General features: G+C 36.7%; 4 long non-coding RNA genes and 3 pseudogenes across 4 annotated transcripts, besides 4 other annotated features; 4 read left to right on the plus strand and 3 right to left on the minus strand.

The window, feature by feature from the left end:
* On the plus strand, nt 4998-5116 carry RNA5SP455 (RNA, 5S ribosomal pseudogene 455; annotated as a pseudogene).
* KRT8P5 (keratin 8 pseudogene 5) lies at nt 253975-255703 on the minus strand (annotated as a pseudogene).
* Nucleotides 256850-465112, minus strand: LINC01478 (long intergenic non-protein coding RNA 1478). Its single transcript, NR_110792.1, has 5 exons — nt 464871-465112; nt 451640-451783; nt 259662-259897; nt 258567-258843; nt 256850-258019 (listed from the first exon to the last, which is right to left on the minus strand). It is a non-coding gene; the product is annotated as a long intergenic non-protein coding RNA 1478 (long non-coding RNA).
* Nucleotides 274540-275739: an enhancer, noted in NCBI's record as "CDK7 strongly-dependent group 2 enhancer chr18:41921090-41922289 (GRCh37/hg19 assembly coordinates)". NCBI's record gives its function as "activates an origin of replication core promoter dependent on BRD2, BRD4, P300/CBP, MED14 and CDK7 cofactors, with strong dependence on CDK7, by STARR-seq in HCT116 cells {active_cell/tissue: HCT116}" and the evidence as "EXISTENCE:reporter gene assay evidence [ECO:0000049][PMID:35650434]".
* On the plus strand, nt 274750-276445 carry LOC124904291 (uncharacterized). The gene is made up of 2 exons (XR_007066348.1): nt 274750-274934; nt 275138-276445. It is a non-coding gene; the product is annotated as an uncharacterized LOC124904291 (long non-coding RNA).
* Nucleotides 357200-357789: an enhancer, noted in NCBI's record as "OCT4-NANOG hESC enhancer chr18:42003750-42004339 (GRCh37/hg19 assembly coordinates)". NCBI's record gives its function as "activates a minimal SCP1, AML or CMV promoter by ChIP-STARR-seq in primed H9 embryonic stem cells {active_cell/tissue: H9 hESC(primed)}" and the evidence as "EXISTENCE:reporter gene assay evidence [ECO:0000049][PMID:30033119]".
* On the plus strand, nt 455781-456489 carry MLECP1 (malectin pseudogene 1; annotated as a pseudogene).
* An 81-nt stretch (nt 465113-465193) lies between the features above and the next one.
* On the plus strand, nt 465194-487318 carry LINC01601 (long intergenic non-protein coding RNA 1601). Its single transcript, NR_131768.1, has 5 exons — nt 465194-465242; nt 475576-475730; nt 476328-476510; nt 486375-486520; nt 486904-487318. It is a non-coding gene; the product is annotated as a long intergenic non-protein coding RNA 1601 (long non-coding RNA).
* Nucleotides 486120-486656: an enhancer, noted in NCBI's record as "NANOG hESC enhancer chr18:42132670-42133206 (GRCh37/hg19 assembly coordinates)". NCBI's record gives its function as "activates a minimal SCP1, AML or CMV promoter by ChIP-STARR-seq in naive H9 embryonic stem cells {active_cell/tissue: H9 hESC(naive)}" and the evidence as "EXISTENCE:reporter gene assay evidence [ECO:0000049][PMID:30033119]".
* A 24059-nt stretch (nt 487319-511377) lies between the features above and the next one.
* On the minus strand, nt 511378-513368 carry LOC124904290 (uncharacterized). The gene is made up of 2 exons (XR_007066347.1): nt 512906-513368; nt 511378-511678 (listed from the first exon to the last, which is right to left on the minus strand). It is a non-coding gene; the product is annotated as an uncharacterized LOC124904290 (long non-coding RNA).
* Nucleotides 512472-512973: an enhancer, noted in NCBI's record as "NANOG hESC enhancer chr18:42159022-42159523 (GRCh37/hg19 assembly coordinates)". NCBI's record gives its function as "activates a minimal SCP1, AML or CMV promoter by ChIP-STARR-seq in primed H9 embryonic stem cells {active_cell/tissue: H9 hESC(primed)}" and the evidence as "EXISTENCE:reporter gene assay evidence [ECO:0000049][PMID:30033119]".
* Nucleotides 513369-514753: the final 1385 nt, after the last annotated feature.

A 514753-nucleotide genomic window follows, 5' to 3' on the forward strand; every position in this document is an offset into this window, starting at 1 on the left:
TTGGCATTATATAGCTCCTTCATCTAATTGATTGGACAGTGAATGTTTCGCTTTACATATGCCTTTTTGCTGGCATGTAGACACTACCATTAGCTTTCTTATTATCACTTCTGCAATCTGACCCTGTAAATAAATACTCTCTTGTACAGTTCATTAATGGTTTATGTTTATTCAAGGATTACTTATCTTCTGCATCTTCCTACAATTTTATTAGATAAGTGTATCAGGTATGACTTGACCCACTCTCCAAGGGAGGTACAGCCAGGCCTTGATGGCAGTGAGGGCAGCAAAGTTGGTGCCTGGACTGTGTGTGAGGAAGCCTGCTCTCTGCTGATTTCAGTATGTTTCCCTTGGGCTGAATTTAAGGGAGGTTCATCTCCGAGTGTATTCTTTCCCACATTAGTGCTTCAAGCTTTGGTCTCCATCTGTTAAGGTTTCATTCCATTCTTTATAAAAACTCATTTTTCCCTTTGTGTAAGAGAAAACTGGAAACAACATTTTCATCTATATCTCCTATAGGCAGATGAACAATTCGAATTTTTCTCTTGTATCTTATTTGAATTTCTTATTTTTTTCCTGATATTGCCATGTAACTACAAAATAATGTTTTGTTTGACATAGGTGTCTTGTGAACTGACACTCAAATTTGTTATTCTACTTGTAGAGATAATTCTTAGAGATTGGAAGACAAGAATAATTATGATTATGTACTGGAGTTGGTTCTATAGAGTACAATAATGCCATGTTCTTCTAAGGCACACACAGATTTTTACAGTGAAGTCATACAATAAACAGACTACATCATCAGCCTCCCAATCCAGTGAGAGACAGAAGTCAAGAGGATCCAAGTTATTTGCTCTGAGGTCTCTTAGCAAACAACATGTATAAAAGGAAATATAAATTAAGAATCCGCCTGCCAGGCTGCATCGTCACCCTTTTTCTTTTCTTGTTTTTTCCCCTTCTAAGCATGAGTTCTTACTTTTATCATAGTTTTGTTATAGGCACAGTTTTAAAATTTAATTTTGCTAAGCCTGGTACATCCATCTAGTAAATATTCAATTTAGCTGTCCAGGGTATTTTTAGATTACCGTTATAGTTTTCCTTTAATGTTTAATTCTTTTGCCTAAATTTGCACATAAACTTTCACAAACGGGTATTCTGTACATCATCTAAGCTTTTTAAAATGCGGTGCTACAAAGCTTATTGAGAGAGTGAAGGGATTTATCCTAATCCAAGTCGCTAGTTGAATATACATGTAAATTTAATGCCAAAGTATCGAGAACTTTCCTCCTAGCTATCCACTGATAAAACGCAATGCTGACTACCTTCACTTAAAGTTAAATCTCATATGACCATAGGAAGTCCTCAATGACTTCATAGTACATCTGATGGATGGAGCATAAGAGTATAAAATCATTTCTTATAATAGCAAAACAGCTAAAAATTTATGAGCAGGGACTATAAGAAACTGTTCTCCTGACAAGCATACTACTTCTTTTATACAGAGGTAAAGCAACTTCTGCGATGTCACACAGTTGTTAGGTGGTGACTTAGTCCATCTTCCAGACAGACATTCTGAAATATCTCATGGCCCCACTCTTTAAAAAGTGAATGCTAGCAGTATATCTGCTCAGGTTGTTCATCTCTAATAACTCCCAGGACATTTGTTTTAATTCATAGGTCTTTCTGGCACCAAACAGTGTGGATCAGGCACAGAGAATTTAAATATAAGTTATGAATTGACTAATGTAATGTCTTGATTATCCAATTTAGAAGCATTAATTAAGCACTTACTATGTTCCTGGCACATATAGGTGATTCTAGAAAGAAAAATAGGTTAAAAAAGTTATAAAATATGCATTATGGGCTACCACAAACCACTAAAAAATGTCAGCAGAGGATAGTATTAACTCTGGACCAAGCAGCAGGGATGGAGTTGTATCATAGGAGGCTTTATGTCCCCATTCAGTGGCTGATTTCAGTTCCTGTAGCATGTTTCTCAAACGATTTCTACCCTCTCCAAGCTGGCAACGCAGTCTCTGCTCTTATCTTCTCCCTTTAATGCAAAGATCAAGGCCCCTCTCTAATGAGTCTGTTAGTGTTCTTTCTCTCTGGCAATCTCTATAACCTGTTGTCCTTCTTCTGTTTTATTAAAAAAAAAAAAAGCCAAAAACAAAAACAAAAAACTCTCTTCTGCTAACCAAAGATAACTCTTCTGCTCTGTTCTGGATAGCAATATTTCCCATCTCCTCCAGGTCCTCCAGGATCTGGCCTGTTTATTCCCATTATCCAGACTAGAAAAGTGCCCAAGTGTCCTATATGCTTAAAACAAAAGATACAACACCACCAATAAGTTACTTTTCCTTTCCCCTTCCTTCCTTCTTTCCTTCCTTCCTTCCTTCCTCCCTTCCTTCCTTCCTTTTCTTTCCTTCCTTTCTTCTTTTCTTTCCTTCCTTCCTTTTCTTTCCTTGCTTTCATTTATTTTTTAAGAGATTGGATCTTTCTCTCTTGCCCAGGCTGGAGTTCAGTGGTATGATCACAACTCTCCTAAGCCTCAAACACCTGGGATCAAGTGATCCTCTGGCTTCAGCCTCCCAAGTAGCTGGGATTGCAGGCACGCACCATCACACCTGGACAATTGTTTTGCTTTTGTTTTCTTGTAGAGTCAGGGGTCTTACTATGTTGCCCAGGCTAGTCTTGAGGTCCTGGCCTCAAGCAGTCCTTCCGTCTCTGCCTCCCAAAGCACTGAGCTAAGTTACTTTTGCATATATGTTTTCTTTCTCCAATAAACATTTCCAAACTAGCCTGGACTATTTGCTGCCACTTTCCTGTCTTCCTGCACTTTCCTGAACTTATAATTCTAATGAAACTACACTGACTTTCTCTACTCATCTGTTCAAATCCAATGTATTGCTCTCAGTCTCCACTCTGCTTTATATTTCACCAACATTTGACTTTGACTCAATTCTTTTCCTCTTTACATCTTTCTTATTCCTAAATTCCAAAAAATGTCTCTCAAGCTGCATTTTCCTAAATGCATTTCTAATATGTCCTTCAAACTCTTTAAATAGCCTTCTAAATATTATTTCTCTACACAAATCAAATATTGCCTCTGCTTTGAATGACCTTCCTCTTGTCTGTCTTCTGAAATTTTATGCATCAACAATCATCTGAAGTGAGTATCACTCATTCCATAAACCTTTTGTTTTCTCTTAGCTAAAATGTAATGCTTTCCTCTTCTTTTGTAGCACTTAGTAATATTTTTCACATGGACTTTTGCTGCTATTTCTTGTTTATGAAATTTTTCAAAAGTAGAGAGAAAAAAATGGCATAATAGACACATGCTCCAATACATATTAACATTTGTTATGCTTGTTTTAGATATATATTTTTAGAAAAAAATTATATATGATAAAATCCTCCTGCTTTTCAAGGGAAAATTGCTGTGCTAAAATAATTTCACCTAGAAATAATATTCTATTCATTCTGCTTTTTATTTTGAATGCCTATATGTATGTGGGTATGTTTAGATATATATAAAATAAACATAGAACTCTGTGTGTGTGTGTGTGTGTGTGTGTGTGTGTGTGTGTATTCTTAGAGTACATAATATTGATTTCTGTGGGGTTTTTTTTTTTCATAAAATTCTGCTTGCTGTACACAGTGCTTAGCACCTGGATTTTTCACTAAACATTATGTTAAGTAATGTATGTAGGTTGATAGGTTTATATGGTACAGTAAGTCATTAATTTTAAACCTTCATATGAATTCAATCAAATCTTTCATGCTATCTCCTTAGACATTAGAATTATTTTAAATTTGTGTTTTGTTCTGTTTTGTTACTACAAACATTGCTAGGATAAACATTTCGTGCATACGTGCAGACGTTTCTACACAGTTTATTTATGGTGGCCACAAAGTCTCTATATCCTAATTAGTGACCTCTGTGTTCTATTATTAGCACAAATGTATATTTTCAAACCGGATCTTGTAGACAACTCCTTGGGAGTCATTAACAGGGAGGGTACCTGATAGTTTTCTTCAGATCATTATTATAAGCAGGGATATCATGCATGGAGAATTTATAGCTGCTCTATAAGTGGAAGGGCATTGTTCCATTATTACTAAATATTGCCAAAGTGATCTTCACATAGGTTGCTTCTATGTATATCCCAACAAGAAATACACGGAAGTTCTCATTACTCCAGATTCTTGACAAGAATTTATATTATCAGACTTTTAATTCTTTTACCAAATGAACAATAATGATTATATATCTTGTTTTAATATTAATTGTGTTTACTAAAAGTATGGGTTATTATTTTCTTGTATAATTATTGACAATAATATCTCTATCCTGAGAATTACCTATCCATAAGCTTTAGCTATTTAGATTGTGTTATGATTTACTATTAATTTTCAGAATTTCTGTGTAGAGTCTGTAGTAACACTTCCTCTTTCATATACGTTGCAAATATGTACTTTCCATCTGTAGTATCCCTTGAAACAATTTTCATTTTAATACAGTCAAATATATCAAAATATTTGTATATATGAATTAGGAACATGAATTCCTGTGTTCACATTTAAGCAGGCATTATAAATGCAATCATTCTGAGGATATTTTCTGATATGATGTGATCCTTTGTATTTTGTAATACTTTGAAGGTTACTTTCATAATTAGGTTTTTAATAACTCTAGATTATACTGTGTTAAGGTGTAAATGTATTAATTTGAATTAGATAAAGAATAGAAACAGAGGAGCAAATTTTACTTTAATATATATCTCTGTAAAGATTTTTCTTAAAATCTTGAGCATGTAATACTTTATCCTTTTAATAAAAATGAGAGTAAGATTCAAACATTTACTTCTGAAGTCATCAGTTTCAAACGTATTAACAGTGTGGATTCTTGCTGCCCTGAAGAGAAGGAAAAAAAACACTTAAGTACCTTTCTTTTGTAACAGTTATATGACTGCTATAGAAAATTTAGGGTGGTCTATGGCCATACCACCCTGAACACACCTGATCTCATCTGATCTCAGAAGTTAAGTAGGGTTGAGCCTGGTTAGGACTTGAATGGGAGACTGCCTGAAAATATCAGGCACTGTAGGCTTAAATAAACAACAAAAAAAGGATTTTTTTTGCAGAGAAAATTCCTATAATTTGATCATTAAAAAAATCACTGCAAGCCATTAAATAGTCTTTAAGTAGCACTGATGGTAATTGACATCAAATTATCTAAGTAACTTTGTATCCATTATTCTCTAAAATACAAAATTTTCTGAAATTCCTATGCATTTAATGTATGATGAGCCAGGTGTGGTGGTTTAAGGCTCTAATCCCAGCTACTCAGGAGGTTGAAACAGGAGGATTGTTTGAACCTAGGAGTTCGAGCCTGCACTGAGCAATGATCAAGTTGCTGCATTCCAGCCTGGGTGACATAGTGAAACTCCACTTTTAATTAACAAAAAATGTAAAAATTAAAATGAAAATAAATATGTGATAAATGTGAATGTAGTGTGGAGGATAGGTCTAGGTCAGCTCTGTTCTACGTCACAGATTTTTGTACATCTGCCTTCGCCATTACATTTAATGTCCTGGAAAACAGACACATAGTTTGAATATCTTTGGAAGAGCTACAACTTTGAATGGAGTTGCCATACAAAATAGGTACTCAGTAGTTGTTTAGTTAATTTGAACTGAAATCCTGTGTGCTTATAAAAGTCAGGACTTAAAAAAACTGGGGCAGTTAATGAACAGCCTTGGGCTAAGAATGAGAAGATTCAACCCTATACATATTATAAGATATAATGACTTTGTATCATTTTATACATTCCTCTTTGCTGATGTTCTTAGAATCTAAATGTTCCTTGCCTCGTGAACTCCCCACAATCTGACTAGTTTTTACGTTTCTGGGATTTAGATTACCTACTTTGAATCAAAAACAACACCTACTGCCCCTAAGTTTTTGGAACTATAGAATCCCACATATGAATGCTTGCTTGTTTCTACCATTATTATTTTCTATTTCTGAAATGAACCTACTATACAGTAGTTCCCAATTCAATTCCAGTATTCCCAAAGTCTCTCACCTCCCTGGTTAGTCTTGTCAGACATACCTTCACCAATTGCCACACATTGCAATGTGAAAAAAAGACAAGCCCATATAATTTATAAGGATGGTAGAGTCTTTCCACAATTAACAATCAGAAAGAAAAAAAAATAAAATGCCAAGGAGAAAGAGCACCTCTTTGTCATGTTTATTAAGTAAGTTATATATCTTCTCAGGGCCTCATTTTATTTATTTGCAAAATGAGAGGATTGGACTACTCAGTCTTTAAGACCATTTCTAGAAGTAATGTTCTATTACAGCTACTCACTTTAAAGATTACCCTGATAATTTTCCATGTCCTATATGTTTACATTACATTTATATTGACCTTTTCCTCAAAATGGTGTCTATTTCTCAATCTGTTCCCATTGTAATTTGCTCATATGGTATGCTATTTCTAACTAATTTATTGGAAATGTTATTTATAGAAGGTCAAATAGGTTTCTTGCTTTTAAAGGTCATGTCCTCATGCAGAATGCCCTCATTTCAGAAATACAGGCATTATCTTGTTTTATTGCACTTTGCAGCCAGTGCAATTTTTTTACAAATTGAAGGTTTGTGGCAACCCTGCATCAAGCAAATCTATCGGTGCCATTTTTTCCGACAGCATGTGCTCACTTTATGTCTCTGTGTCAGCATATTTTAGCAATAAAATATTTTAATTGTTACGTATATTTTTAGACATAATGTTATTTCACACTCAATAGACTACAGTATAGTATAAACATCACTTTTATATGCACAGGGAAACAAAAAATTTGTGACTTTCTTTATTGCAATATTCACTTTATTACAGTGGTTTGGAGTCAAATCTGCAATATCTTTAAATTATGCCTGTACCTTTCATACAAGTTCATTCATTCATGGAGATCTGAACAATTTTTACAAAAGAGAGACAAATAGACTCAGATGCACTGTTTACAATTATAAAATCATCAAGAATCCGTTACCTGCTGTCTCTTGAAATCTTCATATGATCTCTGGTGATTGTTTTCCCAAACTCGGTATCTTTAAATAATGATAATTGGAGTTGGATTGCATAACAATTTATAAACTCAATTACTTTTTTAAAAAACTTTTTGAATACGTCTTTATCCTCTCCAAGTCATGAGACTTTAGAGAAAAAAAATCCCCAGAGGGAAGAGCTATATACTGAAGACCCTTCATAAAGCATCTCATAATTCTTCAGACTTTTTTCATATTATGGTTGAAACACTGAGTTTAAAATACCTTTCTTGTGCATTTAAACATGCATAAAAATGTATGTTTTTTACTTTAAGTGACATAGAAATGGGCCTCTTTATAGAGTATTGCAAAAAAATGTTCTATAACGTTTAACGTAAAGAGAAAGTATTTGTTGTGACAAAAGAATACCTGTATGAATGAAGTGCTATACCATGTTCAAAAATGGAAAGACTTGATTTCTTAAAAAATCTACTTTCACTAAATTAACCTATAAATTTGACACATACCAAAAGTAATTGTGAATTGATTTCTTGTGGAAATCAAGCAACTGATTCTAATATAGTAGATTAAGAAATTTTTCTAGTGCAGGAAAGCAAGAAGCAGGACTTCCTATGCTATCAAGACTTACAATAAAGTGGTCTAAATTAAAATACCGTGTTATAAACACTCAGGAGTAAAACCAAGCATTGAAACAAAGTGGAGACCCATAGAAGGGGCACATATATGTGGATTTTCATATATGACAAAAATGGTTTTCTAATTCAGTGAAATAAATAATTCCTAATCAAATAGGTTAATCAGTGAAAAATATGGTTTTATTCTTACCTCACACCATATATAGGAATAAATAAGAATAAATTCCAGATAAATTAAGCATCTATATGTGAAAATTAATTTTTTAAAGGATAAAGTATAGACTAAAACCTCAGCTAGAAATGGATTTATAAAAACTAGATTTTAAAAGTTATAGAATATAAAGCAAAATTTCCCATAATTTACTACATACTATAATTATGTCCAAAAAAGAAAGCATAAATGATTAAAAATGCAAACTACATTCAAGGGAAATGTATTTACAACCACACCTATATGACAAAACATTAGAATTTACAATACATAAAGAGCTTTAACAAATCAATTAGAAAAAGATGATATCAGACTGAAGAAAATAATAAGTAGAGTAATAGACAATTCAAACAAAATACTAGTAGCCAATAAATGTAAGAAAAGATGCTCAACAGCACTTGAAATCTCTAAATTTTCATAAAACAACAGATGCTATTTGATTCATTTGTTTGTCTAAAAAGGCAAAAGGGAAATAATTATCGTTAGGCAAAAAGTATAGTGAAAACTGTTGCAGACAAGATCCACTGATAGATGCAAAATTTAGTGGGTGAAAGTTTAAAGAGGAATAGATTTTACAAAGTTTCAAAGTAACTTCCTCAAGATATGTATTAACTACAAAGCAAAAGAGAGTAGTTTTACAGTGGATAAACCCAGAAAAACACTACTTTAACCAAATGAACAAGGTTAACATCGCTGGTAATGACATTGACGTCATGAATTCCTTGACACCATGCACCAAGAAAGACACATCATTTCTGTGATGTTGTTGCCAAAAATATCTCATTCCAATCAGGAAAAACACACGAGATAAACTCACATTGAAGAACATTCTACAAAATAACCAATTATTAGTATTCTTCAAAACTGTCAAGACCATGAAAGACAAGGAAAGATTGAGGAAATATTACATGTTAGAAGAGTCTAAGGAAGAACAGAAACTAAATGCAACACAGGATCCTTGCTAGAATGAAAACACAAACACACACACACACACACACACACACGAAGGAAAACTGGTGAAATTTGAATTAAAGTCTGTAGTTTTTTAAGTACCAAATTTTAACAGTGTTGGTTTCCTGGTTTCAATAATTAAACTATGTAAGACGTTAACATTAAATGAAGCTAGATCAGGGGGAGTATGGGAACTGTCTTTTAATATTTATGCAACTTTCCTGTAAGCCTACAATTATCTCAATATTGAAAGTAAAAATTATAAAAAGATTGTAGAGAAGCAAACATTTACTAATTGTTGGGGAGAATTTCATGAGTAATTTTATGCCATATAGTAAAATTTAATATGAGCATATTCTTTAGCCCAACAATATCCCTTCAAAGCATATTCTTTAGCAAATTATTTTCAAAGTTTTAAATTTATTCGGTGGTTAACCCAGAAATTTTAAGAATACAGTACAAAATAATGGGAGTATTGTTTTATGAATAGCAAATTTAAGTACATGTGCACAGTACCATCATGTACAATTTAGCATACAGAACACTTCTGTTTGTGTGTGTAGGTGTTTATTGGAATGTTATCCAATATAGTTCTTATTGAGGATTGTGTTAACACCACCAGTCTGAAGAAATTCTAGCACTCTTAAACAATAGGTTAGAATAAATTTAATGTTTGTGAAAGTGAAAAATTGGAAACAAATGTAGAGCTAATGAAGAATGAATAAATAAGTTGTGCCACATGTGTAGAGTAGAATATTATATGCCAGGATCTGACGAACTATAGCCTGCTTGTCAAATTTAGCCCGCTACCTTTCTTCATAAGTTTTATTGAGACATAGCCAGTAATTCTTTCATGTATTGTCTATAGTGCTTTTATCCTAAAATATTTACTGTCGAGGCCTTTACAAATAAAAGATTGCTGACTGCTGCTATGTAAAAATGATTAACATGTAGTTACATGTGTTGACATCATTAAATCACCATACTATAATATTTATAGCAAAAAAGTCGCAGAATAATGTACCGTTTTAAATAATTTGAGACCATTTGAAATAGTGTGTGTGTGTATAATCTTCCTGTGAAAAACATGCATGTGTTAATTTTCTATTGCTGCGTAACAAATTATCACAAACGAAGTGGCTAGAAACAAAATGCATTTATTCTCACTCACATTTCTGTAAGAAATATGGGCATGGCATGGCTGAGTTCTCTTCTCAGTGTCTCACAAGACTGGAATCTAGACCAAGGCTAGGGTCTCATCTGTGGCTTGAGGTTCTCTTCCAAGCTCCTTCAGATGGTTGGAAGAATTTAGTTCCTTGTATTGTACATCTGAGGTCTCTGTTTTCTTGCTGCCTGTTAACTGGGTCACCCACAGCAACTAGAGGCTGTCTAGAATTTTGCTAGAGGAGTTCATTTCCACTTATGGCTGCCTCCATCTTCAAAGCCAACAATAGAGAATCCTCCCCATGTTGACTGTCTCTCACACTTTGAATCTCTTTTCCAGAAACAGTTCTTTTAGGAACTCTCTGATTAGGTCAGGCTATTTGAGAATAAGCTTTCTTTGCTAAGGCAAGCTGATTTGGGATCTTAATTATATCGGCAGCATTCTATTACAGCAGCACCTAGATTAGTGTTTGATTGAATAACTGGGAGAAGATGTGTGTACAACAGCGATGGGGGAATCTTAGGAGCCATCCTAGAATTCCGCCTGTCAATGCATGGAAAAAATAAATACCGTTTAATAATATTACTTACTTCAGAAGTGGAGGGAAGCAGACATATTTATTCCAAAAGGTACACAAATGTCTTGAAACATACTTGTAATATTTTCTTCTCTCAACAAAATTGAAAGCAAATATGGCCACTTACTAAAATGCAATTATACTCTATATTTAGTACATAGATGTACATTAGGGTATTCCTTATATTTTCATATATTTGAACTTTTTCAATTGAATAAAAAATTTATTTGACTTGAAGTTTCACTTCAAATCCCTCCTTTCAGCTGAAGCATTCTTCAACATTTTCCTCATTCTTAAACTTTCACAATTCTCTTACAGTTAATACCATCTTTCTTGAGTATAACATTACATGCCATAGAACGTTTTGTGCAATTTGCATGCATCAACACTAATCAGTACATAAAACCTGTAAGAAAGGTAAGAATATCTGTTTGAAAAGAAAAATGTGTGGCTAAGTAAGTTGAGTTTCTGATATTCTTACAATTGGATCCATTTGGCTGAATTGAAACACTTCGTATTTTTTTACTCCATCTAATGAGTTCTTCATTGTTAGTGCAAACATCTTTCTTGTCACAAAACTCTAAATTCTTAAAGAAATACATCTTTTATGACCCTCGGCCTCTAAACAGTAATATTTATAGAGTATTTTCTCTTAAAACAAATGCTTGAACTGATTAAAGGGAGATGAATTCCTAGCACATCAGGTGAGAACATCCAGTAAAAGATTTAAATTCCTTTATAAATCTGAACAGAGTTAGTGGGGGCTGGGGGATGTGGGTTTAGATATAGAATTACATTTTGAATTTGAGTCAATGTTAAAATTCCATTCTAATTATGCTTGGAGTCATACCTACTGAAGGTTACAACTTTCCTTTAACAACAAGGAAATCCTTTGTCTTTTCTACAGGTTCACAGAGTATAGTGTTTTAGCTCTCACATTATCTCACTGCTTCACTAGAATTTCAAATACTTGATTCTCCTTAGAAACAAATGTCATGGTATTAACTGTATATATTAATAATAATACATAATATATAATACAATTTTTGAAGCATCACAACTTCCAAATAGCATACTAAAACTCATGTCCAAAATATGTTAACCATATATATATATACACACACATATAGTTTTATATATATATATGTGTGTATATATATACATATATATATATATACACACATACACACACAAACACACACACTTATGTAGTGTTCCCTCATTATCCATCCATGGGTCATACTTTCCAAGACCTCCAGTAGATGCCTGAAACCAGGGATAGTACTGAACCCTGTATATATCCTATACTATATATGTGTATATATATACTATATACTACATGTGTGTATATATATACTATATAATATATATGTGTGTATATATACTGTATACTATATATGTGTATATATACACTATATAGACTATATATGTATGTATATATGTATATATGTATATACTATACAGTATATACAGTATATATACTATATACAGTATGCTGTATATAGTATATATACTATATACAGCATGCTGTATATAGTATATATACAGTATATATACTATATACAGTATATGTATACAGTATACAGTATACTGTATATATACTATACATTATATACCATAGTATATACTATATATACTATACATTATAAATAGTACATATAATGTATACTATATAGTGTATATATACCATATACTATATAGTGTATATATACCATATACTATATAGTGTATAAATACTGTATATACTATATAGTATATATAGTATATACTATACTATATAGTGAATATATAGTATATACTATACTATATATACACTATATAGTACTATATATACTATATATACACTATATAGTATATATATTCTATATATACTGTATATAGTGTATATATACTATATACACTATATAGTATATATACACTATATACAGTATATATACTATAAATACTATATATACATTATACTGTATACAGTATATACTATATAGTATAATGTATATACAGTATAGTATATAGTATACTATATACTATACTATATATAGTATATATACTATATATGCTATACATTATATACTATAGTATATACTATATATGCTATACATTATATACTATAGTATATACTATATATGCTATACATTATATACTATAGTATATACTATATATGCTATACATTATATACTATAGTATATACTATATATACTATACATTATATATAGTATATATATACTGTATACTTGTATACTATATAAGTATGGCTCTGTAAACAATAAATTTTTTTTTCTGTCATCTCTTCTGTTTTTTTACATAAAATAAGTCTGAGCTACATTTTCCAGGTCCAATATATGTCCTTTAGGGTTTGTCTGGGGTCTGGGTTTCTTCTAAGTGTGATATAGTCAGTCCTAAGTCCTCAATGTCCAAATGAGTGCTCAAGTTCCAGCCTGAGATCTGAGTTTTCACCCAGAAGGATGAAGAAAGGATCAATAATGTCATGTAAAGTAATCCAGTTGTATTTTAATGTGGTTTCTTAGAAGTTTTCTATACAATCTTTCTGCTTACACTGACTCATCACTTTGCTATCCTATTTGCAAGGGACGTGAATAATACAGTCTTTATTCCAGGAGGCCACATGTCCAGCTCAATTCTGGCAATCTATTACTAAAGAAGGAGAAAGGAGATAAGAGAGTAGATGACTTGCAGTTTCAACTACACAAGTAAATCCAAGGCCTGGACAGATAATAAGGTGTAACTTCCACATTTTAGAGCTATAATTCTATAATCTTTGTCTATACAAACATATAAAAAATCTTCACCATATGCACATGCACACATATATTTAACCTGCCTGTCAAATTTGTGAATATGAAAATCTAGCATAAAAACATAATCTTTTTGATATGCATAGCTTTTTAAAAATAACATTTCCATGAGGCATCAAAGCTTTAATATCTACAACATTCCTAAATAGGGAAAAAAAATTACACATACCACAGAGCTCAGAACCTGCTATCAATTCCATTCACAGTGGCAGAATGGCTTTAATAGCAAAGACATTTATGAGTCATAAATTACCATTTATAAATGCAGTGTTTAGTGTTCATTTCAATGGACGACATATGGTCTCAACATTTCCAAATAGCTTGAACTGATAAATAGGCCACCAAAGTGGTTCAATTTGTTAAAATGCTAACACATTAACTCCTGCAGAAGTTGGGCTGCAGGTTTGCATCTGAAATGCTGAGCACTGACTTTGAGATTGCAAGATGCTACCTTTGGAAACTTGGCCAGGATTTATGAAGAGGATCTCACAGTCCATTTCTCATCATGATTTATATGATTTCTTGCAGGGAGACTTAGTGATCCATTGAGAATAACCCAACTCATTTGCCTTCATATTTCAGAATGAGACTGCCCATAACACCAACAATGCCCTACTGTTTTAATTGAACTATATCTGAGTTATATCTAGTGGACATAATTGGGGAACAGAATGTTCCAATATATTTTAGTACAAATTACTGGAATTATTTGGCTCTTCCAAGGGGAAAGGAAAGAACCAGAAGGAAGATGTCTTACTTATAGTTAGCACATTTATATTAAAAATGAATTTAAAGGGTCCAATATGTGAGGAGCTTTGAGATTGTCACTTTTTTCCAACAAATATCTGAACAAACTGAAAAACAAAAATCCTCTTGAATCTATTGAAGAACTTAGGTCACAGGGAAAACTGCTGTCTCCAAAACTGGAGAGTCAAATAGACAGATACAGAAATTCAAAACTTTCCAGAATGGAGACCAGCAAGCAGAAGATTCTGAGGGAGCAACTACTGGGATAGGAAAACTAGAACTCTAATTGACAAATTGCTGAAATCTCAGTGCAGAGAAGTCTGAGAATTGTGAAATCCATGGACCCAGGCTTAAGGTAGTACACCCACATGTCTGTGAGTTCTGCCTCAAGGAACTCTACCAGAACTTCAAAGTGAATGCTATAGAAAAATCTCTCTATGCTTCTGGGAGGATAGGGAAAAATTAACTCTTTTGAAATAACTCAGAGAATTATGTTATTCTTAATAAGAACTATCTTTAAGAGAAGTTATTTTACCATTGCCTAACCTATTGGGGTTTTATCAGGATCTGAGTGAATTGAGGGAAGGGAATTACCCAACTCATTTTCCTCTATCCATCCTTGTGGAAGAAAGGAAATGCCCAATTCCAGCCATCTCTAACCATACTGTCCCACCTGAGAGGAAAAAGACTGAAGTATGTGTGAAGTTTACAGTCTGAGCAGTCTCACTCAAACTCTGACATAATCATAGGACTACAGAATGATTCCCTTCTTCTACACCTTACTGCAATATTACTTAAGGCATATATGCTGCAGTTCCTTTTACACACTACATCATGTCTGGTTACCAACAAAAAATTTCAATGCTACTCAAAGGAAAAATAACTCACAGTTTGAAGAGATAGAGCAAGCATTAGAATAGGACTCAAGTATGGAAGGAATGTTGGAATTATCAAATCAGGATATTAAAATAACTGATTAATATGTAATGTTTCTAAAGGAAAAAGTAAACAACATGTAAGAACCAAATAGGTATTAGCGACAGAGAGGAAGAAATCGTAAGAAAGAATCAAGAAGAAATGCTAGAGATCAAAAACACTGTAACAGAAATGAAGAAGGATCTTGAATGGTTCATTAATGACTGGATACAGCTGAGGAAAGAATCTCTGAAATTGAAGATGTCTCAATAGGAATGCCAAACAGGAAAAAGAAAAAAAAAAAGAGAGAGAAAGGATAAAATAGTTAAAATATCCAGGAACCGTGGGACAACTGAAAATGGTGTAACCTACATGTAACGGGAAGACCAGAAAGAAAGGAAAGAGAAAAAGAAACAGAAGAAATAGTTGAAACAGTAATGATTGAGAATTTACCCAAATTAATGTCAGATATCAAATCAAAATTCCAGGAGTCTCGGAAAACACCATGCAAGATAAATGCCAAAATGACAACAACAAAAAACAATCAACCAATCAACCAACCAAGAAACAAAAAAATCCACTTACATATATATTTAAATTCCAAAAAATCAAAAACAAAACCAAAAATACTGAAAAGTCCAAGGGGAGTTGGGAAATATCTTACCTATGCAGTAGCTAAGTTAGAATTGCATCTGCTTTTGCTCAGAAACTATGCAAGCAAGAAGAGAATGAAGTGAAATATTCTAATTTAAATACATTTTTGCTATTGTCTTGAACAAATTTCTATTTGATCAACTAAGAATAAGAAAAAATTAAAATTTTTTAAAAAGATATAAGTGCAATGAAAGTATATATAAGTATATAAATAAAATGACAGTAATGACACAAGAAATGGGATGGAAGAATTAGAAATATTTTATTTTCATAAGGTACTTGAACTACCTGTGAAGCAGTGTAGTGTTATTTGAAAGTAGACTTAGACTATTTTTAAATTAAATGTATATTAAAAACTCTAGGGTAACCACTAAAAACATTTTTAAAATTATAATCAAAATGCTAAAAAAGGAGAGAAAGTAGAATTATATAAAATGCTCAATGAAAACTACAAAAAGCAGAAAAAGAGTGGAAGACAAAAATAAGAAGGACAAGGGCAATGACCAGAAAACAGTAACAAATATGGTAGACATTAATCCTATTATTTGAATAATCAATTTAAATATCAATGGTCTTAGTACACCAATGAGCAGGCAGGGATTATCATAGTGGGTCAAAATACAATCCAACTATAAGCTGCTTAGAATAAATCCACTTTAAATAAACAAACAAATACATTAAAGGTTAAGGGACAGGAATAGAAATAGCATGCTGACATTAATAAAAAAGCTGAAATGATTATATTAATTGTAGACAGAACAAACTTCAAGAAAAATTATTGGGGCAAAACTGGAATACTACAAAATTATAAAGGGATTAATTCTCCAAAGAAACACAAGGACTCTTGATGTGTATTTTCCTTACAACAGAGTCTCAAAATACATGAGCAAAATAACTGATAGAAATGCAAGGAGAAACAGATGAATCTCTTAATACAGTCAGAGACTTGAACACTCCTCTACCACTAATAGATATAGCCAGGAGGCAGCAAATTAGTAAGTACCTACTAGAACTTAACAGCACCATCAATGAACTGGATAAAATTGAGACCTATAAATGACTTTATCCAACAACAGCAAAATTAACATTCTCCTCACACTCACAATAGCTTTTCAATTAAACTATGTCAATAATTACTTTAAATGTCAATGGTTTCAATATGCCAATTAAAAGACAGGTTTTGGAATTCTCACCAAGATGAACCATATTTGGGGCCATAAAACACACTTCAACAAGTTTTTTTTAATGTAAATTATACAATATCTGCTCTCAAGCCACAATGAAATTAAACTAAAGATTAATAACAGAAAGATGGTTAAAAAACTGTAATATACTTAGAGATTAAACATAAATTTTCTAAATAACACATGGGTAAAAGAAGAAATCTGAAAATAAATTTTGAAAAATTATAAACTAAAGGAAAATGAAAACACAACTTATCAACATTCATGGGATATAGTGAGAGCAATACTTAGGATAAATTTATACACTGAATGCATGCATATATTTAAAAAGAGAAATATAAAAATAAATCAGCTAAGTTTCCATCGTAGGTAACTAGAAAAAACAAAAAAGAGCAAATTAAATCCAAAGTAAGCAGAAGAAAATAATAAAATCTAGAGCAGTAATCGATGAAAGAGAAGATAGCAAAAGAAAAGAGAAAATCAATAAAACCAAAAGCTGATTCTTTGAAACAATCAATACAATTTATAAGATTCTAGCCAGGCTAACTAAAAAAAATAGAAGACAGAGATTACTAATACTAGAAATAAAAGGACATTACTATAGATCCCATGGACACTAAAAAATAATAAAGAAATACTATAAAGAACTTACACACACAAATTTGATAACTTAGATAAATGAACAAATTTTGTGAACTGATCTAAAATTCACACAAGAAGAAATAATATGAATAGGCCTGTATCTCCTAGAGAAATATTCAATAATTAATAACGTTCCAAAAGAGATAGCAAAAGGCTCAAATGAGTTCACTGGTAAATTCTACCAAATATTTAAAGCAAAAATGATACCAATTCTCGACAATTTCCTTTAGAATACAGAAGCAAAAGAAATACATTCTACTAATTCTATATGGCCAGCATTAACCTAATACCAAAACCAGAAAAAGACATTACAAGAAAAGAAAATGACATAGCAATGTCTCTCATAAACATAGATGCCAAAATATTCAACAAAATATTAGCAAAGCAAGTCCAGCAATGTATAACCATTATATGCCACAATAATGTAATTTAACCTAGGTATGGAATGCTGGTTCAACATTAAAAAATCAATTAATCTATCACATCAAGAAGCTAAAGAAAAAAATTACAAGATTATATTAATAGAGTAGAAGCATTTGACAAAATCCAACTCTCATTTGTGATAAAAACTCTAAGCAAACTAAAATAGAGGGAAACTCTCTTAATTTGGAAATGGCATTTATAATAAAACCTACAGCTTACATAATAATTAATGGTGAGAAATTAGAAGTTAAGTTCAGAAATTAAGATTCAAAACAGGACAAGGATGTTCCCTCTCATCTCTCCTTTCCAACATGCTACCGGTAGTCCTATTCAATGAAGTAAGACAAGAAAATGAAATAAAAAGTATACAGGTTGGGAAGTAGTAATTAAAACTGTCTTTAGGCCAGGCACGGTGGCTCGCACCTGTAAGCCCAGCTACTTGGGAGACTGAGACGGAAGAATCACTTGAACCCGGGAGGTGGAGGTTGCAGTGAGCTGAGATTGTACCACTGCATTCAAGCCTGGGCAACAGAGTGAGAATTTGTCTCAACAAAAAAAAAAAAAAAAAAAAAAAAAGAAAAGAAAAAAACAACTGTCTTTGTTTGCAGATTACATAACCAATCACCTATGTAGAAAATCCTAATGAATCAACAACATCAAAGAAATTCTCAATAAATGATTTTAGAAATATTGCAAGATATGATGTCAATACAGAAAAGTCAGTAGCTTCCCTGTACACAGCAGTGAACAACTGGAATCTGAAATTAGAATCACAACACTATTTAAATTGGAACCCCAAAAATGAAATACTTAATTATAAGTGTAACAAAATATGTACAAGATATATGAGAAAAACATGTGATGAAATAAATTTAGAAAGAACTAAATAAGTGAAGAACATTCCATGTTCATGAGTAGTAGGAAGACTCAACGTGATCAAGATTTCAATTATTTTGAACTTGATCTATGGGTTCATATCAATTTGAATAAAATCCCAATAAGTAGTTCTGTGGATAATCAGCAAATTGATTCTAAAGTTTATGTGGAAAGGCAGATACCCAGAGTAGTCAAAACAATATTGAAAGGGAAGAACAAAGCTGGGGGACTGACACTACCCAACTTCCAAACTTAGAATAAAGCTACAGTAATTAAGCCAGTCTAGTATTGGTAAAAGAATAGATAAATATATCAATCAAACAGAATAAAGAGCCCTAAAATGGACCCATACAAATATAATCAACTGATCTGTAACAAAAGAGCAAAGGCAGCACAATAAAGAAAAGACAGTCTCTTAAATGAGTGGTCCTGGAACAATTAGACATTAATATGCAAAAAAATGAATCTAGACACAGAGCTTATGAACTTCACAAAGTTTAACTCAAAATATATCCTACACCTAAATGACAAATGCAAATCTACAAAACTCCTAGAAGGAGAACTCTTTCAACTTCTAGGAGAAACATAGGAGAAAATCAAGAAATTATTGGGCTTTGTGATTGCTTTTTTGATGCAACACCAAAGGCTTGATCCATTAAAGAAAGAATTGATAAACTGAAATTCACTAAAATTTACAATTTCTGCTTTATAAAAGACCTTGTTAAGTCAATGAAAAGAAAAACTACAGAATGGAAGGAGATATTTGTAAAATATATATTTAGCAAAGAACTCTTATCCAGTTATTCAAATAACTCTTACGAGTCAACAATAATAAAAGAACACAATTAAAATATATAAAAAAGACATTACAGATGCATCACAAAAGAAGATAGATAATAAACATATAAAAAGATGTTCAACATTATACATCATTAAGGAAATGCAAATTAAGTCAAATTAAGTCAAATGCAAACTAAGATACATACCTATTTGAATGGCCAAAATACAAAACAAAATACCAAATGCTGATGCAGATGTAGAATAACAGGAAACTATTTATTGCTGGTGGAATTGCAAAATGGTGCAGCTACTTTGAAAAATAGTGGGATAATTTCTTATAAAACTAAACTTACTTTCAGCATTTGATCCAACGACCAAACTTCTTGGTATTTACCCAAATGTGTTGAATACTTATATCCAGACAAGACCCTATACATGGATGTGTAGGGCTGCTTTATTCATAATTGAAAGCAACTAAGATATCTTTTTGTAGTCGAATGAATAAATAAACTTTGGTACATCCAGGCAATGGAATATTATTTAGTGCTAAAAATAATAAGAATATTATTTAGTGCTATTAAACCATCAAAAAAAAAAAGAAAAGAAATTTCAATGCATATTACTAAATAAAAGGAGCCAATCCGGAAAGGTTACATGGTCTGTGACTCCAACTATATGACATTCTGAAAAAAGCACAATGGAAACGGTAAAAAGATGAGTGGTTGCCTGCGGATAGGGAATTCGGGAAGGAATGAACAGGTGGAGCACAGAGGATTTAGGGGGCAGTGAGGCTATTCTGTATGATACTATAATGGTGGATACATGTCAGCTTACATTTATCAAAGGACAGATATTGTACAGCACTGATAGTGAAGCCTAATATAAACTATAGACTTTGGGTTATAACGATGTGTTCATCAATTATAATAAATGTTCTACTCTGGTGTGGGAAGTAGGTAGGGGAAGTTGAGGAATGGGTAAACAGACACTTCCTGTACTTTCTGCCTAATTTTGCTGTTAAAAAAAAAATAAGCTCTAAATGCTAAGCTCTAAAAATGCTCTAAAATCATGTCTATTTAAAAAATGAATTTAGAAAGAAGGAACTGACACTTGGCAATATCTTGGAGACAGATGTTATTCTAGCCAGCCCTATCACTTAACAATTCATTCTCCCTATGTCTACCACTAAACCTCGTTTAATTTATCATCTCCTCTCAAGGCATCTGATTATCAGTTGAAACCCCCTCATCTAAATATTCTTGTCAGAAAGCCTGTGACCCACCGCACAGCTTACTTAGCCCCTTCTGCCCACCATAATCATTACATCCTGTTGTAAATGCCTTTTTCTCCTTTAGAGCACAATTTTCCCGAGGATAAGAGTCATGTTTCCTTTTCTTTATCCTGTTGCTGAGAGGTAGTGTTTAAGTTTAAACAAAAAATCATAAAACTTCAAAAGCCAAACTACTTAGATTTGAATGTCTGCTTAAGCACTGACTACCTGCATGATGCTAGGCAAGTCATTTTATTCTCTCTACTTGTCTTCTCATCTGTAAGATGGGGATAATAATGCAACCTACTTCAGAGATGTGTTGAGATAAGTAGGAGTGATAATAAATGTAAAGTACTTAAAAGAGTATCGGATACATAATACACCATATAGAGGTCTTAGCTTTTATTATTGCCAATGTTGCACTTGGCCACAGTGTTACTTCCCCAGGGAGATTGAAAATGTCATTTTTCTTTCTTGCAAAAGGAAGGGTCTTGTCCCCTGCTAAAAAGATTATATGCATGTGATGAGGTGCATTTGTGGAGAGAAGGACTTTCCCTGCAGCCTTGAAACCACATTATTGAGAGAATTTTTTCTATCTTCATTTCTAACTCTTTGACTTTGCCCTGACCTGAAGATTTGAAAAGAGATTAAATTTGTCACAGCCCAGTATTCTCTTCTTCCCAACCCAAAGTCTAAATTGTTTATAATGGTCTGCTCTTGTAAAAAAGAAATCACTTCATATGTTCAGATTTCATCAAGCGGTTAGATGTGGTTGCTTCCAGCTGTGATGGACAGAAGCAAGAAAATTGTAGATGAAGAGAGGGGTCTGAAAAGTCATAGACAAACAGAGTCCTTGTATAAGAGATCATGTGCTTGCTGTGTTCAAACCCCAGGGCAGTAATTCAGATCACAGGTGGCTATGGGCAGGAGAAATATGACCCTGAAAACAGAACATACAAGCAAGAGTCACGACTGTGTGTCAGAGCCTCAGATTCTAGTCTAGATGATGCTATGCATTAGTCAGGTATTCTTGAGCAAAGTCTGTTAATTCTTTGAATTAGAGCTATATTATATACAGGATGGATTTATGAAGAGTTAAATCATGATGTGATATGTAGACAATTTAAGAACTACACAGGAAAAAGCCAAATTTATGGCAATATTATGTTTTCTATCAAACCCATTTCTTCCTGTTTAGAAAATAGGCAGACAATTTTTTTAAATTGGGTGAACCATCTTTATGGTGACTGTATCAGCATTTTCCAGAGAAAGTGAACCAATAAGAGACATATACATATATTCATACATATATGAATAAGAAATTGGCTTATATAATTACAGAGGTTGGCAAGTCCTAAAATGTGCAGGGTGAGTTACAAGCAAAAGAACCAAGAGAGCTGATGATGGAATTCCAGTCAAAAGGCCTGAGAAGCAAGAGAGATAGTGGTATAATTACAGTCCAGAGGCTGATATGCTTGTGACCCAGGATGAACTGATATTTCCACTCAAGTCCAAAGGCAAGAAAAAGTCAGTGCTACAGGTTAAAGGCAGTTAGGAGTAATCCTCCCTTACTTACAGGAGGATCAGCCTTTTTGTTTTATTTTGGCATTCAGCTGATTAGACGAGCCTCACCCCCATTAAGGAGAGCACTCTGCTTTACTTGGTCTACCAATTCTAATGTTAATCTCATCTGGAAACACCCTCACAGACTCACCCAGAATAATGTTTGGCCAAATGTCTAGGCACCTCATAGCCCAGTCAAGTAATGGACACATGATATTAACGATCAAAGAGACTAAAATAATAATAATAGCAATGTTGTTATTATAATAATTATAATTTTAATTGCTCTCTTTCAGAGTGTGTATATGTTCATGTAGTCCATATATATACCAAATGCCTTCTAGCTCCACAGCCATCTTCCATGTAGCTAGAATGTATTTCTGTCCATTCAGTTTTATTATCTGATGTTATATAGGATATTTCTAAAGAAAAGCTTTACATGAAGCCACTAACCTTTAATCTGCTCCAGGCACTTTGTATCATCTACCCTCTTCTACATTCTCCCAGCCCCAGTCTTCTGCCTGAGGGCTATGTGGAGACAACATGCCACTGTCATTGCCTATCAACAAGATATTCATATAATAGTATTAGTTTCTGGTTCCGAATGTCTCAAACTTTCTACGTAGGAAACGCTAAAGACTCTGCCAAAAGACTCTTAGAGCTGATAAATAATGTCAGTCAATTTCAGGATGTAAACTCAATGTACAAAAATTAGTAGCATTTCTGTACGTCAATAAGTTTCAAGCTGAGACCCAAATCAAAAGCACAATCCCATTTACAACAGCCACCAAAAAAGAAATAGATAGGAATATGTATTTTATGTATGTATATGTAGTTCTGTATGTATGTAGTTATTTATGTATATGTAGTAATATTCATACATATTTTATGTATGTATATGTAGTTCTGCTTGTAGAAATATTTTACCTTCTTGGACAGAACAAAACACTATTGAAAGTGAAGTAGAAAGTATAAAGGGTAAAACGTCAAAAAATTGTTCTTAAATAGATTTTAAAAGTTAAGAATGCATATTGTTAGCCTTAGAGCAACCTCTGGAAATAATTAAAAGAGGTACGCTTAGAAGCCAAGAGGTGAGATAAATAGAATACGAAAAAAATTTCAATAATCCTCAAAGGAAACAGGAAGTGAGTGAGGAACCAAAAACAAAAGAAACAAATGGGAAAACATTAGTCAGATTGTAGACCTAAAAGGAAGTTTTATGAAAACATCAATGGAAATGCAAATGATCTAAAAACTCCACTTAAAAGGCAAGACTAATTTATGTGCTATCTAAAAACGGTAGACTTTAAATATGAAAGAACAAACATTTTGAAAGAAAAATATGAACAATGATACACCATGCAAAAGGTAAACACAACAAAGCTGTCAATCTTGTATTACTTCAGTAGTCTGCCTTATCTATGGATTCAGTTTTTATGATGTTGGTTACCTGAGGTCAACCACAGTCTGAAAATATTAAATGAAAAGTTTCAAAAATCAACAATTCATACGTTTTTTATTGTGTGCTGTTCTGAGTAGTGTAATTAAATCTCATACCATACTTCTCTGTACTACCAAGGATGTGAATCATTCCTTTGTCTAGCACAACCACGTTGTATACACTACCTGCATGTTACGTTATCAAATCAAGTGTTGCAAAATATAATTTTTGTTATCAAAACAAATGTTGTAAAATATAATTTTGAGAGTCTAAGGATACACCACAAAATTGGTCCACTTTTTTTAATTTTGAGAGCCTATTGTCTTCATTTGAATCAACTTTTACTTTGATGTTTATTATCCTGACATTTCATACCTCTCTTTTCTGTTTGTAATTTGTTCTATTTCAAATATTTCCTTTATGTTTTTCCAATATTTTATTATGAAAGTTTTAAGCACACTGAAAAACTCAATTTTACAGTCAACATCGTATGGCTACTGGTTAGATTTTACAATTAACATTTTACTAGATTTTTTTCTACAAAACCTATTGTGATCATCATTAGAATGTCATTGTACTTGAAGATTAATTCAAGAACAATGCCTTTTTGCTACTGTTGATAATTCTAATAACATGGTATATTTCTTTTTTTTAGGCATTTTCAAAATTTTGGAATATTTGAATGTCTCTGGTAAAATGTATGTCTGTTATGTTTAATACTATATTATTAGCTTTATTTTCCTAATATTTTCTTATTATACTTTAAGTTTTAGGGTACATGTGCACAACATGCAGGTTTGTTACATATGTATACATGTGCCATGTTGGTGTGCTGCACTCATTAACTCATTATTTACATTAGGTATATCTCCTAATGCTATCCCTCCCCCCTCCCCCAACCCCACGACAGGCCCTGGTGTGTGATGTTCCCCACCATTTTCATAATATTTTCTTCTGACAAAAAATACAGTTGATTTTTATATGTTAACCTCCTATGCTACCTCCCTATAAAATTCAATTATTAGCTCTAAAAGTTATTTTTTATATTTTTTAGTTCATTCTATGTAAACAATCATATCATTGGAAAATAGAAAGTTTATTTTTTTAATATTCTTTATACCTTTTATTTTCATTTCTTTCCTGACTACAATATCCCTTGTACAAGGTTAAATAAAAGCGGTGAAACTATTAATCTTTATCTTGTTCTCCACCATAGACATAAAAAGGTTAAACATTGTATGATAAAGTATGAGATTAACTGTAGATTTTTCATTAATGCCCTTTATCAGATTAATTTTGTGTGGTTTTCTGAGATTTTGCATCATAAATATTAAATAAAAGTTGAATTTTTCAAATTCTTTTTCTGCATCCATGGAAGTGATTGTTTTTCCCCTGCATTTTTTAGTATAATGAATACTGCATTGTTTGTTTTTGAAATACTAAACCAATCTTGAATTCCTGGGATGAAATCTACTTAGTCTTGGTGTTTTATAGTTTTTTTACATGTTGCTAGATTGGATTTGATAATATTTTGTAAAATGTTTTTATGTTTGTATTCATGAAGACTAATAATCTATCACTTCAGTTTTTGTAACGTATTTACCTGATTTGGGTATTCAGATTATGTGGACATTGTGAAAATAGTTGGAAATTGTTCTGTTGTCCTCTACATTTTCTAAAAGTGTTTCTTTAAATTGATTTGATTCCTTTCCTGGATACACCAGTGAAACAAATGCCTGGAATTTTCTTTGTGGAATGAATATTATAATAATTTTTTTTTTATTAAACATCAGGATATTCACATTTTCTCTTTCATCTTTTTCGTCTGGTTACTTTAGGTTAGTTGTATTTCCAAAAGAAATTTAACAATTTTATTATGACAGGCACTACATAGTTTACTACATAGTTTATAGTACTCTCTTATAATCCTCTTAAAATCTCTAGGACATTGTATGTTCACATATGTGGGAGCTAAGCTATGAGGATGCAAAGCAGAAGAATGATAGGACTTTGAGGACTTGGGGGAAGGTTGGGGTTTGGTGAGGAATAGAAGACTACACATTGGGTACAGTGTACACTGCTCTGGTGATGGGTGCAACAAAATCTCAGAAATCACCACTAACGAATTTATTCAGGTAACCAAACACCACCTGTTCCCCAAAAGCCTATCAAAGTAAAAATATTAAAAATTAAAAAATAAAAAATAATATCTGTAGGATATGTAGTGAAAATTTTCCTGTCATTCATAATATTGATAATTTGTACTTGCTGTTTTTTTCCTCGATGAGTCCTGCTAAGTACTTTTTGAAGAATAAAATTTCAGCTTTGCTAATTTTATTTATTGCTTGTTATTTTATTCATTTTTGTTCTTATTTTCACTCATTTCTTCCATTTATTTTGCTTTTTTTCTAGCTTCTTTTTTATTCAGCTTTTATATATAGTGTGTATATGTGCAGACTTGTTACATGGATATATTGCACCCAGGTAGTAAGGATAGCACCCAGTAGTTATTCAACTCATGCTCCTCTCCCCCATCTAGTAGTCTGCACTGTTTATTGTTCTCATGTTTATGTCTATGGGTGCTCGGTGTTTAGCCCTCACTTATAAGTGAGAATATGTGGTGTTTAATTTTCATTCCCGTGTTAATTTGCATGAGATTATGGCCACCAGCTCCATCCATGTTGCTTCAAAAAACATAATTTCATTATATTTTATGGATGTACAATATTCCATTGTGTGTATGGACCACATTTTATTGAACAACCCACCACTGATGAGCACCTAGGTTGATTCCATTTCTTTGCTATTGTGAATAGTGCAGTGATAAACATATGAGTGCATGTGTCTTTCAGTATAACAATCTATTTTTCTTTGTGTGTACACTCAGTAATGGGAATGCTGGGTCAAATCTGTTTTAAGTGCTTTGAGAAACCTTCAAACTGCTTTCCAAGGCTACTTGCCAATGTTTGCTTTTGTTGCAATTGTTTTTGAAGACTTAGCCAAAAATTTTTTGCACCTAGTTTGAGAAGAGTATTTTCTAGATTTTTATAGTTTGAGGTTTTATGGTTACATTTTTAATCCATCCTGAGTTCATTTTTGTACATGGTAAAAGATAAGGTCCAGTATCATCTTTCTTCTTATGGCTATCCAGATAGCATCATTTATTGAATAGAGAGTCCTTTTTCCCATTGCTTGTTTTTGTCAAGCTTGGCTAAGATCAGGTGGTTAAGTGTGCAGCTTTATTTCTAAGTTTTCTATTCTGTTCCATTGGCCTATGTGTCTGTTTTTGTACCAGTACCAGGCTATTTTGGTCACCACAGCCTTATAGTAGAGTTTGAAGTCAGGTAGTGTGATGCCTCCAGCTTTGTTTTTTTTTTTTTTTTTTTTTTTTTTTGCTTAAAATTAATCTGGCTATTTGGGCTCATTTTTGGCTCCATATGAATTTCAGAATAGTTTTTATTTTCTAATTCTGTAAAAAATGATTTTGGTGGTTTGACAGGAATAGCAATGAATCTATAAATTGCTTTGGGCAGTATGGCCATTTTAATGATACTGATTCTTCCAATCCATGAGCATAAAATGTTCTTCTATTTATTTGTGTCATCTCTGATTTCTTTCAGCAGTGTTTTAGGGTTCTTCTTGTACAGATCTTTCCCTTACTTACTAACTGGATTCCTAGGTATTTCATTTTCTTTTTGCTGTTGTAAATCAGATTGTGTTCTTGATTTGACTCTCAGCCTGGACATTATTAGTGTATAGAAATGCCACTGACCTGGCCAGGTGTGGTGGCTCACACCTGTAATCCCTGCACTTTGGGAGGCCCAGGTGGGTGGATCACCTGAGGTCAGGAGTTCAAGACCAGCCTGACCAACATGGAGAAACCTCATCTCTACTAAAAATACAAAATTAGCCGGGCGTGGTGGTGCATGCCTGTAATCCCAGCTACTCAGGAGGCTGAGGTAGGAGAATCCTTGAACTCAGAAGGCAGAAGTTGCAGTGAGCCGAGATCACGCCATTGCTCTCCAGCCTGGGCAACAAGAGCGAAACTCTGTCTCAAAAAAAAAAAAAAGAAATGCCACTGACTTTTATACATTCATTTTGTATCCTTAAACTCTACTACAATCATTTATCAGTTCTAGGTGCCTTTTACTGAAGTCTTTAGGATTTTCTAGGTATAGAATCATATTGTCAGTGAAGAGAGATATTTTGACTCTTTAGCTATCTGAATGCCGTTTATTTCTCTCTCTTGCCTGCTTGTAAGGGGAGGTGTCAGCTGGGCTTCCTGGGTCGAGTAGGGGCTCAGAAAGCTGTGAAACTCAGTCATTTCCTGCATCAGGACTTACTTTGGTCCTGGATGAATAATATTGAAGATACATGCTTAAAATATTCCTAACATCAGAATTTGTGCCTGTGTTTTCTTCCCCAAGAAAGCTATAAACAGCGAAAATTTTGTTGTAAGCTTCCCTGTGTCCTCTCTCCCTCTCTCCCTTCCCCCTCCCCTGAAACTAAAAGAAATGTTAAAAGCCTGTTTTTCTGTGACCAGCATACCTTGTCTATGCTCCCAATTCCAATTCCTTGTAAACACAATTTGTGAAATCCTGTGAGATCCTGTCTCCTTTGCCATGCCGCTGCAAGGTCATAAAGTAGATAAAACTTAAGTTACAATTCCGGTTTTCCTCAAGATCTGAGACATGTTAATTGTCTTTGTTTCTTGCTCTGGTAACATCTTCCCGCTGCACGTAGTTCCCTCCTTAAAGAGTTTAAAAGGTGATCAAAAAATCTAACACTGGCTACCCGCTCGGGACCCCTTCCACGCTGTGGAAGCTTTGTACTGTCACTGCTTAATAAAGTCTACAGCCTTTTTTCTCTCGGTCTGATCCGTGTCTCTCTCTCACTGTGGGCTACCGCCACACCAAATCTTTGGCGTGGCTAAGGCAAGAAACTTTAGCGTTACACTTGCTCTGATTAGGACTTCCAGCACTATGCTGACTGAAAGTGGTGACAGTAGTCATCCTTGTCTTTTTCCATTTCTCAAGGGGATTGGTTTCAGCTTTTGCCCATTCAGTATGATGTTGTCTGTAGATTTGTCATATATGGCTTTTATTATGTTGAGGTATTTCCCTTTGATGCCTAGTTCATTAAGTGTTTTTCATATGAAGCGTTATGGAATTTTATTAAAAGCTTTTTCTGCATCTTTTGATATAATCATGTTTTTTGTTTTTATTATGTTTTTGTGGTGAATCACATTTATTGATTTGTGTATGTTGAACCAGCCTTGCATTCTATCAATAAAGCCTACTTGATCATGTTGTATTAACTTTTGATGTGCTCCTAGATCAGTTGTTAGTATTTTGTTGAGCATTTTGGCATCTATGTTCATTAGGGATATTTGCCTGAAGTTTTCTTTTTTCATGTGTATCTGCCAGATTTTAGTATCAGGCTGATACTGGCTTCACAGAATGAGTTAGGGAGAAGCCTCCTTCCTTAATTTCTTGGAAAAGTTTCAGTAGGATTTGTATGACTTCTGCTTTGTATGTCTGACAAAACTCACCTATGAATCCATCTGGTCCAGGATTTTTTGGGTTGGTAGATAATTTATTATTAATTTAACTTCTGAGCTCAATATTGGTCTATTTGAGATTTCAATGTCTTCCTGATGCAATGTTGCAAGGTTGTATTTCCAGGAAATGACACATTTCCTCCAGATTTTCTAATCTGTGTGCATAGAGTTGTTCATTGTATTCTCTGAGGCTCTTTCATATTTCTGTGGGATCAGATGTAATGTCATCTTTGTAATTTCTGACTTTACTTATTTGGATCTTCTTTTTTTTTCTTTGTTAATCTAACTAGTGGTCTATCAATCTTGTTTATTTTTCCAAATGGAGAACTCTTAGTTTCAATGACTCTTTATACTGATTTTTGCATCTCAATTTCATTCAGTTCTTCTCTAAATTTAGTTACTTATTTTCTTCTGCTAGCTTTGGGTTGGCTTCTTTTTTTTTCTAGTTCCTTTACGTGCAAAATTAGATTGTTATTTTGAGATCTTTCTAACTGATTGATGAAGGCATTTAGTGATAGAAACTTTCCTCTTCACGCTGCTTTAGCTGCATCCCAGAGATTTTGGCAAGTTGTGTCTATATTTTCCTTAATTTCAAAGAATTGTTTGATTTCTGCCTTACAGTGTTCACCCATGAGTTATTCAGAAGTAAGTTGTTTAATTTCTATGTATGTGTATAGTTTTGAAACATTTTCTTGATATCAATTTATATTTTTATTGTACTATGGTCTGAGATTATGCTTTGTATGACTTCTATTTTTTTAATTTATTTAGACTTGCTTTATGAGCAAACATGTGGTTGATCTTAGAATATGTTTTATGTATAGATGAAAAGAATGTATATTCTTTGGTTGTTGGGTGGAGATTCTGTGGATGTCCATTATATCCAACTGGTTAAGTGTTAAGTTTAGGTCCAGAATTTGCTAGTTTTCTGCCTCAATGATCCGTTTCATACTGTCAGTGGGGTTTGAAAGCCTCTATTATTGTGTTGCTGTCTAGGTCTTTTCATAAGCCAAGAAGAACTTGGTTTATGAATCTGACTGCTGGGTACATATATATTTAGAATAGTTACGTCCTCATGTTGGATTGGACCATTTAACATTATGTAATGACCTTCTTTGTCTTTCTTAATTTTTATTGATATAAAATCTGTTTTATCTGATGTAAGAATAACGACTCCTGCTCTTTCTTGTTTTTTTTTGTTTGCATTGTAGATCTTTCTCCATCTTTTTACTTTGAGCATGTGGGGTTTGTTACACATGAGATGGGTTTTTTGAAGACAGCAGATGGTTGAGTCTTGTCTTTTTATCCATTCCGTCACTCTATGTCTTTTAAGTGAGCATTTAGTTCATTTACATTTAGTGTTAGAACGGATATGTGTGACTTTTATCCTGTCATTGTGTTGTTAGCTGATTGTTATGTGGACTTGATTGTGTGATTGTTTTATATGGCCCGTGGGCTATGTGTTTAAGTGTGTTTTTGTGGTAGCAAGTGTCATTCTTTCAGTTTCATGTTTAGCATTCCCTTAAAGACATCTTGTAAGGCTGGTCTATTTGAGATGTATTACCTCAGCATTTGTCTGAGAAGAGTTTTATTTCTCCTTCACTTGTCAAGCTTGTTTGGTAGGTTATAAAATTCTTGTTTGGAATTCCCTTTCTTTAAGGATGCTGAAAACAGGCCCCCAATTTCTTCTGGCTTGTGAGGTTGCGAGATCTGCTACTAGCCTGATGGGGTTCCCTCTGTACATGACTTGACCCTCTCTCTAGCTGCCTTTAAGACTTTATTTTTTTGCCTTGAAGTTTGTGAATCTTATGACTATAAGCCTTGGGGATGTTGGGCCTGAATAGTGTACAGCCAGTCAATATTAGAAAAATTTTTGTGGACTAGATCCTTAAATACATTTGTCAAGTTGTTTATTTTTTCTCCTTTGTTCTCAGCAATGTCAATAAGTCATAGATTTGGTCTCTTTATATAATCACATATTTCTTGGGGGTTTTGTTTATTTAAAAAAATTCTCTTTTCCATATTTTTGTCCAACTGAGTTGATCTGAAGAACCAGTCTTCGAGCTCTTAGATTCTTTCTTCAGCTTGTTTTATTCTGCTCTAATACTTTTCATTATATTATGAAATTTTTGTAATGACTAATCTAACTTTTGAATTTTAGGTTTTTTTTTTCTTGAAATGGGTATTTTGTCTTTCAGCTCTTGGATAATTTTACTAGATTCTTTGAGTTCCTTGGATTGGGTTTCAACTTCCTTCTGAATCTTGATGAGTTTCATTGCCATCCAGATTCTGAATTTTATGTCTGTCATTTCAAACTGGTTAAGAACCATTACTGGGGATCTAGTGGACTTCTTTGGAAGCAAGAGGACACTCCACGTTTTTGAATTACCAGTGTTCTTGAGCTTGTTCTTTTTCATCTGTGGGGTTGTGGGGGTGGGGATTGTTGTTCCTTTAACTGTGGTGTAATTTGAGTATAGTCACTTGGCTTCTTTCTGGATGCTTTAAGAGGGCCAAGCCTCTGCCCAGGGTGTTTATTTGTGGCTGAATTCTTGCCCTGGGTTTCACATGGAGGAATTTTATGAAGATATTCTTGGTGTTGTAGTTTGGTTTGTGATCCAGTAGATGGTGCTTAAGAGTAATGGCTAGTGGATAGGCTCTTGGCCACATGGCAACTTCGTATTTTCTTATATTTGTAGCCATGGTCTGTGGTGCATGGAGAGAGGTTAACCCCTCACCAGGTCCACTCGTAGGACTAGCGAGAGCCCCTTCCAATCACTGGCAATGTACCCACAATTCTTTTGTTAGGTATTTCAGGCTGCTGTGCTCCCTTGGGCAGAGGCTATGGCAGGAATATAGACCACACATTTCCAGGCTGACCCTGCAGAGGGAGACATGCTCCACTCCCAGAGCAGCCCGAAAAACTGCAGGACTCACCCCTCTCAGTGTTCTGAAAGTGTAGGCTCCTCTCCTGCTCAGGTGCTGGCCACAGATCTTAGCTTGGCATTCTCAAACTGCACCTTAGCTCTGGGGTGAGCTCAGGCTTTTTGTTCCTTTCTCAGCTTGGGGGTAGCAGAGGCAGGAACCTCCTCAGCAACAATAGCAGAGGTCCTCTCAGTTGTTTCTGGAAGTTCCACCCCCGAGAACACCAAGCCACTGCCAATCAGAGTGATCAGCTGGTGTGGGGTGGCTGTGCTGTGTGCCCAAGGTGCTATGGTGTTGGGCCCTGCCTGGTAAAGATCAGGGGGTCAGAGTCTTACAGGAAAGACAGTCTAGCCTCTTCTCCATGGGGCTGCTGCTGAAAGTGCAGCCAGGGCAATCTGGATCTTGGAGTGTTCAGCCAGGGTTGGAGTGGCTGAGCTGTGGCCCCAAGCCAGGGGAGGTAGGAAAAGCAGGGGAGGTAGAGGCTTGCAGGGAAGACAGTCTGGCCTCCTTTCCATAGGATGTCCGCTGCCTTCTATACGCATGTGATATGGTTTGGCTGTATCGCCATCCAAATCTCATTTTGAATTGTAACTCCCACAATTCCCACATGTCGTGGGAGGAACGAGGTGGGTGGTGATTGAATTATGGGGGCAGGTCTTTTCTGCATTGTTCTCATGATAGTGAATGAGTCTCATGAGAGCTGATGGTTTAACAAATGGGAGTTTCCCTGCACAAGTTCTCCTTTTGCCTGCTGCCGTCCATGTAAGATGTGACTTGCTGTTCCTTGCCTTCCACCATGATTGTGAAGCCTCCCTAGCCATGTAGAACTCTAAGTCCAATAAACCTCTTTCTTTTGTAAAGTGCCCAGTCTCAGGTATGTCTCCAGCAGCAGCGTGAAAATGGACTAATACAGCATGCAAAAGCAGTCAGACCCTTTGTTCCCTCCCTAGCCTGGGAAGACCAATGGTGGGTACCACTGTGGTGGCAATGACAGAGAGCCTGCCAGTTGTTTCTGTTAGCTCTACCCCAGAGAAATGCAGAGCTGCCACCAAGTGATCAGGCCAGGGTGGGGCAGTTGTGCTGGTGGCCCATGCTGGGAGGCCCTGCCCAGTGAGAAGTAGCAGGGGGGCAGCATGTGTAAAATAATCAGGCTACTTTTCCCTATATCAGCTGTGGTGTGTTGGAGGAGCTCTTTGCTCCCTCCCCAGCCTGAGGGCAGCAGGGATGGGCAGTGGTAATCACAACAGGCCTGTTAGTTACCTCCGGGAACTCTAACCCAGAGAAACGGAGTGCCAGAGACCTGCTGGAGTGCTGAGGAGGAGATGGGGTGGCTGCACTGGCATCCCAGGGCAGTTTGCTTTGCCTGGTGAGGTGCAGCAGAGGCAGACCCTACAGTTCATCAGTTCCTCAGCACCATGGATACAGCCCCTATCCTACGGGCATAGGAGAGAGCCTGGCCTCCCTTTTTGGCAGGATTATTGAAGCTGGTTTATTGGACTTACAGTTCTACATGGCTGGAGAGGCTTCACAATCATGGTGGAAGGGTACTCAGGGATCTAACGCCCACAGGGTCCCACATGGGCCTGAGCAGCAACTCTGCTCAGACCCCAGGTAACTCTCTGTGTCAGTCTGGAGGCATGGGGAGGTCATGGGAGATCTCCTGTGCCCAGGATTGCAAAGGTCCATGGCAGAAGTGTGGGTCCCTGGGGGCTCTCACTTTTTTACCCTTGCGCCCTGGTAGGAAGCCTTCCCTAGATCGGCACCAATCCCTGGTGGGCGGCTGTCCTGCCTTGCTCTTGTCTGCTCTCTGTGGGTCACTACTACTTCCTTGATGAATCCTAATGTTGACTCCTGGATGATCTACTTGAATAACTACTGCTTACTCCCCATTTTGTCTCCTCTCTGTGAAAGTGATACACCATAGCTGCTTTTACTCAGCCGTCTTGGCACTGCTCCTTTCTGCAGTTTCATTAGATGGCAGATAGGTTTTTTATTTCAAGCTTTTCTCTTTTCATATTATAGACATCAGAGGTACAATTTTTCCTTTTAGCATAGCTTTAACTGCATCCCACGAATTTTTATGTGTATTTTATTATTATTTAATTTGATTATTTTCTAATGGATTTAAGAGTGTATTGTCTTATTTCCAAATACTTGAATGTTTCTAGATATCTTCCTGCTGTTAAATAGTAATGTAATTGTTCTGTGGTCAGGAAATATACAGTTGAGCCTTGAACAACATGAGTTTGAACTGCACGGGTCCACTTATATGCAAATTTTTTCTCAATAAATATATGGGAAATTTTTTTGGAGGTTAATGACAATTTAATAAAAAAACTCACAGATAATCTGTGTAGCCTAGACATATTTAAAAAAAAAAGTTAGGTATGTCAGGAATGCATAAAATATATGTAAAAACTAGTCTATTTATTATTTACTACCAAAAAATATACACAAATCTATTATAAGATGTTAAAATTAAAAATAAAAACTCACAAATACTTATAGACTATACATGGCATCTCTTGACTACATGGTAGTCAAGAGAAATGTAAACAAATATAAAGTTGCATTATTAAATCATAATTGCATAAAATTTACTATAATATATACTGTACTACAGTAATAATTTTGTAGCCATGGCCTGTTGCTATTGTAGTGAGCTCAAGCAGTTCGTCTCTCCAGTAAATTGTGTGCCACAGTAAAAAGTGATCTCTTGCAGTTCTTGCGTATTTTTAATTATATTTAAAGCAACACCATACACTATAAACCTTGAATAACACCATAGGATCCACACAAAATACCACTAATGATACCGGAAGTGTTCCCAAGAAGCAGAAAAATGTCATGACATAACAAAAAAAAAAGTTAAATTGTTTGTTACTTCTTGTAGATTAAGGTCTGCAACTATGGTTTCCCACTATTTCAAGATAAATAAATCCAGTTTAAAGAGTTCTGTTTAAAAAAATAAAAAAAGAAAGAAAAAGAAATTCCTGAATATATTCCTGCAGCTATGCTAGCATGCACAAAATCCTTGTACTTTTTGTTAAATACCTTTGATACCTCTTATTTTAAATACAACTTTCGTGTGGGTGCAGCATTACTATAAGAAAGGCATACCTAAAGACTCTAATATGATTTGAGAAAAAGTCATTATATGGCAACTTAAAGCAAAACATTGGTGAAAAATCTAAAGCTGAATAATTTAATGCCAGTAAAGGATGGTTCGATATTTTTAGAAAGATATTTGGCTTTAAAAATGTCAAGGCAACAGGAGAAGCAGGCTCTGCTGACCAAGAGGCAGCAGACAAGTTCCCAGACACCATTAAGAAAATTATTGAGGAGAGAGAATGTCTGCCTAAACAAGTTTTTAATGCAAACTAAAGTTCCCTATTCTAGAAAGAAAGAAAAAAAAAGATGCCACAAAGGACATTTATGAATAGAAAAGAGAAGTGATTACCTGGATTTAAGGCAGGAAACTATATGCTAACTACTGTTTTGTGCAAATGCAGTTGGGTTTATGATTAGGACTTGCCCTTATTTATAAAACTGCTAACCCCCATGGAAAAGATAAACACCAGTTACCAGTCTTTTGGTTGTACAGCAAGAAGGTCGGAAAAGCAAGAAATCTTTTTCTGGATTGGTTCCATTAATGCTTTGTGACTTCTCCTGTGGAACAGAGATACCCCATAGGCAATGTACAGAGAGTAGCAGCATATGGAAGGTTTGCATCATATTTATACTCACATTAATGACATCCTAACTAAGGGGCAAGTTATTCAGAAATAGCCAGAAAATGGGCAGTAACTTCCAGGCATTGCCATGGCATTGGTAAACTGTCATAGCACTGGTTGGAGTACCTTACAGTGATGGGCAGCAAGAGCAACAGGAGGGGCTTTAAGCACCTCTTCCCAGTTTGGGCCAGTCTTCAATCTGATCAGAAGATGAATCTGCCTGCCTCCTAGCCTCATTTCCAACTTAGAGATTAGATATTTCTCTTTAATCTTAAAGGGATTGCAGATGGGCAGAGGTCTATCTTCTGTAATTGTTTCCTAATGGTTTTATGGGCATAGGCCCTGCCTAGCGTTGCATTGGAGGAGTAAAAAAATCTCTGGATACCTGATCTAAGGGGCCCAAAGGCAGGATGTTTTTATTCTCTGGGTCAGAAGACAAGACGTATTGGAATCGTTGTACCAGTATTGTCTTTACATGGAACTGTTGTAATCTAGAAGGCAGAAACCCTTTTAAGAGATAAATCAGCAGGAGCTAAAAATTAGTATTAACAAGTTAGCTAATTAAAGATCCTAGAACAGGTAAAAAACAGGTGAGATTTGGAAGGGTATTTTTGATAGTTAACCACTATCAAAAATAGTCAACTGCTAGTTGAGGTCAGTGCCCTGGTCATATGTATGTAACCAGGTAGATTGCTCATTGATCTTTTGAATGTTAACTTCAACCTGTCTAGAGTTGTAAATATACTTGCAGAAGGTTTTATTCATAATTGCAAAGATGCTACCTTGATCAGCTAGTAAATAATCCAATGCTAGTCTGTTATCAAGGACTATCTTTGCCAAAGAGTCTAGGGACTCTTGAATTCCCTTTGCTTGACACATCAAGGGTTACCCAAGGCTCCTCTGTGGAGATAGTAAGGAGTCCAGTGGGAGCGGGAGAGGACCTTGGGCTGTGTTCTCTGTTCTCTTGGCCATTATGGGTCTGGGTGGCCCAGACTCCCTTTTAAGCTTGGAGCAGTTCTTTCCTTTTAGCTTTAATTTTGGCCGAGGGTTTAGTGAGTTGGGGAATCTTGTCTAGGCATCGCAGAAGCCAATTTTGCCATGTTTCCTCAGGATGGGTAACCTGGAGGCAGCAGGAGGCTTAAATACACTAACAATTGTACAGTTTGGCCAGTTCTTTTGGTTTTTGCTTCTTTCTCTGTCCTGTCCCTATTGTTGTAAAGCCCAAAGGCCATTTCTAAAAATTGCCTCATAGGGCACACTGCTGCCTTTTGTAACTTCCTCTTAATGTCAGGGACAGGCTGAGTAATGAAATGCACACCCCGGAGAAGAACTCACCTTTCTAGGGAGTCTGGGTCTGCATTAGTATATTTCCTGAGTGCCTCAAACAAGTGGCTCTGAAACAGGTTGGGATTTTTATATTTCCCCTGAGTTATTTCTCTAAACTTGTCATAACCGTCGTTACACATTTTTAAATATTCTCTATGAAACAAGCTAGCATGTGATTGCATTTGAGATACTGGGAACCCCTCTGGTAATCCCACTGGGGGGCATCTAGATCTGGAACCACATCTCCTCCCACACAACAAATGGCATAGCCTTGATTATGAGTGGCCATTCCATCTGCATGTTCATGGGCAGTACTTGGAATCCTTTCTTTTTCATCTATGGTATAAGAAGTGGATAATAATAAATATTTACATGTCATGCCAAGTTAAGTCAAAAGACTTGGCCAACTTAACAAACTCCTCTTTAAACATCCCTGAATTCTCTGAAAACTGGCAATTTTTTTTCCTTGCATAAAGCCAACAGAAATGGAAAAAGACACACATACTTAACTATTCCCCCATCTCCAACAGCCACCTCCTGTATTGAACGTAGTTTCAATTTTAGGGGCTGATAGGGGGCCCCACTCCTTTTGGTACTGGTTGGACTTACTTCCTTGGACAGTGGTATAGGCTAGGGCTTGTTGGTTAAGAGGGAGGAGTGCCTGATGACGTTAGGGTGGAATCCTGTGCTAAAGAACTGGCAAGGCTCCCCTCAGAATTGAAGGTCTGAGGAGGCTCCAAGAGGAGCATAGGCCTTCTAGGGGGAGCAGCTAAGAGGGGGTCATCTAGGATACCCAGTGTGGCTTCCTGGTTCCAGGGACTATTACGAGCTAGATACATTTTACTGCTATCCCTTAGGGTCAGGGTCCTGGCAGAGAGCTATAAAAGCTTGCACATAAGGAAATTCTCCCTATTTTTCTTCCATTTTACAAAATAACTATAATTGTAAAATAACATTATAATGTAAAGAACCATATATAGGCCAAAAGTGTTGGTTCTCCAATCTGTATTGGACTCAAATAGCATTCCAATAGAATATGAGAATTTTCTTTTTTAAAGTGTATAAATTTGCTCCAATTGCCTAAAAGACACCTTAATGGCAAGTCTTCTGGGATGCTCACTATAGTCCCCATATTTAGTAAGGATCACTGCAGGAAATTTTAGTTGGCCTAAGTCTAACAAACGCCTAGTTACTTTTTCCTTTTAAATTTACACTTTTTTCAAAGAAGTTGTAAATGTAGATGGCAAAGAGTTACAAAAGTTAATGGGTAGTAGAATGATGAGCCTGAATTTCACAGAAAGTAAAGTAGAGCCTTAATTTGGGCAAAGAGGGGCCAAACAGATAGTGATCATGGAAGGGAAGAAGGGAAGCGGTGAAGAGCATTGCTCAAGGGGAGACCTCAGAGGCCCTGACTTGCTGGAGAACCTACCCAGCAGTGGAGACCCTGAAAAATATGTTTGGGAAGCTGCTTATCTACCACTCTAGGTAGCTAACTGTCAGCCAAAGGGTCTGGTAACTTCCAGTGTCTTCTACTAAGATGGGCTTCAGCGAAGCAGTTTTTGGACAGAAAGGAAGACAGCACACAAGAAGGGGCCCACAACTGGCTGTTCCAGAAAATAATAACTTCTAACTTCAGAGCAGAAAAGGTGAGACCAAGATTCCCTTGAGGGGGTGGGGTGTGGCTGCAACCCACTATCCTAGAGGTAATGTCAATGCTGAAAACCCCAGAGCATCTGGGCAGCAGCCAACAGTGCCAATGCCAAAAATCCCAGAGTACCTATATATTGGCCAATGAAGGTCCCCTCACCAAATGCAAAAAGTCCAGAGTACCCAACTTGTGACCAATAGTGAACCCAATGCCAAGGGTCACAGAACAACCTGACTCTGTCATCCAAGGGTCAACACAATGGGAGATTTCTCACAACCAAGTGACTTACATTAAACAATTGCCCAAATATAGTTAACAGGGAGTCAAAACAAAAACAAACCAAAAACTACAAATGGAACATACATTTTATAAAATAAATAAAATATTTAAAGTAGTCTTTTCTAATTCTTTGAAGAAAGTCAATAGTAGCTTGATGGGGATAGCATTGAATCTATAAATTACTTTGGGCAGTATGGCCATTTTCACGATACTGATTCTTCCTTCCGTGAACGTGGAATGTTTTTCCATTTGTTTGTGTCCTCTATTATTTCCTTGAGCAGTGGTTTGTAGTTCTCCTTGAAGAGATCCTTCACATCCCTGTAAGTTGTATTCCTAGGTATTTTATTCTATTTGTAGCAATTGTGAATGGGAGTTCACTCATGACTTGGCTCTCTGTCTATTATTGGTGTATGGGAATTCTTGTGATTTTTGCACATTGATTTTGCATCCTGAGAATTTGCTGAAGTTGCTTTTCAGCTTAAGGAGATTTTGGGCTGAGACGATGAGATTTTCTAAATATACTATCATGTCAACTGCAAACAGAGACAATTTGACTTCCTCTCTCCCTATTTGAATACGCTTTATTTCTTTCTCTTGTCTGATTGCCCTGACCAGAACAGAAAACCAAACACCGCATGTTCCCACTCATAAGTGGGAGTTCAACAATGAGAACACATGGACACAGGGAGGGGAACATCACATACCAGGGCCTGTCATGGGATGGGGGACTAGGGGAGTGATAGCATTAGGAGAAATACCTAATGTAAATGACGGGTTGATGGGTGCAGCAAACCACCATGGCACATGTATACCTTTGTAACAAACCTGCACATTCTGCACATATATCTCAGAGCTTACACTATAATAAAATAAAATAAAATAAAATAAAATGGTTGGTGGAGCAATTCAATGATGTTAGAGGAGAAAAGACCAGGGGAAGTGATGAAAAGGAGGTACTTCTATTTGGGTACCTAAATGACAAAGAACTTTTAAACTGACCACATATTCACAGGCTTTTTTCCCTGGCTCACCCAATATCATCAAGAGGGTTGGGGTGGGGGTGCAGAGGGGACACTCACCTGTCCACAAAAGCCAAAATGCCATTGACCAGCCTTCTCCATGGGACCCAGGTGAAGGCCTCTCCAAGTTCTCCTGGCTTAGGTGGGCTTGGCTGCCATAGGGGGCCCAGCACTAAGACTGGTGACCTGCCAGCCAGAGTAGTGGGTCTTACACAAGGCGGTAGCATTAAGAATGCTCAGCTGTCCACTCAGCTCCATCACCTGCCGGGAAAGAGGATGGCTCTGAAAAGAGCCTTTGGTTAGTGTTACAATTCTCTGCAGTGCTAGTAGCTCTTTGGAATTACAGCCTCAGTATTACACCTCATGCAGCTTTCATCACTGATTGCCTCACCATCTCTCACTGACTCACCAGTCATCACCTCTCTGCTTCTCATCTTGCTGATCACAGACTGCCATCTCTCATTGTCACCTCACTGATCACCATCTCTCCTAGTTTCTCTCCTTGCTTCTCTGCCCTCCTCACTGGATGGCCACAGATGCAGGGAGGTTCTTGACTTTACTCAGGAAAGAATTCAAGAGCAGCATTTACCCTATAGGCAGTGCACCGAGAGCTGCAACCTATGAGCAGTTTCTAGTCATATTTATACCCACTTTTAATGACGTACTAATTAAGGGGTGTGTTGTTCAGAAGTAGCTAGAAAATGGGTGATGACTTCTGGGTGTTGCCATGGCAAGGGGTAGTAACTTCTGGGGATTGACATGGTGTTGATAAACTGGCATGGTGCTGGTAGGCACTGAGAGCAATGGGAGGTGCTTTTTGTGCCTCTTCCTGGTTTTGGTCAGTCTTCAATTTGGTCTGAAGATGCATCCTGCCTGCCTCCTACCTCAAAAGTGGTCTACTTCCTTTAAACATACTTCTCTAATTCAGCCTCTGAAGGACAGGGTCATAAGGACGTTTAAGGGTCCTTACACAGTATACTGCTTGGAAAGGATTATCAGCTCTATTAAAGAGGATGCAAATAGAACATCATGAATATCTGGAAAGCTTCTATCATTAAAGATGACATTGTCGTTGCAGAAAAATAAAGTCTGTCAAGCCCAAAGCGATATATTCTTGCTGGAAAAACTTGTGTTCAGATGTTTTGTATGACTTCACAGGATTTACAAGAGAGCTAATCAAGATGGTGAATATGACAAAAAAAAAAGGAAGAAGGGTTTCAAGATAGGGATCTTGGAGAAATTCAAGAGCTAATAGACACCACCCCAGGGGAATTAACAGAAGATGACCTGATGGAGATGAATGCTTCTGAACCAGTGCCAGATAATGAGGAAAAAAAGAAAGCAGTTCCAGAAAAGAAATTGACATTAGACGATCTGGCATAAGCATTCTCATTATTCAAGACTGCTTTGACTTTTTTCACGACACAAACCCTTCTACGATACAGGCATTGAAACTGTTGAAACTAAAGTAAATGGTGGAAGAAAGCTTGATATTGTATTAAAAAATTTAAGAAATAGCAAAAAAATAAAAACCAGTAATGACGATGTGGTTTTGTAATCTTACATCTACTCTGCCTGTCTCTCCTACCTTCCCTTTCACCTCCTCCACATCCTCTGCATTTGCCACCCCTGAAACAGCAAGACCAGCCTATTCTCTTCCTCCTCAGCCTATTCAATGTAAAAGATGGTAAGGATGAAGTTCTCTATAATGATCCACTTACACTTAATAAATAGTAAATGCATTTTCTCTTCCTTGTGGTTTTCTTAGTAATATTTTTCTCTAGCTTACTTTATTGTAGAATACAGTGGATTTTATATACATATATATATATAAAACATGTATATATTAATTGATTGTGTATGTTATTGGTAAGGCTTCCAGTCAACAGTAGGCTATAGTAGTTAAATTTTGAGGAAATCAAAAGTTAAAAGTGAATTTTCAACTGCACAGAGGGTGGGTTCACCTGACACCCAATTGTTCAAGTGTCAGCTGTACTCTCTGCGTTGGTTAATTGTATGTGTTAACATTAGGGGTGTTTTAAATTATATTAATACTTAAATCAGAACTTTGAGTAAACAGATTACCCTCCATAATGTAGGTGGGCCTCATTCAATCAGTTGAAGGCCTGAATAACACAATAAAAAAAATTAAAAAAATAAAAAACAGTGTTCTACTGCAAGAGGAAATTCCCCAGCATGCTGTCTTCTCACTTTATCTGCAACACTGGCTTTCCTGGGTCTCAAGCCTGCCAGCCCACCCTTTATATTTGAACTTGCCAGCCTTTGGAACGTGATACATATTTGTATCTCTTAAAAAAGAGAGAATATAAATGTGTCTGTATAGAAAGAGAGAGAGACACACATACACACATACATTATATACATATATATATACACACATATGTTGTATTAATCCATTTTCACACTGATGATAAAACATACCTGAGACTGGGTAATTTATAAAGAAAAAGAGGTTTAATAGACTCACAGTTCCATGTGGCTGGGGAGGCCTCACAATCATGGCAGAAGGTGAAAGGCATGTCTTACATGGCAGCAGTCAAGAGAGAATGAGAGAAAAGCAAAAGAGAAAACCCCTATAAAATCATCAGATCTCATGAGACTTATTCACTACCATGAGAACAGTATGGGGGAAACTGCCCTTATGATTAAATTATTTCCCACTGGGTCCCTCCCACAGTGTGTGGAAATTATGGTAGCTGTAATTCAAGATGAGATATGGGTGGAGACACAGCCAAACCATATCACATGTATGTATACATACGGAATCTATTTGTTCTGTTTCTCTGGAGAACACTGATTAATATACTCTCTCTCATAGTTTCTCAACCTGAGCACTATTCTTTGTTGTAGAGGCCTCCTTGTGTATTGTAGTATGTTTAGAAGTTCCCTGGTATCTACATAATAAATTCTAGTAATACCCTCTCCTCCAGTTGCAACAACCAAAAATGTCTTTAGACATTGTTTAAAGTCCTCAAGATGGAGAGTGGACAACATTGTTCTTTAGTGAGAACTACTCCTCTAGATGACCTTGATCCTACTAAACATATTTAGACTTATTTTATGGCTCCACATATGTTCTATCTTGGTCCATGTACCCTGTGTACTTGAAAATAATTTTTATTCTGGGATAATAATTTTTGAGTTAGGAATATAATTTTCTGTAGAAATAAATTGTGCCAAAGTAGTGATAGTGCAATTGAGAGCTTCTTTAATTTTATAAGATCCTATCTATTTATAACCTCAATTCCTGATAGGAGAGTCTTAACACCTCCAAATATGATCATGGACTTATCCATTCCTCATTTTAATTCTGTGAACTTTTGTTTTACATATTTTTGAGAATTTCTAGCCAAAGAACATTCTAGAAGTACCCTTTTTTCATTTTAACTATACCTCTTTGCATCATTTTTCGTTGATTAAAGATTATAATATAGGCCTGTAATTTTTAACTGTCTACGTGGAAGTAATACTGTACCACTTCATATAAAATGCAGAATCCTTACAACTATATGTCAATTAATCCATCACTAACACCATCAATTTTATGCTATGTAAAATATTAATCATGCTGTGTAGAATTACATTGGCATACATTGTAGACCTCTATTATAATGTTTGCTTTAGAGGATCATATACATAATAAAATAATTTTGATGAATATTAATCTTATACATTTATTCACATTTATAATTACACCATTTTAAAGAATTAACCCTTTTATTATTATGAAATATCCCTCTTCATCCCAAGTAAAAACTTGTCCTTAAAATATACTATTATAATATCAGTGTCATTTCTACTCTATCCTTCATAAACATATACATATGTTCCTTGCATAGCATGTCGTTTACCATCCATTTATTATTTTATTTTCAACTTTTATGTGTCTTTTAACTTCAAGTGTTATCTCTTGCAGAGGGTAAATAGCTGAGTGTTTGTGTGTGTGTGTGCGTGTGTGTGTTTTACTCTTTGTGACAATCTCTTTTAATTAGAATAGTTAGCTTTGCCATTTATAACAATTACTAATTTGGTTGGATATAGAATTATTTTAATACTTGTTTTCTATTTGTCATTGCTGGTTTATTCTTTTTTTCTCCTTTTCTGCCTTCTTGTAGAATTATATTGCATTCTGTCTGTTTTGAAATTTGTTGTATTAGTTAGATTTTTATATTGTTTTTTACAGTTATCTTGGAAGGCTTTATGTGGGTTTTGTGTTGGGCATAAGTTAGCCACTCATGGCATATGTAAAAACCATAAATTACTAGACATACCTTGATTATAGCAATAATCTTTTGTTAGCTCTAATATACATGAAGTTGTCACCAAGAAGTACATGGAGTGAGGCAGTAAAGCAAATAACAACTCCTGATCTTATAATTAGGTAAAATTGATCTCATTACTTAGATAAGAATACAGATTTTAAATATCCCTAAAATTAGCTCATTGTGACCAAAAATTATCAAGAAGTAGGGCAAGATAGTGACTCATCTTTTATCTTATTAATAAGCCATTTGGTGCTAGTGGCTAGCCCTTTAAGTACAGTGGTGCTGTGTGTGGTTTTGTGATCTCATAACTCAAAGTTTTAAAATGTGTAGTCTTTTCCAAAGAGCCAAAGAACATTCTAGAAGTACCCTTTTTTCATTTTAAGTATACCTCTTTGCATCATTTTTCATTGATTAAAGATTATAATATAGGCCTGTAATTTTTAACTGTCTATGTGGAAGTAATACTGTACCACTTCATATAAAATGCAGAATCCTTACAACTATATGTCAATTAATCCATCACTAACACCATCAATTTTATGCTATGTGAAATATTAATCACGCTACGTAGAATTACATTGGCATACATTGTAGACCTCTATTATAATGTTTGCTTTAGAGGATCATACACATAATAAAGTAATTTTGATGAATATTAATCTTATACATTTATTCAGATGGTTACAAATTATAGCGCTCTTCATTCTTTTCAAGGGTCCAAGTTGCCATTTGTGTCATTTTCTTTTAAAGAGCTGCTTTTAACATTTCTTGCAATGACATCTGCTACCAAATTCTCTTTGTATTCTTTATCTGATATTTTATTTCACCTTTATTTTGTTAAAGGTGATTTCTCCAAATATAGGATTCCAAGTTGACAGGTTTTGGTATTTAAGCTTCCTCTCAGAAGCTTAAAGATGTTATTTGTTGTCTTTTTGATATACATAATTTCTTATAAGAAGTCAGTGGCTTTAAATTGATGTGACCCTGTTTGCAATGTATTAATTTTTTCTGTTTATTTTCAAGATTTTTTTCTTAGTTTTGGCTCCTAGTAGCTGGATTATAATATGTCAAGGTGTGGCACTCTGTGTTTCTATCCAGCTTGAGGTTGCTGAGCTTCTCAAATCTATACATTTATGTTCATGACCAAATTTGAGGAAATTTTGGCCATCATTTCTTTAAATGTTTTTCCACTCCCTTTCTTTATTCTCCCTTTGTATGTCTAAATAAAGTATTTTAGATCTTTTTATATTGCCTCATGAGCCCTTGAAAACCATTATCCTTTTTTGAGTCTTTTTCCTTTTTCTCTTCTTCATATTGAATCATTTGTATTGATGTATCTTCAAGTTCACACACTCTTCTGTAATACTTATTTTGCTGTTAAGCTCAAGTAGTACATTTAAAAATTTCAAATGTTATATTTTTAATTATTTGTTTCTTTCAGAGTCATTTTTGAGATTTGCTACTTTTTAATAGTAAAGTCATATTTTTCTTTGTATCTTTGAGCACAGTGAAAAGAGTTGCTTTAAAATTCTTTACAGCCCAGTGCGGTGGCTCATGCCTGTAATTCCAACACTTTGGGAGGCTGAGGAAGGTGGATCACCTGGGGTCACAAGCTTGAGACCAGCCTGGCCAACATGGCAAAACCCCATCTCTACAAAAAAATACAAAAATTAGCCTGGTGTGGTGGTACACGCCTGTTATCCCAGCTACTTGGGAGGCTGAGGAAGGAGAATCACTTGAACCTGGGAGGTGGAGGTTGCAGTGAGCTGAGATCATGCCACTGCACTCCAGAATGGGCAACAGAGTGAGAACCTGTCTCAAAACACACACACACCACACACACACACACACACAATTATTTTCTGCTAGTTCCAACATCTATGCTGTCTCAGGGTTAGTCTACATTGATTGTAATTTTAAGTAGGTTGTGTTTTCCAGTTATTTGAGTATAGTCTACTTCTGAATTGTGTATTAGACATTTTGAATGATAGGCTCTGCTATAGAGAATTTGTTATAATCCTCTCAAGAGGATTAAATGGTGAATGTTCAATAATTTTATTTGTTTTGTCAAACACTTAGCTGGACTGAAATTGCAAACTCTTTTTCCTTCTGCAGGGAGTAGAACAAAGGATCTTAGTTTAGGCATTTTTTTCTTTAGCTGTGCTGTTGGTGTTCATGCCACTTATGCAAGTTTTAGTCACTGGCAAGAGACTGGGAAATTATTTATACACAGAATTTGAAGATTTTCCTCTCCAGCTTTCTCCTTTCCTGGATTTTCATCTTAAATTTCCGTTTACTGCTGTTGGTGGCTTTTACTTGGATTTTTGGTCCTACATGCCACAGAGTCTGAGTTTTCTGAGTTTTTCCTGTGTATAGTATTTGGTACAAATTGAGTTTGCCCTCAATCTGAAAACTGTGGAGCTGGAAGACTGTCTCATTGTGTTGACTCTGGTCCAATATTTATCTCCTTCTGGTAACTCCCATATTTTCAGGTAGGTTTCATTGTGTGTGTGCATGTGTATATGTGTGTGTGTGCGTGTGTGTGTGTTTGCCCCAAAAGTTTGTAGTTGTTGTCTGAAGGTGCACTGGAATAAAAAGAGCCACTTATTCATGTTGGAAAAATATGTTTCCTATGTCAGTGTTCAACTCTTTCTTACTCTATCTTATTATATTCTAAAAAGTTAGTTTTCTTTCCCCCCCCCGCCATGGGTCTTCTCTCAGTTTGATTTGAATATATCTTCTTATTAAATTTACTTATCCCATCTAATAGTCCTTGAAAGTATGGATTTAAATTCTTTGAACTAACTTTTATTCTATTCTGAGATGCTGATGCTGCTGCCTGCTTTCTCCTCCTCCTCTTCCTTATTCTTCCACTTTTTCTTCTTTTATATATGTTTTTATTCCATTTTCATGTTAAAATGATTTTTTCTAATAATGTTTGCATAGTTGCCATATATTGTTTTGATCATTTTTACATTTTATTTGAGCAGTTAATCTAATGTTTTTATTTATTCTAATATACGATGATTTACTTTGCTTTGTGAAATCTCTTTGTATTATTTTTCAAGCTTTACATTGAAAACAGGAATATTTTCTTCATTTTACACTTTTTAACCTGAGAACAGAAGGGAGAAAGAAGAGATATATACCATTAGGACAGTGTGTGCCCTTTGTTGTAGAGCCTGGTTTTATGTCTCTTTTAAAGGTTGGTTAAATATTTTCTCTACCTGCAGGAGAGTAGGAGAGGAGGGTTATCATTATCTTATGGGACAGATTAAACTGATCTTCAGATTATTTCATAACTTCACTGTGAAACTTGGAAATGGGGAGTCCTACAGGATTTTACTAATTCTGATGAGGTTATAAGAATTCTAAGTAGGAATTTCTATTTATGAGGATTTTCCTATCATTATTCAATTGACTGCTTAATCATACAATTTCTTCTTAGTTTCAATCTGGGAGTTATTAAAGAGAATTCTCAGGGTTTTCTTGATTCATTTCCATTATTTAATACCTCTTCATGAAGATAAAGGGAGTAGGTATAAGGTGTGTAGCTGCCTAAGCTGCACCCAAATTTTCCATGTTATTTCCTAAACGGACACTTTTTAAAGTATTTTGTGGTATAATGTATGGTATATGATTTCTGCAGATAAATTGTTTCTCATTTGTATTTTTGTTATTCATTTTTTAAGATATTGAAGGTGGGGCAAGGGAGAATTGTAGCTTTTCAGTCTGCTTACCTTTTGCCATTGCTTATAAACTTGTCTTTCTATTTTGAGTTCTGTTTTTAAATCATCCTGCACTATTTTATTTAAGGGATTTTAATATCCAAATTTAGTTATATCACTTCTCCACTGAAAATTTCCAATTACCTGTATATGACACTAAAATGAGGCAACAAAAGAAAAATAGATAAGTTACACTTCATTACAATTGAAAACTTTTGCACAGCAAAGGACACTATCAAAGGGTGAAAAGACAGCCACTAGAATGGGAGAAAATATGCAAATTATCTATCTCATAACGGATTAATATCTAGAATATGTAAAGGAAAACTACAACTCAGCAGCTTAAAAAACCCAATTCAAAAATGAGAAAAGAACTTGAATTGACATTTTTTCCAAAGAAGATATATAAATGGCCAAAAAGCACATAAAAAGATGCTTGACATCATTGGTTACTAGGGAATCGAAGATCAAAACCACAAAAAGACATGACTTTATCCCCACTAGGATGTCTGTAATGAAAGGAAAAATAACTACTGTAGGCTACAATGTGGAGAAATGGGAACTATTGTGCATTGCTGGTGTTGTTGGTGACAACATGAAATCATGCAACTGTTGTGAAAACAGTACGGTTGCTCCTCAAAAAGTTAAACATAGCATTACAATATCATCCAGCAACTCCACTTTTAGGTATATACTCCAGTTTTAGGTAATAACCAAAAGCAAGGACTCAAACAAATACTTGCATACCAATGTTCATAGCAACATTATTGATAATAGCTCAAAGGTAGAAACAATCCACAGGTTTATCAACAGATGAATGGGTGAAGAATGAAATACTATCCAGCATTAAAAAGAATCAAATTCTAATACGTGTTACAACGTGGATGAATCTTGAAAACACTGAGCTACATGAAATAAACCAGATGCAAAAGCACACATTTTCTGTGCTTCCACTTATATTAGGTACCTAGAATAGCCAAATTCATAGAGATAGTATAATAGAGGTTGCCAGAAGCTAGGGGAAGTGGGGAGTAGGGAGTTACTGTTTAAGTGGTACAGAGATTCTGTTTGAGATGATGAAAAAGTTCTGTAAATGAATGGTTGTAATTTTACTACAGTAAAAAATATCAAATTTTTCCAATTACCTATAAAAAAATCAAGGACAGTGTTCTATTCTCTTCATGACCTAGCCCTATCCTATCTTCTTGCCCTCTTTTACTGTCTCCTCCTTACCTTTTGTCCCAGATGTATCTCCAAAAACCATAGGTTCCCCAAGAATGTTGTATTGCTTCAATCTTTTGTTTATTATCTTTAAAAGAATGGTTCTCATTTTACATTACCTGTAGAGTCTAACTCACCTTTGAAACCAAATTCACATACTAATTTTTATTTAACAACGTCCGAAACATTATGTAGTATACATCTACAGGTTGAATTTATTTGTCCAGAACTGGACCACTGTTGTTGGTAAAAGCTTATTTTCCTCCCAAAAACATGTTCTTTGCATGGGTGCTGTTGATTCACTGCTATCAAAGAATATCACCTGATGAATGGAGATCAATTAAGTACCGTTACTAAAATTGTTAAAGCAAATTTCATTCTCTCTCTGTCTATAAACCTAGGCTAAATGCATCAAAGCAACTGAATAGTTATATTTCTGGATAGTAGAGAGAGTCAATTTAAAAAAATTCCATGCACCAGGAAACAAAAAGGAGATATAGAAAGAAAGAAAGAGAGAGAGAAAAAAGAATTCTGGAAGAGTTAGGTCTTTGGGAGCATTCTGTGTGACTAGTTAATCCCCTTTTCCTCTTTTTGGTTGATGCCATGAGCTAATCAATGAGCTTTGCACATAGGCTACTTAGAGTTTGGTTTCTGTCAGTTGCAACCAGAATGAATATTTTTTATTACTTCTCTGATATATACCTATGCCCTTCCAATATTACCTTAACAAGTTATTATTCTATGTTTAGTCTCTGTCAGGCTATGAATCCATGAAGAACATGTCCTTGCTTCTTTCATCTCACTTTCATGGAACCTGTACATTGAATTGAATTTCAAAAATAATTAGGTTTATATCTTTGAAATTGTAGTTGTTTCCTTCTAATTACAAAAGCCATCTATGTTTCTGCAGTTTAATGTAGTTCAAGAAATGCATTTTAATATGTAGCCCCCCCATGCTAAACATTAAGAATATGAAGATAAATATGACTTGATTCTTGATCAATTCTAAAGGGCAAAAGTGCAGACAGATACACACACACAAAGAATTTCAATACAATGTGAAAGTGATAAGAATGGGTGCCGTGAGAGATGAGAGGCACTTGACAAAAACAGGAGAGGCTTTCATGGAAACAACTGAAAAGCTGAAAAAACTGAGACCTGAGAAACTATAATATAAAAAATAGTATTTTTAATCTTACTTCCCACCATACTGAGACAATCAAAAATAAAACTTTGGGTCTTCCTTCTAGGTTTTACACACACACACACACAAATAAACAATCAGACACAAATGAACAATATAGTGTGGCATGTAGCTGTAGATATTTCTCAGGCAACATTTGTAAGCATCATTTTTGCTAAAATAATTAAAAAACATTATCTTGTTATGATGAAATAATAGATATTTAATGTAATTTACTTAATTATCCTGCTATTGTTAACATTTCTATTGTTTCAATATTTATAAATAAAACTGAGATAAATATTTCACTCACTCATAATTTTTTCATTTCTAATTATTTACTTAAGACACATATCTGACATAGTCTTAAGGAGTCAATAGCTAGATTAGATACACATAAATTTTAAGCCTATGTTTTGGAGTAATTGAGGCCTATAGATTTTTGGTGATTTGTCTAAAAGATATTGGGAATTATTGTTCCCCATCTCCTGCTAGTGCTGATTCTTCTTTCCCCTTCTGTTCCTAACCTGTGCCCAGTGCTGCTCATCAACCTTTCTTGTTTTGTTGCCTGTAAGAACATGATGCCATCCTGCTTGAGTGATCAGCAATGGTGGCTTAAGTAGTCATTCACAGGGCATGATTCATGGGACCTGCCACTGGGCCTGGGTTGGGGGGGTTGCTTTCTTGGTTAATAATGCTTTGTTTCAATTATAAACACCCTAATAATTATCATGGCAACATGCTGTATGTACACAGAAAAACTTAAAAAGTTTTTTTTGAAATGGGTCTCATTATGTTGTCCAGAGAGTCCTTGAACATTTGGGTTCCAGCAATCCTCCTGTCTCAGCCTCCCAACTAGCTAGAACTACAGGTGCACATCACCATGCCCAGCTACAAAAACTTTTAGCTCTCCCAGTAATCAAAATGTAAGGTACTATTTCTCTTACTTTTATATATGTTGGACTTGGTTTTGAAATCTTGTTTTATTTCAATATCATAAATTAACTCATAAAAGTATTGTGGATAATTTTCTCCCAGAGAATTGTTTAGACCCTTCATTTTGAGAACATAATGGGTATGCAAAAAATGAAAAAAGACAACGTATTCATCATCTGTGAATAAAAGCCAAGTGCCCTCTGAAAAGAAAGGACAAATAAATTATTAAACAAATAGCTCGTTTTTAGCAGCAAAATTAACCTAATATTTTATGGTTTTCAAGGAAATACATACTGATAAAGAGCATTGAGGAAAAAAATGTCTCCAGCATCCAACTTTCTAACGAGAGATGCATGTGTTTATCATTCTTCTCCTATGTCCACTGCCTGAGGCAGTGGAAGGATGTTTTTGCTCTCCTTTTGCCTTATCTCTCCCAGTGTAATAACCCCATCCTAAATAGGCTTCAATGCCCACTGCAATGAATACAAATATGCTTGCTAGATTTGGACTGTAAAACTAGTTTCCCCTACTCTCTGTGCCTCAGTGGAATATATATTAAATGAAGCTATTCCATAAAACATCATCTTATAATAGTAGGTAAGTAGGCTGCTCTGTTTATGGAGTAGCCATTCTTTTATTTCTTTACTTTCTTAATTAACTTGCTGTCACTTTAAAAAAAAAAAAAAAGAAAAAAAAAATAGCCTGAACTTTAGCCATCTTCCAAGTACTAATGAAATGTTCCTGTCTCTAATGTTTAAATAGACTAATGAAGGGCAGTTTTGCCATAGAGGTTAGCTCGATTTTTAATGTATGAGATCTGGGGAACACCTACTTCTAAATAGCTGAACTAAAGCAAGGACTTATTTATAATTCTGAAATCATAATTTTTTTCTTTATTTCTGTAAACTCTTGGTTATTTAATCATCAACTGTTTCAGATGTACTACAGCACCCAAGAATAGAAAGGGAGTGAGAGAGAGAGGTCCCAGACAAAGGAAGAGATACCTTTGTCTTCGTTACAGAACGTGTAACCCCTAATCCTGTAAATTTAGTCTTTCTAAGGATTTTTTGAATTTTATCCTAGCCCCACCATCCATTTATTTATTTGAAATATATATATTGAATGTTCTCAAAATATAATCCAATGCACCATTCCTTGGGAATACATCATTAAAAGGACAAATATAATCTGCCTAAAGGTATTTACATTCTGGGAAGTAACAAATGTTACAACCAGAAATCATTACCTAATTATTTTACGGTTGCTCTGTAATAAAAAGTAATATAGGTGCAATAAAAGTATATAATATAGAGTCAAGAACCAAGCATGGGAATATTTGCTTGAAGAATTAGAGTTGGAAATGAGCTGTGAAAGATGTATACCAAAATAAGGAGTGTGACACTCAAAGGAAATAGCATTGCACAGACTCTAAGATACAGAAAAACATAGACATACTCCAAGAATTGAAAGAATGTCAATGTGGCAGAAACAATAAAGCAAGGAATAAAGAGCTAGAACTGACTCTCTAAAGTGGACAGCAGACATATTCTGCATGTGTTCTAAATATTTATTCTTACAGTGATAAAAGGCATCGAAGAACTTTAAACAAGGCAATGACATAATCATAATTTCTTATATTTCCTTTAAAATATCATTCTTAATTACCATGTGAGTAACAGACTAGAGAGTGACGATTAGGATCCAGTAAGAAGTGCTAAGACTTGAGAGAGAATGATCATTTATTCCATGAGGATAGCAAGGAAATTGATAAAAGTGGATAAATTTGAGCGATATTTAGAAACATGTTTTGTGGCTAAAGAAGAATGAAGGAGAAATAAAAGTCAAGACGAATGTTAGTCTCTAGGACTATAATCCCTAAATATTTTTGGAAAAGAGTGAGTCTTCAAATCCTTGTAAATTGCACCGGTAGAGGAAGACACATGCCTAGAAGGAAATTAGTTGATTCAGGTAGGGGTACAAGGGTTAGAAAATATAGCGAAGGATATGTGGGTAAATTTGTGGGGAACCTTTGGTTGACTTTGGCCACAACCTCCTTTGGGTCAATGCCAGAGAATGAGACTGTAGCAATACTGGAGTCAGAGAATACATATGTAGATACATACATACATTTACACACACACAACATTGCTTGGATATTCCCTCCATAGTCTTGATCACAATGCAGAAGTAATTTTGGCTTGCTAAGTCTATCGATCCAACACTATTGAAAAAAAATATGCTACTATATGCTGCCATATCACAAGAAAATGAAATGCAATCAGATATATCCATAGAGATGGTTATATCATAATGATGGCAGAAGGAATAGTGGAAGATTTTCTAAGTAAACTATGTAGTATAGACTCTCTCTTTTGGCATCTTTGAAAGGAGAGAAAAACACTGTTCACAAATATAGATAGGAACTTTACATGGCCTTTATTTAAATCACAGTGGAAATTTTGAAGTGTAAATTGATGGTTAAGATTTCCTGTCTGTGCCTTAACATTTTCTCAATATCCTAACCCTACCTCGTACTTCCTATTTCCTCCCAACACTCACCCCAATTGGCACATTAAGCCACAGAAACCTTACAAAACAACACTGTAGTCGCATTTCTCTAGAATTCATCATTTTCCCTCCCAGTGCTGCAGTGCTGGACATCCAAAGCCCAGACTTTGGATAGCTCTAGCCTTTACAGTTTGACTCTCTTCCTTTTCTCTGTCTACTTGGATTTGAACACCTGTCTGTAATCAAAGAGAACTTTCATAAATCTCTAACTAATGTGTAATAAAGTCCTCAGAATAAGTTAGTCCATGATCTTCAGTAGTCGCCTTATGTCCTCATAGTACTCAGAAACTAGAGGGTGGACATGATCCTTCACATGACAGGAACATCTCAGTACTATGCCAAATCTGCTTTTACTTCTGTGAATCTCTACCCCTTCCTTCAGAGAGTACAATTGACTAAAGTTTTCTTCATTGAAACTCTTTAAGGGTCTGGGACCAGAGGAGCAGGGAATTCACATTACCATTTCTAAAGTAAATATCAAGGCCTGGCATGGTGGCTCACATCTGTAATCCTAGCACTTTGGGAGGCCGAGGCAGGCAGATCACTTGAGGTAAGAAGTTTGAGACCAGCCTGGCCAACATGGAGAAACCGTGTCTCTGCTAAAAATATAAAAATTAGCCAAGCATGGTGGTACGTGCCTGTAATCCCAGCTACTCAGGAGGCTGAGGCACAAGAATCGCTTAAACCCATGAGGTAGGGGTTGCCCTGAGCAGAGATTGCACCACTGCACTCCAGCCTGAGCAACAGAGAGAGACTATGTCTCATAAATAAATAAATAAATAAATAAATAAATAAATAAATAACCGCTGAAGTGGAAGACATGAAGAAAGATGGAAGAGTTATTATAAGATGAAAATGGTTGCACAATCACAAAACATGAGCATTTAAAAAAATATACTGGCACTAGAGATCGCACCACTGCACTCCAGCCTGGGTGACAGAGCAAGACTCTGTCTCTCTCTTTCTCTCTCTCTCTCTCTATATAGGTATATATACATACATATACTGTCACTAAAATTTTAGATGAGACGTGAATGCAGAATAAAGGCACATTTTAAAAGGTTGGAATGATAAGAGAAAACGTTAAAATTTTTATCACTTTGTCATATATTCATACTGATTCAACCTGAGAAATAAAATACCAGAAATCATTAGAATAAGGGATTTATTATAGGGATTTGACCTCATGTAATTATTAGAGCTGGTTTGCCAGCATTGGCTCAGCTGTTTCTCCTACTTCTACATCTGGACCAGAGCCTGAAGTCACAGAAAAGGCAGTTGCTAAGAAAAGATGAACATGAAATAGGAGAAATCAGGGAAAGCTTAGACCCAGGTCTATTTCTTACCAAAACCCATGTTGGTATCTCCTCATGCCCAAGTTTCTAACTTTACTGCTATGGGAGGCTGCAGGAAAAGCTGGCACCTCTGTGGTACAGCCACACTCACACCTGGCCTAGAATGTGAAGAAGCTGAGGGAAGAACTCCTATGGAGTTCCAGGAGGCAATGTCCCCTGCTGCTGCCCTAACCAGCAAGGTGAGCGACAGAGCTGCTAAAGCATGTGGGCACTAGAACAGGGCCAGATCGACAGTCCCAAAAGTAGACTCTTCTGCTCAGCTTGCACAACTTTCTTTGGTGGCCGACTCTAATCGGTGACATGTAGAAAAATGAGTTCTGGGAAACGTTGTCCAGCTAAATCAAATTGAAACATTATGAAGACGATATTGGTAGACTCTGCCAAGAATTTTCATGTCTATAGCTTAATTTTTATTGAGAAACAAAATCAGATCTTCCTTGCCAGAATACATCATTGTTCAAGGGATGCCTGAAGGCTCCTGGTACCCTTGCCTTGACCTCTTCCACCTGAGTAAAGCCCTGGTGAATTGTGGCTAAGTCAAGGAAACGAGGAGTTTTGAAGGGTATGACCTTTAAGATAAATTACATAATGTTGATTTTCATAGTTCTAATAAGCAGGAATGCCAATTCTTGAAAAACATTAACAATTTTTGTTTAAGATTAGAAATACTAGGCTTATAAGTGTTTACCAAACCAGACTGTTTTATGTAGTTACTTAGTTCTGTTTTCTCCTCTTTCGTTTTTTATGATAGGTGGTTTTTGAGTATTTAAAGAGATGCCGAAAATGGCACTTACATATGCAGTTAGTACATAATTATCTCAGTAATAGTAACTAGGAAAAAATGGGAAAGCTACTTTTGTCTAGCATTTTTCTGTTGCCTTAAATTCTACTACTGGTAATTTATTTTTTCTAAGCATATTCTACTTCCTGTGACTTCTATTGAAATATGAATGGAATGAAATAGTAAGTCAGTAAAATTTTAGTAATAATTAGCTCATCAGACAGATTTTTTCATCTAAGGGAAAATAAAGTGAATAAAAGGGCTAATTGAATGAGAGAAGAGGCATAAGAATCAGATATTATCATATGAAAGGTAAATTACTCTAATTTCAGAGTTTGCCTATGGAAAGTTTTATGTCAACAGTGACACATTTTGTCAAAATATGTAAGGAAAGAGAGTTCCAGCACACTGGAAGCTCACCATCCAGTAATAATAGTCCCCAACACTATGGAGTGGGTGTTTGTATCTTCCCCAAATTCATATGTTGAGACCCTAACCCCCAATATTGTGATATTTGGAGATGTGGCCTGTGGGATTCAATTAGTGGTAGATTAGATAATGAGAGTGGAGCCCTTATAATGGCATCAGTTTTCGTGGTATTATAAGAAGAGAAAGAAAGAGCATCTCTCCCTGAGTGTATGCATGAAAAAGAGGCCATGTGAGGACATAGCAAGAAGGCATTGTCTGCAAGCCAAGAAAAGAGCCCTCACCAGAGCCTGATCATGCTTACATCCTGATCTTGGACTTCCAGCCTCCAGCACTATGAGAAAATTTATTTGGGTTATTTAAGCCACCTGTTTTTATGGTATCTTGTTATGGCAGCTCAAGCCGGCTAATAAAATAGCCAGCCCTTGGCGAGTGCATAGTGTGTGTCTGGCACTGTTCTGAGGGGAATACCTGTGGTCACTCAAGTATAACCCTATGAGGGAGGCACTATGATTACTCTCATTTCACAGATGATGAAAATGAGTCACAAAGGTAGTAACTCACCCAGATTTGTATACCCAGTAAAACACAGAGCTGGAATTTGAGTTTATAAAAGTCAGAAATTGATGAAGAATCCCCTAATGTGTTTAACTTTTGTATTCAAACAAATAATACAGTCACAATGAAAAGGAGAAATCTTTTAGCCAAGTAAAGTTATTAGAAGTGAAGTGAAAAGGATTTTCATATAGTAAAACAATTACAACTAGAAAATATTGAAGAATTATATTCAAATATGAATGGAATGCAGAACAGAAGAATGATTTTCAAATGAGGTTTGAAAATCAAGGTAGGCGCTGCCCAGTGGCTCACACCTGTAATTCCAGCACTTTGGGAGGCTTAGGTAAGAGGACTGATTAAGCCCAGGAGTTTGAGACCAGCCTGGGCAATATAATAAGACCCCATTTCTACAAAAAGATTTAAAAATTACCCGAGCATGGTGGCACGCACCTGTAGTCCCAGCTACTTGGGAGGTTGAGGTGGGAGGATGGCTTGAGCCTGGGAAGTGGAGGTTGCAGTGAGCTGAGATTGTGCCACTGCACTCCAGCCTGGGCAACAGAGCAACACCTATTAGATATGAATGAAACATGTCTAGTTTCATATGTTTGAACTATTATTCTTCCATTTGAAATATTTTCTCCTTGTCTTGCCACTTTTCCACATTTGATTTATTCATCAGATCTAGTTTGAGAATCTAGGCCTAAGCCCCACTATCAATTTACTTATTGATGTTAACCAAACCCAAGGACAGAAGTGTTGCTAGTTATGGTATGAAAGTTTGTGGCTAGATGTAAAGTGGCAGACATGATTTGTTGATTAACCACTCCCCGCCCCATCTTCTTCCTGGAAAATAGAGCCTCATTTTTGTTCAGGGGTAAATAAATATATGCAGTATCAGGTAAGACAACTTCTTCCCCATTTGCCTTTGTAGATAGGGATGGCCATCTAACACAATTATGCCAAAAGGGGTGGAAGGTGACATGTAAGGATGTTCTGATATGCTTTTGTTTTTGATGTTGTTGTTGTGGAAAGAAGACACTTGTGTCTGGCATTGCCACTGTTACTCCCCTGCACTTTTTTTTTCTTTTTTTTTTTTTTGAGAGAGTATCTCTCTGTCACACAGGCTGGAGTGCAGTGGTGTGATCTCAGCTCACTGCAACCTCCTCCTCCCAGGCTCAAGTGATCCTCCCACCTCACCCTCCCGAGTAGCTGGGGCCACAGGTGTGTTCCACTGTGCCCAGCTGATTTTTGTTTGTTTGTTTTTTGTAGAGATGGAACTTTGCCATGTTACCTAGGGTGGTCTTAAACTCCTGATCTCAAGCGATCAGCCCGCCTCAGCCCCCAAAGTGCTGGCATTACAGGTGTGAGCCACTGTGCCGAGCCTCCTTTTTCTTGTCTTAAAGAAACTATTATATCTGGAGCTGCAGCAGCTGTATTTCCATGGTGGGTCAAGAAAAAGATACGAATATGTTACCAATTGCGACAATATAAGACTTTTCATTACTGGTGGAACTATTGAATATCTGAATCAATTCCAGTAATATTTCAGACTTGTTTTTAAGGGAAAAATATTACTTCCCTTTAAATGTTATTCTGGATTTTGGCCATATTTAATGTTAGTTGTAACTGATGCATTTCCAACTTCTGTTTTCAGGAATTTTCATACTGGACTAAGGCTCTGAGGCTCCAGAGAAATATACTAAGAAAGTTGTGGCAGATGGAGGAGGTGGATGTGGGGCACGGAGGATAGTCCCCCCTCCCCTAAATTCAACCACAATAATTATACCTTATAACAGTTGCTTATTAACCTTCTGCTTAAGAGTTTGTTTTTTAATTTCACTTATTAGAAAACGTTTGAAAAACATTTATCTGACTGATTTCTAACTTCCCTTCCAGCCTTTAAATCCCAATTTCCTAATTGCTTCCTGAGACTATCCTCATAACTTGAAGTGATATTTATTTTTGACACAGCAGAATACGTATAACCTATATTACCTTTGACAGTCTATTCTGACAATGTAGCATTTATGTTATACTTTGTCATAAAGCCTGACAAACTTTCATTGGTATTAGTCTTATCTGTAGAGATTATCTATTAAAAGAGGGAATGTATCATATGTCATAGAGTTTGAAATAGTTCTTGTCATGTAGGAAGAGTCCTGTATAAATGCATAGGAATCATCCAGCACATATGTATTCCACAGGATAATATACCATCTAACAACCTCTGATCTTTGTTGCCTGCATGTTAAAGATTTCAAGGTTGTATTTTTCATCACATTCAGAGTACAGTGGTTGAAAATTTGAAACATTTGAAACGAGATATTTCCTAGCCTGAAGATCTTCATCACAGAGTTAGAAAAGGCTCCTCTTTGAAAGAAAAGACTTCCTTATACTCATCTTCATCTGGAATTTCCCCAGTACTCCTTATTTCTGACATAAGAGAAGTCGTAGGCATGGAGTTACTAAGATTATTCCAACATTTTAAGAGTACTTTTACTCAGGTTGCAAAATTAGCAGGCTATTTTTTTTTGCAGCTTCTGACTTCAGGTCTATTAATGTTGCTGATCACTAGTATCACAAAGAAATTTGTCCTAATGAGCCAGTGGGTTTCCACCTTTATGTTGATAGCACCAAACCTGAATAGACAATATCAGCATATCTGCAAAAAGCAAGTGAAAAAGAGATTGATATAATATGTAAATAGCTTTCACACAACATTTTATTTTATTGAACTTTTTTTTATTGCTGAGTCAGTACAAGAACAACTGTGGGACATAGGGAAGCACAACAGAGCTACTTGAAGTTAGGATGATAATGACACCATTTTAGACATGATGCCTTACCAGTAGCAGCACAGGTCTTCTATTCTAGAGTTTAAACTTTCAGTCATTATGTATTTGAGAATGTTTATGAAATGCCTTTTATGTAACAACTTTGCTTGGCACTGGGGAAACAAAGATTTACAAGACGTAGTTTCTGCCCTCTAGAAATGTGTAAAGAAAAGTAAAAAAATAAAATAAAACTTTTCTAGCACAGCTATGGCACAAGAAAGAAGTCTGATAAAAATTAGCTAACATTAGCCGGGTGCGGTGGCTCACGCCTGTAATCCCAGCACTTTGGGAGGCCTAGGTGGGCGGATCACGAGGTCAGGAGATCAAGACCATCCTGGCTAACATGGTGAAACCCCGTCTCCACTAAAAATATAAAAAATTAGCCGGGCCTGGTGGCGGGCGCCTGCAGTCCCAGATACTCGGGAGGCCGAGGCAGGAGAATGGCGTGAACCCAGGAGATGGAGCTTGCATTGAGCCAAGATCACGCCACCACACTCCAGCCTGGGTGGCAGAGCGAGACTCTGTCTCAAAAGAAAAAAAAAAAATTAGCTAAAATCATTGGTGACCAAAATAGGTGCCCCAGAGCCCACCCACTAAAGTCCACAGATGCACGCAAACCTCCTTTTAAAGTTTAGGACTCATTATTTCAAAAGCAGTTCTAACAAGGTTATGACTTGTTTCTCTGACCTTCAGAAGATTAGAAGTGGCTAATCAAACAGAAAAGAAAGACTGAATGGACATATACACAAATAAGAAATGTGGGGAAATGAAAAACCAGTAGCAACGTGGATGTCAATAAAATTATAAAAAAGCCTGTATGCAATAGCAACAAACAGACAAACACAAATAACCAGTATCAGTCAGCAGATTTTCAGCATGAGGCCAACAGTACTTCATAGCTTAGGATCCTGCAAAGTAGATGAAAGGAAGCACACATAATAGACACCAGTTTACTAGTATTGGGTCACTATGTATTTTTCACATGTGTATTTCATTTATTCTTCACAAAGACCCTGCTGAAGCAACTCATTCTAGTTAACAAATGAGGAGATGAAGGCTCCAAGTAATTAAGAAACATATTCAACATGAATCATGAATATGAAGTTCAAGATGTTAAATTAATTTAAATATCTAATTTTGATTGCATCTTTGACTTTCAGAACTGCTTAGGAACCACTCCATTGAGGGGTTACATTATTATAAATCTGTAAATGGCATCCAAGAGTTTCCTAACGCTCTAATCTTATTAGAGGTAAGATACACCTAATTTAGAAAACAGTTAATATTGCCAAATTAAAAAGCATAAAGAAACCAGGAACTTTCATGAAGACCAGGATGTCAAACTGGTGCTGTGTCCTGCTCAAGGATAGAAAATCCTATATGATTTCACTCTCAGATGCTGAAGCCTTGATAGAACCCTGAGTGAAAGTTTAATATTCAATCAGCATGAGTTAGAAATAGCTGATTAATTTACATTCTATTTTGTTTGTTTGTTTAATAGTCCCCATATCCAGTCACTTAAACTAATGAAAAATAATCACAGTAGATTCTTCTCTTCTTGTTTTATTTTTAAAATTTCCTTCTTCTTTTCTTTAAATGGTCCTCAATTGCTCCTCCTTCTCCTTTTACATAAAGGGATCATGATGAAAATCTCTTTCCATGCCCCACCCACTAGAGTAGTCATAGGCAGATAATTTCCTGCCCCAGTGACTTTTCCATGCAAGCATACATCTGAGTGAGAAAGTCACAGGATAAGGAAATCCTCCACATATCTCATATGGATGATTTAAAAAAAAACTCTTAAATAGTCTCTCTGCACCCGTTCCTTTAAAAAACTAACCAAAAATAATTTGACTTAGTGATTTACTTGACATGAAATAGCTCCTTTTATATAATTTGATTGTTAATGGTCTAATTTTATTACACATTGAAATTCAAGCTAACTTTACTCTGGGTCTTTATTTTTATCTTGCATTTACTTTATTTCTGAATATTTTGCAAGGGTACTTGGACAAGTTTGTACTTCATGTGTGTGCCCTAAAAGCTCCTAGAAGGAGGCAGGAGTTGCCTGTCTTATTCATGCATTTGTCTTTACAGTTAAGCCCAAGGGATATGGAGGTTAGAGTGATTGCTGTGTATAAGGTTAAGACTTTGGACAACTTAGTTGACATTTACAAGCCTCAGTCTTTTTACTTATGGAAAGAAACTTAAAGATTAACTTTCCATAAGTAAAAATGTAAATTAATGTCTTTAATTAAGTTCTTTAATGCCAAATTGTCTGTGGCAGGAAAATTTGACATTAAAGAATTTAATAATAATACATACCTCCCAGGTTTACCATGAGGTTACATGGCATAAATTATTTGAAACAGATACTAAGTGCTCAATAAAATATTATTATCAATTTTATCATAATTTTATTATCTATCACAGTGCCTAAAATAATGAAGGACTCAAAAATATATTGATAATGATAAAGTCCAACCAGAGACTCAAATTCCACTCCTGAACCCTATTTTATTAACTGGTAACACTCACAGTCTCAGTTCTCCCAGAAAATGCCACATTTGCTTTTTAGTTCTGTGTGATCTAGTTGGCTCTCTATTAGAAAAATGATGACATAATTAAATTCATGTCATGCTTCCTCATTTTACTGTTCTGTCTTCTGCCCCTTTTCCTACTCTCTCAACTGCCGTATGTCCTCTTAGAATAAGGTGACTTACCAAAGGACCTCGCAGAAGTGGTCCTCCCATATGTCTAGTGTGAATAAAAAAAAAAAGTTCCTTTTATGATAAAAAAACATGCACTTAATTTTAAACTCTTCCATAAACTAGCACTGTAACTTTAGATAAGATGAATAGCCTATCTGTGCCTTATTTTATGTAACCGCAAAATGGGGTGACAATCCCTGCTTTCCTCACCACAAAAGCCTGTAAAGATGGAAGGCAATACACATTTTTCTGTGTGTGAACATACAGTTACCATCCACAATGACATCTTAGTGTTAGGCATGCTATTTTACTTCATAGTCCAGATTATACCATTGTCAGTATCCTGCTTTCAAAATGACCCAGTCTATGTGCATTTTTTTCCAGTCTCTGGCTTAATCATTTTAATCTACTCCATCAACTATCTTAAGGTGTTATTAGTGTTATTAGGTACTTACTTGGTATTAGATATTAATGCAACCCTGTGAAATATTTGGATTTTGACAGAAGGTTTCTAGATACAAAGTGTAATTACCATGAATTGATCCAGTGAAAATAATAGTTTTCCCTGAGCTCAAATTGGAAAATCTTGGGAAATATATCTGACACAAGTTGGACTTTTGGTTTCATAGTGTAGTTTTTATTTTCAGTCTCCTATAAAGGAGGATGACCTTTTGATTGGGTATAAGACCTATACCATTCTCCCTCTCATTAAACCTTACATCCCATTCCTATCAACCAGGAATAAAAGCAGCTTTGGATTTCATGGTTGTCTATTGCATGATAGATAGATTAAGAGGTACACTGAATCAGGAAACAGTGGGGGGATGGAGCTGACTTCAAGTCAGATTTAGATGCAAAAATTAAAAAGAAAATTAAATAGGTTAGCAGTTTAGTGCATGACATCTTACGAAAAATGTTGATTGAAATGTGTCTTAGGTCTAGCCTCCTCAGCCACTAGGGGTCAGAATTACACAGGACACTCACAGAACACGGACCACTGGTGGGCCAGAAAGGAGGGACCAGAAATTTGGAAATGGTTTTGAGTATTGTGTGCATAAAGTACACAGAAAAAGCATTTGCCATATGCCTGCCAGGTCTAATTATATGTTAAAGGGTAAGAAGATACAATTGGCACATGGACTTGCTCCAGCCTATTTTTCCAGTCTCATTTTTCTCTATTCCCTCGTAAGATACCACTTGGAACTAGATTCGAAAGAGGCTCCCCCCAACTCTAGGGGTCAGATTTCTGACAGCCACCATGGCAAGACAATTTGACATTAAAGAATTTAAAGTCTTCTGGGGAAAATAGGATTAAGAGAGACAATATGTATGGTTAACCTACGGAAAACCTTTGTAAATAAATCAATCTTCCCAACAGCAAAATAATAAAACAGCTTAGTAATACATAAAAATATATATAAAGTAAGAAAAGGTCAACAATTTTAAATATCTTTTACAAAGAATAGTGGGTGGAGTACTATACATTTCCAACTATTATATCTTGATGCATTAGAAGCTTTTTATGATTTCCCTACAATTTGAAAAAGGTCCATATAACTTTTTGTACTTATTGAAGATAAACACTTACTGATGAAGATATGAGGCATGTTTGTTTGCCTTATCCTCAGCAGCTTTTTGTTTTATGACTGGAGAGTAATTCACTCTTGTCCCTCAAGTTCTCAGTGAGTCCTAACTTCAGCCCTGCAAGGCTCCCTCTATTATTTCCTTTGATTTGGTTCAATTATTTCTCTTCTCACAAAAACTAGTCACAGAGAACTCGTCTAAGAACTAAATTTATTTTTCTCATCTTCCTTCAGCTTTGGCAAAGCTTTTGTAAAAGTTTTATTTTTGACGTTTGCTTTATCTTCCTTCCCTATTAACCACAACTAGTTTCCTTTTTCTCTAACTCTACTCAAATAAATCAATTTTTGTGCATACTGGAATGGAAAATTTTACAGTTACTAAAAAGTTATTCAGAAAGAAATTTACATATGCAGTTTCATGGAACTTGTGGACCTGTGGTTGGAACTGAATATTTATCTATGACTATATAAATGATACATACATATAATGTTTCTTATTTCCAATTGTTATATATGATCATTCTTGCTAATCCAAACTAGTTAATATGGACTGTAAACATTGATTACATTGATTGAAAGTATTTGCATTCACCTTGGACAAAAGTTAAGAATCACAGAACCAATCAACACAAAGAACCTACATTTTTACAGATATGCAAGCTGTGTGGTCAGTGAAATAAGCACAGACAGGTAGAGAGATGGGGGAGCAGGTAGATAGCTTGTGGTTAAAGACTGACTCTGCTAATTATTGCTGGGAACATGAAAGCCTTCTTCTATTCAGTTATTTAATGTATAATAAACCCTGACTTAAAGTATTAATACTTCTGTGGAGATTAAATAAGTTTCTGTTTAAGTGAACTTAAATGAAAAGAAACCTCTCAAGATTTAAAGGCTATTTAGGTGGGGAAGAGGAGTTTCCATAGTCTTCACTGGGAGGCAAGTTTGTGGAGACAGTTATAGAATAATTGTATGTTTGAACCATGGATTTTGGTTTTTAAAATGTATGTTTCCCAGAGTTTTAATAGACATTTGTAGAAAACTGAATGAAAAACCTGAACTATTTTCATGGATACATGGCCATTTATGAAGAATATTCATGGATCAGAGCCCCAAATATGAATTACTGGAGGCTTGGAGAGTATTTCCCAAACTGCTGTAGTAATAATAGTGCTTCATGCACTCTGTGGGGGAAAAGGGGTTTTATTCATTTGGATACATGAAGGAGGGAAAGAGGTCAAAATTAAATTAGATTGTTTTCTCACATTGACATAAGAGCCATCCCAAGTAGATTATGAATGTGTATATATTTAAAACTCTAAAGTTATGAGAATAAAAAATTAGAATTTTTTTATAATCTTGCAAAACAAAGGTTTTTCTAAAACACGAAATCAGAAGCCATAAAAAGTAAAAATAGGCTGGACACGGTGGTGCACGCCTGTAATCCCAGCACTTTGGGAGGCCGATGGGGGTGGATCACCTGAGGTCAGGAGTTTGCGACCAGCCTGACTAAAATGGTGAAACCGCATCTCTACTAAATACAAAAAACTTAGCCAGCCATGGTGGCACATGCCTGTAATTCCAGCTACTTGGGAGGCTGAGGCAGGAGAATTGCTTGAACTCGGGAGGTGGAGGTTACAGTGACCCGAGATCGCACCATTGCACTCCAGCCTGGGCAACAAGAGCGAAACTCCATCTGCAGGAAAAAAAAAAAAAAAAAAGTAAAAATATTACTACACTTAAAATTTAAACATTTGTATAGTAAAATACACATAAACAAAGTTAAAGGCAAATATATAAAATAGAAGAAAAAAAAACTTGAACATTCCTAAGACCAAGGACAAAAACCTTAGAGAAAAAAAAGCCCAGTGGGAAAAGGAGCACTGCATATAAAGGCTAATCACAGAATAAGAAATGGTAAGGCATCAACTTCATTGATAATTGAGAAATAAAAAAAATAGAATAGCAGTTAAATATATTAATAATTTTATATTATTTCACTTACAGAAAAAAATGGTCATTCAAAATTGTAAATTCTACATTTCTTCCCCAAAGATAACTACTTTTCCAAGTATGGGATTTATGACTCTGGACTTTTATCTATGAATAAATATGCATATATATATATATATATATGTGCATATCACTGAGATTTCTGGATTTGGGGTAATGGTAGCTGTTCTTATTTTTCTAAGGGAAAAAATTTTTTTCCTTTTATGGTAGGTCATAGAGGTCTTTTTATAGTAGTCATTTTCTATTATCACATGTACATCTTTTATGTTTCTCAAACCACTACAAAGCATAAATGCATCTATAATGTAATTAGTTATTTCTTTATTGATAGATATTTAGGTTCTCCATAATGATTTATTATAAACAATAATAAAATAAATGTTAGAGGTTGCCTTTTGAAATAGATTTTTTTACCCTTGAGATTGCCGAAAAATGTAAGTAATTGATGCTATCTGGCATGGCATGACATAGGGAAACAAATATCTTGTTATACTACCAGTGGGAGAATAATTGGCAAAAATCTCTTTTGAGGGCAATTTGTCAGTATCTAGCAAAGAAGCAAAACTTGGAAAGAAACACACGAAATTTTTCACTGAGGTTATTTCTGGGAAGAAGAATTGGTTTACAGGAACTGAGTAAATTAGAAAGAATTTTACTTTTTACTCTGTATTATGCTACATTGTTTGAATTTAACAATGTGTGTATTCCTTTGTAAAATTAAATTAAATTTAAAAAATAAGAACTCCATGATCAAATACTTTGTTTCTATATATACTATATACTATAGTTCTGTCTTAAAAATTTCTAATGCTCATTTGCATATTTAAGCTCTGAAAAGCCCTAAGTTACTTAAATGCTGCCCCCTTTATTCAAATAACCCTTATTAATATGTCAATAATTGGATATTTCCATAAAACCCTTTAAAAAATCATGCCGATTTTTGGAGAATAGCTATAGAGAAAGAGATTTTCCCAAATGCCAAATTGTTCAAAATCAATCACATTCAAGTTTTCCGTAAGTATCAGGCTCATGCCTTTAGATTCAAGAGCAAATGATTTCTAAGAGAAAATGACACTTCCCAAGGTAACTTCAGTAACTAACTCTGTCTATGATGAACTTTGTGTTTTGGGGCACTGTATACTCCCAACCACAAGTATAATTTCCCTATGGGAAAACAAGCAACCCTGGGACCAAGTACAATGCAAATCACTTGTTGTAATATGCTCAAATGTGGCTTGAGTGTAAGGCTTTAAGCTTGAGCAAGATGCAGTAGAGTTTCTTCATTTTCTCAGACTACAGTTCCTTTCAGCTTGCCTCCCCTACCTCAGCTGCTGACATTCAAATTGACTTTTCACATTTATAATAGCAGTTTCTGTCTTGTTTTTACCATTGTCCATTGAGACCACTGCTGTGATTTTCTGCTGATGCACAAGATGGAAGAAAGTGTCCCGGAAAATGCACCACTTATTCCAGTCATTTTGCTAAAGGACACTTGAGTGTGGGCAAAGTTGTCAGAGAAAATGACAGAAAGCTGCACACTGCTGTCAAGAATTGCTTCCTCATCAGTAGCCGGATTTTCAGAAACTAGACCCAAACCTCATGTGCTCTCCAGCTTTCAGGCAAGAAAGTGAGCTACAAGACATATAAAATAAAGGGTCGAGCCCGATTATCTACAAAATGAAAAAGAAGGAAGAAATAACCTCCTGTTATTTTTACAGGAGGAAACTGTAAAAATAACAAGTAGAAAAAAAGGAAAAAGAAAGAAAACTGCAGTGATGCAAAACGCTGCACAGAGACCCCAGAGGTTTGAAAAGACAACGTTGAACTTGATCCAAATGTCAATCAATTATGTTTAAATTTTTGCCAAGTGCTTTGTGTTCTGCATGTTTTAGGCAATGATCACAAGTGGAAATTGAGGGTGGACAGTGTAGGAAGAGAAAAAAGAATAGCATCCATGATTTCTAACAATGAGAAGTATATAACCTAGGAGATAAACACAAATAAGGGAAAAAGTGAAGAAGAGAGGGAGGGGCACAGAGAGCGAAGGTAGGAGGGAGTAAGAGAGGTATTTCTCAAATCAGTTTCATGAAACAACAGTTTCTAAGATGCCGATAGTAGTTATTGTCAGAGGCGTTTGAACCAGAGTGGCTCCATCTTGAATAGGGTCTGAGTAAAATAAGGCGGAGTCATACTGGGCTGCATTCCCAGGATGGAGTCTCGCTCCGTCGAACAGGCTTGGAGTGCAGTGGCACGATCTCGGCTCACTGCAAGCTCCGTCTCCTGGGTTCAGGCCGTTCTCCTGCCTCAGCCTCCCGAGTAGTTGGGACTACAGGCGCCCACCACCACGCCCCGCTAATTTTTTTCGTATTTTTGGTAGAGGCGGGGTTTCACCATATTGGCCAGGCTGGTCTCAAACTCCTGACCTTGTGATCCACCCGCCTCAGCCTCCCAAAGTGCTAGGATTACAGGCATGAGCCAACACCCCAAGCCCGTTAAGGCATTCTTAGTCAAAGGATGAGATAGGAGGTGGGCACAAGATACAGATTATAAAGACCTTGCCGATAAAACAGCATAAGGTAAAGAAGCCGGCCAAATCCCATCAAAACCAAGTTGGGAAAGAAAGTGACCTCCGGTTGTTCTCACTGCTCATTGTACACCAATTATAATATATTAGCATGCTAAAAGACACACCAGTGCCATGACAGTTTACAAATGCCATGGCAATGTCAGGAAGTTACCCCATATGGTCTAAAAGTGGGAGGAGCCCTCAGTTTCTTGAATTGTTCACCTCTTTCTGGGAAAACTCATGAATAATCCACCTCTTGTTTGGCATATAATCAAGAAATAACCATAAAAATAGCCAACCGGCAGCCCTCAGGGCAGTAGCCTTTCTTTATTCCTTTACTTTCTTAATAAACTTGCTTTCACTTTACAGACTTGCTCAGAATTCTTTCTTGCATGAGGTCCAATAACCCTCTCTTGGGGTCTGAATCAGGACCCCTTTCCAGTAACATTATGACAAAAAAATAAAAACAGAATTAATAAAAATGACTCTTAGGACAATTAAATATCAAGCTTCTCAGAAATTTTACTATATGAACATGTTTCTGGATTTGCCAAGTGAGAAATATAATTTGCTTCATTTGATATTGGAAATTATTTTTATGGACTGCAAGTCTGTTAATTTTTGAAAACTATTATTTTGACAATGATGATTAGCAGAACTCAGGTCTCTAGTTATACTTCTGCTGATATCTAGCTACGTGACTTTAGACATGTCTCTACCCTTCAATGAACTTTAATCTTCCCATCTATAAAATAAGAGTTGTCCAAGATAGTTCTAGAGGCCTCATTCTTCTATGACTCAAACACAATAGCACAGGTCCTCACCTATGTAAAACAAACTAAAATATAATTTTATTGCTCAGGTAATGCTTTTTCAGGAGACACCTTCTGGGAAAACAAACAAACAAATAGACTTTTGCTCTGAACCTTGATTCAGAAGACCCAATGAATACAATAGAAAAAGCCAGATTTGATATTTGGTATTCATTAAAGTCTTCTAGTTATAGTTATCAGATGAAGTCTCTGATAAACTCCACAGCACATTGTAGATCACTACTCATATTCTTGACTGAGTCCTCCCAAATTTGTGGGATGTCTTTCTGTGATGTTAACTATGTTTCCCCACATCCTCCAGGAAATATCAACATGAAAATACCTGAGATTTTAGTTTTCAGTTTCAACATGGAAAAAGTTGGAAGTCATCAGTTTTGCCCTCCTTACAAGAAAAAGCTGGAGATACTGAAAGTTAAATATTTTTATGGATCCATAAGAGAATTGAGGTTGCAAGGCAAAGAGCCAGCAGAAAATTTGGAGAGATACCTATTTCTCCAGATTTTGACTGGATGCATCCTGAAAGTCAAAGCTGAGATCTGCTTAACTGAACTGAAGTTGAAGCCATAAACTGGTGAAACTCTTAATGATAATTTTAACAAATTGCTGAAGGCTAAAGTTCAATTAAAAACTCCTGAGATCATAATGTTAGACAGACTGCACACTTTCATGGGCTTTACCACCAGAAACCTCACCAGGTTCTCATGGTGAAGATTTAAGAACAAACCCTTCATGACTCAAGCAGGGCTGAGGAAGAAAAAAATAGTAATTGTTACATATATCCAGAGTCTTCCACATAACAAAGGTCTGCCCGCCAGGGGAAAATAGTTTACCAGAGCTTTATCCCAGTTGAGGGAAGGGCATTTCTTCCATTTCCATTTCAGCCCCACCTAGACTTCCTGTCTCATCTAAGGGAGGAAATGGATAGTCAACAGAAGCCAGAGTTTCAAGGATACAGCTTTGAGACCTGTCAGCCAGGGAAGGGAGCACGCAGATTGGAGGTAAATTTATACTTCTGTAGACACTCTTGTGAAAGTCAGAGGAGGTGAATAATGTAAGTAGAAAAAGATGAAAATAATAAGAATGGGATTTAATCATAAAATTACTAAATATTTTCCCTACCCCATACTTTTCCAGCACATCAAAAAGGCTCCAGTAGTAACTGCTGATTATAGCTAAAAGGGCTGCATGACATAAATTCTATCTAAGGAGGAGTTCTTAGGGAAGGCCCAAGACAACAGGGGAGACAAAACAAGTGTGCTAGAGGAATTTGTAGCCCGTGGCACCAACAGCCCAGCAAACATTAAAGACAGTTTAATTTCTCACTAGATTAAGATGAAACCTCACACTTAATGTCTTTTTACCTCATCTCCTGTTACCTGACACATAATGTCTAGTTTTCAACAGCAACAAAATTACAAATTATAAGACATTTCAAAAGGCAAAAAAAACACAGCCTGAAGAGACAAAGCAAGAATCAGAACCAGCCTCAGATATGACACACATGTTGGAATCATCAGATAAGAATTTTAAAATGACTATGATTTTAGTCCAGTGACACTAAACTACCTATGCTAAAGAGCCAGCCTTTTATTTAAATTTTTAATCTGCTATAGACCAATAATTTTGTAAAACATAGTAAAATTAATTACTACACAATAAAATAATATAAAAATCAAAATCTACACAAAATAAATTAAATGGCTGTGACTAATAATGTCAAGGACTCCAGTGGAAAATGTAGACAACATGCAAAAGCAGGTGGAAAATGTAAATATTAAAAACATGAAAATTATAAGAAATAGACAAAAGAAAATGCTAGAAATTAAGCAACGTAACAAATGAAGGATGTCCTTTTATAGGCTCATTGTTACAATGGACACAACTAGGAGAAGATTCAGTAAGCTTGAAGATATATCAGTAGAAATTCCCCAGACAGAAATGCAAAAAGAAGAAAGAATAAAAATAACAGAACATAATGTATAAGAACGGTTGAACACTTACAAAAGGTGTAATAAATACATAGGAATACCACCAGAAATAGAAAATAAAAACCCACCAACCTAGAATTCTGTATCCAATAAAATAATTTTTTAAAAGTTAAGAAAACATAAAGTTGTTCTTGGACAAAAACTCAAAAACAAAATTATTCCCAGTAGACTTGCCTCACAAAATGTTAAAGGAAGTTTTTCAGGTAGTAGCAAAAAATTGTATAGGTCAGAAATATGGATCTATACAAAGAAAAATAAAGACCATTGGAAAAGAAGTGAAGGTAAAATGAAATATTTTATTTTTTTAATCTTAATTGATCAAAGAGATGACTGTTTAAAGCAATAATGGTAGTACTGTATTGGCATGTAGAAAAAGTGAAATGAATGAAAGCAATGTTACAAGGGACAGAAAGGAAGAATTCGTATCTACCCTACATGGGAAGCAGTATAGTGTTACTTCAGGGTAGATCTAGGTAGTAAAAAATGCATATTATCAACTATAGGGCATCCAGTAAAACTTTTTAAACAATGTACAATGATAATGCTAAATTTAGAGACAGAATTATATAAAATGTTCAATTAAAACTAGAGAGGGAAGAAAAAGAGGAGGGAAATAAAATGGAATAAAACCCAATGAATGGAAAATAGTTGCAAAGAGGATAGCTATTAATTCATTTATATCAATAATTACTTTAAATGTGAATGATCTAAATAACAAATAGTAATTGTAAAAATCGATTTAAAAACAAAACAAAAACACCAAACTACGTGTTTTCTGCAGGAAATATAGTGTAAATATAAAAACTCAGGTTAGAAGAGATGGAGAAAGATCTATCATGCTAACACTACAAAAGATAAACTATGCTAACTAATCAAAAAGAAAGTTGGAGTAGCTCTGCTAATTTCAGGAAAAGCAGATTTTAGATCAAGGGAGATTAACAGAGAAAATGAAAAGTACCACATAATGATAAAGGGGTAGATTCTCAAAGAAATATAATATTCCTAACATATGTGACCTACCAAAAAAAATCAAACAGCACGAGGCAAAAAATAATCGAATAAAAGAGAAAAATAAACAAATCCATCATCATAGTTGGAGGCTACAACATCTCTCTGTCAGTAACAGATAGATCAAGTAGGTAGAAAATCAATATGAATACAGATGACCTGAGCAGCAATAATAATCAGATTGATCTAATTAACTTTTATAAAATAATCTATCTAGGAACAGAATACATTCCTCTCCAGCTCACATAGAATATTTACCAAGATAGATCATGTTTGGGGGCATTAAGCACACTTTCATGTATTTTAAAAATTTGAAACCATATAAGGTAGCTTAGACTATAATGGAATTAAAATAGAAATTAATCACAGGTAATGAGAAAATCCTTAATATTTGGAAATTAAAAGCATAATTTTAAAAAACACATGGGTCAAAGTATAACTCTCAAAAATAGGACTTATCAAACTTGGAGTATGCAGCAAAAACAGTGCTTAGAGCAAAAGTTATAGCATTATATGCATAGACCAGAAAAGAAGAAAGTTCTCAAATTAGTAATCTAAGCTTCTGTTTTAGGAAACTAGAGAAAGAAGAGTAATTTAAGCCAAAACAAGCCAAAGAAAAGAACTAATGCATTTGGAACATATACCAATGAGCTTGAAAAACATAGAGAAAAATCAACAAAACCCCAAATTAGTCCTTACAAAACATCAATGAAATTAATAAAACGCTAGGGATTAATAAATATATTGGGAATAGTCAAACATAAAACAAATAAAATGTATATTATGCATAAACTTCCCTGTGTAATCCTTATAAAAACCCCATAAATTAAGGCCTGTAATTATTTCCCATTCATACATGAGGAAAATAGATCATATATTGAAGATTACATAATAAACCAAGTTATTCTAAAATCCAAGCTCAAACTATTAAAATTTAATATCTCAATGCAATATAATTTGCATTGGGTTTATATAAGTTAGGAAGACTTTGGCTGCCAAGTAACATTGCACCTTGAATTAAAATGGTTTAAACAGTGTATTATTTCATGTAACAAGAGGTTCAGAGTTTGGTAAGTGTCAAGCTTGGTATGTCAGGACTTCAACTCGTTTTTTATTTTTCCTTTCTATTTATAGCTTTTTGTATATTGCTTTATCCTCAGTTTGGCATCCGTTTTGTGCTGCTATAACAGAATCCCCTAGCCTGGGTAATTTATAAAATAGGGGGATTGGATTACATTACCAGTTAGACTTTTTATTTCAGGTGCAGTGTGTACTAGGGGGTCAACCACCACAATCACTGAAAAGATAGGCTCTTCAATGTCAAAAATACTCTTTTCTACTGGCATTGGTAGTATAGTAGTAAGAAGAGCTGCCTTTCAAAATACTTTTTTTCTGTATGAAAAGGCCTGGGAAGTCAATGAAAACTACTGACAAATAATACAGATACTTTTTTTTTTTTTAACAGAGTCTTGCTCTGTCACCCAGGCTAGAGTGCAGTGGCATGACCTCGGCTCACTGCAACCTCTGCCTCCTAGGTTCAAGCTATTCTTCTGCCTCAGCCCCCCAAGTAGCTGGGATTACAGGCATGTGGCACTACACCCAGCTAATTTTTTGTATTTTTAGTAGAGACGGGGTTTCACTCTACTGGCCAGGTTGGTCTGGAACTCCTGACCTCAGGTGATCTGCCCAATTTGGCTTCCCCAAATGCTGGGATTACAGGCGTGAGCCACTGCACCTGGCCAATACAGATATTTTTGATACATGTGTGATATACACTATGGCATAACTCCATAGTATTGCTGTATCACTAAATATATACATCTTTAATATTTTGAATATTCATGGCAATTAATTGTTTTGAAAAATCCATCAGTAAAGCTAATGCTTCCAATAATCACTAACACAATCCTTCATCACTCTTAGCATGTCTTTGTTTTATGAAGTTTTTTATAATAAAGTTGTTTAAAAAATGGTCTCCAACATTGCAAGTTTTATTATTTAGTTTAGTATTCATGACAAGTAAATAAATAGATGACACTTTGTATAGGAAATCAATGGTAATCATTCAGTGAGTGATATAATCAATATACTAAAGTGCATATCAAAGAAAGGAAAGAATGGAGAATCCAAAAAAAATTTTAAAGTGGGGGTATTTACTGGATTGTATAAGACACGTGCTATGGTCTGGATGTATCTGCCCTCCTAAAATGCATAAATTCATATGTTAAAATTCTAACCCCTAAGTCAATAGTATTAGGAAGTAGATCCTTTGGGTTGTGTTTAGATCATGGGCTTAAAACCATCATAAATGAAATTAGTGCCGTTATAAAACAATCCTTAGAGAGATCTTGCCCCTTCCACCATGTGAAGATACATCAAGAGAGCCCCATTTATGAAATGGGTTCTTGCCAGACGCAGGATCTGCCAGTGTCTTTATCTTGGACATCTCAGCCTCCAGAACTGTGAGAAATCAATATTTCATGTTTATAACCCACCAAATTTAAGATATTCTGTGATAGCTGCCCAAATGGATTAAAACAAGTTAAGGTATGATTTCTCGCTATTCACACATAAAATAAAGAAAAAGTTATATCCCTATTCCTTTTGCCTATTAGATATGCTTTTCTTATGATATTTGTCTTTGTACAAAGAGCTGTTTATATCTCATTTGTGTCATGTTATGTAAATACGAATATTCAATGAAAGTTTAGTCTGCTGAAGTCATGCAGTGCCTAACAGGGAGTAGGTACGTGATAAGTGTTAACAGAGAGAGACTGTGTAATTCTAGGTAATATTTGTGCTTCTTAGGGTAAGCAGTCAAAACCAGTAAAAGCTAACTTAGGAATAGAAGTGACTAAGTCACATGGTAGAAGACAGCTGACAGAATATTTAGGAGATTGGACAATTACACATGACATCCACCCTGTCACAAATAAATATAAAGTCATTCCACAGGGTTAGTCTGGAGATGAAGACATTGAATGCACAAACTTTACCTTAGTTCCACCTTCACCAACATGGATCCAGTCTGTTTTCTTCCTTTTAATGTGCAGCGCTTAAATCTCAGGCAGGAACATCACATTAGTAGAAGTTAGGGTACATATCCGTATACCAGCTGCAGAGGAATCGCGAGGAAAATCGAGAGGAAAGATGGAATCACGAATATGGAACAAATTCAGTCTCCACAAAGGAATGTAGGGCTAGCCACTCAAGAGAAAAATGTCCCAAATGTAGGAATAGAGTTGGGTGTTTGGAAGCGTAATAATATTGCAAATGCCGTTGCAACAGTAATTTTATTAAGAGTTTAACCCTTTTAAAAAGAGCCAAATTATTTTTAAAAAAGAGCTTTATTATTTTGAAGCTGAAAGGGACAGGATATAGCATATACATACACACACATATATATAATATTTGTGCAAATATACATGTTTTATGTTTGTATGTATGTGTGTGTGCATGCTACTACTCTGTCTACTGAACCCATTGCAGACAGAGCTAATTGATGCTATGTTTTTTTTTTTTTCTACCCAGCCAAACACAATTTTTCCACATACTATGATCCAGGTAGCTAATGCTAATCAATCAGAGTTGGCAGTTAAGATAAAATCTACTTGCAAACATAAAACCACATTACTGTACAAATGAGAAGTCAGAGACTGAAAGAATTTAAAGAACATTCTCAAGTTACTTATCAAGACAGATAGTTAATGGAAAACTCAGGGCTAATGGCTAATAGCTAACATTTATCTAACTCCTCAATCTACCAGTCACTCTTCTGAATGTTTTATGTCTAGTAATGCATTTAATCCTCATAACATCCATGTAAGATAAGCATTATTATAATCCTCAATTTTATAGATGAGACAGTGAAGCACAGATAAGTAATTTGAAGATTCAAGATTTGAATCCAGACACTCCAAAATCCAGAGCCCACATTCTTTACCATGATGCTAAATTTCTCATAAAACTTAAAAAAGAGACAAATTCTGGTTTTAAAAATTACTCTAGCCAAACTTCAAAGATATCTAAAAATTATTATTTTTATTCACTCAGAATGTGTATCTTATAGCTCCTAGTTACTGGAACAAGTTTCTTGATATTATAGTTAAATTGATCTCAAAAGTTTTGCTATTAAATTGTCCATGATTGCTAGAAGATTCTTTCCACAACAGCCTCACATGTCTTGTTCACCATTCACAGACTGTTGAATATAATAAAAGTATTGGTCATTATTTTTATTCTTAGCCTCTAAATCAAGAAGATAATTTGTTCCTTTTAACTTCTTTAAAAATTCAACCTCATGCTAAAGAAGAAAACGAAAACAAAATCTTAAGACACAGAACTGTGACTTGTATTATCTCTGAGTATTATTGTTACATGTGTAAAATAAAATTAGAATGTATGTCTCTAAGATGTATTTACATTGTAGGAACGATCTCTTAGAAAAGGGATATTTCACATAATTTATTTGAGAATATTGAAGACATTTTCTAATAAAAAATATAATTCATTCACTTAAAGAGTAATATATTTCTCTTGTTCAGTTATTTTCTAGTTGCAAACTAGGGCTTTCTTCTAACATTAATACAGGGAATAATTATCTTGGTAATTCCCTAGAAGCTTGTAACTTTTACAATTTTACCTTTTATATGAAGTGCATAACAAGGGAAACCCTCATAAAAACCTTCTCAAAATTCTATACTTTTACCACAACACATTATAATAAAGATCACAGTTTAAATGAGAAATGAAAAGAACAAGTCTGAAAGTATCTTAAATACAAAAGTGTATGTAGAAAATTATAATCCTGATGCTATTTGTGTAAGAAAATAGAGAAAAAATCTAAATATTGCTCAATATAAGATTCATTAAAGTGAGGTATTTTTGTTCTTTAAAATACTATGTAAGACCTGTAATCTCAGCACTTTGGGAGGCTGATGCAGGCAGATCCCTTGAGGTCAGGAGTTCGAGACCAGCCTGGCCAACATGGTGAAACCTCGTCTCTACAAAAAGTACAAATATTAGCCAGGTGTGGTGGCATGATCCTGTAATCCCAGTTACTTGGGAGGCTGAAGCAGGATAATCGCTTCAACCTGGGAGGTGGAGGTTGCAGTGAGCCGAGACGGCACCACTGTACTCCAGCCTGGGTGACAGAGCAAGACTTCATCTCAAAAAACAAAAAAAAAATAAAAAACAAAAAAAAACAAAAAAAACTATGTAAGGTATGCCACTTCTGACTTAGGTGAAGTAAGGTAACTCAGATATGCCCACCTGCATGAAACAACTACACTAAAAAACAAAGAAGTTTGAAACAACAGCTCTCGAGATTGGGAATAGGTAATAAAGAAAATGAATCCTGAGGGCTGATAAATCAACAAAGTGAGTCCAATAGCTGCCCCAGCTTACCACATTAATTAGTCTTCAGCCGAGGAGCAGGGAAGGGAAAATCAGGAATAGCCTAGTGAACTTCTCAGGTTGAAGAAAAAGAACTGAAAGAGATAAAGGAAGTTAGAGTTCACAGGACACAGCTGTGTTCATCCATTTTTTGCGTTGCTATAAAGAAATAACTGAGATTGTGTAATTTATAAGGAAAAGAGTTTTATTTTGGCTCGTGGTTCTGCAGACTCTATAGAAAACATGGTGCTTGCACCTGCTTCTGGTGAAGGCCTCAGGAAACTTACAGTCATGGTAAAAGGCAAAAGGGGAGCCAGTAAATCACATGGCCAGAGCAGGGACAAGCTGAGAGGGAGGGAGTGCCACATTGTTAACCAGATCTTGCATGAACTCGCCATTACCATGGAGGGGCCACCAAGCCAACCATGAGCAATCTGCCACTATGAACTAAACATCTCTCACCAGGACCCACCTCCAAAACTGGGAATCACATTTTGATATGAGATTCGGAGGGGACAAATATCTAAACCATGTCACAGCTACATAGAAAGCTCAACAGACATCAGAAACTATTTCTGAGTATTGAGTAGTGTGGTCATTAGCACATGCAGTAAGGATCAGCACATGCACCTGAATTTGGGGAAGTGAATAAGGGAGAACACTGTAAAACTAAAACATTAGAAGGAACAGGACCCATAGTGCATACAGGGCCAGAAATAGGTTTTGTTCCCAAGGCATCCAAGAAAAACTCATAGTTCAAGAGGCAACGGGCCGAGAGCTCATAAGGGACTTGCCTCAGTAGTGTAGATTAATTAGTCGTACACTGCATGCTACCCTAGACCTGCCTGATAAAGCTTAAAAGTTAGACTTGAAAAATTCAAAGTTTCTGTGTAATTTAACTGCATTGCAGAGCAAAGTTCAAGAATATTTATGGGAATACAAAAACAAACAATGACAACAAACCCAGCACCTAGCAAAGTATAATTCTTAATGTCTAACATATACTCAAAAAAATTATCAGGCATGCAAAGAAACCAGAAAATGCTACCCATAATGAGGAGAAATGTCAACCAAACTGACCTAGATGAAAGACTTAGTAGACAGTTACTGAAATAGTATTATTACTCTATTCCATATGTTCAATAAGCTAGAGGAGAGATTAAACCTGTAAAATGGAGACATGTAAGATATAAAAAATTCAGATCTCAAGAGATGTAAACTACAATCTCTGAGATAAAAAAAATATACTAGAAGGTATTAATGGCAGATTAGACATTGCTAAAAAAGTGATAAGTGAATTGAAAAATAACATAAACTATTAAAATTAAACCACAGGGGAGGGGGGAAGAAAGAACAGAGTATTAGTGAGCAGAAGCACAACTTCATGTCACCCAATATACATATTATTGGTATTCTTGAAGGTGAGGAAGATGAAGAATAACAAACATATTTGAAGAAATAATGGCAATTTTTCCCAAATTTGTTGGAAAATACAAAATTTACATTCAAGAAGCTCAAGTCCAAGAAATACGAAGAAAATTACACCAAGACACATCATAATCAAATTAGTAAAAGAGGGAGAGGAAGAGGGGAAGAAAATATTAAATTTTTTTTTAAAAAAAATGCATACAAAGGAAAGGACTGAAGATTATTCATAAGGAATAATTCAAGAGAGATGAAAATGGAGAAACGGCTTTAAAGTAGTGGAAGAAAAAGTGCTCGATCGACAATTCTACACCCAAATAAAACATCGTGCAAAAATAAAAACAATTTTTTGTGGAAACATGAATACTTATAGATTCAATAGTAGATCTGCACTGTAAAAAGGAAAAATGATACCAGATAGATAGAAATATATCTACATAAGGAAAACACCATATGTAAGTTACATGTACAAATATGTAAAAATTTTTCTTTAAATATATTCAAATGATTATTAACTATTTAAACAAACTAAATAACAATGCGTTGTGAGGCTGTGACATATGAGGAAGTAAAATGTACAATAATAGGTACATGAAACCTGGGAGGGAAGAAATAAAAATAAACTGTAAAATTCCTATGCTATGCATAAAGTAGTATAATATTAATATAAGGTAGGTTGTGATAATAAAATCAAATACCATGTTATAACACATAAGCCAACAAAGAAAATAAAATATAATTATTTTTGAAAACAATGAATTAACCCCAAAAAAAGTAGATGAAGAAAAAGGAAGGAAAAAAAGAAAATGGAAAAGTAATAGATGAGACAAATAGAAAACAAATAGAATGATAGATTAAAATTAACTGTATCAATAGTCACACTAAGCATAAGTGATTTCAACATCTCACCTAAAAGCAAGATATTTTTAAATTAAGAAAAAAAACACATCTACATATTAAAACACATTTTAAAAATGAAAACAAGGCTGGGTATGGTGGCTAATGTCTGCAATCCCAGCACTTTGAGAAGTTGAGGAGGGTGGATCACTTTAGTCCAAAAATACAAAAATTAACCAGGATGGGTACTGCGTGCCTGTAGTACCAGATACTTAGAAGGCTGAGGTGGGAGCATCACTTGAGTCCAGGTAGTTGAGGCTGCAGTGAGCTGTGATCACATCACTGCATTTCAGTCTGGGCGACACAAGAAGACCCTGTCTACAACCAAATGGCTATCAGCAAGTAAATGCATAAACAAGTTCCCACAAAGCCACACAATAAAATACATGGATTTCAAAACAAATTTGGTGAGTGAATTAGATCAGAGGGGAAAAAAAGGACTATACTGATCATTTCATTTAAACAAAATTCTATAATGTATAATAGAGGATACAAGTGCAAACTAATGTATAGAAATCCAATCAGCACAGATCAGGAGATGCAGGGTGAGATAGTATAAAGGGATGTAAGACAACATGACAAGTCTTACAAAATCACATGCTTGAAATGTGTGCAGTTTATTAAAAATGACTGTTATATTTAAACAAGCAATTTTAGATTCAAATTTATGTCTGTGAAGAGGTAGTAATGATATGTTAATTAAATAGAAATTAAGTATATCAATTACTATATAGAGTACATAAATTAAGAGTAATATAAACTTTAGTTTTTCATTATTTTCTGGAAAGCATGGCACTTGGTCTTATCTGGGTTCAAGCCGGGGGTAGGGGCTGAACAAATGATAATTATTATTTGCATGTTTCTAATCCTTCTTATGGAATGATCAAGAAAGAAGATGTTTGAGAATGACTTTGGATTGTCAACCAAAAGTACCTACCAACACAAATAATTTAAATTTTGTGGGAAAAAAAGTAGAAAAAAGAAAGAAAAGTAGATAGATAAAATTTTACCAGTGGATATATAGAGAGATTGATATAAATATTGATATGGATAGAGATACAGACATGGGTATAGATATAAGTAAACATAGAGGTATAGATATAGATACATATAGATGAAAAAATAAATTATTTATGTTGAGAAGATTGTGTTAGTGGAGGTGGGTCTATATATTTAGTTAGGCCTAGAAAAAAATCCTGAAATATGAAGCACTAAATTCATAGTAAGAATTATTCTTAGTTGAAGGATTATAGCACAGCTGTTCCTTTTATTATTTACATTTTTTCCTGAATTTCCTAACATTTTCTTTTTAAATATTCCAGTGAACATGGATTATATTGCCAATTAGCAAAAGGTGATAAACTGTTAAATATTTAACATTTATATCCTAAAAGGAAAGTTACCAAAATAATCACATAGCAGATCATCAACCCAATACATAACCCTAGAAATGAAAATTGCCCCAGCTGTGCCTATCATCCAGCATGTTCCAGTCCTATACTCCTACATCTCTTATTTCTCCACTTTTTTCACGGTTCTCTGCTTAAATGTGCACACACTGGAGAGGACCTTTTTGAATACCTTAAATGAACTTGTTGTACAAATGTAGAAACTTTGGCTTAAGTTTTAGCAGCTGATATTCAAATGTCTTCATGAAAGCTACCATAGTCTTCCAGATGAACTTTATCTAATTATTCTCTCTGAATCGTCTCAGTCCCAACCAAGGGGAAGAGAAGGGTCTGCTGCCAGATTACATAGATATTTGCAGATAAATTAAAATGCAGTCCTTTTTTTCAGGCCATGATTGAGAAAGAGGTCTGGATTACTATTTGTAAAATCATGTGTATAAATTTAAATGCATGTCATTTTATCACTATAAAAACCTTTTATATAAATAGTTTTAATGATAATGTGCACAATTGTTTGTTTCTAAAAACCTTAAAGGACAAAAGATCAAGGTGGCCTGTGTCCTGTTCAGGTGGCATTCTTCAACCTTCCCAATGTCCGATGAATCAGTTATGTTTCACATATAGGTCTGTGAAGCATTAGCTGAACATATCACTGTTTCTGTCTTTGATGATTTTTTATCCTCTTGAGTAACTGCTTCCAAACTCTTACTGCTTATTTTAGTGGTTTGAGTAACTGAAGCACAATATGTAAGAACTGAATGGGGACCTAGGGATAAATCAATTTTATTAAAGAAATCTTTCAACAAAAAGTACAAGCACAGAGATGCTTCTGAATTTTCTTTAGGAGGGAGACGGGGTGCTGGCCAGGAGATAGTTAGCTTCAAGTCCATTTGCCTGAAATTCTCCTGTGGGCCCATGATAGTTCTAGTGACTCTTGGAGCACAATTTGAAAACACATATTTAGTCCAAACTTTATTTTATAAAATCAAAAGTTAAGTGATTCGTACATGCTCATACAGGTAATGGTAATTTTTCTAACAAGTTGTCTTGTGCAACTAATGACTCAACAACTTTCAATGGAATGAACTTATTACCATGGGAATCTCCAGAACCCAGTTCACCTCCCACTGATCCTGAGTGACTCATGCCACCAAAGTAGCATACATATGCCTCTATTTTAAAAAATAAAAGCAACAGACTGCACAGCCTACAGAACAATGTAGGCTGTCAGGCTTTCTAGACAATGATACTCATGCACCCTGAGTCTTTGTTCAGATAGTATCCTTAGTTGTATCTTAAGCAACTCAAGCTGTGACCACTTGTCACCTCTCTGAGATTCAGTCCAGGACTTCTATTTTTATACGTATTAAGTGCTCAGATAATAAATAAAAATGACAAATACATCTTGTTGGACAGGCCAAGTCCAACTTGTTGACAATAATTGCACAGAGTTGTGGTTTTCTGCAGTCACTGCTGTTACTGTTATTGTTTTTTAATGAGAATTATGAGGCGATATTCAGATTCACCATAAAAGAGCTTCATAACTAATTTGCCAAGTCTTACATGAGCTCTAAAGGGTGATATTTTGACATGCATGCCATAGATATGCCACACCTATTCTGAATTTTGACAAACTCTACAAGACAAAACCATAATATTATACAAGTGCCTTCCTCAACTTTCTCAATGCCTGCTGGTGAGTTATTTCTGCTTCACTTGTCTCCCTCAGCCCCAGTACTAATGACCTTTCCTGTGAGTTTTAATACACATAGCTAATTGATCCTTTGTGTATTCCCCTGCCTCTAGAATTTGCTATTCAACTATTTTTTACATTATATTAATAAATAAAGTCTTCCAAACTACATATTCCCAAAAAATCATTCATATTAGGTTTATGATAGGGACTGAGAGTTTATATTTTTTAGAAGTTTCCTAGATAAATCAATGGCATAAAAAAATTAAGAATCATTACCATAAACCATATTTCTTTGGAAGATTTCCTCAAATTCAATAACTTTCAAATCCTGTTACTGTCAGTGGGAATCTGGACAATTTTAAAGCCAGGGTGAGAATATATCAACCTTCTTAAACATAAATATTACATAGTCAAACATCACCTAGAAACCAAGTGGTGGAGCTGTGTGTCATCCAAAATAATGTTAAAGACATGCATATATGTATATATATATATATATATATATATATATATAAAATGAAAGTTATTTACATATATAACCTTCAGTATACACATGCATGCATGTAAGTTATGAAAGTTATATATACATGCATGTATGTAACTTTCATTACATATGCAGAATAACTTGAAAGGACTATAAAATCTATTATAGTAGTAGAAACTCAATAAATGTCTTTTTAATAAATGTCTTTTTTAATAAAAGAAATAATTGATTGTGACCTAGTAATGGCCAGATCAGGTTTATTTTGTTAAATAAGCAAAAATATTTGCTGCTGAAAGAGTTCTAGAAAAATGGTTTAAGCAGTAGCAGACTTGTTTTTCCAAATCCCATATAAAAACAGAAATAGCAATGAAATAGCAAAACAACAATGAAACGAACACTTATTACAAAACCTGGTAACAGAATAGCCCTCATATTACTCATAATATTGTTGACAACATTAATTATAATAGAAGGTTTAAAAATGGAATATTTGTAACATAAAAACGAAATAAAGAGATGAAAATATTTGAGAGAAGGTGACAAAAATTGAAGATGGGCAACTGTATTAGTGCATTTTGCATTGGTATAAAGGAATATCTGAGATTGGCTAATTTATAAAGAAAAGAGATTTATTTGGCTCACAATTCTGCAGACTGTACAAGCATGGCCCTCGCATCTGCTTGGCTTCTGGTGAGGGCTTAGGAAGCTTTTGCTCATGGTGGAAGGCGAAGGGGGAGCAGGTGTGTCACATGGCAAGAGAGGGAGCAAGAGAGGAGGAGGTGTCCGGCTCCTTTAAACAACCAGCTTTCATGTGAACTAACAGATTGAGAACTGACTTATTACTGAAGGGAGGGCACCAAGCCATTCACGAGGAATTTCCTCTCATGACTCAAACACCTCCTACTAGGCCCACCTTCAACATTGAGATCACATTTTAACATGAGATTTGGAGGGGAGACACATCCAAACCATGTCAGCAATGAAGATTTGGCATACAAGTAATAGGAGTTGAAGAAGCAAACCAAACTAAAGCAAAAATAAAAATTAAAAAAAAAAATAAGAAAAATTTCCCCCCAACACAAATAAAATTGAAGCCACTTATTGAAACGGCATACAGTATACTTAACGATATCAACCCAGATGAGCATTAAAAAAACAGGAAGAGAATAGGGAAGGTGGAAATAATGGCATTTGTATAATCCATGAAGGCATGCAGCAAGATATACTGAAACTAAATACAAAACTTGGAAGAGAAAGGGAAAAGCATGAGCAAAGATATAACAAAAGCCAAAATAAAATTTTAACTGTTACTATACTCATCATTAATTGTGATAGTGTTAGAATTGTTATTCAGAGCCTGTTGTATGTGAAAAGTGAGACAAAGTAAATGAATAATGATGGGATATTCTATTATTCCCATTGTCCTTGAGAACACATATTCTCTGTATGGAAGAAAAGTAATGTAACCTAGAAGAAGTTAAGTGAAAACTCCGTACTCCTGAATTTGAATTGGAAATTTCAATCTGAACTTCATTATATGTGAAGAATAGAAACCTGGAGGAAATAAAAGTATTTGTCTACCTTTTAGAAATAAAATATTGACCATCAAGTTTCTAATGACTATCTGCAAGGAAGAGCAAATGAGTTTTATTTTATTTAATATTTATTTTTGGAAGGATGGTGGACTGAGGTGCCTTTTAGTGTATTTGAAGCTCATAATGTGGATAAAAGGAGAAAAAAGACTTGGCAGTACAGGAGGGAATTCTGAGAGAAAATAGGGATACAAAGACACCAAGTTCATGGCTTTGAATGTCTAGGCCCCATCCCTGAAAGTTTCCTTATGGTTCATCTTCGGCCTGGAAGTTTCAGGACCCAGACACTGTAGCAAGGATCTCTGTGAGGAGCGCTATCCCAATGCCCAAATCATTCTTGGATCAGAGAAAATCCCACACTTCTGGTCCAAAGTCTTCTGGCCCAGTTGCCTGCCATTCAGTGCATTGGGACTTAACTCTGATCCTACTTTAAGATCTCACTTACTGGAGGTGTGGTCTTTATTTGAGTGGAAACACTGCAATTCTTGAGCTAAACTGCTTAGCTATCCAAAGAGAAAGCTGACCTGCTGCATGCTGCACACTCAGATACTTGTAAGCCTTCAGGTAGTACTCTACATGGGGTAGTACACTACAGTGGATAGTGTTTGGGAGGAGTGCCATGTCTTTCCTTGGGCGAGAGTGAGCCCCTTAGAAAACTCTGAGTTGACAACAGAGCACATGGTACTCTCCTATAGCAGTGGGAATGTGTGGGGCTGGGCCAGGAAGAGGTGAACTAATTCTGTGTGAGGTCATGTTTTTAAGAAAAATACCAACATTTCAGCTATTCTGAGGGAATTAGGCAATATCCAGGAGAATTTCGGAAACAAAAGATCCAGTCCAGTAGTTAACCCCAAGGTAACTAGGAGCTTTGAGTATGAGAATTTATATAATTAGGTGGGTGATATCATCTCTTTTCAAACTTACAGAAAACTCTGGATATATTTTGAAAAGGACCCAAGACAGTAACTGGATTATGTAGCATCTCTAGGTTCACGAGAGTTGCACAGAGCTTTGTGGCTCAGAAGTGCTCAGCATTTGGTTTAGTGCTCAGCTGTGGCCATCTTCAATCCCTTAATAGTATTTGAACTAGTCCCACATTTTTAATTTTCACTAAGCCCTGGAAACTAACTCCTAATTCTTGGAAAAAGTAAACTAGTAAATGCTAGTGTAATTGTCAAGGCCCCACATTATAGGCGGGAGCTTTGGACAGTAATTTCATCCCAGTAGGAATCTAGTGTGCAACACAAGAGACAAAAGATCATTAATTTTATAAATTCAGCTTACACAATTGAAGTTTGAGAGTAGAATATACGTAATGGACCAAAGACGCAAAGGGACTCAGGATTGACAAGGTAGAGAACCAAGGGCCACTAAGATTAATTACAGGCATTACTTCCTAATGGGAATGGAGCTACTAATAAATTGTCTTTCACGGTTAGGCGGTATCAGCGAGCAGATGTATCTCACACTGCAGATATTGATGATAAACTTTTCCAAAATATGAACTATGTCTTATTCTTCTATGAAGATGACTGTGAAGTTTTACAAAAATTGTGTTGCATCTTATTCTTCTATAAATTCCCAGATGGAGTATAATGCCTAGCACAAAGAAGATCAGGAGTAAATAAAACCAATCTGAACTGTAGAAAAAAGTCTTCGGTAACTATTGAGCTGTGGTTTTGTTCCTCACAGAAACTTGCTAGACAGGCAGGACAAGTCTTATTTATCCCAGTTTTATAAGTAAGAAAGGTAGACTTTAACTGATTAAGAGGCCCAGTAAAGCCACTTCAATGATACAAGCTGGTACCAAAATTTAGTTCTCCAGGTTCCAGTCCAGTTCTACCATGCTGTCTCTCAAATTAATAAAGTTTTAATGGACTGAAAAATGCATCCGCATAGGACTCATCGTGTGTGTGTGTGTGTGTGTGTGTGTGTGTGTGAGATAAGACCCTAAACACCATCACTGGCTCTTCAAGTAGAAACTCAGTGAAAGTGAGATTCATGTGTCATAACCAGGAAAGGCTGTGGAATCTTCATTTAAGATTATTTCAGTTTTCTAAGACACAATGAGGAGGTAAATGAGCTATATGATGTTGTCTTCACTTCATTGTCTTTCATTATTGAACAATTCAAACCCATAAACTTTTCTAGGTCAGAATATTTTCAGGATATGAGAACAAGCTATAAATATTTCTTAAAAGCCTAGGTTATATCATTTCATCATATTAATCAATTAAAACAATAGGCCCTAGCAATTTCTTTTTCATTATTGGGCACTACCAATCTTTTAAAAATATAGCTACTCTTCTATATGGTTTAAGATTCTGCCTAGTGAATTGAACAACTGAATAATTATCCAGCTAGTTGAATCAAGATAGACTATTGGTCTACTTAATATTGCCTGAAATATATCTATTACATTAAAACTGATTGAGAGCCTGAAGTCTATTTGGCTATGTGAAAAATCTGATAAAATTTATATCCGTAAAATTTATATCCCCACAGAAGACAGAGTGTAATTCCTCTCTGCGGAGGTTTGTGCTCATAGAGTTAATTTGAGTCAACCTTCCTTCTAGATTATAGCTGCCAGCCTTGGCTGCATATTGGAATCACCTGGGAGCCTATTAACAGGTGGAGATTTTCAGTCCCCACACCAGACCAATTAAGTCAGAATCTCTTGAGGTGGGACCCCACAATCAGTGTTTTAAAAAGTCTACATGTGATTCTAATAGGCAAACAAGGTAGATAACCCTTATCCTACAGTCTTTGATGGCAGAAAATGTAATGTAGGCTTTCTTACTCTCCACTAAATGAGCATCCCCCATCTGAACATATATACTTCTATGTCATTAGTAAAAATCTACTCGGTTTTAAGTTGGCTCATCTGTGGACAGTTGCTTAGATGTGTTCAGTTTGTCCCTGGCATTTGGACCCAGCCAGGCAAAACAATGACTCTCAAACTCATCTCTTCTCCCATCATTATCTCATTCTCTCCCTCTCCAGCTTTTTTCAACCTACTGTTATTAATTCTCTCCCCAAGAGGACTAAGAAGTTTTATATCCTCCATGTAGACCAAGATTCCATCCTCTGCCCTTGCAAGATTTGTTAATTTTGCTCTCACCAGCAAGTGACTTGATTTCCCTCTTTGGACTTTACTATAGTTCACTCTTTCCATTGTGTTCCCTTTGCATATGATATGGTTAAACTTTGTGTCCTCACCCAAATCTCATCTTGAATTATCATCCCCATAATCCCCACATGTCAAGGGAGAGAACAGGTGGAGGTAATTTGATCATGGGTGCTGTTTCCCCCATGCTGACCTCGTGATAGTGAGTGAGTTCTCATGAGATCTGATAGTTTTATAAGGGGCTCTTCCCCCTTCACTCCTCCTTCCTCTATCCTGTCACCATGTGAAGGTCTTTGCTTCTCCTTTGCCTTCCACCATGATTGTAAGTTTCCTGAGGCCTCCCTAGTCCTGCAGAACTGTGAGTCAATTAAACCTCTTTTCTTTATAAATTACCCAGTCTTGGGTATGTGTGTATAGCAGTGTGAAAACAGACTAATATAGCCTCTAAGGATACTTCTCTTTTCTTATTTTACCACTAAAGAAATCTAATTACTTACCCTAACCATGTAATTGGCATTTACCTGATATTTTATGAGAAATTTAATAACATCAACCCAGTCCAAATTCAAAGAACTCTTTAGAGATTCAGCAAAACTAGTACGAGAAACAAGCTACTTTAATAGCTGTCTCCTACTAAGGCAAATTTCAAATCTCCTCTGACGTCTTACTGGAATGGAGAAAACAGCCAAGTCATCTGTTGCCACTTGTAATAAATTTAGGTTTTCAGGGTTTTATTCCATAGCTTAGGAAAGCCAAGAAAGGCAGCCAAACTGAGAAACTCCTGAAACAATATGTCCATTGTACCATAAGTCAAATCTTCAAGGCTGTTAGTTATAAGACATGCCAGAGATTAAATATCATAATATCACAGGCTATCGTAAAACAGAAGAAGATGCTATATAACATATAACAGAGTTAGAAGGGACTGACCCTTACATTGGGTGTCTTTTTGGCAATAGGCAGGAGAATCACTTGAACCCAGGAGGCGGAGTTTGCAGTGAGCAGAGGTCATGCCACTGTACTCCAGCCTGGGAGATGAGAGCAAAACTCTGTCTTGGAAAATTAATTAATTAATTAATTAAATAAAAATAAAGTATATTTTAAAAAGTAATACTCAAGGCTTAGTGGAAAGATATAGAGCTCTCCTTGGTGAATATTTTTTGAGTAGTTCCCCACGGTCTACCAGAGAATATAGGCCACTGATGTAAAGATCTTTCCCCAGGTAAAATAAAAAGATACTGCAACGTGGAAGTTCCTCAGCCAAGTGGAATATGATTAATAACATGGCGCCCCAGCTCCCACTAGAACACAAATACAAAGCAGGAAAGGAGGCCACAAGCCCAGTATAATTAATTCCAGATAAAATCAGGTGACTGGGTCTCATATTGTCCTCAGCACATGAACATTATGTCAGTCTGGCCAGAGTAAAACATGCAAGATTGGTGCCTCTATGACACCTAATAATAGACTAGCAGTCATAGCTATTCATGAGAACATTTTAGCTTGTCCTTTTTTTTTTTTCTCTCTTCATGTTTACATAAGTTTTGGCTGGCCCTGTGTGGATACGAACAGATTTCCTCAGAAAGCATATAGAAATGGAAGAGTATCAACATTTACTTTAGCCGATTGGTGTCAGACATTTCTGGGTACTTCGCTGATATCATACTATTTAATCCACGGAGAGGACCTCTGCAAAGTTCTTTCCATATTACACATGAAAATAACATAGAGATTAACAATTTTTCCAAAATCAAACAGGTTTTAAGTACCAGGGTCAAATGTAATTACAGAAATTAAATGACACACAAAAATGCCTTGAAGTGAAAAGAGAAAGTATTTATTTTTTACACAGTATTTTTTGTTTTGCCTAGAAGAAAAAAAAAGAGACTTTGTATGTACTACCAAATTGACAGAAAGTGAGATTACAGGTAATTATATTTTTATTGTGTTTTATTTAATTATTAAAGGCAACATAAATTATTCATATAATTAAAAATCATTGAAAAATCAGCACTGGCCTAATTAAAACCAAAGTATATATTTTTTATATTATGCCACATGACTTGAGAATTGATATTCATTCACCAAAGCTTACTGTCTACATAAATACAGCTTTACTATTCTTTAGGAAACTCTTAACACAGAAAAAAAAAATTTACAATATTTGTTATCATCCATTCTAGAAAATTTTGGAAAGATCCATCAACTTTTTAGTATAAATAATAAAACAACAGTTATACCTTTAGTATAAATAATAAAACAACAGTTATACCTTTAAGACTCTTTGAATTCCTTGCCTCAAAATCTTCACCTCATGTAGCTCCTGGCTCCAGCTTCTTGGAGATTGTATCCTTCCATCATTCTTTGTGGCCATATTTATTTATATTGTGCCTCAGAGTAATGCTTCCTTAGAACTGAGTGATTTTCTTAGTTCACTTTATGCCTGTGCGTTTTGGCCTAAAATTGTTTTGGAGTTTTGTTTGTTTGTTTGTTTTCTGAGACGGAATTTCGCTCTTTGTTGCCCAGGCTGGAGTGCAGTAGTGCAACCTCGGCTCACTGCAACCTCAGCCGCCCGGGTTCAAGTGACTCTCCTGTCTCAGCCTCCCGAGTAGCTGGATTACAGGCGCCCACCACCATGCCTGACTAATTTTTGTATTTTTAGTATAGACAGGGTTTCACCATGTTGGCCAGGCTGATCTCAAACTCCTGACCTCAGGTGATCCGCCCACCTCGGCCTCCCAAAGTGCTGGGATTACAGGCATGAGACAAAGATTGTTTTAAGTCTCAAACCTTCAGCTTCTTTAGTTCCAGCTGTTGCTTTGTTAATGCCAAACTCCTAAAAAAATTGTTGGCTTCTTATCTGCTTGATTCCATTCATTGTGGTAAGACAATAGGCATGCTTACATTTTTTCCCCCTGACATCCTGACATAGTTATTTCTTTAAATCTCAGTTAGGTGAAAATAGATGGAAAAATCAAACATTCTCTATCATTTTATAATAATTGGAAGAAACCATGTTTGGGGCAAAGTTCTGTCAAATGCTAAATACTCTAAATTATTATTATTTTTTTAATTTTGTGACTAAAACAAAGCTGAGTTTATTTCTTACCATGGTAAGGAGAAACACTAACTCAATACAGTATTCATAGCTTCTCCATAGCAGAAGGGCATTTTTTTTTCTTATCAAAGTCTGATTTAAGGAAGGTCTTTAATGTGGTGTCTTGGGATCATGATATAATTTAAACAAACAAAGCAACAGCTGGGACTAAAGACACTGAAGTTTTGAGATTTAAAACAATCTTAGGCCAAAATCCACAGGCATCAAATGAACTAACAAAATTACTCAGTTCTAAGGAAGCATTATTTTGAGGCACAATGTAAATAAATATGGCCACAAAGAATGATGGAAGGACACAATGTCTGAGAAGCTGGAGCCAGGAGCTACATGAAAAATATACAAGGGAGCTCCTCCTAGGAAGTAGAATCTCTACCTTAGCAGAGGATTTCAGACTTGCCATGTACCAGTGACAGCTGTGCATTTTAAATTTCAGGGGTTTTTTGTTATTATCGAGTAACATAGGCCATTCCAATGAATACATGTTCTCATAGAGACTTGTAAGGATTGAAAGGTTATCTATATTAAATTCTTAGTACCCGGCACAAAAGAACCACTATGTGTGCATTTGCTATTGTTTCAACCTACTTAGGTTAGTTTCTAGACAAGATTGGATAGTTGACAAAGTTTGTCATTTTTCTCCAATTCCTTTTAAAATAATTAATTTTTCATCCATGGATCTCGGTGCCATACCACTGTGCTATAAGCATTGAGGGTCACTTCAAACTGGTTTCTCTTAAGTCTGTACATAACAGTATCGTCTTATTAATGGTTATAAGAGCCAGGACACCTTACTAGACAAAAACCATGCTAGCTTATAGAATCTTGATATTATTTTAGTAACACTGTAATTTGTAAGTAGACATCATTAGAACTGGACCATAGGTACTTCAAAAACAGGCTTTCTGATTGAAATGTGGGAAGAGTGAAAGAGAAAAATGGGCATATTTTCCTCTACAACCACATATTAGTTTTGACCTCATTACATTCCCAAAATAATCCCCATGGAGTGTCAGGGGATGGAAGTATTATGATCAAGAAAAATGGGGCAAACAAGCAGCCACTTAACCCTCATTCTCAATCTAAAGACATTGATCATGGAATCGGCTTCTTATTTTCTCCTCAATGCTTCACAAATTGTGACATTCATTTGATATCTTAATGCTTGGTTCTTTCTCCCAAGAATAGCAACAATAGATGGGATAACTACCCCCTGTAGTTAGAAAGGTTCTATACATTACCTAAAGTAAAGGTACATACACCATACATGTACACAATGTTTACATTAACACTGACAATCAATGCTTAAAAGAGATGAAAATGCAGGCTGGAGAGCCACAGAAATGACCAATATGGAACAACTTTGACTTCCAAACCTCAGTAAATGGGGAGATTAGCATACTGCCTCAGTACTAATTTCTGCCCCTCACTGCATATGTAATAAATTAAATTTAATTCTATATCAAGCACCAGCCTTCAGTAAGGTAGTATACTAGGCATAGGAAATAGGAATACTAGTAACTCTCAGTGCTATTCTTATGATATTTTAAACTTAATATGAAAGGAAAGATTTCAAAAAGGAATATGGAATAAGATATAAATTCTATTAGAGATTCTCTAATGTCTCTGTAGATCTAAAGCAGGCATCATTACCAAGTTGGAATATTAAGAAAATCAATTTCTTTGATGAGTTACTTGGCAAATAGTAGACACTTTTGATTGAATAAATGAACTTAATTTTGACAAGTGAAATGAAGGTGAGGAGAATCCCATATAAAAGGATTTATACTTATGAAAACACAAAGATAGAAAATTGTGCTATGTGATTTTTTTCACGAAGCTAAGTTGTTTGATTAGGTTGAAATTCTGAGTATATGCATAAGAATGACATTGGTTAAGGCTAGAAAAATAGGTTGCTGTCTGTTGATCATGCCAGGCATGCTCCTGTCTCTAGACCTTTTCCCTTTCTGTTCTCTCTGCCTGAAACCCTTTAATTCTTTATATTCACTTAATTCACTTTCTTTTTTTTTTTAACAGTGATAAGCTTTTAATGTAGTTAAATATGGCAAAACAAATCAATACTTGGTTCTTTATTATTTTATTTTATTTTATTTTTATTCTTTAAGTTCTATGGTACATGTGCACAATGTGCTGGTTTGTTACATAGGTATACATGTGCCTTATTGGTTTGCTGCACCTATCAACTCGTCATTTACATTAGGTATTTCTCTTGCTATCCCTCCTCCCGGTCCCCATCCTATGACAGGCACCAGTGTGTGATGTTCCCTGCCCTGTGTCCGTGTGTCCTCATTGTTCAACTCCCATCTATGAGTGAGAACACGCGGTGTTTGGTTTTCTGTCCTTGTGATAGTTTGCTTGGAATGATGGTTCCCAGCTTCATCCATGTCCCTGCAAAGGACATGAACTCATCCTTTTTTTATGGCGGCATAGTATTTCATGGTGTATATGTGCCACATTTTCTTAATCCAGTCTATCATTGATGTACATTTGGGTTAGTTCCAAGTCTTTGCTATTGTGAATAGTGCCACAATAAACATACGCGTGCATGTGTCTTTATACTAGCATGATTTATAATCCTTTCGGTATATACCCAGCAATGGGATCTCTGGGTCAAAAGGTTTCTCTTGTTCTAGATCCTTGAGGAATCACCACACTGTCTTCCACAATGGTTGAACTAATTTACACTCCCACCAACAGTGTGAAAGCGTTCCTATTTCTCCACATCCTCTCCAGCATCTGTTGTTTCCTAACTTTTTAATGATCGTCATTCAAACTGGCGTGAGATGGTATCTTATTGTGGTTCTGATTTGTATTTCTCTGATGATGAGTAATGATGAGCATTTTTTTGTATGTCTGTTGGCTGCATAAATGTCTTTTGAGAAGTGTCTGTTCATATCCTTTGCCCACTTTTTAAAGGGGTTGTTTGTTTTTTCTTGTAACTTTGTTTAAGTTCTTTGTAGATTCTGGATATTAGCCCTTTGTCCAATGGGTAGAATGCAAAGATTTTCTCCCATTCTGTAGGTTGCCTGTTCACTCTGATGATTGTTTCTTTTGCTGTGCAGAAGCTCTTTAGTTTAATTAGATCCCATTTGTCAATTTTGGCTTTTGTTGCCATTGCTTTTGGTGTTTTAATCATTAAGTCTTTGCCCGTGCCTATGTCCTGAATGGTATTGCCTACATTTTCTTCTAGGGTTTTTATGGTGTTAGGACTTACATTTAAGTCTTTACTCCATCTTGGGTTAATTTTTGTAGAAGGTGTAAGAGAAGGATCAAGTTTCAGCTTTCTACATATGGCTAGCTAATTTTCCCACCACCAATTATTACATAGGGAATCCTTTCCCAATTTCTTGTTTTTGTCAGGTGTGTCAAAGATCAGGTGGTTGTAGATGTGTGGTGTTATTTCTGAGGCCTCTGTTCTGTTCCATTGGTTTATATATATGTTTTGGTACCAGTACCATGCTGTTTTGGTTACTGTAGCCTTGTAGTATAGTTTGAAGTCAGTGATGCCTCCAGCTTTGTTCTTTATGCTTAGAATTGTCTTGGCTATGTGGGCTCTTCTTTGGTTCCATATGAACTTTAGTTTTTCCAATTCTATGAAGAAAGTCAGTGGTAGCTTGATGGGGATAGCATTGAATCTATAAATTACCTGGGGCAGTATGGCCATTTTCACGATATTGATTCTTCCTATCCATGAGCATGGAATTTTCTTCCATTTATTTGTGTCCTCTTTTATTTTGTTGAGCAGTGGTGTGTAGTTCTCCTTGAAGAGGTCCTTCACATCCCTTGTAAGTTGGATTCCTAGGTATTTTATTTTCTTTGTAGTAATTGTGAATGGGAGTTCACTCATGATTTGGCTCTCTATTATTGGTGTATAGGAATGCTTGTGAATTTTGCACATTGATTTTGTATCCTGAGACTTCGCTGAAGTTGCTTATCAGTTTAAGGAGGTTTTGAGCTGATATTGTGGGATTTTCTAAATATACAATCATGTCATCTGCAAAGAGAGACAATTTGACTTCCTTTTTTCCTAATTGAATACGTTTATTTCTTTTTCTTGCCTGATTGCCCTAGCCAGAACTTCTAACACTATGTTGAATAGGAGTAGTGAGAGAGGGCGTCCTTGTCTTGTGCCAGTTTTCAAAGGGAATGCTTCCAGTTTTTGCCCATTCTGTATGACATTGGCTGTGGGTTTGTCATAAATAGTTATTATTTTGAGATACATTCCATCAATACCTAGTTTATTGAGAGTTTTTCGCATGAAGGGCTGTTGAATTTTGTCGAAGGCCTTTTCTGCATCTATTGAGATAATAATGTGTTTTTTTTTCATTGGTTCTGTTCATGTGATGGAATATGTTTATTGTTTTGCGTATGTTGGACCAGCCTTGCATCCCAGGGATGAAGCTGACTTGATCATGGTGGATAAGCTTTTTGATATGCTGCTGGATTCGATTTGCCAGTATTTTATTGAGGATTTTTGCATCGATGTTCATCAGGGATATTGGCCTAAAATTCTCTTTTTTTGTTGTGTCTCTACCAGGCTTTAGTATCAGGATGATGCTAGACTCATAAAATGATTTAGGGAGGATTCCCTCTATTTCTATTTATTGAAATAGTTTCAGAAGGAATGGTACCAACTCCTCTTTGTACCTCTGGTAGAAATAGGCTGTGAATCCGCCTGGTCCTGGACTTTTTTGGGTAGGTAGGCTATTAATTATTGCCTCAATTTCAGAAGCTGTTATTGGTCTGTTCAGAGATTCAACTTCTTCCTGGTTTAGTCTTGGGAGGTTGTATGTGTCCAGGAGTTTATCCATTTCTTCTAGATTTTCTAGTTCATTTCTGTAGAAGTGTTTATGGTATTCTCTGATGGTAGTTTGTATTTCTGTGGGATCAGTGGTGATATCCTCTCTATCGTTTTTTATTGTGTCTATTTGATTCTTCTCTCTCTTCTTGCTAGCGGTCTATTTTGCTGATCTTTTCAAAAAACCAGATCCTGGATTCATTGATTTTTTTGAAGGTTTTTCTTTTGTGCCTCTATCTCCTTCAGTTCTACTCTGATCTTAGTTATTTCTTGCCTTCTGCTAGCTTATGAATTTGTTTGGTCTTACTTCTCTGGTTCTTTTAATTGTGATGTTATGGTGTCGATTGTAGATCTTTCCTGCTTTCTCTTGTGGGCATTTAGTGCTATAAATTTCCCTCTACACACTGCTTTAAATGTGTCCCAGAGATTCTAGTACGTTGTGTCTTTTTCTCATTGGTTTCAAAGAACATCTTTATTTCTGCCTTAATTTCGTTATGTAGCCAGTAGTCTTTCAGGAGCAGGTTTTTCAGTTTCCATGTAGTTGTGCAGTTTTGAGTGAGTTTCTTAATCCTGAGTTCTAATTTGATTGCACTGTGGTCTGAGAGACAGTTTGCTGTGATTTCTGTTCTTTTACATTTGCTGAGGAGTGTTTTACTACGAATTACGTAATCAGTTTTAGAATAAGTGTGACTTGGTGCTGAGAAGAATGTGTATTCTCTTGATTTGGGGTGTAGAGTTCTGTAGATGTCTATTAGGTCCTCTTAGTCCAGAACTGAGTTCAAGTCCCGGATATCCTTGTTAACCTTCTGTCTCGTTGATTTGTCTAATACTGACAGTGGGGTGTTAAAGTCTCCCATTTTTATTGTGTGGGAGTCTAAGTCTCTTTGTAGGTCGCTAAGGACTTGCTTTATGAATCTGGATGCTCCTATATTGGGTGCATATATATTTAAGATAGCTCTTCTTGTTGAATCGATCCCTTTACCATTATGTAGTGGCCTTCTTTGTCTCTATTCACTTAATTCACTTTCTCACCTCCTACAAATAGATATGCATCCATCAGCACCTCCTCAGAGACAGCTTGCTTGGCTACCCTTCCTGAAATAAGGCTGTCACTATGTAAAACTGGTTCTATTTTATTTTTCTTTAAAACCTGAGTGTTATTTTACATAATACCATGGTTTCTTTGTTTCTTGTCTTTGCCTCTACTGAAATGCAAACTTCCTGGAGGCAGAGAGTTTTCTGTTTGCTTTATAGACTGTATTTGCCTCCAAGGTCAATGGCAGACATATAACAGTAGCTCAACAAATATTTATTTAATGTGTGAGACTATATTGATAACTTTGGGGTAGGGGAGGATTTCTTAATTAGAAGAAGCACAAACTTTGAAGTAAAAGTGATACATTCGATGACATTGAAATTTAAAAATTTCGTACTACAAAATCATCTTTTTTCTCCCTCATGTCTTACAATCTGTTCATACAAAAGCATCTTGAATAAAGTAAAAGACAAGCCATGTAATTAAATATATAAAATAGCTCTCATAAAATAAAAGTGAAATGATAAAAGAGGTAACAAGGGAAAAATCAAACTTATAAGCAGGCCATTCACAAGAGAAAACAAGAACGTATATAAAATGATTAATTTCACTAATAATCACAGAATGCAAATTGAAACTGTTTCACCACCATTAGATGACAAAAGTAGGATAAATAGATAGATAGATGAAAATATAAGAATACGAAGAAATTTATAATTGCAGAAAGCAGTAAAATTGTTACCACTACCTATCTGTATATGTTTGGGAAACCTCAGAATAATGGCACAAGATTAGGCGCATAAGAATATGTATCATAGTATCTTTCACTAGTTTAAAACATTGGAAACAATTTAAATATCCAAATCCAAGAAAATATGTGCATAAATTATGTCACTTATGTTCATACAGTAAAATAAAAATGAATGTTAAAAAAACAGAAACAAATAGGTAAATGATGCCTGATTGATAGACGGTCATTTCTGAGTATCTAAAAATCTAAAAATATGCTACTGCATATTTCTATGTAGTAAGCATGTAGTAAAACTATAAAAATATTTAAGTAAAAGATAAGTAAAAATCTTGTAGTGGTTATTTGTGAGAAGAGAGAGGTAAATGAGATGATGAAGACATACATATTGGGCCTGATTCTCCAGTCAAAAGATTAAAAAAACAAAACAAGTTTGAGATACATAGTTGTTTCATTTTAATACTCACTATAACTTTCAGTCTATTTGAAATATTTTATTATATATGTGTGTAAATATGTATATGTTATGAGTTTTATTTATACTAATCTAAGATATTACTAAAACACAATTGAAATAGTGGCCACTTCCAATCTCCTAAACCCACTTAAATTCTTGCCACTATCTGATAACTTAAAATAATGTATGGCTGATTCCTTTAAACTTTCCCTATATCCATATCTATATTTAGGTCTCTAACCATATGCCTTTGCATTGAGGGCACTATTGTCTTCAACAGCTGGTGGTAATCTAATACTCCCCTATTTGGGTAGACTTTACAAAAAATTAAGAAGTCAGTTACCTAATAGTGTGGTTTGCAAAGTTATGGTAATACATTCTTGCCCCCAAACAGTCTTCTTGATACTTGAAATATGTCAAGTACTGCTTTATTCCTTTAAGGTGAATATCATCCTCTTCATTCTTCCACATTGAAATGCAAATTTTCCTGGTATGATTTGCATTTTAGTTAATCCCCTAATACTTTAGAGTTAATGAGTTTATCTAAGCCTGTCTTCTGACAGAAAGGCACAGTACTAACTGAAAAGCCTTTTGATCATTTTGGGGATGTGTAAGACATACATGTGTTACTAAAAGTAGGGGTGAAAGGTACAGATTAGAGACAAAACTCTACAAGATATTCCTTAGAGACCTGACAGTCTCACAGAAAGTTGGACGGGATCTATCACTTTCCTTCTTGTCATTATATTTTAGTTATAGAAGTTCTCACTTTTGTTCAAAAGTACCTAACCAACTCACTGGCCCAATACACTCATCAAAAAGAGCCCAAACCCAAAACATATATATATATATATATATATTTCCCTATGCTTATGACATTACTGATACCCTCACTGGTGTTATGTAGAAAGAATAGAAAGAACTTTGGGATGGAATTACAAAATCCTGGGCTAAAACTCCAGCTATACTTATTCTAGTAAAATATTTCTATTAACTCGAGCCTCCAACTTTTCCAAATTCTACAGAATAAACAATATCTATACATTTAGCTCACAGATCACTACGGGGATCAAGATGAATGAAGATTATGAAAGTAGTTTGTAAATTATAATATAATCTTATATACAGTAATTAGGATGTTTTTCATTGCAGGTAATAATAAACTCATGTCTAACTTAAACAATAGAGGCAGCTGTTTGCTCATGTTGATAGAAAGTCCAGGATTTATAGCTTCAGGCTCAATTCTATCTGGGTTTTGGCTCAATTTCTCTAAAATTCTGGTACTCCCTATGCCATTATCTGAATACTAGCTTCATCCTCAACCCTGTACCCTCATGATCACAAAGTGGTTGCCAGAAGCAAATTGACCCATCTGCTTTTTCAGTGATGTCCAGAAGGTGTGGAGGGAGGAGGTCAAATACCATAATTATCAAATATGTTTCTGAGTGTCATACTGATTGTCTCCCATTGAAACTCACTGACCATCTCTGTGGCCAGAGGAATGTCACACACTAATTGGCATAGGTCTTCACCATCACTGGCACAGGAGAGATGAGACTGCATAGACTGCCTTAGGTCAACCAGAACTGGCCTCTACAGGTGTGGTTAATCCCACCTAAATTACAGTGAGGGTGGATGAAATGCTTCTCCCACTTATAATCACATACCAATTGGCATGAACAGACTGTTTTATTTATTTCATTAATACTAACTATACAAATATTATTATTGCTACTTGTACTACGCTACTGTTATTATTTCTACCATGGTTATGATATCCTTCTAGAAATTAAAGAATAATCACAGATGAAGAGAATTGTTACTGTTTTGTCAAGCACAATTAACGTGCAGTTGATCTGATTTTATTGCCAAATAAGGTCTCATGATCAGTATGTGTTAGAGCACTGTTTTTTAAAACTCAAAACAGTTTTGTTTTTTCTCCATTTTTCTTGATCACTGGGGCATATTATGGTGTCTTTCCATAAGAGTTAAAGTAATTATTTGCAAAGTAACCTTTCCTCTTCTTCTCATTGACTGATGGCCAATCAATTTGTCTTGAAAACTCATTGAAATTGATTTCATAAACAGAGTCAAAATGAACACAGTAGAGAAATACATACTGTAATTTGTGGAACCTACAGGAATCAAATTTGTTTTTATTAAACAAATATCTTAATAAAATGGAAGTGTCAATAACATGCAATTTTTGGAGGATGATTCCAACAAACTTATGGTTTTAGGGTACTCAAAACTCTGTGATGAGCCCTTTCTACAATGACATTCTATGAATATATAAACTTATATACAAGGATTATGAAATGACCATTGCCATGATGTTCCCACTTCTATTTTACTTTTAGAGAGGGCATATGAAATGATTTTGAAATTTCATATTGCCTTGTGGTTTTTAATCTAATCAACTGCATTAAATTTAATTACACTAATTAATTACATTATTGTATTGATTAAGCATACACAGATTAGGAAACACAGCCTCTTCTCTGTTGAAGCCTGAAATACAGTTAGTAATAATAGGATATCGGCTTTAAAAGTCACTAATAATATAAAATTATTAGAGGCCTTATTCATGAGCATAAAATAAGACCACTAATATCAAAACCTCTTGAAGAAAGAAGATATTACTGAGGGCTAGGACTGTCAAAATAGCTTTTGTGAAAGTTACACAACTTCTGAACAATGAGAACACATGGACACAGGGAGGGGAACATCACACGCTGGGGCCTGCCAGAGGGTTGGGGGCTAGGGGAGACAGAGCATTAGGGCAAATACCTAATGCATACAGGGCTTAAAACCTAGATGATGGGTTGTTAGAGGAACAAACCATCATGACATTACATGTATACCTATGTAACAAACCTGCACATTCTGTACATGTATCCCAGAATTTAAAGTAAAATTTAAAAAAAGTAGCCCTCATCAAATAGAAAATACTATAATAAGGAAAGAGAAACATAGAGAATAGTTCAGGTAGGGAGTTTATTATAAGTAAAAACACAGAGTTAGCAATGTCCAAGTTGTGTTTAGAAGATGTTGCATAGGTTAGTTTTGTCAAGAAGAAAGTTTGCATACATAAGAACAGGTAAAAAGACTGGTGAGAAATGTGGTGCATTAGGTTAAAACCTTGAACATTAATATTAATAGATATCATTTAAAAAGCACAAATAAGGTGCCCAGAACCATAAGCAATACATTTGGAAATACTTAATCTTTACAACAACCCTGTGAAGTAGGGAAAATGAACACAGAGATTCATGATAGAGCAAGTAGCTACATCTTCAAACCAGGGCTTATTTTGTTTACCATTACAGTCTATGGAAGATAGTGATATATTACTGAATTGGGGAAAAAGATGATATATGCAATTTGTTTTTTAAAAAACACTAATCCAAAACTAATTAGTACATAGAATGCTTTGAAATGAAGTGTCTGAATATAGAAGACTTGCTGTATGACTTGATATACTATCTAAATAATTTATAAGACTTGTTGTACTACCTAAGTAGTTTATAACAAGTGGCAAAGGTTCAAGTAGAATTATACAACGTGTAAAAGAAAGAAATTTTAAAGATATTATTAAAGATATTATGATGAAAATAATAATAGACTAGGAAGACTGATTAGATGTGAAAGAGTAGAAGGGAAGAGTCAATACTGACTTGAAGGCAATGGGGGAGTGTGATACTGTCACACATAGAACAAAAGAAATTGAATGGCAATGCCAATTTTTTTTCTTTTTCTTTTCTTTTTTTTTTTTTTTTTTTGAGATGGAGTCTCACTCTGTTGCTCAGGCTGGAGTGCAGTGGTGTAATCTTGGCTCACTGCAACCTCCTCCTCCCGGGTTCAAGCAATTCTCCTGCCTCAGCCTCCCTAGTAGCTGGGATTACAGGTGCCCACCACCACGCCCAGCTAATTTTTGTATTTTTAGTAGAGATGGGGTTTCTCCATCTTGGCTAGGCAGGCTGGTCTCGAACTTCTGACCTCAGGTGATCCATCTTCCTCGGCCGCCCAAAGTGCTGGGATTACAGGCATGAGCCACTGCACCCGGACAGCAATGCTAGTTTTAATAGACTACTGAAGATATGCACTTTAACTGAACTGATTTTAAAATGATGAAAGACTTTAAGGTAAATCATTCCAGCAAGTGATAATCCAAAATGAGCTGTAAAGATGATACATATTTGAGATTCACTAATTTAAAAGGTTGTAGTGGCCACCAAATTATTTTCTGAGTATTTCTGTCTTGTACCATTACCACTTTTATCAACACTGATTCTACCATCCATATACATAGTTTCACAGAAATCACCATTTTGTAAAATATGACACAGACTATACTTATTTAGTTCATGAGTAAGCAACTGACAAAAGCTGAGCCAGTAAATATTTTCCCCATACATTTGGAATTGAGACCAAACAGCCTCTGTACAGCAAGGCTTATCTCACTCAAAGAGGAGAATAGAAGAGGAGAATAAAATAGTGATGTCTGTTTTCCAGGATGTCCATTGGTAAACAAAGAAAGATTGCTTGGAGCAAAAGCAAATAATAAACCAGATATATAAAAAGAAGTAGAGATTGGAGGCAGAAAAAGAATGTTCTGTGCCATGAATCACTCCTTTAGTCTATGTCTGAGGATAAGCTGTAACTCTGCCTTGGAGGCCCTGGAGAAACCTTATAATATCCTAATAAGAAATGGTTCTCTTTATGCAAAAGGTTTGCCAGATTTGGCAAATAAAACTAGAGAACTCTCAGTTAAATTTGAATGTCAGGTAAATGAAGACTTTTTTAGTATAAGTATGTCCCGTGCAATGTTTGGATATATTTATGTTTAAAACTATTAGTTGTTTATCTAAACTTCACATTTTACTGGATGGCCTGTATTTATCTAGCAACTCTATTTAGAGTTGAGTCATCTAGAGTTGGTTACTGTTTCCTTTTGTGTGTGTGTGTGTGTGTAACCAAAATACAACTAAAATTGAATTGTTGTGGTTATGAGAAATGGTGGCATTTCTGAGAAAAGAAGACAAGTCTGATAACTGAATCTTGAAAGAAACCCCTAATCAATTCTGTGATTTCCTAATTTACTGACCAATCAAAGCATTGGAATGTCTGCCTTGGCCAGTTTTTAAAAATATGATGTTGTTCATATAACTGTACTTGGGTCATTCATCAAAATCAAAGACCTTGAGAATGAAGATCATGTCATTTGTGTGCATGTGTGTGTGTCCCATAACACGTAATTCAAGCTTGATCACACAATGAACACTAAATAAATACTAGTAAGATTGAAATGTTCATCATATAGTTTACAGGCATCATTAGCTCTCTTTTTTCCTACTCTGGTTTTTGCTCCCTATGCTCTAAAGTATATTTGAGATTCTTTGAAAGTTGAGAAGCCCTAAAGGCCCTCACAATGTTAAAATTGCATTAAAATGAAGAAGAAGAAAGATGTCCGGGGTGGGGTGGGAAACAAAAGCCCAAAGAAAAATCTGAAAGAAAATCCAGCCTTTTCACTAAACACTTCAAGCTCGCCCGCTTCAGCCTCTGCAGGCAGCAATTACATTTCGAAGGAAAATGTTTTACAATTGTAATTACACATAATAGGAGGAATGTATTTTTCCTTCATCCTACTCCCATGGCGAGTCAATTTAATTTTTAAATACAAGAGACATAATTGATTTTAGCCCTAGATTAGTGCTGAAAATGATCTATATGTGTTCTCGCTAATGGAACAAGAGAATTGGTCCTCCTTGGAGACTTTTACCCAAACCTGTTCATGCAACAATTACTAGAGTCTGACAGGTTAGTGTTCAAGGAGAGTGATGTGGGAGGGAAACACCCCACTGTTTAACAATTGAGCAAAATAATTAATATTATGCTCTTCTCAGTTAATTATAGATTAGGCACAAATATATTATCATCATAGAGGCCACAAAGTGATGAGATTGCTCAGAGGAGCCTTTGCCTGTTCACCAGAAAATGGGCATTCTGTGAGGGTTTCAGGGCAAACCTATTTCTTGATGGGGTTCTCATGGGAGGGGATGGATTAGAGATGAACTCATTTTTTTTTCAGTTTTCAGTAATGACAGCCCTATCTCTTATCTGGCAATGAATTTTCCATCTGCTTCTCTACCCAACTGCCAGGCAGCTGATGGGTGACTGAAGTAGAACAGCTTAAGGCAAAGCTATGAAATAGGCAGTTTATGCTCTGCCATTTTGCCATCAAAACAAGCCCTTAAGCACAAATTCTGAGTTCAATTCTTACTCTTACTGAGTTGTCAACTAATCCCCCTCTAAAGCAGGATTAGTAACTGGGATGTTAGCTTCTAAGACTATAATTCCCAGGTGTATTTGCATTTTAATCAAAGACTCCAAGAAGGCCGAATGGGCATGGACCCATCACTGGCAAGGTAGTGCGGAGACCTAGGATCCAGCTCACACCAGTCCATTTACCAGCCAGGTAACTTCTAAGCTATGAAACAGGATTATGCTCACCTCATGAAATTGCTGCAATAATTAAGTAAATTATGTAGTATATTGTGACTATCACAAGCAGGGTGCTCAACACCTTTGAATATGTCTTAAGGTGGGAGAATAACTCTTCAGGTCTGAAAGAAAAGAAGCTACAGTGATGATGCTGCGTGACCCTGGAGAGTCACTTCACCTGTTAGGGCTTCAGTTGCATCACTTTTAAAAGAAGAATGCTTATCTATGTTCTATCTAAGTTCCTTTTCCCTTATAAAGTTCCAAAACTTTATTTCTGCAAATTACTAGTGCTCTCCTTGGTAGCACACACACAGGTGAGGACATGTAATCACGGGACACCCAGCCCTTACAGTAGTGAATAAAGACAGGCTTTCAAAACATTTGTTTAAATATGACTACCTCTTAAATATGGGCTGTGTTCACATTTGGGCATTTGCAGTTGGAAGTTAGAAATAGTGGGGGAGATGTGTCCATGCAAATTTACTGGGGAAATGGAACAAGGAAGGGGCTGAAGTAACAGTAAATTCTCTCAACTTCAACTGGCTAGAAAGCTAATTTACAAGTCCTGCCTCTATTAAACTTTTTGACAGCCCTAATTCACTGATAGATTTGGAGCATATGGTAAAATCTCACAACCAACTGACCTGAGATGCAAGATCTCCGAGGTCTTGCATCAACCTGCCATATGATTTTACATCAATCAAAGCATGGCAGTTTACAGACATTTTGAGAAATGAAAAGATAGCATGTATTTCTCTTTGTGTGTCTATGTCCGTGGATGTCCCTGTGTGTGTACATTTGTAAATCTGTGTCTATCTCTGTCTGTTGTGCCTGTTTTCTTTCCCAAATAGATTATCTTTGGTAGATTTAGGAATCATATAGCTTGTCCTTAATGTGTCTATTCAATATAAGGAAAATTATCTGTATTGCTAGGAAAGTCTACAATTCACTGAATAGCCAAATTACTTATGAGTGGTTTAATGTACCTTTAATGTTCAAACTCATACACCCAAGCATACTCACCGGAGTTTGAAATGGTGGTAAGCTGGGCCCACGAACTCCACTACAACCCCTAGAGAAAGCCATAGGCCGTGTAAAAATGATTGTTCCATTCTAGTTCGCATGACCAGATTCCTTCAACACCAACTGACTAGCCCAAAGGCTCTTTACTTTGGCTTCCTTATTACAAATGCATTCCTATAAAGTTCAAAAGATACTGAGGGCTTAAAAAATTCTAAAACGAGCAATTATGAATATTATACTAAAATAGCTCATGCATAGGTTGAAATAGTGGTCACTTATTTGGCACAATATTAGAAGTGATTATCCTCTTGAAGAATTTCAATTTCTCACATTTCTCACCTCGATGAATAGGTGAGCAATATTCACTTTAAGGACATTAATGTATCCTTAATGAATTATTATTGAAATTGTATGGAAATGGGAATTGTTTGTGAAGAAATCAACATTTGCTCATTTTGCTCAGGCAAAAATTCAGATGCTAGGTAAATCAATCAAATGCTCCCTTGAAGGAGCGCAGCATGGAGGCTTATAACTGTGAAACCTTCATTTAAAAAAAGTTACTTATGTGTGTCAGACCAGTGTAATGATAATGGAGTAGGTATTTTAAATCATTTGAAGGGATAAGAGAAACTTTAATTTCAGTAGAATTAAACATTGGGTACCCCTTCTTATATCATTTACATAACAAATTAATTAAAATATATTTGCTTTTTGAAGTCATTATTTGAATAGTCACATTAAAGTTTGCGTGAAAATGGCCAAGGGCAGTGGCTCATGCCTGTAATCCCAGCACTTTGAGAAGATGAGGCAGGTGGATGATTTGAGATCGGGAGTTTGAGACCAGCCTGGCCAACATGGTGAAACCTCGTCTCTACTAAAAATACAAAAATTAGCCTGGCCTGGTGGAGGGCATCTGTAATGCCAGCTACTCGGGAGGCTGATGCAGGAGAATCACTTGAACCCAGGAGGTGGAGGCTACAGTGAACCGAGATTGCACCACTGCACTCCAGCCTGGGTGACAGAGAGAGACTCCAACTCAAAAAAAAAAAAAAAAAAAAAAAAAAAGCTTCTGTAAAAAGAATACTGAACACTAGAATAAAGATAAGAATCTGTGAATGGATGAACTGTCTGTTCTGTGCAAGACGTTGCACCTGCTTTCCTCAAGTGGATGTTCTGGAAGTAAGTTTCACAATCATCTTTGGTTGTGTTTACAAAATAATCACTTTCAGACTCAAAGGAATCACTTCTTTTTCTAAATATTTTGCATTCTAGCTTGTTGGCACATCTACTCCTTTGACTTCTACTGTATTGTTCTCTTCCTCTGACATTTAGCTTCCTGGGTAAGAATATTTGAAACTCTGAGACAGTGGCTACAGGCTCACAGAATTCCATTTGAAGATATTTCCCCTTGTGTCTCTCTCTCTCTTCCTAATAGAATACAAGTTTCTTGAGAATTAGACTTATGTCTTATTTAAATTCTCCACAGCTCTTAACATTATGTCGTCTAGATAATAGGCAATCAATAAATATTAGTTGAATCAATGAATTCATTATCTGTTCAGGGTTAAGAGTGCAAAAAGGCATGCAGTGGCCAAGCGATTGAGCGGAGCCCATTTCTGCAATGATAGAAACTGTATTATTGGCTTCATTAACACCTGAATGACTGAACTGATTACTATCTATAATGATTAGAAACTTTTTTCTGCCCAGGGCACTGTGCTTAGCACTTGTCATCATTATATATTTACAAGGAATCTGAATAGCAGCTTATACTTACTTTACAGCTAAAGAGGAAACTCAGGCACAGACTGATTTAGTAACTGGGCCAAGGTCACACAGTGAGCAAGCGTCAGAGTCAGGTTTCTACCATCTGCCATTCTATTTTAATGGGAATGCAATTGCCTCTATTCTGTCACCTCTAGAACATGTCTGGTCAACAATCCCTTAACTGAGTTTCCCCATTGTATCAGTACTACAGTAAGAATAAATGCATATTCCAATTGGATTAATTTGAGGAGACTTCAGTAAGTGCACAGTTTATAAAAACCCTTAAGAAATAGGTATGAAAAAAATTCTACAGGGGTAATGTAGTACCTTGAGGTTAGTTACTCCTGTCACAAAAATGAGCATTCAAAGGTTGGAAATAGTCACTGGAACCTGGAGACAAAGACACTCTATGGAGAGCTCCTCACCCACCACCAACCCCCTTTCTTCCTACCCTTTCCTCACACCCACTGTCTGGAGGGGTGATGTGCAGTTGAGTGGTAAGGCCAGACTGAGGTGACCCAACAGGGAAGAAAATAAGGGAACAAACTCTGATCTGCCAGTGCTTTTCATTGGTCATATCCAAGAGTGATGGGTTCTATTTGTGGGATTCACATAAATCAGTTTCCCAGAAGACAGAGCAGGTAGAAAATGATGGAGAGTGGACCCGGAGGAGCAAACAGAAGGTTTCAAGAAAACCTATCACATGACATAAGTAAAAAATAGAATTGTGCTCTGTGATTTGAGGTCTTTGGGGGCTGGGGAATCTATGAAACAGGGTAAATCTTGGCTAACTTTAAAAAAAAGAAATTTATAAAGTTATAAAAAATAATTGTTCACTGCTGAGTTCAATTTAAGCCTTTTTTTTAATTAAAGGAATGGCATCAAGAGCAAACTTATAATGCACCCAAGATATTAATTGGAAAGCAGTTGTAACTAAGAATGAGGGCAGAGAAATAATGGCAGCACATTTAGCACAGTGGGTAGCTCTGCTTCGTCAGATCAAAATGGCCCCCAGACTGGGAGGGATGCATTTCAATTCCACTTTAACAGTCATGGTACCCTGGAGGAGGAGTGGAAAAATGCCAGCTAACATTTTTAATGTTGCCCTCTAGAGTCAGTATTTCTTTTCTTTCAATGCAACCCTTTGCTCTACTCAACCTACAGACTCAAAATGTTCTTACCGGCTCAAATCCTAATTACTATTACTTTCTCAGCTGTGACACCAGATCAGTTTCTGCTGACCTCAGAGTGTCTCTTCTTTGCATCCTAGGAGCTCCTTTAATCTGCGCTATCTACCACCCACACTCTGGGTGCCCAGCATGAGTCAGCATGACTGTCATGGTTTGGTTAGTGAATTGATAGAAACACTCAATATATGCATAAATACCTAAATGAATCGATAATTTGGAAATAACATATTTTCCTACGGGTGAAAATAGCCAGAGAGCAGGAATGGAAGGTAGACGGGAGCCAGTTCTTTGGCTTTAAAACTTATCTATTGTACAATTAAAACCTATAGTTTTTGAGTGGCTGTTTTAAAAGCATCTTAGTTACATATTCCTAGTATTAATGAAATATCTGAGTTCAGACAGAAAGAAGTGAGGAGAGAAAGTGAGGGACATAGGCGTCTGTAGGAACTGGGTGGAGAGAGAGAGAAGGGTTAATGACAAACACTGAAGCCTTCCCTGAATGTTATTTCTTAAAGAGTAGAAAAGGGTAATGTTTGGATGGAGCCAAAGACAAACTATTGAAACACGGGGTCAGTAGACGGCAACTTAATAAGACTATTTAGCTAATTTGCCCCAAAATTTGCTGAGACTTTTTTTTTTTAAGATAAGAACTTTCAACCTATAAAGAAACCAAAGGTTTAGATCTAAAGGGAAGAATAATTCCACCACAAGGTTTACACTGTGAACTAAGCCATCTTAGGCAACTACAGATATGTATCTCAACCACTGCCTCTGCATGGGTAATTTTCTTAGCAAGTGGGTCCAAATTGCCCCATTTTTTCTTGGAATTCTTTATAGCTTCTTACATTTTTAATAAAATACGATTTTTAAAACTCCTCATGGGTTTTTTTGTTTGTTTGTTTGTTTTTTTTTTTTTTTTTTTGCTTTTTACCTGTGCATGCTTTGAAGAAGAAAAGAGCTCTGTTTTATTGTTTGTTTTACTTTCCTTGCTTGTGTTTTCTATTTGGGACAAGGTTGCTTTAGATACAGTATACGCAAAACTGCTAGCTACTGGTCTTATCATACACCTAGAATATATGGAATTTGGAGTGGACACGAAAAATGGCAAGTCAGAATTAGCGTGATTCTGGGTCACTTAGTGTGTTTACTATTGAGCTTTCAGACTATTCCACCTGGGAGTTATGGTATCTTGCTTCTACTGGATTTATGCATACTGCAAAACACCGACCCATTCATCCTTTGTCCTCAGCTTCCACCTAAACTGTTGGCTATCAGTTAACAACATCAGATGCTAGTTATAAATTTCTCTTCCATGTCAGGACTCAGAACAGCTTAGGGTAACAACTTTTCTTAGAAAAATTGAAATTTTTCCCTAGATATAAAAGTAGATGTGTAAGATTCTATATAAAAAAGAAAATATATAAAGCATGCTTTTCTAAATCAAGGATGAATGGATTATGTTTTCAGTAGAGATAATTCAGTTAGAGTTGCCTTCGGTTTAAGAATTCTGAAAGCTGTTTTAGGAATCTAACCCCTTTCCGTAGTAAAGGCCAGACATGAACTATGTCTGATAAGAATCTACTTCTTTTGACAAAGACTTAGCTATTTCTCTGGGAACTAATTTTAACACTTAACCACCATCCTTGCCATTATCTATTAGTCTTTTAGGCTAATACTTTCTCACACTTGGTTTACTTCAGTTTCCCCTATTTGTTTTCTAACAGTGAGAATAAACAGACCTTTAAAAATTGGAAATAAAGTAAAATTTTTATGGCATATACTTCTGCCAATTTGGGTTGCATGCCAACCTCTAGCATGTGCAGGGCTTAAGAGTAGAATTAGAGGTTCACACACTTTATGTCTAAATATTTAAATGTTGTAAGTCAAACTGATAATATAATAAGTAACCATGTTCTATCTTACTACCTTGAAAAATGCATTTTCATAATGACCAAGAAGACCAAGTTTGATTTGAGAGTTTTTCAATTTCTTGAAGCTTCACAGGAGAATAATAAATGGAGACAGAGCCCCCTGGTCCCTGACACACAGCTGTTCCTTCTTTCATCTTCTCATTTACCTGGACCACTACTCCTGGCTCAGTCTTGAAGTGTCAGAGAACCTGTGTCCATATTTGTGGATACTCAGCCTGTATGACTAACCCCTGTCTGTCCTCTTATAAGAGGTGGCCTCTTGGTTGTCTTGAGCCTCAGAGTATACTCACTAGTACTAAGGCATAGTGTCAGAAGAAAGGAGCCAGGGAAGAGTGGGACACAGGGTCTGAAGCAAGTCTAGGACCCTATGGACAGGACATTCCAGGGTCCCAGGACCTGAGGAGTTGTCTAATAAGTGATGCCTATGAGCTCCTGATATAATACACTCCTCACAAACCCGAGGACTACTTACTTTATGACACAGCTGGCGAAAGGCCAGGGCAGGCTTTCTAAAGCATGGAGTCCAGGAAAAATCCCAGATTTCTTATGTCTAAGAGTGGATGTCTACACTGACATTTCACTTAAAAATTTCAGCTAGATAAAGTGATTTTTTTTCTTATGTGAAAAGGCCTGGATTCCCACATATTATAAAGTTGGGCAGGCTTTTCCTACAGCTCTAGTTATGGTATAGGTTTTCTTACCTTCAACATGTAAGAAAACAACAATATCTTCTTCTGTTGAACTTCGTCAAAACAATCTACCAAATAGATGACAGTTTAGGGAAAGATACTTTCCAATAATCTGTAACTATCTGAGTTACCTAAATATATGGCTGAACAGTCTGCATCACTTTTGCTGGACTGGAACCAGAAGAATCTTCTCTATCCTTGACCTGGCTCACATTCTCAGGGTTTTCCCAATTCTAGCCCTAATCATGTTTGCTTAAATATAAAACACATCTATTTTAAGCATCCACAAACTCTTTTCCACTCTTATTCTCACCCTTCTTTCCATAAAGACTTTCAAAATAAAAAGCTTAAAGTGGAAGATGCCTTTATTTCCAAACTCATTTATTCAAGAAACATTTGTTTAAAATGTACATGTAGACGCTTCTATGTTCTGGACCCACTATTTGGATTGCAGTAGGTCATATGTGTGATTTCCTTTAGGCTTCAGGTTGGATAATCTAAATTCACTGATTATTTGTTAAAGGTCAAAGTCAAATATATAATACTTCCAAATATTTTCAAAAGGATCCATGTCTTCTTAGAGGAAAAATGGAGAACAAGAGAACAATGAGAAAATCCAAACTCCTAGGCTGAAGTTTCCCTCCTGACAGGTCCACAGATAACATAAAAGGGCTTCTCACCGGCCGGGCACGGTGGCTCAAGCCTGTAAGCCCAGCACTTTGGGAGGCCGAGGCAGGTGGATCATGAGGTCAGGAGATCGAGACCATCCTGGCTAACACGGTGAAACCCCGTCTTTACTAAAAATACAAAAAAAATTAGCCGGGTGTGGTGGCGGGCGCCTGTGGTACCCCAGCTACGCGGGAGGCTGAGGCAGGAGAATGGAGTGAACCTGGGAGGTGGAGCTTGCAGTGAGCCGAGATCGCGCCCATCCTGGGTGACAGAGTGAGACTCCCTCTCAAAAAAAAAAAAAAAAAAAAAAAGGGCTTCTCATCCTCTATTCTTAGAATGAAATCCTAAACCCAGAAACATAGCAGCACTATTTCCTAAGATCTATCCAAAGTTCTATTTCTATTGCAGATTTCTAGTGGCCTTTACAACGCAATGGTAGTTTTATTATAGGTAGAAATGTCTTGGAAAATTGGCGAAGGTGAGAAATTGAAATATTTTGTTTTCTTTTCTCATTTCTTGTTCCTCTTATACCTTGTGGTTCTTCCTCTCATTCTTCACAAATTATAAGTCTTCCGTTTTTTGTGGCAAAACATTTTGAAAAAGCTTTTATATTATCTATACCTCAGTATTAATTAAATTAATTATTCATCTGTTATTGACTAATACATGAGCAATATTATAAGATTTAGGGGATTTGAAAATTCATGTTCTAGTATTGTAGGCATTTGAGGATTGCTGAGAATTTGGAAAATTTGAGAACCAAAACTGTGTGCCACAGTTTATTGTCTGCATAAACATGATTCGGCCATAACTTCGTTTTCATTAGCATGACTTTACTATTCCAGAAGACACTTGCCAAAATAATGAAAGTTCCAAGCAACTTTATTGCTTATTTCTGAATCTTCCAAAAGACATATCAGCTCTTCAACAGAAAGCATTAACTGACAGTTTACAACTCAGTATTTTTTAAACTCCTTGCTTCAAATGGTCACCAATCCTAAACTATTACAGTCATAAATCACTTAATGATGGGGATATGTTCTGGGAAATGCATCTTCAGGCAATTTTGTTGTGTATGAACATTATAGACTGTATTTATATAATCCTAGGTGGTATAGCCTACCACATACCTAAGCTATATGGTACAACCTATTGCTCCTAGGCTACAAATTTGTATGGCATGTTACTGTTGGCAGTGGTAACACAATGATATCTGTGGACCTAAACATAGAAACAGGGAAAGACAAGGTACAGTGAAAATATACATATAAATAGTACACTTGCATAGGGCATTTGCCATGAATGGAGCTTGCACAACTAGAAGTTGCTTTGGGTGAGTCAGCAAGTGAGTGATGAGTGAATGTGAAGGCTGGGACATTGCTATACGCTACTGTAGACTTTATACACACTGTACACTTAGGCTACATTAAAAATAAATTAACCTTAGCTTGTCATTTTTTTCACTTTAAACTTTAAAGCTTTTTTTTTTTACTTTTTTGATTCTGCTATATTAATATTTAGCTTAAATCACAGACACTTTGTACAGCTGTGCAAAAATATTTTCTTTCTTTATATCTTTATTGTATGAGAGGTTTTTTCTTTTTAACTTCTTTGTTTTTACTTTTTTAAATTTTTTAAACTTTTTGTTAAAAACTAAGACGTAAACATGGACATTAGTCTAGGTCTACACAGAGTCAGAATCATCAATATCACTGTCTTCCACCTCCACATATTGCCCCAGTGGGAGGTCTTCAGGGGCAATAACAGGCATGGAGCTATTGTCTCCTATGACAAGAATACCTACTTCTGAAGTACCTCCTGAAGCAACTGCCTGAGGCTATTTTACAGTTAACTTTGTTTTTTAATAAACAGGAGTCCACTCTAAAATTATAATTAAAAGTGTAGTATAGTAAACCAGTAACAGCATTTATTACCATTATCAAGTATCATTTACTAAACATAATTGTATGTGCTACTTTTTAATAAAATTGGTAATGCAGTAGGTCTGTTTACATCAGCATCACTACACACATGTGAGTAACACCTTGCACAATGAAAGCACAATGACTACAACATCACTGGTCCATAGGAATTTTTCAGCTCCATTATAATCCTAGGGGATCACTGCTGAATATTTCATCTGTCATTGATCAAATCATTTGGCATCATATGACTATATATATAATAACCTTCACCTAATCTTAATACATTCTCTCCACTTTTAAACCAAACTTTAAAGTCTCAATAAAAATAGTGATGCTGCCCTTTTTCATGTTTGAGGTGGTAGTGACCCTTATACTAATAAGCCACAAGTTTAGCTTTCTTATAGCAACAAGTTCTGGTAATATTTGGGAGGCTGGTATTCAACAGATTACTTAAGTTCCTATTTTGGGGATCCGTGCTATTGAAGAACTTAAGAACCGATTACTCTCCATTGCTTAAAGTAACCTAGATTCCTGGAAACTTACCCATTCATTTCCATTAAATGTGCTAGGATTTTCTGCTCAATCCATTTTGGTAAATGAGTGTCTGACTCTCTTGCTTATGTGTCATGTCAAATGATTGTGTAACCATGTGTTGGATTCTCAACCCCTCAAGCTATTGAGATTGATCACAGATGGACAAAAATACCAGCCTCTCACAAGCCATAATGATTTTGTTTGTGAAAGGAGAAACAAATGAATCCTGAGCCAGTCTTTCATTCAAATGTGTAAGAAAAAGATCACAGACTACAGGAAGCTTTCTACCTCCCTATTTAAATATCCACCAGCTTCCAGTCCCAGGCTATGGAAGTATACTACTGTGACTTCCATAATCAGATTCAAATTCCTTAGTATTAAGGATTCTTGTCTTACAAAAGGTATGTACCATTGTCAGTGGCTGCCATTCACAACTTGAAGTGAATCAGTTAGAGATTTGCTATGTGGCAGAAACAGGAGACTAGACATTGGAGAGGGATGCCAGAGTAAACAAGCTGGGCATAGGAGGAGAAATAATATGAAGGCTTAGAGAGGAGTCGCTTGAAGCCATAAATGAATGTGATTTGGAGACAGCTTTTGTGTACACTGGCACCTTCACGATTTTCTCAAGGTTGCTGTATAAACCTTTTTTATATCCTTGCTGAAGTTTTCTGTCTACTAAAGGTAAATTTGTTTTGGAAAATAATAAAAAATAATAATCCAGAATAAAATGAAGGGCTATATTAGGTAATGTAATTCTGCATCCAAAACGTAAGATGGAGAAAATAAATCAGATTATCTCATATTATTGTTGTTATTGTTATTGTTTATTGCCTTTGAACTGGTTCTGAAGACATGTATCATAGGTATAAATGTAAATCTCCAAAAATCACTATTATGAAAGGTACACTTTATTGAGGATATGAAATTACATTTACTTGTTTAAAGTCAGTTTGAGTTCTGTAGTTCAATGCCATACTATACAAAAATAAAATTCACCCAGCTGGAACTTTTTTTAAATCAACTTTGTTCCTGTTTATCAGAAGAGTCTCATGACAGATGGGATTCATATTTTTTATTTGGAAAATCACATTCTCTCAATTAGGTTATTTACTAAAGTTTATGCCAGGTTTCTGGTTGTTCTGATTATTTATTCACTTTTTATATATAGTTTAGTACGTTCTCTGTGATATAGTTCTTTTCCTGCTGGAATACTTCTTCACAAGTGTTTTCACAAGAACCCAATTTCTCTGAGGTCTGCAAAACCTGCGGTTTTACACACATGAGGTCTTGTATAAGGCTTTGTAGAACTTAAAGTATCTTTATTTTATCTTTAAGTTATAGTTTAGCCACATATAAGATGCTGCATTGCAATTTCTGTTTTTCTCTCAATATTTTGAACACATCACTAGATCTTATGCTTGGTTGTTACCTTACTTACTAGTTACAAGTTTTTAATCGATACTTATTCCTTGTAGATTTTCACCTCATTTATTCCAGAAACCTGCTTTCAATCACGCATATTCAAGATTAATGGTTTTCTTTTTATTTTTCCTGTTTGATAAGGTTAAACACTGTTGATCTGAGACTTAAAAAAAAAATCTTTGTTTATTTAAGCTTATTGGTCTTTTTTTCTTCTATTTATTTCTCTTTATCAAGTAAATTTCCCCCTTCTGTAAAACATACTGACATGTATTGACATTTTTATTTCTATCTTCTATATCTCTTCATTTTTTTCTTTCAGATAGTTTTGTTTTTATGCATTCTTCATATTTTGACATGCTCGTGGATCTGATATTTAAATCTATTAATGTATTCTTAAGCTTTGTACATACTGCTCTTCAATTGTTTGTCTTTATTTTTCCTCAAAATTTTCATGTCAAATATTGCCTGTATTCATTAAGGATGTATGTCAGGCTAATGTAAAATGGTTGTTAATCATAGACACAATAAAAGGAATAACAAACACTAGGGCCTACTGGAGGTTGGAGGGAGGGAGGAGGGAGAGGATCAGAAGAAAACAACCATTGGGTACTCGGCTTAGTACCTGGGTGATGAAACAATCTGTATAACAAATGCTGTGATATGATTTTACCTATACAACAAACCCACACATTTAACTCTGAACATAACATAGAAGTTAAAAAAAAAAAAATTTTGGCTCCCCCAGAATTGAACTACTAATGGTCTGCTATTGACTGGAAGCTTTAACAATAACATAAATATTGGATTAACATATATTTTGTATGTTTTATGTATTACATATGGTATTTTTACCACAAAATAATCTGGAAAAAAAATAAAATGGTCTTTAATTCTTTATTTCGAATTAAGTGTTCCATTTGTTGACTTTTTTTTTCTTTTTATAATAGCGGTGCTCCTTGTATATTTGTTTGGTTTGTTGGCAGATTTTCTGTTAGCTCATATTCCTCTGGAATATCTTGGACTTTGCTATGATGCGTAGGAGAAAGTATGAAGCGCCAGGGTCGACCTTGGATCCCTTAGTTGATTTAGAAAAGGTAAGTGTGAAGGGAAATGTAAGATTCTCTGGTGTTACAATCTGAGCTCAGCTAAATTTCATTTGTATATGTTCCCCAAGAGGTAATTCTGCCCTTCAGAGAACCCATGTAACTGTGTTACCCTCCACCCCAAGCATTAAGATTTTCCAAGAGTTGCTTCCCCTTTAAATTTATCCATTGCTTGGGGTATATGAGTCGAGGTAAGCATGTTGAGAGGTGGGTCTTCTTGCACATGTTGTCTGCTTTCAGTCTCAAACTGAGGCTATATCTCCATCAACATGACACCCACCATCCTGGCTGGCACTAAGAGGTGCTGGTACTCTCTGCTTCTGCTTCATAGTAACTCAAGAGCAGTCACTCAAACTTTAAATATAAATATTTAAAATATAAAACTAAGGGCTTTTCTCTAGATTTTCCCCATTGTGACATCCAGCCCTCATTCATTAGGCTACTGTGCCTCTGAAACCAGGATGTAGCAACCTACTCCTTTTAGAGGATTCCACAATTTTGTTTTCTTAAAGTAATCTATGTCTACGAGAGGCAAGTAGACTATTGATGCAATAACTTAATAAGTTGCAAGGGATGGTGGGGAAGGAAAAATATTTTTAATATTTTTCAATTTTCAATATTTTTTCTATTTTCTAGAAATTATTCCACCTCGTGCTAAGCTTTCTTTTCAGACCACAGATCAATCATGAGTGTTTATTATGTTGAGGACCATGTGTCATCTGCCTTTAAGAGCTTTTAATGGGCTTTGATACCCAAGCAACAGCATTAACTATGGTTAAACTACAATACTGAGTTCAGTGGAATGACAACAGTCTTACAGAATATTGGAGGAGGGAATAATTATTGTAAATTGGGGTGATAAAGAGGCATAATGGTGTAAGAACAATATATACACATATAATATACATAAACAATTTATGTATAATTCTTAGGAAAGCCCTTTAATGTAGGTACTAGTATTCCTTGTTTATAGATGATGAATCTGAATCCTAGAAAGCATAACACAATTATTTGAGATCACATAGGTAGCAAATGCCAGAGCTGGGATTCAAGTAGACAAGTCTTTGATGCCAAAGCCATTGCTCTTTTTAATAACTCTGCAAATGCAACTAGCCTAGTTTGATTGAGAAGGCTTGCCGTAGTCTTTATTATGAAATAAATTAATCTTAACAGTTTGTATACACAGGTAGGCAGAGTTGGCATTTACAAACATAAACACAGTCATTCATGTTTATGTCAAATCAAATCGATGCATGTATTAAAAGGGGAGGATCTCTACCACTACAATAAAGATGACTGTTTCTTGTATGTACTGACTTATTATCCCTCCTCCTTGGAGTATAGACGATCAAGACTGGCCTGTGTAGTAAGACACAGCAGAGCAATAGTGGTCCTTCTCAAAGAATGAAAGTTATTCTAACTCCAAATGAATGGTGTATTTAGAAAGTAAATTTAAGAAGATTGAAATTGTGTTTCACACAGTAATATCACAAAGTAATCACAATCTTATCACAAAGTAATAAGATTCAGGTAGGGAAACACATGTCTGAAATTTATTTTCAGTATCGTCAGGGAGTTGTAGTATTAGAAAGTTTCATGAGTAATGTTAACAGGAATGTCAGAAGTCTAGTCTGCTAGTCTGATTGCAGAAAGCATCCTGCTGTGAATGTGGAATGAGAATGCTAAATTTCCAGCAGAAGAGCTCATACTGGATATAGTTATGACTTCACATGAAAAGTAATGTATGGTGCAAAAGATAACGGAGAAGAGTACAATACAATCTGCACGCATTCCTGGGTTTATAGCCAATCAAATGGAGTATTAAAATGTGAGCACACTTAATTAAATGTCTCATTTTGAGTAGTGTGATGAATAAGGGTCATGAAATGATTAGTGCTGAGAACTCAAAGTCAAATGCACTAATTCCATTTCAAACACTATCTTCGATTCACATTTGAGATTGAGAAGGCATGAATTCAAGCTTCTGCTCAGTGACATCTTGCATTGAGTCCTGCAACATAAACTCTTACTACTGTGTCTTATCAAACTCTACCTACACCTGGGCAAACATAACTTAGCTTCCTAGTCGTGAAGAGAAAAAAGAAAAGCTGAATCACTCAATTCATCAGGAAGTATAAAATGCCTTGTTTCTAGCTTTCAAAATTTTATCTACTTCTGAATAAAAGAGTTTGCTAAATGTGTGTCTTCAAAAGGCAAATTATACATTTGTAAAGCTTGTTTGTTAAGGGAATGGGAAGTCACTCTTGGTAGCTGTTGTTTCTGTCTGTGAAAACTTATGGGAGAAATGTACAAATTCATCCTTCAGAGGACCATTAGTATTGTTCTTTTTAATAACTCTGCAAATGCAACTAGCCTATTTTGAATAAAGTATTTGAATTCAAATATAAAGACTTCCAGAAAGCTGAGAAAACTGAAAATCTTCCATTAGTCTCATGTAAGTGTTAGAAAACTCATTTATTAAACCTGCAGGATTCAATTTATTAAGAATTTGACATTTGATAGAAATCGTGATGGAATCTGAGGATTTTTTAAAATATTATATATAGCCCGGTTCCTGTTTTCAAGAGTTTCCTACCAAATTCAAGTTAACTTATTCACATGAAGAGATTCTTAACACCATTCAATAATTTAGGGAAAGTGTTTCATAAGTAGGGCACTCAGAAATTAAGTAATCAAACTTGGGATCAGAACTATGTAATCAAAATCTACTTAGTTCTCACTATGTACAGGACAATGAAATAGCTGCTGTAGATCCCAGAAAGACATTTAGAAGGGGAAATCTAGGTTTCCCCTGTTTCTCACTGCCACAAGTGCACTTTCTTAGCTATTATGTAAATAGCCAAATTGTTCTAAGTGCTTTTCGAAATAAAATCTTTACTCCTCTAAAGGCAAAGAATAATCCCTTTCTCCTGTAAAGCACTTGGCAATTTTCAAAGCACTTTTATATTCATGATCTCACTTCATATTCACAGCACACCTATAAAATAAGTAGGGCAGGTGTTACTATCTACATATATTTTCCACCTTAGAAACTGAGGCGTAAAGAGATTACAACTTTCCCAAAGACACAGCTAATGTGTGATGGAAAAGAGACTAGAACAAAAGTATTCTAACTCCTAACGCAGTGCTTTTCTTGTAATAGTATACAAAGAAGCCATGGTTATTTGACAGAAGATAGGAGAAGAAAGAAGCATGAGAAGAGAAAACAGAAGGTTTAGGGGCAGTTATCAGACCAAAGTTAATGACCAGCTTTGTCTTCAAATAGTCTCCAAGCCATCCCACCCACCTTTGATTGCTGCATTTCTTGTTCCAGATCTAGTAAGGTTCCATTACATTTGTAAAAGTGTCTCAGAGCATTTCCAGCTCTACTTCAGGGCCCTCTAAACTTGATTAGCACTTTCTGTGAAATGAAAAATAGTATGATCTCCTCTGCTGGTCATTTGTCTTTATATTCTTTAAGTTGTTATTTTATAGTTTCATATCTTTATGATTAGATTGTGTGCTTCTTGCAGGCAGGTAGCAGAAAACAAACTCATTCCACTCCTTTAAAATCTTTAAAGATATACAAACAGGGTTGTACTGGAGGGAAAGAAAAAAAAAATTCCACAAAAGCAAAATATAGTTAATTTGATTTTATCCTCATCTGCTGCCTAAGTCTCCTAGTTAACACTTATTTTGCTAATAGAACAACCTGGAGCTATGCTGTCACCTACAGTAGCCATTAGCCATTTTTCGCTACCCTTAAAATTTTAAGATGTTTATTGAGGTATAATTGATACAGCCTGTATATAATTAAAATATACAATCTGATAACTTTGACATATGTGCACACCTGTGAAGTTATCACAAACATCAAGAAAATAAACATAACTGGTTCTCAAAAAAGTATCCTCATGTCCTTTGTAAGGCATCCTTTCTACTCCTCCTTGCTCCAGATAAGCACTTACCTGCTTTCTGTCCTTACAGATTCATTTGCTTTTTCTACAGTTCAACATGAATGGAATCATATAGTATGCATTTTTGGTGGGATGAGGGGCGGTCTGGCTTCTTTCAATAAGTGTAATTATTTGAGGTTCATCCACACTTTTACTTGTCAGTAGCTCATTCCTTACCATTGCTAAATTGTACATCATTGTATGGATGTAGTACAATCCATTTATCTCGTCGCCTTTTGGTGGACTATTGTATCGTTTCCAATTTTTGGCTATTAGGAACAAAGCTCACATAGGACATTGTATAAGTTTTTATAAAAGCATTCACTTACATTTCACTTGACTAAATGTATAGGCATAGAATGGCTGCATTATATGATAGTTATATGTTTAACATTTTAAAAAATTCCAGGTGTGTCTGTTAGCATGATGCAGGCTTTGAGGATGAGATGAATATATTAAATAGTATATAACTCTTGCTAGGTTAAAGATTTTTATGAGAAATATTTGGTGTTAAATGCTTTTTCAACATCTGTGGTGATGTTCATATAGTTTTTCTCCTTAGATTATTAGTGAAATAAATTACGTAAATAGACTTCTCAATACTGATCCATCCTTACATTCTTAGAATAAACTCTCCTTTATTGTGATTTTTTGTTTTTTTACTAAGTCCTGTTTTTCAATGTTGTACTTAAGATTTTTGCATAAATACACAAGTAAGGTTGGTGTGTGTGGAAATTTTGCAGTTGTAGGGGTTTACTATTAATTTTAAATTTGTTTCATACCAAGAAATCGATAGATATACCTTTTTCCCCTATGTTCTGGAACATTTTATGTAACATTAGTTTATCCATTCTTTAAATATAAAAACAATAGAAGATACTGCTTTTCTTCCCCAGCTTTCTTGTTCATATTTGGAAAGTGATCTTATAAGAATTTCCCTCTTCCAGGGTCATTTTGGTTGAGAACTAAAGCCACCCAATTTCACATAATTTAATTAACAGGACTGAGAACAAAGACCATAAGTCATTTGTGGTCTCATCTCACTTGTGTCAACGTGATTTTACTAGTGTTTCAAGGAAATTCTTGTCCAGGAAGATATGGCTATAAATCAATAAATAACTTTATTATTCCCTTCAGGAAATTACTGAAAACCAACTTATCCCGTTTGCTCACCTTGGCAAACAGATCTTCTGATACACAATGGGCTATTTACATGGGCAAGCAGCTGCTTAATGAATAGCAGTCTATTTATTGAGCCTCCTTTCAATACCCTCATCTGATTGTGTCCAAGAATCTTCATTTATTATGTCACAAACTTTGTCTGATCCCATCCAGTTACCTACCTGGATAGTCTCATCTTAATCCATTGATCCCAGGCTCCAAAACCCTTATGCATATCTGCCTTGACCTCCCCATTCTGAGGCACTCTTAAACTCAGTAAAGTTTGTGTTCTCCCTTACTGCAATTGTTTAATGAACTTAACTTTGCTTAAGTCACAGGTTATCCTAGCGATCTGTGGGAAGGTGGCACTTCATATGGTAAATTATATTTTCCTGGAATTTATTTATTTCATCCACATTTTTTTATTTACTTGCTTACAGTTGAGCATAGTTTTTTAATGGTAGTTATAAATAATCTCACTTTCTAATTGTATTTTCCTCTTCTTATTTCTGCATTTGAAACTTTTTCCCTTTGTTTCTAGAACTGGTTACCTACTGGTCTTATACTTTAATGTTGTTTTCTGTATTTCTATTATTTTCTATTTTTTAACTAGTATTTTTTTTCTGATCGCCTTCAAACTTACATTCCATAGGCAGTAGTATTTAAATCTTTTAGTACAATGATTTTCTAAGAATTTCAAAAAGCCAATTTCTACTTCCATTTTGACACAAGATTAGATATTAAAATTATTTTTATATAATTTATTGATTTCTAGTTGAGGGTCATCCTTGTTTTTTGATTCTGTCAATTTCAATTTTTTATTTTGTCTAAAAAACAATTTTAAATATTTCTAATTTTGAAAATTTACTGAAATTTTCTTTGTGGCCTAATATATAAATATTCAATTTTTATGATGATCATGAAATTTGAAAGCAAAAACAAAGCTTTTCACCCTCTATGTTCAGAATACAGAATTTGTTATATATAATAATATACATAAATATCTGTATTAATATTATATATAATAAACATATACATTACATCTTTATAATACAATTTATACCAAATTATTTAATAATAAAGTTTTCCTTAATTATATTTTTTACCTTTATTTCTTTTTTACACATGCCCAATTACGAAGTAAGAATTGTGAAATACAGTTTCAGTGCAATTCTCTTTATTTATCCCTGTATTTCATTTAGTTTTTGCATTGTGTGTATTGCTGCTGTTATTTGGTGCAGTGATACTCTTAATTATTAGTGCCCTTTTTGCTTATTTAATGCCTTTCATGTGTGAGTTTTAACTACTATCTATTTTAAAATTCTATTTATTTATAATAGTATTGCCTTGTATAAGTTTTCCTACTATTTTATTTTTATATTTTTATAATCACTCTGTGTTAGATATGTCTTACAAATATATCATGGAGTTGGGTTTTGTTTTGTGCTCTAATTTGAAATTATATTTTCATTTAATGAGTTAAGTCCATTAATATTTATTGATGCAATGGACACGTAAAATCTTCATTCTGTCAGATCATTTATTGTTCTTTGTTTTCATAGTTTTCTGTTTTGTTTTGTAAGTCATTTGTGATCCCTTCCCAATTTCAGGCACCAGATATGTGTCTGTAAGTTATGCACCTATTTCCTTTCCTTGGCCTTCTTTTATTCTATACTAATTTTATAGTAAATATTTTTTAATGGCTACTAGATGCCACAAATTTATTTTAAAAATTATTAATGTTTAATTTTTTTCAATGTATCTTACCAAATTTCTTAATACTTTTTAATAACATTTAAAAGAGGAATTTGTAATTTATCTCCCCATTTGGGGGTTGATAACTTAGTTTTCTCATCTTTCTTCATTTTCTAAATCCCTTAAAAGAAATATCAATCACAATAACAGCAGGCATCTTTGTCTTCTTTCTAATTTTAATAGAAACTGTTTTAGCATTTTACCACCCTCAGTGTTATACAACACTGTTCTTTAAAAATTAGTTTTCACTATCACCTCTGTACACCAGTATCTCAAGTATTATCAGATGACTCTTGATAACAACTCTTAAGATGATTATAGTCCTTTCATTAATTAATTATATTGATAGGCTTCTAGAGGCAGACTCATTACTATATTCCTGGAGTAAATTCAATCTTTTTGAAGTATATTATCCTTTGACACCTGTGTGAATTCTACTTCCCCTTTTAATGAGAATTTTACATGCATATTCCTAAGCAACATTATCTATATGTTTCCTTTTTACATATTACTTTTATGAAGGTCTGGTATCCCACTCATTGTGGGGGACAATTTACATTACATTGGAATTAACTGTTTTTCAATGGTTATATAGTTAAAACAACTGTGAGACATTGGTCCTAGAATAACTTTTAGGTAGAATTAACCTTTTCATTTTGCTTTTTTGTTTTATGTTTCATTAACTTTCATCTTTTATTATTTTTATAATTTTTCTTCTCTCTTGATTTGTAATACTATATTCTTTAAAAAATTTTAGGATGAATGTGTTAAGGGCCTTTAAAATTATAAATTATTTAAGTAGTTTTACATGTTTTCCATTTGTTGCCAAAAAAAATTTAGCAGAAATTGTTGGGTTTCTATGAAACACACATTTCTCCTTTATATCCATTTAACACAATCAAGCAATCCTAATTAATGTAAGTAAATTATGGATCAAATTTACTTTGCCTGAGATTGGTTTGCACTTAGACATGTAACCAAATTCTGGACAATGAGATGTGAATAGACATCTACTGGGGAATGTTGGGGAAAGATTTGTATGTTATTATAAAAAGACATACTAAAAAATATGTTCTCTTTATCCAATGGATGCTGGCATATTTGAATATAATATCTGGAAATGAAGCACCCTTCTTGGAAATGTAGATAAAAGAGGACTAATAACAAATCTAACAAACCAAGGATGGCGAGGCATATAAGTGGAAGAAAAACAGGGCCCTGATGATGTATTGGAGCAGTGGAAGTAACCCTGGAAGCATTCATCTCAGGATTCCGTGTTATGGGAGATTATTACTAAAGCAATTTGAATCTGGCTTCTATGACAATTTTATCCAAATAATCTGAACCAACACAGAAGGGTTTATTTTCCTTTTTAAAATTTTTCTATGCTGCTTATAATTTCAGTTTTGGCTTTACTTTGGCCCTCAAAGATTATTTAGATTGCTAATCCTTAATTCCTAAGATGTTAATAGTTGAAAGATAATTTTATATTGAAATTTACATTGGATTATGATCAGCAATTGTGGACTATAAAACTTTTTCTTTTCAAAATGTTTTAAGTTGATAGACAAAATTTAATGATTATAGTATTTCCTTAATATGAATAAAAATATATTTTCTTTCAGATGTAATGATATACATATTATATACTGTATATACCTACACATAAAAACTAGTTTATTGACCACATTATTCTATGCCTCTGTGCCCTCACTTATTTCTTGTCTATTATTTCAGTGCAATTCTTGAATGTAGTGCAATAAAATCTTTTTCCATGATTGCATTTTTATCAAGGTCAATGTGCATTTCTAATATTTTGCTTTATATATTTAGCTGCTATCTTCCTGGTGCATGCAACTTTATGACTTTTATATCTTCGTAAATTGTTCCTTTATCATTGTGTAATGCCCTTCGGTATCCTCTTGAGTACTTTTAACCTTAAATCCCACTTTCCCTGATATTAAGTTTAATATTCCAGCTTTGTTTTGTTTGCATTTGCTTAGTATCTTTTTTCATCTCTCTTTCTTCAAACTTTTTTTTTACTTTAAGTGTTCTTGCAACAAGATATAGCCAAATGTTTATATTTTCTTTAGTCTGAGACTTCTGCCTACTTGCAGATAGTATAGAGTCTTATGCCACAGTGTTTAATGTTTACCATTTAATGTATTTTGCTATGTCCTCAATTCAATTTTACTCATTGTAGCTTATTTGATTTACTATTTGTTCTACTCTTTCCTTGTTAAATCAGGCTTTTGACTGATTTATTGACTTTCCATTCTTGTAATTGTTTTCCCTGCACATGTATACATGCAAGTTTTTCTATAGAATTTGTAATACATTATTTTTTTTTCTATCAGAGTCTTCATCCCCTATATGAAAGTTTAGAATACTTTTATTTTCCTCTTCTCCATGATATTTTATAACTCCTGGGTTTTGTTGAAATATCTACTTTTCAGTTTTTTTTTCAGTGTGTCTTTTTCATTTCACAAATTCATATTTAGTAACTATATTATATATAATAATTCTCTCACAATCGATTTAGATTTAATTATATTTATTGCAAAATTCTTTATCTACAATTTCCCACTCATCTAATTCTTCCCCGCATTGAGATTTCTGTTTCAACTCATTTGGCGTTTAACGTTCTTCCTCAGGTCATTTCTTCTTCTGAGTGCTTGATTAATATATGTTCTCCGATTCTCTGCATATTCAGAACTTTTTTTGATTCTATTGGTGAATGATATCTTGGCTGGCAGTAGGGTTTCAAGTTCAGAGTCCTTTTAACTCAACAGACCAAAGATAAAGATGATTATTCTATTATCTTTTAGCTATCAGGAAACGTTTTATGTAAAGACCCAGATAATAAAGAGCTTGGGCACTGCAAACTAGTCTTTATCTGTAGTAATCAACCCCACAATTGTAGCACAAAATTAGTCATAACAATATGCAAACAAATACATTTATTTACAAAAAGGGGCAGCAGGCTGGATTTAGCCCATGGGCCAATGTTTGCCAACCCCTGTGTTAGTACTTTTGCGAGTAATTTAATCTTTAAAAACTTTTTGCAGAAATGTTTCTCTTCATTATTTGATTTAGAATACTAATAAGGTATGCCAAAGTATGTGTCTCTTTCTTTACTGCTGCACTGAAATTAAATGATTTTACAAACTCACGCTCAAATTCTTATTGTCTAGGAAAATGATTTTCTATCATTTAGATCAGTATTACCTCCTCTTCTTTTTTTTATTTTCCTTTTTTTCCAGTAATAGAAACTTCTATTTATTGGCAATTTAGGGCTTCTGAATATCTTCCCTTCATATATGCTTTGTTTTTTAATGCTTCCCATCTTTTTGTATTTCTTCCTGCATTTTTGCCTCTTGATCTTCTAGGCCACCAATTCCTGTCTTACATCAATTACAGGCAATTTGATGTGCATTATAAACAAAATCAATCATAAAATGTCAGTGCCGTAAAATACACAAACACACATTTATTTAGCTCATAGTCTGCAGTTCAGTGATTTAGGCTGGATTCAGTTAAGTAGTTTCTCTGGCCTCACTTATATATATCTGGTGGGAGTTGGCTAATCTAGGATGATCTTGGGTGGAATTACTGGGAGTCACTCAGCTCTGCTCTACATGCTGCAATTTCCAGCAGGGCATGTTGTCATATTGAAGGCAGAGGAGCAAGAGAACATGTGGAAACCTCTGTGCTTTTTAAGACCTTGGTTCACACCTGGCCCTCTATCACTTCTGCCTCATTCTACTTGTCAGTGCAAGTCAGAAGCCCAGTGCAAATTCTAGGAGTGAGCAAACAACTGTCCCTTCTTTATGAAGAGGAACAAACTCATGTGGCAAATGACATGAATACTGGAAAGGAAGAAGAATCAGGGTCATTGACACAATCAATCAGCCACAGGTCTCAACACCAATCACTCTTTGCTTAAATCTACCCACTGATTTATAGTGTCTTCACTATAAATCACCAACTCTACTCTCCTCAGATACTTTGTTTGATTTACTAATTAATTCTCCATTAATGCCTTATTTTTATTGTTTAATATTCAAAAAATGACCATCTCTTATGGTAGTTTTATTTTCTTTTAAGCTTTATATTCCAAATGCCGTAATTGCTTTTCTCTCCTCTTAATAATAGTTGTCTTGTCTGTTTGTTTTCCTCAGTCAGCATTTTGTTCAGCTTCTAGACCCAAATTCAATGAGTAGAGAGAAAATCCCATGAGTAATGGGAGAAGGTACTAGAATCTTGGGCGCTATTAGAAGTTATTTGCCAGATTACAGTTTCCTTTTTCCCTGTCAAGAAACAAAACACATGAATCTTCTCAGGGGCCATAGTTCTCCATGACATAAATCCTTTCCAGGAATCAGAAAGTTCAAACCTCTGATCAGGAGTCTTATTACAGATTCCCATGTACCATGATGTGACGATTCAGATCCTGGCAGAGCCTGAGGCTGGCTTCCACTTCTGGAGGCAGCTTGCCTCTGGGTACATGAGGTGGCTATTACTTTTATTATGGTTAGGAAAGAAGAGAGGCAGAGATAAATGTTCTGGCCAGTTCTCTAGGCTCCCCTGAGTCATAGCATTTAACAACCAAATAATAGTGCCCCTTCTTTGTAATACCGATCTATGAATTTAGCTCAGGAGAAAAGAGCTCAACCAGGCATCTCAGGAAGTGCCCTGTCACCTGAAATCCTTGTCCTTGGAAGGACCCACCCATGAGTCATCCCCTGCTCTTAACTGGGCACTAGAACTGGGTCTTGGTCTCTGTGTGTTGCTACAGAGGAATACCTGAGGATGGATAATTTATGAAGAAAAGAGATTTATTTGGCTCATGGTTCTGCAGGCTGTACAAGAAGCATGGCACATGCACCTGCTTCGGGAAGGACTTCAGGAAACGTCCACTCAAGGCAGAAGGTAAAGGGGGTCAGGTATCTCATGATGAGAAAGAAAGAAAGCAAGAGAGAGGGGAGGAGAGGATAATTTATTTTTAGCAACCAGTTATCTTAGGAACTAAGAACTCATTCACTCCCACAAGGACAAGGATGGCACCAAGTTGTTCATGAAGAATCCAGCCCCTTGATCCAAACAGCCCCAACCAGGCCCCACCTCTAACACTGGGGATCAACTTTTAACATGATATTTGCAGAGCATAAACATCCAAACTATATCAAACAGCCATTAGGATCTCCATCTACTTAATAAGAGCAATGATGATCAGTAAGTGGGTCCATTCAGTAACCATCCAGACTGAATATACCAATTTTACATTGCTTTATAACATAATAATTTATTTGGTTCACTATGTTTTACCTGCAAAAATTTTAATGTTAACCTAAGCATGCTTACCACAAATATTTTGTCATGCCAACTATATTTCCACATATTAATACTTCTTAGCCACAATCTCTGGCTGTTTCTCCAATAGATGAATGTCTTTTGGGGCTGATTTTCTGGTTACATTAGCAATAGCTCTTTGTGTAGAAGAAATCACAGAAAATTAACTGTAAGTTCTTTTGGTTGTTCACCATAACAGCTACTCTCATAACAACTACTAACCAATATTTTATTGTATCATTTTTGTAAATCTGTCTGTTTTCTAATTATGTCTTTACTATTTGGAAAATGACCATCTTACACGCATCTGCCAGCCCTGCATTTTTTATTAGCAATGGAGGAGGATAATTCTGATGCCTTATGTAAGCATTTGGTATGTTCATCATATGAAGTAAGTTTCAGTGTTTGACTTGGTACCTGTAGACTAGAGATCATAACACCTGTTGCTCTCTTATGCAGAACCAAAATTTCCTTTTACTGAAAGCATCCAAAGCTCAGATTCCATCTTAGTTTTTGGTTATGGGGAAAGAAGAATGGAGAAAAATAAGAAAATTCAGTCTTATCAATTAGTGGTGGTAAACCAACCAGAATTAGGTACATTTTTGTCTTTAAATTTGTTTCAAAATTCCAGATGTGCTATTTGATTTTCTTTGCCTCATTCTATATCATCCCCTGATGCCTTTGGTGTTGGCCTACCTCTTAAACTTATTTTTATATTGATAGTTAATAAAAGGTGAATTGTCTTCCATTGAAATGGTTCCTGGGATAGCTTATTTCTGTTTCCACTTTCATTCTTTATAAATCAGGATGTGCTGACCCAGCTTTGCCTTCTATGCCATCTGATCTCAACCCATGCTCTTTGTCTTCACACTTCTGAATAGTCATTGGCAATCAAAAAAATACTATTCTACTATATGGCACATATAGACCAGCAGTCACCATAACCTTTAGATATTTGTATTTTCAACAGTATCTACAAAAGCTGTGTGAATAGTAAAAATTACTTATTGAATGCATTCTGCTCTTCTTTGTTTATTTAGAGAGAGTGTATTGTGTGTGTATGATTAAAATGTATGGTTTTGTATCTCACCCTGGCCAGTGGAACTGCGATCTCTTCTCCAGTGCTCCCTCTCCCCTAATCTCTCTGCTCTGCTCCAGGAGACCCAAGTGACTCTCCTGTAGTCTCTGTCTTCCTGTGACCTGCATGTACTGGGGGATCTGTAGGAAAAACACTGTCACACCCTTTAAGCTATGAAATGACCTTTGGATATAAAACACGGAATGTGGATGGAGCAACGTTGCAGACACACAAGCTGAAGAGGGAGGAAGCTGGGAACCCTGTGTGGGGTGCCTAATTGCTGGGGCTGGATTCTGACTCCAAACAGCTCCTGGGAAGGGGTAAGTGAAGGGACTGCAGAACCACCTACTCTCACTGAGAACTTCTGGGATCCTAGCTGCAGGCAACCACAAACCCCCACAGATGTTTAAACTGGCAGGGAGATGTCCCCAGAGATTAGACAGAGATAGAGTTTCAGCAGGCATGGAGCTAGGGAACCCTGTGTGCAGGACAGCTCCAGCAGAACCCAGTCATAAGCGCCCATCATCCAGTGCTCCTCATCTCCCTCTGAGAAGCTCTGGCCCCAGCTAACTGCTAGACTGGGAGAAGCAGAGCTGACTTCGCTGTGTGACTGGGGCATGTCTGTCCTGCAGGCTCACCGCCAGCCGGCCTCTTCCAGGGCTCACTCATGCCTGGCAGCCCCACAGAAGCATGTACACAGTGCAGCCTTCACTGCCTAGCCTGGGTGCTTTCTTGACCCGAGTGAGTTCTATCAGCCTGGGAGCCCTTTGGATACCTCAGCACACCCAGAACCCAACCTTGAGTGGCTAGAGGAGAGAGCTACAAGAAGGTCTTAGGGTTCCAGCCCATGGCTTAGGCATGTCAGACTGAGATCTCTGCCTAGCACTTAAGCAGGAGAGGAGCCTACACTCTCAGAAAACTGAGAGGGGTGAGTCGCACAGGTTCACAGGTTCACAGGCTGGTGTGGAACCTAAGCATGCCTCCCTCCACAGGGTTGATCTGGTACGGGTGGGGCTTATCTTCTTTCTGGAACTCTGCCTAAGGGAGCGCTCTGGCTAGAAACACCTGAAAGTAATAAAAATTGCAGACACAGTGCCAGTGATCAGAAGTGGCTTCCCCAAGGCCAAGGAGTGGACCTGGCTAGGGGTTCATCTCTCTCCCCCTTTCACCACACAGCACAGCTGCAAACAGAGGAGGATACACAAAGGAGCAAACTGGCTGAGTAAGAGCCTATCCACTTTCCATTGCTTTCAAGTGCCATCTACTTGATCACAGCCCAAACTATAAAACCAAACAAAGCACTCAGCTAATTCTCCCTCCTGCAAAACCAAGGGCAAGAATTTCACAACAGTATAGGACCCTGTACAGAGCATTAGCCTTCTGAAAACTACCAGAATTAAAGTCAACTGAATATACTCAAGTTTTACCACAGTTAAAGGAACACCGACTCTCCCAGATGAGAAAAAATCAGCACAAGAACTCTGGCAATTCAAAAAGCCAGAGTGTCCTCATACCTCCAAATGAGCCCATTAGCTTCCCAGCAATGGTTCTTAACAAATATGAACCGATTGAAATGACAAAAACGGAATTCAGAATCCAGACGGCAAGGAAGCTTGTTGAGATCCAGGAAAAGTGGAAACCCAATCCAAGGAAGATAAGCAATCCAGTAAAATGATTCAAGAGGTGAAAAATGAAATCGCCATTTTGAGAAAGACCTAAAGTGAACTTATTGAGCTGAAAAATTCACTACAAGAATTTCATAATACAATCACAAGTATTAACAGCAGAATAGACAAAGCTGAGGAAAGAATCTCGGAGCTTGAAGAAGAGTATTTTTAATCAACTCAGGCAAAGTTTTTTAAAAAACAGAATTAAAAGAATAAACAAAACCTCAGAGAAATAATAGTGGGTTATGTAAAAAGACCAAATCTATGACTCATTGGCATTCCTGTGAAAGAAGGAGAGAGAATGCACAACTTGGAAAATATATTTGAAGACATAGTCCATGAAAATTTCCATAATCTCGCTAGAGAGACTGACATACAAATTCAAGAAATATAGAGAATACAGAGCCGGGCGCGGTGGCTCACGCCTGTAATCCCAGCACTTTGGGAGGCTGAGGTGGGCGGATCACGAGGTCAGGAGATCGAGACCATCCCGGCTAACACGGTGAAACCCCGTCTCTACTAAAAATACAAAAAGTTAGCCAGGCGTGGTGGCAGGCGCCTGTAGTCCCAGCTACTCGGGAGGCTGAGGCAGGAGAATGGCGTGAACCCGGGAGGCGGAGCTTGCAGTGAGCCGAGATTGTGCCACTGCACTCCAGCCTGGGCAACAGAACAAGACTCTGTCTCAAAAAAAAAAAAAAAAAAAAAGAGAATACAGAGAACCCCAGCTAGATACTATACGAGACAACCATCCTAAGCCACATAGTCATCAGATTCACCAACATCAAAGCAAAAGAAAAAATTCTTAAAGACAGCTGGAGAGAAGGGTCAAGTCACATACAGAGGGGAGCCCAATCAGGCTAGCAGCAGACCTCTCATTGGAAACCTTATAAGCAGAAGAGATTGGGGGCCTTATTTTCAGCATCCTTAAAAAAAGAAACTCCAACCAACAATTTCATATCCTAACAAACGAAGATTCATAAGTGAAGATGAAATTATCTTTCTCACATTAGCAAATGCTTAGAGAATTTATTTCTACTAGACAAGCCTAACAAGACGTCCTTAAGGGGATGCTAAACATGGAATCAAAAGAATAACACTGACAACCACAAATACTAATTTTCGCACATAGCCCACAATCACTATTAAGAAACTACACAACAAATTGTATATAACAACCAGCTAACAATGATGACAGGATCAAAATCACACATATCAATACTAACCCTGAATGTAAATGAGTTGAATGTTCCACTTAAATAACATAGAGTGGTAAGACAAAAAAAAAGACAAGAGCCAATTGTCTGCTGTCTTCACGAGACCCACCTCACATGTAATGATACTTATAAGCTCAAACTAAAGGGTTGGAGAATCATCTATCATTGAAATAGAAGAAAAAAGAGAACAGGAATGGCTATTTGTATACCAGACAGAATAGACCTTAACCTTTTACAGTTAAGGACAAAGAAAGACATTATATAATGACAAAGTGTACACTCCAATAAGAAGACTAGCATACACAACATTGGAGCACCTAGATTCATAAAATAAATTCTTCTTGACCTACAAAAAGAGTTAGACAACCACACAATAATAATAGGAAGATTTAATGCTCTACTAACATTTCTAGACAGATTATTGATGCAGAAAACTAAAAATAACAAAAAACACCCTGGACTTAAACTTGACAGGTGACAAATTGGACCATCTAGGTATCTACAAAACACATCACCCAACAAACATGGATTATACATTCTTCTACACACAGAACATATTTCTAGATTGACCACATGCTACGTCATAAAGCAAGTCTTAATAAATTTAAAAATAATCAAAATCAGCCAGGTGTGTTGGTTCACACCTATAATCCCAGCACATTGAGAGGTCGAGGTGGGTGGATCACCTGAGGTCAGGAGTTCGAGACCAGCCTGGCCAACGTGGTGAAAGCCTGTCTCTACTAAAAATACAAAAGAAATGAGCCAGGCATGGTGGCAGTTGCCTACAATCCCAGCTACTGGGGAGTCTGAGGCAGGAGAATCGCTTGAACTCGGGAGGCAGAGGTTGCAGTGAGCCAAGATCATGCCATTGCACTCCAGCCTGGGCAACAGAGTGAGACTCAATCTCCAAAAAAAAAAAAATAATAATCAAAATCATACCAAATACACTCTCACATCACAGTACAATAAAAATATAAATCAATATAAAGAGGATCTCTCAAAACTACACAAATGCATGCAAATTAAACTTATTACTCCTGCATAATGCATGGGTAAACATGAAACCTAAGGCAGAAATAAAAAATTTCCTTGAAATGAATGAACATTAATTAAACACATGACTCATAGGTAAACATCAATATTAAAGCTGAATCAAAAAATTCTTTGAAATTAATAAACCTAGGGACCCAGCTTACAAAAATATCTGAAGTACACCTAATGCAGTGTGTTAAGAGGAAAGATTATAGCACTAAATGCCTTCATTAAGAAGTTAGAAAGACCTGAAATTAACGATGTAATTTTTCATCCTAAGGGAACTAGAGAAAAGAACAACAACTCAAACCTAAAGCTGGCAGAAGAAAAGAAATAAGTAAAATTGGAGAAGAACTTAACAAAATTGAGATGCAAAAATCCACACAAAATATCAATGAAACCAAGAGTTTGTTTTTCAAAAGAATAAATACAACTGATAGATGCAAACCCGCCAGATTAATAAAGGAAATAACCCAAATAAGCACAATCAGAAATGACAACGGTGATATTACAACTGATCCCACAGAAATGCAAAAGATTCTCAGAATATTATGAATGACTCTATACACACCAATTAGAAAATCTGGAGGAAATGAATAAATTTCAGGAAGTACACAATCTCCCAGGATTGCATCAGGAAGAGATTGAAACCCTAAATATACTAATATAAATTTCTGAAATTGAGTCAGTAATATAGAACCTACCAACTAAAAAAAGCTCTGGACTAGATGGATTCATGCCTAAATTTTACCAGGTGCACAAAGAAAAACTGATGCCAGTCCTACTGAAACTATTTGAAAAAACTGAGTAGAAGGGACTCCTCTCTAACTCATTTTGTGAAGCCGGAATAAGACTGATAACAAAATCTGGCAGAAACAAAACAACAACAACAAAAAGCTTCAGGCCAATATCACTGATGAACATAGATGCAAAAATTTTCAACAAAACATCAGAAACATGAATCCAGCAGCACATCAAAAAGTTAACACATCACGACCATGTAGCCTTTATTCCAGGGATGTAAACCTGGTTCAACATATGAAAATCAACAAATTTGATTTACCACATAAATAGAATTAAAAGCAAAAACCATATGATCATCTCAATAGACACAGAAAAATGATTTTGATAAAATTCAACATTCCTTCATAATAAAAGCCCACAACAGACTAGGGATTGAAGGAACATGCCTGAAAATACCAAGAACCATCTATGACAAACCCACAGCCAACATTGTACTGAATGGGAAAAAGCTTGAATCATTCTCTTTAGAACCGGAACAAGATAAGAATGTCTACTCTCACCACTCCTCTTCTACATAGTACTGGACATCTTAGCCAGACCAACAGGCAAGAAAAATAAATAAAAGTAATGTGAATAGGAAAAGAAGAGGCAAACTATTTCTCTTCTCTGATTATATGATTCTATACCTAGAAAATCCCAAATACCCTGCCCAAAAAGCTTCTTGAACTGATAAACAATTTTAGTAAAGTTTCATGGGAAAATAATCAATGTAAAAAATCAGTAGCATATCTACACAGAAACAACATCCAGGATGAGAGTGAAATTACGAGCACAATTCCACTTACAATAGCCACAAAGAAAATGAAATACCTAGAAATACAGCTAAGCAAGGAGATGAAAGATCTCTACATAAAGAACTACAAAACACTGCTGAAAGAAATCAGAGAAGACACAAATAAATGAAAAAAAATTCCATGCTCATGGATTGGAAGAGTCAATGTTGTAAAAATGGCCATACTGTGCAAAGCAATCTACAGATTCAGCGCTATTTCTATCAAATTACCAATGTCATTCTACAAACAGAATTAGAAAAATTATTCATTCTGTAATTCCTATAGAACCATAAAAGAGCCCAAATATCCAAAGCAATCTGAAGCAGAAAGAACAAAGCTGGAGGCATTACTCTACCTGACTTCAAACTATACTGAAAAGCTACAGTAACCAAAACATCGTGGTACTTGTACAAAAACAGACACATAGACCAATGGAACAGAATAGAAAATTCAGAAGCATGTAGGTGTGTAACATCATACCTACAACCATCTTATCTTTGACAAAGCCAACAAAAGCAAGCAGTGGGGAAAGAAGTCCCTATTTAATAAATAGTGCTGAGATAACTGGCTAGCCATTTGCAGAAGATTGAAGCTGGACACCCTACATTTTATCATATACAAAAATTAACTCAAAATGAAGCAAATATTTAAATATAAAGCCTTAAACTATAAAAATCCTAGAAGACAACCTAGGAAATACTCTTCTTGATGTCGGCCTTGGCAAATAGTTTTTGGCTAAGTCCCCAAAAGCAATTGTAACAAAGATAAAAATATAAAAGTGGCACCTAATTAAAGAGCTTCTGCATAGCAGAAAAAACGATAGCAGAAAAAACTATCAACGGAGTGAACAGACGTCCTATAGAATGGGAGAAGATATTCACAATCTGTGTATCTGACACAGACCTAATATCCAGAATCTATACGGAACTCAAACAAATCAACAAGCAAAAAGCAAACAACCTCAATTAAAAAGTAGGCAAAAGACATGAGCAGACACTTCTCAAAAGAGGACATAGAAACAGATAACAAACATGAAACAATGCTCATCTTCACTAATCAGAGAAATGCAAATCAACAACACAGTGAGATACCATCTCATACCAGTGAGAATGGCTATTATTAAAAAGCCAGAAACAGATGTTGGTGAGGCTACAGAGAAAAGAGAATACTTTGCACTGTTGGTGGGAATGTAAATTAGTCCAGCCACTGTGGAAAGCAGTCTGGAGATTTCTGAAATAACTTCAAACAGAGCTACCATTTGACTCAGCAATCCCATTAGGGAGTATATACCCTAAGGAAAATTAATCAATCTACCAAAAAGAGACATGCACTTGTATGTTCATCACTGCACTATTCATAATAGCAAAGACTTAGGATCAACCCAGGTGCCCATCAATGTAGACTGGATAAAGAAAATGTGGTACATATATACCATGGAATACTGCACAGCCATAAAAAAGAATGAAATCACATCATATGCAGAAACATAGAAACAGTTGGAGGTCATAGCACTAAGCAAACTAATGCAGGAACAGAGAACAAATACTACATATTCTCACTTATAAGTAGGAGCTAAACATTGGGCACACACAGACATAAACATGGGAAAAATAGACACAACTAGAAGGGCAGGAAGAGAGGGAGGCACAAGTGGAAAAACTACCTGTTAGGTACTATGCTTACAACATGGGTTGTGACAACATGTACCCCAAACCTCAGCATCACACAACATTCCCATATGACAAACCTGCACATGTACCCTTGTATCTACAATATAAGTTGGATTTTTTTTTTTTTTTTTTTTTTTTTTGAGAAGGAGTCTTGTTCTGTCACCAGGCTGGAGTGCAGTGGCACAATCTTGGGTCATTGCAACCTCTGCCTTCCAGGTTCAAGAGATTCTCCTGCCTCAGCCTCCCGAGTAGCTGGGATTATAAGCGTGTGCCACCATATCTGGTTAATTTTTGTATTTTTAGTAGAGACGGGCTTTCATCATATTGGCCAGGCTGGTCTTGAACTCCTGACCTCGTGATCTGCCCACTTTGGCCTCCCAAACTGCTGAGATTACAGGCGTGAGCCACCACACCCGGCCAAAATTTGAAATGTTTTAAAAATAAAAAATAACAAAATTTACCATCAAATGTTTACAATCACATATTTATATATATATATGCACAAAATATACATTAACATTTGATTTACTGATTATAAAATTATTTACTCTTAACACTAAAATTTAAAATATTTCCAAATTAGTTTTTGTTACAGTTCATTTTCATCTTTGATTTAAGGGTAAAATTGAAAATAATATTTGTAAAAATATTTTGTTGAGTGTCGTGTTCATGTGGTTCAACTATGAGCTATATAATGTTTATAACTTGGAGATTTATTGAGCTTTATGCTATAGCAAATGAATAATTTTAAACACCTTCTATGGGCATTTAAAAAGAATGTGTATTCTTTATTAGTAAGTATAGTTTAAGCCACAATCATTGAGTGAAGTCATTTGAATAACCTCTGTTTTATTTTTATTTTACCATATAAATCTGTCAAAAAGTAAAAATGACATTAAAATTACTCTATTTTAATATTTCTATCAGTTTTAGAATTTTATAGATATATAAAAATAAAATACAGTTTAATTAAAAGATAGTTTTGAGAAAAAGGTAAAATCATGACTATCACAGAGATATAAAAATACACACATGTTAAATGATCTGCTTTATTCATCTGATATGAAGCAAAAAACAAAAGTTGTCAGAGATTTTAGCACCTAAGCTAGGAACTGGAATATAGATGCCTGAGAAACAATAGATGGCTTAGTTATTTCAATGTGAAAATAAAACATTAATAAAGTAAACAAAAGGTAGTATAATAATAAAAAAAAACTTTGCTTTTTTATTAAGTGAAAAAACTTTGTTTTCTGAAATAATCAGAGATATAGTAACATCAACATAAACCAGAGCAAGTTATTCTGGTAAGACTTCAAATCTTTGTTGTCTAGGCAGTTTACACGGAAAGAAAAAAAAAAGTAGAAGCAACATTGCAGGAGAAAGTATCAACAGTAAATAGTGAAAAAAGCCCATCAAAACTCAGCATCCTTTGTTAAGATTTTAACACATGCCATAGCTTTTCAAACTGAGGTACTACAAACAATGGCAATTTAAAATTCTCTTTTAACTTTTGTACTTCATTATGCTGTTTCATATTCTGAAACAGGTGGACACTACCTTAGGACCAACTTCATGGTGTTAGTAAGGCAAAAATTTTATAATATTCCCGAGTTGTTGCTAGTATGCAGTGCCTTTATACATGTAATCTTCAAATGAAACAATAAATAAAGATTCCAAAATTACCTGTTCAATTTACAATACAGCAAATATTAGTAACTACACACCACAATAAAGATATTGTAGCCCTCAATAAGATTAAAGAGCATGAAGAGGTTTAGTGATTTTAAAAAACAACCCTCTTTCAGGACAAAATACTATTTTCCTGGTATATACACAATTATATTTCTCTGAAACTATTTCTCCTAAGTAGGAAATTTTAACTAAAGTAACTTCTATCTCACATAGAAACCTATGGACAACCATGAATATTATACACCAGCATCCTGCCAGTCCAGGAGAGCTCATGAATACACTCAACACAATTTCCTAGCGTTATGCTTTACACAACCTCTCAAAGTAGCAAAAATGAACATGTTCATTAAGATACCCAAAGATGTTACTTTGATATAGCATATGAAAATACAAAGCAAAAACAAACTTAAAATTATTGCTTAGTAATCAATGTTTTACTATTATATCTTAGAAATGATCAAGGTAACTAATAAATTTCCATTAATTAAGTCACCTACAGATTTTTGGAAGTTATCTTCAATCTGGCATACTACAAAACATAACTTCTGTGGAATTAAAATTTTATCAGAACACTCAATTAATTTAGTTAAACATAAATTTACGTGTTTTATAATCTTAAACATTAGAAATAATACTAATTTATTGATTGGTAAACCTGTATAAGTTTAAGAAGAACATATCCAAATAGAATAAAAATATAAGATTATATTACACTTAACACTGATAAATCAGAGAAAACAGCTGTTTTTATTAAAACAAAATTATTTAACTAGTCTCATTTGCCAAAGATTTTCCTAAATTATATGAATTCGAATGTCTGAAACATTCTGAGTTTCTTTAAAAATTATTTTTAAATCTAATATGAAAAATATTGGAAGTTCAATTTCCTTATTTTGGGGGAATTTTAGGATCATTTAATTTATAAAAATATTAATTTTTTAATGCCAGTCAGCATGGAACTAAAGAAATTATATATTCCTATTTATTAATACAATCCAGAAAATTTAAAAATATTATACACATTCCTTTCTGAATTACAAATAAGCAGAGATATAGACACAAATAGAGGAAACTAATTAATTCTAAAATTTCAGCTGTGGGTCAAGAATAAACAGAAATTATAGAACTCACCAGTCTGTATCAAAGAGCTTGTCTCTTCCCAGTGGGTAAGAATTCTTCAGTTATTTGATTTAAATAGACAAATAAACAGAAGAGACTAGCCAACTCTGTACACTCTCTCACCCAACAGAGACAAAATCTCTATAAATTCATTTACAGAGATCATTGAATAGTCTGACCATAAAACCAAACACTCGCTGGGGAATAACTTATTATCTGTAAACAAACTAAATGCAAATCAAAGCAGAAGTAGTAGAGAAGAAAATTAAAATTAGAAAAACTGAAAGTAAAGTTTTATTTGTATTTGGGTTCACCCCAGGAAGCAAAGAAAGATGTATCTGGCTTTAAAACATCTATGAGTTGCACTTCTTTGACAACAAAGTTTATCTGGCTCAGGTAAATAAAATGATTAGGCATCTCGGTGGAAAATCTCCAAAGCCATTAAAAGATAATTTTCAGAAAAATAAAAGTGTAACTCCATGACTCTTTTAATCAAATGCCTATAGAAGGCAAGGTTCTGGATGACTGTGTTTGGCTACTGTAGAATATTTTAGTCATTACTAGTGAGGATAATGAAATTTGGTGTTTGCTTATTAGTGTGCAATAGCAATAATTACTCTTTTCTGGAGTAAGAAGGGAGAAAAAGAATGAGTTCAGGTCTCCCAGTTCCAGCTCTTCATAAATGACGTGAAAATTCAAAATGTTTATTTATGTTTTAAAATTTTTCTCATGTCCTATTAGTTGTCTGGCTGGGATTTCTGAAAACCAAACTCAGACTCTCACACTGTGAGTGGTTGAATTACAACTTTGTATTCCCAACACTTCTGGGTGTCTTCTGTTAAAGTAAAAGAATTATTAGGAAATAACAGGGTCCCATCAGAATGGGGACATTTGAGGAGATCTCAATGAAGCTGGGGATGCTGAAACCCTAAATTCTACCAAGTCTTCTTTGTCCTTCTATCCCTGCCTAGGGAAGTTAGCCCTTCTTTGCCTGAAGAACTTATAATGGTCTCCCCTGAGATGGTTGCTTTGCAAAACACTGTTGATTTTTCTCAAGGACTACTCCATCATCTCTCTTTGCCTTTAGATCTGTATCTATACTTGAGCCCAGAGATCCCAAAAGCTGAATTAGTGTGACTCACTAGAAAGTACATTATATACCAAAACAACTGCATGTTTTTTTAAATTTATATGGACAGAAATCTGAGGAATATGTGTGTATATGAATATTAATGGCGTGGGATAATGCAAAAAGAGACATAAAGTTGAATAAGACTAATTTTACTGATATGAGCCTTAGAGAGATTCTAGAGAATCAATGTTTAGCTCAATAAGTTAAAAAGTCTCTATGGTTTGGTTGGTTTGTTGGCTAAAACATGGACCTTAAGATGGCAAACACCAAATGAAGTTAGAATGTCAGAACTGCCTTGTTATGCTACAGAGAAAAGTATCTAAGGGCTTAGGAAAACAGGAACATTGGAGTGGATTTATTATGTAAGACCTTCTTACCCATCCTGGGAGCATCCAGAGGAGAAAACTTTTGCCACCAACTGCGAAAAATTAATTTGTGAAGAGACGCCTGTATCCTTCAAGATCTCCCTGGGTGCTTTTTTCATGGTCAGAAATTATTGTGGGACTCCTGCCATCTAGCTGAGATCCAAAAAAGGAATGAGGATAATTGGCTCACAGGTTGGCAGGGGCCAGATAGTGGCCCATAATCATCAAAGACAAGGTGGATGTGGCTACTGTAATGGATTGCAGTCAAAGCAGTAATCAGAAGAGTCTGGCTTGCAAATAGCTATTGCATAGGATAGTTGATGTTGGTGTTCCTAGAAAGAAATAGATAAGCAATCTATTCCTACTTGATCTGTATATGGGGAAGAGTTCCAAGTCTTGTGAACTTAAATTGCTAAAGCAGAGAGTCATGGCTCCTCAATCAATTCTCAGACTTGATCCAATTTACACAATGGATACTTCTTTAAGAAAGGAGAGTCCAGGTCCCCACCCTGCTACACTGAAAAAAAATTATACTGTTAATCTTATTTTCAGCCTTCCCCAAAGGAATTTATAACCATTTACTAGAGTGATTATATGCTAGAGAAAGGAAAATAATCCTCAAAACCATCTACTTCTACTTACCAAAACTGACATGGCTATAACCATTTCTGAGTGTCCACAGTGCCAGCAGTAGGGACCAACATCAGAGTCCCTGACACAGCGCTATTCCCCAGGTGATCGGCCACCTACCCCTCGCGGCACATTGATTATATGGGACCACTTCCATCATGGAAGGAGCAGCTCTTTATTCTTTCTGGAATAGACATTTATTCTGGATATGGATTTGCCTTCTGTATATGCAATGCTTCTGCCAAGACTACAATTTGTGAATTTACAGAATGCCTTATACGCCACTATGGTATCTCACAATATTGCTTCTGATGAAGAATGTCTCGTCATAGAAGATAAAGTGTAACAATGGGCCCGTGCTTATGGAATTCACTGGTTTTACCATGTTCCCCACTATCCTGAAGCAGTTGGCTTGATAGAACAATGGAATGGCCTTTTGAAGACTCAGTGCCAGCTATACATAGCTATACATAGAAATACCTTTCAGAACTGGGACAAGTTTCTCTAGGACACTGAGTATGCTCCAAGTCAGCATAAAATATATAGTGCTTTTTCTCCTACAGCCAGGATTTATGGGCTTAGAAATCAAAGAGTGGAAATGGGAGTGTCGCCATTCATTATTAGCCCTCATAACCCACTAACAGGATTCTTGCTTGCTGTCCCTTATACTCTGCCAGCCTAGAGAACATCGTTCCAAATGAAGAAATGCTTCTGGGAAACACGATTCAATTGAAGTGAAAGTTAAGACTGCCACCCAACTATTTTGAGTGTCCCTTACTTCTGAATCAACAAAGATGGGGGTTACATCATGGCTGGGTGGTTGGACTACTTGTCTACAAAGAGGTAGGAAGAATATGACTGGAATATATGAGATTCCTTACAGCATATCTTAGTACTACCATGCCCTGTGATTAAAATCAGTGAGCCTGGAATTTTTTCCCACTTATTTGTGTTACCTCTGATTTCTTTGAGAAGTGTTTTGTAATTATCATTTTAAAGATCTTTCACTTCCCTGGCTAGTTATGTTCCTGGGTATATTCTTTTTGTTGCCTTGTGAGTGGAATTGTGTTTTTGATTTGGTTCTCAGAGTGGATGTTGTTAGTGTTTAGGATTGCTACTGATTTTTGTACATTGATTTTGTATCCTAAAACTTTGCTGAAGTTGTTTATCAGATCAAGGAGCCTTTGGGCAGAGACTGTGGTGTTTTTATGTATAGAATCATATTGTCTACAAACAGAAACAATATTGTTAAAGTGGTCATTCTGCCCAAAGCAATTTACAGAGTTAATGATATTCTTATCAAACCATCAATGACATTGTTCATATAATTTTTTAAAAAACTATTTTAAAATTCATATGGAAACAAGAAAGGGTCCAAATAGCCAAGGCAATCCTAAGTAACAAGAACAAAGCTGGAGGCATCACATTGCCTGACTTAAAAGTGTACTACAAAATACAGGAACCAAAAGTGCATGGTACTGGTAGAAAAATAGACATAGACCAACAGAACACAATAGAGAGCCCAGAAATAAGGCCACACACCTACAACTATCTGATCTTTGACAGAGTTGACAGAAACAAGCAGTGGGGAAAGGACTACACATTCAATAAGTGGTGCTAGGATAACTGGATAGCCATTTGTAGAAGATTGAAACTGGACCTCTTCCTTACATCACATACAAAAAACAATTCAAGATGGATTAAATAATTAAATGTAAAACCTAAAGCATAAAAACCCTGGAATATAACCTAGAAAATATCATTCTCGTCATAGGCCCAGGCAACGACTTCATGACAAAAACACAAAAAGCAATTGCAATAAAAACAAAAATTGACATAAGTGACCTAATTAAAGTATAGAGCCTCTGCATGCAAAAGGAACTGTTAGCAGAGTGAACAGACAACCTATAGAATAGGAGAAAATATCTGCAAATTATGCATCAGACAAAGGTCTAATATTCATAATCTACAAGAAACTTAAACAAATTAACAAGCAAAAAGCAAACAACCACATTAAAAAGTGGGGAAAGAAAATGAATATATACGTGGCCAGCAAGCATATGAAAAATGCTCAACATCCTGGCTGGGCACGGGGGCTCACGCCTGTAATCCCAGCACTTTGGGAGGCTGAGGCGGGAGGATCACGAGGTCAGGAGATCGAGATCATCCTGGCTAATACGGTGAAACCCCGTTTCTACTAAAAATACAAAAAAAAAAAAAAATTAGCCGGGCGCGGTGGCGGGCGCCTGTAGTCTCAGCTACTTGGGAGGCTGAGGCAGGAGAATGGCATGAACCTGGGAAGTGGAGCTGGCAGTGAGCCGAGATAGCGCCACTGCACTCCAGCCTGGGCAACAGAGCGAGACTCCATCTCAAAAAAAAAAAAAAAAAAAAAAGAAAAGAAAAAATGCTCAACATCCATTAGATAAATGCAAATCAAAACCATAATGAGATATCATCTCTCACCAGAGTGGCTATTATTAAAAGTTAAAAAATAATAGATGCTGGCAAGGCCACAGAGAAAAGGGAACACTTGCACACTGCTAGTGGTAATGTAAATTAGTTCAGCCATTGTGAAAAGCAGTGGGGTGATTTGAGGACTCTCTGTTTTAATTTTTAAAATAAAAACTTAGAACTACCATTCTGGGGTATATTGGGTATATACTCAATGGAATATGCATCATTCTACCATATAGATACTTGCACATGTATGTTCATCACAGCACTATTCACAATATCAAAGGCACAGAAGCAACTTAAAGGCTCATCAGCAGTAGACTGGATTAAAAAAATGTGGTACATATACACCATAGAATACTATGCAGCCATCAAAAAGAACAAGGTCATATGCTTTGCAGCAACATAGATGCAGCTGGAGGCCATTGTCCTAGGCAAACTAACACAGAAACAGAAACCCAATTACCATGTTCTCACTTATAAGTGGGAGCTAAACATTAAGAACACGTGGACACAAAGAAGGGAACAACATACACCAGGGCTTATTCGAGGGTAGAGGGTGGGAGGAGGGAGAGAATTAAAAAACTACCTATTTGTGTACTATGCTTCTTACCTGAGTGGTTGAAATAATCTATACACCAAACCCATGTGATATGCAATTTACCTACGTAACAAATCTGCACAGGTAACCTCAAACCTAAAAAATAAAAGTTCAAAAAAAAATCATTGAAAAGTATAATTACTTCATTCAGGCAAGACTGCTAATGGTTCATTCCTTTCAAGAATGGAGGTTTGGGTCACAAAGAACAACAGCCAGCTGAGGTGTCTGCTGAGTACAAAGGGAACATAGAATGGGTAGTAGAAGAAAATAGTTAAAAATACCAGTTAAGACCACATGACCAATTGCAGAAATGAGGACTACGATAGTTATATTTCTTTCTTAATTTGCTATGAATATGTTTGCATGTATATTAACCAAATGTTTTTATTTCCTTCCCTCTCTCATGCCCTTATTAGCTAAGATAGGATGTTTTATAAGTTAACTTTATAGCATACTGTTTAAGCTACAAGCTATTAACATAAATGAGAATCACCTTAGGACTTTGCACTCTCTTCTAGGAAAAGAGTTGGCATGTTTTGGTTGAATGTAGGAGTGTTGTATCATGTTATGTGAAAATATGGATTTGTTGTTGTCTTTAAGAGGATGTACAGAGTTCCAATTTGTAGGCTGTGATGATTTTTATGTGTCATCTTGGCTAGGTTATGATCCCTGATAATCAATCAAACACTAATTCAGATTTTGCAGTGGGAGTATTTTGTACATATGAAAGCCCATTATAAATTGACTTTCTTAAGTAAAGCAGATTAGGTAATTTAGATGACTCTGATTCAATCAGTTGAAATGTCTTAAGGGAAGAGCAGAGGCTTCCCTGAAGATAAAGAAATTAAGCCTATGGACAACAGATAAAGCTTGTATCCAAGAGCTCTGGTCTTCCCTTCCTAATGGCTTGCTCTCTGCATTTCAGATTTGCCAAGCTAATTCTTTGTAATAAATCTCTTAAGATGTATCTTCTACTTGCTGTGTGTCTCTGGTTGAATCCTGAAAAATACAACAGTAATTTTTACTTTTGCATTAAAATATTTCATTTTGTTGCATTAATTGTTGGCAATAGTTGTGCATTATCTTCTCCAGGTGTTGTTGTTGTTGTTGTTGTTGTTGTTTTAATGTTAGGGAGAAATTCCAGGAGACACATGGCCTTAATCCCAATAAGTAACTTTTTCAAGTAGTTGGGTATTTTTTACTTTATGGAAAACATCTGGATATAGGCAACACCTTAACAATGATCTTTTCATGATTAAACAACAGCAAATATACTGTGACTAAAACAAGGTTATGGCTACAAAGATTTTTCCTTTTTAATTTTGTTTGTTTTAGATATTTGTTTGTGATGAGACTATTTGCCCAATTCCTTGTTCTGGTTATTTACATTGGAGGGTTCTTATATTTCTTCCAGTTTCTGGGAGTATATTTCATCCTCAATCTCAAGGGAGAGAACCCATCATATTTGTTCTATAGGTACAGGTTCCTTTTAGGACATAACATAAGAAGGACTAAAAGGGAAATGACTGAAAACAACTGAATGTTAGTTTCCTTTCTGCTTGTCCAAGATTTAGCTAATGTGAAGACCAGTTCCAAAGTCCACTGTACAATCTATGTTTAAAGCAGTTACTGAAATTCTTCGCCCTTGACAGTCAGAATAGTGCCCTAACTACAAAAAATATTCATGTCCAAATTGCCAGAACCTGTGAATGTGTTACATTATATGACAAAAAGAAATTAAATTGTAATTTAATCAGCGGACTTTAAAATAGGATGATTATTTTTGGATTATCCAGGTTCATATAATATAAACATAAGGGTTCTGAAAAATGAAAGAAGCAGGTAGGAGAGAAGATCAGAATAATGTGATATGAAAAGGACCTGAAAAGTCCACGTTGCTGGCTTTGAAGGCACACAAAAACCTTCAAATGAGCTGAGCAGTGTGGGTGGCCTGCAGAAGCTGGAAAAGGCAAAGAGACTGATTCTTCTCAGCACCTCCAAAAAGCAGCACAGCCTTCCTACACCTCTATTTTAACCCAGTGAGATCTGCATTACACTTCTGACCTCTACAACTGTAAGAAAATAAATTTATGTTGTTTTATGACACTAAATTTGTGACAGCTTGTTACAGCAATAGAATACTAATATACTGTTCATTTTAAAGGTATCTACTTCCTGTTTTGTTAATGTTTATGTATTTATGCACATATCACATATTTACTACAAGACTGAAAAGACGTTGAGAACAGACATTGATTTTTATTCTGTTTTGTATAAATCAAGATCTAGGATTATGTCCATTACGTAATAGGTATCAATGATTCTGTTCTATCTTGGGCTGCATAGCAGAACGGAGAGCCTCAATCTTTTTACCTTTAAAATCTAAGCTGCCAAAGTTGCTTGTGGATATTCTTTATTATGTGGAATCTGACTTCATCTTCTTTTTGTCCATTCTTTTTTCTACCGCTTGCAACTCCATTTTGCAATACATTTAAATTTCCTTTATGTTTTTTATTGGGAACATACTTAGATAATCACATTATAACAGATTGAGCAATGAAATAATCTAGTAATAATATCTAACATTTAAAAATATTTACTATGTGTCTGGTGTGTGTGCATGTGTGTGTATGTGTGTGTGTGTGAATTAACTAATTTAATCTTTATCCAGATGACTTGGTGTTTAATTTCCTCAAAGTTTTCCAATTCACTAGGCTCATTCATTAATTTGTCCATTTGTTCCACATTATTTGGATACTGATTTTGTGGCAATCACTGTCCTCAGTTTGGAGAGCATAGCACCTAACACAGTGCTCAGTGCATGGTGCCTAGCCTACTCTATTCTACAATTTCAAAGAAATTTCTTGCACTATCCCTCATAAAGCCTCTGATCCAAGTACATTTTTGATAGTGTTTATTTGAGTAGACAGTTCAAGGTTGCCTTTACCTAGTAGGAGTCTTCATCTTGGCTATATGCAGAAGACTATTTCTTAATCAGATTATAAACATGGCACTCTGTGGTTAGAAGAAAGAGTTCTTCATGTATACAATGATGGTTTTCAATTATAATCAGAGTTGTCTGCCAAAGTACTGATCAGTCCTTGGATATTTAAAAAGCTGAAGGGAAAAGCAGAGAATCTTCAAGAAAGTGAGAGGAATAATCAGTAGATATTATTAAATCAACATCCACAGTGAGCTCAATTTTTTTGTATAATAGCCAATGTTTCAAACACATATTGATTCACCTTTATGACACTTATGCTAGAGGCAGGGCAGGGGCAAGTCCAGGAATATAAAAAACAATAAATCTCAGGCATTTCTTCATGCCTCAAAAGGCATGTAAGTAGCAAACGTTCACACTTGGATAGGCAATCTGTTCTCCAAGTGTCTAGAGAGGGAGCTGTGCTTTGATACACCCTGGCTTATGCATTTGCCTAATCATTCATGGTAAAATATCTGATCTTAATGTTTCTGTTGCTTACCTTCAGCTCTGCAAATTAATATCAGCTGTATCACAGATACTGTCCCTTTGTATGCTTGGCCTCTTTAGACAGGCTCACTACAGAGGCTGTCCTTCCTACATTATTTATTAAAGCGTGATAAGGTGAAGTAATTACATTATCAGATGTCTCTGTCGTATTTGAGCAATAAGGCACCATAATAATGGTATAAGACATCTTGGAAGGAGGGTATAGTTACCAAAAGGCAATCACACTCCTGGGGATTATAGGAGCTTGGATACATGTCTTTCCTTATAATGCCCTAAGGATGTGATTATCTCAAGAAGAGAGAGAAAGGGAAAAACCCAATGAATAATGTTGTATTCTGTTATACAAAATTTATAGGAAAGGGCAAAAGTGTATTTCATATGAGGATGTGATGTGGCAGTTTAGAATATCTGAACAGCAGTCTTAAATGAGCTGAGCTATTCATGGAAGTTAACCTGTCTTTTCAGAAAGCTAGTAGGCCACTCTAAGTCATTTGTAAAACCAGATTGGTCTCAGAAATGCATTAGAATTTTAGCATGGTTTTCGTGTTGATAAAGTGGTCTGATGAAGGTATCCATTTCTAGCTGGCTCAGCGCATCAAGCTTTCCATTTTTTGGCTAGCTCTGAAGAAGGCTGGTAAAGTTGAAGGTCATATGGCAGGCTGCTATCAACAGATCTTTGTTGCCTGGTAGCACTAAAATGGAATATATATAAGCATATATATATATGCTTTCAAATTCTCCCACCAAATCCAAAGAAGCCATGCTTCTGTTGTGATTAAACTGAATTTCCAGGGAGACAAAAATAGTGAGAAAAACAAATGTCAACCAGAGTAGGGTCACAGCTACATCTTGAAAGCCGCAAGAGACCTTAGCTATATCTTTCACAATTCATCCAATGAGGAAATTTTCTGACATGTGGAGAATTAAAAATAAAAATGTCTATAAACACATTAAGGTGATATCCTGAAGAATATTCTGCAGAGTTTCAAGGTAGAATAGCAAGGCCAAAGGCAAATTATTGGAATAAAGTGTTAAATTTCACCAAAAAATTATTTTAATCAGCAAAAGACAGAGTGCTTTGTACAAAAAAATAGATAAAAATGGAGAATGTTGTTAATTATGCAGGTTTTCAATGAAAGAATCCAAAACCTCTGAATAGACAGTTTCATTCTGGAGACATGTTCTGTGATACTCAAGCATTTCACAAGAAGGTAAATGTTTTAGTAGAGTATTTTTGTTTATAATCATTGAAAAAATTTTAATGTCTAAAATCATATAAAAATTCAGTAGCTTCATTAAATTGATTTATTTTAGTGTCATCCATATGTAGATATCATGTGGATTTGCCATCAAGGACTATCACTCAAAATTATATTTATCTATTATGTAGAAAGCATGGGTTCAGTGAGCAATGAGAAAGGTAAGAAAGGAATTGGAGCACTGGGAACCATGAACAAGGGAGAGTTATTAAATCTATGTGACTTAGGAGTTTCAGGTGTGATGAGATCTCATTTCTGGTGTAATAAAGTTCTGAACTTGGTGATGCGAACACAGTAGGGGATCAGACACTGACTTTGCCCTCAAGAAGATTGACATCCTATTTTTTTTCTCTTATATGTTTGAGCTCTTACTCCATGCTAGTTACGCTACATGAATAAATTCATTTAATTTGTACAATAATCCTATATAGCAGGTGTTCTTATTATTTTCATCTCAAAGATAAGAAATTGAGGCAGAGAGAGCTTAAGGAATGTGCCCAAGGTCACACAATTTTAAGCCAAAGATGCTTTGCTCTTACCTATAGAGATCTGGATCCCATGTTTTATAACATATATATCCTTTACTGCTCCTGTTGAAAGAAATACAGTCAGCTGGGCATGGTGGTTCATGCCTATACTCCCAGTACTTTGGGAGCCTTAGGTGGAAGATTGCTTGAACACAGAAGTTTGAGACCAGCCTGGGCAAAATGACGAGATCCTGTCTCTACAAAAACTACAAAAATAATTAGCCAGGGCTGGTGGCACATGCCTTTGGTTCCAGCTACTCAGGAGGCTAAGGTAGGAGGATCATCTGAGCCCAGGAGGTCGAAGCTGCAGTAAGCCATGATCACGCCACTGCACTCCTGCCTAGGCAACAGAGTGAGAACTTGTTTTTTAAACAAGAAAAAAAAAAGAGAGAAAAAAATACAGTCATGTGCTGCTGAATGAAGGGGATATATTCTGAGAAATGCACTGTAAGGTGATTTCATTGTTGTGAAAACACCTAGGCTATATGGTATAGCCCATTACTCCTAAGCTACAAACCTGTACAGCACGTTACTGTATGGAATACTATAGGCAATTTAACACAATGATAAGTACTTATGTATCTAAACATATCTAACATAGAAAAGGTACAGTATGTGGCTAGCCATATACAGAATATTGAAACTGTACCCCTTCCTTACACCATATACAAAAATTAACTCAAGATGGATTAAATGCTTAAATTTAAAACCCAGGAAGACAACGTAGGCAGTATCATTCAGGACATAAGCACAGGCAAATATTTCATGATGAAAATGTCAAAAGCAATTTCTACAAAAGCAGAAATTGACAAATGGGATCTAATTAAGCTAAAGAGCTTCTGCACTGCAAAGGAAACTTATCAAGAGCATAAGCAGGCAACCTACAGAATGGGAGAAAATTTTTGCAAACTATGCATCTTAACTTAAACAACTTTAAGGAACTTAAGGAACTTAAACAAATTTACAGGAAGAAAATAACCCCATTAAAAAGTGGCAAAGAACATGAACCGACTCTTTTCAAAAGAAGACATACATAGAGCCAACAATCATATGAAAAAAAGCTCAACATCACTGATCATTAGAGAGATGCAAATCAAAACCACAATGAGATACGGTCTCACATCAGTCTGAATGACTATTATCAAAAAGTCAAAAAATAACAGATGCTGCAAGGTTGTGAAGAAAAAGGAACACATATACACTGTTGGTGGCAGTGTAAATTAGTTCAACCATTGTGGTAGACAGTGTAGGGATTCCTCAAAGACCTAATGACAGGAATACCATTCAACCCAGTAATCTCTTTACTGGTTATACCCAAAGAAATATAAATCTTTCAATTACAAAGTCACATGCATGCATATGTTCATTATAGCACTATTCCCGGTGGCAGAGACATGGAATTGATCTAAATGCACATCAATGATAGACGGGATAAAGAAAATGTGGTACATATATACCATGAAATACTATGCAGCCATAAAAACAAATGAGATCATGTCCTTTGCAGGGATGTGGATGGAGCTGGGGGCCATTATCCTTAGCAAACTAAGCAGAAACAGAAAAACCAAATACTGCATGTTGTCACTTATAAGTGGGAGCTAAATGATGAGAACACATGGACATATAGAAAGGAACAACAGACATTGTGCCTATTACAGGGTAAAGGGTGGGAGTGAGGAAAGGATCAGGAAATAATGAATAGTTACTAGGCTTAATACCTGAGTGATAAAATAATCTGTACAACAAACTCCTGTGACATAAGTGTACCTATATAACAAACCTGCACATATACTCCAAACTTAAAACTTACAAAAAAGGAAAGGTACAGTATGAATGTGTTATTATAATCTTATGAGGCCACTGTTACATATGCGTTCCATTGTTGCCCAAAACATCATTTAGTGTCACATCACTGTAAGTGAAAATTAAAAAGGACATTAAATTATCATAGATGCTGTGATAAATGTATGTAAAAGAAACAGTTGGGACACACATGAATATATGCTCAATTTTATAGGAAGATATGATGGTTAATTTTATCTGTCAAACTGGCTTTGCTAAAAGACACTCCAATAGCTGGTAAAACATTTTTTCTGGATTTGTCTGTGAGAGTGTTTCCTGAAAAGACTAGTGTTTGAATTTGTAAACTGATTAAAGAAAATTGCCTCATGAATGTGGATGGACATCATCCTCTGAACAAAAAGGAAGAGGAAGAGGAAATTCACTCTCTGTTCTTGAGCTGGGACATCCATCTTCTTCTGCCAATGTACACCGTCACTCCTGATTCTCCACTCTTCAATCTCAGGCTAGCACTTATACCATTGGCTCCTCTGGTTCTTAGTCCTTTGGAGTTGGACTGAATTATACCACTGGCTTTCCTGGTTCTCCAGCTTGCAGATGGCAGATCATGGGACTTCTTGCCTCCATAATCTTGTGAGCCAATCCTTGAAACATTATGTCTACCTATATTTATCTCTATTTCTTTTTTATCTATCTATCTATCTATCTATCTATCTATCTATCTATCTATCTGTCTGTCTCTATCTATATATCTGTCTAATCTTCAATTGGTTCTGTTTTTCTGGAGAACCCTGACTAATACAGAATGGAGAACCAGACCTTATAAAGGAGATGATTCAATTTCCTCTTATGAAAAAGTAACACAATTGGTAAACAAGAAATTGATAAACAAGAAAATATAAAATTTAGTTTGACCTCAACATGAAATTTCACATAATAGAGCTTTAGTATCTATCATCACACAAGTAAATATAGTTGTGTGTCATGATTCAAAGTCTTCATGTTTTGTCTAATGAGTGGATGACATAACAGCAGGAAGTTCACTGTGCACTACTAGAATTATTTCTATTGAGGATTATTATGGAATGGGAATCAGAAACCAGACACAAATTCTGAGAATTTACAACCAATGCAGCTATTACAAATGTGTCTCAGGTTGCATTACTTGCACTATATACTTTAGCTGAGAAATTTCTGCACAATAAGTAATGATGCCAAATTAACTGGATAAATTAATATATTGGGGTAATATAGAGGGCTCTCATATTACGGGTAATAGAAGTTACTTTTCCATTGATGCATTGAATGAAGAATATTCACAGCTACGTAAGAGGTATGCTAAATACTAGAAATCAAACGCGGATAAAGGTCTACAAGGGTCTCAAAAATAGTCCCTGCATTGGGGAAAACAAAGAAGAAATGAGGAAAGAGTTGGGGTGAAGGATATCTTCAAAGGGTAACTAGAAGCAAAATAGTCCTGCTTCCATGAGATAAGCGTTTAAAAAAATAGTGGGAAATCAATATTGTCATTGGCTGAAGAAAGATAAATGAACATCCAAAATATGCCATGGTGATTGAGTAGTGACTGACAATTTATACAAAAACTTCCACCATCTTTGTGGTACAGAATCCAGATCATTGGTGAGTGCCGTGGGGCTGAATCTCAGGAGAGGTCGAGCTTTTCTAGGACAATAGTTTCCAGAAAAATATCAAGAAACAAAACTCTCCCAAGTGAGACTTACTTGGATTAGTGAATGAATTAATGAGTAATGTAAATCTATATCATATTTTTGCAAGCTTAATTTCTGAAAGAACGATTTGGAGAGAAGAATGTGATTTTTCTTTCCTTCAGCTTCCTGTATGAGGTCTTTTATTCTTATTGATTGTACACATTACCATGCACTGTAGGATATTCAATAGGCTTTATTCAGAACAACAACAACAAAAAACCTACCTTCTATGAGCCCTAATAACAAAAATGATCATTCAAAAATATGTATCAAACTTTTTTTTTTTTCCAGACAGAGTCTCGCAACATTACCCAGGCTGGAGTGTAGTGGCACAATCTCGGCTCACTGAAACCTCCGCCTCCCTGGTTCAAGCGATTCTCCTGCCTCAGAGCAGGGATTCTAGGTGCCCACCACCACACCCGCTATTTCTTTTGTATTTTTAGTAGAGATGGGTTTTCACCATGTTGCCTAGGATTGTCTCAAACTCCTGACTTCAAGTGTTCCACCTGCCTCGGCCTCCCAAAGTGCTTGGATTACAGGCTGAGCCACTGTGCCCGGCCTATGTCAAACTTGCATGAGTACCAGGCAAAGTGCTAAATTTTATGATAAATACAAACGTCCTCATTTATAAGATTGTTTTCCTCTTCACTATTACAATGAGGGTGTGGGTGTTAGTGATTCCAGCTTAATACAAGTGATTACCTATTACCTCTCTACCAAAGGTTGGGCCTGGCTTCCATGGGTAGTGCTTCAGAGAGCCAAGACCAGAGTTCAATTTCACCAGGTAAAACAAGTGGTTCACTCTTTCTATATTTGCAACCTTCATTTTTTTGAGACTTCTTACATTTTCTTACATTTGCCAGGTCATCGATACATAGTTCATTTAATATTTTAGTTATTGTGAGAGTGAGGGCTATTCAAGTTTTCTAATATGACTTGCTATGTTAAATCCATACTAATATGCTTAAAATTATGGAAACATTAGTTATTTGGGGTTCTCAGGGATAAACACATATTCTTATCTATTTGAAAATCTGTGAGTCCATCTACCAATCTAACCTATCTAATCCATCTATTCAGCCAGCAATCTAACTTTTTGACCAAGACTGGGAAAAAGGGGTAGAAGGAAGTTCTAGAAATTCCCGAATTAAGGTTAAAATAAAACTAACCAAATTTCAGAACAAATATTTATATAAATTAATTAATTATAATTATTTTGGAACATAGTAAAGTCTCTAAAGACAATATAGCCAAGTATAGAAGTATACAAATAATATGAGGGCAGTAATTAAGAAAGAAACCCAATTATCACAATAATTGCTGGATAAAAAATGCCTCGAAGCATTTGTTAAAATAAGCTAAAATTATTTCTCTCTAAATTAAAACCTGATAGATAATGAGAGTTAAATACAAAAGTAAACCAAATATCAATATCTATCTCAGGCGTTTTTCCCTCTCCATGATCTCCATCAGCTCAGTCTTTTTCCCTACCAGGAGAAGCCAATAGAAGTTAGCAAACCACACACTTACAGCAACCAGAGACCTCTGAAAATAAATTTAAAAACTAGTCACCTCTAGGATACTATTTCTTAAAAATCTAGAATGAGTAACAATTTTCTGAATTTCTGAGGAGATGGAAGAAAATTCAACCAACCATGCTCTTCATTACCTCTGTGAAATGATGGGAGAGAGGAGAAAGGCAGAGGAATCTCACTGTAATATCAACATCAAGTAGAATTGTACATTCATATGATTTTTGAATACTTGAATATTTTCTTTTCTTTTTTCTTTCCTTTAACTTTTAAGTTCCAGAGTACATGCGCAGGATGTGCAGGCTTGTTACATAGGTAAACGTGTGCCATGTTGGTCTGCTGCACAGATCGACTCATCATCTAGGGATTAAGCCCAGCATCCCTTAGCTATTCTTCCTGATGCTCTCCTTCCCCTCCCCTTTACTCCTGACAAGCCCCAGTGTGTGTTGTTCCCTACCATGTGTCCATATGTTCTCATCATTCAGCTCCCACTTGTAAGTGAGAACATGCAGTGGTTGATTTTCTATTTCTGCGTTGGTTTGCTGAGGATAACAGCTTCCAACTCCATCCATGTCCCTGCAAAGGAAATAATCTTGTTTGTTTTATGGCTGCATAGTAGTCCATGGTGTGTATGTGCCACATTTTCTTTATCCAGTCTATCATTGTTGGGCATTTGGGTTGATTCTATGTCTTTCCTATTTTGAGTAGTGCTGCAATGAACATAAACATGCATGTATCTTTATAATAGAATGATTTATATTCCTTTGGGTATATACACAGTAATTGGATTTCTGGATCAAATGGTACTTCTGCCTCTAGATCTTTGAGGAATTGCCACACTGTCTTCCATACTGGTTGAACTAATTTACACTCCCACCAACAGTGCAGAAGTGTTCCTTTTTCTCCACAACCTCATCAGCATCTGTTATTTTTTGACTTTTTATTAATAGCCATTCTGACTGATGTGAGATGGTATCTCACTGTGGTTTTTATTTGCATTTCTCCAATAATCAGGGATGTTGACCTTTTTCTCATATGTGGGCCGCGTGAATGTCTTTCTTTTGAGAAGTTAATGTTTTTTTCCACTTTTTAATGGGGTTGTTTCTTTATTCTTGTAAATTTATTTAAGTTCCTTGTAGACTCTGGATATTAGACCTTTGTTAGATGGATAGACTGCAAATATTTTCTCCCATTCTGATGATAGTTTCTTTTGCTGTGCAGAAGCTCTTTAGTTTAATGAGATCACATTTGTCAATTTTGGCTTTTGTTGCAATTGCTTTTGGCATTTTCGTCATTAAATCTTTGCCTGTGCCTATGTCCTGAATGGTATTGCCTAGATTTTTTTCTAGGGTTTTTATAGTTTGGGGTTTTACATTTAAGTCTTTCATTCATCTTGAGTTAATTTTTGTTGGGGTGTAAGGAATGGGTCCAGTTTCAATTTTCTGCATGTGGCTACCCAGTTCCCCCAGAGCTATTTATTAGATAGGGAATCCTTTTCCCATTGCTTGTTTTTGTCAGGTTTGTGGAAGATCAGATATTTGTAGATGTGCAGTCTTATTCCTGAGTTCTCTGTTCTGTTCCATTGGTCTATGTGTTTGTTTTTGTATCAGTACCATGCTGTTTTGGTTACTACAGCCTTGTAGTATACTGTGTTCTTTTTGCTTAGAATTTTCTTGATTATTTGAGCTTCTATTTTGTTCCACATTAATTTTAAAATAATTTTTTTCTAATTATGTGAAGAATGTCAATGGTAGTTTGATAAGAATAGCATTGAATCTATAAATTACTTTGAGCAGTATGGCCATTTTCATGATATTGATTTTTCCTATCCATGAGCATGGAATATTTTTCCATTTGTTTACGTCCTCTATGATTTCCTTGAGCAGTGGTTTGTAGTTCTCAACAATGAGGTTCTTCACTTCCCTTATTAGCTGTATTCCTAGGTATTTTATTCTTTTTGTGGCAATTCTGAATGGGAGTTATTTCGTGATTTGACTCTCTGCTTGACTGTTGTTGGTGTATAGGAAGGCTAGCGGTTTTTGCACATTGATTATTTATCCTGAGACTTTGCTGAAATTGCTTATCACCTTGAGAAGCTTTTGGGCTAAGACATTGGGATTTTCTAGATATAGGATCATGTCATCACCAAACAAAGATAATTTGACTTCCTCTCTTCCTATTTGAATACCGTTTTTCTTTCTCTTGTCTGATTGCCCTGGCAACAAGTTCCAATACTATGTTGAATAAGAATGGTGAGAGAGGGCATCTTTGTCTTTTGCTGGTTTTCAAAGGGAATGCTTCCAGCTTTTGCCCATTCAGTATGATATTGGCCATGGGTTTGTCATATATGGCTCTTATTATTTTGAGGCATTTTTCTTCAATACCTGGTTTATTGAGAGTGTGTGTGTGTGTGTGTGTGTGTGTGTGTGTGTGTGTGTTTTGAGATGGAGTTTCACTCTTGTTGCCCAGGCTGGAGTGCAATGGCATGATCTTGGCTCACCGAACCTCCACCTCCCGAGTTCAAGTGATTCTCCTGCCTCAGCCTCCTGAGTAGCTGGGATTACAGGCATGCACCACCATGCCCGGCTAATTTTTTTGCATTTTTAGTAGAGACGGGATTTCTCCATGTTTGTCAGGCTGGTCTCGAACTCCTGACCTCAGGTGATCCGTCTGCCTTGGCCTCCCAAAGTGCTGGGATTACATGCTTGAGCCACCACACCTGGCCCATTGAGAGTTTTTAATGTGAGGGGATGTCGAATTTTATTGAAGGCCTTTTCTGCATCTATTGAGATAATCATGTGGTTTTTGTCTTTAGTTCTGTTTATGTGATCAATTACATTTATTGATTTGCATATGTTTAACCAACTTTGCATCTTGTGGATAAAACCAACTTGATAGTGGTGAATAAGCTTTCTGATGTGCTGCTGGGTTCAGTTTGCCAATATTTTATTGAGGATTTTTGCATCAATGTTTATCAGGGATTTTGGCCTGATGTTTTCTTTTTTTTGTTGTATCTCTGCCAGGTTTTGCTATCAGGATGATGCTAGCCTCATAGAATGAGTTAGGGAGGAGTCCCTCCTTTTCAATTTTTGGGAACAGTTTCAGTAGAAATGGTACCAGTTCTTCTTTGTACCTCTGGTAGAATTTAGCTGTAAATTCATCTAATCCTGGGCTTTGTTTTGGTTGGTAGGCTATTTATTACTGCTCAATTTCAGAACTATTTATTGGTCTACTCAGGGATTTAGTTTCTTTCTGGTTCAGTCTTAGGAAGGTGGATGTGTCCAGGAATTTGTCCATTTCTTCCAGATTTTCTAGTTTATTTGCATACAATTATGTATAGTATTCTCTGATGTTTGTTTGAATATTTTCTTACATTTATTTGCATTTGGATTAGTTTGGTGATGAAATCCCTATTAGTTTAGTAGTCTATTCTTTTTGAATTGTTCCATACAAAGCAAACTGTTAGATGTTGGTGGTAGAGTGTTAAAGTTTTCATTGTAATTTTACTAACTAAAGAGTAGACATCTTGTGGGCTGGATGCTTGAGGTTTAAACAGATGCCCAGATACAAACCTCATTTTGCAGCCTGTGAACTGCTTGTATTACAGTATGTACAGTGACACTGGAGAGTTAGGAAATTTGAACTTTATGATATTGAGAAAACCCAAGGAGATATTGGCTAAATACATTCACATATTGTTAAAATATATATTGATCTTCCTCTATCATAACTGATGTTGACATTCCCCTATCATAAGATAAATTCTCATGGAATTACAGAGGCCTTCCTTAGGAGCCAGATTACTTCCTCAGCTTGGGTTATAATGAAGTGCAGGTGAGCAGGAATTCCACCATCAGGGAAGTCACTGTGCACCTGTCAGGACTCTGTCATAGATTTCCAGGGTCCTGGAGCTTTTATCCCATCTAAACTGCTCATGCCTAAACATTTCATCAAACTTGGGTCTGTGTTCAATTTCATTTGGGAGTAATCTTATTCTCAACTTTTATGAATTTATACCTTAAATCAAGTGACTATAAGCAGTTTTTAAAACAAAGGAGAATGAAGAACTGGCTTAAGGGCTCCAGTGCTAAGGGAAAGTAAACATGGGCAGGGGAAAAAGAAGGCAGCGCCTAAACCAAACCTGCCAGTACCCTAGTAGTTTTCCCTGCCCCTCCTTCAAAGTCACCTGGAAATTAAAAACAACAACAACAACAAGAAAAGATACTATTGATGTCCAGGCCCTCTCGTGACCAGAGCATATTTAATATGCCACATAGATGCTTCTGATATACAGCTAGCATGAGAATCCCTGATTTACATTCTGAATTCTGGGCTTCTCCTGATGTAAGCTGGATGATTTGGCATTTATTCCCACTCCACATGTGAACTTCATCTACAGTCCTCCAAACATTGAATAAATATTTCATGTAAAATAAATTTGATGCAGTTATTTTGAGAGAAAATTACTTTTTCACAAAACAATACTACTCAGCAAGCAGCAAAGTTGGTAAAAACATGAAGAATATGAACATCACCAAATGCATGCAAGAACTGTCGCTGAAGTGGAAGGAACCAGCTGATTACAATTTCTGCAATGGGAAATCCAGCATGGGGTTTTTTGCTTTTTTTTTTTTTTTTTTCCCAAATGCCCAAAGTTCAGAAGAAAGAAGCTAAAAATGGAAGTCTTTGCATCCTCCAACATAAGTCTATGAGAAATCTTAGGGGGGTTTTGGAAGTTTTATAACCGAGGGAAGGAAATAAAAAGTAAATGAATATGACAACATAGCTATAAAGATAGCAGACACTGAATACAACATCTACTGCAAGAGTATTCATCAAATCGAAGCTAATGTTTTAACAGGTAAAATGTTCTCATTAAATCGATAAAAGTCTCTTTCCTGAAGGAAATAAAACCATTTTTACCTTCCTAAGTTATCAAGGAAAGCTCTCTTAGCAGAAGAAAATTCTCCTAATACTGCTATGCTATTCCACAGAGAAATCTAAAATCCCGAAGTAGTATTTTACTCCCATGAATACCTTGGGTTTTTTTAGAATTTATTTTTACATTTTAAAGACAATAGTATGGTGCAAATGCAGTTGGAAGCCTTTAAGAATGGTATGTTATTATTATGCATTGTCTATAATTAATATCAATTAGAATCTATTAAATTTAATAGACTTTGAGCTATTCAGTTTAATTCAATTTCAATAAATTTCAATTAAGTACAATTTGTTTCTATTACTTTTATTAATTCCAGTCACTATCAATTACCTTCAATTAATTTAATTTACTGGCTATATATGTTCAGGTAATTCACTATTACTTTCAATTAGTTTCTATTCATTTCAATGGGCTTCCTTGGCAGCTAACTGATTTCATAAAAACAAATGTGCAGCTATAATATAGTTTCTACAATACAGGACAGTCATACAAACTAATTAGCTCTGCATTCAAACTTACCATACACGATTAGACCCCTATATGATCTACATACAATCTGTATTCACCTCCATCTATCTTCCTCATGGGTTGGTATATCTGTAGAGAGTCTGGGATTTACAAAAAGATGTCAGAACTTTCAACTGATTTGTAGATTAATTGCATCTACTTTGTACCTAGAACCTTGCTAGGTGCAGGAGGTAATACAGGTAAAGGAGATAGGCAAAGGAGAGTTCATTTAGGAGATTATAACAAGAGTTCTCACACTTAGTTTGATGTTTGATGGAAGGCTCTGGATGTGTCTTATTCACCATCGCACTCACTGCATGAACCCATTGTTTTACACCAAGTGCAGGTACTCAAAACATGAGTATTTTCTGGGGCTGTCAGTAAAGTCAGTGTTGAAGTGCAGAAGCAAGATAATCAGAACAAATTCTGGGCCCCACAGTAAGTATGAACATCCTCTCTCTATGGAAGAAAATAACTTATAAAATTATCAAATATTAATGACAGAGGAAAAATTAGAGATCTTGGAATGTAACATTTCTTCTGCAATTGAAGTTTTTCAGGCCAATTAAGTGAGGTAATGTGTATATTACATTACTAATTCTATAGTCTTACCTGTTCTACCGGGGAGCATTTGTATTTAAAAAAAAAAAAAAAACAACATGTAGATTTTCATAGTTTACAGTGCACTTTAGCACCCATTAACACATTTCATGCTCCTAAAAACCCTATGAAGAAGACACTGCAAATTTTGTCTTCTTGAGAAACAAAGTCAAATTGAGGTGAAATGGTTTGCTGAATATTGGATAACTATGAAATGGTAGAGTTCAGAGAGAGGAACCATAATGACAGAAAAATAAAGATCCTGGGTTTTTGAGGGCCCCTTTTTAGGAACAGAGGCACTTTAAATCTGTAGCTAGACAGTTCCTACACACTTACCCCTAAGATGGTGAATTCTTTTTAGTGGTCCAAGCTATGCTAAGTGGGAAGTTACGTCTCTGGGAGAGACAAATAGAACAAATGACTCATTTACTGGGCCTCCTGCTTTTCTTCACTCAAGGGTTCCTTAGAAAAATGTACCTGTCTGAGTGGAAGTGACTGGACATGTGACAGTTGAATAAAGCACAGAGCATGAATGGAACACTACACCCCACCAGGCCCGGCCTGTTGCCTGCAGGAGGAGCTGACTTGGAGCAGGGTTCTTTGGCAGCAGGGCAATGCTAGAGCACAGGAAACTTGGCTTCCTCCCAGCACATCCCTGGCAGAAAACTCACTGTGAGAAAAGAGGGGAGGAATTCAAAGCTGAATCCAAATCAAGTTGCCAGAGCCCTTCGGCTAAGATGTGGGAGGTCCTGGGAAAGAAACCAGGGACTTTAATATCAAAAGGAAAATTGGCTAGAAGAAATGACAGAGCCATTGGAAATGAAACTGAAGGAATCTCAGCTTGGGACCAATCTACTGGCAGGGACCACCCTTCCCACTGTGGCTTGCTGACATCAAACATGGAGACAATGAAAGGAGTGGACCATCACAAAACCACACATTTAACAAATTGTGCCAGGAACAGTAGATAAATAGTCTATAATTACTTTGCCGTTTGAAATTATATTTCTATAGGCCCATCCTAAGTTAATATAATAAATATTTCTCTAAATACTTCATGAATGTCTCAGTTACATCCTAGGACAAATTATCTTCCCCAGGTAACTGCTTCAGGCAATTCACACACCATGATCTGTTCTTTTCCACACTGTTTCTTCATCTCGTCTCACCTTGATTCCCCACTTACCTCAATGCTACTATTAAAATCAAATGTTAAGCCTTTGAAGAAGTCTTCCTCACTTATATCAGTGAACTTTAATGCAGAAATCTTCATAAAACATGTATTGAGCTCCTAATATATGTCAGGCATATGAGAATGAAATTGTTCATTTCCTCCAAGTAATGCAATGCCGAAATCCTAGGGAATTCTTTCACCCATTGACCTACAAATAGTGAGTTACTTTTTTGGATCTGACATTGCACTCATAAGTTTTATACCCTATTTGGCATTTATAATTCTAATATTTGTACGGTATTTTACATGCATAAAGTGCATAAAGTGCTTTCATATGCCATGTCTTATTTAATCATACACCAACTTGTGTATTTTTCTAAGTATATCCTGTGAATAGACTCCCCAGCTAGACATTGAAATAGAAGCTGTAGACTTTCTTTTTCTTTATACTTCAAAATGTACAGCACCTAGAAGATGCTTGATGTGGACTTATTTTATATTATTATCAGCTAATTGGGGTAGTCTGGGAGAATGGATCAACAAGTATTTTTAATTCATTCAATACTTAATAAATATTTATTAAGTATCTGTAATATACAAGGCACTGTGCTTAAACACTTTAATCATGAAAAACCTCAGCTCTCTCAAGGGATATGACATAAATCCCAGGGGTACCCCAAGTGGTAAGGATTCTCCTTCCATTAAAAGTCTCTTTCCAGAATATTTGATGTTCTCTAAAGAGATACATAAATGAGAGATAGATAGATAACTAGCCGTATAAAAAGGAATATCTATTTGCTGATGCTAATTACTCTTTCCTCAAATTCCTACCACTTTACCCATATTCTATCTGTATTTCTTTGAATTATTCCGTGAATGTTTGTTTTATTTCTTTCTTTAGCAAGCTTTCTGAAAACCAGCTTTTCTTTGCTTTCCATCATCTCTTCCCCACCTGTCATGATATTAGGCTCAATACATGCTGGTTTACTTATCTTGAAATACTTCTTAGAGGGGACATCCAGATTGCATTCATGAGCTTACTTCAACATGCTTGCTTTAAATCACCAATATCTACCACCACGTTAAGAAACTTACGTGTTATGCGGCCAGAGCCATCTGATCCATGGTGCCTTCAACTTTTGTTAGACTCTGGATTTCTCAATATAATAACTAGAGGTAGTGTCACAAAGTCCTTACGTTACTCTCTATAACTATTCATTTCATTTTAATGTATGTTATGTTTGTTAAATTTTTGAAGGTATAAGCTTTAGATGGGTCTGCAATTATTACAGATTTTTCTTGCATAGGATGAGGAGAGTTTCCTATGCATTGTCAAAGCCAAAAAATGGAGTATTCCCTGTGCCAATAAACACATTTCTGGTAAATAATAATGAAAAAATATGACATTGATCTTCGGCCACAATACTGAACTAAATGAAATATGTCAGGGGTCCATAAATCTTGAACCTAGGAAGATCTTTTGTTCTTCAGAGAAATGTAAGGTGGCACCCACAATACGAAGGCAGGAAGTGAAGGCTGACAAGGAAGGAACCAGAGATGCTGAGACACCATACCAGCCTCTGGCCCAAAGGTTCAGTTACCACAGGATTAAAACATGAGCTTTGAAGCTCGGCTGCCTATGGGTAATTGTGGTCTTTCTTGTATTATTTGGTATTCAGTCAAGTTGTATTTATGTTTTTTCTCCTTTCTAACAGTGACACTCACCTTAACTGTACTAGGAACACAGTACGGGGTGCATGTCTCTGCTGGGCCTGAAGTTTTAAAGCAAAACAGTCTTCCTGAAGAATGTTCGAGACAGTGGCAGCAGAAATCACAATGAGGGGACCCTAAAGAGAAAGTAGAACCAAAAGAGAAGGCTTGTTGCTGTTTACTCAGACCCTCCTGCATACCTAGACTGCTCCTTGATCAAATCTTGGAGAAGAATTGTGTATGTTTGGTGAGGGAAACACCAAACCATTTATGGAACCTTCTGCTGCCTTTTAAACAAAGTCAGACGAAGTATAATATAAAACTGATAATAGAAGCATAGCATGCTCTTAAAGTTTTATAATTCAGTTTTGTGTGTATGTAAACCTTGTGGGGGTGGTTTGCTGTAGCAGGCTCTCAGCTTGCCTCCCTCCCTTCTGGCACTCTCTTCTACTCTTTCAGCAAACAGTTGATGCAGTCATCTCCATTAACAAGGCCTTTGTCATGTCATAAACTGCCAAAGTCATAAACTTTTATTTGGCTTTGTTTTCTACCACTTCACTTTTAAAATCTTTTAAGAGACACCTTGGGTCTTTCCTTTCTTCCCATTTATCAGTTGCTTCCCAGCTCCTTATTCTTGCTTCTATTTTTGTAATTACATATGAATGCCTTCTCTCCTCTACTCTGGCTTTTTGAACTTTATGCATCAACAAAAACTGCAAAAATTTACACTTTTTTGAAGATGCTGATGACTCTACAGTCTTCCCTTCTCAGTACCATTCTTATAATCATGGATGCTAAAGCACTGGTGTCATAATATCATTATGTCAGGTTGAATTCTTTAATTACAAGAAGATTGATGGCTGCCCCAAGAAGAGGCTTTGATTTATGTGCCTTTTGTATATTCCTCAGACCGTACCAAAGCATTAATATACAGCAGAGGTCCTCTCAGTGTTCTCTGAAATAATCTGCTTTTCTCCATCTCCAGGAAGGCAATGGGCTATTAAGATTATGTGTGTTAGACCTAACTCTGACATGGATCTAAAAGCATTTGTTTGATGAGGAAAGATCAGTCAGCCTGAGCCCTCACATCCACTGGATCCAAATCTCTAATTTTTAGTGACACAGACTTCTGAATATATTACAGACTAATGAAGCCCTTGATTTCCTAAATTTTCAAAAAGCTGAATGCTTCATGCATCGGTATAGAGCAAAAATTTCCATGCCATTCCAGATCATTGGGAGTAAGGCTAATATGAGCTTCTAGCATTCCACACCTTGTATTCTTGTGTCTGTATAATCTTTATTGGGCAAAGATTTATCTCCAATGAGCAGGTCTACAAAACCTTGCACAGACTGTTCTTTTATTTTTAATTGTAGTAAAGAATCCAGAGCTTGAGAGCCCCTGGTATAGTTCAATATCATCCCATTATTCCAAATACTTCAGAAACCTCAAAACCTCTGATATTCTCAGAAGAATAATTGACCAAGAGACAAATGAAGGCAGGCTTTAACTACCTGTGGTAAGAAATCACATCAATGATAACAAAACAACTGAAGGTTGTTATAGACATAATTCAGCCTCTCCTGGTAAACTAAAAAGAGAACTGCATTTCCTCTGAAAAGAAGAAGTTCTACCAGTGTCACAGGGAAGTCCTCGTGTTGCTGGAAAGGGGTCCTGATCCAGACTCCAAAAGAGGGTGCTTGGATCTGGCACAGGACAGGATTCAGGGGGAGTCCATAGAGTAAAGTGAAGGCAAATTTATTAGACAAGTAAAGAAACAAAAGAATGGGTACTCCATAAGCAGAGCAGCAGCATGGGCCACTCAGCTGCTCATACTTATTATTTCTTCTTGATTATATGCTAAACAAGCAGTGGATTATTCATGAGCTTTCTGGGAAAGGGGTGGGCAATTCCTGGAATTGAGGACTCCTCTCCTTTTTAGACCATATAGGGTAACTTCTTATTGTTGCCATGGCATTTGTAAACTATCATGGCACTGGGGGTAGTGTCTTTTAGCATGCTAATGCATTATAACTAGCCTATCATGAGCAGTGAGGATGACCAGAGGTCACTTCTGTCACCATCTTGGGTTTTGGCAGACTTCTTTACCGCAACCTGTTTTATCAATAAGGTCTTTATAACCTGTATCTTGTGCTAACCTCCTATCGCATCCTGTGACTTAGAATGCCTAACCTCCTGGAAATGCAGCCCAGTAAGTCTCAGCCTTATTTTACCAATTCACTATTCAAGATGGAGTCACTCTGGTTCAAATGCCTCTGAGATTCTCTCATCTCATTTGTAAAACAAAGAAACTTGACCCAAATGTACTTTGTTTTTCTTTTAATTCTACCATTCTTTATTTCTATCATATGCTAATTATTCTGCTTTCTTCCACCCACTGCCACCAGATGCATTTTAAAAGTTATTTTTTGTTCTGCTGCTTTGTGTTCCAAGAGACAAACCCTTACCCCTCAGTTTTTGGTTGGGTGTAGCCAATGATAGACCTTAGTAGGAGCTCAGAGGAAGGGAGGAAAGCTAGACTGTGGCATGTCTAGCCTGCTGTCTGCCTCTTCTGGGCCATGTTTTGTGGTAGCAGCCATGTCCCTCCAAAATTACAGCTCCTGACAGGCAGCATGTTTTCCAGAATTCTACTGTTCACAGGGCACTGGTGTTTGTTTCCCCTCTTGCTCCTTCAGACCCAGGCTTGCCTATAACTTCCTATTTTTGCTAATCTGTGGATGTCAGAATATTCCTTGTCAATTCACTTTGTTACCCGCATCTCTGTAAGTAGTTTCTTTATTACAGTCATATGAGCCATTCAAATTGGATTTGTGTTTCTTGCTGAGACCTTGACTGTCATATATGATTAGATAACATTAATAATACTTTTAAAGGAAAAACTATCCAAGTATTATGTTATAAAATATTTGAATGGAATAGATAATTGAGAGTCTCATATTATTTCCCTAATAATGACTGAATCAGTGAACTATACAGGAGTCAAGAGACAGTCCTTTTTCTTTCTTTCCCTGGCATTCAGATAGGCCTCTGCTAGTAAGGAATTGGTGGGCAGGGGGTGGGGGTGGAGTAGCAAATATAATGTAAGATATTCCCATAAAATAAGTGGCATTTGATAAACAATACTATTTGCTAATACTTCTACATAAAGTGGTGTGTTAGTTTTCTACCACTGATGTAAAAAATTACCACAAACTTGGCAACTTAGAATTTCTCTTAGAGTTTTGGGGCCAGAAGTACAAAATCAGTTTCACTGGGTTGAAATCAATATATTGGCAGGGCCAGGCTTCCTCTAGTAGCTTTAGGAGAGAATATCATTGTCTTGCCTTTTCCAGTTTCCAGAGCTGCTTTCCTTACATTCCCTGGCTAATGATCCCTTCCTCTATCTGCAAAGCTAGCAGTATAGCATCTTGCATCAGTGGTCATACTGTTTTCTTCTCAAACAAAATCTCTCTCTGTCTCTCTCTTATAAGAACACTTGTGATTATGGTTAGGCGCCACCTACATAATCCAGAATAATTTGCCTATGCCAAGGTCCTTAAATTAATCATATCTACAAGGTTTTCTTTGTTATACAAGCTAATATTCACAAGTGCTAAGGATTGGTATGTAGATATATTGGGAGCCGTTACTCAGCCTATCCACAGTGTGATGGTTAATTTTATATGTCAACTTGACTAGGCCATGGAGTGACCAGACATTTGGTCAAACAATATTCTGGGTGTGTCTATAAGGTGTTTCTGGATGAAATTAACATTTAAGTTGGTAAACTGAGTAAGCAGGTTACACTTTATAATGTGAGTGGGCCCCATCCAATCAGTTCAAAACCTAAACAGAACCAAAGGGCTGGCCTTCCTGTAAGCAACAGGGAATTTCTTCTGCTTGACTGCCTGAAGCAGGCACTTTGGTTTTTTTGTTTGTTTTTGTTTTTTCTGTCTTCAGAGGAGACATTCTCTCTCTCTCTGTCTTTCTCTGTGTGTATATGTGTATGTGTGCATGTGTGTGCATGTGTGTTCATGTATCCTGTTGGTTCAATTTCTCTGAAGAACTCTGACAAATACACATAAGTGACCTTTTAACCTGTTATCTGAGTTTTCTTCTCTCTTGATTAATGTAAATCTAGTTTGAAGATTTAGACAAAGAAGGGTCAAAATTGAACATATCGTAGAAGTATAAAAATGAATGGAACTAGAGTACGTGAAACTATGTCAACAGCTAAAACATACACTCCAATCAAGCACATAAAAGAAGCCACTGTGAAAACTTCAGGATAAAGGTTATATGCAATGGTTTTCACCAAGCGTAATGACTAGAATTATAGTGTTAAGATTAGTTGGAAAAATTTAATGGCCATATATATATATAAGCTTCTCCTATATTCAGCTGGCTGGAACCTCAGGACAATAGCACTGGAAATAAAAGAAAGAATAAAAAAGACACGTTTCTTTAAATTTCTTATGTTTATTTATTAAAAATCTTCTGTGCAAATTGGGATGTAAGTGTATTTCTGTATATCCCACATTAACTACTGCTCTCACTAATTATTTGGTAAATTAGTTGTCTCCCACACCTGGCTAATCATCAAAATCACCCAAGCAGCTTCATGAGCTCTTGAGTGTAGTAGGCAGAATTCTAAAGATGTCCCTTCATTATCCCTGTTCCCTGGTTATTCAATCAAATACTCATCTAGGCACTGTATAAAGGAATTCCACATTTGATAATGATAATCAGCTGATAATGAAATAGAATAGCCTGAGTTATCCAGGTGGGCCCAATATAATCTTATAAACCTTAAAGAGTAAAAGAGGAAAGCAAAAAGATGCAACAGAAGAAGAAAAGCAGAAGAGAGTTGCAACAAAAGGAAAACTCAGAGAAATTTGAGGCAAAAGAAAGATTTGATATACCATTACTGGCCTTGAAGATGGAGGGGCCATGAGCTAAGAAATCAGTGAATGTAGAACACTCTTATGAACTGCAAATGACCTTCAGCCAACATCAGCAAGAGAATAAGGGCCTCAGTCCTGCAACCACGTGGAACTAAATTCTGGCAACAACCTGAATCAGCTTAAAAGTGGGTTTTTCCCAGAGTCTCCTAAAGAGATCCCAAACAGTCACAACCTTTATTTTAGTCTTGTGAAGTCTGTCACAGAGAACTCAACTCAACCAACCCAGATTTCTGACCTACAGAACTGTGAGGTAATACCTCTGTGTTATTTTAAGCTTCTAAATTTATGGTAACTTGTTAAGGCAGCAATATATAACTAATGACCTGTGCTTCACTAAGAATTTATATTTTATGTTAGGATATGAAAATGCCCAACAAATTTTTTAAATTTAGTTATCATCTTTGATTCAGTAGACCACTCGCTCTGATATGAGCTGCCAATCAATGAGAAAAATTTAGTCTCCATACAACAGCTGAATATAGTACTGGATGTAAACATGGGGAAGACTAGATATTTTAGCTTTAAGAATATTATTTTTGGTTAAGAAGAGAAAACTCAAGTACATAAAAAATTATCAAGTATTATCTGACAATATAAAAATATTGGGAAAAACTTCTATGTAAGTGTTGAGATAGGTTGGCTCTTAAATGAGGTATAGATGTCACACAGGCAATGGAAAGGGAGGATACCGTGTTAGAGAAAAAAAGCACAAACATAAATCAGAGCTGAATGTAGCCTTCAGTATGTCGTCTCACCTCCAATGGAAGTGAAAGTATCTTTTGATTCATATCCTAGAGAAATTATCCCATCAAGATCTCTTCTGGAAAATCCCTGGCAGATTATCAAACTAGAAATATGCTTTTTCTAATATTTTCAACTTGTGGCTGTTTAGAAAAATGAGTGTGTGGGCACATGTGTGTGTTGATGTGAGATTATGTGTTCAAGATTATGCTAGTCTCACTGGGAAGGTGGATTGGCATGGTAAGAAAGCCCTAGGGAAATGGATGTGGTGTTTCAGCAGCTATTTATTATTAGTGATAAAACATTGTATGAAAACCCCTTCCTGCCTTTTTAAATCAGACCAAAAGAAAACAAAGTCCATATACAAGAAGGAATTAATTTTTCAAAGCTAATTCTTAAATACATAATTTTGAACCTGAGAGGATGGTGGGGAGGTCGAACATTTTAAATGTCATCTCATTTTACTATTAACAGGAGGGAAGTTTTAGAGCTTAGGAGTCATGTTTTTAAGCATTCACAGATATAGAAAAAAATATATATAACTTTAAAAAGACTTTGCTGTTTGAATATTGAATCGTTTTGGTGCCTCACTGCTGCTTTAAAAATTCCATGTGGGCTGTATACTGCTAAGAGATTAGTCACTTCAGTGGAGAATCTTAGAACTTCCTGTTCAGGGCACCTGGGGATGAGAAAGGAGACCATGGTAGATGATACTTTTCTTATCTGACTAATAAGAGTGGGATCAGAGGAATGCTGGAAAAATATTTGAAACTGTAGACCATGGGTAGAGAAAAGACTTGAAGGAAAATTATCTTAGGACTTCAATACTCCAAAAAATCATGATCAACTTCATATGTACAGTACATTTTCAGTTCATCCGGTTCCCTGTGACTTCAAAGACATCCCTCAAGTCTAAGCTACCATCATCAATTTATTACTTGCTTAGACTGACATGATACTGGTCCCTGAATTCATTCCATCCTCCTTCAAGCCATTTCCTAATAGCAGTCAGGAATATTACTGACCCCACTTCCCATCTAGATTACGTCTTCTAGTGTATTCTTGGAAGTACCTATATCTTTCCTTTACCTCTCTTATCACAGTTTTTAATTATACATTCATCTGAGTCATTATCTAATATTTGCCAAAAACTCCCACACTCTAAACCCCACAATGTAGTTACTGGGTCTGGCATTTGCTAATGTGGTTTCTTCACCTAATCCAGTGCCTGGCATTTAAAGGTACTTAGTAAATATTCATAAATTTAAAAAATGAGGGCAGGAATGAACAAAAACAAAAGAAGTGGGCTGTCATCTATTAATGAAAATATAGTCTAATTGAGGGCCGTAGGAGTGGACACTGTCCTGGTGTAGTGCTCAACTGAAAATTAAGAATGGAGAAAAATCCATTGAAAAATGTGGATGGTGAAACATTAAAAGAAAAACCAGGGATATGACTGGGCTGTTAGTGTTAATCAATTGGCTCTCATGCCCACCTTTTATCTATAAAATCACCAAATTCACTCTGAGAAATATGTAAACCAATGCAAAAGATCCATCTAGACTATATTTATATTCCTCCTGAGACCCTTCTGTATGGGGCAGAAGCCAACATGATAAAGCTTTGTTCCCTGAGTCCTAATCTGGAGAGACTCTATATGTCTTGTGCACTTAATTATGTTCACAAAGAATGTTTATGAAATCTGACTTTTATAAAGAGGAGAAACTTAACAGCAACTCTGGTCTGAGGAACTTGATGGGACTCATCTCTACCTGGGCCAATGCATCTATTCTTCCGTATGTGACTAGAACTGAAAGAAACTCTCCACAAAGCAATGTTGTGGAGTCCTGCCTTAGAGAACATAACTTAATTTGCGTAGATTTTGGTTAAAGAGTTACAAGCGAGGAGACTTTTGATTGAGATATTACATTTAAATATGAGCTTGAAAAAAATTAAAACATCTATCTTTAGGAAGTGAACAAATAAAATTTGCCATAAAGCAAAATGTACAAAAATAAAAATGTTGAAAGTGGCCACTGCACATCTCTAATTCTATCATGACCTTAATTAAAGATCTATTATAAAAACAGCACTCTGGTACTGATGAAATAACTTCAGGTGAAGTTGGCACTTTATATTTTATTCCCTTGAATATAGGTTGCAAAATCAATTGATATATAATCTCCTGTAATCCTACAACAACCTGATAAAATAGAGTTTACCTTCATTTTACAGATAAGAAAACCAACGCTAACATCTTTGAAGTAACTTAGATAAGTCATACAACTTAGGAGTGGCAAAGCTATCAATTAAACCCAAGTCTTTGTATTATAGAGCCTCCTTTGAGCATCTTTAAGTGATTTGAGATAGATTAGGCAGAAGTGTCCAAAATTTTGCCTTCTCTGGGCCATATTGGTAAAAGAATTGTCTTGGGCCACACATAAAATACACTAACAATAGTTGATGAGATTTTAAGTAATACAAAAAAATCTTATAATGTTTGAAGAAAGTTTACAAATTTGTGTTGGGCCACATTCAAAGCCACCCTGGGCCGTGGGTTGAACAAGCTTGGATTAGAGCCTCATTTGAGCATCTAAGAGATTAAAATAATGATGAGAGATGGTACAAATCCACCACTTTTCACCCACCTACACAATACATAATGTAGTCAAGGATTTTACAACCCTCACGAGAATATTCACACAACTTTAATACTCTTCAGTGTACAAAGGTCTATTTAGAGCCATTTCACCATACAAATATGGAGAAGGATAATTTGTGTCCTCATAACTGGAAAGATTATCCAGCCGCACTTCAGAGTTTGCTTGATCCTCATTATTTAAACTGTCCACAAAGCTTCTGCTGCCTAATATTTTTTTAAATGCATTTTTGTTTTTTTCCCAATGTAGAAAATTAGGAAAATAGAGAAAAGCATAAATGAAAATATATAAAACACAGTAAATTTTCTAAAATATTTAAACGTTTTTGTATACATATAGGCACACACGTATGTGTGTGTGTATATACATTTACACACAGTTTCTAAATCAAATTGGTAGATTGCACAGATGGCTCCAATTCTCCCCCTTCTGTACTCTTTTACAAAATAACTTGCAGCTCCTTCAATGAAGAAGTGGAATCTATTTCTCTATCCTTTGAACCTAGTCTTATCTTGTGAACTTTATGTGGCAAAAGGAATGTGCCAGCTCTGAGCATCAGTCTCAAAAGGCGTTGCGGCTTCTACTCTCTTGCTAGGGACTGTGTCAAGTTTCCATGTAAACAGTCCTGAACCAATCTGTTTGACGAAGAGAGAGACACATGTTCTACCAGTTTCCACTGGGCTGAGAGTCAGCCAATCCCCAGAAGCAGAGCCACTCGATGATCAGCAGCTGATCACAACATGAGCGAGCCAAGCCATGATTGAAAAACAGAGCAGCTGAGCCCAATCCAAATTGCTGACCTACAAAATGATAAACTAAATTAATTTTGAAAGCCACTAAGCAATAGATATTTGATACATCAATTTTGCCTTTTTCCCAAAAACTTCTTGGGGGGAAAAAAAAAGAATTCATTCTTCACCCTGATGTGGAAAATACAGTGTAGTTAACGGTCCTGAATTAGCATCAGGTGATCTGATTTAATTCCTAACTCTGCCATTGACTAGAGGTGTTATTACAAATATGTCAAATATATTATCCGAGTTTCAGTTTTTATGCCTGTAGACAAACATCATATTGCATACCCATTCTACCTGGATGGTTTATCATAAACATATGAGAATTATGAAATTGTATTGTATGACTTTATACCCATCTTTTTCTTCTCCAGGTGTTTGTCTTCTTATTTAGAAGAATCAATGTGTTGCACTAGATATTATTCAAGGATCATTCTTGTTCAAAATTTCTTTAACTATTATTATTGTTGATGTTGTTACAGTTACTGGAGAATCTAATTTAAGGTTCATGCCCTGTCCACAAGCCTCTATGAGAAGCTCACAATGGAACCATGCCTATTACAACACAGTCTCCCAGAGCACAGGTACCTCTTTTGGAGTCTCTAGGAGGTACCTGTGCTATGGGATATAGTTAAAACTCATAAAATGTGAAAACCTCATGTTCTAATCCACATTGAAAACCCAAAGATAAGGTAGAGTTTAGGTATAAATTTTGTGAGCAATTCCTTTTCTAGAGCAATTTTAAGAAAGAAAACTCATTAAAAAAGATTTCTCCATCTACTCTTTCATTTGTGAATCATCTTTTGAGTAAGGCAGAAAGTTTTGATGTATTGATCACAGGCAAAATTAAAACAACCTGGAAGATATAAAAATATGTAAAAAGAAAAATTATCATCTCTTTCCAGATCTACTGAATCATAATTACCAGATGTAAAGTCTAGAATTAGAGACTCTGTAGGTGGTTCAGGAGCAGGCAAAAACCTGAGAACTATTAAATTTGGTTTTCATTCTTTTCAGAATCAAGATGGGACAAACTACTAAGCTGGTTCTAATCACTTTCAAATTTGCAAGTTTGAGTAAATTGACTTATCTAATTGCTTTTCATTCTTAAAGAGAATCTTAAGCAAATTGTTATTTTAGATGGTGAGATGAGGGATAGATGAATTTAGGCAGTAATGTAAAAACTGAAAAAAGTCTGAGTAAAAATTCCAGGCAGCAAGAAGAGACTCAAGTCTTGGAAGGAACAAAGGCAGAGAGAGACAAAGAAAGGGTTGTAGGAAAACAATTATCTCATGTTTTTCTAGGGCTGACCCATGCTAAAAGTCTCTGGGAATCATGCTGCTTAGATTAGTATGGTTTAAAGATAATTGCTCTCCAGACATACCCCCAATTTGAGGTTCCACTAGGCTAGAAAGACTACCAAGTATAAAATACAAAGCAAACAGGAGATCCTATAACTTCTTAGCATTGTAGCTGTCCAAAGCCACAAATATCATTTCTTCTTTTCTCTGCCAGATTTGCTAGTAAGATTTTTCTTGGGTCAGTGGTTGAGAATATTTTTGTTTCTTGGTCTCTGACAATCTCCTTCATGAAGAGTTGAATTTACTTCTTGGCAAATAACCACCTACACTGTACGCATTGTACCTTTCATTCTAACCATTTCAGATTCAGTCCTTTAGGTTACTATAAAACTGCTTTCTAAAGAAGGGGAGAAGAAACAAAAAGAAAATGAAAAATAGGGGGTCAGATAGATGGGATTAAACCAATATATGTTGAACACCCATTATGTATCACCTTCACAAACGTATTATCACAGTAACTCACAACAACCCAACGAGGTAAGCATCATTTATTTCTTTGCAAATGAAGAAAATCAGTAATTTTATGAATCATTCCATACATAGATAGGATTCAAACCTGATTAAATCTGGCCCTAAAAACAGTGATTTTTTTAACACCCTTAGAATACACATTTGGAAACAAATATCCCTGAGTGCAGCGAAAAAATTCTTATCAGTAAACATGCTCATGTGAATACACATACCTCTGATTCTTCAGCAGACTTGAGAGGTGCTTTGAAGAGAAACTCTTGTCTAGATCAATGTTCTTGAAACTGTGAATGTTTACTTGCTAATGAATTATAACATCAATTGTGTATCAACAAACAATATTTAATGAAATATTACCCAAAGGAATCGAATCCAGTAAAAAAAATTCCTGAGGTATAATGTAGTAAGGATAAGGGTTTTTTTTTTTTCTAGAAATCTTTTTTGATTACATAGAAGTGCACATATGGGTGTATACACCAAGTGACAAGGTAAAATGTTTTCTAATGTAATTAGTCGTGAAAAACATAAGTTTGAAAGCTACTGGTCTAAACAAATAGAAGGATGCCCAGGGCAGGGAAATTATCTCATCTCAGAGAGAGAGGCCCAGAAGGACCTTGAAACAAAAAGAGCAACAATACAGAAAGGACTGTCAAGCCTTAGAGTTTCGTAGATTGCATTGAATGGCTGTTCTCTTTTTTCAACTAATAAAGTCATTGAAATGCAGAGGTGAAAAGTTCCTGTAGCAAAATCATGTTGAAGTCTGCAGGTGCCTATCACCTATGAGGAACTAGGTCTTTTATTAAACTCCTATTAGATTTTTCCAATCTTATTCTGTACATGCAGGATCAACATTGATTTCTTTTTTTTATCAGACATTGTCCAAAAATGGATGAGGCATTTCTCATTATCTCTCCCTTGAACAACATTTATATAGGACTTGCTGAGATATATGCTCTTTATTTTCTTACTTGCTCAAAGAAAAAAAAAATCCTACTACATTTTTCCCCCATTTGGAGCAGATAAAAGGTGACTGATTCTAGATAACAGCATCAGCTGTTCTTCTGTCTTGGCTGTTAAACACTTACCTGTTGAAGAGGCCAAGAAAACATGTAATGAGGCTTAATATACGGAATAAATATTGGTGTACGCAGCTGACCATTCAGAATATTGTTTTAGCCTGTGACTCACAGAAAAAGAAGAAACATACAATAGAATTTGGTATGGCTGCTTCTATTATGACTTCATTTGGCCACTGACAACCATTTATTGAACCTGATGACATGAGAATTACTAATAACAATACCTATTATCTGTGTAATGATTAAAAGACTACTTCAAAGTAAGTTTACATATCTAGCTCCTTTTCATTCTTACAACAGCCTTGTTTGATTTGGGAAGTATTATATTCATTTTTAGAAGTGAGAAAAATGAGGCATAGATAAGTGATTTATCCAAGAACACACAAAGTTGCAAAATTGGAACAGGATCTGTAACCCCTAAATCCTGGCCCACATTCCTCCCAACAGATAGCAATTTTTCCCTCATTAATTGTGCCTTGTAATATATTCTTTTCTTTTTCCCTAGCTGACCTGTTTCACAAAAATTATTTTTTTAAAGTTTATGTTTAAATAGGTTAAAAAAGGAAATGAGAGGCAGGGTGATTATTCTGTCACATCTGCTGAATGCAGTTAATTCATTGGTTTCATGAATATGAAGTGGTCTAGAGGAATATGTATCTATTTATATAACAATCACATATGCTGGGAAAATGTATGTGGTTGAAATACAGATACGATGGTTTCCATTTTAATATTGGTTTAAGTAAATTATATGTTAGGCCCCAGCCAACAAATATATCCGTTACAGTTAACTTCTCTAATTTGGTTAAAGGATCCTAGGTTTATTCAGCATTGCATGTATATCAGGTTATGTAAAATTAATAGCTGAAGTTCATTCATATGGCTTTAATTAGGATGCATGGGTTGGGATGAAAAATAAAGCAAGAGCTCTGGCTTTGATTATAACTGTATCTGCTCCAGTATCAGTGTCTGCAATGGCAAATACATGTTGGCTTCCCTTAATACATGTTTGTCCAAAGAAACCGTGCATTGGCTTAATTTCACTTTAAAAGCTTTTATTAAAAGGTATTGTTTGTCTAAACACCAGTTTCATTCACTTTATTTAATTACACGAGAGTATTCTCAGAGCCCAAAATAAAATTGTATACACTTTTTTGAAGTTGATGTATTACATTTCAAAGAAAATAGATTCATTTCTGTGAAAACTTCTTGGAACTTTTGTAAACATACTGTTTCCAAGTCTACGTACTCATCTTCAAACATGGCTTTGGAAGTCTTACTCATTTTCTTTCCCAGGAAAAAGAATTATTTGAGGAGAAAAGCATTTATTGCTAGGCAATAATGTTCTTCTCAGGTGGTTGCTAAACTTTCCCACCCAAACCAGGGGAAGATGTAAGTTTTATTACATTAATGACTTCTTTTATATTTGCCTAAGATTTATTTAGTCCTCAAGATCAAAATAATTTTCCACCTTCTCTGTGATGTATTGTGTGGTCACTTGAGTTTTCAATGAGAGCTTTCTTGTTTTCTCCTACTGGACTAGATTGTTAACTTGGAGGTAGTAGACCATGCTCTGAATTATTTGTACATCTTCAATTCTCAGCTCTGTGCTCTAGACAGAGCACAGCTCTTTGTAGATAAAGGTGGTGAAGGAGCTGCTGGATGAATGCAAGCTGTTCTCTCCTTAATATGAGGTGTATTTGATAGCATGATCATCTAGCTCCAAGATGGGTCACAGAGGTCCCAAACAATTAATGGCATGAGGAAGCCTGAACAGACAGGTAGACAGGCATCAAGAATTCCTAGTGACTGACATCAGTAGGCAAAGGTCTTAAATGGGAGATGATAAACAGCAGAGAGTACCACCATGGACAGCGCATTTACATAAGCCCAGGATGGGTCCAGATAGGCAGCCCTGATGAAAGGGACAGGCTATGTCTGGAGTAGAGAAGAATAGTTATCATTTATCAAGCCTATAGTATACGCCAGGCTCTGAGCTGAAAGCATAAGCTCTGGAGTCATACAGACCTAGGTATATAACAGCAAAGCCCACTCTGAGCTGTGTGACCTGGAGAGAACTTTTCAATCTATTTTTACCTAAGGATTTTCTTCTCTAGGGGAGCTGACGTAAATGAAATGGTTAATATCACACTTAGGACACAGGGTGAGTGATGTTACTATCAGAATTGTTCTTGATTGTATCAATAGCTCCACAATACATAGATTATTGTCCATATTAGAGTGATCTAAAAGCTGAGGCTAAAAAAAAATAAGTAACTTATTCAAGTCCACTCAGCTAGTGAGTGGTGCCAGTGGGATCCAAATTGGCCTGATTCCCAAATATATAAAACGTATACATACAGGTAATAGGCTGAGGGTCCAGGCAAAAGGACGAAGAGTGCATTATCTGTGATGCTGAAATGCAGAGCTCCAGCTCAGCCCAGGATTCCAGGAATGGTTAAGAGTATGATCGGTTCTAGATTTTTGTGCAGAGCCCAGCTTGCCAATGGAGTTAAAGTGGCTTAACTGTGGATATTGGAAAACCTTCAGGAAAGGAAGCCAGACCACTGAATTTAAAGCTAGTCAGACCCCACTTTTCCTTTCCATCCTTTCTTCTTCCTTCTCTTTCTTTTCAAATCTTATTCCTTTGCTTATGGTCTAGGATTCAAACTAAGTGGCCAAGAATATATTAAGAAAAAGTGTTGTGTATCCTGGCCATCCATCCAGAGACATCCTCCTCACAAATTATCTTGGTGCCACAAACCCACCATAAAATATTCATTGCCTTTGATCCCAAAGTATTTTTACTCTGCACACTGTCTTCTATTAAAATGAAAATGTCCCTTAGGGGAGAGAAAATCTTTTAAGCTATTATTAGTTAAAATCTTGGTGGGTAGTTGTTTTATGAAAATTGAGGTTAAAATTCTTCAAGAACTGAAGGACACAGAATGTGGTTCAGGAAAAACTCAGGGGAAAGAGTGACATAGATGGGGTCATTGGAGGCTGTCACATCTATTTCCCCCAGTTTTAAGGTTTGTTGCTGCTTCTGTTCACATATCCTTCTCTTTTTTTCTCTTCACTCCATTCCACTACTCTCCTTCATACAACCTATGCTCTTTCTAGAGCATAAAAAAATGAGGGTGCTGAATAAGACTGAGAAGACAAAATGGGAGAAATCAAATTTGGACACATTAAGAACCTCACAGTATTTTGAGTTTAGAAATGTCTCAATAATTTCTGACCTCACACTAGAGTTTAACATGGATTTTGAGGTTATGGTTCAGATTCAAGCTTTGTTATTGATGTCTGTGACCTCAAGCATATTATCCCCTTATCCCCTCTGAGCTTCAGGATTCTTACCTTAGAGTTAAGGCAATGTCGAACTCAGGGTAGTTAAAAGGATATTGACACACTTAGCACTGTGCCTGGGGGGTACTATGTGGTCATGATGGGGCAGCTAATAATAATGAAATGTTAGTACAAAAACAATAACACCAAGACTGCATTCAACTCCATGTTGGACTTTACTTTAGATGTTGGGTATTCACTCTTCCTGACTACCATTAGACTCACTCTGTGTTCTTTAGATTACGATAGACAGCCAGGGCCACAGTAAACTAGAGCAAAGGAAAACACTATTCAGATATGAGGAGGACTGCATTAGGAAGCACATCTGATAAAACTGTATAACATGGTGACTATAGTTAAAATACTGTATTATGTATTATTGCATACTAGAAACTTGCTAAAGGATTAGCTCTTAAAGCATTCTTATCAAAATAAAAATAAAGAGTAACATGAGGTGGTAGATGTGTTAATTCACTTGACTGTGGTAATCATTTCACAATGTATATGTATATCAAAACATCACATTCTACACTTTAAATATATACAATTTTATTTGTAAATTTTGCTTAAGAAAAAAAAAGCCAGGTGCAGTAGCTCACATCCATAATCCTAGCATTTTGGGAGGCTGAGGCAGGTGGATTGATTGAGCCCAGGAGTTTAAGACCAGCCTGAGCAACACTGTGAAACCTCATCTTTATTTTAACAAAATGCAAAAATTATCTGTGCATAGTGGTGCATGCCTGTAGTCCCAGCTACTCGGGATGCTGAGGTGGGAGGATCCTGAGCCTAGGAGGTCTACAGTGAGCTGTGATAACACCACTGAACTCCAACCTGGGTGACAGAGCAAAACTCTCCCTCAAAAAATAATATAAAATAAACCCCTTCATCTGTAAAATGGGACTACAGAAACCCACCTGTGTAAAGTAGATTGTATACCCTCCAAAAGAGAATTGCCTAAGTCTGCTCCTCAGAGAGTGAGACGAGAAGAACTTGTAAATAAATTTTATTATAGCAGGTGCTGTTCACAAATAGATGAAAATTAACTATCACGTGGAAATAGCTATTACCTCATTTAATTAATCAGAAATCTGCCTCTAAACTATTTAGATTATTCCTAAATACTAAGAAATAATTTGTAAAATAAAATTCAAAAACAGCTATAAGCAGCTTGATAAATGTTTAGATTCCATAAAATGAAACTCACACATTCATCTCACAATGACACAGGCTTTTGATCAACCTTGATAGCAGTACTTTCCAGGTTTTAAGTTCCTTTTCCTCCTTCTCATAGTTACTCAGGGGTGAGCCCCTACTGCTAAAGATGGTTTGCTCCAGCTGCCATAGAACATAGCCTGCTTCTTTTGAATGTATACAGTAGGAAAATGGTAATATCTACAACCATTTAATGATGATGTTATTGTCCTCAGGTTAAAGATGAAGAAATGGAGACTAACAGTGAATTTTCTTGCACAATGCAAGTAGTAAGCATCAGAACTAAAACTCAAATCTGGAGGTCAAAATTTAAAGACCTGGCCAGGCGTGGTGGCTCACACCTGTAATCCTAGCACTTTGGGAGGCTGAGGTGGGTGGATCACAACGTCAGGAGTTTGAGACCAACATGGCCAATATGGTGAAACCCGTCTCTACTAAAAATGCAAAAATTAGCTGGGAGTGGTGGCAGGCACCTGTATTCCCAGCTACTCGGGAGGCTGAGGCAGGAGAATTGCTTGAATCTGGGAGGTGGAGGTTGTAGTGAGCCGAGATCGTGACATTGCACTCCAGCCTGGGTGACAGAGCAAGACTCCATCTCAAAATAAATAAATACATACATACATACATACATACCCTCCTCTTCAAATTGTATCATGCTTATGGAGTCAATGTCAAATAAACCTGCCAAGAAGTTGTCCGAAATGGATTAAGTTGGCCTTTCCAGAAGAACAGGTCGCAAAGAAAGGCAAGGCATTATCCCCAGACTAATCAGGATCAATACCAGTCATTGAAACCTGACTCCAACATTACACTGCAGTCGGCTCTTCCCCCAATAGGCATTCTTCTTAAATAGGAGACTGAGGTCGGCCTGCCCAGCCATGCTTGACTCTGTTCTTTCCTAATTTGCATTTGGCACAGGCTGTAGAAATAGAAGCCTATGATATGAACATAAAAGCAAATATATTTTCCCAGTTTAGTGGGTTAAGATGAAAGGATCAATTTTGCCTACTGCAAAACTATGTTCAGGGCTTGACCTTGTGCCTTAATTCTATTTACAAGAAAAGTATAGTTAGCGGTAGGCAGGAAAATCATGCTAATTTTGTTTTGTTTGGGCATCCTGCTCTATGAACTTGGAGACTTACGTTCTTTTTCTGGGTAATATTTTCTAAGGACACTTTTGGACACTTGACCTTGTATCCAAGTGTCAATGCTAGTCCTATCAGAAATGTTGAATGCATTGTATACTCCAGCATGTCTCTAACCACATAGCACAATGTGAGAGAAGTGTCCCTAGGGCAGAAGAAAGAGTCACATGTCCCTAGCATGTATGCCACAGGAGCCGGAGTTATGATCCCAGGGAGGTTGATGATTAGAAACTATTTCCTTTTATTTTTATTTTTATTATACTTTAAGTTCTAAGGTGCATGTACACAACGTGCAGGTTTATCACATAGGTATACATGTACCATGTTGGTTTACTGCACTCATCAACTCATCATTTACATTAGATATTTCTGCTAACACTATCCCTCGCCCAGCCCCCCAGCCCCCAACACGCCCCAATGTGTGATGTTCCCTGCCCTGTGTCCATGTGTTCTCATTGTTCAATTCCCACTTGTGAATGAGAATATGTGTTTAGTTTTCTGTCCTTATGATATTTTGCTGAGAATGACGGTTTCCGGCTTCATCCACGGCCCTGAAAAGGACATGAACTCATCCTTTCATTATGGCTGCATAGCACTCCATGGTGTATATGTGCCACATTTTCTTTAACCAGTCTATTATTGGAGTTGGTTCCAAGTCTTTGCTATTGTGAATAGTGCTGCAATAAACATACATTTGCATATGCCTTTATAGTAGCATGATTTATAATCCTTTGGGTATGTACCCAGTCATGGGATTGCAGGGTCAAATGGTATTTCTAGTTCTAGATGCTTGAGGAATTGCCACACTGTCTTCCACAATGGTTGAACTAATTTACACTGCCTCCAACAGTGTAAAAGGATTCCTATTTCTCCATATCCTCTCCAGCATCTGTTGTTTCAAGACTTTTTAATGATCGCCATTCTAACGGGCATGAGATGCTATCTCATTGTGGTTTTGATTTGCATTTTTCTGATGACCCGTGATGATGAGCATTTTTTCATATGTCTGTTGGCTGCATAAATGTCTTCTTTTGAGAAGCATCTGTTCATATCCTTGGCCCACTCTTTGATGGGGTTGTTTTTTTCTTGTAAATTTGTTTAAGTTCTTTATAGATTCTGGATATTAGCACTTTGTCCGATGGATAGATTGCAAAAATTTTCTCCCATTCTGTAGGTTGCCTGTTCACTCTGATGATAGTTTCTTTTGCTGTGCAGCTCTTTAATTTAATTAGATCCCATTTGTCTATTTTGGCTTTTGTTGCCATTGCTTTTGGCATTTTATTCATGAAGTGTTTGCCCATGCCTCTGTCCTGAATGGTACTGCCTAAGTTTTCTTCTAGGGTTTTTATGGTTTTAGGTCTTACATTTAAGTCTTTAATCCATCTTGAACTAATTTTTGTATAAGGTGTAAGGAAGGGATCCAGTTTCATCTTTCTACATATGGCTAGCCAGTTTTCCCGGCACCATTTATTAAATAGCGAATCCTTTCCCATTTCTTGTTTTTGTCAGGTTTGTCAACGATCAGATGGTTGTACATGTGTGGTGTTATTTCTGAGGGCTCTGTTCTGTTCCATGGGTCTATATATCTGTTTTGGTACCAGTACCATGCTGTTTTGGTTACTGTAGCCTTGTAGTATAGTTTGAAGTCAGGTAGTGTGATGCCTCCAGCTTTGTTCTTTTGCTAGGATTGTCTTGGCAATGCAGACTCTTTTTTGGTTCCATAAGAAATTTAAAGTAGGTTTTTCCAATTCTGTGAAGAAATTCAGTGGTAGCTTGATGGGGATAGCATTGAATCTATAAATTACCTTGGGCATTATGGCCATTTTCATGATATTAATTATTTCTATCCATGAGCATGGAATGTTCTTCCATTTGTGTGTGTCCTCTCCTATTTCGTTGAGCAGTGGTTTGTAGTTTTCCTTGAAGAGGTCCTTCACATACCTTGTAAGTTGTATTCCTAGGTATTTTATTCTCTTTGTAGCAATTGTGAATGGGAGTACACTCATGATTTGCCTCTCTGTCTGTTCTTGGTGGATAGGAATGCTTGTTATTTTTGCACATTGATTTTGTATCCTGAGACTGCTGAAGTTGCTTATCAGTGTTAGGAGATTTTGTGCTGAGGCGGTGGCATTTTCTAAATATACAGTCATGTCATCTGCAAACAGAGACAATTAGACTTCCTCTTCTCCTAATTGAATATCCTTTATTTCTTTCTCTTGCATGATTACCCTGGCAATACTACGTTGAATAGGAGTGGTGAGAGAGGGCATCCTTGTCTTGTGCCAGTTTTGAAAGGGAATGCTTCCAGTTTTTGCTCATTCAGTATGATATTGCCTGTGGGTTTGTCATAAATAGCTCTTATTATTTTGAGATATGCTCCATCAATACCTAGTTTATTGAGATTTTTTTAGCATGAAAAGCTGTTGAATTTTATCAAAGGCCTTTTCTGCATCTATTGAGATAATCCATGTGGTTTTGTCGTTGGTTCTATTTATGTGATGGATTACGTTTATTGATTTGCATATGTTGAACCAGCCTTGCATCCCAGGGATGAAGCTGAATTCATCATGGTGGATAAGATTTTTGATGTGCTGCTGGATTTGGTTTGCCAGTATTTTACTGAGGATTTTTGTATCGATGTTCATCAGGGCTGTTGGCCTAAAATTCTCTTTTTTTGTTGTGTCTCTGCCGGGCTTTGGTATCATGATGATGCCGGCCTCATAAAATGAGTCAGGGAGTAGACCCTCTTTTTCTATTGATTGGAATAGTTTCAGAAGGAATGGTACCAGCTCCTCTTTGTACCTCTGGTAGAATTTGGCTGTGAATCCATCTGGTCCTGGACTTTTTTTTGGTTGGTAGGCTATCATTGCCTCAACTTCAGAACCTGTTTTTGGTCTATTCAGAGATTCAGTTTCTTCCTGGTTTAGTCTTCGGAGGGTGTCTGTGTCCAGGATTGTATCCATTTCTTCTAGATTTTCTAGTTTATTTGTGTAGAGGTGTTTATAGTATTCTCTGATGGTAGTTTGTATTTCTGTGATATCGGTGGTAATATCCCCTTTATCATTTTTATTGAGTCTATTTGATTCTTTGCTCTTTTCTTCTATATTAATCTTGATAGTGGTCTATCTATTTTGTTAATCTTTTCAAAAGACCAGCTCCTGGATTCATTGGTTTTTTTTGAAGGGTTTTTTTGTCTGTATCTCCTTCAGTTCTGCTCTGATCTTAGTTATTTTTTGGTCTTCTGCCAGCTTTTGAACTTGTTCACTCTTGCTTCTCTAGTTCTCTTAATTGTTATGTTAGGGTGTTGATTTTAGATCTTTCCTGCTTTCTCTTGTGGCATTTAGTGCTACAAATTTCCCTCTACACACTGCTTTAAGTGTGTTCCAGAGATTCTGCTACATTGTGTCTTTGTTCTCGTTGGTTTAAAAGAACATCTTTATTTCTGCCTTCATTTCTTTATTTACCCAGTAATCATTCAGGAGCACGTTGTTCAGTTTCCATGTAGTTGAGCGGTTTTGAGTGAGTTTCTTAATCCTGAGTTCTAATTTGATTGCACTGTCATCTAAGAGACAGTTTGTTGTGATTTCTGTTCTTTTACATTTGCTGAGGAGTGTTTTACTTCCAATTATGTGGTCAATTTTAGAATAAGTGTGATGAGGTGCTGAGAAGAATGTATATTCTGTTGATTTGGGGTGGAGAGTTCTGTAGATGTCTATTACGTCTGCTTGGTCCAGAGCTGAGTTCAAGTCCTGGATAGTCTTGTTAATTTTCTGTCTCATTGATCTATCTAATATTGACAGTGGGGTGTTAAAGTCTCCCATTATTGTGTGGGAGTCTAAGTCTCCTTGTAGGTCTCTAAGAACTTGCTTTATGAATCTGGATGCTCCTGAATTAGGTGCATGTATATTTAGAATAGTTAGCTCTTCTTGTTGAATTGATCATTTACCATTATATAATGGCCTTATTTGTCTGTTTTGTTCCTTGTTGGTTTAAATTCTGTTTTATTAGAGACCAGGATTGCAACCCCTGCCTTTTTTTTTTTTTTTTTTTTTTTTTTTTTTTTTTTGCTTTCCATTTGCCTGGTAGATCTTCCTCCATCCCTTTATTATGAGCCCATTTGTGTCTTTGCACATGAGATGGGTCTCCTGAATCAACACCCCAATGGGTCTTGACTCTTTATCCGATTTGACAAACTGTGTCTTTTAATTGGGGCTTTTAGCCCATTTACATTTAAGGTTAATATTGTTATGTGTGAATTTGATCCTGTCATTATGATGCTAGCTGTTTATTTTGCCCATTAATTGATACAATTTCTTCATAGCATCAGTGGTCTTTACACTTTGGCATGTTTTTGCAGTGGCTGGTACCAGTTGTTCCTTTCTATGTTTAGTGCTTCCTTCAGGAGCTCTTGTAAGGCAAGCCTGGTGGTGACAAAAATCTCTCAGCATTTGTTTGTCTGTAAAGGATTTTATTTCTCCTTCATATATGGAAGCTTAGTTTGGCTGGATATGAAATTCTGGGTTGAAAATTATTTTCTTTAAGAATGAATACTGGCCCCCACTCTCTTCTGGCTTGTAGGGTTTCTGCCAAGAATCCGCTGTTAGTCTGATGGGCTTCCCTTTGTGGGTAACCCGAACTTTCTCTCTGGCTGCCCTTAACATTTTTTCCTTTATCTCAACCTTGGTGAATCTGACAATTATTTGTCTTGGGGTTGCTCTTCTCGAGGAGTATATTTGTGGTTTTCTCTGTATTTCCTGAATTTGAATGTTGGCCTGCCTTGCTAGGTTGGGGACGTTCTCCTGGATAATATCCTGAAGAATGTTTTCTAACTTGGTTCCATTCTCCCCATCCCTTTCAGGTACACCAATCAAACGTAGATTTGGTCTTTTCACATAGTCCCATATTTCTTGGAGGCTTTGTTCATTTCTTTTCACTCTCTTTTCTCTAATCTTGTCTTCTTTCTTTATTTCATTAATTTGATCTTGAATCACTGATATCCTTTCTTCTGCTTGAGTGAATCAGCCACTGAAGCTTGTGTATGCTTCACGCAGTTCTTGTACTGTGGTTTTCAGCTCCATCAGGTCATTTAAGTTCTCTACACTGGTGATTCTAGCTAGCCATTTGTCTAACCTTTTTTCAAGGCTTTTAGCTTCCTTGCAATGAGTTCGAACATCCTCCTTTAGCTCGGAGAAGTTTGTTTTACTGACTTTCTGAAGCCTACTTCTGTCAACTTGTCAAACTCATTCTCTATCCAGTTTTGTTCCCTTCCTGGTGAGTAGTTGTGTTTTTTCAGAGGAGAAGAGGCATTCTGATTTTTGTAATTTTCAGCCTTTCTGCTCTGGTTTCTCCTCATCTTTATGGTTTTATCTGCCTTTGGTCTTTGACGTTGGTGACCTACGGATGGGGTTTTGGTGTGGATGTCCTTTTTGTTGATGTCAGTGCTATTCCTTTCTGTTTATTAGTTTTCCTTCTAACAGGACCCTCACCTGCAGGTCTGTTGGAGTTTGCTGGAAGTCCACTCCAGACCCTGTTTTCCTGGGTATCACCAGTGGAGCCTGCAAAACAGCAAAGATTGCTGCCTGATCCTTCTTCTGGAAGCTTCGTTCCAGAGGGACACCCGCCTGTATGAGGTGTCTGTTGGCCCCTACTGAGAGGTGTCTCCCAGTCAGGCTACAACAGGGGTCAGAGACCCACTTGAGGAGGCAGTCTGTCCATTATCGGAGCTCGAACACCGTGTTGGAAGAACCACTGCTCTCGTCAGAGCTGTCAGGCAGGAACATATAAGTCTGCAGAAGCTGTCTGCTGCCTTTTGTTCAAATATGCCTTGTCCCCAGAGGTGGAATCTAGAGAGGCAGTAGGCCTTGCTGAGCTACAGTGGGCTACGCCCAGTTTGAGCTTCCCTGCCGCTTTGTTTACACTGTGAGCATAGAACCGCCTACTCAAGCCTCAGCAATGGCAGAAGGCCCTCCCCTGACCAAGCTCCAGCATCCCAGGTTGATCTCAGACTGCTGAGCTAGCAGCAAGCAGGGCCCCGTGGTCATGGGACCCACCGAGCCAGGCATGAGAGGGAATCTCCTTGTCTGCCAGTTGTGAAGACTATGGGAAAACCATGGGAAAAATTTGGGCAGGAGTGCACCATTCCTCCAAGTACAGTCACTCATAGCTTCCCTTGGCTCGGAAAGGGAAATCCCCCAAATCCCCCAACTCCTTGTGCTTCCTGGGTGATGTGATGCCCCTCCCTGCTTTGGCTCACCATCCATGAGCTGCACCCACTGTTCAACCAGTCCCAATGAGATGAACCAGGTACCTCAGCTGGAAATGCAGAAATCACCCTTCTTCTGCATTGATCTCACTGGGAGCTACAGACCAGAGCTGTTCCTATTCAGCCATCTTGAAAGTGACTCCAGAAACTATTTCATATATCCATATCCATACCTGTTATGGACCAGATACGTGAGCTCTCATATGGGTATGGTCAGAAGAAGGGAAAGAAGAAGAGAAAATTCACAAAAGAGTGTGTATGTTAAGGTCATGGCTTTGAAATGGCAGAGTACAAATTGTGGGAGGCTTAAAAAGTAAGTAAGCCTCATTTCCAAATTTTTTATTTGTCCCAAAAAGCATAATAAGGCTGGGATAGATACATGAAAATGATAACAAGTAGCCATGAATTGGGAAGAAACATTCAGCCAGTTTTCTGTAACACAGGATAACGTTGTCCAAAATTCCAACTTAAAAAAACTTTTATTATCCAGGGAAAATGTTCAAATTACAAATAGCATCATTGTCACTTTTTTGTGTGAAATTTTTACTTCCTGAATTCACATACGTCCTGAAATCTCTACTTTTTGGCAAATACACAAAAGAAATTAGTGGTAACTCTGTCTCAAGAGCAATAATGAATGGAGTGAGGGTTACTGGTGGAGCTGTTGGTTCTAGGAAGGGGTTAAGGCAGCATGTGAATGCCTGGCTGCCTATTTCCATCTGTTCAGTTGGGACCAGAACAGACCAGGAGTTGTCTCTCCTCCAACCCCACATGGCAAGCACCTACATTTGGGCCCTCTTCAGTCTTGTCTCATCCTTTCTCCTCTGGAACTTGCCCATTGTGTTATTTTGCATCCCCCTTCTTCCTGCTCATCTGATATCTGTTCCTCTCCTGCCTGTTTCTTATCCCTTTCAGCACTGCCCTTAAAGATGGCAGTTCTAGCATTGGGCAGTTTCCCCCAAGCGCCAAGTTCGTACTTCTATGCTACTGAAAATATCTCAACCTTTCAAGTAGATGGATTCATCACTTCCAACTCACTGTGTGCTATCATGAGCTGATAATCTAGTGCTGTTATGTTCTTCCCTGTGGTCTTATGTGCCACACCTAAGTATTTTTGCCTGGGCTTCATTCCTCACTCATATGTAGAGGAAGTAATGGTTACTTTGTCAGCCTTAATTGACCCCCCGGTAGTGACAGAGAATCCAATTTGATGTACGAATGCATGTGTGTTTCTATTTACTCATTCAACAAATATTTATAAAGTGTTTATCCTGTGAAAATGATTAGAAAGTAGAAAAACTCTATGAATATTGTGATTCTTCAATTAAGTGTAGGGCTGTGGGTAGGAAATCTAATCTACCTCACCAGTGTGTGTGTGTTTATTTGTTTTGTCCTCTTATGAAACAAATTATTGATAAGTGGATTAAACTTCACTTTTCCTGTAGTGTTGATACCACATTCACACTTGCATGAGCAAGAATAATTATTCTTTACCTTTCAAAAACCTTGGGAAAAAAACCTATGGAAAAAGGCAGAGAGTGAAAGGGAAGTAGGTGCAAACAAACTGGGTTTTCAATGGTGGAAAAGATCACTTCACTCCCCATGGAAAATAAAGCTCTATAATTATAGCACTCCATACTACCACCATCCTAAGACTACCAATCCAGACTGCAAGCATTCCCAATGCTGAAAATGCCTCTAATGAACAGATACTTCTGAGAATTGCAAAGAGCCACCCTATCTTGCAATTAAAGGATTGACAGAGCATGTTGAACTTAATACTAAGAATGCTAAACATCCTTGAGTCCTCCCTCATGGTGGGGGAAAGTACTTCTCCCTGCCTGCTGACATCCACATGGCTGAGGATTGTATGCATGGAGGGAGCCTTAGAGCTTCCTTACTCCATATGCATTAGTCACACTGGGCACAGTTCTGTCATTAGTGGCTCATTCTCATTCTGAGGCCAAATTCTCCCATCAGGTATTTGCCAGTGCTGCCAATCAATTTCCATACCCTTCTCTCAAAATCAATGGGTGAGAGAATCATAAATATTCAAGGAAAGAAAATGAGCAAGCACAGGGGTAGTCAAGGCCACCTGTGGCTCCAAGAGAGCAATGAAAATTTCTCACAGATGGACAATTTTAACAAACTTTGCATAGAAAGCTAGATCCTGCTAGCATATTGTCTGAAAGACATTGGAGTTAGATACTAGTAAAGGCCTTGTTAGGCCAGAATTAAGAATATGTTACTAAAAACATAGAATTTTCTTTTCCTGCAACCCATTAAAATCTAGCAATTGGGAGTGACAAAGTGTGTAGGATAATTTAATGCAGACACTTGCTGAACTATTTATGCTCCAGAGCCTGTGCAGGCAAAAGGGAGTTGTTTGGCAGGGAGGTTTGAAGCATCTCATAGGTCAGTCAGAAGTTCCAAATGCCAAATGCTGAACTTGGAGGCTGTTTCCAGGGATGTCTTTATTTTCTGAGCTTTACAATCCATGGACACATAAGTGTGGGTACAAATACATTAGTGAAACTTCCACTAAAATTGGATTACTTCATGAGAAATCAAGGTGCTGCCAACAGTAATGCTTTACTCTGGCTTTCAACAAAGCCACACCCACCTCTGTTCCCTCCCAAATTGTCAAAGCAACAGGATAAACACTGCAGTTCAGTGGTCTGCCAGACCCAGGTTCAAATCTCAGCTCAGCCACTTAACAGTTTCTGACCTAGGACATATCATTGAACTTTTTGGTCAAGTAATGTAATACCAATTTCTATCTTGTTGGATTCTTAAGAGGATTTAATTAAATAATACATGTAAAGCACTTGTTAAAATTCCTGCTATATACATGCATAAAAATACTTACATTATCTCAAGTATTATTTTTCATATAATTGATAATTGTTGCATTTTTAGCATTTTTTTTAGCCAGCGGTGAACTTGAGTGATAAGTTCACCACTGGCTAAAACATGGAAAAATTGTGTGTTTGTGTGCGTATACACACACATATATAGTATTTATATACACATATAAGGTATATATACATATACATGGTGTATATATACATATATAAAACTAAAACCTTCCACTTCCAAGGTTCTTTCTATTCTACTTGTACTACCCAAGAATAGATTTTTAAAAGCATTTTTAGCTACTCAATAAAATATACTAAAATTAAATATATTGAGCAGGAAGAACACTAGATGTTTTTCCAAAGGAGTATACACAAACCAATTCTAACACTTAGAGTGCACATAAATAATACAGAGTAACTCTTTGTCTCAGTTTATATATGCAAAATCATCCTAAACTGCAAGTGTTGCTTGTATCAAAGAGGTAAAATCTTGTCAAGTTCTCCCCTGGAGGATTCTAATCAGCAGGTCTCTCTAGTTCAGAAGTGATAAAGTGTTGTGAGTAACCCAGCTTTCTTAGAATTGAAACAAGTTTATTTTTCAGTTCTCCCAAGTAGGGCAATATTAGGAAGGTTTTCTCCATAAAGAAATGTCAGCCCTGACCTCAGGTACTATGGCGATAGTGAGCTAATGGTATAAAGAGGAACATAACTCCCTCATGACCCATTCTATGTGCGAGTTCAGAAAGTTCTCAGACCCGTTCATACATATAACAGCAGGCTATCATTCATTCATCCCAACCTGCAATGCATTTCTACACTATTATCTTTGTTTAAAAAATTCTCCTGAGATTTGTTCCATGTTTCTAAATTCAATTAAAGTAAATTTAGTTGGAATGATCTGTGAAGGAAAAGTAATCAAGTAAATTTAATTTTCTGCTTTACTGAGGGTTAACTAGAAAATATTTTTGTTTTTATCTTATTGTTTAAAATGTATGCACATGCTTTTCTCCTTTAGGAATTACAATACCCAACAATTCACTTTGTTTTTTTTGTAAAGTGATATGGTAGAACAAACTTATCTCTAAAGTCCCCGCCGTATTTAATATTCTGTGAATCTGGCATCAATAAACAACCTAACAGGGACGAGAAGAACCCCAAAACAGGCTGTACAATGCCATGCTTACTATAAACAATGCTCCCACTGCAGATTTATTTAAAATATTGTCTTGACACTTTTCCTGAAGCTAGGATGATGGCATAGTGGTAGGCAAAGTTTCAGATCCAGTTCAACTGAGGCTCGTAAGGACAAAAGATTCTAAGTAAGTTTGGGTTGCCAGGGCACCAGAAAATGCCATCTCAGGAGGAGAACCTACATCAGTTGCCATTTCCTCTCAGGCTAATGCTCTGAAGGTCAACAGAAACACTTGAATGTCTTTGCTGTGACTTCAGAAGTATAGAGTGAGTCGTTTAATCCACAATTATCTTATTAGCAGGAATCTGAAACCAAAGAGGAAGGTTATCAACTGTTTGGATTTTATTTCCAGTCTAAGTACCATCTTATTCAGCTGTTACCTCCATCTCAACAAAGACAGCCATTAGGTGCCTAAGAGGTAGATGAATTTCATGGATATTTTTATTCTGGAAGGGAAGAGGAGAAGTGGTATAAAACATTCTTGCTGACTCTATGCTGATATGCTGGATGTTTACTTTGAAATCCACCATTTCTTGGATACTTGTCATGGTTCATAAAAGAGATTGATGGCTCCATTATCTCTGAGATGCTTGTGTGTAATTCCTATTAGTGTTAGCAGGAGTTGCAGCAGCAGAACAATTTGGGAGCTTAGTTTTTGTCTTGCTCTAAAGAGTTATGTTGAAAATCAACTTTCAGGTAAACCACAAAAAGGCCAACCTATCCACTTAGAGATTTTGCAAATAGTTCTTTTCCACAGATGCAGAATGTTAGAGCTGGGAGAGATTTAGAAACAAGTATAACTTTCTCAACTTATAGATGTGACAACTAAGTTGTAAAGAGGGCATCACATTTGCTCAAAGTGATGGAGCTAGCCATATGCAGGAAGTCGTGACTGTATCTCAGGACTCCTGACTTTTTTCTATCACTTTTTATCTCCAGTATAATTTTTGATCCAATTAGAAATTTAAGAATTGAATGACATAACTTCAGATAAGATAATACAATATGGTCTTCTATTTCTAGAAATCTTGGAATAACAAAAACTGGACTTAACCTCCCACCATAAACAAACAGAAAACCAGATAAAATACGTAAAAAAATTGTTTGTAGAGACTAGATTGCAGGATGGTACACCTCAGGAAAAGAGGAACAAAGTCCTATTTTCCTGACCATGAAGGAAACCAAAACAAGGCCCTGTTGGCTTACCGAGTTAAGCAGATAGAGAACCAGGATCAAGGAGACTGAGAGTTTTGGAAGTTACAGGACAGAATTTTGAAAAGGAGGGAAATGTACAAAACAGAAGAACTCCAAGGATCTATGCAGGGGTGTGTTGCTCGGTGTCATGGTACCATATATAAAATGAAACTCTAAACACCTAGATAGAAAAGAACCAGTGAGTCATAGCTAAAAAATTTCCAGAGCTCACGTAGAGTGGACAGATGTCTGACCACTGACAAATGAGTTCCATTATGCAGATGCTCTGCTCCATCATTTTATTTTAATTTTGCTGTTTTTTTTTTCTCGTTGTGTATTTGTGTAATTTCCAATTTTTGGCCAAAATTTCTCCTCTGTTTATACGTGTTAGCCTCTTTTTCAACTGGATTCTTTAACAAATCAATCATCGCAATTTTAAAATCCCTGTGTTATGATTCCAACACCTGAGTAACCTCTGACTCTGGTTCTGTTGATTGTTTGGTCTCTTGATAATGACTTGATTTTACCTGATTTCTTTTATATCTTCAAATTTTATTGAAATCAAGGCATCTTGTCTAAAACAGGAGAAATCGAAGTAAATACTATTTTTACCTGGGCATTAATCCAGTTCAAATTCCTCTAAAAATGGTTTGGACTTAACAGCATGAGTGGATTTAATGACTGTTTTTCTCAGTATCAGAGAGCTACCATCAGTTTTCTGTTAATTCTGAAAGCCCATGCTGTAGAAGAGGTTCCTTGCCATGTACTTGCTTTCTCCTTTGTTAGGATGTTTCTATTTATTATGCATAATTTTTATGAGCCTCGTATCCAGAAGAAGGAGATGTCCTCTGTGTTCTGGGTTCAATCTCAGTCCTAACCCCTGTTTGCTCAAGTCTTGAGGATAGAACATTCTTAGCATTCTTTCATCTTCTCCTGTGGTAGCCAATCTCTACAATATAGCTGTGCCAGGCCATGTGCTGGAAGATTTACTGTCCCACCCTTATTGGTAGAAGGCTTTAATTGTACTGGCATAAGATCCTAGGATCAGGATCCCTTGTTGCCTCTACTATAGAGGTAGGGGACATTTTTCTTCCTCTTTATTTTTCCCTTGGGAACAATGGGTCTTTATAGGACAACAAGATTTTCTGTCCCAGCTTCGGCGATGTGTCTTTTCTGGGAAGAATCTGGTGACAGACCATAATCTATTTCCTGCCATGGCAACCAATTTTCTTCTTCATACCTGCACCACTGAGGGAGTCTCTGTTCAATCTTCTTCCCTGCCCTGAGTCCTTATACGCACCAGGTGGAGGTCCTTTGAAAAAAAGCCTGCAAGTGAATCATTTTTTGTCATACCAGTCCATACTCATCCTTTAAAAATTCATTAATATTTTCACTGATTGCTTCTTACTAGCTTCTATGATGGCTACTTCTTGTACTCTGCCACAGGTTACAGAAACACCTGTCCTATCTATCCTGGTAGGAGAGAAAGAGACTCTTTATATTTGGATTTCAGGTTATATGTTTACTGTGCAATTTTAGGTATCTTATAGGTTTGAGAAAAAACTGTTTGTAGTTTACCCACCTTCTGTTCATTGTTAGTATAGCAACAGTGAAAATTTCCAGCCAATGTAATAGGACAAGAAAAAGAAATAACACGTTTAATAAATTAAAAATAAAAGTAATATTATTCATTTAAAATACCATTGATATGTAGATAAATTCAATTATATGTACGCAAATTTAGCAAGGCTACTCAATAGCAGGTTAATGTAGACATATGTTGCTTAACAACAGACATACACTCTGAAAAATGTGCTTGGCAAGTTCAGTGTGTGAACATCATAGAGTGTACTTGTACAAACCTAGATGGCATAACCTACTACAGACCACATTGTGTGGTATGGCCTATTGCTCCTAGGCTTCAAACCTGTACAGCATGTTATTGTACTAAATACTGTAGGCAATTGTAACAAAATGGTATTTGTGTATCTACACAGATCTAAACAGAGAAAAGGTACAAAAAAATACAGTTTCATAATTTTATGTGACTACCACTGTATTATGCTATGATACGTTATGTGGTGTATTAAGATATATAAGCATAAATAATATTTTATAGTGGAAACAAATTATAAAATAAATAAAATTTATAATTGTGAAAAGAGAAGACGTAGGCTTGAACTTAATAAAAGTTGTTTATAGCCTCCTTAAAGAAAATTAAATTATATTAACAAGTGTTATTCTCATGGATTAGGACACTTAATATAGTCAAATTGTCAATTATCTTGAAATTGATCTAAAGATTCAATACAATCACAATAAAAATTGTAGCATTTTTTTTTATTTGTGAAAAATTTAAAGCTGATTCCAAAACATGCAGGAAGATGCAAAGGGCAAAGACAGATAACACCACGTTAATAAATAACAATATTGAAGGCCATACACTACCAGTGAATCTTTTTTAAAAATAAAAATAATTAAAACTGTGGTGTTAGAGCAAAACTGATAAACAAACGATACAAAGTAGAGTCCAGAAACAAAAAAAGTACAGTCAATTGATTTAATGTAAAGATTACACACTAAAATTATAAAGAACTATATTTTTTTTGAAATAACTTTAGTTTCACTTACAGTTATAAGAAATAATACAGAAAGATTCCATGTAGTCCTTACAAAGTTTCATCTGATGCTAACATCTTGAAAACTATATTATAATATCACATCCCAGATGTTAGAGCAATATAGTCAAGAGACAGAACATTTTCATGACTATGAAGATCACTTCTATCGCCCTTTCATAGCCAGACACACTGCCCACCTTTCCTTTCTAACTGCTGGAAACCACTAGTCTTTTCTCTATCCCTATAATTTTGTTACTTCAAGAATGTTATATAAATACAATCATACAGCATGTGACCTTTGAGATTGGCTTTTCTCATTCAGCATAAGTTTCTGGCGATTCATCCAAATTTGGGGGTTTATCAATAGTGTCTTCTTTTTTCATTGCTGAATAGTAGTTCATGGTATAGATGAAGGACAATTTGTGTACCTAATCACTGACTGAAGGACATCTGGTCACAGTATCTCATGGTAAAAAATGATAATACTTTATTGGAGATGAAGAGTAGTGAACTTCAGGTAAATTTTAGAGTTACAACCAACAAGGCTTGTCAAAGCATTAGCTGTGGGAACTGAGAAAAGAGATACAAATTGCTCGTTTTTTTTTTTGTTTGTTTAATTTTTTTGTTTTTTGTTTTTGTTTTGTTTTGTTTTGTTTTGTTTTGAGACAGAATCTTATTCTGTTTCCCAGGCTGGAGTCCAGTAGCATGATCTCAGCTCATTGCAACATCCGCCTCCTGGGTTCAAGGGATTCTCCTGCCTCAGCCTCCTGAGTAGCTGGCACTACAGGCATGCACCACCATGCTCGGCTAATTTTCGTGTTTTTAGTAGAGATGGGGTTTCACCATCTCAGCCAGGCTGATCTTGAACTTCTGACCTCAAGTGATCTGCCCACCTCAGCCTCCCAAAGTGCTGGGATTGCAGGCATGAGCCACCGTGCCTGGCTCCAAATTGCTAGTTTTTTAGCACTGGGAGAGGAGTTGCCTTTCTTGTGTAGAGTTGATGCTGCTGCTATTACTGAGTTTTGAAGACTGAGAAAAAAGCAATTCAGCAAAAATTAGTGGAAAAACGTTTTGATACATCTTAAGAGTGATACCAGCAAGATGACTGACTAGAGCTACTTGATTCTTATTCCCCCCAACAAAAAGGGGCCCAAACAAAAAATAACTATATTTCAACTGGAGTGACTGCAGTTGTATGCTGGAGAGTACCATGGGAAGGGTAAAATCTCTATGGAGTGTGGAAACCCAGAATAGCACCATACAGAGGGGAGTGAGGCATTTTGCCTCTGCCACATTCTCTACCCTACAAGGTTCAGCTCAAAGTCAGGGAGGACCTCTTCCTATGCGGGAAAAGTAAGCTGGAGATTCCCAACAGTCCTCATTACCACCACGAATGCCAGGAATCCTTGCTATAGGAGAGCCCTTCAATCCTCACAGGCCCCAAATCCTGTCTAGAGATTTAGCTGGGAGTTTGTGCAGCTGCATTTAAGAAGACGGAGGTCATATGAAACATGGTTTCAGACCACAGTGGCCTAAAACTAGAAGTCAGCAAAACAAAAAGCTTTGGAAACCTTACAAATATATAGAAATTAAATAATATGTTTCTAAGTAACCAATGGGTCAATAAAGAAATTAAAAGGCAAATGAAGTAATTCCTTGAGACAAATGAAAATGGAAACACATCATGCCAAAACCTATAGGACACAGCAAAAGCATTTATAAGAGGAAATCTAATCGCAATAAACACCTACATCAAAGAAACAGAAAGTTTCCTAATAAACCACCTAACCATGCACATCAAAGAACGAGAAAAACAAGAACAAACTAAACCAAAAGTTGGTAGAAGAAAGGAAATAAAGCTGAGAGCAGAAATAAAGGAAAGAGACTGTAAAAAACAATTCAAAAGATCCACAAAACTGTTTTTTTTGAAAGAATAAAGAAAACTGATAAACTTTTAGGTAGAATAACAAAAAAGAGAAAAGACACACATAAATAATATCTGATAAAAAAATGAGACATTACAACTGATAACACAAAAATGCAAAGGATCATGTTTACTATGAACATACACACACCAACAAATTTGAGAACATAGGAGAAATAGGTAAATTTCTGGACAAATAAAATCCACCAAGATTAAAATATGAATAGAAAATCTGAACAGAACAACGAGTGAGGCAATTAAATAAGCAATAAAAAGGATTTCATTATATAAAAAGACCAGGACCCGATGGCTTCACCATTGAAATCTACCAGGCACTTAAAGAACTAATACCAATTCTACTCAAAATAGTCATGGAAATTGAAAAGGAAGGGATAATTTCAAACTCATTTTAGGAGACTACGATTACCTTAATTCCAAAACCAGGCAAATCACCACCAAGAAAAAGAAAATTACAAGCTAATATCCCTACAGAACATAGATGCAAAAATCCTCAAGACACTAGCAAATCAAATTCAATAGCACATCACAAAGATTATTTACAATGATCATGTAAGTTTCACCCCAGGGATACAAAGATGATTCGACACATGCTAATCAATAAATGTGATACTTTAACAACAACAAAAAAACTATACAATCATTTGAATAAATGCAGAAAAAGCATTTGACAAAATTCAACATCCCTTCATAATAAAAACTCTCAACCAATTAGTTCTAAAACATATATACCTCAACACAATAAAGGTCATGTATGACAAACCCACAGCTAAAATCATACTGAATGAGGAAAAGCTCCTTAACCAAGGAGATGAATGGTCTCTATAATGAAAGCTATAAGATCAGGAACAAGACAAGGATGTCCACTTTTATCATTCCTATTCAACATAGTATTAGGAGTCCTAGCCAGAAAGATTAAATAAAATAAGTAAATAAACATATACAAATCAGAGAGGAGAAAGTCAAATCGTTCCAGTTTGCAGGTGACATAAACTAAACTTATACAGAGGAAACTCCAAAGACTTTATCAGAAACCTGTAAGATATGGTGGTTCATGCCTGTAACCCCAGCACTTTGAGAGGCTGAGACAGGGGGATGACTTGAGGTCAGAGTTGGAGACCAGCTTGGCCAAAATGGTGAAACCCCATTTCTACTAAAAATACAAAAAATTAGCGTGGTATGATGGTCCGGTGCCTGTAATCCCAGCTACTCAGGAGGCTGAGGCAGGAGAATGGCTTGAACCCAGGAGACAGAGGTTGTGGTGAGCCGAGATAGCTCTACACTACACTCCAGCCTTGGCAACAGAGTGAGACTGTCTCCAAAATAATAATAATAATAATTCTGTAAGAACTAATAAACAAATTCAGTAAAGTCACAGGATACGGAAATCAGTAGCATTTCAATATGCGAATGGTAAACTATCTGAAGAAAATAATTTCACCTAGGATAGCCACAGGAAATAAAAAACCCACTAGGAATAAACCGAACCAAAGAGGTGAGAGATCTCTATACTGAAAATTATAAAACATTGATGAAAGAAATTGAGAAAACACAAATAAAGGGAAATGTATGCCAGCTCACAGATGGGAATAATTATTATTAAAATGGCCTCCTACCAAAACAATATACAGATTTAATGCAATCTCTATGAAAATATCAAAGACATTCTTCACAGAAATAGAGAAACATACTACTAAAATGTATACAGAACTACAAACAATCCCAAATAGCCAAAGCAATTCTGAACAAAAAGAACAAAGTTGGAAGCATCACACTACCTGACTTCAAAACGTAGTACAAAGCTTTAGCAACCAAAACAGCATGATACTGACATAGAAACTGACACATAGACCAATAGAATAGAATAGAGAGCCTAGAAATACCGTAAATTTATGCACGTATAGCCAATTGATTTTTGGTTTTTGACAAAGGGGCCAAGAACACATATTGGAAAAAAGACAGTCTCTTCAGTAAATAGTGCTGAAGAAATTAGATATCCACATGTGGAAGAATGACTAGACCCCTACCTCACCATATATAAATATAAATTAAAAATGGGTTAAAGGCTTACATATAAAATCCAAAACTATGAAACCACTATAAGAAAACATCGGGGAAACACTTGACAACACTGGGCCGGACAAGGGTTTGTTAACCAAGAACTCAAAGGCATAGGCAACAAAATCAAATACAAATAGGACTACCTCAAACTAAAAAGCTTTTGCACAGCAAATGAAACAGTGAACAGAGTGAAGAGACAACCTACAGAATGGGAGAAAATAATTGCAAACTATACATCTGACAAGGGTTTAGAATCCAGAAGATATAGAGAACTTAAAACAACTTAAGAGTGAAAAAGCAAAAGGTGGTGGCTCGTATTCCCATGTTGGAGGCGAAGGCGGGTGGATCGCTTGAGCTCCAGGGTTTAAGACCAGCCAGGGCAACATGGTGAAACCCCATCTCTACTAAAAATACAAACATTAGCTGGGCATGGTGGTGCATGCCAGTAGTCCCAGCTACTTGGGAGGCTGAGGTGGGAGGATCACTTGAGTCTGGGAGGTGGAGGTTGCAGTGAGCCGAGATCATGCCACTGTACTCTAGCCTGGGTAACAGAGCTAGACCCTGTCTCAAAAAATAAGAACAAAAAGAAAAAATTTAAAAAATGGGCAAAAGATTTGCATAGGCATTTCTTTGAGGACTGACATTCAAATGGCCAACACGTACATGAAGAAATGCTTAACATCACTCATCATCAGGGAAATGCAAATCAAAACCACATATGAGATAACACCTCACTCAAATTAGAATGGCTGTACTCTAAAAGGCAAAATAAAGCAAGTGTTGGTGAGAATGTGGAGAAAAGGGAACACATAAACACTGTTGATGGGATTGTAAATTAGTACAGCCATTAGGAAAAAAAACGGTATGGAGATTCCTCAAAAAAATTAAAAATTGGAGCTATTATGAGCCACAATCCTACTGCTGGATGTGTATCCAAATGAATAAAATAAATATGTTGATGAGATATCTGCCCCTCCATGTTTTTGTAGTGCTACTTACAATAGCCAAATATAAAATCGCCCAAAATGTCTAACAACAAATAAACACACAAAAAATATGGTTTATATACACAACGGAATAGTATTTAGCCATTAAAAGAATGAAATTCTGTCATTTGTAACAACATCGATGAATGTGAAAGACATATTAAATGACATAAGCCAGACACAGAAAGACAAATACTACATGCTCTCACTCATATGTAGAATCTTAAAAAAAAAAAAAAGTTGATGTCATAGAAGCAGAGTGTAGACATTTACCAGGCTACCAGAGCCTGGGGATGAGTGAAGGGATGAGAAGGATAGTCAGATAGCCAGTGGGTTCAAATGGGTAGAAAGTTACAATTAGAAAGAATAAATTCTGGTGTTTTATTGCACAGTGGGGGTGATAATGTTTAACAATAAGGTATTGTATATGATAAAATGGCAAGAAGAGAGCCTTTTGAAAGTCTTCACAACAAAGAAATGATAAATGCATGATAAATGATAAATATTCTGACTTGATCATTATATAACATATATGTATATCAAGACATAAAGTTTTACCCCATAAATATGTATGACAATCTGTCAATTACAAAAATAAAAATAAAATAAAATTCCTAAAAAGTGAATAAAAATGTTATTTTGTATGTAACTTAGATGTTTATTTTATATCCAAAAAGATGTTTCTACTTTAGTGTAATTAACCTAGCTGTTCTTTGTTAGAAAGGCCCTCTGACTTTTGCATAACTGGTTCTTCTTATTTAGGTCTCAACTTATATCTCACCTTCCCAAAGACCCTTTCTCTAACCACTACTCTAAAGTAGCTACTCATTTACTCTCCATTATCCTGTGGTAATTTTCTAGATAGCTTTATTGCTGCAGATACTATCTGGTACTTGAGATAGTATATGCTGAACAAGAGTAAGACTTCAAATAGTGTTTAACACCTAATAGAGGCCTAATGTAAATATTTATGCAGTGAAGGAACATTGCTGGACACATAATCTAGTAGATGTGTAGAGCTGGAGACCAATAGGTATTATCAGAGATGATAATACTTACATTACGTATTTATTAGGATTAGCAGTAATGAATGACAATTTCTTGGCAGTATTTGGCACATGGTGGCACTCTGTGAATGGCAGACAAAATGATCATTTCTACTAACATGGGCTACCTAAGCAATTTTGCCTTTTCAGTTAGCAAATTGTGTGACATCAGCTATTTAAAGAAAGGGAATATTTGGTATTGGAATAAATATTTGGAATAAAGAAGGGTACAGTATTTTCTTTTAGTAATAATAATGAAGTCCATCTGTGTTTACATAACTAAACTTGAATGTGTTCATTTTGCTTCTCCTGAATTCAGTCTAAAAAAACACAGGCTTATCATAATAGACATCAGAAATATTAACTAAACACACAAAAAAATGCACATTAAAACTAATGACTGAAACTGGCATTGAGATATACAACACAGTCACTTATGCAACAGTGGAGCAGCTGCCTTTATGTTGTGTGCTCTGGGACCTATGCAATAAGCCCGAATTGCCAATACCTAGGTTGTGTTACTTCCTTATCCTGTTAATTTTCTGGATATTAGTTGTTGGTAATCACACTCCTTTTGATTGTTTTATATCCATTATGAAGCAATATCATGCCAGATTGATCTGTCATTTATAGGGTGATCAAAGGGAATGAAATGAGCAATTTTGAATGTTGAACAGCAAGGCTGTGTAGAGCTGAAGCTTTGCTAGGACTCTGGTCTTGTGCGTCATCATAATTATGATTATTTACAAGCTTTCTGAATGATCCCATGGCGATCTTGGGGTGGGCACTTTATTTTTTGTCATTAAGATAGAAGTTGTAATACTGAAAGCATCTTTTTCCCCCTGTCTTTGGCCTCCTGTTACCACCCTATATCAGAACCCCTCAACTTGTTAAAGGTTTGCTTTTAAAATGGAAATAGGGGTGCACTTAAAGCATTTGGAGAAAATCATGTTGTCTCTGTCCTAGAAAAATATTCCCTCTACAAGGAGGAAAAATCTCTCTGGAGACTACATTTTTCAATTCTGGAGGGTCGCATGTTTGAAATGTTAATATGATTTTACGGATGAAAACTTTACCTGCAAAACATTTCTAAAATATGTGCCTGTCAAATTTATTTTTCCCCTAGAGGCAGTCCTCCCCACACATCAAAGGCAGCTCCTCTCTTGGAGACAGCCCTCTGCAATGAAGGAAGTGAGACTTTCTGTTACAAGGATACATGGCTCACACTGTTCGATTATCGTAAACTCTCCATTATCCAGTGTTTAGAGAGAGAATAATCCAAAAACCAATTCTTCTTATGAAGCATTTCCTTAGAATATTTGTATTATACCATTGTGATCTTGGAAATGTCCATCTCTCTGGTTTAGACAGACCAAAATACATTCATTTTCTTCCTGACCTTATATAGCCCCAATCATTATAAGAATGCAACTTCTCTCAAGATGCTGCAAAGCAAATCTATAGAAAATAGCTGAGCCATATGAATAATGGCAATGAACTAGAGCAGTAATTTTCATACCTTACAGGGCAGTGGATCAATATCCACTGGAAGGTAAGTTCCCAGGTGAGGCTGATGCTGCTGACCCAGGGACCACACTTTTAAAGGCATTGGTTGGGAGTGAAAATCTACAGTCTGTCTCTGCTGCAATTCCTTCTTGTAGTTCCACTTCACTGTGGTGTCTGCTGTGCATTAGTTCAGAGTATTCATCTTTTACTGGAATTATTTTACATGGATTCTCATTGGAATAAAGTTCAGTGAGTCTTTGTTGCTTGCAACCCAAACTGAATGAAAGTAAAAAGACACCGTCTCCTTAAAAAAAAAAAAAAAAAAATCGCTTACAGAGTAACTACTCTGTGTATATACATTTTCATGTGTGTGTGTTATAGAAGTTACAAAATAGTCAGAAGTCTGGTCTCAGTCCTGTTTAGGTTTATAGTTTTAATGTAGGGCAGCAGGGATCTTTGAATGTGTCTTTTCTTCAATTTCTTTGTGGTCAAATTCAAGTTGGAAGTAACTAAATAGTAACAACCACATTTATGTCAAGGTAGTAAAAAGGTGGAAGAGCCAAGTAAATTTGAGAAAATCATTCTTAACCTTTCCCTTCATTCAGCTCAAACCTATACAATAGTAATTTTCCCCAGCCCTTTCTACTCTCCAGGGTAAGTACTAGGGAAGAGGCTGATGCCACTATGCATTACTTTACATGAGAAGAATCAAATTTTACACTGGTGAGATATTGAGATCCTGACACTGGTACTCAATCTTCTACATTTCTCTATTGGCTTACATCAGTTGTCAAAGGTTGTGGATCATGTATTGTCTACTTTCCTAACACATGTCTTCTGCTGGTTTGTTTGTATTTGGTGTGGGGATGGGGGAGTGAAATATGAAGCTGCGTTACCCTTCAAAGTCAGCTCTTCCTCCTGTGATTCTTGATGCCTAGACTAGGAATGTGGGTGAGAGAAAGTAGGACAGCCATATTTTAGGGACTCAAGTCGAAACTGTGTTTGCTAGTCTCAATAAGTAAAGACTCTGTAATCACTGTGACCTCTTTGTTGTATATATGACTTGACTTCATCTAGCTCCAGGTGAAAATATTAGTCTCATTGAAAAAAAAAATCCTGTGAAATATGGGAAGTTATTGGACTTTTAGAATTTGGGCTGGCAAATGTTGAGAGTAAAGCTAGAGAAGAGCCATCCTGGGAGGTATCTTGAGGCCAGGCATCCAGTTTCATGCAAGGAAAAACCAACTAGTACAAGGAAGGTGACGTGAGTGACACCAGGCTGGATATTCACAATCCAGGCTCATAAACATCCTTCTACTGTACAAAATAAACAGAATGAATAAGACCTACTCTATATATTATAGCACTATATGGTGACTATAGTTAATAATAGTCATACATTTTAAAATAGCTTGAAGAGTGTAATTGGATTATTTGTCTCTTACAGGATAAATGTTTGAGGGGATGGATAACCTATTCTCCATGATGTGCTTATTTCATGTATATTTTGCATGGCTGTATCAAAACATCTCACATACCCCAACAAAATACATCCTTTCTACCCACAAAATTAAAAAATAATAATAAAATCCAGACTAGGCATCCAGGCTTGGGAGCTCTACCCTGGTAACAAGAGCATCATCTATCTGAGGAGCATACACATTGTTGAAAGAATTTTGTCTGAGGATAAAGCATAAGACCACAGAAATAAAAGTCCCAGCCTAGAGGCATGGAGAGAAGAGAGGAGGAGGAAGTAATAATGAAGGTAGAAGGAAGTGATGCTTACATCAGCAGTTATTTTGTTTGTTTCCTGTTCCATAGTATAACCTAGTGGCTTAGGGATATGTCCATATTTTCAAAGATTTCTCTAAGAACCAATATTTTTGTTTGTTTTATTTTCATTTTATGTATATTTGTTGGTTTTGAGATGGAACAAGAGTTGTCTGCCACGTTCTAATACATTGATAAAAGTATTAATAGTTTGCTTTTTGTAATGTAATCTTGCCAGACCAAAAGTATTTTGTGTTTTGTTCAATTTTTTGTAAGTTCCATGTTTGCTTGTTTTGTGCTTATGAGCAAGAGTGAAAGTGAGAATGCAATATTTTTCCAAAACCACCTAAGGGAAGAAATCACTGGATACAAATTATTGATTGCATGCCCCCCTAGTGGGCTTGTTATCCTATTGACAGTTTGTTCAAGATCACAAATTAATGCTGTATCTTCTAGGAGAAATATGATAGTCATTCAATGTTGAGTAAATCCATATATTAAAGCCAAACATTGATAAATAATGTAGACCAATAATCCCGAAAAGGCATATTTCCATATTTCCTGGAAGGGTGACAACATGCTACTACTTTAATGGTTCTCACTATTGCCATCTCATATGTGTGAATGATGTTTCAGGGGTTAAGGCTCTGATTTATTAATTAGAATGCAGTTTTCAGTGTGCTAATATTACCCTGAGTTGAATGATAAGCACATATTTTATATATGAGGTTTGGCAATTGCAAAATATTTTAAGTCGAATTGAAATATGTAAAGCATGAAAATCTCTCAAAGGTATAGAGGATTCGGATCACTTCCTTACGTACTGGCAGCTTAAAAACAAAATTAGCATTTGTTTTATAAAGGATGAAGCAAAACAGAGTATTACTTTAAAAGCAACTTTTTTTTTTCTTTGCTTGGAGAGCTTCTTCCATCTGCTGGCCCCTGCTCCCAACCCGAACTCAGAAATTTGAATCATGTTTCTTTTCTATGTATGTCCTTGTTCGGCAACAGCACCAGGCAAGGGTATTTTTTACACACATAACTCTTCTCTTTCATTCCTAAGGGAAACCTGCTCAATAAATCTCTCCTAATTAATAACCTTTATTTTTTCCTGAAAGTCCTCTATACAGGCCAAATGGGCAACCACTTTGTGTGTGTATGAGTTGCTTATTTTTTATTTTTTTAGTTTTTGTGAAGTCTATAGTTATTTCAATTTCAAAGTTCTCACCCACCCCCTTATCTGTTTTTCATGGTTTGAATGTGCATATTATGTTTCCAAATTGTGAGACTAATGTTAGTGACATAAAATACACTTTCAAAACCAGGAAAGGCCTCAAACTTAGGGTTGGCTGTATTTCCTAGTACCAACTTCATAATGGAGCTCTCTAGTATGTAAGCGGATTAACTACTCATTGGTTGCCCTTCAAATGTTTGTATAGTGGAAAACATGATACCATCTGATGTCAACATGGCATAAAAATGAGGACAGATTATTTTATAGTGTTTAGATTTTGTTTTTGTCTCTTAAGTGTCAACAAAAAAACAGTAAGAAGCAATGACATGTTGGTTAAAAGAAGGTACTTTCTAACTCCACAGATGAGTAATCGGTGGGATTGTGATAAATAAAGATGAGAATTCCACCTGTGTCAACATTCTAGGGGAGTTGAGAAACTCTCTGTCCCCAAGCACAGGAAAAGTCTCCATGCTTCCTAAGAGTTGCATTTGTATTTTTCCATCTGCATAATTAAACTATCCTGTAACTCCGCACTAACATGGATGTTAGAACCCAGACCTAGGAGGGGAGCTCAAAAGCCTGTCTTTGCCAGGCTTCAAGGCAACTCCTCCATTACCCGCCAACATTCGGTTGAATCAAGGGAGCTTCAGTCATTTAGCAAAGAATTGTTTAAACATCTATGCCTCTAAAATCAGAGCAGAACTGAAGGAAATAGAGACACAAAAAACCCTTCAAAAAATTAATGAATCCAGGAGCTGGTTTTTTGAAGGGATCAACAAAATTGATAGACCACTAGAAAGACTAATAAAGAAAAAAAGAGAGAAGAATCAAATAGACGCAATAAAAAATGATAAAGGGGATATCACCACCGATCCCACAGAAATACAAACTACCATCAGAGAATACTACAAGCACCTCTACGCAAATAAACTAGAAAATCTAGAAGAAATGGATAAATTCTTCGACACATACACTCTCCCAAGACTAAACCAGGAAGAAGTTGAATCTCTGAATAGACCAATAACAGGAGCTGAAATTGTGGCAACAATCAATAGCTTACCAACCAAAAAGAGTCCAGGACCAGATGGATTCACAGCCGAATTCTACCAGAGGTACAAGGAGGAACTGGTACCATTCCTTCTGAAACTATTCCAATCAATAGAAAAAGAGGGAATCCTCCCTAACTCATTTTATGAGGCCAGCATCATCCTGATATCAAAGCCGGGCAGAGACACAACCAAAAAAGAGAATTTTAGGCCAATATCCTTGATGAACATTGATGTAAAAATCCTCAATAAAATACTGGCAAACCAAATCCAGCAGCACATCAAAAAGCTTATCCACCATGATCAAGTGGGCTTCATCCCTGGGATGCAAGGCTGGTTCAATATACGCAAATCAATAAATGTAATCTAGCATATAAACAGAACCAAAGACAAAAACCACATGATTATCTCAATAGATGCAGAAAAGACCTTTGACAAAATTCAACAACACTTCATGCTAAAAACTCTCAATAAATTAGGTATTGATGGGACGTATCTCAAAATAATAAGAGCTATCTATGACAAACCCACAGCCAATATCATACTGAATGGGCAAAAACTGGAAGCATTCCCTTTGAAAACTGGCACAAGACAGGGATGCCCTCTCTCACCACTCCTATTCAGCATAGTGTTGGAAGTTCTGGCCAGGGCAGAATTAGGCAGGAGAAGGAAATAAAGGGTATTCAATTAGGAAAAGAGGAAGTCAAATTGTCCCTGTTTGCAGATGACATGATTGTATATCTAGAAAACCCCATTGTCTCAGCCCAAAATCTCCTTAAGCTGATAAGCAACTTCAGCAAAGTCTCAGGATACAAAATCAATGTACAAAAATCACAAGCATTCTTATACACCAATAACAGACAAACAGAGAGCCAAATCATGAGTGAACTCCCATTCACAATTGCTTCAAAGAGAATAAAATACCTAGGAATCCACCTTACAAGGGACGTGAAGGACCTCTTCAAGTAGAACTACAAACCACTGCTCAATGAAATAAAAGAGGATACAAACAAATGGAAGAACATTCCATGCTCATGGGTAGGAAGAATCAATATCATGAAAATGGCCATACTGCCCAAGGTAATTTACAGATTCAATGCCATCCCCATCAAGCTACCAATGACTTTCTTCACAGAATTGGAAAAAACTACTTTAAAGTTCACATGGAACCAAAAAAGAGCCCGCATTGCCAAGTCTATCCTAAGCCAAAAGAACAAAGCTGGAGGCATCACGCTACCTGACTTCAAACTATACTACAAGGCTACAGTAACCAAAACAGCATGGTACTGGTAACAAAACAGAGATATAGATCAATGGAACAGAACAGAGCCCTCAGAAATAACGCCGCTTATCTACAACTATCTGATCTTTGACAAACCTGACAAAAACAAGCAATGGAGAAAGGATTCCCTATTTAATAAATGGTGCTGGGAAAACTGGCTAGCCATATGTAGAAAGCTGAAACTGGATCCCTTCCTTACACCTTATACAAAAATCAATTCAAGATGGATTAAAGACTTAAACATTAGACCTAAAACCATAAAAACCCTAGAAGAAAACCTAGGCAATACCATTCAGGACATAGGCATGGGCAAGGACTTCATGTCTAAAACACCAAAAGCAATGACAACAAAAGCCAAAATTGACAAATGGGATCTAATTAAACTAAAGAGCTTCTGCACAGCAAAAGAAACTACCATCAGAGTGAACAGGCAACCCACAAAATGGGAGAAAATTTTTGCAACCTACTCATCTGACAAAGGGCTAATATCCAGAATCTACAATGAACTCAAACAAATTTACAAGGAAAAAACAAACAACCCCATCAAAATGTGGGCGAAGGATGTGAACAGACACTTCTCAAAAGAAGACATTTATGCATCCAAAAAACACATGAAAAAATGCTCACCATCACTGGCCATCAGAGAAATGCAAATCAAAACCACAGTGAGATATCATCTCACACCAGTTAGAATGGTGATCATTAAAAAGTCAGGAAACAACAGGTGCTGGAGAGGATGTGGAGAAATAGGAACACTCTTACACTGTTGGTGGGACCGTAAACTAGTTCAACCATTGTGGAAGTCAGTGTGGCGATTCCTCAGGGATCTAGAACTAGAAATACCATTTGACCCAGCCATCCCATTACTGGGTATATACCCAAAGGACTATAAATCATGCTGCTATAAAGACACATGCACACGTATGTTTATTGTGGCATTATTCACAATAGCAAAGACTTGGGACCAACCCAAATGTCCAACAATGATAGACTGGATTAAGAAAATGTGGCACATATACACAATGGAATACTATGCAGCCATAAAAGATGATGAGTTCATGTCCTTTGTAGGGACATGGATGAAGTTGGAAATCATCATTCTCAGTAAACTATCACAATAACCAAAAACCAAACACTGCATATTCTCACTCATAGATGGGAATTGAACAATGAGAACACATGGACACAGGAAGGGGAACATCACACTCTGGGGACTGTTGTGGGGTGGGGGGAGGTGGGAGGGAGAGCATTGGGAGATATGCCTAATGCCAGATGACGAGTTAGTGGGTGCAGCGCACCAGCATGTCACATGTATACATATGTAACTAACCTGCACATTATTGTGCACATGTACCCTAAAACTTAAAGTATAATAATAATAATAAAAAAAATCTGTGCCTCAGTATTACCCAAGGAGAGTTCAGAGTTATTTTCATTATACTCATGAAAGTTTCTGAGGATAATCCTCTTTTCTTTGGGTTGATAGATAAATGGGCAGCACCTTTCAGGCAGGTGTTCACCTTACAAAGAGAATCTCAAAAGCTGTTTTGCCTGACATTTCCATGTGAGGCAGTACTTTGGGTTGCCTTGGAAGTCTTAAGATCTTAGTCAGAGGGTGGTGCTGAATACATGCTTCTGGTGAGGCAATTTCTGTCTATATTCTTTTCTTCTTTGTGATTTCCCTTGTTTCATGGAAAGAGAAGAAATGGTAACAGCTACAAGCTTGGTCAATCAAGCAGGTATTTGAGACAATCTGTTTTCTGCTTAATCATATCCACAAATTAGCCCATGCAATTAAAAAATAGCCAAATGCTTTATATTTGATAAAGCCAAATGATTTATATTTGGTAAAAGACAAATAAAACACACTATATATCCACAAATTAGCCCATGCAATTAAAATATCCGCAATTAACCCATGCAATTAAAAAATAGCCACCAAATGCTTTATATTTGGCAAAAGACAAATAAAACACAGTATATATCCTCCAAGAGTCTTCAGCTTATTGCAGAGTCTCAAAGGGAAACAAAAGCCACCCACCCACCTACCACCCCCACCCTCGCCACCAACAGAGAGCTAGATATAGACAGAAGCAGTAGAAAAATACGATGGTAGTATAGTTAACTCTCTGTTGGACAGAGGTGATTTTACAGGGAAGGTGACGTATAAGCTGTACTTTGGGGGAACAAACAGCAGTTAGCAAGACAGGCATCAGGAAAAGAACAAGGAAAAAGGCTTTTTTATTTGAAAAAAATGTATTGAGCACATGCTATGTGTTAGAAACTTTGTATAGAGTATAGAGCAGTGTGAATAAAACAAGGTCATTGGTTGCATGAAGTGTTCAGTCTGATGATAAGAAGATAAACCATAAACATAATATATATCTATGACAGATAACAAGGTGGTCAGCAAAAGTTTCTACAATAAGAGGCCTTTAGAGCAGACAGGGAGGACATGTGAGAGTAAGACATTGGGATGTCTGGAGGAAGAGCCTTCCAAGCAGAGAGCAGCAAGTGCAAAAGCTCTGTGGTAAACCTATTAATTTTCAAGGAAGAGCAATTGAACAGGGGAGAGTGATTGTAGATAAGGTCAGAATAGTAGTGAGAGGTAACGTCTTGTAGCACGTTAGACCTTTGTAACAACATTGGCTTTACAGTAAGATAAATGGAAAGGTGTAAGATTTTGGCAGAGGGAAGACATGCTATAACTCATATTTAAGTTGATCTCTCTTATTGCCATTCTAAGTTTAGTTTAAGCTATAGCAGGGGTAAAGATGGAACCAGGAAGTTCAGTTAGGAGGCAAGAAAACTGGAAATAATGTGGCACGTATGGGAAAACACAGTAGGTTAATATTCTGTTTAATCTAATGTTCCTGGAGTGTAGAGGGCAATGAGGGAGAAAGGGAGACACTGAAAGTCTTGATCATCTTGATCTTGATTGGCCTCATGTGTTCTGCTACAGAGTTTGGACTTCCTTGTCGATGCAGTAGAGATCACATACAAATTTTTTAATCGGGAAATGATATGGTTATTTGGGCATTTAAAAACATAATAGTGACATCTTTGTGTTGGATGAAGTCAATATGGAAGGCAGCGCTATTAGGTGGAAAGTGAGCACAGAAAAGAGAGACTAAATGAGTTAAAGATACAGCAGTGTGGAAGAAGAATCAGGGACTAATCTGAGAGATTTTAAGAAATTTGATTTTCTATGATTCAGCCATTGAACATAGGTTAGGGTTAAAGAGAAGGGACAGTGGAATTACATTCAAGAGTCTTAGAATCTTCCTTCTGCCATTTCTGTGTCCTACTTTTGTGCTTAGAGATTTATATGTGTCCAAGACACTAAAGATCCTTGCATGCTTTTAGAGCAAATTTGCTTTCCTGGGGTTCATAAGTCAGCTGCTAACAGTGATGCCTGTTGGAAGCAGTTGCACAAAAGAAAAAAATAGATTTCCTGCTTATATGTATAAGAAGCATCCTACCTTTACCCTAACTTTTTATATCTCAGAACATTTGCTTTCTGATTATTTCCTGTCACATTTTAAAGCCAGCCTGGTGAGTGTTACCCCTCCAGTTAGTTTCCTGTTCCATGTAGAAGCTTGGCCTATAATCCCCTAGTTTGATGTATGAAGACACAGTTATTACTGCAGCGGGCTCTCCTCACACCCCTTCCATCATAGTTATGGCTGCAACCTAACAAGAACTTCACCGGAAATGAATGTTAGAAATCATAATGGCATTTTGTTCCATGCAGTTTTATTTAGGGAAATGCTATTTGGCACATAAAACAAGGGGCTGCCCTAGAAACAAACAACTGAGCCCCATAATGTCATGGTTTGGTGTCAAGAATATTGTTCCTGGGCAGATTCTGATGATGTTTTTGTTTTATATTTCATCTCATCTTCTTTAACTTTGCTTAAAATTTAATTTATGGCCTTCATTACCAAGTTAAAGATTGCTGGGGTGATTAAACTCTTCTGTTTTATGTGTAAACAGAAGGAATCCTTATTATAGCATAAGAAATGGTGCCAAAAGGATGCCATCCTGTTTTCTCTTCATGCTTCCTCAAAGCCACTTCGATTCAATGCATGTTTCCAGAACATCTCCTATTATAAGACAATAAGTGGTCACTTAATAGATGAAATGATCAGTGATGGGCCACAGTTCCTCTTCCCAAGATTTTATAAGTTTTGATGGAGCTGCAACAAAATGTAAATATAATGAGAAAGCACATTCATCAAGTGCAAGATTATATAAGATATAGCAAACCTGAAAGAGTGAAAAGGGGATCACTTCTTACTGTTCAAATGGGAAAATGAAGTGAATATCTTGCTTAGGAATGAGTGGTTGGCTTATGGTGGGTTTTGTGGGAGTGAATATAAGATGAAAACTAAAAGACTAAGTAGTTGAAAATTTGAAGTCGGTACTGAAGTGTTTAGCAAATGGAGTGAGGACATTCTATATCAATAAGGACCAGAGGTATAAAATACAAAATAAGCAACACTATTGCATATTTGAGGCTTGAAGGATGGTGAACAACTCTATGGATTCAGAATGTGGAGTAGGGCAGTGGTATATGATATGGTGCTAGAGAAACCAAGACCACACTCAGTAAGGTCCTTCATATCCTCCAAAGATGTATGTATCTTATCGGTGATACAAGTCACTGGATGTTCTAGATTAGAGCATAACCTGATGGCATGCTAGGGGCAACTGTAAGGACAGGGTAGTGGGTGGTGAAAAGATAAGGTTATTGGTGACTTGTAAAAGATGGGGCTTCATCTGAGGTATTGACAATAACAAGAGGTTGAAGGAAGTGTGCTTTAAAGCTATTTAAAAAGTAGAATTAAGAGGTTCAGTAATTGCCTGGATATGGGAATTGAGGGCAAAAATGGACTTGAAGAACGATAGAGTCCATTACTAGAAATTAGCAATTGTTACTACTAAGGGGGAAGTAACCACTTGAGTGAATGAAAACCCATTCATTTGATTGGTTGATTCATAAAATAGCTGCTGTTATGAATTTTAATATATTTGCTAGTAGATATTGATGGAGAAAATTCAAAGATATATTAAGGCGTATTTTCTCTTTATTCTGTCTCAATATGTGTAATCAATAAAGATGGGCTTCTTATTTTCCTCCTTCCTTTATAGCTGCATAAGGTGTGCTGGTCAGATAAAAATCATTTGCCAATCAACCTTCTATCTCTGAAGCATTTCTGCCAGAAAGACAGACCAGGGACTCTTCTAAAATAATTATAAAAATTCTTAGCCCCATGGATATTCAGATACCAGGTCTTTGAGTGCTAAATTGCAAAATCATCACTATAATCAGCTGTTAACTGGCACTCTGTAGTTAGTGTATTCATTAGTTTGTTCTTGAGCAGCTCTGGCACTTAATCAAAAAAGACATTGATTCCAATTCATTTCAGCTCATATGATTTAGGCTTAACTGTATATTTTAATTACTTGGTACTAATGCAAGGTTTTTAAAGTTTCTCTAGCTCATAAAGGAATCCTAATTTCTAATGGCACATGCAGTAGAAATAAAAATCAACCTCTGTATTTATAAGGCAGTCCCTCCTTTTTTTTCTGTAAGGGAAGCAAAGTAATTTTACCTAGTAGATTAGATTTTTTCAGATGAATAAATTTCTCTCAATATGTAACAGGAACAACCCCCAATGCCATGGGGTCTCTATTAGCTTTACTTATTAACTGATAATGATGCCCTTAGTGTAAAGGCCTCTGCCCTTCTCTAAAAGCTTTATTTATTCTCAGAAAACTGCTTATTCACAATAAACCTTTCCTCTCAATGTCCAAGGTAGCTCCCTTATTAGGCCAAAATTACATCTTAACAGTCCTTATTACTTTAAGATTTACAAAGCACTCTGATATCTCTTATTTCATGTTTTTCTTTGAGCATTTCCTCTATCCTATGATACAAAGCAAATATCTATTACAGGAAAAGCATCTTTCTCAAAAGGCTACTAAGGCAAAGAGCAATTTGAAAATTGAGGCTCCCATATGAACACTATTGATTCAGGATAGAGATTGCCTTTGGCATATGACTCTGAGAGAAAAATAAAGACCTATTTGGGATGTAGGGCACATGGGGAATTAGGGAATGGGTCTTGAGTATCGCTGCTTAGGTTCAAATTCTGGCTGAGCGATTTACCAGTTGTGTTCCTTCTCAAAGCCTCCATTTCCCCAAAAGTATAATTATAGGATAGACTGCATAGATACATAAAGCACTTAGAACAATGTCTCACACTCAATTATACAGCCCTCCCCACCCCAGGAATATTTGTAATTGAATAATGCATGGGTGTCCACAAGAAAGCCAAATTTCATTATTGTCACAGTACCTTCAAAGCTAGCTCCTTGATAACCCTGTCCTCAGCCACTTACCTTCCTCTAAGATTTTCCTTAAAAAGCCTGCTCACTGGAAAAATATCCATCCAGAGGTTCCAAGTCTTAGCCTGTTCTTAGAAATCATCATTAACTTTCAAAACTTCCCTTTGCTCCTGCTCAGTTCATGCTACTAAAGGCTGCTGTTAATATCTCCTAGAATTATTTAGTGTTTGTATAGTGATGCTTTATTGCTCTAATATAACTTTGCTTGCATCTATTTCAGTTGAAGATAACACAGAGAAGTGAAAAATCACTCAATAGGTTTTGTTTTTTGAGTGCCTTTATTTGGCTCTAGGACTAACTCACTTTAAACATTGTAAAATTCTGATCAGTTAAAAGATACTGCAATGCCGGTTCTTTCTAACTTAAAAGATTTTGTTGGTTACATGCCTGTAAAATGTAAATTAATTAACTAATAAATTAATTAAATGTCCATGTTAATGTATATTTTAACAAGAAGCTTTAGCTAAATCGAAATAGATTCTGGATGGTTCTGGAACTTACGACACCTTCTTGTGCTATTTACATGAGCTTAATTGAAAGGAAGTTTTTTGCTACCGTCTGGTGGAGCAAGGGACTGAGTATACACACTGTTTTGGAGAAGAGACAGGAGAATATTAAAGAAGATGGCAGAAACGATTTTAAGCTCTTATGACAAGAGGGGTTACAGCACTAGCTATGTTGATAAACGATTAATAGGCTCTGGTACTAGCAATGCCACTGTAGTGATCCTTTAGAAAGGAACTTCTCCATACACAACTCTGCCACTCAAACATGCACATTATCTTACAGTCTAGAGTATAGAATGCCACTCTAAGGACTCAAGGACATACGAAAAGAGAAACAGACCTTTATTACCAAAAACTTTCCAAGAAAACAGATATTGAAACATGTATTGTTTTTTGCTTTCTGAGGTAATTTACAATCACTTTCCTCTTTTAAAAACTTCTGTTGAACTACCTTAGACTTATAGAAGAGTTATGAAGATAGTACAGAGTTCTCCAACACTCTTCACTCAGCTTCTACTAAAGTTAGCATCTTACACAACCATGGTGCATTTACCAAAACTAAGAAATTAACCTTGAAATTAACATTAACATTAAATTCTGAGTTAAACTAAGAGTTTTAACTAAACTATCGACTTCATTTGGATTTCATTCATTTTTTTCTACTAATGTACTTTTTTAGTTTTGGAATCCAATCCCAGATACTAATTTAGTTGTGGTCTCCTCTAATCTGTGACAGTTTCTCAGTTTTCCTTTGACTTTGATGACCTGGACACTGTTGAAGAATACTGAACAGATTTTTTTTTTAGAATGACACTCAATTGAAATTTGCTTTCTCATTTTTAGCTTAGGATTATGGATTTTAGGGTAGAATACCACAGATATATTATGTTGTTGGCACATCGTATCAGTGGATAAATGATGTTGATATGTATTGCTAGTGATATAAAACTTGATCACTTGGTTAAGGTGGTATCCTGCAGGTTTCTCTACAAAGTTACTATTTTTCCCTGCCCGTATGCTCTTCATTAGAGGCAAAGCACTATCCCAGCTCACCCTCAAGCAGAGGGAAAGTAATCCATCCCCCGAGGAATGTTTTAATATTTGTTGAAGCTAACATGGCAACTAATAAATATTTGGGGTGAGATACTCTGAGACTATATAAATATTGTGTTTCTCCTTTAAGAGTTACTCATGAATTTAAGCAGTCATCAGTGGATCTTCAGTGCGGCATTATTTCTTTTCATTTTATATTGAAAGTTTTGAACTATGAATTTAATTTCTTTAATAGATATCAGACTATTGATAATATACATTTCATTTTGTGTAAGCGTTCGTAGTTTGTACAAATATGTTCATAGCAGCACAGTTCACAATAGCCCCATCTAGAAAAAAACTCAAATATCCATCACTGGTACAATGGATATATAAATTATGGTATAATTATAGGAAGAAATTCTATATGCCAGTGAGAACAAGTATGCCATTGCCATAAGGAGCAACATGTCTGAATCTTTCAAACATAATATTGAACAAAAGAAGGCAGACATAGAAGAGTGTATCTGTGTTTTTCTATTTATATAAGTGTAAAAACAGACAAGGCTGATTTATGCTGTTAAACATTAGGACGTTATTTCTCTGGAGAAGAACAGTAACTGGGAAGGGCCACATGCAATGCTTCTGGAGTCTGGAAACATATTATTTCTTAATCTGTTTCCTGGTTACAGAAATGTAGTCAATTTTGAAAATTTATTGAATTATACACTTTTACTTGGGGGACTATCCTCTATGTAGTGTATATTTTAATAAATGTAAAAGATTGTGTTAAAAAGGCTGTTTCTCTATTGATGTGCTATAACTCTCAAGTATTCCAAAAAGTCACTGAATAAAAGTTGAACAAATTTGAATGCCTGCAAGTATCAGCGATAATCATAAATGTAATTCATTGTGCACACTGGAGAAGGCAAGGGAAAATCATTTGTAAAGAACTCTCAGAAATCAATTCTTTCCCACCATATTAAATGTCCAGAAATTCAGAGCCATACTATAACAGGATTTTCTTATCTAGCAATCTAAACATTCTATCAAACTATTTTAACTAATAACTGAAACAAGTTTGAGATAATCATGTTTTAGAGAACCTGGGAAGACTCCTAATAATAACCACTGCTTTCCTAGCTAACTCTAGTAATGTGTTCGTATTAGTCTAAGGTTCTATGCAAAGATATGAAATTAATTGCTTTCTTCCTTATCTTCTCAGTTTGTATTTTACAGAATCCGGTGACTCACCCTACCCACATTTTTGGTATATGTTTTGCTCCCAATTCTAGTTTCCTGATACTAATTCTATTCTCCATTATTATTTAAGGATTTTCAATCATAGTTTTATAATTTATAATTACAGTTGCAAATTATTTTAGTTCTCTGAGATTTAATTCATTTGGTCTGGAAACTTGAATTCATCTAAAGATACTAAGTAATTTCTCATTCTCTTTTGTTTTTTAGGTCATTAATCATCATATTTATTCTACCTCATCCGATTATGAAAAACTTTTCCTGGATTGAGTAAAGAGCAGGTAAAGTTGAACAATGTGTTGCTTGCTCTAGTATTTATTAACATGACACCAGCTGTTCTTAAACAGCGGACTTCCTACTTTATCTTGTTCTATTTAGAAATTTAAGAGTATTGTATTTTCTTAATTACTCTTGGCATAAAAGCACAAATTCATTCCAGTTTTTTGTCTTTTATTAATTTTTTATCATTTTATGTTATCCTTTTGCATCTTCCGTATATGTTGCTTTTATTTCTAATATAGCTCAAGGTAATCATAAAATTATCTGTAAGAGGCAATATTGTTTATAGAGAGAGAAGTGTTTTTTCAAGAACAATAGAGTTATGACTTAACTTTGCTACTCAATGACCTTAATTCAATCACTTAATTTCTGTGAAAAGTGCTTAATCTATAAATGGCAAAAAAAAAAAAAACTACTTCAGAATTGCCTAATAATAAAATGTATATGTAACCTAAACTGTCATACATTATATATACTGGAATAGTATATAATATATACATGTGTATATACATAGTATATGTATATACTTATTGATATATTAATAAGTTGAACTTATTTATGTTTCCCCTTCATACTCGTATATTGGTAGTCATTTATTTTTGTTCATTTTTTCCCTTTCACACTATTATGTTGATAGTCATTTTTTTTCTTTCAGAGGCCATGCTTTCTGAAATATTTTTAAATATCTTTGACTAGCATCTATAATGTAGTGCTCTTATACTCAGCCTTCCCTTCTTAGATTATTATAAACTCTGAGATGACATGGTCACTTTCTCCTTGGGTGTCTGTCACTTCTGCTTTACCAAGCAGTTCTTCCTTGTTAGTCAAAATTAATTCCAGAGTAGCAGTTCTCCTCCATTGCCTTTTTAGGCCCTCCTGAGAGCTGAGATTGTCAGGAAGGCAAGTTAAGAGTTTATTAGATTTTTCTTTTAGAGACTTCAAACAGTCATCCAGATACGTGAGACTCCTCTTGTCACTCACTACTATCTTCTGGGCACAGGATAAATCTATGTACTCCATTGTGAGTATGCCTTTCAGAGCAGATGCCCCACAGTTCAAGCAGCCTAGTGTCTACTTCCAACATTGCAGTTGTTGATATTCTCTTCTTTCATACTGTCCAAATCTTCTCCTCTAAGATAAAGCTCAAGATGTTGAAGTTTTATTGACACATTTATTTTCTTGATATTGCCCTCTAATTCTAGTAAGTTGTTTCTTTTCAACATTTTAGGATACCACACAGATACTACCTAACCAAATTTATGTAAGTTCAGGATAGTACATTTTTTTTTGCTAAGGAACTTACAAATATGTTATTGTTTCCAGTTACTTTATTACCCACACTCTGTCCACATCTATGGAAACCTTTGAGTCTAAATCTCCTTCCGTATTATTTAATTTTCAGTACTTCTGATAAGTTGTGATGCTGCTGTTGGTTCTTCCCTGATCATTTCTGCTCCCCTCTATCATGCCCTTTTTACAGTTATATTTCTGTACATTCTCCTTCTTCTTCAAATTTCAGTTGCTGTTTTTTTAAATAAATCTGCTGGCTTTCTACCAAACCCTTTTTTTTGGGTGTGTATAAACTGCACTCCACCCCTTGCCACAGGTTTATTTTTCTGATTTCAAAAATAATGATCCAGAAATCTTACTGTGTTCCCAATTGTATGCTTTCCCCAAGTTCTTTTACTGTTTTAGAAAATGACCTCCAAGTGGAATAAAAGCAATTATCCTCTTTCACTACCATTTCTTATGCATAACTCCAAAGTTGCTACAGCAGCATTTCAGAGTATGACCAATAGATCACAAATCCTATGAGAAGCTATACTCACAAAGGTTTCTGTGCTTACAGAAGCTTCAGAAAGGCTGACTCACATATCCCTAATTTGTAGATTTCTATCCCCATAATAAAAATGCAGAGAGATCCTGCCATCAATACTAAGATAATAAAGCAGCATAACTTTGTTTAATCCAGCATTTCCAAATACTTTTGAAATTTCTTAATCATGGAATATCTAGTAGCAGCCCAAGGAGCAAATTTTAATATAATACATAAAATTTATTGAACTCTTACATATGTCAGATATTGTGCTAGGAAACAATGTATGTGTGTATACACATACATGCACATATGTCTGTGCAAATATTTATCAAGCACTCGCTATTTGCCAGCTCTTTTTGTCACTGAGCATACAGCAGTGAAAATAATAAACAAAATTACCTGCAATTATTTTAGTAGGGAAAAGAGACAATGAGTTGAGTACACATTACATTGGTAATAAGTAAGAAGAAGGAAAAGTTATACCCGTGCAAGACCTATATTGTTTAATGATGGGTGGGGTAGGTTTCAAATTTTCAATGGGTAGACAGGGAAAAACTCACCTAGAAAGTAATTTTTGAGTAACCATCTAAGGATGGTGAAATAGATTGCATGCAGATATATTATAGACACGGTGACTTGTATGAAGAGAATTTTAGGCAAGGAGACATGAAAGTATGAAGGCCTTGAGGCAAGAGTGTGCCCAGTTTATTCAATGAACAGGAAAGAAGCCCATATGGCTAAAGAAGAAAAGACAGAAAAACAGAGGATCAGAAAATAAATGTGGGGACATAACAAATGACCTTGCCTTTTATTGAATTAAAAATGGCAACCCACTGGAGGTTGTTAAGCAGAGTGACAAGATTTGACGCGTTTTAACATCATCATTTTACCTGCTGCATTAAGGCCAGATAATACGCTGGCAAGAGCAGAAGCAGAGTAATGAGGAGACTTGCAGAAATACTGGCAAGAGAGGATTATGGCTTGGAGCAGAATAGTATCAGTGGTTAAATTCTAGGTGTATTTTGAAGGTGAAGCTCAATGCTAGTTTTGTTTGTCTGTTGTTGTGTATACTTTGCCTCGAACACCTGGGAGAGATGAGTTGTCATTAACTGAGGTGTACACGAATACAGGAGAAGCCAATTTCCCTGGGGTAAAGGTAGAAGATATCAGGAGTACAGCTTTTAAACACGTTAATTGGCAGATGGACATACGAGCCAACATTAACTCATTTACTCCTATTAACAATTACATAAACTGGGTACTAATATCATATCCATTTCGCACTGAAAAAACTAAGACCCAAAGAGGTCAAGAAATTGACAGAAAGTGAGCCAAATGACTAAGCAAGAGCTGTGCAAAATTTGAACTCGAGGACATTTTACATCTGTGGCCCAGGTTAATGGCTATTATCTATTACTGCCAAACTAAGAGATATTGAAGGCTTTTGCATTTCAAACAGCCAAAAGAAAAATGTATCCACTGATGTGCCTGACGGTTTCTCAAAGAATTTCATGGGTTAGTTATGTGCTACAGGAAGACAGGGCACTCACCTCTCAGTTACGCACATCAGAGTATTCTCAAATCTCAGAAGGAAATGGACACACCCACTGCATATCACTCTATTCTGTGCCAGTAACAGGGGCTCTGGCATTCTTTGGCATCTTTCAATCTACTTTATCACTCTGTAGCACATAGAACCTTGCATTCTGTTCAGTCTAGGTCTGTTTTATACCTCTTGTGACCATAAATTTGTACTAATCATTCTTCTACCTAGGACAGGTTTTCACCCTTCATCTTGGCTTTAATCCCTCTCTACTTTCCTGAAATATTTCTCTTTTTACCACTATTATTTGGCATCTTCTTTCCATATTGGAGTCCTTCCTGCTGCTTAATAAGTCAGAATATTTTTTAAATATAGGTTTTCTGAAATTCCCTCATATGAAGAGAGATATCAATTAGCAATTACAAAACATGTTTCACTCCAAAACCTCTCAGATTTCAAGTATAACCACAGACTTTTTCTCATCTAGAACTTCTCTGGTTTTGTGCCTACTAAACAGCCTGGAGCAGAAGGAGAACACTGGAGAGAAATGGAAGTGAAGCCTAGAAAGGCAATCATGGTCACCCCATTACTGAGGACTTAGGTTGGCTGCTGAGTTTGGTCTTGATTTAACAGATCAGACTGGGAGACACAATAAGCACATGAGTCACTGGGAACTGATGCTTATTTTTTCCTGTTTGCTTTACCCCACTCTTAGCCTTGTCTCCACTGATGCGCAGGTGAGTTACAAGAGGAAGCATTTCCCAGGCTGCAAAGCAGTCCACTTAGCTCCAGATCTTGAGTGTGTCTTGAGTTAGTTTGGTGCAGATTCCACCAGTGAGCTTTGACTTCTCAGCAATCTCTCTCTTGAGAGGCTTCCCAGAAATCTGTCCTTTCAGCTCACCACTGAATGCACTTTGAGCAACTGGCTGCCTCTCGCATAAGTACATTATTAATGGTCTCTTTTCAAAAGCAGAGATAGTGCCCTGGAAAATGCGGTATTGATTTTTCCCCTTCTTTCTCACTGTTTCAATCACTGCTCGTTTGAATGGCTTTCATTTTTAGCAACAACATGAGAATCTTTGAAGAAAAGTGGTTTATAGGATCAGCCTGAAATAAAATCACCGCTCAATTTAAGCTCTGAAGAATACTATGGATATTTTAATAGAAGTTTGGAGAATCTTTGGCGAGCTCAATAATAGCTACAAGGAGTTTATACACAGAAATCATACTTAGGGATCATTTTATTTCTTAGGCAGTATGTGTTAACAGCAAATAAAGGTTTAAACCTTCAGTCACTTCCAGACTATATATATCAAGAGTCTCAAGAGTGTGGAAATGTTCAGAGTACTTCGGAAGGGGTGAAAGACTTTCTACGACTCTAATTTGTCTTTAATTGGCCCTTGTAGATAAAACCTGGGGTGGTTTTCTCTTAAGCTCTCTATCTGCCTGCTGTTTGAATCAGGAAATACCAGCTCTATTACAGCTGAAAGACCTACAGACCATTCAGTTAAACAAATTTGTTGTTCAAATGAGACAAGTAAAGCCCAGGTGATGGTGTAGCTTGATGGAGATGGCAAAACCTCAAATTCCTGTCCAGGATTCTCTCTTTGTGGGCACCTGGATTCCTTCTCCCTACATGGACCTTGTGATAGTGCTGACTTCTCTCTTTCTTCATTTCCTCCCATATTCTCTAAATGCCTATAGATCTTTTCAATTCTGAATCTTCCTATGCTGCGTGAACATAGTCATTCATGAAGTAGAATAATATTACCATATGAATTGGCTGATTCCTTAGCAAAAAGAGAGTGTTACCTTCTAGGGTCATATCAAGAAGCATCTCTCCCAGGAAACTCATTCTGTGACTTCAGTCCATATTGATGTCTCTCTTTTTTGCCAATCACTATAAATCACAGAAAATGTGTATTATATAGTGTCTTTATTTCAGTGTTCTGTGTATATGCCAAGATTTTTAATGAGGTCTTTGAAATTGATATTGATTAAATGAATATTTACTATGTAGCTAGTAAGTGTATAAGGTACCATGCTATATGTTAAGAGGGCTAAAGATAAGAATAAAATATAATTTTTCTTGAATTATTTGTGTTTGATACAGATGCAAGTTTTAAACACATGAAAATAATTTTCACAGGAATACCTTGATGTGAAGGAAGATAGTAAAAAGAAATTCCAGAGAGGGGAGTAAAAGAGCAGAAAACGTAGGGCTGGTCAATTTAGTGGTATTAGGTAGGGTATCTGGGGAAACACGGCTGTGTTTAGTTTCAAAATGTGATTAAAGGGGATGGAATAGGATGAAAATAAAAATATTCCTAACTTTGGAGAATCAAAGCTATGTGTTTAATATATTGCTCACACAGGGAAAAAGAACCTTGATTAGAATAGAGTGAAGGGTATGCATTCATTCATTCATGTAACAAATATTAATTGAGAATCTTAGCACCTAGACTAGTGCCTATATGTAAAGCACTAGTCGAGGCTCTAAGGTTAACTCTGAAATGATGGGGTTAGGAAGCTTTTACATCTAATGCCAGGCTAGCATGAATGCTACAAAAATAGAAAGCAAGAATCACATGGAGAAATGTTGGGGAAATTGTGCCAATTAAATATGGAAAGCTAAAGAGCCAGCGTAACCTAAGCACCGATTGTTATGCTAGTAATAGGAGGAGGGCACATGAAGGAACTAATGTGAAGTCCAGGTGGATAGAGGAGGAATACTGGAGTGTCAGATTTTGGTCATAGTGCTAGGGATAGGGTGTTTGGTGGAAGATCTCTCTTTTTCACTTTTTTTTTTATTAAGGATCTCCCCTTTTGCTCTTCCATAGAGTTGTTTAATTACATGGGCCTTGAGCAACAAAGGCTGCCTGACCTTCTTTGTTCCAACATTAATCCTTTTTAAATTCTTGGAGGATGCAGAAAGCCATTGCCATCAGAAACCAGGCCAACTCCCATGGGAAAGGAAGCCCCTTAGTCTCATTAGGAGTGTTCTTGCAAGTTCCACTTGGCCAAGCATCTCTCACCAGGAGCCTGCAAGGGGTGGGGGAGAGGGGATACTTACAGTAACAAATGGTGTAGGATTTGCCTGGCCTCTTCGTCTTTGTGTACATCTTTCTTGGGAACCATGAAAGAAAATAGTTCTGGCAGCTAGCCATTCTCATTCTTTTCTCAGCAGAGGGGAACCTAATATAATCCAGCTCTTAGATGCAGGGTTTCTGCTTTCTGTTTTCATGTGCTTAGCATGACCTGATGTAGGACCTAATTATCCCCCTCTCACCAGGCCCCAACAAAGAGTTTTTACACTCTAAGTAGTTCAGTCCCTAAAATGTGGACAGGTAACGAGACAACAAGTTTCCTCACAGAAATGCACTCTCTTCTGAGAAGTAAATGTCCAGTCATGAAAAGCAATATTGAAGGGTAATGAAGATGAAGAAGAGGTAACCTAATAGAAGGTAAGCAGCTACTCTGTTATAGGCAGTGTGCTTGATGCTTTAAATGTGTTATTTTGCTTAATTATTACAATATCTCATTTTACACATAAAGAACCTGATTTTCCCCAATGTTAAATGACAAAATTACATGACTTCTTTCTATGTGGTGTTAATGGCTTCTTCTCTCCCTTTTTTTTTTTTTTTTTTTTTTTTTTGGATATCAGAGTTTTACTATGGGCTAGAAGCAATACTAAACCCAAATGAAAAATGAAAAGCTCACCCTTGGTATAACCTCACACACTGGTTGGGGGAACATTTGATGTCTATGAAGACATGTGAATGACCGTAAAACTGCACTATATAGAATACTATCTTTTTTGACTTAGGAAAGCCAACACAAATTCCAAATGTCCACTTTGTTAATGAACTGAAAACAAACTATATGAAATATATGTATTCTTCATCTGGACTGTACTGACCATTAGAAAATAAACTCAAATTATAATTCATTCCTATTTGGGATTAACTGGGTTTAACTTTGATTACACATACTACGCCTATGATTTGTGGAACAAAGAAGTAAAACTTTTGGTCTTTTGAGGGTCAGAACATGAACTCAGTTTTGGGGTTTTTGTTGTCATCATCATTATTGTTTTTTTCCAAGATAAATATAAATGTTGTAATTATTTCAAAAATTTTTAAGTTCTGTTTTTTTTCTGGGTATCAAATTATCCTTGAAAGTATAGTTTACCATTGCCTACAGGATTTATTACATCTTACCTCACCTGGGTATCAAAGGCCTTGTAATAATGGAGCACAATCTACATTTTATTTGTTCGCATCAGAAATATTTATTGAGGATCTAATTTATGTCGGGGTCCTCTCTCAGTGTTGTGAATGCTATAAGTATCTTTCTTCTTCCCATATGTCTATGCAGAAACACCTTATTTTCAAACATTTATTGAAAATATTAACTATGAAACTGGCTGTGGGGTATGTGGAAACTCTGTTATAATCTTGCAGCTTTTCTAAAAATCCAAAATTATTCTAAAATATAAAGTTTATTAAATATAAAAAATCCTCCAGGAAGTATTTCTAACCACCTTCCATTTGTGAACTTATTTATTTCTGGAATCGGGTCCACAAAGGCTATACAGAACTGTCACTAATGACCTGAGCAATAGCATTTATTCCTATGTATCTGCTAGTTGTTTGGCTGGTTCCTTTGTCCTAAGAAGATTGAACTATGTCTGGTGCTTTCTGGCATCCCCCAAATAGCTAAGCCCAAAGAATGAGTGAAATCACTACAAACTTTTCTGCCATAGGGCATTGTTTGAACTGACAGGTAATTTGCTATGTTACTCAAACTGGAACTCTCGTGTAGTGGTATTTTTTTCTCTCCTTTAGTCCTGACTCCACATTGCATTCTTTGGCCAAAACATTGAACTCGCTCTGTTTATCTTCCTATAGTGTACAATTCATATATTGCTTGATGAATAATACCCATAGGAAATTGCCAAAGCTAAGTTTTCTGAATATATACATGAATCTGTCATCAAACAACACTTTTGTGATATAGAGAATTTATCTTCATAGGTCATTAAAAACATACTTAACCAGCTGTCTCAGCCATGTTGTATGCCCTGCATGTACACTCACACCCATACACAACCAACTTCCAACTTTGACAAACACTTTTACAGAAGAAAATGAACTTCAATTAATTTTTAAACTCAGTTTGGTCTACTTTGAATAACTATCATTGTGAAAATGGCCTAATAACTTGAATCATTAAAATGTTATTTATTATTAAATGGGGGGTCATCTTTTTTTTTCAATTGAATACTTTTTTCATAAATACTGTGTAAGATGATCTATCAACATCTCAATTAATTAAAATTCTATCATGCATCAGCCCCATGAAGAATGTCTTGTTAGTCACAAGGGGGATATTGTAGTAAAAATAAACTTATCTTATCTTGGAAAATTACAGTTTAGAAGGAAATTCCAAATTTAGATATAAAAATTGAAATTGCAAGAAATTTAAGATATCAGTATAGTTAATGTTTGCTTGTCAAATGGGAGTAACAATGATGCATCTATGTGTTCTATGCCTCAGGTGTAGCTGATGCTGAGTTCTCCAAATGTAAACATAGGGAATCTTACCATTTATTTTGAAAAATAAATGAAATAAGTAAGTGTGCATCAATAATTCATGATAACATTTTTACAATAATAATTTTAGGCATCCAATACCCCAAATATGTAGCAAGTAACTCAGTATCATAGTAGCAACAGGAGGAAGCCAAATTAAAGTGTCTTCTCAGTGAAGAATAGATACCTGGATTTATAGATTATTAATCTATATTTTTTTCTATGAGCCTTTACAGTCCAGAATCATTCAAATGGATCCAACTCAAGTAAAACATTTAATTGAATCTCCCATCTAAACAATGCTGTCTTTGGTCAGTTGTCCTGGGAGTCAGATTCTAAGACTCTGAGTTTAGAGTACCAGAAAGGTTATTGGGGTCTGTTACTGACAGCATCATGACTGGGCAGACGGACCAACTCAACTGGAATGCAAGAACAACAGGGGCTTCAGCCAATCTAATGGGTTTTCTGATTCTAGGATAGCCCTTCAGAGATGTCCCAGTAGAGGCATGGGAGCTGGACCCTTGTACCCTCAGATCAACCAATTATTGGATGTGGATTTTCCCAGGATGGGGGAATAATCTTGGCAGAGATAATTTCCATCAACTAGGGATAACTCCTGGTGTGGGTTTCAGCTATGTCAGTCTGAAGCAAACACTCGTACCACTGGATGGCACACACAACAAAAGTTTTCTTCTAGGTGTTTAAGGAATAAAAAGTTACTATGATAATCAGCCAGGTTCTCATCCTCTAGAAGCTGTTAGTCTACTTTGGGAAATAAGGACAGTTGGGTAAACAAAAACCTGTAACTGAAAAATTTAGTAAGTAATATCACCCAAAAATAAATAAAACACTGTGGGTGTACAGAGTAGGAAACTATACAGTGACAACCAAGACCCATGACTGTTGTTTCACAAATAACAGGAAATTCCTAATATTTATTATGAACTACAATGTCCAGGGAAACTGAAGTTGAGTCAAAATTAAGAACAATTCACCATCACTAGTTTGTTAAGGCAGTGGTTCAGAAAAGTCCCATCTTATAGAAGCTGGGTATTATCCAAATCATTGACAGTCTGAAGCACATATTCCAAGTAAAATATGCTAATCGGAAATTGAACCCTCTTTCTTGCTCTTTCGAAAGAGAGGGGCTTTAAAGCCAGCCCAGAATGGAAACAAATTAATATTCTACACACCTACAAGCTGAGAAGTCTTGATTGAGCAATGAACATCTCTAAAACAACACTTTTCTTAACTGAAAGTTAAGCTTACTAATACTTATGTTCTAGGGATAAGCATTACATAAAATGAAACTGGGTCCCAGCAAATGTCAGACTAACATGGACCCACTCTCACTACAAACACATAGGAAGGAAACAAACAATAATACATTTGAGCTTAAAAGAGTTGAAATTATTAAGTGCCAGAAATAGAAAAATTAAAGCCAAAGCATGCCTTAAAAATGGAAACTTATAATTTAATATTCACAGCAAAACAGAAAATGAAGTTTTGGACTAGGGAAGGTAAGGATGTCCCTAAAACATCTGCATAAGTTGAGATCATGGAAGCAGTGCCCCTTCGAAGAAAAGAAGATTAGAGAATCTAATTATACTAGAAAATCATTGTCTAAGGCAAGGCAGTAAGAAAGCATAAAGTCTCTGCCTAGAGCTCTAGGTAGGAAAAAAAATATCTCCCAAAAGGCAAGAAATCTCCAAGCCTAAATCTCTACTCTCATCATGAAGGTATTCCAAAACTGACATGTTAATGTTACGACTGGCACCAAAAAAAAAGAAAAGAAAAAAAAACACCAAAATTGTTGAAAACCCTGGCATTTCCAGAAGAAACTAACCAAAAATCTCTCTGCAGCACTGTTGCCATAATCTGGTATAAGCATGGTCACAAATCTCTACTACTAAGGCAAAATAATCTATCAAAGAAATTTACAAACCGCATGAGGAAATAATCAACTGTGTATTAGTCAAGATAATGTAGGTTAACAAACCAACACCAAAATTCAATCCAAAAATAATCTAAAACAGACCAAAAAGAAAAAATATATTTTAAAAAATCAAATTTAAAACACATGTTAAATGGTAGATATAAAGCCAACTCTGTCAGTAATTACGTTTGTATAAATCAATTGAATATTTCAATCAAATACTGAATTTTTAAAACTGTGCTGTTTACAAAAATTAAATATAATGACAGAAAATTTAGATGAGAAATGTTAAGAAAATACGTAACACTCAAATATTAACAACTAATATAAAAGTGGGTTCTAATACAAGAAGTGTTAGTAGTAATAAAGAGGGAGATGTTTCAGTACCCAAACAATCAATGTTCTAGGAAGACGTGGACATTTTTTATCTGTAGCAACTCATTAAGAGGATTTAAAGTACATATACCTAAAATTGAGAGAGTAAACAGACAAAAGGATAATCCTAGGGAAGAATTTAACATATATTCTAAACGATTTAAAAAAATAGGATAAAAGAGGATTAATTAATATAGTTGGTCTTATAGACATGTAAAAAAGACCAACATAACAAAAACAGACCATATTCTTTTCACACATGCATACAATATGTACCATAGTCAACCACTTGCGGCACCATAAGAAAGTCTCAGAAAATGTTAAAAGATTTAAATCACTTAGAGAATGTCTGCACAGGAACTAAGCTTTAAATCAATGACAAAGAAACTTTCCAACTATCTGAAAATTAATAACAATCAAAAAGAGCTGAATGTTGTTGGTTTTTCAAAATGATTAAAAACAACTATCAAGACTGATCAAGGAAAAAAAAACTTCAAGACTGATCAAGAATATATATATATATATATATATATATATTCTGTCTTTGTATATATATGAATATATATAGTATATATGCAGACTGTATATAATTTGAACTCAACATTAATATACACATATATATCTAGAAATTAACAATAGTCATTTATAAACATATACATATATATAAAAGGTTACAGTTCAAATGGTGTATATTATATATATATAGAGAGAGAGAGAGACTAAAAAAGGTAACAACTAATTCTATACAGTTTAAATATACGAGGTTACTATTAACACCTTTATGCCAATAAATTTGACAGTTTGGATTAAATCAATACTTTTCTCAATGAATTAACCACTTAAAGAGACAGGAAATACAAAAAAAAATTTAATAACCCAATATCTATCCATGAAACTAAAACCACTGATGAGAATGTAAATTAGTGCAGCCACTATGGAAAACAGTATGAGGTTTCTCAAAAGCTTAAAAATAGAACCACCATATGACTCAGCAGTCACACTTCTGAATATATATACACAAAATAATTGAAATTAGAGTCTGAAAGAGATAGTAGTACAAGCATGTTCATTACAGGATTATTCACAATAGACAAAATATTAGAAACAATATTGTTGCATGAATGGATAAAGAAAATGTGATATATATACACACAATAAAATATTAGCCTTAAAAAATGGGAAATTCTGTCATATGCAACAAATGGATAAACTGGGAAAATATGGTGAGCAAAATCAGTCACAGAAAGATGGACACTGGTGAGTTAACTCATATGAAGTATCAAAAATAAACAAATTCATAGAAGCAGAGAGTGGAAAGGTGGTTGTCAGGGGCTGGGAATGGGAGAATGGGGAGCTGCTCTTCAAGTGGTATAAAGTTATACAACATGAATAAGTTCTAGAGATCTACTGAACAACAGTGCACCTATGTTTAGCAATACTGTATTGTTAAGAAAGTAGATCTCATGTTAAATGTTTTTACTACAATTTTTAAACAATATGTAGGTATTTATGTATGAAATTTATATTTCCAAGTTGAATATTAAACTTCAATGAAATGTATTTTTAAAAATACAGAAATGTAAAAGAAAGTAAAATCATTATGTAAAACTTTCAAAGATCTCAGGCCGAGATAACTTTAATGGTCAATTTTTTCAAACGTTTTAGACAAAAATAATACTCCTATTACATAACACTTACCAGAGGAGAGGGAAAAACATCCCAGCTCTTTTTACGAAACAAACATATCCTAGATACCAAAACTAGACAAGATAACTAAAAGAAAATAATGTAATAGTCTAACATAATCATAGATTTAAAATCCTAAAGATAATATTAAAAAACACAAATTCAGAATGATATTAATTAGATATTACATCATCATCATCAATTCAGGTTTTTTCAAAAAATTTGGGATATTTTAGCATTCAAAAGTTAAAGTTATTCACTGTAATCACAGCTACTTGGGAGGTTGAGGCAGGAGAATCGCTTGAAGCCAGGAGGTGGAAGCTGCAGTAAGCCAAGATCATGCCATTGCACTCCAACCTGGGCAACAACAGCAAAACTCCATCTCCAAAAAAAAACAAACAAGAAAAAAAGGGAGGGTCCAAGATGGCCAAAAAGGAACAGTGCCAGTCTATGGCTCCCAGGTTGAGTGCAGAAGATGGGTGATTTCTGCATTTCCAACTGAGGTACTGGGTTCATCTCACTGGGGCTTGTCGGACAGTGGGTGCAGCCCACGGAGTGTGAGCCAAAGCAGGGTGGGGCATCGCCTCACCCAGGAAATGCAAGGAATTGGAGAATTCCCTTTCCTAGCCAAGGGAAGCCATGACAGATGGTACCTGGAAAATCGGGACACTCTTACCCTAATACTACACTTTTCCAATGGTCTTAGCAAACGGCACACCAGGAGATTATATCCCATGCCTGGCTCGGAGGGTCCCATGCCCACGGAGCCTCTCTCAATGCTAGCACGGCAGTCTGAGATCCAACTGCAAGGCAGCAGCAAGGCTGGGGGAGGGGCATCCGCCATTGCTGAGGCTTGAGTAGGTAAACAGAGTAGCTGGGAAGCTTGAACTGGGTGGAGCCCACCACAGCTCAAGGAGGCCTGCCTGCCTCTGTAGACTCCACCTCTGGGGGCAGGGAATAGCTGAACAAAAAGCAGCAGAAACTTCTGCAGACTTAAACGTCCCTGTCTGACAGCTTTGAAGAGAGTAGTGGTTTTTCCAGCAGGGAGTTTGAGATCTGAGAATGGACAGACTGCTGCCTCAAGTGGGTCCCTGGCCCTCGAGTAGCCTAACTGGGAGACATCTCCCAGAAGGGGCTGACTGACACCTCATACAGCCCCTCTGAGACAAAGCTTCCGGAGGAAGGATCAGGGAGCAACAACTGCCATTCTGCAATATTTGCTGTTCTGCAGCCTCTGCTGGTGATAGCCAGGCAAACAGGGTCTGGAGTGGACCTCCAGCAAGCTCCAACTGACCTGCAGCTGAGGGTCCTGACTGTTAGAAGGAAAACTAACAAAAAAGAAGGGACATCCACACCAAAACTCCATCTGTACGTCACCATCATCAAAGATCAAAGGTAGATAAAAACCACAAAGAAGGGGAGAGACCAGAGCAGAAAAGCTGAAAATTCTAAAAATCAGAGTGCCTCTTCTCCTCCAAAGGAATGCAGCTCCTCGCCAGCAATGGAACAAAGCTGGATGGAGAATGAATTTGACGAGTTGAGAGAAGAAGAATTGAGATGATCGGTAATAACAAACTTCTCCAAGGTAAAGGAGGATGTTAGAACCCATCGCAAAGAAGCTAAGAACCTTGAAAAAAGATTAGATGAATGGCTAACTAGAATAAACAGCAAGAGAAGACCTTAAATAACCTGATGGAGCTGAAAACCATGGCATAAGAACTACATGACGCATACACAAGCTTCAGTAGCTGATTCCATCAAGTGGAAGAAAGGGTATCAGTGATTGAAGATCAAGTGAATGAAATGAATCAAGAAGAGAAGTTTAGAGAAAAGAGTAAAAAGAAACAAAGCCTCAAAGAAATGTGGGACTATGTGAAAAGACCAAATCTAAGTCTGATTGGTGTACCTGAAAGAGACAGGGAGAATGGAAACAGGTTGGAAAACAGTCTTCAGGATATTATCCAGGAGAACTTCCCCAAGCTAGCAAGCAGGACAACATTCAAATTCAGGAAACACAGAGAATGCCACAAAGATACTCCTCGAGAAGAGCAACTCCAAGACACATAATTGTCAGATTTACCAAAGTTGAAATGAAGGAAAAAATATTAAGGGCAGCCAGACGGAAAGGTCGGGTTATACACAAAGGGAAGCCCATCAGACTAACTGGATCTCTCGGCAGAAACACTACAAGCTAGAAGAGAGTGGAGGCCAATATTCAATATTCTTAAAGAAAAGAATTTTCAACCCAGAATTTCATGTCCAGCCAAACTAAGCTTCAGAAGTGAAGGAGAAATAAAATCCTTTACAGACAAGGAAATGCTGAGAAATTTTGTCACCGCCAGGCCTGCCCTACAAGAACTCCTCAAAAAAGCACTAAACATGGAAAGGAACAACCAGTACCAGCCACTGCAAAAACATGCCAAATTGTAAAGAACATCAATGCTACGAAGAAACTGCATCAACTAGCAAGCAAAATAAGCAGCTAACATCATAATAATAGGATCAGATTCACACATAACAAGATTAACCTTAAAAGTAAATGGGCTAAATGCTCCAATTAAAAGACACAGACGGGCAAATTGGATAGTCAAGACCCTTCAGTGTGCTGTATTACGGAGACCCATCTCACATGCAGAGACACACGTAGGCTCAAAATAAAGGGATGGAGGAAGATCTACCAAGCAAATGGAAAACAAAAACAGGCAGAGGTTGCAATCCTAGTCTCTGACAAAACAGACTTTAAACCAACAAAGATCAAAAGAGGCAAAGAAGGCCATTATATAATGGTAAAGGGATCAATTCAGCAAGAACAGCTAACTACCTAAATATGTATGCATCCAATACAGGAGTACCCAGATTCATAAAGCAAGTCCTTAGAGACCTACAAAGAGACTTAGACTCCCACACAATAATAATGGGAGATTTTAACACCCCACTCTCAACATTAGACAGAACAATGAGAGAGAAAGTTAACAAGGATATCCAGGAATTAAACTCAGCTCTGCACCAAGAAGACCTAATAGACATCTACAGAACTCTCCACCCCAAACCAACAGAATATACATTCTTCTCAGCACCACATCACACTTATTCCAAAATTGACTACATAGTTGGAAGTAAAGCACTCCTCAGCAAATGTAAAAGAACAGAAATTATAACAAACTGTCTCTCAGACCACAGTGCAATCAAACTAGATGCAGGATTAACAAACCCACTCAAAACCGCTCAGCTACATGGAAACTGAACAACCTGCTCCTGAATGACTACGGGGTACATAACGAAATGAAGGCAGAAATAAAGATGTTCTTTGAAACCAATGAGAACAAAGACACAACATACCAGAATCTGTGGGACACATTAAAAGCAGTGTGTAGAGAGAAACTTATAGTACTAAATGCCCACAAGAGAAAGCAGGAAAGATCTAAAATTGACACAGTAACATCACAATTAAAAGAACTAGAGAAACAAGAGCAAACACATTCAAAAGCTAGCAGAAGGCAAGGAATAACTGAGATGAGAGCAGAACTGAAGGAGATAAGAGACACAAAAAAACCCTTCAAAAAGTCAAACCAGGAGCTGGTTTTTAGAAAAGATCAACAAAATTGATAGACTGCTAACAAGACTAATAAAGAAGAAAAGAGAGAAGAATCAAATAGATGCAATAAAAAATGATAAAGGGGATATCACCACCAATCCCCAAAAATGCAAACTACCATCAGAGAATACTATGAACACCTCTACGCAAATAAACTAGAAAATCTAGAAGAAATGGATAAATTCCTGGACACATACACCCTCCCAAGACTAAACCAGGGAGAAGATGAATCCATGAATAAACCAATAAAAGGCTCTGAAATTGGAATTGAGGCATAATTAATAGCATACCAACCAAAAAATCCAGGACCAGACAGATTCACAGCCAAATTCTACCAGAGGTACAAAGAGGAGATGGTACCATACCTTCTGAAACTGTTCTAATCAATAGAAAAGGAGGGAATCTTGCCTAACTCATTTTATGAGGCGAGCATCAACCTGATACCCAAGCCTGGCAGAGACACAACAAAAAAAGAGAATTTTAGACCAATATCCCTGATGATCGTCGATGCAAAAATCCTCAATAAAATACTGGCAAACAGAATCCAGCAGCACATCAAAAAGCTTATCCACCATGATCAAGTGGGCTTCATCTTTGGGATGCAAGGCTGGTTCAACATACACAAATCAATAAATGTAATCCATCATATAAACAGAACCAAAGACAAAAACCACATGATTATCTCAATAGATGCAGAAAAGGCCTTTGACAAAATTCAACAACACTTCATGCTAAAAACTCTCAATAAACTAGGTATTGATGGGACATATCTCCAAATAATAAGAGCTATTTATGACAAACCCACAGCCAATATCATACTGAATGGGCAAAACCTGGAAGCATTCCCTTTGAAAACTGGAATAAGACAGGGATGCCCTCTCTCACCACTCCTATTCAACATAGTTTGGAAGTTCTGGCCAGGGCAATCAGGCAGGAGAAAGAAATAAAGGATATTCAATTAGGAAAAGAGGAAGTCAAATTGTACCTGTTTGCAGATGACATGATTGTATATTTAGAAAACTCCATCTCAGCCCAAATCTCCTTAAGCTGATAAGCAACTTCACCAAAGTCTTAGGATACAAAATCAATGTGCAAAAATCACAAGCATTCCTATACACCAATAACAGACAAACAGAGAGCCAAATCATGAGTGAACTCCCATTCACAATTGCTTCAAAGAGAATAAAATACCTAGGAATCTAACTTATAAGGGATGTGAAGGACCTCTTCAAGGAGAACTACAAACCACTGCTCAACGAAATAAAAGAGGACACAAACAAATGGAAGAACATTCCATGCTCATGGATAGGAAGAATCAATATCATGAAAATGGCCATACTGCCCCAGGTAATTTATAGATTCAATGCCATCCCCATCAAGCTACCAATGACTTTCTTCACAGAACTGGAAAAAACTACTTTAAAGTTCATATGGAACCAAAAAAGAGCCTGCATTGCCAAGACAATCCTAAGCAAAAAGAACAAAGCTGGAGTCATCACGCTACCTGATTTCAAACTATACTACAAGGCTACAGTAACCATAACAGCATGGTACTGGTACCAAAACAGAGATATAGACCAATGGAACAGAACAGAGCCCTCAGAAATAATACCACACATCTACAGCCATCTGATCTTTGACAAACCTGACAAAAACAAGAAATGAGGAAAGGATTCCCTATTTGATAAATGGTGCTGGGAAAACTGGCCAGCCATATGTAGAAAGCTGAAACTGGATCCCTTCCTTACATCTTATAGAAAAATCAATTCAAGATGGATTAAAGACTTACGTGTTAGACCTAAAACCATAAAAACCCTAGAAGAAAACCTAGGCAATACCATTCAGGACATAGGCATGGGCAAGGACTTCATGACTGAAACACCAAAGGTAATGGCAACAAAAGCCAAAATTGACAAATGGGATCTAATTAAACTAAAGAGCTTCTGCACAGCAAAAGAAACTACCAGCAGAGTGAACAGGCAACCTACAGAATGGGAGAAAATTTTTGCAATCTACCCATCTGACAAAGGGCTAATATCCAGAATCTACAAAGAACTTGAACAAATTTACAAGAAAAAATCAACCCCATCAAAAATTGGGCAAAGGACATGAACAGACACTTCTCAAAAGAAGACATTTATGCAGCCAACAGACAGATGAAAAACTGCTCATCATCACTGACCATCAGAGAAATGCAAATCAAAACCGCAATGAGATACCATCTCACACCAGTTAGAATTGTGATCATTAAAATGTCAGGAAACAACAGGTGCTGGAGAGGATGTGGAGAAATAGGAAAACTTTTACACTGTTGGTGGGACTGTAAACTAGTTCAACCATTGTGGAAGAAAGTGTGGCGATTTCTCAAGGATCTAGAACTAGAAATACCATTTGACCCAGCCATCCCATTAATGGGTATATACCCAAAGGATTATAAATCATGCTGCTGTAAAGACACATGCACACGTATGTTTACTGCCGCACTATTCACAATAGCGAAGACTTGGAACCAACTCAAATTTCCATCAATGATAGATCGGATTAAGAAAATGTGGCACACATACACCATGGAATACTATGCAGCCATAAAAAATGATGAGTTCATGTCTTTGGAGGGACATGGGTGAAGTTGCAAACCGTCATTCTCAGCAAACTATTGCAAGGACAAAAACCCAAACACTGCATGTTCTCACTCATAGGGAGGAATTGAACAATGAGAACACTTGGACACAGGGTGGGGTACATCACACATGGGGGCCTGTCATGGGGTGGGCGGAGGGGGTCAGGGATAGCATTAGGAGATATACCTAATGTAAATGACGAGTTACTGGGTGCAGCACACCAACATGGCACATGTATACATATGTAACAGACCTGCACGTTGTGCACATGTACCCTAGAACTTAAAATATTTAAAAAAGTTAAAGTTATTCACACATTAATAAAAAAAGAATAATTATATGAGTATCTCTATAGAGTCAACAAAAAATTATTTAGCTAAATACCTATTCATGATTTTTAAAAAATTTCAGCAAACTAAAAATTTAAGAAATTTAATTAGCTGATGAAAAATATTTATAAAATCTACCAGAGACATCATATTTATTTATTTTTACATTCAGGAGGGTACATGTTCAGGTTTGTTACATGAATATATTACATAAAGGTGAGGCTGGAGCCTCTAGTATACTCATCACCCAAACAGTGAACATTGTATCCAATTGATAATCGTTTTAACTCTCACCCTCCTTTCCATCCTCTCCACTTCTGGAGTCCCCAGTACCTATTATTTCCATCTTTATGTCTGTATGGAACTATTATTCAGCTCCCAGTTATAAGTGAGAATATACTGTATTTGATTTTCTGTTTCTGAGTAATTTTTCATAGGATAATGGCCACCAGCTCCTTCATGTTGCTGCAAAGGACACGATTCCTTACTTTTTTATGTCTACAGAATATTCCATGATATCTATATATATATATATTTTTTTGAGGCAGAGTTTCACTCTTGTTGCCCAGGCTGGAGTGCAATGGTGCAATCTCAGCTCACCACAACCTCCACCTCCCAGGTTCAAGTGATTCTCCTGCCTTATCCTCCCTAGGAGCTGGGATTACAGGCATGTGCCACCATGCCCGGCTAATTTTGTATTTTTTAGTAGAGACGGGGTTTCTCCATGTTGGCCAGGCTAGTCTCAAACTCCCGACCTCAGGTGATCCGCCCGCCTCGGCCTCTCGAAATGCTGGGATTACAGGCATGTGCCACCATGCCCGGCTAATTTTGTATTTTTTAGTAGAGACGGGGTTTCTCCATGTTGGCCAGGCTAGTCTCAAACTCCCGACCTCAGGTGATCCGCCCGCCTCGGCCTCTCGAAATGCTGGGATTACAGGCATGAGCCACCGCGCCCAGCGAATATCTATGTATCTATATACATAGATATATAGATATACATATATACCTGTATATATCTATATATCTATATATACCTATATCTATCTATCTATACACCACATTTTCCTGATTGAATCAATTGTTGATGGCCACTTAAGTTGATTCCATGACTTTTCTATTGTGCAAAGTGCTGTGATAAACATTTAAGTGCAGGCAACTTTTTAATATACTGATTTCTTTTCCTTTGGATAGACGCCCAGTAGTGAGATTGCTGGGTAGAATAGTGATTCTATCTTTAGTTCCTTGAGAAATCTCCATATTGTTTTCAACAGAGGTTGTAATAATTTATATACTCACCTACAGTGTCAAGGGTTCCCTTTGGTCTGTGTCAACATGAACCTCAGTTGATTTTTGACTTTTTACTAATAACCATTCTGACTGGCATAAGATGATATCTCATTGTAGTTTTCATTTGTATTTCTATGATGATTAGTGATATTGAACATTTTTTGTTTTTTGACCCCTTGTATTCTTTTGAGAAGTGCCTGTTTATGTCATTTGCCCACTTTTTAAAGGGATTGTTTATTTTTTTCTTGTTGAGTTGAGTTAATTGTAGATTCCAAATATTCTTTTTCAGAAACATAATTTGCAAATATTTTCTCCCATTCTGTAGGTTGTCTCTTTACTCCATTGATTCTTTTGCTGTGCAGAAGCTTTGTAGTTTAATTAAGCCCATTTTCCTATTTTTATTTTAGTTGCATTTGCTTTGGGGGTCTTGGTTATAAATTCTTAGCTTAGGCCAATATCCAGAAAAGTTTTTTTATAGGGTTTTTTCTAGGACTTTAATACTTTCAGGTATTACATTTAAGTCTTTAATCCATCTTGAGTTGATTTTCCTGTGTGGCAAGAGATAGGGGTTCAGATTCACTCTTTTGCATTATTGTATATAGCTAGCCAATTTCCCCAGCATCATTTACTGAATAGGGTGTCCTTTTCCCATTGTTTACTTTTTCCAAATTTGTCAGATCAGTTGGTTTTAGGTATGTGACTTTATTTCTACGTTCTCTACTCTGTTCCATTGATTTATGTGTCTATTTTTGTACTGGTACTATGCTGTTTTAGTTACTACAGCTTTGTAGCATAATTTGAAGTTAAGTAATGTGATGCATTTGGCTTTCTTATTTTTGCTTAGAATTAATTGTAATATTCAGGCTCTTTTTTCAATCAATATGAAATTTGGAATTATTTTTTCTAATTCTGTGAAGAAGAATGACATTGGTAATTTTATTGAAATTGTGTTGAATCTGTAGATTGCTTCAGGCAGTATGGTCATTTTAATTATATGAATGCTTCCAATATATGAGCATGAGATTTTCTTTTATTTTTTGTGTCATCTATTTCTTTCATCAGTATTTTGTAGTTCTTGTAGAGGACTTTTATCTAATTGGTTAAATGTATTCCTGGGCATTTCAATCTTTTTATGGCTATTGTAAAGAGGATTGAGTTCTTGATTTGGTTTTCAGCCTAAATATTATTGGTGTATAGAAATGCTAGCCATTTTTGTACGTTGATTTTCTATCCTGAAACTTTGCTGAAATTGTTTATCAAGTCTAGCAGTCTGTTGGAAGGGTTTTTAGAATTTTTTAGGGATAAGATTATGTGATCAGCAAACAGAGATAATTTGACTTCCTCTTTCCCAATTTGGATGCCCTTTATTTATTTATCTTGCATGATTGCTCTGGCTGACTTTTAATACTGTGTTGAATAGGAGTAGTGAAAGTAGATATCCTTGTCTTGTTTCAGTTCTCAGGGGGAATGCTTTCAACTTTTCCCCTTTCCATATGATCTTAGTTGTGAGTTTGTGATATATGGCTCTTATTACTTTGAGGTATGTTCCTTCAATGCATAGTTTGTAAAGGGGTTTTATCATGAAGTGATGTTAGATTTTATTGAATGATTTTTCTGCATCTATCAAAACTATCATATGGTTTTTGCTTTTAATTCTTTTTTGTGATGACTCACATTTATTGATTTGCAAAAATTGAAACATCCTTGCATCCCTGGAATAAAATCTACTTGGTTACAATGAATTATCTTTTTGGTGTGCTGTTGGATTTGGTTTGCTAGTATTCTTTCAAAGATTTTTGCATCTATGTTCATCAGGAATATTGGCTTGTAAGATTTTGTTGTTGTTATGTCCTTGCCTGATTTTGGTATTCTGATAATAATGGTTTCATAGAATGAGTTAGGGAGAAATCGCTTCTCCTCAGTTTTTTAGAATAGTTTCAATAAGATTGGTGCCATCCCTTCTTTGTACATTTAGTAAAATACAGCTGTGACTCAGTCTTGCCATGAGCTTATTTTTGTTTAAAAATGTTTTATTACTGATTCAATTTCATTACTCATTATTGTTTGTTCAGGATTTCTATTTCTTCCTTGTTCAATCTTGGGAAATTGTATGTTCCAGGAATTTATCCACTTCCTCTGGGTTTTCTAGTTTGTGCACACAGAAATGTTCACGGTAATCTCAAAAAATCTTTGGTATTTCAGTAATATCTGTTGTAATGTCACTTTTTTTCTTTCCTGATTATGCCTGTTTGAATCTTCTTTTTTCTTGTTGAAACTAGCTAGTAGCCTCTCAATCTTGTTTATCCTTTCAAAAACAAAATTTGGGGCTTTTGATTATTTGTATAGATTTTTTGGCCTCAATCTCACTTAGTTATGCTTTAATCTTTGCTGTTTCTTCTATTCTGCCAGATTTAGGTTTGAAAATTTCTTGCATTTCTAGTTTCTTTTGATGTGATTTTAGGTTGTTAATTCAATTTTTTTTTATCTTTTTGATGTAGGCATTTAACACTATGAACTTTCCTCAGTACTACTTTTTCTTTATCCCAGAGTTTTTGGTATGTTATGTCTCTATTTTCTTTCATTTCAAGGATTTTCTTGCTTATGCCTTAAAATTTTTCCTTTTTACACAAAAGTCATTCAGAAGTAAGTTATTTACTTTCCATGTATTTCTGTAGTTTTGAGAGCTCCTCTGGGTATTGCCTTCTCACCGTGTTCCAAGAAAATTCTTGATATGATTTTTTGCATGTTTTTAGTTTATTGAGACTTGCTTTATGGTCAAGCATATAGTCAATAGTGGAGAATTTTCCATGTGCAGAAGAGAAAATTGTATATTCTGCAGTTGTTAGGTAGAATGTTCTAGAAATGTCTATTAAGTCTATTTGGTCTAGAATCTATTTTATGTTTAGAGTGTCTTTGTTGACTATCTGAACTTAATGACCTGTTTAGTGTTGACAATGGGGCATTGAAATCCCCCACTATTAATATATTGCTCTTAATCCCTTTTCTTATGTCTAGCAGTATTTGTTTTATGAATCTGGGTGTTTGATGTTGGATGGATATATGTTTAGGACATTTAAATCTTGTTGTGCTAAACGTTTTATCATTATATGATGCTGTTCTTTGTCTTCTTTTACTGTTGTTGGTTTAGAGTGTTTTACCTGATCTAAAAATGGCCAATTCTGCAGACTTTTGTTTTCAGTTTAATATATCTTCTTTCACTCCTTTACCTTAAGCCTGCATAATATCTTGTAGGGAGCAGAAGATTGACTTTTCTTTTTCATCCAGTTTCTTAGTCTATATTTTTTTTCAGTGGAGAATTTAGGCCATTTATGTTCAAGGTTAATGTTGATATGTGAGGTTTATTCCTGTCATAGAGTTATTAGCTAGTTGTTTTGTAGAGAGACATCTTTAATGATAAACTTTTGATAGCTTTCCTCCTAAGACTGGGAATGAAACATGAGTGAAAATTACCCCTTTTATTCAGTACTTTAAGAGTTTCTAACCAGGTCAATGAAACAAGAAAAACAACCAAAAAGTTGTAATTATTGCAAAGAAAGAAATAGAAAATGTCAGTAATTTTAGACAAGATAAATGTGCATGTAAAAAATTCACAATAATCTACAGAAAATTATTCAATTAAATAATTGAATTTATCAAGGTTACTAGATAAAAAGAGGAATTTTATTCTATATATCAGCAACAAAGAGAAAAATAACTTTAATAAAATTTATTTTTATTGTAACAGAAAAAAGCAATGTTTTATTCTGAAAATGACACAATATTAATGCCTAAATCAAAGATGACAATAAATAGATAAATACCATATTCATTTATTGGATGATTTAACATGATAAATTGATTTATAACTTCAACATAATCTCAATACAATAATTTTTTAAAACTTAGAAATTTGGGGGGGTACCAGAGAAATTAATAAGCTGTTTCTAAAATTCATATGGAATTTTTTTTTATTATACTTTAAGTTTTAGGGTACATGTGCACAATGTGCATGTTTGTTACATATGTATACATGTGCCATGCTGGTGTGCTGCACCCAGTAACTCATCATTTAGCATTAGGTATATCTCCTAATGCTATCCCTCCCCCCTCCCTTCACCCCACAACAGTCCCCGGTGTGTGATGTTCCCCTTCCTGTGTCCATGTGTTCTCATTGTTCAATTCCCACCTATGAGTGAGAACATGCAGTGTTTGGTTTTTTGTTCTTGCGATAGTTTGCTGAGAATGATGTTTCCAGCTTCATCCGTGTCCCTACAAAGGACATGAACTCATCATTTTTTATGGCTGCATAATATTCCATGGTGTATATGTGCCACATTTTCTTAATCCAGAGTATCATTGTTGGACATTTGGGTTGGTTCCAAGTCTTTGCTATTGTGAATAGTGCCGCAATAAACATACGTGTGTGTGTGTCTTTACAGCAGCATGATTTATAGTCCTTTGGTTATATACCCAGTAATGGGATGGCTGGGTCAAATGGTATTTCTAGTTCTAGATCCCTGAGGAATCGCCACACCGACTTCCACAAAGGTTGAATGAGTTTACAGTCCCACCAACAGTGTGAAAGTGTTCCTATTTCTCCACATCCTCTCCAGCACCTGTTGTTTCCTGACTTTTTAATGATCACCATTCTAACTGGAGTGAGATGGTATCTCACTGTGGTTTTGATTTGCATTTCTCTGATGGCCAGTGATGATGAGCATTTTTTCATGTGTTTTTTGGCTGCATAAATGTCTTCTTTTGAGAAGTGTCTGTTCACATCCTTCGCCCACTTTCTGATGGGGTTGTTTGTTTTTTTCTTGTAAATGTGTTTGAGTTCATTGTAGATTCTGGATATTAGCCCTTTGTCAGATGAGTAGGTTGCAAAAATTTTCTCCCATTCTGCAGGTTGCCTATTCACTCTGATGGTGGTTTCTTTTGCTGTGCAGAAGCTCTTTAGTTTAATTAGATCCCATTTGTCAATTTTGGCTTTTGTTGCCATTGCTTTTGGTGTTTTAGACATGAAGTCCTTGCCCATGCCTATGTCCTGAATGGTATTGCCTAGGTTTTCTTCTAGGGTTTTTATGGTTTTAGGTCTAACATGTAAGTCTTTAATCCATCTTGAATTAATTTTGATATCAGGTATAAGGAATGGATCCAGTTTCAGCTTTCTACATGTGGCTAGCCAGTTTTCCCAGCACCGTTTATTAAACAGGGAATCCTTTCCCCATTGCTTGTTTTTGTCGGGTTTGTCAAAGATCAGATAGTTGTAGATTTGCAGCATTATTTCTGAGGGCTCTGTTCTGTTCCATTGGTCTATATCTCTGTTTTGGTACCAGTACCATGCTGTTTTGGTTACTGTAGCCTTGTAGTATAGTTTGAAGTCAGGTAGCATGATGCCTCCAGCTTTGTTCTTTTGGCTTAGGATTGACTTGGCAATGCGGGCTTTTTTTTTGGTTCCAATTCATATGGAATTTTAAAGGCCAAGAATAGACAAAGCAATCTTAAAGAAGAATGGTTTTGATTTCCATTTCTCCAATGAACAGTGATGAGGAGCTTTTTTTCACATGTTTGTTGGCCACATAAACATCTTCTTTTGAGAAGTTTCTGTTCATATCCTTCGCCCATTTTAACATAAAGTATAATTTAAAAAAATATATCAATATGATACCCTGAGATACAAAGGAAAAACAAAATGAAAGCTACTTAAAATAAAACACATGTTTCAACATTATGTGCTTAGACACCGCTACAGTAGAGGATATAATAATGTAGTTTTATGCTTGAACTTGAACATTGAGCCACAGTGAATATCACAGGCTTGAACACAGACTGATATAGGGGTTTTATGTGGTGATTTAAATATCAACCAAATAAAGTATGGGGGGGAAGGTCTTAAATAGATTATTCACAAAAAGGGATATTCAAGTGACCAACAATTAGATTAAAAGTTACTTAAGTAGCTTAATTCTATTAGTCTACAAGAATATGCAAATCAAAATCACAAATGAAATACCCCTCATAGATGAACAGAATGATTAAAATGAAAAATGCAATACCCAGTATTTGTAAAGATATGGGACAGTCAGAAATATACATAACTGGTAGGAGAGTAAATTGGTACAACTTTGGAAAACTCTTTGACAGAGTCTACTAAGTATATGCATTTTCTATGGCACCACAATTCAACTTTTTTCTGTATACCCAATAGACCCATGGACATCTGTTCATTAAAAGATAAGTATACTAATTTTCACAGAACCACTGTTTACAGTAACAAAAACAACAACAATAACTAAAACTACCAAATACCCTTCAACACAATACCATTAGCACAACAACAGCAGAATGGATTGGTATAATTTTTGCATATTTATACAATGTAACAATATCCAGAAATTAGAATAAATGTATACAACTGCAAAGAACTATATGGATTAATCTCACAAATTATGTTTAACAAACCATACACTATAGACCATACAAATAATACAAGTAGTATACATGGCATGATTCATTTTATATAAAATAAGACAACATAGGGAAAAATCTGTCTTTTATGCTATTAGAAGTCAGGATATTCATTACTCTGGTACAAATAATGATGTGAACCAAATTCACAGAGCCCTTATAGGGGTGATAATAATGTTTTTGTGTTGACTTGGAAGCTATGTGTGGGTTTTTTCAGTTTGAAGAATTACGATACTTTTTTCTATATGTATATTACATTTAATAAAAATGTTAATATATACTGAAAAAGAAATTAATTGAACAAAGGGAAAGAAAGTAAAAGGAAGTTATACTATATGCAGATTGAAGCACATGAAAGTGGAGTGTTTATATTTCTAACAGCAAGATATAAGCTAGTATGTGAACAAAAAGCAAAAGTGATATTTCTAAATGTTAGAAGGATCATTTCATCAAACACACAATTATAGAAAGGTATATGCCTAATAACAGAGATTCAAAATAGATAAAGCAAAACAGAAATAAAGAAGAAAACAGACAAATCTATAATCACAGTTAGATTAGGACATGACTCTTATAGTTACTTATATCTACACCAAAAAAATCAGTAGATGATGATGTGAACAACACTAGCAACCCCTTTGATAGAAGTTTTTACGTTTATATAATAGTACACCTTAGTGTAGAATACAACTCCTTTTTAAGAGCACATATTGGCTGGGCATGGTGGCTCACGCCTGTAATTCTAGCACTTTGGGAGGCTGAGGCGGTCAGATCACTTGAGGCCAGGATTTGGAGACAAGCCTAGCTAACATGGTAAAATCCTGTCTCTATTAAAAATACAAAATTTAGCCAGGTGTAGTGGCACACCTGTAATCCCAGCTACTTGGGAGGCCGAGGTGGGAGAATCACTTGAACCTGGGAAGTGGAGGTGGCAGTGTGCTGAGATCCTTCCACTGCCCTCCAGCCTAGGCAACAGAGCAAGACCCTGTCTCAGAAAAAAAAAAAAAAAAAAAGCACATGTAACATTAACTGAAAGAGACCATATACTGGAGAACGCTAGAAAAATTTCAAGAGTTGTTTTTTTTTTTTTTTTTTTTTTTTTTGAGACAGAGTCTGATTCTGTTGCCGGTCTGGAGTGCAGTGGCGGATCTTGGCTCACTGCAACCCCTCCACCTCCCGGGTTCAAGCGATTCTCCTGCCTCAGCCTCCCGAATAGCTGAGACTACAGGCGTGTGCCACCATGCCTGGCTAATTTTTGTATTTTTAGTAGAGATGGGGTTTCACCATGTTGGCCAGGATGGTCTCATCTCTTGACCTCATCATCCGCCCACCTCGGCCTCCCAAAGTGCTGGGATTACAGGCTTGAGCCACCGTGGCTGGCCGAGTTGATTCCCTAAAAACAATGAAAATTTCACGTATGAATAAAAGCTTCATATATTGGAAATTAAAAAAAAATAGACTTCTAAATAACCTCTGCCAAAGATGAAATTACAGTGAAAAAGTATTTTTAAATGAATGATTGAATCTCACGACATATTGTAATTTGTAGGATCATACTAAAGTAGTACTTAAAGAGATGTTTATAGCAAAATGCCAACATTAGGAAAAAAGACGACTCTAGAATTAATTATGTATGTGTATATCTTAAGATGACAGAGAAAAGGTGAGCAAATTAAAGCCAAAGTAAGCAACAGGGAGAAATAAAGATGTGTGAAAGTTAGTGAAATAGGAAAGAAAATCATTTAAAAATCCAGAAGTTGGTAGTTTGACAAGATTTATATGATTAATAAGCACCTAATAATACTGATAAATATTGGAGTAGAAGATAACGTATCTCTACAGATCTGAAAGGCAAATCCTAGGGAAATATTATGAGCCGTTTTATGACATTAATTGGTCAACTTAGACGAAATTAATGCATTTCTTCAACTAAGCCATACAGACAAAAAACATAAAATATGAATAGCTCTATACTCATGAAAAAGTTATATTCTCAGACAATTCTAGACTTCTTATTTCTTTCTTTTTTTTTTTTTTTTCAGACGGAGTCTCGCTCTGTCACCCAGGCTGGAGTGCAGTGGCCCAATCTTGGCTCACTGCAAGCTCCGCCTCTTGAGTTCACACCATTGTCCTGCCTCAGCCTCCTGAGTATCTGGGACTACAGGTGCCCGCCACCACACCCAGCTAATTTTTCATATTTTTAGTAGAGACGGGGTTTCACCGTGTTAGCCAGGATGGTCTCAATCTCCTGACCTCGTGATCCGCTCGCCTCGGCCTCCCAAAGTGCTGGGATTACAGGCGTGAGCCACCGCACCCGGCCTAGACTCCTTATTTCATTATGTCATTGGTAAATTATATCAAACTTTTAATAAAAAACAATACCATTCTTTTTTTTTTTTTTTTTTTTGAGATAGAGTCTTACTCTTACCTAGGCTGGAGTGCAAATAGCACAATCTTGGCTCACTGCAACCTCCTCCTCTCAGGTTCAAGTGATTTTCCTGCCTCGCGCGCACCACCATGCCTGGTTAATTTTTGTATTTTTAGTAGTGAACGGGGTTCACCATGTTGGCCAGGCTTGTCTCAAACTCCTGACCTCAAGTGATCTGCCTGCCTCGGCCTCCCAAAATGCCGGGATTATAGGTGTGAGCCACCGCTCCTGGCCAACAATACCATTCTTATAAGAATGTTTTCAGAAGAGACAGAAAATACTTTCCATTTTATGAAATAAACAATGCCTTGAAAAAGAGTGAAAAATACTTTAAAAATATATAAATTAATAATATTCTTAATGAGAATATACATATAATTCTCAGCAAAATACTAGCAAATTAAATTAAGCAATAAATACTTTGTGGGGGGTGATCCTATGAATGTAAGATTGGTTTAAATTTTTTAAAAAGTCAATGTATTCAATCTTACAGAATAAAATATATATCATAATCTAAATAGATGCAAAAAAATATGATAAAATGCAACAACATTTCAGCAGTCTTGGAACAGAGGCAACTTCATCAATCTGATAAAAGGGTATTGATGAAAAACTGGCAGCCAACATCATTCTTAATGGTGAAACACGGAATGCTTTTTTGTTAAGGTAGGACACAAGTCAAGGATTCTCACACTCATCAGGTCTATTCAATGTTCGATCTAAAGAGTGAAATAAAGCAAGAATTATTTTTAAAATAAAAGCCTTAACAATTGAAAAGTAAACATAAAGCTAACACCAAAAATTGTCAGTGGACAAAATCCTAAACACTGTACAAAACATCTAATTACTAAATAAGCTAAATTAATACATAATTCCAGCTGCATCACAGGATACAAGGTCAAAGTACAACTATCAATTGTAGTTTTATGTACTAATAGAATACAATTGGAAAATAACCAGAATTCCATGTCAAATAGCATCAAAAACATAATTTATCAGAAATTAATTTAAAAACCAACCTCTCTACACTAAAAATGAAAAAACTTAAGGAAAAGATAAAAAGTTAAAGAGTAAATAAATGTTAGTTAAAATGTAATAACTCAGCAAAAACTACTTTGGAAAATATAAATAAATATTGTTTTTGCCAAATGAAAACAGCAGAAACACAGAAGCTGACAGAGTCCTTAAACTGAAAATTTATATTAAATTAAAATTAATTTTTCATATGAAAACCATAATATAGTCATATTTAATTTAAAATACATGTTATTTGAAAATATTACAAGTGACTGGTATCTGAAATTAAAATGTTGAAAGTCATTTTCTAGTGAGAGGGTAACAGTACTAATTGGGCACAGAGAATGAAAAGCTGAGAGATGGAGAGGGAATGAGCAACACTGGCCAACTTTAAATTCCTAGGTCTAGTTGAACCTGGTGCTCAGCTGCATGCTTTCCCACACACAGTTTAGCTCTCTTTAAAAAGTTGTCATTAATAACAACAAATGATAGGAGCTCCTATCATTTGAAGTAACAGAAAAGTTATTTTTATTTCTAGTTTGGGCCTGATCTTTTGTGACTAATGGGAGCTTAGAGTTACTTAAATAAATAAATAAAATATGAAGATTACCATATCTACTTGGAAAGATGCTTGTGGGCATTAGAAACCATATAAGGAAAATATTATTATTGCACTATTGCTATATAGCATCTTTGTACTTAGACAAAAGTCAAACATAAACGTGACTCTCTCTTTCCTCAAAATATGAGGAAAAATGAGGTGGAGAATGAGCTCCTAGCCATGATCGAAAATTGTTTGTGCTGCATTGAGTCTCTGAGTGTTTTATGACCTTGCCCTGTTCTTGGGTTCAGGGTAAAATCTAAGTTTAGTTGACTCTACAAGTGCTTAAATGCCACGCTGAGGTCTCCCATGCAGAGCTTCAAACATTTGACTCTCAGATATGAAATACAATTGCTTGAGGACATAAAATTTTCCTTAGAAAACTAATTTGTGCCATTGGAAATGCACAAGATGAATAAGGAAATGTTTGTGCTTCACAGCAGTGCAAAAGAAAGGAAGTAAGAAATGCACGTGTGGGCAGATGGCAAACTGGATTCCCTTTTAGCACTAAATCCATGCTCAAATTTTTTTTGAGACAGAGTCTCGCTCGGTCACCCAGGCTGGGGTGCAGTGGCACAATCTCCACACACTACAACCTCTGTCTCCTGGCGATTCTCCTGCCTCAGCTTCCTGAGTAGCTGGAATGACAGGTGTGCACCACCACTCCTGGCTACATTTTTTTTTTTTGTATTTTTAGTGGAGACAGGGTTTCTCCATGTTGGCCAAGCTGGTCTGAACTCCTGACCTCAGGTGATCCACCACCTTGGCATCCCAAAGTGCCCACCCGCCTTGGCCTCCCAAAGTGCTGGGATTACAGGTGTGAGCAACCATGCCTGGCTGAAATTCTTAAATTTGATTCTACCCCAGATTTAAACATTTTCCTAATTTTTCCCTACCTGCCCCCCAAACTCTCAATTATTTTGCTATGTCTTATGAGAACTCTCAAGCCCCTAAAAGAAATGCAAAACATAGTTTGAGATGATATTTTAATAGAGGAAATATTCTCACTTAATGATTTCAGAAATAGCAATGTTTTCAGGAGCATCAATAAGAAGAAATAGATCTTAAACATATTAGAAGGTAGATCTCCAGCCCATCACATTCAACCAGTCTGGATGTACCAGTTGAACTGAAAATCCAGCTAAAAGGAGCTTCTGCAAGAAATATCAGAGTTGCACATCAATTGCATCGTTTCATAGCACATCAGGATTGCTTAGATATAACCTGAAGATTTTGAAGTCCAAGGTGCAATAACAATATTTTCCTTATATTGTTTCTAATGCCCACAAGCATCTTTCCAAGTAGATCATCTTCAAATGTCATCCTACATCATCTACAGAATCTTTAGGTTGAATAAAGTCTTAGATGTTAAATGTGTCCCTCAAGTCATCTTTCCTCTAGTATTCCTGAGAAGTGGTCTATAGGCTTAGGCTTAAATGCCTTCAGTAACAGGTTGCTTATTTATTTGACAAGGCATATTGTTCCTTGGTTAGACAGCTCTAATTGTTGGGAAGTTCCTCCTCAAATTGAGGCAAAATCATCCTCCCTGTAAATCCCACTCACTGGTCCTCATCCTGATTTCCAGTGCAATAGAGAATGAATTGACTCTCCCCCTTCAACTGACAGCCCCTTTGTGTGGGCAGGCTGACTCTTCAGTTGACTGTACAGTATAGGGTGACATGGCACTGTCATTTAGTCTGAAAGCCTGGGTTCAATTTTCCAGTCTTAGTTGTCACTTCCTAATGCCAAATCACTTATATCTCTGAACCTTGGAGACTTGGGCTGCAAATCTGTATAATATAGATAAGGATATATGTGTTATACCTTTCCCTTGGTTCTTGCATGAATTACATTGAGAGGATCTGTGTGAATGTACTTTCAACTCTTATATACACTGCCAATAGAAGACATTGCTAGTGAGTCTTAATTCACACTAAATAGTCCATCTTTATTTTCCTGGAGAAGTTAACTTTCATCGTTCTCATATTTATTAGATTTTATTCAGTGAAACGTTTCAGTGCTAAAGTCAAGTTCTCTCTAATTTCCACTGCTCTGTTTAATCCAGCTACCTTTCTTTTCCCTTAGGAAGCATATAGGGCTAAGTTTAATCAAGCCATGTGATACAGTATTCTCTCACTCTAGTTATTTTGTTCACTCATCTGAACCTGAGTGTTTATGTATCATACAAGGTATTATACTTTTCTTATTCTTAATCCATATTAAAATTATCTTCAGTGTAAATGAGTTCATAGCAATAAGGTATGATATTAAAGCCAAAGAGAAAAAAACAATTGCTAAGAGTCCGGAGGCATCTAATTTGTGCTTATTTTCTCTAAATTTTCTTTTCTTTCTTTTTTTTTTTTTTTTTTTTTTTTTTCTTTTTTTGAGAGGGAGTCTCACTCTGTTGCCAGGATGGACTGCAGTGGCGTGATGTTGGCTCACTGCAACTTCCGATTCCCTGGTTCAAGTGATTCTTCTGCCTCAGCCTCCCGAATAGCTGAGATTATAGGCACGTGCCACCACGTCCAGCTAATTTTTGTATTTTTAGTAGAGACGGGGTTTCACAATGTTGGCCAGGATGGTCTCGATCTTCAGATCTCGTGATCCGCCCACCTCGGCCTCCCAAAGTGCTGGGATTACGGGAGTTAGCCACCACGCCCGGCCTATTTTCTCTAAATTTTCGATTGATTTCTTCATTGTAAGCCACGTTTACTTTTTTTTTTTTTTTTTTTCAGAGCCAGCTGAGGTTTTATTTTGAAAAAAAAAAAAAAAATTGAATTGTTTTGTAGCTGGGGGCATGGGCAAGAGGGGTACCCCAGGCAGTAAACTCCCCTACGGGTGGGCTGAGGGCGAGGGCTAAGCCTCAGGTGGGTCTCCTGTTCCCTGTGCTCTCCTGCACAGCAGCCTTTCTCATGGACTCTGGGACAGCCGCAGGAAGGGTAGGCTGACGGGGGCGCTGCCATGGCTGTTCACTTGGGCAGGACATCAGAGGACTCAGGCACTAGCTTCTTATTGCAGGTCTCGATCTTCTTCACAACCACAGCCCTGGTGGAGCTGATGCAGCTGAAGGAGCTGGAGCCCGTGCCAGAGCTAATGCTGGAGCCCAGGCCGGGGCTTGTGAGGCCCTCATAAGCTGAGCTCAGCCCACCAGCATGGCCACTGCTGGTCTTCGTATGGATACTCATTTTCTGCATCCCAGACTCCAGCTGGCTCTCCTCGCCCTCCAGCAGCTTCCTGTAGGTGGCGATCTCAATGTCCAGGGCCAGCTTAATGTTCATCAGCTCCTAGTACTCACGCAGCTGCCATGCCATATCCTGCTTGGCCTGCTACAGGGCGGCCTTCAGCTCGGACAGCTTGGTGTTGGCATCCTTAACGACCAGCTCCCCGAGCTGCTCGGCATCTGCGATGGCGGCCTCCAGGAAAGCCCTCAGGCGTTTGAGGCCCTCAGTCTCAGCCTGGAGTTGGCTCATGTTCCAATTCATCTCGGAGATCTCCGTCTTTGCAGGACGCGGGTCATCCCTGTGCTTCCCAGCCAGCGTCTGCAGCTCCTCATGCTTGATCTGGTACATGCTCTCAGCCTCAGCCTGGCTGCGGTTGGCAATCTCCTTGTACTGTGCCTTGACCTCAGAGATGATACTGTCCATGTCCAGGGAGCAGCTGTTGTCCATGGACAGCACCACAGGTGTGTCCGGAACTGCAGCTCCCGGATCTTCTCTTCATACAGCGGCCTGAGAAAGTTGATCTCGTCAGTCAGCCCTTCCAGGCGAGACTCCAGCTCTACCTTGTTCATGTAAGCTTCATCCGCATGAACGGATGGGGACAAATTCATTCTCTATCTCTATAGGCTTATTGATCTCATCCTCATACTTGTTCTTGAAGTCCTCCACCAGCCCCTGCATGTTGCCAAGCTCCGCCTCCAGCTTCAGCTTCTCCTGGCCCAGTGTCTCCAGCTGCCACCCAAGGTTGTTGATGTAGCTCTGGAACATGTTGTCCATGTTGCTCTGAGCTGTCTTCTGCTGCTGCAGGAGGCTCCACTTGGTCTCCAGCATCTTGTTCTGCTGCTCCAGGAACCGTACCTTGTTGATGAAGGAGGCAAACTTGTTAAGGGTCTTGATCTGCTCTTTCTCCTGGATGCACATGCCCTGGTTGTTGGGGTCCACCTCCAGGTTCAGCAGGCTCTGGTTGACCGTGATGTCAGTGATGGTCCCATACTGCTGGCCAGCCATAGCATCTGCCCAGGCCACCCGTGAAGCTGCTGCTGCCCACTCAGGAGAAGCTCGAGGAGCTGATAGGGCACCAGGCCCACTCGTGTAAGAGTGGCTGCTGAAGGCCAGGGGGCAAGAGGTGGACACCTTGTAGGACTTCTGGGTCACCCTGATGGAAATGGTGGAGGCAGGAGTGGAGGTGGGCAGGCTGAACCAGGCAGAGATTCGAGAAGGAGTGGAGAAGCTGCTTCTAGGTCCACGTTTAAATCTTAAACCCAGAAATATCTGCTTGAGAAATGAGCTAAGCTAAAGTTTAGAGGTTTAATGACTATAATTTCTTTATAGTAAATGACTCAGGACAGTAACTTAATCAGCAAGATTTATGATCCACTTAAAACACATGTGGCTTTGTTCATCATTTCTAGGGAAACATGATTATTAAATCTGATAACATTTGCATATGTAAACTATTATAATTAGGTAAAATTTTCCTCCTTCTCATTCTAAAGGGCATTCACCAGAAGTACTAAGGAAGATTAAACTGTCAGATATAAGTTACATCATAAAATATATGTAAATTAAGTTGTTCAGTATTTTGTTTTGAACATATAACAAGGACTCACTAATAGAAAAAAATGTTAATAGAAATAAAGAGATAAACTTTAGCAAAGGAAAAAAGTGAGAATCAACATGAAAATTTTTAAAATATGAAGAATTAACATCTAGAATTTTCATTGATATTGAGAAATATCAATGAAATGGTCTCAAACTACCAAAACCCAAAGGTCAAGGTTATGTACATGACTTTGGGGCACATTTTACAGGCAGAATAGAACATGGATCAAAATTGGATCAGAATAATGGCTGATCCTAGAAGTCAAAATGATTTGGTTACCAAAATCTAGCAAACAGAAATGATCAGCAATATTCCAACTCTAAAAAGTTTCTTATTGGCAAACCCAATATTAATGTATTAGGAAACAGGGACATGTAGGAAGTAGTCAAATGAGAAATCATTCCAGAAACTCAGATAAGCATCAGGGCATCTGGAGTAGAAACAGGAATTAAGAAAATCTGGGTGCATCAGTTAGAATTAGATTCAGCTTCATAGAATAGATAACTTCAATAAAAAAGTAGTTTAAACATAATAAAAGTTGATCTGTTTCACTTTTTTTTTTTAACAAAAAAGCACAAATATAGGCAATTCAGGACTATTATGAGTAATCCACAAAGTTATCAGTTTATTCTATCTCATCCTCCCTAGGAAAAGACTCTTGTCTTAATGGTTACAAATGACTGCTGGAGCTTCAGCCATCACACAAGCATTTCAGGACATAAGGTAGATAATAAGAACAGAGTTCCTTCTCTATTTAAGGACTCTTCCCAGAAACTACACAAAACATACTCAGTTTCATTTTATTAGACAAAGTGCAGTCATATGGCAACACATTTGCAAGGCAAACTGGGAAATATGCCCAGTTAAACTTAGGGGAAAATGGATATTAGGAGGCAAAGGGCAAACAAATTTAAAATCTGGTTCTGCCATATTCCAGGCTATAATCCCTGCAGCACTGTTTCTCTGAGCATGAATGAGAGTAAAAGGCTGACATTCCTGATAGGATGTCTTTGATAACTTGGGCAATTCCTCCTCAGTCCAATGGTTTATAAACATACCCTGTTAAGCAGAGGGTTAATTTTAGAATATGAGAATCTTAGGACCTACAAGTCAGAGAATGTGTATGAAAGAGAATGATGAGAGGATAGAGAAATATCCAAGTCTGGAGAAAAAGAAGAAAAAGAATTAATAAATGACAAAGATAGAGATGGAGGATAGGAAGGGAGCGAGGGAGGAAAAAGTAGATTCAAAGAATTTAAAAGGATGAGTGAATATGGAAAAGGAAAAAAGCAAGATGAAAAAAAAATGCATGTACCACTTTGCCTGTGAAGTATTGCTGCCTTCAGCTCATTCTCTGTCACTATCCACATGGCTGGGAATATTATTCCGTTATAGGCAATGCATGAGTTTACATAGACATAAAATAATTTAAAATGAAAATGACCATGGAAGTTTTGTGATTCATTTGGAAGAGAAATTTCAAGCATTTCATTTCTTATGAAAAAGAACACTGCAGCTCCCCAGTCTTATGACAGATATCTTTGTGTGCTGGGTCTGACCTGGCAGTCAAGCAGGACAATCTAAAATATACAGTGAGAGGGAAGAAAATGAAAGAAAGAATAAAGGAAATGGAGCAATTACATTTTTATCTCATGTAAAATCTGCAATAATCGCTGTAATCTAAAAGCTTTTAGGTCTAAGTTTTGTTTGATGGCTGGATTTGCACTGACACTTGTAGAGAAACGAGAAGTAATACATCCTCCTTCCTGGTACTGGTTGGATGCAGAATAAAACTCCCAGGCAATTTTGGCACTTCTGGTGTTCAGGCCGTGAGTAAATTACTTGCAACATCTTAGACCATTAGAATGATTACAGCAGACTGTAATACACAGTAATAGAAGGCCTAGGGCTGTAAAATTCCTTGATAATGTTTAGTTATGTGCCACTCTGTAGTACCTAGAAATAATTAAGAGAGTTAGTGAGAAAGGACAACTAGTAGTTGGATAGCTATCTCCAATTCAATGAATCAGAGACAGGGTGGATTTCAACAACTGTAACTGTTCTTAAGACTTTCTATTATGAAACTACCAAGAAAAAGATCACAACCTTCTTTTCTTGGTATTTTCCTTAGAAGGGTCTAAATGAGATGTTTAAATACAATTCCTCTTCAGATCCTAACTAAACCAAGCATTCTGGATGTGGCAGAAATAAAGAAAAGAGCCCTTAAACTCTTTATTGAATGCTTTACATTCAATAAAGGGCTTAAGGCCCAGTGGTAAGCTTTGAGAATACACAGTCAGTGAGATGGACTGGGCATCCATGCAAAGTGCTTGAAGTCCTATACCTTGACTTATACCCATGTATTAATATATGGATGGAAAGAACATGAATATGTGGCTCTATGGTCAGGAAATCAAGGGAAATTTGTGGGGAACTGGAAGTCACTGTCATTGAAAATCTGAAGGGAATGGAAACCCGGATATCTCCTGAATCTAAAACCTACCAAGGCAAAAGTTTTGGGAGGTGCTTTTATCATTACTCCATCTACTCTCCTGGAAACTGGAATCTCTGTTCAGTCTAGATGGCAAGGGCTGGTCCAGATTTGAAAATGATATCTTGGACTTAGTTGAGGTTATCTGCAGTCATTTTCACTATGTTTCATTCAGCAAGTAATGCAAATGATATCGTCTCAATCCAGGATATTGCTGGGCCAGTGGATGGCTGCCAGTGCTATCCTTCCGCTTGTAGAGGAAAGCCCAATGTTTCAAGACCTCTTCAACCTGCAGTGAGGAAGGAATGCACCAGTTCAGAGCAAAAGGTGGGCTCATTTCCATCCATACAGTTTTAGGATAGGGCAAAGGGCAGAGAATAGGCACCTCAGCCTAGATCATCTATATCTGACATCCAGGTTCTGGATTCATAACTTCTTGTTAAGCCAGTTTACCTCACCTAGTATTTTTTCTTTTTTGAAAATCAGGAATCAAAGTTTCAGTGTGTCAGATTTGGTCCTGGCTTTCTACAATGTACTCCTAGGCTGAAGTCATAAGAAGGGATCATCTCTAATTTTTATCCAATTTCTAACAATTCCAAGTTCATAAGAAGGGATCATGTTTTATTCTCAACCAATTTCTAACAATTCCAAGTGATATATATACGGGCATTGTCTCTTCAAAATGATATTAGCATATTCATTTCTGTATTCTAAAATATTAAAATGTAAAAATAACACATATATAACAGGTGACATTATGAATGTTAATGCTAACCCTCCCACTGCCAAAAATCTACCTTTAAAACTAACATCATACAGGAACATTCTGTTTTATATATATTCCCTCAGCCGAATCTTGTGCAGACAGTGCTTCAGTTGCAAGCAGATCCTGAAACAATTGTGAATCTGGATGCATTTCATGCTTTACCCCTAAGTTTACTTGTATTTGTGCTGCCCCCTGTAGGCGAGTTTTCAAGCACTGACAGTTGGTTAAACTCACTAAAAACCTCACTGTTAAGGATCTCAAGCAACTTGTGGGGATTATCATTACAAATCTCAGGTTGAAAATTGATCAATAACATTACCACTTGGAACCATAGCACTTACAGTATGACCATGTGATTCTTCCACCTCAGCCTGACAATATCATATTCTCCAGAGAAATAAGAGGCTGCCAAAGATTTCACCTTCTGCAATTTTGTCATAGCAATCTTCTCCTGTCTCTGTTTCCTATTTTGTGTTTTGTGGTTTCTCTGAAATTCCCCCTTACTCCACATCTTTCGACTCCTGATTTCTTATCATTGTTGTGACAACAGCTTGCATTTGTATAATGTCTCTTTCTTCTGCAAAACAGAAAACACAGAAATTATGTGTAAATCTCCAAGAATTCTTGCAACATCATCCATCTGATATGGGGGCAATGAAGAAAAAAAAAAAACAGAAAAACTGAAATTATTTGCTCAAGATGGTGCCATAAGAAGCATTCGCTCCCAGAGCCCAAAAGATGTGTGGTGAATAGGAGGCAAACCCTTGCACAGGGGCTCAGGGGGCCAGGTTCCTATATTGCCCCATTAACTATTTAATCTCTCAGAGCTAATTTCCCTTAAGTAAAAAAAGACAAATTCTCATCTGCCCACCATATACCAATATGGATAAAGGTAATAACTATGTAGAAAAAAGGTTTGCAAACCTTTGAGTGATATAAATATGAGCTATTACTGTTTGTAAATATTGCACCCAAGAATTAAAGATGATTTAAGTTTTTCCATGTTGTATGTAAAATCTAAGAGCATCTGCAACAGTTGTCCTTCAGAGAAAGGCAAAAAAAAAAAAAAGCCGTCGTCTTTTTCACATGTATCCATTTCGTTAAATAATTAATTCAAATCATACATATTCCTTTATACACCAATCCAGTTACGCTTTCAAAAAACTTTGATCACTTCTATCAATTTGTCCTCGTGATATATTTCCTTTGGAAATTTACAAACACACAATGCACAATGTATTTTTCTCTCAGCAGTTTGTTCTGAAAGGCTACTCAAGATTTTAACCATTTTATCTCTTTTATTTATAAGTGTGTCCCGTTACCATATACAGTCACATGTTGCTTAATGATAGCATACATTCTGAGAAATGCATTTTTACAGAATTTTATTATTTCACAAACATCATGGAGGATATTTACAGAAACCTAGAGGGTGTGGTCTATTGCTCCTAAGCTACAAACCTATACAGCATGTTACTGTACTAAATATTGTAGGTAATTATAACACAATGATAAATATTTGTGTAACTAAACAGGAAAGGTAGGACAAAGATATGGTCAAAACAATGTTTAAATGGCACAACTGGATAGGACACTTACCATAAATGGAGCTTGCAGGACTGGACGTTGATCTGGATGAGTCAATGAGGGAGAGGTGAGTGAATGTGAAGCCCTGGATATTATTGGAGACTAATATAGACTTTATAAACACTGTACATCGAGGCTACACTAAATTTATTTTTAAAATAAAGTAATTATGCTATGATGTCACTAGGCAATAGAACTTTTTCAGCTCTATTACAATCTTATAGGGCCACTGTTGTCATCTATGAGGTCTATCATTTAACAAAACATTGTTTTGTGGTGCATGACCATATTATCAAAAAGCCAAGTTAATAAAAGACAAAAATACAAAGATCTGCACATGTTGAGTAGAATAAACAAGGGGACACATTGTATGGCATTTTCTTGACTGCTCTGGCTAGGAGGGGCTTGCAGAGATGCCAACCAATTTCTTCCTTTTACAGGAGTCTGTAGAAACGGAATTATTGGGAATGTGAAGATGGTACAAAAATCTTGGGATTTTTCTAATCGAAGCATGTGTAGCTCTATTCAGAAATGTTCTACTTTGTACTTTGATATTTTCTCCCTCCCTAATCACACCCACACAAATGAAGCCTATCATCATAGGCTTGATTGAACCTGCATCATATATTTTTGAGAAAATATTTTGGAAATGGTGACAATTTCATACAATCACCTAGATGTTTGTATCTATAGAAATCTGAAGCACTGTCTGAAGGAAAAACAAAGATAACCAGATGACTTCCTTGTTTATTATCATGTAATCAGCTATTTTATAATAATCATAATTTTTTCCTTAGTCTCCTTTCAATAATTTATTGAGGAAAAATGCCTATAACAAGCCCCAAATTGCTCCCAGCTCCCCAAATAATATCACAGCTTCTATCTCAAAAATTACATAAGAGAATGATTATCAAAAAATTAAAATTTGACATTAAATGGCCCTAAGGGCAATAGATACTACTTAAAGAGATTTTTAAAAATATATTAGTACATGGAAGTAAAGCTTTAAAATTACTTGATATACTCAAAAGGGATATTATAATAGTTAGTGCCCCAAATGAAAATGAAAGAATATGAATCTAGGTCTATGTCTTTATTTTAAAAAATAATAGTTTATAAGCTGATTGAAATAAGTATGGATGTATCTGTCCACAGTCCATGTGAAATCAAGTTCTAATAAAATGTTGCAGAAAACAATACTTGTTACAAGCTCAAGGGAAAGCAAACTCAGCAAACATGAAGAAAAGTTCTGGCATACTATTATGTTGGTGCAAAAGTAATTGCAGTTTTTAAAATTTGCCATTAAAATGGCAAAATCACAATTACTTTTGCACCAACCTATTAGGTAGGTTACACAGATGCTGTTACCATCAGCACTGTAATAGAATCCAAGCTGATCTGTTCTTTTGTTTCTTTTTTCTGGGAGTTGGATGGGGGTAGAATGGAAACAGTCAATGAACATGGCCATAACATTAGAGTGATGCCTTTTAATATGAATATAGCTATACTTCTGTTTATGTCCCACCCTGTTGGTGAATGAATCAAAGCCTGTCCCATTCTGGAGGCAGTGATACATTAAACTCTTACATTAATCAACTTTCTTTCAAAAGAAAATTATTTATTCAACATGTATTTACTTAACCATGTGCCAGGTATTCCACTGACTACTGGGTAAACAAGTCCATAGTATTGAAAAATAAATGCAGTTTCTGCAACCAAGGAGTTCACATCTTTACATCAAGCCAGATTCAAACCTCAGTAATTTACCATGATTGAAATGTGCATGCATGGTACTGGTACCAAAACAGAGATATAGACCAATGGAACAGAACAGAGCCCTCAGAAATAATGCCGCATATCTACAACCTCTGATCTTTGATAAACCTGACAAAAACAAGAAATGGGGTAAAGGATTCCCTATTTAATAAATGGTGCTGGGAAAACTGCCTAGCCATATGTAGAAAGCTGAAACTGGATCCCTTCCTTACACCTTATACAAAAATTAATTCAAGATGGATTAAAGACTTAAACGTTAGACCTAAAACCATAAAAACCCTAAAAGAAAACATAGGCAATACCATTCAGGACATAGGCATGGGCAAGGACTTCATGTCTAAAACACCAAAAGCAATGGCAACAAAAGCCAAAATTGACAAGTGGGGTCTAATTAAACTAAAGAGCTTCTGCACAGCAAAAGAAACTACCAGCAGAGTGAACAGGCAACATACAGAATGGGAGAAAATGTTTGCAATCTACTCATCTGACAAAGGGCTAGTATCCAGAATCTACAATGAACTCAAACAAATTTACAAGAAAAAAACAACCCCATCAAAAAGTGGGCAAAGGATATGAACAGACACTACTCAAAAGAAGACATTTATGCAGCCAAAAGACACATGAAAAAATGCTCATCATCACTGGCCATCTGAGAAATGCAAATCAAAACCACAATGAGATACCATCTCACACCAGTTAGAATGGCAATCATTAAAAAGTCAGGAAACAACAGGTGCTGGAGAGGATGTGGAGAAATAGGAACACTTTTACACTGTTGGTGGGACTGTAAACTAGTTCAACCATTGTGGAAGTCAGTGTGGCGATTCCTCAGGGATCTAGAACTAGAAATACCATTTGACCCAGCCATCCCATTACTGGGTATATAACCAAAGGATTATAAATCATGCTGCCATAAAGACACATGCACACGTATGTTTATTGTGGCACTATTCACAGTAGCAAAGACTTGGAACCAACCCAAATGTCCAACAATGATAGACTGGATTAAGAAAATGTGGCACATATACACCATGGAATACTATGCAGCCATAAAAAATGATGAGTTCACATCCTTTGTAGGGAGGGACATGGATGAAGCTGGAAACCATCATTCTCAGCAAACTATCTCAAGGACAAAAAACCAAACACCACATGTTCTTACTCATAGGTGGGAATTGAACAATGAGAACACATGGACACAGGAAGGGGAACATCACACACCAGGGCCTGTTGTGGGGTGGGGGGAGGGAGGAGGGATAGCATTAGGAGATATACCTAATGTTAAATGACGAGTTAATAGGTGCAGCATACCAACATGGCACATGTATACATATGTAACTAACCTGCACGTTGTTCACATGTACCCTAAAACTTAAAGTATAATAAAAAAAGAAAAAGAAACACAAAATACAAACAAACAAAATGTGAAAGGAAAAAAAATGTGCAATGGGTATCAGGAAACATATATCAGTTCTTTTATTTTAAGCTGCTATATATTATTATTGTAGTTACTACTTTAATTGTTAGCTTCAGGGGTACATGTGTAGGTTTGTCATATAGGCAAATTGCATGTCACAGGGGTTTGGCATACAGATTATTTCATCATCCAGGTAATAAGCATAGTTTCTCATAAATAGTTTTTAGATCCTCTCTCTTCCCATGCTCTACCCTTAAGTATGCCTCAGAGTCTATTGTGTTTCCTGTTTGTATCCATGTGTACTCAATGTTTAGCTTCCACTTATAAGTGAGAACAGGTGGTATTTTGTTTTCTGTTTCTTTTAGTTAGCTTAGAATAATAGCCTCCAGCTGCATCCATGTTGTTGCAAAGGACATGATCTCATTGTTAATGGCTGCGTAATATTCCATAGTGTGTATGTACCACATTTTCTTTATCCAGTCTATATTGATGAGGATTAAGTTGATTCCATGTCTTTGCTATTGTGAAGAGTGCTGCAATGAACATATTCATGCATATGTTTTTTGCTAGAATGATTTATTCCTATGGGTATATACCCAAGAATAAGATTGCCAGGTTGAATGATAATTCTGTTTTGAGTTCTTTGAGAAATTGCTACATTGCTTTCCACAATGGCTGAACTAATTTTATTCCCACCAGCAGCGTATAAGCATTCCCTTTTCTCTACAGCATTGCCAGCATCTGTTATTTTTTGACTGTTTAATAATTGCCATTTTGACTGGTGCGAGATGGTACCTGTGATGGTTAACATTGTCAATTTGATCAGATTGAAGGGTGCAAATTATTGTTTTTGGCTGTGTTTGTGAGGGTGTTTCCAGAAAAGATTAACATTTGAGTTCGTGGCCTGGGAGAGGAAGACCCACCCTCAATGTGGGTGGGCAGCATCCAATCAGCTACCAGCATGGCTGGAAAAAACAGGCGGAAGAAAGTAAAATATCTGGCTTGCTGAGTCTTCTAACTTTCATTTTTCTCCTGTGCTGGGAACTTCCTGTCCCTGAACATCAGACTCCAGATTCTTCAGCCTTTGCACTCTTGGACTTACACCAGTGGTTTGCCAGGGGCTCTTGAGCCTTTGGCCACAGACGGAAGACCACACAGTTGGCTTCCCTAATTTTGAGGCTGTGGGACTCAGACTGAGCCACTACTGGCTTCCTTGCTCCTCAGCCTGCAAATGACCTATTGTGGGATTTCTTTACCTTGTGATCCTGTGAGTTGATTCTCCTTAGTAAACTCCGTTTCATATATACATATATCCTATTAGTTGTGTCCCTCTGGAGAACCCTAATACAGTACCTTATTGTGGTTTTGATTTGTATTTCTCTAATGATTAGTGATTTTGAACATTTCTTCATATGCCTGTTATCGACATGCATGTCTTCTTTTGAAAAGTGTCTGTTCACATGCTGCCGACTTTTTAATGGGGTTGTTTGCTTTATACTTGTAAATTTGTTTAACTTCCTTATAGATGCTGGATATTACACTTTTGTCAGATGAACAGTATGTGAATATTTTCTCCCATCCTGTAGGTTGTCTGTTTATGCTGTTGATAGTTTTGTTTTGCTCTGCAGAAGCTCTTTAGTTTAATTAAGTGCCACTTGTCATTTTTGTTTTTGTTGCAATTGCTTTTGGCATCTTCATTGTGAAGTCTTTGCCAAGATCTATGTTCAGAATGATATTTCCTAGGTTATCTTCCAAAGTTTTTATAACTTTACGTTTGACACTTAAGTCTTTCATCCATTTTGAGTTTATTTTTATATATGGTGTAATGAAAGGGTCCAGTTTTAATATTTTGCATATGGCTAGCCAGTTATCCCAGCATCAATTATTGAATAGGGAGTCCTTTCCTCATTACTTATTTTTGCCAACTTCGTCATAGACAGTTTGTTATAGGTGTCTGACATTATTTCTGGGCTCTCTATTCTATTCCTTTGGTCTAAATGTCTGTTTTCATACCAGTACTATGCTGTTTTGGTTACTGTGGCCTTGTAGCATAGTTTGAAGCCAGTAACAAGACACTTCGAGCTTTGTTATTTTTGCTTATAATTACCTTGGCTATTCAGGCTCCTTTTTTGCTTTTATATGAGTTTTTAAATAGTTTTTTCCTAATTCCGTGAAGACTGTCATTTGTAGTTTGATAGGAATAACATTGAATCTCTAGATTGCTTTGGGAAGTATGGCTATTTTAACAACATGGATCCTTCCTATCCATGAGCATGGAATGTTTGTCCAATTCTTTACATCATCTCTGACTTCATTGAGCAGTGTTGCATTATTCTAGTTGTAGAGAACTTAGACCTCACTTGTTAAGCTCTATTCCTAGGTATTTTATACTTTTTATGGCTATTGTGAATTGAATTGTGTTCTTGATTTGGCTGTCAGTTTGGACATTGTTGGTGTATGGAAATGCTACTGAGTTTTGTACATTGATTTTGTTTTCTGAAACTTTGCTGAAGTAGTTTAACAGATCTAGAAACCTTTGGGCAGAACCTTGTGGGTTTTCTAGGTATAGAATTGTATCATCTGCAAACAGAGATAGTTTGACATCCTCTCTTCCCATTTCGATGCCTTTTATTTTTTTCTCTCGCCTGATCTCTCTGGCTATAACTTCCAGTACTATGTTAAATAGGAGTGGTGAGAGTTACCAAACTTGCCTTGTTCCAGTTCTCAAGGAGAATGCTTCCAGCTTTTGCCCATTCTGTATGATGTTGACTATTGGTTTGTCATAGATGGCTATTATCATTGAGGATTTTTTTACATGAAGGGTTGTTGAGTTTTATCAAATGACTTTTCTGATAATCATATGATTTTTTAAATTTTAGTTCTGTTTATGTGATGAATCACATTAATTTGCATATCTCGAACCAACTTTGCATCAAAGGGGTAAAGCCTACTTGATCATAGTGGAATAGCTTTTTCACGTACTGCTGGATTTGGTCTGATAGTATTTTGTTGAAGATTGTTGCTTCTGTGTTCATCAAGGATATTCCATGATGTTTTCTTTTTCTGTTGTGTTTCTGCCTTTCTTCCAGGTTTTCCCATCAGGATGATGCTGGCTTCAGAGAATGAGTTAAAGAGGACTTCCTCCTCCTCAATTTTATGGAATAGTTTCAGTAGGAATAGTACCAGCTCTTCTTTATACATCTGGTAGAATTCAGCTGTGAATCTGTCTGGTCCTGGGCTTTTTTCCAGTTGGAAGGCTTTTTATTACTGATTCAATTTTGGTATTCACTATTGGTCTGTTCAGGGATTCAATTTTTTCCTGGTTAACTCTTAGGAGGTTGTAAGTTTCCAGGAATTTGCCTATTTCTTCTAGATTTTCCAGTTTATGTGCAGAGAGGTGTCAGTAGTAGACTCTAAGGGTTTTTTTTGAACTTCCATGGAGTTGATGGTAATGCCCCTTGTCATTAAAGATTGTGTTTATTTGGATATTCTTTTTTTTTTTACATTAATTAACTATTCTCACTTTCCCCCCATTCCTCATTATCCTTCTCAGCCTCTGGTAACCATTCGTCTACTCTCCACCTTCATGAATTCAATTGTTTTAATTTTTAGCTCCTAAAAATAAGTGAGAACATGCAAAGTTTGTCTTTCTGAGCCTGAGATTATTTCACTTAAAATGATGAAATCCAGTGCCATCTATGTTGTTGCAAATCATAGGGTCTCATTATTTTTTATGGATTAATAGCACTCTATTATGTATATGTACATTTTCATTATCCACTCATCTGTTGATGGACACAAGTTGCTTCCAAATCTTGCCTACCGTGAATAGTGCTGCCATAAACATGGGAGTACAGACATCACTTCAATATACTGATTTCTTTTTTTTGGTGGGGCGGGGGGGTGGGTATATACCCATAAGTGGGAAGGCTTGATCATATGGTAGCTCTATTTTTAGTTTTTCGAGGAAACTTTATACTGTTCTCCATAATAGTATTAATTTACATTCCCATCAATAGCATATGAGGATTCTCTTTTATACACATCCTCACCAATATTTTTTATTGCCTGCCTTTTTGATAAAAGCCATTTTAACTGGGGAGAGAAGACATCTCTTTGTAGTTTTGATTTGCATTTATCTGATAATGAATGATGTTGTGCACCTTTTCATATACGTATTTGCCATTTGTATGTCTTTTGAGAAATATATATTCAGATCTTTTGTACACTTTTAAATCACATGGTTAGATTTTTTTCTATATACTTGTTTCAGCTCCTTATATATTCTGGTTATTAATACCTTGTCAGATGGATAGATTCCAAATATTTTCTCCCACTCTATGGGTTGTCTCTTCAATTTTTTGATCATTTTCTTTGCTGTACAGGTTTTTAACTTAATGGGATCCCATTTGTCCATTATTGCTTTGTTATCTAGGCTTGTGGAGTATTACTGAAATCATTGCCCACTACAATGTCCTAAAGTTTCTCTTTCTTGCAGTAGTTTCATAGTTTGAGGTCTTAGATTTAAGTCTTTAATAAATTTTGGCTTGATTTTTGCATATGGTGAAAGATACGGGTCTAGTTTTATTTTTAGACATACGAGTAACCAGTTTTCTTAGCACCATTAACTGAAGAGAGTATCCTTTCCCCAGTGTATGTTCTTGCCACATTTGTAAAAAATTTCACTGTAAATGTATGGATTCATTTCTGGGTTCTCTATTCTGTTTCATTGCTCCATATGTCTGCTTACATGTCAGTACCATGATGTTGTGGTTACTATAACTCTGTAATATAATTTGAACTCAAGTAATGTGATGCTTGCAGTTTTGTTCTCTTGCCCCAGATGGCTTTGGCTATTCTGGGTCTTTTGGGGTTCTATGTAAATTTTAGGATTTTTTTTTTCTACTTCAAGAATGTCATTGGTTTTTTGACAGGGATTGCATTGAATCTGTAGATTGCTCTGGGTAGTTGGACATTCATCAATATTTATTGTTTCCATTGTAGAAAGCTTTTACTTCTTTGATTAATTCCTTGGTATTGTTTTTTGTTTGTAGCTATTGAAAGTGGGATTTCTTTTGCAGATTGATTGCTGTTGGCATATACAAATGCTACTTGTTTTTGAATGTTGATCTTGTATCCTGCAACTTTACTGAATTTATCAGTTCTAATTTTTTTTTGGTGGAGTGTAGTCTATGCTCTCACTTCTATACTATAAAAAATATCTGAAACTAGGTAATTTATAAAGAAAATATGTTTAATTGGCTCATGATCTCACAGGCTGTACAGGAAACATGACAGCATTTTTGCAAATTCTGAGGAGGTCTCAGGAAACTTACAATTATGGCAGAAGGCAAAGAGGGAGCTATAACTTCACATGGCTAGAACAGGAGAAAGAGAGGCAGGTGGTGTTACACACTTCGAAACAACCAGATCTCACAATAATTCACTCAGTATCACAAGATTAGCACCAAAGGGGAAATTCTCACCCATGATTCAATTACCTCCTACCAGGCTCCATCTCCAAAACTGAGGATTATAATTTGACATGAGATTTGGGCAGGGTCACAGATCCAACCCATATCATGGAGTCTTTAGGTTTTTAAAAATATAAGATTGTATCATCTGCAAACAATAATAATTTGACTTTGTTCTTTCCAGTTTGGGTGCTCTTTATTTCTTTTCCTTGTCAGAATGCTATAGGTAGAACTTTCAGTACTATCTTGAATGACAGTGAGCATCTTTGTGTTCCAGACCCTAGAGGAAAGGCCTTCAGTGTTTCCCTATTTGGTATGATACTAGCTGTGCATCTGTCATAAATGGCTTTTATTATGTTGAGGTATATGTCTTCTTCAATACCCAGTGTTTTGAGGGGTTTTATCATAAAGGGATATTGAATTTTATCAAATGTTTTCTCAGCATCAATTAAAATGATCATATTGTTTTGTCTTTCATTATGTTGATATGACGTATCACATTGATTGATTTGCATATGTTGACCCAAACTTTATCCCTGGGATAAATCCCACATGGTCATAATGAATGATCTTTTTAATGTGTTGTCAAATTTATTTTGTGGGCATTTTGTTGGAGATTTTGCATCATTATTCATCAGGGACATTGGCCTGTAGTATTTTTTTATGTGTCTGTGGTTTTGATATCAGATTAATACTGGCCTCATAGAATGAGTTTGGAAGTGTTTCTATCTCTTCTGGTTTTTGGAGTAGTTTTTGGGATTAGTTATTTAAATGTTTGGTAAGATTCAGCATTGAAGCTCTTGGATCCCAGGCTTTTCTTTGTTGAGAGATTTTATTATAGAATCAATCTCATTACTTGTTATTGGTCTATTCAGGTTTTGGGTTTCTTCATGGTTCAATCTTGGTAGGTTGCATATGTCTAGAAAATCATCCATTTCTTCTTAATTTTTCATTATATTGTCATATAGTTGCTCATAGTAGCCACTAATGATTTTCTGAATTTCTTTAGTATCAGTTTTAGTGTTTCCTTTTTCATCAATAATTATGTTTATTTGGGTCTCTTCTTGTTTTTTTAGTTAATCTGGCTAAAGGTTTGTTAATGTTGTCTATCTTTTTAGAAAACTAACTTTTTATTTCATTGTTTTTTGTATTTTCATATCAATTTTATTTATGCTCTGATATTATTTACTAATTATTGATTTGGTTTGTTTTTGCTTTTCCAGTTATTTAAGATGCATTGTTAGGTTATTTATTTGAAGTTATTTTACTTTTTTGATGTAGGCACTTATAGATATAAACTTTGCTCTTAGTACTGCCCTCACTGTATCTCATAGGTTTGGATATGTTTTGTTTCCATTATCATTTGTTTCAAGAAACTTTTCAATTTTATTTTTAATTTCTTCGTTGACCCACTGGTCATTTAGGGGCATATTGTTTAATTTGCATGTGTTTGTGTAGTTTCAAAAATTCCTCATTATCAATTTCTAGTCTTACTGCACTGTAACCAGAGAATATGATTGATGTTATTTCAATTTTTTGAATTTAAGACATGTTTTGTGTACTAACATGTGGTCTTTTTTTGAGAATGAACCACATGCTGAAGAGAAGAATGTGTGTTCTGCAGTCACAAAATAAAATGTTTGTCAAGATCTATTAGGTTCATTTGATCTATAATGCAGATTAAGTCTGATGTTTCTTTGTTGATTTTTTAAATTGGAAATCTGTCCAATGCTGAAAGTGATGTGTTGTCATCTCCAGCTATTATTATATTGGGGCCTATCTCTCCCTTTATCTCTAATAATATGTGTTTTCTATATATGGGAGCTACATTGTTGGGTGCATATATATTTACTATTGTTATATCCACTTGCTGAATCGACCCCTTTATCATTATATAGTAACTTTCTTTGTCTCTTTTTATAGTTTTTTACTTGAATCTATTATTTCTTATATAAGTATAGCTACTCTGTCTCTTTTTTGATTTTCATTGTTATGGAATATCTCTTCCCATCTCTTTATTTTCAGTCTGTGTGTGTCTTTATAGATCAAGTGTGTTTCTTGTAGGCAACAGATCACTGGGTCTTCTTTTTTAATCCATTCTGCCATTTTATATCTTTTGATCAGAGAAATTAGTTCATTTACATTCAACTTTATTATTGATAAGTGAGAACTCTTAATCCTGCCATTAAAAGAAAATAACCATTTTCTTCTGGTAATTTTGTGGTCTTCTCTTCCTTCTTTCCTTCCTTCTTTTCAATGAAGGTGATTTTCTCTGGTGGTATGATTTGATTTCTTACTTTTTATTTTTTGTGTATCTGTTGTAGGGTTTTTAATTTGACATTACCATGAGGTTTGCAAATACTATCTTATATCCTACTATTTTAAACTGAAGACAACACATATTGCATAAACAAATGAACAAACAAGCAAAAAAAAACTAATAAAAACTCTACACTTTATCTCTCCCCTTTTTAATTTTGGCTGTTTCTCTTATATCTTATTATGCTGTCTATGCTTGAAAAGTTGTTGTAGTTATTATTTTGCTTGGTTAATCTTTTAGTTTTTCTACTTAAGAGTAGTTTACACACTAAAATTACAGTGTTATAATATTCTGTTTTCCTGAGTACTTACTATTTACAGTGAACTTTATACTTTCAGATAATTTCTTATTGCTCATTAATGTTCTTTACTTTTTGATTGAAGAACTCCTTTTAGTGTTTCTCATAGGACAAGTCTGGTGTTGATAAAATACCTCAGATTTTGTTTGTCAGGAAGTCTTTATTTCTCCTTCATGATTGAAGGATATTTTTGCCAGATACATTCTGTGTTAAGAGATGTTTCCCTCAGCAAGTTAAATATGTCATGCCACTCTTGCCTGGCCTTTAAACTTTCCAGACATATTGCAGCTCCTTTGTGAGTTATTTGTTTCTTTCATTTTGTTGCTTTTAGAATCCTTCTTTATCCTTGACCTTTGGGAGTTTGATTATTAAATGTCTTGAGGTAGTCTTCTTTGAGTTAAATCTGCTTAGTGTTCTATAAACTTCTTGTGCTTGAATGTTAATATATTTTCTTCAGTTTGGGAAGTTCTCTGTTATCTCTTTGAAAAAACTTTCTACCCCTATCTCTTTCTCTACCCCTTCCCATAATGGGTTAACCCATAAATTGTTAAGGCCAATAACTCTAAGATTTGATCTTTTGAGAGAATTTTCTAGATCTTGTAAGTGTGCTATATTCTTATTTTTTTTAATCTCCTCTGACTGTGTATTTTCAAATACCCTCTCTTCAAGGTCACTAATTATTTATTCTGCTTAATCAATTCTGCCAATAAGGGATTCTGATGCCTTCAGTATGTCAGTTGCATTTTACAACTCCAGAATTTTTGCTTGATTCTTTTTAATGATTTCAATCTCTTTGTTAAATATATCTAATTGAATTATGAATTCCTTTTCTGTGTTATCTTAATTTTTTTTGTCTTTTTTAAAAATCTCAATAGTTTGGGGGAACATGTGGTGTTTGGTTACATGGATAATTTCTTTATGGTGGTTTCTGAGATTTTGGTGCACCTATTACCCAAGCAGTGTACACTGTACTAAATGTGTAGTCTTTTAACCTTTCCCCCTCCACTCTTCCCCCCGAGTCCCCAGAGTTCATTTTATAATTCTTATACCTTTGTGTCCTCATAACTTAGCTCTCATTCACAAGTGAGAACACACAATGTTGGTTTTCTATTTTTAAGTTACCTCACTTAGAATAATGGTCTCCAACTCCATCCAGATTGCTGCAAATGTCATTATCTCATTCTTTTTTATGGTTGAGTAGTATTCCATGGTGTGTGTGTGTGTGTGTGTGTGTGTATCATATTTTCTTTATCCACTTGTTGATTGATAGGCATTTGGGCTGGTTTCATATTTTTACAATTGTGAATTGTGCCACTATAAACATGCATATGCAAGTGTCTTTTTTATATAATGACTTATTTTCCTCTGGGTAGATATCCAGTAGTGAAATTGCTGGATCAAATGGTAGATCTACTTTTAGTTCTTTAAGAAGTCTCCATACTGTTTTCCATATTGGTTGTGCTAGTTCACATTCCCACCAGCAGTGTAAAAGCATTCCCTTTTCTCCACATCCATGCCAACATCTATTATTTTTTAATTTTTTGATTATGGCCATTCTTACAGGAGTAAGGTGATATCTCATTGTGGTTTTGATTTGTACTTCCCTGATAAAGAGTGATGTTAAGCATTTCCCATATACTTTTTGGTGATTTGTATATCTTCTTTTGAGAGTATCTATTCATGTCCTTATCCCAATTTTTGATGGGATTATTTGGGTTTTTTTGCTGACTTGTTTGAGTTCCTTGTAGATTCTGGTAATTAGTCCTTTTTTAATGCATAGTTTGTGAAAATTCTCTCCCACTCTGTGGGTTGTTTATTTTCTCTGCTTGTTATTTCTTTTGCTGTGCAGAAGCTTTTTAGTTTAATTAACTCCCATCTATTTATCTTTGTTGCATTTGTTTTTGGGTTCTTCGTCATAAACTCTTTGCCTAAGCCAATGTCTAGAAGAGTTTTTCTGATATCTTCTAGAAATTTTATGTTTTCAGGTCTTAGGTTTAAGTCTTTGATCCATCTTGAGTTGATTTTTGTATAAGGTGAGACATAAGGATCCAATTTTATTCTTCCACACGTGGCTTGCCAGTTATCTCAGCATCATTTGTTGAATAGGGGGGCCTTTTCCCAGTTTATGTTTTTTTTGTTTGTTTGTTTTGTTGTTGTTTTTTTTTTTTTTTTTTTGCTCTTTTGAAGATCAGTTGACTGCGAGTATTCAAATAGCATATCAAAAAAATTATCCACCATGATCAAGTGGGTTTCATACCAGAAATGCAGGCATGGTTTAACATATGCAAGTCAATAAATGTGATACACCACATAAACAGAATTAAAAACAAAAATCATATGATTACCTCAATAGAGCTGCATAAAAAGCATTTGACAAAATCCAGCATCGTTTTATGATTAAAACCTTCTGTAAAATCGGCATAGAAGGGACATACTTTAAGGTAATAAAGCCATCTATGATAAACTCATAGTCAACATTATACTTAGTGGGGAAAAGTTGAAAGTGACAGAAACAGAAACTCTTGTTCTCTTCCTTTAATTTCTCCCAAACAAACAGAGTCTCTCTCTATCTGCTGAGCTGCCTGAAGCTAGACATAAACACCTCTGTGGCCACTACCACTGAGACTGCACTGGGTCAGAACTGAAGCCAACACAGCACTTGGTCTCACCCAAAGCCCAGTGTAACCACTACCTGGCTACTGCTTCTGTTTGCTCAAGGCCCTAGGACTCTATAATCAGCAGGTAACAAAACCAACCAGGCTTGTCTTTTTCATCAGGTTAGTGAGTTTCCTCAGTCCCCGGGTGGGTCCACAGGTACTGTCTGGAAGCCAGGGACTGGAATCAAAGATCTTAGAAATCTGCCTGGTGTTCTATTGTATTGAGGCTAAGGTGTCACTCAAACCATGAGATAATATTTTTCCTACTCTTCCCTCCCTTTTCCCCAGGCAGAGGAGCCTTTCCTCGTGGCCACCACCACCAGAGACTCAAGAGAGGTACTACCAGGCTATCACAGATATTCACTTAAAGACCACAAGGGCTCTTCAGTCAGCCTGTGGTGAAGCCATCAGGCCTGCGACTCACCCTTCAGGGCAATGGGTTCCCCTTTGGCCCAGAACATGTTGAGAAATGCCACCCAAGAGCCAAGGCCTAGAATCAGGGAAGTCAATAGCCCTCTTTGTGCTCTACCCAATGTGGCCAAGCTGGTGCCTGAAGCCAGCATATCTCAGAGACTCACCCAAGGCCCATGACTAACTATGTAGGTATTGCTGCTGGTTCTTCAAGGCCCAAGGGCATTTTTGTCAGCAGGTGATTAATCCTGCCAGACTGGCTTCTTTCCTTAAGGTAGCAAGTTCTCATCTGGTCTAGGGTATGTCTAGATATGTTGTTCAGGAGCTAGGGCCTGGAATGGGGGACTCATGACTCTTCCCAGTGCCCTATCCTAATATGACTGACCTGGTAACCAAGATGCAAGACAAAGTCCCCCTTACTCTTCTTTCCCTCCTCCTCTCCTCAAGTAAAATAAAGGAGTCATTTTTGTTGCTGCAAGCTGTGCTGCCTGGGTTTGTCGAGGGAGAGGCACAAGCATTCCCTTAGTCACCCTGGCTGATGTCCCATATCCACTAGCTCTGAGCCCAGTATGCTGCTAGGACTTTTTAGAAATTGCAAGTCCTTGTAGCCTAGACTGCATTTCAAGCGTATTTAGGACCCCAGAGCCCCTTAGCCCTCATGGGCAAGGCTTCCCAAAACTCAAATTCAACCACTGGGATGGCTAACTCCCCTCTGGCTAAAGCTGGTCTAAACGATCCCCCCTCCATGTGTAGGCATCAGCTGAGTTTAGCCATGTTTTCCTTTCTGCTGTGACAGAGCAGCACTTCATTCACCACACTCTCCCTCACCCAAACACATAGATTCTCCTTGCCACATGGCCACTGTTGGGAGTATGGAAGAAGGGTGGCATCAGTAATTTAAGGCTGTTTTCCCTACCCTCTTCAGTGCCTCTTTTAGTGATATGAAGTTAAAACCAGGTATTGTGATACCTCACATAATTTTTCATTCTTGTGTATGTGCTTTTTTGTGTAGATGTTATATTGGTGTTCCTATGGGAGGGATGATCAATGAAGGCTTCTATTAGGCCATCTTGCTCTGTCCTCTCCATCTAGATATGTTTAGATACACAGATATTTAACATTGTGTTAAAATTGCATACACTATAAACTCCACTTAAAACTGATTAAAGTCTCATTCTTGTCAAATAAATAAATAAATAAATAAATAAAATTGCCTACACTGGTCAGTGCAGCAACATGCTATACAGGTTTGTGGCCTGGGAGCAATCGGCTATGTTATATAGCCTAAGTATGTGGTAGGCTGTACCATCTCAGTTTACGTAAAGTACACTCTATAATGTTTGCACAGCAATGAAATCACCTAACAATGTATTCCTTAAAGTGTATCCCTGTCATTAAGCAATACACAATTGTACACTTGTGTTTTTTGAAGACATCCCACTTTTGCTTTAGTAATATTTGCACATCTTTTCTGAAAGTTAAGTTGGCACTTATTATAATCCTCATTTTGTAAATGAAAAAAAAATGAGAGCCAGAGCATTTTTAGGTTTTGTCTATGGCCACATAGTTAGCAGGTTCTGAGAATCCAAGTGTTTTGACTCTTGGCTAAAAGTGCTTTCTGGCTCCAAACTTTATTTTTCAAATTTAGTAAAAACAAACTAGAAAGTAGTGAGATAAATGTGACATAATCATTCAAGAAGTCAGTGATGAAAGCCCTTAGGCTTTCAAAAAATAACAGAAAGAAATACACAGAGAGAAACCCCCTACAGAGCCAGTTCTTATTGAAATCCACAGAAGGAGCATTATCTCCATTCCCCCTACTCCCAATTTCAGACTCTTCCCTCTTCCTAGCCTGCAGACACACCAGTATGAAACACTCTTCTTCTTCTGCCAAAATTTGGAATGAAAGAGACTGTAGTTCCTCTCTAGGGCAAGACAACTCCAAAATGAGTGTGGTTATCTTGTTGTCTCTAAAAGCCAAGAGATATGCAAAGTGTGGGGTAATGTCAGAAGGACATACAAATTGACTTTTAGGGAAGCTTACTGGCCAAAAATAGGGGCCAAACATAACTATCTAAATAGTAATAACTTCAATGAATTGAAACACATCAAAACATTAAAAATACATGTGTTCATGATCTTTTAAAAATTCTCATCAAAGTTGGGGTTTTCACAGGAACTAACTCATTATTCTGAAAATTGGAAAATATCATGTATTTACTCTGCGTGGATTGTATTTCAGTGAAACCAGAAAGAGAATAATAAAAAGTTATTCTTTGTAGTATAAATACAGCTTATAAATGAAGTAAGATTGTTATATAATTTTTTTCCTAATGAAATAATAGCTGGAGGCATGGCTTACACCTGTAATTCCAGCCAGTTGGGAAGCAGAAGTGAAAGGATCACTTGAGACTATGAGTTTGAGACCAGCCTGGGCAAAAGAAAGACCCTACCTCAACAAAAATAGAAAGAAAATAAAGAAACAGTGGATCTAGGTATTAGTCATGAATGGCTGTTTAACCCTTCAGATGAAAGCTAATTGGGACCTTCATTTAAAAATGAATTCCACTTTCATCATTGAAATCTACTGTTACTAAAGGTAGGAAAAGAAAATATTTCATTTCTTTTGATATAATGCAATATGAAGCATACAGTACCATCTCTGCCTTGCTCTTGCTGGAGTAAAAAAATAATAATAATAAGCTTTTATCTTGCTAAGGCTTTAGATCCAACTGCCAGTTTTCAGGAAAAAATGAAGCTTAGAAAAACATGTTAAATGATAACCACAAAGAGTTAGCCAAATACAATGTGGGAAATTCTATATGACAAATGACCCAGATTTTTGAATAACTAACTGGCATTTGGAAGAAAACGATACAGAATACAGGGTCAGTTTTAGCTTGTTAAAAGTTAAAAAGACTTTAGGGGGATATTAAACAATAATGCATAAAATTTGTTTGGAACCTGATTTAAACAGATATTTCTGTGAAAATTAAGGAAAATTTAAAACAGACTTGTATTAAGTGATTTAAAGATATTTCTAAATGACCTTTATTGTATTGGTTTTGATAAGATATTGAAGTTGTGATTTAAAAAATATCTTTGTCTGTTACAGATATACACTAAGTGTTTGGTTAGATGGTGCATGGAGAAACACAGTATTAAAATGTATCCAACATTCCTCTGTTGCCAGTGTCACAGATGACCCCAATCTTTGCCATTATAAATAACATTTTAATATCTACATATACACCTACAGCATTTGTACTTTTTAAAATTACTCTCTTAGAAGGTATGCTCAGATGTGGGAACCACAGCAAAAGGTATAAAAATGTATTTATAAGTTTCTTTTTTTAATTTTTAATTTTATGGGTATATGGTAAGTATATATATGTATAGGATACATGATATAGTCATACAGTGTGTACTAATTACATCAGGGTAAATGGGTTATCCATTGGCTCAAGCATTTATCTTTTGTGTTACAAATAGTCAAATTATACTTTTTTTGTTACTTTTAAATGTACAGTACATTATTGTTGATTGTAGTCATCATGTTGTGCTATAAAATACTAGATCTTATTCATTATATCAAACTGTATTTTTGTACATATTAATCATCACCACATGCCCCCCACACAGACGCTACCCCTCCTAGCCTCTGCTGACCATCATTCTACTCTTTCTTTATCCATGAGTTCAATTGTTTTAATTTTTATCTCCTATGAGTAGGTGAGAACATGAAATGTTTATCTTTCTGTACCTGGCTTATTTTACTTAACATAATGTCCTCCAGTTCCATCCATGTTGTTGCAAATTACAGGATCTCATTATTTTCTATGGATTGATAATACTCCATTGTATATTTGTACCACATTTTCTTTATTTGGCAGTTGAACACTTAAGTTTATTTCATATCTTGACTATTATGAATATTGCTGAACATAAATATGGGAGTGCAGATATCTTTTTGATATACTGATTTCCTAACATTTGGATATATATCTAGTAGTAGGATTGCTGGATTATATGGGAGTTCAATTTTTAGTTTTTTTTAAAAATCTCCATATTTTTCTCCATAGTAGTTGCACAAATTTACATTTCCATCAACAGCGTATGAGGGTTGTCTTTTATCCACATCCTTGCCAGCATTCATTATTGCTCACCTTTTGGATAAAAACTATTTTAACTGGGGTGAGATGACACCTCATTATAGTTTTAATTTGCATTTTTCTGATGATCAATAATGTTGAGCACCTTTTCATATACTTGTTTGCCATTTTTATATCTTCTTTTGAGAAATAGCTATTCAGATCTTTTGCCCATTTCTAAAATCAGATTATTAGGTTTTTTTGTATCGAGTAGTTTGAGCTCCTTACATATTTTATAATTAATCCCTTGTCAGATGGATAGTTTGCAAATATTATCTCCAATCCTGTGAGTTGTCTCTTCACTTAATTGAATATTTCCTTTGCTGTGCAGAAGCATTGTAACTTGATATTAATCTTTTTATCTATTTTTGCTTTGGTTGGCTGTGCTTTTGAGGTATTACTCAAGAAATCTTTGCTCAGAACAGTGTCTTGGAGAATATTTCCAATGTTCGTTTTTAGTAGTTTTATATTTCCAGGTTTTAGATTTAATGAATTTTGATTTGATTTTTGCATATGGTGAGAAATAGGGGTCTAGTATCATTATTTTGCATATGAAAATTCAGTTTTTCTATCACCTTTTATTGAAGAGAATGTTCTTTCCCCAATGTATGTTCTTGGCACCTTTATAAAAAATGAGTTCACTATATATGTTATAGATTTATTTCTTAGTTCTCTATTCTGTTTTATTGGTCTATGTGCCTGTTTTTATTCCAGTACCATGATGTTTTGATTACTACAGCTGTATAATATTATTTGAAGTCAGGTAATGTGATACCTGAAGTTTTCTTTTTGTTGTTGTTTTTGTGGCTTTGGCTGTTTTGGGTCTTTCGTGATTCCATATATAACTTAGGATTTTTTTTTATTTCAATGAACACTGTCATTGGTATTTTATTGTATTTTTTATAATTACTTTATAAAGTTATATTTCAAATCAGATAAAGAGTTACAAACAAAAAGAAATTTGTGCTTTCTATTTACCTATATAGTTATGTTTACCAGTGTTCCTTATTTCTTCATGGGGTTTCAAGTTCAGTCTATTGACCTTTCATTTTAGCCCAAAAGACTTCCTTGAGTAGTTTTTGAAGAGCAAATTTGCTACTAATGAATTACCTCAGTTTTTGTGTTTATTTGAAAATGTCTTGATTTCTCCCTCGTTTTCAAAGAATACTTTTGCTGAGTGTAGAATTCTTGATTGATGGTTTTTTCTCTCAGCATTTTTAGTATGTCATGCCATTGCATTCTGACCACCATAGTTTTTTTTTTTTAATTTTTAATTTTTTATTTCCAGTTCTGTGCAGGATGTGCAGGTTTTTTACATAGGTAGACGTGTGCCATAGTGGTTTGCTGCACCTATCAACCCATCACCTAGGTATTAAGCCCAGCATGCATTAGCTATTTTTCCTAATACTCTCCCTCCCCTCATCGCATCTTCTGACAGGCACCAGTTTGTGATGATAGGGATTGCATAGACTTTATAAATTGCTTTGGGTAGTATGTACATTTTTACAATATTTATTCTACAATCCATGATCATGGAATATCTTTCCTTTCTGTGTGTATCCTCTTCAATTTCTTTCATCAATATTTATAGTTTTTATTATAGAGATCTTTCACATTTTTGGTTTATTTCGAGTTATTTTATTTCTTGAGGCTATTTTTTTTTTTTTTAGATTATTCATTGTTGGCATGTAGAAATGCTACTGATCGGCTGGGCGCAGCGGTCATGCCTATAATCCCAACACTTTGGGAGGCCGAGGAGGCAGATCACCTGAGGTCAGGAGTTTGAGACCAGCCTGACCAATGTGGTGAAACCCCGTCTATACTAGAAAAATACAAAATTAGCCGGGCATGGTGGTGCATGCCAGTAGTCCCAGCTACTTGGGAGGCTGAGGCACGAGAATCACTTGAATGTGGGAGGCAGAGGTTGCAGTGAACCAAGATCACACCACTGAACTCCAACTTGGGCAACAGAGTGAGACTCCATCTAAAAAAAAAAAAATGCTACTGATTGTTGTATATTGATTTTGTATCCTGAAACTTTACTAATCGTTTTTTGGTGGAGTCTTTAGGTTTTTCCAAAATTAAGATCATATCATCTGCAAACAGGATAATTTGAATTTTTTCTTTTGAATTTGGATACCCTTTGTTTCTTTCTCTTGTCTGATTTCTCTAGCTAGGACTTCCTGCACTATCTACGTTGAATAAGAGTGGTGAAAGTTAGCATCCTTGTCATGTTCCCAATCTTAGAGGAAAGACTTTCCATTTTTTCCCGCTAAGTATAATATTAGCTGAGTGCCTGACATATATGGCTTCTATTGTGTTGACATATGTTCATTCTATACCCAGTGTTTTAAGGGATTTTATTATAAGGGGATGTAGAATTTTATCAAATGCTATCTCAGTATCTATGGAAATAATCATATGGCTTTTGTCTTTCACTCTGTTGATACAATGTATCACATTGATTGATTTATGTATGTTGAACCACTCTTGCATTCCTGGAACAAATCCCACTTAGTCTTGATAAATAATGTTCACAATATGTTGCTGATATCAATTTGCTGGCATTTTGCTGAAGATTTTTATATCAATGTTCATTGCAGATAAATTGGCCTGTAGTTTTTTTGTTTGTTTTGATGTCTCTTAGTCTGGTTTTGGTATCAAGATAATACTGGCCTTGTGAAATGTGTTTGGAAGTATTTCTTTCTCCTCTATTTTTCACAATACTTTGAGTAATATTGATATTAGTTCTTCTTTAAATGTTTAGTAAAATGCATAAGTGAATCCATTAATTTGCAGACTTTGCTTAGAGAGTTTTTATTAAAGTTTTGATCTTATTACTTGTTATTTGTCTACTAAGGTTTTTGATTTCTTCATAGTTAAATCTTGATAGGTTTAATGCATCTAGTAATTTGGCTATTCTAGGTTTTCCAATTTATTGTCTTACAGTTGCTCATAGTAGTTATAGTAGCCTTTAATGATCCTTTGAATTTCTTCAGTATCCATTGTAATATCTTCTCTTTTGTTTGTGATTTTATGTATTTGGGTCATCTCTCTTTTTTTTAGAGTACTAAAGGCTTACTGATTTTGTTTTATCTTTTTAGAAAGTGAACTTTTTATTTAATTGATTTTTGTACATTTTTTCTTATAAATTTTATTTATGCTTTGATCTTTACTACCTTTTTTCTACTAATTTTTTATTTTGTTTCCTCTTGCTTTATAGATATTTAAGATTCATCTTTATTTGTTTAAAGATGGTCTACTTCTTTTGATGGAGACACTCATTGCTATAAACTTTCCTCTTATTGCTTTTGCTGTATCCCATAAGTTTGGTATGTTATTTCCATTTTCATTTGTTTCAATAAATTGTTAAATTTTCTTCATAATTTCTTTTCTTTTTTAAATTATATTTTAAGTTCTGGAGTACATGTGCAGGACATGCAGGTTTGTTACATAGGTATACACGTGCCATAGGGGTTTGCTGCACCCATCAATGTGTCATCTATATTAGGTATTTCTCCTAATGCTATCCCTCCCCTAGCCCCCCACCCCCCAACAGGCCCCGGTGGGTGATGTTCCCCTCCCTGTGTTGATGTTCTCATTGTTCAACTACCACTTATGAGGGAGAACATGCAGTGTTGGGTTTTCTGATCTTGTGTTAGTTTGCTGAGAATGATGGTTTCCAGCTTCACCCATGTCCCTGCAAAGGACATGAACTCCTCCTTTTTTATGGCTGCATAGTATTCCATGGTGTATATGTGCCAGAATTTCCTTATCCAGTCTATGATTGATGGGCATTTGGGTTGGTTCAATGTTTTTGCTATTGTGAACAGTGCCACAATAAACATACGTGTGCATGTGTCTTTATAGTAGAATGATTTATAATTCTTTGGTTATATACCCAGTAATGATATTGCTGGGTCAAATGGTATTTCTAGTTCTAGATCCTTGAGGAATTTCCATACTGTCTTCCACAACAGTTGTACCAATTTACACTTCCAACAGTGTAAAAGCTTTGCTGTTTCTCCACATCTTCTCTAGCATTTGTTGTTTCCTGATTTTTTAATGATCACCATTCTAACTGGAGAAAGATGGTATTCATTGTGGTTTTCATTTGCATTTCTCTAATGACCAGTGATGATGAGGTTTTTTTTATATGTTTGTTGGCTGCATAAATGTCTTATTTTGAGAAGTGTTTGTTCATGTCCTTCTCCCACTTTTCAATTGGGTTGATTTTTCTTGTAAATTTATTTAAGTTCTTTGTAGATTCTGGATATTAGCCCTTTGTCAGACGGATAGATTGCAAATATTTTCTCCGATTCTGTAGGTTGCCTGTTCACTCTGATGATAGTTTCTTTTGCTGTGCAGAAGCCCTTTAGTTTAATTAGATCCCATCTGTCAATTTTGGCTTTTGTTGCCATTGCTTTTGGCGTTTTAGTCACGAAGTATTTGCCCATGCCTATGTCCTGAATGGTATTGCCTAGGTTTTCTTCTAGGGTTTTTATGGTTTTAGATCTTACACTTAAGTCTTTAATCCATCTTGAGTTAATGTTTAGATAAGGTATAAGGAAGGAATCCATTTTCAGCTTTCTGCATATGGCTACCCAGTTTTCCCAAAACCACATATTAAATAGGGAATCCTGAGGAAGTCAAATTGTCCCTGTTTGCAGATGACATGATTGTATATCTAGAAAACCCCATTGTCTCAGCCCAAAATCTCCTTAAGCTGATAAGCAACTTCAGCAAAGTCTCAGGATACAAAATCAATGTACAAAAATCACAAGCATTCTTATGCACCAATAACAGACAAACAGAGAGCCAAATCATGAGTGAACTCCCATTCACAATTGCTTCAAAGAGAATAAAATACTTAGGAATCCAACTTACAAGGGACATGAAGGACCTCTTCAAGGAGAACTACAAACCACTGCTCAATGAAATAAAAGAGGATACAAACAAATGGAAGAACATTCCCTGCTCATGGGTAGGAAGAATCAATATCATGAAAATGGCCATACTGCCCCAGGTAATTTATAGATTCAATGCTATCCCCATCAAGCTACCAATGACTTTCTTCACAGAATTGGAAAAACCACTTTAAAGTTCATATGGAACCAAAAAAGAGCCTGCATTGCCAAATCAATCCTAAGCAAAAAGAACAAAGCTGGAGGCATCACGCTACCTGACTTCAAACTATACTACAAGACTACAGTAAACAAAACAGCATGGTACTGGTACCAAAACAGAGATATGGACCAATGGAACAGAACAGAGCCCTCAGAAATAATACCACACATCTACAACCATCTGATCTTTGACAAACCTGACAAAAACAAGAAATGAGGAAAGGATTCCCTATTTGATAAATGGTGCTGGGAAAACTGGCGAGCCATATGTAGAAAGCTGAAACTGGATCCCTTCCTTATACCTGATACCAAAATTAATTCAAGATGGATTAAAGACTTAAATGTTAGACCTAAAACCATAAAAACCCTAGAAGAAAACCTAGGCAATACCATTCAGGACATAAGCATGGGCAAGGACTTCATGTCTAAAACACCAAAAAGCAATGGCAACAAAAGCCAAAATTGACAAATGGGATCTAATTAAAGAGCTTCTGCACAGCAAAAGAAACTACCATCAGAGTGAACAGGCAACCTACAAAATGGGAGAAAATTTTCGCAAACTACTCATTTGACAAAGGGCTAATATCCAGAATCTATAATGAACTCAAACAAATTTACAAGAAAAAAACAAACAACCCCATCACAAAGTGGGTGAAGGACATGAACAGACACTTCTCAAAAGAAGACATTTATGCAGCCAACAGACACATGAAAAAATGCTCACCAACACTAGCCATCAGAGAAATGCAAATCAAAACCACAATGAGATACCATCTCATACCAGTTAGAATGGCAATCATTAAAAAGTCAGGAAACAACAGGTGCTGGAGAGGATGTGGAGAAATAGGAACACTTTTACACTGTTGGTGGGACTGTAAACTAGTTCAACCATTGTGGAAGTCAGTGTGGCGATTCCTCAGGGATCTAGAACTAGAAATACCATTTGACCCAGCCATACCATTACTGGGTATATACCCAAAGGACTATAAATCATGCTGCTATAAAGACACATGCACATGTATGTTTATTGTGGCACTATTCACAATAGCAAAGACTTGGAACCAACCCAAATGTCCAACAATGATACTCTGGATTAAGAAAATGTGGCACATATACACCATGGAATACTATGCAGCCATAAAAAATGATGAGTTCATGTCCTTCGTAGGGACATGGATGAAGCTGGAAATCATCATTCTCAGTAAACTATCGCAGGGACAAAAAACCAAACACCGCATATTCTCACTCATAGGTGGGAATTGAACAATGAGAACACATGGACACAGGAAGGGGAACATCACACTCTGGGGACTGTTGTGGGGTGGGGGGAGTTGGGAGGGATAGCTTTAGGAGATATACCTAATGCTAAATGACGAGTTAATGGGTGCAGCACACCAGCATGGCACATGTATACATATGTAACTAACCTGCACATTGCGCACATGTACCCTAAAACTTAAAGTATAATAATAATAAAATAAAATAATAAAAAATTAAATAAATAAATAAATAAATAAATAGGGAATCCTTTCACCATTGCTTGTATTTGTCAGGTTTGTCGAAGATCGGATGGTTATAGATGTATGGTGTTATTTCTGAGGACTCTATTCTGTTCCATTGTTCTATATATCTGTTTTGGGACCAGTAGCAAGCTGTTTTTTTTTTCTACTGTAGCCCTGTAGTATTGTTTGAAGTCAGGTAGTGTGATGCCTCCAGCTTTATTCTTTTTGGTTAGGATTGTCTTGGATATGCAGGTTCTTTTTTCTTTCCATATGGAATTTAAAGTAGCTTCTTCCAATTCTGTTAAGAAAGTCAGTGGGAGCTTAATGGGAATAGCACTGAATCTATAAATTACTTTGAACAGCATGGGCATTTTCACAATATTAATTCTTCCTATCCATGAACATAGAATTTTTTCCATTTGTTTATTTCCTCTCTTATTTCCTTGAGCAGTGGCTTGTAGTTCTCCTTGAACAGGTCCTTCACATCCCTTGTAAGTTGTATTCCTAGGTATTTTATCCTGTTTGTAGTGATTGTGAATGAGAGTTCACTCATGATTTGGTTCTCTGTTTGTCTGTTATTGGTGTATAGGAATGCTTGTGATTTTTGCACATTGATTTTGTACCCTGAGACTTTGCTGAAGTTGCTTATCAGCTTAAGGAGATTTTGGGCTGAGACTATGGGGTTTTCTAAATATACAATCATGTCATTGGCAAACAGAGACAATTTGACTTCCTCTTTTCCAAATGTATACACTTTCTTTCTTTCTCGTGACTGACCTAGCGAGAACTTCCAATACTATGTTGAATAGGAGTGGTGAGAGAGGGCATCCCTGTCTTGTGCTGATTTTCAAAGGAAATGCTTCCAGTTTTTACCCATTCAGTATGATATTGGCTGTGGGTTTTTCATAAATAGCTCTTAATATTTTGAGATATGTTCCACCAATACCTAGTTTACTGAGAGTTTTTAGCATGAAAGGTTGTTGAATTTTATCGAAGGCCTTTACTGCATCTATTCAGATAATCATGTGTTTTTTCTCATTGGTTCTGTTTATGTGATGCATTATGTTTACTGATTTGTGTATGTTGAACCAGCCCTGCATCCCAGGGATGAAGCCAACTTGATCATCGTGGATAAGCTTTTTCATGTGCTGCTGGATTTGGTTTGCAGTATTTTATTGAGGATTTTCACATCCATGTTCATCAGAAATATTGGCCTGAAATTTTCTTTTTTTGTTGTGTCTCTGCCAGGTTTTTGTATGAGGATGATGCTGGGCTTCTAAAATGAGTTAGGGGGATTCCTTCTTTTTCAATTGTTTTGAATAGTTTCAGAAGGAATGGTACCGGTTCCTCTTTGTACATCTTGTAGAATTCAGCTGTGAATCTGTCTGGTCCCGGGGGCTTTTTTGGTTGGTAGGCTATTAATTACTGCCTCAATTTCAGAACCTGTTATTGGTCTACTCAGGGATTCGACTTCTTCCTGGTTTAGTCTTGGGAGAGTGTATGTTTTCAGGAAGTTATCCATTTCTTCTAGATTTCCTAGGTTATTTGCATAGAGGTGTTTGTAGTATTCTCTGATGGTAGTTGGTATTTCTGTAGGATTGGTGGTGATATCCCCTTTATCATTTTTTTATTGCATCTGTTTGATGCTTCTCTCTTTTCTTATTAGTCTGGCTAGCAGTCTATCTATTTTACTATCTTTTTAAAAAACTAGCTCCTAAATTCATTGATTCTTTTGAAGGGTTTTTCGTGTCTCTATCTCCTTCAGTTCTGCTCTGACCTTAGTTATTTCTTGTCTTCTGCTAGCTTTTGAAGTTATTTAGTCATTCAGGAGCAGGTTGTTCAGTTTCCATGTAATTTTGCAGTTTTGAGTTAGTTTCTTTATCCTGAGTTCTAATTTGATTGCATTGTGGTCTGAGAGACTGTGTGTTATGATTTCCATTCTTTTGCATTTGTTGAGGAGTGTTTCAATTGGAAGGACCACTTACAATTATGTGGTCAATTTTAGAATAAGTGCAATGAGGTGCTGAGAAGAATGTATATTCTGTTGATTTGGGGTGGAGAGTTCTGTAGATGTCTGTTAGGGCCACTTGGTCCAGAGCTGAGTTCAAGTCCTGAAAATCCTTGTTAATTACCTGTCTCGTTGATCTAATATTGAAAGTGGGGAGTTAAAGTCTCCCGCTATTATTGTGAGAGATTCCATGTCTCTTTGTAGGTCTCTAAGAACTTGTTTTATAAATCTGGGTTCTCCTGTATTGGGTTCATATATATTTAGGATTGTTAGTTCTTCTTGTTGAATTGATCCATTTACCATTATGTAATGCCCTTCTTTGTCTCTTTTTATCTTCATTGATTTAAAGCCTGTTTTATCAGAGACTAGCACTGCAACCCCTGCTTTTTTTTTTTTCTTTCCATTTGCTTGGTAAATATTCCCCCATCCCTTTATTTTGAACCTATGTGTGTCTTTGCATGTGAGACAGGTCTTCTGAATACAGCAAACCAATGGGTCTTGACTCTTTATCCAATTTGCCAGTCTGTGTCTTTTAATTGGGGCATTTAGCCTGTTTCCATTTAAGGTTAATATTGTTATGTGTGAATTTGATCCTGTAATTGTGATGCTAGCTGGTTGTTTTGCCCATTAGTTGATATAGTTTCTTCATAGCATTGATGATCTTTACAATTTGGTATGTTTTTGCAGTGGCTGGTTCTGGCTTTTCTTTTCCATTTTTAGTGCTTCCTTCAGGAGCTCTTGTAAGCCAGGCCTGGTGGTGACAAAATCTCTCAACATTTGTTGTCTGTAAAGGATTTTATTTCTCCTTCACTTATGAAGCTTAGTTTCACTGGATATAAAATTCTGGGTTGAAAATTCTCTTCCTTAAGAATGTTGAATATTGGCCCCCACTCTCTTCTGCCTTGTAAGGTTTCTGCTGAGAGATCTGCTGTTAGTCTGATGGGCTTCCCTTTGTGGGTAACCTGACCTTTCTCTGGCTGCCCTAGAAATTTTTTCATTCATTTCAACCTCAGTGAATCTGACAATTATGTGACTTGGGGTTGCTCTTCTCCAGGAGTACCTTTGTGGTGTTCTGTGTATTTCCTGAATTTGAATGTTGGCCTGTCTTGCTAGGTTGGGGAAGTTTTCCTGGATAATGTCCTGAAGTGTGTTTTCCAACTTGGTTCCATTTTCCTTGTCACTTTCAGGTACACCAATCAGGCGTAGATTGGGTCTTTTCACATAGTCCCATATTTTGTAGGCTTTGTTTCTTTTCACTCTTTTTTTTCTAATATTTTCTTCTCACTTTATTTCATTGAAATGATCTTCAATCTCTGATATACTTTCTTCCACTTGATCGATTCGGCTATTGATACTTGTGTATGCTTTGTGAAGTTCTTGTGCTGCGTTTTCCAGCTCCATCAGGTCATTTATGTTCCTCTCTAAACTGGTTATTGTAGTTAGCAATTCATCTAATCTTTTTTAAAGTTCTTAGCTTCCTTGCATTGGGTTAGAACATGCTCCTTTAGCTCGGAGGAGTTTGTTATTACCCACCTTCTGAAGCCTACTTCTGTCGATTCGTCAAATTCTTTCTCCGTCCAGTTTCATTCCCTTGCTGGTGAGGAGTTGTGATCCTTTAGAGGAGAAGAGGTGTTCTGGTTTTTCGAATTTTAAGCTTTTTTGCACTAGTTTCTCCCCATCTTCATGGATTTAGCTACCTTTGGTTTTTGTAGTCGGTGACCTTCTGATTGGGTCTCTGAGTGGAAGTCCTTTTGGTTGATGTTGACACTATTCCTTTCTGTTTGTTAGTTTTCCTGCTAACAGTCAGGATCCTCTGCTGCAGGTCTGCTGGAGTTTGCTGGAGGTTCACCCCAGACCCTGTTTTCCTGGGTATCACTGGCAGATGCTACAGTACAGCAAAGATTGCTGCCTGTTCCTTCCTCTGTTAGCTTTTTCCCAGAGGGGCACCTGCCAGATGCCAGCCAGGGCTCTCCTGTATGAGGTGTCTGTTGGACCCTACTGGGAAGTGTTTCCCAGTCAGGATAATTGTGGATCGGGGACCCACTTGAGGAGGCAGTCTGTCCCTTATCAGAGTTCAAACACTGTGCTAGAGATGTGCTTCTCCCTTCAGAGCTGCCAGGCAAGGACGGATAAGTCTGCTGAGGCTGCACCCACAGCCGCCCCTTCCCCCAGGTGTTCTGTCCCAGGGAGGTGGGGGTTTTATCTATAAGTCTCTGAGTGGGGTTGCTGCCTTTTTTTCAGAGATGCCCTGCCCAGAGGAAAGGGAATCTAGAGAGGCAGCCTGGTTTTGCTGAGCTGTGGTGGGCTCCACCCAGTTCGAACTTCCCAGTGGCTTTGTTTACACTGTAAGGGGAAAACAGCCTACTCAAGCCTCAGCAATGGTGGACGCCCCTCCCCCCACCAAGCTCCAACATCCCAGGTCAAGCTGGGACTGCTGTGCTGGCTGCAAGAATTTCAAGCCAGTGGATCTTAGCTTGCTGGGTTATGTTGGGGTGGGACCTGCTGAGCCAGACCACTTGGCTCCCTGGCTTTAGCCCCCTTTCCAGGGGAGTGAACAGTTCCATCTTGCTCACATTCCAGGCACCACTGGGGTATGAAAAACAAAACAAACAAACAAAACAAAACAAAACAAAACAACTCCTGTGGCTAGCTCGGTGTCTGCTCAAATGGACGTCCAGTTTTGTCCTGGAAACCAAGGGCTCTGGTGGCATATGCACCAGAGGGAATCTCCTGGTCTGCAGGTTGGAAAGACTGTGGTAGATGCACAGTATCTGGGCCAGAGTGCATGATACAGTCCCTAATGGCTTCCCTTGTCTAGGAGAGGGAGTTCCCCGACCCCTTGTACTTCCCAGGTGAGGAGACACCCCACCCTGCTTTGGCTCTCCCTCCTTGGGCTGCACCCACTGTCCAACCAGTCCCAGTGAGATGAACCAGGTACCTCAGTTGGAAATGCAGAAATCACTTGCTTTCTGCATCAATCTCACTGGGAGCTGCAGACTGGAGCTCTTCCTATTGAGCCATCTTACCAGCAATCCTTAATTTCTTAACTAACCCACTGGTCATTCAGAAGCAAATTGTTTAATTCTTACATGTTTATATAGTTTCCAAATTCCTCTTGTTATTGATTTCTAGTTTCATTGCATTTTAGTCAGAAAAGACACTTGATATAATTTCAATTTTTGATTTTTTAAAAAAACTGGTTTTGTAGCCTAACATATGTTCTATCCTTGAGAATATCCCATTTGCTGAGGAAAGGGATGTGTATTCTGCAGCTGTTGGATAAAATATCCTATAAATATCTGTTGTATCTATTTGGTCTATAGTGCATACTAAATTCAATGTTTCTTATTTAATTTATTCTCTGGATGATCTGTTCAATGCTGAAAGTGGAGTGTTGAAGTCTCCAGTTATTACTGTATTGGTGTCTATCTCTCCCTCCAACTCTAATAGTATTTGCTTTCTCTATCTGGGTGCTCCATCATTGGGTATGTATATATTAATAACTGTTATATTCTCTTGCAGTATTGACCCCTTTGTTATTATTATTATTATTATGTAATGGCCTTCTTTGTCTCTTTTTCTGGTTTTTGTCTTGAAAGCTATTTTATGTGCTATAAGTATAGCTATTCTTGATCTTTTTTGGTTTTCATTTGCATGAAATACCTTTTCTATTTCTTTATTTTCAGTCAACGTGTGTCTTTATAGGTAAACTGTTTCTTGTAAAAATCAGATAGTTGAGTGTTTTTTTCGTTTTATATTTAATTCATTAAATGTTTGTTTTTACCTTTTGACTTTTTATAGTTTCAACTTTCAGTTTAAATTCAGGTGAAACGTGCATGTTTGTTACAAAGGTATATTGCATAATGCTGAGGTTTGTTATACTAATGATTTTGTCACCTAGGTGACATAATAGTTAGCTTTTCAACCCTTGCCCCCTTCCCAGCTCCTTCCTCTAGCAGTCACCATTGTCTATTGTTGCCATCTTTATGTCTATGAGTAACTAATATTTAGCTCCCACTTGTAAGTGAGAACATGTGGTATTTGGTTGCCTGTTGCTATGTTAGTTTACCTAGGATAAAGGTCTCCAGCTGCAACCAAGTTGCTGCAAATGGCATGATTTTTTTTTCCCATGGCTATGTCATAGCCCGTGGTGAATATGTACCAAATTTTCATTATCTAATCCACTGTTAATAGGCACCAAGGTTGATTCCATGTCTGTCATTGTGTAGAGTGTTGTGAAGAACATAGAAATGCATGTTTGTTTCTTTTTGGTAAAATAATTTTTTTCTTTTGAATATATACCCAGTAATGAGACTGCTGGGTCAAACGGGCATTCTGTTTATTATTATTAGACAGTTCTGAGATACATATACAAAACATGCAGGTTTGTTATGTAGGTATACATGTGCCATAGTGGTTTGCTGCACCACTTAACCCGTCATCTACATTAGGTATTTCTCCTAATGCTATCCCTCCCCTAGCCTCCCCCCACCCCCTGACAAGCCACAGTGTGTGATGTCCCCCTCCCTGTGTTCATGTATTCTTATTGTTCAGCTCCCATTTATGAGTGAGAACATGTGGTGCTTGGTTTTTCTGTTCCTGTGTTAGTATGCTGAGAATGATGGCTTCCAGCTTCATTTGTGTCCCTGCAAAGGACATGAACTCTTCCTTTCTTATGACTACATAGTATTCCATGGTATATATGTGCCACATTTTCTTTATCCAGTCTATCATTGATGGGCATTTGGGTTGGTTCCAAGTCTTTGCTATTATGAACAGTGCTGCAATGTACATATATGTGTGTGTGTGTGTGTGCGCGCATGTGTTTTTATAGAATGATTTATAATTCTTTAGGTATATACCCAATAATGGGATTGCTGGGTCAAATCGTATTTCTGGTTCTAGATCCTTGAGGAATCGCCACACTGTCTTCCACAATAGTTGAACTAATTTACACTCCCACCAACAGTGTAAAAGCATTCCTATTTCTCCACATCCTCTCCAGCATATATTGCTTCCTTTTTAATGATCGCCATTCTGAGTGGCGTGAGACGGTATCTCATTGTGGTTTTGATTTGCATTTCTCTAATGACCAGTGGTAAGGAGCTTTTTTTTTTAAGTTTTTTGGCCACATAAATGTCTTCTTTTGAGAAGTGTCTGTTCATATCCTTTGCCCAATTTTTGATGGTTTTTTTTCTTGTAAATTTGTTTAAGTTCTTTGTAGATTCTGGATGTTAGCCCTTTGTCAGATGGATAGACTGCAAAATGTTTCTCCCATTCTCTAGGTTGCCTGTTCACCCTGATGGTAGTTTCTTCTGCTGGGCAGAAGCTCTTTAGTTTAATTAGGTCTCATTTGTCCATTTTGGCTTTTGTTGTCATTGCGTTTGGTGTTTTAGTCATGAAGTCTTTGCCCATGCCTATGTCCTGAATGGTACTGCCTAGGTTTTCTTCTATGGTTTTTATGGTTTTAGGTCTTACATTTAAGTCTTTAATCTATCTTGAGTTAATGTTTGTATAAGGTGTAAGAAAGGGGTCCAGTTTCAATTTTCTGCCAATGGCTAGCCCGTTTTCCCAACATTTTTTAAAGAGGGAATCCTTTCCCCACTTCTTCTTTTTGTCAAGTTTCTCGAAGATCAGAAGGTTTTAGATGTGTGGTATTATTTCTGAGGCCTCTGTTGTGTTCCATTTTTTTTTGTATATATATATATATATATGTATGTATATATATATGTATGTATATATATAAAATATATATATATAATATAAATAAATATATATAAAAAATATAATATTTAATAAATTATTTATTATATAATAGATAATATATAATTTAATAATAAATATATATAATTTAATAATAAATATGTTATATTATTTAATAATATATATTATATAATAAATATAATATATTATTTAATGTTATATATTATATAATAATATATATTATATATTATTATATAATATTATATAATAAATATATATTATATATTATTTATATAATATTATATAATAAATATATATTATATATTATTTATATATGATATAATAAATATATATTATATATTATTTATATATGATATAATAAATATATATTATATATTATTTATATATGATATAATAAATATATATTATATATTATTTATATATGATATAATAAATATATATTATATATTATTTATATATTATATAATAAATATATATTATATAATAAATATATATTATATATTATTTATATATTATATAATAAATATATATTATATACTATTTATATATTATATAATAATATATATTATATATTATTATATAATATTATATAATAAATATAGATTATATATTATTTATATAATATTATATAATAAATATAGATTATATATTATATAATAAATATATATTATATATTATTTATATAATATTATATAATAAATATACGTTATATATTAATTATATAATTAATATTATATAATAAATAATATAATTTTAATAATATATATAATTATATATTATATAAATATATAATTATATATGAAAATATATAATTATATATTATACGTAATATATAATATATATTAAAATATATAATTATATATTATATATAATAATATATATGAAAATATATATTATTATATATTACATATAATAATATATATGAAAATATATAATTATATATTATATATTATATATAATTATATATGAAAATATATAATTATATATTATATATAATAATTTATATGAAAATATATAATTATATATTATATATAATAATTTATATGAAAATATATAATTATATATTATATATAATAATATATATGAAAATATATAATTATATATTATATATAATATGAAAATATATAATTATATATTATATATAATATATATGAAAATATATAATTATATATTATATATAATAATATATATGAAAATATATAATTATATATTATATATAATAATATATATGAAAATATATAATTATATATTATATATAATAATATATATGAAAATATATAATTATATATTATATATAATAATATATATGAAAATATATAATTATATATTATATATAATAATATATATGAAAATATATAATTATATATTATATATAATAATACATATGAAAATATATAATTATATATTATATATAATAATATATATGAAAATATATAATTATATATTATATATAATAATATATATGAAAATATATAATTACATATTATATATAATATATAATCATATATATGAAAATATATGATAATATATAAATATATTATTGATATATTATTATATAATAAATAATATATTATATAATAAATTATATAATAAATGTAACATAAATATAAGTGAATATAAATATATATTTATATAAATATATATAATATATTTATATATAATATATAAATAAATATAAATATATTTATATTTATATAATATATAAATATAAATATATTTATATTTATATAATATATAAATATTTATAGTTATATATAAATATTTATAGTTATATATTTATATACTTATATATAAATATATATTATTTATAAAAAAATATATAAATATATATAAAATACATATATAGGTATGTATATGTGTGTGTGTGATTATATATATATATACAGATTATATATATATATACAGATTATATATATATATACAGATTATATATATATATACAGATTATATATATATATATACAGATTATATATATATATATACAGATTATATATATATATATATAATCTGTTTTGGTACCAGGACCATGCTCTTTTGCTTAGTGTAGCCTTGTAGTGTAGTTTAAGTCAGGTAGTGATGCCATCAGCTTTGTTCTTTTTGCTTAGGATTGGTAGTTTTTTCCAATTCTGTGAAGAAAGTCTATGGTCGCTTGATGGGGATAACATTGAATCTATAAATTACTTTGGGCAGTATTGCCATTTTCATGATATTGATTCTTCCTATCCATGAGCACAGAATGTTTTTCCATTTGTTTGTGTCCTCTCTTATTTCCTTGAGCAGTGGTTTGTAGTTCTTCTTGAAGAGGTCCTTCACATCCCTTGTAAGTTGTATTTCTAGGTATTTTATTCTCTTTGTAGCAATTGTGAATGGGAGTTCACTCATGATTCGGCTCTCTATTATTGGTGTACAGGAATGCTTGTGATTTTTGCACACTGATTTTGTACCCCGAGACATTGCTGAAGTTGCTGATCAGCTTAAGGAGATTTTGGGCTGAGATGATGAGGTTTTCTAAATATACAATCATGTCATCTGCAACAGAGTCAATTTGACTTCTTTTCATATTTGAATACCTTTTGCTTCTTTCTCTTGCATGATTGCCCTGGCAAGAACTTCCAATACTACACTGAATAGCAGTGGTGACAGAGGGCATCCTTGTCTTGTGCTGGTTTTCAAAGGGAATACTTCCAGCTTTTGCCCATTCAGTATGATATTGGATGTGGGTGTGTCATAAATAGCTCTTATTGAGATATTATTTTGAGATATTGTCGTGTTCCTATGTTAGAACACAACAGAGGCCTTCGAAATACCACCACACATCAATATGTAGTTTATTGACGGTTTTTAATAAGAAGCGCTGTTGAATTTTATCAAAGATCTTTTCTGCATCTATTAAGATAATCATGGTTTTTGTCATTGGTTCTGTTTATGTGATGAATTGTGTTTACTGATTTGCATATGTTGAACCAGCCCTTGCATCTCAGGGATGAAGCCAACTTGATCATCGTGGATAAGCTTTTTGATGTGCTGCTGGTTTCGGTTTACCAGGATTTTATAGAGAATTTTTGTATCGATGTTCATTAGGGATAGTGGCTTGAGATTTCCTTTTCTTGTTGTGTCTCTACCAGGTTTTGGTACCAGGATGATGCTGGCCTCATAACATGAGTTAGGGAGGATTCCCTCTTTCTCTATTGTTTGTAATAGTTTCAGAAGGAATGGTACCAGCTCCTCTTTGTACCTCTGGTAGAATTCGGCTGTGAACCCATCTGGTCGTGGGCTTTTTTTGGTTGATAGGCTATTAATTACTGCCTCAATTTCAGAACTTGTAATTGGTCTATTCAGGTATTTGACTTCTTCCCGGTTTAGTATTTGGAGGGTGTATGTGTCCAGGAATTTATCTATTTCTTCTAGATTTTCTAGTTTGTGTGCAGGTGTTTGCAGTATTCTTTGATGGTAGTTTATATTTCTGTGAGATCAGTGGTGATACCCCCTTTATCATTTTTTATTGTGTTTATTTTATTCTTCTCTCATTACTTCTTTATTAGTCTGGTTAGTGGTCTATTTTGTTGATCTTTTCAAAAAACCTGCTCCTGGATTCATTGATTTTTTTGAAGGGTTTTTCATGTCTCTATCTCCTTCAGTCCTACTCTGATCTTAGTTATTTCTTGTCTTCTGCTAGCTCTGGAACTTGTTTGCTCTTACTTCTCTAGTTCTTTTAATTGTGATTTTAGGGTGTCGATTTTAGATCTTTCCTGCTTCCTCCTGTGGGGATTGAGTGCTATAAATTTCACTCTAAACACTGCTTTTTCTGTGTCACAGAGATTCTGGTAAGTTGTGTCTTTGTCCTCATTGCTTTCAAAGAACTTATTTATTTCTGCCTTAATTTTGTTATTTACTCAGTTGTCATTCAGGAGAAAGTTGTTCAGTTTTCACGTAGTTTTATGATTTTGAGTGAGTTTCTTAATCCTGAGTTCTAATTTTATTGCACTGAAGTCTGAGAGACAGTTTGTTATGATTTCTTTCTTTCTTTTTTTTTTTTTTTTGGCATTTGCTGAGGAGTGTTTTACTTCCAATTATGTGGTCAATTTTAAAATAAGTTTGTTGTAGTGCTGAGAAGAATGTATATTCTGTTGATTTGGGGTGCAGAGTTCTGTAGTTGTCTATTAGGTCCACTTGGTCCGGAGCTGAGTTCAAGTTCTGAATATCCTTGTTAATTGTTTGTCTCATTAATCTGTCTAATATTTACATTAGGATGTTAAATTTCCCACTATTATTGTATGGGAGTCTAAGTTTAAGTGGAAATCTGGGTGCTCCTGTATTGGGTGCATATATATTTAGAACAGTTAGCTCTTCTTGTTGCATTGATCCCTTTACCATTATGCAATGCCCATTTTGTCTTTTTTAATCTTTGTTGGTTTGAAGTCTGTTTTATTAGAGACTTGGATTTCAAACCTGGCTTTTTTTATTTTTTGCTTTCCAATTGATTAGTAAATTTTCTTCCATCCCTTTATTTTGAACCTATGTTTGTCTTTGCATGTGAGATGGGTCTCCTGAATATAGCACACCAATGGGTCTTGACTTATCCAATTTGTGTCTGTGTATGTTAATTGGGGCATTTAGCTCATTTACATTTAAGGTTAATATTGCTATGTGTGAATTTGATCCTGTCATTATGATGCTAGCTGGTTACTTTGCCCATTAGTTGATGCAGTTTCTTCATAGTGTCGATGGTCTTTACAATTTGTTATGTTTTTCAGGTGGCTGGTTCCGGTTTTTCTTTTCCATATTTAGTGCTTCCCTCAGGGGCTCTTGTAAGGCAGGCCTGGTGGTGACAAAATCTCTCGGCAATTGCTTGTCTTGAAATGATTTTATTTCTCCTTCACTTATGAATCTTAGTTTGGCTGGATATGAAATTCTGGGTTAAAAATTCTTTTCTGTAAGAATGTTGAATATAGGCCCTTACTCTCTTCTGGCATGTAGGGGTTCTGCACAGAGATTGGCTGTTAGTCTTGTGGGCTTCCTTTTGTAGGTAACAGGACCTTTCTCTCTGGCTGCCCTTAATATTTTTTCCTTCATTTCAACCTTGGAGAATCTGACCATTATGTGTCTTGGGTTGTTCTTCTCAAAGAGTATCTTAGTGGTAGTTTCTGTATTTCCTGAATTTATATATTGGTCTGTCTTGCTAGGTTGGGGAAGTTCTCCTGGATAATATCCTGAAGTGTGTTTTCCAATTTGGTTCCATTCTCCTCGTCACTTTCAGGTACACCAATCAAATGTAGGTTTGGTCTTTTCACATAGTCCTATATTTCTTGGAGGCTTTGTTTGTTCCCTTTTCATTCTTTTTTTCTCTAGTCTTGTCTTCACACTTTATTTCATTAAGTTGATCTTCAATATCTGATATCCTTTCTTCCGCTTAATTGATTCGGCTGTTGATACTTGTGTATGCTTCACCAAGTTCTTGTGCTGTGTTTCTCAGCTTCATCAGGTCATTTATGTTCTTCTCTAAACAGGTTATTCTAGTTAGCAGCTCCTGTAACCTTTTTTCAAGGTTCTTAGCTTCCTTGCATTGGGTTAGAACATGCTCCTTTAGCTCAGAGAAATTTGTCATTACCCACCTTCTGAAAGCTGCTTCTGTCAAACTCATTCTTTGTCCAGTTTTGTTCCCTTGCTGGCAAGGAGTTGTGTTCCTTTGGAGAAGAAGCATTCTAGTTTTTGGGATTTTCAGCCTTTTTGCACTGGTTTTCCTCATCTTCTTGGATTTATCTACCATTGGTCTTTGATGTTGGTGAGCTTCAGATGGAGTTTCTGTGTAGATGTCCTTTTGGTTGACATTGATGCTATTCCTTTCTGTTAGTTAGTTTTCCTTCTAACAGGTCCCTCTGCTGCAATTCTGCTGGAGTTTGCTGGAGGTCCCCCTCCAGACCCGCCTGTATCACCAGATTGCTGCCTGTTTCTTCCTCTGGAAGCTTTGTCCCAAAGCGGCACCTGCCAGATGCCAGCCAGACCTCTCCTGTATGAGGTGGCAGTTTACCCCTGCTGGGAGGTGTCTCCCAGTTAGGAGGCACAGGTGTCAGGGACTCACTTGAAGAGGCAGTCTGTCCCTTAGCAGAGCTTGAGCATGGTGCGGGGAGATCCGCTGCTCTCTTCGGAGCCAGCAGGCAGGAACATTTAAGTCTCCTGAAGCTGGGCCCATAGCTGCCCCTTCCCCCAAGTACTCTGTCTCAGGGAGAGGGGAGTTTTATCTATAAGTCTGTGACTGGGGCTGCTACTTTCTTTCAGAGATGCCCTGCCCAGAGAGGAGGAATCTATAGAGGCAGTCTGGCTACAGTGGCTTTGCCCAGCTGTAGTGGGCTCCATCCAATTTGAACTTCCCAGCAGCTTTGTTTACACTGTGGGGGAATACCACCTACTCAGGCCTCAGTAATGGGGGCACACCCCTCCCCCAACCAGGATCAAGCGTTCCAGGTCAGTCGACTTCAGACTGCTGTGTTGGCAGTGAGATTTTCAAGCCAGTTGATCTTAGCTTGCTGGGCTCTGTGGGGGTGGGATCTGCTAAGCTAGACCACTTGGCCTCCTAGCTTCAGCACCCTTTCCAGAGGAGTGAACGGTTCTGTCTTACTGGCATTCCAGGTGCCTCTGGGGTATGAAAAAAAAACTCCTGCAGCTAGCTCAGTGTCTGCCAAAACAGCTGCGCAGTTTTTGTTCTTGAAACCCAGGGCCCTGGTGGCATAGGCACCATAAGGGAATCTCCTGGCCTGTGGGTTGTGAAGACCGTGGGAAAAGCATAATATCTGGGCCAAAGTGCACTGTTCCCATGGCACAGTCCCTCAAGCTTCCCTTGGCTTAGGAAGGGAGTTCCCAACCCCTTCCACTTCCTGGGTGAGGCAACACCCCACCCTGCTTCAGCTCACCCTCTGTGGGCTACACATACTGTCTCACCAGTCCCAATGAGATGAGCTGGGTACCTCCATTGGAAATGCAGAAGTCACCCACCTTCTGCATTGATCTTGCCAGGAGCTGCAGACCAGAGCTGTTGCTATTCAGCCATCTTTCTAGCCACCCGCAGTCATTATGTTTTATTTGAGATACCTCCAAATTGCTTTCCACAGTGACTGAACTAATTCCCACAAGCATTGTATAAGCATTACCTTTTCTCTATGACCTGCCAACATCTGTTATTTTTTGCCTAATTAATGATAGCTATTTCTGATTGGGGTGAGATGGTATGTTATTATGGTTTTCATGTGCATTTATTTAATGATTAGTGATTTTGAGCATTTTTTAATATGCTCATTTGCCATGTATATGTCTTCTATTGAAAAGTGTCTGTTCATGTGCATTGCCTACTTTTTAATGGAATTGTTTGCTTTTTGCTTGTAAATTTGTTTAGTTTGTTTAAGTTCCTTATAGGTTCTGGATATTAGACTTTTATCAGATGCACAGTATACAAATATTTTCTCCCATTCTGTAAGTTTTCTGTTTACACTACTGATAGTGTCTTTCACTGTGCAGAAGCTTTTTAGTTTAAATAGGTGTCGCTTGTCAATTTTTGTTTTGTGGCAATTGGTGTTTCCTAGGGTTTCTTCTAGATTTCTTTTAGTCTGATATTTTACATTTAATTTTTTAATTCATTGTTAGTTTATATATGTGGTGAAACACAAGGATCCAGTTTCATTCTTCTACATTTAGCTAGCCAACTATTCCAACACATTTGTTGAATAGGGAGTCCTGTTGCCATCTTTTATTTTTGTTTTCTTTGTCAAAGATCAAATGGTTGTAGTTGTATGGCTTTATTTCTGGGTTATTTTGTTCTATTGGTTTATTTATCTGGTTTTGTATCAGTACCATGCTGTTTTGGTTGCTGTAGCTTTACAATATATTTTGACGTTGGGTAGTATGATGCCTTCAGCTTTGTTCTTTTTGCTTAGGATTATTTGGCTATTTGGGATCTTTTTTGTTCCAGCTTTTTCTAATTCTGTGCAAAATGACACTTGCTGTTTTCAAGACCAACCTGGCCAACATGGTGAAACCCTGTCTCTACTAAAAATACAAAAAATTAGCTCAGAGTAATGGTGGGCAACTGTAATCCCAGCTACTTGGGAGGCTGAGGCAGAAGAATCACTTGAACCCAGAAGGCGGAGGTTGCAGTGAGCCGAGGTCGTGCCACTGCACTCCAGCCCTGGTGACAGAGTGAGACTCCATCTCAAAAATAAATAAATAAATAAATAAATAAATAAAGGAATATCATCGAATTTGCAGAATGCTTTGAGCAGTATTGCCATTTTAACAATATTTATTCTTCAAATTCATGAACAGGGAATGTATTTTCTTTTATTTGTCATATCTCTAATTTCTTTCAGCAGTGTTTGTAGTTCTCCTTGTAGAGATCTTTTACCACCTTGGTAAGATTAATATTCCTAGATATATTTAATGTGGGTATATAGCTATTGTATATCAGATTGTGTTCTTGATTTGGCTACCAGCTTAAATATTATTGGTTGTATAGATATGTTACTGATTTTGTACATTGATTTTGTATCTTGGAACTTTACTGAATTCATTTCTCAGTTTCAGGGCTCTTTTAATAGAGTCTTTAGGTATAGAATGCCATGATCATGAAAGTGAGAAAGTTTGACTTTTTGTTTTCCTATTTGTATACCTTTCATTTCTTTATCTTGCCAAATTGTTCTGGCTGGGACTCCCTTAGGCTTGTTTTTTTTTTATTTTTTTTGAGGCGGAGTCTCGCTCTCGCCCAGGCTGGAGTGCAGTGGCGCGATCTTGGCTCACCGCAAGCTCCACCTCCCAGGTTCACGCCATTCTCCTGCCTCAGCCTCCCAAGTAGCTGTTACTACAGGCACCTGCTACCATGCCTGGCTAATTTTTTTGTATTTTTAGTGGAGACGGGGTTTCACCATGTTAGCCAGGATGGTCTCGATCTCCTGACCTCGTGATCCGCCCACCTCGGCCTAGGCTTGTATTTTTATCCATACAGCCACTCTATGTAGTTTGACTGGAACGTTTACTCCATTTACATTTAATATTAGTGATAAGAAAGGATTTACCACTGTCATTTTGTTATTTGTTTTCTGGATGGTTTTTGATCTTCTCTTTTTCCCTTCCTATCTTTCTTCCTGCCTTTCTTTTTAGGAAAGTAATTTTATTTGGTTGTACAATTTAATGTCTTGATTTTCATTATTTTGGTGTATCTATTGTAGGTTTTTTTTATTTAGGTTTACCATGAGGCTTGCAAATAACATCTTATAACCCATTATTGTAAACTGATAACAACTTAAATCTGATTGCATAAACAAACAAAGAAACAAAAACTCCATAGTATAACTTCGTCCCCCCACTTTTAACTTTTTGTTGTTTCTATTTATATATTATACAGTCTATGTTTTAAAAAGTTGTCATAGTTTTTTTTTATTTTTTAAGTTCTGGGATACATGTGCAGAACGTGCAGGATTGTTACATAGGCAAACATGTGCCATGGTGGTTTGCTACACCTATCAACCCATTATCTAGGTTTTAAGCCCCACATGCATTAGGTTTTTGTCCTAATGCCCTCCCTCCCCTGTAGTTATTTTTTACTGGTTCATCTTTTAGTCTTTCTATTTAAGATAAAAGTAGTTTACACATCACAATTACAGTGTTATGTGTTTTTCTGGGTACTTAACTATTATCAGTGAGTTTTAAATCTTTAGATAGTTTCTTATTGTGCATTGACATCCTTTTTCTTTCCAATTGAAGAACTCCTTTTAGCATTTCTTGTAGTACAGGTCTGGTGCTGATGAAATTTCTCATCTTTTGTTTGCCTGGGAAGTATTTATTTCTCCTTCATGTTTGTTTGAAGAATATTTTCACTGGATATACTATCCTAGCATAAAAGGTTTTTTCTTTAGTACTTTAAAGATATCATACCACTGCCTATTGGTTTGTATGGTTTTCAGTGAGAAATCTGCTGCCAGACATATTAGAGCTTTTTCATGTGTTATTTGTTCCTTTTCTCTTGTCCTTTGGAAGTTTGGTTAAATGTTTTGAGGTCATATTATCTGGGTTAAAATTGCTTGTTGTTCCGTAACCTATTTGTACTTGAATATTATTATCTTTCTCTAGGTTTGGGAAGTTCTCTGTTATTATCCCTTCAAATAAACATTCTAACCTGATCTTTTTAAATCTTCTTTAAAGCCAATAACTTACTTAGATTTTCTCTTTTTAGGCTATTTTCTATACCTTGTAGGTGTGCTTCATTCTTTTTTATTTTTTTCTTTCATCTTGCCTGAGTATTTTCAAGTAACCTATCTTTAAAGTCATTAATTCATTATTCTGCTTGATAAATTTCACTGTTAAAGACTATGATGTATTTTCAATTTTTCAATTAAATTTTTTTTCTGCGTCTATTGAGATAATCATGTGTTTTTTGCCTTTATTTCTGTTGTGTGATGAATCACATTTATTGATTTGCATATGTTGAACCAATCTTGGTTCCCAGGGATGAAGCCAACTTGATTGTGGTGGATAAGCTTTTTGATGTGCTGTTGGATTTCATTTGTCAGTATTTTATTTTATTGAGGGCATTTGCATTGCTCTTCACCAAGTATATTGGGCTGAAGGTTCTTTGTTGTATCTCTGCCAGGTTTTGGTAGCAAACGATGCTGGCCTCATAGGGAGAAGCCCAACCTAATCCATTTTTGGAATAGTTTCAGTAGAAATGGTGCCAGCTCCTCTTTGTAACTCTGGTAGAATTCAGCTGTAAATCCATTTAATCCTGGGCTTTTCTGGTTGTTAGGCTATTTATTACTGCTTCAATTTCAGAACTCATTATTGGTCTACTTAGGAATTTCAATTTCTTCCTAGTTCAGTCTTGGGAGGGTGTATTTGTCCAGGAATTTATTCATTTCTTCTAGATTTTCTAGTTTATATGTATAGAGGTGTTTATAGTATTCTCAGATTGTTGTTTGTATTTCTGTGGGGTCAGTGGTGGTATCCCCATTATCATTTCTTATTGTATTTATGATTCTTCTTTCTTTTCTTTTTTAGTCTAGCTAGAGGTCTGTTTTATTAACTTTAAAAAAACAGCTGAATTTGTTGATTTCTTGAAGGGTTTGTTTCTCTATCTCCTTCAGTTTCTCTATCTCCTTCAGTTTTGTTCTGATCTTGGTTACTGCTTGACTTCTGCTAGCTTTGAGATTTGTTTGTTTGCTGTTGGTTCTCTAGTTCTTTTAGTTGAGTTCTTCAGGTTGTTAACTTGAGATCATTCTAGCTTTTTTATGTAGGCATTTAGTGTATAAATTCCCCTCTTTTCTGTTGAATTTGGGTGAATATTTTTGTAGATATCGATCAGGTCCAATTGATCCAGAGCTGAGATTAGGTCCTGAATATCTTTGATAATTCTTTGTCTCAATGATCTGTCTAAAATTGTCAGTGGAGTGTTAAAGTCTCCCATTATTATTGTGTGGGAGTCTAAGTAAGTCTCTTCGTAGATCTCTGACAATTTGCTTTATGAATCTGGGTGCTCTTGTACTGGGTGCATATCTACTTAGGATAATTAGCACTTCTTGTTGAATTGATCCCTTTACAATTATGTAATACTGTTCTTTGTCTTTTTTTATCTGTGTTGGTTAAAAGTCTGTTTTGCCAGAAACTAGGATTGCAACCCCTGCTTCTTTCCGTTTTCCATTTGCTTGGTAAATTCTCCTCCATCCCTTTATTTTAAACCTATGTGTGTCTTTGAATATGAGACGGGTCTCTTGAAAACAGCATACCAATGGGTCTTAGCTCTTTATACAGCTTGCCATTCTGTGCCTTTTAATTGAGGCATTTAGCCTATTATTTTAAGTTAATAGTTATGTGTGAATTGAATCCTGTCATGATACTAGCTGGCTACTTTGCAGACTTGCTCATGTAATTGCTTCATAATGCCACTGGTCTGTATACTTCAGTGTGTTTTTGTAGTGGCTAGTAACAGCTTTTGATTTCCATATTTAGTGCTTCCTTCAGGGGCTCTTGCAAGACAGGCCTAGTGGTGATGAATTCCCTCAGCATTTGATTGTCTGAAAAGGATCTTATTTCTCTGCTTATAAAGATCAGTTTGGCTGTATGTGATATTCTGGGTTGAAAATTATTTTCTTTAAGAATGTTGAATATTGGTCCTCAATGTCTTCTGGCTTGTAGGAATTCCACTGAAAGGTCTGCTGTTAGTCTGATGGGTTTCCTTTTGCAGATGACCTGGCCTTTCTCTCTGGCTACCCTTAACATTTTTTCTTTCATTTCAATCTTAAAGAATCTGATGATTTTGTGTCTTGGGGTTGATCTTCTTGTGGAGTATCTTATTGGAGTTTTCTGCATTCCCTGAAGTATGTTTTCCAACTTAGTTTTGTTCTCCCTGTCTCTTTCAGGTATCCAAATCAGTCATAGATTTGGTCTTTTTACATAGTCCCATATTTCCTGGATGTTTTGTTTGTTTGTTTTCATTCATTTGTCTCTATTTTTGTCTTGAAAAGATACTTTTCAAGCTCGAAGATTCTCTTCTCTGCTTGGTCTATTTTGCTATTGATGTGTGTGACTGTATTGTGAGGTTCCCATGTTGCGTTTTTCAGCTCCATCAGATTGGTTATGTCCCTCTCTAAGCTCGCTATTCTGGCCATCAGCTCCTATATTGTTTGTTTTATCAGAATTCTTAGCTTCTTTCCATTGAGTTACAACATGCTCCTTTAGGTCAGCAAAGCTCATTATTATACCCACCTTACGAAACCTACTTCTGTCAATTCAGCCATCTCAGCCTCAGCCCAGTTTTGTGCCCTTGCTGAAGAGGTGTCACAGTAATGTGGAGGAGTAGAGGCACTCTGGCTTTTTGAGTTTTCAGCATTTTTGCATTGATTCTTACTCATCTTTGTGGGCTTACCTACCTTCGATCTTGGAGGTTTCTCACCTTTGAATGAGATTTTAGTTGGGTCTTTCTTGTTGATGTTGTTGTTGTTTTCAACCATCAGGCTACTCTATCATAGGGCTGCTGCAGTTTTCTGGATGTATCACAAATGAAGGCCGTGAAACAGCAAAGATTGCAGCCAGCTTCTTCCCCTCTGTTCAGAGGTCTCACACAGTCAGGAATAACAGCATCAGGGACCTGCCTAAAGAAGCAGTCTGGCAGGTTTGGGTAGAACAGGTGTGCTACTTTGGGGGTGGACCCTTCCTTGTCCAGACTGCCTGTATTCTCCATATCCAGCAGGCTGGAGCATCTGAGTAGACTGAACCACACAGATGGTGGCTGCCTCTCCCTGCCAGGAACTTGAACCCATCTCAGCTGGACTCCAACCCACTGCCATTGGCAGTGGGACTCAACTTGTGAGGTGCTGTGGAAGTGGGGCCAACAAAACCATGTGGCCCCCTTCTTAAGGACATTTACAGGTGAATTTCCCATCTTGCCCGGCATCCTATGGGTGAAGTATGCAAAACTCCCAGTTCTGTGTGTGTGCCTGAGCAGCTGCTCTGCCAATACTCCACACAGGTCTGTGTATCAGATTCAAGACTCTGGTGGCATAAGCTCATGAGTGGATATCCTGATCTGTGGGCTACAAAGATCCAAGGGAGAAGCATGGTTTCCCAGGTAGGGTTGTGCAATCACTCACCACTTCCCTTGGTTGGGGGTGGGGGGCTGTGCACTGTTCCCAGGTGGGCTGACCACAGCTGCCTCTAGTCAGCCATCTTGGATTGATCCCCCACGAATGTGCCTTGACAATGTTTTTCTAAAATGTACATAGAAACACAAAAGATCTAGAACAACCAAACTATTTCAAGGGGATCCTTCAAAATAAGAAATAGACAACCTACTTTACAAATAAACAAAACGTTTGAATAGACACTTTACCAAAGATATATGAATGACAAAGAGGTGTATCAAAGGATGCTTAATATTATTCATAACGAAGGGCATGCAAAAAAATAAAAAGAGCTATCACTAACACTTATTAGAATGGCTAAAAATAAAACCAAAAAGCTAATTATACTAAATGGTGACCTATAAAATTGTGGGGATAAGTCTTTCAGAAGAGGGAGCAACATGGGGAAAGAGCTCCAGGAATCTGCATGATCCAGCATTGCAAACCTTATAGTCACATCTGGCATTCAAATAAAAATTGGTAGACAAATGAAATAGCAGGACACATCTCCATAACCAGGAGAAAAATATGTCAATAGAAACATAGAAGTGTGGGATCTGGTGAGATGGCTGAATAGGAACAGCTATATTCTGCAGCACCCAGCGAGACCAGTGCAAAGGCGAGTGATTTCTGCATTTCCAACTGAGGTACCCTGTTCATCTCATTGGGACTGGTTAGGCAGTGGGTCCAAACCATGGAAAGTGAGCAGAAGCAGGGTGGGGCATTGCCTTACCTGGGAAGTGCAAAGAGTGGGGAGCCTCTCTTTCTCAGCCAAGGGAAGCTGTGAGGGACTCTCCTATGAGGCCCAGATACTATGCTTTTCCCACAGTTTTTGCAAACCACAGACCAGGAGTTTCCCTCATATCCCTACATCACCAGGATGCTGGGTTTCAAGCACAAAACCTGGTGGCTTTTTGGGCAGACACCAAGCTAGATGCAGGAGTATTTTTTCATATTGCAGTGAGACAGAACCTGGAAATGGGGCTGAAGCCAGGGAGCCAAGTGGTCTCATTTAGCAGGTCCTACTCCCATGAAACCCAGCAAGCTAAGAACCACTGGCTTGAAATTCTCACTGCCAGCACAGCAGTCTGAAGTTGGCCTGGAATTATAGAGCTTAGTCTGGGGGAGGGGTGTCTGCCATTACTGAGGCTTGAGTAAGCGGTTTTCCTCTGACAGTGCTAAGAAGAGCTGGAAGTTCGGACTGGGCAGAACCCAACACAGCATACGAAACAGCTGTGGCCAGACTGCCTCTCTAGATTCTTCTTCACTGGGCAGGGCATCTCTGAAAGAAAGACAGCAGCCCCAGTCAGGGGCTTACAGATAAAACTCCCATCCCCCTGGGACAGAGCACTGTGGGGAAGAGATGGCTATAGGTGCAGCTTCAGTGGACTTAAACATTTTTGGCTGTGGGCTTTAGCTGTGGATCAGGACAGCAGATCCTGACAAAGAGGGTTCTCCCAGCACAGTGCTCAAGCTCTGCTAAGGGACAGACTGCCTCCTCAAGTGGGTCCCTGGTCCCTGTGCCCCCTGACTGGGAGAGACCTCCCAGCAGGCGTTGACAGACATCTCATAGAGGAGCACTTTGGCTTGCATCAGGCCAGTGCCCCTCTGGGATGAAGCTTCCAGAGGAAGAAGCACACAGCAATCTTTGCTGTTCTGCAGCCTCCACTGGTGATACCCAGGCAAATAGGGTCTAGAGTGGACCTCTAGCAAACTGCAGCAGAAAAGGGACCTGTTAGAAGGAAAACTAACAAACAGAAAGCAATAATATCAACATCAACAAAAAGGACCCCCACACAGAAACCCCATACAAAGGTCATCAGCCTCAAAGATCAAAGGTAGATAAATCCATGAAGATGAGGAAAAACCAGCATGAAAATGCTGAAAATTCCAAAAACCAGAATGCCTCTTCTCCTCCAAATGATCACAACCCCTTTCCAGCAAGGACACAAAACTGAACAGAGAATGAGTTTGACAAATTGACAAAAGTAGGCTTCAGAAGGTGGGTAATAACAACAAACTGCTCTGAGCTAAAGGAGCATGTTCTAACCCAACAGAAGGAAGCTAAGAATCTTGACAAAAGGTTACAGGAACTGCTAACTAGAATAACCAGTTTAGAAAGGAACATAAATGGAGCTGAAAAACACAGCACAAGAACATTGTGAAGCATACACAAGTATTAACAGCTGAATCAATCATATTCCTTCAAAAGGATATCGGAGATTGAAGAACAACTTACTGAAATAAGGTGTGAAGACAGACAAAATTCGAGAAAAAAGGAAAAAAAAAAAAAAGGATGAACAAAGGCTCCAAGAAAAATGGGACATGTAAAGACCAAACTTATGATTGATTGGGGTACCTGAAAGTGACGGGAGAATGGAACCAAGTTGGAAAACACACTTCATGTTATTATCCAGAACTTCCCCAACCTAGCAAGACAGGCCAACATTCAAATTCAGGAAATGCAGAAACCACCCCTAAGATACTCTTTGAGGAGAGCAACCCCAAGAAACAATCACCAGATTATCCAAGGTTGAAATGAAGGAAAAATTGTTGAGGGCAGCCAGAGAGAAAGGTCAGGTTATCTACAAAGGGAAGCCCATCAGACTAGCGCTGATCTCTCTGCAGAAACCCTGCAAGCCATAAGAGAGTAGGGGGCAATATTCAACATTCTTAAAACAAATGGATTTTCAACCCAGAATTTCATATCCAGCAAAACTGCGCTTCATAAGTGAAGGAGAAATAAAATTCTTTCAAGGCAAGCAAATGCCGAGGGATTTTTGTCACCACCAGGCCTGCCTTTCAAGAGCTTCTGAAGGAAGCACTAAATATGGAAAGGAAAAATTGGTACCAGCCACTGCAAAAACATACCAAATTGTAAAGACCATCGATACTATGAAGAAACTACATCAACTAATGAACAAAATAACCAGATAGCATTATGATGACAGGATCAAATTCAAACATAACAATATTAATCTTAAATGTAAATGAACTAAATGCCCCAAATAAAAGATAGATAGAGACTGGCAAATTAGATAAAGAGTCAAGATCCATCAATGTGCTGTAATCAGGAGACCCATCTCATGTGCAAAGACACACATAGTCTCAAAATAAAGGGATGGAGGAATACTTACCAAGAAAATAGCAAAAGAAAGCAGGGATTGCAAATCCTAGTCTCTGATAAAACAGGCTTTAAATTAGCAAAGATCAAAAAAGACAAAGAAGGGCATTACATAATGGTAAAGGGATCAATGCAATAAGAAGAGCTAACTATCCTAAATATATATGCACCCAATACAGGAGCACCAAGATTCATAAAACAAGTTCTAAAGGACCTACAAAGAGACAGACTCTCACACAATGATAGTGGGAGACTTTAACACCCCACTCTCAATATTAGACAGATCAAGACAATTAACAAGGATATTCAGGACTTGAACTCAACTCTGGACCAAGAGGACCTAATAGGCATCTTACAGGACCCTCCATCCCAAATCAAAAGAATATATATTTTTCTCAGTGTGACATAGCATGTATTGTAAAATCGACCACATAATTGGAAGTAAAATACTCCTCAGCAAATGCAAAAGAATGGAAATCATAACAGTCTTTCAGACCACAGTGCAATCAAATTAGGACTCAGGATTAAGAAACTAACTCAAAACTGCAAAACTACATGGAAACTGAACAACCTGCTCCTGAATGACTACTGAGAAAAAAAAAAAAAAAAAAAAAGGCAGGAATCAGGAAGTTTTTTGAAATCAATGAGAACAAAGAGACAAAGAACCAGAATCTCTGGGACACATTTAAAACAGTGCTTAGAGGGAAATTTATAGCACTAAATGCCCACATCAGAAAGTGGAAAAGATCTAAAATTGACACCCTAACATTACAATTAAAAGAACCAGAGAAGCAAGAGAAAACAAATTCAAAAGCTAGTGGAAGACAAGAAATAACTAAGATCAGAGCAGAACTTAAGGACATACAGACACAAAAAACCCTTCAGGCTGGGCGCAGTGGCTCACGCCTGTAATCCCAGCACTTTGGGGGGCCAAGGCAGGTGGATCACGAGGTCAGGAGATCGAGACCATCCTGGCTAACACGGTGAAACCCGTCTCTACTAAAAAATACAAAAAATTAGCTGGGCGTGGTGGCGGGCGCCTGTGGTCCCAGCTACTCGGGAGGCTGAGGCAGGAGAATGGCATGAACCGAAGAGGCGGAGCTTCCAGTGAGCCGAGATCGCGCCACTGCACTCCAGCCTGGGTGACAGTGCGAGACTCCGTCTCAAAAAAAAAAATACAGAAGCAAGTTTTTTCTAAAAGATTAACAAAATAGGCTGCTAGCCAGACTAATAAAGAAGAAAAGAGAGAAAAAACAAATAGACATAATAAAAAATGATACAGGGGATATCACCACTGATCCCACAGATATGCAAACTACCATCAGAGAATACTATAAACACTTCTACACAAATAAACTAGAAAATCTAGAAGAAATGGATAAATTCCTGGAAAAATACACCCTCCCAAGACTAAACCAGGAAGAAGTCAAATCCCTGAATAGAGCAATAACAAGTTCTGTAATTGAGGCAGTAATTAATAGCCTACAAACCAAAAAAAAGCCCAGGACCGGAAGGATTCACAGCCAAATTTTACCAGAGGTACAAAGAGGAGCTGGTACCATTCCTTCTAAAACTATTCCAAACAACAGAAAAAGAGGGTCTCCTTCCTAACTCATTTTACGAGGCCAGCATCATCCTGATACCAAAACCTGTCAGAGACACAACACAAAAAAAGAAAATTTCAGGCCAATATCCTTCATGAACATACTTGTGAAAATCCTCAATAAATAGTGGCAAGCAGAATCCAACAGCTCATCAAAAAGCTTATCCAAGTCGGCTTCATCTTTGGGATACAAAGCTGGTTCAACATACACAAATTTTTAAACATAATCCATCACATAAACAGAACCAATGACAACAACCACATGATTATCTCAATAGATGCAGAAAAGTCCTTTGATAAAATTCAACACCCTTCATGCTAAAATATTTCAATAAACCAGGTATTGATGGAACACATCTCAAAATAATAAGAGCTATTTATGACAAACCCACAGCCAACATTTTACTGAATGGGCAAAAGCTGGAAGGATTCCCATTGAAAACCAGCACAAGGCTAGGATGCCCCCTCTCACCACTCCTATTCAACATAGTATTGGAAGTTCTGGAGAAGACCATCAGCCAAGATAAAGAAAATGTATTCAAATAGGAAGAGAACAAGTCAAATCATCTCGGTTTGCAGATAACCTGATTGTATATTTAGAAAACCCCATTGTCTCAGACCATAAAACTCCTTAAGCAAAGTTTCAGGATACAAAATCAATGTGCAAAAATCACAAGCATTCCTATACACCAATAATAGACAAGCAAAGAGCCAAATCATGAGTGAACTTCCATTCACAGGGAAAATAAAATACCTAGTAATACAAATTACAAGGGATGTGAAGGACCTCTTCAAGCAGAGCTAGAAACCACTGCTTAAGGAAATAAGAGAGGACACAAACAAATGGAAAAATATTCCATGCTCATGGATAGGAGAATCAATATCATGAAAATAGCCATACTGTCCAAAGTAATTTATAGATTCAATGCTATCCCCATCAAGCTTCCACTGATTCTCTTCACAGAACTAGAAAAGGATTCTTTAAATATCATATGGAACCAAAAAGAGCCTGTATAGCCAAGACAAGACAATCCTAAGCAAAAAGAACAAAGCTGGAGGCATCATGCTGCCCGACTTCAAACCATACTACAAGGCTACAGTAACCAAAACAGCATGCTAATGGTACCAAAACTGATATATAGACCAATGGAACAGAACAGAGGCCTCAGAAAAAACACCACATATCTACAACCATCTGATCTTTGACAAACCTGACAAAAACAAGCAATGGGGAAAGGATTCCATATTTAATAAATGGTGTTGGGAAACTAGCTAGCCATATGCAGGAAACTGAAACTAGACCCCCTTCCTTACAGCTTATACGAAAATTAACTCAGGATGGATTAAAGACTTAAAACCATAAAAACCCTAGAAGAAAACCTAGGCAATACCATTCAGGACATAGGCATGAGCAAGGCTTCCTGACTAAAACACCAAAACCAATTGCAACAAAAGCCAAAATTGACAAATGGGATCTAATTAAACAAAAGAGCTTCTGCACAGCAAAAGAAACTATCATCAAGAGTGAACAGGCAACCTACAGAATAGGAGAAAATTTTTGCAATCTATTCATCTGACAAAGGTGTAATATGCAAAATCTACAAGGAACTTAGAAACCCCCTCAAAAAGTGGCTGAAGGATATGAACAGACACTTCTCAAAAGAAGACATTTATGTGGCCAAAAACATATGAAAAAAAAGCCTATTACTGGTCATTAGAGAAACGCAAATCAAAACCACAATGAGATACCATCTCACACCAGTTAGAATGGTGATCATTAAAAAGTTAGGAAACCGTAATGCTGGTGAGGATGTGGAGAAATAGGAACAGTTTTACACTATTGGCGGGAGTGTAAATTAGTTCAACCATTGTAGAAGACAGTGTGGCAATTCCTCAAGGATCTAACACCAGAAATACCATTTGATCCAGCAATCCCATTACTGAGTATATACCCAAAGGGTTATAAATCATTCTACTCTAAAGATAACTGCACACATATGCTTATTGCAGCACTATTTACAAGCAAAGACTTGGAACTGACCCAGATGCTCATCCATGATAGACTTGATAAAGACAATGTGGCACATATACACCATGGAATACTATGCAGCCATAAAAAGAACGAGTTTATGTCCTTTGTGGGGACATGGATGAAGCTGGAAGCCATCATCTTCAGCAAACACAGGAACAGAAAACTAAACACCGCATGTTCTCATACGTAGGAGTTAAACAGTAAGAACACATGGACACAGGGAAGGGACATCACACACCGGGGCCTGTCAGGAGGTGGGGGGCAAGGGGAGGGAAATCATTAGGACAAATACCTAATGCACATGGGGCTTAAAACCTAGATGATGGGTTTATAGGCACAGCAAACCACTGTGGCACATGTATATCTATGTAACAAACCTGCACATTCAGCACATGTATCCCAGAACTTAAGAAAAAAAAAAGATTAAACAAAACTGTCACAAATAAGTAATATTTCCACTCACTGAAATTTGATTTAAATGTTTGCAACTGATAATTTTATTTACTAGAAGCCACAGTGATTGAGCACTGAAATGGGAACAAAAATAAGCATAACACAAATGCACCCCCTATTTACCATCTTTTAGATCTTTTGTCTCACATCATCTATTGTATTATTAACTTTCTTTAAAAAAAGAAACATAGAAATGACATGTATAATAAAATTAAAAAGCCTTGCTATTAAAATGGCCATAATATGTTCAAAGTCCTATCCTCTATTCCTGTTGAAGATTGTACAGATCCATGAACAGACCTGGCAAGAGGCTTATCCTAGGATGGTCATGAGTCCTTGTTTATGCTCTCCAGCTTCCCTAGGAACCACTCTCCCTAAAGTCCTTTCAGCAGCAGTTCGTTGACAATCTACTTAATTCCCTGGTTATCCAAATCCAACTCTACACCAACTGCTGCCGTGTAGTCCTGAACTTAGTTTTGTTCTCAGTCACTTTTGTCTCCTTTCCCACAAATAACTTCTGGTTGCCTCTTCCTCCTCCTAGGTATTAGTCCATGTTCACACTGCTATGAAGAACTACTTGAGACTGGGTAATTTATGAATAAAAAAGGTTTAATTTTTGACACACAATTCTGCAGGCTTAAAAGGAAGCATGACTGGGAGGCCTCAGGAAACTTCCAATTATGGCAGAAGGTGAAGGGGAAGCAAGGACTTTCTTCACATGGTGGCAGGAGAGAGAGAAAATGTGAGGGGGGGAGTACTACACCCATTTAAACCATCAAATCTCTTGAAAACTCACTCACTCTTACAAGAACAGCAAGAGGAAAATCTGCCCCCATGATCCAATCACCTCCCACCAGGTCCCTCCCCCAACACTGAGAATTACAATGTAACATGAGATTCAGGTGGGGACACAGAGCCAAAACATATCATTCCAACCCTGGCCCCTCCCAAATTACCAAGAGTGACCTTTACTCCATTTCCCAATAAGTTCCTCATCTCCATCTGAGACCACCCCAGCCTGGACTTCATTGTCCATATCACTATCAACATTTTGGTCACAACTATTTAACAAGTTTCTAGGAAGTTCCAAACCTTCCCTCATCTCTTCTTGTGAGCCCTCCAAAGTGTTTCAACCTCTGCTCATTACTCAGTTCCAAAGTTGCTTCCACATTTCAGGCATCTTCATACCAATTTTCTATACTAGTTTGTTTTCACACTGCTATAAATAACTACCTGAGACTGAGTAATTTATAAATAAAAGAGTTTTAATTGACTCACAGTTTGCAGGCTTAATTGGAAGCATGCCTAGGAGGCCTCAGGAAATTTACAGTCATGGCAGAAGGTGAACGGAAAGGAAAAACCTTCTTCACATGGTGGCAGGAGAGAATATGAGAGGGAACATGCCATACCCTTTTAAACCATTGAATCTCATGAGAACTCACTATCACAAGAATCACATGGGGGAAAATCCACCCCCATGATCCAATCACCTCCCACCAGGTCCCTCCCCCAACACTGGGAATTACAATTCAACATGGGATTTGGGTGGGAGACACAAAGCCAAACCATATCGCTCTATGAACAAGATCCTATGAGGCTCAGAGTCTAGCCTTGATTATAATTTGGTATTTTGGTTTCACTGCTGATACAAGGAAATGTTTATTTTGTTTTTAATTTCATTTTTTTTAAATTTTTATCTTTCTTTCCGTATTATCTACATTTTTTGTCCTTACAAAAGGTGTCATATCATCATCACAGCTTAAGCATGGGAAAATGTTTTTAAAGCCATTCAGTTGCATAATGCCTATGAACTACGACTCAAGCCATTTCTACGAAATGAAATAATCTGTGCCTCCATATTCACCTATTAATACCTTATTATTTTTTAAACCAGATTAATCTTCTTCTTCTTCAAAAAAAAAGCATGGGATTTCTTATGCCAGAAATTGTCTTCACTTCCTATGAAATCGCCTACTTTTTTATGTCACATATGGAACTCATTACATCATCATTTGTATTTTGTTGTTTATATAACTTACATTGTATTTTTGGTAATACTGTATTTTTATTACCTAGCGCCGTTTACTGCAAGTCGTGCTGTGGATCCTAAAGAACTATGGCTGGAATCTCAGCTCATCATGTTTCTTGGTAGTATGAAGAGAACACTTTTTCCATCATGAAAGCTAGTCCAGAAGTTCTGGAGCACTAGAGTAAGAAGAGTCACACATCAAGAAAAAGAAAATTTACTCTTTCAGTCTGCTATTTTGTGGAGAGAAAAAAGAAAGAAGTCAATTAGATGTGAGTCCTAATCTCCTCACCAAAGTGATTCAGAGCCTAGGCAGAAAAGGGCATTGCTAGATAGCAGAAATGTCAAGGGAGTTCTTGACTGGCTCCCCATCTAGAACTCTGGGAGGAAACCTCCACAGCAGGCAGCTATACCCTAAAATGAAGCAGCCCCAGAATAGTTCAAGATGATGAAACAGCACGGCCTGGCATAAAAGGGGAGGTAAGTTTGTGTTTACAAGGTTAATGCATCTTCCCATGTGGCACTGATGTTGAACTGAGAGACAATGGGCTTGCATTAAGTCTGCCCAGGGAAACAGAGGGCAATGCTATCTGGAAACAAATATAAAAATTAAGCCACTGATTCACCAGTATCTGCAAGGCCAACAAGAATTGAGGGGATATGTTTTAGCAAAGAATGCTGAGTTTGGCAACTACATCTCTCAGTAGCACATACTAGCAGACCACCCAGAGATGTAAGGACACAAACTACACCTCAAAAGATAATCTATTATCATCAGAGGAACAAAGGGCCCTCTTCCTCCCGATGCAAGGAAGCTATTCATAGCATTTTCCAAAATACCTCAATACACTTCATTTTTTTGTACTTCCACCTAAAAATACATGTGTGTGCACACTCAGGCACATGCATACATTTACAAAGAGGAAACTTGGAGAAAAAGATAATGTGTTGGGGAAAGTTTCGAATGCTTCTTCATGTTTTATTTAAACTACTAGATTATAAACACCTTGTAGATAGAGAATTTATTTAGTTCAGTATTGCACGTAACATTTAGGATAATTAAAGGTTCTCAATAAATATTTTCCAAATGATCATCAGAAATTGTCAACAATCATCAGTCTTCAACTGTGAATTGCATATTAACATCACACTCTAATCAGTGATAGAATAAGAAGAAAATACATTAACTAGTGGACAATTCCTATAGATTACAACAGCTATGTTCCATTTTCATGAATTATCATATCATTTTGTCCTCACAATCCAATGAAAAAAACATCATCCCTGTTTTTTGAAGAACCAACTGATTTCTTACTTGAAGTATATGAGATCAAAATAGTTTGACAAAGTAATCCATCAGTTCATATAACTGATATCATGGAGAGCAAATAGCTAGTAGAAATAATATGTGCTGGCTGGGTGCAGTGGCTCATGCCTGTAATCCCAGCACTTTGGGAGGCCAAGGCTGGCAGATCATGATGTCAGGAGTTTGAGACCAGCCTGGCCAGCATGGTGAAACCTAGTCTCTACTAAAAATACAAAAATTAGCCAGGCATGATGGTGCATGCCTGTAATCACAGCTACTCAGAGGCTGAGGCAGGAGAACCACTTGAACCCGGGAGGCGGAGGTTGCAGTGAGCCGAGATCACGCCATTACACTCCAGCCTGGGGGACAGAGCAAGACTCCATCTCAAAATAAATAAATAAATAAATAAATAATAAAATGTGCTAATGTGTACTGAACCTATAGTTCCATGTCATTGTATGTAACATAAGTCCTCATAGGATGATTTTGAGGATTATATAAGATGTTTAGGCCAAGGTGGGTGGATCACGAGGTCAGGAGTTCGAGACCAGCCTGGCCAACATAAAGAACCCCTGTCTCTACTGAAAATACAAAAAATTTAGTTGGGCATTGTGGTGGGCTCCTGTAATCCCATCTACTCAGGAGGCTGAGGCAGGAGAATCGCTTGAAACCGGGAGGCAGAGGTTGCAGTGAGCCAAGATCGCGTCACTGCATTCCAGTTGGACAACAGAGCTAGACTCCATCTCACCAAAAAAAAAAAAAAAAAAAAAGACGTTTATGTGCAGAATTTACCACATCGACTGGTACACTGGAAGCAACCAAAATTGCTACCCTATGCTTCTTAACAATTCTTCATTTTCTACTTCATTCTGATCATTCATACTTAAGCCAAATACATCCTAGGCTCTCATCCCTTGCTACACACATTTTACCACTTCAATGTCTGGATCCTGGGAGCATCAAGGCCTGGAATATAGTCACAAGCCTCCTAATTGGCACTTCCTGGCTCCATGGATGCACAGGATATCAGGGAAATTGGTGAGGATGGAAGCCAACGCTGAATGAAATGATGAAAGATCTAGGGAAGAAAAGCTAATTTGCAGCTAATTTCTAAAATATTGGCTAGAGATTTGTTCAGCTTCACAGGGACACTAGAGGGATTCAGACATCACCAAGTCATTCTATAGGGAAGATTAAAGATTCCTGGAAGCATCTTCATGTTTTTCCCCCTATATTGCTGGAAGAATGGAAACTAACTGAAAGACCCAATAGGTATTTATTTGTCTTGCTGAAGTTTATTTCAGAAATGGTAATAACATAGAATCATAGCCAAACAAAAAAATTAAAAACCAAAGGTGTCAGAGGGACCATCTCTTCTAGATACCTGTCTAGCATGAGCATAATGCCTGGCAGGTCCAAAATGTACTGGCCACATGTCAATATTGTTATCCAGATCCAGGGAATCCTGGAAACAGGTAACATCAAGGACAGGCATGGAAGGAAAATAAATAAAATAGGATAGTATGTCACTTAAGTATGAGCAGGAGAGTAGGAGGAGGCACCATCTTCCATAGCACCTCATGGTATGCTCAGTCACAGAGATTTTTCACTCTATCTTTCTCCCTCCTATCATTTGTTCCCCTATCTGCACACTTGCCTACTTAGCTTCAGGACCCAAAACATACTAGATGACTACTGAAGATCAGAATTGAATGTAGAGTGGAAAATACATTTAGCTTTGCCTTTTTGGGGTCAAGCCTCTTTCATGCTCCAGAGGAAAAAAAAGTCTACACCTTTTGTGCCCACATATTTCCTACCTGAAATGTTCAATCCATTTTAGGCATTTTCCTATAAAAACACTGCTATCAAAGCTAACGCAATCTGCACATCTTTACTGAGAAAAAACTCTCCACAGAGCCCTGGAAAGAGCTCAAACGTGTTTCTAGGCTATGGGTAAAGAGCCAGCAGAGCATTGGAGAGACAGTGTTGATGACATTGTTTTTCATTTCACAGAGGACGACTCATGTTTCTCTCCTTAAATATACACTGCAAGCCACGAGAGATGGCAGCTGTCTAATTAAACCTGATAAAGCCTCCTTAAAAATGAGACTTGGGGAAACACATCATTTTGATTGTACTGCTGCCCAATTTTCCCTGGAACCCAGGGGGAGCTGTGTACTGTGCGGGAGGGACAGAGCATGGGACCTCAGAGAAAGAAGGCAAAATTACTGGCACCATCAAATTGTTGGTGTAAAATAACAGAATATACATGATACATATTTAATGCAAACTAGATAACTTTATAAAACATGCAGAAGGATAACCTCATCTACCATTTAAAAAGCCACTGATGAAGGCTTTGATAATATACCAAATCCCTTCTGAAATTATAAAGATTTAATGGGAACACTTTATTTTCTCCAGCAGGCTTCTGCTGGCAAGAGAACCTGGGAAACAGAAACAGGGATGTGATCATTGTGTCTAAGGCTTTGGGGCAGCCCAAGCTACCACCTTCCTTTTCTCTCTTCAAAAACTTAGAGAGGTAATGTTGTCCTGGGTTTTAAATAAAGGACCACACCAACATACATACATGTACACAGTTTTCAATTCAAGTACTTAAAAGTATAAGAACTTGACCTCATAAAAGCTCTCTTCCTGGTTTCCTAATTTTGTCAGTTTTTAAATTTTTTTTGTTTGTTTCAAATACTCTCCATCAACTCTGTGAGAGGCCATGGCCCTACCTACTGCTAACCCAGTGATGTTGACAGAAATAAAACATGAAATCTCATAGCTGTGGTCTACTAATGAATTCCTACTTGGTAAGAGTGAGACTCTTGCCCCCTGATATGGCCTTGCCAGAATTAAAAAAAAAAAAATGCAGAGAACCTGAAGCACTGAGCTTCTCCAATCTGGGAGAATTCCCCCTCCTGCAGGATGCTGAAACCACTGAATGTCAGTTCAGGCAATGTCTCTGAGAAACACGGGAGGTATGAGAGAGCCTTAAATACTGATGTATAATATTATCTATGTGTTCCTTCCCGAACTTCGTAATTGCTGGCTCAGTAGTAACCTACATGGCAGTAAACCTAAACCTAATTAGAATCATCATTTATGACTTGAGCCTGGGTTCATTTATGAATTTAGTCTGGATTAACTTCTTTGGTGTTACCCAGCTCATTCCTTTAAGTGTCTCAACTGCTGGCTCCAATTTTGTCTCCTGGAAGATTTAATTTATCCTTCTCATAATTATTGGTTGCTGTCTCTCTGAAATTATAATACCCATGGTCTATATTAGTTGGTGTTAATACTCACTTTTATTTCTTTCTCCATGCCTACATAGCTAGGTATTTCTTTCTTTTTAACACTTTTAGAGATGGGGTCTTACTATGTTGTCCAGGCTGGTCTTGAACTCCTGGCTTCAAGCAATCTTCCTGCCTCAGCCTCCCTAGTCACTGAGATTACAGTCATTAGCCACAGTTCCTGGCACAACTAGGCATTTCTTTAAGGCAAGGGTTATTTTCTACCTACTTTTATCATTCATAGAATGGTTGTTATTCTGTAATTATTATTCCATAAAAAAAGTTCAGGAAAAATGTTCTGGAAGCTACATTCCAAAGTTAAAAATGGACACCATGCCAGTTTCTATCTTGTTCTGTACAAAAATAATTTTTAAAAAGTCTTAAGGAAGAAGTTGGTTAGAGTGAGGGGAAATACTGACTTCTAGGTATGGGCCTAACATTGTACTAAAGAGCAGCAGTGCAAAGAGCCCAGGTCAGCCTTTTTCAAACTGTGTTCCTTAGAAGTCTAATTCCATGAAATTATAATTGGTAATAGACACAAAAAAGATTCTGAGATCAAATTTGTTCAGAAAAAGAGAGGTTAAACAAAGTTTAACTGGTTATTTTATTGCAGAGCTTGGCAGAACATTTAATAGCTAAAATGCACGATGATATTCCAAGAGGGGGAAATTGTAGGCAAAGCTCCCAAAAGTATTTCACCATAGAATAATCTCTCAGGAAGCTTCACACTAGGCTAGAAGTACAGTTTTGAATATGTGACTCTAAATTCTGATTTGCTCTTAGAAAAATGTCTGATGTCAGGTTCCCTTAGCATTCATGGAGTTCCATTTGCTACCTACTCAAAGTTCCTTAAAGTCATTGACGCTTTGGCTTTTTAAAGTTTTTATAACTTTTGGAATTCATCTGAAATTGGATTGGTTGTGGACATAATATACTTCCTTAGAAGTAATATAAGCAAGTAAATCTGGTAGAGGACTCAGTGAAGCATAGAAGTATCTTGGAGGCCATCTTTTTAACCACCTGCCCCCAACATCATGAAAGTATAGAGTGTTCATGGTTTCAAATCTAGGTCAATATTTAAGCACTAGTATTTTAAATTGAATGTAACACTTTTTTTCATTTAGAAGGAACACCTTCTATCTCCATAGCATTTCTAACTTTCCAGAAGATGGTTTACTATGAGAATATACTAGTGCCTAACTCTAATGCCCTTTTATTGCCACCTCTTATCTGATGAATACATAACTAACTGTAGTAGTCCTAGAAGACATTCTCCCTCAAAATCATACACCTATTTAAAGACAGATAAATAGGCTGCTATTCTTTCAACATTCAGGAAACACGAAAGTTCCATAAATCTTTTCTGCATACTGGAAAGGAACAATCCTAGAATTCACAGGTTAATAAGAAAGATCAAAATATATGTAGGTAGCTATCATATAAAATTACATGAATGATTATAGAGCTCTGCAGGACAGAGCCAGAGCATTTAGGCAGAGGTCGGGGAGTGGAAAAATGGAAGGCTCCATGAAGTAGGTGGCACATGAACCTATAATGAATGGAAGTCAGTGAGACAAAGAATGGAAGAGGGGGAGAGAATCTTAGGCTGAACGACAGGTTGGCCTTGTGCTTCTTCTTTTCATTATACCAAATTACTGCCAAGTGTCACTATTATTAGGTAAGTAACATTACAATTATTGGTTATATTGTAAATGTATTTCTTAAAATGTATGATTTTGGTGAAATTTTTCGTTTTTAATCTATCCAATCCTTTCCTCAACAAAACTACATGCTTTTATAGGATGGAGCCCATTTTTTCTCTGTTAAATCCCTTAGAGAACAAGGCACAGAAGTAGTTGAATATGTGTAATGAAAACCATAGTTTCTCCAAACAGACGAAACAGAATGTGAAAGTTTAAGCAATGGCTTGAACTTGGGAAGAAAAGAGATGACTTCCATTAAACAGCCAGGTAATTTCTCTCATTATCTTTGGAATCAGGTAATTAGTTAAACTCAGTGTCTGAGGAGCCAAATACAAGGACCTGAGCACCTTCTATGCAGAACTGTCACCTCCTTGTAGCACTGGACAGAGTTCCCCTTCCTTGTCACTAGAAACCAAATTAGATTCAGGCCTGCTCTAGATCACCAGGTGCCTTGGGAGCTGGCCTGCCCAAAGTGTATAATTCCCCACATCTTGAGAGAGTGTGAACAGCAGCCCTTTTCCCAATATCTGGAGAAAAACAAGGTTAGCATTTCAATGAGCACTCAAACAGAGAAAGCTGGAATAAATGAAAGTTTCTCTGCCCTACAAAGCCCTGTTTTGTATTCTTTCTCCAATTCCAAGAGCACTCTGACCTTTCCATTACCGGGTTCTACTCCACAAAGTTGTAATTGTCTATTTATTTTTCTGCCTCTTCCATTTGACTCTAAGCTCAGCAAAGGCAGGGACTGATTTGATCTCAGCCACCATCTACTCACCAGTATCAAGCATAAGATCTCACTCTTAACAGGCAAGAAAATTTAAGAAATAAAAGAAACACAAATAATGTGATGGGCCTTTAATCAAGGAAACCCATCGTAATTTGTCTTCTTTCATGCATAGGGAAGAAGATATTTAAAGTCTGAGCAGTTACCAAAGAGTTACAGGATTAGGCCCTCTTAGGCCAAATTCAAGTACAGACAATGAGACCAAACAGCAGAGGCCATTTAATCATCATGTAGGCAGAAATTCAAGAAAGGGAATGAGTTGACTAAATGAGAAATGGCTCAATAGTTTTCATTATCCAAATAACATTTTTCCCCATAAGCCTGGAAAAGGGTCAGCAGGCATTTAGATACTGCCTTTGTTTGTTTGTTTGTTTGTTTGTTTCTGGTTTTGCTGGCTCATTTGGTAATTGTAAATGACATTCTTTGGCATGAATTTTAAAAGTTAATTACATCCCAATGCTTTGCAATGAACAATAAAATCACAGACCAAACATGATCTTTTGAGCTGTGCTAGGTGCAATGTATTTACTTTTTATCATGGAATTTAATCTTATCCAAAGTTGGAAAACTGAGATTGTGGTTGCAAGGAGAGTCAATAGTGTGTAGATAGGAATTAGAGGTAGAATGGGGATGCTGGGCCTGGCTATCATTCTTTCTATTGGATGGATAGAGCTACTCAGGTCTGCATGTCCCAGACTGATTCTCCCCGTCAAGGGGAAATAATAAGAAAATGTGCTGAAACATGCATGTTTTAGCTTGAGTTCTCTGGGAACCAGATACTGACACAGTGTTTTGCATGTCAGATGTTTATTAGATAATTATCTTGGTACCAATGCCTGTAGCAAAAAGGGGAAGAAAGTTGGATGGGAGGGAAAAAATCAAGCTACACTGCGAGACTACTGACAGGCTTGACCAGCCCCTTGGGGCGATATGAAACTACTGCCACTTCAGAGTTGCCCCCTGTTGACTGAGCCTTTTTATACTCCTACATTGATCAGTCAGTAGGTGTTGGCCACACTCAGAAGAAATATAAGCCTTAGACAAGTTGGTTCTTTGAAGCTTGAGGCAATACCTAAAGGGTCTAAAAATTGATGTGGCTCTTCCCAGAGCACACACTTCCTCTTACAAAGCTGAGAATAGAACCAAGAAACCCAATAACTGAGAACCCATTGGATATTCCTGAGATGTCTAAGGTCAATCAGGAAGTAACAGTACAGGTAAAAGAAAGAAAGTAGGTCCCTTGCAGGTACTTTACAATTACCAGATCCAAAAGGGGCAATGTTGTTCAAATAAGAATTAGGACCTGATGAGGAGTAAAGGTATTAAAAGAATAATCACTCCAATTTGTCTATGTTTTAAAATACATTTAATATACTGTCACATCCACTTTTACATTTGATCTTGGTATCAACCCTGTGTAGTAGACAGAGGAGGGAGCATCATCTCTAATTTGCGAATGAAGAAACTGAGGGCCAGAAGGGAAAAGTGGTTTTCCTGTGGTCACTTAGTATATTTCAGGGTTGAGGAAACATCCAAGACTTCCTGATTTATAAGTCTTATAGCCCATGAGACTATTTCCCTTCTTCTTAGTTTTAATCTAATGGAGTATCTTACTTAAGGAGCTCTTCCCAGCCAAGGGCATTAGCCCAGCTGTTGCAGATAGCCCCATCTCTTGGGGGAAATGAGATTCCCACTGTCTCTGCTGCTGGCTTCCAAAATTCACATAGCTCACACATTCTTACTGTCCTCCATTTCTTTTCTGTAGACCATGATAATCCTATTCTATTCCCAATTGGTTATAATTTTATCATATACCAAAAGGAATCTTTAAGCCACTACTGAATTTATAGCCTCACTCCAAAACTGGAAGTTGAGATAACTAAATCCTGTGGCATGACTTTGAGCAAAGCACTTCCTATGCCTGGAGCTCAGTTTCTTTATTTGAAAATAATTTGTGGGCTCATGATGTCTATAGTTCCTTCTAAGTTTAAAATGCAGACTATGAATGTAGAAGCTGACTTTAATGTCTTCTACAGGCACTCTGTGAAGCTGTTTAATAATGCTCCTCAGGTGCTATCAATAACAACTTGTATTGCTTTTTTTCATGCTGTGATTTTCTGAATCTCAGTTATATGTTGCTACTAAAGTCACAGCATCCCTTCTATTAATTCCAAGAATTAGAAACTGGTATGTGTAGTCTAATTTTTCTTTTTATAGGTGCTTTAATATTTTTTTCCAAAAATGAAAAAAGCAAGCCAAGAGTATATTAAAAGAAATTTTATGAAATCTTAGCTCTCTTGAGTATCCATACATTCTGTTTTTTTCAAGATTACCTGGGACTAAAGTAATCAGACTTAGGAACCCAAAAATTTAAAATATAAATTATTGATGCTGCTATAGAAAGAAGTGCAGAGATTATCTGCTCAACAAATTATCTTACAAATAAGGAAAATGTATTCCAAATATAGGAAGCATACACTGTGTACAAATTTTTATCAACTAAAAAAACACAATAGGACAATTTTGACATTATGCCCTGCAACTATATTTTACTTTTAATTATCATCTAAATAATAATTATGGAAGAGAGAAGTGAGGACACTCATTATAAGAACTCCACTGTCCTGAGTATCTCTATGGCCTCCAACCAATTAGTTAGGTTCTTAACTAACCAGAGTCTCTGGAAAGAAGAGGAGTTACTGCATTAAATACCAAAAACTCTGGGCCTTTTCAAACCATTGTGGCTGCATTTCCCTGCTCAAAGAGGTAGGAATTTGAAAAATCTAGATTAGCACAGTGACCCTGGGGAACCAGTTAGTCAACCCAGCCTTCATTCTGGTGTATAGGTGATAACAATATAAAATGCCAATTTTCTGGAAGTGGGGACTAAATGATGTATGATTTTCTCTTCTCAGCACTTCCCTGACTCCAATCTTACCATGACCCCAGGAAGAGTTCCCAAGACAGGTTTGCCCTCTCCTTACACCCAATATTTGAATACAAATACCCATGTCTCAGAGAGACATGCCTCTTTCCTATCTATCTGCAACATTCAGTTAGTTGTCAAAAGAAGCTCTGCCACTAAATAATAATGACTCCAAAATGTTTTATGTGTTACTCTTCTCCCAGGTTTTGTTCTACAGTAGTAAATAAATGACGGGGGAGCCTAGTTCTTTAAATCAAAGGCTTTAGTCTCTACAATTTGACTTTTAATACTGTGTAACAGAGCAAGGAGGAACAGGTTTGCCTGGAAACAGTCCCTCAGTTAATCTTTAATTGCGCTGCCTAGGTGCAATGACACCTACATCATCTGGGCACAAGGTCATACCTTGTGGTGGGTTTTTAGAAAATGCCAATGTACTTTTCTAATTTGAACCTTTTTGTATTGAAAGCCCAGTGTTCTTTTAGTCAACATTGATATTAATCTTACAAAAAAAGGCTGTAATTCAGTCATTACATGGAACCTGGCCAAGCTTTTTACCTTGAGATAATTTGTCTCCGACTTGAAACTGTGGGGCTCAGTGTTTTTCTTTTCATTTCCAGTTTCCCTGAATATATTTATATGTGGAAAAAAAAAACAAGAACAAAAATATGCTTCAGTTCTTATTTGCGCAAAATACCCACAAAATTAGGGCGAAACCCAACACTAAGCATTCTCTGCCTCCCCCACCTAACTGTCCATCAAGACACAAAAACTCAGGCTGAGCAATTGAGTCTTACATTTATATCTACATGACATTTAGGAAAATTGAAGACTGGAAGCTACACATACAAGTAAAACCAGTGATTAGAGACAATGAGATTCAGTCTGAAGGAAAAAAAAACAGTGATATTATTAAAGAGACACTGACAAGTCCTTCAGTCCCCAAATATAGACTACAGCAAAAAGCTAACAGTTCTACAATTTATCACAAATGTAGGCATGGGTTTCCTTTAACATCAATAAAAACATGTTTTCCCCACAGTTGTACATTGTGTCAGAAAAACTTGAAACTTACTTACATATTTGAAATACAATTTTAAAATTCTCCTAAGTGTCATTTACTTAGAGGCAAGGGAGCAGAGCCTGGAGAGCACAGGGTTTGGAAGCAGACAAACAATAAGCATTCAACTCTGTCACTAGCTATATAATTCTGGCAATGTATTTAATTTCTCTAAGCTTCAGAGTCCATTTGCTTGAATGGGTTATTTTATATTTACAACACACGATCGTTGTAAGGACTAAATGAGATACATCACACAGTGCCTGACAAATAGGTGTCCTAAATAAATACTTGCTATTAGATTATAATTATTAATGCTTCAACTCAATAGCTGTTTCATGTCTATAATATGTTTAGTATTGAACCAATAGAGACTTGTATCCCCCGGGAAACAGAGATGCATGGGAGTTAAGATGGGGCTGAAGTGGTTTGAGAAAGGTACCATGTGCGTCTTGGTTCTAAATTGAGATCAGCTCTGTGAGCAGGCACAATATGCAAGTGTGAACAAGTGTGGAAGAGTGTGGTAAGCAAATGGACATGAACATGGACATTAGCAAAGGCAAAGATGAGGAAATGGGCCATTTATTCAGCAAAATTTGAGTGGCTTGGTCTGACTGATACTTAAATAACAGTATAATACTGGGAGATGAGTCTGGACAGAAAGGTTATAAAGAGCCTTGAACTCCAGATTTAATGTAATTGGCAACAGAGTCATTGACGATATCAAGGAAATGAAGTGATAAAATAAAGTTTCACTTTAAGAAGTTTGATATGACAGGAGACTATAGAATGTATTAGAGTGTAGGAAGAGAGCTAAAAAGAGCTTCAAGGTTATTGAAAAAAATATGTCAAAGTAATAGTAATATTTCCCAGTTACCATTGAAACCTCTCAAAGCAGAAAGAATGACCTCAAAATAACTTTATTTTCTAAGCAGGGCTCCTGTAAGTGCAGAAATTCTATATTTCTGGAATTCTGGGTATATTAGAGATGCATGCCCCAGGAAGGAGACAGGTAATAATAGGAAGCTTAAGGTCATATTACTCTCTCACTGGCTGACAAACATTCCCAGATGTCCAGCTCTCTTACCCAGATTCTTTTTAAAATGGCTACAAATCGACAATGGAGAGAGAGAGAATTAAATGCATACTTTTTGGACCTTTATCCTTACTCTTGATTCTAATTTTGCCAGTCTGAAGGAGGTCAATATTTCATTATATCTAGAGTTTTGCAGTAAGGAGCCTCTAAACCTCCCTATTAATTGTCATGAAGAAGGAAGATAAGACTTGCAAGATGTCAGGCTTAGGTGGAAGAGTGAGACAGAATTATGAGCCTGATGAGTGTATAGGAAGAGGATGAAAGAATGGTGGCAGTGGCATGATTCAAAACGTAGCAATCCTACAGCTTCACATTACTGAAGCTTAACTCATTATTTTTTATATATGATGAATTACAGTTTAGGTGAAAAATCTGTTTAAAAAATCACATGACATTCACAGTTCTTGGCTATTTGCCTGTTGCTTAGAGCCTAAGCTATACACAAACCCAAAAATTTGCTGAGATACAACATAATAACAACCAATAATCAGTAAGCTAAATGTCTTGTTCATAGATACATACTGCCAGTTAGCCATGTAGCAAGACCTCACACTCCTTTGTTTTAGTCCAAATTTATTTCCGTTGCTCCAACACAGTCTTATAGAAGAGAAACATTCAAGATGATGACAGACTAGACTAAAATTTGCCTGTACTGTCCAATTCTTTTGCCCCGTTTCCTCTCACCCATGATAGTTACAGAACAATATTTTATAACTATGGCGAACAATGAGGAGCAAACAATTTCTTGAAGCGATGTATAGCTTCTTGAAACTACAGCCTGGAGCTTTTCCATAATAGCCTGGTTCTCCCCATTTGTCTTGTATTTTATACCTAAATGGGCTACATTATTTCCAAATGTAAAATGAGCCAATTGAACCTGTTAGGCTCATGAAGTTGCCAGGTTTGGAGAAAATAAAAGGATCATGGATATATTAAAGATTGGTTTTGTATAAAGATAGTTCATCTTTAAACCAGGCAACTTGAAATAAATCCAGTAACTGTGTGTCCATGTGTAAGACATTTAATCTTCCTGGCCTCAGTTTCCTCATCTGTAAAATAAGAGATTAAACAAAAGAACTGGTGAGCTCTTTTAAAATGGAATATTCCATGAGTCAAAACCTCTTAAAGAAATAGCCAGTAAATTGATGCTCCAAAGGCAGATGGCAAAGCTGGCAATGTCCAGAAAGTGACAGCTCCTTGGTTACCCACTTACACCTTTCAGAGAAAAATAGGAAGTACCCAACTGCTTCTAATTGTAATATGCACTGTGCTAGGGAAGGACAAAGTCAAATGTGTTAAAGGCCTAATGAGGTGTGTGGGAGCAACCTCCCTCTGCAGTTTGCAGCTTTTTCACACTGCTAGCTCTCACTGCCCCATCAGCAGGTGTGAAAGAAGAGTCAAGGGAAAAGAGTAGTTGCTTTCTGGCCCAAAATGATGACATAAAAGGAACTATACCAATGCCTTCACTTTATTGTTTTCACACAAACTTGACAGAGGATTCTTAAATATTGTTTTGCTTTCAGCATCAGCCTCCTAATAGGAGAAATGCCAGACTTGTTAGAAATAGAGTCTGATCCATTCTGTAGAAGAGTTAACAGTTTAGTTAAGATCCATGAAATCTGGATGCAGCCCATATGGAATTGTCACTGTTGCTTTCATTAAAGCTGGAATTACGCACATCAACATATGACTGCACCAATGTGGAATATTAGAAATCACCCTGGCATGTATCTTCCACAAGTGGCGAATCTGTCATACAGGGGCTACCTTGGTTCTGCCACTCACATGGTTAAAATTATCTAGCTTTGAAAGTTTATTTATTTGTAAAAATATGCAAATGTGTTCCTGCTTATTAAACCCATTAGGATTATGAGAATCAATTGTGAAGAAATGGACGTATTGCATATTAAATTTTAATTCCTATGTATGATCATGTTTTCTAAGACACATTTTTCAGAATAATCTCTTTTTTAAATATTAGCGATTATAGAGTTCTTAGGGTTGAATAATTCTCAGTAAACCTGCATGTATCTCTAGAATTATGTTTGTAAATATTTTTTTCTTAAAACACTTTCTCCAGATGTAAACTTCCTTAGTAGCCTAATCCTTAATTTCATTATATTTCTCTTTATAATTACTAGAACTTATTCTTCCTGCAATTCTACTCTCCTTTAGTAGAGCACTTTAATTTACTTTATTAGAATGGCTTAATAATTGTATTGTAGATCTAAAAGATAAAATTAATTATATATTTTAATTGATAATTTTATAGATTTCACTGAAATTTGTGAAGAATTCTGAAAGGACGTTATAATTATCACTTTGTACATTTCTATTTGCAAGTCAGATACATCTGAATGAGCACTGATATCTTGGCTGTATTGTTTGAAAAATTAATCTGCAAATGAGAGTTTATCCCCCTCTTCAATTAGATTTCAAAACTAATCTATCAAAATAACTAAATAGAAAATTATTTTTGCACAAGGAAACTTCAGATTGAAATGTGTGACTAGTGCAATTAATTCTCTTTCTCATTTAATTTTGAAACATTTATGATCTGTATTTAATGTAACTTTGGTTTTTGTTCCCAGACTCCAAACAGCCCAGGAGAGTTTCATATGAGTTATAAAGTTCCACCCCCACCCCATTTCTCTAAAGTTAATAGACCCACATGTTAATACACCCTCAGGGATACATTTGCATCATTTTCCAGTCATCTGTGACTGTAAACTTTCTTTTTTAATTTTTAATTTTTGTTGGTACGTAGTAGGTGTATATGTTTATGAGGTACATGAGCTACTTTGAAACAGACATGCAATACGTAATAATCACATCATGGTAAGTGGGGAATTCATCCCTTCAAGTACTTACCCTTTGTGTTGCACACAATATAATTATATTATTCTAGTTATTTTTAAATGTATGATTAAATTATTATTGGTTATAGTTGCCCTGTTGTGCTATCAAATACGAGGTCTTATTTCTAACTTTTAAATTCAATATTATCCAGTGTTACCAGAAAGAATTAAAAGAGTATTTGAAATTATTTAAATGACCTTACTAAACCATCAATTTTGAACATATGTCTCCATGCTATTTAATCAAGGATGATGATGATGATGATGATGATATTTGCCTCCCATTAGATGCAGTAGGTGATACGAATCAACTATAGAGCTCAGTCCATGTTTTTCAAAACTTTAGTGTCCACTTTAGTGCTCAAAATATTTCATGTTATTCAGAGTGAAGTGAGTAAATAAGCCTTCAAGGTTCTTCTCATATAAGAAACTAAACTTAAGGTTGTTACATATTTACCCTTACAGACCATAATCATCCCATGACAAGGTGTAAAAAAACCCCCAGGATTTGTCCTCTTTATCTCTAACCACCTCTTTTTCTATTCTATGCCTTGACACTCTATTCCAACATATCACACTCAATAATTCCATGTGAGTGATGGAATTGTGAGTGATCAATTTCAGTTGATCAATTTCAGGGATACTCTGAAATTGATATCTCATATAACATCTGTTTGTTTGCACTCCTGGAAACACTCTTTTAAGGTATTACTGAGTTTATTAGATGTTGCAGAATAAGAAATAGTATGAAAACATCTTCTGAAGTTCAGAAAAAGAATCCCTGAGAAACAACTTCCATAATGAAATACAAAATCCAGAAACAGAGGATGTGGTTAGTCTATTTTAAAAAAATGTGAGGCTGTTTGCATAACTGAAAACCTTCATCAATTCTGCTTGTAAGCAGGTGATTTCCTATGTAGTATTACCGAAAAGGCTTCAGGAGGTGACATGTAAAAACACAGCCTTCCCAAGTTTCATGAAGTTAAAATTTTATTGTGACAATGTTATTATTTAAGTATTTAAATACAAAAGCCCCTAGGGGGAAAAGTAACACTTTATGTAGTTATCTGTGACCATCATAAAGTGATCTTATGATACCTTATAATTTTGAAATTATATAAATATATTATTATACCTTAGTTAAAAGTATCTGAGAAGTGTTGATTATAGAAATAGAATCTGGGGCTTCTTGGTTCCCAAGACACATTTAATGAACAGATACAGAAATAACGTAAAAACAGAGGACTCAAACCAAAACAGTTTTATCAGCTTCACATTTTACCTGAAGCTGGCACTTCCCCAATACACTGAAGAATTCTTGTACCAGAAATCTCAGAAATAAGTCCATAGTGTATTAGAAAAAGAAAAAGAGAAATTTAGCTTCCAAACTTTGATGTTGATTTCAGAGATCTGTAAAGACTACTGTAAATTTAAACACAAGATCGTTTTTTAAAAAAATATCAGGGAAAACTAGTTTAGATAATTACTATAGTCAGTTTTGGAGCCGGGAAAATTGATGCCAAATAACACAAGCACAAACACAAACCAGAAATTTAAAAATGCCTCAAGCTTATTCCCTTAGAATACAATACTGCTCCTCATCCCTCATCACCAGTGTTGTTTCTGACCTCAGTTCAATTTAGCAGTGAGGGTGATTCTTCTGATCTCTGAAGAATTACCCTGAACTCCACCAGACCTCACTGGCATCCCTTAAACCAGCTTTATTTCCACTAGCTCATTAGACATCTATCAACTGTGAACTTCAGTTAGTCATTGGTTCTTCAGAGATGGAATTCCAGCCTCTCCTTTATCCCTGCCTTATCCCTGACCTACCAATCAAGAATAGGCAATTAAATGACATTTACACCCCTTTTTTTTTTTCTGAGAGGGAGTTTCACTCTTGTTGCCTAGGCTAGAGTGTGATGGTGCAATCTTGGCTCACTGCAACCTCTGCCTGCTGGGTTCAACGGATTCTCCTGCCTCAGCCTCCCAAGTAGCTGGGATTATAGGCATGAGCTACCAAGCCGGCTAATTTTTTATTTTTAGTAAAGATGGGGTTTCTCCATGTTGCTCAGGCTGGTCTCAAACTCCCAACCTCAGGTGATCAACCCACCTGAGCCTCCTAAAGTGCTGAGATTACAGGTGTGAGCCACCGCAACTGGCCCATTTACACCCTCTTGTAAAAATAAAAAGAATTTTCAGTATAATGAATTTTCTCTCAGTATTCATTATATTTATCGACTGAAAGATAGTAATGGGGTCATTTATTAGGCATTGCATAGTGTCTACTGCTGTAATCTGCATAAGTGACTATTGCAGAATTTTCTGCAGCAATTTTTTAAAGCCTAAACAAATAAAATGAAGAGAAATGCTCAGAGCAGGTGGGTGTTTAATAGTGACTTATTCCTCTGGTGATACAGATTCTATGGGTGCCTAAATGGACACAGTGGTTTCATCCACAAGTGAGATTATTATGAAACTGCTATCATTCTGTCATGAATAATTGATCCTCTCACTGTTCAGGGGGGAAAAACAACAGATGTGATAAACAATGCAACAAATGTGACAAGGAGCTTAAAGTTTATTATTTTACTGCCTGTTATTTCAACATTTGTGAAGATGCCATAGGCAAAATCACCCAATCCCTGCATGAATGTGTAAACTGCATGACACACAAAAGATTATAATTAAGTAATTTAACCCTAACTATCCAACGACCCTTCTGGGTTTTGTGGAAAAGCCCATTTCTAAGAGAACGCACAGAGCAGTGATGACTCTTTCTAGAACTGTGTAGTTAACAGAGTTTCTTTTTAGTTCTTCTTCCCTTTCATATCAATTGTCTTCTCACAGTTGACATCCTGTGTGCTCCAAGAGTCCAGACACCTGTGGAACCCATTGATCAGTCCAACTCAAGACCCTAATTACAAGGGTTCTACCCAGACATTCTCCTCAAGCTAAGCAGTATACTCAACACTTACCCGTCTTTCTTTCTACCAATCAAAGTCTTATTCTACTTCCTTGCCCTACTGTGCCAGCTTTTAGGAGGAAAGTAATCTGATTAAAATAAACTATATTAAATCCTATAATGAGAGCTCATAACTTTCTACTGATCTAGCTAATTGAAATCAGTATATTTTTAGAAAATAAACTTGAAATATGACCAAGATTTTGACAACTTCTTATATAGTCCACTTAACCTGCCAATTTCTGATGTCTTTTGAAAATCATAGCATACATCAGAAAAAATAGGATTCATGACCATTGAAGTTCTAGGTAAGAATCTTTAAAGATATATAAGCCTAAATAGTTTGTCATTATTTCTATAAATACAGATGGATAAAGAAATAAATTATGAAAGAAGATAATACAATATTAAAAGCTGTATTTTCTAGAGCTCCTGGAAAGATGGAATTTTTCTTAAAAGAAAGATTCAGGGAGTAATGAAAAGAAGTCTTCCCAAAGTTTTGAATATGTAATTCAACAGGAAACAGAAAAATTTTTTGTAAATAACATTCTAAAAATAGGTGTTAAATAAAAAGTATCTATAGCAGAAAGAAGAAAAATAAAGGGGATTTGGTTACAAGAGGAGGAAAAAGAAAAGAAAGAAAGGAGAATTCTCAGTAGATGTCTGATAAGGCATGACCCACTTAAATAGAACAAATCCACTCATAAAATGGACTCTAGGAACATTCTAAATCCCAGTTATGAGAAGTAGGTCCATTTTCTAGAATCACATGATACAATTTTCATAGTATTTAATTGTTAACCAATATTTATGTGGTATCTACAACATGTGAAGCATTCTTTTTGATACTAAATCTAGAAAAAACAGACAAAAATATTTGCCCTCATGTAGCATGTATTCTACTGAGGGAAACAAACAATAAATAAGCTAAAGAAGTAAATTTGTATTATGTTAGAGAGTAGAGAGTACTATGGCAGAATGCAAAACAGGGACTGGGAATAGAAAAAAAATGGGGGAAGAAGCAGTTTTAGAATTTGCATAGGAATGTGAGAAAGGTTTACATCAAGAACGTAGTGTGAGAGTAAGCCATATATATTGAGGGAAAGAGCATTCTAAGTAGGAGAAAGAATGAAATGCAAAGGCCCTGGTGCAGAAGGATGCCTGTTATGTTCAATGAACTGTGAGGAGGCCAGTTTAACTGACAAGCAGTGAGTAATAGAGTATTAGGAGAGGAGGTCAGAAAGTGAGGGGCAGTGGATGGGACTTACTGATTATTGTTTGGACCTTGGGTTTGTTTTGTTTGTTTTTTTTTTCCTGGTGAGGAAGAAAACCATCAGAGAGTATTGATCACACAAATGACATGATCTCTCTTACATCTTAAGGTGATGGTTGCTACTGAGTTGAGGAAAGACAAAACAGGTGAGAATGGAAGCTGAGAGACTGCTCAGGAAGGAGGCTGTTGAGCTAACTGAAACAAAAGAGAATGGTGTCTTGGGCTATAATGAAAGATACAGTGATTAAAATGATTGATTATTGTTATATTTTGAATGATGAGACAGTGAAATCTCCTATAATGTTTCAGAAAGGAATGAGTCAAGGATCATGAGAAACTGTAGGGATAAAACATTTTTACTTCAGTGGGAAAAACTAAGAGTCAGATTTGAGACTGAGGCATTCCCTTTGGGACATGTTAAGTTGGTGGTAAATGTATACCAAGTAACAATTTACCCCCAAATTTTCATCACTTACAGCAATGTAGTTTATGTACTTATCAAGTTACATATACACTATGGAATTGGATACCACTCTGCTTCTGTTTTCTTCTCTTTGGGACCAAAGCTTATGGTCAGCCTCTCTAACCAGAATGTTCCTAATTACTGTGGTAGATGTAAAAAAGATATGAGAGTTCACACACTGCATCTTAAAACCTACTTAAACTGTGCATGCCACATTTAATTGGCCAAAAGAAGTCATAAGGTTAGAACATCATCAAAGTGATGAAGTGGTATAATTTTCTCTTAGGGAGAAAGCCAATTATGATGATGATGATGATGATGATGATGACAATAATGGTGGCAATAATAGTAATGAAAATAATAAGAAAGCTTACTACAACATCCAAGTAGAGATTTAAAGAAGACAATTGTATATGTTAGCCTGGTATTCAGAAGACAGGTTTAGGCTGAAGATATAAAATTAAGAGTCATTACACTTAGTTAATATTTAAAGCTATGAGACTAAATTGATAACCAAAGAATGAGTGTAAAGAAAAAAGGGAAAAAGTCCAAGAACTGAGCTCTGAACCAGTCAATATTTAGAGGTTAGGGAGATGGGAAAGAATAAGCAGTCAAAGCTAAGATGGAGAATGTGGTGTGGAATAGTGAAAACAAGAGAGTACTTCACAAAAGTCAATTAAGATGACACCAATGATTCATCATTAAATATAACAACATGGTCATCACCAAGGGCTTTAAAATAATGAAGTGGGGAATAGGAGGGGAGACAAAATCCTCATAACAATTGTAATGAGAACAACCTGGAATCATCTTAAAAATCCTTTCCCCAAACGGGAAGGGAGCTGAGAGACCAAAGAGTGACTGGGACAAGTCCAGTTTGGTGAGTAGATGAGTTTACTAGGACTTATATACAAGGCACTCCTGGGTGGCAGAAGAACAGATTTAGAGATCCTCCCTGCCTCCTATCTCTAAGCAGCTTTTAAGCTAATTTTCTGGCTCTTTGCCTGCTGCGTATGTGTGATAGGACTGTTTTCCTAAGTAGATTCTCAGATACTCTCTGATATGTTTGGGTTCTCAGGGACACCTGGTCCTTGGATGGGCACTATGCCTTTGGCTCAACCTAAGAGACATAAGCGCTCAAGTTACCTGGTCAGGGACCTGTCATACTATAGCAATGGGTTCAAAAGAAAAATGGGAGAAGAATTAGAGGCAAGCATGTATAAGTTTGTTTTTTGGAACTGTTTACATGAAAAAAAGAAAACTGATAATAGCTGAAAAGTGGGCTGAAAAGTTTTACTGTATTTTATTTTTTAATGTGACAAAAGAAAACAGTTACTGTGTATACTGGTAAAAAATGATTCAGTAAAATGGAAAAATTCATATTATGAGAGAATGGAGAAGAGATTAACTTCCAGCATGGCAGTATGAGAAGTTCTGTAGGCAATCTTCACAGAGAATCTAGAGAAAATTTAATAAAACAACCATTTAAAGTCTCCAGAAATGGTCCCAAGGGCACACAGCAAATAAAGAAATATCTATTCAAGAATATCTACTGAAATTCAGTAAGAAAGTTGAGAGTCTGTGGTATTTTAACTAACACTGTTCAATCTCCTGCCCCTCACTCAGTGAGATAGAGACTCTATTTCAGACTAGTGCAGTCAGAAACACAGGGCTCCTACTCTCACCAACTTCTAGTTGGGAGGATAACCTCTAAGAAGGAACAGAATGTCAGTGTTTTTCATCCTGCCACCAATTATCTTTTTTGAGGCTAAGTTATGGGTGTGGCCAAATTTGGGGGCTTCCCTTCTTCTGCCCAGCCCCAATTCATAAAATATAGGTTATACCTTGGAACAACATAGTCTAGAATACTGGGACCGTAATCATCCTTACCATGGTTCATAGGGTGGAAGGTGAATGCCAGGAGAGGCAGGCTAAGAGGATCTGAGACTACTGCCATCCCCCATCTAGTGTTCATCCCGTAATAAAGGCATATCATTCAGAGAGAAATATGCCATTGTCCTCATCCCCAACTCCAAAACTGAGGCTCAACAATTTTGCCTGGGGTGAGAAGCAGGCAGTAACACCAATAGCTCCTAATCTTTTTTGTAAGAAACTAATTTAATTTGCAACATAATACAGAGAAGTTCAAACCTAAGGGAACTATCAAAAACAGTGGTGGTGGCTAGGCATGGTGGCTTGCCTGTAATCCCAGCACGTTGAGAGGCCAAGGCGGGTAGATCACAAGGTCAGGAGTTCGAGACCAGCCTGGCCAAAATGGTGAAACCCCGTCTCTACTAAAGATACAAAAAATTAACCAGGCATGGTGGCGTGTGCCTGTAATCCCAGCTACTCAGGAGGCTAAGGTAGGAGAATTGCTTGAACCTGGGAGGCAGACATTGCGGTAAGCTGAGACCATGCCATTGCACTCCAGCCTGGGTGACAGGGCGAGACTCCATCTCAAAAAAAAAAAAAAAAAAAAAAAGTGGAGGTAACAATATATAAACATAAATATAGATAAAAAATGAACCATAGTGAGAGGAAACTGGTAGATTCATTGAAGATATAGGCTAAACTGTAGCCTGATTAGTTTATCAGAGAGAACCAAGGAAGGAGACATCCAGAAGTTTAACTGTTATTTGAAAAATATCAAAGACTGACCTTGGAAGCTATCTCTTCAAAGGACTGTAGATTTGATTAGATTAGTCTACAGAACAATTTATGCCTCAAAAGCATTGTTGAACACACTAGGGCATTTGGCAGATAATTAATGGAGCTTAACAAGTAGGTGTGGTCAGGGAAAGTGACAGTAAAAGAGACAGCTCTGCCAAAAACACTGTAATTCCAGAGCAACCGTGGACACACCCAAGGTTGTCGCCTTCTGAGGAGGATCAAAGGCTTTTTCTTTGGAGTGAAATAGGCTTCACTAAAATTAAAATTATACAGATAGTAACTGAACAACAACAACAACAACAAAAAGGCGAATAACAATGACAAGCCCAGGAAGGGGAGTCTAGTACCTAAAATTGCTATAATATATTATCTAAAATGTCCAATTTAAGAAAGTATGAGCCATACACTGGGGAATAAAAGTAGGCAACAGAAACTGCCTGTAACAGTGTACAGATGTCAGATTTAACAGGAAAATACTTCAAAGTAGCCATTAGAAATATGTTCAAAGAACTAAAAAATATGGTTACAGAAGTAACAGAAGGTATGACAACAATGTTGGGTCAAATACAATATATCAATAAATAAAAATTATAATAAAGAACCAAATGGAAATTCTAGAGTTAAATAGTATACAAATTGAAATAAATAATTTACTAGTGAGACTATAGATTTCAATTGGCATAAGAAAGCATTAGCCAACTTGAAAACAGAGCAATAGACTATTAAATCCAAAGAACAGAGAGGACAATATAAAGAAAAATGAGCAGAGTCTCAGAGAAGTGTGAAACATCAATTAGTGCAAGAACACATATTGGGAATATGAGGAGAGGAGAAGACAAATTATATGTATATATATTTTTTTCAATAAAATAATGGCTGTAAATTACACACATTTTAAGAAAAAGACCTTCCTCATTTCGGAAAAATCAATAAACTCTAAGGATAAACACACATTCATAAAAAGACATGTCATAGTAAAAATGCTGGATGCAAAAAACAAGGATGAAATCTTACAAACAGTGAGAGAAAAATGATTTATTCACAAGGGAACTCCATTAAGATTAGCAGCTAACTTTTTGTCAAAAACAATGAAGACTAAAAGGCAGTGGGATAAAATATTTCAAGTGCAATTTGAAAAGTAAGCCAACCATGATTTCTATATCCAGTATGGCTAACCTTCAAATATGAAGGTGTAAGAAAGACATTTCCCAGTAACAAAAACTGACAGGATTTTTTCTAGCTGATCTATCTTACAAGAAATACTAAAATTCTTCATGCTAAAAGCAAGCGACCTCAAGCAGTAATTCAAATACACACACACACACGCACGCACACACACACACGCACGCACACACACACACACACACACAGAGTGTGTAAGAACATCAGTAAAGGTAATTATGTAAATTATTATCAAAGAGAGCATAAATGCATATTTCCCTTTCCTCTCTTAAGTAATTGAAAAAACAATTGTATTGAATAATATATATATAATGCACTCAGCCTATAATATATAGAAATGTAATATATTTGTCAATAACAGAGAAAGAGGTGACTAAGAACAAAGTCTCACTCTGTCGCCCAGGCTGGAGTGCAGTGGCGCGATCTCGGCTCACTGCAAGCTCCACCTCCCAGCTTCACGTGATTCTCCTGCCTCAGCCTCCCGAGTAGCTGGGACTACAGGCGCCCACCACCACGCCCAGCTAATTTTTTTTGTATTTTTAGTAGAGATGGGGTTTCACTATGTTAGCCAGGATGGTCTCAATCTCCTGACCTCGTGATCTGCCTGCCTCGGCCTCCCAAAGTGCTGGGATTACAGGCGTGAGCCACCGCACCCGGCCAAGAAATGTTATTTTAAAAAGTTAATAGTAACAAAGCTACAAATATTTACTTGTTTATATTTCTTCTCTTGTCTTCTTTATGGTCATAAAGTTATATAAAGTAATAATTTTAACAATGCATTGTTACATCTGTAACATTTATAAATGTATATAACAATAATATCACAAAAAGGGAGGACAAGAAGAGAGCTATGTAGGAGTAATATTCTTATATCTCACTAGAAGTAGCATAAATCTGAAGCTGATTCTTATAAATTAAAGTGCATAAGGTAAGCCCCTGAGCAATCACTATGGAAAAACCTACAATGGTTTTAATCATTAAAGAAATTAATTAATGTTCACTTAATGAAAAAGAAAGTAGTAAAAGAGGAAAAAAGGAAAAATAAGACATGAGATCTTAAAAAATAAAGTGCAGGCATAAATCCAGCTATGTCAATAATAGTGTTAAGCGTGAATAGATTCCAAAACCCAAACAAAAGGCAGGAAAATTTCAAACTGGATGAAAAAAGAAGATCCAGTTCTATGTTATCTACAGGAGACATAATTTAGATTCAAAGACAATATAGATGGATAGTAAAGAAGAGAAAAAAAAACATATAAGGCCAATAGCAACAACAAGAATGCCCAAGTAGCTACATTAATGTCAGACAAAATAGACTTTAAGACAAACAAAAAAAAAATTACTGAGTTAAAGAGAAACATTTTATTGTGATAAAAGGGTCTATTCATCAGGAAGATCTAACAATTATACATACATATATACCTAATAACAGCACCGAAATATATAAAGCAAAATTTTACAGAAAGGGAAAGTAGAAAATTTAACAATAGCAGTTTAAAATTTTCATACAGTATTATCAATAATGGAGAAAGAAACCAGGCAGAAGAACAAGAAGGAAATGAAACACGTCCATAACATAAAGCAACTAGACCTAACATACCTATAGAATGCCATACCTAACGACAGCAGAATATGCATTCTTCTCAAGTGCTTACAGAACATCTCCCAAGATAGGGTATATGCTAGGTCATAAAATAAACCCCCACAAATTTTAAAAGACTGATACAATAATGGAATGGAATCATAAGTAAATACCTATGAGAATTTTTTGAGAATCACAGATTATGTGGACATTAAACAACACACCCTTAAATGGTGGGGGGAAAGGATCAAAGAAGAAATCAAGAAGGAGAATAGAAAATATTTAAAATAAATGAAAAGGAAGACATAACCCACAAAAACTTATGGAATCCAAGTAAAGCAGTGCTTCAAGAAGAAGTAATAACTGTAAGTCCATATATTAAGATTCTCAAGTTAATAACCTAAACTGCCACTGACAGTTTAGCAGTTTGAGGCACTGACAAAAGAAGAGCAAACTAAACCTGTGGAAGTAGAAGGAATAAAATAAAAAGATTTGAGCAGAAATTGATAAGGTCTAGAAAAGTAATCAATAAAATCAACAAAACCAAAAGTTGGTTCTTTGAAAAGTATTAGCAAAATTCACAAATCTTTCGAAAGATTGGCCAAGCAAAAAAGGAAGAAGAGAATCAAAAATGAAAGAAAGATATCACTACGGACTTCTTTGCAGAAATAAAAAGGATTATGAAGAAATGGTATTTAAAAATGTACCAATTAGGTAAGTTAAATGAACAAATTCCCAGGAAGACAAAAATCTCTCAATTGGCTGGTACTTCTATAACAAAATACCAAAAACTGGGTGATTTAAACAACATGCATTTGTTTATCATAGTACTGAATGCTGGGAAGTCCAAGATCAGGGTGCCAGCATGGGGAAGTTCTTGGTGAAGGCCCTCTTCCTGATAAGCAGATTTTCTTGGTGAATCCACACATGGCAGGGAAAGAAGTTCTGGTTTCTCTTTCTCATGTTATAAGGACAGTCATCCCATCATGGGGTCTCCACCCTTATCATCTCACCTAAACCTAATAACCTCTCAGAGGTTATAACCTCATCTCCTAACACCATCACATTGGGGATTAGGGGGGTTCAACATATAAATTTTAGGAGGACACAAACATGCAGTCCATAACACAAAACCTATTAAAATTGACTGAAAAAGAAATATACAATCTAATAGACATATGTATTCATCAGTGTTCTTTAGAGAAACAGAATGAATAAAATATATATGTATATGTGTGTGAAGTGACTCATGGAATTTTGAAAGCTGACAAGTCCCAACATATGCATGCAGGGTGACTTGTCCAACCAGGGACTTAGAAGAGCCAATAGTTTTGCTTCAATTCAAGGTGAACAGGCTCAAGACTCAAGTAGACATGACGTTTCAGTTCAAGTCTGAGAGCAGGAAAAAAAGGCAATATTCCAGTCCAGAGATCATTAGGCAGGAAGAATTCTCTATTACTCAGGGAAGGGCCAGACTTTTTGTTCTATCCAGACCTTCAAATGATTGGAGGAGATCCACTCACGCTTTAGAGGACAACCTGCTTTATTCAGTCTATCAATTTAAATATCAAACCCATCCAAAAACACTCTCACAGAAAAATAACATTCAACCAAATACCTGGACATCATTTGGCCCCATCTCGTTAACAAATAAAATTAACCATCACAGCCTATAACAAAGAGATTGAATTCATAATAAAAAACTACCCACTAAGAAAATCTCAGGCCCAGATGGTTTCACTGGTGAATTCTAACATTTAAAAATAATTAATAGTAATTCTTCATAAATTTTTCCCAAAAATAGAAGAGAAGGGAACACTTTCCAAATAATTCTAAAGCCAGTAATACCCTGATACCAAAATCAGGTCAGAAAAGACCACAGACTATATGATTTTATTTATTGGAAATGTTCAGAAGAAGCAAATACTATATAAAGAGACAGACAGTAGGTTAGTAATTGTTTTGGTCTGGAGGGATGAGAGGATGGGGAATGATAGGTATATAGTATGAAGTTTCTATTTGAGGTGACATTCTAAATTTGATATTCTAAAATTGACTGATGATTGTTGCAAATAATAAATATAATAAAAACCATTGAATTCTGTACTTTAGAAAGGTGAATTGTATGGTCTGAATTATTAGTCAATAAAGTTGCTAAAAAAAGGAAGATGAGTGAGTGTGGAGAGTTGCTCAGTTGATGGCCTTGTTAGAAGTATTGTCAGGACATTCACAGAAATAGGAAGGTAAGGCAGGACCAGAAAGTGTGTAAATGTGGTTTATAGGGCCTGTAGATCAAAACTGCCCCCCATACCAAGGTTCGCTGTATATGCTGCCAGTACTAGAGGGATGCTAATGTGAAGCTCTTCTTTCCCTGAGATATGTTTTGGACATCCCTCCCCAGGCCCTTTCCATATCTGATACTGGAGCTTTGATCTCATATGCCTTACACACAGAGAAGAAACTCCTACCCCAGATTCAAGGGAATGCATCTTACTGTCATTTCAGGATGGCTTCCTGCCAAAACAAGTCAATCAGAATGGGAGGAGGTATCATGTGCTATCTGCCAGTGTAATTTATCTTTCCATGTAGCTATTGAAAACTATTCCAAGTGTGCCTGCATTATAACCTAATCTATTGCTTATCTCTAAAAAACAACCTTTGTGCTCATCACAAATAAAACATGAAAATAATGATAGGGTCACTTTGTGGCTTTCTGTGAAGATTAACTTAAATAATATATATAAAAAATTTGAAAGAGTGCATAGCCAATTGAAAGTATGGAAAGTGGCCCGGCACTCATGCCTGAGATTCCAGCACTTTGGGAGGCCAAGGACAACAAACCCAGTCCTCACCTCTTAAAAAAAAAAAAAAAAAAAAAGAAAAGAAAAGAAAGAAGAAGAAAGGAAGAGGAGGGGAAACAATGTGGAGAAAGAAAACTTTTGTTTGTTAATGTTTTTCCTCCTATAACCAACAACACTAGTTAAAAGTAATAAATAATCAGTTGATGACTAGTGGATGAGACATCTCTAACTGTGAATTACAATGTAACTATATTATCCTCTGATCACATGTCTCAGGCTGAATTTGGCCCTGTACTATTCAATAATTCTAAATTATTACATCATGCATTAGAATGATCCTAGATTAAATTTAAAGATTCTATATAACTAGAGCATGTAATTAATATATTACATGACACCATCAAAGTTCAACTGGTTCTCAACAGACTGGATGACCTAAAACAAGTCTGAAATTAAGAGGATTAGGTGGTATTTTTATAGTACAGTCACAGGATGGAAACTTGGCAACAACATGCAATAGTAGAAAAGCAACAAATTTGTTGGCAGTGTATGGATGTGTATTATGACTTGCTTGGTTACAAATTGGGAAATCTGGGGAATTTAATTTACTCAGATTTTTCACCTGTAAATTAGGTGTAACTGGAAGAACAAATTACATCCCTCAATTTCTGGAGGTTGCTTATACAGAATTGCTTTCCTTCTCACAGAAAATAATGATAATGACAGTACAGGAGGAAAAGGAGGAGGAGGAACTGTACTGTCACGAATACATTCAGCTACAAATAACAGAAAAATCCACTAAAATGCCTAAAACATACAACTTGTATGCATATCTGTTTCACTGAACAAAAATTTCAGGGCAGGCTTTCCAGAAATGCTTCTGTATCCCAATCCTGTCGTTAAAGACAGAGGCTCCTCCTATCTTCTTGTGGCTTTCCCCTAGGCCAGAGGTTACATGCTATGCCTCCAGGGATCACATCTCCATCCCAGGCAAGAAAAAGGGGAAGAGCAAAGGGAGGAGCATGACAGCCAGGACTGCCCATTTTAAAGATCTGGCATAGAATCCAGCATTCCCTCACAGTGCACTGGCAAAAACTGTTGTCATCCTGCTCCTTAGTATAAGGTGGCTCAGGGGTCATGGGAGCTTAAAGAAAGCTGTTGAACCTGCCAGAGAGCAAGGAGTGCTTCAGTATTAGACAGTGTGGGCATTTTACATACATCAATTCACTTAGTCCTCTCAACAACCCTCATTTACCATGAGGAAACTGAGGGAAGGCAGAGCAGGGCCAAGATGGCTAACTAGAAACAGCAATTGGCAGCTCCCATGGAAAAGAACCATAATAAGTATGTGAATCTTTCACCAGCAACCAAAGTATCCAGGTTCTCCCATCAGAAATGACCAGGCAGCTGGTATGATCCACTGGGAGAAGGGAAGAACAGTGTGGTGCGGCGGCCCACATGAGAGCTACACATAAAAATGACACAACAAAAAATAATAAAGCAGTATCACCACTGACCCCACAGAAATACAAACTAGCATCAGAGAATACTATAAACACCTCTATGCAAATAAACTAGAAAATCTAGAAGAAATTGATAAATTCCTGAACATAGACACACTCCCAAGACTAAACGAGGAAGAAGTCAAATAGACCTAAATAAACAAATAAGTTCTGAAATTGAGGCAATAATCAATAGCTTACCAACCAAAAAAATCCCAGGACCAGACAGACTTACAGCTGAATTCCACCAGAGGTACAAAGAGAAGCTGGTACCATTGCTTCTGAAACTATCCCAAACAACTGAAAAAGAGGGACTCCTCCCTAACTCATTTTATGAGGCCAGCATCATCCTGATACCAAAACCTGGCAGAGACACAACAAAAAATTTCAGACCAATATCCCTGATGAACATCAATTCAAAAATCTTCAATAAAATACTAGCAAAACAAATCAAGCAGCACATCAAAAAGCTTATACATCATGATCAAATCAGCTTCATCCCTGGGATGCAAGGCTGCTTCAACATATGCAAATCAATAAACATAATCCATCACATAAACGGAACCAAAAACAAAAAACACATGATTACCTCAATAGATGCAGACAAAGGCCTTTGACAAAATTCAACACCCCTTCATGCTAAAAACTCTCAATAAACTAGGTATCGATGGAACAAATCTCAAAATAATAAGAGCTATTTATGACAAACCCACAGCCAATATCATACTGAATGAGCAAAAACTGGAAGTATTCCCTTAGAAAACCAGTACAAGACAAGGATGCCCTCTCACCACTCCTATTCAACACTGTGTTGGAAGTTCTGACCAGGGCAATCAGGCAAGATAAAGAAACACAGGGTATTCAAGTAGGAAGAGAGGAAGTCAAATTGTCTGTTTCTAGATGACATGATTTTGTATTTAGAAAACTTCATCGTCTTAGCCCCAAAAGTCCTTCAAGCGATAAGCAACTTCAGCAAAGTGTCAGGATACAAAATAATGTGCAAAAATTACAAGCATTCCTTTACACAAACAATAGACAAGCAGAGAGCCAAATCATGAATGAACTCCCATTCACAGTCACTACAAAGAGAATAAAATACATAGGAATACAGCTAACAAGAGATGTGAAGGATCTCTTCAACTACAAACCACTGCTGAAGGAAATAAGAGAGGACACAAACAAATGGAAAAATATTTCATGCTCATGGATAGGAAGAATGAGTATCATGAAAATGGCCATATTGCCCAAAGTAATTCATAGATTCAATGCTATTTCCATCAAACTACCCTTGACATTCATCACAGAATTAGAAAAAAACTACTTTAAATTTCATATGGAATCAAAGAAAATCCTGTATAGCCAAGACAATTCTAAGCAAAAAGAACAAAGTTGGAGGCATCACACTGCCTGACTTCAAACTATGCTACAAGCCTACAGTAACCAAAACAGCTCGGTACTTTTACCAAAACAGACATAGAGACCAATGAAACAGAACAGAGACCTCAGAAATATCACCACACATCTACAACCATCTGATCTTTGACAAACCTTACAAAAACAAGCAATGGAGAAAAAATTTCCTATTCAGTAAATAGTGCTGGGAAAACTGGCTAGCCATATGCAGAAAGCTGAAACTAGATCCCTTCCTTACACCTTATACAAACATTAACTCAAAATGGATTAAAGACTTAAATGTAAAACCCAAAACCATAAAAACCCTAGGAGAAAACCTAGGCAATAACATTCAAGACATAAGCATGGGCAAAGACTCCATGACAAAAACGCCAAAAGCAATAGCAACAAAACCAAAATTGACAAATGGGATCTAATTAAACTATAGAGATTCTGCACAGCAAAAGAAACTATTTTCAGAGTGAACAGGCAACCTACAGAATGAGAGAACATTTTCATAATCTACTTATCTGACAAACGTCTAATATCCAGAATTTACCAGGAACTTAAGCTAATTTACAAGAAAAACAAACCCATCAAAAGTGGGCAAAATATATGAAAAAACAATTCTCAAAAGAAGATATTTACACAGCCAACAAACATATGAAAAAGAGCCCAACATTACTGTTCATTAGAGAAATGCAAATCAAAACCATCATGAGATACTGTCTCACATCAGTCAGAATGGTGATCATTAAAAAATCAAGAAACAATATATGTTGGCGAGGCTGTGGAGAAATAGGAACACTTTAACACTGTTGGTGAGAATGTAAGTAAGTTCAACCATGTGGAAGACAGTATGATGATTCCTCAAGGATCTACCATTTGACCCAGCAATCCCATTACTGGTATATACCCAAAGGAATATAGATCATTCTACTATAATAATACATGCACACATATGTTTATTTCCATGCTATTTACAATAACAAAGTCAGGGAACCAACCCAAATTCCCATCAGTGATAGACTGGATAAAGACATGGCACATATTCACACTATGGAATACTACTCAGCCATAAAAAGAAATGAGATCCTGTCCTTTGCAGGGACATGGATGAAGCTGGAAGCCATCATCCTCAGCAAACTAACACAGGAACAGAAAATCAAACACCTCATGTTCTCATTCATAAGTGGGAGTTGAACAATGAGAAAATATGGACACAGGGAGGGGAACAACACATAATAGGGCCTGTTGGGAACTGGGGGGCAGTTCTTAGAGAATGGGTCAACAGGTGCAGCAAATCACCATAGCACACATATACCTATGTAACAAACCTGCACAATCTGCACCTGTAACCTGAAACTTAAAGTACAATAAAAATTAAAAAAAAATACCATATCCAAAAAAAAAAGATCTAAGCATTTCAAATTACCCAAATAAATATTTCTAAATTATTAGGATATAAGTGTGATTCTTGTTAATGAGCAATTTACTGTTGTTATAGCCAGCATATTAATTGTAGGTAAAAAACATAGAATAGTATTATGTGCTATATATGCTTCAGTCTCTTAGGTATCTACAATTACAGTATTTAAGGATATTTCTTATTTGGCTTGAAGGATAATTTTATTATATCCAGGATCCTGGGGTATATATCTACAGCTTTATTTTTTCACCTGTTGGCATGCCTATAATTTATTTTGTACAAGTTTCTTACTTCAGAATACAATATGTAATTAAACATGGCTTCTTTGGAAAAATAAATCACATCGATTCCAGGTAGGTAAGAAAAAAAAGAAAAGAAAAGAGGTGTCTGGCAAGATGGTTGAATAGAAAAAGCTCTGGTCTGCAGCTCCAGTGAGATCAACACAGAAGGCAGGTGATTTCTGCATTTCCAACTGAGGTACCCAGCTCATGTCATTGGGACTGGTTAGACAGTGGGTGCAGCCCATGGAGGGCTAGCTGAAGCAGGGTGGGGTGTCACCTCACCTGGGAAGGGCAAGGGTTTGGGGAACTCCTTCCTCTAGCCAAGGGAAGCCGTGAGGGACTGTGCTAGGAGGAAGGGTGCATTCTGGCCCAGATACTATGCTTTTCCCATGGTCTTTGCAACCCACAGACCAGGAGATTCCCTTGGGTGCCTACACCACCAGGGCCACGGGTTTCAAGCATAAAACTGGGCAGCTGTTTAGGAAGACATTGAGCTAGCTGCAGGAGTTTTTTTTCCATATCCCAGTGGCACCTAGAATGCCAGCGAGATGGAACCCTTCACTCCCCTGGAAAGGGAGCTGAAGCCAGGGAGCCAAATGGTCTAGCTCAGCGGATGCCACCCCCGTGGAGCCCAGCAAGCAAAGATCCACTGGCTTGAAATTCTTGCTGCCAGCACAGCAGTCTAAGTTGACCTGGGAGGCTCAAATTTAGTGGGAGGAGAGGCGTCCACCATTACTGGGGCTTGAGTAGGCAGTTTTCCCCCACAGTGTAAACAGAGCCACCAGGAAGTTCAAACTGGACAGAGCCCACTGCAGTATGGCAAAGCTGCTGTAGCCAGACTGCCCCTCTAGATTCCTCCTCTCTGGGCAGGGCAACTCTGAAATAAAGGCAGGAGCCCCAGTCAGGAGCTTATTGATAAAACTCCCATCTCCCTGGGACAAAGCACCTGGAGGAATTGGCAGCTGTGGGTGCAGCTTCAGAAGATTTAACATTCTTGCCTGCTGGCTCTAAAGAGAGCAGCAGATCTCCCAGAACAGCACTCAAGCTCTGCTAAAGGACAGACTGCCTCCTCAAATGGGTCCCTGACCCCCGTGCCTCCTGACTGGGAGACACCTTCCAGCAGGGGTTGGCAGACACCACATACAGGAGAGCTCTGGCTGGCATCTGGCTGGTGCCCCTCTGGGACAAAGCTTCCAGAGGAAGAAACAGGCAGAAATCTTTGCTGTTCTACAGCCTCTGCTGGTAATACCCTGGAAAACAGGATCTGGACTGGACCACCAGCAAACTCCAGTAGAACTGCAGCAGAGGGGCCTGACTGTTAGAAGGAAAACTAACAAATGGAAAGGAATAGCATCAATATCAACAAAAAGGATGTCCACACAAAAACCCCATCCGAAGGTCACCAACATCAAAGACCAATGGTGGATAAATCCATGAAGATGAACAAAAACCATTGCAAAAATGCAGAAAATTCCAAAAACCAGAACGCCTCTTTTCCTCCAAAGGATCACAACTCCTCGCCAGCAAGGGAACAAAACTGGACAGAGAATGAGTTTGTCGAACTGACAGAAGTAGCCTTCAGAAGATGGGTAATAACAAACTCCTCCAAGCTAAAGGAGCATGTTCTAACCCAACGCAAGGAAGCTAAGAACCTTGAAAAAAGTTGGAGGAATTGCTAACTAGAATAACCAGTTTAGAGAAGAACATAAAATAGCTAATGGAGCTTACAAACACTGCACAAGAACTTTGTGAAGCATACACAAGTATATACAGGCAAATCAGTCAAGCGGAAGAAAGGATATCAGAGATTGAACACCAACTTAATGAAATAAAGTGTGAAGACAAAATTAGAGAAAAAAGAATGAAAAGCAACAAAGCAAGCCTCCAAGAAATATGGGACTATGTGAAAAGACCGAATCATCGTTTAATTGGTTTACCTGAAAGACAAGTGCAGAATGGAACCAAGTTGGAAGACACTCTTCAGTATATTACCAGGACAACTTCCCCAACATAGCAAGACAGGCCAACATTCAAATTCAGGAAATACAAGAACACCACAAAGATACTCCTCAAGAAGAGCAACCCCAAGATACATAATTGTCAGATTCACCAAGGATAAATGAAGGAAAAAATGTTAAGGGCAGCCAGAGAGAAAGGTTGGGTTACCCACAAAGGGAAGCCCATCAGACTAAAAGTGGATCTGTCTGCAGAAACCCTACAAGCCAGAAGAGAGTGGGGGCCAATATTCAATATTCTTAAAGAAAAGGATTTTCATCCCAGAATATCATATCCAACAAACTAACTTTCGTAAGCAAAGGAAAATAAAATCCCGTAAAGACAAGCAAATACTGAGACACTTTGTCACTGTTAGGCCTGCCTTACAAGAACTCCAGAAGGAAGCATGAAACATGGAAAGGAAAAACTGGCACCAGCCACTGGAAAAACATACAAAATTGTAAAAACCATTGACACTATGAAGAAACTGCATCAACTAACAGCCAAAATAACCAGCTAGCATCATAATGACAGGATCAAATTCACACATAACAATATTAACCTTAAATGTAAATGGGCTAAATGCCCCAATTAAAATACACAGACTGGCAAATTGGATAAAGAGTCAAGACCCATTGGTGTGCTGTATTCAGGAGACCCATCTCACGTGCAGAGACACACATATGCTCAAAATAAAGGGATGGAGGAATATTTACCAAGCAAATGGAAAGGAAAAAAAAAAGCAGGGGTTTCAATCCTAGTCTCTGATAAAACAGGCTTTAAACTACAAAATATAAAAAAGACAATGAAGGGCATTATATAATGGTAAAGGGATCAATGCAACAAAAAGAGCTAACTATCCTACATTTATATGCACCCAATACAGGAGCACCAGGATTCATAAAGCAAGTTCTTAGAAACCTACAAAGAGACTTAGGCTCCCACACAATAATAGTGGGAGACTTTAACACCCCACTGTCAATAATAGACAGCTCAATGAGACAGAAAATTAACAAGGATATTCAGAACTCGAACTCAGCTCTGGACCAAGTGGACCTAATAGATATCTACAGAACTCTCCACCCCAGTCAACAGAATATACATTTTTCTCAGCACCACATCGCACTTATTCTAAAATTGACCACATAATTGGAAGTAAAACACTCCTCAGCGAACGCAAAAGAACAGAAATCATAACAGTCTCTCAGACCACAGTGCAATGAAATTAGAACTCAGGATTAAGAAACTCATTCAAAACCGCATAGCTACATAGAAACTGAACAATCTGCTCCTGAATGACTACCAGGCAAATAACAAAATTAAGGCAGAAATCAGAAGTTTTTTGAAACCAATGAGAACAAAGACCAACGTACCAGAATCTCTGGGACACAGCTAAAGCAGTGTTTAGAGGGAAATTTATAGCACTAAAATCCCCATAGGAGAAAGCAGGAAAGATCTACAATCAACACCCTAAAATCACAATTAAAAGAACTAGAGAAGCAAGAGCAAACAAATTCAAAAGCTATTAGAAGACAAGAAAGAACTAAGATCAGAGCAGAACTGAAGGAGATGAAAACATGAAAAACCTTTCAAAAAAATCAATGAATCCAGAAGCTGGTTTTTTGAAAAGATCAACAGAACAGATAAATGGCTAGCCAGACTAATATAGAAGAAAAGAGAAGAATCAAATAGACGGAATAAAAAATGATAAAGGGGATATCACCACTGATCCCACAAAAACAAAAACCACCATCAGAGAATACTATAAACACCTTTACACAAATAAACTAGAAAATCTAGAAGAAATGGATAAATTCCTAGACACACACACACTCCCAAGACTAAACCAGGAAGAAGTTGAATCCCTGAATAGACCAATAACAAGTTCTGAAATTGAGGCAGTAATTAATAGGCTACCAACCAAAAAAAGCCCAGGACCAGAGGGATTCACAGCTGAATTCTACCAGAGGTACAAAGAGGAGCTGGTATCATTCCTTCTGAAACAACTCCAAATAATTGAAAAAGAGGGACTCTTCCCTACCTCAATTTATGAGGCCAGCATCATCTTGATACCAAAACCTGGAAGAGACACAACAAAGAAAGAAAATTTCAGGCCAATATCTCTGATGAACATTGATGTGAAAATCCTCAATAAAATACTGGTTAACCAAATCCAGCAGCACATCTAAAATCTTATCCACCACAATCACAGAGGCTTCATCCCTGGCACTCAAGGCTGGTTCAACATACATAAGTCAATAAATGTAATCCATTGCATAAACAGAACCAATGACAAAAACCACATAATTATCTCAATAGATGCAGAAAAGGCCTTTGATAAAATTCAACAGCCTTCATGCTAGAAACTCTCAATAAACTAGGTATTGATGGAATGTATCTCAAAATAATAAGAGCTATTTATGACAAACCCAGAGCCAATATCATACTGAATGGGCAAAAGCTGGAAGCATTCCCTTTGAAAACCAGCACAAGACAAGGATGCCCTCTCTCACCACTCCTATTCAACGTAGTATTGGAAGTTCTGGCAAGGGCAATCAGGCAAGAGAAAGAAATACAGTGTATTCAAATAGGAAGAGAGGAAGTCAAATTGTATCTGATTGCAGATGACATGATTGTATATATAGAAAACCCCATAGTCTCAGCCCAAAATCTCCTTAAGCTGATCAGCAAATTCTGCAAAGTCTCAGGATACAAAATCAATATGCAAAAATCACAAGCATTCCTATACACAAATAATAGGCAAACAGAAAGCCAAATCATGAGTGAACTCCCATTCATAATTGCTACAAAGAGAATAACATACCTAGGAATACAACGTACAAGGGAAGTGAGGGACCTCTTCAAGGAGAACTACACATCACTGCTCAAGGAAATCAGAGAGGACACAAACAAAGGGAAAAACATTCCATACTCATAGATAGAAAGATCAGTATCATGAAAATGGCCATATTGCCCAAAGTAATTTATAGATTCAATGCTATCCCCATCAAGCTACCATTGACTTTCTTCACAGAATTAAAAAAAAAAAAACTACTTTAAATTTCATATGGAACCAAAACACAGCCCACATAGCTAAGACAATCCTAAGCAAAAGGAACAAAGATGGAGGCTTCGCACTACCTGACTTCAAACTATACTACAAGGCTACAGTAGCCAAAACAGCATGGTACTGGTACCAAAACAGATATATAGATCAGTGAAACAGAACAGAAGCCTCAGAAATAATACCACCATCTAAAATCATCTGATCTTTGACAAACCTGACAAAAGCAAGCAATGGGGAAAAGATTCCTTATTTAATAAATGGTGTTGGGAAAACTGGCTAGCCATGTACAGGAAACTGAAACTGGGCCCCTTCCTTACACCTTATACAAAAATTAACTCAAATGGATGAAAGACTTAAATGTAAGACCTAAAACCATGAAAACCTTAGAAGAAAACCTAGACAATACCATTCAGGACGTAGGCATGGAAAATACTTCATGACTAAAACATCAAAAGCAATGGCAACAAAAGCCAAAATGGACAAATGGGATCTAATTAAACTAAAAAGCTTCTGCACAGCAAAAAAAAAAAAAAAAAAAAACTATCATCAGAGTGTACAGGCAACCTACAGAATGGGAGAAAATTTTTGCAATCTATCCATCTGACATAGGGCTAATATCCAGAATCTATAAAGACTTTAAACAAATTAAAAAGAAAAAAAAAACCATCAAAAAGTGGGCAAAGTATATTTACAGACACTTCTCAAAAGAAGACATTTATGCAGCCAACAAACATGAAAAAAAGCTCCTCATCACTGGTCTTTAGAGAAATGAAAATCAACACCACCATGACATACCATCTCATACCAGTTAGGATGGTGATCATTAAAAAGTCAGGAAACAACAGATGCTGGAGAGGATGTGGAGAAACAGGAACACTTTTACACTGTTGGTGGAAGTGTAAATTAGTTCAACCATTGTGGAAGACCGTGTGGCAATTCCTCAATGATCTAGCACCAGAAATACCATTTGACCCAGCAATCCCATTACTGGGTATATAGCCAAAGGATTATAAATCATTCTGCTATAAAGACACATGCACATGTATGTTTATTGCAGCACTGTTCACAATAGCAAAGACTTGGAACCAATCCAAATACCCATCAATGGTAGACTGGATAAAGAAAATCTGGCACATATACACCATGGAATACTACGCAGCCATAAAAAAGGATGAGTTCTTGTCCTCTGCAGGGACACAGATGAAGCTGGAAACCATCATTCTCAGCAAACTAACACGAGAACAGAAAATCAAACACTGCATGTTCTCACTCATAAGTGGGAGTTGAACAATGAGAACACATGGACACAGGGAGGGGAACATAACACACCAGGGCCTGTTGCAGGGTGGGAGGCTAGGGAAGGGATAGCATTAGGAGAAATACCTAATGTAGATGACACGTTGATGGGTGCAGCAAACCCCCATGGCACGTGTATACCTATGTAACAAACCTGCATGTTCTGCACATGTATCCCAGAACTTAAAGTATAATAAAAAAAGAAAAGCAAAGAAAAAAACTGAGGCACAGAACGAATAAGTGACTTTTCAAAGGCCACCCTTAGGACAACTATTAGTAGTTATAGTGCCATTGCTCAAATTCAGAAGAGTGTCTCTCAACTTCTAAAAGGTGGACCTTCCTCTTTGCTAAACTAGTCTTACCTCAAGGCTGATGTATCAATGACTAGGGTTCAATCTGTATTTCTATTCTCATGTGCACTTGTGGCTCAGGAGTCTTTGTCATTTCTGGCTCTGGTATGGACTCTGCTGAAAACACATCCTCCCCTGCCCCTTCCCACCTCCCACATTCCCAGAGCTCTGTTCTAGGATTGTTTCCTTGGGAGTCTCAGGACAGAGACTGAGCAACTGTACACTGGAGACCTGGGTCACATGGCTGGTAGCCAGTAGAGTCAAATTTTGTCAGAAGGATAAGACATCAGAAGCACCCTCTTAACCAACCAATTTCAGTTGCTGTACTCTAAAGCTGTTTAGGAGAAAAAAAGTGGGGGTACACTGGTTGAGAATGTTATCCGACCTTAGGAACAGGAAAATTTCTTTTAAAACTTCTGCTGCATCATGCTATAGTTATCAGTATACAGCAATTACATTACAGCCATCATTTTTAATACGAGTTCACCTGAGGCAAATTGTGAACATCAGAGACCAAACAACAGTTAGGACTAAAACCTGTCTACATAATAATGTAAAGCAACAAAAGTGGCTTTGTAAGCAGAAAGTGTGGCAGTCAGGTAGTCCTCTTTTTAATATGGTGACAGGATCTCTTGCCTTGGGATTAACATAGCTGTATTTAGAAGCTACGCTAGGAGCCTTCAAGGGAAGTAGCAGCCAAGCCTTCTAAGGTATGGCACGAATACACTCCAGAGCTGTGTTCAAGAGCTGTGTTTTATTACCTGGAGGACAAATTCAGAAACAGATCTCAGTTCAGTGTCTAAGCCAATGTGGAACAGAAGAAAAGGAAACAATCACAGAACAGAGCTATGGAACTGTGGGGGGTAGGAAGGTGCAGGGGAGGATAATTTTTTAGCAGAGTCAATACCAGAGCCAAAAATGACAAGACCACAAGCTGCCTGGGAACTAACAACAAAATTTGAGGAAGACATTGGGAGTCCTGCAGAACTGAAAACAGGGAGATCAATCCATTACAAAAGTGTATAAATGTCAGCAAACCACCATGGCACATGTGTACCTATGTAACAAACTGCACGTTCTGCACATGTATCCCAGAACTTAAAGTAATTTTTTTTTAAAAAAAGTACATAAATGTATTTACAAGGAAGGGTGACACAGCTGACATCTGGGTGACCTGGATAAAACAATCCCTACGCCTAGGATTACCTTGAGCATCAACCAATATAATACTACCTAAAGTGCTTTATAAACAGTAAATCTATATAGGTGTTAATGAGTATTGCTGCTTTCATCATTGTCTTTATTGTTATAAATCTGCAAGCATTTCGTTCAGAGCCTTGCATATTGTAAGTTCTGTGTAATTATTGACTGGCTGACGGCAATGGTTTCCAAAAAGAAAAACTGACCTTCCTACTCTCTCCAGTCTCCCCTCTCCAACTCCCAGTCCCTGGAAAAGAAACAAAAATTAACATCATAGGCAATTCACAGGAGATGAAACTTGCTGAAGGGACAGTCAGTAGGAAAAACAAAAGGAGGCCTGCTGAGCTGCTTAAAGGGGCTTACTAGGTCTGTTTACAAGAAGAACATGCATCCTGATTGTAATAAGTGAGCTTGAAGGGCTAGACAGGCTCTTTAATCTCAGAAATGACACTGTGAACTCCAGTTCACCTGCTCGATTTATTTACATTGCTTTTGCCTGCTAACAAATCCAACTCTCCATCAGATTAATCAACATTTATCAGCCAGCGGCGGGAGCATCATTTCATAACGTAAGTAAAATAGAGAGGGAGTGAAATGGAATAGAGAGAGAATAAAACTCCCATTACTCTGTGGCTATTTGATTCTCTATGTATTTTATTCACATAATGAATGATGTACTTCTGGCTTTAACAGCATAGCAACCCTGGGTTCTGTTTGTTTAATGTTTCCCCGCCAGGGACTGTGCAACTCAGTAGAATATGCACAACAGGATAAAGGAGGAAGATGGTTAAGCCCAGGTTTGGGGGTTTAAAATTTCCCAAATAAACCAAAAGTGAGTTAACCACCAAGTTGTCCAGAGTCTGGTGATGTTAATTCAAATATATGATCACCAATCAACTAAATAATTTGTCTATATGGTTTGTATTGGCCATTAACACAAACTATTCATGCATTCATCCATTTAACAATTATTGAGCACTAAGTATGTGCTGGAAATTGTTCTGGGTGCTGAAGATGTAACAATAAGTAGAAAAAAAGTTCCTGCCCCCCGGAGTTTACATTAGAAGCCAAATTATAGACAGAGCACATGAATACATAATAAAATGTCATGTTGTAGTAACTGTTACGATCACAAATGAAGTGAGCTTAAAGGACAGAAACCAGAAGAATGCTACTTCAGAATGGGGTAGCCAAAAACATTGCTCTGAGATGATATTGGAGCAGAAATCTGCAATAAATGAAAGAACCAGGCATTCTGATATATGAGTGAAGTGCATTTCAGACAGAAAGTAAAACCAGAAACAGTTGAGAAATAGCAGTGAGGCCAGAATTGATGGAAAGGTGTGAGCAAAGCTAAAAATAGAATGACCATGATCCATCAATCCCACTACTGGATATATACCCAAAAGAAGGGAAATCAATATATCAAAGAGATATATTTGCACTCATATGCTTATTGCAGCACTATTTACAATAGCTAACATATAGGATCAACCTAAGTTCTATGAACAGATAAATGTTTTCTTAAATGTGGTATATATAGACAATGGAATATACTTAGCCTTAAAAATGAATGGAATTCTGTTAGTTGCAACAGCAAAGATAGAATTGGAGGTCATTGTGTTACATGAAATAAGCCAGGCACAGAATGACAGGTATCACATGTTCTCACTTCTGCGTACAAGCTAAAAAAAAAGTGGATCTCATGAAGATAGAAAGTATATTTGTAATTGTAAGAGGCTGGGAAGAGTATAGAGTAGTGGTGGATAAAGAGGTTGATTAATGGATACAATAATACAGTTAGAAGGAATAAGATGTAGTATTCGATAGGTCAGTAGGGTGACTATAGTAAACAATGATCTATTGTACATTTCAATAGCTAGAAAAGTTTGAATGTTCCCAGCATAAAGATAAATGTTTTAGGTGGCTATCCCAATTATCTTGACTTGATCATTAAATATCGCATAAATGTATCAAAATATGTGTACACCTCTTATGTATCAGTTTTTAAAAATGGGAAAGAGCAATAAGAAATTTAATCACAGATGTAGTACTGGGTTATATTATGTCAACTCCTATCCAACAGTAGAAACTTGAAAATAATAAGAATTAAGTGGAAATTTTTAAAATCACATTATGATTTTGTCCCTAACTATACTACTCAAGGACAGAAAATCAGATTTGTAATTTTTTTATTTTTCAGATTAAGCATTGATTCTGTCCAGATTACCAATATTTTAATAATGTTGCTGCTGATGATATACTAAGTCATGGTGATTGATTAGTTGATCCAATACTGGACCAACTAAGCCAGGAACAAATAACCTTTTAAAAAATTGCTTTGTTTTATTTAACTTTTTTCAGTAGAAGTATAACATGTAAAGAGACAAGTGCAGGATTTATATATGAACAGCTTAATAAATTATCATAAAGTGAAAATACCACCCAGATTAAGAAATTTAACATCTATCAACATGCAGAGCTTCTTGGCCTCTACCAGTCACAACTCCTCTCATCTCTCCAGAATTAAACACTGTCTTGACTTATATCTGCATACATCAGTTTTGCTCATTTTAAAAATTTTATGTAGATAAGAGATTCATTCTTTATTGCATGTATCTATTCACTTTCAATGCTGTTTAGGAGTCAATTGTAAATTATATCAGTTATATTTATCTATTATATTCCCAACAGATATTAGAGATATTTCCAATTTGTGGTTATGAAGCATTGTACTACTATGAATATTCTTTTACTTGCCTATTCTTACACATACGACAGTTTTCTGTTGGGTATGTACCTGAGCAAATATCAAACAGAAAAGTTTACACTTCCACAATTACAGTTCCAACAACCATCTTGAAAGGTGTGTAGTAGCATCTCATTATAGTTTTAGTTTGCATTTTCTCTTGACTAATGAGAAGCACTGTATTTCTACTGATTGTTTAGATATCCTCTCTTGTGAAGTGTCTGATTCTCTTGTCCATTATTTTTATTGTCTGTCTTTTCCTCATTGGTAGGAAGAAATTATCTACTTTGTATACATTTGTGGCAAAATAACTTTTCCTGCTCTTAGGACTTTTTCACTTTCTTCAACTTGTCTTTCAATGATCAAAAATTCCCAATCTTAATGTATTTTGCTTTGGTAATATTTTCATTTACCATTAGCATTTATTGTGACCTGCTTGATAAACCTTTCCCTATCCCAAGTTAATAAGAATATTCTCATACATTATAAAATATTTTTCTTTGTCTCACATTTCACATTTAGATTTACAATAGTCTAAGACAGATATTTGTTAGCACATCTCACATCTCACATTTAGATTTACAATAGTCTAAGACAGATATTTGTTAGCACGAAGTAGGTTTCAAGTCTCTGGGATTTCCTTCTCTATTTGTTGGGATACCTAGTTGAACCAACACTATTGGAGGGAATGTCTTTCCTACTCTTTGCAGTGCTACTTTCCTTGTATGAGTTGTATGTTGTAAGTCAATTTATAATTAGGCTGTTTCTTAGCTTTTTATTATGTCCACTTATATTAATAACTTATTCTACCAACAGCAGTCTTATTAAAAATTTATAGTGTTTCAATGTGATAGAGGATTTTTTTTTCATTTTCAACATTGTGTTAACTCTCCTTGACCCTATGTCCATATAAATTTTTTTGTAATATAGTTTTTTGGAGAAGTTTTAGATTCACAGCAAAATTGAACAGAAGGTGCAGAGATTTTTTTGTATACTCCCTTCCCCACATATACACAGCGTCTTCTACCATCAAAATCCTACACGATAGTTGTATGTTTGTTAGAATCAGTGAACCTACATCAACACATCATTATCGACCAAAGTCCATAGTTTATGGTTCACTCTTGGTATTGTATATTCTATGAGTTTTGACAAATATATAATCATATGTATCCCCGATTATGGAAAAAATACAGAGTAGTTTCACCAAGCTAAACTCCTCTCTGCTCTGCCTATTCATCTTTCTCTCTTCCTCTAAACCCTGGCAACTACTGATCCTTTTAAAACTGTGTCCGTAATACTGCCTTTTCCAGAATGTCATATAATCAAAATTTTATAGTATGTAGCCTTTTCATAATAGTTTATTTCACTTAATAATATGCGTTTGAGTCCTTCATGATTTTTCATGGCTTGATAGCTCATTGCTTTTTAGTGCTGAGTAATATTTCATTGTCTGGATGTACCACAGTTTATCTATTAACCTACTGAAGTAGATCGTGGTTGCTTTCAAGTTTTGGCAATTATGAATAAAGGTGCTATGAACACTTTTTGGACACATAAGTTACTAACTTCTTTGGGCAAATATCAAAAAGCACAAATGCTAGAACATGTGGTTAAGAGTATGTTTTAGTTTTATAAGAAACTGTCAAACTGTCTGCCAAAGTGACTGTACCATTTTGCATTCCTACCAGAAATGAATGAGAGTTCCTGCTGTTCCCTATCTTTGTCAGTTTTTGGTGTTGTCAATGCTTTGGATTTTGGCCATTCTAATAGGTATGCAATGGTGTCTCGTTGTTTTAATTTTCAATCCTTTAATGACATACTATGTTGAGCATTGTTTCATATGCTTATTTGCCATTTATGTGTCTTCTTCGGTGAAGCGTCAGGGTTCAGGTCTTTTGCCCATTTTTTAATGAGGTTTTTTAAATTGTTTGGTTATAAGTTATATTTTATACACTTATCAAATCTCTTTTGAAAATATTTCATCTTTGTCTCCGTCATCTTTTTATTCTCTTGACACTGTCTTTCACAGAGCAGAGTTTTTAATTTTAATGAAATTCAGCCTATAAAATATTTTTTCATGAATTGTGCTTTTGGTATATATACAAAGTAATCATTATACCCAAAGTCGTCTTGTTTTTTTTTTTTACATTGTCTTCTAAGAGTTTTATAGCTTTGTTTTTCACACTTAGATCTATGATCCATTTAAACCAATTTCTGTGAAGGGCATAAGTTCTATGTCTAGCTTTCTTTTTTTTTATGTGGATGTCCAGTTGTTTGAATACCATTTGTTGAAAAGATTATTGGCTGGGAATGGTGGTTCATGCCTGTAATCTCAGCACTTTGGGAGGCCGAGGTGAATGGATCGCTTGATTGCAGGAGTTCAAGACCAGCCTGGGCAACGTGGTGAAACCTAGTCTCCACAAAAATCAGTCAGGTGTGGTGAGCTTGCACCTGTAGTCCCAGATTATTTGGGGTACTGAGCTGGAGGATGGCTTGAGCCCAGGAGATAGACATTACAGTGAGATGAGATAGCACCACTGTACTCCAACCAGGGTGAAAAAGTGAGACCTTGTCTCAAAAACAAAAACAAAACAAAACAAAACAAAAGGCTGGCCGCAGTGGCTCACTCCTGTAATCCCGGTACTTTGGGAGGCCGAGGCAGCCAGATCACCTGAGGTCAGACGTTCAAGACCAGCCTGGCCAACATGGCGCAACCCTGTCTCTACTAAAAAATACAAAAATTAGCCAGGAATGATGGCGGCCACCTGTAATCCCAGTTACTCAGGAGGCTGAGGCAGGGAAAATTGCTTGAACCCGGGAGGCGGAAGTTGCAGTGAGTTGAGATCACGCCACTACACTCCAGCCTAGGCTACACAGCAAGACTCCATCTCCGGGTGTAAAAAAAAGTTATCAGTGCTACGTTGTATTGCTTTCACTTATTTGTCAAAGATCAGTTGACTATATGTATGTAGGTCTATTTCTGGTCTTTCTATTCTCTTCTATTAACCTGTTTGGCTATAAGTTTGCTAATAATCACACTGTCTTTGTTACTGTAGCTTCATAGTAAGCTTTGAGGCTAGGTAGTATAAGTTCTGTGGCTTTGTTCTTCTTCTTTAAAATTATTTTGGCTACTCAGGGTGTTCTGCCTCTCCATAAAAACTTTAGAATCAGTTTATCAATATCCACGAAATAACTTCCGGAATTTTGAATGAAATTGTCTTTAACCTATAAATCAAGCTAAAAGAACTGACATCTTAACATTATTGTCTTCCTCTCCATGAACACCGACTATCTGACCATTTATTTACTGCTTCTTTAATTTTGTTCATCAGTTTTGTAGTTTTCCTTATAGAGATATTTTACATATTTCCTTAGATTATACTTAAGTAATTCATTTGGGAGCAGTGCTGTATAGATAATATTGATTTTTAATTTCAAGATTCATTTGTTCATTTCTGTATACAAAAAAATGTGATTGACTTTTATATATTAACTTTGTGTCCTGAAACCTTTTTATAATCATTATCACCTTCAGGAGGTATTTTGTTGGTTCTTTCAGATTTTCTGCAAAGACAGTTATGACATTTGTGCACAAAGTTTTCTTTCTTTCCAGGTTTTATATATTTATTTCATTTTTTGTCATAGTGCTGTAGCTAGGACTTCCAGTACAATTTTCAAAGGAGTGCTGAGAGGGTACCTCTGTGCCTTCTTCCTAATTTTGATGAGAAGCTTTTCAGTTTCTAACCAGTAAGTGTGATGTTAACTGTAGGTTTTTCGCAGATGTTATTAAATTGAGAAAGTTCCCCTTTACTCCTAGTTTCCTGAGTTTTTATCATGAATAGGTGTTGGATTCTGTCAAATGCTTTTTCTGAATCTATTTGTATGATCATGTGATTTTTTTCATATGCCTATTATTATGACAGATTATATAAATCAATGTTCAAATGTTGAACCAGCCCCACATACTGGACATGAATCCCACTTGGTTATGGTGTATATTGTATACATTGTTTAATTTGATTAGCTAATATTTTATTGAGGATTTTTATATCTATCTATCAATATGAGAGTTATTAGTTTTTGTTTTCTGTTCTTGTAAAATCTTTGTGTGTCTTTGATGTTAGCATAATGCTGGCCACATAAAATAAGTTAAGAGGTATCTCCTGTGCTTTTATCTTCTGTACAAGATACTAAGATAATTAACATTATTTCTCCCTTAAATGTTTTGTAGACTTCACTAGTGGATCCAACTGGGTCTGGTGATATCTGTTTTGGAAGGTTATTCATATAGGCTAATTTAGATTGTCTATTTCTGCATGTGTAAGTTTTGGCAGATTGTGTCTTTCAAATAATTGATCCATTTTATCTCAGTTATCAAATTTGTAGGTATAGAGTTGTTCATAACATCCCCTTTTTATTATACTTTAAGTTCTAGGGTACGTGTGCAGAACGTGCAGGTTTGTTACATAGATATACATGTGCCATGTTGGTTTGCTGCACCCATTAACTCGTCATTTACATTAGGTATTTTTCCTGACACTATCCCTCCCCCAGCCTCCCACCCGCAACAGGCCCCAGTGTATGATGTTCCCTTCCCAGGGTCCATGTGTTCTCATTGTTCGACTCCCACTTATAAGTGAGAATATGTAGTGATTGGTTTTCTGTCCTTCTGACATTTTGCTGACAATGATGGTTTCCAGCTTCATCCATGTCACTGCAAAGTACAGGAACTCATCCTTTTTTATGGCTGCACAGTATTCCATGGTGTATATGTGCCACATTTTCTTTATCCAGTCTATTATTAATGGACATTTGGGTTGGTTCCAAGTCTTTGCTATTGTGAATAGTGCCACAATAAACATACATGTGCATGTATCTTTATAGTAGCATGATTTATAATCCTTTGGGTATATACCCAGTAATGGGATCGCTGGGTCCAATGGTATTTCTGGTTCTAGATCCTTGAGGAATCACCACACTGTCTTCCACAATGGTTTTTTTACACTCCCACCAACAGTGTAAAAGCATTCCTATTTCTCCACATCCTCTCCAGCATCTGTTGTTTCTTGACTTTTAAATGATTGCCATTCTAGCTGGCATGGGATGGTATCTCACTTCAGTTTTGATTTGCATTTCTCTAATGACCAGTGATGAAGAACATTTTTTCATATGTCTGTTGGCAGTATAAATGTCTTCTTTTGAGAAGTGTCTGTTCATATCCTTTGCCCATATCCTTTGATGGGGTTTTTTCTTGTAAATTTGTTTAAGTTCTTTGTAGATTCTGGATATTAGCCCTTTGTCTGATGGATAGATAGGGAGGTGGCCTGTTCACTCTGACGGTAGTTTCTTTTGCTGTGTAGAAGCTCTTTAGTTTAATTAGATCCCATTCGTCTACTTTGGCTTTTGTTGCCATTGCTTTTGGTATTTTAGTCATTAAGTCTTTCACATGCCTATATCCTGAATGGTATTGCCTAGGTTTTCTTCTAGGCTTTTTAAGGATTTAGGTCTTACATTTAAGTATTTATTCCATCTTACTTTTTTGTGTAAGGTGTAAGGAAGGGGCCCAGTTTCAGCTTTCTACATATGGCTAGCCAGTTTTCCCAGCACCATTTATTAAATATAGAATCCTTTCCCCATTGCTTGTTTTTGTCAGGTTTGTCAAAGGTCAGATGGTTGTAGAAGTATGATGTTATTTCTGAGGCCTCTGTTCTGTTTCATTGTTCTATATATCTGTTTTGGTAACAGTACCATGCTATTTTGGTTACCATAGCCTTATAGTGTAGTTTGAAGTCAGGTAGCATGATGCCTCCAGCTTTGTTCTTTTTGCTTAGGATTGTCTTGGCTATATGGGTTCTTTTTTGGTTCCATATGAAATTTTAAGCAGCTTTTTTTTAATTCTATGAAGAAAGTCAATGGTAGCTTGATAGGGATAGCATTGAATCTATAAATTACTTTGGGCAGTATGGCCATTTTTATGATAATGATCTTTATATCCATGAGCATGGAATGTTCTTCCATTTGTTTATGTCCTCTTTTATTTCGTTGAGCAGTGGTTTGTAGTTCTCCTTGAAGAGGTTCTTCACATCCCATGTAACTTGGATTCCTAGGTATTTTATTCTCTTTGTAGTAATTGTGAATGGGAGTTCACTCATGATTTAGCTATTTATTCTTGGTGTACAGGAATGCCTGTGATTTTTGCATATTGATTTTATATCCTGAGACTTTGATGAAGTTGCTTATCAGCTTAAGGCAATTTTGGGCTCAGAAGATGGGGTTTTCTAAATACACACTCATGTCATCTGCAAACAGAGACAGTTTGACTTCCTCTTTTCATAATTGAATATCCTTGATTTCTTTCTCTTGCCGGATTGCCCTGGTTAGAACTTCCAATATTATGTTGAATAGGAGTGGTGAGAGGGCATCCTTGTTTTGTGTGGGTTTTCAAAGGAATGCTTCCAGTTTTTGCCCATTCAGTATGATATTGGCTGTGGGTTTGTCATAAATGGCTCTTATTATTTTGAGATACGTTCCAGCAATACCTAGTTTATTGAGAGTTTTTAGCATGAAAGGATGTTGAATTTTGTTGAAGGCCTTTTCTGCATCTATTGAGATAATCATATGGTTTTTGTCATTGGTTCTGTTTATGTGATTGATGATGTTTATTCATTTGTGTATATTGAACCAGCCTTGCATCCCAGGGATGAAGTCCACTTGATCATGGTGGATAAGCTTTTTGATGTGCTGCTGGATTCGGTTTGCCAGTATTTTATTGAAGATTTTTGCATCGATGTTCATCAGGGATATTGGCCTCAAATTCTCTTTTTATGTTGTGTCTTTGCCCAGCTTTGGTATCAGGATGATGTTGGCCTCATAAAATGAGTTAGGGAGGATTCCCCCTTTTTCTATAGATTGGAATAGTTGCAGAAGGAATGGTACCAGCTCCTGTCTGTACCTGTGGTAGAATTCGGCTGTGAATCCATCTGGTCCTGGACTTTTTCTGGTTGGTAGGCTATGAATTATTGCCTCAATTTCAGAAGCTGTTATTGGTCTATTCAGAGATTCAACTTCTTCCTGGTTTAGTCTTGGGAGAGTATATGTGTCCAGAAATTTATCCATTTATTCTAGATTTTCTAGTTTATTTGTACAGAGGTGTTTATAGTATTCTCTGATGGTAGTTTGTATTTCTTGGGATCGGTGGTGATATGCCTTTCATCATTTTTTATTGCATCTATTTGATTCTTCTCTCTTTTCTTATTAGTCTTTCTAGCAGTCTATCTATTTTGTTGATCTTTTCAAAAAACCAGCTCCTGGATTCATTGATTTTTTGAAGGTTTTCTTGTGTCTCTATCTCCTTCAGTTCTGATCTGATCTTAGTTATTTCTTGTCTTCTGCTAGCTTTTGAATTTGTTTGCTATTGCTTCTCTAGTTCTTTTAATTGTGATTTTCGGGTGTCGATTTTAGGTCATTCCTGCTTCCTCCTTTGGACATTTAGTGCTATAAATTTCCTTCTACACATTGCCTTAAATATGTCCCAGAGATTCTGGTATGTTGTGTCTTTGTTCTCACTGGTTTCAAAGAACATGTTTATTTCTGTCTTCCTTTCCTTATTTATCCAGTAGTCATTCAGGAGCAGGTTGTTCAGTTTCTATGTAGTTATGCAGTTTTCCGTGAGTTTCTTAATCCTGAGTTCTAATTTGATTTCACTGTGGTCTGAGAGACAGTTTGTTGTGATTTCTATTCTTTCACATTTGCTGAGGAGTGTTTTACTTCCAATTATGTGGTCAGTTTTAGAATAAGTATTATGTGGTGCTGAGAAGAGTGTATATTCTGTTAATTTGGGGTGGAGAGTTCTGTAGATGTCTATCACATCCACTTGGTCCAGAGTTGAGTTCAAGTCCTGAATATCCTTGTTAATTTTCTGTCTTGTTGATCTGTCTAATATTGACAGTGGTGTGTTAAAGTCTCCCAGTATTATTGTGTGGGAATCTAAGTCTCTTTGTAGGTCTCTAAGAACTTGCTTTATGAATCTGGGTCCTCCTGTATTGGGTGCATATATATTTAGGATAGTTAGTTCTTCTTGTTGCACTGATCCCTTTACCATTATGTAATGCCCTTCATTTTTTTTTTTTTTTTATCTTTTGTGGTTTAAAGCCTGTTTTATCAGAGACTAGGATTGCAACCCCTGCTCTTTTTTGCTTTCCATTTGCTTGGAAACTACTCCTCCATCTCTTTATTTTGAGCCTATGCATGTCTTTTGCATGTGAGATGGGTCTCCTGAATACAGCACACAGAAGGGTCTTCTTTACCCAATTTGCCAGTCTGTGTCTTTTAATTGGGGCATTTCCCTATTTTTACTTACTAGTATTAAAGTTTCAGGTCTTACGTTTAAGTCTTCAATCTATCTTGCATTGATTTTTGTATGTGCTGAGAGATAGGAGTCTATTTTCATTTTTCTGGATCTGGATATCCATTTTTCGCAGCACTATTTATTGAAGAGACTGTTCTTTCCCCGATGTGTGTTCTTGGTGCATTTTTTGAAAGTCAGTTGGTTGTTAGTATGTGGGTTTATTTCTGTGTTCTCTATTCAGTTCCATTGATCTATATGTTATTTTTATGCCAGTACTGTCTTGTTTTGGTTACTATATCTTGGTAGTATATTTTGACGTCAAATAGTGTGATGCATCCAGCTTTGTTCTTTTTGCTCAAGATTACTTTGGTTATTCAGGGTCTTTTGCTGTTCCATATTAATTTTAGGATTTTCTTTCTATTTCAGTGAAGAATGTCATTAGTATTTTTATTGTGATTGCATTAGATTACTTTGGGTAGTAGGGACGTTTTATTAATAACAAAATAAATTCTTTCAATTCATAAGCATGTAATATCTTTCCATTTACTTTTGTATTCCTCAGTTAACTTCATCAGTGTTTTATAGTTTTCATTGTAAAGATATTCTATTCATTGTCAAGATATTTCACCTTCTTGATTCAGTTTATTCCTAGGTATTTTACTTTTTGTAGCTTTGTAAATGGCATTGCATTTTTTTATTTCTTTTTTAGACACTATTGGCTTATAGAAATGCTACTGATTTTTGTATGTTGATTTTGTATTTTGCCATTTTATTGAACTAAACTCTTTTCAGTAGAGTCTTTGGGGTTTTCTATATGTATAATCATGTAATCTGCAAACAGGAATAATTTGATTTCCTCCTTTTCAATACGGATGCCCTCAATTTCTTTCACTTGTGCAATTGCTCTGGCAAGGACTTCCAGTATTCTGTTGAATAGAAGTAGTGAAAGTGGGTATCCTTCACTTTTTCCAGATCTTAGAGGAAAGAATTTTAGTTTTTTGCCCATTAAATATGATGTTAGCTGTGGGTTTGTCATATATGACCTTTACTGTGTTGAGATACATTCCTTCAATATATAATTTGTTGAGTTTTTAATCATAAACGGGTGATGAATTTTATCAAATCCTTTTGGATATCTATTAAAATGATCATGGTTTTTTCCAATTCTGTAATATGATGTATTATTGATTCACAGATGTTGAACAATTCTTGTGTCTCTGCAATGAATCCTAACTGGCCATGGTGAATGATCTTCATAACATGCTGTTGATTTCAGGGTTCTAATATATTTTGATGATTTTTGCATTCAGGTTCATCAGGGATATTGGCCTATAGTTTTCCCTTTCTGTTGTGTCTTTAGCTGGTTTAGTATCATGGTAATGCTGACCTCATAGAAAGAGTTAAGAATTCCCTCCTCTTCAATTTTTTGAATAGTTTGAACAGGATTGATATTGGTTCTTCTTTAAGTGTTTGGTAGAATTCAGCAATGAAAACTTCATGTCTTAGGCTTTTCTTTGACGGGGGGCTTTTTGTTACTCATTCAATTTTGTTACCTGTTATTGGTCTATTCAGATTGTCTATTTCCTCGTGATTCAGGATACAGAATTCTAGGTTGGTGATTTCTTTTTTTCTCAACATTTTAAATATTTCCCTCCAATCTCTTCTTGCTTGCATGGCTTCTAAAAAGTCAAATGTAATTCTAATCTTTGTTCCTCGGTTTGTAAGGTGTTTACTTTCTTTGACTTCTTTCGATATTTATTCTTTATCATTGATGCTCTATAGTTTGAATGTGATATGCATAGGTATAGTGATTTTTCTGGCATTTATTTTTCTTTGTGTTCCCTGAGTTCCCTGGATCTGTGGTTTGGTATCTTCCATAGTTTGACTGTTAGAATACCATCAACTGGGTGGCTTAAACAACAAATATTTATTTCTCATAGTTCTGGAGGCTAGAAATCTGAGATCAGGGTAACAATATGTCACTTTCTTAGTGAAGGCCCTTTTCTGGGTTTAAAGATTGTCATGTTTTACTGTATCTTCACATGGCAAAAAGAAAAGATAAATAAGGCAAGTTTTCTTGTATCTCTTCTTATAAGAATACCAGTCTCATTCATGAGAGCTTTACACTTAAGATCTAATTGTGTCCCAAAAGCTTTACCACCAAATACCATGCTATTAGGGTTAGGCTTCAATGTGTGAGTTGGCAGAGAGGGCACATTCAATCTATAGCAGAGCCTGACATTCATTTGAAAAAACTGTCCATGATTATTGCTTCAAATATTTCTTCTGTTCCCTTGTCTCTTTGTTCCTCTTCTGTATTCCCATTATGTATATGTTATACCTTGTGTAGTTGACCCACATTCCTTGGATATTCTGTTTGGTTTTCTTTTTCAGTGTTTTTTTCTCTTTGCTTTTCTAAGAAGATTTTGTTGACATATTCTCAAGCTCAAAGTTTTTTTTTTTCCCCTGGCTGTGCCCAGTCTACTGACAAGCCTATCAAATATATTACTCATTTCTTTTATAGTGCTTTTGATCTCTAGCAATTCTTTTTTATTATTTCTAGAATTTGCATCCTGTGATTGCACAGCCCATCTGTTCTTGCATGCTGTCTACTTTATCCATAATGGCCCTTGGCATATTGTTTTAAATTCTCAGTCTGAAAACTCCAACATCTCTGCCATATTTGATTCTGGTTCTGATGTTTTCTTTGTCTCTTCAAACTATGTTTCTTTGCCTGTTAGTATGACTTGCAATTTTTTATTGATAGTTGACATGATATATTGGGTAAAAGAAATAGTGGGGTTTTGGCATTTTTCTTGCTTGGGGTTCTCTGAGTTCTCTAATGTAAATAGGACTTTAATAATGTGGTGAGGTGTAGAGGGAGAGGAAATGTTTCATAGTGCCATGATTAGGTCTCAGTCTTTTCGTGAGCCTGTGCCTCAGGACTGTAAACTCCACAAGTGCTTCTCAGTTTTTTATCGCCTCCCTCAGGTGGGAGTGAATAAAGTTGAGGGTTTTCTTTCCTCAGGTAAGTTAGAGTCTGAAAAGCAATACTTGAAGCTCTAATAAAATAGTTTCTCCTGAGGGCAGGCCTTCTTAAGATGAACAGAATGCACTAGTATATTTTAAAATTGTTCTTTTCCCCTCCCCTTGCCAGAAGCACTAGGGTATTTTTCTCCAATCTTCACTATGAGGATCTGGAAAAGCTCCTGAAAGTAAAATTCACAAAAGTGTGGGGCCCTCCCCACCCCATGACTGTGTCCTCCTGGAGTTTTTTTTCTCTCAGCCTTGTCCACACTGAGCCTCCAGCAATTCATCAATTACAACTCAAGTTTTCTTCTCCTGGCTCTGGTTACTATGGAGATTTCTTCTTGTGGGCTTCTGCTCTGGTAAGTTGTGATTCTCTCTATCTAGTCTGTCTGTCTCTACAATTTTGTGGAGCAGCAGTTTGCCCTGTGACCTCACATCTCTTATGAATCTAAAAAGAATTAGTGATTTTTCAGTTTGTTCAACTTTTTATGCCTTGTTAGGATGGAGTGTCAACTTTCAAGCTCCTTACCTGCCAAACTGAAAACCAGAAGTGTGTGCAGATAAATTGTAGAATCACAACGACAAAATGCTGAAATGTTTACTGGGATTACATAGAATCTACAAAAAACTTATTCAGACAGTTTCATAATTGTTATTCTTCCAATTCATGAATATTTTACTCACTTAAATTTTCTCTCAAAAACATTTCTTAGATTTCTGTATAGAATTCTTGAGCTACTTTAATTAGATTTATTTCTAGTTAGTTGAATTTGTGTGTATGCACTACTATAAAGAGTACTGGTTTTAACTTTGTTTCTACATGTTTATTTCTGGTATATAGAAATACAATTGATTTCTCTTTATTAATCTTATATAAAATAAACTTAATTAAGTTCAAATGTAATTCCTTATCTATAGCTTCTTTGAGATTATATGTATATACACAATATGGCATCTGTGAATAACAATTTTAGAACTGCAGGACACATTGAATAGGAGTGATGATATAGGATTCCTTTGTCTCATCTTAAATTTCAGAGAATGTTTGCTGTTGTTGTCATTGTTCTTGTTTTGTTTTAATTTCTACTTTTATTTTAGACGTGGGGGATACATGTTCAGGTTTGTTACTTGGTTATATTGCACCTAGGCAGTAAGCATAGTACCCAATAGGTAGTTTATCAACACCCACCTCCCTCCCTCCCTTCCCCCTTTATAGTCCATAGTGTCTGTTGTACCCTTGTTTATATCCATGTGTACTCAATTTTTAGCTACCACTTATAAATGAGAACATGTGATATTTGGTTTTCTGTTCCTGAATGAGTTCGCTTAGAGTTATAGCCTCCAGCTCCATCCACATTGCTGCAAAGGAAGTCTCGCTCTATCACCCAGGTTTTAGTACAGTGGCGCAAACCCGGCTCACTGCAACCTCCGCCTCCTGGGTTCAAGCGATTCTCCAGCCTCAGCCACCCAAGTAGCTGGGATTGCAGGCATGCACCACCATGCCTGTTAATTTTTGTATTTTTAGTAGAGACGGAGGTTTCATCATATTGGTCATGGTAGTCATGAACTCCTGACTTCAAATGATCCCCCACCTTGGCCTCTCTAAGTGCTGGGATTACAGGCGTGAGCCACCACGTCTGGCCTCAATTTCATTCTTTTTTATGGCTGTGTAGTATTTGGTGGTGTATATGTACCACATGTTCTTTATCCAGTTGACCACTGTTTGGCACCTAGGTTGATTCCATGTCTTTGCTATTGTGAATAGCATGGCCATGAACATATGAGTGCATGTGTCTTTCTGGTATAATCGTCTATTTTTCTTTGGGTATATACCCAGTAATGGGATTGGTGGGTCAAATGGTAGCTCTTTTTTAAGTTCTTTGAGAAATAGTGCTTTCTATACAGTGCCTGAACTAATTTACATTCCCAACAACAATGTATAAGTGTTGCCTTTTCTCTTCCACCTCACCAGCATCTGTTATATTTGACTTTTTAGAAACAGCCATTCTGATAATGAGAGAATATCTCATTGTGGTTTTTATTTGCATTTCTCTCATGATTTCTGATGATGAGCATTTTTTCATACGTTTGTTGGCTGCTTGTATGTCTTGTCTTCTTGTTCCCTGTTTGTGTCCTTTGTCCATTATTTAAATGGGATTATTTGTGACAAACACACAGCCAACATCATACTAAACAGGCAAAGGCTGGAACCATTCCCTTTGAGAACTAGAACAAGATTAAAATGCCCACTCTCACCACTTCTATTTGACATAGTCCTAGAAGTCCTAGCCAGAACAATCAGGCAAGAGAAAGAAATAAAAGGGCATCCAAAAAGGAAAAGAAGAAACTAAACTCTCTTCACTGATATGATTCTATACCTAGAAAATGCTAAAGACTGCCAAAAGGCTACTAGAACTGATGGATGATTTTAGTAAAGTTTCATGATAAAAAATCAATGCACAAAAATCAGTAGCATTTCTAGACCCCAATAATGTCCAGGCTGAGAGTCAAATCAAGAACACAATCCTATTCACAACAGCTAGAAAGAAAATAAATACCTAGGAAAAAGCTAACCAAGAAGGTGAAAGATCCCAACAATGAGAATTATAAAACAGAAATCAGAGACACCACAAATAAATCAAAAAACATTCCATGCTCATGGACTGGAAGAATCAATATCATTAAAATGACCATACTGCCTAAAGAAAATTATAGATTAAATGCTATTCCTATCAAACTACCAATGTTGTTCTTCACAGAATGACACAAAAGTATTCTAAAATTCATATGAAAACAAAAGAAACTCAGAACAGCAAAAGCAATCATTACCAGAAAGAACAAAGCTGGAAACATCACACTACCCTACTTCAAACTATACTACAAGGTTACAGCAACCAAAACAGCATGGTACTGGTACATGGTACTGTACAAAAACAGACCCATAGACCAATGGAACAGAATAAAAACTCAGAAATAAAGCTGCACACTTAGAACCATCTGATCTTCAACAAGGCCAACAACAACAAGCAATGGGGAAAGGAGTCCCTAATCAATAAATGGTGCTAGGACAACTTGCTAGCCATATACAAAGGAATGAAACTGGACCCTTATATTTCACTATATGGGACATTTAACTCAACATGCATTAAAGATTTAAATGTAAGACCTCAAAATATAAACATCCTGGAAGAAACCCCAGGAGATACACTTCTCAATATGGGCCTTGGCAAAGAGTTTTTGGCTAAGCCCCCAAAAGCAATTGCAACAAAAACAAAAATTGAGAAGTGTGACCTAATTAATTAAAGAATTCTGCACTGCAAAACAGCCAAGCAATAAACAGACAACCTACACAATGGGAGAAAATATTCACAAACTATATATCCAACAAAGGTCCGCTATCCAGAATCTGTAAAGAACTTAAACAAATCAATAAGATAATTTGTTTATATGTTTTATCATTAACTATTATGCTTTCCATAGGAATCATGCAGTATCTTTTATATTAATGGTATGCTAATAGATTTTTTTTGTTTTAATCAAAATAATTTTTGGTTTTTTAAAAAATATCAGATATTGGCAAGGATGCAGAGAAAATCGAATGCTTATACACTGTTGGTGGGAATATAAATTAGTAAAACCCCTGTGGAAAACAGTATGGAGATTTCTCAAAGAACTAAAAATAGAGCTACCATTCAATCCAGCAGTCCCAGTACTGGCTACCATTCGATCCAGCAGTCCCAGTACTGGGTATCTACCCAAAGGAAAATAAAGTATTATATCAACAAGCTACCTACACTTTTATGCTTATTGCAGCACTGTTCACAATAGCAAAGTTATGGAATTAACCTAAGTGTCCAGTGATGGATTATTACATAAGGAAATTGTGGTATATCTATACCGCAGAATACTACTCAAGATATAAAAATAGAATAAAATTATGTCTTTTGCAGCAACATGGATGAAACTAGAGGCCATTATCTTAAATTTAATGACTCAGAAACAGAAAGTCGATTACTGCATGTTCTCACTTATAAATGAGAGGTAAATAATGTATATACATGAACATAGAGAGTGGAATAACAGACAATGGAAACTCGGAAAGGTGGAAGGGTGGGAGGGTAATGAGGGATGAGCAATTACCTAATGATGAAGACACCCTACATGCATCTGATTGAATTTCCAGAGAAAGAGAGTAAGGAATAAGTAACATTTGGAGAGATATTAGCTGAGATTTTTTCATAAATATTTAATGGCACCTAACATTAAACTCACAAAGTTGGTGAATCCCTAGCAAGATAAATAGAAAAAAAAACACACATATGCTTCCAAATGTGTCATAGCAATCCTGCAGAACATCAAGCTTTCCATAATAATATAGTAATTAAGGCAATGTGGAATTGTTGGAGAGACAGACAAATGGACCAATAAAATAGAATAAGGAGCTCAGAAATATATTTACGCATACAGGGAATCTTTAAAATTGAACTACTATAAAATAATAAGAAATAAGGTAAGCATTCTAATAAAGAAATGGCCAAAATATATGAATACATTTTACATAAATATTTCAGAGAAGAGTAAAAATGAATGGTTAATAAATGTCAAAACAAAATTTTAAACTTAGTAATTGTCAGGAAAATAACCCACTTCCAATCATTGGTAAAGATGAAGAGCAATGATAACTCTCAGACATGGCAAATGGGAGTTTAAATTGGTAAAGTTTAAGAAAATAATTTAGCATTACCCACCAAATTTGAACACACTCATATACTGTACTTGTGTAACCATGCATCCTAGTATGTCCACTTTACTTACTTTTAGAATAATTGCTAACATTATCCTCTTCAAGTTTTCAAAACGTTCCAATTTGAACAATATACTAAATGATCATCGTATCTGTGGCCAACAATTCTACTTCTGGATACATTTATCTGAGAAAACCTCTTGTTCATGTATACAGATTAACTCTGTGAGTGCTTTTGGTAGCATTATTTGGAATTGTGAAACCTGAAATCCTACTAAATGTTCAACAGAAAGGTTAGATAAAAGAGGATATGTTTTTATACTAGAAGGCTAGGCAGAAAGAAAATAAAATGAATACATCTTTACTCCAACACAGATGGATCAAAAAAACAAAGTTAAGTGACATAAACAAGTTACTGAAGAATACACGTGGTATGTTCTATTCATATGAAGTGAAAACACAGGCAAACCTAGGTAATATACTGTTAAGCCATGTGTACACATGGAGCTACATCATCCACAAAAGCAAGGTAGGTGATTCACATAAAATTGAAAGTAGCGGTTACTTCTAGCAAACAAAATTTTAAAAAGAGTATACTAAAGTTTCAAATGTACTGGTTTCACTCTTAAGATAGGTGGTGCTACTGAATAATAATTGTAATAATATATACTCCTTAAAAGGTATGATATATTTCACATTAGTAAACTCTGAAATTTTGATAAAATGTATTATTGATATTTTTCTCTTTTTTTACAACTAATAACCATATTTGTGCCTTTTCTTCAGTTGAGCTGACCATGGTTTTCCCATTTATTTTAATAGCTCTTTGTATATCATGGATAATAATTTCTTCTCTACAAAATGTGTTAGAAATTATTTCCTCTTGCATATTGTTAGCAAAAAAATGTATAAATATAATTTTGTTTCCTTTAAAATAGTCCCATATCTCTTATTGCCACATCCAATTTAGAAGTTTGAATTTTCTCATTCAGAGAAGTGCTCATGTTGTTTCTAATATATAGTTCTTATCACCTGGGATTGAATGGCACTCCTTGGTTATATTCTCCCTTATTAGACTCAAGGACCATTTGGATGTTCATGCAGAAGAGCCTTTTGGAATTAGAGAAGCCTTACAGAGACAGCAAACTAAAGCCCAGGGAGAGGGTGTGACTGCTTCTACATGCTACAGCCAGTGAGCCACAGAGCTGACAATGAACACTAGCCCTCTTGACTCCAAGTCAAACCAGTGGACCTTCACAAAGAGGGCTTCCAGTGAGCCTGCTTCTTTGCTTGCTCAAGATAAAAATACATGCATATGTAACTTTAAACTGCCAAGTAACATAACTGTATACACAATACCCTTGAGATGTGAATGACTGGATGGCATTTCAATGCTAGAAAACAGGGGAACCAGTTATAATCGCTGATTATACACGGATGATAAACAAGGTTGGAAAAATATATTAAGACTGAGCTTACAGCTGAAAGTTAAGACTTGGCCACCAAAGAGAGGAAAATAGCAGGGACTAATATGTTTTAATGAAATAAACCACATGGTCCCACCATATGCATACTGTACTATACTGTATTAATCGTTCCTGTAGCTTTCATTTTTAGTGGCTACCTCAGCCCATCAGTGTAATGGCTAGTGGAGTAAATTACATATTACATTTAATTGTCACATTGAATAGCATTTCCATGTAGGCTTTCTTAGAATTTTAATAGAGTGACCTGGCTGGCTTGCTGGCTAATATAAAATCAGCCTCCTAACTATTTTCTTTACCGCCGTCATGACGACCTCAACTGATAAGCTCTTATGACCTTTCTCAATTTAATTCAATTTGTTAGACATTTAAAATTGAATTTTTTACACAAATTAATGGTAAATGTGCGATTTCCCCTACCAATCTCCCCTCCCTCTTTCCTCTAGGAAAGATTAGGATAGATGAATCAAAATATAACTGGCTCAAATTGTATAAATGTTCAAAGCATACAAGGCAGCATGCAATTTCACAGTGTAAAACATTTCTCAAACGTGTTGATCTGGGGTGAAAAACTAAAACAAATGTTGCGTTCATTCTTTTGCTTCATAAGAGAATAAACTTTGCAATTAATAACATGGTCTTTCAGGTCAGACAGGTATGGGTTTGAGACCTGGTTTGACTACTTATAAATTGTATTCTAGAAATTATAACAAACTGTCTCTCAGACCACAGTGCAATCAAACTAGAACTCAGGATTAAGAAACTCACTCAAAACCGCTCAACTACATGGAAACTGAACAACCTGCTCCCGAATGACTACTGGGTACATAACAAAATGAAGGCAGAAATAAAGATGTTCTTTGAAACCAACGAGAACAAAGACACAACATACCAGAATCTCTGGGACACATTAAAAGCAGTGTGTAGAGGGAAATTTATAGCACTAAATGCCCACAAGAGAAATCAGGAAAGATCTAAAATTGACACCCTAACATCACAATTAAAAGAACTAGAGAAGCAAGAGCAAACACATTCAAAAGCTAGCAGAAGACAATAAATAACTAAGATCAGAGCAGAACTGAAGGAGATAGAGACACAAAAAACCTTTCAAAAAATCAATGAATCCAGGAGCTGGTTTTTTGAAAAGATCAACAAAATTGATAGACTGCTAGCAAAACTAATAAAGAAGAAAGAGAGAAGAATCAAATAGATGCAATAAAAAATGATAAAGGGGGTATCACCACTGATCCCACAGAAATACAAACTACCATCAGAGAATACTATAAACACCTCTATGCAAATAAACTAGAAAATCTAGAAGAAATGGATAAATTCCTCAACACATACATCCTCCCAAGACTAAACTAGGAAGAAGTTGAATCTCTTAATAGACCAATAACAGGCTCTGAAACTGAGGCAATAATTAATAGCTTACCAACCAAAAAAAGTTCAGGACCAGACGGATTCACAGCTGAATTCTACCAGAGGTACAGGGAGGAGCTGGTACCATTCCTTCTGAAACTATTCCAATCAACAGAAAAAGAAAGAATCCTCCCTAACTCATTTTATGAGGCCAGCATCATCCTGATACCAAAGCCTGGTAGAGAAACCACAAAAAAAGAGAATTTTAGACCAATTTCCCTGATGAACATTGATGCAAAAATTCTCAGTAAAATACTGGCAAACCGAATCCAGCAGCACATCAAAAAGCTTATCCACTATGATCAACTGGGCTTCATCCCTGGGATGCAAGGCTGGTTCAACATATGCAAATCAATAAACATAATCCAGCATATAAACAGAACCAAAGACAAAAACTACATGATTATCTCAATAGATGCAGAAAAGGCCTTCAACAAAATTCAACAGCCCTTCATTCTAAAAACTCTCAATAAATTAGGTATTGATGGGACGTATCTCAAAATAATAAAAGCCATTTATGACAAACCCACAGCCAATATCATACTGAATGGGCAAAAACTGGAAGCGTTCCCTCTGAAAACTGGCAAAAGACAGAGATGCCCTCTCTTACAACTCCTATTCGACATAGTGTTGGAAGTTCTGGCCAGGGCAATCAGTCAGGAGAAAGAAATAAAGGGTATTCAATTAGGAAAAGAGGAACTCAAATTGTCCCTGTTTGCAAATGACATGATTGTATATCTAGAAAACACCACAATCTCAGCCCAAAATCTCCTTAAGCTGATAAGCAACTTCAGCAAAGTCTCAGGATACAAAATCAATGTGCAAAAATCACAAGCATTCTTAAACACCAATAACAGACAAACAGAGAGCCAAATCATGAGTGAACTCCCATTCACAATTGCTTCAAAGAGAATAAAATACCTAGGAATCCAACTTACAAGGGATGTGAAGGACCTCTTCAAGGAGAACTACAAACCACTGCTCAATGAAATAAAAGAGGACACAAACAAATGGAAGAACATTCCATGCTCATGGATAGGAAGAATCAATATCGTGAAAATGGCCATACTGCCCAAGGTATTATATACATTCAATGCCATCTCCATTGAGCTACCAATGACTTTCCTCACAGAATTGGAAAAAACTACTTTAAAGTTCATATGGAACCAAAAAGGAGCCCCCATTGCCAAATCAATCCTAAGCCAAAAGAACAAAGCTGGAGGCATCACACTACCTGACTTCAAACTATACTACAAGACTGCAGTAACCAAAACAGCATGGTACTGGTACCAAAACAGAGATATAGACCAATGGAACAGAACAGAGCCCTCAGAAATAATACCACACATCTACAACTATCTGATCTTTGACAAACCTGACAAAAACGAGAAATGGGGAAAGGATTCCCTATTTAACAAATGGTGCTGGGAAAACTGGCCAGCCATATGTAGAAAGCTGAAACTGGATCCCTTCCTTACACCTCATACAAAAATTAATTCAAGATGGATTAAAGACTTACATGTTAGATCTAAAACCATAAAAACTCTAGAAGAAAACCTAGGCAATACCATTCAGGACATAGGCATGGGCAAGGACTTCATGTCTAAAACATCAAAAGCAATGGCAACAAAAGCCAAAATTGACAAATGGGATCTAATTAAACTAAAGAGCTTCTGCACAGCAAAAGAAACTACCATCAGAGTGAACAGGCAACCTACAGAACGGGAGAAAATTTTTGCAATCTACTCATCTGACAAAGGGCTAATATCCAGAATCTACAAAGAACTCAAACAAATTTACAAGAAAAAAACAAACAACCCCCTCAAAAAGTGGGCGAAGGATATGAACAGACACTTCTCAAAAGAAGACATTTATGCAGCCAACAGACAGATGAAAAAATGCTCATCATCACCGGCCATCAGAGAAATGCAAATCAAACCACGATGAGATACCATCTCACACCGGTTAGAATGGCGATCATTAAAAAGTCAGGAAACAACAGGTGCTGGAGAGGATGTGGAGAAATAGGAACACTTTTACACTGTTGGTGGGACTGTAAACTAGTTCAACCATTGTGGAAGTCAGTGTGGCGATTCCTCAGGGATCTAGATCTAGAAATACCATTTGACCCAGCCATCCCATTACTAGGTATATACCCAAAGGAATATAAATCATGCTGCTATAAAGACACATGCACACGTATGTTTATTGCGGCACTACTCACAATAGCAAAGACTTGGAACCAACTCAAATGTCCAAAAATGATAGACTGGATTAAGTAAATGTGGCACATATACACCATGGAATGCTATGCAGCTATAAAAAAATGATGAGTTCATGTCTTTTGTAGGGACATGGATGAAGCTGGAAACCATCATTCTCAGAAAACTATAGCAAGGACAAAAAAGCAAACACCGCATGTTCTCACTCATAGGTGGGAATTGAACAATGAGAACACATGGACACAGGCCGGGGAACATCACACACCAGGGCCTGTTGTGGGGTGGGGGTAGGGGAGAGGGATAGCATTAGGAGATATACCTAATGTAAATGATGAGTTAATGGGTGCAGCACACCAACATGGCATGTGTATACATATGTAACAAGCCTGCACGTTGTGCAGATGTACCCTAGAACTTAAAGTATAATAAAAATATACATATATATATAAAAATTGTGTTCTAAGTAGACAAGTTGTTCTACTTCTTTGAATGCAGTTTTCTTAACATGAAAGTGAGATTCTTGATGCCTATCTCACATAATGGTTATAAGAACTAAATGAAAAAATGTGCAAAAGCACTTGGATGGAGTCTGGTACATAAAAGTGCTTTATAACTGGCTCTTATTTCTGTTTTACGCTTTTATGCCCCATGAGAATCTGTTTCCCAGAATCTGCATCTCCCTGCATTCCAAGGTTCTTCCTTTCAGCCAGATGTGCTAAGGTAACACTGGGTTTAATTAGCCAGGCTGGAACAGGTTCCTGAGCAAATAGAAATCATATACCAGTCTCAAGTTTCACAGAGATAAGAATTAGTGTAGTTTTGTAAGTCTCTGATTCTGGATGCTGTAAACACCTGGACGCATCAATAAAGCAAGGCCATCCATTTCCAGGGCTTCCAATGTCATTTCTTTTTCTGAAGTTAAATCAAGCTACCATATCTATCTTTACCAGGGTGACTATGGGCCTGTCTTACAATAATCCTAAATCCTGAAGTGATGTATCACAGTTGTCCTTGGCCTAGCGGTCATGGCCAGGCTTAGTTAATTCTTGGCTGAGGAACAATTCTAAATCTACCAAGACTACTTGGTGTAGCAAGGCAAGCTATCATCTGTCCCATACCAGGCTAAAGACAGCTGGTTACTCTCGGCTGCTGAGGAAGAACAATTAGCAAAGTAACTGTTTGTACATATCCTCTGCTTGCTAGACTAATTACTCTACACCCTAATAAGAAGATTGAATTATGAGCCTTCCTGCTCTGTGGGATGTATATGACTTTTGAAATCCCAAAATTATTGATTTTTCATGATCATAAAAACAAAGTTTTAGAGAAAGATGAATAGAAAACTGATTCTTAAATTGGTTAAGGCTTACTTTCATTCTCTACATTCCCCTATTTGTCTTTAACCACAGCCAAATGGGGAAATGTATAAGATTGTGTATACATTTTTACCACCATCATCAGGTACTTTATAGACTCTGCCAACATCTCCTTTTTTCCCTGAGCCCAAACACCCCCTCAACACTTGCACACCATACTTTGCCCTCTTTTTCCAATATTATTCTTTACTTAAACCCTTTTCTCTACTAATACCTGTGAATATTTCAAACATGTAGCAAGCCAGTGCTATTAGTGTCTCTCAGTTTTCTCCACTAAAAATAGGAGACACATAAACTTCCTAATTCCCCACTGCACCTAATGGAATTCCAGCCTCAATGATTTTAACAGTTATCTCCTCCACAACCCAAGCTACTGAAATGTCCCCTGCTCTGCCAGCTCAGGTGTCATTATTTGGGAAATATTACTTCTCAACATTCTTTTTCTAGTTGTTTGCTTTTTCCATTATTTGCAGCTCAGCAGCTATTAAGATCCAATGCTGCAGAAAACAACAATAACAACAAAAGAGCCGCTTAATAACTAAACTTAAAAACCAAACTAGTCAGCAGCGAACAATGCCTTGTCAACATTTCTAAATGGAGCAGAAAGAAGGCAAGCCAAAAGGACAGAGAGAGGGCAAAAGAGAGAAAGGGACGCTTCCTGATGGATGAGTATGCATAAGTGCTTCGGATAATGGCTAAGAGGTAGAGTTTGCAACATATTAAAGAGGGGGAGGAGAGAAATAGGCGAATAGCCTCAGAAGGGGATCAGAGTGCAGTGAGATGGGCACACTCAGACCTTGGTGAAATGCTGAAGTCAACAAGACCTCCCTGGGGTGTGCCCTTACAAACCGCCCCCACTTCAAGGCTCTATTCCATTTAGCATCACCACCTCCCTTCTGCTTTCTGTTCCCACAGGGCTTTGCCCTCAAGATAAATGAAATAAATCCTCCAGCTGATGAGAACTTAATATGTTCTTCCTCCCCAAGGTATTTACAAAGGCAGCAGAGACTCTCGGAATCCCCAAAGCCTTCACGCTCCAAAGTAAGGCACGACAGATTTCAAGGAGGAGGAGATATTTTGGGGCAGAAGAGTTTTCCAGGACCCATCAAATCACTCCCTACAGACATCTGTCTGATAGATAATATATTCTTAAATGGGCTTTCTTTTGCTGTTTTATATCTTAAGAGAAAAGGGCAAAGTTGTGACTTTCTGTGATATCAGTACCAGGATTAGGACCCACTCTCCAATTGCCTTTGAAAAGAGAAAAAAGCAAAACGAAACCTTCCTCTGGCTTACTTTCAGAGCTCCAGTCAGATTGACTGTGCCAAGCAGACAGACCACCCACAAACTGCAATAAATAACAACCGTCTCTTCTGAGTCAGTTATCCACTGTATCACCCAAGGCAAGTGATTAAAAATTGCAATTTCTTTCACATAACAAGGGTGCTGTCAAACTGCAGCCCCTCACCATGGTTTTACAAGACTATGTGGAAAGCACAAAGTTCCATGTGCTGAGTTTTGTACTCCACAACTAGCCTGAGATTATCAAATCAATGCTGGAATAAAAGTTTGCAGGAATAATTTCCCTACACAGTCTTTTGTTGATCTACTGACATTGCCTAAGAGATTTAATTCACTCTTCTTCGTCCTTTTTTTTTTTAATTTATAAGACCTGTCATTGAAAGGCTCACCCAGTTTTTTGCTCCTCCTAATATGGATTTCTGACAAAACATGTCGCCATCCTGGTGTCATTTCCCAAATATTTTACCAATTAAAAAGCACCATCTCAGAAAACTATTCTCAAAACTCACCTCCTGCAAGACTCCTCTCCTACATTTTCACTTAGACCCTATCCTAATACCTTTGTCAATAAGGCTCCTTACTGGGTGTCTTTACTTGATCCTGCTTGCATGGCATCTTTACAAGGATATCTAATGAAGATATTGAACATAGTATTTCAAAAAGCCACTTACCTTCTCCTGAGTAAGCGGAGTCATGTGATTCCACTTCTATAAAGTTCTTGAACAAGTGAGAGGAGCCTCAAATGGGGAAAAAAGAGTCAAGGTAGTTGTGTGGATAGAATGAAGATGAACTGGGAAGGAGTGAGGAAACATTCTAAGGTGAAGGTCATGTTTCATGTTTTATAGGAGTTTAGGTTAAACAGATGTATGCAATTGTCAAAACTCAGTGAAAGTATACTTAAGATCTGTGCATTTCATTGTATGTAAAGTAAAAAAGGAAGAAAAAAGCAATCAATTGCTTTCTATCCCTTCAATGCTGTTGTTTCCTCGGCAATTCTGTCTCAGAAAAAATCCACTATTCACTTATTCACTCAGGGCCAAAATCTTAGAGTCATCTTTGACTTACCACTCCAGTTTATCAACAAATAATGTTGTCTATACCTTCAAAATATAATTGAATAAATTATGTTTTAAGTTTTGCATTACCAATATTCTAAGCCAAGCCACCATCAACTATTTCCCGAACCACTGCAAACCTCCTAATTGTTCTCTTGGCTTCCATTTTTGCCCTGATGCCCACCCACTCCTTTCAGCCCCATAGTCTAGTCTGTACACAAAAGCTATATTGAATCATATAAAGTCAGACCATAGGTCTCCCCTGTTCAATGGCTTCTCTGCACAGAATAAAATCAAAATATATTTTTCTTCATGGATGACAAGATGCTAAATTATCTGGTTCCTGCCAAATTCTCCAAATTCACCTTTAACTTCTTTCTCCTCTCTCATATCATTCTAACCATGCTGGCTGCCCTGATGCTCTGCCAAGCATATCCCTACCTCTCTGCCTATATTGCCCTTCCCCAGATAATAACACAGCCCACTCCCTTACTTCAATCAAGAATCTATTCTTATTTTACTTTCTAAGAGAGGTCTTTTTGACAACTCCCTCTAAGTTACTATCCCCATTATTCTTTATTCTTTACCCTATCTTATTTGTTTTCATAGCATTCATCATTCTCTGACCATGGATTACTTGCTTCTAATTATTTTCTGTACTTGGATACAATCTTCACAGAGTCAAAACCTTTATTTTTTCCACTGTAATATTTCTATTACAATTCCTAAAATCTGGAACACTACAGGTGGTCAAGAAATACCTCTTAAATCGATAAATTAAAAAATAAGTTATTCAGTAATGTTTTTTTAATTCTCTGTGGCAGACAGTAAAAGATGACCATCATCAATTTCTTCCCTCTCTTTATGTGTCTGCTCCTATTCACATCAAATGGAGTTCAATCTCCATCCATTTAAATTTATGCTGACCTTAGTGACTTGTATTGACCAATGGAATGTGGTAGAAGTGAAGTTTTGAGACTTTCATTAGAAGGTCATAAGAAGATTTGGAGTTTCCATCCAAATATCTTAGAAAAAATTCTTTGACTCTCCACTGGGAAGCTCGCCAAAATACTGAAGGCCAATTTGCCAAAAAAGGCCACATGTAAATTCTCCAGTTGGCAGACCAGTTGAGCTCCCAGCTGACAGCAAGAATCAACTGAGTAAGCCATATTGGGTGCACAGCTGAGTCAAACCTTCAGACAACTCCAGGTACAGCCACCATTTTATGACATTGCATGATGGATCCCAAGCAATAGCCTTTTAGCTGATTCTAGTCAACGCACAAAGTCATGAAAGATTAATTGTCTTAAGCTACTAAGTTTTGGGCAATAGATGTTGCAGCAATAGGTATCTAGATACACTTCAAATTATACTTTTCCTTCAACTCTATAAAACCTCCATGTTTTATAGTTGTTTTAGTGTACCTCAATCTATAAATTTCCTGACTCACTATTGTTCTTCAAGTATTCAGCTGATATCTATAAATGTAAACAACTTAATAGATCATGTACATTCTCTGTGCACCTTCCACAAATACCAATATTATAGTAGGACTTACAATATATGAATAAACTATACCTATTTTATATTCCTTATGCCTCAGGTGTGAGCAAGTTCATTGAATCACATGCCCAATTCCCCTACTTCAACTCTTCCACTTTATGTGCATCTTCTTTGCCTTTGATAAAACTGCAACCCCATCCTTCATCCTATTTGTATTTAAACTACATTCTTCAAAGACTCAGTCCAAGTCTTTAATAAATAACTATAAAATATTTTACCTTTGGTTTAGTAGCATCATCAATTTATCAATATTTATTTATTAAGTCTTAACTATTTATAGATAAATTTATAAGGCTTTGTACACAGAAGATGAATAAAGCTTGATTCTAAACTCAATGTCTTTTTAATCCAAGTGTGGGAAGAGAATAAAGCTCATAAAATGCACTTAGAATGCAAAACATTATGTAATGTCAAGATGATCAACACAGGGAAGACTGTGGAGGAGGCAGATTGACGGTGACGGGTACCTGCTGGCTTTGTGGGATGCCCCTTAGGCTGCAAAGGAACCCTTGGCGAAGCTCCCTCATGGGTTTCTAACATTATCAATTCAGTGCCTACATTGGAAATGAGAACTTGAGGACCTGGAATTTGCTTTTAAAAGCCACTTTTCTTGCCATCCACTCCATCCCTCTGGGCTGCTGTCTCTTGCCATAAATCTTAGCTCTGGGAACTCCAGGGCATCTGACTCACTGTGGAGTATCTCTTGGAAACCCAGGCTGGCTCCTACCTCAATTAAGCTTTTTTAGAGTGACTACTCCATACTTCTATTACAACGAGAAAAAAAAATCTCACTGTGAAGGCCTAACTCTTGCTATATACAGTCAGAAAACTTGGTCACAGTTAAGTGACTCCCCAAGCTACTTTGGGTGATCATAATCACATCACTTTTCTAATTCCCAACAGTCTGGTTTATAGGACTTCGTTATCCTATTGTGGACCTTTTGACGATAATTAAAACATGTCAGCAGCACCAAAATTCTAGTGAGTTTTTCCAAAACTGATAGGAAAGTTTATACAGAAGGGTAATTCCCAATTTCTTACATTTCTTCCCCACAACCCAGCTCCTTCAAAACAACTTGTAATATCTCTTTTCAAATATCCCTTCTAAACCATATTTAATAATTTTTAGCTGTAAATATGTGTTATTGTAGTATAATAAGAAATATGTATATGGTCTGTGCCCCAGTATCTGCCACCAAGCTCCTAAAACCTTTGTAATTTTCTGGGTGATGGGGTACCAAGTGCATCTTTTCTTCCGATACACTGTCTTTGATCCCAGTTTCTGACACAAAGTGTCTTATCCTTTGGAATTTCCTAGGTGATTTGGGGTGTCTTTTGTTCTGATGAAGAGACTGTTACTGGGCACCTGGATGGGAGTGGTCACCAAAAGGATCAAGCTATGATTAGAAGCTTAGAACATTCAGCTGCCTCATCCTCCAGAAAAAAATAGAGATGCTAGTGATTGAGTTAATAATTGATCATGCTTACATGATGAAGTATCCATAGAAATCCCTGAACACAAAAAATTCCTGAACATAAAAATCATGAAAGTGTGGAAAAGATTGAGGGTGGCATGCCCAAAGAGGGCACAGAAGCTTGCACTATCTCACTAGGTTCCTTGGTTCTCATGATCTTCATGTCCCATGTAAAATTCAGGAAGCATGGCTTGACCTCCCCACATTAATTCTTGTTTTTTATTGCCACTTTGGCTCCTCACATTAGTTTCAATCATCTCCACACTGCTTTCAGCTTCATGCCAGTTCTTTCTGGTGGACCCAAAACACAAGTATCTGGAGATGAAGGTGAAGAATCTTTCAGTGTCCCCTTCTGGCTCTGGCTATTGCTGGGGTCATGCCATACCACAAATTCTGCTGGTAGGTAGGTGAGGCAGGGACTTCAAGGCGATGGTATAGTCCTCCAGCTCAACTTTCTTATAGCCCAAAAACAGATGGGTAGACAGTACCTCATTGTTTTTGTGGCCCATCAATGAGTCCTGCATATCTTCCCTTTACCAGGGACATTAATTCATTTTCCTAGGTCCTGTAGTCAGGGACAACTTCATCTTGTTGAAGTTATTCTTGCCAATGATCTTGAGGAGCCAGTAGTTGCTAATATGGGTCTCCTCCTTAGCAGAGATGACTGAAAGGCCATTCAGCATGTTAGACTTACTGTTGGCTCTAGAGACAAGTTATCCCACGGACAGCTTAAAATTGGGAAAAGCTGGTAAGAAGCTAGGTCCATATTGCCTCAGAAGAAAACCAGATACAAAGTCTGTCTAATGAACTGATCACTACAGTGGTTTCAAAATACAATATTAGACAAAAAATGAGATAAACAAAACAAATACTAATGAATTCAATTTTTAAAAAATGAAAAAAAAAGAACTAGATAAAAAAAGGGAAAACAAAGTAGACAAAATAGAAGAAAAGCCAAGGAAGGAACAAGCTAATTTTGATCAAGTCCTTCAGGGCAACGAAAGTTACCTTCTAGAGCCAGAACAAAAACTTATGCCCAGCCAGGGACAAATAATATACGTGCTTGGAATTTCATAACAATTACAGTAAGAAATGGACCTATCATGCCTGAGACCAATTCACGCAGTGGTTTTCTCACTTTTTGGTCCTAAGAATTCTTTATTCTTTAAAGCAAAATAAGTGAATGCCAGATAACTTTTAGTTTATATGGATTATGGCAATTGATATTTGACCTACTAGAAATTAAAACCCATAGGATGATTTTTAAAATATTATCAATAAAAACTGGAAATGTGGTGTTTGTTCAGTGGAGAGGTGTGTCAGTTTGGGCTGAAAAAGTTTAAGAAAGTCTTTTGAAATAATTGGGCCACATGACAGGCCTTAAAGAATGGGTAAAATTTGATTAAGCAAAACAATTCAAAGGATATTTGAGGCAATGTTTCAAAAAGAGATAGATAGAGTGGTACATGTAAGATTTTGAAAGACATTTCTACTTCTTGAAGCATGGAGTAGGGCTGGAGTGTAATAGAAAATGGGGATGGAAAGGTGACTTGAACATTGATTATAGAGTAGTAATGTATTTCTCTCTCTAGAGTACGCTTATAAATTCCATTTGGCCAACTTTAGAGTCTGTATAAAATACTGGTTAAGTGCACCTATCCCAAAGCCAGGCTATGTAGGTTCAAACTCAAACTCTCTGACTTGGTAGCTATGTTACTTTGGGCATGTCACTTAACCTCTGTGTCTCAGCTCACTGTCTCTAAGAACAGGATAGCAGCAAGTGACCATGTAAGGTTGTTGTGGGATTTCATGTAATGTATGTATATAAATGCCCAGAACATTGTGAGTACTTGATCATTAATACTGTGCAGTTAAGGGAAAACCTGCAATGAAATAGCCATTTTGCCCTCTGCATCACACTCTTAAGTCTTCCTGAGTGTAGTGACAACTAAGACATTTTGTATTTTCTTCAAAAAATTTTCAGCATTGGTTTTGTTTATTGAGCCAATAATTTTGATAGCTAGACAATTCTACTCTACTTTTCATATTCATTACAATAGAATACCTTAGACAGTAGCCATTTATGTTTAATTTTTCCATGGATGTTTAATGCTAAAATTCAAAAAGGTTCATGGTACACTAGGTATCATTCTATGTGCTTTACATATGATCTTCACAACAACTTCACAAGCTGCAAGTTTTGATCCAGTAACTTAAGGCTATGCAAGTACAAAGAATGGTCGGTGTTATTCAAAAAATACCAGCAGCAGAGACAGCAGTGGTCTAAACTCAAAGACATTTGTTTTCTAGCACCTAGTTTTTAGACTGGAGTCAGAAGAACTGAGCGATTCAACATCTTAATTTTAGGGATAAGTAAACCAAGATTCATGAACTACCCAATATCACGCAAGTCGAATGCTCTTTCCATTTTCCTGCTTTGCTGTGGAATATATTTGAGGACTTATTTATGAAGATGATTTTATCTGGAATTTGGAAATAATAATACTTTACTGGGGTCAATGAAGCTTCCATTAAAAAGATTTGCCTCAAGGGATCCTAAAATCCTGCACAGCATCATGTCTCCTCTGTCTTCCTACTGGCTCCTTAATTTCCTTTCCTTCCCTCCCCTCCTCACATGTTTCCCATCTAAACTTCATCACCCCTTAACCAAAAGTCACTAGATTTTTAATATTTCCTTCTGAAAACTCACAGTCATATACATTTACTGGAAAATGATCTTTAAGAAAGATAATATGAACATATAATTTCTCAGGTATTTGGAAAACTCACGATAAAGATTACAATGCCTTGAAATTTGAGCTCTTTAGTTCAAAATCTCTTTCCAACTAATTTTAGAAAAGTGAGATTGTAGTCCTTAATGGGTGATTAGAATAACCCTTTAAATGCCTGTTTTTATTCTTCCTGACTTTTGTAAATATGCAACACTTCCTAAAGGAGTATCCAACAATTATCTTAGCAACTTTCCAAAAGTTGAACTGGGAAGCCTGGAAAGGGTCTGAGGAATTTATTCAGCCAACTCAGCCCCACCAAGATGTTCTTAGAGTCACTTTTACTAGATCATAGAGTCAACGACCTGACTGTGGAAGGCGCCACTCTTAGCTTGTGTGATCTTCAACTGAGAATGTAAGACAAAGCCTTGCGTGAGAGTAATTTATGAGGAATGAGGAAGAGAGGGAATCAAACATGAAAGAAGTGTAGTCAATAAAAGATTTGTTAAGCTGGCTACCACAGAACCACTCGCTCACTCTCAATTCTGCAAGAGCTTTGGAGTAGGCTCATGAATTGCATTCAGAATCATCTTCCAGAGGATGAAAGGGGACTTCCAGGTTGTGCATGCTGAGTCCCAGGCAGGGTCATGCAAGCAGATTCTAGTATAAGCACAGCTCCAGGGCAGAAACAGAGAGGGCTATAGCATGGCCCCAGGGAGGTACATCTGCAAGAAGCTGATCAAAGCCTGTGAGTACCTGTTTCAGAGGCCAAAGTCAGAACTGATTGAGACCAAGAGGATTTGAAGAGGAGCATAAAAGTAGTGTGATACAGGATCTTAGAGATAATCCAGCTAAACCTGATATTTTATGGGTAAGGAAACTGCAAGCCAAAGAGCAGATTCCATGATAATTAGGGATGGCAACAGAGCTAGAATGGTGCTAATTGCTCCTAAGCCAGTAGTATATGTTGTCTCTTTTCTCCCAATTGGAAAAACAATAATTTTCACAAGCTTGGGATGTGTCTTTTTGAAATTACATTTATTAAATGAAATTTACAATTCCTTCAGAGATGCAAAAGTTTGTTATGAGTCTGTCATGCACAGAAGCCACAATCTGCACTGTGGCACAAAGTGAAATGACGAGACCTCAGGCCCTTCTATGAAAATGACATCTAACAACTCAACATACAAGTTAAGGGTATGGGTTCTGGAGACAGACTGCCTGGACTCAATGTCTAGCTCTACTATTTACTACACTGGGACCTAGGTCAAGTTAGTTTGCATCTATATGTTTCAGATTTCTCCTCTGTAAAAGGCAAAGGGCAGATCTGAGGATTAAATGTTACATATGAAGTGTGTGAGACTATGAATAGAAAGATTTCACAAATAAAGTTATAAAGAACTCTAAGCAACTGGACTAGGCCAAGACTAAAATTTCAACTGTTGCCAAATGCCTGTAAGGTTACAACTAATCATCTTGTAACTGTGTAGATAACCCACAATATGATTCTTACATATATTTTCTGTCTTCCTTACATCACGCCCCTTGAAGCATTAACACTTGACTATGTTTTACTCTCCCATTTCTCTGATGTTTTCCTTCCTCTTTGACTTAGAACGCCCTCTGATTTTTCTTTCTGGTCATTTAAATCCTATTCATTTAAGTTTCCCCAAAGTGATTCATTTCTCACTAAATGACTACATCCCATGGGCTGGCCTAGAACAGGAACATAACAGATGCATGTGCACTGAATGAGCTGAGTGATGAATCACTCCTTGAGCATGGTACTGTTTCCTAGCTCTGGATAACCCTGGTTAGGCCAGTAGGGGAGCAGGAACAAACCATCCTTTCCACAAACATTCACTGATCTACAATCATAAGCATCGAGAGAGGCTCTGGGAAAATAGCAGTGAGCAAAGTAGATTTGCTCTCTGATCTTAGGGCATTTATAATAGACTAGTAGAGCAGACAATCAACACCTATAGTAAAATAAATCTAAGTTTACCATTGTGATAAGTTCAAAGAAGGAGAGAACACGGTGTTGTAATTGAAGAATACTGAGAACTGGAAGTAGATTTGACTTCTTCAGAAAAGTCAATGTATGTGAGAGCTGAACTATAACTGCAAGGTGACCAGATGTGTGTTCTGGGAGGAATCAGAAAGAGAGAATGGCTCAGGGAGAGGAACAGCATAATTAGAAGACCTTGTAAATTGAGAGAGTTTCTCCTGAGGATCAGCTACAAGAATCCCAGTAACATCGTGAGTGGGTGCACGAAATGCAAAGGAAATATGATATGCTGCGTAAGGCCTTGAAATTATTTGAACAGCAATTTCAAGAGCACTTTTGTAATACAATATATCCACCAAGTCCACTATTATGTGCAAAATATTAGTATTTCATTTCAGTGTGCTATGTTCATCCAAGGAAAGATCATGAATATTCGTTGAATTGGCATCATTTGGGTGGAGCACCTCCCAAAAGTTGGAGTATACCCCAAATCATAATAAGTATAGTTTTAAAGTATTAATCATTCCTGCTCATGAGAACTTCTTCAATTTATAAATTCATATATATATTAAGGTTTCTAGTTTCTACCTTAAGCATGAGTGTGTGCATATATATAGATAAATATAAAGAGAGAGAATATATAGAATGTATATATAAATATATATCTATTCATGTATATTCATGCTTGAGGTAGAAACTGGAAACTTTAGGATTTGAAGGGCATTTTATTTTTTTTAAAGTACATATGGAGATATCCTATTTAAGAACTCATTTAATAAAATTTTTACAGAAATCTGGCATACCCACTACAATTTTACAAACCAAGACTTACAGATGGGTACACATCTAGTTAATGACAAAAGTGGAGTGAAACCTAGAACTCAGGGCTCCTCAACCATCATTCATTCCACTGCCCAAGAAACCTGTGGAGCTTGCTGATTCCCGACAGCCTAAACGGCAGTCCAGAAATTTTGCAGTCACTTGACTGGAACCACCGGAGGAACCTCAGTTCTGAGCACCTAATTTCCTTTTCATATGTTTCCCAAGGCAACAAATCTCATCCGCATGCACAGACGTGTTAGCGTGAGCATGTGTGTGCATGCATGCAATCACACACATATACACACACACCAGAATAAGATATCTGTACAGCCAGCATACCCAAGGCTGCAGCCTAGATAAAGAGATAGTTTTATAAAAAATATCTTCACTAATGTGATCAAAACCTTTCTCTGCCTCCTAAGAAAGCATAACGGAATCCACATGAGTCAGTGACATGTAACAGGAATAACCTTGAATCCATTCTAATATATTTTAGGAGTAAATTACAAAACATGCAGCCCCTTATTACTGGCAAATTTTCTGTGGCACACTCATGACATGTCACAGCACACTAATCTGTCCTACAAGCTCAGTTGAGAACGTCTGTGTTAAAAACTGCTTCTCGCTTTTCCTTTTCCTCTCCTCCTCCTCCTCCTCAATTTCCTTGCTTTCTTTTCTCTCATGTGCCGCCTCTACATAAAATTCTATCATTTAGATTATGTCCTGATTATCATGGGAAAAATCAATAGAGCCAAGTGTTCACTTCTTAAATGCATACTTAAATGCCTAAAATGCTTACTTATTAGTGATGAACATACCTGTACCAGCTAGGACTGAGAGGGGCAAGCCACATGAAGCCTTGATAAAATGTGAACCTTCGCTGATCCAATAGAGCGTGCATATGCACACACACAGAAACTGACACCAGCTAAAAGAAACACTCATCTACCCAAATTTCTAGTGAGGGAGCCCGTTTGAGAAACCCTTTTCAAGCATTTCAAGCATTGACAAGGTGAGGCAGGGGGCAGGCAGTCAGGAGAAGGTTATTTTGAGGGTTGGTTTAATTTATGGGGTTTATTTGTATCCTGTAACGTTCAGCAGGAAACCTTGTAAATGATGTTTGCATGCACTAAACTGTGATAACTGAACTGATGAGTTAAAGACTTGACTGAACATTTAATGTTGCTTATTAAATAATTATGACGAGGTTTGATGAATGGCTCTGAATCCGTGAACTTCCAACTGAGATTTTCAGCATGAGTTTCATTAGACAGACATGGATGGAGCCTGCTGCAACCCAGCTGCAAATGAGCTTACAAAACATTTGAACTGGAAACCTTCAGATGTGAATAATTCAGCTGTCTTGGTCTATCTTTCTTGGTCCCTAAACAAGTATTTCATTTTCATTTGATGATGAAGTGGAGGCAAATTATCCTATGTCTATGGGGCTCTCTGAAGCATCATTGCAAGATATCTCCATATGCACTTAATGAAAAATTAATCTGTATTCTTTGTAAAAGGAAAAAAAAAACTATTCAACTTAAAAACAAAAGTCTTATTCTGAGATGTTAATTAGCTCCCTTCCAGAATACTCAAGTGATGTGTGCACAATACAGGTGAGAGATGAAAAACACTACAATTTATTGAAGCCTGTGAACTTGTTCAGTATCTGAGACAGATTCATTTGTTATAATGACATGTGTCATCCACTTTTGAAATATCTCCATGTACTGATATAAAGGCTCATTAGACCACCCAGCAATATAATTTCAAAAAAGAAAGTATTGCAAATTTAGGATTTTTGTCCTATATCTTAACTCCCTTATGTAGCTGTGTCTATTCTTGATAGAAGATTTGATTTAGCTATCTACTGACAATTCATATTTGTGTTTTCTTTGCTGATAGTTTTTTTATAAAGACAAGCTGAAAATCAACCCATCAATCAAAAAGAAAGTAGTCTGTAGTGGGGTGAAAGAGATCAGATTTGAGAGAGGTGGGCTCCATTGAGAGCGGCAGTGGAAGGTGGTGGCTAGGGGCATAGAATATAAAACCTCACTAATTGTACCTAAATCCCAATTCTACCTCCACTAGCTGTACGACAAAGTACAAGTCTGGCAGCAAAGGTGTCCCTGAGTTCTAGTTTTGCTTTTCAAGTGGCTAAAACTCCATCTGGAAAAATCATTAAAATTCGTTGGCCTTGGTTGCCTCATCTGTGAAATGAAGCTATTGAATCCTGTGCATGCACATATTAAAATTTATTTGATGATTTAGCAAGTAGTTGTCCAAATAAAGTCTTTGTAATTACATAAGGGTATTCAATTGGTCCATAAAAGTGTAATTTTTAATAAAATTAATTTAAAATCTTTTAATGCAAGATCTCAATGTGAAGTTTTGTTTATAATGTGCTGGGTGTTGTTAGTGGCTTAGAAATGTCAGTGGACCTTTTCCTGAATTTCTGTCTCCTAAAAAAATGAAAAAGTATCTAAATTAATTTTTACATTAATCAAAAACAGTTTGGAAGCATTTAATAAATGACAGAGAAGCACTGAAGATCATAACTGACAATGCCTCCAGACATGATGACCATGACGTGATTCTGATGTTGTTAAACCATTTTTCCCTGGTACCCCTCCTGATGCAGTTTTTTCTCTTGCATTTATTGCCACTGATCTTAGAAAAGAAAGAAAACAAAGAAGAGAAAAGGTGTCAGACAGTGAATAGGAATGTACCACACCTTTGTACATAAGTTTGATTTAGAGAATCTGAAGAAATAAACAGTAGATATGAATAACATTCAAATCGTGTCCTTGAAGTTATTATTTTATGCCCTTATTGAAATATTCTATCACCTTTTTTAAAATGTATTCTTGGTGACTATTTCAGTCAACTTAAATAAAGGACTTATATATAGATTCCATAAGTAAAATAATAAATTTAAAAATTGGGACACATACGTATTTCTAACCAGAGAGTAGTACAGCCTGTTTTCCACTCTGCCTTGAGGGAAGGCTGCTAACTCACTCCTTCCTCCACTGCACAGCAAGCCAGTAGTGTCGCCTTGTTTATTAGCCTGTTTTCTGCTGTCCTCTAACACCCATTCCTGTATTTCTTCCACTCTTTTTTAGTCTCTGGATTAGAGAGCAAATCCAGGAGCAATAATCTAGGAATTCAAATGTAACTGTTCTCACTATTCCATGAGCAAAGCTGTATTCTAGCAAGTCTTCCTAATCTACTTCTGCATTGCTCTTCATTGAAACATTATTCTCCCTAACACCCTGCCCAGATATTTTATTTTTCTATCCTTTTTGGTTTCCTGGCATTCAACTCTAAGATTAAATGCTGGCCTTCCCTGAAATAACCCCTAGCCTTCTTTACATCTCTGTTTCCCAAAAACTATCTCCCCAGTTACAAATTTATGGTCATCATGACCTGTTTTACGTTTTGGAATTGACCAGAAAACTTCATTTTAGTGGGAATGACTGATAAATAACTAAAGCAAGTAGATCTCTTTAAAAGAAAAGAAGGAGTGTGGAATGTTCAGTTAAACACTATCTGGAAGAACTGGTGAATTTTATAAACCATCTGAAAACTAGTTCTTTGTACTATTTAGAAAGCAATTAACAGATAATTAGAATAATTAAGAATTGAACATGACTTTTTGGGGGAAGTGTTAACTATTCAACACACTACAGTACACATATTTTATTTAAAAATTGTACTGAATTATTATAATTATTTTTAAAATTTTAATAATAATGTATAAAACATTATTCTGTTGTCACATAAATAACTACATAATAGCTTTGATTTTGCCTTTTGACTCATAAGGCTAATGAATGAATTTGCTGACCTCTCTTCTATACCTACCAAAGCCCCATCCATGCCTAAATATTGGTCCCAGGTATCCTTTTCTATTTTGTACTTATCAATCATTTTTATAAGTGTCTTGAATAATTCTTTGTTTTTAAAGAACAGTTCTGACAGGAATTTATCTATCACACTATTTAATTACATTTTATTTTTCATAAAAGGAAAGGGACGTACAGTAGAAATACCACAGAAAAAGCGGTGTCTACACATGCAAATTAGTTCAGAAGTTTGTTTAATGTGATCAAGCTACTAATCTGAATGGTATAATTGATATAACAGGTTGTTCTGAAACCCATGATAGTTTAAATTTAACAGGTTTCTCCCACCCCTACTATCCACTCCCCTCAAACAAAAACCACAAAAATAATAAATAAAATAAAGCAAGCGTGCCTTTTAGTACCAAATATAAAATGTATATTTTTGGGTCCCAAAATTGACTTTGATAAATGGTGTCTACTTTTTGTCTAATATCAAATCAAAAAGGGAGAATGAAAGTATCCAAAGTGGGTCAATATTGCATCAAAAGGGAACAAATTATGGAGTTGGCTTGGGCTAACATTACAGCAACAATAACAAAATTCTTGTTCAATGTTAATGTGTGACACCCACATCAACATAACAGCAAAAGGATCAAGAATGAGGCAGGGTAAGTCATGAGGTCACTGAGATTTCTTAAAGTCCTGAGTCAGACTTCAACTGCCTTTGTGGAAAGTAGAACAGTGATGCCTTTGAAGAAAGCAAGCCATCAATCTTGTAAAATACCAAGGCAATCATTAGTAAAAACAAGTCAAACATCCATCCTCTTCTCCCACATTCCGCTACCCCCAAATAAACTGAGCATATTGTATAAGAAAAAGTCACATACACCAAATAATTTCCCACGAAGTTTTTATCTGCAAGAAACATTGTCAGAAGTTGTTAGATGCAAAATGAGAAATGAAAATCATCAGTTAAAATAAATAAACCAAATGATGCCAGAATGTTGTTCCAAGAAAAATTGTGACATTTCAATTGCCACAAAAATTCTGACACACAATAGATAACAACAAGGAAGTTCCAAGTTTCATTTATATCCAAGATTCTGGGGCAAGTGCTTTTAGTCTTTTAGGCAGTCAATAAACAGATGGTTTCGCTAGCATTCAAATCCCATTTTTTCCCCATTTGCTCTATAAAACAAGACAATCAGACTAAGGGAATAGTCATTCCAGTTTTACATAGTTGTCGTGTGCATGATAATCTGATGTGTATTTTTCTTGAAGATGTTTTGGAAGGGGAGAGGGGTGGTGTGTTTCTTTTTCCAAACAAAACCGTAACATTTAAAATTGTACTGTATCTCACAAAATGCCCCCTATCAGCAGAGAGTCACCCCAGATGCTAGGTCAGCAAGGTGAATTAGGGACCACAGAATTGCTTTGACCACAACCATGGAAACAAAAGCTGCAGGACATGCCAAAATGCCTAACTCCAAGGCATGATCTCATAGTTTAATATGATGGGCAGGCAACATAAAACTTCAGTCATAGTTCACAAAGGGAAAATGTAATTTCTTTCTCCTTCAGTGGCAGTGATTTATAATATTTTGGCTTTGGATTTTCTTAGGTTCAGGCGTTTTTTTTTTTACTGACTCCAGTTTGTGGACAAGATCCAGACTGGCAAGAGCTGCAGAGCCTGGAGATGGTGGGAAGGCAGCCCAGAGATCAGAGATCAAGAACAAAGAAGACTGAGGTCTAACCAAAAAAGAAATAAACTTTTGTCTTCCATCCGAGTCCAACTCTTTCATTTGGGATAATACAGCTTCCAGAGTTCCTGGGAACTAGACAAACCTCATGTTCCTTCCTTTGCCACAAGTTGAGCTAGCAAGGGCTGAATAGCCCTACTATGTTGAGCCAAGAATTAGGATTGATTCTTTTCTTGCTTAGCATTTTAACTTAGAAATCAACCCTGTGTTAAACAACATAGCCACTTGCAGTCTGTCCACAAAATCATCACATTGAACTTACTTCCAGGCAATAAGGAGTTTTCCCTTCCAGTTATCCCAAAATGTCTTTTATCACACACAAAAAAAATGGCCATAGTCTAATTGGTGTAAAAGATGTATGAGTATGTATATGAATAAGTGTGGGGTCATTATATACGTGTAGACTGCATACGTATTTTCCTTCAGAGTAATTTAACACATTCATTTTAATAAAGTATGAACACAAGGAACATTCCAATAAACAGATGTTTTCTTACATATATTTTTATCTCACTTCATCTGTATATACATAGTGATATAAAGTCAATTTCTTTTTGTTAATAACCGCTGAATCATTAGAGGACAATTATAGTATCTTGCCATTCTGATTGAAAACATCTTTCCAAATAAAATGTGTTACAATAGCTATTACAAGAGTTAGGTTTTAGTTGAGATAATGTATACATCATTTAAAAATTTTAAGGATGGCCAGGCATGGTAGCTCATGCCTGTAATCTCAGCACTTTGGGGGACCAAAGAGGAGGGTGGATCACCTGAGGTCAGGAGTTCAAGACCAGCCTGGCCAACATGGTGAAACCCTGTCTCTACTGAAAATACAAAAATTAGCTGGGTGTGGTGGTGCACTCCTGTAATTCCAGCTACTTAGGAGGCTGAGGCAGGAGAATCACTTGAACCTGGGAGCCGAGATCATACCACTGCACCCTAGTCTGGAAGACAGAGTAAGACTCTGTCTCAAAAAAAAAAAAAAAATAAGGATAAACCATACAGCCATTTCCCCTAGATGTTGTAGTTGTACTACTGCCTGGCTCTGAGATGATCTACATGATCTCTTAAGGTCTCTTAGCCTCCTTGAAGTTAATTCTATGGTGATACTATAAATCTAATGCAATTCAGTTGAGTCTTAGAAGGCCTTCCATGTGTGTCCAGCCTGAATAGGGGCTTTGGTAAGTGAGTTCCAGAAGAAAAACAAGGCCAGGGATTTGCCTTTGGCAAACGCACAATTGTTGTATTAAAAGAAGCAAGATCTATTATTTACACACAAGATTCAGAGAGACAGTGGGAAGAAGAGCACAGGAAAAGTATGATAGAAGAGTACACGAGGTTCTAAAATGAATATAAAGACAATAAATAGAATAATAAAAGGCCCCAAATGGAAAGACATGTTTGGGCAGGAAATCTCACAGATCTTTGAAACAGGAAGGATGATAGGGGTCAGGTAACACAAGGGAGAACCATGAAACTTAATTTCCTTAACCATTACTGCCCAAACCCCACTAAATGGGGAACCATGACTCCTGATCTCTCTGCACACATTGCTATTAGAGCGCACTACCTCTTCTGAGTTAGGCAGAGAAGTGTAGGAGGAATACTCTGCTAATAGAAATGACAGGGTTAAGTACATTTTAAATGGAATTTCAACCATGAGACAAAATTGATGCATCTCCTTTTATTGCTCAAAAGCCAATAGAATCCCTTGATCTATTCCATTCCATTTGTTTCTGTCCTGCTGAGCTAAAGGATAGAGAAGACCTTCCTTACTCCAATAAGTGAATAGCCCTGCCTCTCTCATTGCTGCTGTGTCTTTGCTGACCTATATTTCTTGCATATGGATGGATTACCACTAGTGGGTTCAACAGATGCTATAATATCATTATGCAAATGCAGGTTCACTGCCACTCGGGGATCCTATAGACTGATCACTTCATTATCAGCCTTATCAGAAAATACAAGAGAATTGTGTCCCGTGCTCAGTGGAATGAGAACATAATTTAAATGAAGTAGTTTACTGTCTGGCTCCTCTATTGGAGTAGGAGATGAGCACAGCTGACCTCAAAAGCTGGGATATCAACAGGCATAGCTCAGTAGAGGGACTGCCTGAGCTACCTTTCTGTGCTCTCCCTCCTCCCCTCTGCTCTGCCCTCTTCTTTCCTCCAAATAAGGACCTACATGAAGACATTTTACAGCATTTAATTTGTTCACCTGCTGTCATATATCCTTGAAGAATGTCTGCCTAGGAATAGAAACAGTTTAGCCCTGTGCCTAGAGAGACAGGTTGTTTAGTGAAAATCTCTCAAACCTTAGGATCAGGAAACCTGGATTCTACACACTGGGTTCACAGTATGACCTTGAGGATTTTACGTGATTCTTTTTTTAATTTTTTTTTTCAAGTCACTCGACCTATTTAGAGCTCTTGTCTATAAAATAAAGGAGTTAGTAAAGACTATCTGTAGAGCTTCTTTTAGCAGTAACATTTTATTGTTACCTGAAATTTTAATTTGATATATTTTTCCAAGGCTTATTCTATGAAAATAAAATGTGGCTATTGATACTTATTCCAATTAGAAATTATCACAGTTTCCTATTAAAATGGTGCATTTAAAATTATACTAATTCATGTAGTAGATTGTGAAATATAATGTGACATTAGTATTACTAACAAGACTAACAGACTAGAACTGGATCCCGAGTTCAGGTCCTGACACTGCCACCATGTGCTGGGCCACCTGACCCAGGTGATCAGCTCTGCCTTTATACCTAACCCAGAATGGACCTTCACATATTATCTTCCTGGAAAGTTCCAACGCAAATAAAACCTGGCATTCAATTTTCACCTTTTCTGGCAAATCTACCCTCTAGATCGTTATAACCCTCTGTTTAGATTTACTACAGCATCTCTCCTATTGTAATTTAGTTACGTGTTTTTGCATTTTTCTCTATTTCTGACTGTCGACTTCTTGAAATGGAGTCTGTCTTTTAAAATTTTTACATCTACTGCTGTCACCATGGTACACTATACCTGGCACATAATAGGGTTCTGTAAATGTTTGATTAACACAAGTCAGGAGATTCAGGAAGAGCTGATAACAAAGTCTTGTGAAAAGGTGGTATGAAAGAGAATGCCCCAGACTCAATGCCTGGGTCAGGTGGACATATTTTCCCATGGCCCCAAAGGAGAAGTGCCAGAAAAATATCTCCCAAAGACCTACAGTGCCTGTTGGAGGAGAAACTGACTCATCAACCTACAAAAGCTGTACCAAGCAGGTCTCGAGTTAATGTCAATGTTGCTGAGAGCCCTTCTCTAACTTCCAACTACATTGTCTCTGGGATTACTCCAAGCATGAGGGTCTGCCAACAGAAAGTAGAACAATTTTGGCTAGATTATGGAACAGAGTCTAGAGTCTACACCTAGCCTTTCATCTTGTGAAAGCTGTGCCTCTGAGACAATTCCACTGGCCTCTAACTCCCTGGACAAGTGAAGAGCAGTACTCACTGCCTTTAGGCTAGGAAGGCATCAGAAAGCCCAACTGTTAACTCTGGAACAAAGGTTTCACCCATCTAAATGGTAGGTTAATGACAGCTTTGCAATTATAATCCTAAAACTCATCATCTCTACCCAGATTTTTTTTTTTTTTTCAGAAAAAGCAGAAGCCCTAGCATTACTGGTGAATAAGTGAAAAAATGGTTAAGTAGACACAAGGTTCAGCATCTTCATTATTTAGCTGAGTATATCATAAAATGTTTAAATTTGAAGAGAAACTTAGAATTATCATATGTTACCATTCATTTGACAAAGAAAACCGAGGATGAGAAATGTTGGCATCTCTTCCTTGATTCCCTAATTAATCAGTGGTCACAGTTCTTCTTGCTTCTAATCTATCGTTATTCCCATAACATCAACTATGGGATCTGTTCTTTTGCATGAATCCTTTGCTTCAACTACTGATGGCAAAGCTTCTATAGTTGACTGAGATCCTCTTAAAGTCTAGTCACATTCTCTTGGGACATCACTTATAAGGGTTCAGGGCATCCCTTCATTGTGTAAATAATTATTGCATTACAATTGTTTGCCAGGCATTCTGGTCAAGCTATAGTGACATTCACAGGCAAATATTCTACATTTCCTATTTTATAGATACTTAGAATTTTACATAAACATATAAAATATTAATCATTACCCTTTTTTCCTCACCCTGTCATCCCCTGTATCAGCTAGCTATCCAATGACTAGCAAAAGATACATTGATCACTACGATGGGATCTTATGATTTAAAAAATGATGCTCAATTACAAATGGCCAACTCCCAAGAGATATTATTTTAGGGGAAGAGGGATACTAAACCTTAATCAGCTTCAAAGTTCTAAGGAAATCAAAATTGGTTGGGTAGATTTTGCAACTAGAATGGCACATTTTAGAAAGTGTGAGGGACCTATTTCCTCTGTTCTCAAGAAAGTAGCAGCATGTTGGACATATCTTCTGAAGTTGGGGATTAGGTGAGCATAGAGACCAGCACTCCCTCTCTTCTGAAGTTTTCAGAGAGTGTGAAGCCATGGGAGCACCTTGTGTCAGTGGAGCCTGAAGGAACTGTAGTGTAGTGTGTTAGGAAGGACAGGATGAAGAGGGCAGGATATCCCCATACCAGTTGCCTATGGGTCTCAGGGAGATTTAAAGATGAACATCCTGGCTCTTACAACCCCAAGGGAAGGTACTAAGAGGTTAGTCAAAGGACAGGAGGTAAAGGAACCATTGACCTAATATAGACAAAAGGAAGATCCAGCTACTACCTCCGGGTGATCTCCTTGCTAGGGAGACAGAATAAAATTGAATATTTCCTGAATAAACCCCCAAACTGCCATAATTCTTCATTTTTTCTCTTGCTGTCAAAGTCCACATATGCCGAAAGAAAAAGGTCCTGCGAGGATTAGAAGTGGGAATGAGAAGAGAGAGAAAGATAAAGGAAGAATGGATAAAGGCCAAAGTAAGTTTAAAATTATAAATTGGTTATTACTAACCAAATTAAACTGAAATTTTGCTGAATTAAATTGAATTCACAAGAACAGAAAAAGTAATCTGATATAAGTAAACTGAGGTTTCATAGCTCAAAGAAGAACTGTAGTCAAGATAACAAAACCAGTGTTTTCTTTGCACATGTCTGAATGGCAACAATTTATGCCTATTACAGGGAAAATGGAGGCTTAGCCTGAAACAAGCAAATCATATCAATTCGGAGAGCTTTATAACAGAGTAAAGAAAATGCCTTGGGAGGGGGATTACCAAGGACCCATGGGAAAAGTGGAAGGAAGATTAGGAAAGCTCTTCTTTGAACCAATTCTTGAAGACATAATAGTGGTTCCCCTTCCATAATCTTTGAGACAACTCTTGAAGACATAATAGGAGTTCACCTTCCATAACAGGTAGTCAGGAGGAAATTGGCAGGACTTGTTGTGTGGTCATAACACTGCTGACCAAGACAGAATCCGGTCTAGACAGGATAAAGTGAAAAAACTGGCAGGAACCAACAGATGGCAACAAATATGATTTCTGGCTGCCCTCATTACTCATTGGCATAAGACACTTCCACCAGCTCCATGACAATTTACAAATGTCACAGCAACAACTTGGAAGTTACTAATCCTTTCCAGGGCAAAGACATTGAATTACTACCCCTTTCCTAGAATGTTCTATTAACAAATAACCTGTCCCTCAATTGCACTAACCCACCTCTTAATTTGCATGTAATTGAAAGTGGGCTTAGGCAAGTCTAAATACAGTCACCAAGAGCCTATATATTGTGGAGTCTGAGTGCACAGCCTATGAGTTAGCCCAGCTTCTCAAGGAGCAGTATCATTCAATAAAAGATTGTTATCTTAAACCACTTTCTTGCTCTTGAATTCTTTCATGGGTGAAGCCAAAAACCCTCCCAGGCTAAACCGCAATTTTGGGGCTCCCCTGTCCTGCAATAGTAAGTTTTTATTTTCCAGGAAGTAAATGGTATATTTTAGGATACACAGACACTCTATATGGCTACAGTGGATGAAGCCAGAAAGATCCGGTCATCAGCCTCTAAAGGATAGAAGAGCAAGCTCAGGAGCTGAGGGCTAACTTATGAAATGCGGGGCCACTGAGTGTCTGATCAAGCCATGTGTCGGCAGGCTATGCTGTCACCCCTTTGCATGCAAATCAAGGGCTCATCACACAGAAAACAGTGAATGAATGTTCCAGGGAAAACAATCATTAACACTTCCTGAGTGGTTGCTGTGTGCCCAGCAAGCCTCCCCACACTCCACATATACAATTTCACCTAATCTCACCATCCTAGGAGGAAACTACTAGTACTACATCCATGTGCAAATAAGAAAACTGAGGAAAAGAAGGGTGAAGTAATTTAAAATTACAGTTTATAAAGAACAGAGGCTGGATTAGACCCAGGCTGGATGACTGCAGAGCCCACATTCATAACTATTAATAGCCCTTGGATGGATAAATGATGAATGGATTAATGAATGAGTAGATGGATATTAGAAAAGAGCCTTCTGGTGGCCTTCAAATTGCCCTTCATCGAAGATTAAAAAAATATTTCGCCAAGCTCATTTCCCTGGAATATTTTGTGAAATGTGTTGAGTTAGTAGTCAACATGAAATTTCTTTAAAACTAAATGCCATATGGTTATATTTTCAGTTATTTCCACTCTGGGTGTGAGTTGCAGTGTATCCTCAAGCAGATTCCTTCCTCCAAAGGTGTCCCAAGACCAATATTTCCTAAAGTGTGGCTCCTGAGGAGCTTATTAAAAATGCAAATTTCTGGCCTCGGCTGGGCAGGTGGCTCACACCTGTAATCCCAGCACTTTGGGAGGCTGAGGTGGGTGGATCATGAGGTCAGGAGATGGAGACCATCCTGGCCAACATGGTGAAACCCCGTCTCTACTAAAAATACAAAAGATTAGCCAGGCGTGGTGGTGTGTGCCTGTAGTCCCAGCTACTCGGGAGGCTGAGGCAGGAAAATCACTTGACCCGGGAGGCAGAGACTGCAGTGAGCTGAGATCGTGCCACTGCACTCCAGCCTGGCAACAGGGCGAGACTCCATTTAAAAAAAAGAATGCAAATTTCTGGGACTCATCTCACAGCTCCTATGTTGGCAAAGGTGGGGCTCAGTCATGAAGTTTTAATAAACTCCCCCCAAAAATCTATACACATTAAAATCTGACCAAAAAGTATACCTAGTATCATAATCCAGTATGCATATTCATACAACTACTCATAACTGAAAGCAAGGTTTCATGAGATATTTATCTTTACATTATGTAATTTACTGTTTTATATTCTATTTTATTTTCATCTATTTTAAACCACAACTCAAAACTTGAAAAACACTTATCTAGGAAATGACACTGTATAGACCAAGTCACTTTGCAGCAGTTGCCTTCCCAGTTCTGTGCCATCCCTTTAGGTCTGTTTTTTGCCACACCCCCTATTCCATACTGTTTCATCTCCCTTCTTCCATCAAAACTTACTTTTCCTTCTATTTCCCAGCTCTAGAATTGTTAAGTTCCTCTATGCTAACGTGAGCTAACCTGATCCAATAATCTGAGTTAAGGTGTTATCCATACCTATTTATAGGTATGTAATGTTTACATAGTAATCTAGAAAAACACATCACTGTCGGTTTTTTAGGTAGGATTTTATGCTCCTGGACTCCCCCCAACACACACACACACCCCCACCCCCAACGGCACAGCCTGTAAGCAGGACCTCTTGTGCCTCAGTGTGGGAGCACCTCTGTTTGGCCTTCCAACCTATCCTACGTATCCCATGCCCCAGCTTGGGCAAGCCCCTAATCTCCTTTCAGTCTAAGATCCTCATCTGTGTAGCAGGAAGATAATAAAGCCCTGACATAGCTGTTGTGAAGACTCAGTGAAATAAAATGCATGTGGGAGTGGCTGGCACAGTGATAGATACAACCATACTCTCTGAAGTAATGGATTTTCCTTTCTTGTTCTCATTCTTTCTCTTTCTTGCATCCTTTCACTTTCTCTCACCTTTATTTTCTCCCTGTTACCCTTCCAGCATGCAGATTTGATTTGTCAAGACACATCTCTTGTTCTGTGTGACTCCCAGGGACCCAGATGCCTCAGTGTCTTCTGCTATCCTCAGAATCTATGGCACTCCATTCTTGCCTTGGCTGGGAAAGGCAACACTCCATATTTTCATTCCCATTGATTGCCTCTGGGCTACCCAGCTATCTTGAAAAAAATCTGACAATATAATCCAAGAAAAAATGTGAGGGACAATGTAGTACTAACCCTCCAGGGGAGTTTGTTTTTTCATAAGGAACTATTTGTCTAGGGAGATAAAGAGTGATCCCTTAAAGGCAAAATTTTAGGCTGCAGCAGGCCAATGGGTTATGTTCAAGAAGCAGTAGCCAGGGGGTTGCTTACAAGCACCCCTCCACCATCTAGCCCAGGCTTGGCCCTATAAGAAACTGTTGTGGTTTCTTATATTAATGAGCCAGCGTCATGGGGGTCAGCTTAGAGGGAAGGATGACAAATTGCTGTCCTCTTCTGATTTCATTTGTTGTCAAAAGCCCTTTGATCCGTGACTGCTTAGTAGAGACCGAATTGCATCAAACACAATAAGAGCTGGACAGACAGCCAGCATCCCTGGGAAGCACATCAGGCCAGGCAGCCACCTGCCTTGCAAGCTGTTGGGGTGCTGGCAATTGCCTCCCCTCCCTTGGAAATATTTCCACCAACTGCCACATCCATTGCTTCATATCCTAAACAGTACAGGCTCTAGAGTGTTGCTTCTGGGAAGTAATCAGGGGAAAAAGAGGAGCACACAGTAGGTGCCAGTGTTAACTTTTATGGCTTATTAATTCGATCTATTTTCAAGTAATCAATGATAAACTGCTCTGTTGATGTTGCTAGCAGGAAGGAAAAGAAAAAAACATTCACTGAAAGAAGGTGTAGTAACTGCAGTTTTAGAATGTAAGGGGAAAAACTAAATTCATTCATGTAGACCAGCCCTGCAACCCCAGAGGAAGATGACTTATTGCAGAGGTGATTTTGCCAGCTTTACTACAAACATCTTGGCTATGTGTATATTCTTGGAATGTGAAATAAAGACTCCAGTGAATAATGAATCAGTTTTATCCACATTTTTAGCCCAGGCTGACTTCTTTGCAAATAGGCAGTAAATTATCTGTTTTCCATGGCTCAAGATTTGTGATCACACAATGGCAATTTGAAACTTTCTACCAATGTGATGGGAGTCCCTGTTGGTGCTGTGCCTCTCCAGGGTGACTTCAGCTGCCTGCTTACCTAGAGACTCCCAGGCAGTTCCATTTCAATAGATACAGATGTCTACTGCTTAAATGCTTAATGACATAAGAGAAGGCCATATGAAGATGGAGGCAGAGATTGGAGTAGCATAGCTCTAAGCCAAGGAACTTTTGATGCTACCAGAAGTTATAAGAGGCAAGAAAGAATTTACCCCCGGAGATTTCAGAAGGAGAGCTGCCCTGCTAACAACAAGATTTTGGACTTTTGGTTTCCAGGACTATGTAAGGAAAGGTATATGAGTGAGAAGCAGCTAGCATATCCCATCTGAAACATCTTGTCAAAATTCGTTTCCAATATGGCTTGGCATGGCACTGCTACTGATCCCTCCAACATCCCCAGGAGGAATGGTCTAGACTTGAAAACACTCAGTTGTGTTCCACACAGAATGTCCAGCAAAAGATTTAAAACTAGACTTCTGCCACCATGGCACATTTTATAGAGACAGAAACAAACAAACCAAAATTATTGGCAAAAATAAAGCTTCCAAGAATACCCATCACAAAACAGAGCTTCTTTTAGAAGCCAAAGCAGGCATTCAACAGGAGCTAAAGTTTTTCCGTTTTTAATCTAAGCCCAAGCCACTGGGACTCCCTAAACCTCAGCCCCAAATCCTCCAAAGAAAAAGACAGTAATTCTCCTATTTGAAAAAATATATATAAAAATATATTTTTAAAGAAAAAAATTGAGGAATAGGTAAAACAGACCATACTAAATGGATAGGGAAGGGCTTTTGGCTGAGTGGAAACAGATGCAATGATACAGAGCAGAGGACAGTACTCATGGCAGCCTATGGGACCTAGCACCCTGGGCATTGTCCAGGTGGGGCTTGATGGAACACACTGGCTCACTGCAAGATGTGGAGGGAGGAGGCCTCAGACACAGTTGGCAACTGTGGAGACTAACACTGATCCAGTTTGTTTCCGGGGAACTTGCCGACTTTTCTCTTTTCTCCTGGGACAAATCCACTGTAACCAATGACTCATCCTTTGCTGGGGTTAACTTTTTTGAGGAGCCTATCCCTTTTGGAATAGTGACACAGTGTCTTGGTCAATAGCATCCCTCTTGGTCCCCCATCCAGGACAGGGTGGATCATCATCTCTCTAGCAAGGGAAGTTCCCAACATTGCATTCTCTTTTGGATTGAAGTCTCTGATTGGAGATTGCGTACTCTTTTCTAAACTTGGGTCTAAATTGATGTTCTAGCCCCACTGTGGAGCCTGAACCTTAAAATTCCTGTACTCCTCCCACACCAGATCACTCCCTCTGTCCTCCAGGTAGATGTAGTACACCTGGAAATGTACATATCTCTTCTTTACACACTCTGGGCCTGGGGCTCAGAGTCCTCAAAAGACAAAATATCTGGGTCAGGGGTTCTTCAGAGGTGCAGCCATGGCCTTCTGTTCCTCCCTTTAATTGGAGTTTTGATTCTCCAAGATGGTCTTTCAGACATGATTCCCCTAGATCTTGCCCTCCCAAAATTCTTAGTGATATAGGAAATAAGTACTGGACCTTCCAGACTATTTGCTTTTCTATGTTGAGTTTGAGAACTCCCAATGCCACTGGCCCTCAGGTTTTCTCTTAATTTGCATTTGCAAGCAGTAGACTTGCATCTTGATGGTTTTCCTGTACAATTGGTCTGGTTTTCCTTCAAAGCTCAGGAAGGTATAAGGAGCTGGGGCATCCTGCTCACCAGCAAGTAATTCTAAGGCTTTTTTAGAATTCAGTTCATAGTCCTGCTTCAATTGTTTGGAAATGACCTCTCCTGCTTTTATTTATCTAACCACATCGGAATATCCATTCTCTTTTTGACTCATATATCCAGGAGCATCTGTATGGTAAGCTTAAGATAATAAAGAAGCCATTAGCCTCCTTCAAACCTCATTGCAGGGTATCTCAAAAGAGAGGCCAGTGGGCAATACAAGGAAAGACAGCCTTTGTGAAAAACCCAACGCAGGAAGATGAACAGAACAATCTCTCACCAGACAAGCACCTCTAGTAGGAGGCTGAAATAGCAAGTGATGAAATTCCCAGGTGTAAGAATGTTGGAAAAGAAGAGGCCAACACTCTGAAGACGAGCTCTCTGAGACTGTACACAACAGAAAGGGAAGCAAGTCAGATTGAGTCAGCATTATGATGGTCTGTGCTGTATTGAAGTAGAGAGATCAGTAGTGGATGATGGGAGCAAGTGACCAGTAGGGTCCCTGGATAAGCCAAGTCTGATGAGGGATTTCCTGAGAGGTTATGGGGTCAGGTGAGGACATTCTTCCCTTGACTGCATTGACCTTGAAAGAATGAGGGTCTGGGATTCAGTTATCACTCTCATCTCTTTACACAAACTGGAGACCATCATTATTCATGAATAATATGACTTTCTAGCTTGAATGTGAGACTGTTTCATTCTTCCTATTCTTTCACAGAAGGTAAAAATATTTGCTATTGTTAATTATTCAAAAGTCTCAGAAAGAAGGGCTTTCTGCTTATGAGCTTCCAAAAATTTTCCAATCAGTGCTGAGGACAGGTACAGAATTGCTGATCTTAGGCGCATATATGCTCCATCAGACATAAGTCTGTTCCCTGAGATCAGAGCCGTTTTGAACATCTAATCAGAGGCTTTCAGAGTCTCAGGCTGGCTCTTAAGAATCATTCCTAAGACACAGCATTGGCCCAGAAACATCAGATAAGAGAAGTAATGAGTTATCATTGCCTGACTCTGTTCCTCTAGACATATTTTACATTTTATACTCACTCAATAATCATTCCAGGGACAGAGAATCACAGGGTTTGGGACTCTATCCTCTACCCTGGAGTCTTCTATCACTCCCAGGTAAATTGATTTATGAGTTTTGGATAGAAAACCTCTGTCCTCACCCTGTTCTCCAGAAGGAAAATGTTCTAATCTTTCCCAACAGGGTCCACCTCAGATGTCTGCTGCAGTAATACAATTGACTGAGTTAAGTGGGAAAAGGAATAAGAAAAACACCAGCCCATCTACACTAGGGGGTTGGATCTAGGATTCCCTCACCTTATTTATTTCTGTGTTTTTTCACAAATGGATTTATCCAGAGGGAGTGAAGAAAAAGAAGGAAGAGCCCCCTATCACACAGGAAGAAAAGGATAGATAAAATGACCCATTAGGTTGCACTTGAGCTCATCCATGGAACTCCATGGCTGTTCAGAAAACAGAGATCTGTCTCCATTATCAAAAGGGCCTGTGATATGATTTGGCTGTGTCCCCACCCAAGTCTCATCTCTAATTGTAATCCCCAGGTGTCAAGAGAGAGACCTCCAATCCCCAAGCATCCAGGGAGGGAAGCAGTTGGCTCAATGGTGGGCGGGGATTCCCTCATGCTGTTCTCATGATAGTGAGGGAGTTCTCATGAGATCTGAAGGTTTAAAGGTGACACTTTTCCCTGTACTCTGTCTCTTCTGACACCTTGTGAAGACATGCCTTTCTTCCCCATCACCTTCTGCCATTACTAAAAGTTTCCTGAGGCCACCTCAGCCATGCAGAACTCTGAGTCAACTAAACCTCTTTTCTTTATAAATTACCCAGTCTCAGATAGTATCGTTATAGCAGCATGAGAACAGACTGACAGAATTGGTATCAGCAGAGTGGGGTACTGCTGTAAATATAACCTGAAAATGTGGAAGCTGCTTTGGAACTGGGTAACAGGCAAAGGTTGGAAAAGTTTGGAGGGCTCAAAGGAAGACACGAAGATGTGGGAAAGTTTGAAACTTCCTAGAGACTTGTTGAATGGTTTACACCAAAATGATAGTGATATTGACAATGACGTCCAGGCTGAGGTGGTCTCAGATGGACATGAATAACTCATGGGGAACTGGAGTAAAGGTTACTCTTACTGTGCTTAACAGAGACTGGTGCCATTTTGCCTCTGCCCTAGAGATCTGTGGAACTTTAAACTTGAGAGATGATTTAGCGTATCTGACTGAAGACATTTCTAAGCAGCAAAGTGTTCAAGAGGTGACCTGGCTTTTTCTGAAAGTGATCAGTCATATGTGTTCACAAAGAGATGGTCTGAAATTGGAACTTATGTTTAAAAGGGAAGCAGGGCATAAAATTTGGGAAAATTTGCAACTGGACCATGTGGTGGAAAAGAAAAACCTATTTTCTGAGGAGGAATTCAAGCCAACTACAGAAATTTACATAAGTAATGAGGAGCCAAATGTCAATCCCCAAGACAATGGGAAAAATGTCTCCAGAGCATGTCAGAGATCTTCATGGCAGCCCATCCCATCACAGGCCTGGAGACCTGGGAAGGAAAAATGGTTTCGTGGACTGCCCCCAGGGCCCTGCTGCTCTGTACAGCCTCAGACCTTGGTGCATTGCATCCCAGCTGCTCCAGCTCCAGCTAAAAGAGGCCAATGTACAGCTCAGGCTGTGGCTTCAGAGGGTGCACACCCCAAGCCTTGGCATCTTCCATGTGGTGTTGGGTCTATGTGTGCACAGAAGACAAGAGTTGAGGTTTAGGGACCTTTGCCTAGATTTCAGAGGATGTATAGAAACACCTAGATATCCAGACAGAAGTCTGCTGCCAGGGTGGAGCCCTCATGGAGAACATCTACCAGGGCAACGGAGAGGGGAAATGTGGTGTTGGAGCCCCCACACAGAGTCTCCAATGGGGCACTGCCTAGGGCTACCATCCTCCAGACCCCGGAACAGTAACTCCACCAACAGCTTGCACTGTGTGCTTAGAAAAGCTGCAGGCACTCAATGCCAGCCCACAAAAGCAGCCACAGGGGCTGTACCCTGCAGAGCCACAGGGGCACAGCTCCCCAAGGCTGTGGGAGCCCACCCCTTGCATCAGCACACCCTGGATGTGAGACATGGAGTCAAAGGAGATTTGGGAGCTGTAAGATTTAATGACTGCCTGACTAGGTTTCAGACTTGCACGGAGCCTGTGGCCCCTTTGTTTTGGCCAATTTCTCCCATCTGAAACTGGAACATTTACCCAATGCCTGGCCCCCATTGTACCTTGGAAGTAACTAACTTGTTTTTTATTTTACAGGCTCATAGATGGAAGGCACTTGCCTTGTCTCAGATAAAACTTTGGACTTGGACTTTCTGGTTAATGCTGGAATGAGTTCAGACTTTGGAGGAGTGTTGGGAAGGCATGATTGATTTAGAAATGTGAAAAGAACATGAGATTTGGGAAGGGCCAGTGGTGGAATGATATGGTTTAGCTCTGTGTCTCCACCCAGACCTCATTTCAAATTGTAATCCCCACATGTTGAGGGAGGGACCTGTAATCTCCACATGTAAATAAAAGGAGGTGATTGGATCATGGGGGCAGTTTCCCCCATGCTGTTCTCACGATAGTGAAGGAGTTCTCTCAAGAGATGATGGTTTAAAAGTGGCAGTTGCCCCTGTGCTTTCTCTCTCTCCTGCTTCCTTGTGAACACATGCCTTGCTTCCCTTTCACCTTCCACCATGATTATAAGTCTCCTGAGGCCTCCCCAGTCATGTGGAACTGTGACTCAATTAAACCTCTTTTCTTTATAAATTACCCAGTCTCAGGGAGTATCTTTATAGCAGTGCAAGTGCAGACTAATACAGTGTGGCTGCTTTGAGCAGCACTGAGCATTGGGCCCTGAGCACTGGGCCCTGAACCTGTGTATTTTGGCCTAGAGATTCAGGCTTGCATCAGAGAGCCATGGAACAGTCAACAATGGCTCTCAAGGATGGGGAAGGGGCCACAACGTGGAAGTTGAACCTCCCATCCCTGCCTCCACCATCCAGACCCCACAGCACAGACTAGATGGCTAAATCCCTCCATCCTTCTCTGGGCTTTGCTACTTTCCAACTCCAAATTTATGGTATGTCTTATATATAGTTTAGTGCAATTTTACAGTATGCAAATACAAATCAGCCAGCTTTACCTTTTGTTATTCTCAGCTCGGATGTCACTAATTCTGCAGCCCTCCAAGTTTGAAGTTGGCCCATGGATTTTTGCTAACTCTCAGATCTTTAGGCTTTTCAGGATTTCCTGTGTCCTCAAACTCAGCTTTCCTACATAATCTGGTCTTGCATTGTATTATCCCAGGCATAGAACTCAGCTTCCCATTTCAAGTTTCTGCAAAGGAATCCACTTTCACAAAAAAACAAGAGTGAGCAATGCAGCCTGATAAAGCCACTATACGGGGGACAGAGTGGGAAATCGGTGATAGCACATCTCATGGGCAAACAATGTGATAATTTAAATTTAGTAATATTTGTATCTTTTGGGCTGCTCTGTCTCTGAGGCATCTCAAGTCTCTCCTCTCTGCCCAGGTATTGGCCCACCTTGCTGGTCCCTTTCTTCCAGGTCCCCATAACTTTATTCATAATTGTACAGAATAGTTCAGCTCTTCTAAGTTTCTACCCTAACTTACCCACCTAAACCCAGCTGTATTTGAAGCCTGAGTGAGGCCTTCACTTTTAGGGCAGCTAGAGTTCTAAGAAACAATACACTTGCTGTTTTTTAAATTACACCTCTGGTCACTTACCTGTGAAAGCTTTTCTGATTTTTACATTGTATTTCCTGAGTTTTTGCCAAAATTCCTACTGGTCTCTCAATAACTACTAAAAACAATTAGTAAGCTTTTACATATACACATATATACATATGTATATATGTGTGTGTATGTGTGTGTGTGTGTCTCAGATATGTATACAGGTGACTCTTAAACAACATGTGTTAAATTGCATGGGTCCACAAATTTTCTTGCAGATTTTCTTCCATCTGTGCCATCCCTGAGACTGCAAGCTCAACCCCTCCTTTTCCTCCTCCTCCTCAATCTACTCAACATGAAGATGAGAAGGATAAAGACCTTTATGTTGATCCACTTCCACTTAATAGTAAATCTATTTTCTATTTCTTATGATTTTTTAAATAATATTTTCTTTTCTCTAGCTTACTTGATCATATGAATACTTCAGTATACAATCAGTATAACATACCAAATATGTGGTAATTGAATATGTTATCAGTAAGGCTTCTGGTCAACAGTAGGCTATCAGTAGTTAAGCTTTTGGTGAGTCAAAATTATTTGTGGATTTTTAACTGCATGGGGGCAGGGTAGCCAGTGCTCCTAACTCTCGTGTTGTCCAAGGCTCTACTTTATATATCTACAGATAATATTTGTCTTCCTATGTTCAGTGGGCATATAACAGAGTTGTAGTACTGACAGATTCATTATTAAGATTCTAAGTTGTGTAAATCAAGCACTGTATCATTCTCTTACTTTGATTTTTCTCATGTTTTCTCTACTAATGAATCAGCCTTGACAGAGAACACAGCAAACTAGTTTATGTAGAAAAAAACTATGCATCCATAACAAGAAGATACCTAAGATACCTAAAACAAAAGTGTTAGGGGGAAAAAAACTAGCCCATCAGAGAGAAAATATAATAACAACCTTAGCACAAGTAGGTGGATACCAATACAGGGCTAGACAGGAAAATAAATGAAACAGAATAGAGTCCAGAATTGATGTAAATGCTCATGGGAATTTTGTCTTTGATACAGGAGGAGGTGTTTCAAATAACTGAGGAGAAAGCTGCAGTCAATATATTGTGTTGAGACAAATGGGTAGCTAGGAAGAAATAGATTTCCAGAATAATAGGATATGAGAAGCTGAGATGTTTGTTCAACAGCACGTGGATGTGGGCCTCACTGTTCTCTCCCAGGTGATAATATGGGTCTGCTGACAGAGAGCTTCTACAGCATAACTGGATGTTTCTATATATTTCAATAAATAAAAACGCCTAGTTGGGATGGATGTGTGTGTGTGTGTGTGTGTGCGTGTGTGTTGTGTGTGTGTTGTATGTTATTATATGCATTTCTCTGGAGGGATCATACACAGCAAGTCAAAAAGGGTTGTGGCATGGCACTATCTAAGCATTCCTGATTCAGCATGCCCTGCCGTTGAGAGAAACAAATGTTTCACAGCTCCTGGACATCATTCAAGACTCTGAAAGCCAAGGGATGTGCCTGTGAGCAGCCCTGTGTCTCCTCCTGTCCCGGGTAGCTAACTCTCTTCTGAAAATACTGTGTGGGCTTCTCTGTTTATGTGCTGTTTTTTCCCATTAATCTGTGGTCTACCTGAAAAGCTGCAGAATCCAGCTATAGAATAACTACATCAGGCCTCTCTTTCTTCCAAAAAAATAAGTATCAGCAAAATTAAAGATTTAAATACCAAAACAGAAAATTGTAAAAGCATAAGATGATTTTTTTCATACTAATGTCAGAGTTGAAAACTTCTGTAAGAATGGCTCAAAGCCATCAACAATACTGATTGACAAACTCAAATACATGAGTTTTAACAGACTCATTTGTAAAAATGTTGGCCATTTTGTGAATGCAAATTTTCCCCTGGGAGTGAGGGTGGGAGTTTCAGTGCTAGTCACTATTCTCCATTAACAGAGACTTGATGTGTATTTTTACTGGTGAGTTAATCCATGGCATATAAAGGGACCAGGACAGAAAACTTTCCAAAACTTGAGAAAGAGATAAAAACCTAGGTACAGGAGTCAGAGAACACCAAACAAATTCAACCCAAATAAGACCACCCCAATGCATCTAATAATTATTTTATTCCAATTATTCTGGTAACAGATTTCTCAATAGAAATCATACAAGTCAAGAGGAAGCGGGACAATAATTTCACAGTCTTGAAAGAAAAAAAAATTGCCATGCAACAACACTGTATCCAGTAATGCTATCCTTTAGATAAGAGAGATAGTCTTTCCCAGATAAACAAAAGCTGAGAGAATTCACTGCCATCAGAATGATCTTACAAGAAATGCTAAAGGGAATTCTTCAATCTGAAAATGAAAGAAAACAAAACACTGACATGCAACAAGAAAACATTTGAAGATATAAAATTCACTGATAAAATTAAATACACAGACAAACCCAGAATACTCTAATAACACTAATAACATTATTCTAGTGTCCAATCCACTGGTAACTTTAATATAAACCTCAAAAGGCAACTTTATCCAAAATAATAGCTCCAGCAACCTATTGAAAGATGGCAATATTTTTATTAATTTATATTTTAACTTGAGAAAACATAAAGTCAAAATGTGGGGGTGATGAAATTAAAGTACTAAGCTTTTTTCTTTGTTTCTATTCCTTTTTTGCAATCTAAGATACATTGTCATCTCCTTATAATAACTTGTTATACCTATACAATGTTTTTGGTAAGCCTCATGGAAACCACAATATGAGAACATATAATTATAATAACTATTATATTTTATAATTAACAAAAATGAAAAGCAACAATTTAGAACATACAATCACAAAACAAAATCACTCAATCACAAAAAAATACACTAAGAAAAGGAAAGAGGAGTTATGAAACAATCAGAACACCAGTAGCAAAATGGCAATAGCAAGTCCTTAGTTATCAATAAAAACACTAAATATAAATGAACTCCATTTTCCAATTAAAAGGCATAGCATGGCTGAACGAATAAAGGAACAAGAGCCAAATATATGCTGCCTTCAAGAAACCCACTTAACCTATAAAGACCCAGACAGACTGAAAGTAAAGAGATGAAAAAAGATATTTCATGCAAATGGAAACCAAAAGTGAACAGGAATAGCTATACTTACATCAGATAAAACAGACTTTAGACCAAAAACGTAAAAATAGGCAAAGTCATTAAATAATGATACAGGGATCAATTTAGCAAGAGGATATAATAACTCTAAACATATACACACATAACACTGGAGCTCTAGAACATATAAAGCAAACATTAATAGATGTCAAGGGAGAGATAAACTGAAATACAAAAATAGTAGAGGACTTCAACACCCCATTCTCAGTGATGGACATATCATCCAGACAAAAATCAACAAAGAAACATCAAACTTAAACTACACCTGAAGCCAAATAGGCCTAACTGATGATTCCTTAGGAGAATACCTGTTATTTTCATCAGCACATGGAACATTCTCCAGAATAAACCATATATTAGGCCATAAAACAAGTCTCAACAAATTCAAAGATCTTGAAATTACATGAAAAATAATTTCTGACAAAATGAAATAAAACTAGACATCAATAACAAGAGAAAACTTGTAAAATACTCAATACATAAAAATTAAACAACATGTTCTTGAATGATCATTTGGTCAATGAAGAAACTATGAGGGAAACAAAAATTTCTTGAAACAAATAAAATGGAAATACAACATACCAAACTCTGTGGGATACCACAAAAGCAGTACTAAAAGATAAATTTATAGCAATAGGTATCTATAACAAAAAACATATAGACTTCAAATATAAAAACTAATTATGTACCTCAAGAAACTAGAAAAACAAGAACAAACAAAACCCAAAATAGTAGAAGGAAATAAGTAATGAATTAGAGCATAAATAAAGGGAATTAGGACAAAAATAAAATCAGTATATCAATGCAATATTTTTTTTTGAGACAGAGTCTCACTCTATCACCCAGGCTGCAGTACAGTGGTTCAATCTCAGCTCACTGCAACCTCTGACTCCGAGGTTCAAGCTATTTTCCTGCCTCAGCCTCCCAAGTAGCTGGGATTACAAGTACCTGCCACCATACCCAGCTAAGTTTTGTATTTTTAGTAGAGGAGGGGTTTCACCATGTTCACCAGGCTAGCCTCAAACTCCTGACCTAAAGTGATCTGCCCACATTGGCCTCCCAAAGTACTGGCATTACAGGTATGAGCCACCATGCCAGCAGAAATAAACATTTGTTTTTCTGAAAAGATAAATAAAATTGACAAACCTTTAGCAAGGCTAAGAAAAGAGAATACCCAAATACAGAAAATTAGACAAAAAAATTGTGACATAACAACTGAAACCTCAGAAACACAAAAAATTTATTACAGACCTCTATGAGTAACTATATACTGACAAATTCGGAAACCTAGAAGAAACAAATACATTCCTAGACAAATACAATCTTCCAAGATTGAACCACAAACAAATAGAAAACCAGAACAATGTAAAATTTCTTCAATCAAAGGAAAGCCCAGGACCTGACAGCTTCACTGCTGAATTCTACCAGACATCTAAAGAAAAACTAACACCAATTCTACTCAAACTTTTCAGAAAAATAAAGAAAAGGCCATACCTCTTAACTCCTTCTACAAAGCAAGTATTTCCCTGATACCAAAACCAGACAAAGACACAATAAAAAAAGAAAACTACAGACAACATCTCTAATAAAGATAGATGCAGAAGTCCTTGATAAAATCCTAGCAAACAAAATTCAGCAACACAGTGAAAAAACCAAATCACTATAAGCAAGTGGGAATATCCCACTGGATACTCTCCACTTGGAATGAAAACATGGTTCACCATATGCAAAACAATCAATGTGATACACACATTAACAGAACCAAGAACAAAGCCCATGTGGTCATTTCAATAGATGCTGAAAGAGTATTTGATAAAATTCTATATCCCCGTATGATAAAAAACACTTAAACTGGACATAGAAGGAACATAATCTTAAATTAATAAAGGCCAAATATGACAAACTCATAGCAAACATCGGACTGAATGGGGAAAACTTAAAAACCTTTTCTCTAAAAATTTAGAACAAGTCAAGGATGCCCACTTTCACCACTTTTATTCAACATAATACTGAAAGTTTTGGCCATAGAAATTAGGTAAGATAAAGAAATAAATGGCATTCAAATTGAAAAGGAAGAAGCCAAATTATCCTTGTTCACAGACAGTATGTTCTTATACTTAGAAAACTCTAAAACTCCACCAAAAAACAAAGTCAATAAAGTTGCAGGATACAAAATGCAAAAATTAGCATCATTTATATGTGCTAACAGCAAACAATCTGAAAACGAAATTGAGAAAGAAAATCCCATTTACAATAGCTACAAAGACTATAAAAGACCTAAGATTCAATTTACCTAATGAAGAGGAAGATTTATACAAGGAAAGCTATAAGACAATGATGAGAGGAATTGAAGAGAAGACCAAAATAATGGAAAGATATCTTATGTTCATGAGTGGAAGAATTAATATTGTCAAAATGGCAATACTACACAAACCAATTTACAGACTCAGTGCAATCTCTATCAAATTACCTACCAATGATATTCTTTACAGAATTAGAAAAAACAATCTTAAAAATAATATAGAACCACAAAAGAGCCCAAATAGCCAAAGCAATCCTGAGATAAAAGAAGAAACCTGGAGGCATCACACAACCTGACTTCAAGATAAACTACAAAGCTCTAGTAACCAGCTCAGCATGGTAACTGGCATAAAAACAGACACATAGGCCAATGAAGCAGAACAGAGAACCCAGATATAAATCCATGCAGCTATAGCTAACTCATTTTTAATGAAACTTTCAAGAACATACAATGAAGAAAGAACGGTTTCTTCAATAGATGATGGTGGGAAAACTGGATATGCAGAAGGAAGAAAATAAATCCCTATCTTTGAACATATGTACAAATTAAATCAAAATGGATTAAAGGCTTAAACCTAAGAGCTGAAACTACTAAACTACTAGAAGAAAGTATTGGGGAAATACTCCACAACTTTGATCTGGGCAAAGATTTAAGATGATAGATATCTCAATTACACTGATTTGATCTTTATAAATTATGTGAATGTATTAAATTATCACATGTATCCTGGAAATATGTACATATATTAATAAAAATAAAATTAAATCTAATATGTGATGTTTATGCAGGTATATATATACACATATGTACTTACATTTTATATATTTTTATATATATAAATGAAATAATTTAATAAATGGGTGATTACTATATTAAGGAAGAAGAAAAGAAGAAAAAGAATGGGGTATAAGCAACAATGAAAATCCATCATCTAAGAAGTTTCTCAAAACTCATTAATATACAACACCACAAACTCAAGAAGTACTACAAACCGCAAGAAGAATAATAAAGGGAATAACACTTGACCCATCATAGGAAAATTGCTGAAACCCAAAAACAGAAAGAGTTTTGAAAGCACCCAGAGTACTTGAAAAGGAGCAGTAAAAACTTATAGCTAACTTCAAGCCAGAAACAATAATGACTGAGTTACATTGTTGAAGTGCAGGAAGAAAATAACTGCCTAACTGTAATTCTGTGTTCAGTGACAATTTCCTTAACACAAAGGGGGACAATGACATTTTTAAATGATAAGGCAGTGAAGCTAATGCAAAAAGTGAGCTCTGTCTATATATACTTCTCTATACATGTACTATATATTGTAAAAATTTAATAAAATAAGATCCTATGTATACATGGGTCTGCCTCTGAGCTCTTTTCTCTTTCATTAGACTGTTCATTTATTCTTACATCATTGTCATTATTTTCAATTCCAGAGAAGTGTAATATATCAAATTACCAGAGAGAACATATAACCCTATTTTTATGCTTTATGCTTCTTATCAAATGTTTACTCATGTATTTCTGAGTTTTAGTTCTGCCATATAAAATCTAAAATTAAGTTATTAAGTTTCTCAAAATATCAAATGAGATTTTATTGGTATTGAATTGAATTTGTAAAATAATTGAAGAATATTTATACCTTTATAATATTGTCATGCCATCTAAGAACATGGACTGCTTCTCTATTTACCCAACTAAACATCTATTTTCATACAGTTGCATTTTCTCTTGAAGTTCCAGATGACCTTATTTAAATTTTTAAGAAACTGATTGCTTTGTGAATGGTTTTGACTGTTGCTATTAAAGAAAAGTGCTATTTTTTTTTTTTTTTTTTTTTTTTTTTTTTTACACGGAGTCTTGCTCTGTCACCCAGGCTGGATTGCAACAGTGCAATCTCGGCTCGCTGCAACCTCCGCCTCCTGGGTTCAAGCGATTCTTCTGCCTCAGACTCCTGAGTAGCTGGGATTACGGGCGCAGGCCACCACACCCAGCTAATTTTTGTACTTTTAGTAGAGATGGGGTTTCACCATGTTGGTCAGGCTGGTCTCGAACTCCTGACCTCGTGATCCGCCTGCTTTGGCCTCCCAAAGTGCTGGGACTACAGGCGTGAGCCACCGTGCCTGGCTGCTATTTGTTTTTATCATCTATTTTATTAAGCTTATTGATTCAGTATGTGGGTATATATGTAGACAATTATGCTGTATACAAAAATTGAGACAAAAAGAGAAAGCAAAAAAAAATGAAAGAAATTAAATGAAAAGCCTATCTTCTTTGCAATATTCACACATCCCATTTATTTGTCTTATCCTATTATATTGGTCGAGTTCTCTTCTAAATGTGAAATAATAGAGTGATAGCAGACACGTTTTTATTTCTCTTCTAAATTTTCAACAATAAGTATGATATTTGATGTAAGGTTATTTGTTGCTAAATTGTACCAAATAAATACAGCATTCAATCTCAGAAACTATTAAAAAAATACCCAGGAACTTAAAAGTATAAGAAAAGAAATAAAATCAACAGCATAAGTTAATAAAAACAAACAAAACTAATGTAATCAAAAAATCCAAAGTTGGTTATTTAAAACATTAGTAAAATGTGAACCACTGGGAAGAAGAATCATGAAAAATAAGATTTCATATAGAAAATAGGACTTTATTATGAAAATCAAGGAAAGAACTATATTTGAATAAATCAAAAGTAATTAGAATAATTGACTCACAAATTTATATTTTTTTTCTGGAAAGAGGCATCAGCCAGGCCCAGAAAGTTCTGTGGGGTGTTGTTACCAAAACATGAAAGAACAAATATCCTGCTCTTTATTTTGCACTTTTTGTTAAACATTCACATATTTACTCAAATCCAATTATTTTCTCTCTCCCATTATTACACCTCTGCTCCATTCCCACTTTCTTTCTCTCTTATAAGATGTATATTGAAACTTTTCATTCTATCCTTCCTCCCTGCCTCTTAAAAATTTTTAACAATTTTTATTCAGTTCTATTTAATTCACTAATTCTTTCCAGTTGTACCATTCTGTTAAATATTTCTCCTAAATTTTATTTTAATAAATATGATATTAGTTTCTGATGCCTGCAATCATTTCATTTTCATATATTCCTTTTTAAAGAAAATTTCTCTCTTGTTTTCAAAGATAATAACTACTTTTTTGGATGACATCATTTTTAATGTTTCTTTCCATATGAGTTCTGTATGTTGAATCTTTCATAATGTGTTCAGTAACTTTTATTTAGTACCACTATCTTTGTCCTCTTGTCTGTACAGCCCACAACAGGTTTTATATTTGTATTTTGCCCTTTCCTCCTCAACTGGTAGTGCTGTTTTGCATGCTTTTGGTATTTCTTTTTTGTTACTCTGTTTTTGTTTTGTCACTTCTCTCTTGTTTGTTTGTGTTTAGATGCATTTCTTTCTTCCTAGGCCACTGGCAAGAGGTGCTTCTCTGACCATACCCAAGACGGTTGTAAAATTTATTTGAACTAGAGTTCACTAACTAGCACTAAATCCAGCCCCTAACTCTGACATGCAGATTGTGTTCTCTGCCATGATTTACACATGGTTTTAAAAGTCCTAAACCACTCTGCCTATATTTTCCTCCACTTTCTTCTTGGTACTAGATTTTGCTCTTACTATTTAGAGTTTTCTAACTGGAACACACATTTTATCATCATGTATCTTACACACACACACACAATTCTCATGTGTTGGGAGCTGGGTTGTAGGGAGATAATGCATGTGTATACCACTCTGTCTTAACCAGGAGTTTGTTCCCTTTATTATTCTATCAACTTTCTGGTATTTATTCTATTTTTATTATAAAATTTTCAAATATATGGAAAATTCAAAATAATCATCTTAAAAGTGAGATAATTTTAACATTTTGCCACATTTGCTTTATCTACATTTCCACATGTGTGTATCTAATTGATATTCAAATTTCCCTAATTGTCTCCAAGGTGTGATTATGACTTTTTTCTTTCTAAACCAATCTCTTTTTCCTTATCAAAATAAGTCAGTTGTTATATAAACAGTTCCACATTTTAGAGTTACCTGATTGTTTCCTCATTATATTGCTAACCTGTTATTATATAATCTGTATCTCTTTAAAACTGAATTTAGGTCTAAAGGCTTTGTAAAATTCAGATTAAACATTTTTGTCAAAAAAAAACCTCTAGAGGTGATGCTATGTACAACACGTTACCACATCAGAATGCACATATCAAATTGCCAATTATTAGCAATACTAAGTTTGATTATTTGGTTAAGAGAAAACCACCAGATCTCTTGACCCTAAAGGTATCATTTTCTTTTGCAACTTATAAATAAATGGTAGAGTGGGGCTCTAGCAGTTTGGAAATTTTCTGTTTCCCACAAACTTCCACCTAATCATTTTAGCATCCATTGGTGATTCTTGCCTAAATCAGTTATTTCTTTAAAGTTTGCTGAACGTTGATTTTCTAAATCTATTGTTTCTTCAACTATGTTAACTGGTACTCTTCTACAAAACAAAAATCCTTTATCAACTGTTATATATTGATTTTTTGTGTTTCCCGCAAAGATGTATATGTTGAACTCCTAGCCAGCAGTGTGATAGTATTTGGAAATGGGGCCTTTGGGAGATAATTAGGGTTAAGTGAGATCATGAGGATGCAGCTGTCATGATGGGATTAGTGCCCTAATAAGAGGCAGCAGAGAAAACTCTTTCTCTCTCTTTTGTCTTTACAATCAATTATAGGTATTTTTTTTTGTATGCAACTTTTTACATTCAAATTTGCCCATATTGGTCAATGAAAGCCTCTGCAAACTGGCATCTTATTTCTCTTGATATTCCTACCTTAGACTCTGGATGCATCGTTGCTTTCTGGCACAAGAAGATGCTCCAAACTCAATTTACATATTCCCTATCTTAGATAGAGTACCAGCCATTTCTCCAAAGATCCATGATTCCTTTTAATGAGGAAACTGAGATCTGATTGCTAGATGTTTTCATTGCTAATTCTTTGTTGTAGGGGTTGTTCTGAGTATCACTGGCCTCTTCCCACTGGATACCAGTAGGACCTTCCCAGTTATAAAAACTAGAAATATCTCCAGACATTGCCAAATATGTCTTGAGGGTCAAAATCACCCCAAGTTGAGAACCTGTGGCTTACAGGAATGAAAGCATTACGTGAATACTCTTCTAAGCCTTGATTTGTTCCTTTTGATAATTCATACTGAAGATGACTCCAAATAAGCACATATAGGTAATCTTCTTTATGTCTTAAGTCCTCATGGTACTCTATTTTGCAGCAGTATCAGAAAATCCATTTAAACACTCCCTACTTCTGGACAGAGAATAAATTTGTGTCTTTGTTCTTCATATGCATTGAGATATATCTTTAGGAAAGATTCCTAAGAATTAGATTTCTGATTAAAAAGCAAAGTGCATGTGTAATTTTGTTTTATGTTATGAAATTTTCCTCCATAACATTTGTACTGTTTTTCATTTCATCCAGCAATGTGTGACAATGCCCATTTCATAACAGTTTTGCCAACACATTTTATTGTCTGGGGAGTGGAGAATGGGCTGGAGGGTGGTGATATGGTTTGGCTCTGTGTCCCCACCCAAATCTCATCTTGCAGCTCCCATAATTCCCATGTGTTGTGGGAGGTTTCAGGTGGGAGATAATCAAATCATAGGGGTGGATCTTTCTCGTGCTGTTATGATAGTGAATGAGTCTCATGAGATCTGATGGCTTTAAAAATGGGAGTTTTCCTGCACAAGCTCTCTCTTTTTGCCCGCCACCAAACACATAAGATGTGACTTGTTCCTCCTTGCCTTCTGCCATGATTGTGAGGCCTCCCCAGCAACGTGAAACTGTGAGTCCAATTAAACCTCTCTGTTTTGTAAATTGCCCAGTCTCTGGTATGTCTTTAGCAGCAGCATGAAAACAGACTAATACAGGTGGATAATAGGGGTTTTGCTAATTTAATAGATGAAAAGTAGTATTTCCAAGTAGTTTTCTGCATTTCTTTTTTAATATATCTAAGAGCCACTTCCCACACACACTCACCCTACCCCCATTAACTCCATGTTTAAATCTTTTTCCTGTTTCTTTTTTCTGCTACATTTTCAGGTTTTGTCATCTCTATTTTTTAAGAACATTTTACATTTCAGTAGATATTCTTTAATATAATTTAGAATTATTTTTTGATTTGTTATTTGTGTTTTGACTATGCTCATGGCAGTTTTTTCTCATTACTTTTTGTATTAAGATTTTTCCTTTATTGCTTCTGGGTTTCGAGTCATTGTGAGAAAAAAACTTTCCACAATTGGAGATTATAAAATAATTCCATTTTTATATTGCACTTGATATGGATCAGCTCTGGGTCCCCACTCAAATCTCATCTTGAATTGTAATAATCCCCATGTGTCAAGAACGGGGCCAGGTGGAGATAACTGAATCAAGTGAATCATGGGGGTGGTTTTCCCCATACTGTTCTCATTACAGTGAATAAGTCTCATGAGATCTGATGGTTTTATAAATGGGAGTTCCCTTGCACAAGGTTTTTGCCTGCTGCCATGTAAGACATGCCTTTGCTTCTGTTTTGCCTTCCCACATGATTGTGGGACACCTCCCCAGCCATGTGGAACTGTGAGCCCATTAAACCTCTTTCCTTTATAAATTACCCAGTCTTGGGTATGTCTTTATTAGCAGTGTGAGAACAGACTAATACACACTTGTATGTTCTTACTTTTTATATTTTTATCTAAGATCTATTTAAAATTTATTTGTGTATGGGTGCAAAGTAAGTAATAAAATGTTATGGCCATCGAATATTTTTTAAACTGTTTATCAAAAGCTCTATTTCTTCCATAGTATTTGAAATGTCACCTTTATTATATACCAAATTTCCATATATCCATAAGTTCATTTTTTTAGTCTTCTGTTCTATTCCATGAATGGATTTAGTTTTTCTTATCCTGATACCAAAGTGTTTTAAATAGAGATATTGATAACGTATATTTTTAACTTAAAATGAGTATCAATATTATCACTGCACCTATTCAAAATGTTGCTGGCTGGCCTTGCCTACTTGCTTTTCCTATAAACGTCAGAATCAACAGGGCTAGCATCCAAAAAATAATCTATTATTCAACATGGAGCATCTATTTGTTCAGGTCTATTTTTGTCTCTTTTCAAGATATTTAAATATTTCCTCATACAGATAGTATACATTTCTTACTAAATATACATACCTGGATATTTTATTGTTTTATTTGTATTATAAATGGGATATTTACTAATAGTTTGATAAACTAGACTTCATCAAAATTATTTTGATGTGTGTTTAAGATCATTTCAGGAAGATCAATACTAACCTAGATTTAGGGAAAAACCCATGGTTCTGTGATATGTAAAGGTCCAAACTAAAATCATGAATAAACATCCCATAATAAGTTAGATGAAGAGAGCTTATACTTCTATTTTACTAACAAACTAGCATAATATAGTTGAATAATATTCCTTATTGATATGTGGCCTGATTAATCTGAATATTAATAAAATCCAGTTTAATACTAATACAGTATGTTAATTTATGAGATAGTTTGAAATTAAATATTTTGCAAATAGATAATCATACAGATTTTTCAAAAGCATAAGGATATCAAAAAGCAAACTATTCAATCTCTTGTTATGTGAATGAAATTTTTTCTACTATTAAATGAGCCGACTGGCCAGGCACGGTGGCTCAAGCCTGTAATCCCAGCACTTTCAGAGGCTGAGGTGGGCAGATCACCTGAGGTCAGGAGTTCAAGACCAGCCTGGTCAACATGGCGAAGCCCCGTCTCTACCAAAAATACAAAAATTAGCCAGGCATGGTGGTAGGTACCTGTAATCCCAGCTACTCGGGAGGCTGAGGAAAGAGAATCACTTGAACCCAGGAGGCGGAGGTTGCAGTGAGCTAAGATAGCACCGTTGCACTCCAGCCTGGGCAACAAGAGTGAAACTCTGTCTCAAATAAATAAATAAATAAATAAGCCGACTGAAAAAAGTAAACAAAATGAAATTAATAACTTTGGATTGTCAAAAAAACACTGTTTAGAAAATGAAAAGACATGCCACAGATTAGGAAAGAAAGTTTGCAAAACATATATCTTATAAAGGACTTGTACCCATAATATATAGTTTCCATAATTTAATGTATAAAGCAAAAATCTCAATTAAAAAATAGACAAAATATTTAAATAGACCCGACCAAAAAATATATTAGGTGGATGGAAAAAAAAAACCGTGAAAAATGTTCAACATCATTACTCATTAGAGGAACACAAATGGAAACCACAGTGTCATACCACTACACACCTGTTAGAATGCCTCACATCACAGGAGGTCAAAGGGCCTCACCTAACTCCAAAAGGGCAGGGAGGTATGATCCTAGCCTATGCTCAAAAGGAATGCAGCAAATATTTAGCCAACAGCACAGATGACTATCTCACAAGGTCTTCAGGGCTCTACATGGTCCTTCCTTTAACAACTACTCACACCTAATTGTAAAACATCTCCGTCTTGCTCCCCGTCCTTCGTCTTCTCAGCCTTTTTTAAAAATCCTTCATACTTTCCATGTTGCTTTCAACCACTGGACTTTCTCACATAAGTGATCCTCTCCCTCGAGTTTTCTTATCTCTCTTGACCTAGTCCAGTTCTACCCATCTGAAAACACAGCTGACTCTTAATTCATAGGTTAAATGCCCTTCCTCCTTCAGAATGGCTGGAAATTTAATACGGATTGTAAAAGTATGTGATTAACATCTCTTTATCTACTAGCCCATAAAGCTCTGAGGGAATGAAGACTACCCTTGATTTTACTTTCCCTTATCTCTTTAGTACCTAGTACAACTGTGGCACCTTTTAGGTATTCACTCAACATTGTTGAATCAGTGTGTGAATGAAATAATAAGTAAAAAAAAACATGAAAACCCAGAAAATTGAAGACGGGCAGCAGAATCATTAAGGACTTTTTTTTTGAGACGCGGTCGTGCTCTATTGCCCAAGCTGGAGTGCAGTGGCGTGATCTCAGCTCACTACAACCTCTGCCTTCCAGGCTCAAGCAATTCTCATGCATCAGGCTCCTGAGTAGCTGGGACTACAGACTCACACCACCAGGCCCGGCTAATTTTTGTATTATTAGTAGAAACGGGATTTTGCCATTTTGGCCAGGCTGGTATCAGACTCCTGACCTCAAGTGATCCACCCACCACCTTGGCCTCCCAAAGTGCTGGGATTATAGGCATGAGCCACCGAGCTTGGCCATTAATCACCTATAACTGAAAAACACGCTCACCTCTCCCGGAGGCTTTTGCTTCAAAGCTTGGATGGAGTGTAAAGAAATGGCATTTTTATCACTGAAGTAAGGTAATGCTGATTATTGATAAAAGCCAAGAGGTAATTTAAAATATATTAAAATATATTCAGATATCAAATGAATGTATTATTTCATTACATATTGCCTCTAAAATACAATGGTCTCTAGAATCATGGAATTATAGAATGTTAGAAGTTGAAGAGACTTAGAGGTTTTTTAAACCAGTTGACTTATTTTACAGAAGAAGCAGCTGAGCAAGTTTCTAGTTTAGAGATGACATTGAGAACACTTCTTCTGATTTCTAGTCTAGTGATGCTGCTTATTCCTTTTCATTTTAACTTATAAGTCCTATTTTTATCCTCTTTTAATATATTCATAACTGTCTTTTTTCCAATAGGTATTTATTGGACACCTATGTTAACCAAAACTGACCTCATCACAATTTACATACCTTATCATCGGGCACATATGGAAAGCAAAATAATTATTCTTTTGTATGCTCATTTGTTTAAATCCTTAAATATTGAAGTTGTAAATATTTTAATATGTATTTTCTCTTTTTATAGCATTGACAAAATATTGACTAATAGATTTATTTCTTTACATTGTTTTAGAATCATGGCTCCCAAAGGTGGCAGATCATGTCACCAGTTCCCAGATGTATCACTCCGATATTCTGAATTTTAAATGCAGATTTTGGGTATCCCCTGAGAATTCATATTTTTAAAAAATGCAAGCAATCCAAAAGCACAGCCAGGTTAGAAAATCACTGTCTTAGAGGATTACCAAATTTTGATAAACTTAAAAGCTAATCTTATGAAACATACCTAGCCCAATCTAAAATAGTGATAATAATACTTGATGGTAATATCATGTAATAGAATAAATGAATTACCTAAGGCTTTTTATTGAAGCACCCAATTATTTGCACATGCAAAATGTAGTAGAAGCTGGATTGGTTGAACTGATAAAATAATTTAGAATGTGAAATGTCTAAGTCCTATATTATTCAGATTTAGAGAGCACCCCTCCTGACATTTCTTTCCGCTGCTTCACAAATGCCATCATCTTTATGACTGTAGCCTTTTTACTTTTCCTTACTGCTATTGCCTTCCTGCAGACTTTATAGCAGCTTTGACAGTCCCCCTCTTGATTCATTTAACTCCCCCTCCTTCTCTCTGCTGTCTTTTTCCTCCATCTATTTTAAGTTACAAGGAAAGACAAGAAAATCACAGCCTAAAGGCTTTCAGAATTTAACGTTTTCACTCTATGGAATATATGAATCACCCACTTGCACATTCTGGGGTTTAGTTATTTGCTTCTTTTTCCGAAAGAAATTGTTTTTACAGATAGCAAAAACATGTATTTAGATATTGACTCTTTTTTGACACTCTCTCCCCTCTGAAATATCCCTTGCTCTCTGGTCATACTCAAACATGTTCACAATATGTGACCAGCAAAATAAAACAGAACATGACTAATATGGCACAAAATCTTCAGTGGACAGCATCTTTAAACTACGTAGTTATATGAATCTGGCCTTAGTTAGTAGAACCAATACAAGCCACTCACTAACAGTAGTTCAAGATTTCATTCCAGGCTAAGCTCTGGGAAGGAGGAACACTGGCATGGTTTAAGGCCAGTTGTACTTTTCCATCTAGGTGCCAGCCAGGCCCCAGAGTTTATGATATCATGAAGGTTAAAAACTCTTGTGTTATTAGGTATCGTTTCTTCTATGGAACCTGCTTTTTGGTCATCTTTCTGAAAATCTGTTTCTCAGAAATATATTGAGGGTTAATATGAATCTAGCCTGAGATGCGTTCCACTAGTGAGGAGTCCTGACACTTGCAATCTAACCAGACCAGGAAGAGAACTGATGAAAAAATGGCAGGTAATGGAGATCTAAACCAGCTGCTGATACTTTGAGAAGAAACACATGCCTGGATGAGCTTTCCTCTGTTTTGTGTTTGCTGCTGCTTCTCATTGTCAGAATATTAAATCATCAAGGTTCAGGGAAGGGAACCAGGATGGCTGTATTTAGTCATTGCTACTGAGCCCTCAGACACAGCCCAGCCCAGTTGTGAGGTCTGGTACCAAAGCTGTATAGACATAAGCCATGGATGTGTTCCCTATTCCTCTTCAACATTTTCTCTCTTAAATCTGCTTCTTGCCATGCTATGTGACTGGATAAAATTGAGAGTTAGGGACTTGAGATCCTAGGTCCTGACTTTCTCACTGTCTCTTCTCTCATTGAAATACAACAAAGAATAATCTTTACCAGAGAGAAAACGGTGAGTGTCAATGGCCATTGAACAGTGTATGTCATAAATCTAAAAATGAACAAGATTCAGAGTTGCAGGTCAGCACAGCCAAGAACTGACGGAAATAATAAAACAGAACAAAACAATGAGTGAAGTTTTTAAGTAGCAGAAGATCCAGATAGACACAGGGAGCATCAGACAGAAATCTGAGAATTAACATAATCATAATATACACACATACAAACACAAACAGAGCCAAGCCAGGGCCAAAAACAATTTCCAAAATAATTCTGTCCATGAAGGCCTCAGATTTTGGAATCCCTAGGCATTCAAACCTCCACTGGTGGTGGTAAATTCTACACCAGGGTACTGTAGTTTTGTTTTTTTTTTTTTTTTTTTTGAGACGGAGTCTCGCTCTGTCGTCCAGGCTGGAGTGCAGTGGCGGGATCTCGGCTCACTGCAAGCTCCGCCTCCCGGGTTCACGCCATTCTCCTGCCTCAGCCTCCCAAGTAGCTGGGACTACAGGCGCCCGCCACTACGCCCGGCTAATTTCTTGTATTTTTAGTAGAGACGGGGTTTCACCATTTTAGCCAGGATGGTCTCAATCTCCTGACCTCGTGATCCGCCCGCCTCGGCCTCCCAAAGTGCTGGGATTACAGGCGTGAGCCACCGCGCCCGGCCCGGGTACTGTAGTTTTAAATAGACTTTAGTCTATTTCAATTTGCCTATGTCCTACATAGCTATAGTAGGACATAGACATACTAAAACATAGACACATGATTCGTCTTTTGAGAAACAAAAGAATCTGGCTGTCTAGAAAGCATGCCAGATCTAGGTAGGGTCACATACCTCCATGGAATCTGAAGCTCAAAAGGGTGTCTCTGTTTTCAGAGCATTAACCTAGATTTAAAACAGAAGTGGGAATAATGCAGACAGGATGTGCATCTGAGATCATGAGCTTCTTTTCATTGGCTTGTCCTCTCCACTATTACTACTATTGATACCACTACTGGCAGTACTACTCCTCTGAATGTCACTAAAATAACCCAGATGCTGTCAGGGTAACTGTTTTCATGACTAAGATCCACTACTTTAGATATAGACCTTATTGACCCACCCAAGCTCCATTTTATTGTTGTGCACTGACACCCACATCTCTACATTTATCAGTCTTCCCACTTCACTCATAAAGTGGTCTTCTCCAAGAACTGGAATTCTGATCTATCATAAGGTTAAACTTCTCAATTAAGGTCCTCTGTATAGACATCTTCACTGCAAACAAGAGGTAGAATTTCAAAATTGCAGAAACCAAATAGAAAGTCAAGACTGGAGAAAGAAACATCCTTTAAAGTCATTTCAGTCAGACCCAGTCCACTGCTGGACTCTCTCTTAAACATTGTTTATTTTTCACCTGACATTCTCTTTTATAGAAGTCATTTAAGTAACCAAAGATAGTCTTTTCTTATTCTGACTGAACAGTTATATTTTCTACCATTCACGTTGCTAGTGGTAGCAATGTACTTTAAAATGACGCCATTAAGAACTGGACTTAATTATTTAGATATGGTTGGAGTAGCACAGACCCAAGCAAAACTGCACCTCCTTTGTTTTAGATTATAAGTCTAATTCAATGATTAGTTACTTGGATGATAGAATAGGAAGGGGAGAATAAGAATAGGGAGTTGAAATGACAATGATAATTTAGATCATCTGAGCTTAAAATTTAGATATTCTGAGTTCAGCATTATGCTTAGTATCTATATAGTATTTAGGAATTCCAAGACAGTCTTATATTTACTATAAGAGTTGACCTACACACCAAGCCATTATGATAGATACGACAAGGTGATAGTTCACACTTGATTTTCTTATGAAACAAAGTATTTCCATGTAATTGCTTAAAGCTGAAGCTACTCTTATCCCATCTTCCTGGAGCCTAAACCACTAACATAGGTGTATTTCCTTCAAAGACGTCACTCCCACACATCTATCCTTCGCTCCAGTTATTAAACAACGAGATACAGAATTTGGCAACAAAAAAACACAAGGCACATTTTGACACTTGGGTATCTGAAAAGACAAAATTAACAATGCATTAATGCCATGTAAATCTCACCCCTCTCCTCTTTCGTTTCAAAATATCATTTTTATTTGGATCACAATTCACTTAAAAATAAGGTCCTTCCTGTCTTTAACATAATGGAATCAGCTTGCTTCCTTATCCTCTTTCTCTTTCCCTTGTACCCTTGGTCAGTGTATATGTATATGTGTCCCTGTGAATGAAGGAGAAGGGACAGATTTCCCACTTCCACCTCTAGGATTCTGGCTTTGAGATTAAGACGCCTTAGGAGTGCATGTCTGCATCTGCCTTGGAGGCTGTGTCTATTTGGACATGAAAGCATCATGACCTACTTATATGTAGGCCCCACCAGGTGGATCCTCAGATTCACTCCTCTGTTGTTCTGGCTCTCTTGTATCTCTCCAATGTGCCAGATGTTTCTTAAATTGCTCTCTCACTCAGTAAATTTGAAATCAGTGGTGCTTGGTGGTAAAGGGAGAGGGCTGTTGTTTCTTAATTTTGTTTCCTTCCTTTGAACACTCCTGCCACATCTGTGCACTGACAAAACTATCTCAAGTCCCTCCCTCTGTGGCAAATTTTGGTTTTGGGTTCTAAAGTTTCATTAGCCCAAGCAATGTCTCCTGGAAGCTATTTCATTCTTCATAGCTGCAGGCAGCAGAAGCTAACACTCTCAAAAAATGGAGAAAAGCAAGAATCTTATTGTGGTTTTATAAGTGTCTCTTTGATGCCCCTTTGCAGGTGCGTATATAAGGCTGCTGAGCTTCAAGAAAAGTTCCATGCTGAATTCCTGTCTGTGGTTTCCTGTAAGCTGCCCCTTCATCTTCCTGGGAACTTATTAACTTTAGCAGTTATTACAGAGAAGACTCAGTAGCCCACAGAAACCTTCAGAGTAATCAAAATCCCACCAGTTATTTTATGGAAGCATTCTTTGTTGTCCAACTTAATGGAAGAAGTGTACAATATAGTGGAAACAGTATTTCAGGAAAACTGAATGTGATTCTAAGCCATTCCACTAACCAGCTGCATGATACTGAGAAAATTATTTAACATCTCTGGAGCCAGTTTTTTCATCTTAAAAAAAATAAAGAGTTGAGTCTATAATCTCTATGCTTTCTTCCAAGTTTACCAACTTATATCTTTTATTAATCTAATTAATATTTATTGCCTGCTCTTTTCTACCACACTTTATGCTGGATGACTCTAGAGAAGTAATGATATATAAAATGCAGTATCCAACCTCAAAGCATATAGTTTAATTGGTGTAAAAACTGTATGAACCAATAAATAAGTGTAATTCATGATGTTGAGTATTATAAGCAAGATTCCTGGTAAGGTAAGGTAGTTGAGGAATTCCTAATTCAGATTGTGGGGAGAAAGTGAATAATGAACATTGGATTCTATTTACTTTTCCATTTCTCAATTGTTCAAGAAAGAGTAAATTACAATCATATTACGTATATATATAAAATACAGTTGTTAGTGGTAATTGTTACAGGGTTATTGAAATTATGTACTGGTGCTAGATATTATAATGAACCCTTAGCATGTGTTACTGCTTTTAAAATTAAAATAATTATGAGGTAGGTACCATGTTTGGTACTTAACTCTAGCTGCTGAAACAAACGTTCTAAATGTTAGTAGTGTAGATTTGGAAGCTTTCTGCCAATTGATAACTCAAGGTTCAGCTGATTGCATCTTTGTCATCTCAGATGCATAACCTCCAGTTTCTTGCAGAGAAGACAGAGAATCAAGTCTCATTCCTCACAATGCTCTTAGTCCCACTTCCCATTTCATAAATACTGACCTGGTTGTAGCTCTATGAATAGCCATATTATTTCATTTATCCTCTCTTTACACATACTACATGTTTAATCTGAAAGTGATTTTTCCTTCTTCCCTCTTAGCAAATTCCTATTCTTTCTCTTGCAAATAATTTTTTAACTATTGTATACATTTCTAGGACTATAGGAAATTTGGTTCTTCTTGTGTGATGCTAAGTGGCAAAAGCCAGACTCACAGTCAGGCCAACACACACGTATTATCCTCTTCCCAAATGTACATTGTTTTCATTTGACTGAATGTGTCAAAAATCACACTCATCTTTCACTATACCTTTCCTTTCATGATCCTTACTATTTGTTGATAGCATGATTTTTCTTTCCCTGACATATGGGCCTGACTCCTTATGCCTTGAAACTGACTTTTTAATGATACTGATGGTGTTCTATCTGCAACATAGCTCATGTTTATACTTTCTCCTCTTTCCCATGGCCATGGCCATTGGCATGGTTCAGGTCCCTGTCACCTCTTTCTCTGATGATTGTAGGAGCTTCATAACCTCTAGCCACTTCCCTTTTCAATGTGTTTTACTTCTGCTTCCAGACAGTTACATTTCTTTTTTAGTTTTTATCTCCATAATGCCTTCCATAGTGACTTACAAAGAGAAAATGCTTAATAAATTACTTTGCCATTGACAATTACAATGATAAAGATTTATTAAATAATCAAAATAACTATCAGAGCATACTTATAAAGCCTACAAATTATAGAGGAATAAATGAATGTGATTACCACAAATGAACTTGCAATGTTTTTAGAAATCCAAAGATTTTAGAAGTAACATTAAGAGAACAAGTATAGATAAGTTTCAGTTGTGTGTGAATGTGTATATCTGTTATGTGCCTAAGCAAGTATGCACACACACACACAGATGAAAAAATCCATCTTGTAATAATAAAACTACTCTATATTCAGCCCTCTTTTTCAAACAATGTAAAATTTCTTAGTGAGGTTTATTTCATAAGTCTATCTAAAACCATATTTTAGAAGGTAAATACAAAGGAAATATATAAGAAGGGCTCTGATCAGAAAAAGCAAAAGGAAGGACTCTATTTTTCTGCCTAAACTATATGCATATTTTTACCAGTGACTCGATTCTCAATCAATCAATGAACATTAAGCCCAGAACTGCATGAGACATTCTAGGGTAAAGAATAAAGTAAATTATATTTTTAAAAAGCCTTTAAAAATTAATATTCACACCTTCATGTGAAAAGAACTTTCAAAACATGGTGTGAAACCAGAAGTTTTAAAAAAAGATACTGAGACATTCAACTAAATAAAAATGTAAAACTTTTTTTTTAAGCATGATATAAGTTAAAGACAAGTAACAAAATGGAAACTAGTAAGAGCAACATAAATAAAAAAGACTAATATCATTAATATACAAACAGTTGTCATAAATCAATAAGAATGCTCCAGGAGAAAAATCAGCAAAGAATATAAATAGGCAATCCAAAGAAGAATAATTATAAATGACTTTTAAATGCATGAAAAAACATTCAATTTTACTAGTCATGAAGGAAAAACAAATTAAAACAAGATATAATTTTTCACCTGTCAAATTGGCAAAGATCTAAAACAGATACTGTTCACTTTTGGCAGGAGTTTAGATAAACAGGCTCTCTCGCATACAGCCACTGAAAGAATTTATTCCACTTTTTTGGAAGGCAATTTCTCTTTATATCTTAAAAGTATTAAGAGTTTACATAAAGTTGGTTTACTAAATTAAATAAGAATTTAATAATTATTAAAGAAATGATTTGACAAATTTTAAAGGACATGTGTATAAGGATTTGCACTGTGCCATTATTTACAATAGCAAACAATTAGAGATAATCTTAATGTTCAATAATAGGAAATTGATTAATACATAACTATAAAAATGACTTGGATCTACATCTTTTGGCAAAGGAAGATGCTCATGATGTACTAATAATGAAATGGAAAAACAGACTGGATAATAATATGTGAAATATTTATTTTTAGGAAATTTACATATAAATAAATTTCTGGAAAGATTTATACAAAATATAAGGGAGTTGAAGCCTGAATGAGTCATTTACCTGTGATTTTCTCTGCTCTTACCAATATTTGAATTTTTCAGCATAAATACAGGCCATATATAAAGTATATATAATTCATGCTATAGTTTTGACATAATAGGGTCTTTTTTTTTTTTTTCGAGAGGGAGTCTCACTCTGTTACCCAGGCTGGAGTGCAATGGCACAATCTCGGCTCACTGCAGCCTCCGCCTCATGGGTTCAAGCAATTCTCCTGCCTCAGCCTCATGAGTAGCTGGGATTGTAGGCACCCACCACCACGCCTGGCTAATTTTTGTATTTTTGTAGAGATGCGGTTTCACCATGTTGGCCAGGCTGATCTTGAACTCCTGACCTCAGGTGATCCCCTTGCCTCGGCCTCCCAAAGTGCTGGGATTACAGGCATGAGCCACCACACCCAGCCTACAGTCTTAAATTTAGAAGGAATCATTGAAATAATCTAATCTATTCCAACCTAGAGACCAGTTTAAGGATTCCCTACACGAATGTTTCTAACTGATGACAAATTGTTTGTCTTGAATATTGTAGATGAAGTGAAGGTCACTATTCTATGTTCTATTTTCGAATCTTTAATTTGTTTTTAATACTTTCTACTTATTAGCCCTAGTTCTGTGCTCTGGAACAGTGGAGGAGAAACCTACTTACTTCTTTCTGTGACAGTCTATCAACTCTTTGGAAGAAACAATTGTCTCCCATCCTGGTCTTGTCTTCACAAAGTTATCAACCCTCAAGGCTTCATCTATGGCTCTTTTAGCTTGAAGATCCTCTCTCATCAAGGACAAACTCCTTCAGATACCTCCCCTAAGAGGCTTGACACCCACCGTTAGAAACTGCGGACCAAGTCAGAATAGGAAAAAAGGTAAATGAAAAAAAAAAAAAAAAAAAAAAAACTTAAGAAAAGGAAAACATCTGTGAGCGAGAATGATGAACTCAGGCTTCACAGAAAAGACAGGACTTGCTGTAGATCTGTGAATTTTTGATAACCAAAGAAGTAGGAGGGAAATCTAAGCGCTATAAAGTGAGAGAAAGTTTCCTCTTAATGGTTTACTTTTCAATTCAAAAAAGGAATAGAGGGGAATTTAAATTTGCCTTTCTTCACATTCATTCTTATATCCTTTTCACTCCCTTTCTGCCTTCTTGCAATCTTTGCTGCTTTGGGAAATGCCAAAAAAATAAATAAATAAATAAATAAACCATTGTTTTGTGGCCATTATTTAAGGTGTTAACAGTGTTACTTTTTTCAATATTTTTATTGGTGTTAGTCCCTAAACTATTTCCTTTATATAGGTTTCAAATTCTCAGTTAGGCTACAAACAGCTTAAAGCCAATGACACATCTTTAATTTCCTCATCAGCTCTTCCCATGCCCTTTACCACATAAGAATTCATACCATGCCTAAAATATTGTTTCGGCTTAAGTAAATGTTGTTGTTTATTATTATGTGGTGATTAGTCTTTCTGAGATAGCATCACACTTTTACCCTATGCCATACATAAAGGCCTACACCCTATCCTAATTGTCATACTAGGAGAAGGAATCAGGTCGCAGTGTTGTCATTGCTGAAGTCCGTCCATGTTCCTTTCAGTTGTAGACAAACTCTTGTACAGCTTCTTCTTCCTCCCTACTGTGGCTTTCATGAAATTCTCAGTGGGAGATAATAGGGATCATTCTCTCCCAATGGATAGGTATAGCTCTTAAGGCAAGAGCAAGGGAAATGCTGGAGGCCACTGAGCCTCCAATGTAAGAGTTGCTGCCAGTCGCACTCACATTAGCCTCTCTCATTCTTTCTCCTATAAGACCTTTTCCCTTCTTCTGACACACTGGAGGTTCTACAGAATAATCCCTCACTTCAAAATTGTGAACTTATGATTCTCAAATCCAGGGATCTGCTCTGGCTGATCCAAGGGCCCAGATGATTTTCCTTTTTCCTTCATGATCATCCCAACTGAAGAGAATGACAGAGCAGCAGGAGGAGATTATCATACTTGGCTGATGTGGCTCCTTCACACTAGAAGGGGTAAAGGGAACAGCTGGTGCCTCTGTAGAGGTTTGAAGATGGGTTTTCATTGCTTGTTGCCATCAGGAGTGACCAAGGAATGATGACTGACTCATGACCCTCCATCTGGGGCCTCGGAGCCCAGCACCTGATTTGATTACCACATTGCATTTATCTTGCCAAGATATGTCAAGGGGACAGTTTTTGGAAAAAAAATATGTATTAAGCAAAAACTGTACACCCAATATACCTCATCTTTACACTCAATACCCTTCCCTTAGTCATTTTCCTCACTACTCAACTTTGTATCTAGTCCTATTCCTGTGTCCTAAAATAAATGTTCATTTATAATAAGATATTTGCATATCCAGTGAGAAAGGCTTTCTTATCAAAAGAGGTTTTAGAATAAACTAAGTGGTAACTATGATTGCAAACTAGGTAGGCTGTTGACATATTGAATTAGGAGACCTTCTAAGATCCCACCACATAAACAAAATTTTCTTATTCAGTATGACCCTGAATGATTTCACAAACCAGAACTACCCATGGCCTGAATCCATTACCTACCCATACCTTATTTTTAATGTATTTAGGAAATATAAATTAAAGCTACATTGATTTTTTTTATAAAAATTTAATTTGAAAAACTGGCATTATGAATGCAGTGCTGAAAAACAATTTATATTCCTAGTTGCTACTCAGACAACTACTTCCACTCAATACCACTGGAATGAGACAGGTGGGCAACATCAATCTTCTCCCCTGGAACTAGTAGATATTAACCAACCTCTAGAGGCAGAAAGGGGCTCCAAAATTTGCTAATAGAAGGGTAAAGCTTAACTGAGATAGAAAGCTGGCTAGATACTGAGCCTTCAGCAAAGAAGATGGGGGCAATGATACAGAGGGAAATTTTCGTTGTGGGATGTAAGATCAGAAATGATGAATGGTCAAAGAACTTTTGCCAAAATGGCCTAGACCCTAAACACATTATTTTCTCTATTTTTCTCCATAGTAAATTTAAGCACTTGATTAGTGTCTCATCAACAATATCATATCACAATTCACCAGTGGGTTACTACAGAGGTTGTCTGATATGATATCTCAGGAAATAGTGATGTAATACTGAGTTTCTATGACTCCCTTTTATTAATGACTGACTTCTCATCTCATGGTTTGTATATTGAGCATCATGGGTATTGTTAACTGTCCCTGGAACCTGATCTTCACACGGAGTCAGAATATGTGCTCTCTGAGAAGGTTAATCACACAAACGCTCTTTGACTTCTTTCTCATGAATGCCACATCCTCCTCAGAACCAAGCCCACGACTGACTGACAAGCCCAATGGAGAAAGAGCAGAAAACAGGAAAACATGTATTACACATTGCCCTGCATTCATCAGACTGCCCTTCAGAAAGGGGAAATAACAAAGAGTGAATGGTGGGAAGTCATTTTATCTGCTAGAAAAATATGCCCTGTTCCCTACTCAAAAAACAAGTGGTTGTGAAGCAACCGCATTATTTAAAGCTACAAGGCAAACAGGAAGAGGCAAACCAAACAGGCAGACCCTGAGAACTTCCCGCAAGTGCTCCCCTCAGCTGGGCTGGTTTGCAGTCTGATGGGCATGCTGACAGGCTCCAGTGGTTGCTGTGAACCCAGAGCATTCTTGACGAGAAAGGAAAGAGGAAAAGAAAGTGCCAGTTCCTCTTTAGCAAGCTATTTGGAAAACATTTGCTAATTCAAAGGAATAATAATGATTTCTAGAACCAACAACCATTAGTGTAAGCATTAACATCTGAGAAAGAAACCCAATGCTAAAATGCAAGCTTGAAGAGTAAGGAATTGCCCAAGAATAGGAGGTAGAAGAAAGTTGTCTACAAAACCCAGAAGAAAGGTGGTGCTTAAAATTAATTGACAACACAAGTGACTATACTGGCCAAAGAATGATCATTGGAACTTTAAAAGTTTACAGGTTGGGCTCAATGAGTCCCCAGTTTTGAAATATTTGATATGAGCGGACAGATATTCCAGGAACTGTGTGGGATGACACTCTTGGCCTCAGCTCCCCATTTTAGCCACATTTGAAATACCTAGAACTATATCTCAAGATAGCCTCTGAGCTAAGTTGTTATTTTGTTGCTTCACAACTCAACCTCAGTTCTGAGAACAGAAGTAGATAAATGTTGTGGCCACAAAGCAATTCAGGTATTATTCTTAATCCTTACCATGGTCTAAGAGTTAAGCGTCAATGTCATCATCTTACAAACGAGGGTACTGACACTTGGATAATTGTCCCACCATCAGAGAGTCAGTTACAGCGAAGTCCATCTGATGATATACCCCCTCTTTCTTCTGTACCATGGGATAAAACACATTTAGGGGACAGTAGAGAGATGATGCCCCTAAATCATCATTTCTCATGGCAAAGAAACAGAATTTTCTTTGGGCCAGAGTGAGCAGTCACAGGGGACAAGTCCTACCCTTGGACATAATGAGAAGTTTGAGTCTGCAGCACTCACAGATCCTAGAGATTCACCAAGAGGTGGGAGCCAAAGACCCTTGCTTTCCAGAGATGGATTACATAGAAAAATGTGCCACTTGGCTGACAGTGATATTAGTGTATGTTTTCCCATTTCTCTCACTCCTCTGACAAGATGTAGTGTCACTGAGAACCAAATTAACACACCGGGAGGCTTTGTCATTAAAGAAATACAAGTTCGCTTTGATTATTGCTGGCAAGAGAGCAGAGTGTGTGGTGCAAACAGCAGTCCTATTCTCAGAACTAATATTCTTGCAGACAGCACAGCTCTGTCTCAGTGTATCTTGAATTGGAAGATGGGGTGTAATTTTTCAAATCTAGAGGGACAAAATGATTTCCAAGCTAGGTACTTAAAGGTATAGGCAGCCATAGATCGCAATGAACACAGCTGTCAATGTTGCCATAATCATAAAAAAAGGGAGAGACAGAAAAAAACGTGAGCAAGGAGGGAGAAAATCACAAGAAGTGTTTCTAGCTATGTATGTATGAACTGAATATGCTATTTGTAAGATTAAGCTAGAAAGACACTTAAGTAGAGGGTAAAAATAAAATGTACTTATATGAAAGAAGTTATCAAATATAATCAGGCAATTTACTGGAAAAGCTTTAAGAGTCTTAATTTCATTGTTGTAAATGTTGTTGTTTGCCTTTGCATTCAAATTAAGGTGTTACCATTTTCGTGTTTTTTTTTTAATTTACTTATATTTGCTGTTTGCTGTTTTGCTGTTTGACTGGAATCTGTTGATTATGGAGAAACTGGTCCTAGACCGGGAATCAAATACCCAGCGTGTTTATTTTCCTCATTCATTACCGTTTAATAGATTATTCTTTGGAGCCTCAGTTTTATCACCTGAAATTTGGAAGAATAATGTCTGTATTGACAACTCTACAGAAGATTGTGTATATCAAATGAGAGAATTAATCAGAGAGCACACTGGACGTGGATTGCCTGGTCTTCCCAAGGCTGGTAGTGTCTCAATATGCACCACACTATTGAAATCACATTGATACCTGGAGAAAAAGGAAGAACAGTGTGGGATAAAGCGGAAATGTAAAAGGGCTGTCCATTCCCTCAGAAATGGATGGTATGTTTTGTTTTGCCACCTGAAATAGCAAAATCATTGAACTCTTCTGAAACCTAATTCACTGCTTACATCCCAAGACTGGAGGACACATCAGCTGTGCCTACATCACATAAAATAAAGATAAGCAGTTCACATAATTGTCTCAATTTATTGTCCTACAAATCAGTGTGATATTTAGTCTTTAAGGAAATGGTAATTACACCCATCACAAAGCAGTTTGGATCTGAAAAATAATCTGAAAGGACGTAACCAAAAGCAAAGACTCAGAGGAAGCTTTATGTCCCTAAAATAAAACACTTCAGATTCGTGTGAGAGAAAAAAAAAAAAAAAGATCTCCCACACAGACGACCAAACAATGGGAAACGATGACTATGGAACGAGTTCTTTCCAGTTCTGGAAAGCATAATGGTAATAAGAGTTAACAATTAGTCAATCCCTGTCAACTAGTAGGAGGAGGTATGTAGGGAAGAAGTCAAGCCTAAAAGAATCAGGTCCCAGGACCAGGGTCAGGCAGAATGGGCGGAGAAACATCAACCACAGCAAAATGTAACAAACAGTTGATATTAGTGATATGATTCAGACTTTTAAAAAATAACTTGACAGTTATATTTTATTTTAATCTCCCCAAAACCCTGTGAAAGTGTCAGCCCAGGGCAAAAACAAACAAACAAACAAACAAACAAACAAAAAAACACCACCACACTGTAAGGAAAAAATGTTTTTAAAAGTTTAAGCAATTTTTCCACAGATCCCAGGGATATGACCGACCGAGAGAAACTTTCTTTAAAACAGTTCTTATAATCACAGTCTTCAGTTGAGCTCCATGGGAAAGGCTTAAATTTAAATTATTACATTGCTGCAAAAACATGAATAGCTGAAAAAGAACTTATGAAAATGATGCTACTGCAACTAACTGATTGATTATGGACTGTCATACGAAAATTTTAGCCATAAAAATGGATTTCTTGGACCATTTTAGCACACATCTATTACCAGATAAATGGTAGAAGTGGGACTCATTTCATATCAACATAGAAGGAACAAGTATTTAGGTAAACTGGCCAATAAATCCAGAATACTGGACAAGAAAACAGCTACAGAGGAATAGGTGTTTCTCTAGCAATATACAACAACTACACATCTTGAGCGCAAAAGCAGCATTCCTTGAACAATATTCCCCTTAATATGCTTATTTCCAACTCATATAATGGATTTGAAATCTAAGTAAAAGTTTGTAAAACTAGAACTTTATTCCTTTATAATTGAAATTAACCCAAACCTCAATTCTCATTTCCAATAATTATGGAAAACTGAGCAACTTGAGTAGAACTAGTCTCTTTCAGTTTATAACACAGTATCAAAGGAATCAACTCTCTGCCTTTACATTCTCTCTGAAATGAACCATCATTATTCCTTGGGAGTGTAAGATCTTCATTTTGGTGAAGTTCAATTGATCATTTTTTTATTTTATGTTTTGTTTGCTTGGTGTCATTGCTAAAAAGTTCTTGTCTACTTCAAGGTCATAAAGATGTTTGCTTATTAAATATGTTTTTTAAATGTGTTTGATTTTTTTAAATGTTTGGTTTTCAAAATATGTTTTATTTTTAATTTTAAAAAGTTTTATGTCTCAATCTATGATCCAGCTCTAATTAATTTTTGTGTGTGGTGTGAGATTGGGGTCAATGTTCACTTTTTCCTATAAGTTTATCCAACTGGACTTAGAGGCTCGGAATGGGGAGCATGGCCAGGGGGCTAGTGATAAAAAAAAAAACAAAAAAACTACACATTAGATACAATGTACACTACTCTGTTGACAGATCTACTAAAACCTCAGAGTTCACCGCTGTATAATTTATCTATGTAACAAACCACTTGTACCCAATTGACTATGGGTCAATTGATATGTGGGTTTGCATCTAGATTCTCCATTTTGTTTCTTTGTTTTATATATATATAGTTATACATAAAATATATATACATATTTTATGTATAACAAAAAATATATATATACAGATATATATAAGATATATATATCTGTTCTTACACAAATACCACATGTTCTTAATTACAGTAGCTTTGTAGTAAGATTTTAAATTAAGTGGTTTAAATACACTGTTATTGTTTCTCAATATGTGTTATGAGTTATTCTAGGTCTTTGCAATCCTGTATAAATTGTATAATCATCTTTTTATTTTGTAAAAAAAGAATTTAAAGATCTATTAGAATTTTGTTGAATCTATAAATCAACTACAGGAAATATCTACAATATTGACTCTTCCAATCAATGAACATGGCATATCTCATCATTAGTTTAGCTCTTTAATTCATCTAAGGCATATCTTATAGGCTTCGGTGTAGACATCTTACTTCCCTTTTATTATACATAATCCTGACGATGTATTTATTCATTTATAAATATTTTATATGTGTACATATATATACATACACATATATAATTTTTTTCTAAATCTTATGAGAGAAATTTGCTGATATGATGCCCCTTTAGTGCTACTTTATTTAGAATGCATTTTCTATAGTACAAAGAAATCAAAATATATTGAGAGTATACTTCCTAAATTGCAAATAACTACAAAGTACAAATAATGACAAAGTTAAAATGATGAGTACTACCCTTTTATTCTCAAACTTTCATACATTATTTTAACATTTATTGATGATTCTTATCTAAGCACATTATTACCAGGATTTTTAAAAATACTTTCCCCAAAAGTTCTACTTATCATCTGTTGAAGGATTAGTTCCATATAAACCATTCCACCATTACCAGAACCAGAACCCCCGGATTACCATTTTAAACATGAATTCTCTTGGTCCAGAATGATTTGTGAAGAAACACATCAGTCTGGACATTGTGGCTCACACCTGTAATCCCAGCACTTTAGGAGGTCAAAACAGCAGGAATTGCTTCAGCCTAGGAGATCAAGACTAGCCTCTGCAGCATGGCAAGACCCCATCTCTACAAAAAAATTCAAAAATTACCCAGGTGTGGTGTCATGTACCAGTGGTCTCAGCTACTCAGGAGGCTGAGGTGGGAGGATCAGTTGAGCCCAGGCAGTTGACACCGTAGTAAGATGGTTCATGCCACTGCACTCTAGCCTTGGTGATAGAGTGAGACCCTGGCATGAAAGAAAAAGAAAAAGAAAAAGGAAAGGAAGGAAAAAGAGAAAGAGAGAGAGAGAAAAAGAGAAAGGCAGAAGGAAAGAAAAGGAAAGGAAGAGAAAGCAAAAGAGAAAGAGAGGGAGAGAGAGAAGGCAAGGCAAGGCAAGGCAAGGAAAGGAAAGGAAAGGGAAGGGAAGGAAAGGGAAAAGAAAACAAAGAATTAAATATGAACATACATAGAGCGGGTTAAATATGAACGTAAATTGAAATACATAAATGAAATATACAACAAAAGTGACAGCTAATTAGGAGTGTTGTTAAAACAAGAACATAGTTATCGTTTACTATAATGTGTTTTTGCTATTATTATTTGTAATCACTCTGCATTGAGTACGCCCTATGTACCTGCCATTTGGGTATATAAGGGTTTTAAATACGATTGTTATGATTTTATTTGATTCTTATAATAACCCAATAAGGTAAATGTTGCTGAAACCTTTTGACAAATGAAGACTCAGGGTTAGAGAATTAGCAATGTCTTGGGTCAAACATCTAAGTGGCAGAGTCAGTATATCAAACTCAGGTTTGATATAATGTAAGAGTATGAAAGTAACTCACAGCTTAGTTTATTGGAACATTCTCAATTTTCTTAAAACTTAAAGCTGGAAGAACCAGTGTTATATTACTAAGGTATCCAGTTAGCTGATTCCAGGTCACTAAACAGGTAGCTGCATTGGCATTCTGTCTGTGTGGACAGTTTGTTCAAAAAAGGGGCTGAGTGCTATTGTTATGAGAATAAGAAGCCAACAGGAAAGATATATCTGAAGGAAAGGACCAGAAAGGAGAAACATTTAAGTGATTAATGTAAATCAAATTCTTTCAAACAAACCCTTCTCTTGAAGGATTAATTTTTTTAGAACATAATACATCTTGTCTTCTCCATTGGGCTAGGTCATGCATGCCAGGGGTTAAAAAGACTGTTTTCTGTCTCATCATTCCTTAGATATTTACTTCTATAATTAGTTCAAGACATTGATGCGAGCCTGACTCATTAAGATAATTGAAGAGGAAAAAATATATTTACACTAGATTTCCAAAGGACTTGGCCAATGCCTAATTTTATCAAGAACCAATTATATACCTATAGGGCTGGAAATACTGTAATTTATAGACCTTACCACTAAAAGGCTTTCAGTCCAATGGACCTGATACAGAAACATTAAATGCTTACTCATATTAAAGAACATAGGAAAATAAGTAACAGTTACCACCTGGAAATATACAGTAAATTAAATGTGTTATACATGCAAGGAGAGCTAGAAATGAGGAGAAAGCAGGTGCAATGTGGCTTGGAAACATTTCACAGTAGATTTGGCACCACAGTATTGAATAGTTCATCAGCAGCAGTCATCATTATGCCTAAAACAGAAAAGTTGAAGTGTAACCCACATATATTACAGAAAGTTGGGCTGCCATTTATCCCTTTTTCTGCTAGTCAAGAAAGCACACAACAAATTGTACAAAAGTACGATAGTTGTTTTTACAGAAGCAACCCTGAAATGCTGTATTGTGTAAAAGAAATATCATCCATATACCTAAGCATTTAACTCTTTTCAGTGACAGTTGACTTATGACACACCTCATAGTTCCTCTACCTGCCACAACATTGTGGTTAAGAACAGCTGGCCTAATGACCTCTAACAATTCTTCTACTTTGAGCATTCCCTAAATCTTAGATCAAATGTTGATTAGAAGCTTGATTCTATGAACATGCCATGTAAAGTCATTTATATAGAGAATAGTTGAGACAGACTTCACTATTGCCTTTTAGAATTGAGCATTCATTAGCTCATGAAGGCATTTGAAAATTGAAGAATTTCTTGGTAGTAAAATGAAAACAGAAATTGTTATCAAGAGAGGAAACGAAAAGATTGCCAGAATCTTAGAAGTCCCTCCTTGTAGACAGGATCTCTTGGGCTAGGATCACAGCTCAGAGAAATGAAGGATACCAGACTAAGCTCAGCCTCTTTGTCCAACATGGTAAACCACAAAAGAGTGATAACAATATGCCCCTAGATAAAAGAATCAGCTATGGTGTTCCCCATGAACAGTATGATAGTGACAGTGAGAGTTATGTGGGATGGAACTGGTGAGGGAGAAGAATCATAAGGTATATAGCCCCAGAAAGGCTATTTTCTGTTCAAGCTTCAACTACAGTTCTGCAACCATGAATATTAAATTCTTTATGACAAAGGTAACCATTACATTAAGGAAACAAGATGTACAAAGTGTAATTGGAAGTCAACGTACTTTTTTCTCTACCATCCCCAGCCCCACCCTCACTCCATCACTCTCATCCAGTCTCTCTAAATCTGGGGGAAGGGGATTTACTGATTATTCTTATGTTATAAAAATTATACAACACAAAATAGTCTGCATAATTAAAATCCCCAATCTCATATTAAAAAAAAAAACTCAAAACTGGCTTTAAAATGAAAACTTTCCCTTCCATTTCAGAGTGCTGCACACATGAATCTTGAAGTTGAGGAAGCAGATGTGATCAGCTTCTTTAGTTTTGCAGTGGGCCCCCTCAAACCTCTTCTCACTTAGCTCAAGTGGAGAGACACCAACACCTATCTCGAAAAATTTACCCTCAAATCATCAACTCCCAAATCTTTTGTAATTTTTGCATGTGTGGGAGGATTAAGAATTGTGCAATTAATTGGTTTTTGACAATTTAAAAATTTTGCATCCTCTGTCACCTAATGTCTATTGAATATTTGTGTTGTGCATACACTGTGTTAGTTCAATGTATCTAAGAGACAGGAGGCAGATATTCTCTTCAGGATGAGTGCCATAAAAGTGAAACAAAAATTTCACCAGAGAAGATCAGTGGTCACTGGGACTGTCTGGAAAGTTTTCAGAGAGGGCATGATATATGTGTTGTAACTTAAGAGAGATGGATGGATTTCCAACAGGCAGAAGTGAGGGATAAATTTCTTCATATTTACTGAAAAAAGTATAACTATAATCAATTGGTCAAATTGTAAAGGTGCCAGATTAAAAAAAAATGTTTACTTGTACTCTATGGAATGTATTTAATTTCGTACATTTTACTATATGTCTGTCTGATTCAATTGATCTATAAGTTGTTAAGAAGATAGCAACTGAATTGGGTATTTGCCTTTTTGGGCTACTCAGTATTGGAACTCACTCCCTTGGAGGACAGATATGTTTTCCCTAACTCCTGGCAGCTAGACAACAGGCACTTCATTGAAACTCAATCAATTGCATATTTTCCCTGGGACTTTAATTGGGAGCAAATAAAGCAAAGACACAGGAAGCAAATTGGAATGCCTCTAACTGTGGTGACGGCATGCATCTCCCAGCAACCATGTCAGTGGTGACTTCTAATACCCAGACCTAGTATTGTAGGTCAGATTCTTTTTGTAGCATCTTCTTAGATGTAATTCAGGCACACACACTAGCCTACTTCAGCTTCTGCTCATTTTCTGAGGCCAGTTCTTTACTCTTCCCAATTATTCTTGGAGTTATCCAGTATTCTTCCAATAAATTCCTTTTCTGCTTAATTTATTCAGGCTTTGTCTCTGTTGTTTGCGACCAAGGACCCTGACTAAAAAAATGTGTCTTTTTTTCTTGTTCTCTTTTATTGACATAATAAGCACTCAATCGTTGGCCTGAATGGAATTGAAATGTCCGTTGCCAGATTTTGAAAGGCTTTAAGTTTTAAGTTGATGATTTTGTCTTTTATGCAAAGGACTGGTGTGAAAAAAATTTTGCTAATGTCATTCTCAGTATTCTCCCTCTTAAAATCTCACCTATCTCCATGGGTTCTAAGGTTATAGTTCACATTTCAACTTCTTCATGAATATTTTCATTTGGATACACTGCCAGCACTTCAAGCATATCATTTAACAATTAAAATTTTTAATTTATATCCCAAATCAGTTCCTTTTTTAAACTTCCTTATTTTTCTTAACTTTATAACAAGGTTCACAGCCTTGGATATCCCCGCACACACCCACCCCCTCCCCGCCCCTCCCTACACACATACTTTGACTCCTTTTTCTCCTCGTGGCCTCTCACCAATTCCAACTAAATTATAGCTCAGGAACTTATTAATATCACTAAAATCCTAGGTTGGAATGTCAGTCTCCTTGACTTTACAATTCTTATATTCTTTTGGCAATTATTCTTTCTAGGTTGCCCTAGGGGGATGTCCAGAAGTGATTAGGTAAAAGCAAAAGTAACTAAAGAGAAGGACTTAGGCTAATAGTACACATCTATCAAGAAGGATTAGAACTGACCATGAGAAGAGACAACTTGAATTTCAAAGATGACCTGGAAAAAGAGATCTCAGTAGAGTTGTGGTAATGAATATGAGACAGTAAGTGTTTGTAAAAGGGTGGGATGAAAGTTGGGTCTGTAAAAGCAGATAGTTTCTTGAGAACATGAAGAGAAAGCAATAGCAGGAAGGGGCAATAGGTGTGGGAGAAAGCTGTACATATGTAGTTATTACAAAACATGACAATTAGAACCAAACGGCCTAGATTCACATCTCAGAGCCATTATATCCCACCAGTTCCCCGACCTTAGGCATTCAAATATTACCTCTCCCTGCCTCCATTTCTTCGTCTCTAAAATGCAGCTAATAGTATCTGTCCCAGTGACGATTAAACGAGTCTGTACATCTAAAGCACTTCTGAGAGAGCCAGTAAATCAGTAAGACATCAGCAAGCATTAGTTCCAAAGGGTAATTTCCTTCTTTTTTCCACATTATGAAAGACAAAAGCTTATTTAAAGACATATGTTTTTAAATAAGAAGATAAGTTTTAAAATGGAAAAGAGAGAAGAAAATCTAGCAGAGGTAGATCTGTGAGACAGGGAGAGGACAATACGTACCAGGATTTATAAGCTTGGCCTTTCACACAGAGATGACTCGTTGGGCAGGGAGGAAAGCAGCTCAGAGAATATTTCCATAATTCTTCAGTGAACAGGAGGATGTGATGAACAAGTTGTACTGAGCAATCCACGTGTTGTTCTGCACTGGGAGAGGGAGAAGGGGACTGTCTAGGGGCTGAACTGCAGAGAGAAGGATTTTTACGAACTTTGCTGGGATATGTAGTAACCACTTTGGTCTCATCCCAAGTAAGAGAGACTTTGCTGCTGATCTTACTCCTGGACCAGACATCTTTTCAGCATTTAGGTCCTCCCCAGTCCATAAATGCAATAGGCATGCCAACTCATCAGATCCAGAAAATGAGCTGCCATAACTTGACACTTGTCCCTTTTTGTCAAATGTATAGTACACACTGTGTAGTTAACAGAGGGAGAGGATAAGGGGTAAGTTTTAAACATACATTTACATGGCTTTACTTTCTAGAAAATGTCTCACATAATTTTTATTTAAAACCTATGGGGCTTTCCTCAATGTGGTTTGGAAACACTTATGCATCCCTGATAGGTATGTATGTTGGAGAATTACATCACATTACACACAGATGTATCCTTTGTCTGCTCTGGGGCCATCCCACCAAGGAACCATGCCAAGAAACTTCTGAGAAGCAGACAGGCCATGGGCCTTTAAAGGAGGGGTGCTGTTTCCTCTTGTTCATTCCTAGTCCACAAGTTAGACTCAAGTCTTCTGTGGGTCTTGGGACCATTTCAGTTCCCAATGTCAGCGTCTTAGCCACCACTCATTCTTCTGTAGAGAGGGGCTGCTGAAATGATGGAAATCCAAAAACACTAAAAACAATGCCTTATGAGTGAGAAAACTTATAACCTCTTAGCAAGCTTTGGCATCTCTCTATCTCATTTCCTTCTAACAATAATCCAGCTGGTTGGGAGAGATAGATATCATAAGCCCCATTTTATAAATAAATAACTGAGGCACAGAAACTCATAAGTAAATCCTCTCATGATTTCCATCATGCTTTATCACAATCCCTGTGAACTCAGTTTCTACTTCTACAATCAAAACACAACAGGAAAATTCACTACCTACTAAAATATCTTGACAACTATACAGGCAGGGATTGTAACTGAATAATCTCTGTATTCTCAGCATCTAACCCAATACCTGGCATGGGATACTCACTCGATGAGATATCAAATATCTAAATATATCAAACTAAACCGAATGAAGTACTATATTATCTACTTCCTTGAGCTGTTCTTGTTATTCTCACCTTTGCTGAAATGAACAGACTCAATTTCACTGTATTATATAAACCCAAGGGCTACCAAGAGAAATATTGACCCAACAGTAATAATAGGTAACTTTATTTCAAAAACTTATTCATTCCCTGACTAAGTCTACAACTATTTCTCTAAGGATGGGTAAAATACACAGAATATATTCCCTTTACAGATTTCCCCAAGAATAGGAATCATGTCATCTACTTCTTTCTGTATCTCAACACATTGCACAAACTTCTGCAAATATTTAGGACAAAAGAAGTTTCAGACAACTGTATTTGGGATTCTGAACACTATTCTCCTAATGATATAGAATTCAATCAAATCATAAAACTATAAATAATTTCTGGGCAAAGAAAATGAGCACGGTTTTGCACTGCGTTCTATATGAGATACAAGATCTTTATACAAAGTATTTTCTCTCGGTGTGCTTACTTGTTAAATCATGTTAAAAAATAAAAGATGAAAAAATAAGTACAGGTATGGCTTAAAAAGATTATAGGAGTTCAGGAAAAAAAGATTCACATAGTACATTAGTCAGGTCTTCATTGAAAAGGTGAAGCTTGAGACTCATCAAAAAGGATGCTACATCAAGGCTATTGCCCTCAAGCTACATTCCTTATCAGCCATCTGCAGCCTGGAGGTGTACATCCCCTGATTGAGGTGATAAGCCTGGGCTTATATGATGGCAGATAGGATTGTTTTGCACAACATAGCTCCATCTTCAGATTTCTTATTTGGTGGTAAATTTCTGCTTTTGTTTGCATTTTTGTTTTGTGAAAACCCTCCATCAACATCACCATCTGAGTCCGATAATCAAGATATAAAAAGGAAATGATTTTAAATATATGAAGATTTAATTAAGAGCACCCAAGCCTGTCAAGGTGAAAGTGACCACAGAAAGTGATTAGGAGGGCCATAGTGACACAAACTCAAAAAAGCCTATCACATACTCACACAAAAACTACACAGACCCATGGCATCCAGACACACAAACTCACACACACAAACCAATGCATGCATATAAATACTCCAAAGCCAACCTGTTTGCCATTCTTGTGCAAGGTGGGAAACTGCAATATCCCCTAAAAAGTTAATGTTTCTCATTAGAAAATCTCTTATTTCACTTCAACCTAGTTTCAGATTTTTGTCTCTAAGGTCACTAAGGGTCTCAGCTTAAAGTCATTTCTCCAATTGTTTGTGGCATCTTTTTTTTTTTATTCTTCCCCCTCTTCCTATTAGCAGTCAATTAACTGTAAATTAGAAAATATTGTTACATTTGAATTATTTTGAGCAAATGCAAACACACTATAGAGATTGACAATTCACCCATAATTATCACATTAAACATTTTTTTTGCAAATTTCAGAGCTACAAAAGTACTAATTAGGGAGATTTGATGTTTTTAGTGATCTCAGGTATTTAAGGGAACAACACATGCATATGGGGCTGTAGATACTCTAATTCTTTCTTGGTTCTCTCAGTTATAAAAGCTTAACCTTTATAATAAGTTCTCCTTTTAACCATAAACTTGAGAAACAGAAGAAAATCCACTACTAGGAACATCCTTCACCACCACACAAGCTCAGTTTCCAGGGGCCAAAACAAAAGGCACATTATATATCTTCAGCTGCATGGCCCAAAGGTACCTGACTGGAACTGGGAGCCCCTCCAGCCCAGTCAGAAGGAAAATATTACCCTTCTATTTAACAAGGCAGTGCTGAAGGATTAATCATTAAATAAATAGCAACAAGCCAGGAGATTTACAGGAGGGACAGAACCCCACCCGGTGTTCTCAATTTTTCTGGGATTCAGGATGGAAATTATTACAAGAATAGTTTGGAAGGGGCTTCACTAACAATCACCTTCCAAGGCAAGATGGAACAATGCGTGCAACCTCAAGTAGGACCCAGACAAGAGGGAAGTTCATCACCCAAGCCCTCTGGGGAGCATAGGTTCCTTTTGTCTAACAGCTGGCATCCATGCACAGGATTGATCAAACCTGGAGAATGTGCAAAGCCTGGCCATGTGTTGCTGTGTGACTTTAAGCAAGTCATTTAACCTTTTTGGACTTTGTCTTTCTCAATTTGAAGCGGATATGCTACCCATATTATAAAGTACACCATAACTAGTCATACATAGGAAATAAAAATCTTGTCACTTGGGTTGTTTATGTCTCTTCAGGCCTCCCTCCTACAAGGACAGATCCAAATAAGTCCTGACTCTCTTTAGAAAAAATATTTCTGTAATCTGAGCCAGGAGACCAGAAGCATTTGTCTCAACAAAATGGGGCATATGCCTTCTCTTAGAAAGTAGATCACAATTCTAAGAATGCTTCATGAATGACCTCACCTTTGGGTTGTAACATGTTTGGTCTATTCTATGTGACTAGATGGTGTTGAAAAGATATAGACATTTCATGAAATATGTTATCTCAAAAGTACATCCCTATTAAAAGAGATTGAACAAGAGTCTTTATCTGTGATTAGATTTATTCTGTCTCCTGTTATAATTTGTATGTATGAACTCAACAAAAAATATTTACCAGACATCTAAAGTGTGCTAAAACCAGTGTTCAATGTTCAATAAAATGTAAGAAAATGATGGGACACAATCTCTGTATATATGGCAATTCATAATACAGTCAGGATATAGTAAGAAGAGAAAAAGATAGCACAAATAAAATATGTAAATAAAAATATAAGCAGCATTTGGAAGGAGACATGAAAGCTTCATTTCCACTGTAGCTGGGACAGACCTGTGATGTTGTTTTCCTGAGTCCAGGGTGACCTGGCAGGAAAGGGCAGTGATGATAGCTCCTGGGTGGTGGCACCCTGGTATTGTGCTAGGGGCCAAGCTGCCAAAGAGCATCACTTGGGGTGTCAAGCAGGTAGTAAAGTAGATTTAGACATGTACAGGGACTCATTTCCTCAAGAATGCATTGGAAGGTCAGGTGAGCCAAGCCACAGACTATGGCTTGATCTGCAATCCCAGGCTTCAATCCTGTGCTCCAGATCAGAGAAGGCCTGATGGAGAGTTATCACAAGGGGTCCTTGCTATGAAGTACCCATCAAGAGGACTTCTCACTGTTTTTGAAAGTTTCTGAGGTCTCCTTTGCACAATGTCAACTGTTTAATGTGTAACTAAATTGCCATAGCATGGTGAAAGACAATATCTTTAATGGTACGCGGGTACAGCACAGCCCATAACAATATCATCCCTATGAGCATCAGAAAAAGAAAGGGGTAGGTGTTCTCTGTCACTGAGAAACTCTACTTCAGGTTTATGAAAGGGGCACTATAGTAGTCCCAAACTCTGTACAATCTACATCATGGCAGGGATGATAAATGATAATTCTCCAGGATTGGAGAAAAAAGAAAGAGGACAGATTGTGCTGAAGGGTCTGATCTCAAAGGGCAGACCAATAAGAATCCACTTTAGTTGACTCTCCCTCCATGCTCAACCTCTATGCTTTGGACAAGAATAGCCTCATTTTTTCTATCCTCATGGACTTCGGTGTCTCCATTTCCTCCCTCTTTTGACTCTGCTTGTTGTGAGAGCAAAGAATCTTCCTGAATGGGGTGGATGGTATGGGAAAGAAACCAAGCATTGTTGATTAGGGATTTTCATGATGATTAACAAAACAACAACAAAAATCAAACAAAGGAAATTCAAGGAAGTTGTTATATGAATATTATTATATGAATGACAGAATGTGATTAAGTGTTCAATGAGAAGATTAAATAATGCGTTTTCTGTATGTTTATTGTGGCACTATTCACAATAGCAAAGGCTTGGAACCAACCCAAATGTCCATCAATGATAGACTACATTAAGAAGATGTGGCACATATACACCGTGGAATACTATGCAGCCATAAAAAAGGATGAGTTCATGTCCTTTGTGGGGACATGGATGAAGCTGGAAACCATCATTCTCAGCAAACTATTGCAAGGACAAAAAACCAGACATCACATGTTCTCACTTATAGGTGGGAATTGAACAATGAGAACACTTGGACACAGGAACGGGAACATCACACACCGGGGCCTGTCATGGGGTGGGGGCAGGGGGGAAGGATAGCATTAGGAGATATACCTAATGTAAATGACGAGTTAATGGGTGCAGCACACCAACATGGTGCATATATACATATGTAACAAACCTGCACATTGTGCACATGTACCCTAGAACTTAAAGTATAAAAAAAAATTACCAAAAAAAAAAAATAATAATGCGTGTTCAAAGGTGTCCCAAAAATGCAATAGCGACATGATCTGGAATCAAAAGATAAAGTTCCATAGAGGAAAAGAAAGACGAAAATGCAGTTTTGAAGGATGAGAAAGAGTATAATAAATTGAGAGCATGATAGCATGTATGAGGACATTTCCAGCGAGGAGAACAGTTTTCCAGCTTAAGCAAAGCTGTAAAGATGGAATGAGTTTCATGTTTGTCAGAGAATAGTAGCCAAAATGATCTCCTTTCTTTCAGGGTATAATCTTTTGGGGTACAGTCTCTGATTTCTGGACTCCAGCCTTCTGACTCCTTTCCCTCTTGTCTTGTTCCCTCTCCCATATCCATGTCATGCTTGCAGGGAGGCTTCCTAGAATACTTAAACCAGGATGGCCCTTTTATGCTTGTATGTAACAGTCATCATATACTCCTCCAAGATTCACTTAAAAAATCTGTCCTAAACCTTATGCTAAACCTTATGTCTGCCATTTCTACAGGCATATATCCCAAAAAGTGCCTAGCACAGAGTAAATTTTAAATTAATTAAATGATTATCAGATTCTTGAGAATGAGATCTGGCTTCAAGGAGTAACATTACTGATACAAGATGAAATAACATGGTTCAAGCTCTCCATTCAGGACCTAGTGTTGGTAAGAAAAGGCTTGCATAAAAGGAATGACAAGGTAATGTTATGAAGAGTTTAATAGACACATATGTTGCTATCAAAAGCATGAAAGGGGGCATCAACACTGCTGGGAGGGTCAGGGCAGGCTTCACAGAGGAGGTGAGCTCTTTGCTGAATCTTAAAGGATAGGGGGAGGACTCACTCTTTAGCTAGCAGAGAGTAAAGCAGAGGATTTGAAATATGAGTAGTGTAGGGAGCAGTAGATTAAATTGGAGCTTAGAGATGCTTTGAATTTCAACCTTTGTTTTATCTACAGAGAGTCACAGCCGGAGCATATTGTCACAAGTTGAAGTCTAAATTGCTTTAGATCACAGGTTCCCAAAGGGTAAGTCCATGTCTTTGGTGTATTCTCTCAGAACTTCATGCCTCCTGCACGGTGGGTGTTCAAATAAATATTTAATAATAATGAGGTGATTAATTGAGGGCACTCATGTTCCATATGCACGGGTAGAGCCCTCTTTTCACTTTAATTACTATTGCTTTAATCATCATTAAATGCGTTTCTTAGATAGCAATTTGGTTCATGTTTAAACGTTCTGGCTGCCTAAGTTTCTAGCCCTAAGGTAAATAGTAGTATCAGAGAATAACCCTGTTCTTAGTTCTAGTAAATGATTTTGTGACACTGTCTATATGAACCTGAAGCAGAATTCTAGAAAGACACTTATCAAGAGATTACACCTGGAAGAATGTTGGAGAGGACTCGCGATGTTGGGAAATATAGGGAATTCCCTAGAAGGAACTGGGAATCCAGTGAGGAGTTTCTCACATAGCAGAGGCAGAAATAAAATCAGAAAGAGGTCTTCCAACAAGTGTGGCAAAAAATATATGAGTTCCTGACTTGATGATGCAATCCGGGGAGGAAACTACGAGTAGCCATAGCAACTGGTCAACTGGTGAGTGTGCTTCAGACCCAATGGACCCAAAAGGGTGAAAAGTAGAAACACACCTGTATGTGTGAGCATCTCTGCCAGCCAGATCATCAATGATCAAACTGCCCCAGGTTGTAAAAGGCCAATCTCACCTCAGCTGAATAAAGGCTAAAATGAATTCAAGACTCTTAGGCCAGGAGAAGTCTGGAGAGCAGTGAACTCCAATGCAGAGGAGGTAGCATCATTTCCCGCAGCAAAGCTATGCCCAGTAATGGAGCAGAAGCAAAGAGAAGGTTAGAGTTGAGAAGGAGAAAAGGAGAACAGAGGTTAGAACACTTACAGCTTTTTCATATGCACAAGTGGAGAAAGCATTTATGAAAGCTTCTTGCTTGACCAATTTACTGCCCCAGGCCTAAGGGCCCAGCATGGAGCAGGCAATCACTGCAGATCAAATACAAGACTGGGGCTTTTGGGCAATCATCCTAGAGGATCCTAATCAGTGTTAAATATTGTTTCTCTTTTTCCATTCTTGCCACAGTAGAGCCTATTATGCATAAAACATTCAGAGTGATATTTTTAAAATACAATTCAGATAGTATCATTCTCCTGTGTAAAACTCCCCAATGGCTCCCCATAGTATAGCTCTATGATTATTGTAGTGCAGAGGTCTCAAACTCAAAAGTCTAGAGGGACTAGATTGTAAGTGTTAAAAACACATTATTAGATTAGAGGGGCCTCTCAGAATGCAAGTATGTGTGAATTTAAAGAGCACTGTTGCCGCTTCCCCCTTTCATGTGTTGCCATGTGAAATTATGAACCCATCATTGCTAGAATTAATTTTTAAACACAACGTGGATATCTAAATTTTATGTGAAATCTAATTTTAAATGTTGGATCAAATTTATAAAATATACTTCATGCTAAGCAAAATGTATCCGCGTAAGTGTTCTGTCTACTAACTGCCAACTGGGCTCCTCTGGGATAGGGATAAGGCCAGTCTAGAATTGGTGTCAGATAAAGTTATCTCATGATTGCTGACATAGGGGTTAAAATTGTACCAAACGCAATAAGTGTTATGAGAAGCAAATGGCCAGATCAAAGGGCTAAACTTATATCTGCGCAGTCTAAAGAGGGGCCTCAAAGACTGAGGATAAGAGATTAAGACAGGAGATCTCACTAGAACCCACGCAATGTAACCACAGCAGAGAGATCCATAGAGCTATTGATGCCTCAGTAACTTTCTGAAGCAACAAGCCAAGCTTATAAGATTGCCTTACCATGTATGGTCTCTAACTAGACAATTTCATCTTCTGTATTTATGTATGAAGAGGCAACAGAATGCAGAAGGAGTAAGAACATACTGTTGGCTAAATGCTCAAAACAACATCCATCTCTTCAGAGGTCTGAGTGGGCTTGTGGTTCATAGACAGCACAGCCTTACTGAGTGGGGTGCAAAAGTATACTTCTTGCTGATTATTCCCAAAAGTAACCTGTAGCATTGGGGAAATAAGACATGGGCCTAATTCAGTTGGAGATAACACACTAAAGAGTACCTGAAGCAAACCCCAGATCAGAGGCATTTCAATCAGCAAAGGGGAAGTTCAGAATCTCAGAGAGGAAGAGAGTGGGTAGGTGTTATCAAAAAAGGTTTTAGAGAGAAGGCAGGACATGAGATAAAGAATAAATTGATGAAGTTTTTATTACTTCATTAATTCAACAAATGTTTATAGAATGCTAGGCATGGTTTTAAACATTGGCATTGGGGATACAAGAGAAAAGAAAGCAATGACCCTGATGGAGCTTATTCTGGTTGACAAATAATTTCTGCTAGTTAGAAAATGAAAGAGGGAAATAAGACTAGTGTGGTTAGGAGTTGGGCATCTCTTCAGAGGTGGCACCTGATCTATATCCTGATAGACAGAAAGGAGCCAGACAGATAAAGGTGTCAGGAGAAAGCATCTCAGGCAGAGACAATAAGAGGCATATGGTGGCAATGAGCCTAGTGTGTTCAAGAGAATAAGTTATATATTGTGGTAATGAGCCTAGTGTGTTCAAGAGAATAAGAGGTATCTGGTGGCAATGAGCCTAGTGTGTTCAAGAAAGAGGCTGGATGGAGGTAGTGCCATGAGATGAGAGATAGTTGGCAAGGGTCTTGCAGATTCTAGACACAGGGAAAGAATTTCAATTTTGTTGTATTTTTAATGTGCAGCCATTGGAGTGTTTTAGGCAGGAGAATAATATGATATGGACAGTACCTTTAAAGATCACACTAGCCATTATGTGAAAAAGAGAATTTAAGGACAAAGAATAGAAGGGCATAGACCTTCTAGAAAGTGAATGCAGGCCGGGTGTAGAGGTTCACACTTATAATCCCAGCACTTTGGGAGGCGAAGTCGGGCAGATCACAAGGTCAAGAGTTTGAGACCAGCCTGGCCAATATGGTGAAATCCCATCTCTACTAAAAATACAAAAAAAATTAGCCAGGCGTGGTGGTGCATGCCTGTAATCCCAGCTACTCGGGAGGCTGAGGCAGGAGAATTGTTTGAACCTGGGAACCTGGGAGGCAGAAACTGCAATGAGCTGAGATTGCACCACTGCACTGCAGCCTGAGCAACAGAGTGAGACTCTGTCTCAAAAAAAAAAAAAAAAAAGTGAATGCGATAGAGCAGGCAAGAGATTAAAGTGTCTCAAGTGGTGTTTAGCAGTGCTGAGTTGCTCCAAGTATTGAAGCTGAATCTGATAAATAAGAAAGGACCATGAAATACAGTATTTTGATAGTTGTAGGCAAATTAATCCAATTTTTAAAGAGAGCACTGAGATTCCTTACCATAGGACTGATGTGACAGTATAAGAATAATTTATTTTCTTAGTTGTTTACCACCTGTTTTTCTCTGTAAACTTCATGAGGAATTTGGTCTTACTCTTCAGGACCCCATCAACTTTACTACCATCACCGCAAGACAATGAAGCATCCTGAAGGCAAACACCATGCTAATTTCACTTTGAACACAGTTATTAGCATACAGTATGCTCAATAAGTGATTAATGAATGTAATGAGCATATAAGTGGAAGAACAATGTATTCGATGAAATAAATAAGATTTAACGGAAAGATATTAGAAGAATAACAAGCAATGAAGTTGCTACAATAATGCAGATTTGAAATTAAGGGACTATACTAAGGAAAGAAGGAATGAAAGAGAAATGCAATCTGCATTTTTAAGGAAATCAATAGAATGTGGTAATAGTGGTGGCCTATTGATCATAAAAGATAAAATTGAGAAGGAAATTAAATATGATAGATTAGTATGTCACATCTATTTCACCCTCAACTCGCATCTCCTGTCCAGTGTGCTAACCTCATCTGCAAAGTTGGGAAAAATGAAAAACACATTTCCCAGGGACTCTTGTAGTTAGGATTCTTGATGTGATATAGGTTTGGACAATTTCATGCATATTCATGATATTTTATTTTTCTATTTTATTTATGTAGTTTGTTTGTTTGTTTGTTTGTTTGTTTGTTTTTGAGACAGAGTCTCACTCTGTCACCCAGGCTGGAGTGCAGTGGCACCATCTCGGCTCACTGCAACCTCCGTCTCCCTGGCTCGAGCAATTCTCCTGCCTCAGTCTCCCAAGTAGCTGGGCTTATAGGTGTGCACCACCATACCCGTGTAATTTTTGTATTTTTGTAGTACAGATGGGATTTCATCATGTTGGCCAGACTGGTCTTCAACTCCCGACCTCAAGTGATCAACCTGTCTGGGCCTCCCAAAGTACTGAGATTACAGGTGTGAACCCCCATTCCTAACCCATTTGCATGCTATTTAAAGGAAGAATTGAAGTGGAGACTGCACTACCTGCCACTGCTATTTTGCTGGCAAGCACGGCCATTGAGATGTTCGGGTTTTAATGGTAGCATTTAGCAGATGAGAGGGTCCAGTCAGGCCGGCGCGGTGGCTCACGCCTGTAATCCCAGCATTTTGGGAGGCCAATGTGGGCAGATCAGGAGGTCAGGAGATCAAGACCATCCTGGCTAACACGGTGAAACCCTGTCTCTCCTAAAAATACAAAAAATTAGCCAGGCATGGTGGCAGGCGCCTGTGGTCCCAGCTACTCAGGAGGCGGAGGCTGAGGCAGAATGGCGTGAACCTGGGAGGTGGAGCTTGCAGGGAGCCAAGATAGTGCCACTGCACTCCAGCCAGGGCGACAGAGCTAGACTCCATCTCAAAAAAAAACAAAAGAAAAGAAAAGAAAGAAAAAGAAATTCAGAAATCAGGCTCCCATTTTGCTGATGCAGATTACAGCAGGTTCATAGGACTGACAACAATAATGGCTTCTTAATTATAGCACTTTGCTGGTGTTGACCACTTTCTGTTTGGTAGCATTGGCTACCATGAAGAATCTGCAGCTTCCTTGGTGGCAAGATACAGTATGGCAGACTTGGGAGTTATTTCTGAAAGTTTAACATACATTTAGTTTCTTCCACCCTCTGAGAGATTTTATAAGTTATTTAATATTCTCATAATTGGATCCTTATGGCTTAAATTAGCCAGAGTAGGTACTGTTTTTTAGAATTGAACTGTGGGAGATAAATAACTATTTCTGGATTCGAACCTGAGGGACTGGAACAGTGGTGGACACAAAAGAAAGAAAAAGTAAGGAAGATGAGAAGAGGATAGAGCCTGAAAGAGAAAAAGAAGACGTTTTCTTGCCTTATGGAGAAATTGAAATAGGCAGTATGACAAGAGGGAAGCAGAGCCAAAACAGGATTGAAAAACTTCAGTATATCCACAAAGCAACAAGCAAATATCAATAGACACACACCCTGGGACTTGAACACAGAAGCCCTGAGTAACCTGAATTATCAGGAAGCCTTTGGAAGCAGGCAGCACCCTGTTAGGAGGAGAGAGCTTCCAACATGATTGCTGAAAACAGAAAGATTCCTTGGAAAGCAGTTCCATGACAGTTTAGATGAATTCAAATGGTCTGTGTACATGTTTTGGACATTGTCACAAACAGGAAACATGGGATTGAGCCATTGGATACAGTGCCTGCCTTGCTTGTCAGCCAGGGCCACAGGGGCCAGTGCCAGCGTAATGCAGCAGAAACGCACAGAAACACTTGGGTGCCAACAAAACACAGAGCATCCTGGAGGCTGCTCTTAGACAACAGCGGGACAAAAATGCCTTCCCCACAGAATTTGAATGGTCAAAGAAAATCCCATAGTGTGAGGTACTGGAAATTGTTTTCTTAATGGAACATCAGAACGATTTACATAGTAATGGAACTGTCTAAAGTTTAGCAATGTCCTGGGTTTCCAGACTGCTCTTGCCAACGTTAGACCAAAGATTATACAGGGAAGGTTATGATAGATGTGAAATAGAAGAAAGGGAGAAACGAACATGACTATGAATCCATGGGTGTGTTTTGCAAGTGTTTATAATGTTTCATTTTATTTATTTGCTCATGTATTTGTTCTTTTGCTTTGTTTTTGCTCTGACCCATTCCACAAAACACTTAGGCAAGAGTTATTTGTGACATATTTAGTGCTTTTTACACTTTTATTTTTTGAAGTATGTGTTGGTAATCATTACCTTGATAATATATACAATCTGTTTCCTATCCTGCATCCTGTCGATGCTCCTTCTCTAGTGAATTTGTAAGGAACTTTTGATGAAAGCAAACAAAATATGCAATCATCAACATGCTTAACACTCACAGCCATCATTCTCATATGGAAAATTGTTTAAATCACCCATTCAAACATGTTCATTGTGGCAATCACACCACCTCCATAAATTGTGTTGTGAAAGAGAAAACACACACACTCTCCCACTGATGTTCCTGCCTACAATAACTCAAGGCAAAAGCTAAAGGCTACAATTTGCTGTCAGGCTGTCAAGTTCTGGACCCACTGGGCACGTTGATTTCAATTTTCCTTTCTGCAGATGCAATATCTGGCATCTTGGGGCTACAGAGACTTCTAAGTAGGAGATAACTACAATATTCTAAAAAGGAAGGGGAAAAAGAAGAGATTAACTCTCACAGCTTCCCAATGCATGTTAGCATAAAAATACAACAGTACTCTTTATAATTTTCATTTTAGAGGTTATGAAAGGCAGTTTAAACGTGGCTTATAAACTTCACCTGAATTATTCCGCAGTGTGTATCGCAGTATTCTGCACCACGTGGGTCCTGTTCACCTATTATCACAGAAGTTTAGAGGTGGAAGGGACAATAAATGTTTGACAAGGTGTTAACAGTCCATATCTCCATGTCTTCCATTCACGTGGCTCACCATCCACATATTCAGGAAGTACTTTTATCTTTCAAAACAGTTTGGTGATAAGAAAAGAAAATGCATCGTGTGAATGCACAAAGAAAAGTGCATTGTGATGTCACAATGGAGCAGCTTTGATTCTCTTTCCTCTGAACACTAGAGAGGCCATGTCAAAGCTAGACCCTGGGAGTCCAAGCACCTCTGCAAATCCACTTCTCACAAACATGATAATTATGATGGTAGGTAATGTTATCGGTCTATTTGTGTCCCTCCAAGCTTCATATATTGAAGTTCAGCCCCAGGATCTCATAATGTGATATTATTTGGAAATAGGGCCATTGCAGATATAACTAGTTCAAAGGAAGTCATACAGAAGTAGGGTGGGTCCTAATCCAATACAACTGATGTCCTTATACAATTGGAAATGTGAACACAAACATGCACACACGGAGCATGCAGGTGAAGGTGAAGGCAAAGATCTATAAGCCAAGGAATGCCAAAGATTACCAGCAAACCATCAAAAGCTAAGAGAGGGATGAAACAGATTCTCTGTCACAGCCTCAGAAGGAACCAACCCTGCTGGCACTTTGATGTTGGACTTCTGAATCCTAGAACTGTGAGGCAACACATTCCTGTTGCTCATGCCATCCAGTATGGCACTTTTGTTATAGCAGCCCTAATACAGACAAAGATACTAATTAATTAAAACCATAAACCTCTAATAACATGAGCATATATCATAGAGCTCTTTCAAGATTATTTCCCCAAGTCAAGAAAGACATAGGGCAGAGATTTTTGTTTTAAATGAGCTGATGGAAGTGATGGGACTTACTCTCAGCTTACACTCAAAGGCAATAAAAAAAGCTGAGTCTAGAAAGGTGTTTCAGAACTGACTTTCTGCAGATTCTGTGACAATAGTCCCTGGCCTATATTGGTGAAAAGAACTGGAAAGGAGAAGAAGACTATGACTCCTAGATAGTCTCTGTTCTCTCCTGTCTGTTTCACCAGGTTAGCAATGCATCTTCAACAATAAAATGTTGAAGGAGATGGGTGCTATAAACTCAGATCAGAGTGGGAGTGTGGGAGTAGAAATAACAATGACAATAATAACATCTTTGCTTCCATAAAGTTTTCCCATTATCTATCTCTTTGAACTTTACCTACAAATACATGAGATAGTAGCCCACTTATTATTATCCATTTTTGCAGAAAGGGAAGCTGAGACTCTAAGAAGTAAAATGAATTATTCAATCAGTTCAGGCCACAGCTCGGCCAATGCTCTTTCTAGGAAACCATGCTTGAAGAAAATGCTTTCCATGGAGAATTTGTGTAAGAACATAGTTACAAAAATAAAAAAGGAGCCATTAAACTTCATTAAATTCCTGAGGGTTCTGAATCCTTGCTGCTTGACTGATGCAAGCACATGTAGGAAGGTGGCCTGGGAAGGGATGGTGGAGTGAACGAACTGAGAGACCCCTGAGGAATACAAGGACTCCCTTCACTGTTTGAAAAGTAGTAGAATAGAGCTTCCAATGTGCCCTCTGGATCTAGTATACATGAATAAACTCAAGAGAGGGCCACACCAGGCCTGCTGGCATTGGTCTACCCAAGCAGAGCTCCTGGGACTATGTGGCCACAGCCTCTGCACACAAGGCTCTAACCTACCATTTGATGGCAGCAGCCCAGGGTTAAACCTCTGCAAACAAGGGATTGATTGCATCACTGCAACCTCAAAAGGCAGAAAATCTTCCAGCTTCTCCAAACTTCCTTAGAAATCCCTTATTGATTCGTCACCTGGGTATTTATATAGTCTTTCGAAAATCTTTCATATATTCAATGCATTTCCTCTCTAGAAATAAGAACATAAGATTACTTCCCTAATTTTTGTGTTTCATAGAAAGGGGAGGCATTAGTACCTTCTTCCTTTGTAGGCTTGTCTGAGAACTCCATGAAATCAGGGATGCGAAGGGGATGGTGTAGAGTAGAATGTTTCTAATTTGTTCCCACTTCCATTCCCATTCATGCAGTAATCTAAGTCAAAATAATTACAAATAGCTCCTGACCTAAGTTGACTGCACTGAGAATAGAAAGAAGCAAAAAGAAAAGAGGCATTAAGGTGAATAGGTAGTTATGAAGTAGTCATTAGTGGAATGACTACTGATCTATCCTAAACTTGCCTCACTGTGTCTCATGATCTCAAAGTGATTCCTCTACTCCTCATATTCCACATGTCATGGACAAGACCTCCTTCTCCATCCCCTGAATGAGTTTCTGATTTGTATCCGGTTTCTCCAAAGTCTTCCTCTTCAAACTCCCATTCCATCTCATAGTCACATAGTCTTTCTTTTCCATGGGTTCACTCACTAATTAAATTTTAAGCATTTTCTTTATGCAAGTTGCTGGCCAATTACCAGTGACACAAAGATGAACAAAGCACTGTTCATGTCCTCACAGAGTTCACTGTCTAGGGGCAGAATTGCAGTCGAGTGGGAGAGTGAGTTGGACTGAGCTCTGCTGACCAGAATGTAATGTGGGATATGGTAGAACAAGCAGAGCATGTGGGTTTTGCTCACAAGAGGGCCCCTGTGTTGATCAGAGTTCTTTGCAAACAGCATAAGTAAGTTCTGGCTTACTTAGACCCAAAGAGGGAGAGGTTGGATTATTTGAATGGCTGAAAGAAGCCTCAGGAGATCCAAAACAGGCCTCAGAAAACTAGGAGCAAAGTCTGTTTCTGAGATCCAAAAAGCAAGAATTATTAGAACAAGGTCCAATCATGTCTGGTTCCACGTGCCATTTCAAGACAAATACCAAAGAGAGGGCCCTGGCTGCTCAACCTCTGTCCTAGGCTGACTCCTTTTCCAAGAAGACCAACTCACCTTACAGATACCCTGTTCAGACTGCTTCTATTAGGGAATAGGCAGTTCCTCAAAAACAAAAACATCAAGGTAATGACACGAAATCAAGGTGGCTCTCAGGTAGAGCAAATAACAGATATCTATAATAACAGTGAGAATATAGAGGGAGGAGGCCAGGCATGGTGGCTTATGCCTGTAATTCCAGCACTTTGGGAGGCCAAGGTGGGTGGATTGCTTGAGTCCAGGAGTTTGAGACCAGCCTGGGCAGCATGATGAAACCTCATCTCTACTAAAAGCACAAAAATTAACTGGGCATGGAGGTGCACTCCTGTAATCCCAGCTACTTGGGAGGCTGAGGCACAAGAATTGCTTGAACTGCAGAGGTGGAGGTTGCACTCTGAGATTGTGCCACTGCACTCCAGCCTGGGCAACAGAGCAAGACTCTGTCTCAAAAAAAAATTTTATATGTATATGTACATATATATGTGTGTGTGTGTGTGTGTGTGTATATATATATAGAGAGAGAGAGAGAGAGACAGAGAGAGACAGAGAGAGAGAGAGAGAAGATGGGGAAGACTCCTGGGAGGAAATGAACAAGAACAAAAATGTTAACAAAAAGCAAGAGTTAGTGGTGTGAGTATAAGAGAAAGAGGAAGAAAAAGGAAGTCCTGAGGATAGTAAATAGAGATGCTTTGGGACGTGGCACCAAGGTGGGAAAGGAATAGGAGCCAGATTGTAGAAGGAACCCATGGAACGGCAAGGGTGTGGGAAAGATGACAAGAGGAAACACAGAAAAACGGAATACAAGACTCAGTGTGGCAGCAATGTAAAGGGGCACATCATGAGGCAGTGAGGTTCTAAGTGTAGAATGGTGCACAGTGCTTAGCACGTGATTAATGCTTAAAGAGCATTAATTTCATTATCAGTATAATCACAGAAAGGGGAGGCATAACTACCTTCTTCCTTTGTAGACTTGTCTGAGAACTCCATGAAATCAGGGATGTGAAGGGGATGGTGTAGAGTAGAATGTTTCTAATTTGTTCCCCACTTCCGTTCCCAGTCATGCAGTAATCTAAGTCAAAATAATTACAAATAGCTCCTGACCTAAGTTGACTGCACTGAGAATAGAAAGAAGCAAAAAGAAAAGAGGCATTAAGGTAAACAGGTAGTTATGAAGTATAAAGAAAGAGTCTTAAAACCTTGCCAGGTGTCTGATGTAAGAGATTAGGTAGATATTGGCATTATTCTTCAAGATGGGAAAGGTGGGTTTTGAGGGAAAGAGGAAGTGTTTGGTTTGGTGATGTTGAGCGTTAACTATGTCAACTATGGCTTCATGTTGGGTTTGGGTGGCAAAAGACATTCCACGGGTGGTAGAACTGCTGACACTGGCCTTCCCATGCCTTGACATTGTATATGTGACCCGAATGGCCAGAGCAGGAGTTTTTGTTCTGGGGCACTGAGTTTTGGACTGACGATGGGTACCAAGTCTTCTGACCTGCTCTGATATAAACTAGCTTACTCTTTTCTTCAAATCCTTTATCCACACTATCCTTCCTAAGGCATGTTCTCTTTATTTAAATCCCTGTGAAAATCTCCCATCTGAGGATGTCCCTACTAAAGTATTTTCAAAAGGAAAGAGAGAGGAAGCAATTAAAACAGCAACAACGAACAAGCCCTCAAGGAATTTTTAATGCCTGGAAAGCATTTCCTCCTGAACACCTGGGGTTTCTGGGATAGATAGTTTCCAAGTCTCCTAAAACTAGTCAGAAGGACCTAAATCCTTCTGTGGCTTACAGAGTCCAGTCCAGTCTTGGCACTCCACACACAATGATGAATCATAAAGAATGGAGGAGTTGAATTGGAACTGTTACTGAGCCCAAAGAGTAATTTTTTTCTTACTTATGATGTATTTCAGATCTCACAACATCTGCTTGTTTAAATTTCAGCTGGGGAATTTGGGGGGATGTTAAAAGACTTCTGGATTTCTTATAATAGAAATGAATGTTTCCCTGTGCATTCTAACTTTTCTCCTGGTGAATTTTATATCTCCTTAATCTCCTGATAAGCTTGTGCCACATGCATTACATGCTTTATTTGGAATAGAGTGCCCCCTAGGCTGGATGATTTCCCTGAAGGCACACAACGATTGCACGGGTTCGAAGGAGTTAGACACTGGTGCTCTTGACCCTTAGTGCAGTTTCCTTCCCATGCATCTCTTCCATGAGTTTGCTGAGATCCTTCCCTTCCCTAAGAGCAGGCACTCACCAGAGCATACACCATGTTAACAGGCAGTGCAATCAGTGAGGAGGCTCTTAACATCCACCTGCTCACTTGTCCAGAGAATATACTGAACAGCTCAGGCAGCACTGATTACAAAGGTCAGTAGTCGACATGTGGCTAGAGAGCTTAGTGGAGCAATAATCAGGTGCAGGCTCTTTCCTTCCTCTTAGAGTTTTTCAATTTGATAGGGTAACATGCTCAAGGATGTGAGGTGACCTCTGGGAGCACTGCAGCTTTGTGTTCATGATACTCATCTTTAAAAGTGTCTGTGACCCAGAGATATATCAAGTGATGAAATGAGAGAGGTTTTGCATCCTGCTCGTATGTGACAACCTGAACCTGGAGGACATAAGGCTAAGTGAAATAAGCCAGCCACCACCGAAGGACAAATACTACATGGTTCTCCTTATATGAGATATCTAAAATCAAACTCATAGAAACAGAGTTAAATGGTAGTTTCCAGGAATTAGAAGTAGGGAGAAATGGGAGTTGTTGCTCAATGGATATATAGTTTCCATATATAGTTTATGGAAGATGAAGAAGTTGTAGAGATCTGCTGTACAATATTGTGACTAAAGTTAACAATACTATACTGTGCACTTAAAATTTTGTCAAAGGAGTAGATCTTCTGTTAAATCCTCTTACTACAATTTATGTGTGTGTGTGTGTGTGTGTACGTATATATATGAAGATACTAGGGACAAAAGTAAAGCAGTGTCAATCACTTACATTTATAAATAAACTTAGACCTAGGAAAATGAAGCCACTTGCCACAAGCCACAGAACTAATCAGTAGCAGGTTTGGTAGAAGAATGCAAACCTCTTAACTCCCAGTCCCGTAATGTTTCTACACATTGAATAGCATATAATTGCAAAGAATACACCAAAGTAACTGTGTTAATTTCTCACTAGTCACGTCAGCAGGAAAACTCAGGTTTAACAAATAACAAATTGGAAACAGCCCTCAAGGCACCACTCCAAAGCTGGTCTGCCAGTTTAGGAGCCTGTGATCCCAAGTTGTGAGTCAGAGCCATTCCAATGAGTCACATTGCAATGCTGGCCCCCTGGGCATCTCACTGTATTTGTAGGAGCAATTCCAAATAAGCAGACAGATGGGCTCCATGCAGACCATAAGCCAGAAAGCCTGCTCCTGTATGCTTGCCTGGGGATGCTGAAAGTGGTTACCTGTCATGAGTGATATATATATATATATATATATATTCCTTCTACTCACCTGTACCTGCTACAGAAGAAGTCAGATTAGGTAATTTCCTACCCTAGAGCGACTTGAGCAGTAGGTATCTTGCTCCAAGATATCCCCACTAGTGTCAATTCAAAGTTTCTAAAATTTTAAACTTAAAAAAGTATTTATTACTGTGATTCTTAAAAGCCCTTTTGTATTTTAAGAACCACCTTATTTACATTTAATAAAATGTAAAGAATAAAATGTAAATCTTTGGGCAAGGGAAATGAGATTAACTTAGGAGACCACTCGTTACTAGGAAACATGAGAAAGAAAAAGGGGAATATGGAAGTATCAGAATTCAAATTAATATGCTTCATCTGTCATTAACTTTTTCTGAGCACTTAATATATATCAGGCCTGAGCTAGGTGCTGGAAGGACAAAGATGAATAAGGTGTGGTCTCTGTTCTCAAGTTCAAGAGTCTCTTAGACAAGCAAAGGAAAGAAATGTGAATAATCGCAACATTATGCAATGAAGTGTTTTAATGGTGATATTAAAAGTGTTTTAATTATGAAAAAACAGATGAGGGCTACATGAAAATTTCCAAAAAATAGATTATATTTGCCGAGGAAGTGATGGTCAGACTATTTATAAATAAGGAGAAGCTCATCATGAAACAAAGAAGGCATTTGAAGCTGAAGAAGCAATATGCACAAAGGCACAGAAACAAAATAGATACTTTACCCTCTGGAATAACAAGCAATTTGGAATAAATATAATGGTGACATCACACACATCCATTTTTAGGGTGACTAGCCATTCCAGTTTGGCTTGGTCTAAGGTGAGTCCTGGGGCACGGGACTTTTAATGCTAAAACCAGGAAAATCCTGAGTAAACTGAAATGAGTTGGTCACCCCATAGATGGCCATGAGGAGAAAGATGTTTATGTTTGGGAAAAAGTAGCAAAGCAAATTGCATAGTAGAAACCATACTGAACCAGGAGTTAGAAGCCCTGAAGGTGAACTTGGCTTTGTCATTACAAGGAGTCTTCTTGGAATCACTTTTCTAATGGCTACTTGGGCAAGGAAGCTCTGGTATAATTTCAAGCTCAATAGCTCCATCATTCTAAATGTCTTGGGACATTTAGAGCAAAGAGCAAAGTGAGGTAGAATCACCTGCCTGAACAACAGATCATTCCATAGAACAGTAATTCCAAGAGTACATGTCTTTCATGCACAAGTTATCTGAAGCCTTCCCCAAAAGCAAAAAGAGCCTCAGGAGCTAGAAATCTGAGAGACTACCTACTGCTACGTGATAACCCATGGAAGCCATAAATATGAGTGTATTAATGCCTTATTCAAAATTAGCCACTTTCAGGCACAAGTCACTGGTTTGTGGCTAGGCATCAAAATGATTAAAAAACAATCAGTGTCTGTTTATCATTACTATATAGATATATTTTACATTGTAATGATCTGGAGCTGCCAATCTCAGTTGCACTGTGGCTTATCACAGACTTTCTTATTCATTCATTCAGTCAATGGATTATAATAATAATTCTTTAGTAGAGGAAAAAAAGTATGTGATACTTGAACTATCACTTCACTGAGGTGATTACATAATTTAGATGAGTACCTCTTAGAATTACTAAAGTAGACCAAAAACTAGAATTACTTTTGTAATTGTTCTAGACCAAAGCAAGAATTACCGAACATGCTTCAGACTTCCAACTGCACAGAACCTCTATTCATATTAACCCCAAAATTCCAAAAATAAATCATGCCTACACTGCACCTTGACTGTCTATAAAACATGAAAACAGTGACCAAATTTAGTCCAAGGAAAAAAAAAAGTCAGCATGTGAGTGAGTTAGATGAAGAGTCCTGGAGAAGAATCTTAAGGGCTCATAATTGGTTGGCTGACTACAGTTAGTGTCTCAGGGCCTTATCCAGACAATCTTCTTTTATGTGAATATCATGAATCCAAAACAAAATGTGAGCTCCCAAACTAAATTTTCTATTTTCTGGAATTTTAGTTTTCTCATCTACTTCCATAGTTGGGAGATCAGCCCAGCAAGCCTTGCAAAAGTTCTAAAAAACAATCAGTTCCATTTCCAACCCCAGTGATTGTTCTCTGCTTCGCAGCTTGTAGCCTCTGCCAGAAAATGAAGCAAACGTTCCTTCTCAAAGCAGGTGCAGCAGCCTGACAATAATCCAATAAAAAACCTATTAGCTGGGTCTCCATGACACTCCTGGTATCCATGGGACCCACAATATCTTTAATGTAGATAATAAATCCAGACCATTTCCTTCTGCAATTGCTCCCAATATGGCTCCACTCCTAGGACTGTTCCACTAACCTTTTGTTGCTACATTTTCTCATGAATGCTGAATCACTCTCTAATCTTTGCCGTGAAACACGTGCAGTCCCACTCAGTGACATGGATCAATCTGCTTGTGTTAGCCAATTGCAATTGCCTACTGAGCCACATCCGTAGATTGCAAACAGCAGGCCTAATACTGACCAAGTTTTAAATTATCAGTCATGGGTTGGTGGTTAAGTGATGATGGGTAAAGAGGGAACCCAAGAGGTGATTTGAGACCACTGGAGGCAGTGCGTATATCTCTGAGTAACTCTGCATATGTAAGCTCTAATGCAACAATTTGACCTGCATATGTCAGGTCAAAATGTTAAATAAAAATTCAAGGAAAAGGTGTTCCAACTCATCTCACATGTCGATTTTACCTTAATATTCCTGTTATCATATCTCATCTCAATTCAGAAATCTTCTATGGCAGGCTATACTAAAAGACCAAACCTCTCTTTCAGCTGGGATTTAAGAATTTCATCACTAGGTACCCTCCATACATCCAACTCCATCTCTTATTGTTCCCACATTAACATTCTATTTAAAGAAGCAAAATGGATCACTATTAAATGTGCATGATGGTCATTGTCTTAACACTTTATTTGCTAGACTATAATCTCCATAAAGCAGGCACCAAATTTGTCACATTTACCCTATATCCACAGCACCTAGCATCTAGTATATACATAATAGTTCTTGCAACTATAAATTAATTTGTACATATGCTTCTTGCTCTAAAATTAATGCTCTTTCCCTTCTCTGTATTTTCTTAATTTTCAAGGCCCTGCTTAAATCCTATATCCTCCTGACAGATTTTCCTAGGCCATTCCTGACTATATTGCCCTATTTTCATCAAAGACCAATTATGTAATATAACCCATGTCTCTTTAATTCTTGACTTGGAAAATGTTAGAACTTTAAAAACACTTAAAGTTCATCTTGACCGACACTCCACTTTTTATAAATAAGAAGTCTGCAGCCAAAGAAAATACATCACTTGTCCAAGTTTACATAATACATCACAACCAAGACTAGAACGAGACATGGGGTTTTGCACAACCCCAGCTCTGTCATAACTTGGTCTTGTCTGCACCAGGAGACTGTCATTCATTCCTTGAAAGCTTGTTAAGTGTCTGTCAATTCCTCCACAGGCACAGAAGAGATTCCGTCCTGACGTTTGATAAATATTGTTTATTGGCATATTTGTTCCCTGATTTAAAATTGTGAAGTCTAAAGAACAATGGAAAATCAATGCTGAATAATTTTTAAGTGTTAAATTTTGTCTTTGTTTCATGTTTAATGAAAAATTAAAGTCACTTTAGATCTGCGGTGATTTGTCTTAAACCAACAAAAACATCTGGGTAGCTATTAAATGTCTTACAAGCTGTAAAAAATCAACAGCCACTCAGAATCAATAGTTCTCCTGGGAAACTGTTTCTATTCATCAGTGCTTTCTACAAAATGTGACTGAAGTATTATAATAAGAACCTGGAAAAATAGTAAGGTATGGAAAAAGGGGTGTCATTTCATGAGATGAAAAGGAAATCTTCAAAAACATTTACTGACCATATCATCTAACCATCTGCTTCTGGAAAAATATATCATAAAAGACATGTGAGCTCCTGCCCTCCTCAGTACATGTTGTTTCAGAAAAATAAATAAATAAATAAGCCAAATTATAAGACTGTTTGCCAAGGTCCTAAACCCAGCTACATGTCAAACTGGTTAGGTAAGTAATCTTACAATTGTCTGAGCATTCATGAATATTATGTTTCTGATAAATACAGAAAAGACTGTAGTAGCGCCTATTGGCAATTCATCACTCTCCATTTCCTATCTTTCCCAGAAACACAGGGAAATTTCATTTTCAAACTTGCCTTGCAGTTATCTGTGGTCATTTGACTGAAATCTAAGCCAATGGAATGGGAATAGAGATATCTGTGCCACCTACACCTTCACACCTGGTCAATGAAAACTGCCTGCATGTTCTCCCACCTTTCAACTGATGGCAACACTAGAACTGTCTTAGCAGCCTACAGGTGGAAAATGTCAGAGTTGCCATTGATCTGAGCCCCAGAATTTCTGTGTAGAAAAGAGCCACCCTAAGCTCTTTTCTTTTAAGCTGGTGTCAACCTAAGCACCAGCCCTAGACAGTTATTATTGTTCAACCCACTGAAATTTTAGGGACTATTCTTTACTGCAGCTTAACATATTGTAACCAACAACAACAAAAAAAAATTTCCATGTTACAAGACTGTTGTAAAGTCCAAATTTTTCTTTTAAGATTATATAAATATAATATAAATTGAGAGGGGGATAATTTATTAATTGCATATATATTGTCCTTTCCCCCTAATTTTGCATGATTTTTACAGGAAAAAAGAAATACCCACACATTTCTGTATTCACATTACTATAAAATTAATATAATTTTACCAGTATAAAATTACTAGTAATAAAATATTGCTATATTCCTGATAAATAGGAATATAATATCTTTTAATCTAAAAGCTTTCAGGTAATGCAAATAAAATTCCTTCAGTCTTTTTTTAATGACAAAGCCACATTAGGAATAAATCAGATTTGAAGCAAAAATTACATAAACAATATCTCCAGTCTTTATTCCATTTGGATAGTGTAAATCTTGGCCAAAAGAAAGAACCAGAACTTGAAGATGTAATCAAAGACTTTCATTCAGGAGTATCAAGGAATTGTGACCCGTCTCTATAGCCTCCAGACCTTGACAAAGAAGACAGAATTGCTTCTCAGTTCCTCAGAGCAGAACTGTGCATGAAATGAGACCCATCAATAATTTTCTGGTATGTACTCTTACTTGGAAATGGGTGACACATTCCAGAATCAAGCCCTTCCTTATTTCCAGAAGATCATAATTTAGTAGGCAACATAATAATAACTAACACTTTTATGGTAACTCGTAGCTCAAAGAATACTCTCAAAGTTTCCTTTCAGTCAATAGTATTACCACCAGGTTTTCACATTTTAATATGAATCTTGACATAGAAACCAGTTGTTTCTGACTTCACACTATCTCTGAGTTTTCTTATTTATGTTCCATTTCAATATCCAACATCCTACATAAACTTTAAACTCCATATCTGAATTCCTGAAAAATACTCCTAATTACTCTTAGCTCAAACACTGTCTCTTTAGTTCCTGTGCCATAGCAGATGCCTTAAAATATTGGTGCATCATATAAAATAAGAATACGTATCTTCTACTGAATACTAAGCGCTACACTCTATGCTAAATACTCTACATTTATTGTCTTATTTTATTCCTGCAATCACTACATAGTAGATCTCATTTTTCTCCACATATAATGCTTGAGGACACTGATGCTTAGAGAGGTTAAGTAGCTTGTCTTTACTTGCAATCTTTAGTGGTAGGGATAAAATTCCCTACCTGGCTTGTCTGACTTAAGAACTTGAAATTTTTATCATTATATTCTATTGTCTTTAGAATAATAATAATAAAAATAAAATGTCCCTTAATCCATTTGTTGGTTTTTAAGTACAAACCCCCCTCTCAATTCAATCCTTTTCTATCTCAGAGAATTCAAAATGGTCCTCTATGTTGAAACATATTCTCACTTTCTGGTGAAATTCAAACTTGTTCATAACATCTCCCACAGCTATTACTCTATCATCTTTTTGGCTATACTAAGTAGTCATTTAAACTGAACTTTTTTCTGTGTGTATGTATATGAGGTATTTTATATATAATAATATATAATATTATACATATTTTATATATTATATATTATATAATATATATATTATAATATATATAATATAATATATATATTATAATATATAATTATAAGATATATATTAAAATCTTATAATTATGTATATAATTATGTTTTATACATATAATATATAATAATGTTATATATTAATTATATATAATATATTATATATATTCTATTATATATTATATTAATATATTATATATAATAATGTTATATATAATATATTATATATAATAATGTTATATATAATATATTATATATAATAATGTTATATATAACATATTATATTATATATAATGCATTATATATAATTATGTTATATATAATATATTAATATATTATGTAATTATATTATATATATTTAATATATTATATATTATATTAATATATTATATGTTATATAACATATATTATATATTTAACATATAATATATTATATTACATATAATATATATTATATTACATATAATATATAATATATTATATTACATATAATATATATTATATTACATATAATATATAATATATTATATTACATATAATATATAATATATTATATTACATATAATATATAATATATTATATTACATATAATATATATTATTTTATTATTATATTATATATCATTATATTATTATTTTATTATTATATTATTATAATATATTAATTTATTATATATAATATATAATATATTATATATTTTTATATACTATATTATATATTATATATTATATAAAATATATATTATATATTATATAAAATATATAATATATTATATATAATATATAATATATATTATATATTATATATAAATATATATTTATATATAATAAATATATTATATATTATATATTATATATATAAAATATATATTATATAATATATCATATATATGATATATATAATATATATTATATAATTATATATTATATATATCATATATTATATAATTATAATATACTATATATTATATAATATATAATTATAATTAACATTATATATTATATAATATTATACACAATACATATTTCTATTCCCTTATATCCCTTTGATCACTCTGTGATCTTGTTCTCCAAAAAGCCTTTCTCCTCTGTCTTGGCAACTTCCTTTTCTTTCTACTTATAGTTCAGATACACACATATGTACTTACCCACAAGAGTCTGAAAATATTTATTTAATGCTTATCACCTGTGAGGCAGGGTCTCTTCTAGGTTTCAGCAAAACAGCTGTGAGCAAAGCAGAAAAAGTTCCTACCCTTAAGGAGTTTCCATTCTGGTAGAGAGACTGACAATTTGTGAACATGCAAATGAGAAATGAAAAATGAAAAGTACTATGAAGAACATAAAACAGGATAAGCCAATAGAAAGTGTCATGGGCAAGGAGGGGATTATTCTAGCCTGGGTGATTAGGAATGGACTATCTGAAGCTGTACCATTTGCACTAAGGCCTAAATAATGAAAGAGCCAGCCATGCAGAGGCTTGAAAGAAAGATTTCAGGCAGAGAGAACAGCTGTGCCCCAGAGTGAGAATAAGCTTCTTGTGGCCCCACTATAGCCAGCAGGTGAATGTGGCTGAGGGTAGTGGGTAAAGGGGAAAAAATGAGGTTGGAGGTGTGGCCGGACATAGAATATCTGGAGCCTAAAAGTCAAGGTTAAGATCCTGGCTGGGTCCTCGGTGAGGTGGCAAGCAATATGAGTTGGTGAGCCAGGTTTTCCATTTTTTAAGAGTACACTCTGGCTGTTGTATGGAGAATAGACTGTTGATGCAACAACAGTGGAAGGCAGGAGACAAGTAGTCTATGCAGTGGTCCAGGGGAGACATTTTTATTATGTGGTCTACAGTTATGTTTATGAAGATGGAAATGATAGTGTGTGTTTGGAACATATGTCCTTCACTCTTCTTTTTTTACTTCCAAATTATATTAAGTTTAAATCTATATATGTTACAAACTCTATTGAAGTTTTGAATCTTCTTCCAGGCTTTTCCTTCTAATCCTCAGCAATTATTTCAGTGTATAATTGCCCAATGTAGTGAGTGTTGATGTACATATTAGGTTGGTGCAAAAGTAATTGAGGTTTTTGTCATTAAAAAGTGATAGCAAAAATGGTAATTACTTTTGCACGAACCTATTACCACAGTAGGCCTTCAACAATATCTCATGTGTAAATGCATACATGAATTCTAATTTTTATGATTTTCTAGTTTCACATGTGCTGAAGTCGCCGTAGGCTTATCCCCTGATACAGTTTGGAAGTGTCCCCACCCCAATCACATGTTGAAACATAATCCTCAATATTGGAGGTGGGGCCTGGTGGGAGGTCATTGGATCATGGTGTAAATTTCTCATGAATTGTTTAGCACCATCCTTTTGGTGCTGTTCCCAGGACAGTGAGTGAATTCTTGCAAGATATGGTTGTTTAAAAGTGTGTGGCACCTCCTGCTCTCTTTCTTGCTCCTGCTTTGGCCATGTGATGTGTCTGCTTCTGCTTCACCTTCTGCTATGAGTAAAAGCTTTCTGAGGCCTCCCCAATGACAAGCTGATGCCAGCACTGTTTCCTGTACAGCCTGTAGAACCACGAACCTATTAAACTTCTTTTCTTTGTAAATTACCCAGTCTCCAGTATTTCTTTACAGTAGTGCAAGAATGGCCTAATCCATCACCCTAGTAGACCTGTAATCCCCTCTAAGGATAGAACTTGTCCTTTTTCTTTTTTTTTTCCTTTTTGTTGTAGCAGGGGGTTCTTTACAGGACTAGGTATATTGCTTGACATATATATATTTTACATTTTGAATTTTTTTAAGTAATTCATAATGAAAAAGTAGCACTGATGTGTCCACTATTCAATTTGGCAAATATGGATTGACTATTATAGACTCCTCCACAAGCAAAAGGCTAAGTATGATGTGTTAAATTTGTTTTAAATGTGGCAGAATAGCAGTGTACTTTGCAGAAGCAGAAAATTCAGACTTTCTAAAGGTACAGTTTTTCTGAAGAATTTAATGATAAGCTTGGCTAAATATGCCGAGGCTATGTTATGAAGGTCTTCAAAAAATATTGGCCTTCATCCTGCAGGCAATGCAGAGAGCTTTTCTGAATAGGCAAATCACCTGAGCAAAGTGTTAACTTGGAGGAAGCGTTCAGGGTTCACTGACTATGGAAGACTTTGAAACCAGATAGGGCGGAAAGAAACTATTTCAAAATAATCATCTGCATATAAGGAAGAATTAAAGGTAACTGATATTTTTAATGCCTACATATGCTTATGAAAGTGTCAGGTATTGCTGAAGACTTTATAGACATAATCTCATGTTAATTCTTGAAAAAAATAGAAAGCAAATCATTATTTCAATGGTATGGCTGAGAACTTGAATCTCAGAGCTTATGTCGTATCTAAAATCATAGAAGTCAGATCAAAATGGTACTAATTAATATTAGTAATAATTCAAAGTCATGTGTAGGAATTGATGTTTAAATATGAGGGTACAAGAGAAGCAGCTCAACATCATTGCAAGCTTTTAATCCTGTGGCACTAGAAAATGGGAGTTGCCATTTATGGGTGAGAGATGAAGCTAATAAAAGAGAGTCTATTCTCCATTTATTTACTTTGTACCTTAGGTTAATTTTCTGGATAACTACCATTCTAATAATATGCCTTCTCAGCAAACTCAATTTTACCATATTTGTCTCTAAATTATCTTTGTAAATATCCTGTGCATCTTCCCAAAACAATTTTCCACCACTGAGTGTAAAAGATCATTGTATTTTTCTTTTCTAGTTGAATATTTGTGGAGAGTTTGGCTAGCAAACCTAAATTACAACATTTTAGTATATATAATTTAGTACAGGGAACAAAAAGAATTAGAGGCATTGCACAGAGTTTGTAAGATTATTGTTGCTGTTTCCATTGTTTGGTAGAGTGTTTGCAAGTTTAGAGACTAAATTGTAGTTCATTTTTGTTCCTTATCATTTTTTAAAACTTTTTGTGTACATTTAAGTTCATAGCATATAAAGGCTTAATTCTCACATTGTTGGTTTTGGAAAATCATCAATTTATAAATGCAATATCCCTTTCTTCTCAATAAGGGTCATTTTACAAATGGAAAATGTCAAAATTCTTATGGTACAGTTGAAAACAGAAGCACTCCTCATGGTATCTCAGATATGCAGTTAAGAATGGGAACACATTCTTGATATTTTATTCCCATCCACCCACCCCCTAATGTACCTTTCTTTCTTGAGCTCATGGCCAAGGAAGAAAACGAATGTTTCTAGTTTTTCCCTGTTATGTCCAACTGTGGTTAAATGTCCCTGAAGCACGTACAGTGGTTTCTTTGTGTCTATGTTTTCTTATCTATGACCACATTTTGCCCTTACAATAGCCCCAGCAGATAAGTAGGCAAGTATTACTATCCCCATTGTGCACACAGATGTTCCAAGTTCAAGAATGTTGCCTAAAATCACAAAACTGGATATTGGCAAATCAGGTCTCTAGACATCCTGCCCATCCATCTTCTTTCTCCTAAACAGCAGCCTATGAGGCTGGACTAACATTTTTCTAGATTAAAGTGATACACATTAACTACAGCTGTTTTTCCAAATATGTGGGTGGGTTAGTCAACAGCTGTTCTTAACCCTAAAGAGAAGCAAAAGCACAACCGCAGAGAATGACAACAGGAAGCATCTTTCAGGCAATTTACAACTTTAGGCCAGGCCTCCATCTGTTGTAATAAATAGAAGAGAAGATTGGGTAATTACCTATTATGTTGATCCCTGTAGATAGCCACTTTTCCTAAACCCCTCAAATCACTTTGTCTTTAGAAGCATTTCCTTCCTTCTCTTACCCTCGTATTTTCTGACTGATTGTATGGTAAATACTTTGAGGGCAGGGACAGGATCTTCTACGTCCCATATAACTAGACTGCTTGGCTTAGTTGGTGCTAACAAGCACCAGGGTGTCACATGGGGTTTCAGAGGTGGGGCGGGGCACGGGGATCCCATCTCAGTGCTGTACTGGAATCTGCCCAGGATTCTTGTTTATAAGCACAACTGGCCAAGTGCAGACTTTCTGTGATATCTTTCCCTGACTTCTTAACAGTCAAAATTCAGCCTGTTCTTCAAGATTCAATTAATTCCACCTTCTCCATGAAGATTTACCCAAATATGCAAGTTGATTCCCCCCAATAGAATCCCTCAAGCTATTGATGACTCCTTTATAGCCCCAAGTCATACCCTACCTTTCACCGTTAATTATGTCTCCTCAATTAAAATAGAAGTTCAGGGACTGTGCATTTTATTTCTTGTAGTTCTGCCCCACTCACTTCCCTTCTCACCCACTTCTACCCTCAACTAGTATGAGTATGTGGCACAGAATTGAGGTCATATGAAAAATGACAATGTGAATGATTTTTATAAATATGTTGGGACTTACCCATCCAAGCAAAACCTGTTCCCTTCAAAGCAGTTTTCTTAGAAAGCTCAGCATATTACAGCCTTTGATGTTCTCTCCTCTCTCAAGTAGGTTCATCTTTTAGAGGGTAGGTAGCTGATGCTTACTTTATTCTATATTAAATAATCTGACCTCTCCTGTGCTTTCTCTTCACCAACAGACTGGGCACATTTCTCCAGTTGAAAATTGTTTCCAACTTGAAGCACTCTAGTTGAGATTAAAAAGATAAGGCAAATGAAATATCAGAGAATGGCTCAAATATGTATTTAACCAATTGTTGCGTGTCTTTACATTCTTCATGCTCTATGCAGAACAGATCTTTCCTCTTTAGAGCCCCCATAGCATTGGGAACTCCAACAGAGCACACCCCTGATACACGCAGTGGTGGGCTGCTGCCCTGACTCTTGCTGCCCCACCAGACCATGAGATCTGGTGGAGCAGTAAACAGGCATTGCTCTTCTGTCTTTGCCTCAAGCCCTCACATAGTATCTTAATTAACACATCCAAGAATCGACCCATTAACTGTTTTAAAAAAAATCTTTTTCTCTTCGCATTGCTAAAGAAATTCAGGGAAGACACTAAACAGTGTGGATTTGAGAAGCCAAGTAAGATTTCATGGCTTACCACAGACCAGATGTACACTTTAATATAGTAAAATATAGGTAGGTAGAGGAAGAAGGAGGAGAGAAACATGAAGCAAAAATATTGATGCTTTGTCTATTATATATCAACAAGAAAATTGAGGCATATTTCATCATCACTACCCTACATAGGTTCAGTGATTCTATGAATATTGTTCAATCAAGAAATTGCCTCCATTTGGTAAGAGTTTCAAGTTACGGATTACCATGGCTTTGAAAGAAAGCAGAGTGGCTTTGGGAAATCAGTTAAATTTTCTAGGCCTTGGTTTCCTCATCTTTAAAATGAAAATAGTGGTGCTTGTCCTGTCTCCCTAGGATGAAGATAAAGATTATATGAGATAGTATATGTAAAATACTGTGAAAAGTACTAGGGCAAGTATAAGGAATTATCATCTAATTTAGTTGCTGACAGGGGAAGAGAACATAATTATCTGAAGATGGATATGGTATCCATGCTGAGTCACTTGCTTTCAACTCTCTTTTACCCAGGGCCAAAGCTTCTTTATGAGAAAGCACCAGGCAGGTGTAATCAGGCTTCACAAAAGATGGTTCTCCTCCCCTTCCTTTCTCTTTCACCTTCCAGGATTTTGGATCCAAGGAATGCTTGACAAAATGAACTTGAAATTATTTCCTTGCAACTACATTGTCTCTCTTTAATGTTGTAAGAAATATATTTTAATCGCTATTGTTTTTCAATGTCTCATACAGAAAGAGGAGATGTTTCATAAAATTTGATGAATGAGTAAAGTTGCTAACCAACAAAGACTTGAGATTTATTCATTAATTAATTTAGTAATTTATACCAAGGATATATCCAGGTCATTTAGAAAATGGCTCCTCTTTCTTGTGTTTTAGATCCACTAGTTAATTGGTTTCTCTGCCTGGCTGATTGTCAGTCGAGACGCCTACGTTGCTTATAACTAGCATGTCCATAAACAGAGCAAAGTTATTAATTTAATCTGCTTCAGTTGGTAGGCAATGTGGGGGAACCAGCCTGTGTGTACATAGTTCTCTTGGGTTTGTTTACTGGATTACCACTTCAGAAACAGCCAGACTGTGTCTGTCTATACAACACCTACACCACTGAGCTGTTAGCTTGTGTACCCAAACAATTCATTGACTCAGTGGCAAGTGTCAATTGCTTGGCTGAATTTCTGGTTGTTTAATGAAATTGAATAGTTGATTAATTTCAATTGGTTAATCCAATAATGCTCTGGAGACCAACTGTTTTTTAAAGAAAAAATATGTATTTCTTTACTTGAAAACACTAATATTAGTTTTAATCACCTTCACACAATTACATTTTTTTTTTTTTTTTGAGACAGAGTCTCATTCTGTCACCAGGCCATAGTGCAGTAGCATGATTTTGGCTCACTGCAACCACTGCCTCCCAGGTTCAAGCAACTCTCCTGCCTCAGCCTCCTGAGCTGGGGCTACAGGCACATGCCACCATGCCCAGCTAATTTTAGTATTTTTAGTAGTGACGGGGTTTCACCATGTTGGCCAGGATGGTCTCGATCTCTTGACCTTGTGATCCACACCCGCCTCGGCCTCTCAAAGTGCTGGGATTACAGGCATGAGCCACCGTGCCCAGCCACACAATTAAATTCTTTATTCCAGCCTAGGCAAATATAAAGAACATTGGTTTAGGAGCCAAGAGATCTGTATTCTTTCTAGTCCTGCCTCTCCTATTGCCTAATTGCTTGACCTTGGGAAATAAACCTTACACTTCACCTTCTCTCCCCACCACTATGCCCTACATTACTTCTCACTCCCAGCCTCAATGGTATCACTTGTAAATGAAAAGCTTAAACCAGTAGCTCTCAAGTTTGTGTTTTATGAACTTCTGATGCCATGACTATACTGGACTTCCTCATTACAGAATCCTTGTTTATGTAGGCTTCAAATATCTAAGTGCTTGTGACTCCTTCTTATTATGTATATATTATATCTCAGAGAAATTGCAAGGCTTCTAAATAGGGTTGACACTTGGGTCTCATTTTGGGCTATGGGTAGAAGTTAAACTGGTGAAGAAGTAGACAACAAAGGGGAAAGTTTAAACACAACCACATTTACAAGATAGGAGAGTCATAGTCATAATGCTTCCAAAGAAGTAGATGTTTCTCAGTTTACCCTGAGAAGAGATGTGGCAATAGTTAGAACGGGATAATAGGTGGTGGCTATGGTGTGGTGGCTCTCACAGTTATTTAATCAGTGATAGTTCTATTATTTCCCAACACTTGTTTTAAATGATGACAAAGGCTCCAGAAATGGAGCTTATATTCCTAAGCCTAAACCTTCCTGGTGGCTCTAGGACATGGAATTGGTGCCAATGTGCCATGTGGTTGAATGGGAAAAGAGGCTTGTGTTACAGCAGGAGTACCAGTTGTGGTACTGGACTTGTGGTACCTGGAGTACAAGGAAGCTGTCACAGTAACCCAGGAGAGAAGTGACGAGGGCCTAAACTGAAGGCAATGAGGTGAGTATGGAAAAGAAATTATTTTACTTGGCATGGACATTACCTGAGAAACCATGCATACGAGCCTCCACCCCTGTTTTCACAGAGCAGACCTGTCCTCCTGGGCTAATTTGGGAGTGTGGTAAGTTAGGGTATATTTTACTGTATTTGTTTTTTAAACTAACAGTTACAAAACATGTCAGAAGTACACATGAATTAACAAACTCCTGCAGGCTGGGCTGAAGTTTTACTGGAGACTATAGGAGGTCTGTTGGCATGACAACCAAAGGGAAGCTTCTTCGGGGCCCCACAGTGGATTCTGCAGTGGCCTAGGTCCATGATAAAGCTGCCTTCCTTCCCTGCAGGAGCCCATCTCACAGCTGTGTGTTCCAACAGCAGGCTTATACCCCTGGCGTTTTCAACAACATGGCCTAAGGCACAGCCTTATAGGCTTTCTAGAAGAAAAACTTCTTTGGGAGCCCTTTCCTGCTCACTTACCAGCCCTGTGATTGTAAGTGAACCCTGGAAACTTTCAACATCTCAGCTTCTTCATTTGTAATATAGGTGAATAAAACATTCATTTTATATAATAAAGATTAAATCCCCAAACAAAACAGAAATCCCCCACAGCTACTCTACAGAGTTGGAAAGCAAGGTTATCCTGTGGATCCAGGGAAATAAAATTGCATGTGAAAAACCCTTGTAAGCTATAAAACACTATACATGCACTCACATATGTCATTGTTAAGTGAGTACCTTATGCTATCTAAGTACCTATTGTTGTACAACAAACTACTCCAACATTTAGATGTTTAAACTAACAAAGGTTTAGCCTTTCTCTCAATTCTGTGGGTGAACAATCTGAGTGGTGTTATTTTTGTCCTGTCTCCCTAGCATGAAGATAAAGATTATATGAGATAATATATGCAAAATACTGTGAAAACTACTAGGGCAAGTATAAGGAATTATCATCTAATTTAGCTGGCTACAGATACCCAATGGTTCATCCAGAAGTTTGTTCCAGCTAACAGCAGTTGTGCCTCTTTCATGAGACTTATCATCCTTTGGTGGACTAGACTAGACTTATTTGGAACATGGAGACCTAAGAGTTTCAAGACTGAAAGCAAATGATTAGGACATTTCCCTAAGGTCTAACCCCAGAAGTCATATAGCTTTGCTGTGCTGTATTCTTTGGGTCAAAGAAAATCACAAGGTCAGGCCAGGTTCAAGGGAAAGGGAAAATATGCTCCACCTTGTGATGGCAGATTTGGAAATAATCACATACAAATAAAATAAAAATTAAAACATGGTCAAGAATTTCCTCTCTGGCCAAGACCAGACATACAACTCAGGAGGAATCAAGGTCTAGGCCTCGCATTTTATTTTAAGATCTTATTTCAGCTTGGTGCAGTGGCTCACACCTGTAATCCAAGCACTTTGGGAGGCCGAGGTGGGTGGATCACCTGAGGTCAGGAGTTCGAGACCAGCCTGGCCAACATGGTGAAACCCTGTCTCTATTAAAAATACAAAAAAATAGCTAGGCATGGTGGTGGGCACCTGTAATCCCAGCTACTCAGGAAGCTGAGGCAGAAGAATTGCTTGAACCCAGGAGGTGGAGGTTGCAGTGAGTCTAGATAGTGCCACTGCAGTCCAGCCTGGGCAACAGAGTGAGACTCTGCCTCAAAAACGCAACAAAACAAAAACTTATTTTGTCTTCTGATTCTCGCATCTACAAACACCTGGACTACAAGCCCTCTCCACCACTCCTTCCAGAAATCCCAAAGTCCTAGATTAGCATTTTTTATGCCTTACCCAGGAATATTTTTTAATGTAAGTTAAATAAAAAAGAACACATAATACAATGGTCTTGTTTCCATTTTTGACACTACTAAAAACTAATATGAGAACTAGTCAAAGGCATCAAACTTCCCCAAGACTGAAGTTTCACACCGAAAATTAAGACGATAATGCCTACAGAGGAATTTTTACATAAAGTGGTGAAAATAAACTTCTCCTTCTGCTTGCCATTCCCAGAAGGATCCTTGATATGCCCATATGACAAGTGCCAAACTGATTTTCCACACTCTGCCTAGGGTATTAGCATGGCATCTGCCCCTAAACCTACCCCCTCCATCCATTGAAAACTTCCATTACTCTTTGCCGCCCCACCACCTTCCCCTGAATGCACATAGTTGATCAAGTGCTCTAGACTAAATTTAAACATCTTTTCAAGCCCTTTCAGCCCTAACCTCCCACACTTCAAAATATCAGAAAAATGATACCTGTGTGAATTTTCTGGTTCTTTTTCTTCTAGCCTCCTAGCTTTCTTGCCTGTGTTTCCTATCCCTGGCTAATCTAATACACTAATCTAAATGAGGAAGTCCCAAGGAGAAAATAGCTTTAGGAAGCTAACCTCCTTCAATGGCATTTGTCTGTTTATTAGCAGCCTTTGAAGCTTTCCATTAAAGAGTGATAGGTACAGAGATGGGAGCATCATTGCAAGTAGGATGGAATATAGTATAGAGGACAACATTTTGACTTATATTCTTCGAGCACAGAGATAAATATTTATGCAAGAAAAGCATCTTGTATAAGCAGAATAATTTTTTTTGTAAAAGCTGAAAAATTTTACTCTTAATATTGATGCCAGTCAACCCCCATTATAATGATAACTCAGCTAACCAAAGATTTCCACGCATCAGGTAAAGGGCCACTCAGTTCACTCGGTGCTACACAATTTAAGCCTGATCCCAGGATCCCTTGCCATGGACTTGGTCCCTAGTAGCTCTCCAGATAAGAAGCTGAATATTCTAAGAGCCAGCCAGCCTTATCTGCAGAGAGATTTTAGGCTGGGATTTAGGGGGTATCAAACAGGCCCCTTCACCTAAGATTTCTTCCCCCAGCTACATGCCTCAAAGCCTGCAACCCTACCAGTTAAGATTCATTCCCTTGAATTTTAAAATCTTCAGTTTTTCTACTGACATGCTAAACTTCAGAGGGTACAGATGAAACCTGAGGTTATTTCTGGTCTACACCATTAACAGGCCATGTTCTAGCCAAATCCTCAGCTAAGAGCAGGGCTCTATAGCAAAAATTTGTAACTCAGGAACTTTTGGACATTTAATAAGCTGATGATAAATTTCCAGGGACATAGGAACCCTGAAAATACATGTGAAGTTTCAGTTTTAACACCAGACTCCTCCTTCCTATCTCTGTGGGGAGTGATAGGAGATTAAACTCACACATGCATTTTTCTGCAGACAAGATGTCAGGTTTTATCCCAGTCAGATCCTTGATATAAAAAGATTTATAATGCTAAAAAATAAAACACAGGAGAGGATGCGGGATATGAAGTAGTTCAGAAGTGGCTGGTGGAATAGAGGTGAAGAGAAAATCTGAACAGCAAGGCAGAGAGCCTTGAGACCAACTGTCCTGTGATCACAACCTGGCCACAGATTCAGGCTGGCTTGTAAACAGACTCCTGCTCATCAGGGGTCCAGACCCTGTTCAGACCACTGTGAAAGCTCCTCTAACTTACTCCCCAAACCTTCACCCTGGAAATACTCCTGATCTTGGAATACATTACCACAGCACTTTACAGTAACTGGTTCCCCACAGTTTGGAATCCCTCAAGAAAGAGATGGACTTGGCAGGAAACAGATCCACTTAGGCAGGAAAACAACTCATTTCTCACCTCTCCCTTTCTCCCTCTATCTTGAGGATCTGGATTAGAGCAGACCTTTTCTTGCTGCTGCAGAAATAAGGAGGAGTAGGGGGCTGGTTCAGGCCTGCGGGAATTCATAAACACAGGTCTGACAGCTCAGGTCTCTTGCAAGGCTGCATTCAAGGTACTGGCTAGAGTTACAGTCATCTCAAGACTCCACTGGAGAAATATCTGCTTCTAGGTTCACTGCCATGAGCATGAGCAGATTCGATTCCTTTTGGAAAGTTGAACTGAAAGCCTCAGTGTCTCACCAGCTCGTGGTTGAAAGCTGCCCTCAGTTCTTCTCCATGTGGGCCTCTGCAGCTTGGTCCATCATAGCAAGCACATTAGAAGAGCCAGAGAGATGCAGCAAACCATCATGGCACATGTATACCTATGTAACAAACCTGCACGTTCTACACATGTATCCCAGAACTTAAAGTAAAATTAAAACACAAAAAAGAAGAGCCAGAGAGACAGCAAACAAGGGGCAAATCAGAGTAGCTATAACCTCATCTCAGAAACGGCTTCCCATCCCACTTGCTACATTCATGAGAGGAGAGGACTAGAAAGGCATGAACATCTGGAGGCGGGAATCACAATCACTATAAGCCAGTAGCAGCTGCTTATCACAAGGATTAATAAAGATCATAGGATCTTAAAACAAAAATTTTAAAAAGTTCATAGAATCTTCAGTCTAAGACAATTTTTGGAGATTATCTGATTTCCATACTGAAAGATAGGAGAACTGAGGTCGTGTAAAGTTGAATGTGTTTTCCCAGATTACAGAGCATCAGGTGGTGACAATTAGTAGGGACTCACACTTCTGAGTCTTAGTCTAGTGTTCTCTGCAACAGTTGCCTCAGTGTCCTCATCTGTAAAATGGGATTAATAATTTCTGGGCTACCTTCATTCTCTCACAGAGATCTGTGAGAAACTAAAGCAATCAAAGAAGAATGCTGTAAAAAATAAAATACTAGCTAAAGTTGCCAAAGTTATATTTTTGTTATTATTCTAATAAATGATAATGATGCAAATTTGTGACAAGAGATTTCTTTTTACTCATCTTTTTCCTTCTCTTGGTGGTCTTCTTACTAGCTTTTGAGACACATGCACCTCATGTTGAGGGAGCCTACAGAAACAGGCATCCTGTCTCTTTCCCACTCACTTGATTTCAGTGCCACTAATGAAGCATTTCCGTTCTCAGTACATATGTATCAGAGCCTACCAATCTTGAGTTCCACCTCAAGAAGTTCTTTTCCCCCTTTAATGAAAATGCCTGTTCAACATTAAAAAATTAGGCTTCCTTCCTAAATAGCCCCCATGTTTTCACAAGAACCTGAACCCTTTCATCACTTAGAACTACCATTTGTTAAGAATCCTCTTTGTGCTAGACACTTTTTAAAGCACTTTATAGGGATCATCTTTGGTTTTCAAACAAGCACACTCAAGTGTACAGATGAGATAAATGAGACTAGAAGAGGTTAAGTTCTTTGTCCAACTTCATAATCAAGAGCAGAACTGGGAATCAGCCCAAGCCGTGTCTAACTCCAAAACCCAAGCTTGTGTATTTTCCCATATCATCATGAATTTCCAGATTCTTGATTATATTCTTCAGCAGATCCTATGTCTCTTGGAAGGAAAATTATGTTTTCCTTGTCTGTAATCTAAGTGCCTGTCATAGTGTCGGAGTCAGTGTCAGTTAAATAATATTAGCATGCACTGCACTTTCAGACTTATTTGACATTTTACCATCCTTTCTAACATCCTTAAGGGCAACATCTTGCCTTCTATTCCCCTCAACAGCAAGGACAAATTCTCCAATGGATTTCAGAGATGTTGTTTATTTCTCCTAACCTTATCTGTCATGTCCTGAGTAGCTGGCAGTGACCTTATAGGGCAAAATCATGAGTTCAGTGACGGGATGTAGAAAAGATTATTTTGCCAGAGATTTAAACACCTGATCTCAGCCCACAAATGCCTTCCAGTGGATGGCTCCATATTACCTTATTACAGAAGAAAGGAAGAATGGTTATTCTTTGCATGAAAAAGATAGTAACTCATACCAAGGGCTTTCCTTTAATTTGTCCTAAATAATCTCCTTTACACTTCAGAGAAGTCAACCTGTTACTTTATATTTCTTGCTAGAAACCAGTTTATCCACGCATGTAAAGATAAGGGGAAAAAAGGCAGAAATTTCTGTATTGCATTCACATTTCTTCTTGTCATATTTTAATCCAAAATATTTATTTTTCCGGTAGTCTGACTGAATACCTTCTTAGCATCCTCAGGCTATCCACATTTTAATCTTATCTCTGCCTAAAACATTGGCCTAGTTCAAGTGTATATACAATTAAAGTGTTTATAACGCTTTCTATCACAAGCACAAAATAATAATCAGGTATCATTCTGTCCATTCACGTTGCCAGCAAAAGTCTTCTTGATGGTTTTATGAATTTCTCTCACATTCATTCACCTTTTCTCTCCTTCTTGGCTTCTTGTGCTAGTTCCCTTCCTTCCTGAAGTAATTGAGAACAGGAATCTCCCATCATGTTAGTTCCTCATTCTTTTTGTCAAATGTTCTTTATTTCACTTATTTATTGGATTCATGCAAGTCCCCAGAGTTTACAATAATCTAGAGAGTTGGTGAATTCCAATTTAGTATTTCCTTTATCACTAAATTCATTTCTGTATTACTCTTCAAGCCTTAACAGTACACACCAGTGCCAGAAAATACAACATGTATCTCAGCAGAGGTGCAAATAGGATATTCGTCAAAATATCTTACTCTTTATCCAGGAGCTATAAAAGACAAAAAAAAATTCTGGTTAATTTAATGTCAGCTGCCTAGCTCCAGCTGTGCTGTCTACAGTTACAATAACAACCATCATCTGTACAGTATAAGCCTAGTCAAAGATTTACCGAATGTACACAAAGTTGTGATAGAACCTCAATTCTCTTTGTGTAAACTTTTAAGAGTATTTAGTGATTTAGGGTTAACATGAAAAGTGGTTTTATATTAATCAATATTTAAAAATCCTCACTCATTGAAAATGACCCAAATAGATGGAAAATAGAAGTCAGAGCACACAAACTGTAAGACCAGAGACAATCCGAAATCAAGGTCAGAATCTGACACAATACAGGTAGTAGCCTCTGGGTCCCTCCAGCATGCCTTGAGCTTTTGCTTTGAAGCAGCTCAGTCCTTCCTTAGCAGCCCAATCTCCGATCTCATTTCACAAATGAGGATCTTTCCCACCCCATCACCCAAACAAGGCACCTTCATGTCTGTGTCCAACAGCAGCAGACTCTTAAGGTGGTGAAGCAGGATTTGAGGCTTGACCCAGTGCTGAACTAGTGTGTCCTGATAACACATATCATAATGTTTCTCCCCTGAGCCAGATTCTCCCAGCTGGACTTTTGATCAAAGAGCATGTTCAAGCAGTTGCTGAGCATCTTACACACAAAGCATGCCTAAATATATAAAGCTTTTGAAAATTGCAAGAATGTGAAGGAAATAAAATTGTAAAAACTTGAAATCTGGGGAAAAAATGACAAAGAGCAAATTTTTTAATTTTCATATGTCTGTTAGATATAAAGACACTTGGTTCATTTTGGAATGTAAAATTGATAATGTACTATTTAAAATACATATAAAATTCTCAATTTTGGTTTATTGAACAACAGAATGGCCCCTCAGATAGCTTTAGGAAAATGAAATTATTTTTAAAAGGGAATGGAGAATACTGACTCTAGGAAATAAAGAAGGCCAAAAATTCTTTGGGTAATTTTATAATTTCATGTTTTATTTCTAGACCTTCATGTCTCCACAAACAACATTATGTCGGATCCCAGATAATCCAATTTAACTAGACATAAAACAACTTCCTCAAAGAGTCTTTCTTTGTACTTAGTGTCTAAATTTTATATTTTAGGATGGGTGCAGGGGGGAAATTGGTACTGATTCATACCTCAAATAAGTGAAGATTTCAGAAAAAAAAAGCGCTTGACAAATGATACTGAATTCTGATCTCAGTTTTACCCCTTATCAACCGTATGATTTTTTAAGTCTTTCAAGCTCTCTAAGTGGCAGATTCTTGTCTGGAAAGTGGACTAGTAGTATCTTTCATATATACTTTACAAAGTTTCCATGAGACTCAACTAAGTTGATATATGGGAATCTTTTTTATTAAATACACAATCTACTATTTAAATTATTTGTCTTCAGGTACCATCATTAAAATTGTGATTATTTCTTCATGCTGTTCATAGTAATCAGTGAAGACAAATTATCTTAAATTCAATGAGCTTTGAGCATCCTATGTGGCCAGTCAATACTAGCTGACATGATTTCATTTTAAGCCAAAATCGGGGAGGAGGCTTTTAATCAGGACCCCCAATAACTATCAGGGCTACAGTACTAGCAGAGTTTCAGCACAGCAGATAACAGATTTTTTAAAGAAACAATATCATAGTACTTGCCAAGAAGGACAGTTTTATGTCTTCTTTTCAGTTTTTACATCTTTTATTTCTTTTTTTTTTTTTTTTGCCTTATTGCACTGGCTAGAACTATCAGCAAAGCTCTATACTTGCTATGTGTTCCATGCATTGAATCAAAACACGTATAGAAAATATCCTTATGTCTTCACTAGCATTTCTTTGCTTTTCCATGATATTTTTATAACTACAGAAAAAAAAAACCCTGAATTTGAGTTGGCTAAGGTTTCTATTTTATTAAGTTTGGGTTATGCTTTTTGGGAGGAATACTACAGAAATGACATTGTGATCTTTTTAATGCTTCATACTAGGAGGTACAAAAATGCAACTAGTGATGTCAATTTAAACCAAGATGGTGTCTGCCAGGTTTTTGTACTGAAAAGTTACTATATTTATATTTGTGATTAATAAATATCTTAAATTTTAAGATTATGGAAAAATCTTGTTAATCCTCAAAGTTTAACCCATTAGCTTTATTATCCATTGGCCTCAATATATTATTATAATAATTGTTGTCAAACAGAAATTTCCTGTTTTTTTCTACATTTAATCATTGGTGTTCTACTGTAAGGAAAGGTTTTATAATTTTATTTATCATTTGCTTATTTGTATGACAATATGACACATCGATTTTTATTTTATTCAATTGACAATAATTATGTATTATCATTATTAATTTTGGGCTTAAATTGTCCCAGATTCGACCAGTGAGAGCTCCTTTAAACTGGAACCTATGGTCCTTTCTTGTGTTTTGTTTGATATGTCACCATCATTCTTTGAACATTTATTTATTTTCCTGCATGGCAAGATGTTTCAGGCTTATTTTACACTTTTCTTTTCCAGTCTTGGAATCTATCATTTTTCAAGGAATCCTGGTTCCCTTTAGTTAAGAATAATATTAGATACTAAAATCTGGTCTTAAGTATGGTTATTGTTAATTTTTGTTTCATTATTCATTTTTACCTAGTCCAAATATCTTAGTCTTTTGTTAAACTATTTGTTATACTTGCATTAAATATTATTACTGACATCTCAATTTGTTCCCTTTTTTCTTTCTACTTCTTTCTTGCTTCCTTTGAACTCATCATATTTAAATTATTCCATATACCCTACTATTACCTGGTTATTAATTATTTTATTTTTATTATGTTAGTGGTTATTCTAGAGATTGCCATACGCACCATTCCCTGATTAGTGTGTAAGATAAAAAGACCTTGAAAAACTATAATGTACTCCTTCCCCCTCCTGTATTATGGTTTTCATGAATTTTCACTCCACAGATGTTTCACACCTCATGAGATATTATTATAATAGTAACTATTTAGTTAGATTTTTCTACTTACTCTTTTCAGTGCTCGTTAAAAGCATTTTTTTTTTCTGCCTGAAAATCTCCCTTTAGTTTTTCCTTTAGTAAAGGTCTGCTGGCCATAAATTGTGTAAGGTTTTGTTTGACTAAAAAATTTTTTATTTCACACTTATTTTCGAAGAATTTTTTGGTGGGTATAGAATTCTAGGTTTAGAGTTAGTTTTTTTTAAGATACAATTCAACAGGTTTTTAGAAAGCTGTTTTCTGTTTTATCATTACTACTTTGATGGTCATCTGTGTTCAATCTTTGCCTATTCTGAGTATCTTTTACTTATCGTTAGTTTTCTGCAGTTTTATTGTGATAAACCGACATTAATTGTACCCCCATAAAATATATGGCAAAGACCTAACCCCCAGCACATCAGAATGTGATCTCATTTGTAAATATGATCTTTCCTGAATTAATAAAGTCAAAATGAGGCCATTATTTCCTATTCAATACATGGTGCTGGGATAACTGGCTAGCCATATGCAGGTGATGGATACTATGTTGTTCCTTATGCCATATAAAAAAACAACTTAAATTGGATTAAAGAGTTAAATATATAACCCAAAATTATTAAAATCCTAGAAAATAACCTAGGAAATATCATTCTGGACATAGAAACTGACAAAGATTTCATGATGAAAATGCCAAAAGCAATTGCAACAAAAGCAAAAATTGACAAATGGGTTCTAATTAAACTAAAGAGCTTCTGCATAGCAAAAGAATCAACAGAGTAAACAGACAGCCTACAGAATGTACTTGCAAACTATACATCTAATATCCAGAATCTATAAGGAACTTAAATTTACAACCAAAAAACAAGTCCATTTAAAAGTGGCCAAAGCACATGAACAGATTTCAAAAGACATACATGCAGCCAACAAGCATATGAAAAAATTACTCAATATTACTAATCATTAGAGAAATGCTAATGAAAACTATAATGAAATATCATCTCACATCAGTTAGAATGGCTATTTTTAGAAAGTTAAGAAATAACAGATGCTGGCGTGGTTGCAGAGAAAAGGAAATGCTTCACAATGTTGGTGGGAGTGTAAATCAGTTTAACCATTAAAGAAAGCAGTGTGATGATCCCTCAAACAGTTAACAGAACTACCATTCAACCCAGCAATCCCATTACTGGGTATATATATATACCCAAAGGAATATAAATTGTTCTACTGTAAAGACACACCCACACATATGTTAATCACAATGCTCTTCACAGTAGCAAAGACATGGAATCAACATAAATGCCCACCAATGGTAGACTGGAAAAAGAAAATGTCGTACATATATACCATGCAATACTATGTAGCCATAAAAAGAATGAGATTGTGTCCTTTGAGGAACCTGGTTGGAGCTAGAGGCCATTACCCTTAGCAAACTAACACAGGAACAGAAAGCCAGATACCACACGTTCTCATTTATAAGTAGGAGCTAAATAATGAGAACAAATGGACACAAAGGAGGGAACATAGACACCGGGGCCTGCTTGAGGGAGGAGGGTAAGAGGAGGGAGAAGATCAGAAAAAAATAACTATCAGATACTAGGCTTAGTACCTGGGTGATGAAATAATCTGTACACCAAACCCCCATGACACAAATTTACCTATATAACAAACCTGCACATATAACCCTGAATCTAAAATTAAGTTTTTTTAAAAAGTCAGGTGATTAGGACAAGGGTGATTAGGACAACCTGTGTCCTCATAAGGGGAAATTTGAACACAGAGACAGACACACACAAAGAAGATGATATAAAGACACACAGGGAGAATGCCATGTGAAGATGAAAGATTGGAGTGATGTATTACAAGTGAAGAAGCAGTTGAGACTACTGGAAGCTAGGAAGGACGTATGGAAAAATTCTTTCCCCGGTGCCTACAGAGGGAGCATGACTCTGCCATCATCTTAATTTCACGTTGTTGGCCTTCAGAACTTTAAGACAAGAAATTTATAATGGTTAAAGCCACCCAGTTTGTGGTACTCTGTTACAGCAGCCCTAGGAAATTAACACACAAAGGTATAGATTTCTTTACATCTTTCTTGCCTCTTACAAGGGCCAGGATCGCCAGTGTACCATCAATGCTAGGTAGTTATCTTACTTGGGGACTATAGCATTTTGGGATTTAGAACTTGATGTCTGGCAAATCTGGGGAAATTTTCAGACATTATCTCTTCACATATTCCCTCTATTCTATTCTCTCTTTTCTCTCATTCTAAGAAGCTGGTGTGATTTAGGCCTCTTCACCATGACCTGTATATCTCTCTTACTTTCTTCTGTGTTTTCCATTCTTTTTGGCTCTCTGTGTGCTTCAATCTGGGTATTTTCTAATACTCTATTTCTAATTAATTATCTAATCTGTTATGTCTGTTAAAATATATCCATCTATTAAATTCTTAATTTTAGTTACTATAATTTTTAGTTCCAGATTTCCATACTATTCTACTTTATAGATTCCAGTTACCTGGCTAAACTAGAATTTTATTTTGAATATATTAATTATTATTATATTCAAGTCCCTATCTTATCTATATCTTAAAATTCCAACTCCTGATTCACTTTCTGTTGTCTATTTTTCCTCTTGGTTTTCAGTCATTCAGTCTTGTTTCCCACCTTCCTGGAAACTTTTGATTGAATGCTGGATATTCTTACAAAAAAATTATAGTGACATGATATAATGTTCTCTTTCTTCAGGTAGACAGGTAGAGTATTGGCATATAAGCTTGATGAAGTTGGGACTGGTCTATTTCAGGTTATCTTCTACTTCTTGAGTACAGCCCTTTCAGGTTTCCAATTACAAAGCCTGGGGTATTCATATGGGCTCCTCTCTCTTGATTGGCTCTGCATGCTAATCCTTGACTCTCTAGTACCAGGAGACTGCCCAAGTCTCTGAGAAATTTTTGGCCTCTGAGCAGCAGCTTTTTTGCATTCTTTCTGAGAGTACTGCCTGCCACATGCATTGCTTTGGAGTAAACAATGTCTCTAGGAGAAATTGTGCAACAACCATTCAGGTTCACCTCTCTGTGGTTTCCTTTTCTTTGGGATCTTTCTTCCTCAAATGATGTCTGTCTTGATAGCTCTGAACTCCAAGTTTTGTCTCCCTACCCCTGGTGAGTCTGCCAAAGGCTCTAGGCTGCCACTTTCTGTTTGGCTTTGCTGCCATGATATGTGAATCAGTCAAGGACCTGAGGGGAAAAAGCAGCCATAAATGCCAAGCTCAGTTCAATGCAATTCACTTGTCTTCAGGATCTTGGACCTTAATGTCTGGTTGCTTTAGTTTCTTTCTAATGCTTTCAAATAACCACTTTGCTTCTCTCCCCCAAGCCCTACACCTAATTCATAAATTTCCTGGTGGAAGGTTTTAGCTAATACCAGCAATAATATCATAGCCAGAAACAGAAATGTTTCTTGTTTTTACTGAATTCTATAAAAATAGAGATGGTAATTTCTGCCTGGCTTACCCCACGGGAAGATCTAAAGTTAATTTAACCTGGAGAAAGGAAAATTAGTAAAAGAAGAAAATTAATAACTGATTTAGCAAGTTACTTGTCAAATCTTCATTGAGTAATCAATTTGTAACAGGCATTGTTTAGTAAAAGAGAAAAAAATAAAAGGAAGGAAGCAAGGGAGGCAGGGAAAGAAGGAAGAGAGGGAAAGAGGAGGGAGAAAGGAACACATCTCTGCTCCCATGAATCTTTTATTCTAGTACATTCAAATAGATTGTAGGTAAGTAAAAATTTACAAGATAATGATAACTGCTATTGAGATAATTAAAATAAGGTAGAGACTGTAAAATGACTACTTTAGATTAAGAGGATAGGGAGTAGGAAAAGGCTTTCTGAGGGGATGATATTAAAGCTGAGATCCTAATGACAAGAAGACAGCAGCCATCTGAAGTTTAAGGGGAATAACATTTTAAATAAGAAGAATAGCTAATGCAAAGGTAAGCCCCAAGCCAAAAACGAGCAAGGTAAATCTAACTATCAATGTCAACAATTGCTGTGTGACACTTCTTATTTCTCTACTGCCTGATCCTCTCACCAGTCCCTGCTACTCAAGAAACCAACAAGGAGCTGACTGGCTAGGGAGACTGGAAAATGGAGTTTGTAGACTTTTAACGACAATAGTACAGAACAGAGTACAGATGGGTAAATATGGACCGAGAAACAATGAATTAAAAACCAGCACAGTCTACCCTTTTGTCTACTCATGCCTTTCTACACTTATTTAGGCTTCTAAACAGTGACAATAACAACGACGTGTTTACCCCATATGAGATTCAACCATCTTTTATGCAAATGATACTCTCAACTTCTTTTCCCAAAGATGACACAATGTCTCGGAAATTGTTTCTATCTTCAGATGATATTATTTTATTGGTAGTTAAGTCACAATCCCAAATTATTCTGTCACCTAAAGACTAAATTTTAAAAATAAGCATAATCTGTGCCTCTTACATAAAACAGTGAGAAGGGAGAAGAAAAAACATTTAATATATACTTAACAAACAAGAGAAATTTGTATGTAACTGTAACTAGATATGCAGCCATTACAACTTACATCTCTCACTCCCTATTCCATGTTTTTCTTACCCTGAACCATTACCATAATTTGTTAGAATTCCTTATTTGGGAGTAAACCAAGCTGTCATTTATGAAGGGGATAAATCTTATCTATATTTGGTTGTTGATGTATCCATTAAATTGGGGCATGGAAACATAAGAGTATAGATGGGTGAATATGGACTGAGATACCCTCAGAAACCCGTGAGTTTCAGATGTATTTTCCTCTGTTATACTACGGCGAAACAATTATTTTTCCTTTTGATAGTCAGGATCAATCAACTTAACCAGAAAGTGGATTGATTCTTTCTCTACCTGTTGGTTTTGTGGCATAAGTACCAGTTGTCAGCCTTAACTTTCAGTTTCATTAAATTATTGTTGTTTATCTGGTGAAGGCATGCCTCTAGTGAGAACCAAGACCTTCTAATCAGTAGAGCCAAAAGGTAAGGGGCCAGACAGTAAAAGTTTTGCATCATATGCTACCTAAATATCAATCCCTCACTAATGATGTGCTGAGAAGGGTTCAGAGGAGGCATAGAGGAATGTATCAGGGAGAGAGACGCTGACTGTTGAAAGCTATGTGATCTTTGTCCTTTGTAGGCCAGGTGTGATGGTAGAAGGTGTTGCCTTTGATATGTGCTCCCCAATTTCAGTTGGAATGATGGGATCCCAGAGAGGCAAGCTCCACATAGCAGCAGACAAGGTAGGCACAATCATAACAGGCAAGAAAAATAGAGTGGCATCCAGAGTATGGCACACAGAATTCAGATGGATCACTGGAGATTACTAATTGATCATGCTTTCCTTAGAAATAGACACCATATTGTAGCAGTGCTTACCTACAGATGGTCCCTGACATACAATGGTTTGATTTAAACTTTTTACACATTGCGATGATACAAATGCTATACACATTCAGTAGAAACCATACTTCAAGTACCTACACAACCATTTGTTTTTCACTTTCAGTACAATATTCAATAAATTACATAACATATTCAACATTTTATTATAAAATAGGCCTTGTGTTAGGTGATTGTGCCAAACTGTAAGCTAATGTAAGTGTTCTGAGCACATTTGAGGTAGGCTATGCTAAGCTATTATGTTTGGTAGGTAAGGTGTATAAATGCTTTTTCAACTTATGATGGGTTTATTGGGACATAACCTCATCATAAGTTGAAGAGCATTTGTATATCTTTCAGTGTTTATAAGCATTTCTTGAATTTCAGTTATGAAGTCATTATTCTTAAAAAAAAAAAAAGTGAAAGGAAACCTGAGTGGAAAGAAATTAGGAAGGACAACTAAGTTTTAGTCATGACTACACTATGGATTTTTTCATGACCATGGGCAAGAGACTTCTTTTGGGACCTCATCTTTTGTAATTATGAAGTGAGAATAACAAAATAATTTAAAAGATAGTAATAGCTGGTATTTACTGAACACCTACAATGCAGCAAGTACTGTTTTAAACACATCAGTCGTCTCATCCAATCCTCTTATGACATGTGTCCTATTATTAAAACTCATCTTGCAGATGAGACGATTGAAACACAGAGACGTTAATAATCCATCCAAGCTTCAACAGTTTGTAAGTGTCAGTCCAAGGTCTTAAATCTACACACTTAATACCACTAAGTCATGGATGAAGCCCCTTTAATCTCAGTTTCAATGTCTGCGGTTTTCTTTTAAGTCTCAAAATGGCCCAACCTGATCCCCAGAAATGACCAATTTTAGGGAAACAGAAACCAGCTTTCTGCAAGTGGGCTGATTGTGTAACTTAACTCAGGTGGACTAAATTGGCTGTAAATTCTTTTACCAGGCATCTATGCCCTACAGGCTTCTGGGCGCTAGAACAAAAATAACAAAGTGCATAATGATCACAACAGGGACAACTTGCCCAAACAAATCTATGTGTGCCAAAGCACAGGAGAGAGGAAAAGAAATAGTTTCCTATCTACACCACTGATCATTCTAGGAGACTACTTCATAAATGGTTGCCAAAGCAGAAAAGAGGGTGATGGTGGGTGGGAAAGCGGGGTTACAGGGCATCGCAGAATGGCATGGAATCATGGGAAGGCACTGGCCTAGATGTGGGACACTCACACTCCAGTCCTGCCTCTGACTCTAAACTACTGCACAACATTGAACATGTTATAATCTCCACTGGATATTAGTACTAAAGGAATCATCAGTTTGAAATTCCAGATTTTACAGATGAGAAAATGGAGGTCCAACAAAGTGCAGCCAAACCTCAGTTGAACTATTCAGAATCCCCAGGCCTTCTTTCTGTCCACACTAAGCCATTTTACAAGCCTAAGGCTATTCATTATTCTGACCATCGATTTTCTCATCTGTATAATGGGAATAACCTGACACACTCTAACCATCTGCTATAGGTGATTACACAAGATTAAATGAGGTAATATATGAGGTTGTTTTTAAAAGTGCATACCATTCAAATGCCACTGGCCTGAGGGGTTTGGAATGTAACATTTTTCTTCTCACTGGATAACCCATTTCTACAGACTGTAGCAAGAATGCCCTAAGGGTCTCCAGAAACAGACTTGGAGTTCAAAAGAAGATAAACATCATTTAAGGTCAACCCATGAGTTAGAACTAAGAGGAATAGAATGGAGGAATGGGAAATTTTAAGGAGATGGTGAAAAAGAAACTCATAAAATATAATTTGGCAAACCACAAAATTTTCTCTGCAGAGACAAATTGATCACTGTACTGCTTGCATCATTCAAGCTCACACCAGACACAGCACTTCAGTATGCACCAGGTGGGTGATCTGCCATAAGCATAGAAGCAAGCAAAGGTATCCTAAGTTGGGCTTTCTGTTTTTCAGCCCACAGGCTTTCTGCTAATGTGTCCTGTCTCCTCCTCAGCCTGGACACAATTGTCCCGCATGGCCTGGTCATCCCTGATGGCTTTAGTCAGCCAACTTTTAAATAATGGTGCATCTAGGCCCATGTGTTCTCATTTACTGTGCAACTACTTTTTGCTTAGCTATCATCCAATGCTTATTATGAGCCCAAGCCCACACTGAGTGCTTTGTGTGTATTGTCTTATTTAACTCCCCCAACACCACAATGAAGTAAGTCATTGAATGCTTTTGAGATGCTAATGTAATCCTCATTTACCAAGCAAATATCCTGAGGGCCAGAGAGGAACCAGCAAGTGGAGGAGCCAAGTCTGAAACCAAGACAGTCTGAACCTAGGGTTTGTACTTTTAACACCCTGCAATTTTGTCATCTTGGTTGTTTCATTGTCTTGAGCTATAATTTCAACCCAGTTGCACCAGGGAATGAATCTCTTGAGTTACTTTCCAAGGAATTTTTGTTTTTACAGATATTTAAGAAGCTCTCACATTGATGAAAAATTAACCTTATTCTATATAGCTTTAGAAGTTAAAAATGAGACTCAATGGCTGAAAAAACCTAGCCCAACTTCAGCTTACTGTAAAAAAGACTTGTGTTTTCATGGAAGTGGTCCAATGAATGGAAACAGCTATTTTGTGAGTGTGGCAAGCAGAAATTATTGTTTAAGAAGAGATTGTCAGAGACCACCTGTTAAGGATTGCTGCCATGCTGAGGGGGGATTTCTGTTTGGAAGCTCCTAAAGTCATGGCTACTCTGAAATCTTACAAGTCTATGACCAGCAGGTCTCAATAAAGAATAAGTAACATCTTGTTAAGCATGGCCTTCTGTGGTGATTTTACACCAAGGATAATCTGAACAATCTCCTAAAATGAGAGTCGAGAAACTAATTCTGTGTATTGAGAAAGGGAATACTTCTCCTGAGTTTGATCTATTTTAAAGCCATCATGCTATTCTCTGTCTGAAAACTTTTCTCTATTTCAGTTACCGAATTTAACTATTCCTTCTTCATGGCCATTTCAAGTCTCACCACGTCCACAAAGAGTTTCCCTGGGCCATCCCAGGCCTTGACACTACTCTCTTCTCAAACTCTTGCAACACTTTCTCTTCTCTGAAAATCAATACAGTACCATCCTACTTGCAAAAAAAGCACTGTTGGAGCTGTCAGGTTGCAGAAGAGTCAATGACCATTCAGAAGGAGGATACTCAAGAAAAGACTTTGAAAGAAAAATGTGACCTGGAGCTAAATCCTAAAACATTGACAGTCAGCCCAGGAGGGTAAAAAATATGTCTGATCTTCTGATGGAAGCTTAGCAGTTAGCACAGTAGCTAGCACATTATAGAGGCTAAAAGCATGTATCAAAGGAAAAAGAGAGGAAGGAAAGGAAGAACATGTGGAGGAGGGGAGAGAGGAAGGGGAGAAAGGAAGCCAAAGTGGTCCAGGCATGTTTGTGTAATACTGAGGAGAGCAAACTAGTGAGAACAATGTGTATCTGTGTTGAGCAGTGGCTATTGGGGAAAATGAGCAGTGTAGGCTCCAATTAAGAAGAGCCCAGAGAGTTGGGATGAGAACTTGAGGCTGGCTGTAGAGAGATTTATAACATTCTGAATAGCATCGATGATTTTTTTGGCTTCTTTATTAGACCGCAAGTCATGTGAGAACATGGTTCTCAGCCTATTCTTCTTGATATCTTCAGCCGATTTAGCTATGTATAATATTTGATTGAAAAATAAATAAGCAAATGAATAAACCAGTCTCTGCCTAGTCATCCCAGAGATGAATTGATTTTTCACACCTTGCCAACATTCTGGTACTCGCCACAATGTTGGACACTCTCACACATAGAAGAGCCAAAGAAATGTGACCATTTCTTCAACTCGGACACTACGAAGTGACATTTAATGAACTTTCTTCTAAAGAGGGTATTTATCATTAAATCAATCTCACTTTTCCAGTGCTATTCAGAAACTCCCAGTCTACACTGGCAGCCAATTTCCAATTCCCAGTCATGCTCTTGAAACAGAACTGAACAGAAAGTTTACTGAGAGACTTTTAAATTGCCCCCAATCCCTGGAAAACACTTTATTGAAAGTGTTTCAGCCCCTTTTTTCCTGACTAGAATATCTTTAAATCAATTATAATTCATCCTTCAGAAGATGGTCATATTAAAATTGAGTTTTGTAGAAGAGTAGAAAGGAAGAGGACTTGGTCAGAGAGTTCTGACCTCAAATATTGTCTTTGCTACTTACTAATCCTGAAAAAGTTACCTTCTCTAGGTCTCAGTTTCTTAATCCGTAAAATTATACCAATGCCTACTACATTTTTGTACATTATAGTAACATTTTTGCACATCAGTTTTATACATATATACACATATAAATATATACGTATATAATATACATATAATGTATATAAAATATATACATGTATGTGTATTTTTATGTAAATATTAACAAAATTCAATCTGATCATTTTTTTTTCCTAGGGAAACAGACCTGCTTTTCTCAGCAAAGACTCTTGTCCTAAAACTGTCTTATTCCATTCTTCCATTAAAACATAACTTTCTCTTTGACATCCTCTTAGGGTCCAGCATTTGACTAGTAAGGTACCTTTTCAGACTAAGGTGTTAGTAGAACATTTCTTTGTGATGGAGTATTCCCATTTTTAACTAGAAAATTCTGGATATCTTACCCTGATAGATTTTAATCTTAATATTATTAAACATTATTAAATTGATAAATCTATGCTGATAGAAAGCCATTAAGAAATAAAGTTGGGGTTTAATTGCTTGGGGATAACTTTACATTTTTAAAAACTTCTTCTGCATAGGTGACTATGTCGTAGGTTAATCATGAGCTTGTAACTGAACCAAAGCCAACAAAATGCATTTCAGTAGAATAAACATAAGGCCCTATGTTTAGATTCAAAACATCCACTTGACAAATAGAAGATGGAGCTTATTTTAGAAATACATGCAAAAATGTGACAGTATTATTTGACTACAAGTTGGGGGTGTTTAAAAGGCTTACACAAAATTAGGTCAGTCACATTTATACATCTGTCAAATCGGTATCATGAGACAATATAGCTGGTTCCACTGTGATGGCTGGACTATAGGTGGAACTCAAGATAACCTATTTTAAGATACCCTGCCAAAAGAAGACAATGAAAGGTCTAAATATCATGTCAAATGAGATTCACCTGAGGCAAATGGGCATCTCTACCCAGAAGACTAGAAGATTAAAAGAAAATACAAATAATTAAGAGACTGTTATAAGAAAGAGAAAAAAGCTGGGCATAGTGGCTCACACCTGTAATCCCAGCACTTTGGGAGGCCGGGTGGGTGGATCACAAAATCAGGAGTTCAAGACCAGCCTGGCCAAGATGGTGAAACCCCGTCTCTACTAAAAATACAAAAATTAGCCGGGCGTGGTGGCAGGCACCTGTAATCCCAGCTACTCGGGAGACTGACGCAGAGAATTGCTTGAACCTGGGAGGCAGAGGTTGCAGTGAGCTGAGATCGAGCCAATGCACTCCAACCTGGGCAACAGAGTGAGATTCTGCCTCAAGAAAAGAAAGAGAAAAAAGAGAGGTGACTCTAAAGGACAGAATTAAGACGACTTGTTAGGAACGGTGAACACATCTATTTTGCTGCATATAAGAAACGGCTTTCGAGTAAGTAGAGCTACACAAAAATGGAAGGGTCTATTTCACAAAGAAATAACTTACTGTTTTCTGCAACTTCAAAGCCTAGTGTAGTTCTTGACTCATGGTAGAAGAAGGGAGGGAGGGGAAGAAGGGAGGAAGGGGAAGAAGGAAGACGGGAAGGAAGGAGGGAAGGGAGAATGGAGGGTAGAAGGAGGGAAGAAAGTGGGAGGGGAGAAGGGAGGAAGTTGCCCTCTCAACTCACAGCTAGAGCCAGCCCCTTTTCCCTAAATAGATCAGGATTTCTTATTAAAACCACATCACCTGCCCTTTCCCAGAAAGTTTCCTCAATCACCACCTGGTCCAAATTTGCTTTAAACGGACTCTTTCACAGTGAAATTCCACTTCGAACTTAACCTAACTCTGAAAGGCAGGGCATGACAAAAGTGTTCATTTTCCTAACTGGAAAAAAAAAAAAATCTTGAAATTTCTCACATATATTTTTATTCTTTTCTATTATAAATGTTAGACATAGTGCAGTTTCAGCATCTGCCAGCAAAATATATACAGATATATATATATATATATATATATATATATATATAAACCATTGTGGAATAAAATTTCGTCAAAATAAGGGAAGATGGGTGAAGGACACATAACAATTTTTAATAGAACCATATTTTCTTAAACCTTAAATTCCAGTATTCAATATATCTTTGTTGAGTAAAATTTGTTTGTTCATGCTTAGAGATTTCATATAGTCCAGTCCTGAGTCTAATCAGAAATTCCTGTTACATTTAAAAGAGTTTCATAGCATCGACTTGTTTTTTAAAATTTTAACGACAAAAAAAAAAAAAAAAAGCACGAAATGGCCATTCTGTAACAGTCACTTAATTCACCTTGGTAATATGCCTTAACTATGCATCATCCCTTTTGGTTGACTCTGATGGACCTGATTTCTGACATATCCTTTAGGATGATCTAAAGAACAACCTGAGAGTTGTAATCAGGAAATCTGGGTATTAGTCCCAGATCCACTACTTCGTAAACGTGTGGCCTTGGGCAATTCCCATAGCTCTTCTGGGCCCCAATTTTCTCAGATGTAAAAGGAGATAAAATTATTACTCCATTTTACCTGTCTGCCTTATTGCAAAATTATCTGACATATCCTATATGACAGGCTTTAGTAATCTGTGAAGAGTTTTTTTTTTTTTTTTTGAGATGGAGTTTCACTCTTGTAATCCAGGCTGGAGTGCAGTGGCACAATCTCAGCTCACTGTAACCTCTGCCTGCCTCCTGGGTTCACGCCATTCTCCTGCCTCAGCCTTCCATGTAGTTGGGATTACAGGTGCCCACCACCACACCTGGCTAATTTTTTGTATTTTTAGTAGAGATGGGGTTTTGCCACGTTGGCCAGGTTGGTCTTGAACTCCTGGCCTCAGGTGATCTGCCTGCCTCAGCCTCCCAAAGTGCTGGGATTACAGGCATGAGCCACCGCACCCTGCCTGCAAAGACTTTTAAATAGCATAGACATCCTTGTCCTTCACAAGTTTATGAGCAAACAAAAATATCCTTATCTCATTCTCAAGGAGCAATATTGGATTGGGTTCCTTCTCAAATTCACAAGATCTCTATAGACAAAACCATTGCTGTGCCTGGAGAGTGGCTAGGATCATCACAGAGAGACGGCGATGCGACTGAGCTCCATTGATGGATATTTTGTTTTCTTGTGGAACTAAAGCAATAACAAAACCCGATTTACAATAACGTATTTCCTAAACTTCTGCTTTCTATATTTTTTGTCACTATGTATAGTTCAAAGCATAATTGAAGCCTATGTGGACTTTGTACACCCTGGAAATCTGAGAAGGACCTTGAATTAAAAGGCTACTTTTATTATACCTTATAAGTCTACTTTTATGATTATTTCATAATGGCGTAACGCATGGGGCTCATACCACTCTGAATTCTTATCAGAGTCCTACCACCAAAGATACTCACAGCCTAATCCCCAGAACCTTATGCATTCCATATGTGACCCTACATAGCAAATGGGAGTATGCAGGTATGGTTATGTTAAGGATCTTGACATAGGGATATTATCCAGAATCAGCTGAGTAATCATTGGGATCCTTATAAGAGGGAGACAGACGAGTCACAGGTGTAAAGGAAATGTTGATGCTAGAAGTGGTGGTCAGAGCGATGCAGGGTCATGAGTCAAGGAATGTGGACAGCCAAAAAGGCAAAGACACAGATTTTCCCTAGAGCCTCCAGAAGAAACAGCCAGCCCTGCTGACACCTTGATTTTAGCACACAGCGCCTGATTTTTGACTCCTGGCCTTCATAATTTAAATGAATGAATGAATGAATGAATGAATGAATTCATGTTGTTTTAAGCTGCTAAGTGTGTAGTAATTTGTTAAAACAGTAACTAGAAACTAATACACTAGATCTATAAAAATATCTCTCTAAAATAAAATAATTGTCACAAACATCTACACATCTAACATCAGTTCTGACATTCTATAGATAGTCTTACTCTTGGGAAAATCTAGTTTCTCGTATGGCAGTATAGTTAGATTTTATACAGATAATTAGGGCTCTGTTGCTTCTAGAAATGAGCTTGTTTCTCTGTTGTAAGTTGTTTGTATTTTGGTTTTAGTTCTTGTATTTATTTGCCTGAAGGAAAAAAAATGGTATGTGTATTTTTTTTCTGGAACAAAATAGGGATAAAAATAAATGAATAGATGCAATGAAAGGAGTACTGGCTGCAAATGGAGAGACTTGGTCTCTAGTCCTGCCTTTGCTAGTGGGTAGGCCACTTCACCTCTCTGTCTCTGTGTTTGTGTGTGTGTGTGTGTGTGTGTGTGTGTGTGTGTGTGTTTCCTGGTGCTACCATAACAAATTACCACAAACTGAGTGGCTTCAAACAACAGAAATTATCTCACAGTTCAGGAAGCCAGAAGTACAGGATTAAGGCGTCAGTAGCATTAGTTCCTTCTGGAACCTCAGAAGGGGAATTTATGCTTCCTCTTAGCTTCTGCTGGTTGCAGCAGTCCAGTTTGCAGCATTCTTCTGCTTGTAAGTGCATCACTCCAATCCTTGACTGTCATCACATGGGACCTCTTCCCCGATTGTCTTTTCTGTGTCTCTGTTTTCTCTTCTTATAAAGACACTAAGCATTGGATTTAGGGCCCGCCTTAATCCAATATGACCCCTCTATCAGTCACGACTCTCCAGAGGAATAGATCCATTAGGATGTATATATCTACATGCAGAAAGAGGTTTAAGGAATTGGCTCACTTGATTATGAGGGCTGACAAATCCCGAGATGTGCAGTGGGCAAGTCGAAGAACCAGGAGAGGTGATAATGTAGTTCTAGTCCAAAGGCCAAGAGGCTCCAGAGCCAGGAAAAGCCAATGTTTCAGTTTGAGTCCAAAGAAAGGGAAAAACCAGTGCTTCACCTGGAAGGCAGTCAGGCAAGAGGAACTCACCCTTTTTCCAGGGATGGTCAGCCTTTTTGTTCTAGTTCAGCCTTCAACTGAATAGATGAGGCCCATTCACATCAGGCAGGGCAATTTGCTGTACTCAGTCTATTCATTTAAATGTTAAGCTCATCCAAAAACATCCTCACAGAAATACCCAGAATAATGTTCGACCAAATATCTGGGCACCCTGAAGCCCAAGGAAGTTGACACATAAAATTAATTATTACAACCTTATCTTAATTTTATTGCAAGGATCCTACTTCCAAATAAGGTCACATCTGAGATTCCAGGTAAACATGAATTTTGGAGGGTGGGGCACTCTTCCACCCTCTATATCCTCTCCATTGCCTTTTCTGTGAAATGAGGGCCTGGACCTGCGGGATGGGAGCAGGTCCTCTATAGCAAGGGGTTTCGGGTGCTGATAAGATTGAGAAATGCTGCTTTGAACAAAATCGGCCTGATTTCTTTATCACTGGCCCTTGCTGAGACTTTATTTCATAAAGAAGTACTGCGAATCTTCAAGAGGAAGATACTGCTCTGTTTTTTCAGGGCTTATTTGATTATAGAAACCCCTGTCTGGTTTTTTTTGGCATGCCTAGGAACACCTCTCAATACAGGGTTCCCTGGAACCCCGTTTCAGAAACACTGGACTAGATCAGTGATCTCCAAGTTCTCAATTTCCAATAATCTGTGGTTCTATAGATCATTAGTTCTCCAACTTCCTTTTAAAAAATAAAGTACTCTTAGGCTGGGCGCAGTGGCTCACGCCTGTAATCCCAACACTTTGGGAGGCCGAGGCGGGCAGATCACAAGGTCAGGAGATCGAGACCATCCTGGCTAACGCGGTGAAACCCCTGTCTCTAATAAAAATACAAAAAAATTAGCCGGGCCTGGTGGCAGGCACCTGTAGTCCCAGCTACTCAGGAGGCTGAGGCAGGAGAATGATGTGAACCCGGGAGGCAGAGCTTGCAGTGAGCCGAGATCGCGCCACTGCACTCCAGCCTAGGCAACAGAGCGAGACTCTGTCTCAAAAAAATAAAAAATAAAAATAATAATAATAATAATAAAGTACTGTTGAACTCCCAGTATTGGTTTAAATTATATTTATTAAAATGTTACTTAAATATGAATATACATAAACTACCTATAAATCCCTTATGCTTCTGACTCTTATAGAACTATAAAAACCAAACAAATGTGCAAACGAATTCAAAGAAAACCAATAAAATTAAAATTAACAACATTAATTTAATGTGATATCATTTTGTTGGAATTATATCATTGCTCACAATGTGCATACTGTATGCTCTGTTCCAATGCAGTTCAACAAATTTATTACAATGTGCCACAGGTGACTCGATCCTCACACCGTTTTTTTTCTCTATTCAAATTCCAGGAAGGCTTTATTTGCACAGCTCTTAGGGATGCCGTTTGCCTTCTTATGGTGGGAGCACACAATTTATATATTTTTTATACCTCTGTATTTTTTTTTCTTATTACTGGTAAGCATTAGATAGTTCTTTGTATTACTGCAATAATAAACACAAATAGAAAGAAAGCTATGAATATTGCGAGTAGGTAATTAAGTAGCCATCCAAACATCCAAAATATCCAGAATGTCTTTGCTTTAGATTCACATGATCATTAGACTAAAATAAGACACTTTAAAACAAGTATAAAAATAAGAGATAGTTGGCAAATCTCTTTAACCTTTAATTTTTTAGAGCCCATTTTAAAAGTGCCAACTACAGATGCTTGTAGTTCTCCCACATGAACTTGAAATTCCTCTACAGAGTCTAGCTCATTTCTTTTCTTCCATTCTCTTCCCAGGAACCAAGGAGTTAATAATACTCATGAAGATGATGCTCCACCATGGGTCCTAACCACTTGTCTCTATTTGGGAAATCACGGCCATGAATGTTTCCTTCATAAGACTCTATGTAGAAATTTGTGTAGTGTACTGTGGCTTCTGCAGACTCCCAGTTCAACCTCCAGTAAGAAAGGGACAAGTCTAACAATCTCTCTAAAATGACTCTCTTAGATTGCCCATAAAAAAAATGTCATTAATTCGGACTTAACTGGGCTATGAAGAGGCCAGTAGGAATTAGAGAAGTCCTTTCTCTTCACTGTCTAGTAAACATAACAATTCAAACCAGCTTAACGAAGTGTGAAGAAGCAGAGATCCTTTAATGGCCTGCTTTAATGAACAGGTAAGAACATTTTAAAAATAGCACAATGATTGTTTTCTTGCAAATTTGATTCTCTACTATTCTATTAAGCACTTTAATTATCTGCAATCTTGTTTACCCCAGTAATTTGCTAAGAAAACCTTTTCCTTCCTAGCAAGAGTAGAAGCAACATTTAGCTCAGGCTGGTCCAAATAAGCAAGAGTTTCAAATTAGTAGCATCTGATTTAATTAGATTTTACTAACAGCCAAGTCAGGAAAATGCATTAACCCACTTAGCCCACTAGGGGTTCCCTTTGTGTTCTGAAGTTAATCGCTGCCATTTACTTCCTTGCCTGTTGCGGCCTTCCTGGCTGCTTTCTCATTTACAATAGGGTGGGCAACTTTTTGACAAACCTCACTCAACCTCACCAGCATTCCCAGCTCAGCAGATGGTGGATGAATGGTGATTTGGCTGTCAGTCTGCATGATGACATTAGAAGGTCACCAAAACGCCACCCGGACCAAAATCATTATACCTTTTTGTTTGTGCAGCAAGTCCGGAAGGAGCTATCGCATAGACATACTCACCATTAACACTACTTCTTGAGGACTTTTCGAGTTAGCTCACTTTTTACATCCTCACAGTATCACTTTTTCTCTGTTAGTCACACATTCCATGTACATTAGCATGTAGTGCTTGTTTCTATTAACTTAAATTTCTGAGAGGTATGCTGCATCTTTACCACGACGTGGCTTGGAGGACAGAAGTTCCTTTTTCTTGCATTTTTGTTCAGACCTCCCTCCTAAGCCTGTGGCACAATGATAAACCTGGGATCATAGAGTTGCTACCTTAGGATAGAGTAATTGTGAGGTAATACTTTTTAAGTGTTTTAAACAGTATCTAACTAAGAGTTAAGTGCCCAAGGGATGTTAGGGAATAAATAAGTGTAGATACTTCAGTCATTAACTTCTATTATCAGGACCTACGCTTTCTGATTATTCACTCACTCCACAAGCATGATTTGTCCTCCTACGTGGTGCCAGCCACTGTGCTACACAGGAGATGACGTAACAATGAAGACAAACGTCTCTCCTCTCAAGTGGCTTTCGGTTGGCAAAGTAGCTATAATAAAGTGAACTCATTCAGTTCCCTACTCCCAATCTCAAAGAAATCGTTACAAAAAGGGGGTGGGCATTAATCAATACGATTTGTAATATTATCCTGGAGAAAATTAGCACAGTTGGGAAAATTTATATTTAGGAGAAATTATTTCAACCAATCACCAGGAAGGCTTTTTTTTTTCCTGAATATAATATTAATAATCTGTACTAGGCCTAAAATAATGTTTATTTTATTCTCCTCTGGTTCTAAAAATACACAATGGCCTGAAAGCCAAAATCTAACTTGTAATTTTCACAGCTGAATCATATTCATTTCCTTCCAAATCGGATACTCCTGGGCACTGCCACCAAAACTCAACAGCAGCCCAACTCGAAGCCCAAAAGCTCCCCTGGGGAGGGGCTGGGGTGGTTGCATTCCATTTATAGCAAGATGAAAAAGAACATCTCTAAAGTAGAGGATATTCAATCAATAGACAGAAAGATGGGGTAGAAGACCTTCAAAGCTCTTTCCAATCCCAGATCCCATTGAGAGGTGACAGCGTGCTGGCAGTCCTCAGAGCCCTCGCTTGCTCTTGGCACCTCCTCTGCCTGGGCTCCCACTTTGGCGGCATTTGAGGAGCCCTTCAGCCCACCACTGCACTGTGGGAGCCCCTTTCTAGGCTGGCGAAGGCTGGAGCCCACTCCCTCAGCTTGCAGGGAGGTGTGGAGGGAGAGGCGCGAGCGGGAACCGGGGCTGCGTGCAGCGCTTGCGGGCCAGCTGGAGTTCCGGGTGGGCGTGGGCTTGGCGGGCCCCGCACTCGGAGCAGCCGGCCAGCCCTGCCGACCCCGGGCAACGACGGACTTAGCACCCGGGCCAGTGGCTGCGGAGGGTGTACTGGGTCCCCCAGCAGTGCCAGCCCACCGGCGCTGCGCTCGATTTCTCACGGAGCCTTAGCCGCCTTCCCGCGGGGCAGGGCTCGGGACCTGCAGCCTGCCATGCCTAAGCCTCCCACCCACTCCATGGGCTCCTGTGCTGCCCGAGCCTCCCCGACAAGCACCACCCCCTGCTCCACGGCGCCCAGTCCCATTGATCACCCAAGGGCTGAGGAATGCGAGCTCACTGCGCAGGACTGGCAGGCAGCTCCACCTGCAGCCCCGGTGTGGGATCCACTAGGTGAAGCCAGCTGGGCTCCTGAGTCTGGTGGGGACGTGGAGAGTCTTTATGTCTAGCTCAGGGATTGTAAATACACCAATCAGCACCCTGTGTTTAGCTCAAGGTTTGTGAGTGCACCAATGGACACTCTGTATCTAGCTGCTCTGGTGGGGCCTTGGAGA

The sequence above is a fragment of the Homo sapiens genome, chromosome 18 (genome assembly GCF_000001405.40).
Source record: "Homo sapiens chromosome 18, GRCh38.p14 Primary Assembly".
Taxonomy (NCBI): Eukaryota; Metazoa; Chordata; class Mammalia; order Primates; family Hominidae; genus Homo; species Homo sapiens.